Genomic DNA, 484,220 nt, shown 5'->3' on the forward strand with positions numbered 1-484,220 from the left:
TACATGATGCACAAATTCCATTCAAACAAAGGATTCTGTCTGGTCAGTGTCAACTTCTTCCTCTTAATCCTGATGGCATCTTCATGGATGAGCGAGGCGGGAAGAAGTTGAGTTTCTTCTGATAATGGAGCAATAAATTCTCTTTGAAAGACTTAGGTGTCTTGTGGCTGCTATCCAGTACGAGTACCTGATTCCTTTCTTAAAAAAATATCTCACATAGCATAGTTTCTATTTTAACATTATGTTATAACCTAAAATTATACTTAACACACTACTTAAAAAAATTAATACAGCATAACTTTCTAACATAACACACATAATATTCATTTTAGTATTTGTGAAAAAACAATCGTATAATAGGCATTTTTCACATCTGGGCACCAGCGGTGCCTCTGTCCGATCAGCGTTTGACAGCGGCGATGGCAACAGCAGCGTGCAGGTGGTTGGACTTGATGGCAGAGTGTAAGCTGTCAGAGAGATGCTGTCAGCTACCGATTAGTAACTAGTTTCTCGTTATCTTTTTTCCTCAAGAGCTGTTCTTGAAGAACTCAGTAACCCTCTCTAGCCTGATTCCCACTCCACAAACCCATCGCCGCACTTCATTTCTGTGCCATAATACGCACGGACAGCTGAAATTCAATCTCAGCACGCAGCTCGGCCGCATCAGCGCGATGTCCGCAAGCCCCCAACGACGGAGCGGCCGATTCGCCGCCTCCGTGCGGGGCCGGCAGCGCCGCTCCCCCCGTGAGGGCCGGGCCGGCAGCGCCGCTCCCTCAGCGCGGCCCCGCCGCCACCGCCAGGCGGCGCCGGGCGCTGCCGGAAGCGGGGCGGGCTCTGGGCCGGCGGCCCCGCCCGGCGCAGGCAGCGCGGGGAGCGGGGCCGGGCCGGGCCGGGCCGTGCGGGGCGGCGGCCGCCGGCGGGCCATGCTGCTAAAGCTCCTGCAGCGCCAGACCTATACCTGCCTGTCGCACAGGTATGGGCCCTGCCTCTGCCTCGGGGGCCTCGTCCTCATGATCGTCTCCGCCCTGCAGTTCGGGGAGGTCAGTACGGCGCCGCGCCGGCGCGGCGTGGCTGCCCCCCTTGCCCTGCCTGCCTCCCTCCCTCCGTGCCGAGTCGAGCCGAGCGGTGCCGGCGGGACAGGCGCAGCCCTGTGGCTGCACGGCCCCGGGGGGATGCTGGGCTGTTGTTCCTCGGGGGAGCCGGCTAGCTGCGTTGTCCCGCCAGCAGCGAGGTGCCGCTCCGGGCGCCTTGCGGTGACAGGTCCCGCCCATCGCGGCGCCCTGAGCCCCGCTGGGCTGTGCCGAGCCGCGCCGCCGCAGGCCCGCCGTGCCCGCGGGGACGGGCTGGCTGTGCCCGCATCCCCGAGCCCCGCGGGGACGGGCTGGCTCTGCTCAAGGGGACGGGCTGGCTGTGCCCCCATCCCCGAGCCCCGCGGCCGCACCTGTTGGGCTGCGGGGACACTCAGCACGCCGGGTGTCCCTCGGGGCTGAGCCGGGGTCTGACAGGTGACACAGCCCTGCGTGCTCGGACAGCTGCTGTTCGCTGCTCTTGTGCAATTCTTTAACACTTCCTTCATCAGGTGACTTATCTGTGGTTTTGAGTCTTTCAAAGCTTGTGCTGGATGTCACCTTTGCATGTAGACTGGGAGTGACAGAATCTCGCCCTTCTCCGGGGTTTGAGCAGTTAAATGTATTCTCCCTCCAAGGTGCACAGCAGGGTCTGCTTAGCTCGCTACTTGTTACTTGGTTCGCTCGCATTATTTTGTAAATGATGCAATTTAATTGCACTTCTTCTAGATAGGATTTTGCACGGATGTGTTGAAAGTTTAAATCTTCCTTTCACATTGCCCTGTCGATTTGGTAAGTCATCACTGAAGGGATGTGGAGAGGAGAAAATCAATCCTACTTCAGCACAGTGTTTGTTAATGTAGTGAGGAATCAGGGAATTCAACTATTTTTGTTAGAAAGAATGGCAAAGTTCAATACAAACCGACTCGAATTTCGTGATTCCTAAGCTTTTTTTTTTTTTTTCTCCCTTCTCTGGTTTAATTTGATCAGGTCTTTCAGATACAGGAAAAAAAAAAAAAAAAAAAACAAAAAGAAGAGCCCTTAAGAGTATTATCTGAAACTCTTGCGTGTACCACAATCAAAACTTTATTTTGTGTACTAACTCCTCTTTGCATAAAGTACTAATCTCTGCTGTCCTGTGGGGACCACAAGTTCCTGAAACTTCAAAGGCATCAACAAATTAAGTAATTGTAAAACACTCATAGGTGCCTGTTTGTACATGAGTATCAACTTGGATTGGTGCAGTTTTTGTGCTGCTGTGAAACTGACATAGTTTTGCATTTCTTCGGAATGGGGACTTGAACCACAACTTTATATCAGATATCAAAGAACTCTGAAGGTTTTTAGAAATATTTCAGTAGTTGTCTTAAGTTATGGCTGATTTTTGGTAAGAATCAGTGGAAATCACCGCTCAGATTTTCCTGCCTAATCTTAGTTTGCTGCTTCCAGTTCTTTCAAAGCTACTTGGAAAGCTTAGCTACAATTTAGAGAGTGAGCAAAAGAACTGGAAGATTCATGTAGGAGTAGACTTTCCAAATTATAGATGAAGAAAAAAGTGACCAGTAATGTTTTTTTAAAGAAAAAAAAAAAAAAACACAGCTAAAAACACCAATTAAACACCTGGATTTTTTTTTTCTTTCTAAGGATAGTAGATAAGCCTGGGGAGAGATGTTTGCATGCATCTTGCTTTTTGCCTTTGTATTTTCTAAACAGTGCTGTTCAGTGATTTAGGAGGGACAAGGCTTGTGAGAATGAACACTGTTAGACCTCTTCGATGACTATTGTGGGAATGGGAAATATTTCTCTTCTTCAGCACAGAATCTGCAGGGCAGCAACTAATAAGAAACTCTAAAGCTGTTTGGATTTAGGAGGGACAAGGCTTGTGAGAATGAACACTGTTAGACCTCTTCGATGACTATTGTGGGAATGGGAAATATTTCTCTTCTTCAGCACAGAATCTGCAGGGCAGCAACTAATAAGAAACTCTAAAGCTGTTTGGAAAATGAAACCAAGAAACCTTGCTAAAAATTACCAGCTAAACCACTTTTAGCCATCTGTGGGAAACTCAAGCAATAAAAAGCAGCGTGAGGCTGCACTTATCAGACCTTGGTGTCTGAACAGCTTTTGCAGTTCTGCTTTTCCCATGCCCCCAAAGCCAGATTTTTGTATTTGTTCTAGTAGGTAAAATTAGGTCTGATTTCTTAGGTTCATGCTAATACCAGTATTACTGGTGGAGTAAAAATGGATGGTTAGGGCAAATAATTTGAGATTGGTTCTCACAGCCGGAAGCTGCAAATTAGCTTCGTTTGAAGGAAAACCTTGAGCTCAGTGAAATAATAGGGCATTGAACATGAGTGAGAAATTTTTCTGCAAAAACATACAGGGCAGCCAGGTCTAAGGTAATGCTCTAAGATGAGCTTTAAGTATTAGGGCAGTTTGATTATAAACCTTTCTTGGCCATCCTTCCGTAGTAAAATGCTTTATAACAGAACATGCCAGAGACACTGTTATCATGTGTGATACAGTATCTCCTGATAGGCAGTGTTTCTCCCCTTTTTAATGTTCCCCTGGTGGATTTGCAATTCCAGTATGCAAAGTGGAAGCAAAACAGCCTCTAGGCATTATTGCACGATGCATGCATAATGTGTCAGGAGGAAACACTTGAAGGGAAAAAAATATATCGGGTAGGAAGAGTTTTTAACTTTGTTCTTTACTGTGTTCTTGAGAGATCTGTCCACTTCTTTTTGGCTATAGGTACACAAAAGACAAAGGCTGGAATGGTTAATGTTGTTATTCTGGAGAGACATATTATTCATATAATATGTTCTTACTCAAACACTTCTGTATTTCTTCTAGACACATATCAGTCACAATGTGTCAGTGCATCAGTATCAGTAGCAGCAAATTTCCACGTGGATATGAACTTCCAATGTGCATTTGGCAGAAGGACAGAATGACTTGTGCATTAAGAAAGTGTAATATTGTGTGTTTTTTAGACATTCCTGACCTTGGTATTTCAGGGAGGAGATTTTTATTCCTGCCTGGGCAGTCTGTGTCCTTTGTGTGTGCTGACGTGATCTTGGTTACAAAGATACCATTTGCAGCCCTGGCAGGAATTGGGTGTGTGCTCTTGTCACCAGGCACATGATGGAGCTGCCCTGCTCCAGGGAAGGCTTTAATTGGCTTTAGTGGCAATGAGGGTAGAGGGATGTGTAACTTCTTTAGAGGGAAAAAGGTTTGTTTATGGTTTTGAAGGTGACCTTAGAAAAATCGTATATTTCATAGTTCCCACAATACAAGAAATAAGCGATAATAACATTTAAATCTAGGGAGAGTGGTGTAAAGTGAGTACTGTAAGTACTATCCTTTTCCTGGTTTTCTTTCTTTTTGTTTTGTTATTTTCATTTGTTTGTTTTGTTTTTTTTTTCACTCTTCAGTACATAGAAATATGTACTTATCCCAGTAAGTAAATTCAGCCACTGTGCCTCCAACTCTAAAACAGCACAAAATGCCACTGTAGTTTTCAAGGTTGGGCTTTCACTTTAAAAGATGTCATATCAAGTTTATCTCAGAAGAGGAAATATGTGTTTTATATTACTTCTATCTCAAAATACCTGGACTTCTTTATTATGTCAAAGCATATTTACCACTGTTATTGTTGAAAAATTGTGGGAAAAATTGTTGAAATTTTTTTTCCTGGTTGTTTGTTTGCAAAGCTCAGATTTTGGAGATGTGTGTACTTCAGTATATCTTGTATGAGAATAGAAAAAGATGAACAAAATTGTGCAGGTGTGTATGTGTGTTAGGGGTTTCCTGCTTGTATCCAAGTGTATTTGATTTAGGTCTCAGTTTTGGGAAAATATTCCTGAATTTTTAGATGCTAAGAAACAAGGGGCAGGTGACCTAAATAAAAAGTAATTTAAAAGGAGTGTACATAAGTAATGAAATCCTTTGTTGCAGAGAAAAGCAAAGTTTGTTTAAATTAAGTGTGCTCTTCAGTTCTGGGTCTGATTGCTGCCTCAGTGTCACAATTTAGTTGGGATTGTGATATGCTCATTTGTTCATGAATTCATAGATCGATTGGAATGAAATTGGTTGTGGTTAAACATTTCAAAAGGTGAAAATTAAGTGTCTAACAGGTGGTGACATCACGTGGTTTAGATTTTTTTTTTTCTTTGCAGGTTGTCTTGGAGTGGAGCAGAGACCAGTATCATGTTATGTTTGATTCATACAGAGACAACGTCGCTGGCAAATCATTTCAGAATAGGTGAGCTTTACCTGCACTTGACACTGTTGCACATTTTACTTTCTAATGAAATATTTAAATAAAATAGATTAGTTGGAGTAACATACTGTTGAGTAGAACCTTACTGTATGGGCTCTAAATCTGCAGCAAATTTTCAGCTTAGTGAGTGTTTAGTTAATGCATAATCTCCCAGTTTGGAAGATTGGCTTTAAGAGCTCTAGTCTTATAATAAATTTACATTTTGAATGTGTTTAATTCATCCAGTCTCTAATGAAACATCAAAATGATGACAATGAAGGGAGGCCATGACGTTTTCCAAGTTAAGATAGGAAAACATAAGTACTATGCCTATGTGCTTAACATTTCAATATTCAGTGTTTCTAAAAGTTATTTTTAAATTACCTTATGTTTTCTGTGATGTCTTATGAGGATCATTATTTAACAGAGAAGTCACAAAGCTAGTAAGAAGCTTTTAAAGGCTGAGTGGATGGGAGAATCTCTCACTGCAAGTGGGAAACCAAGTCATTTGTTTCAGTTGTGTTAGCTGCTACATGACTTCCTGTGGTTTCAACTTTCGTGTCTGAATAGCCATGGGGTCTGTTGCTCAGGGAGTAAGTGTACTGGGAGTTGGTAGGTGGAAGAGAGCTTTTATCCCAGTCAAGTGTATCAATATTAAGAGTCAGATGATAGCTGCTAAAGTAGCTAACCCTGAAAGCAGAAGCTTTAATCTGCCTTGAGGTTTGTTGCATCATGGAACAGTAGAAATTATCAGATTAATTTGTCACGCTTTAGTTGGTGTGAGATAACTCTGTAAAATTCATTGCATGGTGTTGGTGAAACTGGGAACCTTTATAGTCTCTTCTCCATTTCTCCTCCATTTTCCAATGGATGACAGATCAAAGCAGAGTGATGCAGCTCATATGGATTAATAGCTTTATGTTTACATGTTTTAGCAGTGCTGAAGTGAAACATGGCAGTTTGGTCCTGTCACTGCTAAAATCCCTGACTTTGTCATAATTAACTGGAGTGTTTTTATAAAACCATTGACTTTTTCCAAAACAAAATCACAAATCTTATTGCTGTGGTGTAGATATAGTCACTTCCCATTTCTGCAGTGTTTCCTTACTTCACTGTGGTTGTGCAAGCACTCCTTTGCTAGTTTTCATTTCTGAGGATTGTGAGCAAAACATCCAGTGCCTGCTGAGGAACTGTTGGCTGCCTGAGCAAAAGCTTAAGGTTTTATGATGGGTGTTTAAAAATTATTCCAGTTCACCCATATGCCTTTAACAAGCTTAAGTCAGGAGTAACAGGGAAGTTTGCTGTGATATTTGTGTGTAGCTACCACTTCGTTTAAAAATTCATACCAACCAGAAGTCTTTGTGGAGGCAGTACTTTCAGGCATTTGTTAACTTTTAGATGTCCCTTGTCAGGAGTTCAATTATTTTTATTATCAAACTTTACAAATGCAGTAATGGACTCTGTCTTGCAGCAGGCATTTGCATCAGTGGTGGTTTTTAGGCTGTTTTTAGAGGAGTTTTTAGGCTGGTTTTAGTGGAGTTTTTTAGGCTGTTGTTAATGCAGCACACAGAGCTACACATAAAATGAGGACTTCCAGATTAAATCTAGCTTGTCCAGTGATTTTAATCAGTTCCTATTTTAGAGTTATAGGAAAATACTCAGAATTGGAGAACAGGAGATTTGTTGGTTAGAAAATTAAGCCAGTGTACTGCTTTGTGGAAAGTAAAAGCTGCATGGCCTTTGGGAAATGTTAGTGGACCTTCAATTGAATTTGAGTTGTGTTGTTCTCTGGGAGCTTTGCAAGTAAAATGCTCTGTTCTGAAAAAGCCTCACTGTGAATTGTAGACAAATTTGTGTATATGGGCAAGCTCCTTATGATGATAAAAAGCTCATCACAAAACCAATGACATCATTAGTAACACCTATTGAACACACAGCTCTCTACCAGACCAAGGCAGACTTCTGATTTTGCCTTGGAGTTTAGCAATAACTTTTGGTTGTTTTTCCTTCTGTTTGCAAACCCTTGGCATCCCAGCTGTGGCACATTTCAGGTAGCCACATCAGCTGCTGAACCTGCTTCTTATATTGCTCAGGCTCTTACACAGCTTGAGACAATGCACTAGAAATCCCAGGGCTTTTAACCAAGGCACTTTGTCCAAACCCATTTTTGAAGACTAAGTTTTGATATGAAAATAAAAAGGGAGAAAAGGAAACTAAATAATGGAGTTCCATGCGTGAGTGTCTGCATTTTATTACTCTACTTGCAAATGGCATAGTAAGTATAGTTTACTTACTGTAAAGTGTAACTTTGCTATTCCAGGATGTCCTGTTTAAAACTCAAAATATATATGGAAAGATGGGAAGGAATAATCCCCAACTTTTAAAATGTGCAACCTGATTTCAGTATGCAGGTGCAGCAAATGAGAGCTGTCAGAGGTTGGCCAGCCATTAACTGAGCTGAGTGAGGCTGAAGAGAGGAAAAGATGTACAAATCAGGGAGCAGGAATAGCGATGGGACAGCTGAGTTACTGTTAGTGCATAATAACAGTGCTGGAGCAGGAGAGCTGGGAGGTTTACTATGAGCATCTTAGGCTTCTACTGTTTATAAAGAGGCTCAGCAAGGTTAGAGATCACCATATGGTAGCTTGGGAGAGATCCAAAATCTCTTATACTCCTTCAGCAGCAGTGGATGTTGAGACAAAAGTTTGTCATCTACCCACAGTCTTAGCTGTGGTGATGGTTCTCTTATGTAAACACATCATGGGTATGAGAAATTCCTGCCAGGAACTGTTCCCCTGTCCTGTCTGGTGGGTCTGGTTTTGTCTTCAGGCAGGATCCTTGTCTCTGTTAGGAAAGACAGGATTGTGCTAAGGAAGGCAGGAGCCTCCCCTGAAATGGAGAATGGACAATGTAAACCCACCCCCTCAAGTTGCTATAAATTTTAAATTAAGGGGCTCTCAGGCAAAAATATGGGAGCAGGAAATAACAGTTCTTTAATGGGGAAAAGGGAAAAAAATGAAAGGATAAAACTAACAATGCAGTACACCAGAACAACACTGACACAGTCAGAACCCAACCTGACACCCTGTGGGTCAGGGTGTTGATGGCAGTCCAGTTAGAAATGTGGCTGCAGCCCTCCTGGAGTGTCAGGTGTGGTTCTGCTGGAGCAGGGATCCTGTAGAAAAGGGTGTAGCCTTCCTCTGAAGATCCAGTGGAAGAAGAGGCAGCTGTTCCTCTGGGAAATCCAGTGGAGAAAGTCGTGCTGGTGTTTCAGAACCTCTGGATTATATCTGGGTAGCAATGCTTGGCTCCTCCCTCTGGGCAGAGCATCTCTCAGTGGGATGTGATAGTTCTTATCTGTCCTGCAGTGACATTCAATAGTCTGTTATCAGCAGATGTTCCCTCCTGAGGGAGGAGCGATTGTGGTCACTCAAAGAGAGAGATAAGGCAAACTGCCCACTTGACAAAGGTGATCTGCCATACAGATGGTAATGGAAAACAACTTGTATTGCAATCTTCAACAATCCTATGGATGTTTTTAGATTTGCAAGTAAAAATGGATACACTTTGTAAAGAGAAAAATGTAAAAACCCCAATAAATTGTTTGGGAGTCTCCAAAGAATTTTCCAAAGTGATGATTTTCTGTAGAAAGGTGTTAAGATGATTCCCACTTGGAATCAAATTGCACCATTGAGTCACATCTGTTAGTGAACCATAAGTTAGTCATGCCAAAGAGGTGAAATAGCTGATTAGAACAGTGGCTGTAAATAGTAAATTAACTCAGGTCACCTTGGGCTTAACCTGTTTGCCAGACTGCTCTTTCTGATGAAGGCCAAATGCATGGATCCATATGAAGGAAACACAGCTGCAGAATGAGAGAGAGAGTTGTTGAGCTTCTCTGAACTTGAACGATCTGCAAAAGACTCTGAATGTTAAAACAGGGTTTGAGATCAGTACTACTGAAGTGTAGTATCTGTTCTTTTTAATTTTAAACTATTTTACAGCAAAATTCCAATACATCCTTATTATGTGACTTTACAAAGGGGAAATTGATGTAACACACACTTGGGGTCACTGATTATCACTTTGGTATTGGGACAGCCAAAGGTGATAGAGGCACTGTCATCAGAAGGCATGAAAAGACTTTATAATTAGAAATCTACAGTTCTTATAGAAACAATGGTGGACTTAAGACTTGACTGGCCTTTCAGAATCTTCTCTCACACAGTTGGTGAACTATGAATAGCACACTCTGGAGATCTATATCTATAAACAATGGTTACAGAAAAAAGATGATAATAATTGTTTGAATTCTTTGCTCTAAGTTTCCCACAGCTTCTACACAGCTTCCCAGGATTTTCCTGGGAAAACCATGATGTCTCTCTCTGTTCAGGGGATATGTAATTACTACACATACTTCTGAAATTATAAGCTCCTAGTGTACTTTAGGAAGCCTTGAAACCATCCAGAAATCTTTGGCCAAGTCCAGAATGGTACAGACTTAAAAGTGTTAGTTTAAGTTTGTAAGTGTTAGTTGGAAACAACAAATTGACTTGGGATATTTGGTTTTTATTATTATGTTTGATAAACATTACTTTCTGAAACAGTATGTGCTGTAAAGGTGCATTAAGGAAATTTACTGAGTACTTAGATACATTTTAAGCAATTAGACTAGTGGATCTGCAAACAATTCACTTTTTTTATTACTGGTCTGTCTCTATTGCCACTGGTAATGAGGAATGAGCTTGTCATGCCAGCATTGATTCAATTGACCTGCCTGCATCTAGTAAATTCCACTGAGGAAAAAAATACTTTTCCTCTGTGGAATTTACTAGCTTTTGACTGTATGAAGCATAGTGTAAAACCAGGAAATTACACATTATATGTGCTATGACATAGAGGGACACTTTTAGGACATAGTAAAGTGGAGAGAGGCTTCACAGAAGTCAAAATTGCTTCATGCCATAGAAAGAGCTGGAGTTCTTGTGGACATACTGTGTTCTTCAGTGAAGCCTGCCTGAGTGAGCTCTGCACTTTGCCCAGAAGGCTGAAGGTTGGGCAGTTTTGAAATCCTCTGACTTGAGTCAGGTGCTTCCATACTCCTTTCTGAGCTGTAGCATTCCAGGGACTGTCAAACCAGTAATTTAACTGATCACAACAAATGCAGAAAAGCTGGAAGAGCTCCTGCCATCCATTGAATTTCTATTCCTCTGGAGAATGTTTTAGTTCAAAACATACCTTATAAATGAACCAGAAGTTAGTTATCTCTGGAGAAAAAAGTGAAATAAGTGTATAGAAGGGTAATTAGATTTAGTAAATTGACTTTATTTGGGTTGAAGGGTACCTTCCTGCATATGTGAGACTTTCTGGGTAGTGCTGCTAGGGAAGGCAGCACTGCTGCTGAGATGTTCAGATTGTCTCAGAATGCCCCAGCGTTATTCTCTGAGTGTTGCAGCTGGAACATGGGTAAATTGAGTACAAAATGTTCCTGCCCATTGTGCTGTGACAAGCTACTGGCTGACCTTTCAACAAATTTTGTGCTTCAGTTGTTGAGTCTGAGCCAGTAGAAAACAAAGCTGGGTGCAAGCTCTAGCATGGCATGCTGTGCAAGGGCAGGTGGACACAACACCTGCCTGCAACTCTGTCTCTCTAAATGCTTTTGGAAGGATGCAGTGGGTGGAGAGAGAACATCTTCAAACCTCTTTAATGCTGAGGTCCATGTGGTCACAGGATGATGTTTTCCAACATTTGCTAGGCCATCTGCAGTTTAGGAAGGTATTAAATAGCTTGACACTGGAACTTTTGAAAATAAGAACTGGGGTATCCTCGGTAGCCTGGAGTACCTGCTGACACAAAGCTGTGGGCCTTGGAGAGGAGATTATCATAAAAAAAGTAGGAAAAAGGTACCCAAACTCCTTCCTTCTGCCTTATGCATGCTAGGAAGCATCTAACTCTCCAGAAACAGCTCCAGGATATTCAGTTGTGTCAAGAATTAATTTTTCTGCCATGTCAGGAGTCTGAATTCATGTACCCAAATTAAATTGTTGTCTTATGAAATGCCCTGTTAATATAATCTAAGAGACATTCCTAGGATAGAGACCTGGTCCTGCTGAGATCTTACTGGCTCTGTGCAATTAAATAACAGTAAGTGTGATTTAGGTTATGCTTCATGCTGCCCTGTCTGAAGTAGTTGGTGAGTTAAGAATGTGCTCAGGTCTTGGTACTGACTTGAAAAATATTTGATGTGTTTGCAGGGCCATGAGTGTGAGTTAGTGAAATTCAGAGGATAAAGTTAGGATTACCTTTAGTTACTGAACAGTTAAAACCACTTTGTGTCCTTTTGGTTGATGTCTGTGCTGTTTTGTCAAAGGCTTGTGTATAATTAAGGCATGATTATATATATATAGCTGAAGAGAGTCTTTTTGCTTTGTCTTGTTTGCTGCCCAAACACCAAGTATTTCCCTTGTTAGACAGAAACTGCTATTGTAGGGTGCCACAAACACTTGTAATGTAATATTAAACAGCTCATGTAGCTTTCCTTTGAATTATGTAGGCTTTGTTTACCCATGCCAATTGATGTGGTGTACACCTGGGTGAATGGCACAGATGTGGAACTGATCAAAGAATTGCAACAGGTCAGGGAACAGATGGAGGAAGAACAGAAAATAATGAGGTAATAATCTTAGATATTTTTTCCCTTTAACTGACAGCAGCAATCTAATACTGTACTAGTTTCCTTTGTTGTTATTTTTCCCATGTTGCTCAACATGAAAATTAAAAGCTCATTTTCTCACTTGTTCATTTGATTATTGCCAAAACCTTGTTTCAGTTCTACTTTTAGCTGTCAAGTACTGTCTAATTAGAAAATTGTTTAAGATAAGCATAATAATTAAGGCTGTCCTGTCATGAATTTGTAAAATGCCTTGTGGAAAACTGTGTGTTGTGTATGTCCTTTTGTATTGATTTCTATAACAGTTTGTAAATAATAATAAAACTATGCCTCAAATATATCTCTTCATCCCTTTTTTCTCTCCCCATCCCCCTGGTATTTCTTTTTATAATAGGCTTCATAAAATCTGAAACATGTTTCTTAAGTTCTTGTTTTTAGATTAGTTAGATTAATAGTCTCACAAATACTGAAACTGAGAAATGGGAAATAATTTATGCACTTTATAAAGGTATGAGTTGGCCTTTATCTGTGGAAGCAAAGACATAAATTGCTGCATTTGTTGTTGTAGATTGTGCTAGAGAGTTCTGCAAAATTACTGATCTAAGCCTTCAAACACAGCCTCCTGCAGATACCTTGGATTATGTCTTGTAACCAATAATTTCGTTTTTGATAGGCAACTCTGCTCACATAATCTGTTTTGGCCAGCAAATATGATGAATGGAAAAACAAGTCTGTATTTTAAGGGTTATAATAATTTGGTTCAGAATACTGAGAAGTCCACAAGGGGGATTGATCTGAATTTTAGTATGCTGTGTCTTGCAGTTTAGGTTCAACTGACAGTATGATCTCAAGGGAAATTCTTGATCTTTTTTTTTTTACCTAAACCCTGGAAATATTAGAACTTTAAATTCATTGACCTTAAACATACACAGTCTCTGCTCTGAAAAGCTTTCAAATTTATGCTTATATTTTCCTAGCAACTCATGTAGCTAATATTAGTTGGCTTAGCTTTGTCATCACTCATGCTCTGATTCCTGTTTCAGGAAGGGAAAATCACGTTTTTTTCTGTTACACTGATTTGGAAATAAGCTTACAAATAAGACTGGTGTCTGTACCATGTTTCTGTCTACAGGGACACCTGGTTCTCTCCCATGTAGACCATTTTTTTCATGTCCTTTGAAATCAATGAGCACTGCTATAAAAAGAGCTGTTTCATAGACCTTATCAGAATATTTATGGTAGGCAAAACAATCAAGTCAACCTAGTTTCAGGTCACTTCATTCTGGTTTCTTACCAGTATTTTTCACTTTTGTTCAGTAACCTAACAATACTACAAAGTTAGTAACATAATAATAACCCCATAAATTCCTGTTAGAAGAAAGAGTCCTGCAGCCACAATTCTCAGCACAGCCATGAATTTTTGAGCTCCACACTGGTGGTGAGCAGTGAAGGGCACGTGTCAGTCTGTCCTCACCTTGGTAAGGCCAATGGCAAGGCCTTGGCACTTTTTGTCTGGGTTATTGGTGTTTTCACAGTGTCCCTGATTCAATTAACAATCTGCAATTAGACTCATTGACAGAAACACTGTCAATTCAGTGTTACTTAATATCCTTGTTTTAACTTTGTAATAGGGAAATTCTTGGAAAGAATGCAACAGAACCAACAAAGAAGAGGTGAGTTTTGGGATTTTTGGGTATAAATTAGAATAAATTATATTCTACTCATTGTTAGCTGAAAGCAGATGCTGGTGGGGGAGATGGTTTGGTTTTCTATACCCTATGCAGGCTTCCCTATGTCACTTCAAGGACTGACAGCATGATAATATATTTGCTGAAAAAAAGTAATGTTATTGTGACACATATGAAGGAGCTTCTGATAAGTTTCTGGAGTTGGGAACACAAAACCCTGTCACTGTTTAGGGTTAGCTCCTGTGAAAAAATTTTCATGCTTTTGAATCATAAAACTCCAGGTACATATGCATTAAAAACTCAATGGTGCTTTCACCTGCCATTTGTATACATGGCCCTGCAAATAATTGTCTGTAGAGGGTCCATGCCTCTTGTGGCTCTGCTGCCAGAAAGCAGCAGGAGCTGGTCTGTCCCAGTCATTTAGCTTGGTCCTTTTGTTATTTAGAGATTTTTCTATAAGGTTTCTTCTATGGGCAGACTTGGAAATCTTGGAAACTTTAGAAAAAACAGTTATTGGAATGAACTAAACACTACCAGTCAGATATTTGCCTTCTGCAGGAAGATAAATGTGCTCATCAATAATATCCACTTGCCACAGCAAATGTTACAAATAATCAGGTTTTACAAAAACTTTTCCCATTGCATCCAAGATTGATTTTTATTTTCAGTTTTCTAGTGGTGTTAAATATGCCTTTGGTATTTTCTGTAGTGAGAAGCAGCTGGAGTGTTTGCTGACACACTGCATCAAAGTGCCCATGCTTGTCCTGGATCCTGCACTGCCTGCCAACATCACACTGAAAGACCTGCCATCCCTTCATCCTGCTCTACAAGCTGCTAACAATATGTTCTTTGTAGCAAAACCAAAAAATCCTTCCACCAATGTGACTGTAATTGTTTTTGATAGCCCTAAGGATGGTAAGAAGCTCTTTGTCAGATTCCATCCAGTTTTCTAGAGCAAGTTTTTTAAGCTGCTGTCAAATAGTTTTGGGGGTTTTTTGTTGTTTTTTTTTCTCCAGTACTGGCTTCGATGCTGATTTTCTGTTTGACTTTAGCAAGTCATTCAGTGTCTCTCCTACCCTCAAACAGTTTCTCTAAATGATGCCATTAATGATACTGCTTGCTTACCTCCCAGACAACTGATTACAGATGATTAGAGTTCTGTGCTTTAGAAAGCTATTGCAAAACAGGTTTGCTATCTGAATATCTGTGTTGCTCTGATAATCTCAAGAGGCTGGGGTTTAGGCTGAGGAAGATTAGTTTTAGAAATCCTCTTTTAATTGCTGTGAAGTCTAGTTTGAATAATGTGCAGTAAGTTCTGCCTTTGTTCAAAGGATTGGCAACTGTAAAACAAAATTATTCAAGTGTTTAACATCTTAGATCTTAGAGTAGGTACAAGTTTCATATTTTGTTAAATATGTAGTGCCTGACCACTAGTACAACCACTGTTCTTTATTTTACCACCAATAATTATTTACTATTTGTAAAGGCAACTTTTCATACTATTAATACTCCAATATATTTAATTTACAAAAGTATTTCTTGGTTACTATGATACAGAAAAGAAGTGACTTTATACTGGAAGAAGTTTTTTATTTTTGATTTTATGTATTCTAGTTGAAGCTGCCCATTCTGGAATGTTAAAAGACAACAGCAAACAGATAGTGTGGAGGGGTTACTTGGTATGTACTTTGACAATCTGTTGATTACCTTTTGTATGTGTTAAACATTCTGTACATTTTTAGAAAGTTTCTGTGCTGTTCTCTTTTCATAACTCAGATGTAGTAAAAAGTGAAAGCTTTCAGAGTAACCTTTATTGTTATGTGAATTATTCTACCTTAAAATGGTCTTTATAACCTGTTTTCTTGTTTTTAGACAACAGACAAAGAAGTTCCAGGTCTGGTATTAATGCAAGACTTGGCCTTTCTTAGTGGATTTCCAGCTACCTTCAAAGAAACAAACCAGCTACGAACAAAACTGCCAGAGAGCCTGGCCTCTAAAGTAAAACTGGTAAGGCTCTGGGGGAAAGAGTGCCTTAGTTGTACTGGTCTTTTGGAATGGCCCAGGTGCAGAATCCCACCCACCTTGGAGAGTTGGGATATTTCTGAGAGTAATCTGGGCCATTTTGTGTGTTTCTTCCCTGAGTAGTGAAGAGTTGCAAATAGTGACTCAAAGAGTTGCCTGCAAAGGACCAGTTGTCCGTTCTGTGACTGCATGTTCTCAGGCATTACATTTGCTAGCCTGCAGCTGATTAAAAGGCAGCCTTATCAGTTTCTCTCAGCTGTAGAATTCTAGATCACTAGCTTGTTTAATGTGACTTTTCTTTATGTAGTTTCTTAGCTTTTTTCTTCCCTCTTAGCTCTCTTAACAGTAACAGCATTGAATGCTGTATTTCTCTCTGCCATGTGCTCTGTAGGGTCTTAAACAAGTTGCACTTTGGCTGGCCCAGCTGCAAGGCAGCAGAAAGCAACTTGTGTGATTGCCACTTGGTGCCTTCTGTTCTCCCCTGCTATTTGGGCACCTGTTGAAGTTTCAGTAAGGTTTAATGGATAGGTGGAACCTCAAGAAATTTGTTAAAATCACTGGCTTTTGTATTAGAGAGAGATGTGATTCGTGGGGTGGAGGCCAAGGAGTTTGTGGAAGAGGAGGAGTTAGCAGGGTAATGGGATGGCAGTAATTTGTTCTCATTAGTCTGATGTACACCTGTAATACGGGCTAATTCACTTTGTGGCTTGTTCTTGGTGCTCAAATGAGCATGAAGTCCTTTTCCCTTTTCTTTTTTTTTTTTTTTTTCTTTTGGTAGGCTGGGCTAACAACTCATGTACTCTGTTGCAGAAATTATCTTGTGTAATTCCTTTCCTAGCTGGTCACACTCCAGCATAATGCAATCTGAAATTCTTTCTTGTCTCAACTTGTGTTAGCTGACCTGGGGCCTTGCTAAAGGCAGGAACCTTGCAGAGTAAACACATTTGTGCCTCTCTTGCTACATGCCCTAAAACAGATTAATAGAGAGAGTTTTTAAGCACTTATTGAAGCTTAAATAGGTATTTTCTTTTGACTTTGCATCTCTAGTGTCACAGCAGTTAAATAACAGAGGATATTCATATGGTTCATTGCTGTCCAGATGAACATAAAGGCTGCATCTCTGGGGTGTCTTAGATATGTTTCCCATCTCCTTGCATGTCTTTATGGAAGTGACATCCTGTGCCTATTATCTTTTTATATGATTTTTCCTTACCCTTAGTTGTGTTTTTAAATTTGTCATTGGTCATGTGTCATCTATTTGTGCCGGTTCCCTTTTCCATGATGTGTTATCTAAGTGTTGCCACTGTGAATGTTCCTAAGAGCTCCTCTTCTGCAATTTGGTTAGGCAGATATAAACACTGTTAATATGTACAGATATAAATTGTGTTTATCTGTATAAACACAATTTTTTCTCAGGTATCCACAATATTCTGTGGTTTTCTTTCCAGTCATCTTTGCTGTCTATTTCTTTTCCTGGTGGATGCTTTATAGCAATTAGATCAGGATTATTATACCCTGTGTGGTCCGAGCAGTGAATTCTTTCCCGACCCATCCTTATTCTTGATAGCAGCAATTCATGTATGTTGTGAAGAAACTTGTGTATGTGAGGGTAAGAAATGTTTTATTTTCATGCATAAAGGATTTTACATCAAGTGTGGATGTGGCTATTTCCACAGAAGCCTTTGGTAGGTTCTGAGCTCAGAGTCAGTTCTTCTTTCGGTGGATATGGTAGGTAGGCAGTAATGGTAAACACAGCCAAGTGTGGTTTTCTTCTCACCAAAGGGAGATGCTAGGTTATTGCTACAGTTAAGTAGAAAAAAAGAGTGATTATTTACAGTCTCTACTAACATTTGCAGCACTTCCTCTCTTGTTATCATTTCTGGAATCTCTGAAGTGATGTGAGATGCTTGGTGGAGAAGAGGAAAGTTGCACCTGAGCTTACACTAGACTTTTGTCTCATAGATGCCCCCTGATCCTTAATGGGTTTCTGTGTGCTTTAAGTGGCTGTGTCTTACTTCAACACCACAAGTAAAGAAATAATAATAAAAGCTTTGAACAATGCTGCTGTTAGAAGAGCTGAAAGGTGAGAAAGGAAGGAGTGTAGTTATTGGTGCATTTGTGTTCTATGTTGATAATGCTGTTTTGGTTGGATTGCTTTAGTTTGGTTTAAATATCTTCTAAATCCAAGAAAGACCAGAACTTGTTCACCTAGACAAGAAAGTGCTTCTAAAAATTCAAATATCTGAGCAAAGCAGCTGAGCTCAACTAGAGGTGATTAAAATGTGAAGATTCATGATATAATGGATCTATTTTCAAGGTGAATTCTGTCTGTTAAGATTTTTTACTTATGAGCTGCACTCTAATGTAATGATAAGAAAGTTTATTTCAAGATGAAAATTAAGTGGCAGTGTGTCTGCTCGTCACATTTGTTGTTGTAGGTCGTGTGTTATGACAGATGAAATTGAAAGTGATATTTGACAGCTTTTTATTGTCTGTGTGTTCTTAAGTGAGTGTTAGGAAGCCACTAGATGGAGGTGTTACTCTGGTTGTGCTCAGCTGATGGCTGAGCTATTTCTTTAAGACCTTACCTTGGACCTGTATGTGAAGAACAACCAAATATTTTATTTTCACTTCCCCCCTGCTTCCAGCCTTAACTACATTTCTAAAGGAGACTATTATTCAGCCTAAAGAGATGCTTGTAACTTAAAAACTACATTTGTTTAAGAACTTGGTTTGTTTGCTTCTGGGTTTTTTGAGACTGTCATGCTTACAGTTTCTCACTGAAATGGTACAAAGTAGTGTACAAAATTCTTGTACAAAGTTGATTTTTTCCCTTCAAGATTTAATATCCTGATTGCTTCAAGGACAAACTAAGAGCTTGTAGCTCTCCCTCTTTGCAAAATATCAACTCCTTTAATCCACATGAGCACACGCATACATAATATAGAGAAGTTAGAAACTTACGAATGTCTTAATGACGTTGTCTTACTAATGGAAGTAAATCTACATGGGAACTGCAGGCACATTGATACCTCACTGGAGGATGTGGGGTTTGGGATCCTTACTGCTGCTCATCAGTGTTTCTGGAGCAAACAGGTGGCTCCAGGAGATGGTGTTATGATCACCCAGATGTAGCAAGTAAACTTTGTAGAAAAAACCCTAAGGCATTTCATTAGTTTTGACTCAGAAATGACCCTCCTACTATGTCATCTTAAAAAGACCATGAGACATTTGTAAAGACAAGAGTGGTTTATATTTGTAAAGCTTTTTATAACTCTTCAGCATATGCTTCCTTTCCCTTGCTATGTAGGCATATGAGTTTTCCCAATATCCACACTGGAGTGGGAAAAGGGGAGCTTCTTATCTCCTTAATAGTCAGCTATTGGTCATTAAGAAGATAAGGTTTAATAATTTAAGGACTGGTTAGGAATCTTAAGTCCCATCTCAGACTCTTGAGGCAGGGGTTAGCTAAACTCTGATGCTGAGAAATGGAACATGTTTTTCCACTGCTTCCTGTATGTGCTTGGAATATTATAAATTAAAAACTACAGCATACATGCTATGTTAGTGGGGGGTAAATGTTTGTTATAAATCTAAGTAGGAGTTTGTAGTACAGGTACTCATTTTGCCAAGTTTGGGAGCAAGTTAAAGAGAAACTAAATGTTCTCACATGCTTTCAAAGCTCTAACATGGTAATATTTTTGGTTTGTTGTATGTATGATTTATGAGAGAGATTCTAAGGGACTGTGTGACACTGTTGTATTGCTAAATAAAGCACATGCCCAGTGCTGGCAGCTTTGCAATCTGCAGCATTTCAGTGCTGATATTTTTGGAGGTTGCTGCCTGCAGTCCGTAACCATGCCTCAGCCATTCAGCTACTGAAGCCATCCTTTCCACCCATAAGTTCAGATGATTCCCTGGAAGGTCTGAGATTTATCAGATTTTTCTAATGACAGGCCTCATAAGTCAGATTGAAAGATCTCAAATAGCATATGAGTCAAAGCATCAACAGCTTTAAAATGTCACAAGTGGAACAGCTGGTCTTGCTAAGGGAAGGGCTCCTAACTCTGGGACAAGTGTTGTTTTAAAATGAGCAGAAAGGATCAGATTTAAAAAAAAATAAAACCACTTAGAATTGTTATGATGGGAACTGTGATGTTTTTGGGTTTTTTTGAACATGATTATTCAAATTTGATAGCTTATGAATTGCATTTACACTGAAAATTTGGTAGAAGTGGTTGTCTTATGTTGCCTGAAGGAACAAAAATTAAGCATAGCATCAAATAAATATTAATGATTAACTGTGTTTATTCTTAATTAGACTGTTGAATGCACACACTTGGAAAATCAAAGTGCAGTCCTGCTTTTAGCTTGATTGGGTCTGCTCATCTTACTCTGTATGGTAAACACGGCATTTATTGGGTTATGCCATATTTTGGGGAGCTGCTTTGATGCCCTATGATCTGTAACCTACACTCACTGTTAGGGTGTGTAGTGCAAGCCCTGATCCTGTGCATTATGAGATCTGATATACAGACTTACTGGTGGCAGGAGATGAAAACAGCCAACAGATCAAACAGTCCACAACTAAGAAATGACCTTAGCAGCACATTGGCAACCAGCACTAAGGGCTTGGAGACCCACATAGATTAGCTCTGGAGCCCTTTGTATCTCAGATTTCAGAGCTGTAGGTTGAACTAACTGTAAACCATTCTGAATGTTTCACACTTCTGACAGTGACAATACATCAGTACCCCAATTTTCTGGGAAGATCATTCCTTGTTTAAGATGGGGGGAAAAAAAGGACAATTATTTCCATCACATAATATAGTGTTGATAAAACATGAATTCTGTTATTGGAGTGACAGAGAATGGATGGGGACTTACTATTCGTTTACTCCTGAAATATTTAAAACATGAAAAAGTTTACCATTGCTGGATCATTGTGTAAAGAGACATTTAGTTTGCAAAATGAAAATTAAGCATAACGTATCTTTAAATGTTGTTTAGTTCCCATTTTACTACTTCTTTTTGTGTTTTCATGAAATTGTAGCTCTTTAAAAGCAGTGCTTACTAGTCATTCTTCTAAGTAACTCTAGTAAAAATAATACAACAAAAAGATGGAAGAGTACTGCTGGAGTTGTTTTCTCTGCTTGTATAGTTGCAGCTCTATTCAGAAGCCAGTGTGGCTCTCTTACAACTGAATAACCCCAAGGGTTTCCAAGAACTGAGCAAGCAAGCAAAGAAGAACATGACTATAGAAGGGAAAGAATTGACACTTAATCCTGCTTATTTGCTGTGGGACCTCAGCTCTGTCAGTCAGGTGGGTAAATTCTCTTACAGCAGGTAAATGCTACAACATTTTACAACTGCAAATAGAGGCTAACTAGTCAATGACAAGGAACATGGGATTTTTTCCAGAGGCTTGGAAGTTTTAAGAATCAAATATTTATTAGCTTGTAAGAAGATATCACAAGAACACTGTCCAGTTCTCAAATAAGTGGGAAAGAAGGATCAAACACTGTGATACTTAATTTAAGTTTTCATGTTCTCTACTAAGTGAAAAATGTTGCCCTCTGCATATATTCTGATAAAACTGTGTGTAGTAAAGTCCTGAAAGGCTTCACTGATCCTGACTGGCATATAAGCAGGCTTCTTGTGTGGGGAGATTAGAGGGTTTTTTCAACAAACATGATTGTCTTGTTCCCAATATATTTCTTAAACATTTTTTGCTTTGCAGCATCATTTATGCTGAGGAAATGCTAATGGCTTCTCTTTCAAAAATGTTGTAGTCCTGAAATGCAGATGTCTGTAAGAGAGGAGGTTTACTTTAAATGCTTCTGATACAATGAAGGATGTTTGGTTTAAGAACAGAAAATTAAATAACATGGTGTCTGTTTCAAGATAAGATATTCTTTAGTCTTTGGGGTTTTCCTTCTGCTGGAATTTAATTTTTCACAGTAAATGTCAAGTGGCATTGTTAGTGTGCCCACTCCTGAAAAGCTTGTGGTCTGTCTTTATATCCTGTGGCCTGGGCTTTTGGGGAATTCTTCCTCGTTAATACCAACCCTGAGCTCAAGCTTTATATTTCCCCATGTTGAAATTGGGGTTTATTTTGTGCATGGGTACCTAGCCAATGGCTGCTGGTGCTGCTAAAATGTTTTCAGTCATTACTGTTTTGTGAATATGAAAGCTGCATTACTGTACGTATTAGAAAACTTATGTACAGTGTGAGGAATCTGCAGTGAAAATGGTAATTATTATACAGTCAACTATTTTCTTGAGTTTTCTCTTTAATTTGTGCTTTAGAAAAGTTCCTTTTAGGCAGCCTTACTTGTTGGTTTTAGGAGAGGTCATTAAGCTCTCATAAAAGTGAAAAGAAACATGTTCCAGTGTCCTAAACCTAATTTTGTTACCTAACTGATAAGTTTCTAACTGAACAGTTTTCTGTTTAATAAAAATATATGGAAACATATGGCTATTTGATAATAAATATTAGGCTAAGTTCTGTTAATTTTCTCCTGCTTAAATTCTTTAAAATAATAGAGCAGGGGATAATTGAAGAGCAGCTACATCATGACACTTCCAGTATATCTATATTAGGTGACATTTATATACAGCTCATGATGCAATGAACTTGAGACTGGATTTCTGAAAGGTGATGTTACTGGTTTGAAATGTAGAAGGGGGTGTTTTTCTGCTTCATTTCTCAAGAACTTCTTTCAGCATGGTCAGCAGACATCCTAATGATACCAGGTGCTCAGCCAGTGATGTCAGAACACTGCATTGTTCACCTTGATAATTTGGAATAATGTGGTTCTTTATAAGAATAATGGTTATTATCAATGTACTTTTTATTTTTTAATTTTTAAGTCCTGAAGTGCTTATGCACCCATATGCCAAAACACACTATCCTTACCTAGCTGGATCAGAGCTTTAGTGCCCTATTTAAAACCTAAGAAAAGATTTTTTTTCTTTTTGTAGTCCAAGCAGGATGAAGATGTCTCTGCCAGCCGCTTCGAGGACAACGAGGAGCTGCGCTACTCCTTGCGGTCCATAGAGAGACACGCGCCCTGGGTGCGGCACATCTTCATCGTCACCAACGGGCAGATCCCTTCCTGGCTTAACCTGGATAATCCTCGCATAACTATAGTCACACACCAGGTAAAATTCAGCAGCACTGCCACTCTGAAAGGGCCAGCAAAGATATCCAATGCAGTTATTTGGCTGAAGGTGACAGCCTCTTCCCTCTTTCACCCAGGGTTTTATCATGCATATCCTATTTGTGCTGAACAGATAGCTGAACATATATCAACCCTGTATTTAGTACACTCTTTCAAATATTGAGGCTTCAGCTAACATATACCCAAGTCTAATTTCCTTACAGAGTCTATTTATAAAAACCTGGGGAGAAGAAAATGGAATCTGAATCTATAAACAGTCTCTCAGAACCAGTAATAACCTAATAAGCTTGTGTTGAGACAGGATGGATTACAATTACTGTAACTAGGAAGATGGCTACAAAAAAAGTAGCTATGCATTCTCAAAATGTTATTTAAAAAGGGAAGAGAAGTCCTTCAAGCTTCCTGAATAAGTGAAACCAAATTCTCTAGGAGCATATTACAAATTGAGGAGTAATTTTGGTATCTGAACATGCCATAGGAATTCTGCACAACCAAAGTGCTAAAGAGATACTTACTCAACTTTTCTGCTGTCTGCTGGTGAAGTTACTTGAAAAAGATGGAGCAATCCTGACTTATTGAATGCTGCAACAGGTGCAATTTGCTAGAAATTTTGTGCAGCTTGAAATTAATGAGAATTATAAATGTGTACTCTGAGCCTGGTCCAGTACTCACTGAAAGAGGAGTGTGAGAAAGTTCGTGACTTTTTGAGCAATCAGATGCAGTTTCTTAGTTAAGCAGAAGAACTGAAAATGGTTTTGTGTGGGGAAAAAATAGATATTCAAGTATTTTTTTTCTCTGCTTTGAATCTTTTTTCTTTTGCATCTATCCTCATTCTTAATATTTTTTTTAGTAGATAAGTATCAAGTATTTGTGTACCTGACTGAAATAGTTTTTGGTTGTTGGGGATTTTCTTCTTTTAGGAAATATTTCAGAATGTGAGTCACTTGCCTACCTTCAGTTCACCAGCTATTGAAAGTCATATTCATCGTATCAGTGGCCTTTCTCAGAAGTTTATTTATCTCAATGATGATGTTATGTTTGGGAAGGATGTTTGGCCTGATGATTTTTACAGTCACTCTAAAGGTCAAAAGGTAAGCCTTTATGACAAATTATTTTAGCAGAAGTAGAATTTTTCTTCTCTAACGATAAAAGTCAAAGGAATGCTGTTTTGAAAGGGAGAGCACTAACTCCCCCTTTTATTTCTAAAGGTTCATTGTATTTAACTAGACAACTGTTTGCTGGTTCTGGGTGTAGAAGGCTCTTCTCTGTATTCATATGTATGCTGTGTTTGTAAGATTAATTTTTCATGTTCACTTCTACATTAGTGTGGTTATAATGGTTCCTCTGTCATGATTCACTTTAGTTTCAGTGTTATTCTCTAATTCTCTTACTCCCTGTTGGAGCACTGGTAAGACTGAAGTGGTGTTTGGCAGTTGCCAGTCCTCCTTCCTTGCAATTTTTTTTTTGGTGGGAAATACTCAAAACAAACAAGAATTGTCTTTTCTGTGGGAACACTGAGGTCAGATGACATTTAAACTGGTCCTAAGTTTACCATTAATTGCCTCTGTTTAGACACCCATAATATCTTTGCCCAATTTGTATATAATCATATATAGGTATATATATATATATATACACAATGTATATAATTGCTAAAATAATATATATTGTTCCAGGTTTATGAGTGTAAATTAATTTAGTCTTTCAGTAAACCCATTATCAACAACTGGGGTTTAAGCAAGGAAAGCAGGCTGAGGAAACATGAGCTATAGTTATGCATACACACTCTGGCTGCCAGCAGAATTTTCATCCATTAGCTTGATCTACAAGAGTGACATGGAGGAAGAAAATGAGGGTTTCTGTATAATTCTTTCTATTAAAGCAGTGGGTACACAAGGCACCAGAGATCAATGAATTAAACATTTTATGCAGACAGATGTGCACACAAATACAGAAGGGTTGGGCAAAATTAGTTTAAGCTACATTAAAATAACTGTTTCAGTACCTGGGGATGTCAGGAGGCTTTTAGTTGTTTTAAATCTTTAAGGATGGAGGGATATAACTGCAAAACCATATTGTTACAGCATCTTTATTGTTCTTTAGTTATTCATCCCAGTTGTGATGATGAAGTCAGCTTAGGTGCGGTGTTGTTTGTGATAACCCAATCAACAAGTGCTACTGTAGGAAAACGTGCTGCTAAAATCTTTGAAAGAATAAATTCTAAAGGAAAATGTGTGGGGTTTTTTATGCCTCCTCAGTTGAAAGAACACACGCGTGCACACTTTTTTTTATCCTGCCAATTCTTAGGATTATTTAAGTCATAGAGGATGAGATGCTTCAGGGATTATGTTCAACATGTGCTGCTTATCTCATGACTGGTTAGTAATGAAGAAACATTTTGAGTCGGGAGAATGCGTGAGCTGCAGAGCTGTTTCAGAATTTAAGTTCACCCTTCCTATCTGAGAAAAGAGAAGATATTAATTTTAATTGGAATATGGTTTGCAGAAGTAGATTTGGGAAGTTCTGCTTTCCATTTCTGCATGTTGCTGCTTTGTTCTGTCTGTATGGCCTTGGGTATTCTTCAGTTCTTCCTTCCCTTTGAAAGGGATAACATTTACTTCACAACAATGGGGTTTAAATTCTATTTACAAAGTTCTGTGAAATCTTAAGGCACTGCACACAGGGAGACACTACTGTAAATCTCCATATTCAAAGAAACAAGCTCAGTTGACTTCTATTTGCCACCTTGTCTCAGACTTTAATGTTGTTTCAGGTGTACTTGACTTGGCCTGTGCCAAACTGTGCTGAGGGATGTCCTGGCTCATGGATTAAAGATGGTTACTGTGATAAAGCCTGTAATAACTCAGCTTGTGATTGGGATGGAGGTGATTGCATTGGTAAGACAGCAATGTTGAATTTAGGAAAAGTGAGCTGTTTGTTTTTCCTGACAGGAATAAGTCTGTAATTTGTCTTTTTCATGTAACTGCAGTATTTGCCTCCTTTAGTAATAAAAAAAGTTGGCTTACAGATTAAAACCTTATTTCTTGCAAACTACAAATTTCTATGGAAAATGACAGGAAACAATAGGACATAGGATAATAATTCTTTAGGTATTAAATTTGACTTGTTGAATGGAGGGGTTTTGACATTTAAATTATTATATATTAATATGCTAAATATATTAAGTATATTAATTATTATAATTATATATAATTACACATTATATATAATATACAAAATACTTATATTATAATATTATATTACTATCCAATAATCAACACTATATTATAAATAGTATTTTATATACAATATTTTATATAATATTATTTTATATATAAGCTAAATAATATAAATAAATATTATTTTATTATATTAATATAAAATAATTGATATATTAATATATTAACTTATTTATTAATATACCAAGTATTATATACTTGGACTCCTAATCCATATAATGGATTGTGAAGCTGCACTATTAGTTCCTAGACCAAATTTTCAGGACTGCAGTGTAATAAAATGAAGTGGTACTCCCAAATTGAGGAAGTGATGCCTTTCTAGGAGACTGCAAAAATCAAGACTGCAAGCACAAGGAGTAGTAAATCAGTTTTCTGCCTGCATTTTTGAAGTTGAAATATGTTGGCACTTAGGAAACAAGTGAAAAGGTTATCCTAAGCTTCTACACTGAGTGTAAAATCTGTAGTATGCACAAACTCTCAGAAGTCTAATTAGGATTTGCCCCTTTTTAATTTCATTGATGATTGTTTGGTCTTCAGTCTAGCTTTAACATGGGGGCCTTAATGTGGCTTTCTTCAGTAATTTGAAATTCTTACTTCTGGTGGGTGTGGTTTTTCTCTTTTCTCTAGGTAACAGTGGGAGTAATCGCTATGTTGCTGGTGGAGGAGCAGTTGGAGGCATTGGGAATGGCCCACCGTGGCAGTTTGGAGCAGGAATCAGTGGTGTTTCATACTGTAACCAAGGCTGTGCTAATTCCTGGCTAGCAGACAAATTCTGTGACCAGGCCTGCAATGTCCTCTCATGTGGATTTGATGCTGGTGACTGTGGCCAGGGTATGTAAAAAGTATTGCTGATGAGCTTCCTGTGGGGATTTTCTTGAAGTGCCTGACCTTTCCTGGTTCATCATTACTCTCAGACTGTACAATGTCTGTACAAGATGTCCTGTACAAGCATCTTTACCTGACTAAGGACAGCTGAATTGATGATGCCTGTAGCAGTTAAGAAGTTTCAAGAACCTTTCTAATGCTGACAGTGTGAGTTCAAGTCTGGCTCTGGGCTCTTGCCAAAGGCTGCTTTGAGTCACAAGTGAACTTGTCTGAAGTTCATTTTGATATGAAAGATTATCAAGGATGAATAAAGTGATTTAAAGTGCTGTCTGGCATATGCAGGAGAAGATTTTTCCTCTTTGGAAGAGCAGAGGCTCCCCTGTGTTTCAGCTGGGACAAATGTGTTTCTGGTGATTCTGTTGCTAGCAATGAGGTTTTGTTCCTCTGGGAGATGACAGATAATCTGTGTTCTGATGTGAGAGGGAAAAGTTCCTTTCAATCTATCTGATTTTGAAAAATTCAAATCAAGATGCAGCACTGTAGCAGCGAACTCCAGCTGTTATAACATTACTCTCCTAAAATGTGGCAGAAATGAAACTGGGGCAAGTTGCTTATGACTGATAGATAATTTTAAGTGAGGTGATAGTAAGACACTTTAGGCTCTTCAAGTAGAGATTGAAAGAGTGGTGAATTATCCTGGCTTTTAGAATTAGCAGGGGAGCGTCTGGTAGCATTACATATCTGAGTATGTTCTAGTCATCCATTACTGAAGATAAGTGAGCAAGAAGCTGGAAACTAAAGTGTTCTTTCACAAAGCTGTCTCCCTGTTAATATAGTGACTGTATCTGGGCATATTACTGTTAAAAAAAGAGTGAAAGATAAATGTTACACTGAAAATTGACATTAATTTGTTTTGTTTGTTGTTTGGGTTTTGCTTTTTTTTTCCAGATCACTTTGAGGAAATGTACAAGGTGATGCTTCAGCTTAATCAGACCTACTATGTTATTCCCAAAGGTGAATGTCTGCCCTACTTCAGCTTCAGTGAAATAGCCAAGAAAGGAATTGAGGGCTCATACAGTGATAATCCAATTATCCGACACGCTTCAGTTGCTAACAAATGGAAAACTATCCACCTGATCATGCATAGTGGCATGAACACAACTGTCATCTATTTTAACCTTACATTCCTAAATAAAAATGATGAAGAGTTTAAAATGCAAATAGCTGTTGAAGTTGATACTAGGGAGGAACCAAAACAAAACACAACTTCCATGCAAAAATCTGACTCTGATTTTAAAAGTGTAACTTCAGTACCAGAAGCTGAAATGATATTTGAGGATATTCCAGAAGAAAAACGCTTTCCAAGAGTCAGGAGACGTAGAAATGGCACAAAAGAGAGTGTACCTGAAGAGTTGATAATCCCTTCAGTAAATGTGTCTCTTCTTCCTGAAGATGTCCAACTAGAACTGCAGAAACTGGACTTAAAACTCCTAAATGGTGATATAACTCAGAAAGGATATAACCTATCCAAGGCTGCTCTCCTGAGACCTTTCCACTTTTTAAGCACAGCAAAGAGTATTGTAGGCCTGGAAAAAAAGGGCATGCATAATCATTCAGAAGATCAGAAGAACCAGAGCAGCTGGGAGAAACCTTATAAAGATGTAAATGATGACAAAATAAAAAGAGTAAAAGCAAAGGAAGAAGTTCCTTTGAGGCTTATGGGAGCAAAGGGGACTGTTGTGACAATGGGCACAAATATACATATTTCTAAAGTACAGCCTAAAGCCACACTTCCCTCCCAGAGCATGGGGAAAAGAAATGAAACTCGAGAAAAAGTATTGAATGCACTCATATTACGGGAAACACAGAAATCAAAACATCCTGGGAATTTGAATACTGGAGAAGACACACAGGGGATGGAAGGAATAAAAGAGCATGAGCAGGTGGATGCAAATATGAAGGAGGGGCCAGTGGGGAGAAAATTACAGTCTTATGCTGGGAGTTACCAAGGCTTTTTGCCATGGGAGAAAAAGAAGTATTTCCAGGACCTTCTTGATGTGAGTATCTTAATGTCATTCCTTACTGGAATAGTTGCATCTTTCTGCATTTATTGGAATGTTGTTCATATGATTTATACATTTGAAGTGTGCTTTGCTTTTGAGGCAATTGCTGGGATTTTTTTTTGAAAGATACCTTTCACATAAAACATGACTTGTTTATGATCTGTGCCTCTCTTAGCTAGGTGGTAAAAGCCAAATAACTATTCTTGTTCTCTTTCTGCTACCTTTTCTTGATCAAATTCATTTTTTGTTTGTTGTATGTTGTCACAGGGCTATTGCTCACACACATAGCACTATAACAGAAAGGTAAATTTTGTTTTGATTGCATTTATGCAATTATGGATTCAGGTTTAAAAAATGCAGAGAATAGGTATAATGATAAATAATTAAATTCTAATAGTTAAATTGAAAGTCTGCAAAGAAACTGCTTATCTAGATTGTGTCAAGAAAATGTATAGGAAATTTCCTCTGCTTCTATCCCAAGTTTTTTGGCAGTTTTGAAAAGCTCTAGAAGACAAGATGTTGCACTTCAGTTGGTAGCAGCTGCTTCACCCCATTTCACATAGAAAAGGGCTGTGTTTTAAAAATACCCTCCATGTTTATCTGAGATTGAATTCTGCATGAAGAATCTTTATATTCATAGGATTTCAGTTTATCAAATATGGATGAATAATCTGCAAAAAAAGGCAGTATTATAAATAAATCTGATGACAAATAGGGCCCTAAGTGTGTGTGAGGTGTCAGAGCACAAATATTATGGGAAGCCTTTTATAGAGTAGTTTACCTCAAAGTATGAAAGCTTTAAGGGAAACTTTCTTTTATTGCTTTTTAAAGGAAGATCTAAGAACTATGAAGAAAAACATTAAAAAATTCTCTTACCAGTTTCAGGTATTGAAAAGTTGGCAGCTGGCTGAAATATCATTTTTTCTGAGTCTAGCGTTTTCTGACTTTTTCAGTAATGTAACCTAGATTTATGTCTGTCCTGCTCTTTAGGAAGAAGAGTCATTACTCAAACAAATGTCATACTTTACTGAAGGTAAACATTTTGGAAGGCAGCTGAAAGATACATTTGCTGATTCCCTTCGATATGTCAATAAGCTGTTAAACAGCAAGTTTGGATTTACATCTCGCAAAGTCCCTGCTCATATGCCTCACATGATTGACCGTACTGTTATGCAAGAGCTCCAGGATATGTGAGTGTGCTTTTGCTTGGAATAATGTCAAAACTGTGGGAAATTCTACCTTTCTGTTGCTTTGCTGTTTAACACACAATTTTCCAGTGTGTTAATGGCTACTCATAAAAATTATATTTTGGAAAAGGAAATAGGAAGTTTTTTACAATATGGTAGTTGTATATCTCAATACAATGAGGTTTTTGAGGCACTTTTGAAATTTTGGATAAGAATTTATTTTTAGGTAAGGAATGTTTTCTTCAAGAAATTAGGGTGCTAAATGAGTTTTCATTCTTACAGGTTTCCTGAGGAGTTTGACAAGACATCGTTTCACAAAGTGCGTCACTCTGAAGATATGCAGTTTGCTTTCTCATATTTCTACTATCTTATGAGTGCAGTTCAGCCACTGAACATTTCTCAGATCTTTGATGAGGTTGATACAGACCAGTCAGGCATCTTGTCTGACCGAGAGATTCGCACACTGGCCACGAGGATCCATGAACTGCCATTAAGTTTGCAGGTACTCTTTCCTTGCTAAATAACTTTTAGAACAACTCCAGATTTTATCCTTGCTTGTAGCATCAGTAACATTTGGCAATTTTTAACTAGTACCTGGAAAATACAGCATTGTGTTCTAATTATCATTGTTTGGTTGTTTTTTCTGTGGAGCTTTTGGTTCCAGGAGAGTAAAGTATGCAGTTTCAGAAAAATGTCTCACTGCTGTCTAAGTTCAAGAAAACAGTGTGAGTTTGTCCAAAAAAAAGTTCACTGCCGATACTTGGATCCTGCTGTGCTTACTGTAGCTTCTGCACATAGTAAAAGATAGTTCTTGCCCTGAGGAACTTGTGGCCTAAAGAAAGAACTGAGAAAAAGGATATAGCAAGGAAGTCTTACTAGTAAATTGTATGGATAATGTACAAAGACTCATGCTTCTGTTCTTTTAGAGACATGATTTTTGTAGAACTTGCATTCTTAAACATAGAAGTAGAGAGAAAAGTGTGCTGGTTTTTCTTGACAGAGAGGAAATGACACAAACCAATGAAACAATTTGTTTGTGACGCAGGGCTCAAAATTGTTTGCATAGTCAAAACACAGCTCTGCTTTAGTGCATTCCTGGCCTGTACCTTAATCAGAAAATCTTCCTGTCCTTGCAGTTAACTCTTCTGTTTGTTTGCCTGATTTGAGATTTAATATGTCAGTGTTAATTTGGAAACTCTGTATCATCCTGAAATTATTAGTAAAGGTGTGCTCTTAATTTTAAATGAAAATGACATTAAGTCATACCTTATCTGGTCTCAATTAAACTCTGTACTGAGCATTTGCTTTACTTTATAGGGAGTCCCACTGACTTAGCAGTTACTGAAATGGGATCTGCTGAATATTAAGTCTTCAGTGGACAGTAGCATGGAAACTTACGCAGTTAACATGAAATACATTTGTGCACCCTGCATTTTTAGAACTATGTCGGTGAGGAAATCATTAGGATTTTAAATTTTTTCCCCCTTTCTTTCTGTTAGGATTTGACGGGTCTAGAACAAATGCTAATAAATTGCTCTAAGGCTCTCCCTGCCAACATCACTCAGATCCATGTTATTCCTCCAACTCAGGAAGCATATTATGATCCAAATCTGGTAAGAAACATTGATCTTAAAAGATGCTTATTTTCTTTCCTGAGTATGTATTTACTTTACTTTAAAAGCTGGTTTGATTTCTAGAAGGAAAGTATTTACAGAAATTACTACTTTGTATGTACATGAAGTGTTATGAAATGAAAATTTTACAGGCTGCCTCCTAACTTACTAACCCTTAATTTTCTTTAAAAGCAGAGAAAAGCTGAGATTTAGTATGTTATTATAATTGAGATTTAAAAAGTCATCCTTGTTAAGAAAACTTGTTGTTGCAAACCAAAAGATAGGAAGCCCAATACCTCTCTGACTAGAACTTTCTAATAAGTGTTTATCTGAATTATAACCCATGTATTCAAAAAAGCACTCTAAAATCCAAAAATTTCTGTTGTACAGAGATTGCCTGTCCAGTTTTACTGGTGGCCTTTGTCAGAGAAATATCAGACAGCTGTCAAGTTAGTTAGAATTTATGAGTATTTTACTGAGAATGAAGTTGCAATGTTTTTGCTAAAAAATAATTTGTAAAATAGGAAACTGTGATGTTACGCACCATTATTGTTTTGTTTTTTCCCTCCACAATTGATAAAAAATCTGTAGCTTTTGATTCCAGAAGAGTAAAGTATGCAGGCCACTCCAGCTGTAATACAAGTTTTCTTACAAAGTACACCTTTACAACACTGTGTAATCTTCAGTAACCCATAATCTAAACAGTGTTTTCTTCCAGCCTCCAGTGACCAAAAACCTAGTGACTAATTGCAAACCTGTGACTGACAAGATTCGTAAGGCTTACAAGGACAAAAACAAATACAGGTATGTTGTGGCAGTCCTGTGAAAAGAGATGCTTTGTGTTGTAAAGCCATAGGAGGAGGGATGCATACACACATAACCCAAGACTGAATGTGTGTGCTAACAAGTCTTAGCTCAAGCTATTTTAACAGTAGAACTAAGGAAACATACTGTTGTTAACTTATGTATGTTTCATTGTGCAGAGTGATGTGGTTTTTTTCATATTTTGCTTAGTTTGCTTAGGACTAAATACTTCCATGTTACTTTGTGTCATCTTGGGCCATTTCCTCATTTGTGCTGTACAACAGTAAGCCAGAGTATGTTTGGGTGGCTAGAGAGTGAATGCAGTTCAAGTGGCACATCAAGAAGGAGACAGCCTTCCTGTACCTAGAAGTTGTAAATCTACTTCATACTTCCTTCTGCTGAAGCTTAAAAAAAGAACAGAAAAAAGAAGCATTTTAACTTTAACTACCTTGTGCATTTCCTGTGAGATGGAGGAGTGACACTGGTGTGAGCTTTGTAAGTGGAGGAGGGTCTCAGGTGAGACTTGAAGAAGCCTTCAGGATACTTTCTTATATTAAGATAAGTGAATTGAAAAATATAAGTGTGGTATCTACCACTAGTAAGACTGTTTACCTGGAGTCAAATTATGTGCTTTCTCTTAGAATTCAGATCTATGATTGATAGGTAACCACCAATCTATTAAATCTACAGAGAAGTGATTCTATGCAAGAGCATTAGCTGAAAAATTTAAATGTATCAATAGAAAGCAAATGGCAAATTTTAATGAAGCTTGGCCAGTCAGGTTAGAAATATTGCTCAAAAATATTAAATACAAGATTGATATTTATTGAACCAGACTTTAGGCTGTTTTATTAATGTATAAATATTATTTCAACAATAAGGTTTGAAATCATGGGAGAAGAGGAAATTGCCTTCAAAATGATTCGCACAAATGTTTCTCACGTAGTTGGTCAGCTGGATGACATACGGAAAAATCCCAGGTATCCTGTTTTGTGATTTGTGTGAAGTTGTGAGATGGTTTTAATTTTGTCCTGGTTTTGTCTGGTTTAAAGAGTCTGATTTGACTCTTTAAACTTTTAATTTTATTTAAAAGATAATTTATTATCATGTATTTCTAAACTGTGTGTTTCGGGGTAAGACAAATTTGAACCAAAAGTATTTCTGATTTTTTCTCTCTGACTGAAGCTGACTCATCTCTCTCTTATGCCAGGGGCTATCTCAATAATTAGTTACAATTTTATTTACCTAAAATCTTTGAAAACTTAGAAACTTCAGCTATTTTGAAGCTTTTTGCCTTTCTAGAGGACATACAGTTTATATTGCAGGCAATTTTATTTTAAAGGAAGAACTTTTTGACCTGCTTTATGCAGGTATTTTACACTAGGAATTAGCTGTGGGTTTTTTTGTTACTAAATCAGTTTTGCATATTGATTGTGCTTTCAAGCTCTTTTACTGCATGGAAAGAATCTTGCTTCTGTCTTCAGAAAACCAGTTTTCTGCCAGTTTAATGAGTTTGGCTGCAAGAAGAGGTGTGACAAGTGTCAAAAGGCAGAGCAAGGAGGAAAGTAGAACCAGGTACCTTGGGCCAGGGAAAGTGAAGCCTCTTTGGGTCACAGAAAGCTGTTGGGTAATCTCAGCTGCCTGTAAAGCTATAGCATAATTTGCATTTTTGGATAAAGAGTAGATTCCTACTTTCCTCTCAACATTTTTGCTGGGTTATTTACTCAGAAAGGGAAATGCTAGTCTGGAGGCATTTTGCAGCTGAAGGTGGTTTGTATCTATCACTGTTTTTTCAAAGAGTGCCTTCTGGCTACATAACTCCTGCATTCCTGTAGCCACAATGATCCATTTTAAAAAAAAGTAGGCAGTGCTCTAGCTCATCCTGCTGCTTTCTTTTCCGTCTGTATTTCTTTGTCTGCTGTCTACAAGTTGGTTTTTTTTAAAGGTAGGGGTGATTTCAAGTCTTGTGAGGCTCAGAGAGGCCTCAGCAACATAAGTTTCCCACCTTCAGTGTTCACAAAGTGAGGAGGAGTCGATTTCCTGGGCTCTGTTCCTGTGAAGAACAGTGCAGTACTGTAGTCTTACCTTGTTAACAAAGGAGAGCTGGCACAGTTATGTAGGCATGCCATTTCCTTCTCTTTGCCATGTTTTACTTGCAACAAACCACTAATTATAACTAGTCTCTAAAAGCAGGTTTTTAGTGCTTGTCTTGGAATGAACTAAAAGTGTCATTCACTTACTGATCTCCCAGAAATGTTTGGTTTACACCCTTAAGGCAAAGTGAGTGTTAATTGTCTAGGCATTAATTCTGCATTATCCAAAGAAATATAATATTTGGTTTCTTTTGGATGAATTTAAACAGTCTTTCCATTAGAAATGGGCTAATATCCTCATCAGTCCTGTACTTTGCTGTGTGTAGCAATTTCAGTCTATAAGCAGTATCTCTTTTCCATGAAGCTAAACAGGAATATACACTCTAGGAACAGCTACTGCATTCCCAGGGCTAATGAGCTGCCAGTCAAAGGGATGAGGTCAGATACAGTCCAGAGTTAACTCCCAAAATGCTTAGAGTGTAGCCATGATTGCCATAACCAGCTGTTTTGCACAGTTCCATTTGATACAGGAGATACAGCCTGCTTGTTTTTGGAGAGCCATATTTTATCTTCTCAGATGTAGCAATTTGAATGCCTGGTTGTGTCCTGCATGTAATTGTCTAGAGCAAGGTGACCAATTATGCCAGATGCAGTACCTTGCCATTCAGTGCTAATTCCCTGTGTGGGCTCATAGACAAGCTCCAGAGCTCTGCTTATTTCCAGATTCCTGTACAAGTCTGAGCTTTGCTCTTTGGGGGAGCACACCATACCATAGAGAATACAGCTGACCAGAACTGCTTATTTACAAAGGTTAGCAGTGACAAGGCACGTGTCATCAGATCTGATTTCTGCCTCCGGGGAAAATGTAGGGGTCTTGTATCTCACAATAAAAATAAAGCACACAGCCTTGCCCAAATGTGGGAAGGGGGATTTTTCTTGTCAAGCACCAGGTCAGAGTGGCCAAGAGTACATAGCAGTCTAGCACACTAGCTGCTGCTTTAGTTTCAATTATATAAATTGTCTGTGATTCAACAGACCAATTTATATAATGTTCTCAGTAAACTAAAGCCTAGGGACCAAGCTTTGCCCTCTCTTATACAATCTAATATAGTTATGTTGATTTTGTCTAGAGAGTTCAGCATGCACACTAAAATAATTTACTATAATTTATATGTAATAATAATTATTATTATTAAATAATAATATAAACACTAATAATTTACTATGTTTCCCTCCTACAGTGGAGCTCACTTTGTTATTTAAGAGACTTTACTCATGATAATTCAGATGTATAAAAATCCTTACCCGGATGGCAATGCTGTTTTCAATGGGCTCTGGGATGGTGCACACTCTAGTGCCCATTAGATGGCAGCATTACATAATTTGAATGTGACCTGTCACTGGATTCTCCTGAGGTATTGACTTGCTGTCAATCCTAGTGCTCTTAGAATTAAAATAAAATTATTTGAAATAATGCAACAATAAAAAATATGTCTGTTTGGTTTTAAAATTATATGATTTCATTTTTGTTTTAAAGGATTATGTTTGTGTTATTGGCTTGGCAGTACCTTTCCCATATTGTCGAGGAAATATTTTAACAATGTGATCTTGTTTCCTAGAAAATTTGTTTGCCTAAATGACAATATTGATCACAATCATAAGGATGCACAAACAGTGAAAGCAGTGCTTAGAGATTTTTATGAGTCCATGTTTCCCATCCCTTCCCAATTTGAACTGCCAAGAGAATATCGGAATCGTTTCCTTCACATGCATGAACTCCAAGAATGGTACGTTCCACAAGTTCTTCTCAAGTTATTCTAGTGCAGTAATATATACTAATATATACCTAGGATACTCTTTAACAAGCTGGTTTTCCCCCAGTATTGTCATGAAAGAGTTAACAGTGAAAATAGCATAGTGAGATTTGAATGAACTAAAATATGAGGTCTGCAGGATTTGGGTTTTTCCAGTGCTTAAATAGTCATCAATATTTTCTAGGTTCCTAACCTACTGCAAACAAAAGTTGTTGGTTTGTTCCTTTTGGGTGCTTTTTTAAAAAAATAAACCAGGAATTCTAGCTTTCTTTAAATGTAAAAAAAACTCCAAACCATTACTACATTTCTGACTAAGTGATTTTTTACAATCTGTCACATAGCAATAACCATCTGGATAAAAATCAGAAAAGATATATATGTGTCTCATTTCTGTATAATATGCGAAATTTTTTTGTGTGTTTATCTCTTGCCATTTTATAAATAACAACTGAAGAAATTGGAGTAGTTGACTTGAGAAGACCAGCAAAACATTGACAGATGCAGTGACAAAAATGACACAAGACTAACAGAAGTAAACCTGTTGCTGATCAGCAAATCATGAGAAGTAGCTGTTAATAAGAAACCAGAAAGCATTAGAGGAACTCTAGGAGGAACCAGAAGGATTGTAGGTGTCCTGTAGTGCTACAAGCCCTGCTGTATTAGTGGTGGAGGGAGCAGGGACCAAACCCATTTAGCTTTAGAAATTCTGCTGGAAGAGGAAACACAGTGTTGGCTCCCTTTTAGAGACCCTCCATCAAGTCTTCTTGTAGCTTCAAAAAGATTGTTTATTTTGTCTTGTTTGTAGCCAAAGATGATTCTACCAGGATGTGTTAAGGCAGGTTAAAAAGCTGGTGGAAATCAAAGTATTTTCAGAATCACAGGACAGCATAGGTTGGCACGGATCTCAAAAGATCATCTGGTCCAGCATTTCATGGGAAAAGGTACTTAGACTATTTCCTGCCAGATCTCAAGTGTCCTGGCTACAGGTATATAACTGTAGCACGCAAGGGAATTATAGTTTGGTCAAAAAGGATATAGAGTGATGCAAAACCACAGTTGCCACAAGTAGATGTGGCACTTGGGGATGTAGCTTAGGCCTGGACTTGGCAGTGTTAGCTTAACAGTTGGACTCAATCTTTGAGGTCTTTTCTCACCTAAAAGATCCCATTATCTAGAACCCTGAGCAGTCATTTCTTGGAAGCTTCCAGTGGTGCAGACTCTACTGTCTCTGGGGAGACTGCTCCAGAAATGATTGTTTTGACTGAAGATGAAAAGATGTTGAAGATGATTTCCTTATATCAAGATGAAACCTCTCCCAGTCCAACTTGCAGTTCTTGGCCCTTGTCCTCTCTATGTGGCTCTTTGTGAAGAGAGAGCTTACATCCTCTTTTTGTTCATCCTTTAAGAAATGGAAAAAAAACTGTCTTTGCATGTTTTGTGGAAACTCTATAAAAATTTGCATTTATGATATATGAAGCTGTTTTTCTGTTTCCTTCTTTCTTTCTCCAGGAGAGCATATAGAGACAAGCTCAAATTCTGGACCCACTGTGTTTTAATAACACTTATTCTATTTACAGTCATCTCATTTTTTGCTGAACAGGTAAAGTTAATGTCTTCTTATCAAATATGTGTAATGCTTAACAGATTGTAGAATCTTCAGAATAACATTGGATGGATTTTTTAAATAGGTTTTGAAGAGTAGATAGGATTTTTCTTTCATAAAAGTAAAGATGTTACATGACTCATTAATAGGTTGCTTTAATTTTTAAGTCACCATTTGAGATTCCTTGAAAAGAGAGTCATATGGGGAGGAGAGTGACACCTTCTCAGGTGCCTTGTGACAATAAAGTCCATCACCAGTGTGCTAAATTTGGATGCTCAAATTCAGTAATTGTTTCTGAAATTCTTAGTCTGTTAACATGGATATTGGTAGAAGTGTATATTAAGTTAAGAGGAAGAAAAATTAGTCCAGAAGGGGATCTTAAGTTTCTTAAAGGCCTTATCAAAACCTCTTCCCTAAGTAATTGATTGCAAAGACTCCTACTGAATTCAAAAGGTTTTGAATCTGACTAAAGGGGAAAAAAGCCTTGACTTCTGCAAGCTTAAAATGGATTTCTTGAACATGATTAGTCCTGCTAAACTCAGAGGGAGTCAATGGAACAAATCATATGGGTAATTCTTTGCAGGTTGGGGCCTTAAGTAACACTTTCCGTGGTCTGATGAAGAGGGTGTAATTCTTGAAAGGTTGGCTTTTGATTATTATTTTTTTCCCACCTGTAACTTTTGCATGACTCTTTCCCTTGATTTTCAGCCTTTTTTATAGATTAGAAAACTCCATTAGTAACTTGGTTTTGGAAGGGGATACTCAACTCAGTGGTACAGTTAGGAATCTAAATACCATTTTAAGATGCCAGCTTTGCGCTGATCTTCTAAAAATAGAATGTAGTCTGGTGTTAGTTTAAATACACAAATTACCTTTTAAAATAATCAGAATAAAGGCATGGTGTATTTTTTCACTTTCTGCTTGTATTCTGATTATTGAGAAGTCTAGTGGAAATGTGCACATCTAATAGATGAATTGGAGTAAAAAATGCCTTTCTGGTATAATCAGAAAAAAAAGTACAGTAGTGAGTATTTACCATGGGTGGTACAGATTTGATAGTGTCTAGGATGAAAACCTGACCAGCTGTGGACCTTTAACCCAGCATAAAATACAATAAAATACTGTATTTTTTTTCTCTCCTCAGCTAATTGCACTTAAACGAAAGATTTTTCCAAGGAGAAGGATCCAAAAAGAAGTTGGTCATGAACGAATCAAAGTGTAGAAGAGCTTTATTTTGGAGATCAGTCTACCTCAAGCTGTGATTAAGCATTTTAAATGTCTCTTTCATAAGTGTCTTTTCTGGTTTGCTGTTTAACTGTATTGATATGAAGAAAAAAGAATCATGCACCTACATTCGAATCTCTGCAGTACTCTTCATGATATAAAAGCTGCTGGAGCTGTGACAATGCAAAATAACAACAACAAATAATTGCAGGACACCTGTACATAGGCAGTTTTCAACAGATCTTACTTTGCAACTCTTAGTTCATGGCCATGTTATCCTTTTTTATAAAAAGGGTTACGTAAACAAATGTAACTGCATTTATTGCAGTGGATGTTGCCAACTAGATAAAATGTTGGAAGGAAAAGTTGTTTGGGATCAGCTTAAGAAGTCCTTGATCTTGCATTCCAAAGCATTTTGCAAATTTCTGTCATTGCTGCTTTTTTTAGCCTTCTGGGGAAAATTGAGAATTATGTAACTTGTCATTTAAATTTGGAATACATTTATAGATGTTGACATTCTTTAAAGCACAGTGACAATTCATCTCTCTATTTGTAGGGTATAATTGGGATTTGAAAGAAAGGTATGCTACTAAAAAATTACACAGTAATAACATCTAATGGTTTATTTGAAAGATGTTTATATCTGGTGTATTATAGTCCAAAGAATACTCAAAGAAATTGTGTTATTTCTTGGTTTGATTACAAAGAGAGGTTGTAATCAAAGGAAAATGATCAAGGTAAAATATTTTACAAGCATTGTGAATCAAAAAGCAAAAGTGCCTCTATATGAATGGGTAAAAAGCTGTTTCAAATTAGAAATGTATGGGGAACAGTGTTTCACTTCATAAACAATATTTGTACTGACATATGAAGCTGTGGTGTTTTTAAATTTCATGGGGTTTGGCCCTGTATTTTGCTGAGATATCAGACTAGTGTGGTTTATGTGGGGAAAGGGTACTGAATCTTTTCAAGCAGAAATTTTTGGTGGTGTATCTTCACTTAATTGTATTAGCAGTATTCAAAACCCATTAATTTTTTGTAATCGGATGATGTACAAAATGTATGTGCATATGTACTGTAAAATACTTGGCTTGCTTTGAAATTAACTAAAACGTGATGAACCTTTTGTCTGCCGTTTCCGTTTCAAAGACAACGAAAGCTCGCACGTTTTGGCAAATTAGCCAGGAATCTGTATGAATCTTTGCGTGTAATTTTTTTTTTTTTTTCCCGTTAAGAACCTTGCAGATTTATTGATTTAATAGTAATTTGAAGCACGGCTCCGTTCTCAAAGCGGGATGAAGCTGTTGAGGAGCGTGAGGCTCCGCGGGCGCTGCCGGGCCCCGCTCCTGAGAGCGCCGCGGCCCGGCCGCGCCCATTCCCGCCCTTTCCCGGCCGCGGCGGGCGCTGAGGCGGCGGCGGAGCCCCGGGGGCGCCGTGAGGGCTGCCCGGGACCCTGGGGCTTTGGGACCGGCGGGGCTCCCTTTGGGACCGGCCGGGCTCCCTCTGCTGCTAAGGGAGGTGCGAGCAGCGCTGTCCCTGCCGCCTGTGCGTCCCCTCAGGCTGACGGCCTGAGTCTCCCTCACTGCTCTGAGGTGGGTCCTGGCGGTGAAAAGCCACGCACAAGCACCCGTTTGTTTAATATCTTTTTGGGGCAGGGTGGAAAAAAAAAAAAAAAAAAAAAAGGTGAGTTTGTCTAAAAATCATTGTTGAAGTATACAGCTGTGGATTGAAGATACTCAGATCGGCTAAAATAGGTACCTACACGGGAGGGGTGGGGGCTGCTTGGGCTTTGTGAGGTGGCGGGATTGCTTTACACCTGGCTGAGGGGGACTGAGAAGTTTTGCTTTGTAAACTGATTTTTAATACAACCAAACTGATTTTTAATACAATCAAACTGATTTTAATACAAAAGTGTCTGTATGTCAGATAAAATAGATGCTTGCAGTTTAAATGCCTCAGCAGCACAGGGACAGGCACAGCTAGACATCATGGCCCAGCACTCTCCTCCTTTACCTCATGTCCTCAACAGTCAGTAGTCGAAAAGCAGATTAAGTCTTGGCAATTTTTTCTCATTTGGGGATAATTCTAATGCAAAGGCTTTTGATTTTACAGTGTTTTCCAATAAAGAGGCCTGTTTTCCAAGACACTTGTAAAATTTAAAATTTTACACACTACATAGAGAAGTATCAACCTCAGAAAAAGCTCGGTATTAAAAAGTACTCTTTCCTTAGCATAGTGTGGCCATGTTTGTACAGATCCATGGAATTTGGAATTAAAAAACATTTTCACAGCTATTGACAAATAACTAAAAATTTAAAAAAAACAACAAAAACAGAAATAGGAAACTGAGGTGTGTGAGAGAGTTGATAAATCTACTAAAGTAGATTAAATAGATTAAATTTACTAAAGTTAATAAATGAATAACTTTCTAAGAGGGTAGTCTATGTGTAAAATGTTTGCCAGTGTAGAAATGGCACATTACAGAATGCAAAGGTGTAATAGCTATAAAAGATAAATTGGGACTTGGAAGTTGCTTAGGACTGTAAAAAATGGCATAAGCATATGTATATTTGACTTTACAGTGTGGAATGGCTTGTAGGATCACATTGTTCTTATGGTTTATCATTTCTCTATTTTGGACAGTAGAATATTGGCATAGCTTTTGGGGAATGCAGTACAGGATATGACAAAATGTTTAATAAACCTTATGGATGCTAAGCTGGCAGACATCTTAAGAAAGTGGGTGTTTTATTCCAGCAGAATCAAGTATGTTCCTAATAGCCCTGCCATTATTTAGCATGTTTTTAAAAGCATCACTGATGGGTAATGCTGTGGAATACCTCAAAACTAAACCAGTTTGACTGCTTGCATATCTTTACAGGTGCAGACTGTTAAAGAGGTACCCATAATAGGTACAGGTAAGCATGAAAACATATTTATTTTCAATTTATTGTGGAAGAAGTTATGTCACAAATACAATATACTGTTTCAGTAGGGAAAGATCTCACCATGGCACCATCAGGAAGAAAGCATGGAGGAAAGGCTGGTAAACCAGCTCAGGAAGATCAGACCATACCTTCTTTTGACTTTGAGGAGGAAAGAAAAGAACTGAGTGGATCAGAGGAAGATATTAGAGAAGGTGCTTATTTGAAATTTTTAGGACATTTGTAAAATGTGAATTTTATCACATTTGTGATTATGAAAAGAAGGGAAGAACTTCTGAATCAGCCAAGGGCTGAGCACAGTTTACATGGCTTGTAATGCCAAAGACCACCAGGCTCCTACTGTGTAATTTTGATTGGTAATTTTCAAAATAATATAAATATCTATTTGTGATTTTTCTTTTTAAAGGTGCAGAATTACAGCACCTCTTTTACAGTAAATTCAGATTGGACTCTTACAAATTTTTATGTTATTTTTAGCTTTCTGATGATTGCTAAATTGTGAGTTGTGAGTAATGGTGTAGAGAAATTAGAACTATTTGGGTCCAGGGCAGAGAACTCAGAGCAGTGCCAGCTCCAGTCTGGCCTTGCAGAGCAATTCTGCACCATCTGCCAGCTCCAGACTCAGAGGTACAGGAGCTGCCTCTGTTACTGATGGGAACTGACCATGAGACATGGGCAGGGAATTGGCATGACAGAAAAAAATTACACTTTTAATAATGTGAACAACCAACACAAAATGTCTTTTTGTAAATATTTCTATACTCCTCCTTAAGGTGACATACCAGTAATGGACAAGCATGGAAAGAAAAGACCTCTGGTGAATACTCATGTGGTTCCAGATGATGTGGGGTAAGGTTAGATGTTTGGGGGCTTTTTCCAAATTAAGCAGGTCTTAAAAACATACCAACTTCAGTTATTCACTATGCTTATTTTTGCCTTGTTTGGGTTTGGCTTGGGGTTGATTAAAAAAAATCAAGTGACAGATAATATTGTAGTTGTGGGTAAAAAAAAATAAAGTATTTCAAAAGAGTAATTCTTCAGTTTCTTTTGAAAATGCAGAAAAAATGGATATATTTGTGTGTTCTTAAATTTGTTTCTTTTAAAAGATTACTTGTTTAATTGTTGATAATGTCATTAAATCCTATTAATTTTTTTCTTCTCATTTTAGTTGCTTGAAGATATTACCAAAGCTTTAAATGATCCACATATTGAATGAAAAATAAATTTTACAGATAACTCTTAATTTAATATTCATGGAGAGTGAATAAATATGAATCAAATTTAATATTAATGGCCAGTGTAAATGTAATAAAAAAGTACATGCTAAAAGAGTTTTCAAGCAGATTATAACTGTTAGGTTGAAGATACTGTTTTTACTGTATTGTAACACTGCCTTGCACACGGATGTTACCATCTTAAAGATGCTGCAGAAACAACCCTGAAATTATTTGCCTTGGGATTTTTTACTGTGCCAGTCATGCTGAGAAGGACTTGTTTTGGTGTTCCAAATACCCATTTTGTTTTCTTTGTTATAGGGAATAATCAATTTTATTTACTGACTCCCCTTACTAAAGGCATATTAAATGCCTCTTTATATAATAGTGCTTATTTACTGGGGAGTAGCTAATAGATTCTAGCATTTTATTAAAAAAGGGCAAATTTATCTGAAAAATAAACCTCTCACAGGAGAAGAAAAGGAGTAAAATTATCTTATGGCAGTGGCAGTTCTGTTACTGCTTAGAATAATAGGCATGTGAATAAAATTAGTTCTAAGCATATTCAACAGGTCTAAAGTCAGAAAATGGGCAAATAAAAATCTGAAACACTGTTTTGTAGGGGTGAAGTACAGAATATGTTGGAGAGATTTGGAGGTAAGTACATTTACATTCTAATAAATAAAATATAGTGCCAGAGTTGGCAGTAATAACTCACCATAAAATAACTTTCAAGACTTATGTAAAATGACTAGTCTCTGTAGCACTTTTCAGCATTTCTGAATAAAGCCAGTTTTCAGGAAAAAAAGTTATATCTAAGGAGAGCAAAGGGAAAGAAGAGGAGGGAATATCTGCATATAAATGAGTCACAGCTTTTAAGTGTAGATAATTACAAAGAAAAAGGGAAAGATGCATGAGTGCTTTGGATAATCAATTCCAATTTTAAGATGAAGTTTATAAGTAGTAACTATATTTTAGAGAAGAGGGACAATAGCAGTTTGCTGTTGTTCTCACTCAGTTTTTTGTTACACTGGCATAGAGGATACTGGGGATGGCAAGACTTGAGTGAGAAATAAGGGAAATGTAAATGTTAATATAAGCAGCAAAAGAGAACAAACAGTTCTAATTCTAGCAATTATGGAAGTAGAGTTTAGTTGTGATACAGAATGAGAGAGCACTCTGCACTTAGCACTTCCAGAAATACAGAGAACAGGGAATTACAGGTAAGAGAATTTCAGCAGTCAGAAGGAATGAGAGTTTCTGGAACAGCCAGATAACAAGGGTCAGTAATGCTGCTCATCCAGTGATGAGCAATTTGTGTGTGTCACTCAGCAGGATTTAGTATAATTATAATCAGATCCTCAGGTGGCTTTACCTAGTTAAATTACCAGCTGAATTCTAGATAGTGACAGGAAAGACTAAAAATACTTTTAACATTTGTAGAGAATGAACAATACCCATCACAGAGTAAGCAGACATCAAAAAGCCATGGAAGGAAGGGAAACCATCTTAATGCCAGCATTACACACTCAATAACTGAGTGTGTAATACTTTCATTGTATGTAATAAAAGAAACCTGTACAGAGTCATTACTTGCATGTCAAATTTAAGGTGAAAGAGAAGCTTGAGTAACTCCTTAATCCACAAATTAGAACTTTTGGCTGTCACAAAATTACTAATTTCTTATTACATATTAGAATGGTATTAGACATCTGGCAATTCAGATAAAAGGAGGATTTTGATGCTAAAAAGTTATGATTTTCTGTAATTTAAGACTCAAAAAAGGAAGGATGGAAGGAGGGAGAATGAATGGATCAGAGAGAGGATGCTGTGTGCACAAAATAGTGGGTTTGGCATTAGCAGAGACAGATGCCTCAGCAAATTAGAGAAGTTTGACAGATGTTTCCTGAAATCTGCAGTGAGAAGGAAGCTAAATTACTGTATTAATCTTAAGCTGTGACTTGATAAATCTCCAAATGTAAACTGAAGTGAAACAAACACAGTAACTTATATTAATACTTTAAAAGTACTGTCTCTCTGAAGTATAAAAATAGTTATTCATTCATTCAGTATGTTCACAGGGATAGTAACCACATGCTTACCTTAATTTATTTCTGAAATTCAAGAAATTGGCATATGACTCTGAAACAGGTGTTGGTTAGGGTGTGTGACAGGCATAAAGAAACAGCAGTGCCACCAGCAGGCTGAGGGACATCAGCACATCAGATCACACCAGCTTCTTGTTGCTAGAACACACTTCATTTGCTTCTCCAAAGTGTAACTCATCAGCCTTTTTAATGCATTTCCAGTATGCCTAATTTCTAAATATTCTTTGGCTTTCAGCTGACATTAACAAGGCTCTCTTAGCTAAGAGGAAACGATTAGAAATGTACACAAAAGCCTCACTCAAAACCAGTAACCAGAAGATTGAACACGTTTGGAAAATGCAGCAGGAGCAAAGGTGACCTTTCCTCTTGGTTTCCGAGCCTGTAGATTCCCTTCTGGGGGACAGCATGGATAGCTGGTCTGTCACCTGCAATAGCAAGCACTGTATCTAACGTTAAACATCTGCTCAGGGCCTCTGCTGCCTTCCATTGTGTCCCCTTTGTTAATGTGACAGTAATCATTTAGCACATTCTCTTTTGAACAGACAAATTTAGGATTTGGAACTGTGAGAGCAAGGTATATTAAAGAGTAGAGCTTACTTTTATCTTTATGGAAAGTGACCTTTGATAATATTATGTATTTTAAAACTATGTGGGAGGGGTTTCCCCACTTTGGAATTTTCTGTTTCTACCTGAAAGCTGAAAAATGTTCAGTAAAACTTTAATATTACTCTCTGGTTAAGAAAGTAAATAATTTTCACCTTTCTTAACATTCCTCTCACCTCTTAAGGCATATTTAATTACTACATCTGATAGAGATAGAGCAAAGTGAAAAAAGAGACAGTTACAAACTAAAAGTCAGCAATACTTGTAACTGTCTTGGTGTTGTTCTATATTTATTTGTACTTGAAACTTGTATGGACAAAATTTTAAGAAATGAGCTTAACGGTTCTGCAATGTAAACACCTTGTGTTAAAGCAGCCACCTGTAATTGAATTAGAAAAACATGGGAAATCTCAGAAAACCTGACACTGTTAGGAAGAAGAGTTGCTACAATTTCTTTTAACCAGTACTTTATGGGAGTGCTGCCTCTATAGATATATTCCACATCCACTCAGTGTATGTGTGTGTAGAGTTTTTCAAAACATACAGTATTGAAATGGGGTCAGATGTCAAAGTAGCCTATTTCTTTATCTATGCCAGCTTTTATTTTATTCCACATGTATGTTGAACGTGTAGCATTTGTCATACTTACAGACAGTGTCTGTTCACAGGCAGAAGCTCAATCATGAGTTCTCCCAGCAGTTCCTGACTCTGTTTCAGCAGTGGGATGTAGATGTGCAAAAGGCAGAGGAGCAGGAAGAGAAACTAGCGGTGAGTTTCCAGCATTGTGTGAGCTTCACTGTATTTTCCACAAGGAGGGAATATTGTTGTTTCTATACTCAAGAAATGTAAAAACACTTTATGTTGTTTATACATATGATTGTTTAAGTTTGGAAAGAGAGGTGCATTTATAAACTTCATTGCAAGTTTTAAACACTGTTAAGTGATGCCCTATGCCAGCATACAGCTTGAGAAAAGCAAGGACCATTTAAGGAGAAGAAAGACGTGCTGTTTCTCTCCATCCACAGTCTTTGGGTTCAGGGAACAAAGGAATAAAGGAAAGTAGTTGTTTTTGTAGCATACATTCCTTAAAAATATGCCTGTATATAATAAATGTAAGAGAATTTGATCACTGAAAGAGGATAGAAGCTATACAATGGAATGTAATCATGTGCTGTTGCTCTGTACTTCCAACACATTTCAAGGTTCCCTTTTCCCTAGGTAGCACATTCCTCTGGCATACCCTAAGAAGCTGTGGGGCATAGCAATCCTCATGGGATTTTGCAGGGATAATTCAGGTTGCAAGAGACCTCAGAAGGTGACTTGGGGCTTAATCCAGTCTTCAGTCCTACTTTCATTAATAAAAGCCAGGGTAACTTTTTCAGGCAGAGATCCACATTACAAGGCACAGATTTCCAATAAAGGAAGACTTTCTGATTCTGAAAAATGAAACTGGTGTGCTGTCCAAGCACTCTGCTTAACAACTGATGGAATTATGTTTTTCTTTTGCTTCTGCTTCAGAATATGCTTCGTCAGCAACAAAAGGTTTTTCAACAGGCAAGAATAGTTCAAAGTCAGAGACTGAAGACCATTAAGCAACTCTATGAGCAATTCTTAAAGGTAAATCTTTTTCTTGGAAAGCAGCTGATCCTTATCACTTAAGAAAGCTATATTAATTCAGTGTTTCAAATTTAACAAAGTAGACTAGACATACTAGACAGCAAGCAAAAAAACTGTTTAGAGTACAACCACACAAAAATTTTACTTTTTTAATTAAAGGCATTCCTCACAAGAGAAAATCTTCTGTGCCTTAATAATTTTCATGACCCTTTGCTGTAATCTATTCTGTATGTTCATGTCTCTCTTGTCCTCAGGAGTCTGAACTGGACCCAGCATTCCAGGTGTGGCTTCACCAACTGCCAGTATACAGGGCAGATTCAAGTCCATCAATTTCTGACAAACCTTAATTTCAGTTCAAGTAATTTCCTAGCTGGTTTTGAAATTTCAGTTATGATAAGCTTGGTGTTTGGTTTGAGTTTTTTCTAAGCCTGGTGGTTCATAAAAATAAATCTGAAATGGAGCAACTCTTAGTTTAAAAAAATCAAAATTTACTGAATATATTACAGAAGCATTATTAAATAATAACTGTTCCAAAATGTCAAAAATGTCTTCATCCAAGAGGAAAACCTGAACAGAAGGTCAAGTATCACTTTGATTGTTCCCCTCAAAAAAGATCAAAAGGTAGAAGTCAAACCTCAAATAAGCTTAAATAAATACAAATTAAGGAAAATGCAACTAGACACATACACAGAGGTAAGTGTAATTGTATGTAAAAAAGGGAAGATAACCAGGGAGTTTTATTTGGCTTATTTGGGGAGAAGTGTGCAAAGAACGCAGTGGGGTTTATACTCCTCACTTCAAGTCCAGCAAGGCTTTCATATTGAACCCCTAAAATTCTTGACTGATGTCTGTTCAATCTCCTCTTGTAGAATTTTTATCTTATATGAAATTCAGAAAAAGTAACTCAGACCTCAGAGAGGCTGACTGGAGGGCTCTGTCCTCTTCCCAGGGTACATACTGTGCAAACAGGAATGCAGACTGGAGTATGAAGTCCTCTATGATTCCTCTGCCAAGTTTGTGACAAACTCATCAATTGTCTGTGATCACTGTAAAAAGTAAATTGTAGTATGAATAATTATTGGTTTGTTTGGTTGTTTTAAATTGACTGCTTGACATTAAGGAGTTCTGAATTAATATTTTCCTTAACTTCAGAGCATGGAAGAGCTGGAGAAGAGCAATGAAAATCTTCTGGCCGGTGCCCAAAATGAACTTCGCAAGGAAATGGCAATGTTGCAGAAGAAGATTATGATGGACACTGTAAGTATCAGACTATGAAGTTAGCTAAATGCAAAAATAGAACATTCAATTAAAAGTCATTTGACATTCATTTAATTCAAAGGAATCATATTGATACAACATTTGTTCAGCATTATCTCCTTTTCTTGTGACAGCAACAGCAGGAGATGGCAACTGTTCGCAAGTCTCTTCAGTCCATGTTATTCTGATGGCTCAGTGGAGGAGCAACTTGTACCTAAGTAACACGATACAAGTACAGGCATTAGAAGGATGTTGAGATTTAAATGTTTCAAGGTTCCTATTAAACTCTTTCCTGGGTTGTTCTAATCTTGTCTGTTCAGGTTGTAAGAACATATCTTAGTAAACTTCTGTTACTGGGGGGCAGTATGGACCCCAAACCGTTCACTGTCTGTTCAGTTGATTTTTTAAAATTTCATATCCACTTCAAATAGTACTGGACTTCAAATAGTTTCACTTTTTTATACCAAATTGTAACAAGGGGAAGAATTAATGAAACATGCATTACCCAGATTTTACATAATAACTTGAGGCCTTTAGGTACATTGTGCAAAGAGAAGCATTTCTAACAAGCTGCAGATTGTCACAGTTTCAATTAGCCTGCTGATATATTAGCTGTTATAAAAATTCACAGAGTATGACATAGCTCAGACAGAATTGTTTAATGATGTGCATTATGGTAAATTAAATTAATTTTGTTAACTCTTTTGTTAGTCTAGACATTGCACTATCTCTGTATTAGTATGAGATTTATAAACTGCTGTAATTTGTCCAGAAATTATTTTTTTTTTGCGCTAAAGGATGAGCTTAATGCATCTGCTCAAGTAACAATATTAAACATTATGCATTTTGGGGTCTGCTTTCTGTAGAACCACTGCTAGAAGAAATTTACCTTATTTATTTAGTACAGGCTATTACAAGCCTTTGAGATGGAATATTATTTTTTGCAATTCCAAATGACTAGCAATTAAGGGAGACCTGAGTTTTAAGAGTAAAGCATTTATCTTTCATGTATCTCATTACAGTCAGTAAGTATAAAATAAACAATTGGCTTAGTGCACATGCAGTTTGTTTTTACAGAAAACCATTACACCTGAATATCTACTTTTAAGAATTAGATAGTTGCCAATATATTTAATGCTTTGATTTAATACAACAGTAGATAAAAAAACCATCCACACACCCACACACACCAAATGTGATGTTGTCACAACAACGTGTTTCAAAACCATATTTTTCTTCTCAGCCTACGAGCATTTTGAGTCATTTGATGGTGGTTCTCCAGGACTGGAAACCACATTAGTGATGGCTAACTTGCATTAGCTTCAGCTGTTTGGTTATAACGATTATAGAACTGCTTGTTCTGCCCCTGCCAGAATTCAGGACAGGAGCAAACATGGGAGTTACACTGCTACACTGATGCATGGGGGATATGGGCCTCTCATGTAACCAGTAACAATGCTGCTTGGTCATTACTGAGTCTCAGCCCTCTAAGGCCAGTGACAGGAGGCTATGAAACAGGGCACAGGTTCTGCTTCAACAGGACCTTATTTGTTAGCATTACCTCCTGCTTCTGGTTTTATTTGTTAGTATTGAGTCATGGTTCTGGTTTTCTGAGTGATTTCTGCATTAGTCTCCTATTGTCCACATACCTCAATCATATCCTCAAAACTACTTATACCTGCTATGCCAGGACAGTTTGGACCACTGTGGAGAACTCAGTCATTTCACTCCTAAGATGTTGCCTGTGTCTTTTCATCAGGAGTTAAATTTGCTTACTGTATTCAGCCAAAGTAAAATGGTCATTACCATCTTCTTTCCTATTTGACCATGGCCTGGGTTCAGGCTAAATTCATGTGCAGATGCTGTGTCATTTCCAGCCTCAAACAGCAGTAGTAGGATTCATTCTGAATTTACATTAGTCACTTTGAGTTGTAGTCCTTTGGCAGTAACTGTTACAGTTACAGATCCTCAAAATGATCATTATATTCTTCCTAGGCAGGAGGGTGGTGGATGTATTTTATTTCCTCCAGACCAGCAGATAATACACCACTTTAAAAGTTCCTTGAATGCCTCAGGAACTAATTAGCAGGTAGGAAGCTGCACTGGTAGTATTTTTAAAACAAACCATGGCATTCTTTATTGGACAGTTCAGGAAGGACTTCATTAACTCAGAAGCTCAGGTACATATCAGCAACTGGAAGGAGTAATGCACACTTACATTCAACAGCTTTTTACATAAACCATATTCAAGTAGTACCTCTTGAAAGGAGCTTATGCATGGCATTTGTGTGCAAGTAATCAATTTTTCATTCAGCTTTTCTATAATGGCAACAGCCCTCTTGTTAGATATTTTATGTTACCCAGTGAGTCTGTTCTTAAAGGAAGAAAGAAGCTGATATTGGGCCTGAGTTACTGTGTTGGAGAGTTTTACATTATGGTTCAGTTTTGTGCCCTTTTGTTTGGATAAAGTACAGTAGTAGCTACAAGACAATAGGATCAATTGTAAGGTAAATGAACACAGGGATAGCACAAGGACCAGAGAGGGAAATACAGAAGGGTGGGCTGCAGGGATGGAGCCACAGGCTTTGGAGTTTATCAATGAACTTTGTCCTTCACTTGCAAAGGCTCACAGATACAAGTTAGGGTGCCTAAAGTCAGTCCTCTCCTTACACAGCTACCTGTAGTCTAGATAAGGATGAAGTACACTGAGACTGACCTCACTGTGACCACAGAACCAGAAACTGGCCTTGAAGGAAAGTGCAAGCTGAAGTTTCATGTGGTAGCAATAGGTTATGTACTTAGATACTAGAGAATGCATGAATTCTAAAGGCACTCATAACAGTACTTTGAATCAAAGAAAGTTTTCCTGAGCTGTACCTCCTTTATCTACTGATCCAACAGCTTGTTCCTTAGAAGTGCCAGAGGAGAGACTGAGTGATTTTTAGGTCATGGCTGCCTCCTTTTACCAGTCTTAATAATGCAGGATTGAATCCATTGGTACATCTGACAACCGCTTCAGAGCAGTTCTAACAAAACTTTAGAAGCTAATGCTACAAGATTAGACAGGAAATTCCTCTTCAAATTCTGGCTGGTAGCACCTTGGTTTGCATCTACATTCACCAGAAGAGAAGTACAAAATTAAAGCCACCTAACAGGAAATGGCAACATTTTCAAATGTAGTATTTGTGGTCTGAAACACAGGGAAATACATACTGGTTCAAAAGTACAACAGCATCTGCAGAACTTTGTACCTACTAATTCTAACATCTGGTAATGTCTGAAACACAGTCAACTTTCTCTTAAAACTCTTTTCTTCAAAAGCTTTATCTGTCTTCCCAAAAACACAGAGGCTGCTTCATTCCCCTAACTGCTTCTTCTCTTGTCCTTGACCTATTTAATCAGTCATTATGGTTTTGAACCTGCTCAGGAGCTTGATGAGATGAAATTCTGAAGACATGTATATGAAGATGAGCGGCAATCTGTAGGCACACACCACTGGCATATCTCAGCATATCAAACAAGGATATGAACTTCAAAAGAACAAAACAGAACAGGTTAAAAAAATCCATTTTTAAAAATTGTCCCTACTATAAATATGCTGTACTTTAATTAGAATTTATCCAAGTGACAAGCATAACATAAATACATCATTGTAACATAACAGCTACAGAGTGGTCTAGTTTAGAATTAATAAAACCATCACAAAACCCCACCATCCTAACAGCACTAAACACTTAGAAGATCTGTTAAAAACCATTTGTCTGCAGTTCACAGAATGACTTTAAAAATCCACATGGACTAAAGCATAATTTCAGGAGAAATTTATAAATTTACTTTCATTTCTCTGTTCCAAGGAAAGCAAGACAGTCAGCTCCCAAAAACTTATTTACTGGGTACCCAGCATTCTCTCTGCAGTGACAGCAGCAATATGAGCAAGTCAGAAATGGCAGAGCAGAATGACAGGGACAATCTCAATCCATTCCTTAAAGCATGGTCCAAACAGAAAATATAAAACACTTACCAATGCTATCCACAAAACAATATATTCATCAATGAAACTGTTGAAGTACTGGTCCAAAAACAGAAGTCCTGGCCCAATAAATGCAGAGTCCTGAAGACAAATTTCACTTTTTGTCATGTGAGCCACCTGTTTGAAAAAAAGAAAAAAAATTAAAGAGTGCATCCCTGCAAGATTAGTGTAACTACCAGCAAACAGGCATCACATTCTTGCCCAGCAATGTCCTCTTGGAAGCTACATCTATACCCATGCAATTCAGCTATCTGCAGGGGCTCCCCACTCTCTAGTTTTCCAGCACTGTATTCAAACTGTAAGACTATGCAAGTGTATTACTGAAAAAGCATCTGGCTGGATTACTAATGTTGGTAAATTTGTCGTAAGGCAACTTTTAAAAATCCATTGAGGAGTGTTTTATGTACAAAAAAGACAGTTTGAAAAGAGAGAATGGAAACAGAAATGTTTCTTCATTTTAATGATCACAGTAAATTCTTATTTCAGATAATTAAAGGAGAAGCCACAGCACTATTAGTAAGCCTTAAAGAGACCAGAGTTAGGATGTTAACAACAGACAGTAAGAGCATTTCTAGGAGTAAGTTAAACAAAACTGGAAGTCCTAACCAGTCCACTCACAGCAAATACATGTTTTCATCAGTGTCACATATAATCTCTCAGTAGAACCCTGAGTCCAGTTCAGTGTCTTGATCACAATAAATCTGGTAATACTGGAGCAAAGCAAAATGGGAAAACTGTTCCCCCTGATCCAGTAAGTGTTTAGCCAAGAACCAGGTTCGTTTTAGGAGGTTTAGGACTGACTTACCACCAACTTCTGTGAGATTTTGGCATTCACAAGCCCAAATGTCAAGACATACAGGCAAGAATGTTTTTCAAACAGCTGAGTTGTAGACTTTTTATAAATTGTAGTGGCCAGTGTGATAAGCAGTCCAATGTGCAGGGCTGGTGAAAGAACACTTGTTCCCTAAGATATAAAGGGATGGAAAATCTGTTTTACACTTCAGTCACATGATAAAGTCCAAGTTTTATACATATTTCAAATCCCATCAAACAAAACCAGAGTTGCCAAAACGTGTCAAAATCCATTAGTATTATGTCACTTCTCTTAGTACCCTTTGCAGTACCCTTTGACCACTAATCAATTTTTTAGGAAAATTCACTGCTGGTTCCCATGACAGAAGAAATCCACAAACAGGCAGATGATGAACTTTGCTTTTGTGAGTCATATAACACTCACATGCCTGTCTGCTTAAAAGCTTAAACAAATAGAGCCCTTATGGATCACCTGAAACATAATAAATTATGGGCATAAATTATTCAAACTTCAATTGAATTTTTAGAGCAACTTACTGCTATTGTAGATCCATTCTTTCCAACCCCTCCACCAAAAATGACACGGAAGTAATTGAAAAAAGAAAGTGCTGTTCCACACAGGATGCCAATAACTGCAAAGAACTTCAGCTCTAAGCCCAGCAAAGGGACCTTAGCAGAACACAAAAGAAACGAAACCAAAACAAACAAAGAACAAACAAAGCACAACAAAACAAGAGAAAGATATTAAAAGTTAAGCACACAACACCTTTTTTAAGGAGTGATTAAAGCAGTCAATCTTACCTACTAAATGTTTTATTTGAATCCTCACTTTCCTAGGAACAAGCTCAGGACAACAGTGTTTAAAATTTGCTTCATTACTAAGAAAATAAGAAGTATCTTTTGTAATGCTTTAACTCCACTACTGAGTACCTAAATTCTGTTCTTGAAATTCAGCTAGATCTTAATCTGCTCCTCCTTAATATGTTCTTCAAATATTTTCACCACACAAGCAAAAACATGACAGACTACTGCCATCAATCACCATGATATGTGAGCAGGAAGAGGGATAGTTCCTTCTATTCCATTGGATAAAACAACACTGATCCACAGGAAAAACAAACACCATCTGCCTGCTGTGTGTTTTGGCATATTATTTGTATGCTGTATCTTTGCATATCATGGGACTATAACAAAAAGTCTCCAGATACAAATGTGAATTAAACAGTTACCTTTTGGAATCAATTGCAGTGTCAAGGAAACTTCCAAAGGCAGCAGAAGATTTTAAAAAGAAGTAATAAATGGAAACTGTTTACTACATTTTTTGAATATATAGTTTTTTGTGATACAGCATAACTGCAACAGATTCTAATAGCGAGGAAAAAGTTAATCATAATTTAAGTTTATTGCACCTACTTTGTTTTCCAACATGAAGACAAGCTTTTTGAAAATAGAAAAAAAGGCTGGGAAAAGGAAACTAAGTTCAGCTAAACATTCCTTAATTGCTGAGTAAACTTTTGAACTAGTTTTCATTTCTATTGGTTATCAATATTACAGAAAAGTAAGTCTCAGCTCTTTGCACTATAACCAATCAGAACTATAAATTTCTGAGTAAAAGCCCTAGAAAGCTGAAGATCTTTTGATACTGTCCAATAAAGTGCATCTTTTAAGATCAGAATAAGAGCCACAGATACAGAAAAGTTTTGGCATAGAAACCAATGCTTTAACTATAAATATCTACATTTACATGGCTGTGACGTAATTCTTAAAAATCAATACAAATATGGATAACTTAACCAAAACCCCCTGGCTTCATCCCACAGTTTCATTAAATTGAAGCATCTAATCCTTAAATTTTAAGATAAATTGTTTAACTGAAATGTATGCCTTACAATAAAATATACAAAATATATAAAACCAGAAAGGAACCCATTTGCTAAAGCTTAAGTATGTGTGGAGTACTAGCTCCAGATCAGAAGTTTCTATGTGGCAGATGGGGTCTTTTTTCCTCTGTGTAGCTATAAATCTGTGCACAGGAAGTCACACCAATAGATCTAAGTTAACTATGGCATTAAAATAACCTACACTTATACAATAAGCTAAAACAACATTACACAACTGGAAGGTGTTGATAGTACTTGCACAGAGCAGCTTCAAATACCACAGGAACTGTGGACACTTGACAAGAAACTCAGCAGGAACTCTGAGCACTTAACAGACTCACCTTATAGTCCCATAATCCTGTTCCGCCATAAGCAGTTATCAAGAGCAGCATTGCTATGGTGATCTGAACTTCAGTTACATCAATTCTGGGAAAGAGAAAAAAAAGAGATTTAGTTCAAGGACTTTCTGCTGTAAGTGTAAAGTGTGTGTGGAGGGAGGGGGAAATAAAACCCCCAGTAACTACTTCAAATGATATAAATATATACAGAATATTACTTTCCTTGACTGAGAAAACTACACTATATGAGGACACACATCTCTGGCTAAGATTTAAAATGAAAGCTATACTCCTTTTTTTGAAGCAAGCCAGATATAATTTTGAAAGGGGGACACTTTAATGAATACACTGTTAACTACTGGAGAATTCTGTACAAATTTACAGACTTGTTGATGTGTAAGTGTCAAATCAAGGTTTAAGGTAAGCTCAATAGTAAAAGCAATCAAACATTTCCATTAAAAGCACAGCAAATAAAAGCAGACACTATAACGAGCAGGCTGGGAAAGAAGGGATTTCTTTAAGCTTCATATCATGAAAACTTGACAGATATAGCCTGGAAAACAAGGGAGGACTGAGTCAGTGGATAGGTAAGCATTTGCCATATTTCTGAGAACATGTAATTGCTATCTTACTTTCCTCCATAAAAGCTGTTTTAGGAAAGGTGACCTTGAATGCTCTATGGAGTCCAGACTCCATATTTCACCTTTTTTTGTTCTGAGACAAGACAGACATATAAAGATAAAATCTTTATTTTTGTATTTAATTGATGAAAGCTCACATGAAGCCAAGGCTCAAGAAAAAAAAATCAGTACTTTTAAAGCTTTAACATAAATAATTAAAATAATGACCAAAAAAAAGTGCATATCAAAGGTACCTTTTATGGTACCAAAAGTTTTGAGACAGTTATCTTCATACTAAAGTTACCAGCAAACACTGATAATGAATGTTCAAGATTTCCTTTAGCAGTTGGAATAAATTTGCTCTTTTAAGGTATTATGGCCAATGTGTATTGCTACTTATTTAGCACATGACCTCTCTGCACAGGAAGCAGTGGGTGTTTAGAAGATAGCAATCATCTTTTAGGTAATGGAAAACATTTATCTGAACTTGATAATCTCAGTTAAAACTCTCTTCTTTCATCAGAAAGACGGTGATAAAATATGCCAAATTTCATCACAATCTTGTGACTCTTAGAGATTCCAGAGTTTAAACTACGGTTAGATGACAAGCTGAGGTGCTTTAAAGCCAAGAGCATGGGGAGTCCTCCTCTCCCTAAGGTGTTGTATTCCCTCAGTTTATTTGCTGCAGTGCTCACTGGACTGTCAGGTGAACCAGTCCAGCCTGCCAGTGCAGTGTAGGCTTTTCACCTTCTGCCCATTTCATGAAGTGGCTTGAGGTCCAGTGACAGTGTCACAGGACAGGGGGCTGAGAGTGGGCTCCTCCTTCTCTGCCAGGGATGAAGTGTTACATCCACCCTGCCATTGCTGAACTTGCTGCTTACCTTATGCAAAAGCACCATGTGCAAGTGTTCAGAGGTTGCACTCTGTACTATTAACACCAGGATTTCTAATCTGCATTGCCTTTGTTGCTGCTGGTGAGGGGAGGAGGCTCAAACGTGAAGTTGTGCCAAAATTTAATACTTAATTTCAGAGTGGCTTACACTGTGGGTGGCAACAGAACCCAAATCAGAGCCCAAAGACTTTACTCAGACACCTGACAGTGTCACATTATTCAGCTCTCTGATCCTTCCTGGCCATCACCACTGGGAATCTCATTTGTTATTTATTTCTAAAATTTAGTGCTTCTAAGTGAGAAATAGAATCAATGAAAACTTCCATCCATCTTATTATGTACAATCATATTTAGAGCACTACACTAATGCCTTCTTCACACCTCTATGTTTAAGAGAAACAAAACTGGGAGCCTTGAAAAAAATAGTGACCTGTTTTCACTGGACAGAAATAAGTTATCTCATGAAAAAGTTGCATCTGTTTAACTTTGAACAGCAACCATGAAACCCCAGGCCATTCTGGGCTGTTTGTATACATCATTATGTTGAAGTAGAAGTCACCAAGTTTTTAACAAAATCTTTATGTGGTAAAGACTTCACTGCCTTCCCCATGTGGCGAAATAATTCTCGTGCTTTTTGCAAGAATAAAAGGTACAGAAAAGCAGTCATGTCTGCAGAAGGCCAGAGCTCATGGCCTAGTCCACCTCCCTTCAGAGCAGCTTCCTGTCCTGGACAGAAGGTATCCTATTTCAACCATCACTGTGAAGCACCTATTTTTGTTTACAGCACAAGATGTCCTTTAAAAACAATAGGATGTGTACGCAGGCAGAAGAATTACAGCGGTAGATGTAATAATGTGGTAAAATGCATTACCAGCAAACCAAAAAGAGCTCTTATCAATATGACAGAGACAGCTGCATTTGATGCAATGTGCAGGGATAGCTGGTCACCAGCCTGTGTGCCTGCTGATTGGCTAAGGCACTTCTTGCAGAGCAGAGCTAAGCAGGACTATGTACAGGTGATTTAGCAAGTGACTGGCATTAGCAGGACACCCTTCATGTATCCCTTATTTTCAGTTCTGCTGCCACAGAAGTCTCAGACTTTTCCTCTTTTCAGAAGTACTTACATGAAAGCAAAGCTCATTCCTTAAAACCAGCAAAAGGCCATGGTCAGGCACTACCCCAAGTATAGGAGGATGCAGCAATCCCTGCATTATTAGCAGTTAAACTGAAATTATCTTCTACATTAATGTCATGACTTCTCCTCCTATGCTGGAGTGAAACAGATAACATTTCTATGAAGTCATGAACAGCATCACAGCAGTCTCTAGAACTGACCAAACACAAAACCTAAAGGATATCAAAGCCAGTGTGAGCCAGATTTTAAAAAGGCTCTCACATAAATGTAGGGTAATTCTTCAAGCATTGCCACAGATCCGTGGAACTCCTTGAGGATTCTATGAGAAAGAGCTCATTCCAAGGAAGACTGAAAATGCCTATGAAAGGGAAACCCATTAGCAGGAGAATTTCTCTAAAATGCATGTGGTTTAGAGTTCCCTGGGGCTGAAACTGTTCTAGCTGGGAGATTACAAAGGGAGGTTCCCAAATGCTTGCTCTGTCCCTACTCCTACACAGGGCACTTGTCTGCAATGTAAACAAGACCTCTGGCCTGAGCCTGCACGGTGCTTGTATGGGTTCTGACAACAAATCTGCAGAAAAAAGAGCCAAATGCATGCAAACAAAGCATATGGAGCTAAAATCAGCTGTTAAAAGAACAGCAGAGTTCAGTATTATACAGAGATTCAAGTTCTTGTCAGGTAAAACACAAGTCTGCTGGATTGCAAGGGAGATGAGAAAGAAGATAAGAAAAAGAGAAAGCAGGGAATAAAGTAGGAAGAAACTGAAATCAAGGAGCTAGCAGTCTCAGACATTAAGCCAGATGTAGTTCTAATGATACCTACTTACTTTCCAAACCTTAGTATGCCTGATACGTATGTCTGCCAGTGAGCAGAATAGAACATGAACAGTCCCACAAAACAACAGAAAAACAACCAGTCAGGATTTGATCCTAGTCGGATCGCTATGCAGGATCCAAGGACAACAAATACTGAAAAGCAGAAATGAATATGTTAATCATATATCCTCTTTGCTTGAAGTTAAGAGAAATTAATTATATAAATAAATAAAAATACAAGACATTTTACATCATTCTAACAAAGTAATGCTATGACTGATAATTTACTGAGTAGCTGACCCTCAGGGGCAGTCCTGGTAGGAGAAACCAAAACACAGCACTCCTTTTCTGCCAAGGCAGGGCCCTGCCCTCTGGCCTACAGTGGTTGTTCTCCCTCCTCCTGGCCTTGCCATCTCGTGTTCTTTGCAACACCAACAACTTCAGCTGAAGGGCCAAGCTCAGGGAGACTGGCAGCTGCACTTCTCTGGGAAGTGACACATAAAGAAGCCACCAATTCCCACAGCAACTGTCTCAGCCATTGAGCTTTATGGAACTACAGGCACTGGCACCAACAGCAGCTCAGTTATGGAAAGTGAAACTCAGCAAGGCTTGCTTTTTAAGGACTCCCAACTTTTTTAAAACTACTTCTTCTAAGGAGTATAAATCACCCTTCCTGTAAGTGCCAGGCTGGATGCCCTATTACCAAACTGATATTTTGGCACCTTACTCCTAAAGGGGAGTATGTGAAGATGCAGTTAGATAAGAGCAGAACACATCTTACCCAACATCAGCCAAAGAACTTCTAAAATACCCCCTGTTACTGGCCAGGGATGCAAAGGTCAGGAGATGGAGAAGTTATCCTAAAAAACCCTGTTCTGAGCAGGGGTTTGGACTAGATGATCTCCAGAGGTCCTTTTCAACTTCAACAATTCTGTGATTAATCAGCTGCTCCTGAAAACAGGCAACTTTTATAAACTAGGATGTGTGACAGTAAATGGAGGTTACCTGTGGAAATAGAGTCGCAACCATGATCAAAGAGCTCTCCAAGGGGAGAACTACTGTTTGTTCTTCTGGCTTGCTTCCCATCAATGGCATCCAGAGACTGGTAGATAAAAAGTCCTACTGCACCCAGGAGGTAGGCCCAAAAAGGTGCCTGAAAGAGATTCACATAAAAGGTCACCAGGTTGTTCCCAATTTCTTAGGGAATAATCTGTTTCATTGAAGGTAAAATACCATTCACCACAAAACTGTACAATATTGCGCTATTTCTTACTTAATGGACAAACCCAACATCTTGCACTAATATCTATATGGATTGTAGTAGCTACTGTAATGAACTACTTCAGATACACCAGTCCTTCTATTTATTTAAACAAAAACAAACCCAAAACTTTGGCCCCTCTTCTGCATCAACTGACCTTCTTTTCTACCTTAAATCCACAGTGTTTCTGTGATTAGTTGCATTCTTTGTGCTGGAAAATGTTATAAAAATAAAAATCATCTTTAAAAAAGAAAGTAGTAGCAATGCACTTACTAAAGCTTTCAGCAGTTTGTGTCACAGACATGTAGATGATTTCCTCATATTTACAACATACAGATATAAAAACACCAAGTTTTTTACTAAATAAAGACTTCAGCCTTTAGGGAAAGATATTTTTTCCAACACACAAAAATTGACTACCTAGGCATTTTTGACAGGGCATAAAAAAAAAAGGAATTCACTAAATTGAAGGAGAAACTATCTACTTAATATACATCATTTTCAAACCAAGCTGTTAAATTAAGACCACTCTTAGGTTCAAAGGAACTGTTCTGCAGTCATTCCTTTGAAAAGCACTGTTTTCATATGCACAGTCAGTCTGGCTTCATCTAGAAATTAGGTTTTGTTTAAAATTATTTCAAACCCCTCTGGAACAAAGCACAGGCAACATTTTTACTTCATGTAGTTTCCAGTACTTCCCTTAGCATTCAGGAGTACTGTTGACAAAAATGAAGTCAGGTAAAAATGCTGGCAATGCAACTTGCAGATTAAACAAGCAAACACCCACAGGCAGGCACAGAGCTGAATCCTTTTCCATTCCCTGCTTAGGGACAGCTGCTGTGGTGCTGCTGCACCTCTGCAACTCCTCTCCTGTAGCACAGATTGACCAACATTTGCCCGTGTATTTCCTAAGACCAGTAAAGGCTATTAAGCAGATTAGACAGCAGATCAGATCTCAGTGTGCTGAGATTTGTCCACACTCAACTAAACCCAGTGTGACTGCTGGGGAAGAAGGGAAAATGGCAGCAGTTAGACTGGTCACAAAACACACTTAGCAGCCACATGCTTAAGGAAAGTCCAGCTCTGAATAGCATTTTTGCTTTTATTTAAGAATTTCTCATGTATTTCAGGCTGGCTGATACACTGTTATCAAAGTCAACTGGTTGCTGCTTCACCCAGCTTTGAAGGAAAAGACAGCCAAAACATCAGGAATTCACTTTAGGTGCAAGCTCTGGATTTGTATGCAAATGAAAATCTAGAACACTTTAAACATTCTTCAAAACTGGCAAGGCTGTCTCCTCCCTTAATCCAAGGAAACCAAGAAAAATTGTTATCACAGATCATGTAGGAAGCCTTAAGCAGGTGAAAGAGGATGAGGAAATATTATTCCAATGGACATTGCAAAGATCACACTGTAGAAATCCAGGTCAAGTGAGGACAGCAATATAAGTTTGATGCTTAGTGATGGAATTAGTTGAGTTTCCTAGGTTTATTCTCCCTTTTAGTTTAATTAATTAAACAAAGGAATCTTGTCTTGTCTTGGGGGGTGTGGTTAAACCAGGGAGGAAAGTTTTAGCCTCACCTAAAACCTTTTGAAAAAGTTTCACTCCTCTAATGAAGGGGAAAGGATAGAGCCTGTAGAGGACAGGAGGTGCCTGTAGCTACCCCAGGACTGAGGATCACCAGAAGCCCCAGAGAGGCACAGAGAACTCAAGGGTCTCTCATGGCACGAGCTCACTTGGTCTCACACAGTGCAGGGGTCTGCAGCTACCTCCACTTGCTCTGCATCCTTCAAAAATAGAGGGCTGTCAGTCATTGCTCAGGTACTTCAGAACATAAAAGCACAGTCAGGACTTTGTTGAAGCTGAGATAATTTTAGCTGTGATATAATCCACATAATAAAGTGACCACAGTACATACACTGGCTTTCAGACTAACTTTGTCACATGGAGAATAACAGAGAATCTCAAACACAGCAGCTCCAGACCAATGAGCAGAAAGGCCATGAGAAATCACTGGTTGCACTGCTGTCTTTTAAAGGAGTGTTTGAAAGACACAGCCAATTTTATCAGCAGTATTTCTGTGAAGTGCCACAAAGGTCATCTGCAGTGTGAGGAGTCCTTATGGTGACAAACTTCCATTAATTATGAAAAGACAGCTTGAGATCTACCTTTAGCTTCTTGCAAAGCAAGCATAACACAATATATGCAAAAATAAACAAATACATCAGCTTTAACTCAAACTTCTCCTATTAGGGCTTTATGACAAAACAGTATCTTTGTCCAGTTGCAAGTTATGGTACAGCTATGATCATTCAGGCTGATCCAAGTCTGTTTGCATTAGCTCCTACTGGGACAAATCAAAGCAAGAGTCCCTCAAGCTCTCTGTCTGCCCCTTGCTGATCTGGACAAAGGGTGAGCACTTTCATCTGTTTCCCAGTGAGGATCATCTGTATCCAGTAGCACCTGTAGCAGATGTATCAGGATCCCCACCAGTTAAAAAGAAAGGAAAAATAATTCTTACTTATGTTAGTAAGAACAGCATATGTCAGAAAGCTTAGAAACACTATCTGGAGCATTTCATCCCTAGCAAATCTAAACCAGAGTGGTAAGAACCAAAATTCACTTGTGATCAACTATCATTTAGCAGCTCTAATGTTTTCACTGGTAAAACACAGTTTTCCAAATCTCCAAAGATTCCTAATAACCATGGATTTTCTCTGCTATCCACCCTCCCAATACAGCTCCTGCTGATGTCTCCTTTGCCTTCTATGTCCCCTGATGGCTTCCCACACTGGACCCAAGTAGTTTTCAAATTAGAGAAGTGGGAGCATCTGAGAATGCTGACATGGCTAAGCAGAAAGGTCAGGAGGCTCCCAATAATCATCAGCTTTTCACTGATGAGGTGTTTATTACCTCTGCCCAAAGTTATATCCTGCCCAAGCAAATGTATTATTTGGCCAGACCTAGGAGCTATTCTCACAGAACTAGAAGAGAACAGAAACCTGAGGGGGAGGAGGCAGGGAGGGAGAGGGGGATGCTCAAAGGGGTGTCTGAAAATACTACAACCCCAGAATTCTGTCACACACAGATTCTATACAGTAGAATTGGTCATCTGTTAACACAGAGCATGTCAAAATATAGCCATGTACAAGAAGTATTTGATAGAGATGGGTGACATGCCTCTCCTTCAGGAAAAAATGGGGGTAGAACAGCAGGCATTTTTCTACTCCCATGATTAAACCCCACAAAAGAGCAGGGACATCTGCAAAAGACTGCAAGTGTCAGGGAAACCTCTTAGAAATAGTTTCAAGCACAGCTCTCAAATCCAGAGAATTCAACAGGCCAAGCTTGTGCAGTATTTAAAGATTCAGTTCCTTAATTACTCATCACGTTTAGCCATAATCTCACTTCCTCAATCCACGCCTAAGAGTGTTGCCCTAGTTTACATGGCACCTCTCTGGACCAGAGCCAGAACAGAGGGAGACATTCTGACTGGACTTCCCCTAAACATGGTCATTTCCCACGCTTCTGTTCAGCACAAACCACTGTGCAATTGCACTGACAGCAAGAAGAGGGAAGGGGCTGTTCAAACCTGAGCTACAGCAGGGAAGGCAGCATGGATGAAAAAAATAATAACCAAATAATTATTTGTACCATACTCCAAGTGCATTTCATGCATACCAAGGAGACTCTGCATTCCTTTAACATCCTTGTCTCTCCAACAAGCCCTGTCTGAGAGCTCTCATCCTTCTGTGTCAGGATTCCTGCCCTCCTTACTTCATGCCAAATAACCTCCTTCTCCCATTCACAACTGACCTGTTCCCCTCTTGTGGGTTTTGGCTGAATTTCCCACTCCACTCAGTGCTTCACATTTATTTGCCAAGTCAGGTAATGCTTTTTCCTCCATGCTCTCCTCCCCTGCCCCCCACACACATGCCCTGCTCATACCAGCTGCTCCAGTTTAACTTCTTTTCTACCTCTCTACTCTCTCTCCCACAAAGCTCAGCTGTGTCCCTGCTGTTTACATAATATCATACCTGTCAATATCTTCCTCTCATTCTGCTCTCTGGCAGGCCTCTTTCATTTTAAAGGTGGGTCAGTTCTTTGTTTGGGTTTGCTGTTGTTTTTCTTTTAAAGTTTTTTTGAAAGAGAGAGAGGCAGAGACAGCATCTCGCCAGTGTTCCTCTCCCACCAAACAGCTGATAGCAGAGCCAGGTAAAGGCACTCAGACCCTTCCCTGCTCTTTGGTTTCCCTAGATATAAGGCTTTCTAAACAGCACATTTCAGCAAGGTATGACACCCTTTTATAAACTCACTGCACCATTTCCTGAACAATCCTACAGAGCCAGCCACCACAAGGATCCCTTCCTTCCCTTAGCTCCCTGCAGGAGAACCCTTGGGCCCCTGCCCCCTTTTCCTATCACTGCCCAAAAAAGCAAATCCATAATCCATCCTTTTCTCTTCCTGTCTTCCTCTGTTCCCAGCTCTTTGCTTAGATCATGCTGAAAGTGCTTCAAGAATTATTTTCAAATAGTTATAATTCAATACAATCTAATAATTACAGCATGCACTTCTGTCTGAAATTCTAGCTTCTCAAACCATTCTACAATTACATGACTTTATAAAGAGGGCAGATTTACACTAAATATAAGAAAGATTTTTTGTTTTATGATGAGGGCCATGAAACACTGGCACAGGTTGCCCAGAGAGGTGTTGGATGCCCCATTCCTGGAAACATTCAAGGTCAGAATGGACAGGACTCTGAGCAACCCAATCTAGCTGAAGATGTCCCTGCTGCTGGCAGAGAGGCTGGACAGAGGCTGGACCTTTAAAGGTCTCTTCCACCCAGCTATTCTTTGATTTTAGAGCGACCTGTGGCTGATCTTGAAGGATTACCAAAGCTAGACTCCTCCACGGGCAATCATGAAAACAGAGGATCAAAGTTTCCTTTCTCCTTTTTAAGAATGTTATGATGTTTAGTCAGTTTTCTTCCTGGTTTTCTCCAGAAAGGGGAAGGATATGCAAGATTCCCCTGCAAAGCCTTATGAATTGACGAGCTGCTTCAGAGTGGTCTGCTAGCAGTAGAGCAAAACAATTCACTGTCTTATGGTGGGGATGAAATAGAAATCCTCACCTAAAAACTGCTCCTTTTGCACTCTAATGCACCAGATACACATTGTTCTTACTTAATGTCAGCAAGAGTTTTCATTCCTAAATATTTCCCAATGAGTGTCAATAAAAAAAAAAAAAAGAAAGAAAAAACCAGAAACACAACCCAGGCTGCAGACACAGTGAAAACAATATTTTAGCACTCCACAGAACATGAAATGTGCAGGTGGTGTCCTCTCCACCACCACACCTGGATACTGTTTTTATAGATTGCTGTCCTAAATTACAGAGATTAGGAAAATAAAAATGTGCACCTGAATCATGGTTACAATAATGCCTGAAGAGTGCACCTTCTCATTTAGCTGTGAATAAGAAAGTTTATGTTGAAACATGCACTTTAAGGAGACAGTGATACAAAAATCATGTTCCTCCTAGGCAAGGAAACGTTATTGAAGCAGACAATATTTTCTAATTCCAAAACATACTGTGCCAGTCAGTAACAAACAGGTTTTCAGTAGCTGCTGATACTGATGAAGATAAAAAGGACAGTGTATAGAAAAATAACAGCTCCATGTTAGGAGAACAAGAGAGCATTTTGTGGTTTGAGGCATTAATTTTATTGGGGAAGGGAAATGATGGAAATCACTGCAATAGGACAAAATGGAAGCGGAAAGTACAAACAGGTTCAGAACAACTAATTCAGCAGGCAAAATCACAAGGTGGAAAGTGTCTGTGGGGAAACAGATCTGTGACCTGCTTTCTAGTAAGTAACTCAAACAGAATCCCTTGCAGAGAAACTGCTAAGCCACAGTCTTCTGGCAGCTGCAAAGGTCTATATATACAGGTATATATATATATACACTGGAGAAAGATCTCCTTTCTAAGCATCTGTTAGCAGCTGCTCTCTGAGGGATTTCAACTACCAGCCTTGTTTTGGATGGTTTGTACAAACATCAAGACTTTTGTGTTTTCAATAAATGCTTAACCAAAATGCCCATTTAAGATTGGCTAAGGAATAGGGAATAACCACATTAACCAACTCAAAAGAAATCCCCTAACCCAAAACCCAAAAGTTCTTGTTACTTTATCCAAGTCTTCTATTCAGTGCTCCTACCTGTGAGACTATAACAATGTCATAAACAATGGGTGTTTGTCCACCTGGATGTTTGTCCAGGTGATCAAGCCACATACATGATGGAAAGAGGTGCTGTTGAAGTGCACTAGGGTATTAGTTCAGTCTGTGATTTCAAGCATCTTTAACATAATTGTCAGCTCCACCTATCCCTTCCAGCCAACACATCCCAGTCAAAACTACAGAGCAGGTATTACAACAGTGCATGCAGCACCTGCCAGTGTTGCAACAGCTTTAGCTTTTTCAAAAAGCCATCCAGAAACATGATCTCAACTTAGGCAGAAGACAAGCTGAGTCATTAAACAAGCTGGAGGGAGAATGATGCTTCTAAGTGATGCAGCAAGAGAAAAATCAGGGCTGTTCTCACAGAGCAGAGGCAACAAACAAAACAACAGGATCCACACTGCATGTTTATAAAGGATATACTGATATCTGAACACAAATGTGTAGTCCAAACTATAGCTTCTTATAAAATCCAGCTAGTAACAGAAAAGTTCCTAAAATCCAACCTAAGTTTTCCTGGAAGGAATAGTTCCCTGGATATCAGCAACATAACTTTTTTCTTTTTGTACAAGAGTCCTCAAAGGAAAAATAACTTAAGTAAAATTTACTTTCTGCTTTTAGTTTTGAACAGCAAAGAGAAAAAGCTAAAATGAGCATTCATTCAGACAGCTGGCACAACTGATATTCTCATCACAATACTAAGCTAAAGTAGTATTAGTAGCAGTACACAACCATTTTAATTCTGAAAGTGGGACTAGAAGACCATCTGTAGTTTCCAACCATTCACTGTCATCTCCGTCTTCTCTTTTACTGCCTGGGTGCCTCTACAGGGTGATGTGTATCAGGGGAGTGGTTAGGGTACCCTGAGACCAAACCAAAGGTAATTTCGATCTGGATAAGTTTCCTGATATGTCTGCCACAAACACCTCTGCTAACACAGACGGCACAGTAACTAGAGAAAAAGAAATGTTCTTCTGACAAGAATACTCACCAGGGTAAAGCTATGGTATTAAAAAGTCCCAACCAACCGCCAACCTCTGTTGTTAGAATTTAACCCCATCAGAACACAAGATAAACAACGGCAACAAGGTATTTTAACCAAGTAATTGGGTAATACCAAGTATTTGGGTATTTTACTCAAGGTATTTTACCCACATAAAGCAATTTCCCCCAGCTATTTTCTACTCTAACTACCAGTAAGACTCTGCAGTGGGAAACTTGCAACAGGCTGGGAAGCTCTGATGGAGTTCCTGAAATTGACTGAGAAACTGTAGGCACTGCAGGTCAAGTGAGAGTAGCACCTGCCCACGACAATAAGCCTGTTTTCCCTCCAGAAGTAAAAGCAATTAAATGTTTCCCACACAAGGAGGGATACATTTGAGCAGCGGTCAGCAAATTCATCTGCTCCCCAGCCCAGCCGCAGCTCTGATGCCCAAGCGCCATCAGCCGTGTCTCGTGGTCCAGCCCTGCCCTGCTCCTGAGCACATCCCGCACCTCCGTCATGACCAGCCGCTGTTTCTACACCCACGGCCCCTGTGTGACAAGGGGGGGACATTCCCTTCCCAGCCATGGAATGCAATATGGGCTGTGTGGGAGGCGGGGGTCCCTGTCCCAGGTGATCCCGGCCGTGCCCTCCGCCCCACAGCGCGCAGTGCAGGCCAAGCGCCCGCCGCACCAAAGCCGCGGCCCCACGGGGCCCTCTGGGCGGGGACCCTCGTCCTTCCACGAGATCCCTACAGCGTTTTGCCATTCCAACTTTAACACCCATCTCAGGCTTGACCCCTGCTGCCCCACAGGGCGAGCCGCTCCGCTGATTGCTCAAGAGAGCCCCGCAGCCCTGCCTGAACCTCCCTGCCGAGGGACGGGCCACGCGTGTCGCTGCGGTGGAGCCCGAAGTGCCAGGGCACCGCACCCGCGCCGGGCACGGCCCCCGGCTCCGGGCACCGCCGGGAGGCACCAGCCAGGCCGGGCCGAGCCGAGCCGAGCTGCGGCCCCCGCGCCCGGCTGCAGCCGCGTCGGGCGGTACCTGCTCCGTGGCGCTGGGGCAGCAGGCGATGAGCGGCAGCGCCGTCAGGCAGTTCAGCAGGAGGCCGCCCAAGGTGATGGCGTTGGGCGCCAGCCCCCGCGGGACCTGCTCCACCAGCCAGCCCCAGTAGGGCTGCAGCCACGGCTCCAGAAGCGAGCGCCCGGCCGAGCTGTAGCGGTGCTGCTCCAGGCGCTTCAGCTGCGCCGGGCTGAGGGGCGCGGGTAGCGCCCAGGACACGGCCATGCCCACGCCAGCGGGACGCATGGCACCGGGGTCAAGGAGCCGCCGCCGCCGCTCGGGGCGGGGCTGAGCAGAGCCGGGGGCAGCGGCGGAAGAAGCCGACGCCCAACAGCGCCTTGGCCGGAGGGGAACGGCCGCCCCCGCCTCGGCCAACGCGTGGCGAACGCCCTCGCCCCCGGCTCGGCTTTGGCTCCTTGGCCCCGAACGCGCGGCGCTCTCACGGCCCCGGAGCGGGCACGGCCCCGCCGCGCCGTGCGGGGCTGGGGATGCCCGGGCGGGGGAAGCCCAGGGAAGCCCCTGCCCGCGGGGGAAGCGGGTGCGGCCGGCAGGGCCCGTCCCGCCGCCTCCGCAGGCCGCGGGCGGTCAGGGCCGGGGCTGTCCCCGGGGACAGGCGGCCCTGCGCGCACCTCTCATCCCGGCGGGGTGAACGAGTGCCGCTCCCACCCGTGATTTCGGCTCACTTCCCTTTCACAAGTTTTATCATGCAGAGGGGCTGCACGCAGCAGGTGGCCAGAAGGATTTTTGCCGGAGCAGAGCATAAAGGCAGGGTTTGAGCAGCAGGTGACATCGCTGCTGCCCACAGGACAGTGCCTGCGGGGACAGTGGCCCCACGGCATCACCCAAGGATCCCTCCCCATTGCCCGGGGATTCTGGTGTTAACATGTTATGGAGCAACTGCACACGGTGTTACACAGGGCTTTCTTCACATCCTTGACTTGCTTTGAGAGGGTGCTTCCAAACAAATGTGCCTTTTGAGAAACTGTGGCGCATCAAATCATTTAAATTGGTCATGTGAAGGATTTTAGATCCCTGAATCGCCGGGAGGTTGTGTGGTTTCTGAGTGAGGTCAAGGAAAAGCTGTGTGGCTGAAGTAGAAAGTGAAAAATACAACATGCAATGGCATCTTCTTGGTATTGGAAATTCTCTTTTTTTAAGTTGCTCCACTGTGAGCCAGAGGGTGCAGCTTTCTGTCCAGACACTGCAGTTTCCTGGACAGAGCTGCTTCCTGTTATTCAAAGGGAGCTGATTCACTTCAACTGATAAAGTTATAATGTGTTTGAGTAGGTTTCTCTATTGCAAGAGTCAGGAATGCTTGGCACATGTTAAGTGGTGATTTCCAAATCCTACTGTGTGCTATGGGCATTCCAAGTGCTATGTCATTCATCAGCTGATTTAATTTACAGATCATTAATAACAGTATGATGCAGTAATTGTCTTTAGAAACCAAAGCAGAGGGGATAGGAGCTGTTAGCAAAGGAGAATATGTAGTCTGGATTTACATATAAATAGTAAAGAAAGGTTCAGTTACAGCCAACTGGAGAATAGCAAAAGGGAAATCTGACATCGTCACAACCAGTCAGATCCCCAGTCCACTGGAATCACTACATTTGGGAGAAGGTAAAACTTTGATTTAATATCCTGTGCATCAGTGTGGTCAATGAGCATAATAGAACTGGTATTTATGGAGAGATTGCTCTTTGGATAGCTGAAGGAAAAGAGAAACTGGGGAAAGAAGTTGCATAAAAAGCAAGTGCCACATTAGAGGTAGAAACAGATTCCCTACTGAATTTATCACTGGGCTTGGGGAGCTGTTTGCTTTAATTTCAAAAGCATTCCTCAACAAAGCATAGAATAGGGGAACACAGAATTTTAAGTCCAGTGTGTTTCATCTTCTAGTGCTTCCTCAGCATTCAAGATACTGTTTTGCTACCAAAGCAGCAGCTTTACCTGTCAGTCAGGAAAGCAGGACATGAAAGTCAAGTGACAGTAAGTACACTGTGCTTAAAATAGAATGCCTTTTGCTCCAGAATCTTAAAATGCAACAAAAGACTTTCACTAAGTGAGAGTCCCTTCACAATGCTCTGTAAAATGTACTAATATTACACTTTTCCCCCCTAAAAGGAAGTCAGGAAGTTTAAAATTATTCTTATAAAAGGAATACTTTAAAAATTCTGACTCTTCATAAAGACCTTATTAACAGTATATCCTAATTTAAATAATCTTTTAAAGATTACTTGTCTCTTTTTCATTTCTCTCCTTTGTATTTGTGAGATTTTTTTTCAGTAAAGTGTGCTGGCAGTAGCTGTGTTCTTTTAATGCACATGGGTAACTGCAGTGCCTGTATCAAGATCCGCATATACCAGTTTGAGAATGGAGCTGTATTTCTGTATTTATATACCAAATAACCTTCCATTGGCAGAGAAAGCAAATAGGAGCCAAGAGAAGACCAGATATTTTCTTCTGGCTTCATTATAAATAAACTAAAAATAAACTAAAATATTTTAGATTAACTTTGATTCATCTTCGTGTGTCTATCTATGTGTGTTTACATATATTTGCGTATTTGCTGCCCTCTGATCTCTTTCAGGTTTGCTAATTACCTGGAAATCCCTGTAGCTTTGGAGAAGTTTCTTTGGAGTATTATTCACATCTACAGCATGATATTCTGTTGCTTCTGTTCCCTCTAAGTTGCTTCTCCTGTAGTGGCTGTTTGGTACTTCTTTGTTTTCCTATAGCTGATATTAATTGCTGGTTTCATTAACATTGTCCTAACTCTTTGGGTTTGGTCACTATTACATCCACCAAACATCATTCCTGGAGAATCCTATGGGGCAAATTGTCATAAACCAAAACTTCTCTTTCTATTATTCTCCCAATAAGGTTCTGCAGCCTGTTTTAAATCCCTAGAAATCCCTGTTCAGTCCCACACCATCCAATAATTTCTCTGAAATTCAGTTAATTCTTGATTCAGAGTGGTGGCTGCTCGGTGTAGTCTGGATTTAGAGCAGGTTAATGCCCCCTCCTCTCATCCCCAGCCCGAGGGGGTGCAGGGGGAGGAATTGAGGGCAGCTGAGTGCAACGCTTACTGTTCGCACAGGGAAAAGGAGCTTAGGTCAGCTTGTTGTTTAACAACGCTGGCATCTGGGAGAAATTAGACTGGCTAATTCCATCCACAGAGAGCCGGCAGAAGCTGAGGTTATGCTGGGCTTCCAGGCTGTTATGTGTGGGATATTAAGACTGAGGAGGCAGATAAATGTAACCTTGAAGCTGTAAATGTTATGTATACAAAGTGCAGGTTGCTGTGTGCTTCATTTTTGGGCTTACTGACAAGCAGAAACTCACAAAAACTGTAGCTTTTGGTGCTGACTATAACAGACTGCTTTAAATGTGGGCCACGTACTTAAATGCTTAAATCTCTATGGCATTTAATCAAACTGACCTTCTCCTGCAGCTTTCTGTGCTTCAAAATACATAAAGGGAATCTCAATTCACTGGTGAGATACAGAATAAACAGAAATTATTAATCCTGTATGAAATTCTTTCCCTAGTATATGTGTTGCTTTCTTTCTTGTATTGGTGTGAATGAATGTGTGGGAGAGGATTGATTTTGGCAGGAGCAGGGTGAAATGCAGCTGGGGTGTGGAGGGGTGTCCAGGATCACTGGGAATGCAGAATTGCTTCCCTGCACAGATAGCACTGCAGAAGAAATCACTAAGATATAAAGTGAGAAAAAAGTATCTGTCTGTCTGTCTATCTATCTATCTGAGTCAGATTTACGGAACAATGTGGGAAAAGGCACTCAGATCCCCAAAGCAAAAGAAGTGGGAGCACAGCTGTGAAAACACTGCTTCAGGAGTGGCAGTTCAGAGTAGCACATTCTTTTTTTATTGCATAATTACTGACTGCTGAGTGTTTGAAAATGCGCTGACATCAAATAAACATCTTGTGATGTACTACTGGTCTAAGTAGGCCTTTATCTTTATAAACCCTAATTGGAGATCAGTCATTAGCCAGTGAGCACATAACCTGCTCTGTTTGTACAGCCAGAGTGAGAATTGGTAAATAAATGTCAGGGCAATAAGGAACTGACAGCCTGGCCAAGATATTTGTGACCTTGTGTCTCTCATGTTTCAGGGTTTGCTGGAGACTCAGGGACAATCAGCCCCTCTCCTAAAGAACTTGGATTTTAATGATGCTGGAGTTGGAGAAGAAGTGTAGCTGTTCTACCTTATCTCAGGTACTTTTGCCATGCGCAGTGAACTCACCAGTGCTATGTCTGAGTCCCTTTTCTGATGTGACGGCTGCAAGAGTTACTGGGGGAAGGGAGTGGAACCAGAATGGTGAAAGCTGTCATGGCTGGCATTTATCACATTTTAAATACTGAAAAATGCACAGATAAAAAGTTGCATGTATTGATAGCATTTATCCCCTCACATTCTGTGTCATGTATCTTAAGGTGTAAGCCACTGGGTTAGGTGACTGCTGATACTGTTAGTGGAAATAAAACAAGAAATGTGGTAAAATGAGACAGAAAAAAAAAAGTCAACAAGAACTTAATAGATCTTGAACACTTCATGTTTATTGTACATTAAATAAAACAATTTCAGTTAAGTTGAGAGACCAGTGGGTTGGATTTAGGAAATCAAAACTTCTATAGGAAGATATGTTCAGCTTAAATGATCATTAATTACATATGCATTAGTTACATTATAGTAAAACCATATTCTGTTAAACAATTCTTGGGTGAATAAGATACATTATCAGAGGTATGTATTCCAAGGATCTTATTGCACATCTACTGGCTAATCCATGTACTTCCAGTCTGAGAAAGATATGCTTTGTACCACTGAGAACAGACTGACTGCTTCCTTGTGCTTGTTACACAGCTTCCCCTCTTTCCTCATTAAAAACCAGAACACGATACCAAACAGAAAATAAAGCCGAACATTACAAAACGTGTGTTGTCTTCAGTTCATTTCATTTCAACCTCAAAGCAATCCATGCGTAATTCTTTCTTTTCAGTAAGAGCAGGTAGGGAAAACAAAAGGACAATTAAGGGGAAAAAAACCCAGGTCATAAAATCCCCCACCACACATGTTTTTCTGTCGTTGCAAGAACTAAAATGTTGTTATTATTCTGCTACCAGCTTCCAGTGCAGTGGAGGAAGCACTGTGGACGGACTCTCACTTCCCTTCAGTTTTGTCTGCCTGCACTTCACGCATATACGAGTCAATGATGTGCGGAGGCACTCCATCCATTAATAGCTTGAAGAATGAAAGCCCACCTACAAGCAAGGAAAACAGGAAAATCTTCAGAGTGAAGGTCTCTGGAGCAACAGCTTTGCACCTTTATTCTCTGGCATAAGTGACAAGGTTTAGTCAGTCTCTGTTACATATTTTGAGATGTGGTAAAATTCAGCCCTGCTCAAAAGTCCAGTATGACATGTACCCATTATTTAATTGATACTGTACAGACCTTTCCTGTCCTCTTGTGCAGGGTGAATTTCATTTCTAGGGTATCATATATTCAGTCATTTATCTCACCACATGCAATAGTTTATGATGAGCTTCACTTCAAATAACTCTCCTGGCTTTCCATCACGCTGGGTGGAGTATGGTCAGAGATGGAAGTCAGTGCAGGGGGAACAATGTAGGAAACACTGACCAGGATGAGTTGTGAAAAACATGCAGAGATACTCAATTTCTTCTAGTTTTGAGTCTTATAATGGTTTCTAGGTATTTAGCAAAATATTTACCATGTTGCTTGAAAATGACAAGTGGGATGACATCCATGAAAGAATCATATTTTAAAAGCCAGGATTTCAGGTATAGTGTCCAGAGAGAGAGATTATGAAAGCTGAAATTTTCGTCTGCTGGGGAAGTCTGAGGAATCATTCTAGATTTGCTTTTAAATTCACTTAAAAATTGCACTTTTTATTTGGGCTATTCAGCCTGGGGAAGGGAAGGCTTCAGGGAGACATCAGAGCACCTTCCAGTACCTAAAGAGAACTTACAAGAGAGCTGAAGAGGGACTTTTTACAAGGGCCTGTTGTGACAGGACAAGGAGTGGTGGCTTCAGACTGGAAAAGGGTGGGTGTGGATTAGACAAAAAGAAGACATTCTTCACTGTGAAAGTGCTGGGACCCTGGCACATGTTGCCCATAGTGGTTGTGGATGCCCCATGCCACTGATGTAAAAGCCATGAAAATTAAACACCAATATTCCTGTTAGTTTCATTTAAATTAGATGATGTTTGGAAGAAACAGTGAGAGAAAGATAAATATTTTGCTAAAAACTTTAGAATCTGCCCTTTCTCCAGACAAAGGGTGAAAATTGCTTTACGAAAGCTATACACCATTACTATTCCCTTCACAAATCTGCATGAATATTGTGCTCTGCAAGTTGCAAACCACCCACTGACAGCTGCACTTACCTTCTGAGATTTTCCTGGAACACACCAAAAGCTTTAAAGCAAAAGTACATTGCCAGGGTGAAGAAACACACTGAATGCTTCAGCTAAATGCAACTGAGCTGATACTTACATACAACATTTATGCTGAGTACAGATTTTTAAGGACTTATAACCCTTATTAAGACAAGGATTATTTAATTAAAGTGCTATTAGTTACTAGTGATTATGAGACTGTGCTGTCTCATTTAATGTCATCATTGTGGCAGAAGTGTTCGCCCCCAACCTTAGGTAGATGCACAATACAGACCAAAAGAAAAAAAAAGAAAAAAGCATGCTTTTTGGCATTCTTTCAGTTTTTGGCATTCCTTCAGCTCATGGAGTGCAAGTCGAGCTACAAATCATTCATTTTTAAAAGAAGTTAACGCTGAAATAAATATTTTGTTTACATAGAGGCATATTCCTATAAAAAAAAACTTGCTGTAAATACATAATGCTGTTTTTATTACTTGCATTTTGTTTGTACTAATTAATCATTCTAAGTCATGCACTGTTAAATTCCATTGAAACATGCACCGTTAGAAGGTATGGGATGTACTACTAAGAATTACCATAACAAGCAATTACTAAAATCTGAATTTGTATGCCTTAAAACCATCATGCTGCTAACTTATTTAACATTTAACTTATTAACTTATTTAATTAACTCACTTATTTAACATTTTCATTAAGTGACATAATGAAAATCATGCCATACTAGGCAGACATTGTATGACGTATAAACAGACATAAGCTTCATATGCAAGAACCATATGAAAGCTTACCTTAGATGACACTATACATTCAAAAATCCTTACTGTGTAACTAAGGGAGAGAGAGAAAGAGAAGTAACAGTTTAATTGCAAACACAAAAGTGGAGAGAAAATGTTGAGTGAAATTATTATTACAATTATGTCAAAGTGATAATTTAATCCTTAGTCATGTAAAATATATGGGAATAGAAGCACATGAAGAGTAAAAGGTAGGGATCCAGTTCCACTTCAAAATTATCATTAATATGTAAAAGCTAGATTAATAGGTACAAGTAACTATAAAAACCTCTAATTAGTCTCAAGTATAGATTGGAACCAAATTATATTTATGATAAAAGTTTCCAAATGTAGCTTCAAAGAAGCTACCACATACATATATATATAGAGAGAGTATTTTCCACTAGGGGGGAAAAAAGGCACACACATAACACTGAACAATATATATATGTATGTTGAAACTCTGTAAGGCAAAATAATCAAGTACAGACTAATTACATACCTGTGCACTATAGTATGTACTTTGTCATATATCCATATTTACATTACTAAAGCATGCTGTTTACCCTGTAGGAGCCCTTACCTTTAATTAAACATTTTTACTCTATAAAACACCCATATATGTATACATTTATCTATGTTTATATCTATAAAAATACTGAACTTTTTACCTATTGTAGCCTTTTAAGAAAAATACAGTAGTTTGAAAGCTGTGGAAACATTATCCAGTCTGATCTCCTAACATGTTTTAGGACTGAAATCGTAAGTCTATAATACATTGCAGACCAGTTTCTGGACATCACTGTCATTTTAAAACTGCACTGTTAATAGTCTGAATCTGGGCAAGAGTGCAAGGAAAGAGGCATTTCTATAGAAAGAGGCAAATTTTCTGAACCCCAACGAACTTGAATGCAAAATAAGCTCTAGAAGAAATGAAGTAAATAAAGTAAAATTTTCTGCTTGTAAGTAATTGAATCAAGATTTCATCCTTAAAATTGGTCGGTTTAAGTTCAGGCATGAACTTAACAGATTATCATTCTGAGCACTAATTTGTAATCAAAGAGAAATGCCCTATAAAGAATGCCTTTTTAAAGTGCAGCAAATGACTTTATGATACTTCTGGTCTTTCAATAATTCTACAAACTAATTGAGAGCTGGTTTATTTGAAATGCTTATTTCTTTGTCCTGGAAAGATCTAAGTGTTGTAGTCAAATATATTCACAGTGATTAAATAATTCTTTATAGATACATGTACTTTTATGAAATATGTCTACAACCTCAGTAATTCTGATATTAAATACCCATGGTTGGATATTGTCTTGATTAATTTGGCCTTCTTTGCTCATGTGACATAGACAGTGTATGCCATGAGACTCTAGCTAGTTGAATCTAAAAAAGCAAAGAAATACACACTTAGCATGCAGAAAAGGCATTTGCATGTGGAAAGAGAGGGTGGGAATGAAATGGAATGTCCAGAGGAGTACGCGCATTGTAAACCTGATTATCCCCCGCCAAGCTGAGTGGTTCTCCTGGGTTAATTACTCCATGATAGATCACTGCAGAATTAGAATATTTATAGTGGTATTTATTTGCATTTGAAATTTTTCTCAGTTGATCTTAACACCTTTTAAAAATAAAATTTCTTATACAGCAACTTTGCCATCATCAACCTATTATTAGAGTGATCACCAACCTTTATTTCACTTCTAAGATAAAGGTTCTCCAAAGCTGTTTTTTCCATGATAAAAGAAGCACAGCACCTTATCTAATTCTTTTCATCGACCTCAGTGAAGCTGATAAGGAATCAGTTTTTTAGTGCTTGTAATGAGGGATTTAGAGCCAAATTTAGGGATCTATTTCAACAAACTCAAAAGATATATACAGTATTTTTGTAATGAGATTCTGCGTATGTTATTATCTTTCAATATAGATGAGAAAGAGTCCTCCATAACATGACTCTTTACACAAACACATTTACAAAAAAAGGCCACTAAATGTGTAATTGTACTGAGTAGGCCATGTAACATCCATCTTTAAATTCACTCAGCAAAACTTAAAACCAAAGAACAGAAGATTGAATGTCTGAAATAACACCAGTACATGAAAAACCTCTTATGAGGACAGAAAAAGTTTTTATTATTTTTATTGTGCTTATATGGATCACTAAAACATTTCAGGAAATGAGCATTACATTTAGCAACAGCTAGGGGGGTTAATTTTACACCTAAAATAGTGTAAGAAAATGGCTAAAATGTAGAAAATTGTAGCATACTGATAATATTCATAGCCAGAATATTCCAATATTATGCACACTCTGAAATCCTAGGCTGTTCAGATACTTTTGGGGCTGAGTATTTATATAGGGACAATAAATTTATGTTCTCCAATATTTCAGAGATGGATGGCTAAAAGTAACTCTAGCCAGCATAAGGAAATATGCTTGCTACAATAAATACTCTTGCATAGCACAAGAGCAGGACTAGCATGACTTACTAGTTAAGTCAAACCTACTATCTGTAGTAACAGCACCATAGCTTGTAGGTTCCCCAGATAGGCATCAGAGCCTTGAGCCTGTTAATCTTATTCCGACAACATTCAGTTCTATCTCATCATCTTACAAATCCAGACTTTGGTAGTCTGACTTGCTGGAATAAAGCTGAACTGGTTTAAAGCTGTACGTATGAAAACAAACACACACTAACACACACACAGACTGCAATTCATTTCCAGTGAGTCAGAAATCCACAGGTCTCTGCTCTGCATCAGCATGGCGAGCAGTCATCTGGGGAGCCCTCCTAAATGAACAAACAGGCTGGGAAACTTAAGAGGATGATAAATCAACATGTAAGTCAATAGAAGAGAGAAATAAGGTGTAATGATGTCTTTGTACTCTGGCTGTTTAAGAGTAATTTGCTATATTTGCCTAGAGCAGACGCTGAGCCTATCCTGGTTTGCTAAGCTTCAGCTGCTGTGTTCGTTTAACAACATAACATAACTTGGCTTTTCAGTATAAAAAAAATAGAAAAGTAACTTTCTCAGGTGTTGAGGTCTTCTGTTATGCTGTGAAATAGAAAGTTTGCTTGTGATTAAAGAAAGCAATCTTACTTCCATGATGAGGACATCACCTTTTAAATACAGTATCTTAAAAATAAAAAATAAAAACTAAGAAATGCATTATTTTTATTTTCATTATATTATTGAAGTGTTCAACTGAACATAGACAAAACATTTATTGAAATGTCTGCTTGCTGGCAAATCTGAGCTGTGGGACAAGATACATCAGAAAATACAGAGAATGGAAACTGAAATGCGAAATAAACACAACACAATCCATAAAAATATTAAATGTGGTTTTAATTATAGACTAGCATGATGGCAGTAATGTCACCTAAATAACCTCTGAATTCCTTAGTTAGACACTTCCTATCAGCTGTCTTTAGGCAGTTTTCCTTACTTATAACCTCAGAATAATTTTTCGAGAAACAGTTTATTCCACAGTTGAAACTAAGCCTTTGGTAGGAATTAGTCCAGCTAAATATGACCCTATCTTTTCCTAGGAAGTAATTTTCTGAAAAATATGGTCCTGAGATTATTCACTAGTTATCCTATCCAAGTCCTGTTGCCATTCATGGTATCCCAGTTAATTCTAAACTACCTGAAATTCACAAAACTTTGGAATGGAATGGAAAATGGAAACAGAACAAATGAAAGCAACCAGCATTATTTTGTCCTAATAGAGCTAATTTAATTTAATGCAGGAAAGCTGAACTTCCTTTTGCACTTGCCTTGCATCCTTTCAGCTCTGTGGACAGTTCTCAGGCAAAGAGGGTGTTTGCAGTGTTTTGCATCCCTTCTTACCTCTCACTTCCAGTTTGCAGTCCACCTCTGCCTCTCCCAGCTCGTTGACAGCTCTGCAGGTGTAGGTGCCTCCGTCGTAGGGGCTGGGCTTGCGGATCTCCAAGGTGCACACGCCTTGGTTGCTGAACATCCTGTACCTCGGGTCATTCATTATCAGCACTTTGTTTTTCATCCACGTTATTTTGGGCTGTGGTAAGGAAAAACAACAGCAACAACAACCAGCCAAACAAGCAACAACAAGGAAGTCCAAATGCACAAAGCTGTGAACTGAAATATTTTATCCCCTATTTTGTGGTGTTCAGTTAAAGCCGAGTAATCAAGAAATGATAAAAAATAGATAAAGTAGTGATAGAAAGGAACCTGTGAATCTTAAAGATAAGCATTGGCTGCATCATCTAGTTTTTAGCACTTTCTTTTTCAGTGCAGCTCTTATCAGCTAATTAAAGTCATAAGTGCAAGCCTGTTATCAATACAAGAACTGTGTAATGATAGCAAACATCTGATGATTAGCTTTTGACATCCAATTACTCTAAGTCAATAGGAAATACAGTAATTTGCAGTCAGAAACTGTGAAGGTGAAGGGTGAACAGCACGTTGGATTTCTCATTTTACTAGGCCAGTTCAGTTTCTCACACTAAAAAAAAGATCTCAAAAAGACACAATTCAAAAGAAAGTGCAAGACATATTGTGCAGTGGGTCTGAGAAACAACCTGGCACCCAGAGCATTCCTGCAATTTGCTAACTTAGAGAATAATTAGCTCTTTATAGAGCTAATAGAATATATAATAATTGTGGTTTTTAGTAGCAAGTTTTACTGCTATATTAACTGTGCAGCTGTTGTCAGGGAGAGTCCAAACAAAGCCCAGCCTTTTCCTGAGTTTCTGCCCCTTCACTGAGTCATTCACTATTGTAGTGCCTGTAGCACAGGCAAGCAGCTCCTTTATTTTTGCATTCTTTAGAACCCACACCTGACTCTTTGCCTTCAGCCTGGCCTGTGAGTTAAATGGTAAAAGTTGCATGTAATTTTCCCTGTGAGGTTAAACTCTCTGGTGTTTTCAGTGCTGCTGTCAGGGCTGTGCTGTACCTTGGGGTTGCCCCTGACGCTGCAGTTCAGGGTGGCGTTGTAGCCAGCGACAGCAAACGTGTTCACCAGGGGCTGCGTGAACAGCGGCCGCTCGCTGAAGTCAAAGTCATCGTACACTGGGTATTTGTACACTTTACCTGTGAAGGGAAAATTAAACATTCATATAAAGAGCCTTGGCAGGTGGTTAAACACCCAAGTGCATTAAATGCACAGAGTCAGTTCTGATCTGCACTGCTTTAGGTACAACGTGACTCCAGTGGCTGCACTAGCAGGGGAGGATGGAGGTGGGTCTGCACACCTCCAGCAGATTATGCTATTATGCTACTCACCTCCCTGATTATGCTATGGCATTGATGTCTGAGAGTGTCTCTGTTTCCTGTGCAGGTGGTACACAAAGCAATACAGGTTCATTCTGTGTCTGTGCCTGCATGCCCTGCATGCTAGAGAGCAGGATGGATCCTCTGTATATACATCCTCTATATACTGCAGGATGCCTGTCTTTGCCAAGTCTTGTTCACTCTGCTGCCAATTATTTTTTGTGGTTTGTTCTGATTATAAACTGTCCCTATGTCTGAAAATCTATTTTTCTTTCTGCTTCAAACAGTGCGCTGACACTACAGTGAATGGATGCAGGGTCTGAACAAGGAAAACATGGTGGTAAAATGTATTTTGTCACTGCCAGTTTATCTCCACTCTGCAATGGAGATCACCACCAATAAATCCTCTTCAGCTACACATTCAGCTGGCATTTAAAGTGGCTGGACAGACAGACATCTATTCCTGTGCACAGGTATCATTATGCAGCTTTGCTTCACTGAAAGCTGAACCAAGCTGTCATACTGACTTCCGTGCAGCTTAGGCCTGATACTTGCTCTCATGAGAAGGGCAAGTAAAGCAGTGCTGAAAAAGAATTCCTAGAGCCATTCTCTTGTTCATGACTCCAGAGTCTTCAGCCTAGCTGGGTTGTGCAGGTTTGTGTCTGTCCTCTGCATCATGGCAGTCATGTGTTCTTCCTTTCAGGCAAACTGCTTTGATTTTCATCCTGTGAGCTATTGTTTTTAGAATTTCTTTTCCCTAGGAAAGTTTTGGGATTTTTAAGGTTACAGTGCCATTTCCAATTGACATCTGAAATGTCAGGATTTTGACTGCAGAACCAGATTTTGCCTAGCCCCATCTTCAAGAGATGTGAAGCAGGGGCTGTGCTTTTCTGTTGCATCCTGCCTGAAGTGGAGGGAGTGCCTGCACAGCTGATTCCAAGTCTCCAGAGGAGGACAGTGACCCACTGCTTCTAACAGAGCAGCAGCTTTACTCCTCTCCAGCTCTTATCAATGCATATGTGCCAGTGGTCATGTGGTGAGTCTGAGATCCAAGACCATAGAAAATGTCAGATCATGGGAGAAGTGTCCCACTCCTGATTAAAAACAGTGACTATGAGCTATGTGGACAAACCAGGAGGTCTAAATAGGAAATGGCCTTGCTGTTGGATCTGGCCTTGTGGCTGGGAGTGTCTCTGAACACTTTAGAGACACGGCCTTTACCTCGAGCCACTTTCCAGCCTCTGACCCCCCCTCCCCCTTGATGAGGTATGGATAATTAACCAACCATCCTTGGCAATCAGAGCACTCTCTTTGGTCATGGTTGCATCCTCGCTGAGGCCACACATGTTCTCGGCAAAGACCCTGAAGTAGTACTCGTTGCCTATGACCAGCTCGTTGATGGTGGCACTGGTGCGGTGGTAGTGCTCGATCACGGTGAACCACTCCTGAAAGGACAGACACACAGACACACAGGGTCAGCTCTCCCCCATGTTGGGTGCCATCTATAAGACCATGTCTGGCTGGGCTGTTAGGGTCCAATCCTGCTAGATATGGACATTAGCCCACATGATCTTACATAGACAAAAGCAAAAGACTGGAAGCACTCTTCTCCACGTGGGAATGAATGTCCTCTATTTAATGACTTGAGAACCACCAGATGAAAAAACCAGCATGGGAAGAGACCAGCCAGCTGCCTTTAGGGGGTTTTGTACCTGGGGGAATGGGGGGCAGAGGATGGGGACCAGAGTAAGGAGACGTGAGGGGAGGGACTGACCAGGGAATAGATCACCATGAGGTATTGGGCAGAGGGGCAGGTCAGGGAGAGACCATGTGATGGGAGAGGGGAATAACAAACCACATGATATAACAAAAACTATTCAATATAAAGACTCCTCTGTGCAAATCTCTAATAACCCAGAGCAAAACAACAACTAAATAACCTATTTAGTGCAGTACATGCCCCAGCACCCTGCATCACCCAGACATCCACTGGAAGGATCACCAAGCTTCTGGGAGCAGGTTCTTCTTTGAAGAGAATGCAGCTAACAATAATTAATAATTAATAGTGAAATGAGTGATGATGGCAGTGCAGCAGAGCTCTCTGCTGAGCAGTCAAGGCCAAACCGTGCTGAATTGTTGCACGGAAGGGCAGCTGGAATGGCTCATTTTAGGAACTGCAGGCTTACAAAGGTTGTGTTGTGTGAGCAAGGCAGGTTCCCTCATTCTTGATCCACACTGCTGACAGAGAAAGTACAGTTGCAGATAACAAAACTGCATTCCCTTGGGGAAGGCAGAAGCGTGTGCTGTTCTGCAGTAATATGCAATCACAGAGGCCACTGCACTAATCTGCCCTCTCTGTCACAGGCTGAGTGTTCATGAGAAATGTTCTTCTGTGCTTGTGGTCCTCTGATATCTAAAGGCCAAGATGGGCAAGTGGGTTTTAGTGCTTTAGTCTTGCAGCAGTAACAGGATGTGTGAATTCTGTCCTATTACACAATACCTAAACAACAATCTGAGCTGAAGGAGGTTAATGCTAAAAATGCAATTAATACAAAGTGCAATTTGACCACAGCAATGTTTTTGCTTTTCTTTACTCTGCCCTAAATAGTTTTCTTGCTTTTCTAAAGCTGAACTTGTGCTGAGTTCCCTGTACACAGTTTGCATTCATATTTGGTCAACATTAAGAGCCAAAGTTCCTTTGGGAAAACGGTTTTTTTGTAGAAGACCAGCTGTGCTAGAATTGCAAAATGCACCACCACAGATACGGTGAGGAAAGTGACCTGAATGATCCATTTCCCACTGAACCCTAGATGCTGCTTGCTGTTGTTACTTTCTCCTTATCACAGTTATTTAGAGGGGAAATTGTTCTGATCACTGTACCAGAGATCATATCTTCTTACAGTCTCAAGAGAAGGAGAAAGAGAAGGATGGGAAGGAAAATAGAGGCATAGGAAGAATGAATTGATCAGACAATGATGGAGATCAACATATTAATGTGGGGGATAAGAGAGGACAGCAAAAGATTTTCTTGGAGAAGGCAGGTCCTTAAATATTGCCCTAGATTTAACATTTACTGCAAATTTAAACACTGGAAATCTGAGAATCTGACTACTGTCTTTTAAGAAAGTGTTGTACAGTTTAAATTATTTTTTTGTTTAAATTTTTGTTAGTTTAATGAAAATAATAAATATTTCTGTATTGCACTTTTCATCTGTACATCTCAGAGTGGTTACAGAAGTACCTATGAACTGTTTTGCCATGGGTAGTAAAGGAGTGGCAGTGACTTACACAGTGTGACATTGCAGGTTTGAAAACAGCAGCAATGGAACACTTTGGTTCTGGTAGCAGCCTACAAGATTCAGAATTAATATTTTAAGGTTTTGTTTTCTCTCCTGAGGCAAAGGAAAAATGCAGAATTACTTTTCTCCTTCCCATTTTTAGTCCTCCTCTTTGGAATAATTTGAAAATATTTCCACTCCTAGTGATGAAGAGATTTTTAGAGTTTTAGAGATTTTTAGAGGGTCCTGTAGAGATTTTTCAAATGCTAAGAAATCAGTGCTTTTTAGCACTGATCCTTTTAAGCATGTAAAGCTTTTTGTTTTTAAAAGGGACGATTCATTAGTACATCCAGCTTTTAAACATCTCCTTATTACTTACCATACTCTTCTTATCTGCTTTTTGAATAGTGTACCCAGTAATGGCAGCATTGCCATCATCTTTTGGTGGCTTCCATGATAAATTCACATTCTCCCCCCAGACATCCTCAATAGTCACAACCTCTGGTGGGCCTGGGCGATCTGCAACACAAATATGAGACATTCTACTGTTTGCTTTCTCTATCTTTTTCCCACTCACATCTTCCCATTAGTTTGATTTCTCTGTCTTTCTTTCAAAAAAAAAAAGTCAAAAGAAAGATGTAGTTGCAAAATAAAACTTTCCAAAGTGAAGGCATGTCAGAATTACAATAAATTTAATAAAGTTTTGCTGCCAGTTTTGCCTATTATGTAAAGGAATGGATGGTAAAAATGAAAAATAAATGTGTTTTCTTGCCAGCCTTTCCTACTTTCAGCATTTAGGATTTCTTCCACAGTGCATTTGTGACAAATTTACTATGAATTTGATTATGAATTTGATACCATCACCGTCTGTGGGTAGCACTCAACAGGAAAAATCTTGCATCCTGGATAGACAAGAACCTGAGGGGCTTAACAGAGAAAAACAAGAGACTGACACATTCCAACAACCCTATGGTGTATGCAGATTTCCTGAGAGACCCCAAACCTACAGCCAAATAATAGAACATGGAGAGGAATCACTGCCAAGAAAGATGGCAGCATTCCCATTTTCCTGTGGCCTTGGAACAGCTGGATCCATTTCCGTTTCTCCAAACATACCAACGATCTGAATGTCTATGGTGGCTTTGTCCACCAGGTTCTCCACCTCCACTTTCATGTCGTACTCTCCGGAGTGGCCCCGTTCTGCCTTCCTGATGAAGATGATGGTGTCGTGCTCCGTGTTACGGATGTTGATGTCGTTCTTGTCGATTGGAGAACCGTTCTTCTCCCACGATACTTTCGCCCTTGGTTTTCCCTGCAAGGAGCCAGGAAACAATTTTGGTATGATTTTTGTTTGGAGAGAAAAGGGAAGAGAAGGAAACGGGTTTATTTCCCTTTTTTTTTTTTCCCAAACAGGAAGTAAAAGCTGTCCTGAAATGTGACAGTGTTCACAGGGGCCTGAGGATGAGGGAAGAGACGAGGATCTGACTCCATGTTTCAGAAGGCTTGATTTATTATTTTATGATATATATTATATTAAAACTATACTAAAAGATTAGAAGAAAGGATTTCCTCAGAAGGCTAGCTAAGAATAGAAAAAGAGAGAATGATAACAAAGGCTTGTGGCTTGGACTCTCTGTCAGAGCCAGCTGACTGTGATTGGCCATTAATTAGAAACAACCACATGAGACCAATCACAGATGCACCTGTTGCATTCCACAGCAGCAGATAATCATTGTTTACATTTTGTTTCTGAGGCTTCCCAGCTTCTCAGGAGGAAAAATCCTAAGGAAAGGATTTTTCATAAAAGATGTCTGTGACACTGAAAGAAACAGAATTATTTTTAAAATTATACACCATTTACAGATGCAATCATACCAATTCACCTAAAATGTAACTTTCTCTCCTTTTTTTTTTTTTTCTTTTTGCTCAGAAGACTGAAAATATTTGCAAATTCTCACTATATTGAACAATTATCTCTCTGGTTAAATTGACAAATAATTTCCAGTTTTCTGAAAGAAAAGGAGAGAAAAATAACCCACAGAAAGTACAGAACAAAGTATTTCACTCTCTGGAAATGCTTACATTCTCTACATTGCCAGTGAAAGAGGAAAGTAATAGATTCAACCTCCAGGGATCCTAAACTCGCTTCTTTCATTACAAAGGAAGTTGTAATAGCTGCTAGGAAGGTTGGATTGATCTCTTTTGTGTGCCATTTTTTGTGTGTCTAAGTGCCCAATACAGGCACTTAAAGTAGACTGAATTTCACATTCTCTGCTGTGGAATTTGCCTTCCACGGGCAAACAGTTTGCAGGTGCTGTCTGAAAAGGGTAATCTCACACCATTTTGAACACTTTATCTTAGAGAATAACCATAAAATATTCCTTTAATTTCTCAAGAAAAATATATCTTGCAGTGAATTGCTGATCAGGCATTTATGAGGCTTTTAACAGCCTCTGCGAAGCAGAGTTATGCCCATCCAGTGTCTTAAAATGTGCAGACATGAAATAGAACGGAGTTCTGCCATAATTCTTTTATTCAGAAGACGGACCTTGCAAGGAGAGAGGCTGGTGCTGTTTAAAAGGTATGGGAATGAAGGTTAGCATGATGCTGTGGGAAAACTGGTTACATATTTTGGAAATAATCATTTACAGTTGTGATCTCAAGGATTTAACAGCTGCAGTCTTCCTGCTCTTCCCCTCACTTTTCCTCTCTCATGACAAGGAAGTTATTAAATGCTACTGTTCCACTCTTGATACCCATATTTAACTACTTCCAGCGCAGCCCCTTTGCATTGTGCAATTGTCTCTGGTGCAAAATCTACTGTGAAGATTTGTAAGTGTCCTTTGGATGACAGATGACCAATCAGTCTGAGTTACCCAATTCATTACTTGGTTGAACATTATTTATTTGAGATGTTGAACCAAAAATTTTGGTTCAACAAAAAACCAAACACCTCTGTACTTCCACATGTGCTTGAGGTACCTGACTGGCCAAAGTTACAGAGAAATCGGTTAAAAAGCATAAGTATAAAAAAAAAAAACAAAGGCAAAAAAAAGGTAAAAATAATTTTTCTGTCAGTATTTTTAGTTCTTACCTGGAAAGGAATAACAAGATTCACAGTTTCTCCAACTCTTCGAGTATAGGTTTGTTTTAAGTGTCTTGGTAGACGAATCTTTGGAGGTTCTGAATGAAACAAAAGCTTGTGTTAAGCACTTATCTTCCTTTGTAACCAAGGCAGCACTGGTGTGCATCAGTATAAAAATTAGACAGTGTGGTCTAAAATTCCCAGAAGTGACTAATGAATGAAGTGTCTTAAATTTCTTGGTCCCCCAGTGTTGCATTCAGGACACAATCAGCTTTTATAACACCAAATGCAATGATGGTATTACAAGAGGGAAGCTTAGAGGAACTTAAAAAAAGTACCATCAGGATCAAACTCTGCAGAAAAGAAATGCCCTGAAAAACCGAGAAATAAAGGCTCAGAAATTAAACAAAATTATGAATTATTCAAAAATGGTTTCATGATTTCTAGCCACCATACAATGGCTTTGTAAGGCCATATAATCAGTTGACAATAATAAGTAAATATTAGCCTTTAAAAACCACAGATATTAGTATGGAAACAGGGTGTATTTGTGGGCAAGTGTAGGCAGCAGGATCTTACCTATCACTTCCTTGACTAAAATAGGCTGTGGGTGGTACTTGGGCTCACTTTCACCAGCAGCATTCACAGCTTTTACTCTCACAAGGATTTTTGAGCCAGTTGGAAGGCCATTGATGGTGAACTTTGTTTTGTCTGTCAGCTCTGGGTTAGCCACGATCCATTCATCAGCTGGTTTAGGGAAGTGAGGGGAGGAGGAGAAATCCAAAAAACAGGGAATTATAAATACATCCACATCATGGACAAAGAAAATTACAGTACAGTAATAAACTTGTGGGTTTGTTTTTCTATTTTGTTTTTCTTATTGTGCTGTAACACAATGTAGTTTCATTTTAATACATAGGAAGAATGTTTCAAACCCTAAAGACTTTCTGCTGATTATGTAATTGTATATTCATATATTTGTATATATTTATATAATTATGTAAATCTTATTAGAATATGGCTATAATTTAAGTGTACCAGAGAGAAAAATGGTTAGATTTTTAAATTCGGCTAGAATAAAACAAGGGGGAAAAAGAATGTATTTGCCAAAGCACTCATCATTGCTTTAACAGCTTCCTCGAAGAGAAATGGGTTTTGCAATTAATTTCAACCAGTACTGAGTACCCTTGAAAGTATAACTGAGAAATAAAAGAAACACAGAGTATTTACACATTGCAATGAAATGCCATCTCTCCTCATGCCCTTAAAAAAAGGAAGGCTGTGTCAGAATTATTCACATAATTACAGCATTCTGGGATTTTTAATCCTGCCCCCAGGTGGTCACATGAAATTAATGGAATGATGATAAGAGTACAGTCTTTAAAACAGCTTCCATTACAAGCCATACTTTGTTATCCACCCTGTCCTCCCAGCACAGACTGCCCTGACACTGCTGGGCACAGGAGCCAGGTTTATGATCCAGCAAATCAGGATCAATAGCTCCCACACCATGTAAAGCTAGCACTGTGAAATGGGCACAAAAGACAGAGAACTGTTATCAACTGAGAGCCCTGCAGAACTAGAGCGTAGTGCTGTGGCACATTTTCATAACTGTCTTGCTTTTAGGAATTAACTTTTCCTTCAAGCTTCAAGCAGAAAAGGATTTCAATCAATGCTTGCTTCCCAAGTATCTCCCCCTCCCCTTACACCTATGCTACAGAAAATTCCATAGACTGTTGCCCCTAAAATTCACCATCAGGAATTTATCTTTAATTTATGAAGAGAGATTTTCTTTTATTAAAGAAGACTTATATCCTTTGTGGAATACTGTACCTTCCAGGTTAAAAGGTGGCTCCCCCAATTCCTCAGACTGATCTGTCGATATACCTTGAGAGAATCCATCTTTAAAATTAATCAGAGACACCCACTTTCACACAGATGGAGCATTTTGTCAGTGGTTAGCAATTCCTGTTAGTAAGTATGCAAAGATAGATGCTGGGCTTTACAGATTTAGAGAACCCACATTTAGGGAGAAAAGAGATGGAAAGAGGGCATCCAGATCACAGAACAGTTATATGTGATGCCCACAGGAAAGATAAAGGATGAAAGAAGAGGAGGATATAAAGTTCTATGAGTTTTTTGGGCCCCAGAGTAGCCCTAGAAATATGAAAGGAAAGAGACGAAAGGAACACTTGGAAGAGAGAAATGAAACAAACTGATGATGAGAGAAAGTGTAGAAGGAGAAGAAAACACATCGTAGAAGGGATAAGGAAATCAGAGATGAATTCTGAGTAAGAGAGACAGAAAAAAAGAGGTCTTGGAAAAAAACTTGGAGGAAACAGAGGAAGAGAACACATTTAGCTAAAGGTAACATAGATAGAAGATTAAAGAAGACCAGACCCATGGATGATGACAGATATGATGTAAACCCTAAGGCTTTATTTCCTGAACAAAGTTATCACTGTCCTGGATTTCCTGTAATCCTGGAGCTGGCTATTTTCAGGATAATAACAATATTATTCTAGTATTTTTGCCTGGTCCTGGATGAGTACACTGGCAGAGGTCTCAGCCAACAGAAAGTCTCTGAAGTACTTATTTACTGGCTATAAAACCACCTGGGGAGCTCTCTCTCTCCATATATACACATATATATTCTATATTCATGCTATTCACACCTGTGCAATACTGGGTCAGGATACTCATGATGAGAATCCAGTACTTCAGTAATATGCATGGAGTGTACATAGTTAACTCCAAGAATCCACCATATTGATCAAGTTATTTGGTTCTGACTAAAAGGGAAATACCAGTTTTGCAAAGCCAAACCAATGTTTATGATGCGTTATTCTTCTAAATTATCTTTATATATATATTTTATCTTCCTACTGTCAGCTTGTGATTTCTCCTAATGATTGCTATGTTAAGGAAGACTCTAAAAAGCCCTCTTGAAAACTAATTCAGTGACAACAATGAAAGAATGGAGAATGTAAATACAGATGAGTTTACAGACAGATAACTAGGAGAAAAAAGAAGCAGAATGAATATAGACAGTCATAAAAAGTATCTTGAAATTAAAAAGAGTTATTAAACATTACAGAAAAAATTAGTTTGAGGCAGAACAGGGCTGAGAAAAAAGAGGCACTAAGATGTTGCAAGAAAGGAAAAAAACAAGTGAACAGAGAAAAAAAATGAATAATCCAATAACATGACTTTTAAAATTGGTATTTTAAAATTGGCATTTTAAAATTGGCATTTTCTACTTATCTTGCTTCTTCCTAAGCATTTTCATAACATATATACATAATGTCAATTGTGTATATATAGATGTATATGCATATATAGGAGGTATATATAGATATACATAAACACTCAAAACTATGTAAAATACATTGTACCCATTGTATTTTAACTGAGGTGGGTAACAGTAAAATGACAGACTTGGCTGCCATTTTGTTGTATCTTCATGTGTTTAAAACCTATCTGGAAAAAAAAAGTAAAGAATTTGTTCCATTTAACAGGTATGCAATGTTCTTCTGTCTAACAGAACTTTAAAGACAGATGTAGAAGATTCCTTTTCAAAGCCATACTTTGAATTAACCTGTCTGTACTTCTCATCCTCTCTTATCACTTGATTTGGATATCACATACTCTAATGTCAAGCACCTTTAACTTTTCCCTTCCATTCTACCCAACTCTACACAGAGCATAATATAGAGCATACACTGAAATCCTCACGTTGACAGTCCCCTTCATATTCCCCTACACCTGGGCTGTGCAGTGGAAACAGAGTCAGAACACTGTGCCTTGATGGAAGACTGCACGCTGACTCACTCTGAGCTGTTCCCACAGCTCCCTCCCAAAATACAAGGAAAACCCTTCCTACCATTCCAGCTGTGTCTGCCTTCAGGTACTCTCCTCCGGGTCTCGGAGCTCCTTGAAGTCCTGCTCCTTAAAGACATTCATCTCAACACTACCAGATGCTGAGTGCTCCTGAGAAAAGCCAGGAGTGGATCTTCACAGCCTCTCCCCTTTGCCTGGGAGAGGGCTTAGTGTACTTTGATGCCGTGGCACCTGGCCACGTTTATGACCTACTGTTCTCCTGGATTTTCTGAATCTGAAACATGTGACAGCATCAATGACACGTTCTGTCCTCTATCTCTTGTCTCCAGGCTATGGACTGTGTTCATGGAGAGCTTCCATTGAAAGAAATGCCTCTGTGAGAAACGGTGTTCAACCCCTCACTTGATTTTCAGCACAGTTAAAAGCAACAGTGGAGATGAAGATAACTGTGTGCCCTTCATCCACATCCACAACATTGCTGCAGTTGGTGGTGTTGGTCCACAGAGGCTATTTGATACTTACCCGGGTGCTGGTGGATTTAACTTTTTGAAAATAGACTTAATTTGATGCCATTTCAGAAGAAAATCTGCTGGAGAAATACTAAGTTTCTGCTGCTTGATCCCCAAAAGATTCTTAGCTGTAAAATATCATTTATATTTCCCTGTTCCTACCTATTTTACTCACAAAAGTTAATTCACTCTCTTTATCTTCCTCCTTCAGTTCTAATATATTTCTGTCTTAGACTGACATAGCTAAAGATCCCCAAAACTGCACTGAAATGTTTGAGAAATTAAATATCTAGAAGTGGACGTTGTATGCCTAGATGACTTTTTCATAAGCTACTGATGAGGCTGTTCTCAGTGTTGGCAGCTGGCACTTGAAGTTATTAATATGTCAACATAGGGATTACCACAATGAGGACCTCTTGTCCCTAAAACCCAGCCAACCTGAATGTATTTTCATAATTTCATATTTGTAGTCATTATTTCCTGTGCCTTCATCCACCAATGAACTCTTCACTGCCCTAACTCTCATTTAGCACCTGAAAGAGGGGAGTTATTAGCAAGGTACATGGCACATTACAACAGATTACATGGCTTTTGATTTGGATTTCAAATCAAGAGTAAGATATGTTGAACCACAATCAGGGGGTGGCATCTGGAATACAAACCAAAGGAAGCCTGACCAAAACCCTGCTCCTTGAGGTTTTCTGCCTGATTAGTCTCTGCCTGACAGCCAGAGCACCTGATACCTGTAGAGAAAAAATGGAGACAGTCTCACCCACATTCCCTGTGGGTCAGGCACCCCGGGTGCTGTCACTTACTTCCTTCAAAGCAGTATTCCACCACGTAGCCATCCAGCCCCGCCGCCCCGATCTGGTCCGGGGGCCTCCACTTCATTGTCACCGAGGTGTCGGTCACACTGTCCACTGCCAGCAGGGTTGGGGGGCTGGTGACAGCTGCAGCAAGCAGGGAGAAGGCAGAACACTGTGTTACTGTGAAAGGTTTTTATGTTTATGGTCTGTGTTTCTCTGGTTTAGCATCGCAGGTGACAGGCTATCCTGCCTACCAGGATGATTTCCCATCTGTCACTATAGGACACGGAACAACCCAAGCAACAGCACACACTGCTGCTCTCAAGGTGAAGGAAAAAGGGAAGTTTATTATCTGACTCCAACATTTATAGTTTTCTAAAAGTGACAGTGGATTGGAAGGTGAAAGTGCCACCTCTCCAATGACACTGGTCAAACCAGCACTCTATCAAATTTCTCCTCCTCCATAAAAGAATGCAAAACAATATGTTATTTACAGAAAGTGTGTGAGAAAGTTTGTCACAAGAATGTAAACATCAGAAAGCTTAGAAAATCCTAAAAATCAGGGCGACATCCATCATCCCTGGCATGTGTTCCCCAATTAGGACCACACTCCTACTGTGGTCCTAATTGGGAACACATGCCAGGGATGATCCCATATATGCTCACATCCCTTATATGCTCACAGCCTGACCCAGAGATAAATTCCTCCTGCTGAGGAGAGAGAAGGACAAGCAGCTGTGGCTGGTAGAGCAGAGAAGTTGGGAGCAGCATATTCAAGTTGGGAGCAGTGTATTCCATCTCAGCAGGTGCATTCTGGCAAGAAGGGAGCATGCTTGAGCTGTAACAGACCCCTCCTTCCTCCTCCTCTGCATTCTGGGGGTGCTGCTGAGCAAGGGGGGAACCTTTGCTGATCTACAGAACAGGACAGCTTTCTTTTACAGGAACTTGTGGTGTGATGGTGTTTGCAGGGGTCCCAGGACGAGGGAAGAGATGAGAATCTTGACTCCATGTTTCAGAAGGCCAATTTATTATTTTATGATATATATTATATTAAAACTATACTAAAAGAATAGAAGAAAGGATTTAATCAGAAGACTAGCAAGGAATAAAAAAGAATGGGATGATAATAAAATCTTGTGACTGACAAGAGTTTGAGACAGCTGGACCGTGATTGGATATTAATTAAAAATTACCACATGAGACGGATCACAAATCCACCTGTTGCATTCCACAGCAGCAGATCACTGCTGTTTACGTTTTGTTTCTGTGGCCTCTCAGCTTCTCAGGAGAAAAGTACCCTAGCCAAAGGATTTTTCATAAAATATGTCCATGACACTTGTGGTTGTCACCACAGTTTGAAAATCTGTTTCTTTATATGAAAAGCCCACTGAGTTAGCCTGTCACTGTGGGAATGACAAAGCCTTCTAGTTGTCACACTAATAAAGAATTACATAATTGTGTGATTTTAATAACATATGAATGATTATGTTCTAAATGCATACCTATCTCTGCATTTGTTTACTTACCTAAAGGAACAAAGGACTTGGAGGGCATGCTTGGCTTGGACATGCCAATGGCATTGACAGCAAACACACGGACCTCATAAGCAACACCTTCAATCATTTTCTTCGGCTCAAAAGTTGTTTCCTTGCACAGTTCAAAATTCAGCCTCATCCACCTGGAGCTTTGTTTCTTTTTCCTCTCAATGAAATATCCTTTTGACCAGAAAAGATTTTATCATAATAAGTGAAGTGGCACAAAGGTCAGTAATAAAAGGTCTATTTTTGACTGCCCAGTGACAATTTTTTAACTGGATAAGCCTCAATATTCCCTCCTAGCTTCAGAGTGATAATTTTCCTCATTGCAAGCTATCTGAGAGTCACCTATTTGCTTTCATAGCCATATATGAGCTTTTTTTGGACTTGGAAGGCTGCTGTGTTTAGTTCAGAGTGAAAAGGGCCTGGTCCTACTGACCTCTGGGTCCCTCTGTCTTTCTTCTTGGTTTGGTGTATTTATTAAAAGATATTCCATTTTACTCAGTAAATTCTGAAATTTCCTTCTAACACAAACAGGCTAATAGCAATGCCAAGTTTGGTTTTATAAGAGGTTGTCTTTCAACTAGGGGACATGATAATGTAACAAGATAGAAAATGACAAATCTCAAAGCATTAGAAAAACAGGAATTTGATAAAGTCAGAATAGGTAGAACATTCTAGCTACTGGATATTCCCAGCACCACTTTCCAGGGCCTGGGCTAAACTCTGATCCTGCTGCATCCACTATTTGGTGTTTGTTTCTTTTGTCTGTATTAGAGAGTCATCACCAAAAAAAAAAAGTATCTACCTAAAATGGGTGATCCACCATCATTTGCTGGAGGTTCCCAGGTCATAATACACCAGTCTTCACCCACCTCAGTCACATTTGGTGCCTGAGGAGGATCAGGAACGTCTGTTGAAAACAAAGTAGATATTATTAAAAAAAAAAATCTTTCTTCTTTTTGCATAGGTTGAAATTAAAAATGTCAAATAAGAAACAAATCAAAATAGTTGTTGAGGTGCAAAAGGAATTCCTAATGAAGAGAGAGAGCGGGGGGAAAATAAATTTAGTGGATCCTGGCTGGTGGTTAGGAATAGATGAATGCCAAGGTGTCTGCATGGTCGAGACACTTGAGAGGCTCTGGAGGGCCTGTGCCAAGACAGAGCCCACAGCCCAGGGAGAGGGGAGAGCCAGGAGTGATCGGGACAGCCTGAAGCAATCAGAGGAGTCTGGCCCCTATCAAAGCAGCAATAAACTCCTACTTAAATCCCTTCCAAGCTCCTACTCCCTTCAGTAACACCCAATTCCACACCAGAAAATGGGGAAACATAGGAAAATGGGAGTTTCCTGAGACTCTACTGTGACGGTGTTCAGAGGCTCTTAGGATGAGGGAAGAGACAAGGATCTGACTCCATGTTTCAGAAAGCTTGATTTATTATTTTATGATATATATATTATATTAAAACTATTCTAAATGAATAGAAGAAAAGATTTCATCAGAAGGGTTGCTATGAGTACAACAGCAAAGAATGATAACAAAGGTTTGTGGCTTGGCTCTCTGTCTGAGCCAGCTGAGTGTGATTGGCCATTAATTAGAAACAACCACATGAGACCAATCAAAGATGCACCTGTTGCATTCCACAGCAGCCGATAATCAATGTTTACATTTTGTTCCTGAAGCCTCTCAGCTTCCCAAGAGGAAAAATCCTGAGGAAAGGATTTTCCATAAAAGATGTCTGTGACACTCTACCCCAGTGACATGGCTCATGGGCTCTGTTTCACAGGACTTACCAACCACTTTGATGTTGATCAGGGCTGTGTCCTCTCCAGCCTCATTCTTTAAGGTGATTCTGAAAGGACCCGAATCCTCCCTCTCAGCTGCATCAATGACCAGGCAGCTGCTGTCTGGGTAGGATTCTGCCCGGATTCTTCCACTGTCTGTGACCATCTAGGAACCACAGAGAGCAGAGGGAAAAGTCATATTGTCTGGATTTGAGAGTCAAAATACTCAAAAATCAAAATTTGAAAGCAGTACAGGTCACTTCAACAAAAATATTAAAGCAACTGTAAGAAAAACCACACCAAACCTCAGCATTTTAGTCACCTAATGATGAAAAAAAATGAAAAAATAACTCAAATAAGTAAGACATGATAACTGTTTACTACTCATTGCAACACAAAGGATGAGGCACTAGGCTTCTCCTTCTAGGTAGAACACACTTTTGCCAACACCACATATCATTAATTTGATGGAAAAAGAATAGCTGATTCTTCCAAAAGTCAGATCAAAAGGAAGTAATTCACTTTAAAGGTGAGAGTGATTGTAATGGTCAGTAGTTTCTCCTCACGGATTTCAAATGCTGTCTCATATTTTGGAGGAGGAGCTCTCCTAGAGTAATTCCCTGTTTGGACAGGACCACAGTGGTGACACTGCAATTAATATTTGAAAAATAGTGGTCACAAATTGGACCAGATAGGTTTGATGAATGCACTAGTGGTAAAATGTTCCAGCTTCTACATTGCACAATGAATATTTAAATGTGAAAAACAATTATTTTGGTATTTACACAGCCAGAGACTGATCTAAGCAAAAGTTTTGCTTTAAGACACCAGATGCAAGACTCCAATTTCTCAGTCTATTGTTTCATTTGAGACTTGAACTCCATTAGAATTTATCATTCATTTTCCAAAGCCAGACCATGTCATGGCTTCCTGCCAAAACCTGGCAGCCATTCTGGGCATTAAATGTATAGAAGCAGCCATTTGGTAAATTTTCACAACTTTTCTTCTACATCCAATATATCATTCTCCTCTTCTATACTTTATAGCAAACTCATTTTTTTTTCCTTATTAATTTCAGGCTTTCCTTAAAAAGACCCAAAAGTTAAATAATATTTACCTGTTTTACCCTTCTTTTTTGAGCAATGAGCATTTTTAAATACAAGGCATCTCCCCCTTATTTTCTGCCATTAAAAAAATTTCTTCAAAATGCTGAAGATTATTTTTTTGAAGGAAAAGGCTCCTGGTAAAGCTAAAGAAATATCTACAGTGACAATGTACCTTGTCCCCTCTACTCCAAAAGACTTTTGGAGGTGGTTCACCAGTGATGGGGATCTCGAGTCGTAGTTTGTTTCCTGCCACAACTGTCACAGTGTTGTTTTCCCCAAGACCATCCAGGTGAAGTTTAGGAGGATCTGAAAAAGGAGAGATTGTCCAAGTTAGACAAGCAACTGCTGCTCTGAGAGCTCAGTGACCTGGGACAGGTCTGCAACACACAGAAATATGCTCTGTGTTTTATTTTCTTGGTATTTTTAAGCAACTGGGTTTTGTTTTAAAGAAAAGTTGTGAAGAAAAATCTATTTAAGGAAATAGCTGCCTGATGAAAAAGAAATCAGGGCACCATAGACAGTTTGGAATAAAAAGACCATATGAAAAAACACACAACTGTTTCCCTGAGGCAGAATTATGTGTATTTAGGTAACTTCTGAGAGCAGTTTCCTCTAAGTGGCTCTTGAGAATTTCAGCTGTGGGCTTTTTATTATGGCACATTTAACCATGCTTCAACCTTCACTGTCCTTACAGTTTAAAAATTTATAAACCCCAATCATTTTCTGAAAACAAAATTATCACTGTGTTTATGGAAGGCAACTGATTAATATCCTCTGGCATCTTTTTTTAACATATTAGAAATATAAGAATGGTCATTCCCCTCTTGTACCACTTCCCTGTTTGCTCTCTCTAAATCTCACCAATATCCCACATTTTTCAGGTTCAATTAAAAAACATGTTTTCTAAAAGTTTGGTAATTTATACTGCTCTCCTTTCAACTTCCAAGTTGCTGGTTGCAGCTAGAAGCTGGTGAGGCATTGCTGTGGGAATAGTCAATGCCCTGTTTTATTTTTGTTTGAAGGACTGGGATCACTTACAAGCCTCCTGCTTTTCTGAAAGCCTCCTGCTTTTAGTTTCCATATGTCACAGGAAGATGTTCTATTCAGGTCCCTGTGCAGTCTACTTACCCACAATATGTACTTTGCATGGAATATTAATGTTGTAGGCGTCTGGCACAAACATGTATTCACCCTCATCATCGACAGCAGAAACTGGTATAACAAATCTGTGGATTCTGTAAAAGAATTGAGAAAGAAGTCTGTGTAAATTATTTTTGAAGACTGGTTGAGGCTATAAGGAAAAGTCTGTGAAAATTTTAGGAGATCTGTGAAAGTGAGTAAAATTACTGACTAAAAATCCTTTGCTTGTTGCTTATTGGTGGTTTAGGTGATTGAATACTTTGTGCTTTGTACAAAATATTACTGAGACAATCACCAAATAAAGTAACCAATTCTAATATTGTTTGTTTGAACACAGAACAAGGAAAATACAGGAATGTAATCTCTTCTACACAGGGATTCTATGCTGCTGCCATTCAATTGCAATTTGCTTGTTTAAGAAAAAATCTGCAGGTGATCCCATTGTGGGAATATTCTGACTTTTGTTGGACCATCTTTGTGAGTTGATACAAACAGGAGCTATGAGAAAAAGAGGCACAGAAAGGAAAGAGAAAAGGAATTATATATTTTATATATGTATATTGTATATTTTAATAATGTCTAACAATAATTTAATTTTTCTGTTTAATATCCCATACCAACAGCAACAGTAATGGCAAGAAAAATCAACAGCTTGAACTTAGGCAGATCCAGGATTTGATTATTATCCTCCACAGCCAAATTACACAAAAGAAGATTACAAAATAAGATTAAAGGAAGCAAGGAGACATGGCTTTTAAAATGACAGAAATAAGTAAGTCTTGAGGGACAGAGGTTAGGCTTGATTAGCAGATAATTTTTAGTGAGGTAACCCACATACTGGCACAACTCCATGGTGTCATTCCACCAAAAGCCACGTCAATACACAACAGGCTTACCTTCCTTTGTGATAAAGCTTTACACGGTCACTGGCTTCAATCAGCTGCCCATTTTTGTACCATTTCCCTTCCACATTCTCAGATATCTCACACTTCAAGTGGATTTCCTGTCCCAGCCTTACAGTCTGGTCTTCTAGTGCAAGTGATATCTTCAGAGGTCTCACTTAGGAACACAGAAGCAGATACATTAAAGAAAGGTGATGGAGCTCAGTAACCATGGGAGGGTCATTTCCTACTTAATAATGAAACCATGAATTGGTCAGGGTGCCAATTTGTACAAAATAGTCAAGAGTAGCATGAGTATTACAAGTAAAAATGTACATTTATGTGCAATGCAAGATAACTTCAGAGCGTGGACCAGATAAATTTTGTTTAAAGAGTACTGCACAAACAAAGCTGAGAGGACTACACAGTCCTGTGTTTGTGCCTAGGTTTGGCTTTCCTGTGAAAACCTTAAAGGACTGAAGAAAAGCAGATACTTCCCTTGAAAATTCACTTTGTTGACCTGTTGTACCTTTGGATGGATTGCTTTGTTTTCCATATTAATGGTGTGACAGGAAGTTAACAAGCAGAGCTAGTTCATGGCCTGCTGCTGGAAATAGTTTCTAAAGGGAAGTTTTCTTCATTATTCTGGAGATCCACAGAAAAAAAAATGCTGTGGGAGTTAAGTCTCCTTTTTAACTCCCAGGGAAAGGCAAGAAAATTGTTAATTTCTGTGGCACATGAATTGCAGAGCAAGGTGGATGATACTCACAGTCAACTGAAAGCTTGGCTTCTGATTGCCCTCCAGTTGTCATTACTGAGTAGGTTGCAGTGTCATTTTTGGCAGCTTCCTCTATGACCAAAGTGTGTTTTTTACCCTCAACCTTAATCCGATACCGAGATTTAGGATCGTTGGAAAGTTCTACACCATTTCTAAACCTAATGGAAAGGAAAGGATTTTTATTTTTCCAAAGGAAGTCCTGTGCAAGTAAGACTTCCACAGATTGGAACTCTCAGAGGAGACTTTACAAGACTGTAAGGCACTAGAGAAGGTTAAACAAACTCATCCATGAATGTATAAGGGTGTTTTTGGTGTTGCTACATTTTTAATAAGGTTTTATTGAGATTTTCTTAACAATTTTTGATTTTACTGTTTTAGGAAAAAGCTGCCCACATTTTTGCCCACAATTAAAATCTTCTGGGTTTCATTTTCATGGAAGCTGTTCAAAGAATGTCTCACCATTTCACATTTGCATCATCCTCAGACACTTCACAGCTCAGCTCTACTCGTTCACCAACATAGGTGCTGGTGTCCTCCAGGCCTTTGGTCACCAAAATTGGAGGATCTTTGGAAAGAAAAAAATACAGATTTACGATCTGAGAGGGAACACCAAGTGAAAGAGATTTTCTAAATCTCGCTATAGAAGGCAGTATTATTTTCAAGTTCTAATATGAGCATCAGTACAGCCTTTTCTGCCTTAAATCAGAAAATTGCTCTTTAGAATGATAGTAGGAAATTTGCTCAATGAAAGCAACATTTCTTCATATTAATACCTGTTTTGCTTTGATAATCAACACCATAGGAGCAAATAGAGTGAAGATACAGCCTCCCATTCATAAATGTTGATAGAGTATTTCCTCAAATCAGTGCAAATGGAATGAAAACCGGCTTCTAGAAAGCCTTGTCTGAGGGCACTTGGACAATATCAGAGTCCAGTGCACAGTACCAAGTTGAGTGTATCCCCATTTCAGGGTTTTCACTAAGCTGCTAACTACAGGATGAGGAAAAAATAAATGGCCAGGGATCACAGAAATACCAAGTGATCCTAACAGCTGCTAATGCAAATTCAAAAATATACCAAACCAGATCCTCCCTGATAATTTCTGTTGCAGCCAAAGAAGCCACATAAATTTAGGGCAGGTGAAACAGCACCAAGCTGACAGAGTTACCTCTCACAAACAGTTCTGTGGAGCATTTCTCATCACCAGCTGTTACGTAATAGCGAGCATCGTCTGTCATCGTGCAGTTATTGATGAACAAAATTCTCTGGTTTCCTTTGTGCTCAAAAATGTATCTGTTTGGACAGGAATGCAGCAAAGACACATTAGCAAAACTTCTGGACATCTTTTGCTTTATGTGGAAAGTGCTGTAGGGATTTTTAGAGGCAAAAGTACAGGGGTTTACACAGTACTGGGAAAATTGTCCTTGGAAGCAATTTCCAAGTTTCAACAGAGCTGTCATAGACTTCTATCAAAAAAAAAAGAGCTGTGGTGTAGAGTGACAATGAACTGCTTTTGGCCTGTTCCAAGATCCCAGGTCTGGGTGATATGAAAAGAAGAAATTAAAAAAGAAAAAAGAAGCTGGAATCAAATGGTGGCAAATAAAATGGAGTCTGAAACTCTAGATGAGTAAAGCTGAAAATAACCAGTAAGAGGACACCATCACTCATTCCAACATTTTTGTGAAGTGTAATAATAGCCAAAGTTAAGAGGTTAATATTATTGGTAGGCCAGATGGCACAAGATATCAGTAATGGGATATGGGGTTTTGGTAATGGGATAGGGAGCCTTTCACCTTTATGTCACCAGTTTAGATCTGCTCCAGGTTTGTAATGACCAAAGCTCGTTAGCATCTGACAGCTGCTTCTGGTAGAAATGCACTGGAGCCCTCAAGCCAGCCCCTCCTGCTGGGGAGGAATCCATAGAGCTGCCTGCAAACCCCCTCTGGATTGCTCATGCCAGATACAGGGGCTAAAGAAAACGTGCTCCATCATCCATTTTTTTGTCAAGTATGAATTTTAACCAAAATCCTTTCTTGATTTCAACAGAATGAAGGAAATCTGCCTCATTTCTGTAAAAAAGGTCTTTTGTTAATTACTATATTTTTTTACTGGACAGAGGAAAAATTGTCAAGGACTTTGTGCTGCTGAGAAATATTGGATAAACATTACACTGTTATGCACATCTTCCCCAGGTGTCTCTGCCTGTGGAATGGGGTTTTCTGCACTGGGTTGTAAGAGCTGGTTGTGCCCACAAAAAATATTGGGATCAGCTTCCAGGCACTGCTCTGCATGTACTCAAATGTCTGCACCTGCACTTCTAGGAAAAGCCAGAGAATAAACCAATTTTCAGGTGAACAAGCTTGTGTAGACTAGACCTGTTGCTCATGACTGATGGTGCAGGCTGTGACTTCAGGGTGTTAACAGAGTAGTGAAAGATGAAACAAAACTCACACCCCTTTTTTTAGGGTTTATGGGTAAGTATATGATGTAAAATCTCTGCTCTTAGCAAAAAATTACTGTGGAAAGATTGTGACCAAGGACAAGTGATTTATTTACTGGCAGTGCTTCCTCATTTTTGAAAACTACTGAGTAGAAAACAGCACCACATTTCTTTGAGGATCTATAAGACTTTTGAGTTGAGACAAAGGAGACAATCTATATTATATTTAGCCTACAGTGTACTTTTCTGGGTCCTGAGCAACACAACATCATTTGCATACTCTTTACATATCATGAAATTCAGCAGTAAAATTGGTGCAGCCTGAACAAAGAGATAGATCTGGGCAACAAACTTGTCAAGGGAGGAGATGTGTCCATTTTATTGCTCACATAAGTTAAAATTACTTACTTTGCACTTGGTCGTATCTCTTGGCCATTTTTGTACCACTTGAGCTCCACTGTTGGATCTGCTAGTTCCACCATGAATCTGACTTTACCTCCTTTGTCCACCTGGTATGCAGGATCGAGGCCTTTGGCAAAAGCTGTTGTGGAAGTCAAGAGTTATTTTAACATGAGGTCAGAAAACAAGAACATGGATGCTGAAATGACACTGCATAAATCTCATCAAAGCTGTCAGAATACATGCACACAATGTTATGCATCATAAGATATTCTCACACTGGTCTGCATGGAATCATCTAGAAACACTAGAAAAAGCACAAAGCTGTGCACATCTGGTTATCCTGACCAACATCAAGCTGGCATCTCTTCAAGACTTTGCAGTGTGACTGTATTCAAAATAGGAACAGCTAGATGCATCAAATGAAATAAATAAATAAAAATGAATGTAAAAATGAATATGGCCATAACATATGTTATGATGTGAAGAAAGAGGGTGTATCAGGATTACAGCTGGATTTGTGGAGGACTTCACCCACATAAAAAGGACACCTCCAGGAAACCAGTGACACAGGAAATGTATATACTGCATTCAGTTCTGAAATGCTGCCCAGGAACAAGCAGATGCCACAATAGTATAATTGTATTTATGCATGTGTGCAAACATGTTCTGTGGCATAACATGTATTTTATATAAACATGTATGTGGATGCAGCGGCCTGATCAGAGAGGAGAAAACAGGTTTCATTTTCCCACAGTGGACTTGTGAGACTTTTTAGGGAGTCACAGAAATGATGGCTTTCTACTCTGTTTTTTTCTGTTCTTCTCTAGGACTGTTTGTGAGAAAGATGTTTTTTCTAGCTAGCCAATCAAATAGAATGTGTCGAATCTGTCTATAAAAGACAGCATTTTTCGTATTAAATGTACTTCTCCTGCAAACCAGCCTTTGAGTGAATTTGTGTAATTTCAGGCTCAATGGTGACACGTGTATATATATATATTTCTGTATGTAATTACACCTCTCATACTATTCAGTAGGGTTGATGGGGACAGACAGGCCTAAATGTCCTCACCCAGTGCAGGGAGAAGGGTCTGTGGTACAGCTGGGATTTCTGAGCAATGGAGATTAAGTGCAAAACGAGATTATGAAGAGCAGACACTGCCTGTGTTTGGAGTGACCTCTGTTTAGAGCAGAAGATATTGGTGGTAACACAAGGTCTAATTTCTGTATTGCCTGATCAGGTAACACCTTTCCACACACCTGGGGCACATTATTCCCGATGGAACCAGTGTTTGTCTGAGAGGGAGGGATACTTTAGGTAAGCCCTGAGCTGGATCAAGTGTTTATGCTTCCACCATGGACCAGAGCTTCCTTCTGACTGACTCCTTACAGGAACGAGTTGTAGTGTGAAAGTTCTTTTGTGTGGAAGTGAGGCATATTTGGGTTTTAAGGCAAAGGGTTGTGTGTTAGCAATGAGCACAGGAATGGCTGAGTGTGAGCACTGAGCAAGGAGCACAGAAATGGGTGTGTGTGAGAATGAGCACAGGAATGGTTGTGTGTGAGAAGGGAGCACAGGAATGGCTGTGTGTGAGAATGAGCACAGGAATGGCTGTGTGTGAGCAATGAGCACAGGAATGGTTGTGTGTGAGAATGAGCACAGGAATGTGTGTGAGCACAGAGCACAGGAATGGCTGTGTGTGAGAATGAGCACAGGAATGGCTGTGTGTGAGCAGTGAGCACAGGAATGGCTGTGTGTGAGCAATGAGCACAGGAATGTGTGTGAGCAATGAGCACAGGAATGGTTGTGTGTGAGAATGAGCACAGGAATGGCTGTGTGTGAGCAATGAGCACAGGAATGGCTGTGTGTGAGCAGTGAGCCCAGGAATGGCTGTGTGCAAGCAATGAGCACAGGAATGTGTGTGAGCAATGAGCACAGGAATGGTTGTGTGTGAGAATGAGCACAGGAATGGCTGTGTGTGAGCAATGAGCACAGGAATGGCTGTGTGTGAGAATGAGCACAGGAATGTGTGTGAGCAATGAGCACAGGAATGGCTGTGTGTGAGCAATGAGCACAGGAATGTGTGTGAGAATGAGCACAGGAATGGCTGTGTGTGACCATAGACCCCAGGAATGGGTGTGTGTGACCTCAGAGCACAGGGATGTTCTGCCCCATCCTCACCTGCACTCTTCTTCACCTCCCTGCGCATGCGCTTCAGGCGTTTCAGCATGCCCCGCAGGTCGGTGATGCCGTACTGGAACGCGATCTTCTCGTACTCGCTGGGGTTTGCGTTCTTCAGCAGATCCCACACATCCACCTCGGGCTCCTCCTCTTGCTGCTTGACCTCCCTGGCGTTAGCAAAATAAAATTATGGGGCAAGAGTCAGCGAGGCTTAATCAAACCATAAAAAATAGGTGAAGCTGAATCTATGGTGAGGCTAGAAATGTTTTGGCCAAAATTTCAAGGCTGCCATCATATCTTTTTTACTTCCTTCCATATGATTGTAGTAGCTCAGAATGGCATTCACTCCTTCCTTTACACTTCTTCAAGGCAGAATTGGAATGCAAGTTTTAATTTGTCCTTTCCTGATACAATCACTTATGAGAATTTTTATATTGCTTCAATGTTCCCCAAAAACCACGGTTTGAAAATGTAATAGCATACAGGCTAATCCCACTTAAATCTGTTTTATCTGCTGTAACTTGAGTGGAATCAATCATAATTTATGATGGCACCACTGGGTCTAATCTGTACATTTCAAAATTATATAGAAATTTTATATATATGTTTCCAAACCCTGAGTCCCTGTAATTGCTGCTGTGGGTGACTGGCAACAGGACATTCAGGGGAAGCTTTGTCTGTTTATAGTTACACCACTGCTTCTCAGCATTACTTAAAGTTGTCAAATTAATAGGAACTGGAGATTTCCACACCAGCTTGGACTTGAAGGATGGATGTGTTCACTTCCATGTGTATCTCAGTCTTAAGAGCAGGACATGTGTTCAGAGGCCTGTGTGAGGAATCAGCTTTACACAGAAGTTTTAGTGCTGTATTTACTATCTGCAACTCCAGGCTAAGACAACCAATAAAGAGAAGTATAATTATTTTCTCAATGGCAGCCATTAAATGATAGAACAATGAAAGCATCCTAAACAAAATTATATTTTTTGGATTGACAGTTTAGCTCAAAAAAGTGAACTGCTGGAACAATACTGGAATTGAGGAAGAAATCTAGATTTTTCCTCCTGTAATATCATTAGGATCAGACCAGGATCATTCCAATTTGACTTAGCTTGTCTAAAAAAATCAGTACTTTTGAGAACAGAGCAAGAAAATAAAAAAAATACCAAGTTTTGCAATGAGGCACTATTAGAGCTGAGCTTTACGGAGTCAAAGAGACAATTTTCTTTGACATATACATAAATAGCACTAAAGACCCTGAGAATCTCTGCATAGTTGGATGAGGAACCATGGAAACCACTTTGCTGTTTAGTCCATGAAGTTTATTAATTTTCATAATATCTCTGTAATTTTAAAAAGGAGGAGAGGTTCTCCCTGAGCAGTCTTTCAAACAGAATAAATCTGAGACAGCAACGTAAGTTAGAGAATCTCAGGTATGTAATTCTGTACTTTGTTCCTTTTATCCTTTCCATCCACTCTGGGGGAATCCAAATAAAGCTCCCCTTTAAATCAGGCAGTGGTTGAGAATGAGGATCCTGACTTTCAACCAGACTGGAAGACTCAATTTCAGGCTCATTTTCCTCTTGCATAACTGGAAAATGAATTTTGATGCTTAGAGCAAGCCAATTTTGTTCTGAGACTTCAGTAGTTTGAGCTGAGGCCAGAGGCCAAACAGAGCAAGGTATTTCCTGAGCAGGCTGACTGCACACCTTGCTATGAAATCACTTTCAGATCTCTTTCCTAAATATGTGCATTTTTTTGCAAGATGTACTTGGAAAAAAAACCCAAAGAACCCCCCCAAAAAACCCCAACAACAAAACCAAAAAAAACCCCAAAACCAAAAACCAACAAAACGAGGACCTAAATATTTGAGTGACTTTTAGATCTTGTGCCTCCTGGAATGTCATGGTGCTACTGATCCACTGCATTGACAAAGACTATCCAGTCATAGTGTGGCTTACTGAGATAAGACTTGATACGTCTGCCTGCCAAGCAGCAGAAAATTAGAAAGTAGACAGTATATTGATTGTATGCATTTAGGTTTGGTTGTTTTTTTTTTTTCTAAAAAAAACATGTTTCAAATAGTATGAACCAAAAGGGAAAAGTTCTAGGTCTTTCCTTGGTCATACAACCATAAAAAAAAGAGAAAGAATGCACCTCCAACATTGCCTGTTGTAAAAATTGAAATAAAGCCATGGATTTGTCTTCCTAATAATGGATGTTAATATCCAGACACATGGATATTAATATCCACACTGTGGCTTAATTAACAATTTTATTCAATTAAGCTCAGAAATATGAGGTTGCATTTCAGGGCCTGAAGCAAGGTGAACCAATTTGACCAAAGTCAAATAATGGTGTCTAAAAACGAAATATTTACTTTATCCATTAAACACACAATAGATATTCCATGTTTATAAGGCTGGACAGTATTTATCTTACAAATCTTAAGAGTTAATTGTTAGTAAAGTGATATTATGTCTCTTAAATCACATTTATTTTTCCACAAAAACACCAAGACCTCTCACATGCATCTCTCATGTTACTGTGGAAACACCACACAGGCGGTCATGAGAACTGGCAAGTCTGATTAGTAGGATGAAAAGACAAACTGAAGGTCCTAATTAGGGATGAGAAGATTGAAAAAACAAAGACCTGGTGGATTAGAATTGGTCCAGGTAATTCTTTGTCTACTTTCTGCTTCAGATTTTCCTTTGTGCTTTAGTTGCTTAAATGCTATTCTCACCCTCATAGCCAATGAGCCCTTTGTGACCTTTTAATGTAATTAATGCTACAGATTTTCCTCCTTTAGAGTAAGTGGTAGATGAGAAAACGGATGTAATTCCTTTTTCCAGTTCTCTGTGATCAGCTGTCATTGATTTCCATGGCATATAGAATTTCTCTGCTTGATTTTAAAAGGTGATGAATTAACTATCTTGTCCTAACCTAGTGAAAGACTAAACTGGGTTTAAGATCTGAGATAACTAGAGACATAACTATCATAACACCAGATTTTCAAGGCAAATCAGAGAAACATGTACCCCAGGTTTTTTCCATCAAAACATTTGAGTTAGATAAAACATGACTGAGCATTTGGGTATTGTACATATTTAAAAAAACCCCTAAAAATAATTATACCAATATCTATGACTTGAAAGCATGATATATGATTTTTTTCATATCAGGATGCTTATAAAATCAAGTGAGGATGTAGCTACAGAGATAAATTTAACCCTTGCAGGTTTTTTTACTGTTGCACCGGACTCAATTTTCTGTACTGCTCATCCCTGTGAAGGAAATTTCCCCCCTGTGCTTTCCATGCAAACACAAAATAAATAGCAAGTGAACTAAATGTTATTGGGCTCTTTAGGCTGAGGCTCACTTCTTTTCCCAGCACAAATCTGAGCTTTCTTTTCTGCACACTTAGAGGCAAAAATAACAGAACATTTGCATATTATACTATGAGAATAAAAACCAGTTAGGAACATTAAAAAGCTGAAAGGTCACAAAATCCTTGAGGAGTTATTAATGCTACACCTGACTGTTTCTGTGGGTGAACCTAATGCTTTGCAATCCACACCTGTTCACTGCACCACTTGGTTCTCACCTACGTTTCAGGAGACCACTAAAGTCAAGTTCTCCTGCATCCTCTTGTCCTTCACCACTGTTATTGACAGAAAAAGATCAAATCTTTGTTTAATACAGGAAGACTTAGACAACACTCATTGCTCTACACTTCTCATACACTCAACAATGTCCAGAAACACAAATAATTGTATAAAACCAACACAAACTTGTATGCTTTTTCACACGGATTATGTTTCTGTAGGCGCTTGTGAAAAATAACACAAAGGTTTGCATTGCTTCTTCTTATACTTTGATGGCAAATTTTTGTAACTGAGTACATAAATTTGCCAAGGTTTGTGTTAGATTTCAGTAACACAAACAAATGGCAGCTAGTCAACACAACCAGCTTTGTTTTTCATTTCTGTAGTGGACAAAACAAAGGGCTTGTGCTGATCTCTTGCTGTGAAAACAAAACAAAGATTTGCATTGCTGGGTGATGCTTTTAACAATGCATAGCTCTGTCAAATACTGATTGAAAAGTACTTAACCTTAAGATTTTACCTTTCCCTAAATGAAGGGAGAAAACAGTTATAAAAAAGAATAAATGTTGTCCATTTTTACAGATAGAATCACAGTCCTATCAAGGTGCATTTCTTTCTATGATGTGATCTTTAGCAGAATTACCTTATCATAGAGCACATATAGACAAAAGAAATGTCCTAAATATTTGTAAAAAGGGAAAAATAGTGCAAATCTTAACTGAAATTTAATCAAGATTTTACATGCAAGATATTAGAAAATCAGAAAATACTGAGATATCTTTGTCTGCTTGGGCAGCGTAGTTACTGCATTTTTAAAATGTGCTAAAGAAGGAAATGCATCTTGAATATAATATTTTGTATTTACCTTTAAATTAAAGCCCCCTAAATAAAAGCAGTTATCTCTGAATTACAGCTTTACTTGTAAATTAACAAACTGCATTCATTATCTGTTTGTAAAGTATTTTCATTTGATATATTCTTTATAATTTCACCATAAAGAGATGACACCTATACTGGTTAGAATTGCTACTTTATCAAAAAGATAACAAACTTTAAGACACAATGCTTTATCTTAGATTCTCTGTGCTATCCTCTTTGCTGGTTTTCCTTATTGATGGTATTTATTGTTAGGTAACAAAGCCAAATCCTGTCTTCTTGAAATCAGAGGGAATTTTCTCTCTGCTTTTAATCAGTGCAGGATTGGGAGCAGGAACTTTCAAATTGTGGCTGACAGCTTTCAGGAAATATGCAGTAGAATATTTTAGTGAATGAAAATACATTTTAAAAACGAAAATACATTTTTTAAAACCTCCAAAGAAACATATATTTAATTGACTTAAAAGTTCAATTTTCCTTTAAATTAATGACACTTGTAATTTCACAGTAGGGGTTCTTAATATCATATGTAGTATTTGTGTGTTGTAACTATTTCATTCTAACCACCACCAATTACTCAAAATCCCACTTCTTTAATCTATGCTTACAAATACAGTTTTATAATTTATATCAAGTACAATTATCTGACACAAGTTCTGTGCATGCTATCAATGTCCATTACTGAGGAGCTGGATGGGATCACTGAAGTTACCTTCTTTTGAAAGCAGATCTGATGTCAATGGATGGAGCAGCTTGGGAAGATTCTATGAAATAACGGTAACACAGGAGTTAAAAACACAATTATATGTAATAATTTATGTAACGAGTGTGATTTGGAATATGAAATTTGTTGAGTTTCCTGCTGCATGACCAGCATTTGTGCTTCCCCTTTGGCACTAGGTTCTGGTATCTGCAAAGATGCTCAGTGTTAAGTGTATAATTTCTCTGAAGTACTTTCTGCAGTTCTGCAGAGATTTGTTTATCTGGTGTTTCTCTCCCTTCCCCTGCCTGCCTTATTCCCAGGCTCTGACCTTTTTGTCTCCTCATTTCCTTTGCTTTCTCCCCTGCTGGCATCTTGTGCTCTCTCCTTCCTCAGCATCAGAGGAAGGAGACAGAGTCAGTCTCCTCTGCAGCTACAGACTCACATTTATTGTCAGGGCAAGGAGAAATTCATTCCCCATGTGGGAATTACCCCTTTGGGACAGCCTGGATCAGATTAAATGGTTCTGATCCACAGACAGTAAATGAATGGAGCCAGTCTGGCCCCTCGCCTTGCTGACCTCTAAGCACACACAGAAAACCCTGAGTTTTGTGTGTCAGAGCCTGATTTGAGTTCAATACTGGTTTTACCTGCCAGCTTTTCTAATTTTTGGATTAATGTCTCAGATGGTATCTATTCCAGTGTTCATTTAGGCAATAAATTACAGACACAAGAAAATTCTCTAAGCTCTATGCTAAAAATGTTCGTTTTAAGTATTATTTCATTTAAAGGGTCTGAACAAAATAAGGGAAGGGAAGGGAAGGGAAGGGAAGGGAAGGAAGGAAGGAAGGAAAGGGAAGGGAAGGAAGGAAGGGAAGGAAGGGAAGGGAAGGAAGGGAAGGAAGGAAGGGAAGAGGAAGGGAAGGAAGGGAAGGGAAGGAAGGGAAAGGGAAGGGAAGGGAAGGGAAGGAAGGGAAAGGAAGGAGAAGGAAGGGAAGGGAAGGGAAGGGAAGGGAAGGGAAGGGAAGGGAAGGGAAGGGAAGGGAAGGGAAGGGAAGCTTATAAAGCTTTACAGATACAAATGGAACCTTACCAGTGACTTCAAGGTCAAAAGAGCAGCTATCAAACTTGTCCTTGTAAGACACTTCACAGCGATAGTTCCCTGCATAGTTTTCCTTAGCTTTGATGATCTGCATCTCAAATGTATGAATCTAAAAATCAAGCATAGTAATTCGTTAACATGGGGGAATGCATTTGCGCAAAGCAGAGGTTAAAACATGACATGAGTCTTTCAGACATGTACCATAAACAGGGAACAACTCAAATAATGGGCTCTGAAAAGAAACTGGAACCCAGAAATGGCATCAGAAAACTTTGATTTCCCCACCATTACTTGTCCTGAGTTGGGAGAGCAGAAAATCTGCTTCTGCAGAGGGTCAGAGATCACCACTGAAGCCAGGGTTAGACTCCACTGCTCTTGAACTTCTGCCTGTTGCCTTAAACTGATCTTTAAACTCTCTTTGGAGCTTTGCCCCCATAAGAAGGAAAAGTGAAGACACACCTTGGTGTGACGCTCAAAGGACTCCTTCAGCTGCAGGTGCTTCCCTGCTTTGCTGGCCAGATCCATCCATTTTCCTTTAAACCACTTAACGTTTGGCTTTCGGAGAAGATCTTTGGCTTCTACTTTGGCTATAAATGTAATATTCCCACCTTTCAGAAAGAGAAAAGAATAACGCATCTGTTGAGGAACACGTGGTTGGTCAGTTGCGTCTCTACAAGTTCCTTTCACTTTTGTTCCATTCAGCCACCATGTGTTCTACCACAAAATTAAGAGTCAGATGGAGTCACACAGACTATGAAAGTACTGCAGTAGAACAGAGGTTAATGATTTTGGGTCTGAAAGCTTTCTGCTGCTACTCTGCCGTGGAAATCTACAAAATTAGAGGGTTTTGGGAAAGCTGCAAAAGGCAGGCCTCAGAGGCAGTAGAACTGTGATTAGAGCTAAGCAGCAGCCATGAGATAGGTCAGCAGAAAGAGTATTTAAAAAGTAGAAAAGCAAAGACAAATAGAACAATGGTCTGTGTATTAATGCTTGTCTAGAATCACTCTCTAAGCTGCAGAAAAGTTTCTCTAGCAAGATATTAGGAAGTTTGAAGCTTAATAATGAAGCTCTGTACATTGTGTTTGAAGGCTTACAAGCAGGTATTGTATTTGAAATAAGCAAGCATTGTTTTAACCAAAGGTACGTGTGCTTATAGTGGTTGGATAGAACTACTGCCAATGTGCTTTTGCTTTGTGTGATTGGTCAAAAAACTTTTAAAGTAAGTTGTAACATCAAGTTCTTGGTCTGCTGCCTGGGATGCAAGCTGATGGCATCTTCCCATTGTATAGCCATGTAATGAGGGTGATGCTAGAAAATAAAACAGCTCAAGGCACGTTCCCAGCAGTCCCATCCCATTTGTGATTTGTACATAGACCCCGGCCGGTGATATTCTGCATAAGATCTTCTTGATAACAGTGCAGCCAACAGTATCAAAATACCGGCTTTCTTCCCCAGAAACTGTACCTCTTACTAAATTTACCTCAGTAAATTATTAGATTTTGAGCTTGTTTTGAATTAAACAATTGGGGTTTTACTTCTCTGAATACAGTCTTTTTGCCTTCAGAGTGGAGTTCCCATCCAGCTAAAACCAGAGGCAGTTCTTGCAGCTGAGGGCAGAAGCTGAGTGCCACAGAACCTGCCCACACCATTCCCAGCTCAGCCTCTGTCTCTGGGAGTGGCTTTTGGTTTTGTTCCCAGGCACTTACCAACACTCACTGTTCCACTCTGAGGTTTCTCGACGAATAGAGTGGATCTTTGGGCATCATCATCACGCTTCTCCGACTCCTCTGGAGCTCCTTCTCCAAGAGACCATACTGAGGTGCAGACAGAAGGGGAAATATCAGTGATCTGAGGGTGTTTCACTCCCTCCAAAGTACACTTACCTGAACTTCCTAAACTCTCTAGCCCTAGCACCTTTCTCTTCTGATGTCCTGAAAGACTTGTGAGTTTTTGTTCACACTGACATCCATTGCTTGGCTGTCACATTGTGTACAGTTCCTGCAAGAGCACTACCTCTGTGGTGATGGAAAATGAAACTCAGGGAGGAAGAGAGGGAAACCTGATCAGCCAGGACGGGCACTGAGCAACTTGAAGGGCACCAGCATTCAACCATGAGTGCTTTACAGAGGTGATGCACAAAATCAGCTCTTTGTTTTTCAGAAGAGATAGAGGTTCTGAAAACACAAACAGCTAGAAGCACAAAAATCCCTACATCTGATGCACAGTTTCAGTGGATCTCTCTCAACCCAAACTAAGTCCATTGTACAAGCTGGTTCTTCCTCTATGTCTGCAAAGTAGGGCAGGAATGAAGCTCACTTCTGAACTTGCTTCTTTTCTTCCATGACAGAAGCAGAGAATGTGGGGATCTGTCAATACCATATCCTGCCATGTGAATTTTATGTGATATTTTATGGAAAAAGTAGTTTGTCAGATGGAAATGATTGTGAAATATGTTCAGACACAGCAGCTTCCCTTCTGGAAAATGGGACTTTGGAACTGAAAAGGAACAACAGTACTGAGAGAAGCAGCAAAAGTGTGCTCTCCTCAGGGCAGAGCACTGTACCAGGTGGGCTGTGTGATTCTGTTTTTCCTGTCCAGATAAACAGTGATTCTTTCTGTTTATCTGGACAGCCCTAGCTTTGTGTTATGCCATTACATCTTGTGTAAAACCATGGTCAAAACTGATTCCTTGCAGAAAGTACAAGGAGAGAAAGGCGGTGAATGCCTGTCTCTTTTGTGCTCACTTTCTGCAGAGAGGCAAAGCTCATGTCTCATATTCCAATCTGAAGTCCAAATGTCACATCTCTGTTTTTTGAGGAGTTATTGCCAGCACAGAGAGGAAACTAATTCAAGTTAGAGATCAGAATAGTCTTTCTGATATGTAGTGATTACTGCTGTGAAAAATTTTCAACTCATGAAAATTTTTACCATCCAGAAACGCGACGCAGCTCATGGCAACCATAGGAAAATGCAAACAAATTGCTTTTATTATCCTAAAGCCTATTATGGATTTTAAAAAGGTATCAAAATGCTAGATAACTTTGCTATAAAGTGTTAGTGTTTCAGTCAATTGTGGGTGGTGTGCCTAGCACCTCTGTATATGCCTGCTTGTACAATATTTCCCACAGGTGAAGACATTCATGTATATACACACATGTATGTACACATATATACACACATACATGGAATGATTTACACAGACATAAATGAACACAAATATATATAGATACAGATCTATATATACTCTCTATAATCTAAAATTTTAGATTATACCACTCAGAGATGGCAATATATGGAAACAACATGAGAACAAGTGAAGGTTACTGGTAGTAAGAGGATGAAGTGATGATAGCACAGGATCTGGTCACGTGCAGCAACAAACCTAACACACCACGGGGTGAAATGGAAAAAGAGTATTAATAAATGGAAAAATGATATTAATAAATGGAAAAAAGCTTACACAGAGTCATTAATTTGGTACCACATAAAGGAACATCTAAATATTATCATCACCTCTAGATATTAATTAAACAAAGAGAAGGAGGGGAGGGTTTGACGCAGGCTGGCATAGGCGGCTATGCCAGGTCCATAACCATGGTTGAAGTACCAGCTGCTCATTTTGTTCCAGAGGCTGCAAATCCTGAAACCACCAGAGTGGGTGCAGTGTGGGTTACCTGCCAGGGTAGGAAGAAAGAGGTTATGATGATTTTTGCTAAGTTTTCCCCACCGTCCTCTGAGGTGTGAGAAGAAGCCATTCTCCTACAGTCTTCTGGGAGCTGTGTGTGGGATTCCCAGTCTTCTGGGACCTGTGTGAGGCTGGATGTAGGAATGGAATTCCTGTAGGCTGAGGAGGAATGGAACAGCTATGTATCTATCTATACAGACACAGATATAGATAGATAGGTATGTATGTATGTGCCAAACACATGTCCTGTTCTGTGCAGCACAGCCTTCTCACTCCTGGTTCAGCTGCTGGAATCTTATTTGCCCTGGTACTTTGAGTTATTTCAACAGCTACAGTTTGCTGCTGTCTAAACAACAAAAATAAAGTATTATCTTTTAAAAATAAAGTCTAGAAAGTATTTTTGTTATGTAATTTTGGGAGTGTTTCTCAGGAGGTCTCACCTGAATCCTTTCTTTCCGCTGGCTTAGACATCCCATCTGAAAGGGAAGAGCAACTTAGATGACACCAGCTCAGAGATCACAGCTTTACTGGCCTCAGATCACTGGGATTTTAAGAACATTGATTCTTCATACAAGAAGATTGGACTAAATATTTGGGACCATATCCATGAGGAACTACGTGAATACCAAAAAAATGTGAACAGCTAAGAAAAACCCCCAGAAATCTTCCCCAATTTTCTCTAGAAATATCTAAATTAGTTTAATTCCATTGAAGAGTTTCTTCAGAAAGGTTACATGAGGCGGATGCTTTTTCTATGATTTGTGTAGTTCCAGGTAAAAGAGGAATTTTCATTCCTCAATATTTGTCTGAGGGACAGTATTTTGATTATTTAAACAGTATACTTATTTATCTGGAGTTGCTTTTGGATCTACTAACCAATATTTTACCTTCTGCTGGGAGATTTACTAAAGACCTCAAGACAGGACTGGAAAGGGACTTAACTGATAGAAGGGTCTTGTACTTCTGAGCAGAGGTTAATAAAATATAGGGCACTTTAAAAAATTTTCTAAGCTGTATCTTTTGAGTTCAGTCTGCCTGTTTGGACTCTTTCTTCATTAATATTCAAGAGAAAAATACATACATACATACACACACAAAGCATTATCACAGTCCTAACCTGCTGGTGGAGTACTAACTGAGGTGTCATCTTCATCTGTGAAAAGAAATACAAATGAAAAAGCACATGAAGAAACTGAAAGCACAGGCGATCATCTGCTTTAAAACAACTACATGAAAATGTAAAACCTGCAAAAGAAAGGGAAATAAATTGCAATATTCAGGAGCATTCACAATGGAAGATTCAAACTGATGAGAGAAGCTTTGCATAATTCAGTAGCTGAAATGGTAAACCTTGATGTTTCAAGCAAGTAAAGAACAAGATGAGATGTGGGCTGTGATCTATGATTAAATCATGAGTTTATATGAGAGCTGCGGAGTGATTCTGTTTGTTAGAGATGTAATCCACAGTAATTACAATAAGAAAGCCACAATGAAATGAAGGAGAATCACATATCTAACCTGAGGAAGATGTCATTTCTCTGATGACCACGTCTGCAATTAAAATGTGCACCACATATGCATTCAGCATTATTAAATCAAGATATGAAAAGTTAAAACTAGTCCCCTCTATTTATACTTTGTAATTTCTACAGTATAATATTAATTTAAAGTGCAAGGAATACACAACTCATTTTTTCCTCATATCAGCAGGAGAATAATTTTAAATAAGGAAAGAACTATTATCACCATGCTGGATTTTCCTTTTGATCACACTAAAAGTTGACTGTCATGAGGTATTAAATTGCTACAAGCAGTTGTTACTGAGATATTTTAAAATGTTTAGTCATATAGAATATGTTGAGGCTTATATTTATAAAATATATAATGTTTTATATATTTTTATATATTTTATAAAATATACATTATATAATTATATATTTATAAAATATATAATCTATTTATAAAATAGAAAATTTTTAGTCATACAGAATATGTTGAGGCTTATATTTATAAAAATCAAAAGCCTGAGAAAAACCTGAAATGGGCATTAAATGGAAATAATGTAATCATGATTACTGGAAAACCAGAATAAGGTAAAGACCATCTTTACAAGAGTCTCTTTGAATTTTAGATGTTGACTAGAAACCTCAGAGATCAGCTTTGACAAAAATAAGCAAAAAGGTCATAGTGTCTTAAAATCCTAATGGTAAAAAGTAAGAAAATAACCAAAGTATCCTTTGAAAGATAAAAATAAACCACATATATTTAGAATTTAATATACAAGTTTTATGAAGATAACATGTTTTTATACAGGATGAGAGAATAATCTATAGAACACTTCAAAATGGAGAACAGTTAAACAAGATCAACTTTGGAAAAATATTAACCCACATCTTTAAGGATAGTCTTTTTGGGGGTTGGATTTTTTTATATCTTGTATTTGTGTATCCATAATGAAATTTTAAATCTGAAGTTATCCTTTGATTTTGACCTTAAAGTTATAATTTATTGATATTTTTTCAAGAAAAAATTTCATAACCATGACAAAAGCACATATGAAATATAGTTGCATTTTTATTAACACTGGCAATATTGAATTTTTGGATTTGTTTAACCACTAAAGCCTAATTAAAAGTCTGTTAATAGAATTTGTTTACTTCAACCATAACATTTTACTCATTCCTTTTTAATGATTCATCAAACTTCATTTTAAAGATCCCTTGGGAGGAGGATGAAAGTTGTAAAAGGTTTGTCTACACATGAAGGATTAATGTGTTATCTTGCAAATATCTTTTCTTATTCACAGAAAAAAAGAAACAAAAAAAACCACCAGGAGTAATGGAAGAGTTCTCATGAGCTGTATCATCCAATGCCACAAGCAGATGTTGAAAATGTTGATTTTCAGTTAAAGCACAGTAATGATTAAGTCATGTCAGACGTTTTAACATACTGCATAAGCAGCTAAATGGATGCAAGGCTATTTGCTTCCACTGCAAATATTTCTCCATATTTCATGAAAGCATTAAGTGTGCTTTCAGCTCTTTTGGTCAATGATGTCACCATTGTGATTGATGATGGCTCAAAGAGCCATTTGACTGAAAAAAAATAATTAGGACCAGCACAAAACATTTGATGTAATGCATCCTACATGATGATGTATGATAATCAAGTTATGAAAGGATCACTCAGTTTTCTCTTTCATTTAATCATTTGAAAAAGTAAAAAACCCAAAAAGAAGTTATTCGTTTTGCAGGGGGATTGGTTGGGTTTCTCCAGGGTAATCTCTCATTTTTCAAACAAAATGTTAACATCAAAGACAAACAAAGGAAACAAGCAAACAAACACGTCAGAAGAATAAGGATGAAAGCCCAATTGAATGTTTTAGAAATGTAAAGAGTATGAAAACACTACATGCTGGAGGGTTTGTTTTGATAAATGGGTAACTATCAATCCATCACTCCTTCCATCTCAGGCTGATAAATGGGTAATTATCAATCCATCACTCCTTCCATCTCAGGCTTCTAGGACTAAATGGACTGAGTTTGGTTCAGCAGCTACAGCCAATTCAGTTTCTGTGATGAATGATTGTTTATGCTAAAATAAAGTCTATCTGAAGATTAGAAAAACAGCAAAAATACCAGATCTGTCAGTAGAACTATGATCATTAGTTCACTACCCTTATCTTCTGCAAGTAAACTTTTAATGGGATGTATTTTTCAATCTCTTGCATGATAAGAGTTTGTTATGGGGAAATCAATTGATTCATTTGACAGCAGGCTGATAAGATGAATTACTCTATAGAAAACTTTATTCTTTGTCTATGGCACACTCTCATTAACATATAGGGTAATAGTGTTTATTTTTCTTGTTTCTAAATCATGACATTAACTGTGGAGCAGACTGAGCTGGATCAGGAATAGATTCTTCAGGATGAAGGCACTTTCCATATCTCCAAAGAAGCTAACCTAAACACATTTAGTGTAACCTAAACATTAAAATTTCCAACTGCTGGCACAGCAAATGTAGAAATACATGTCCAAAATAAAGAAATTACTGACTTATATATGAGCTGCTGGTATCAAGAATTTTAGACCTACTTTCCCCTGGTTTGAAACATCCCACACAAAATGGAAGCTGCTATTCTGCCATCAGCCACATTGCTGGCAAACTCAACATTGCGAAGGAGTGTCAAAAACCTATTAATTGTAAATAATTTTATTTTTCTATTCTACTGTTCGTGCTGAAATTACAGAGCACAGCAAGACTGAGAGTCTCAAATTTAGTTGACTTCAATTACCAATCTGATTTTCAAAGGGAATCCAGCAGTCCCATCAAGGGGACTTGGCACTTTGGAGATGGTAAATGAAGCACATACCAACAGGGGGGAGGGTTTAGTAGGGAGATGAATGGATAAGTGAAACTTGGGAAAATACAAGGATGACACATGCAATGAACATTTTAGTAGATGGCTGGAAGAAAACTAGAGGAAACTATTAGTAAAATATACAGAAATTTTAGTAGCTCTCTGAATGGCTGGATGGGACCTAAAAAAAGGAATGAGCAAATTTATAATAAAATTTTACTGTTATTCCAGCAAGCGGGAACAAAATTATAACATATTCAATCTGTAAGATAATGCTAAAATTAAAAACAAAGACACAAGCATTTAAATTGAATGAATATAAGACTATGTAGTAAATTTGGAGGATTTGTACTGATTCACTTTGTTTCTCCAAAAATAAAAAGATGATCACATATATCCTGAATTTTTACAACATCATTATAGATCTTTTAAAACTGATTTATTTTATGAAAGAAAATTTTATGTTTACTGCTCTGAGCTACTAATTTACAGGAAAATAACCATGAGATACAAAGAATTTACCACGCTGTTTTTCATTTCATAACTTTACAGTGAACACAAAGGAATATAAATATGTAATTTCACACAGACAATAAGTACCAAAAAGAAATAGAACAGTAAAACAGACACACAGATAGGTATATTCTATCTTCCTAATATCAGTGAATATTTTCTTGGGGATGAGGTGGAAATGATGGACTATGGGATTTACATGGGGTACCAAGATTTCTTTCCTAGATGTCAGGTTCCAGCACAGGCCCATTTCAGGTTCCTGCAGTGTCTACAGTCTATCTCAGAAATTATCAGCAAACAGGACACAACATCTGGCACACAAATATTGCATAATTGCTGTGGAATTCAGATATGAAATGTTTCCCATTTTGTTTCCATTCAGGGAAGTACCTAAATCTGCTACTTATGAAGATGCAGAAAGTCTTTTACATATAGCTAATATAAAAGCTCACATCTAGATGGTTCTGTCATAATTTCCTTGCTGAACTGTTCAGTTTCAAGTGTAAATGATTTTGGACATATTGGAAAAATGGAACCTTTTCCCTTTTTGTGAATTATGCTCACCATTATAAAGTTGTTTGTTTTTTTTTCCTGGCACACAAACCTGAAGGAATAAATCTATGAAAATACATTTTCCTGTATTTGGTGATACTCTGCAGAAAAACAAGAGCTGATAGGAACAACTGCTCTGTAACTAATTTTTAAAAGTATTACTACTGAGTGTCTGGCAGTGACATCTCCTTTGCTTTGCAGAGGTGACAGTTTCACTGGAGCATGGCAGAAGGTCATCTGTCTATTAATATTCAGACTTTCATTGGAATTTTAATGGAGGCAACAATTCTCCATAGTAGGATCTCAAGGTATATTTTTTGGTAGCAAAATCCTCCTAGCAGGTTTCTCTTAGGAGGAACATTTTTCCTCCTAGAAAATAGTTGTCTCATTCACTAAATTCAAAACAGAAACATAATAATGTATAAGAAGATAATAGAAGTTTTGGATGAGTTACCTACCATGTTTTCATTTTTATTCAGTGAAATGTAGGCTTGTAAGCAGTGAGGAAATCACCATTCATGTTCAGTTTGGGAACAAACATTTTTCTCATATCCAAATTAAAGCAAGCAGAACTAACTGTTGGAATAGCTTGAGGCAAGACTTTCATCTTTTTTCCTATCATTAGACATGCAAATTATTTCTGAATTGCATTTCCATTACCAAGTTGACAGATTTGATTACTCACACAAAATTTTGTGTGTCAAAATAATTGCTCAATGCAATGATAACTGGCAAAATAGCATGCACTGAAGTCTGGTTCAGCATTCTTATTTTCAAAAGGGTACTTGAATCACACATTCTCAGTGTTTATATTTTGACTCTGCTGAGAAAAATAGCCATGCATGCCTTTGCCAAATAAATCTGCAAGTATCCAGTATACACCCAGTCTGTCTAAAAGAGAGGATTTTGTTTGGAAGACAGCAAAAGCCAGAATACATTTTCAAGCAAGCCATTTCTTGATTTGCCATGAAAAAGCATAACCATGCCAGATGAAAAGCAAGCACAGCATCAGTTGTAAGCATATCTTGGTCTGCTTTAGCCTTTGATCAGAATTAAGTTTAAAAAAAGATATTATTCTTCTCAAAATAACCTGACGGGGTGTTTGATTCCTATTTTGGCAGGGCTCCTACAAAAAGCAGAGAATTTGGCCCAGTTCCCTCAAAATGCGTCCTCCTAACCAGAAGAATTGACAGCAGAGCTAGAATATAATCTCAGCAGCACACAAATATGTGCTAAAACTGGAGCTGGTTATTGCACACACTGCTGGTGGAACATTTATCTGTTTGTTCACAGCAGGCACCTCAATCACACGTTTCAGAACCTGTAAAGAGCTCATCTGCTGGGCTCCAATGAGGACAGAAAGATTAATGTGTGATTTTTAAATTTCCAATTAAAAATCTATGGGGCTTTCTGAAAGGTATAATATCAAGTTTCTGTGGTAGAACAGAAACAGCTTAGAATGACAGCAGGACATTGTCCACTTTATTGAAAAGCAACCAATGTGCACAATATTTGAGTTTTAGCAAGCTTGGTCAGGGGCAACAGCCAGGCTCATTTAAACACAGCTTTCTGCTCATGGAAATCACTTGTAATTTGGTCCATTTATTGAACAGTCAATATAAATACTGTTGCTAAAGCATCTGTCTGGTTTGCAGAATTTTAAAAGATATTCATGAGTATCATAATTTCCTTGGGCTGGCTAAGTCATGCACAAAAAGGATCTAGGAAGCCTCATATCACACTTCTGAAATTTAGCACCAAAATTCTGAATTAAAGCTCAAACAATCCAGCATCAGAACAGCATTTAGTTTTCTTTACTGCCCATTTTTAAAGTATGGTTTCAGACTTACCTTTGCCCTTTTCATTTCCACCCTCCTGTGGCGCTTTTTGTTCTGTGTAGGAAGTACAAGTATAGTTTTGAGAGGATCTTAAAGTAAAAAGAAAGACTTACACAGCATTTAAAAATGCAGGTTCTGCTAGTATTGGAAAAACAACATTAAAGAATGATTGATATATGTGTATATGTAATATACAGTTGCAATCCTATACAACATTTTACAACCTGTGCATATCAATGCAATTTCTGTGTTTTGAACAAGACATTTAAGATTGATGTTCTGGGACTCAGTGGAAAAAATAAACTGGGTTTTTAGGAGCAGCAGTTGTTAGTCTCTTGTTCTCGGGATAATTTGCAAAAGCTTTTGAAATTAGTAACATATCATTGTTAATTGGAAAGAAACTGGATCAGACATGAGTTACTGCCACTCAGTTGATCCTTAAGAAAAAGGACAGAGTGTATTGAGGATATTCTTTAATTCTTTATCATCATCTTCATCATTATCAACATAGTCTTGCTGAGACTACTTGTATTCAGTTTCTTGATCAGAACTGCCAGCCTGTCCTCTACTCCAAGCAGGTGAATGTGAATTATTTTTTACCTCGTCTGCATGAGAAAACTTGGACTGTGCTTTAAACAAAACAACAATTTCCACATTTTCTCTATTTCAGGATTTGATAGGATTCCTATTGGTTTTGGTTTCCTACTTCATTCAGTCTGGAATCTTGTCAAATCATGTGCTGTCTTCAAGGTATAAACACTCAATATCCTGTTGCCTGTGAGCAATGGCTTTCTGTGGCAAACTTACCTGTCAGCTGCCTGACAGAACATGGCTTTGGGTGATCCTAACATTGTCAGGATGGAATTAAGATAATTTTTGTTCCATGGAGAAAACATCTGCAAGAGCCAGTTGATACTCTGATTATCCTGATTTCTTGTTCCCATTTGTGCAGCCACAGTAACTATGAAAATTAAAGCTGAAACTTAAAAGGAAACGCCACATTCTGGTAATGTGACAGACTCATCGATGCTTCAGTCTAGATTCCCTAAATTCCCAAATCCAGCTGTCAGGCTGTCCATCTTGGCCAGATGTTCCTTTTTTAATGGGACTTTTGCTACAGTAACACTTTCTTTTCCCAGTAGGAACAGGAATCAGAAGATTTCAGTGATCCTAGCAGATGGTAGCATGTCTACATATTATTTGAAAACTTCATCAAAGTGCTCCACACTTGTGGCTTGACACTGAGATCTGGAAAGACCTCTCACAGTGACTTCCTAAAAATTTCCTGGTGCAGTTCAAGGTGCTTGGTTATGTCCAATAAACTATTTGTAAGTTATAAAATTTGGAATTTTGAAACCAACATCCCTCTTTGTGTGTTAGCACTTGATAATCCAAGATGACAGCATCTTGAGCCAGAAGTGACTGGCATGTCCAGCCTAGAAATATCCCAGTTTGGTCAGTGCCTAACATAAAAGCCTAATGACACCCTACTTATTATTTAGGCAGGTAAGCAGAAAAGGAAGGAGGTTACTGAAGTGATTTTGTATTTAATCCTGTGCTTTTAAATAGAAAGGAAGATGGTAATTTTTTGAAAATGTTAATAGATATTTTTAATGTAACGCTTCAAAGATGCTATTCCTTTCTGTATATAAAAAGCTGTTTCCCATTTCAGTTCTACTTGAAAGTTAAGATTGATTAAAAACATGCATTCAAGTACAAAGTATATCAGGTAAGACCCTAAGGGTGAAATTAATTAGTTTAATATTAACTGTACAAATTTTATGGTTGAGTAAAATATCATTAATTAAAAACCAATTAACTTTCCTTACAAATATATGCAATATGAAAGAGTTCATCACATAAAAATAATATGTGGCTAATTTAACCATGAAATTCCTTGTGGCAAATGATACCTTTGTCATTTTTTAATCAAAGTGTGTATTGTTGAAACAAAGACCTCTTCAATCAGGCTTGTAAAATGCCAGTTATCAAGACAGTAAGTAAAGGCAGATTTAACACTTGTAGGGTGTTCGTTCTGTTTGGAATTGCTGTTTAGGTAGCTATATAGAGAATAATACTCACCAAATGAGCATCAAAGAGGACAGCATAATTTAACAAAATAATTTAGGCAGCCATGATTTACCTGTATTCTGAAGGACATGTGCAATATCAAGCAAACAACTAGTCACTCACAAGCAAAACTTGAGTCTGAAAAATCGGTATTCAGGCAAAGTGAAGTGAGGATATCTTACTTGTACAGGCTTTTTTACTTTTCTTACTGTCCTCTTACTCTCAAAGAGACAATGAACACAAACCAGTCTCATGCAAGTGTTGTTAGTGCCGCAGCTCAAATCAGCATTTTTTACACTAACCTGGAGGTGGCGGTGCACTTTCATTTTCAGTTTCTGAAAAATGAGGAAAGAAGACAGATATTGAGCTTAAAATACAAGCAAATATTCTTCATACATTTGGTGTATGTTTGTTGACTTTGAGTTCTTTAATATTTAAATGCAGTTGTGAAATTGATTCTGCTTTCACGCACGCAAAGTGTGACAACTTCAGAGTGACAAGGTCAGAGATTTAAGCTCTTGTTAGGCAAAGAGAATTCAGTGAAATTGTTTAGTGTGGAAATAGATAATATTAATGGAAACACAGAATAATTTAGGTTGGAAAAGATCTTTAACATTGAGTCCAACCACTAACCCAGCACTGCCAAGTCACCACTAAACCACATCAAAACCACATCTACACATTTTTTAAATTCCTGAAGGGATGCTGAGTGCAGTTCTCTGGGCAGCCTGTTCCAGTGCTCAACAACCCTCTCAGTGATGAAATTTTTCCTGATATCCCACCTCAACCTCCCCTGGCACAAATTGAGGCCATTTCCTCTTGTGCTATCATTTATTACTTGGGAGAAGAGACTGAGCCCTACCTGTCCACAGCTTCCTTTCAGGCAGTTTTAGAGAGTGATAAGGTCTCTCACTCATGTCCAAAATTAAGCAAAATTTCCACCAACTGAAATAATATCAGATATGATTTTAACTTTGAAGTGTAATGGATGCATTACTTTAGGGGGATTATGAAGAGTGGATCCAGAGACGTTCATCTCATTTTCAACCACACCATTAGATCTGGAGTTCAATGTTCAGTGCAAGCAGAAAGTAAAAACAAACAACACCAAAACACCACAGTTCAGCTGCTCTGAGTGGAACCTGCAGTATGTTTGGGCTTTCTTATTGTCTTTCTTTCAATGATGATTTTTTTAATGTAAATCACTTCCCTTTCCAATGTGTGATACACGAACCAGGCTTTTTATGTTATTTAAATTATATTATTTTGGGATTGCATGTTCTCCTATCTAAAAACATAAGAACAAATTGACTACCTAAAATATATTTTTAAAACAAAAAAAAGGAAGCTTATTTTCAACATTTAAAAGCTTTAGGAGTTTAGACGTTGAAAACAGCAATATTTTTTGGCACTAGCATGGACTTACAGTTTAACTGTTTTTAAAAGGTAAAGATTTAAAAAGTTAAAACCCTGAACTGTAAAAGTAGATGGCTGTTAGTAAGTTTTGCCATGTTGTGGACATTAACCCTTGGTACCCCACCTCAGGTCAGATTCAGGAAAAAAAATTCAATCTCCATCACATAGAAATGCTAGGAAGGCAATTCCTTTACACTCAGTTCTAAATATAACTAAAACACAATTCTCATTCTTATATAGTGTTTAAAAGGGACAAATATTTTTAGTGCAAATATAATTTTAAGCTGAGTATGTGAATTTGATATGGTTTGGGAACATACACAGATACAACAGCAAATCCTTGTTGAGGTTCCAAAGAGATTCCCTTGCTACAAAGAAAGAGCTGGTGTTGTATGTTCTGATCACAGCACCCACCATATAGAATGTAAGGAAGTATATTAAGGACCAACACACTGAGTGTGAAAATAATGAAATATCTTTACATAGATTCACTGCAATTCATTTTTTCATGTCTAATTACTGACATACTAAGTTTATTTTTTTTGCGGCCAAGAAAAATATGAGAAATTTTCATATGAAAACATGAAAGTTGTACCACCAAGAGAATGTCTGGGAACCTATTTGCTTTGCTACCATGACATTTCTCACTGATTCTGCTGAGAGTAAAAATTTCAGCTGAGACATCATTGTGGTATGGAAGTATGTTTCTTGAATGGAAAAGTAATAGCAGAAAATTATTGATTGTATCATTTTCCTTGTGAAATTTAACAGCTAGAAACAAGGAGTATTCTTATGAACACTGGATTAGAAAACGAGAGTTACACCAAGGAGAATGGATCTGTAAGCCAGGCATGACCATGAAAGGGGTTGCACACGGCCAAAAGATTATGTTGAAGTATCTCCCATGTCTCTGGCTCACCAACGAGAGTTACAAAATTATAATTAAAAATTCAACCAATATAGCACTTTCCACTCTCAGATGAAAGGCATATGAGACTTTTGAGGGACCTGTCTTGAATTTTTCTTTCATTTTGAGAGGTATTCTGTGGCTTCACCAACACTGCAATGCTGCTCAGCAATCACACAAGTCCTGCATCACCAGGAAGAGATGTTAGCCAAAGTCTACAGCACAGACCAGACCCTGGAACATTACTACTACTACTACTACTATTATTATTATTATTATTATTATTATTATTATTATTATTATTATTATTATTATTATTATTATTATTATTATTATTATTATTATTATTATTGTGTACATCTCATCTTATTAATGCAGACAACAAAAGGAGGCATTCAAAACCTGAGCACTCTCACAAGCAACCTACTCTGTTGGACCCTGTTCCTGGCAGAGAGCTTGGACTCCACTTTCTCCAAAGGTCCATTTCAAATCTCAGCTATTCTGCAATTCTGTGATGGGACATTGACTGAAGCCTGACCAAGAAGTCAGAAGTTTGTTTCCTAAACCATAATTTAAGGCTGTTCAGATTACTGCTAAGAAAACTGGGGCATGAATGGAGCTCAAAGGAGAGACCTGAAGTATAATGTGGGAATCAAAAAGAAAAGGGGAAAGTTCCAGGCACTGTGGGTGGCAGAGACATGGGAGATACTTCAACATAATCTTTTGGCCGTGTGCAACCCCTTTCATGGTCATGCCTGGCTTACAGCTCCATTCCTGAAGACAGCCAGGAAAAAAACCATTAATAGCTCAGAGTAGTTTCCACCTCCCCAAAGAATGACAGCCCTCTCTGGCTGACCTCTGCAGCAGCCTTGTCAGCCAGGACAGGGCTCTGCACCCTCAACCAGCAGCTCATGGCTGCGCTCCTTCCCTAGGAGGCATGCTCCCTGGAGTCCCCACATGCCATTCCCTCGGGCTGCTGCCTAATATGGTGCTCTGCCCAGGCATTGTCAGGGCGCTGCTGGTGGAGAAAACCTCCAGCATGCAATCCTCAATCCCTCTGGAGAGGTGCACATCACTGGCTTGCAATGATGCCTCTTGAGCTAAAGGGGAAAGAGGCTGCTGAGGGTCCAGTTACCACTGGATTGACACCATAATGTAAAGTGTGCCCTCTACAGAATAAATAAAGTTAACTTCTGCTTCAGAGTTTCTGAAACAAAAGGTCTCTTCTTTGCAGTTCTTTATTGGAGAACTGAGAATGTTATATTTGAGGGGGTTGTGTTGTGCTAAACACAGAGCTTGGGTCAGTCATTGGCTATGAAACTGGCAATGCACCTGATGTAATTCTGTGTAATTCTAATGCCAGATGTAATTCTACAGCAAGGACAGGAAGGAACTGAGCAGTCCTCTCGCTACATGGCTACTCAGAAAAGATAGTGTATTAAGTGTAGTTAGCAAGTAAAATAAAATGAAAGCACAACTGTCACTTAGATAACATCTTCAGAAATGCTTTCATGCCTCAGCCATGTCATGAGATGCATTCAGGATCCAGTTTGACACAGGATATGAGCACTTAGTAGAGCCAAGACATTTTTATGTGTAATTTATAATTATATACGCACGCATGCATGCTTGAAAATCAGCAGGAGATGCAACTTGACCCATTACCAACAATTTCCCATCTCTTTTCCACATTTATTATGTTCAGTTTTTCAGATAAAATAAGACTTAAAATCTCTTTCTGTGTGTATATAACTAAGCTTAAAGTTTATTAATTGATATTAATAGATGTGCTAAAATTATGAAAATACCTAAGAATCATGTTAAATTGAGGCTGCCATTATTTAAAATTTCAATTCCATTTTAGGTCTAGTTGCACTGGCATCTGACCTGCCACAGCCAGAAGCAGCTTTGGCAGGGATCTGACACAGGGATGTCAGTTTGTGTGTGGTGGCCAGTTCTCAAGGGCTCTGGATTCCCACTTTCACTGGCTTTTCTGGCAGCACAAAACATAGAAACTCCCTGACATCACATATATTACCTTTCACACTGGAATGCAATCATAATGAGGCATGATGATGGTTCTAAAACAGCCTCCAGGTCCTGCTCTGCGGCTGTGCTGAAAGCAGAGTATCCTGGGGACCTGCAGCTCAGAGCGTTCAAGAACTACAACCTGTCAGCAAGCATACTGGGAATGAGGTCTGGCTGGATAACCTGGCCATCATTCAGCTCTGTGCTCATGGCCAGCTTTGTTTTGGGTAGGCTTAAGAACTTTCAGTCATTTTGGAAAATGAGTAGTGGGTGGTTTGCCTTTTTTACCTTAGGTAAGTAAAGGAAATGACCTTGAGCATTGAATCAGGGCTTGCACAAAGCCTAAAGATAGCATTTCACTGTCATTGGGCTGGAACATGCACAGGAAGGAGGAGGAAAGTCTCCTGCACTAATTTCTCCCTGCAGTTCCATACAGATCAGTTACAAGCCAGCAAAGAATATCCAAGGGATTCAGGATCTCTCCCAGTCTGACCAGAGGACTCATCCCCCATTTCCCTGGAAAGGAAAGCAGGACTGTGGCTGCACCATCATGGACACAGGTATGATATCTGTCTTTGCAACAGCAACATATTAAAGAGACTCTCATATGTCAAACAACATGAGGATGGTCACTTAATGCTTTTTGTCACAAAGACCTGTCACCGTCAGCCTGTGTCACATTTTAGTAGGTGGATTAATCTTGAGGGATCGGACCAATATAACTGTTACGTGGGCATTCCTAAAGTGCTGACTCTGCTGGTCAGACAGAAATAGACAAAATGCTGTTTTGGGGAGAGAGCAGGGCTCGCCCCAGCCCCTGTGCAGTTGTTGTGTGTGAGGATTGTGCCCTGTGCCCAGCCCCAGCAGGACACCAGAACCATCCTTGTGGCACCAGGCTTCCTCCTGAAGTAGGTGATCCACTGGAAGAGGTGGGCAGGGAAGGATTAAGGATATGGAACAGTTGCTTGGCACACCTCATGTCCAGATCAGCAGCAGAAAAAAGCAGCAAAGCTTATTCCCTTCATTCCTTATGTTCCCAGAAAAAAAGAAGTGCTCCAAAGAAGAGAAATGGCTCAAAATGGTTGGACGATTTTTTGTGGATCACTTCAGCCAAATCACAGTGGCATCAATGATGTGGGTAAAAGCCATAGCCTCAACTTTTGGCAGACAGGTATTTACTCAACAAACTATAGAGATTACCAGAACATGGTAATCTCTATAGTTTGTTGAGTCAATTGTAAATTTACTCAACATGGTAAATTTCCCATTTCATTGGGAAACAGTACTGTTAGAAGACCCCAGAAAACAAGCTGGAAAAGAGAGGGCTTGGTTCAAAGTCACTTGTAATCAATAAAAGTGCATTCAATTGGACTTAAATTGAAATAAATACAATTATTACTAATTACAATTGAAAGAAAGAGAGGGGTGCTTATCATTCTGCAAAATCTGAGCACAGTCATGCACGCAAGGTCTGCCTGGTGCCTCATGAGCCTGTTCTCTACTGAGAAATAATCTGATTTGTGTGCAACTTCCACAGACAATTCCAGTCTGAGCAGAAGCAAGAAACTACAATACCAGCTGAAATCATCACCTTATTTTATGAATATCCATGGACATTGTTATTTTAAAAATATACCTAGAGAAACAGCTCTAAACAGACATTGGTCCTAAAACCTGAAAGCTGATTTGTTCTAAAGGACTGAAGTAAATTAGCTCTGGTGTCTTATTGGTGCTTGGTTGGCTGGCCAAATGACTAATATTGTGGCCAATACTGTGATAGAGCCAAACTGACACATTTATAATATATTTTTAGTTTGTCTTTCCATTTCTACTCTTGGATTGTACAAGATAAACTGCTGGGTTTGACTTGTGATAGTGCTTAAAAGTGAAAACAACAACCTTCCATTAAATACTCCCTCTTATTGTAACAAAGTGAACAAATCAGCATGTTCACAGAAGATGAAGTTATTTTATACTCCAGCAGCTACAAGTGTCACAGTCCAGTGATGCACATTTAGGTAGGGACTGAAGAATAAGTAAAATTAACAAAAAGAGTTTGCTTAAAAATTTAGTTTGGTGTATGATTAAAATACAAAAAACACAAACAAGCCCAAGGATAATAACTAGTCCCAGCATATAAATTCACTGAGAGTAGTCCCATTTCAGGACTAATTTAAATGCTTTCCATTATAAAGGATTTTATGGGCCACCAGAGACAATCAAACTGTCACATATTAAATGTAAGAATGTTCCCTGACTTGAGGAATGAAAAACTGAATGAACAATTGGAGCAGAAGTCTGGAAATCGGGAATTCTGTGGAATGGACTAGACACCAAATAAATAGTTTACAGATCCACATGAGGAGCTGCAGTACAATTGGTGAGTCCAGATTCTTCCTTCACAGCCATTCATAGTTATAGAAGTGCATAAAACCATCATTGCTTATTTTGAGTGTTTTCCTTGTGGTTTCCATTTTGCTGAAATGATGCTGCTAGATCAAACCTGATCATATGTAAACTTCCACTCATTTCTTGTGCTTTCACATAGGAATTAATCTTTAGAGAACACTGTAACCATGACCTTGAACAAAAGTAATTTAATAAAACATATGTTTATATGTCTGTAGTCTTCTAAGTATCTTCTTTTTCAGTCTCAAAATTTCATGTACACTATAACAGGGATCTGGAAAGCTGCCAAGCACTGACAGTATTTAAGATGGATAGGTGAAGTTTAGTGGCTATAGTCTGGTTATCAAGTTCCCATGCATTCTTAAACTCATTTTTAGCCTACCCAGTCCACAAGGCACCAGGATGGAGTAATTGAATTCCATTCTATTTCCGTGATATCTTTCTTCTCTTACTTTATATCAAAGAAAATAACCCATAAAAGTTATATTCCTGAGCACTTGTGCGGCTAACAGAAAAAAGAGAGTATCTGTGCTTGTATCTCACAATTCACAGACTAGCAGCAGACCACAATTTTAGTGGCAAATGTTGCTGAAATCTTTGACTAATTTTTTTTGCTGAGTTTTTGCAATCACAGTTTTCTAATATATTTCATCATTAAACCATACCAAACCAAAAATCTCAATTTGTGGGTTTTTTGGACTTCCAAGACTAAAATTTTGTGATGCTATCTAGCATGCAAAATCTTGGAGATAATGTTCTGCTTGTTAACCACTTACCAGACAAAAGGGTTTTGCTGAAATGTGTTACAGTGTTTAACAATGTGAAGAAATTCAGCTTACATTCATTACTGCACCTTCATGAGAAGACTTTGTCAACACACCTGTACTTGCAGAGCCTGAGACTATTCATGGGAACATTGATTTATCATTAATTCCATATCCCAATATGTTAAATTTTATTTCCACATTTGGAAATAAAAACATTCTCTTTTGAAATGTCACTGCAAAACTTGTTATACAACAAGGTATATGCAATGAATATACCTTGCAACTGAATGTTGCTGAAAAAAGTTCTTAGTATGCATTTTCCTCCTAAAATATGCATAGTGAAAATTGTGGAAATCCCACACAAAATCAGCTTCTTCCTACAAACGACAGAGAGCGCCAAATTTTCCTCTATTATGGCACCATCTGTTTCTATACCACCAAGTTAATGTGAGCCTGAGATGATTCACAACTCCTGAAATTCTGCATTCCTCACCTACCTGTTCTCAGTCACCTGAGCCATTCTTTACTGCTGCTTCACATGATGCATCACACAATTCAGGCTCCAGTGAAACAGATGGAGAAAACTGCCTGTGCAAATATTGCCAACGGGATGGGTGCTTATGGACAGAACCCAGCACTCCTGTTTTTACCTTGTAAAATCAACAACAAAAACAACAAAAGCAGTCCTGAAACCGCAGTGAGCTGGACTTGAGATGCTCCCAGGTTTGTACAGGCAGTGCCATACCTGAGAGTCCTAAAACTCTTCTCAGCCTGAAGAGAAGTGAGCTGGACTTGTGAGGCTCACATGTTTGCCCCTGCAGTGCCATACCTGAAAGCCCCTGAAACTCTTCTCAGTCTGAAGGGAAGTGAGCTGGGCTTGTGAATCTCCCAGGTTTATCCCTGCAGTGCCACACCTTAGAGCTCTTGCCCTTCTCACAGGTTTATCCCTGCAGTGCCCTTGCCATACCTGAAAGCCCCTGAAACTCTTCTCACTCTGAAGAGAGGCACAGACTCGTGGAGGAGCTGCATGTGGGAGCTCTGCAGAGCCACTCATCACTTCCCCAACCCAGCTGGGAATATTTAATCTGCCTTTTTTAATTTAAAAATCATTGCTCGGGTCGGTGAAGGGCTTTCTTCCTGCACCTGGGGCCGGGCTCAGTGCTGGCCCTGCAGAGGGCGATCGGATCCCTGCCTTGGGAAAAACCTGGGATCTGCCTGTCCCAGGGGACACCCAGCCCTTGGGGATCTGCAGGGACAGGGGACAGCCCAGCACAGAAAGACAGGTGAGCTCCCTGCTCAGGAACTGCACTGAATAAACAGAAAATGCAGGAGATCGGCGCAGTTCAGATTTCTTTCTTTCCACTCCTACTCCAGCCACGGGAAATTCTTCTTTTAAATAACCCAAACCTAAATAATCCTTGATCTACATGTACCAAAGTCAATTAACCCACTCATCAGAATAGTCTAAACCTACTTTAAAAGTATAACAATATCCAGTTTCCTATCCTTCCTTGCAATAATTCCTTGATAATTTTTTTCTAGAAGCAAATCTTTTCATTTATCTCAATACATTCCCAAGGGCAAATTGAAAGCAAGAGACACCACAGTGTGATACCAGACAAGAAGTACAGTGACTAATGCTAACATCCTTCCTAAAAGCTTCAAAAGGTAATAAAGTAGACAAGGTTATTGGATAGAAAACTTCATAAACCACAGAACTTCTGCTTAGGCATGAAAGCAATCTATTCTTCAAATTTAACAATAAGCTTTTAATGGAAGTTGCACTTCTAATTATAGGACAAAAGTCAGCAATAAAGTTGAAAGGTCATTTATTTCAAGAGATGAGTACTTAACCACTAATGAACTTCCTTTCAGATTGCCAGATAATTTCCCAACCTGCTCAGGAAGCATTTTACCAGTTTGGAAAAATGTCTTTAGTCTTGCTCAACCCAAAACACAACACGGTTGTTTTGCTGAGCTCTCCTGAAATATTTCGCTGTGAATTAAGAAAACAATTTGCAGTATTGTTTTATGGAAATCACATTATGGGCCTGATGCTCTGCATAATTGCAGTGAGCTCCACAAATGTCTGTCTCCTGTTGTTCAGGGCACCCAGAGCAGTCCTGAGAGCCATGTGATTGTGTGCAGGCTGTGGGAAATCATTCCACACAGGGAGATTGACCCTTAGGGAAAATGATGACATCAGCATAAATCTGTGGCAGCACGAATTCATGCAATCTATCTCCTTTCAGTCAGTTCCAAGGAAACACTTGGGACATGCTGATGGGTTTCGTTTTCACTAAAATTCTGACTAAAGCAGTTCGGTGATTAAAAATGGAATCCTGCTGGTGTTCCCATTCCATGATTTTTGTTCACAGACTTTTCTTTGACGTTCAGAGGCAAAACCAGACACTCACATGTTGTGATTTGCCAAGGATTGAGTCCATCAGCTTGTGATGAGCTCTTTGTCAGAGTAATATACGCTGCAACCGTGTCTAAACATTGCCACAACCGCATCCAAATACCAAATAAGAAAAACATTTGCTAAACTCTATTTGACAGTGGGTGACAGATAATCTGATACTCTGTGATCTTTTCAAGAAGGAAGAGTCTTCTCAGACTTCCTTCAGATAAGAGCACTGTCCTGTCATCTGCAGAGCAGCCCTCAGCCTCCTCCAGAGGGGCAGCGCCTTGCAGGAGGGGATTGTAACAGGAGCCCTGTTGGGCGCCTACGTGATCAGGGACTGTTCCAAGTCCTCAATCACTAATGATCCATTACTGCTTTTGCCCTGAATTTTTCACCTACCCAATGCTCATTTTCAGTCATCCCACTTGTGGAGAGCACCTCACTCAAGAGGGTGGCAGCATCCACTTTTTAGTTTGCTAGGGGTTACTCAAACTTATGGGCTGCAAAATTCAGTGGCTACTACTTTTTGTGAGTTTTGGTGTCCTGTACGTACAAGCAAAGTGGATTTGTAATTAAGTTTGTAATTAAGTTCTTTTTAGTTTTAAAAAGTAAACTCCAAACTGGCAATACAGAAAAGCTTTTTATCAGTGTTGCAGTATTGCTGGTAGTAAACACTAAAAGAATCAGAAATAGACTAAAACTCAGAAGCTTACTTCTTTATTGGGATTTCTATGTACTGACTTATGTAGTTCTCTCTTTTTGTAAGCTTTTTTGTATGTAAATATTTATTGTTGCTCAGATTGCAGGGATTCAGAATTGAGAACTGAGAAACCTTAAGGAGTATTTTGCACATGTGGAAAGGACGGACTCTTTCTGTGGGTGAAAATTTAGGAGACCTACATGAAATCATGTATGTCCCTTTGTGAATGCTCACATATGAAATGACAAACATCCCTCAGTGTTTCTACTGTTAATGTTTTCTACCTCTCAATCTCATCCTGCATCAATGGAGATTACTGTTAGAACTATGTGCCTTCACTTTAATAAAGCCTAAACACTTAGCTCTGCCTTTTGGGAATGTTTGCACACAGCAGGATGTTTGCAGACAAGCTGTGGGGGTTTGCATCAGTAAATCAGTAAGTGATATGTATGAGAGAAAGCTCTTACAAAGCCTGACAGCAAAATGCATTTATAAGATGCTGTTGTGAATTACACTCACAGCTCACGGCATATGGTTTCCCTCCAGCTAAAAAAGCTGCTGGGTAAGAGAGAAAACTTCATTGCAAAACATGGAAATGCAAAACAAGGGCAAAGAAAAAGGGGCACAGGACAGAGGTCAGATTTCCCCTTTAAAAATAGGGCTAAGGAAAGCTTAGATGAAAGATTAGTAAGGCTGGAGGGAATGCCATGGAAAAAATGTCATCAGGCATCTGACCCTCTGTGCCTTCACCGAAGTCTGCATCTGTGGGGGAGTGGCAGCCACAGTCTCCATTGGAATTACACTCTTCTTTGGGTCTAAAATAAGGTTTTTGACCTAGATACTATGTTCTTATAAAAACACAAGATACCAAGCGTGCTACAGTGTGTGTATGTATATCTGTATCTACATGAGTATCACAGCATGAGACCCAGAAGCTATTAGTCTATAAATTATTCCATCTGCATGGCATTTCTCACGTGGCTGTTCCTAGATATCACAAGCCACAGATATTCTCCCCACCACCAGGAGTAAGGGCTTCTGTAATTTTTACAGGAACAATGATTCAGTGGCACTGGAAATGAAGAAAGCTGTTGAAAAGGGATGGACATGCAATGCTGTGCACATCGAGGTGTGCAAATGGTTTTAGGTATTTCATTTCAGTCCAGAAAATAGTGAAAGGTTCTACCACACACACTCAATCAGCTCAGACTGATTAGAGGAAGTTTTTACTCCTTCTTGTGCTGTTGAACTGATTCTAAGGGCCATTTCTTTTCCACAGGAATTGGTGCATTTCTTTTCCACAGGAAAGATCTTATGGCAGAGAGCTATAAAAACAAACACAAAAATACCTGGAAGCTGGAATTCAACAGCTGCTCAGGAGTTGTTTTACTGCTCTTCCTAGTCCACTAGCACACTGGAGTAGGTGAGTATCAAGGAGTAAGACCTCTCCCACCAGCTATGCCAATAAACTTTTCATTTGGGGTCTCTTTCAGTTTTAACTACATTTGTATTCAGTTAATTTTGTCACAGCTTCAGGGCTTTGAGAGAAGGAAAATCTGGAATTGGCTTTTGGACTAGATTTGCAGGCTGGCTGAGCAAAGCCTGACTCCCCTTTGAGAAAAAAAGTAATTGTGCTGTTGTGTGAGTTGCTTTTGCCCATCATGTTCAATCCTGTCAGTTCAGTACCTGGAGTAAATGTGTCTGCAGTTAATGTCTATATACACAGAGCTAAGGTTTTTACAGAAATCTGTAGGAAAAGGGAATCTTCATCTCTGTCTATGGTTGACTGCAGCCTCCTCTTGGCACCTATGACCAAAATTAGGAAGTTATTCTAGGCCTGCAAAGACATGATGAATGTATTTTAATACAGACCCATCTCAGGAAGCATCATGCTACTACTGAACAATGTTTTCAATGCTTCCGAAAACCACCATTTGAGCCTACAGAGAATTAAATTAGAACAGAAATTTTTGTCATAATCACTTGATCAAAATAACTTGCTGGAGCCATCACATATAAGGACAAGTGCCCTAGGAAGTAGATCACATGCTATTTTCAATTAGTAACAGGGCCAGGGAGAGCAAATTATGTAAGAACTATTTCCTAATCTCCAGGGAAGGGAGAGCAGCGACTGCATTGATCACTGCTGTAAGATGGGCTCCCTTCTTGCTGCGCAGTCTGTGCACTCCTGGGAGCATGGAGAGGGCACGTGGAGGGGCTCTAAACTCTGAAATGAGTTATCCAACCATGCTTCCACCTTCTGACAGAAAAAACACACACACTGACCTACTGACAAGTTATCATATTTGTGACAGCCTTTCCTGAAACAAACAATGCTGTGGTAAACTTCACTCCATGAAGCAATTTTTTAGGATGGTGGATTTTTTTTTGATTTTTTGAACCCTTCTGAGACTCTGTCATATTTGGCTTTCTGTTCAGCAGCCCTTCAACATTACTCCAGGAGGTCTGATGTCCTGAATTAACCCTCACCTAGCACTAAGAGAAAGCAGGGCATGCAATATCTCAGTATTGTGACATCTAACACCACCATGGCTAAGTGCAGCAGAGACCACAGGTTATTCTGTCACTTTGAACTGAAAATACACATAAAGGCACTTGGCCAACCAGCAGAGAGGGTTGAGGGTGTGGTTGTTCTTCAGAAGAGGGTGTTCTAAGCCATGTGGGTGTAAGGCATCCCCCATCACTTTAGTCTCGGTCCCATTGACTCCTGTGAAGATGCTGACAGCAATACAGGCACAGGTAATGGATGAGGGAAGTCAGAAAGAAACACTCCCTTTGGTGTGGGCTGCATATTTTAAGGTCTGAGAGGTTTCCAAGCAGAAATATGTCTTCAGAATTTCTGTCCCTCCAGCATCTCAGGAAGTGGTGAAGATCAGCAGAAATTTTCACCAAAGCATGCTTGCTAGAATGGCTTCCTAGGGCATCACATCCTGTTGGACACAGAACTGGATTTTTACTTTAATTCACTCTCTTCTCTAAGCTGCTTCATCTTGGCTGAACATCTGCTAGTTCGTTCAGTGAGCTCTAGGAGCTAAGACCACACCAATAAAACAAATTCCAGAAATGGGAATTCTTGAAGTTTCCTAAATCTACGTGTGTTTTGTTGAACACTCTGTAGAATATCCAGAAACACTGTATTATTTACATAAAAAGTGCTTTTTTGCCCATGGGTACAAATATCACTGATGCAACCAATCATTCATCTAACAGCATGGAGCTGCTGGAGGAAGTGAGAGTAAGCTTGTATAAAAAGAATGAAGATGAATTACTATTGATTTGAGCAGGAGTGCAGCTTTCTGTTTCCTCTCATTAAAGGAGAGCAAAAATTTAGTTCTGAGTTGATTGAAACATTCAGCCTTGAAATAAAATATATTGATAAATATATTAATATATCAATATAAAAATAAAACAAGTAAAATAATCAGATTCTCAAAAATAACAAAAAATGGCATAAAATAATGCCACTTTTTTCAGTGGCATTATTTTATTTTTATCAATGCATTAAGCAGATAATAGACTATAGAAGGGTGCTCTCTTCTCTGCTCAAGGTAATCTGAGCCTAATGTACTCCCTTATTTATGGGGAAGAGCATCTGAGTATCACATGCAAATAATAATGGAACATAACTCTCTCCTTGGCTTCTTACAAACCTACCCACTGCAGAAAATCCTTAAACAGCAACTGAACAAATTGTACAGTAGTCCTGCATTCTTATCCTTATGGTGCTCAGGAAAAGGGAGGCACATGAATGTGTCTATGATGAGAGCTGGGAGTTCAAGCTGCCATTACAATCGGTGGGATTTGATTGTTATTCACCTTTTATCTCACATTTTATTGCTGCTTATGGCTCAATTTGCATACACACACAGGTGACCAAAGCCACTGGGATCCCGTAGGGTGTTCATCCATTTCCTAGCTGCTATTCCATGGTGTTGCAGGCCTCCCATGGGTCCTGGGTCATATCTGCCAGCCCAAGATGGGTGTTCTGTGTATCTCAGGGCATCTTACGTGGCACTAGGGCACCTATGTTTAGGCAATTGCTGTCAGGTCAGCTGAGCAGCAGCAGATTGGGCGCCTCTGACTTTAATGTGCGGCTGACTCGGCGGGAGCGGGAACACCGAGTTCACTGGCACATCCTTCCAGCTGGGTATCTGGTTCCTAACCCAGAGATCTTCTGGGACTGTGTAAAGACCATCAGGATCTCTGTAGGCTTGCAAAGTCACCAGCATTCTCAATGGACTAACATGGACATTCATCTCAGGCCGCTCCTCTCGTCCCTCACGCTGTAAACACCGGCAGCTCTTCCAAGCAAAGGAGCAAAACCTCCCGGTGGAATGATGGAAAAATGGTTTCAACTATCGATTCCCTAACAGCAGTGAAAAAGAGAAACCTTTTTTGGAAGTCTTCAGAGATACCACTTCATTTGTGGCTGGGAGCAGAGAGAGTGGGCTGGGTGGAACGAGGAGCTGTTTCTCAGTCACACAGCTCCTCAGGCTCAAGAGATAAAATTGCTTGCAGTGGGACTGAGAAAACTCTAATTACAACTGAAGTTAACAATCCTGTTTGCTTGTCTTGTCTATCATTTTACAGATATTTTACATTTTACATTCAAGACAAAGTCACTTTAGTGCCTGACTAAGAACAATTTTTTTCCTCCTTTTTCATTCTAGAGCAATTATTAAACTAGGACCTCTAATTTACTGCAACCTCTGCATTCCCATAAATGATGAGTCTAGTATTCATCCCTATCCCAAGGGAAATTTTCCCAGGTAATTTATTTTCCAACTTGATTTGCTCTTCCCCTTTAAGAAACACTCTGGATGCCCCCTGATGAAACATGAAATAGATTCCAGGACTTATTTTCCAAGGACTGTTGATGTGTTAGGCAGCTAAAAATGCTTTCACAACTGAAGTCCCCCCAGATCTCTCTGCTATTGTTTGGTTATGCAACCGCCTTGTTTGGTAGTCCCCTGAAATTAATATGAAAAAGCTCATTCATTTTTTCATGGAACAGAGGGGTACTGTAGCATGGTTGGTTTTTTTAGAGCTCTCTTAAAGTGATATATTTAGGAGGTATGAGGGGAAAGAACTGGGTAGGCCTTTATTTATCTTCCCAACAGGTGCAGTATAGGGAGGCACAAAGACTCTGTTTGCTAAATTCAGTTTTGCCAAGTACAAAGCGCTCTCTTATTTGCTGAAAGGCTGTTCCCTGCTTTCCTCCTAAGCTCAATGAGCTTCTCATTTTAGTGTGACAATATTAAATATTTTATTCTTGGGCACAGATGCACTGTTTTTCACTCAGGGTGGACAAGCTTTTCAACTCAAGTACAAACAACAAGTAAGTAAGCTCAAGTACGAACAACAAGTTGTACGAACAAGTACGAACAGCAAGTAAGCCAGATCAATTTTGCATAATCCTCCTTCAGCAGTATTGAAGTCAATGCATTGTATGAGAGAAAAATAAGTTAGTGTAGTGCCTTCAATTTACACCATAATAAACCAAAACATAATAGCCCAAAGATAAATCATGGTGAATTTTCAGTCAAATTAATTTGATTGAAACTTAGCAGCAATGGAGGGGGAAGGTCAAAGCATGAATCTGAGATGCTCTGGTATCTCAGAAGGAAGTGTGGGAGGCACACTGAGGAGTTAGCAATGGGAGGAAAAGGCAATCTAAGAACAAGCCATGTCCCAGTGTTGCACACAGTCTGTGCAGGAGGAGCTGCTCCGTGGGGCGCAGGGCGAGAGCACAGCCCACCCTCAGGGATCTGATTACAGCTCTGGGGCGTGAGTTTGCTTCCCATTTGGGGAGGGCTTGAAATTTATTAGCTGGAGGTGATGAAGAGAAACTTTCTGAAGAATTGAGAGGGAAAATAAGATAAGGGGTTAGGGTTTCACTCTTTCGTCATCCACCAAAACTCATTTACCTGCGATTTGAATATGGAGCTTTGCAAACGACACACAGGGCCTGACTTTGAGTGTGGTTTGGCTCTGAGACGGAGAATGAAGGAAGTTAAAAATAATGGGGATGCATTCTGCAGTCAGTGCTGCAGAGGGGCCATGATGATGGCAGAAGATGGATGTCTGTGTGCTTTACTTTTGCATCACCATGCAGCAAGGAGAGGGCAGCTGCACTGCCCATGTGGTGCCACATAAAATGGTTATACAGGTCCAGTCTTCTGCATGGAAAGCACCAAACAGTGCAGAAAAATGCTCACATGCTGGGATCTTGAATTTTCAGGAAAAATTTCAATCAGCAGTTTTAATTTTGACACAAGCCAAATCTGTATAGTGAAGCAGAATTCCCATTCATCTTCTTTTTCTCCTATGAAAAATTGTCTAACCTTGAAAATATGATATTAAAAGAAATCTGACTTTAATTACCTCTTAACCTTCACACTTAGATTATTTTCTCACTGGAATGCTGCTCTACATATCTACTTATATGTTTTATATGACTAAGTGATTTGTTTGACAATGGCTGTTATCTTGACACACCAGACACTTGTATTATTTAGAATATTGCAAATATAGTGCAAACATAATGATAGAAAAAAATCTCACAATGAAAAAAAAATTATGTTTAAAAGGAAATAGAAGTAAATATTAGTTCTGCTGAGTGTCTTCATGGAGAGCAATGTTGCCATATCTCCAAAGCAGTATTTATGTCAGTATATGCAAGTAGTTTTCTTCACAACTTTTACATCTATGCTATTTGTAGATTGAATAAAATTTTACTGAAACTCTGTCTAAAGTAGGCACACTGATTTTAATTTTGATTCCTTGCCAAAATGTGGATGCTCCAGGCAGCATCATTCAAGCAGAGCTTGCAAACATTTAGAAAATGAAGTTGGCAGAGAGTTGATAAATGCTTTGGCTCAAAATTTGGAATGGTAACTCGTGGCCATGCATTATTTCCTAGATTGGGGAGAATAAATAAGGCAAATTTACAGAGCTGCCTACTGGGGACAGACTTGCACCTGTCTCTGTGGGATGATGCCCACAAATAGTTTGAAAAGGTTGCTCTTGAGAGACTTGGCACTTTTACAAAAGCGTGTCCAAATGCCACGGCCTGTGACAGCTTAAGAGGGCACCTAATTAATGAGCAGCTCTTATTATGAGTATTGGTTAAAGGAAAGGGGGGGAGAGGAAAGATTGACTGAGTGATTGCAATAAATTGCAGGAAGTAATTATATGAGGGAGGGTTATTTTGTTAGTCACCAGGAAAGCTAAAGGCTGTTAAATTTAAATGCACTGGTTTAGGCCTTTGGCAACTCAGTCACACCCTGGTCATCCACTGAGATTAGTTAACCCATTGATGCAAACTTCACCTTGCACATAAATTTTGGGCCAGCTAAGACAAAGCTGTCCTACAACCGTGACCATCTACTACAAAGAAGCTACAGCTGATCTTATTCACAGGATTTGACTTTTTAGGAGTACCATGAAGGCCCAAAATAATTAGTCATGGAAGCCTGTTTCTGCAGTGACAAATTCCATCAGGCTGAAGCTCTCCAGCAACCTTCCCTAAGTTGAGTGGTGTGTTTAATTTGGTGATCCTATTTGTTAAGAGCTCTTTGTGAGGCTACACTCTCACCAAGTCAGGAATTTTCTCACTTTGTTAATCTAATAATCTTAGAATAGCTCAAAGAGCGCTTGGCCTGAAAAAGAAAAGCCTGAGAGCTTGTTACAGCACTGTCTGTGAAAAATGAAGCTACGTACTTCAGGGACTGTAGTGATAAAAACTCATAAATCTGAGATTTTCTAAACATTCAAGTGTTAGCCAGTTTCTGATTTCTCAACTACTTGCTTGTGTGTGCAGTTTTTAATTTTCAGGACCCATGAAAATGAGGAGTATGAGATAACTCAAGTAGGTTGCTTCTGCTGGAAATGGCAGAAGAACCGTGCTTAGGTGTCCATGTAATGCAGAAAGCTTAAGCCTCTTTTTCCCCCTCCATTTTCTATTGTAGTCCTTCAACAAACTTGCCAAAGGTTTCTCAGACAGTCCTTCCAGTGGTAAGTGGAAGGATTTCCAGAAGTAAGGACTTTCCAGAATTAGTCAGTCCAAGATTCACCTTCATTGATTAATTTTCCTCAACCCTTGATGCTCTGGAACTGACCATGAGAAAAGGCATTTGATGACCATGTGAGGCTCTGAATTCTTACTGGTAGAGCTGATACGAGTAGAGCTTGCATGAGTATTGTACTATTACTGGTACCAAATTCTCCTGCCACTAACACACTAAGTTCTCACACTTACAATACAAGTACTGTCAACAGCTCAGGGGGGCTCTTATCAACAAAAAAATCTTTAGGGAGCAGCGAATCCCTGAAGTACAGTAATATAATAATATAAACCTGTTACTGCCCTGATCTCCTGGCTGCAAATAAACTGGGTGCAATAAGGAACAACCAGTGTACAACCCAATCATATAACTTCTCCAGAGCTCTCTTCTCCTTGAGAATTCTATTAAGGCAGAATGCTTCAATAATTTTTAGGTCCTGAATATTGACTCATTAAAAATCACATTTTTTCCACTCTCAATATGATGTTGTTCAGAGCTGCTGAACTTATTTTGTAACACAAACACAGAGCTACATTGGTAATCACTGCACTGGTAGAACATCTTTGAAACAATCTAATTTTAAACAGAATAAGAAACATGAGCCTCCAAACTAATTTTCTTCAAAGCGCATATCTTTTGAAAGTGCATAAATATTTTAGGGTTGGGTGTTTTTTTTGAGTTGACAGGCACAGAATGCATTCTGATTAAAGTGTATAATACCCAGTCAAATAACAGATCAAATAAAAAGGACACTTAATACATGTGTAAATAATTTGAATTACAAATAAGACACTCTAGAAGGGGCTTGGCTCTAGGTTTGATATGGAGGATTAGGCTCTTGTATTAATACGTGCACTTGGTGTAGCTATTTTCAGAAGGAGACTTCATCTATCATTGTCCTCGAGCCCTGAGGAGGGCCAGTGAGTAAAGTGATCACACTGGTCTGTCAATACTACTTGCTTCAGACTCAGTCGTGCAAAAAGTTTAGTTTTCATGTGTCCCCCAAAAGTGGGTAATGTTCCTGACAGTTACTCTGCTCTTACCTTCCACAAAACAAGAATATATTCCAAAAAAATAAATTTTGAAATTTATTTTTATTGAAATATAAAAAAATAAATCTTGTAAAATGTTTGTAAAGTTGTTCAAAGCCAATACTACTGACAGGTCAGTCTTAAACCAAACAATCCTATTCAAGCTACACACATCAGCCTGGAAGATCTTTCTCGACTGATGGGAAATAAATGCTAATTAATGACTTCTATACTTTCCATACCTTAAATATTAAATTCAGTTTTGCATTTGGGAATGCATTAGGGAAGCTGTGTCATTCACCAATATTTGAAAAGCACATACAGTCTTCATATTATGGCTTTGCAAAAGCTCTTTATATAGTCAAAAAATCACCAAAAATTCTTACAAAATATACAGATTTGAAAGAAAAACACAAGAGCTATAGAAATAATGTAAATAGAAGAAGCTTATTTAGCTTAAGTTTTCAAAATGGTAGAAAAATGAATATTAGCTTTTAAATAAATTATTAAATAATAGACTCTCAATATTTTTCACCTTTTTCCTCAGTCTCCAGTGGACAATTCTGTCTCTCAGTAGCAGACTACATACTCAGTTTCTTTGCTATGAACTTAACAGCACCACAGAAGGGGCCAATATTACTGGCTGTAACTATCCTTCTGAAACATAAAATAACAATTTCTGTAATGTGGCAAAATACATTATTCCAGTTTGAGCTGTACAGAATAACTTACTACATTCTTCAGACTTATGCATTTAGATGTATAGAGTATATTTTCATCAGAACCATAAAACTGTTTCATAAGCACATCCTTCCCATTCTATAACTATTAGAAAACTGCATGAAAAACATATCAATGTCCTGACTCTTTAAATCTTAAGAAACGCCTTTTCCCTCCTTTCCAGAGTTTAGATAGCTTAGAAGAGAGAAACCACAAATTGCACTACAGGAATCCTGTAGTCTTTAAAAAATGAATACAGCTTTTGCCCCGTCAAGTAGCTTCTCAATATCCATTCAAAGTCATGTTTGAGCTATAGCCCTGCCTGAAAGTCATTTCTTAGTCTAAAAAAGATCAGTGATCTCTAAAGATTTAGTGATGTTATGTGGTTATTGTTCTTAATATCATCTGTGGCTGATGTCTGCAAGGTGGTCTCGAAGGTGTTTTGTGTGTGCGCGTACTCGTAATTCCTGTCAGTAAGAAACGCTCAGGTAATGTTCTGTCATGCTTACCATCCTTCTTGGTGGGTTCTGGCATTGTTACAAGGATTCTTTATTCCCAGAGAGTTTCAGCCTTTCAGATGCAGCCAGTAGTAGCCCCAAGTCCAGCGGAGTGTGTGTGAGATCAGTGTGACAAGCAGAGGGTAAGAAGAATTCCTCTGCTTTATATACTGCGGCTGAAATATCAATCAAAATAGCACCTCCTCTCTTTTCAATGCAAACACTTTGAAAATTGACAGTTATGGGAAACCCTTCACATCTGTTGTCTGCAGCCTCTGCTCCCTTGGCTTTTGGAAGGAATCTCTGCTGCATTGCATGGGGCTGATGAGAACATCTATAACTTTCTAAATTCAGCCGCACAGCCTGCTCTCTGCGTCCCTCTCTGTAACTTGCAGACACGTATGCACACGCAGACAGAGGCTGAAAAAGTGACTGCCATGCTGTTAAAGAGCCTCTCCTGCCTGCAAAACCTGCAGGAAATGCCTCTATGCATTTATGCCTCTTCCCACAACATAAAAGTGACAAGTAGGCACAAGCAGTGTGCCTGCAGTGTAACATAATTTTTTTCCTTCAGTGTGTGCAAAGACAGAGTGAGAAATAGAGTGTCTGTCAGTATTAATGAAAAGTATTATTGTACTCCTGTTTTTAGCAGTGAAGATACTCTGTATTTCCCTTCTGTTTACATATGGTACATTTTCTTGTGTCCTTTCCCTGTAGCCACTCTCATTTTGGCATTGGTGGAGACTCTAATGCTCCTTTCAGCATAAATAATTCATTAGCTGGAGAGATTGCTGCTGGGAGTTGAGATATTCTCTTCTCCACTCATCCAGGAGATCCAGCACTGCTTGCCTTTGCCAAGCCAGGAAACCAGACAGAAGGAATGGAAATCCAATCTGTAGCACACACACAGAACCACTGAACTGAGCCACTGGGTTGCCCTCCTCTGAGACTCCCACTTAAACTACAAACATGTAGGCAAGGGAAAGGCAGGTCAGAGTCATTCACAACGTGAATCAGAGGGTACTAGGATTTGCTTTCTTATGCTCTTTTAGAATTTTGAGACAAAAGGGTAATAATTAGCACAATAGATGAAGTGGTCCTCAAAGGTTTTGTGTTATTGAAGCACATGTTCATACTATTAATCGGGTATCAAGAACTAGGCTACTGGAAAGACTGCTCAGTGTATGAATGGAGCCAAATGTTACAGAAAACCTACCTTACATCTTTGGATAGGATTGGGAGATGTAATAGCAGTCATGAGCCTGGTTATTCTATAGTCAATGCATGAAGGTTTCCTCTGCAATCTGGTTTTTCCTGGCTATTTAACCTTTTTTATAGACATCTTATAAAGGATGGGCATTTTGTTCCTTTTTTTTAAAAGACTATAATCTCTTTTTTTTGCTCTACTCAGTGTGGTGCTTATTTGACTGATTCATGTGCCTGTGAAATATAGAGATAGGCAAGACTTCTGCCTACAAGAACTTAAGGAGTATTAAAGGCATCTTTCTCCTTTATTTCACACCACTATCAAGGTAAACCTGCTGATATCACTGAAATAATTCCTGTTCTTGGAAAGGAAAGAACGCTGCCCTGGAAAGGTAAGTGGGGGTTTTGTCCCTGTGTGTGAGTGGGGTGGCAGCAGTATGAACAGACATAATAACATGGCAGAGATCACTTTTTATTGTTCCCCTTTCTCCTGCCCACGTCCAGGCACTGAGCTCTGTGGTGGCTGGAACCAGAGCGGGATGAGGAGCAGCTGCTGATGCTCTCCAGCCTGGTGTTTCCTCAATGGCCCTTTGTAAGATGCAAAGATATTTTGCTTTGCATTCCACCCATCATGTGCCAAGAGGTGCTGAGAACTATGCTTCTGGAGATTCCTGCTAATACAAACAGGATTAAACTATGGTCACACTCCAGCACTGGTGGGTTAGGGAGGACCTCCACTGCAAACACACAGTGAGAAAGGATTGGTGGCAGGTGTTTATCCTTACAGCCTTAAAGGGCTTTCTTTACAACAAGAGGAAGAAGGATATCCAGGAAGACAGAATCTTATTCATAATCTTCCTTTAAGCTACTAAATAAATCAATACTGAGATCATATTTGCTGGACCAAGGGGAGGTGTGTTCTCATCTGCATAGAAAAACTTCCTCTCCATCCTTAAATTGTGAAGCTGCAGTCAGCATCTGTACAGGGAATGGTTGTTGGATGTGCCTGAGATGTGGACCAGCAGCCATCTGAAAATTTGCTCATCCTTTCATTCTTTCCCACCCTTTCATTATACTTGCATAATTCATTGCATTTCATGTCATGTTCTCATTTACTCTGATAAAACATTCCTGGGCTGCAAGTTTCCTGTAATGCAAATTTTAGTGGTATTATTGAAGGTGCTGCTGGGGTAGATTTAGACTGTGATATCTCAGTGTACCTTAGCATTAGCAGTGACAGAGAAAGTAGATAACTTCCTAAGAAAGCAATCCATATTTTATTTGTTTCAGTCTAATTCCCAGCTGAGTCCTTGCCTCAAGCACCTACAAGTATTTCACACTCTGATCTAAGATGACCTAATAATTTCAGTTTATTTTTCTCCCTGCACAAATATGGTCACAATTCTTATACTTCTCTTCCACATGATAGTCATCAAGCTTGCCTCATCACTGCATAGAAAAGATGAGTAAATTTTGGCCAACCATTGTCCAGGTTGCTTTAAGACTGACAAAAGAAAAGAAAGAAAAACACCGAACAGAAGGAAATGCTTGGTGGTTATTTCTAAGCTTTTGCTTCTTTGATTACAGAGATGTCAAAACATGCTTACAATTATCTATCCTCACAACCTGTACCTTCTCTGTTACTAAATGCATTTCTCTATTCATTTTATGAAGTTTAATTATTTTACCATTTTTTCTTGCCATCCTGCTCTGATTCCCTGTGTATGGTAACCACTCACCTGATTTGCTCACACCTCACCTTGTGAAGGAGCTGGACCAGGAGAGGAAGCAGTTGAGTCCCTTGTGCTGCACACGTGGTTTCTGAGCAAGGGAAAGAGCCATGAATCACCTCTGGGCTCAGCCACAACCCTGTTTACCAAATGACTGAGCCAAGCCTTCATGGAAATTCTGAGATGGAAAGAACTGAGCTACACCTTGTTTCTAGCCCATCACCTCTACATTTCTGTACCTCAGCAGATAGAACCAAAGGCTCTGGCATCTCCAGCCCTCTTTTCATTAACTCACACTATTGCTGAGGCACCTCTGTTTGCTGCCTCATGTCTCTGGATGGAAATGTCGCTTCTCATCACTTGCTCTTCTCCCTGCACACATTGCCTTGTGCCCTTGTGCTTTACCCTTCCCAAAAAGTGAACGTCTCCTGAACAAAATTTATCCTCAGCACAGTGTGGATTTTGTGTACTGCCATAAGAGCTCTTCCTCCACCACCTCAGGGGCCAAACATGTAAAACTCTCTGAGCCTTTCCCTTCCATGCCTGCCTCAATTAATCTTCTGTGGTCTCTTTCCAAAGCACGACTATCCAATTTTAACTCTCTTCAGCTCCTTGAGCAGTTTCCAAATGGCTGCTAATCAGGGCATCAGATAATTAAATCATTCTCTCCTGTCTGTTTTTAATAAATTCCCTTGGTCAAACACCAGAGCTGTATTTGCTGTTGCAGCTGCTACATCTGCATCAATAATTTCATATTTGCTCCTATTTCAAGGACTGAACTCCCTCACTTCTGCCTCTATTCAATTAGGTGCCTGTCTGCTTGCTGTCAGAGAAAAATCTTCATCTTGTCACTGAGCCAAAGGATCAGAACACTCCCAGAAGCCCTGAGAGACAAATCTTTCACCAGAGTATTTAACCAAATGGTAGCCATGTGATTTAGCTTTAGGTAGTTCTGTGAGGAACAGGGAGTTGGACCTTGTGATCCTTATGGATCCCTTCCAACTTGAGATTCTCCATTTGAAATTTTTCCATTTAAAAGTTTCATTGATATTGAGAAAAGCTGATCAATTGAAATAGGAATGCCAGGCAAAATGATCAGTGTAGATGAGAACAGGAGAGGATTCCCAGTTCACTAATATGTGCTTATATTAAAAAATAAACAGGATCCTGAGTTTGTTCTTAATAAAGAGTCCAGAGTTTTGAAGCCTAATATAAGTAAAAGCAATTCTTCATCAGCCTTAATATCTGGAGCTTTGGAGCCTTTGGGAAACTGTTACTTACACAGCCCAAGAATGAAGGACAAAAAGCAGTAGCAGATGAGCTTCCCCTCCCATCAGGAGTAACACATAAACACATTTATCCAGGGAGATACAGGAATAAGGTTTGACAGTGTCCAAGCCCCATCCTAACCCCAAATTCCCCTCTCATGAGGCAAAAGGATGGTCAGAATGGAAAGTTTCCTTAATGCTCCATGTCTGCAGCAGAATTGCACCGTAGTGATGACATTTTCTGCTCTGATTCTGCCTTTGCTGCGTGGGATCTTTGAAATCATATATAGGACATCAGAGATTTTGGTGAATTTATTTATTGCTATAAGGGATATTTGATATCTGATGAAATATTTCTTTATTTTCTATCATAAAAAGTAAAAAATACACTATTTCAATTTGTACCATGCCGGCTAAAAGTGAAAAGCTAAAAGTATTCAACCAAAAAATGCGCAACCAAAAACAATGCAGAACTTCTGTTTTTGCAAGGGAAGAATGTTGTGTCTTAGAGCATCTGCTACCTTTTAAGTCCCTATCTAATTTGTGAAGGCATTGCTTTTTTCTGGTATCTTAGCTGAACTTCCTAATGTTGATGAAAGACACCTGGATTTACCTGGCCAGCTCAATTTAATCACAGCCTTGCACTGTAGACTTGCCAGGAAAAAAAACCTCTCCCACCCTGTCATGCACCCTACTTTTCTTCCATGTAAATGAGACATGACCTTTGTTAAGAAATACTTTCTATATTGATGTAGCATCCACAAATGGGGCCTTACTCTATCTAGCAAGATGAGGGAAGATTAAACTCTAAAGCCTGCCCTGGATTTTTTTTTTTCCAAGGCAGTCGGCTTGGAGGCACTTCAAGGCATGTACAAGATGTCGTTGACAGATAAACACCACTTGCCAGCTTTACCTTCTGCCTTACAACGACCCAGAGGGTGACATTACTGTGTAAGCAACACATGCCCCGTGGTGTCCTGTAGCAGTCAGAGTGTTTCCTTTCTGACAGTAAATCCCAGGGCTCTGGGGCACTCAGCACCAAAGTCAAGAGCTGCTCCCTAGGTCAGGGCAGCAGGAGGAGGAGGAGGAAGGAGAACAGCTTCTTTCTGTCAGAAAATGTTAGGGTGAGGGTTGATAAGAAAGGAAAAGCGATGGGAACTTTGCCACTGCTCTTCATGAGAGGCAGACCTTGTTTCACACTGTTTTTAGGAGGAAATTTAAGAGATGACTGGGGTATTTTCTGGGTCCCCCCGTGGCAGGAAGGAAATGATGAATCTGACTGCATGGTCTTAGAAGGCTAATTTATTATTTTATGATCTATATTATATTAAAGAATGCTACACTAAACTATACTAAAGAATAGGGAAAGGATACAGACAGAAGGCTAAAAGACAATAATGAAAAACTCGTGACTCTCGCCAGAGTCCTGACAGAGCGGGACCATGATTGGTCATTAAGTCAAAGCAATTCACATGTTGGATAAACAATCTCCAACCTCATTCCAAAGCAGCAAAACACAGGAGAAGCGAATCAGATAATTATTGTTTTCCTTTTTCTCTGAGGCTTCTCAGCTTCCCAGGAGAGAAACCCTGGCAAAGGCATTTTTCCAGAAAATATGATGGTGACAGATGACCATGCAGCCAGGAGAGGAGAGAGACTTTGTAGCCCAGGTTTTTGTTCCTGCTTCCACAGGTGACACTGGGAACAGCTCCTCACCTGAGCTATACCTAGGTAAGCAAGACCCATGCAGGGTTTACATGCTCCAGTTTATTGGAATCTGTCTGATTGGGAATGCCTGATGCAGGATATCAAGCAGAGGTTTCTTTGGCCCTGGTTTGAGCTCCTCATTAAGCACATAAAGTTACCTCAGCAGCTTACAAGGAACACATGGTTGGACCCAGCAGATTATGGTGTGTCCAGCACTGGCCAATGAGGCCTGGGATGAGATAAACATCCCTCCACCACTGAAAACCAAGGCCTCTGATCTTGGCTTCTCTCTCAATTTTTTTTCTTTTTTGTTGGTTTTCTGATATGCATATAACATGTCACCACTGAAGCTGGTGGATTACTTTAAAATTATTTTTATTGCTGGATCAGTCTTATTAGCAGTCTGAAAAATATCAAAAACGTGGTTGTAGAAATTTAGCCTTAAAAAATCCTACAATCCATATAACTAGCTCAGCAATAGTTTCACATATTTTCCCAAATTCTTTTTTATAGGTCTGTTTCCCTACTGGTTACTTTTAAAATATTCCAGTTCCAATATTCTGCAGGTACCTATTGTACCCAAAGGTGCACACCCTCCATGATAGGAAATGCTTGCACAGGGCCTCCAAATGAAAGTATTAGAAGTACTCTGATATTTTAAAACCCCTTAATTTTATTTAATTTATTTATTTTATTTATTCTCCTTTAGGAATTTAAATCTTTTAGACTTACAAGTTTTACAAATTCATTGAGGTAGATACATATTTAAGCTATGCAGAATGAATGATATGAACCCATGTCAAAGTTCATTAATATTTAAAGAAAAATGTCCAAATCCCAAATGAAGGGCCTGAAAACTTTAGTATTAACTATTTGATAGCCTGAAAATATTGTGAAAGTGGCTGCTCTTATTCAGATTACAACCATCTCAGGTAAATTTGCATTATAATAATCCTATGAAAGTACTTAACAGAAATACATTCAATTCCCAGGTGTCTAAGAGACCCTAATCATCTTCCTTAACTGGAGCATATCTTAGTTCTGTCTTGGTGGATTTGGGTTGATATCCCAGTCTTTGAGCCCACAGCTCTCATTCCACCTGCTTTTCTTCCTTTGGGAACTTATACTGTTCACTAGTCCCACTTTGCACAGTGGAACCTTAATCTTATTTGCTGCCATGATATATTATTCCTATCCACACTGCCTGAAAGATACTGCTGCACGTGAACAGATGGAATAAAAGGTGCCAGGTCCTGAGGCTGGTATTATCTTTTTTTTCTATTGAAACACTTGTTCTTTAGCACAAGTGCAGTGTAGTTATAACAGTATAATACCTTTGGCTGATTTGTTTGACATATTCATGGTATAGTTTGACATATTCATGGTATAGTTTGACGTATTCATGGTATAATTTCCTGATACACATCACCCAATGCTGCTGTGGACTGGTGCAATCAGGATGGGCCCATCTTCCTTTCCCTTCTCTCTTCTTCTTCAGGCAGGAGGCTTTCTGCCCTTCCTTGTGCTGGAGATGCTCAGGATGAGTCAGTCCTGCTGACTGGCCTGAGCAGATCCTGCTCTTTTGGAGCAGGAGGCACTTCATTTCTGCTGAAGCAATGTCCTCTGTCAGCCCTGTGATCACTGGACGTGAGGAAAAGGGAGCACATGGCAGGAGAGTGGGACTGTCCCTCCTAGCTGCAACCTACACACACATAGTGTTAAGTTTGACAGGAAATTATATCCTCGTTGTGTCCAAGTTCCACAGTTTATAAACATCCACTTCCTATTCTGGAAGATAATAGAGATAATGTGTGAATTATTGTATGCTGGTCTCTTAATTCCAAAAACATCTGTTTCAGGGAGAGATTATATTTATCCAAATCTTTATTCATTTGTATTAGATGAAAAAAGTCATATTTCTTTCAAACTTCAGTGGACCACTGGGGGTTCCTATTGATTCACTGAGGAGAGTGAGCACAGCCTGCAGGAACTCAACTGGAAAGGCAGGACTCAAAGCAAACCTGCAACAATCAGACATGAATCTCTGCCTTGGTGGAGGCCTTCACTCCTCACTAATGGCCAAGGTTTATTCACTTTTTATCATTTGCTCTCTTGGCCAGCCCTCAGAGCTTTGTAGCTCCCCTTGATCTTGACAGATACTGGTGATTTACCTTCTTCCTAAGTACATTATGTGATGAAAGGAACAACACACTCCCCTTCTGCACTAAGGGATGTCATCTTTTATGTGACACACTTAATCTGAATGGCTGAATGACAGGAATGTGGTGGCAGCAGCACCCTAGCTGCATTTATGAGCACCTTTTGGCTTTAACATGAACACAGTGCCTCCCTGCACTAATATTTCCTAAGCCTTTGTAACCTCTGTTCCCTCTGAGTCAGCACTGGGCAGTGATGTCTTTTAAATGAGTGATGAGGAGATCTCCTTGGGGAAACCCTGTGTACAAAAGATTCTGATTCAAAGGTTTTGGACATCATCCAGCATTAATGTTAAAGATGGGCTGTAACTCAAAAAGTTACATGCATTGGTAAGATTGAAAATTAAAACAGACTGTTAGAATCAGTTAGTAAGGACACACTGCATTAACTAAGCTTCACAAACAGCCTGGTGAAAGTAGGCTAAACAGCCCAGTTAAAATAGTCTAGAAAGAATATTTTATATATAAAGGAATAAACACAGATAAGTAATGGTATTTGAAGATCATGTGAGGTACTGCGTCAAAGACAAGAGCCCAGAAATGAGATTTTTGGTCTTCGTCTTGATTGCTAGTCTGAGGCATACGCTGCTTCCCAGATCTTAAAAACCTGGAAGAGAAATCCCAGGGGGATCCATTTCACTTTTGCCCTGGGCTGCACATATGACATTCAGAACAGGCACTTGTTTTGGCCTTTGGGGTGAGATCCCTTGTGCTTAAGTTTTGCTGAGTGCAGTGCCAGCTTCTGCATCTGAACTCATCCTTCCCAGCCCTGGAGTCAGTGGAGTTCTGGTCACAGGTCTCAGCTCAGCTGCTTAGAGATGATCTCACACTGAGATGATCTGAGAGTGCCCTCTGGTATCCACCACAGCCTTCCATTGCCCCTGCAGCATTTGGGTCCTCAGTACCAAATCCATCTCTGTCAGATGATGTAGCAGCTGCAGGCACCCCTGGTGCCACTAGACACCTGTCCTGAGGCACCACCTCTTATCAAATGGGGTTTGGAGAAGGGAATTGTAGGATAAGGTAGCTCATATTTAGGAATTTGATGGTGGTACCCCTTAAAGTGACCAGCCCACATGTCAGTGCTCCTGTGCAGACACCCAGAGAGCCCTTCCCAATGCATCTTCCACAGAGATAATGATTATGAGACATTTTTAGGCTCATAACTGCAACAGTATATTGGATACCCAAAAGTAAGACCCTCATGAGTTATTCCCCTCAGGGGAATAAGGAGGAGCTCATCTCAGCTGTGTACCAAACCCCAGTGTTTGTGCAGATTCTCCCTGAGCAGCCACAGCAGCTCAGCCCAGCTCTGTTTCACCCTGGCTGTGACTGTGCACCCCCAGAACTGTGTGTGAGCCAAAAACTGTGTGTGAGCCAAAAACTGTGTGTGAGCCAAAGCCTTTCATCTGTGCTCACTCATCTCCACCTCTTCTCCCCCTCCTGGACACACTGCTGGCAGTGCAGTGCATCTCAGTGCCCAGAATTTACAGTCTGGGCTCTGACTGCACCTTTCTCAAAGACACAATGATGCTTTGGGGCAATTTTTATAGTTAATTTGTATGCTTCATTAAAAAAAAAAAAAAAGAAAAAAAGAAAGATGGTATTGCAGGCTCTCTTCTGTGGGAAAAATTCTACTCCTAAAAATAAATCCTTCCTGCTCAAGTTAGAGCCTGAGGCTTAGGGTATTAGCAGTCTGGAACCATAACAATGCAAACACATGAGAAGCCCAAACAGGGTTGAACAGCATTTGTGCACTATGCCATCACTGCTTTCTTATGACCAGCTAAATTACCCTTCTGGGATGTCTTCAACAGGATTTTTTCCCTGAACATGAACTGCATTAGCAGGAAGACTGTGTGCTATCTACTGGCATCTTTACATGCATGACAAACTTTTATTCCCCAAGAGTTAAATTTTAAGAAAATTGCAGTTGTTTGAAATATATCAGCAGTAAACTGATCATTTAGATGGTTGAAATTGTGTTTTTGTACAAAATTTTCAGGCAGGCAGTGGCAGTCCAGCCCTTTCCCTGCCCAAAAGGCACCAACCAGAGTCCCAGACTGTTTGGTGCAATGTTTCTTCCTCATGAGTCTTCCTCATGAGCCACTCCTATGGACATTTTGGCCAGTTCAGCTAGACAGTGCTCAACACTGAAATGCACTGAAAATAAACAGGTATGCCAAGAGAGCTTATACTGCTTAATAGTGAATATGAAGAGCAGAATTTCTAATTCTGTCCTCTATTCTGTACTCTAATTCTGTCCTATTGTCACCCTGAACAATCCAGTCGCTGCTGTAATGCTCATACCTACAGAACTGAGGGAAATATGTGAAAATCTCCATTTCCATTTGTCAGTGATAATGTAAATCATTTAACTGGGAGAATCCTCATCACTTAAAGATGTTGAGCCTGATAACTGGAGTTGACATGGCATCCTCAGGAACTGAGCAGTTTATACAATGGCCTAGAAATTCAACACCCTGTGTTCTTCTCCCTCTTGCCACACAAGCCTATGGCACAGCACACAGGTCAGTTTTATCCTGATTTGGGAGTTGTATAAATCTCAGGATGACAATCTTTTTCCTGATAGTCAGATGTCTGTAAGATGTCTGTGTATACTGGCATACATTCAGTGCCTTAATTCAAAAAGACTTAGTCTTTTCAGCACAAGAAGGGCTTAAAGATGATTTTAAACAAGAAAACAAAAGATTCATGAACTGCAACTAAGGTGTAATTCTGATTCTACAAGAGGTCTCAGAAAAAGAGGGAGCTGTGGAAGAAAATATTTGAGTGTTGTGATAGGTAGGATGAAACAGATGCAAGCAAAGAAAGTGAAGTCTGGATTGTGGCACATTCAGGGTTTGGGAGAGTGAGAACATGAAATGCAATTTGGCATGGAGAAGGAGCAAATAGTGAAAAATTCAAAGCAATGTAAAATACTAAAGATTGGAGGGATTTTGTTGATAACTTAAGCCTCTCTTGTGTTACGAAATGAGGTTAAAGCATGAGGGGATATTTGGCCTGAAGAACATATGAATGACTGAACAAGTGAAACAGCTCCACTGTAATGATACAACCAAAAAGTTCAGTCAGCCACACAGTTTTAGTGTAAGAACACACATTTGCACACAGGTGTGCTTCTCCCAGGCACTGATCCCACTGAACCTAGCAGTGGGAATGTAGAAAGAGGATCTCTGGGAATTCAAAGAGAATGCAAAAATCTATCATACTCCAAAGAAGCTCTTCTACCCTCCAGGTAAGTGTCTTGCACCTGCAGAAAGAAGGGCAAGGGTGGCCAATTCTTGATTCTTACAAAGAAAGAAAAAGTTCTGTCAAAAAAAAAATTCTGCTGTCTTGGAAGGTGCCCATTTTTCAGAAGTCTAAGTAGTTTCATCCACACTTATACCAAAAAATAAGTGTGTATCAATCATTGTCTTTCCAGATGTTGAGGAACATCCAGCTGCTCATAGTTAGCCAGAAAATGACTTAAACAATATTTTAACCCTCTGTCTGTTTAATTATTTAGATATTAAACAATATTTGAACCATCTGTTTAATTATTTAAGTATTAAAGAATATTTTAACCTTCTGTCTGTGGGACCTCATACTAGCAAACATTACAAAGTGGGCTCTGACACGATGCAGGGCTCTTGTATACTCATAAATCTGGTTTCTAATCCTGCCCTAGACACTAAATTAACCTTTCTGCCCTTAGCATTTTGCATGGAAAAACTGACAAACTTATTGAGGAAAGGCCTACTGTAAATAATACTGGTCCTTAATTTTGTCACTATTTAGTAAATGGTGCTACCAGGAGCCAGCAAGCTCACACTAAGTACTATTTTACTTACTCAGCAACTAAGAGCATATCAAAGAGCAAAGTGTGCTTACTGAGATGGCTGGGGGGATCAAAATGTGCTCTCTCTCCTCCTTAATAACAGCATAATATCTAAATTTGTAGTAATCCCTATCTGGGGTGCCCTTTGGACATTTGCATATGTGTCTCAGATTACATTTACTGAGCTGCTTAACAGGTTGCCCATACCATTTGATAAAAGCTTATAGTGACAATAACTGACAATCATCTTATAAGACCTCATAGCTTTTTGGTACTTTCTCTATGGCAAAGCTTTCTGGAGTGTGCCTTTAGATTTTGATGAGTTTAATTTCCTAGATGCTGTTTGGTTATTGATGGAACAATCCATCACAGCTGCTTTTTAAACTTTTCCTTCTCTTTTTTTTTGAACCAAAATCTCAGAATCTGCTACCTTGCATGTGCAGCCCACAACTTCAACGCAGTTCATCTGTCTCACTTTCCCAATCCTCACAGATTTCTGTTTCACAACATTTTATGCAGTGAAGCTGCTGGAAGGAGGCACTGGAGGAAGCTTTTCTGAGTCAGTGGGGCCCTTCAAACCCTGATTCTGCCACGAGCAGACCTGCACATCCTCCAGCACATTCTGCAGTGAGCACTGAAGAATGAAGAAAAGGAACAGGTTTATTGTCAATAGACAATATTGTCAATATTTTCAATGAAGAAAAGGAATAGGTTTATTGTCAATAGTAGAACACAGGTTATGCCTACTTAAGAGACAACTTTTAAAACTTCAGTTTTCCTAAGCTGACCCTTTAAAATTAACCAGATTTATCATGAACAATTATTTATGCAATTTCAAAGCAGGATAATTATGATGCATCAAACATAGAGCAGACTCGGGCTGCTCACTCATCTGGGGAAGCTGATAGTGCCCAACCCAGCTGAGCAGGTTCAAACCCACCAACATCCCTTCTGGGGGATGCAGCTCCTTTCTCCAGACCTGTCAGTGAGGCATATTTTGGCTCAACCTTTCCAGACACCTCCTCCTCACTGCCATTGCCTTCCTGGAGCTGTCACGGAGGTTGTGTTGCACTGGCAGTGTCCCTTGGCACAGCGTCACTCTGACTCATCTTCCATTTCACGGCAGGCTCTGAAAACAGCTGCAGCTGTCAGAGGCTTGCTGTTACTTTGGAGCATCACGATAAAACTGTGCTTGCTAAATTATTCTGGTAAATGCAGCTTCCATGGTGTCAAAAGAAAGGTACAAAAAAAAAAAAAAAAAAAAAGAAGTTTTTTGCAGTGCATTATGGGCACAATTCCCCAGGCTCATTTGACTTTGAGCAATTGCCCAGGAACTCATAACCACAAAGCCAAAGCTAATACCCTGTTGCAGGGCAAAAAGAAAAACAGCTTAGACAGAAAATATAAGAGAACCACAAAATATAGTGTAACACAGTGTAATGCAGACATCTTTACAACTTAATCTTTTGCTATTACTAGAATTTATTTTTCTGTGCAATGGAAGCATTTAATGGGTATAGTATTTTTTCCTTTAGTTTGAAATTTTTTTCTCAAGAGTACAATAACAGGCAGTATTTCTTACTTCAGCAATATTCCTGGAAGCTTTAACATCCCAGTTTTATGCATGGTAAGTACACTTTTTCATATTACTCAAATTTGCAGATATGCATGTGCAAGCTCTGCAAAATGCTCTCTCTGTCCATGTATTAAAAAGAGCCCCATGCACAATATCAGCACCAAGTGAACACGTCAAGTGTGTGAATAACTCTTTTTGCAAGAAGATGAGTGCACTGTAGGTCTTGCCATGTAAACTCACCTTTTTAAAGGATGCCTACCTGTATTTAAACTGGATAGTGGCAGCAGATTTAGCCATGGCAGGCAGGAACACTGTACAGGCTGCAAAACCCATACAAGAGGTTAGCCAGATGTTTGGAGGGGTTTTGCAGGCTGTGCAGAGCTCTGTGTTACTGTGGCTATACTGTAATCAGTCCTTGAAACAGTTCTCCTAAAACTGACAGCCATGCATTCAGATTTTATCTCTGAATATCTGGCGGTTCAGCTCTAATCTGCTGTTTCTGAATTGTCCTGAGAACAGTCACAAATCTGTTTCCACCACCCCAGCCAGGAACTGAAGAAATAGAATAGGCGTATTGTCAATAGTAGAACTCAGGTTATGCCTACTTAAGAGACAACTTTTAAAACTTCAGTTCTCCTAAGCTCACCCTTTAAAATTAACCTGGTTTATCATGAACAATTATTTATGCAATTTCAGAGTAGGATAATTATGATGTATCAAATGTGTTTCTGTGAAAAGAACTCATCTTTTACAAAATTGTTGAAAAATAGTACAGTTGAAAAACAGTACAGAAAAATAGTAACTCTTTGTTGAAGAATACAAAGATTCCTATTTAAGTTTAGTATTTTTATACATTTTTTGCCAAAGATAGTTCTGTCATTCAATAACAGCCATGGGTTCCCTTTCTGACTGATTTTTGATGACCACAAAGACTGAATCTCACTTTTTTGTAATAAACCATTTTCCTCAAAACAAAACAGTGTCTCAAGACACCCACTGCAGTGAGGTAGGAAACAGAATTTAGTGGTTTTTGTTTGGGACTATTTTCTCAGACAGAATTCTGAGACAAATGAATGCAGCTTTATGCCAATGACCAGGACCAGCACAAGCAATGCAAAACTGGCTGGCACCAAAAGGTAAAAATGTATGGAAAACCCTCCTAGCAGTGTGAAAGAGGAGGTGGCACACAAAATCAAAAGTTATTTTGATTTTGACTGCTACTTGCATTGCAATATTCTACTTCTGTTTAATTTTTTGAAGATACCAGAGCTTCAGCTGGCCCAGAACGAAGCTGGAGGCTCAGGGCAATGCTGTGCTCTCCCAGTGCATTATGTGCAGGCAGCCAGTTGACATTTATGTTGTTTCAGAGTAATATATCACAAGGAGAACGAGCAGTTGCTGTTCCTGATGATGTCAAGGTGATGGCACGATGGAAGTCTTCATGCTATCCCTGGAATCACAAGGCAGGAGGCACCCACTGTCTGGGCAGCCTCAGGCAAGGGCTGCTTTGCATAGGAGTCACTGTGCTCTTGGAAATCAGAGAGGACATATCTAAAGTCAGATAAAACAGGAGTGGGTCCAAGCTCTTGCAACAGCCCTAGGCTTTCCTGCATGCTGTTTTAAAGGTCTCTTTAATTTGTGTTTATCTCTTTATTCCCTGCTGCTGGCTATGGCCAGAGCTCTGGAGGAAGGACAGCTGCTGTTTCCATGCTAGAAACTAGAAGCACATACTGTGCCAAAAACACAGGATTTCTGTTTAATGAGAGGCTCTGACAAGGCTTGAATAATCACTGCAGCTTTGGCAGTTTTTAAAAGTATAGCTAGGCATTGTCTGGCTGTAAGTGTCAGAGGCAGGAGAAGCTTTTTGCACACAGTTGGGTTTGTGGATTTGGGGAGCAGCCTCGGTAGGGCCAGCTCGGGGCTGGGGAGGAAGAGACAGAAAGTGCCTGACTCTGCTCCTCACCACAGCCTGTCCTGCAGGGTGGCTAAGCTAGCATGAGAAACACATTAGTGACAGATTACTGCCCCTCTTCCCTGTAACTCCTCTGGAAGCAAGGGTGATGCAAGGAGGATCCCTCTGCTCGGAGCTCACAGCTGAGCTCATCTCCCACCTGCTCCAAAGAGCCCTGCATAAACGCTGCATCCTAATCCTCTTACACCAGGAAAAGAGAAAGGGAAAAAAAGATGGAAACTTCCTTTGTAGAGAGGGACAGCACAGCACTGATGCAATAGGATAACAGCAAGAGATTTAGAATTCGACAATTCTTAATTCTTACAAGGGTATAATGACAAAAAAAGAAGCCCAGGCTATGTTGAAGAGGTGATAGCATAAAATTATTCTAGGTACACTGACACTTCTGCACACGTTCAGAAGAAAGCCCAAGCTTCTGCAAATGTCCAAAGTTGGAAAAGAGACAAAGGGAAAGAACAGAAATGTTGTGATCGTTAAACAAACCAGAAAGAAAACCTGGGTAACTCTAGATCTGGCAGTCTGACTTCAGTTCCAGGTAGGATATTAGCAAAACCTGAGAGGAGCATCTATTTTTACTTGGATAAAGCAGACAAAGATATTGGCTTAAAGCCAAGGGGGATTTGTGAATGAGACAATGCCAAAGAAATCTGATAGCCTGTTTTAATATGGTATCTGAGTGGGTGGGTTTTTATAAAAAAGACCTGTGCCCTATGGAAACAGCTTAAATAATGCCTGGATAAGAATTCAATAAAGTGACAAGCAAACACTTTGCACACATAATGTGTCCTTACAGAAAGTCCTTGTGCTTCTTTCAAGGATATTCTGCCCAGGTGTTTCCTTCATAACAAGGCAAAATGGATTTTGATCAACATAATTCAGCAATTAAACATGGGATAGACATAATAAAAGAGAGTAGATCCTCCTGCTTGACATTTCTATCTCTGTCTTTCTTTTCCTCTTCTGTCTCTCTCTTCCTTCCATCCTTCTCTTTCACCTGTTCTCTCTTTTTCTCATTTTCTCTTTCTATTTCTCCTTTTCTTTCTCTCTCCCCTATTTGCCCTCTCTCATACATGCTTTGCATATAAACTCATGCTTTCATGCTTCCTTCCATTTTGTTGGAGAGCTGACCACAGGCTGCTGAGATGAGCTACATTGAAGGAGCAGACTTAGAAGAACTTAAAAGAAAGAGAAACTCAATATTCTGTGTCTCAAGAGGTGGAATCAGTGCTTAATTTACTCATGATTTATACCCATGGATTATTCTGCTCATACCAAACTTTTTACTGGGGTAAATCCATGGCAACACTGAAGTGCATCAAAACTGCATCAGAACAGATCTAATCCCCTCCACTGTGGATGGGATGGGCTCACTGGAAAGCATTTCTTGGCAAAATCAGGCAATAATCTGGACAGAGCCTGTACAACCTGCCTGGACAGAGCTACAGCAAGTTTGGTTTCCTTTTCCTTATGCCTGGGTTTTGAATTCACAACGAGAACCAGACATGGCTGTTCTTGTGTGGCATCAAAAGAAATTGTTCTTTCTTTCCATAAGCCAATAAAGCAATGGAATGACATGGTAATGTCGCCTCTTTTTTTTTTTTTTTTTTTTTTCAGATTGGAAGATACTAAAACCACTTTGATTTTTCCTTGCAGTTCTAGGGGAGAAAACATTAGAAGCTGCATGCCAGGGAAAATTCAATTGAAAAGCAATGTTCTAGACTCAGCTGCTGCCATGGCTCAGCCATGGGCTGGCTGCTCTCCCTTCCCCACTCTCCTGAAGCAAAGTGTGATCTGTGTGCCATGGCACAGCTTCACTCCTCACCCAGAGCAGGGCAGCAGCCACAGGCAGTTCCCATTCTCTCTGCTGTGCTCTGCTTTGCTTTCTGCCTCCTGGCAATGCAAGGCCACTGCACCTGCACTTGGTCGAGATCCAATAAATTTTATCAAATCTTCCTGAACCACTGAGCTTCTCACATATCTACAGCTCCTCTGAAACAACTTTTTGTTCTAATGATTTTTCACAGATGGATTTTGAGAGTTTTATATATTTATAATTCAGAAAAATCTCTAGGATTTCTGGATGCCTCTAATGGCTGCATGGAAGGGACCACAGGAAAAATTTCAGAACAGCAATGTTATAGTTCATGTACTCATGTCTCCATTAGCATACACAGCAGAGACAGAGAGAAAGGTTATGGAAATTCTAGAAAACCCCTTGAAATGTCATCATTGCTTATGAATTTGTATATGGAAATCTAATACACAGAGACTGCCTGATTAGGCATAGTTCTGTGCTTACTGCTGCCTATCAATGTCTTTGCCCTTTAGGATCTAAGGATGGGGGTAAAAAAAAAAAGGAAGAAAAATTGAAGGATGAGGTTCTAAAATTTTCTGTGTCTGGCACAGAGAATTTAATCCCTGCTAGCTCTGCAAAATGTATTTATTCCCTGTGTAGAACTGCAGAGAGCTGACAATGAGACCTCCTGGAAGCAACCCAGGCTGCTCCAAGTGCCAGTTTTACTTCCTTGAGGACAATCCTGTGGAAAATTGGCTGTAATGGCTCTCCATGGGAATGAGTATGCTGACTGGAGCAACTGTTTGAGGGCAGTTCTCCCTGCCCTGTGCCTAAAGCAGGAGCCAGGGTGAGAAGCTGTCACAGCTGTAACATGTGCAGGGGGATATGAAGGAAAGGTCGTGCTCCCTGCTCTGATGTGAAGGCACAATTGCCTTCCTTGCTTGGCAGTTTCAGAGCCACTCAGTCAGAACTGAGAGTCACAGTTCAGGCTAGAGGCTGAGGTGAGCTCTGAGTAAATCTCCATGTGTGGGGTTTTTGTAGCAGAAATTGTGAGTGAAGCCAAGGACACAATATGATGGCAAAAACCTGAAGTTCTTTCCCCTTCTAGAAAATCTTGCACATACTTGAGTGAGAAAGAATTACAAACCACACAGGTATGCTGCATTTCCTCTCTCTGCCAAGGCTCACCTAATAATTTTTGAGCATCAGAATCATTCATTCAGAGCAACCATCACTTCCAGAGACCAACGGTGGAGATTAAATCCTCAGATTCAAGTAGGATCAGTCAGTTTTCTGAGCTTCAGCCCAGAGATGCCTTCCCAAATGATCAAGGCTTCAATCCCAGCTGATTCCCAGCTGAGCCTAAGCAGGAAAAGCCCTGCCAGACTCAGGGCAGCCTCCTCCTCTATTGCATGGCCTTAGCATGCTGTGAAGGTAGAACCTACATTACCCAAAAATTCTTTCCTCCAGCCTCAAATCTGAGAAGTTAATCTCAAAGGTGGCACTCAGTACCTGTGTTCATACAGCTGTGCCCTCACACCCAGTCCAAATAAAGATCCCTATCCATAGGTGCATGTGTCATATGAATATTTAAACATATTTATCATTGGATGCTCAGAGGTAAACAGAAGAACCACTAAGCTTCCAATGGTCTTCTCAGAATTTTATTTCGGTTTTCTTCAGCTGGACTTAATTCATTTTTAATTAAATAAGCTACAGTAGTCATTAATTTAATCATTTTCATAAGTTTTGACACCTTTTTTCTTGTACTTACAGGTTCCAATGTTTATCAACTGCCCCTATCTTTCAGTTATAACTTAAGATTACTTATTATATATTACTCCTATAAATTATTTGCAATAGCAAATGCTGTAACATAAAATTATATTAAAAAAATATGGCTAGAATGAATCTCAAAAGATTATTTCATGCATTTCCTATCCTATGGTAAAACCACCTACCATTGCATGATTCCTGGGGATTTTCCTAACCTGACCATAAACACATCCAGGGCTGCAGGATGTGTACCTTCCCTGGAGATGTCCTGCGTTGCTTCCCTGCCCTCACACTCTCTCAATTTTCCCTAACACCTGAATTGAATCCTGCTTGCTAATTCACCTGGTACCATCTTGGCAAATGCTGACTTTTAGGTGGCAGAAGAAATGCTTTCAGGGAAACTTTCAGGAAAACTATGGAATAAAGTAATGGACTCTTTATTTTAGCATTTGAGAAATTCCTTTTATATAATTTTTGCAGCTGGAGAAAAAGCCTGAAACATTCATGAGGATTGCTTTTTCTGAAATTTATGTGATCACTGGTGACATGTAATGATGAGGTTGCAACAATCTCAATAAGTCACACAAGGAAATTAAAAAGAAATTCACACAACTTTTAAAATTTATTAACAAACCATCATATGTTTTATTCCTGCAGGATTTTCAGTAGTTATTGTTATTACAGATGAGACCTTGATACCTAATAACACCAAATGTTATTTTGGGCATCCATTCACATAATACTTCTGTAAGAAAGAGCCATGCCAGATTACCAGTGGGATGTGATTTGATATGAGCAACTTATCAAGAACTGACATCAGTGTTTCTATTTTCATTGCTGAAAAATTTCTATACAAAGCTATAAAACATTCATGTCCAGCAAGAGGAAACAGATGAGGTGTGCCTTACACACAGATATGTGGTGCAGTTACTGGAAAAGGGAAAAGCTGATCTGGCTGCATTGCTAGCACACTGAGCACGGAGCTGTCCTGGATCAAAGGCATCCTAAAACTTTCCCCAGGCCCATCCAATGTCAGACATGAGCCCATCCCATTGAAGGCTGGTAGAGAGGGAGGCTAGAAGCATTTGGAAGGACTGCAGAGAAAGAAAGAACATTAGCAAGCACTGGCTGATACGAACATGGGACTAAAAAGGGCCAAAATATGGGAGATGACCATAGAGGAGTGAAAAACATGGAGGAAAAGGAAAAGTTAGGAATTATGTTAACAGTACACTGAGCTGAGCACACACTGGCCTAAGGCTCCTTGCAGAAATGCCATGTACATGAGCCCATGGGCACTGTTAGAACACTGCCCCAATAGCTTTATACTGAAACAGGAATCTTTCCTTCCCATAGATATTTGTGTTCCCAAACCTCTGAAACGAAGCTTTAGCAAAATTAAGGAGCTTCATTTGCATCCTATCTGTCCTTCCTGCTGTAAACACAATAAACCCAAGGGCAATGGCTTCAAATGGAGCTCTCAGCTCCCTACAAACCAGAACTTGTCAATTAGCTGGCATCTCACATTTTCCTAAAGAGGAAAGCAGAGCAAATTCTTCTGTGCATGTCAGTAAACCCATCTTTTAAAGCTAAATCTTAAATGGCATTCAAAGAACATGAAAGGAATATTAATGGCTGTATTGCGATTTAATTTATGCCTTTTTTTGCAGCAGCAACTCATTCTGGTGATCAAAAAGTCATTAACCTTTAAAAACTTAAGATTTAACCAAAAGGATTTAAAGGGATTTAGTGCAGAATTTTACAGACCTTGCCAAAGTGTAATCTGAAGTCTTACATTTTTGTTCCCATCTTCAGCATGCCAGAGCCTGAATCATAAAGCCAGCGCTGAGCATCTTGGCTGTGGGTCAAGAGCAACTGAAGTCACATGCAGGGTGAAGTGGTGAAGGTGACATTGCCCCTACCTGGCTCACACAAAAAAAGCACTGATCTCTGCAGCAACCTCTGAAGGGCTTCAGCTCAGAAATTTGTGACAAAGGCTCTGATTCCAGGTTTTTCCACAATATTTTACTATTACGAGAAAGTTTTCTCTCCTTTGAGGTCAGTGAGACAATTCACACAGGCAGCATTATTCAACTCTGTCAAATACTTCAAGGTTCATTTCCTTAATTTGCAAAAGGTGTTTACATAAAGGGTGTTACTGCTGCTGGAGAGTTTTATAGTCTGTAATACAGAGATGTTTGTATCACTTACATAACATTGTTTATCAAGCCAGAGGTATCTTTCAATAACATGGACATGATGAAAATAATTACACATAATTTCTGAAGCAGTTATGCAGAGAAAATGCTACACTGTGCCACTACAGGAAACCAAGTGTGCATTTTCAGAAAACTGTTCATTATAATTTCAAACACCTTGTTGTAAAAAGCCAAAGACACCCTCAAATTTGAGTTTGACAGAGTCTTCTGCACCATATTTGAAATGCTCAACAATGAAAGAGAATACAGGTATTGTAGACTTACCATTATTTAGATATCAAGACTTGAATCCTGTTTAAAAGAACCAATATTTTTAATATTGTATGCTTCAAAACAAATCATAATTCTCTGAGCATAAATGAAAATAACTAAATGAAACAAATCAGTATTGTTTCCAGTTATCGGGTAAAATAATTTTAATAAAAGAGATAAAATGGATTTATTATTAGAAGCTGATATTCAAATTAAATTAAATGCTTGTGACATTATATTTTTAAAAATAATTTTTTTAAAATAGGTTTAAAGCTTCAATAATGCTACAACTTTTAGATTATTATCCACACCATCTAAATACTCTGTTTAGTATCCAGAGTAAGAAAGTGTCAGAAAAGCCTGGATGGAAATTCATCACTGACCTGGGACATGCAGTGCTGAGTTTTTGATCATATGATTGACAACTGGCAGGAGCCTGCATTGTTTCTCTGTTACCTAGTGAGTATATTTGCAAGGTATTAGGAGCATGACATATGTCGGTACTGGGCAAGAGAGAAAAAGGCTGAAAACCAAGCAGCAATAAATATTCCTATCCAAAAGAGTGCTTCCTGACAACACTGAGCTGGAGAAACAAGCAAATGCAAACAACCAAAGAAACAATCAAATTTTTAATAACCCTCATTCTCATGGAGCTGGCTCTGAGCACAGACTTCCCAATGTGCTTGTCCCTAAATGGAGCAGACAATTCCCAATCCCTTTTGGAATTTGAAACATCAATTTTGTGACTCCTGGGCCAGACTAGTCATAACAAGATAATTAATTAACTGGGAGTATTCAGATCAGGATCAAAGCAGTATGTGAAGCCTTTGCATGCCTCTTTTTGAAATGCTCTGATTAAACACTTGGAGTTCTTATCCTCTGGGAGTGGATAAGAACTCCATCTCTCCAGAAATGCTGCGCCTACCAAATAACACCAAATAAGTGGTGCTGTCCTCACCATCAAACTCTGACAAGCCATTCCTTCACCTTTCCCAGATCCTGTCCAACACAGATAAAGCATAAAAAAAATTTAAAAATAAATTTGAAAGGCAACACAATATGAAAATTATTTTCATGAGCCACAGTTCACCTATCTGATAAAACACTGACACAAACAGTTGAACACCAACAAATAGATATCATATTAAAGGGGCAGAAAGGGCACAAATAGCCCATGCCTGTCTCTCCATTTCAATCTACACAAAAAATCAAAACATTCACCATTTTGGAGTCCAAGAATCACACATAAACTTTGTGTGTGTGCATATGTACTGTCTCAATCAACATAAATTATCCAAATATATAAAAACTTTAAGTACTTTGAGTGCTTGAGTTAGGCACATTTGCAGGCCCCAACTGCTTGAAAATGCACATGAAATAAATGTCATGTTTGGTTGTGCAATCACATAAATTGCTTATTTCTTCAGCTCCTGACCAGCTGGACTGCATTTAGCCAGTGGGTCTCCTCTGACCAAGCCTGTTCCTAGGACTTACATGAGTTTTCCACCATACAAAATTAAGATTTACAGATGGAAATCCCTGCTGGACTGAGGCTTAAGGCCACCTTCCTGGGATGCACTGCTGCATTCCAGGCCTCTGAATATCTTTTAACAGCTGCTGTTGAAAAATTAACTATGACACAGTGGGATGAAGGCACATGCTCATGCCCAGTCCCAGTGCAGGCACTCATGGCCTGGGCAGATGTGGCTGTCAAATGAGGGCTCCTCTGCTTCCAAAAGGTCCAATCTCAGGCTGATGAGCCATTTCTCTGACCCAAACCCAACATCTGTATCTGGAAGCATAAAAAACGTAAGAGTGGTAGAGCTTTGCCACTGGAAGGCAAGAAATTCACCTTCCAGTCTCATTAAAAGATCATTATCACAAGAGCTCAAGGAATTTTAAGCACTTTTAAAGGTGTCATTTTTTTTCAAGTGAACTGGTTGTTAGTTTTTCTTGCCATTGAAATGAGTGGAGAGATTTATGGCAGGTGGCAACACCTTCCACACCTTGTGCTGGAGGCTCAGGTTTCATGGATGTCTGACTTCAGCCAAGTAGAGGGTGGCAAAAGTCGAAATCTCAGCGAAGGGGAAGATTGATGTGGGTACCCTGGAACACCTGCTGCTGAAGCCATTAGTGCTTGGGACACTCTCCTGCCTGCTCTGAGGATGGTGTGAACTGTCCTCCTGCCCTTTGCAGAAGGAGAACCAGGCCCTTACTGGACAAGATTAATAGGAGCAGGTCTGCCATTGATTGTGGGCTGCTGTCCTCACCATGTCAGAGGGCAGGCCAGGGGCTGAATTACAGCTACCCAGGGACTCCAGAATATGAGTAGGAATCAAACTGGCAGGTACCCACTGGAAATTAAAGCATGCTGTATCTGAGAGAAATCAATACAGAAATCAGAAAGACTTATGTTTCCAGTTACTTGCAGCCTGCAACAGTCCAAATCCTGCAGAGCTGTTTCATTAAAACATTTCTTTGCTTAGTCCAGATAAAGAATTCCTGCTACTTTGACCACTGGCAGTGAACTCATGTAATGCCTATTCCAGAGAAACGTGGATTTCTCAGACACCCAGAAAGAATAGGACCTCACACAAGGAGAAAAAATACTGATGTAACAACAGCGGTTTAAATTTACAGTTTGGCAAATAGTTCAGCTCTGTGGACCAGAGCTATGTAAGAAGTGAATTTTTTTGCAGAGATCAGAGAGGGAATTCAATTCTATCCATATGCCAAACAAAACCCTGGAGAACCAGTTCCTTCATCCCTCTCTGCGAGACAATAACCCCTTGTAGTGGATGAGTTTGCCTCATTAGGAAACATGTTGATGCTTGTATAGAAGATGGAGTTCTCCTCACTACTCTGCATCTCTTCAAACGTGCTGCATTTCCAACAATCTCAGATCTGCCAGGTTGGTTCCTTTTTGAAGAGTGTTAGCACCAAGGTTGCTGGGTACAGACTGTAAACATAAAATTTAAAAGCTTTAAAAACCCCACCAAATTCTATTACTATTATTATTATATTATTATATTATTACATTATTATATTACTATATTACTGTGTTACTATATTTATTATTATTATTATTATTATTATTATTATTATTATTATTATTATTATTATTATTATTATTATTATTATTTCTCATTGGTTCTAAGCCATCTCCTGTGTTTTCTGGATCCCAGGATGACTAGAGAGGTTAGCCAAATCAGTAAAATTTGATTGTGATTGAATTTTTCTGCTCTAATGAGGCAGAAATATCTACCTAGATCCTCAGACTACTACACACTCTAAATAGATTTGCTGAGTTTTCATTTCCTCTGAAAGAAAATCTTGTATGGCTTCTCCATCCCTCTGCTTGGAGATCCTACCCTAATGATTAGCTACATTCCACTTTGAACTGTTATTAATATTCCCCATATGTAATTAAAGCCTCTAATTCTACACAGAGACATCCTGACAAACAAGCAGCTGTCTGTCTTTTTTACTTCATTGTGGTTCTTGAAGGCTTGGCTCAGGTTATGTGTTTCTGGAATGCCAAATAAGGAATTCACTTTTCCGTCCATCAGTTTACACGCTGCGTGCAGTTTGATGGCATCTTGCTAATACAGCCTGGTTGCACTGTAATTCACCTTATAATCCATTGTATCAACACTGACTGTTCAATGTGTGACTTCCTAACCAGGTGGCTGGTGCCTCTTAGGTGCTGGGTTGCCTTGGGAGAGCTGCATTTTAAAATGTGTGCTCAGCATCCAAACCTGCCTGGCCTGGAGTTCCCAACTCCCATCATTAGATATAGCTTCCTTCACTGGAAAAAAAGCAAAAGAAATGCTCTGCTCAGGCAAAAAGGTGTCCATAGGACAAGAGGAAATGACCTCAAGTTGCTCCAGAGAATGTTTAGACTGGATATGAGGAAATATTTATTCACGGGCAGGGTTGCCAAGCACTGGGCCAGGCTGCCCGGGAAACTGGTTGAGCCACCGTCTCTGGAGGTATTTAAAAGACATTTGGATGTGGTGCTTAGGGACACCACATCCAAAGGTTTTTTGGAAGATGTGGCAGTGCTGGGCTGGAACTGATGATCCAGATGTTCTTTTCCAACAATCCCATGCTTCTATGGTCCTACATTTCAAATGTGAGATGTTGAGTCACACAAAAAGCCTGTGCTGCCTCCAGGCGTGCTGCAGGAGCCACTGGGGCACTGCTCACTTCTCTTTTGGACACTTTCAGTGCATGGATTAGATTATTTTATTTATTTTGCTTTTTTTTTTTTTGATGCCTCAGAAAGAGCAGGAAATTGGATCAGCACATGGCAGGCCTGACTGTTGGCTGCAGGACAGGCTCTGGATGCTGGAATTCTCCTCACTTGCCACTGAGCCATGCACATCTGACCGTGTCTCGTGTCCCCTGCTCTACCTGCAGATACCACAGGGATATCAATATTTTTACAGAGCCCTTTGAAATCTACCAGTGAAGGTGAAGGTGATGCAAGAAAAAACAAGACAATATCATAAGATGGGCACTGGGCTGCTGGTTGATGCACATTAATAAACCATGGATGAGTTCACAGGCACTTTTGCCAGTTTTTGGTCGAAATTACACCACAAGAAATTCACAGCAGGTAAGACAGCTAAAGGATGGGTGAAATAAGATCTACAATGGTGGTAGATTTCAGCAGAGGTTCTCACATAGGTGGAAGTGAAGTGCCTGTGAGGTGCCACTTGCCTGTTGGAAACTCGCAGGGAACTCTGCTGGACCTAAGAAACCCAAGAAAACAATCCCTCTCAGCCAGCAAACGCCCTCTGCTGTCATTATTAACAAGGGATTTTTCTACACTCACTATTCAGTTTGCCAGGTTTTCTGTAATATATGTAAGGCCTTAACTATAATGTTTAATGGAGTAGTATGGGAAATTTTTCAGTCTGAAAAGCAGAGTGAAAGGAAAACTGAAGATTATTGTTGAAGAAAAATATCTAAAATGCAAATTTTGTTTTCTGATCCCATACTCTGTCCAGTTTCTTGATCAAATCAGTTCATGCAGGCAGCAGCAGGCACATGCAATCTCACTGCCCTTAGCTTAAGTCATGGATGTAGGAATCTGCTCCTGCATTTTAGGGACAATGAGGGCTTTTGCCTTGACCTTCTCCATAGAAAAAAGTTTGAAAAGCAGGAAGATTGCCATTAATGGAACATAACTAGAAAATACCTGAAAAGCCAGCTTGAGTTTCAGTGTTACCTTCATACACCAGTGCATGTTTGCAGTCAATCATCTATTAATTAATCTATGATAGTTTAGATGTTACCAAGAGTGAAGGGGCAGCTCTCACAAACCAAACAAAAATAGGGGGAAAAAAAAGAATTAAAAAAGACTAATACACAGTTTTGTTTACATGTGGCACTTAGGATGCTTCAACAATCCATGGGGCAGTTTCTTGGCAAAAAAAAAAGCTAACTGCTGTTTGTAGTATTTTCCATTCTTTTTACACTCACTAAGCAATGCACTAATGGTCAACCCACTCATGCAGGTCTGTGATGTGTTAGAAGACATCAGCCCCATGGTAAATAGTGTGGATTGGTAACCCAGTGCTCTCCATGAGACAGCCCCTTCTGCACATGGCAGGGCAGTCTGACCCATCTGCCACCAAAATGCACATCTGGGGCCTGACAAGGTGGAGGCAGGTACTTGATGGGTGCTCAAAGTTCTGCCAAAATGAAAAACTTCCATTGGCGTCAAATTCAAGCCAGAATAAATGAATTAAATTATTTTTCTTCTGGAAGCTGAGTATCTCACCTGGTTTTCGTCCACTGAACAGCACACACACATGTAAGAACTGCACAGGCCAGGCAAGATGGGGTAGGTAAAAACATGTTGCTGAAATGCTCTAGTGTCACAGACATATTTTCTAAAAAATCCTTTCATTAGGATCTTTTCTCCTGAGAAGCTGGGAAACTTCAACTTCTCCATATTTTGCTGCTTTGGAACATGATTTGGAGAATTGTTTATCCAGCATGTGAAATTGGTTTTACTTGATGACCAATGACAGCCACCTGTGTCAGTGTTATGAGCAGTCACAAGATTTTATTATCATTCTTCTTCCTTTCTTTGCTACTTTTCCGGCCTTCTGATGTCCCCTTTCTCTCTTTCTTTTAGTTTAGTTTTAGTATATAATTTTCTTTTAATATAATATATATAATGAAATAATAAATCAGCCTTCTGAAACATGGAGTCAAGGTTCTCATCTCTTCCCTCGTCCTGGGACCCCTGCAAACACCACCACACTCTAGTTCTGCCTCCTTCACAGAGTTTGTGAGGCTCTTGATGTAATTTCTGCTTGCACGAGGCCTGAAGTCTAAATCAGAAAGATCAGCTTTATTTCTTGCTCGTGCATCATATTGGCTGAGTCAGATTCATTTTGGAGAAGACACTGACCACTGCCCAGGGCTTCGTGTCACCAAAGTGTCACAGCAATTCCTGCATCTGCCACAGCTGGAACGGGGCAGGTGGTGCCTTCCAAAGGCTCAGTGCTGCTTCTGCCACATCTGCAGCAGGGCTCTGCAGGAAAACGAAAAAACTAAACACGGTGGGGAAGGAAAAAACCCTAAAGGGACACTTTTAGAACAAATGACCTGGAGGCCTGCAAGTGTCACAGTCCCGTGTGAAAAGCTGTCCACTGGTGCCATCTTGTGGGTCCAGAGCCACCCCCGTGCCACAGAGGCTGAGCTCACTGCATCGAGGTCCAACCCTCCCCTGACTTAAAGCCTGGGTCTCTTTTAAGTGCTATTTAACGTGCTTCATATTTCTAAGAGCAAACATCCGTCCTCTTACCAAAGTACCAACCCTGAACCTTGAATTTTGCTCAGGCAGCATTGTGTTCTACTACATAAAATGACAACCCTGTACAAGTAAACAGGAATCACACAAAGGGCAACTATCAAAATCAACGAGTTTCATCAAACACATCAGCCCATCCCACCACTTATAGCTCTCCACAGAAATTATTTTTGTCTTTATTAATATCCAGGCCTACACACTGCAAAACGCAGAAGTTGGAACTGAAAGCAATTGAATGGAAATATTGCAGCACAAAAGACAGCTCCTATGAAGATACAAGCTGATCAGGTAACAGAAGTGTGAGAAAAAGTAGATTTATAGGTATTATCCTGACATAAGTGTCCACTGTTCTCTTTTTGCCTAAATTTAGTTCTTCTTCCCCAGGAAGAAAGTGTAAAATTACTGAGCCTTTCAGCTACATTCCCATTTAGAAAAAGAGCTGGAGAAGTGAAATTTTATTTATAAAGTGATAACACCTAAAATAAATGGCAAAGCTATGTTTTTTAGGTCAGTACAGAACTGCTGGATAAAAGTGGAGCTCCTCATATTGGTGGGGGAAGAACCCTACAAAACTTAATAAAAATTAATCAAAAGCACAAATCCTTTATTAACTCTTTTATGGTCCAAATGAATCCACTGCCAACAGTAAAATGTGCACCTGGCAATCCTAGTACCACATGTCAGGATCTGTGCTAAGATATGTTAATTTAAGTGATTAAGGATTAACAACTTGGTCAACAGGTGCACCCTCATGTGGACTCTATCAGCCAGCCAGGCATTCACTCAGAAAATGTCCTTTTATAAAGAACATTGGTGAAAAAAGCAGACAGCAGCTTCATGCAGTTGGCAAATCTCTTCCCTTTCTAGCTTAGGGATGCATCAACCGTGGTACAACATCCCCTAAATTCTGATTGCAGATATGCATAAAACTTACAGTGAGTGTTGTCACAATGGGATCCTCAATGTCCACTCACAGACAAAAGCCTTGATCCTATTCTTGAATATATCAGCTTGAAACTGCAGTAATTCCTTTGACTAGCATCATGGAGAATAGAATGTGTTCTATAGCTGCTAGATTTCTTCAAGAGGCAATGACTGTATATCACTAACTTCAAAAGGAAAAAACTAGGCCAATATAATTTTTTACCCTTTCCTCTTCATGTGTTTGTACAATATCTTAAACGAAAAGCTATGCAGAGGGAAGAGTTTCTGTGCTGGAAAGCATTGCTGGATAACAAAGGCATGTTCATGAGACAGGCAAGTCTAGCTGTTAGCGTGCTGTAATGCATAACCATTGTTGTACATGTAATTATTGTAACTGGTCCAGTCATCTGCACACTGATATTCTTGATTAGACTGAATGTAGGGATGATAAATTGTTTCTTTTCCCAAGAAATAAGCTGGAGCAAGTCTCTTTAGAACAACAGCACTGAACTGGTACGTCAGCTTCCTACGGATCTTAATGATTTCCCCTGTTCTTCCATAATTCCTCAGTGCTCTGGCCATTTTCTGGTAAGTCATGATCTTGCGGTTCCCCTTTCTTTCTCCCCACAGTTCTGCAAGTTTCTCCTTGTTTTTGGAGACAAACTGGAAGACACCATTTGGCTTATCCACCCACTGGATGCAGTTTGCCATAGCTGGATCATAGAGAGACTCATGGAGGTATTCAAAGAGTCGAAGCTTTTTTCTACCTGTAAGAAATAAATCACAAAAGGTCTGAACTGAACTCGTGTGTCACTGTCATATTTTCTGAAAAATCCCTTTGCCAGGATTTCTTCTCCTGGGAAGATGAGAAGCCTCAGCTTCTCCTGTGTTTGCTGCTCTGGAATGTGGTCAGGAGATTGGTTATCCAAACTTGTGAATTTTTTTTACCTAATGACCAATCACCATCAGCTCTGTCGGACTCTGAGGAGTCAATCACAGGTTTTCATTATCATTCTTGTTAAGCCTTCTGTCTGTATCCTTCTCTTTCTTTAGTATAGTTTTAGTATAGCATTCTTTAATATAATATAAAATCATAAAATAATAAATCAGCCTTCTGAGAACATGGAGTCAGATTCCTCATCTCTCACCTCGTCCTGGGGATCCTCACAAGCTCAACACTTGTGCTTGTTTTAAAAGATGAGCAGTTGTCTTTTTCCTGGAAAGGTCTTACAGGCAAAAGCATAGATAAATCTAGTAGGTTGTCCCAAATTAAAAGATCACTATAAACTGTTCAGTGGAAAACCAGCAACAGCAATTTGATCACAGAGATTTGAGCAACACAGAATCGTGGGAAGGGACCCAGAAGGATCATCAATTCCAACTCTTAAGTGAATGGCTCATGCAGGGATCAAATCCACAACCTTGACATTATCATCACCACACTCTAATTCTGAACATATCTGTGGTGACAGAAGGGGATTTGGTCATCACAGCTTCAAGAGAAGGTTATGTGGGGATCATGACAAATATCTGGTGACTTTACTGTGTGGTAGGTCTCAGAAGCATCAGTCTGCAGACACATGCTGTGCAGATGCACACTCAAGGAACACACAGTAGGAAATTACATCCTCAGAGAGGGCAGGAAAGAGGTTCTGGAGAGCCAATCTGAATGTTTGAATAAATGGTTTCCCTGTTTATTCAAAACTCAGAGATTTTGAGATGATGGTTTTGTTGGGTTTGTTTCAGGAATGTTTTGGTGATGCAAGGTAGTCTCTGATATAAGAAAGGGTTAGTGGGTGAGCAGGAAAAGCAGGTTAGTTTTTAACCAGAAACCTCATGTAATCAAGAAAGAGCTAGATCTTCTGGTAGCCTGTGATATTGTAAAAATCTGCAGAAGTGTCAGTTTGCATTCCCATGCAGAAAAGAACAAGCTTGGTACTAAAATATTTGCCTGTTAAATAAGTGCTTCTCTCCACAAGCTCAGTTCTCAAACTTCAGTTTCCTAGTGAGGCTTATTTAGTTTCACATAGATCTTGTGGATTCTACTCTATGAAGCGTTTCTAGTTCCCTTCCCAAAGCCAAGGGTGATCAAGAAGCTGCTGGAAGGAGGAAGAATTTAAGATTATCAGACAAAGAGGAACATTTTGCAGAAGAGAGAATCTGTGCAGAAGAACATCTTCCACTTTAACCAAAGTGGAAATAAGCAGCTGCACCTAAAGTTCATAAAGTCTTGTCTTGTGTGGCTATTTTAAACTAGGAACAGGGGAAAAGTGACAGTTGCTAAGGAACACTGAGGTCAAGCCAAGACATCTGTCAGGGATGACAGTAACTCTGTAGCTGGTGATAAGGAAAGAGGAGAGAAGTAACAGTCAGATTGGGAAGAAGAAGAGCCTGAAATCAGAGGTACTTTCCAAAAAATTAATAAAGTTTCATTATCTAAGTGGAAATTGGCCTGAGGCCAGAAGGACATATTCTAGTAGAAATACATAGAGATTAGTAAGAAGCTTAAAAGTAAACCTGTGAAGGACAGTGCCTTGTCACAGTGGGCACTTCTTAGGAGGTGACCCCCTTAGGTCCCCCCAGCCTGAATTATCCTACAAACTTACAGTAGAACAAACAAGACCAAGGGAAAATCCAAGGACTACTGTGGACTAAATTTCTGCTGGAAAAGAATAGTGTAGCCATGTGTGCAGCAGCACTTGATTTAGTGCTGTTTGGCCTCTCAGCTCAGTGGTCATTTCTGCCCAAGTTTTTATTCCTAGACACATCACCTTTAGCTGATGTCTTTGTTGGAGAGGGCTAATTTGCTCTTATGTGTTCATGCAGCTGTGTTTGCAGAGGCCAGCTGTTATCCCCAAAGTGCTACACACCAGTCTGAGATGGGGTCAGTTATCAGATCTCTGTACTCTATCTCATTGCATAAGGCAGTGATGTTCATTTCCAGCCCCTAAACATCAGTCCAAGCCAGCAGGTGAGTCCCTGCAGGTTTCTTATGTGGTGACTGGAGACAAGCAGGTTCCTCCAGAAGGTGTTTCAGAGCATCTGCATTAGATTTCATTCTGAATGGTCCTGAAGCCACCTAATTGTCTCAGGGAAAAGGCATCCAATTCAATTCTGAAATGCCTCTCTTGAGTGCCTCCACTCCTTGAGCATGAGCTCGGATCATGGAATGGTTTTGTTGTGACTGAACTGGATTTTTTCAGAGGAAACCTATCTCAAAAGATACTTTCCAAAAGCATATCTACATCAGTGTACCCTTCAGAACTTGTGACCAGCCTAAAGATTGCCCTAAATAAAATTTTGTGAAACACTTTAAACACAGGATTTGGGCCCTCAGTGCTGATGTTTTTATCTACAGATCTATTCCTAAAAAGCCACTCTACTTGCTAGTGTACAGAAGATCTCTTATGTCTCAACAAGAAACTAGAAGGGCTAAATTCATTCAGTACAGGGAAAATAGTCCCCAAATCACAGTTTCTGGCAGGAATATCACCATGGACCCAAATAAATCTGTAAGAGGGCATAAAATGACCCCATAAGAACAGTTAATCACTGTTAATCACAGTGATTAATAGTTAATAACAGTTAATAACAGTTAATCACAGTTAACCCAAATATGTGCAGGTTGTCTTCTGAAAAGGAAGATTTATGACAGTGTACAAGAAACAGCAAACAGGAAATGAAGTTTAACAGAGCAGTAATAACTGAAGGTCAAGTCAGATACTGACATGTAAAATTCCCAAATGCAAGCCTGGATAAGACTTGGAAAAGCAACATTTCTCTGTTTGAAAGGTTTTCATTTGCAATGGTGAATTTCAGCAATCTGAAGTTGAAAACTGCAAAATAGATGGTGGCTACTCTTCTCACCATCCCAAAGAATCTGTGGTAGCAATAGCAGTAATAGCAGTAGCAGTAGTAGTAGTAGCAGCTATTAAACAACAGAGACCACAGTGCTCAGCATCAATGGGCAGAGACACCACCAAAAACTGACACCATGTGGTTAACACTGAAAAAGGGGGATTTCAAAAACCCAGCTAAATCAGGAAGCTACTTGAGAAGGACCCATGGTCAAAAGTAGGTACAACAGCTCAGAGCTGAAGCTGTGAAAATCTCATCCAGCAGCCACAGAAAGGATGGTGAGTCCCTTCCCGCCAAAAACCCAAATAATGAATGCAATAAAAAAATGAAGTACTGCAATGACAATGTCACATAACCAATTCTTTGCAAAATAGGTATCAGTTCAATTAAACTCAACCAGAAGGAGCAGGAAAATAGCCATAAAATGCTATTTTGCCACTAGAAGTCACAAAAGCTGAAAGGTGATTTGAAAAGTAAACTAAGAAAGGCATAAAATCCAGCGTGCAAAAATATTCATGTATGTGAAAAACCTTTAAGAAAATTACTGCTTATTGGGCCACATGAAATAAAATATGTGGTATAAATGGATAAAGATTTTGTTGATAGCTAGATTTACTTATCTGCATCAGACTTCATCCTAAATGATGTGAAGTGAAACATATCTCTGGTTTCATTTTCCATGTGCTAAGCAATGGTGGAATAATTTAATAATAGATTTATCATGTTTTATAATCTTATAACATTTAGCAGATGGAATTTGAACGCTAGCAGTCGTATCCTTGTCACTAGTAAATGTTAATTTTTTTTTTCCTGTTGAAACTTTAAAAAAAGTAGGTAAAGGAGAAAGCATGATTTGCTAAGAGGATTTTTTAAGTAACACAAATTACACATCAATATATGATCTTTTTACAGACCTTTCCCTGCTTTTGGCTGGCCACCAGCAGCATGCATCACTTGACTTTCTGGAGTATTCTGCAGTGTATGGTAGACAGTCTCATCTGCATAAAAATCCGCTGCACTGTTCTTCAAGAATTAAGACAACAAGAAGTTACTAACAGAGTACATTCTCTGAATAAAAAAAAAAACCAACAAAACTTGTGGCAAATAATTGCCTGAAGCCTTCAAAATGCAACTTTTCATCGCCTCACCCATGGGAGGCTTTTCTCAGCCATGAAGGCACTCAGTGCAGTGTACCAGTAACACGCAGCACTCATTCTTGGTCAGGGCAAGAGCTGCCTACCAGAGGAGAAGCTGAGAGGGAAAACAGCACAACAGCATCACCCTGGACCTTCAACCCTGCTGCTGGAACCAGAGCAGAGCAGCTTCCAGAGCTAGGAAAATACAAGGGCCACCTCACAGTAGCCCCTACAGACTCCGTAGCTCCCATGCTGGGTTGTTGTTAATCTGCTGGGTGAAAATGAGCTTTTGTGGAATCTGCTCCCCTGAAATGATCTCCCCTGCAAAATTCATTTTCCATCACTCCTGGAGACCACACTCCCAATGCTTTTATATGGACTCTAATAGCTGAAGCTGTGTTCAGATAATGCTGGTCTTTCCAGAACTTTTAGAACAAACTGCTGTTGGAGAAATCAAAGTCATGGCTCTTTTTCACAGTGACAGAAGCGTTGGAAGTTGCTGTTCTCTGCCTGTTCCCAGGTAATACAAAGAAGCCTTTTGTCCTCTAACTAATTCTCTAGTAGGTTTGCTTGTTAGCTGTCATGTTATGTGATGAAACCACAGAAAGCATCAGAAGCAAACTGCTGACTCCTGAAAAGACATTATTAATCACATTTTGCAAATATTTCCCAAGGCAGCTTCATCTGAATCATGCCTGGCCAGACCAAATTTCTGTTAGTGTTAGCATAATGATTTGTATCAGAAATCCCAAATGAGCAATCAGCCTTCCAGTTGTGTCTGACTGTTATTAGAGGTGAGCTCACTCACAATCACGTTTCTCCAGCTGTACCCTTGCTCCTCCACAGATGGTGCTGCACAGTAACTGGGGCTTGCTTGGAGGTGGTGGTGATGGTTGATCACAGCCAGGCAGTTTTTATAACCTGGGAATTAGGAGGGGGGAGCAAAAACCAAGTGAGTAATAAAGAGAGAAGAAGGAAAAAAAGAAAAACACAACAGCAAATAATTTGACATGGTGCTGGGCCTGTCAAAAAGCATTTATCCTGTGGCTGTCTTCTAAATAATAAAGTGTCCAGAGCCAAGGTGTTCCACATCAGTAGGTTATCCAGCAAAATCTGTGCTGCTGCTGATCACACCCTTGGGCTGGTTTTGTTAGCCCTCACAAGCATGGAAAAATGGAAAGCAATTTTTTAAAGATAAAATGTCAAATATTTCATAGCATCATGAAATTTTTTGGTTACTGGAGAACTGAGGTCCATGCAGACCACCAGACACAGGTGGTGGCTATCCAGTATGAGTTGGAAAAGACATAGGTGGGGGTTATCCAACATGAATTGGATAAATATAGACTGTAATAATACACCTAGAAAGGAAAAGGGACTGTCAGGCAGTTCTGTAGGCCATTAGTATAATGCAAGTCAGAGATTCCACTGGTGAATGAAGTAAAGGAACACCAGAAAATCTGCAGAGCCTGAAAGAATGACACAGAAGGAACCCAAGAACTTGTGATGCTTAAAGAAGCGGAGGAAAACACCAGACTAAAGACATTTGAAAAAATTACCCACTTCAAGTGGTCAGAAGAAGATATTGGAGGGTATGGGTACATCTATTGCAATTGGAAATGTGGGTGAAGCTGGGGACAGACTAAACACTGCATTGCAAGGGTTTAATAACTCCATCAGCCCTAACAACATATATAAGGAAGAATATTGCAAGAAATTAGATATAGTGAATCCTCCAGCATGTGTAAATTACCAGTGCAGTGGAGACAAAAAATTGTTAACACCTGAAGATACAGCCCTACTGGTCTTATTTACATTTCATTTTATAGTAGATAATATGTAACTCAACTTCCTCATATGAAAGGCATTTCACACAAAAGACAGCAGATATTTTTTTTTCTGTGCATAGAAGGTTTGTGATGTAGCCTCCTATTCTCCTTTTCTTGCATTTCTGCTTACTGTGTAAAAACAAAAGCATAAATTTTAAATTTTATAGTAATTTAGTTACCAAAACCTTGCCAGAGCTGGAACAATTTACAGCTTCCTTGCATTGTAGGTTTTGTAAAGTATACAACGCTTGAAGTCAAGAAAAACAGTTTTCTATTAATTATCCAGACTCAAACGATCATTCCTGCATTAAAATATTTAAGGTTATTATTAGTGCACAAAAAATTAAATGAGGAAATTAATTGCACTTACTGGTCTTTTTTTTTTTTTTCCTTTTACACTGGTATTCATGGCATAGCAGAGGGCATTTTGAAGTTGAACATTCAAACTGGGAAGAGGCTGTTGCACAGCAGTCATATATCCTCTGATAATAGGAAAAGTGAGCTCAATGCACCTGGGCTGCTGCTGGGAGGAGGGTAAAAGGGGCCATTCCAAGATTTTCCCTGTGCTGTGACTTGGAGGATATTCCCCACACTGGGGAGCACTCATGGAAGGGTAAAATCTCTTCAAACAAATTTCCTCCTTTTCATCCTCACAAAACATCCCATTAATCCACTTTGGGGAACTTACTCCCCCACCTGTGTGTTTCAAGTGTGCTTTGCTGTAAGAAAGGAGCTGGGAAATGAAGCAGAAGGAGGGTGTTTGTTACCTGGTGGGCACTGCATTTCTCTGTCAGAGTGCTGCTGCAGCACTTCTAGAGCATCCTCAAAAGCCTGGCCCAGCACGTCGTGGTCAGGAAAGCTCTGCAAGAACGTTTTGCTGTCAGGACCCAGAAAAAAACCAGGCTGGTTCTTGTCAATCATCCCATCCTATTTATTATCCTAAATAAATACAGTGGTGCTGTAGAATACACATCCTCCTGGAACTGATCTCTGGCAGGCGCCAAGGCATCGCCACAATCTTTTACTATTATGAGAAAGTTCTCTCTCCTTTGAGGTCAGTGAGACAATTCACGCAGGCAGCATTATTCAACTCTGTCAAATGCTTCAAGGTTCATTTCCTTAATTTGCAAAAGGTGTTTACATAAAGGGTGTTACTGCTGCTGGAGAGTTTTATAGTCTGTAATACAGACATATTTGTATCACTTACATAACATTGTTTATCAAGCCAGAGGTATCTTTCAATAGCATTGACATGACAAAAATAATTACACATAATTTCTGAAGCAGTTATGCAGAGAAAATGCTACACTGTGCCACTACAGGAAACCAAGTGTGCATTTGCAGAAAACTGTTCATTATAATTTTAGAACACCTTGTTGAAAAAAGCCAAAGACACCCTCAAATTTGAGTTTGACAGAGTCTTCTGCACCATATTTAAAACACTCAATAATGAAAGAGAATATAGGTGTTGTAGACTTACCATTATTTAGATATCAAGACTTGAATCCTGTTTAAAAGAACCAATATTTTAATATTGTTTGTTTCAAAACAAATCATAATTCTCTGAGCATAAATGAAAATAACTAAATGAAACAAATCAGTATTGTTTCCAGTTATTGGGTAAAATAATTTTAATAAAAGAGATAAAATGGATTTATTATTAGAAGCTGATATTCAAATTAAATTAAATCCTTGCGACACTGTATTTTTTAAAAATCTAGTTTTTAAAAATAAGTTTACAGTTTCATTAATGCTATAACTTTATAATATTATGCGCACCATCACAAATACATTTTTAAAGACATTATATAGTGCAAATGTGTTATTGTAGACATCAAGTCTCAGTCAACCTAACTTCTTATTTGCCCAAGAAAATACTGACCTACATTAAATGCATGTGTTTGTCCCTTTCGTTCACAGCCAGTTGAAACAAGTTTAGAGTTTTTTCTAATATAGATTAGCCTATGACTGTATAAGAACACACATAAACACTCAGACTAATTGTGAGTTATAAAGGCAAATTTGATTGCTTAATAAACAGTGTAAATAGACATATTTTCAGCCATTTTAACATGAACAATATTACTCAGAAACATATCTTTAGTACCTCCTTTTCAATTTATATTTCTTAAAGAAAACAATAATCAGATTTTTTTGCCTTGCTGATTTTTTTCCCATTATCATTTACATTATTATTTCAAAGCTGTAATCAAAATAATTGATATATTAGTATTTTACTTATTAAATACTTGATTATTGTGTATGATGTTTCAAAATACAAAGGAGACACAGGATACACAAATATTACTGAGGAAGAATTTCATCCAACACTAACTGTGAATGTTCTCAGCTGGGAATTTTGCCTCAGGTAAGTATGTTATAGGGTACAGTCAAAAATTGCATGAGTGTTTTTAAATCTTCACAACTATATGGTGGAATCCTAGAACTCAGTGAAATCAGGGATATTTCTCCCTGAGTACAGTGCAATAAGTATTTGAATCATCTGATCCAAATCTATTCTAAAACCAGAATGGACAATGTCAATCTGCAATGGTGGCCACAGATTCCTGGGGCACAGGGCTACAGAAATTAAAGACAGGAATCTGCTTTGTAACATATTTTCCCCATAATTTTAAGTAATTCACTTTCCCTAAAGTGATTTTTTTCTAACTCAGACTCCAAACTGATACCTTGACAGAACATCTACAGCCACCTCAATGCTTTGCAAAGTCTTAAATGCACAAGTATAGGCAAGGCACTGTTGAATGGTTCTATCACTTGCATCAATGAATTCGTACCAAAAAAGAAAAAGGCACACCTTTAGCAAGCTTAAAAAAAAAAAAAAAAACCAACCTGGGCACTTACCTAGAAATTCAGTTCCACACACAAAACAAGAATCTGTCTGGTTTTGGAAATGAAAGAAAGACTGAGTTCCCACAGCAAAGGGCTGGCAAAGGGGCTGCATTAAATAGCTGATTTTGGGGAAGTGTTTTGTCTAGGGATTTTTTTGAGAGTATAGGTACAGTAAACTGCCAGCATGTCCCTTCATTCTGCACAAAAGAGGGTGATTTATACTGAAATAAATAAAATTAAATGTTTTAACAACTGTCCAAAACATGTGGGGTTTAAGCATGGGGAGCTTTTGTCTATGACACCTTCTAACAAGTCTGTCACTGGTATTGTGGTAGGATGAATCTAGGGCAAAATTCCACATCCTTTATCTGTCCCACACAGGCTGCACTGGACTTTGAGCTTTTATCTGAACATTCTTGTTAGCCCAGTGTAAGGAGTGGACCAAACTAGACCTCGAAATAAAAGTTTGAAGGAATTTCAGAGTTCTGCTTCAAGGCTCATGTTTGTAGCTCATGCCCAGCATCCAGTACATTTTCAGACAAGCTGTAGTTGATGATCTGCCAAACACTTTCTGAGCAGCTCCAAGATATGCTGTTGCATCCTACAGGAACAAAACTCTGTGTATTTCAGCTCAGAGCTTCTTATTGCTGACAAAATCTAGTCTGTGCCATAGCTTTTTCCAGCCAAGTCTTTCAGAGGCACATTTTGCAGAATTTCCTTGGCATTTGCCACAAAACTGCTGTAGAATAGTAATTACCTCTTACATTAGTTATGTATATTTTCTCAACCAAGAACCTAGACAATAACTAGACTTGTTATTAAAGTTCTGTGAAAGCAGTTTGAAGCCACCAACCATTTCTGCTAGTTTCACATGCAAGCTGCCTTTTCAAAATTTGCACCAAAAAGTTTCAGGATATATTTTTTTTAATGAAATACATTAATATATGTATGTATTTTTTTTGAAGTTCAGGTTCTATTTTGCATTGCTTCTCTGCTCTGACTTGGGCTGATAAAAGAAAATTAACTGGCAACCAGAGGGGACAAGGAGGGAATGTGACAAGGAGAGAAACAAGGGAATGAGGGAACAGCAAAGTCAGAGGACTTGGAGGTGTTCCATAACTGAGCAGCCACAACACCAAAGAGATTGTGGCCCACAGAATGACCACAGTGGAGTAGAGAAAATTAGTAAGAAGGAAGCAGCAGTGGAAGAAAAGGGTGAGAAACAAGGATCAGCAGAGGGAAACCACAATGTCTTGACCCCAAACCCCTGTGCCACTCATTGCCTCACCAAAGGAACTGAGCATAACCTGTGGAGATAACAAGAGGGGAGGAGATGTGTCTGGAGTGCAGCTGAGCCTGGGAAAGGGGAAGGAAAAATACTTTAATGTTTATCTTCTTTGCTTCCCAATACCCAAATCAGCAACAAAATGTATTATATCAATAAGTTAAATTCCCAAAGTGCACAAGTGGTGAGAGTGGCTGCATGCACTAAAGGAGGGTGAAGGTCAAGAGATGAAAACTCTTTTGGTGGTTTTACCACCACTAAAATGATCCATCTTCCCAAATCAAACTGCTCTATTGGAAAGTTCTTGTTTCATATGCGAGGCTACAGCAGAAGGTAGGCAGGTCAGCAAAAGGTTTGTTTTCAGAGGAAATGGGAGAGTGCCATACACGGCACAAACACACAGCATAGGAACAAGAGCATATTCTGACTTGTAGGGGAGTTTTAAACTCTGGATGGGAGGATGGATTCCAGATAAAAGTCTGAGGAAGAGAACTTACTCTTCACATCTTTATGTCTCAATTGATGTGCCTGATAAAAAAATCTGAGTATCTGTTAGAAACCACAACATCGAGCTCTTCTCCTGCCTCCATGTTTTAAAAATAAACTTCAAACAACAGAATTATTGTTTAAGTTTCAGAACTTTCTTCTATCTCTGCTTGGCATAAAGGATACCTCACAGTGATAGCACAGTAGAAGCATTTTCACATAAAACCCAGAAATAGTGTATTACAGCATTTGTCAGAGTTTGAGAAAGCATAAAGATTCTTGCATGAGTCATTGTTCAAATATAGAATAAAAAGAAGTCTTGCCCTTCCTAAAGGAATTTAAAACTTGAAATGGCAAATTTTCTCACTCGGCATTTGTGGATTTCTTGAAGTTTTTTGAACATCAGGCAATTTGCAACTGCCCAAATAGACCCCTCAAAATAGAGGGCACTGCATAAAAAAAATATCCTGAATGTGACAGCCACAGAGCTTTTCTGTGTTTCCATACTTGTTCTGGCCCTTGTCAGATGCCTTTGCCCCTACTCTTCTGGCCAAGCAGCTCTGTAATAACCTTTGCCTTGAATCCTCATGGGTGTAGATTCACAATAATTACACCACCACAAATATTTTCCCCCTCAAAGTGGAAAAGTTGAGGGATCACCTGCCTGTGCTCACCTCCTGAATCTAACCATGCTGACCAGTGAACTTCAAAATCTTATGCTCCATTCAAGGCTCAGAAGAAACTGGAAAGTTTCTTGCAGCAAGGATGAAGCCTTTGCCCAATGCAGGAGACGCTTCTTCTTTTACATGTAGTGTGCAAAATCTAGGCATGAATATCTCACAGTGAATGAGCCTGCAGTCTGAACTTCAAATTAGTGGCCTCAGAAAATCCCTGAATTCAAATTCCTAGCCCTGGAATATGAAGAAAATTCTCATTCAAAAAAAACCAGCAAAACAACAAAACAACTACAATCAAACTGCCAAACAAAGACAAAAAAGGAAATAAATGCATCTTTTTACTAGCCTCAGTACTATTGTTTACCATGATTTTGGTCAGATAATTTAGAATACAATACATACAAAAATACCTCAAATAAAATGAAAGGGAAACATAAAAACAAACAAAAAACCAATTGTGGCATCATATCATATTAGCAAATCAGATTACGAAACTGACTTTCAAAGTCTCCTATTTGTGTTGGAAAAGTTTAGTCTATACATTAAAAACCACATTTTTTTATTATTTCAAGTACCAAAAGATGAGGATATATCATACTTTCAAATTTCAAGGCCTCACTTGCCTTACACATAATTCTACAGATGAGAAACTCTCTACAATGCAAAATATAGACTTTTATTATAATTGGTGGAGTTATAGTGTTGTTTCCTTAGCTGGTGGAAATTGGTATAGAGCCACCAAAGGCAAAGAATCAGTGATGATTTCTGCAAACAGAGGTTGACACCATTATTATTTTCACTACAGTAAGGGGAAACATGCTGTGCCAGCATTAATGCTGCACATAATTCCCTGAATCCCTGATTTGTTTTACATTTTTGTCTACCTTATAAAGCATTGCAGTGGGTTACCAAAAGAATGTAATTTTGGCATTTTAATTCTCATAAGAGCTCTTTATAATTATTTACGGGGCCTTAGTTTTTGAAAGAGCTTTGCCCAAACATTACCTCCAAGTACATCTCATGTGTGAAGCTTTTTACCTTAAAATAGACAAGATATTGAAAATATTTCAGAAATTGAATTTTAAGCCTGAAATGAGAGATTATCTCCATCAGACTAATTTCCTTACCATTAAATATGAAACACTTGCATGTCCCATTGGAGGCCAACTCAATGTGGATTGTAAATTATGATCCAACATTAAGATTTATTTATTTAGATAACTTTACAGTTTAAGATAAAGTTTAGATAACTTTAGAGCTGTAATAGATTTCACTAAGAACCATTGAATAATTACAGTCATTAAATTAGACATTGGGATAAACTATTGCAGAGGTTAGGTCTAAGCATGGAATTACCTCTTCCAGGGCTTAAAAAGAGAAAATCAGCATGGAAGCTGAAGTTGCATGAGTGGGAAGATCAGTTTTTCAATGGAAAAACCACATCTAAAGGGCTTCCAGGGATTAAAAAGAGAAGATCAGCATGGAAGTTGAGGTTGCACGAGTGGCAAGATCAGCTTTTCAATGGAAAAACCACATCTAAAGCCCCCGTCTTACAACCAGCATATTGGTCCAAATGCTCATGTCAGCAAGGCTTCTCAGGGAGCTTCTTCTTTGGCTTCATCTAACCAAAGGAAGTGAATTTCTGATGGGAAACTCCGTTGAGATAGAAAACCAGAAACCACAACAGAAGCAAAAGGAACTAATCACAAAAAGTGCATTGGGGAAAAATACAAGAACCAGTCCTAACTAAAAGAAGACTCTGAAGTGAAATATAAACAAATAATTTTGATTCATTTACAGGTATAGTGAGTACTGTCAAATAGTGGGATAACAAAAAAAAAAATAATCCTTCAGCAGAAAACTATCAGAGCAAGATGGGAATAATATGACAGCATTTCATAAAACTAGCAATGAATAATGGGAAGAGTTCTACTCTAGATCTTTGCAACCTAAACCATTCTATTACTTGATGATTAGAAGGTGAGCCTGGTAAAGGATAAAAGTGAAACCCCTTCCCTGAAAAAGAAAGCAGATAGAAAGAAGAACACAGTATTTAAATAACCCTTAATAGTGAAACTGGGGAAGCCAAATAGAAACTAACACTTTTCCAAGTAATTGAGCTATTTGTGGAAGAAACATGCTTTCAGATTTGAGAGGCACTTAGATCCCACAGGATTAATTCAACACTCCATTTCAATTCCATTCCCCCTAAACCATAAAGCTGAGAGTTGAAAAATGTTAAGTCTAGGTGTCAGAGCCTTTTCAGCTACAAAGAATGGAAGGAAGCAATTGTGTCTGCTTCTGGAAAAGCTGGAAAGAGAGACATATAATAACTGCTGTAGTATCTGCAGCCATTTAGAATTAAAGACCTGAAGCAGACCTATAGAAGCAAACAGAATAAATGTAACAGAGTTCTAACATTTTTAAGACAAGATGCATCCCAGGCTCAGGCAGACAGAGCATATAAGCATCTATTGAAGCACTGCTTCTGTAGCTGTTGAACAGGAAAAAAAAAATCAACTTTCATCATTAAGCAGGCCCTAAATTATATTTAAATCCCTTGGAAATTACCAGCAATGGAGGAATATGCCCATAAGAAAAAGGGTAGAAATAAATCAACAGGCCAGCCTGAAATCCCCAAGTTCATTGAGGATAGAAATAACAAGTCACTATTAATGAAAATACTGACATTACGCATTAAAAGAATACAACATGCTGCTTTTATTATAAGAACACAAGCTGACTTTCATCTGAAATGAAATGCAACAATCTACAGGATTATAGTATAAGGCCTATGAAGTGTATTTATTTAATTTATAACTTCAAAATAGGCAGAAATTGTATGAGTATAAAATAAATAAATTTCCACTTAAAAAGAGTGGGAAATGTTAAGTTTTCTGCACCATCTTTCACAGAAAAGGCACAGTTTCATCAGAAGACCAAGAATTAGAAAAACCAACTGTATATTGGCATTAACCTCCTCAAAATTAAAAAGAGAAAATATTTTGGGCCTTCAACCAAAAAATGAAATATTACATAGGAGTTTTTCTACAGCTCTTCCTGCTGCAGGTACTTTGTATTAAATAATTATAAACAGGATACTCTGGCAGGCTGGACCAAATTCTGCCACATGCAACAGGAAGATCAGCAGCCCTTCCCAAGCAGATCCATTGCAAAGCAAATATGTGCCTGTTTTTTCTCTTAAAGAAAAATGTGGAATCACATTTTGACATCACCTCCATGGAAGTTACTACCATACTACCTGACTGGTACCACAAAGTTAAGAAAAGATTTAAGCATGCAACCACCAAAAGCAGAGCTGTTTGAGCCTCTGACTGAATCTCCATTTTCAGGGACAGACATATACATTTATTACCACCAGAGAGTTGGACAGATATTTCTCACACAGTGCTGAGATGAAAAATATGAGTCAAGCCTTGAAGGCAGATCATCTAAAATGAAGGAAGCTGTTAAGTTGTGAGGAAGATGGTAATAAATACTTGTGAGAGGTAACCAGTTGACAAAGTTCACTTGGGAATGTAAAAATATATCAAATGCTCTTGAGTCAAAGTAGTTAGAATACAAAAACTATTAATAGCCATTCTTGGTGTTATAATTATCATATAACAAAAACCAAAATGAAACAAAAATCCAGCACATTCTGTCTTTGAAGGGGTAGAATAACATTGGATTTCTGCCAGAATTCTAGATTTTAAAAATACCCCTTAAGGAACTGCAGAGCAGTAAAGGAAATTCTAAAGAAATAGAATTCCTGTCACTACTAAACTCTGATGGTGACTGAAAAACAGCTGTGCCAAAAAATGGGGTTTTATGCTTTGATGAGGCAAACAGTGATGTGGGCATAAAGTGCTATGACTAGCAAATAATGCTTCCTATATTACCAGGAAAGGGCTGAAGAAGTACTTAGACTTTGGGGATTTTTACAAACTAATGTTAAAGAAATCCTGTATCTTGATGGTAAGGTAGGAGACATGTCAGTAAAACTACTTCCCGGCCTGGAACCTTTTTTGAAAGAGGATTTTCCAAAGCTGAGCGGTTTATAATTTTTTAATTTTAAATTTCAAATGAAACTGTCATTTAACAATGGCTTCACACTCTTTTCCACTTCCGTTTCAGGTGCCTGCATTTTGAATTATCATTGAATTCACCAAAAAAAGCAAGAGGCCTGGCAGTTGCACCGTACCTTGTCTTAGGTATATCCTGAAAATGTCCTCCATGGAATTCCCCCAAAACACATCTATGTGATCTCAGTGAGTTTAGCTCACTACTGTTTTATGGGATGTGTCTGCTATAGGTAGATACAAAAGAACATTTAAAATAATTTTAAAATCAAGACAAGGAATCCTTGATAAGCTAAGGCTCCTGACTTTTTATTAAGCTGTTGGGCAGCCAAGTGCATGGTTCAGTCATACATAAAAATCTTCAATAAAGGCAGGAGAGGTTTTGATTTATAGAGACTCTTTTAAAGATCACTTCAAAGATATTTAGAGCAAGGGACCCAGTTCTGGAAAAAATTCAGCTATAATCTTAAATTCACACCTAATCAGAAGCAAATTTTAACTTAAAACTGAGCAGGTGTTTAACACGCCTGGACAAATTGAGGTCCTGACAAATGGAGTAAGAGGTAATGCTTTGCATTATATGTCCCCAAAAAGATGCCAAACACCTTCCAGAAAGAAATATAAATAGGATTCCAGAGAATGAAGCCTGCAAGTTACATTGTTAACACAATAACTCACATGAGAATGACAAACATGCCACATCAATCTTCAAATCAAATTATATTTTTCACCTGCCATACTTATCTAATTTTAAGCCAAGTTCTTAAATTGCCTGTGTAAAATACGTATTGAACAACCTTCAGATTGAGGGAATACAGAACCTTCTCAGTTAAATTAAGTGCAACAGCAGCCTTACATACTTCACATGCACACCTTAAGTCAAACTTTACTCCATCCCTCATCAGGGACTTAAAACAACTTGGGGGATAAGGTTGATTCTAAATATATGTTGAAAAAGGTCTGTAAATGCAAATAATGGAAGAAATAAAGGAGTAGGTGTTATATTTTTATGCCACTGTGTGTCTTACATTGAACATCTGTTCAGTGTTAAATGCATGGGAGGCAGAATGGCCTTGTCCTTCTGCCATCTTCTTTAGGACTCTCTATTTATGCTGTTGAAGTGTCACAGTCACAGTACAGTTAAAGAAACACTCACAGATCAAGAACTGTTTTTTTCCTGCTCTTTCAGATCAACTTTATCTTCTCCTGACACCTGGACAGTGCTGAAACTTCACAGGATGAGCCTGACTGGAACACAGGCACAAGAAGGGATAAATTTAGGAGGAAGCAGTGCCAGAATAGTACCAGGGATTGCTGTGTAGAACACCAGGAAGGGAACTGTGACTGAAAATGAGAGGAGCAGAAGATGCTGGCAATAAAGGCTGAGAGCTGGAGGTCATTGTAGTTGGAAGGTGATTGCACAGACACTGATTCTGAAGTGTTCAGTGGAATCGTGGGGAAAGGTGCCATAAGGAGATTTAACCAGGATTTGAGAAGAGAGGATTGGAACCTCTTTGACAAGAAGATAAAAGGAAGGCTGAGATTCATATAAGAGTCTGCACTAATTTTGTGAGGCCTGGCTGAAGAGTGTAGGATTGGGGATGAGAAGCTTGGACCAATATGTCTTGGATTGAGGGGGGCAAGAAGAATAGAAGCCAAATACAGTGGAAAGGGAAGACTGAAATTTGAAAAATAAGGGAAGAAGGGAATAAACGGAGGGGAAAAGACTAATGCCATCTTTCTACTCCCAATCTCCCAAGACTGCAGTGAAGGCCAAGATTTCACCTGGACTCAGAATGCTTCCCTGCTGCACAAATATTGGTGAAATTCTTCAGTGAAGCAAGAGGACAAGAACTGCTATTGCCATCACCCCACAGTTAACTCTAATGGTGGAGATGCAGGTGACAGACTGAAGGGATTTTTTTATGCTAAGCTTCTTTCAAATGTTATTTTTGTTAACTAAGGCATCTGAAAGTGGGGCATGAGGGATCCTCTTCCAGGAGAATATGGGAGTAATCCTAAGGCAGAAAATATCAAATCAAAACATAATCATCTCCCTTTCCTCCTCCATGAGTGTACATTTTAACATTTTCCTTTGAAGGCCCCTATTTTTTCATGTGCATAGAATAAATTTTGCATTAATGGTGAGTGGTCCTGCTCAGTAAATGAGATTATCACATGCAGAAACCATGCTGCAGAAGCTATAAACTGTCTGGTGAACAAGGGAGGGAGAGGATGCTCTCAGAGTCAGAGCAGCTGAATGCTACCCTGGAGAAGTGGGTTTGGGTTCTGAGCCTGCTTCTACCACAGAGTTCCCAAATGATGGGAGGCAAGTCCCTTTGAGCAAACTTTCACAGGTGGTCACTTGCTGTATGTTCCTCATTTTTGGGACTTCTGGCTCGAGACCCCACCATCAGATTTGCAGAAATGCTGAGCAGGACCAGCTGCAAGTGTAGTCACAGAGTGCTGGCCTGGCCCCACAAACTGCCCACAAATGCTGAACTCTCCAAAATAGGAGTTCTTGGGTATAACAGGTCAAATACACAAAATTAGTGGGTGTTTTCCAATTTAATCTCATTGCGCTATCATCCCTGTAAAGCAGGGATAAAAATTGTTTTCACATCACAATGCACTTATAAATGTCTTAGTCCTTATGTAGCATTCACATGTTGTAATGGAGGAAGTATAAAAAAATCTATAAAGAGGTTAACAATTCTCTCTAGAAAGAAGTATTTATGTAGTGGATAAGGCTTGGGGATGCAGTCAGGATTGAAATCCCACAGGTTGATTAGCCACTAAGAGAGCACTGCCTATTTATGTACTGAATGAAAGAAAAACTCTTGTAGCAGAAACTGCAGGTTATCATGACATAATAGTGCCACAACACAAATTAAACCTACCAGTCAACTTAGTTTGGTCATGCTGTAATTGACTTTTGCTGTAATTACCTTTTTGATTACTTTATTTGCAATATTAATATCCTCTTAAAGAAGATTTCATGTGTGCAAAGACAGAAGGACTGGGGATTTTTACTAGTCTGTTACTGTAGAATATAGTTTCATCTTCCTCAATAAAAAAATAAATCAGAGGCTTCACCAGAGGTGCTTTAAAAGCAGCAATATTTTTTTCCGCAAAATACTTTGAAGACTTTTGACTCTGATAGATGTATTCATATAAAACAACATTTAAAAAATTGTAATGAGCTAAAAATTCCTTTCACTCGGTTCTCAGATATTCAATATTAATTTCTAAAAATTACTAACACAACAAAATCTCAGAATAATTAGAAGCAAAAAACATATACAGCATGATCCAGAAAGCTGTAGGAAGGGGAATATCCAGGAAAGTTTGGAGTTCAGACACAACAAATACATTGCTAGTGTTCCATTTGTGAAATGGTCTGGGCTGATCTTGCTTTGTGGAAACTCCAGCTGGTTATGGGATGCAGTTGGAGCTTGGAAGATGCCTGTGGCTAAGAAGCCAGAGAGTTGGCATATCTGCTCTCCATATTTCATGTTTTCATTTATTTTCAGCAGCCCCGTGCCTTCTAACACAAACATGACATAAAAATCTTGATATGTGTAGTGCAAGATCAAGCAATAATTTTATATACTGATGAGGAAAGAGAGAAATAAGGTCTTTTTCTTTTAATAAGCAAAATTAACAGCAGAAAACCCAGATGTCTGTATTTCTTTCTGTGTACAATTTCAGAGTAACCAGACTGTCTCTTACTCATTACTATTTACCTACAGTTAAATATTAGGCATCAGTGATAATAAATCCCACAAGTGGCCTGTCAAAGTTCTTTCTTTTGCTATCTCAGAACACAAAGACTGATGAAAAAAAAAGTTTGCTTGAGAAAATTACATAGACCGGTAATAACTTGGAAACTGAAAGGCACCAAATGAAAGGAAAATAATCCTGAAAAAACATCATCAGCTTTGATTAAAATAATCACTGTTGCAAGCATGGAATTCCCATGAGAATGCTAGGAAATTGTAAATCATAAATCTACTTTTAGAAGACTTATATGACTCAATATAATGCTTATTGCAAATCAGTTCCTCTTTTTTTAATAGAGCTTGCTAACATACAGTAGAACAATTCTTTCAGAACAAAAGCTACACATGCTACATTTCAGCAGACATATTACTTTTATTTTAAGAGTCTTTCGAAGGTGTTACACCAAAAATACACAGAATGTATTTTTATACAGAAATTATAAGGTACTACATAGATAGATTGCACTTGTGTGGCAAGAGGGTTAAAAAATGGGCTAAAGGCAGTTTAGCTGATAGCCATGCTTGGTCTGTGTCCATGTAGAACACTTGCCTTGCACAGATCAATTCAAATTCACAGATAATTCATATTAGCCAGACTATCTTGCTAGCTGGAATGAGTACCCAGGAAAAAAAAAAAAAAGCCCTCTCTCATGTGTCATTAATCAACAAAAGACCAAAAATGCAGCAGACTCCTCTGAAATTATGCTTTTTTCTACATCAGCAGTGAACTGTGTGTTACAGATCATATTGGCTTTGGTCCTACTGGAAGTACTCTTGTGCAGAATATCTGATGAATATCTCTGAATACACTCCCAATTCACTGCTACGCTTCCAGTTAAACTCTACACTCTTGAGTATAATGTGCAATTAGCAAGCCTCTGTTTGAATTGTGAATCTTGGGCAGATATTTCAGACAATATGAACACATTATTTACACATCCAGTGCACTTTAGCAAGAAGCTTTTCAAAGCACCTGACTGTTGCTTGTTTTTGATGGAATCCTTTGTTCCTCCTGTTTATCCCCTGCCACCAGAAGTAGCTGCTGCTGATCTCCAAATCAATACCCTGAATCCTGGGTGATGTGTCAGTGCATGAACATTTGTAAATTTAGCTGATGAAAACGGAGAAAATAAAATGAACTCATAGAAGGAAAAGTCACAAGAGAACCTTGGAAAATTTTCACTGTAACAAGGAAGTTTCAATGAAAAGTAGGACTAGCACCTGGAAAATAAAGCTAGAAGTTTCTGATTTCTTGCAAAAGCAGTTTTAAGGGCCTTTTTTTTCCCAACATTTGCTCTCCCATTTGCAGCTGACTGTCATCTTCAAAGGCTTTGGGCAGAATGTCTGAGAAACACACCCTCTCCTTTTGAAATCTATTGTCTATCTTCTCCTATGGTGACAAAGATCCTGCTTTTTCCTCGGTGTGCTCAGACACTCCAGGGTTTCTGAGGATTACACTGTGGTTGTTTCTGAAACAAATATCTGAAAACTTAGCTGTTTGTGGTTATGAGTGATTTGAGGATTGAGGATTCCTAGAACTGAGGATTCCTTCAGTCTTGTTTTCCCTATCAGTTTGACCTTATAAAAATAACAAACATGTAGCCATAATATAGCAAGGATTTTTTGAGCTGCTATGTGCAGACATAGCATTTTCATTCATGTCTGATGTCATGAAAATATCTCTTCATAGATAGAGGTAAGTCCTTATAATGGAATCTTTTGTCCAGCACAGGATGAAACACCACATGATGAGGGCAATTTCTGTATTGTTGAAATGTGACAGGATTCAGTAACTGTCCTGGTCCCACAAGTTACTTGTTCTTTTTTACTCACAAAAAACTTTGGAAAAGTGATGAGTTTTGAGCTGTTAGGTCTGCATGCATGATAAGCAAATCATTGTGATACAAAGATAAGCGGTTTGGTGGCAACTCCTACATTAAAGAAAATAGAATTGCTGTTCACTATCTGTCAACAGGGAGGTCACTCCCATCTGAAAGTGGAATGCTTAAGAGAAGAATTAACAGACACATTGAGATTCAGTATGTTAGAACTGTAGATAATGCAGACAGTGGATAATGCAGTGGTAAATGCAGGAAAATCTCCTGTGAAAGCAGCAATTGGCTTCTGACTTTGGCCAATTCACTGCTCGTTTGAGGATCACTATGATTTTAAAGGAGCTTAGGGGACTTCTGAAAGGTTGAGAAAGCCAGTGTACAAGACAATGGGCATGTGTGAATACATTACCTTTTTGAGGGCACGAAAAAGAACAAAGGCATAAGGCTTACACAATAAACAGACATTTACACTGGCACCAAGTAATAAATGTTCAACAGAACAAGACTAGAAGTGCGCCAGTGACAAATAAGAGCATCATTAACTGTACTGTTAAATTTTCAGTCCAATTTTTTTTTTCTTTTCACAAGCAAGACCTTTTAAAACTTATTTATGTAATGAACCAAACAATACACAATACAATTTTTTTTGCATGCTATATTAGGCTGGTTTATTCCTATAAAACAGACAATTCATCCTAGATCCTGCCCAGACTATACTGTTTGCATGCGAAAATATATGTTTACATTTGTATCCCGAGGCAAGAGCAAAAAAATGAGGATTTATCCTGCTCTTTGCAGAGGCTGCAAGATCCCTGGGACAGCCAACAGCCCCACAGTCTGGTGCTGTTCACACACTGCAACAGAACCGAGTTTCCTGTTTCTTGCTTTCGAGTTGTGGGTGCATGTGTTACCTGTTGGATGGTTGATTTTTACGTTAGCATGTCACTGGAGGCTCTTGGGATCCAATAATGATCCATATGCTGTTAATTAGTACAGATTTCAGAAACACAAGCTGTAAGTGAAGAAATTAGAGGAAGCACACAGAAACAAGAGGTTGATGGGACTGATTCCAGCTGTGCAAGCCCAAAGACTGCATGGACCTCAGATAAAAGACAGAACAATTCTGAGCAAAGAACAAATTAAACGTGGAATCCCAACACACCAATTCTTTGGGATAAAATTCTATTGATTTTGACCAAGATGGATGGGACACGTATACTTAACCCAGAAAAGGAGCATATATGGATTATATGTGTTTGACAAACAGCAAATACAAGCCATTATAAACCAACCAGTTGCAGACAAAAGAATGGAAAGTTTAGCTGTGTTTAACCATGTTGTCAGACCAGCACTGGGACAACAACTAACCCTCAATTGTGTGTTTAAATGTAGGTTGTAGTGTTTAAATGTAGGTTGATGGGCAACCAAAAACCCTGCAAGCAAACATATCAAGAAGATATTCCGTCTTCTGCCAATTTTCCTTACCTCAGCTCCCACAAGAGACAATGTAAAGCTAGAAGTTTCACCATGCTAGCTGGGAGAAAGACTGAAACACGTGGATGGGATGGGAAGTGGAGGCACCATGCACCATAACAAGAGTGGATATTTTAAAGATGCATATGAAAATTCACAGGAAAACCATAAAATTACTACATTTTGAATATTGATGCAAAGAAAATTAAGAAATGACGCCACAGTTCAAATCAACACAATTATCCATAAACTGTTCCTAAAAATAAAGATATCAGTTTAATGACTGACATCTGCTAATTATTCCAAAGTAAAATTTTCATAGCACAATACATCAGATTTTAACAAAGGTTAAATTGCAGTACCTGAAGTCCCACAATTATTAAAAGCCCACAATTATTAAAACCCTACTCAGCTCTGAGTTCAGCAGCTGTTCAGAAGCTTTAGGAACTGCTTAGAGGGAGCTTATTTCAGGACCAATGTGCACAGCAGTCCTTACGTATAGGCAGAACAGCTCATATGCAATTATGCTACAATGACATTTAAAAAAACAGCCTTACCTTTAATTTACAGTATTTGAGAGGTGAAGAGGAGCCACTTGCCCTAGGCGCCCTTCATGTCTAATGGCATTTAATTTTACAAATGAAAATTGACTTTTCTGTTAGCTGATAATTCTTCTTCTGAAGAAAGTACAATTTTGCTTATATATAATTCATAGGTGGGGAAGTTCTATCAAATCAAAGGGGTACTTTTATTCTTCCTGAGGAACATGCCACAAAACAAACTGCAAGAAACTTGTGTGAGAAAGAATAAGCTATGATTTATTTTGGGTATGAATTCAGGCATGGGAAGGTGCTGTAATTCAAAGGTGTCTCTGCAAACCCTCTCTCCGCATCAACCATTGTTTGTTTTCATACTTCTACATTTGCTCTCCATGAGAAAGAGACAGAATGATAGAGCCTCAAAAAACTCAGGAGTTCCTGCAAAGCAGAAACAGCATTGTGAACTTCCCTGTGATACACACACCAACACTTTGGAATGAATTGGGTGTAAAGCAACCTGAAAACACCCCTCCAACCCCGATCTTACACTGCTCTTCTTTCTTGGTATTCCTCTCTATATAATGTTGACATTAGTGTAGTCATTCATACCAATTTTATAATTAAAAAATTGCCATATTTCTGCCAATAAATGGGGTTTTTCAGATGCACGAGGAAAGAAATTGTGAAAGGGAGATACAGTTGAAACAAAGCTACCTGGACAACACAGTGATACAGGGACAGATCTTTAAGATGTAAAAATTTGGGAGCTGGTTTGATAGGATGGATTTTGGGTCAGAAAAAGTATATAAATGCTGGGGGGAACAAGAGTTATCAAGTACACTGCTGCTTCAGTGTTTTTTATGCTAAAGGGTTCCCTGAGTTTTGGTTCACTCAAGACTGATTTCCTACTGATGGGGCAGTATACAGCTAGCCAATAATTTGAGATCATTAGACAAAACACCAAAATCAGGAGGCTTCCACCCATATTGTCTTTCAGTGATGAAACAGCTGGATTTGGGTTTGGACCACATGACCTCCTATGGCCTCTTTCCACCTCAGCTGTTCTGTGATTCTGTCAATCACTGCCAGTGGTGTGTGATCTCTCTCTTTGATGTGCCTTACCACCAGGTGACTGTCAGTGACAAATGTTCCCATCTGCAGGTCTGCCCCTCAGGTAAACTCTGTCCTTAGGAAGAAAGGATGACAAAGACAGTGCAAGCTAAGGAATTACTTCCATAGAACAAGTGACACTCCAGCCTCTCATGTTGTCTCCTAAACTGTGAAAAACACCAATCACTTGTTTTTAATTTTTTTTAAAGTTTAATAGTAATAAAATGGTTATAAAAATAGCAATATAATTAGACTAATAAAAATTTGGATGATTAGGATTAGGACAATATGAGACAATAAAACCAAAGAGTTACAGACAGTCCGGGTACCTTTTTCTGTGCAAAATAAGCCCAAAAAAGACACACGTTAACAGAGGATTAACCCTTAAAAGCAATAGCCTGTTGCATATTCATACACCTCATACATGAAGCATAAATTCCATTCAAACACAGGATTCTGTCTGGTCAGTGTCAACTTCTTCATCTGAATCCTAATGGCATCTTCAGGGTTGAGCGAGGCAGGACAAAGTTTGTTTCTTCTGATAATGGAGAAATAAATTCTTTTTCTCTGAAAGATTTAGGTGTCCTGTGGCTGCTATCTCAGTCCAAGTCCTCTCTTTAAAAAAAGTATCTTACATAGCATAGTTTCTATTCTCTTTAAAAAAAGTATCTTACATAGCATAGTTTCTATACTAACATTATGTTATAACCTAAAACTATATTTAACACACTACTTAAGAAAATTAATACAGTATAGTTTTCTAACATAACACATATAATATTCATTTTAATATTTGAGAAAAGCCAATCATAAAATATGCATTTTTCACATAAACATTTGCTGATGGCCTGCCACAGGCAAGCTACAGATAGATCTCTATGGACCTGTACCTGCACCCTGACTGAGTAGAGCTGTTTTTCCATTCAGTGTGCTTGTCTAGATTCTACGTTTTGTCATTTCCTCCCCGATCTCACAGAGCAAGCAGGAAGTCAGGCGAGGCAAGGGGAAAGGCACAACAGAACAGGACCGGCAAAAGAAGGAAGGAGGCAGGACTTTTGTTAATGAGAACCACCGTCCGTGAGAGTCCCTATGCCTTCTACTGCTAGTCTGACTGAAATGATGGCACTTTGTATCATTGCATGCCACCATTTAAGGCATGCTTCTGAGTGCTATGAATAAGAAGCTTGACTAGGCCAATATTCAAGCAGCAATCAATTTATTATTTGATATGGTAAAGTATGAGCAATACAGTGCTGGGTACAGTGGGGGAAGTTTTCCCTCCAACTGCACACCCATTGCTGGGACTTACAGGTATTTATAGGGGTACTCATAAGCATTCTCAGCAGTTTCTATTTCCAATCTTTTACTCATCAGCAATTTTTATTCCAAATTATCACATCACAATTCTATACACTATTGTGATTTCAATTTCTCAGGATGTATCTCAAAGGAGTATCCCCAGATGGTGATGGTCCAGTTTCCGAAAGAAGAAAGACTGATCCCATCTAGTGGGGTCCAGCTCCCCAGATGTGCGTCCACCTTTTAATTGCAAGGACTATAAATCTCATAACAGTGATGTCCAGCTTCCCTTGGTCGAAACCATAAACCCTTGAGGTGATGTTCATGTTCCTTTCTCAAGCTGCTTTTCTCTGCTTCAATAAGGCGTGAGATAAGCATATTTCCTTTATATATATTCTAAAGCTATAGTTTCAAGGATACAAGTAACATTCTAAAATTATACTTCAAAAGGTTATTATTGCAGAGCTTTTTATGGATTAAATGCAAGCAAAAAGCAAGATCTTTAACACCTTAATTCCAATGCTCCTAAATCAACCAGGGTTAATTGCAAACAAAAGATAGGTTCAAAGGCCTTTTCCCATGCTTTATTTTCCTCAGTTATTATTAGAATTCACAACTATCCCATTGTCAGTGTCCACACATATCACAATCACAAGTACTCACGTCGCCTGTTTGTACCTGACACGAAACACAGCTCTGCATCTCACATGAGTGACTGTGAAGCAGAACCAGGAGTGCCAAATTGACCCAGACAAAGGCACTTAATTAAAAGATGGGCACCCTTCTGAAGAGTTTGTGAGTTCCTAGAGGATGAGGACATTGATGGCCACACTGATGCCAAGGCTGCTGGGCAGGCAGAAGCAGCAGTGTACCACCGTGAGCACTGCAAGCAGGGCAGCTGTGTGTCCAGATGTGTGACCATGACCGAGATTTAAATTTAGATATCGAAACGAAAGGAGTGTGAGAGCAACCTTCACGATGTATCATCAGAAAAGTGGCACAGGTCAGAAACCATAAACAGATGTTTTTGGCGGCCGAATTCAGACACCAGCCTTCTCCCTGTAACTTAAGGCGGTGAAGCTCCATTCACCTGGCTGATGCTCCGTTCATCCCTGCGCCTGCTTCTTCCTACAGGAAATGTGTGATCTCCCAGCTGCTGACGTGTGATTGAAAACAGTCACTACATCCTGAAATAAACAAGGGCAGGAGACTTCTTCTCCTTTATACTGCCTTTATTAAAAGTGATCAGCTCAGGATTGGGCGGCTCGGCAGGGCTGCAGTCCGCGTCGAATCTCCCAGGGCGACTCAGAGGAGGAGGATAAGCGCAGCTCCGTCCACTAGGGGCAGAGCCGGGGATCCAGTCCTCGTGGGGACTTTAGGGCGTGAGGTCCCCGTCAGATGTTGCCCCTTCTAGCTTATCCGGCTTGGTCTCTCCGCCGGGGACAACTCTCATGGTCAGGACGAGAGGGACTCCGCATCTCTGCAGGCTCAGCACTTGGCTCCTCACATCTGGACATCACTCCAGTCTCTCAACTCTTAGGTGGCTCGTTGTTTTTAGGGTTTTCTCGTTGCATTTTGGAGTCGGGGTCCCAAAAGCATGCTGGTCTTGGAGTCACTTTGCATAACCCCCCCCACCCTCTCAGGTGTCTTCCCTATGCTGGGAAGAGAACACAGCCTTGGGGAAGGGCCATCACCCCACCCCAGCCAGGGCCTTTACAAAAGGGGTGATAAGCTACAATGACCCGTGATTACAATAACAAAGCACACAGAACCCTGGCAGAGACAGATCTGGCTGCCTTTTTGTAACTTTTTCTCACAAAAAAAATATTGACCGAATTTTTGTTCATAACACATCCTAAGAGTCAGGCAGAGGAGGGAGGCGAAGGGCCGTGCCCCGGTACCGCCGCCGGCTCACCCAGAGCAAGGCACTCCCCCGCGGGGGCAGAGCAGGCTCCGGGCCGAGACGGCCCCGCTCCCTCTCAGAATCTTTCACTTTCGTTTCCGTTTCCGAGGCTTTCCCGGGCGGGGCTTCCCGAGAAAGCCATGGCGCTAACGGTGCCGGCGCTGACGGTGCAGGCGCTGCGGGTGCTGTGCTCCAGCGGCGGCTGCCTGGAGCAGGGCGAGCTGCAGCGGCGGCTGCCGAGCCGGCCCTCAGCCGAGCAGCTGGCGGCCGTGCTGCGGGACGCGCGGCGCTTCACGCTGGTGCGGCGGCCCGGCCGGGCGGCGGCGGCGGAGGCCGAGGTGGCCGTGGTGGTGGCCACCAGCCCCGTGCGGCTGTGCCCGGAGCACGTCGCGGGCTGCCCGGGGCACTGCGGGCAGCTGCACATCTGCAAGTACCACCTGAAGGGCTTCTGCCGTAACCAGCTGGCCAGGTGAGGGGCGGGGGGCGGCCGCCATGGCGGGGGGCTCGGTGTGCCCCTTCAGGGGAAGGAGCTCTCAGTAAAGGCCTTTCCGCCTGGGAAATGCTCATTGCCCGCTTTTATTTATTTGCGTGTGTGTTGTTGCAAAGGTGGCAGACACAGGCGGTGGTTTCACAGCAGCACTTCCTCCCCGGCTCATCACCCTGGCGCTTTCCTGCCCCGTGGGCAGGGCCGTGCCAGGGAGAGCTGAGTGTCCCCTCAGGTCCCTGTGCTGCAGAATTTAAACCATGATGAACTTTGTGGCACATCCCTGAGCTGTGAGACCCTGGGCAGTGAGCTAAAGCTGGGTGTCCCCACAGGTCCCTGAGCTGCAGGACATGGGCAATGAGATAAAGCTGAGTGTCCCCTCACGTCCCTGTGCTGTGGGACCCTGGGCAGTGTGCTAAAGCTGAGTGTCCCCGCATGTCCCTGAGCTGTGGGACCCTGGTGGATGCACTCATTGGCTGAGAGGGAGTGGTGCTCTGGAGCTTTGTTGGTTTCGTGGTTGTGAGCTGCAGGTCAAAAATGTGGATATTGTCAGAGTGCACTGAGGCTATAATGGCTGTGAATCAGAAGTAGCATGGCAATTATCTTCAGAGTAATTATGTAATCTGCTTTGCAAATCACATAATGGCTTTATAGATGAGCAATGTGGACTTTTGGGAGCCTAGCTAATTTGGTGTGCTTTTCCACTGTTCAGTGTAATGCCCATGGGGTATCAAAATAATGCCAGTCATTTTGATCTTGGGTTTCTTGAGTTCTAGGAAGGGATGCAAGTTTGTTCACAGCTTCCACTCAGACCACAATCTCCGTGTTCTAAAGCACTATGGACTTGAGCATTTAAACCATGATGAACTTTGCCAGCTTCTGCTTCAAAATGACCCTTCCCTCTTACCAGAGGTGAGTATTACTGTAACAGCTTCTTAGTCTTGTGTTTCAGTGAGCATCACAACGTAGAAGAGGCTTGACAGATGTGGAGATATTGGTTGTCAATTTCGTTAGCTTAATGCAAATCTAAAAATAAACCTGCATCCTCTGTTCTCGCCTGTGGTGGGTTGACCCTGGCTGGCAGCTAAGCTCTTGAGCAGTTCCTCACCCACTCCTCACTCCCCTGTCACAAGCAGAGGTGGTGAGCATTAACAAGAAGAACTGAAGTGGCAAAACCTGTGAATGGAGATAAAGACAGTGTAGAAAGGGGAGGAAAGTGTTGCAAAGACACTTCTGCTTCACCACCTCAAAGCAGACTGATACCCAATAGGTCTCTGAGCAAGTGCTACCTTGTAAGAAGGACCCATCTCCGCTTTCTTTCACCTTCTCTCTGTCCGCTTCCCCACTGTTATTTGACATTATGTGGCATGAAATATCCCTTTGTCCAGTTTGGACCCTTTCCTAGTTTTGGCTGGAATAGAGTTAATTTTCTTTCTAATAGCTGATACAGTGCTGTGTTTTGCATTCAGGGTGAAAACAATGTTGATAACATGTTTTAGTTTTTGCTGAGCAGTGCTTGCTCTAAGTCAAGGACTTTTCAGCTTTTCACGCTGCCCTGCTAGCCCATAGACTGCACAAGAAGCTGGGAGGGAAGGCAGCCAGGACAGCTGCCCCAAGCTGGACAAAAGGATTATCCAAACTGGACAAAAGGATACTCCATTCCATGTGACATCATTCTGAACAGTGGAGCAGGGGGGAGGTGGCCCAGGGGTGGTGCCACACTGGTGGGGACTGGCTGGGCTTTGGTCAGTGAGTGGTGAGCATTGCATTGTGCATCTCTTGTTTTGTCTGTTCTTTTATCATTGTTATTATTTCCTCTTCATGTTATGCCATATTAAACTGTGTTTATCTCAGCCCTGCAGGGAGTGACTGAGAGGCTGTGTGGTGTTTATCTATTCTGGGCTCAGCTGAGATAGAGTTAATTTTCTTACTGGTATCATGAACAGGGCTGTGTTTTGGATTTAATATGAAAATCACGTTGGCAACCCACTGAGTGCTTACCTTCAGTCCCAGGCCTCTGCAGCTCTGCCAGTGAGGAGGGGCACAAGGAGCCAGGAGGGAGCATGGCCAGGACAGCTCACCCAGACAGACCAAAGGGATGTGTTATCAACACTGTTTTGGTCCCAAACCCAAAACATAGTGTGGTATGGTCTGCTGTGAAGAAAGTTAACTCCATCCCAGTCAGATTCAGTAGCTCTTAGTCAAAAAAACTCCAAAACTAGAAAATTAGAGGTGTGATTTAGCACTAAATCCCATCTTGAGAATGTCTGTAAGAATGTTGTGTTTTGAAAGACCTTCGAAACATTAGCAGGGCAAAGGAAAAGCTATCAAGTAATCATTTGGAAAACAAAAAGAAAGAAGAAATGTTTCTTTCAAAAGCGAATGTATGCACGTTGTAGCCATAAAAAACCTAAAAATCATGGATTCAAACAGTCTAAAGGAGCACATTGTACTTTGACGTTTAAATTCTTTTTTTCATCTCCTTCCCAAGGTCTGCTTGCATTATAACAAAGGTGATGGACCTTATGGATCTTGTTCCTTTAAAACATCCTGCACCAAACTTCATGTTTGCCAGTACTTTCTGCGGGGTCAGTGCAGATTTGGCAGCAGCTGCAAACGATCCCATGATTTATTAAATCCAGAATGTTTTGAGAAACTGGAGAAACAGGGGATGAGCTCAGACATTATCAAGAAACTACCTTCCACTTTTAGAAACATGTATGACATAAAAAATGGCAACAGAAGCATGTATGACATAGAAGATGCCAAATCTTCACCATGCAAAGGTAAATAATATCATCTTTTGAATACATCAGAAGAGTCGTGGTAGTGAATTTAATATTTTCACTGGTATCATTAGGAAAACTGAATTTACATCTTGATTTGTGTACGAGGACGGAGCTTGTACCTATCTCATTGACAGAGATCTTTGTCTTGACAAGTGAAGTCAAGAGAGGTTCCTGAGAAACAGAGTGCTGTTGTTTATAAAATTCTCAAACTTGGGGTTAAATAAGTGTAACAGGAGCTGGGAGTAGGGAGCTCTATAATTTTGGAGTTTTTTTAGGTAAAATACGTAAAGGTAGAGATCTGTTTAAGAATAGGAGTGGTTGTCTGATTATAAACTTTTTAATTGTTTTTCTTTAATGTAGCGATTGTCTGGCACAAGAATTCACAAACAGCAGTATCCTAGTTATTTCTTGGAAATGTAATTTTTTTTTTGCACTTTTCTTTTGAATTTGTTTAGAATTGTAAGTTAAGTATAGTTTAGCAGGGAAAGGAAGGATAACACAATGGAGAATTCAAGTGTGTATGCTCATCTCTGCTGTTCTGCCTGCAGTTCCTTCTTCCTTCCCTTAATGTGCTTTAATTTACAAAGTATCAGATTTTGAAACTTTGTATTTTATAGCTGCCAGTGTGATCAGCTGTGTGGAATGCACATTTAACTCAAGTCCATCTGGAAGTATAAAGGAATTGGATTCTGTTCTCGTTTTGTGGGGATAGCAAAAATCTGTGTCTGAGGAATTCAGCAGTTAGAGGGAAATCAAGTTCAGAAAGGACGGATACCGGGAGGGGACTTTGAGTCCCCAAGTTTATCAAAGGCTTCCTTGTCTTTCTGGGGCTGAGTGCAGTTAGGTGGTTACAATCATTGCCTTTGGGCTTCTTTCCAAGGACAGGAGCACTTTTAAGAGGCATTGTTGATCTGAAGTGTGTTAATGGTTACAATTCCCCCCTCTAGATGGAAAACCCAGCGCTGGACGGGATTCCTCAACTTCAAAGGAGGATGAATCAGAACAGATATGTTTACATCATCTGTACAGAGGTTGTGGCTTTAAAGGTAGGTTGTCTCAAGTATCAGTACAGACTGTGTCAAGTCCAACCTGTTTTTCTGTTGTCATAAAGAGGAAATGGTAGACATCTTTCACAGAAAGGGGAAACTTTCTGTGAGTTTATGTTTAGTTAAATCTCACTGTTGTCTTGACTGCTGTAGGAAAGTGTTTGACCTGGCACACCAAACAAAGGAGATGTTTTGCTCTGGAATCTGCTTGTGCTGAAGATTGGCTACTCCACCTGTGTTTACCTAAGGGATTGCTGAATGATAAGAGTCATATTTCCAAACAGGAAAGATATGAAAGATACTCTGAATTCTAGTTTTTTTCTTCTCGTACTCTTCTATTCCATCTGTCTTAGCTGTCTCCCTTTCAAAATGTTCCAGGGTGTCCAGGAACAAGGCTGCTTTACCAGATTTTTTGTTGATTTTTTGTCATCCTTTTTTTTTTCTTGATGTTCTTGACCTGTGTACTGAATGCTTCCCTGTATGAAGGTGTGGTGCAGTTTCTCCTTGACTTTGCCTGGAGTTAAGTTTCCTTTTGTTCTGCTGTGGAAATTAGCTTGGTGTTTATGCACATGTGCACTGGTGATGTCACCTTCACTCCTGTTGAGGAGTGACTGCCCATTGACACTTTGAACTCTTGTAACACTCTGATACCTGGCTCACTGCTACCATTGCTCTGCTGGATCTCTTGGAGACTTACTGAAGGGCAAAGGACTTTGAGACTAAAGGAATGATGTCTGTGTATTTTTCAGAAGAGGGGAAAGGTGATGGTTGTTAACTGGGTTGTGTTGGAAGGTGTGGGACCTAGACATGGTATAAATACTGTGGAATAAGTGGTGGATACATCCCTGCTTTCATCTGGGACAGAGTTAATTTTCTTCCTAGAAGCCAGTACAGTGCTGTGTTTTGGATTTAGATGAGAATAACATTGATAACACATTGATGCTTTAGTAGTTGCTAAGTAGTGCTTACCCAAAGTCAAGAGTTTTTCATCTGCCTGTGTTTTACCAGTGAGGAGCTGCACAAGAAGCTGGGAAGGAGCATGGCCAGGACAGCTGACCTTGTCAAAGGGCTATTCCATACCATTAGAACATCATGCTCAGCATATAGACTGGGGAGTTGGCTGGAGGGGCTGATTGCTGCTTGGGAAGGGGCTGGGCACCAGTCAGTGGGTGATGAGCAATCATGTGTGCATCACTTGTATTTATCGGGCTTTGTTCCTGTCTCACTTTTTGTTAGCTTCATTATAGTTATACCAGAGTATGTATATATATATTTATATATATATATGCATATATACTTGAGCTTGCTATATTCTATTTTGTTTCAGTTACTAAACTGTTCTGATTTCAGCCCACAGATTTACCCTTTTCCCATTCTCCCCATCTCACTGAAAGAAATGGGAGTAAATGGCTGTGTTGTACTTAGTTACCATCTGAAGTCAAACAGTGACAGTCCTTCTGTCTTAAAACTGCATTGCTGGGCTTTGGATTTTTCCTCAGTAATACCACTTTGTGATTTAGTGGTTAAATCATAAATACACTTTTTTCTATTTATTAAATAATAGCCTTGTAGGAGCCTGTGATCGTTTTTTGTCTCTTTGAGAATGATCTGCACAATTTAAATTGTGCAAAGAGAGTCTAGTACATACAAAAACTGAACTTCTACCTAAGCCCAAAAATTCAAGTGTTGCTTGCTTATGCTGAAAAATTTTGAACTATTGCTTGTAATGGTGCCATAGGTGAACACTTTCCTAGCTATCCTTGTGATGATTTCACCAGCTGGGTACACAGCCCTGGAATGTTGGAGTTCTCTCATAGCCTGTCAAAATAATGCATCTCCTACTTCTTTTTCTTTTTAAACTTTTACAGAAAAGTGTATCAGAACCCATTTTCACTTGCCATATAGATGGCAGTACTCTGAGGGTAATACCTGGAAGGACTTCGCGAATATGGAAGAAATAGAAGATGCATATTGTGACCCAAAAAACGCCAGGTATAAACTCTTATAAAAGTTAGTAATGTTTGGAGTTTGTTGTGTTGTACCAGATCCTTAGTGGCTATAAATTGCTGCAATTCTAATGTAGTCATTGCATAAGCAGTTTTATTTGACATTCTTCTACTGACCTCACTTTGCATGGGATTTGCCCCCGTCTTGGGAGCAGAGCATGTGAAGAATATGGAAATACCTTTCAGAGTTTGGAACTGGTTATATAGCATAAAGAGAGTACTGGAAGGGGCTCATCCCAGTATGCCACATCCCATGCTGGAAAATTACCTGTTCCTCTTATGTTACAGGCTCTTTGAAGCCCTCCTTAAGTTATGTCAGTGTTCTCTTTAGAAAATAGCTGGTCAGCAAGGAGAAGGCAGTGCCTGTTTTCCAGTGTTCCGATTTAGGAGTGGGTTATGATCATTGCCCATAGAACCAATGTGGGACATAGTACTGTAATGCAAAATATGTGCAAACATGAAATAGAGCTAGCATACAGAGTTGTGAAAAGTGCAAGGTGCAAAGCACACATTGTAGTGAAAAGTGCACCTTTGTGTCCTGCTTTTGGGTGAGATTGACTTTATATGCACATTTGTAGTGGGCTTCTGAATCTATGAATAAAGCTTCACAAACAGTTCTGATTTTTTTTCCCTCTTTTTTTTTATAGATTTGATTGTGCTTTTACTGAAGAGTTCCTTTTCCCATTCAGTATCTCTTTTCATGACATGTGCTGTGGGTTGAAAAAAGTCAGACGTCTTTCTACAGCCTCCTCTGTGACCAAACCCCCTCACTTCATCCTCACAACAGAATGGATCTGGTACTGGAAAGATGAGTATGGCACGTGGCAGGAGTATGGAAAACAAGTAAGTGTGGAGAAATGGAGAGGATCATAACACTGCGTGACAAGTGCAGAACTACTGAAAAGTGCACAGTGCTTATATCCTCCCCCTCTTTTGTCACCCTCTTCCTCCCACTTATACAGATGGACATCAAAGGCCTAATGGGGAATTTTCCCTGTGATTTTGATTGGTTCAGGTGGGAGACTCATCACTGATGAGTCACAAATATTATCAGATAACTATTCAGTGAGTTGTTTCAGATAGGGTCACAGTAATAATACATTTTTTCCATTGCTTCTGAGAAAAGCCTCCTTCTCTGAAGGTCCAGTGGTACTCTGCCATCTTGCTTAGTCCAGTTGGTGAATGTGTCACTGTAAATCAAGGATTTCTCATACACTGATATATCCTGCAGCCACCATACATACAAGAGTTGTTGGTTTTTAGACTTGCTTGTCTATAACAGACCAGGAGAAACTTTTTTTTCTCTCTATTTTTGGTGTGACAGGATGATCTTCATGCAGCTGCTACTGTCTGCAGTGATGACCTGGAGAAAGCTTATTTGACTCAAAGTTCTCCAAAGATGACCTTCAAAGCTGGAAGACATGAATATGAAATAAATTTTGTGTGTAGGTTGCATTTGTTTTGTTTTTGTGTTTTGTCCTTCCCAGATATCTTGTGGTTCTGAATTACCTTATTACAGGAGATAAAAGAGAGAAATTTGGACTTTGAATTGCAATGCTTACAGAGTTTCTATCACAGTTCTCAGGATAAGAGCTGTTCACATAAGTAGAGTGGCATTCTATTCTTTCAAAGCTTTTATTTTTGAGGAGTTCTTGTGCTAGGTTTCAAAATGTCTGCCAGAAAGTCCTGAGTATGACACTGATACTGGCACCAACACAAATGCTGAGGAACTTCTAGAAGACTTGACAAGCCAGCTTCTGCTCTACTTTAATCACTGGTTTGCAGATAAAAACCCCACTTGGACAAAATGTAGGGTCCAGACAGTGCTTAGCATTGCAAGATTTTTGCACATATTTTCTTTTCATCCTGTCTGCAAAGGCTGAGAAAACACCTTGACTATGTCAAGGTAGGACGAAGTGTTTCCCAAGAGTTCAGGAAATATAAGCTACTTGTGATGGCATTGTCCTCTCTGAGCTGTTGCTTTTGCTGTCATCATTTTCAAAAATTATGTATAACAGTGATGAGAATCAGCCTGCCTGGACTGTCAGTTTGGTGTAGTTGTCTTTGATCCAGCTTTTCATTGCTATCTCATTCTGCATGAAAAAAAGCCAAACACAAAAACCCCAAACCAAAAAACCAGAAAGGACGTGTTATGTGTTGTTTGTGATTCAATCAAAAGCAATACTGGGAAAACTTGGCCAGCTTAGAAGTGAAAATTGCATAGTGAATCAATCCCTTTTCTAAGGTTTGGGTTTTTTTTAGTAACTTAGGCAAATATATGCAGTGTAGATGTCTTTAAGAACTTCACTTCTAGGCTTGGTGGTGTCAAGAGGTTTTTTTGTTTGTTTTCCTGTGTATCTCTCTCTGAAGATAAGGCCTCATTGTCCTGGCTGGTACTGACAATTAATTGTTAGTATGATGTCACAATAGCTGCAGAGTTTCCAGGATCCAGAAGGAATGCCTCTAAAATTCAGGTTGCTGTGACTTGTTTCTCTTGGTGGCCAATAAAAATAAATGGTCTGTGATAGATGTTGGGTTGTGGTTACAGAGTTTGAAATCTACAACTAAATGTAGGAAAAAAGTATCCCAAAAAGTTGCAAAATGAGGAGGAGGGAGCCTTTTTGTCTATGTTTTTGACAAAACAACTTGGTGACAAATGTAGCTGCAGTGTGAAGGCTTTCAAAAACACCTTTGATTGTTCATGGGATTTTGTTTGTTTTTTTTTCCCTCAGCCATGATGCAGAAAAACATTTGCTACAAAACAGAGAGGAAGATTTGCAGAAGACCTAAATTTGTCTCTCAGGCAGAGGTTGAAAAGACAAAAGCCAGGTAAACCACAGCTGCTCATTCTGGGGTGATGGGTTTAGTGCTTTGTGAATGCTGAATCCTCCATGGCTGCAAGCAGGATGAAGAAGTAGCTGCTAAGGCAATTGTGAAAGGGCCAAACCTCTCCTACAGCCATGTCTGGCCAGGGCAGTGTTGCAGCCTGGCCAGCAGTTTTCAATCAGTTCAGAAACCTCTGTGGTGAAAAAAATTTGGGTCTGGCCACAGGAAGTGTGGAAGGTAGGAAATAATTCAACATGTAGCAGTGTATTTATGTGTACTAGCTCTTTCTGAGATGACTAATTTTCAAAGCTAAGTGCAAGTTCAGAAAAATTCTTATGAGAGCAGCCAGACAATCTGAAAGGAAAGCAGTAGTTGTTACAGGTAGAGCAAAAGGTGGGAGCCTGCAAGGAGATAGAGCTGCAGGTAACAGCCCATTTTTGCACATTCCCTTGCAGCACACATTCCTTGCTTAAACACTGAAAAGAGCAGCTAAACACACTAATTAAAATTGGGGTGTAAGTACAGGAGAGGGCTGTATCTATCCTGTTTCAGTCACACTGATGTGATATTGGATGCATTTGTATTTACCTCCCCTGGTCAATTACAGCTTTTATATATATACATTCAACTCTGCAAGAGAAATCCTTATGTGTTTAGTTTAGAGTATATATTTCTTTTTTTTTTAATTTGGCATCTTGCTTTCTGACATAAGTGTTGACACAATGACTTGGAACAAATATTTTCAGATGCTGAACAGAAATGACAGTTTTGAAATATTTTTTGATATGTTCAGTTGCCTATATTCTTCCTAAGCTTGACAAAAATGTTTAGTATAATATGTACATAAAATGTCATGTTTAGTTTTATTTTAATTGTCTATTTGTAATGTCTTATAATCTACAGGGGTGTTAAACATACAGAAGGTTTTAAAAACATTCCAGCTCACTGGGACAAGTCTGCCCTGCCTGAACTGGGATTCAAGGTTTGGAGCTTTTTAGTTTTTTCTTTCTGTCAGTTTTGTCATGTAAGGTTTGTTCCATCACAAGTTCACTGTTTCTTCTGGCTTTATAAATGACTGTTTCTATGTAGCATAATACAGAGGTAGTGGTAAATTTAAACCTGATACCACACTGGACAGACTTGGAGGTGAAACCAGACCCAAATTTAAACAAATGGTGGCAGTAAAACTGTGGCAGCAGGGACTTCCACTGCTACTATTAATCCCTTGGCTTGGCAGATTTGCTGTGTTAACAAGACTGGTACTGGTGCCCAAAATGCACAGTTTTGATGCCCCAACATGTGCTGAAAGCATCAGAGGTAAATGATGCCTCTGAGGTTCAGAGCAGCCATTCCCTTAGCTGTAAGCTATTGTGTGTCTCTGGAGAGCTGCTCTGAAATCAGGGGAGTTCACAGAATGGTTGGGCTTGGAAGGGGGAATCTCTGGAGATCACAGAAACCAACTGCCCTGCTAAAGCAGGTTCACCTAGAGGAGGTCACACAGGATTGTGTCCAGGTAGGTTTTGAATATCTCCAGAGACTCCACAACCTCTCAGGGCAGCTTGTTCAGGATGGGATCTTTTATTATTATATTTACTATTATTTTATTCATTCCAGTCTTTACCTTTGTAACTCACCCAGTTAATATATGTGTGGCATACCTTCTCTGACTTCCTCTCTGCTTCCACCAGCTCCTCTGTCAATTCTAGTAACTGTGCCTACAGAAAAGGTACTATCTGATGCTCAAAAATCACTAACTTGCAAAAATGCAAATCCTCAACAAGTTGTCACTAAGAAACAAGACTAATGTTGACATTTTTAATGTTCCTATGAAAATATGCAAGTAAGCTTTGCATGCTTTCAGAACTGTCATGTAAGGAACTGATTTTTAGTAGTAGGACCATGTTTCTCCCTAAAATTGTTTGACTAAAGCCTCTCCAATTGATTTAGAAACACAACAGGCAGTGAGTGCAGTTTGTGTTCACTAGCTGTCAGGAGTATAAAATAAAAAGATCCTCTGGTTTTCTGCAACATAAATTCTCAATTCCTTATTTATGTGCTCATTTCTGCTATGTATTTAGATACTGTTTGATGCATGCATGCATATCTGGACTCAGATACTAAGAGGGGTTGAGTGGCTGCACAAAAGCGTGCCAAAGTAACTTTTCAAACTTTTCCTTGCAGCTGATTGAGCTTGACTGTTCTTCTGAAGAATACAAGAAAGTCAAAGTGGACTTTCAGCGCACAATGCCCAAAGCAGCTATTAAAAAGATCTGTAGAGTTCAGAACCCATCCCTCTGGGAGCTGTATCAATGGTAAGGGTAAAACCCTGCTCTGGTGTGTGTGCATGGTGTTTGTTGTTTCTGCAGTTAGCTGTATGTGCTGTGCTAAAGATAGAACATGCATTCCTGAAATGCCTCTGCTACCACTCTCCCACTGAAATACCTACCTAGTATCAACATTTAGATAAGAGGTATCAACAAAGCCAAAGCTCAGTCAAGACACAGAGCTTAGAACAGTCAGATTCGGGGCTGTGTGGGAGGAATCCTTGCTCCTGACTTCTGCCAGGCCTGTGTCCATGACAGCTTCCTTCCAGTGAAACCTTGAAGCTGATAATGAGTCACATTTAGCACAGTGTTTTGCAGCTGGTCAAAATTGAAACTGCCTTTAAAATTAAATGCAAAACTCGTGGAGGGCAAGCCTTAATAGAAACTTCGGTGTTCAAGGAAAAAAAATAACACTGAGATTCCTCCCTCTCTCTCCAGAGGCAGTGAAGGAAAGAAAACATTTGCAGTGAAGCATTTATGTATAATGTGAAAACTTGTTTGTATGCCCAGGTTAGGCCTTACTGTAAAGATTTTCAGAATATACTGTGTAAAATTGTTTCTGAGTAGCTGAAACCTGTGGGGACAGCCACTGAGGAACTGCAAAGATTCTGCATCTCATTGCAGGCAGAAGGACCTAATGCAGAAGAGCAATGGTGGAAAGGCTGCAGATGAGCGATTTTTATTTCATGGGACCAGTAAAAAAGACATTGATGCCATCTGCCAGCAAAACTTTGACTGGAGAATCTGTGGCCTTCATGGGACAGTCTACGGCAAAGGTTGTTCTTCAGCTCCTTCAGTAATCCTTGACTTGCTAAAAATTCTCAGTACTCACTGCAGAGGGCTAAAGTTTACAAGGTGGTACTTGGCCAGTGCTGGGCTTCTCTGTGTCATGATGTGGGACACAGAGCTGAGTTTCACAAGGGTCATTTGGAGCTAAGGCACTCTAAAACGCCTGGCCTCTGTTGTAGGGATGTAGGGATGTTTTCTGCTAGACTCCAGGCTTACTGCTGTTCCAGTTTCTCCCAACTTCTACAGAAAAGCAGCCTGGCTTTTTTTAGTCTGGTTTTGATTTTTTGGGGGGATTTTTTGTTTGTTTGTTTGTTTGTTATTTTCTTTCCCCCAAGAATCTAAATGCTATTCTGGTTACAGGTTTTTTGCCTTGTTAGCAGATTATATCCTTCCATATTGTCCTATGTACAAGAAATTACCAGCACATCAAGCTGAGACAGGCTGACTACACACCTTTCTGCTTGAATACTTTGTAACTCTCAGAAATGTTAGAGGATCACGGTGTATTTTGAGCATGGAAGGGACCCACAAGGATCATCAAGTCCAGTTGTGCTGATGAATATTAGTGGCCTCTGCCAGGAGAGGAATTGTGGTGATGGTGGGGGAGTTGGACATCTAGGGTTAGGAGGAAATCCTTTAGAAGATTATGGTAACGTTTTAAACATTGGTTTTTAATATGTGTGCTGTGAAAACAAAAAAGTGCATAGTGGTTGTTTCCACTAAGAGAGACATAGAGGACAGGTGAAGGCTTTGGAAAGGCTGTTCATGAATTGCTTAATGGGTTTGTTTATTAATTCATTTTCACACAGTATCACTTTGTTCCTGCTGCTTTAGTGTCTGACAAACTCTGTCTTGCTGTCTCTTCTGCAGGCAGCTATTTTGCAAGGGATGCATCTTATTCTGACAACTACTGTGGGACAGACTCAAACACCAAGACCATGTTCCTGGCCCGAGTGCTGGTGGGGGAGTTCACTCTTGGGAGTTCTCATTATGTTCGGCCTCCCATGAAGGACAGCCAAAAATTCTATGACAGTTGTGTCAATAACCCCTCAAACCCTTCTATCTTTGTCATCTTTGAGAAGCAGCAGATTTATCCAGAGTATCTCATAGAATACCAGGTATCAGCAAGATTTCTATAGCAGTAAAACCTGTCATCCTTATGTTTAACTGATTTAAACAGTTTTTTAGTTTTGGCTTGAGAGAGAAAAATTGATTTTGAAGAAGCTGTGTGATCACATAGGTGAGTGCTCAGAAACATTTTTTCTCTGTCTTTTCTGTGTAATAGAAAACAAAGCATAAAAAGACACAGAGGATGTTTTAGAATTCCTAAAACCCTGTTTCTGTATCCTATTTGTAGCAGCTTTCACATTACCCTACCCTACCCTGGGAGCCTTTTATAAATTTATTAGAAGAAATTGCTAATGGTTGTAGCATGAGGATTGGCCATCACTGCCAAGTTTAAACAGTTTGTAGTTATTGTTTCAGGATAGATTTTTACTCGTGCTCATTTGTCAGAGGCACTATCCCTCTACCTGTTTATCTTTTAACTCAAAACTGGATAAAATACAGTTTTTTAGTAATCTATCTCCTGTAACAGTAGACATTCAGGTGTTTGCAACTGTGATTGTACAATCTCTGTGCTCAACTCATTGCATAAATTCATAGTAGCACTCTTCTTTTTTGTTCTTACTTAATCTGCACCAACAAAACCTCAAAAAATTAAACTTGCTTGTTGAAAAAGAGCAGAGACTTATTTTCACTTGTTGAGTTTCTCATTTAAAACAATTACCAAAGATACAAGCATAACAGAGGTTGCTTGGTGCTGTGTGACTCGGATGATTTACTGTATCAAATAAATACTGTATTTCACGTGTGAGAACACAAGTTTTTCATGATTTTCACTGTGCCTACAAACACAAGAGTGCTGGCAGGTGCTGTGGAGGGAGCAGAGGAGGCAACTCACATTGTTATTTAATATCACACTTAGGAGGGAAACATACTGCTTGTCCTGCTTGATTATCAGCACCTTGGTTCTGTGGATGAACTTTATGGGTCCCTTAGAGCTGCTGGGAAGGATGGTGAGTGAGTGCCTCTCATTGGCTGTTCTGCCTCTTTGGGTGCAGGAGATTCACAGATTTCCTATGTAATCAAGCTGTCATTGGACTTCTTTCAAGAAAAACATGCTTACCTAGGAAGTTGTCTTCAGCCACAGAGCTGAAACCTTTTAAATCTGAAAATTAGATTGAATATTTAATTATTCATATCAGAAGAAGAGATAGTAGTGTTGAACAGTCAGCTTACATGTGTGCAATCAAAAAACTTGAGCTATCAAATATTTTTTTACGATTAAAGTTGCTGATGCATAGATAGATACTTTATCATAAGATTAACGTGCTAAAGTAGCTATAAATTAGCTATACTGTGCTGCAGAAGCCTTAAGAAATACTTTCTGTATGACCTAAAAAAGCTCATCTTCAGCTACATTCTGTATACTTCTTTTTAACTCATCTGGATGATGACTGACAGGTGTTCACTGGGTAACTCTTTATTACTTCAGCACTGTGAGCCAGGAGCCTGGCCATGATTAGCTGAGTAAAGCTGTGCAGACCTCCTTTTTTGTAAACTGCAAATCTTGCAGCATATCTCCTATTTGTGTTTAAATATCTCCCATTTGTGTTTAAGTATCTCCTATTTGTGTTTAATCCCACTGCAACACAGAATAGGGACAGGCAAATTGGTTGTATTACTTATTTTGAAAGATTTGTAATAGAACATAAAGGATAAATCTGATGTCAGCAAAAGAGCTTGTCAGCAAATAGCACATTCCTTGAGGAGGATAACAGTTATGTAGGAAAGATTTCCTGTCTGTTCAGAGTAAGTTTTTCTGCCAAAACAAAACCCATGTTCATCTACATGTTAATAGCAAATGAAAATACTGGTTGTTTGAATTTCTTCCTCTGAACATAAGCAGAATTTCAGGTAAGAACTAGGATAGCTAAAGTCATGTTAATCTTCTGCCAGAAAATTGAAACAAACATTCTTTTTCAGGCAAAAAGTTGGAATATTTTTATTGATATTTTTTATTGTATTTTTAAAACCTCTAACTTGATTCTTGTATGTGTATGAGTGTAAGTAAAACAGAATAAAATTCCTGGTTGTTGTACTTTGTAGTCTGTTATTTCTCCATTATCACAGAAAAGAAAAGTTACCATGTTTTCCGCTTTTGAAACTGCAGGAGTAACATTCTTGTGTATGGTAAATAAACAGGTACTCAAGCCAGTAAACTCCTTCTGAGGGTTTTCTCTCTTTCAATATTGAAATCACAATATTTCAATACACTTGTAAATTTAGAGGTTGTTGTTAAGCAGTAGGAATTCCTCTACAGCTGTTTCGGTTGCATTTGGAAATGAACATATTAAAGAGATGTTTGTATTAAATCCAAACTTGGGGCAAAAAGTAGCATTGATCCTCTTTTCTGAGTGAGTATCTCTTTTGGCTACTTAAACCAAGCCACTGAGCAGGAAGAGTGCAGTAATGTGTCACTCACTCCCACGCCATGTGAGGAGAAAGATAAGCTGTGAAGGTTGTTTCCTTTTTGGTACCAGGTCCATCCTGGCAAGGCAGACAGCCCAGCCAGCAGAAGCCAAACAGCTTTGCTGTGCCAGCAGTGGGGTGTGGAGCCCGGGGCTTTGTGAGCCCTGATTCTGCTGTGCTGGAGAGGGGCCTGGCAGCCAGCCAGAGTTCACTGCACCTTTCATGAGGGGTACCTGGAGCCAGGTTTGTCTTGATTTTCTGACTGGATTTTATGCTATGTGGGTGCCAAAATCCTGTCTAAGAGTTGGCAGCAAGGGAGTGGCAGTATCCAGTTTGGATACCTGCAGCCTGGCAGAGCAGGGGCTGGTGGGTGAGAGCAACTTGGGTGGATGGCAGATAGCAGGTGCTCAGTGCTGCTGGGCTTGGAGAAAAGCTTTGCTTCCAGGGCTGCCTTAGGACCAAAGGGCAAGTGGGAATTGCAGAAATGCTGCTTAACTTGGAGTTCTTCCAGCAGAAGATCCGGGTGGGATGGCTGTTACATGGGCAGCACAACTGCTGCTTCCCTGTTGGTCCAAGGATAGACTTCATGGCCTCCAAAGCTCCACTGCACTTCTCGCTTCAGGCCCATCACAGTTTCATCTCTGCATGCAGAAATCCTAGCAACTGAGGGAATACTCCCTCCTTGAAAGTAGCCGCAGCTCCCTGCAGTGCAGGGAGAAAAACATCTTGGAAACATGGGATTTTTCAAGGTCAGAAGAAAGTGAGTGGGGCCAGTATAAACCAAGCAGTGACAGACAGTTTATAAATCAGCTTTAAATTCTTTTACCCTGCTTTCTGCTGTAAACACATGGAAGAGTCTGGTATCAGCTGAAGCTATGTCCAGGATGATTAACAAAGGGAAATGAGGTGATCATTGCCTGAAGTATCGCACACAGACAGGAAATTCTGGTGTTTAATTCCAGGTAAGACTAGAAAGTTCCAATTTACAATCCATGAAGCACAGTAATTTCTGCCACCCAACTCTGTTTTTCTAAGAATACTATTTTTAAAGTACAAAACTGTAAAGCTTTTTTCCTATCAGCATCTTCATTAAAAATACCATTTCATAATGACAGCTTTCTGTCATCATTACAAAGACCAGAAGACATATTTAATGGAAGCTTTCCTTTACCAAGCAGCCTTTGCTTCGTATCAGCTGTCAGAGAATGACTAAAACCCATTTGTAACACAGACATGCCCAATTTTAAACAAACTCACAGCTCAGCAATGCAAGACAACACACTTGCTGTTTCTGAGGAAAGGAATTCTAAACCAGCTTCCTTGTTCCTCCCTAGCCCCAACTGCTGCTGACTGAAGCACATTGTACCAGAATGCTAAACAGTTACCATTACTTAAGGATATAAAGCCGTGTTTTGCTATTGCAATTATAAACATAGTGCTGGGGGTGGGGTTTTTGTTGTTACTGTTTTGCTTTTGTTCTGGTGGGGTGTTTGGTAGACATCTTTTTGTGGTTTGTTTTTTTGAGGAGTTTTTTTTAGTTAATTCTAAAACCAGCCCAGCTCAAGATCAGTTTGGGACCATGTTATATAGGTGCACAAACACACCTTGATTACAGTGATATTAGCAGTTTCTGTTTTGGACAGCTGCTGGCAATCTAGAACCATATTTTCCTGGAAATGTGTGCTTGCAGAGGCTCACTGATCCCTGCCACAGCTCACTCTGGGTGTGTTGCTGATCTCACACAGCCAGGATGAGATCCAGCACCACTGAGTGTCCTGGTGCAATGTCTGCAGTGTCTGGTGACTGCATCACCAACCATTAATGAGAAGGAACAAATGGCCTGAGGCTCTTCCTGGATTCCTGCAAAGTTGGCAGGCTTTTTCCTGTCTTCTCTAGCTGTCTGTCTCAGCCTGCATGTAGAGCAAGGGTTGATGCACTTCCAGAAAGCTGACTTCAAATGCAAAAATAATTTCTCTGTTCCACAGTGCTACAAACTGACAAGAGAAAACACATAACACTTCCTAACCAGAAGCCTGCAGAATGGTTGAAAGCCCCTTAGCACAGACTCAAGTGAGTTTGCTTGAACACATACTGTCCATGTTCAATGTGGATGCAGCTGAGAAAGACTCTTGGTTCATTTTCCAAGCCTGTAAAATGTGATGCACAGCAGCAGCCACTTCAAGACTGGTTTTTTCTCCCTGTGGCATCAGTATTTGAAATTATGTTGGTGGAGAGGCACCTCAATGCATCCCAGTTTGATGCCACTGCTAGCAAGAGATGCACAGAGCCTGGAGAGGGTTCACAGTTCAGCAGGAGAGCACCTGAATAGCAGCACAAAGGAATTCCAGCCCAACTTGAATGCCTCTTTGCAAGTATATGCAGCATGCAGAATAAAAAATGAGGTTAGAGATGTGCACTGCTGCAGGTCTGTGATCTCACTGGCCTCACACAGACATGGTGGGATGGCTCCTGTGACTGGAATGCTGGAGTGGAAATGGACAGGCTTTTGAGGAGGACAGAGAAGATGAGAAGGGGGTGTCACCCTCTGTCAATGACCATGGAGCTCGACCTGGGGATGGAGGAGGAGCTGATTGAGACCTTACAGGCCAGGATTAAAGGGAAGGACAAGGCACCAAATAAAGCTTGTTAAAATTCAAATATCACTTCCTCCAAGATCAGGAGTCATGCATCCCAACAAAGAGGAAGTGTGTGAGAGTGGTCACAGGGGTTTTCAGGATGAGGCAAGAGATGTAGATCTGACTCCATATTTCAGAAGGCTTGATTTATTATTTTATGATATATATATTACATCATAACTATACTAAAAAATAGAAGGAAAAGTTTAGAAGGCTAGCTAAGCTAAGAATAGACAGGAAAGGAATGATAACAAAGGCAGCTGGCTCGGACAGAGAGAGAGAGAGCCAGCTCTGCCATGACTGGTCACTAAATCCAAAAACATCCACACGAGACCAATCACAGATCCACCTGTTGCATTCCACAGCAGCAGATAACCATTGTTTACATTTTGTTCCTGGAGCCTCTCAGCTTCTCAGGAAGGAAAAAAACCTAAGAAAGGATTTGCATAAAAAGATGTCTGTGACAGAAGTGAGGCAAAAATACCAGGACACTTTAATGGATGAGTAAGGAGCAAACAAAAAAAGAAGTCTACAGAAGGAGTACAGAGAAATTGTCTAAGCAGTCAGAGATCAGGTTAGGAAACTAAAGCAAGTCCTGATAGAAATAAATCTGGTAAGGGAGGTCAAGGGTAACAAAAAAAAGCTTCTACTGGTATGCGGGTGATTAAAGGAAGACCAGGGGAATTGTGGGCCCTCTCCAGAAGGAAACAGGAGCTCTGGTTATCCAGAACATGAAGAAGGCTGAGGTACCCCATGCCTTCTGCCTCAGTGTTCACTGCTAAGGGCTCACCCACACCACCAAGCTGCAGAGGCAGAGACTGGGAAGAAGAATTTATACAAAATCATGGGTAAAAAAGGGAAAAGCTTGATTTAGGCTTGGCTTATTTTGTCAAAAATGAAGCACACAACAACTTTCTGTTTCATGTAAGGAACACAAACAAGCCTTTGACAGATTACTTCAGATGGAATAAACTTCCTGCTCATTCTGGTAGGTGGGAAGTTTTTAGGCAAGGCCCATCCAGCTTTTTGTCAACTGTGTATGTAAGCTATACAGAAAATCAGCCTCTAGCACACTATTTCTAGGAGGGGAAAATTATGCATAATGTGTAGAAACTAAGGTAAATACAGCATGTTGCTTTTCAAATAAATAACAATCACTCCATCAGCAATTCATATAATCAGTGTGTCTGTAACAGGGCACTTCTGCTTAGCATGCCAGAAATGCTCCATGGAAAAAGGAACAATTCCAAGACTTCCCCAGTCAGTGCTTCACCACTGTTGCCTATACAGTTATGTTAAAAAAATATATATGAAAGAGGAGAGACAGTCTTTGAGGAACAAGATCCAGTAATTTGATCAGTGTTCAGGCAGCATGTGGGAAGAAGGCAGCAAAAGATGCTTGCTGGAGAGAAACTCAGGGACCCAGCCAGGCATCAGTGAGCAGATGGCTCCATCCTTGCAGTGAAGCTGAGCAGTCAGTCTCTTCCTCCTGCTGCTGCAACACTTCTCTGTGCACATCACCAAGAGATGCTGTACCTAAGGAACCCTCAAGCAGACTCTGTCAGCCAGGCAGAAAGTCAAGACTTGCAAAGAACCAAAGGTGCGTCCTTATTTTTATAGTGCTGCATGAGTTTTTGTTCTATACAAAAATTTTAAAGAAAAACTATAAGAATAAATGAATTTTTTAAAAGGGTCTTGGGACTGCACCCATCTCTTGTCACAGTTCTGTTGTTGTGGCTTAACCCCAGCCAGCAGCTCAGCCCCTCAGAGCTGCTCATTCACATCCCCATAGTGGGATGAGGGAGAGAATTTTAAGAATTAGAAAACCCATGGATTGAGATAAAGACAGTTTAATACTTAAAGCAAAAGCCACACACCAAACAAGGAATTCATTCACCATTTCCTATGTGCAGGCAGGTGTTCCACCACCCCAGGAAGCAGAGCTCCAGCAGGCACACCAGTGACTTGGGAAGGCAAATGCCATCACTTGGAATGTCATCCCCCTTTCTTCTTCCCCTAGTTTTATGTGCTGAGCATGGTGCCATAGGGTGTGGAATGTCCCTGTGTGCAGTGGGGGTCAGCTGGCCCAGCTGTGCCCCCTTCCAGCTTCTTGTGCAACACCAGCTGTGGCAGGGGAGGCTTTGCAGAAGTGTAGCACAGAGGGAATGTGAGGAGTGGAAACTACAATTGTTTTGGCTGGGAAGATGCATGTGCACAGTCACACAGCTTGAAGGGATCCATGGGGCTGCTGCAGCTGGCAATCAGACAGAATCCTTCCTGAGGGGGTGAGGCACCTGGGACATGACCTGCTCCAGTGTCACAGGAGTCAAGAGAGCTGCTGATGATCCTGGATTCCACTCCTTTGCCACCAGCTCTGGTGCACACATGCTCTTAATTTCCTTGATTCAAGATAGACAGAGGTGGTGCCAACTGCAATGGTTGGAAAGGAAAGGCCTCCCCATGAAGCAGATGCAGTACCAACAGCTTCTGATTACCTTTAAATTTCCTCCAGTCCTCCTGCTTACTTTAAATTTGTATCTTCTTTGTCTCCACCTTTCCAACAGCAGCTCAATAGACAGAAAAATGGCTGTCACCTCATTTCTTTGGTCTTAGCTGCTGGAATTTACTGGTTCATTCTTCTGTCATGTCGATGGAAGTGCAAATCGTTAATCTAAGTGTATTTAAAACACGGAGCCTTACAGCGTTTGATTGTTAGTGGAGTTCATGAAAAAATCCAATGCACTGCATCCCAGGTCTTCTGCTGTAACTGTGGTGCCTTTGGGACTTTCTCTAGGGACTCACAAGTTCATGAGAAGGATGTGTCATACAATGAATTGAAATTAAAATCTACTGTAAATTGTGGAAACTGAGCATGAGGAAAGCATTCTCACAGATAAATGAAAAGAAGTGTGATGAACAAAAGCAAATGAAAGTGGGATGCTTCTTTGCAGATACTATTCACAGCAATTTGAAAACATCCAAAAAAGGCTGTGGAGCCCATTTTAAAAAGTGACTGGAGGCTGTCCCACAGGAGAGCAGTGAGGAAGCACCTACTGACCATCAGTGGAACTTAGGCTCCTACCTGTGCTTGGAGTTTTGAAAAACAGTTATACCCAGTGACTCACTAACAAAGGCTCTCATTCCAGAAAGCTTCAGGATGCACATTCCCTTTTAGCGAGATTCCAGCACGATGTAGACTCCATTTTTTGGTCCAAGTGTGGCTTTTGATTTGAGCTGCAAAGGAATCTGAAAGAGAAAAGAGCATCTTATGTGCAGTTGTGTTTGTTTATGTGTGTATGACACCCCCACATACAGACAGACATTTTTGCTGGAGGACCAGTTCATACCAGGATCACTGTGGAAGCTGTAAAGTGCTTGTTTTACAGTCAGCTGTGGTGGTGTAATATTAAATAGAATTTACAGCCAGAGGCTGAAGCAGTGGTTACCCAGGAATGCTGTAGATCTGAACAGAAAGAAATTATAAACTCTAGAGCTGGGTGCAATGTCCATAGCAATAGGCATATACTAGAGTGCTGAGATTCTGTGAAATATGTACACATATTCTCACCCTCTATGAATTGTGACATTTTGCCTGTGGCCTTGCCATATTGCTCTCCACTAAGGCAGGGCTGTGTAACAGTCCTTTTGTTGGAAAAATTATATATCTGAAATCACATTTTGCTTGAAACATGCAGTCCATGCCTGGTCTCTCCTTATTATGGAAGTATCTCTGGCAATTTTCTCAAATGAAGAGAAGTCACAAAGGCAAACCAGTTGTCCTACCTAAGACACTGTCAATTCCCTCAGGTTAACAAGTGTGATCTTTAAGCCTCTGCATGTACAAACCTCAGTCTCTGGGCAGGTCTTGAATTTAAACTTCTGCAAAATCCTCAGCAGAGTCATTTTGGTCTCCAACAAACCCATTTTCATGCCAAGGCAGCCACGGGGTCCTGCCCCAAAGGGCAGGTATGCAAAAGGATGTTGTTCCTTCTTGGCCTCCTCTGTAAACCTAGAAGATGCAGAGATGGAAACCAGTTCAAGAAATGCTTTTTGCTCAATTCCATGTTTTAATTTAAATCTCAATTCTGGTTATTTCAATTGATCTTAATAGATAGGTCTTGGGGACTATTGATAGATTATGTCCTGACATCCTATGTAAAAAGATAATTGACTTATGGCCATCAGCCTTTGTCAGGTGGTGGCTTCAGGAGAGGACATGGAGACATGAGTTTTATTTCCAATCTATCTTTAATGAAAATCTCTCATCTCTTTGGATTCAGTTTCCAAGAACTTTGGACTGCTAAGGTCCAGAGAACTCATGCAGGGTAGAAAGAGATGAGAGGTAATACAGGCTAATTGGAGCTTTGGAAAAAAGAATATTGTGTATTTCCACTAATTCCATCCCCATGCTTTGAAAACCTAAATAAGATTGAGCCACTACTCCAAAAAGTACTGTAGAGGCCCCTAATTTGAGATTGAAGGACCATTAATTCATGTACTAAGCACTGTTGCATAATCAGATAATTCTTGCCTTGCTCACCTCCATATATCAGCCTGGTAAACTTAAAATCTCCTTTGTTTTATTCCTACCACCAATTTCAAAATGAAATATTGGGGGAGGGAAAGGGGAAGACTGCAGCTGAATTATTTTATTTCATTTTTTGTTATGCTCTGATTTTATAATTCTTGCTAACATTACCAGCTATACAGTCTGAGCAGAGTGTTAGTACTTACGGATCATTCCTTGGGGAAGGTTCAAAAGGGAATTAATTCATACCAAACAGCACTGTGTGAATCAAGGGCACTGCAGCCCCTACTAACCATTTCACACTTTCATACTACTGTTAAAAGTGGTGAACAAACTATTAAGAAAGCATTTCTAGATAAGCGTTGCTAAAAATACCCACCCCAGGCTTCCAGTTGCTGCTAAGATTCCTCTCCAACAAAATCTCTCACCCTGGCATTGCTTTTCTTCGTGGCCAAAAGATTCTAATGGAGCATATGCCTAGATTTGTTCCAGAAGGAGCATTGGGCAAACCCATCTACACCACACATGTGTTGTCCTACTGGCAAAGATGGTTCTGGGCTGCCAGCCTCACACCCAGTTGTTTATGGAGCAGGTGCTTCTTTTCTTAGTAAACTTCTGAATGTAGTGGTAGCTTAAAATGCATCTGCCCACTAAACAGTTTAAAAATATAGCTGCCCACAAAACTAAATTGTGCTTCCACACAGCTCCACATCAGCTGAAACTCTCCCTGTAAGCTCAGCCCAGCACCTGTAACACAGGGCAGGTACAAAACCACAGCTTGACAGGGTTTCCCTTGTCCACTGAAGATGATAAATGCTCCATGTGAAACCATCTTGCCCAGCAAAAATCAAGGATCCTAACTTACAGACAGGGAGGAAATTCCCAGTGGGAGATGGGGTAGGTTCCCCACTCACAGAGTACCCACACTGTCATTTTCAAGTGAAAAGAGGGCTCTGAACCAGAGAGGAGCTGGATGAGTTTCCCAGCTACAGCCAAGCCTGTCCCACTTCAGAATTTCAGCACCCAGAAAACATCATTCACAGGATCTCATTTGGAAGCAGGTCTGAAAACCTCTGCCCCAGTTCAACCTTGACCAGACCTTGCACCTTCTGTGGAATACACCACTATCATCACTTGTCTGATTTAGTGGAAATAACATGTTTTTATGGTCTAAATACAACTGTGCTCCTCTTGGTGGAAAAGCTGCTTTGGATGAATAGTGGGTGACTGGGGCTATGAGAGAGCAGCAAGATCTGGTGCCTGCAGACGTTGGAGTTCTGTGTCCACAGGCCCAAGTAAGGGCCTCAACCAAAGGGTGAAAAGTATTTCTCCACCTACCTCTCAGGAATGAACTTCTCAGGTTCTGGCCAGAACTCAGGGTTGTGGTGAAGGTGTCCAACTGCAATTTCAATGACAGCTCCAGCTGGAATATGCTGCCCCAGCACCACACAGTCTTTAGCTGCTTCCCTAGTGAATCTGCAACAACATCATGCATCCCAGATGATTAATAAAGATTAAAAATACAGCAGGAGAGATCTGTAAAAGTATCTGTCTTCATCTGACCTAACAATTTCTGGGTAACACTTTCTCATAGATAAATACAACAAGTATTGCTGATGCCAGTGTCTTCTCAGGTTACAATCATCTCCACTTAGAAGTCCATAGCTCCAGCCCAGGTGGTTGACTTTTGCCCTTTTCACAGGAAAGCATTTCTGGTTGTTTACAGTTTTCAAAAGCATTAACTGCTAAACTGCAATTTTATTGCTGATGTTGGGTTTAGATTCATTTTTCTAATGAAAATTGCTGATGAAATGTGTCAGTCATCTCTAATAACAGATAGAAGGAGTACGCTGGTTTGCCTCCAGGAATAAAAGGAGAGTAAATATAGCTTTGAGTTTTTTTGAGAAGCTCCCTCCTGTTGGTGCAGCACCTGAAACTTAGCAAGGGATTATTAGTTATATTAGTTGTAATATTATATTAGTTGTAATATTAGGGCTGAGTGTTCTGCTGCTACTCTAGAAATACAACTAATGCCCAAGCCTTGGAAAAGCACATTTCACATATATTCATCAAAGACAGGCATGATGTTAACAACAAAACTCTGCTGCTTTCTCCCACCCTGTGGTGAGAGGTGACAGAGGTGTCCTTAGGAACCTCATCATGACAAGACTGAGAAAAGCCACCTGCCAAAGCCCAGCTTGGGTCTTACAAAAGATTGTGTGTGGGTGTGCATGTGTGGTTCTGATCCAGATCTTTTGGTGCTTGGGTGGTCACTACAGATCCCAAATCAGCCCAGACCTAGGTGGGTGCCCTGCTGTCTCAGTTGGGAACTATTCCCCACCATCTGCAAGCACAGGGGAGAGGCAATGTGCAGGAACTTCCTTTGCTGCTTCCCACACTCTGCTAAAAAGTTGAACAAAGATTTCAGCTTCAGGGCTGTCAGTCTGGTATCATTACAGAAACACATTCTTTCCTTGCTGTCACCCATCTCCCTTTCTCATAGACAAACAAATAACAGAGGCTCCAAACCTGGAACAAAACACTGGCATTAAACAAACAAACAAACAAAAACCCAAAAAACCAAAAACACTTTGACAAGCTATCCTTCTCATTCTTACATGAATTTGGTGGTAATGGAAACATGAGTTCTGGGGAGAAAGTTCTCTGGATAGTAAGTTCATAAAAAAATATGAAACCAACTCATTTAATAACAAACTTGGCTGCTACTGATTTTTCACTGAACTCAGCATAATCCTTGTCATAGGCAATTAACATCTTTCAGCAGCCCTGGGCTGTCCTATCCATTCCACATCCATCAGAGTAAAAGCCAGATCAATAAACAGCCCTGACAACACCAAACAAAACTTCAGAAGAACTTGTTCTATTCTTGTTCTGTCTCCCATCTGACAAACATGGATTGTTTCCCAGTGATAGAGCCCAAACTCAAAGACCCCTGCCACTTTAACTAGTTTCCACTGGTACCCCAAGTATAACACAGTAAAACCCCATCATCTCATCCAGGAGTAGATATCTCATATTAACTCTCTGAACAATCCTGCAGATGCCCATGAAAAAAATTTTGACTCTCAATCTTGGTGAACATATAGAAGAGAATATGATTTTAAGCTTTTTTCATTCTAAGGTGCTTGCAGTCATGGGTTAAATTTTTCAAAAGCACTCACAGCAAGCTCAGCTTTGGCTTCTTTCCAGTAATCTGAATTTTTCCCTGAGCTTCATGAGAAGCATTGCAACTGGCTGATCTCTTTGAAAAAATTGTATTTCTTAATATTTTTATTTATACTTGTGATAAGTTGGAGCTTTGAGAATCAGTTTTCTAATTTCTTTTTTTGCTTGTTTTCAGTTCATCAATATAGAATAAGTCATGTGTGACTTGGGACAAAACTTTCAAAAGTTAATGGATGTTACCATTATTTAGCTCTATTAGTATAAAGCAGTGCTAAGTGTAAATGGGCCAAAGTTAAACAGAAATGTAAAATAGAGCTTTCAGACTGTGCAACCCTTCCACAGACCAGGGCTCTATAACCAACAGGGCACTGATAGGGATGGGTTTTGGTGTATATCCCCAAAGCCTGAGGCACATGGAAACAGCAGCCTCTGGCTTTCTCTGGCCAGACTTGCTCCAAAATGGCTCCATCCTCTAAACTTGGGGAATGTGGGGAATGGTGAGGAAGCAACCTTGGCCAATTCACTGTAAAAATGTGCTTTAGAAATACCAGATTTTTCCAGCTTTCCTTCAACAGGCTGCATGATATCTTTCAAATGCACAAAGCCGTATTGATGTTGGCACAGAGACTGAGAGACCATTGGTCTTCCAAGAGCAGATTTCCATTTTATAGAGCCAGGGAGCAATCCTGTGTAATCAGAAGGGGAAAAAACCATACCTGAACGCAGGTGGGTACATGCGCAACGTCTCTGCAATCACCATGTCCAGATAAGGGAGTTCTTGTACATTTTGGCAATCAGGCACCATCTGAAAGGGCAGGACAAAAGGAACAATTATGTTTTCTCACATATAAGTGCCAAACTCATCCCAGATTAGCTTTTAAATCATCTATTTTTTCCTGGGCATCTTTCCTGTAGAAGAACTCGATGTCTCATCTAAAACAGTAAATGATAAAATTATACAAAAATGTGGGCAGTAATTAAATGTGTGTGTAACATTCCTTTCATCATCAAAATGCTTTGGTGCACAGCCCAGCTGAAGGTATAATAATAAATCAACTTGCTAGGAAGCATTAAAAGCAGGTCATTACAGAGAGCATCAATAGCTGAAACAGAGCTATTGTTTCACTCATGTACCAAAATCTGCACAGGACCCTTGTTCCTTCCCAAGGGCACGAGGCTCACACTTTGTTCACAAGAACAGCAAGTCCTCCAGTTACTCTTGTTAATGTTGGAACAACCCCTGTGCAGTTCCCAGCTATAGAAATAAAGCAGGGTGCTGGTGCTGTGATGCCTGTGGAGGGGTGGAGATGGCACTGGAAGAGGCTGGAACCCCTATGAGGAACAGTTCACAGTGGGAAATTGCTCTGCTAAGAAGTGAGGTGCCGAGGTAGGGCTCAGATCCCACCTGGCAGGACTGCAGTAGTGCCTGAGCAGAGAAGCCTGATTCCTCCAGCCCCTGCTTAATGCTGCTTAATTTTTCACAATGGTCAGTGCCTGAGCCCACGCCTTCACAATCCTACAAAGCCATTCAGCCCTTGACAAGGAGTGGTGGGCACTAAAACTCCAACAGGGCTGTACCTCACAAGACTTTGCCCTCTGAATGGTAACAAACAGTGAGAGACACCAAACAGCAGCACTGACACGAGTCAGCACACAGAAAAACAGGGAATTTCTTCCAGTTACCTTCCTTGGAAAAAGGGCATCTTCCCTGTTTTATTCAGTGCTCTCAGCAGAGGGCAGCCAAAGTATATCGAATAACCTCATCAGGAAAGTAGAGTTTTGTTTTAAATTAGAGCATCTCCTAAGGACTGACACAGAGTAAATTGCAGAAAAGCACAGACGTCAGACTAGACTAAACCTTTTATGAAGATTTGGGGCCCCTGCCGTTCACAAAGGGGACTGGATTCCATCCTTCCTTTATTTACTACAGCACTTTTCATGTATAATGCATATTTTATTGAATTTTCATGCAAAAACATATGGTACATACTGAAAATACTAAGCAGAGAACAACTCCAGATGGTAGGCAGAAAAGGCATACAATAGAACAAGGATACCTTGCTGGATTAGAGTATCCCACTTATTCAGCACTAAGCCACCATGCACCATTTCACATTAACTGATCTTTTCTAGGAAGGAAATAGATACATTCTATTATCCCCATTTTCTGGCTCAGGAAAGAGAAGCAGAAGCAGAGAAAGTAATTTGCACAGGCTGAGGAGAACCAGTGTGTGTGCTTCTCTCCCAGGGGAAAAGATGCAATTCAGCTTGTCAATAGATGAAGTATTTTGTCAGTATATGACAAATATTATCAATACAGGAAATATGGACTGCACTGACAGCCTTTCAGTGTGGCTTTTATCTTGTGCTGGTGCCTGCTAACTCCAACCTTTGGCTTAGGTCAGTGGTTATCAGACAAAGGACTAGGAGCCCAAGAGCCACGTGAGAGCCATGGCTGACATCTATGTGAGGAGCAGTGCTCCAATAATTCCAATGGCTAAAACCAAAGCTGGGAGAATGATTTTTATCACCCTTGTTTTGCAGAAAGGGATCTGAGGGCAGCCTAATTTTGTGGGGGAAATCAGAAGCAGAGGCTGGAAATGCAGTCTCAAATTTCAGGTCTTCATGGCACAATTGCCTTTCTCCATGCCCACAGAGGTGCTCCACTCCTCAATGCAAATGCATGCTGTGGTCTGCATTCTTTTATTTTTTCTGTCAGTTTTACAATTATCATTCAGAACTTTCCCCTCACCTTTTTATACTGCTCTCCTGCATCTCGTTGAATCCTGAGTCAGCATCTGAGTCCTGTTCCTGCAATCCCTCCTGATTTCATGGACAGGCTGGCTGAGAGAAGAGTTCAGGCTCGGAGAAAATGAGTGGTGGAGCCAAGAGCACACTGAGATGTGTTTGATTCTCTGAACCATGCTCTTTCCACTGGGCCTTCCTGTCTCTCTCATAATCCCCCTACTTACTTCTGGAGTCAATAATTAAGATAATTATATGGTAACCTGATATAATAAGTAGCCACTAAATCAAACCATACATCAACGAATAATATAACACTAAATTATTGGAGCTTTGATTTGCTCTTTCAAATAGCTTCTATACCTTCAGGGGATTAGCAGTTCAGAAAACAAAACAAAAGGTGTAAAACCAGCTGATTTTCCTTAGAAGAAAATTCCTTTTGCTTACATAAAGAAGGAGGGGTCAGTCAAATGGCAGCAGAGTGAACTCTGCTATCATGAGAATGACAGACACATCAGTCATTTCCTACATCTGATGCAATTTAATTATTGGCACTTCCATGCTTTTAGCATCAAAGTAGCTGGACCTAATTTAGTGGTTGTTTGCAAGGTCTGACCTGCAGCTGCGTAAAGTACACACAAGCCAAGCATCTCTATTTAGGAAGGACAGTTTGTTGCTTTTTTTTCTCCTTTCAAAGAAAATATTTTCCATTTGTTTTTCCACTCCCTCTCTTAAAAATATGCCTTTAGCCAAGCACATTTCAAAGAAACATAAATATGCTTTTCTCCCTAAATGTCCCTATTTATATCTATCAACTGCTGGCAGGTTTTCTGGGGTGAAGGTGGTGTTGTGCAAACATGCCACTTTAACCCCCTGAAAAAAAATTGTCTAAATTGCCTTGTACTCAAGATGAGACAGCTTTTTTCACTAAGAAAGATTTCTCTCTTTAACAAGAAGAGATGGGGGGTGTGAGGGAGGATTGCATTTAATAAAACATCCTGTACTTTAATTTTGCAGCCACTGCTTTGCACAGCAGCTTTTTTTATGCTTTGCACAGCCTTGTAGTGTCTTTTCCTGTTGATGTGGAAGTGAAATGGCCATGTAACATCTTGTGGCATTTCTCTGCATGCATGTTTCCCCAGTTTGATTTCTGGGATTCTACCAATCCCAGACTATTCAATCACTTCTGGCATCTAGCTTGGCCACAGACTCTCCTTTAAGATTGACAGAAAATCACAAGCCTCCATTACGTAGAAAAAGATGGGAAATTAATTCTTCCTCCCACAGAGTACCCTGAGGTGAAATACCAGCAGCAATTATAAAATTGCCTATGTGCTACAAGGATGACGCTTGTTTTAATCCCCATATAAACTCCAAGAGAGATAACTACCTTCAGATCCACCTCTGCTTTTCAGTATTGGTTTTAGCATTTTCTAGGCAGGCAAACCTATTTTTTACCACCGCCCTCAGTTAACTTTTAATTCCTCAATGAACAGCAAGGGAATCCAAGTGCTGACAGGAGCGGTCTGGCCAATCTCTGCTGCAGTTTGAGATGTTACTGCTCCCAGTTGCTGGCTCGTCTTTGCTGGCTGTGGTTGGTGTCACCACAGCCAAGTCAGCAGAAGGGAACATATGCCTGCACCTCAGTTGCTTCCATACAAGGTCCAGCATGAACCCATCTTCAGTGACAGCTCAAGACGAGTCACTAACTCTTCCCCAAAGCAGCTGATGATCATCCTCCTCTACTGCCTCTGTTTTGGGAATGGTAATTCAAAGTACACATCAGTGAATAACAGATTCCCGCTTATCCTATTGGCCATGCTCTAGTGATGCTCAGCATCCAGAAATGAAAAAAAAAAATCAGAGAAAATTTTGTGCAGCTGACAGTGTGATGTGCACCTGAAATCAATTTAGAAGCAGAAAAGCCTGCCGAGACCACATTCCTCACAAGGAGCACTGCTGAGTCATGGCCTGATACTGAACCAGCTGAGGTTTCTGAGAAATTGCAATCCAAATCCAATGTCTCGTGGGCAGGTGTGGCTGTGACAAAGTCCAGGTCAGAGAGATGCCATGCAGATCTGCTTAAGCACAGATGCAGATCCATGAGTTCCCTGTGTAAGCATAGCTACACATGGGCTGTCCCCCAAAATGCAGCCTTTGGAAAGCAATAGGATAGGAGAAAAGAAAAAAAAACCAGCATCGCCCCCAGGTACTCTCACCCAACTCCCTTTCAAATTGCCAAAAGGGCTACTCAGACCACAGCCATTCACAAAAATTTCAATAATGTTTCTTGAACCAAGGCTTACAAAGCTGCTGATAGATCAAAGAATCTGCCTGTGGTTTTGACCTCTCTTTGGTCACCTCCAGGAGCTGCTCATACTCTAACAGAACTAGAGCCTGTGTGCCTCACTTGGCCTCAGAGAGGGGGAAGAAATGCAAGAATGTGAAGTACAAGAAAGTCAAATTAGGGTTACCCCATGACACCTTTAGCAACAACCCTGTCAGGAAAGGAAAGGTGAGAGACTCAAAATGCAGATCAATGATAGAAAGGGGTGGGATGGTTTAACATATCTGTCTTTAACTTGCTTAAAGCAAGCTTGTCTTGTGTTTGACCACTTCCATGACAACATGCTGGAACTCCTGTAAAGCACCAACCTAAAGCATCCCTACAATCTCAGGCACCAGGACAGGGACAAAGCCAATGAAGTAAAATTTCTTACCTTCATCCCCAGAACTTGGACCAAACACTTAAAAAATGCTTAAGGCATTCCTCATGCAATACTTACTGCAAATTCCCCTCCATGTTGTCTGCACCTGCCAGGTGAGATGTGTCCCTCAGCCAAGGCACCAGGCAGAACCAGCCCATGCTGCTCAGGAAACAGGACTCTGAAGCTCCATTCTGAGACAGATCATGGCCTTAAGATAGAGCAAAGCCTGCCTAAAATCACCAAGTGTCTGTTGGCTACTTCCAGTGACAGAGACCTACAGAACCTTCTAGCAAAATATTAAGCCCTTGACTACAGAATTGAGAACAAGGTTCAGGAATAAAAAATAGGACAACAAGCCTGATTTCCAGAATTTCCAGACAAAGAGACTTTCTGAGCTTCCCAGCACCTCTCAAATCCTTGAGCACACCTTGGTAGCACTAGAGCCTCTGCCATCAGCATTGCTTTTTTACATATTCTCAGAAATCAACATAAAAGTTCTCAGCTCCATCTCCTCTAGCATCTTTCCCCAGAAGCAAGAATAAGCTATCCAAACCATGTACTCCCAAGACTTCCATTTATTTCTTTGTTCCATGCAGATTACCTGCCACCTCTTTCATCTGCTTGGGTTGTTATTCAAATGGAATTTTGTCAGGCTCTGACTCCCACCCTTGGTGGCTGCTCACTGGGTTTGACAAAGTTACTTTGCTCATTGAGGCACATCTCAAGATGTGTCAACATTCAGTGCTTCGGACACCTCAAAACAAATTCCTCCCAGCTCCTCCTAAAGACTGTGAGTGCCAGGTAAATTTGGTCTTACAGCTTTTTTGTTCAAATCACCTGCCAGTCACACTCATCTCTAAGACCACCTCTTTCTGGTTCACTGCCATACAAGTCAACTGACCATTCACAGAGGAAGGTGCTGATTTTCAGGCTGGGTTCAGAGCGGGTGGGAAAGGCTGGAACACCAGTTTTGCACTGGTAACCACATTACATACAGACCTTGCAGCCAAATTCTCTCCATTGCTTTGGTGCAAATCCATGCAGCACCCTGGGGCTGTAGCAGTGTAAGGGAGAGGAAAATGAGGTCCTAAGCATGCATCAAAGAGCCTCATGGCTCTTTCCCCACCAAATAGTGCTGGAGAAAGAGCCAGAAGGTATAAGGTTACACCAATGTCACTTCACTTTAATGTTACTTTGCTTTTTGACTCAAAGAGTTCAGCTCCTGACAGAAGACAGACCTACACTACCGCCAGTAGCTTCCACGGTGCTAAATGAAGGTCTTTGTAGCATCACTGCTCACAAGGAGACTTCTGTGAGATAAAAATACTTCCTGAAACTGAACAGTGTCCCAAAGCCAAACAGATAAACATAAAAGCTGAAACCAAAACAGTCAGAAATTCTCTTCCACCTACATTACTACTGACACATGGTGATCAGCAAGAACAGAACGCGTGCCATCAGGTAGAAGATCCAGAAAAAGGAAAGTCAGGAAAAAAGAAGAAAATCTCTAAGGAAATACTTTATAAGGCAAACTACGAATGAAAAGAGTGGAGAAAACAATCTGGTTCTATTTAGATTTTGTAAATTTGTTAACTTCATGTAGTCTCAGATTGCCAAGAGAAGTGTGTGCCCTCGAATCAAAATTTATTAAATAAGTGAGACTAGATGCCTGGAGTGCTCTGCTGTCACAAAGTAAGGTGCAGCTCCCCAGTGTGATGATACTGCCAGGCCAGGCAGTATTTCATACTCCCACTATGCTAATTTTTATTTTACTTAGGCTATGTGGGGAAGAGTACCACCCCTCTAGAAGTGGCTCCCTACCTGTATACAATGTGTGCCTTGCTCCAGCTATGTGTGATGTGGTATAATCCCTGCCCATGCATTGCAGCAGGCTAAGATCATCAGAGTCACAGAGACTGCCTCTTTCTTGCCTCCTTAAAAAACACTCAGCCCCCAGGAAATCTGCCCCGGGTTCTCTCCACAGCCCACCGAGGCTCCAAAGTCTCTCTTTCTACACTTGTCTAACACAATCAAAATTTCTACTTGGGTGGCAGAAATGCTGAATGGTGAAGGATCCCGGTGGGAGGGAAGCAAGGAGGAAATTAAACAGGAGAAAGGACTGCCAGAGGCCCAAAAGGCTGAGAAAGAGAATTATAAAACTGGGGTAGGTCTGTCCGAAGGGCATGTCACCAGTCCAAAGCGCATTAACCACTGAAGTTCGTGCAAGACTTAATCCTTCCTGCTACAGAAGTGTCCCTTGATGGTTGCTGCAGATCTACAGGAATAAAGAGGAGGGATTTTTTTTTCCCCTCTCAGTAGACATTCATGGTATCACATAAGAGCCAGATGATTTAATTTAGTCATTCCTGCTCCAGCTGGTATTTTCTGTATGGAGGTGACAGTGCTTTAAATTAGGGCCTTGCATATAAAAGGCCCATGTGTTTAGTTTAATCAAATGTTTATTTCCTCACGTTATGTTTATATTAAAAGACATCAGCATGAATTTTCATGCTGCAAACAGAGTCTATCTTATGGTCTACGCACTAAGGTTGCCTTTGGTTGTTCTTCATCTCTATGGCAGCCTTGTGGACTGAGAGGTGACTCAGCCCCAGGCACGCAGTTTGGGGAAATATGCTCTGGAGAGCACTGTCCAACCTATGAGAAGATCAGAGCTTTACTCAAAATAAATTATTTCTGTAATTCACCCTTCTTGAGCCAGTGGCTGCTTAAGTCACTGGCTTCAGCAATTGCTGGATGAGACCTTCTCTGAATTAGTAAACAGGAAAACATTCGTAGCAGAGAAACAGCAATATTCTCTCATCACTCAGCATAATTATCATTTGTCCCGACAAGGGCAGGTCAGTTTTAATACCATACAACATTTATGCAGTGCCTGATGCCTTGGAAACATCTAACCCACACTAGGTGCAGTAGGACAATAATAAGACTTTGCTTTTCCATAGTTGTTTTTCCCCTGAGGCTTGTGAAGCATTTAGCAAGCATTAATTAGTTGGTCATCTTCCAAACGTGTGTGTGAGGTGCTCCTGGTAAATAATCCCTCCCCTACACACAAGGGGCCAGCAGAGGTGCTGAAAAATGATACCATCAATTTACAACCTTAAGAATTGAGCACCCACCAGCTCAAGTCTTCATAACTAGCCTGATTTTTATTTTTCAGCCACAGTGTGACTCCTGTTCATAAATTAGCAAATACTGCTCTGAGTGCATAGACTTAAAGTGACCAAAAAAGAAAGAAATCCATTGCACGGCATTTAAATAGGACTTAAACAAAAAAAAGCCTTGTTTGCTTTCAGCTGCCAAAATCATAACTCAAGGTTCAGCCTGTCCTTGAGAAACTGATGGTACTAAAAGCACAGAATGTAAAGAAGTGCTGCTGGTTCCAAAGCTCCAATTCCTTGCCATAGACTTCTGCCACTCCTAATATCCTAATACAGGTAAAATTTACTGCTAAAAGTCACGTCCAGTCCTAGCACTCCAAATTTTGCCTTTCTACAAGGCACAAAGGCAAAGTTTGCTCCTGTTTGAACTTCTCTCAGTTTAACTGAAAATATGAAAAATGCACAAAGAAAGGGGAAAAAAGTATTTTCTAACCAAAGCTATTCAGTGCCCTTTCCTCTTTTGCCCCCTCTGGAAACCTCTGATTGCCCTGGGTACAACAAAGCAATTTACAACTGGTATGTGAAAAAATTTGATAGCACTTGAAATGGCTTTTGTGTTTTCTTCCTCCAGTGCGTGAAGAAGATCTCTGAGAAAAAACAACACGACTTGTCAGCCCAAAATGCACTACCCCAAGCTCAGTGGGGAGCTGGCTGTGAGCAGGGGATCTGCTACCATGACACTAACATATGACAAACTTCTCTAGAAGTTCTGATAAAGCTGTCTGCAAAGAATAATCCTGGCAGATGCCCATTCAAGGATCTCTCTCCTTTTATTCCCTGACTGTCCATCTGGGAACACAAAAATTTCCTTAAGCCTGTTCATGCTTAGATTTAGTGAAGCCATCGCGGTGTTATGTTCTGCTGCTGTTTTGTGTCTTTGCTCCCCTCTATCCTTTGTAGATCAGCATGGCATCTGTCCATCTGTTTATGATTTACTTCTTACAATGACTTGGTCCTGATTACACTGATAAGCACAGTAGGTTATTTGAGGGCCAACTGGACCTCTGTAATGACACTCAAACTGTACCCAAGTTGTGGGAATGTTTCCAAGCAAAAAAAGGCCAGTGGAAAAACTCCACTGGACCCTCCCCAAGGACAGCCTTCCTGTCCTTAAGCTCAGGAAATAAAACACAAAAGTTATTTTTTTATCTGGAATTCTTTTGCAGTTATCAGTGTCCAAGTGATCCACTAAAACTGAAGAGATGACAAGAAAATAAACTGAAGCCTGGGCCTTTCTGACATTTGAAGATGCATATTTGAGAAGAGATCATAAAGAACAGTATTCAGCTCAGGAGGCCACCTGTTCCATGGTCTCCTTTAGCACAGAGGCAAATCCCTGAGTTAGGGGACCTGTCCCCACGTGCAGGAGCTGGGGACACAGCCTGGAAAGTGCAGCTGTTTTTGGGGGGCACCATGTGCTGCCAGGGGTAGCACAGCCCTTCCTCGTGTGCTGACTCACTGGCCCTCGTGAGCTCATGGAAACAAGGGGGAACAAAAGCACAACTCAAAGAGCTGCAGGATGAAGTCACAGGGTCAGCAGTGAGAAAATACAGAATGCATTTGTAGTCTGAACAAGGTCATTTCCAGCATGTTTTAGGATGATATAAAGCTTTACAGGGAAGGCAAATGGAAAGTATTGCTCACGATTTCTTCTGCTTTATGAGTAAGCTGCTTTGGCCTTTATTTATTTATTACCTCACAGTTCCACAATGGTCCTGGTGTGAAGACCAATTTGCTGTTCTTTCTCTCTTGCTTCTCAAAGATATTTTTGCTTCTTAAACCTGACCTTGTCTCAGTGCCTGGCCACATCACTAATTTACCTCTGCATTTCCAAGAATACCCCTATTTTTAAAATTTGCAACACCTCACTTCTGTGCTGTCATTTCACTTACCATGGCCATGTTACCTTAATGCCCAGTATTTTATCCTTTATTCTTATTTTTCAAAGCTCAAAAGCATCAAGTCTCAAAAGTTCTGGGGTACAGGAGAACCTGGCCAACACAGTGTCAGCCAGCCCTGACAGGGAGGCCCCTTGGTCTGGACACCACTGAGCCACAAAGGTGGCACCCACAAATTAACACATTTGATAGAAATATTCAACACAAAAGAGTGCTTTTAAGCCAGAAAAGTGCATAAAACCTATTGTTCTGCAGGGGGTTCACTAGCAATTTTACCCATACAAAATACCTCATAAAGGATGGTATACTCTGCCTTTTTATCATGAATTGAGGCACAAAGAACTGTAGGTATGCATAGATGGGCTAACTTGTGGGGAGGGATTTTCTGAGTACCAAGACAAAACACAGCTGTAGGCTTTTTCTGTAAAGGGCCTGTCACACACACGAGAGCAGCTAGCATATTACCAATCCTGATTGCTCAAACATTATGAGAAAGGCCCCAACATACTTTGAAATTGGCTGTAAACCACATGAGATTTATGACAAATAACAGTATTTTGAACTTCATATGCCTTCTGGCTTCTGAACTGGGACTCGTGTTTTCAGTCTTACCTCTTTAACTAGAAACCTTTTCTCCTTTTTTTTTTTTTTTTCCTACTGGTTGTCTCTTGTTTTAATAATGAAATATGAGATTCTGGTTATACACCTGACTTCAGTGTTGAGTGATTTGAGAGAATACAAAACAAATAACAGAGACTCACAGCCTGATGGCAGGATGCTGGTAATATTCCATTTACTAAGCACCACGAGCCATCCCTGCCTGCCCTTTGGCCATCTGCTGCTAGCACTCAGCTAGAATCATGCAGACTTTTTAAAAAGAAAGAAAAAAAATCTATAAGACCAGGAACTTCATGTGAATAAACATCAGACAAGCACGAGCTGCCCCTCAGAGTACCCACAGTACAGTAGCACACATTTTGGGGGTGTGTGAGGGGTGTTACTACAAGAGGGGCCTCAAGGATTAATCATCCAATTCTCTTCTGAAAATGCCAAACTTGGTACCTTGGCAAAGCTTGACACAGAACGAAATTGAAACATGCAGACAAAGTAATTGGGGGGAAACTGTGCTGAGTTTATAAATAGCATTTTGTTTCTGCTGAGCACTGGGGAGGGAGGTGGGGAAGGGAGGAAGTGAGGGGGAGAGAGGGAAAAGAAAGATAAATTTTGGTTGCTGCTGTCAGATGAAGATCCACTTATCTATGGCAGAAGCCCAGACAGCTGCATGACTCTAAATGAAGAAATTTAATTAAACAGTAAAAAAAATTAAAATTAGCAGGAAAAAAAAAAAAAAGAAAAAACCCAGGACGTCTTCCTTCTCACACCTACCCTGATGTATAAATAGAGACTATGTGACGGATGAAGGGTGCTTATTATTTCTTTGACTTCTATGTGTATAAAGAAATCTACAATACTCTCTAGTGAACCAGCAGGATGATCAAAGAGCCAACGGCATGTTGCTGCTATTCCAACTTTGCTGCTCTGGTTTAAACCACACCGTGCAACATTTTGGCAGCCCAAGTCATAGTCCCAGACATATAATACTTATTTCACACAGAAACAAACAAAAAAATCCCCACCAAAAAATCCTGGGGAAAAGTTGGCTCAATTATGAAAGGAACAATTTTGGAAAGCAGATTACTTGGGATCATATTTTGCCAGAGCTACACCTCTCATAAGAAATGTGCTGATAAAAACTGAGTGGATGTGATCCCCTTTTGCTCCCCTTGCATACTTTGACCTGCCTTCTGCCAGCACAACTCAGAGCAACCTCACAGCTTTTCCTGCCTCAGCTCCCAAGGTATTTGCAACACAGCTCAGAAGAGCGAGAGCATCTTACACTTCTGTCCATATCCACTGCTTTTGCTCACACATTCACTTGCTACTTCACATTATGGCACAGTAAGAGAGATTTGTATTTGGCCTTTCTTCATGTGCATGAACACATGTGCATGTGTACTTTCTGTAACACATCCACCTATTTGAAGCAGCATAAAAATAACTAAAATACATATATATATTCTTCAAGTCTCAGAAGATTCAAAGTGTCACTGCTGTGAAGTCAGAAAATTCATTCCAAGTCCTATTTATCTAGGTCAGGATGTGGGAAGACTTTTTTTGTGCTCTGCATATGCACGTCACCGCTTTTGCTCCTTGGTACCGCACAGGCTGGGAGCTGCAGAGCCAGGGAAGATGACAGCTTGCTCCCTGCTTCCAGTGGACTTGATAGAAAATTCCTTTTTGTGTTCCTTATAATGGAGTCTTGTCTCATTTTTGCCACTAGAGATGCTTTGGTCAGTATATTACAAACACCATGCTGACAGTGCCTATGTGTAGTTCTGCCTCAGTGCCACATCACCACTGGCTCTTCTTTAAAGCAGAACAGAAGAGCACCCTGCAAAGCAAGGAACAAGCTAACAAAAGGCTTCATTTATCTCCAGCTGATACCAACATGACAGTGGGAAACACAGGGTCAGATTCCAGGCACATTATTGCGACAGCAGGAGGAGTGTGGGGAGTAGCCCTTGTGTGGAAAACCACAGGGCCTGCTAGCAGAAGGTCAAGTCCTGACGCAGCTTTCCAAGCAGATTTGGGGAAGTCTTTTCCTCTCCTCCACCACTCTTAATAAATAAGACAGATAAACCCTAATCATGTGGATACTGCTGGCATGCTCAAAGGATAGCAGCATATGACGCTCGTGTTTAAAGCCTGATCATTACATGGTACTAACAACAAATCCCCTGCTCTTAAAAAAAATAAAAATGTCATGAGTGAGGTAAGCCCTGGAAGATAATACTGATATTATACAAAATAAGGGTAAATCCTGAATGGAAAACAAAATTGTGGACAGATTACTAGAACAGAAATTTTACACATCCTTTCTGTGTAAATAAAGAAGTGAACTTAATCTGCCATTAAAGTGTTGCTTTACAATGTGCAATTGGTGGGGAAAAATGGTTGTAATGTGTGTTGTACACTTACCCACACACCAGCAACAAACCAGCAAAGGAGCACACTCTTTGCCTACCTTTCCATGGAAAAAATAGCAATTTAAAGTTTAAAGGATCTGCACTCAAGATCTGTGATGTCCTTGGGATCCAAACAGAGGCTGGGATCCATGAGAATTCTCCCTGCACCTCTGCCATCTCAAATGATGAATTGGGAACCATGCAGGGAAACTACTGCTTCTATTAGACTTGTGGAAGAGGAACTGCACCAAAACTGCTCCCAGAGCAGACACCAGGATGGGTTCCTGCAGCCAGTGTCAGGATGCAGAAGGCAGGCTGGTACTGCTCTCATGTCCCTTGCTCCCCAGTACCCAGAGGGTTGGACACTGGGACAAGGCAGTGCCACTCCACCATGTGTGGTGCTACCAGCACATCTCTGCTCTGTCCTGGATGGTGCTTTTCCTATTTTAATATTTTTTCCATCAGGCATTCCTTACTTCATTAAGGGGAGTTATTAATCACGTGTTCTAGGAGTGGTGGGTTTTCCCTTTGAGCCAACATTGCCATGGTGAGGGATGGAGCTGGTGTTTGGTTGGGGCTGGAGCACTCCCTGCTCTCTCAAGTTGAAAGATAGCTCATGTTCAGAGGGCTGTGCACAACCAGGCTCCACAACAGGCTCAGCTTGGTGGGAAATGAAAAGGACATAGACTCTTCTGTCAGCTTGACTTGGTCTTAATAATGTTTAAATATCTGAAGGTCACTAAATTAGAGTTCAAAAACTCGACACAAAGGCCTCTCTCTAAGATTATCTAGGTTTGCTGAAGTAAGACAACAAAAGAGAATAAACCAAACAGAGCAAAACCAACAGCAGCTGCTGCTGAAATGTTATTCTTCTCATTAAGCCTATATGCTGAGCCTATAGAGGAGGCAGCCCTTCCTGTCTCTCTTGCTGACAGTTCAGTACCAGGGCACAAAGGCAGGTCACTGTCCTTGGCGATACAGTAAACAAAGATAAGAGCTGAAAGCAACAGAATATTTTTTTAACCCTGATAATTCACTCAGCATGAATTCCATTGTGGAGAGATTTATTGTTTACTCAGAACTCCTCAAAAGAGCTCCTTGAGTATGTGCTGGACACAAAACACACATTTCAGCTGAAAGCACTGGCTAGGCCTGCTCAGGGCATCTGCTACCTGTCCCTGGACTCATGTGTGGGAAACATTACTGAACCTGCTGGGAAAATGCAGCCCCAAACCTTTGCCCAGACCTGCTTGCTACCCTGGGCTAGGAATTTAAACAGATGCTTTCAACGGGCAGCCATGCTCATGGAAATGCTTTGTCAAGATGCCAACAAAACAACACATTGCTTTCCTTTTCCACTTGCAAAATGTCTGCAGCAGAGCAGCACAAGAGTGAAAACCATTGGAATATTATCTCACACTCTTAGAAAAAGAAGGATCAGTCCTCTCTCTGCCTGGCCCAAGTCAAACTCCCCATTGCCTTCCCTCCCCTGCTCATTTCCCCAAATGCAGACACATCACACCACTACAGGAGGAAGCAGGAGCAGACATCACCACTGCCAACAGCAGAGACTGCCTTATCTCCTCTGTGTAATGGCTCAGCAGCCTAAAGCACAGAAAGGTTTAAACATTTGCTGATTAGGAGAGTGGGGCATCAGATGAGAATTTGGGAGCTGTGAGTGCCGCCACAGATTAGGCCATTTAATCCTGCCACAGCTCCCCTTCCCACTTGGGAAGCAGAAGTAAAACCTCTCCTGCTACTTGCCTGGGACCTCTGAAAACTGCATTTGGTAGTCTTGTCCCAGGAATACCAGGCATAATTGCAAACCCAATCAGATTAGATTTAGGCAAACTACCCTCCAGAAGAGTATAGACAGGACTGGACGAGCAACTGGGGATTTCTCACATTTGACTGTCCCTACTTTTTCATAAGATCTCTGGGTTTCAACAGAAACAGCAATCTCTTTTCAAGGAGGACACAAGAAGGTTTGTTGAAATGCTATTTTTCAATATGTGTTTACTGAGGACATTCTAGGATTGCTAGAGATGGATTACCTATAGCCTTGGGCTGAGCTATAAAGTGGATTGTGAGTTTAAAATGTTTCTTTTTCCTTTTGTGAAAGAGCTGTTAGGTTGGCTGTTGCTGAAGTTTCCAACAGTGTTCTTGGGCTTAGCTTTTGTAAACTGATCTCAGCTCCAAAACCTACATTAGGTCTTCTCCATTCTGACCAGCCCCTCTATATTTCTCTGAGCAATTAAGAACTCTCTTTGGCTCTTGCAACACTGCAACACCCACAGGAGGTACATGTCCATATTCCTCTGGTGTGTTTTCAGATGTCCATATTCCCCTGGTGTGTTTTCAGATCCCCACTACTCTTGCTCAGTGGGTACCAGTTGCTCTATTTCTTGCAGCAGGCATGTACTTGCTCTTTTTCAGCTGTTCACAGAACCTCTTTTTAGCAGCTCTCTTGCCAGATAATCTGGCAACTCAAAGTACAGAAGCGAGTTCTGTTATCTGTTCCAAGGGAAGTTTTTCCAGGAGCACTCAAAGATGCCAAAATCATGGACGAGTTGTTTACAAAGGTCAGTACACACTGCACCAGCATGCCAACCAGCTTCTGATACTCAGGTCAGCCAGGGTTTATCAATGTAAGTAGTGGATCTTGTTGGCTGTAGGAAACTCATCTCATTGAGCCCAGCGAGCCCACAAACAGGAGCTGAGTGGCTGTGGAGTCCTGAAGAAAAGAGCAGTAAAATTAAGCCATTCCAATGTATTGTTGTGGTCTCATGGAAAAGGGGAGATATGCCAATCTATGGTGATCACACCCAAAACACACTGGGAATCTTATCTGCTGTCTCCTACTCCTCATTCCAGGTGCTTGAGATGAGACAGGGACCCTGCATCCTGTGCTATCTGTGCAGCATGCAGCATGTTTGTGTTGATATGCTGTCTGATTTCTATCACAGCAATATGATAAATTTGTACAACAACAGGGGTGGAAGTACACCTCACTTTCAGAGTTGGAGGAAAATTCAAGCAAGGTCTACTAAAAACCACTAGATAGCATAATAAATTAGAAAAACTCCATGTCAGCACAAGCACACTTCTAGTGACCCCTTTCCGTGGACCAACTTATCCCAACAGAGTGAGGAGAATAAACAATATTACCAGGGAACTGTATCTATGCTATGGCACATCTCAATGCAGATATACAATAACCAAAGCTGGCTACAAGTGCTGGTGGAAGAACCAACCACACAGGGCATCTGTCCTTTGTAAATGTGAGGCTGCTGAAAGCAGCAAACTTCACATCCAGATATGAACATGGAACACATTACACAAACAGGTAGGAGCCCTTGCTGTTATCAAGCAGAATTGCTCCACCAGGATCTGCCTGTTCTCACGGATCAGCATTGGAACGTGTGCCCATGCCTTGTCTGTCATTCCTCTTTTTAAAAAAGAAACAAAACTAAAAACTTCAGGGAAACGTCTGAAATAAAACATGGTAAATGGATTGATATAATTTCTTCAGCTTAGGTAAATTGTAAGTCTGTCTCTGCACAGAAGAGAAATCGAATCAGCCCCCTTTCAAAGAGTGGTGACAGAAAAGAGCCACAGAACCCATTGCCTGATGGTAGACTTGCTTAATTTGGATAACAGACTGTTTTTGAATTTGTGTATCAGACAAGAAACAAAATAAAAATATCATTTAAAGGCATCAAACTAAAGACACTTGTACTGAAAAATGAAGTTATGTTGATAGAAGCAGTTATATATTTGTATACTTCCACGTATGCTAAAAAGTTGCACGGCATTAAATGCATTGGTTTCTATGTTAATAAAGCTATCAGCTCTAGCTATATGATGTGTATAGATAAGTATAGCTATATACACATGTGTACACCCACCCACATCCTGTTCTCCCTTCAACACCATACACAGAAATTCACTGTTCTTTTCTGAAAGACCAGCCATTTCTGGAATATGGAATATAGAAAGAGCAATTTATATACAGTATTTTCCAACAAAGATCTAATTTAAAAACAAGACCAAAAAGAGCATAGATTATAATAAAGCACCCATCTACCCAGTATTGACTAAAGTTTTCTATCACAAGGCACTTCAGAAATAAGCATCAGAGTCCCACACCACGACATACACTCACACAAACACATATGCGTGCACACATGCACACACAAAGGCAAGACTAACAGTTATTTGTATTTCCTACTTTGAGAGACAGGAAACCTCCCTTTGCATCTGCTTTTTTCTCACTAAGAAGAATAATTTTAATTACAGACACTTGGCAGGAAGCCAAGTTTGATTTTTTTTTTTAATGACATCTGTCTAAGCATTTTTAAACTTCCTGCTCAATGCAACTTCCTTCATTTTATAGACCAACACCCAGTTACAGCAAAAAAGAGAAGGGAGTAGCAAATGATTTATTCATTTTTCGTGTTAACTCTTATCAGGTATATCAAGTAGTTCATTGTTCTGAGAACTGATGGTACAGAAAGCAGATTTGCAGGGGGAATTTAGGACTCAAGCAGTCTGGGAAAGGAAAAAAAAATCATGCATGGAAAAAACCAACACAGTTGTAACTTAACCCTAAAACAACTCACGGGTTCCTGTTTCACAGACCGATTTTCCTCAGTTGGGCTAGGCTTTTTTTCAGGGTTAAAAAAGAGAGGGTTGAGAATGGGGTAAGAGTTAGGGCAACATTAAGCACTTAAAGCATCTTCATCAGGCTATGTTGGCCAGCTAGGCTGGCTTGGCACCAGGCAAATTTCTGCTTCATCAGTGAAGCTCCTCTGGGCTTGGGCAGTGCCACAGAGGCAGAGTCTGGACTCAAAGTCCACATCCCAAGCTGGCACAGCCTCCTGCCTCAGTCAGGCTACTGGGACAGGAACAAGGAATCCTGAGCACCTCTAACAAAGCTGACTGCAGAAAAAGCAAACATTTCATTTTCAGATGCTGAGCAGGGCTGCCTTCCCTCCTTTTCCTTTCATTCTGTCATTACTCATGGCTCACAAGGCTGTATTGCATGGCTTGCTGTTTTCCTTCTGCACATGGGGAGCTGAGAGGTGAAAAAGAGGGGGCAAAAACACTGCCAGAGAAGGAAAGCTGAATAATGCAAGAGTAGGGAAAGGAGAGAATGCAGCAGCAGAAAACAGGAGAGATGAATTCAAAGTGAGTGCTGTGGAATGGAGGGAAAGAAGCAAAGGCGGGTGAAGGTGGCAGGGGAGCCACTCTGCCAGTATTCACAGCTTTTCAGGTAGCTCAGCCTTCCCCTGGGATTTAGCAGGGAACCAGAGCTCCTGGGCTAGGAGTAAACTGGGGTCCAGGCTGCACTGGAGCAGAGAGCAGGAGAGCTGGTGAGGAACATGGAGGTCCTTCTGGCCACTCATTGCCTGCTGTGCTGGAGCTCAATCCACAGGCAGGTAGCCACAGCTGGCTAACAGGAGTCCCAGAGGGATGGGATTTATAACACACATCAGAAATGCAGCTGGTGTCAGCTGTAAGAGTATCTGTCTCATGCTGGCCCCACTGCTGGGACACAGGTGAGCCTAATGAATTGTTAATGCCTTGACACCAAAGCTGCATTTCCATTCTTTGCTCCAGAAAACCTAAATTGTATTCTTTTGACTTGCATATTTTCTTGAGCAAGGTAAATCATCTTTCAGGATACACGAACAACATAAAACAAATGGCCTGGGAAAATTGAGTCTCCCTCCTGCACTTTTTACTCTGTGGAGATGTAACCTACAGCCACCCTGAAAACACTGCGAAAGTTTCCATGTGATTTTTAATTTCCTGATCCTGGCTGGAACCAGTACTGTGAATGCTGCAAGCCTCTGGAGGAAAAATTGGTATTGTCAGATTCTGCCCTAATTTTCCAAGATCCAGGGGTTTCAAAGAATATCTCAGCTCTTTAAGTGTTTGGAGACCTCAGTCTCACAAGTGCCTGACTGCCTTCTGACTTGAGTCAACACAGCTGGAAAATGGAGCAAAAAAAAAAACCAACCCTGAAACCTCACTGAAAACCAGATGTTGCCATTGAGCAGAGCTACTGTGTTAATAAAACACTAGCACCCCTGCGCTCCCTGCAACAAAATTAATAGCCCTAATACATTTCCCAAACTGTGCTTTATGCCAGAAAGAAAGCAGGAGAAAATCTTTTTATGGCTTGAAGGGACTGTGGAGAGGTATGGTTTGGTGCTGGCACCAGGATTACAGTGCAGTGGGAAAGGTCTCTATTTTTAGGGAGTTTGGGCTCTGTGTGCCATTTGGCAGGAAGCGATCAGGACCAGTGATTGCAGCATTATTGCCGGACATGAATGATGTGTCACAACACAGGGCTTGGTACAGCACACAAATGTTGCTGATGTGTGCCCAGCGTTGTGTGCCACACAGTTTAAGCAGGGTCAGGAGTTTATGCATACCCCTGGGGCATACACTATTCTCCAAGTGGTACTCATATTGTAGCTGTAAAAAAAAACAAAACAACAAACCATCTCCATGCTGTGGGCAGTAAAACAAAGTTTTTTGAGCTGTTTTGCTTAAAAAGTAGTGGAGTTGCTTTGCATACTCCCATCAAAGTTATTTTTCTATCAACTACGAATGCCTCACAGGATGTAGATGCATGATGTGATATGGTACATACAAAGCTAAGCAGGAATGCAAGCAAGAACTGAAAAGCAACAGTGCTTTGTGTAAATGCCCTGCTCCATCTCATCCAGCCACCATACCATTATGAGTCACAGGGGGCCAGCTTTCTGAGGCCACCAGGATGTCAACAGTTGGAGAAAATGTTTGCCCAAATGCTCCTGGGTTTGCTCTGAGAGCAGTCACTGACATGACCTCCACAGCCCTCTGCAGCAGGAGCAGAAGTGCCGATTTGTTAGCATGAGACTTGGGGTTGCCACAAAGTAGAGAGAGCTCATGTCTTTGGAGGAAAAAGTTGACCTCTCTCCTTTCTATTGTGCACAGCATCCCCATATTTGTTCTCCCTTGGCACAGCAGATAAAGGGTCGTTGGAGCTGATGAGGAGCATAGACAAGACTCACACTCCAAATGGGCACAGCCCATGTGCCTGCACAAGCAGGCTCACGTCGGTTTGGTGTGGACCAAAAGCCAAGAGAAAAATGGATTTCACCCTCCATACTGCTCTGTTGTGATGGTGCCCCAAGACCACTGGCAGTACTGACTGCTTTTAGCACTAATTTTAGTTTGAATGGCTGATACGACTTAGACTGCTATGAACACCAATGCCCTTAATCTGTGTGGGTGGCTTATGTTTAGCAATGATAGCAAAAGTAAAGGCAAATTAAAAGTGTAAATATGATGAGGTGTTTCAAATGAGGGATGTATAATATAAATAACGTGCTGAATGGATCCTGTGCTCTGGTGCTTAACAAAATAAAAATATGGCATCTTTCACCTATTAATCTCCAGCCATTCTTAAAAAAACAGATGGGGAAGCTGACTCATGAAAAAGGTAAAATGTTTTGCGTAACGTCACAGATCACAAATTCAGTCCTAGAAAAAACAGTTCCTTAAGCAAATTCCTTTGCTTTGTCACCAGATTACATTGGCTACAGTACACTTGAGCAATAAATTTGACTTAAAAAAACTCAAGGGCATTAGCAAATTATAATTAAGCGCACATTCTGCAATGAGATTAATTGTTTTTATAATAAGAAGCAGCAAAAACTAGTGCTTATAAATTACACATTGCAGGAGAGCATTACTCCTTCTTAGAGACAACAACAAATACTTTTGGCAGATTTTGAAGATACAGATGTGTGTGTACGCTTGTGCGTGTTTAGAATACAGTAAAAGCAATAACAGCCTGGCTGCCCTCTCTGCTGTGCACCTTGATGGGGAAGATAAGTGATACTAGAATCAGAAAACACTTCAGGGCTTGGCTTAATACAAAAATACGCAGTACTTTTTACATTAAGACTGCTAAACATGTGAATTGTATTTCTGGGAAAGGATGATATATGCAGAAGCCCCAAAGAGGCACCAACTGTCTTTGATAACTGCATAAACTGCATTGACACTCAGCTATTGTTTCTTTGCAGTTGGATGCTGAATGCAAAATCAGCTATGACATACCATATTCGAACTTTGAATGAGATGCTAGACTGGGACAGCCATCATAATTTTTGTGTGTGTGTTAAAGGCACTGAGCACGCAAAGTTCTCTTTCACATTGGTGGAGATTGCTGGTGGTTGGTCCCTTTAACAAATTTAAGCAACTATTTAGGTGCTTAAATATAGAGTTAGGGGACTAATTTTGGGCACCTGTGACTGAAAATACCACTGCTAAATACTATTTGTGTAGGCTGATGCTGAAATACTACCATGAACTTTCCACAATGTCACAAAAAAGTAGGAGATATACTAAAACTATAATAATATGTTCTCTTTCCTAATGTCCTTTACCTGAGAATCTCAAACACCCATTAAGATAAATATAAGCATGCTCCATTTACCACATGAACAGCCTGTGGTCGTGGAGCAAGGCAGAAGTTAAGAAAGAAACAAGGAGCTCAAGTAACATGAGCCAACTACCACTTCCCTTTCCCTCTCTGTTCAGAGGCAGAAGAACACCAAGACTCTCAGCATGCTTCCTGTGGTTCTTCTGAGGAAACCAAGCATTGGAACAGGCTGCCCATGGAAGAGGTCAAGTCACTATCCATGGACATATTCAATAGACATGGCACTTAGACATGGCTCAGTGGTACTCGGCAGTGTTAGGGTTAATGATCTTTAAAGGTCTTTTCCAAACTAAATCCTGTGATTCTATAACCATGGATGCCATGGTCAGGCCTGAGGGCATGCCAAAGTTAAATCAAAGGTAACAGTATTTTCAGCTTAGAGTTTTTGAAAAAACCCTCCCACTGACAAAGGAAATTACTCCTTTGCTCACTGTGCTCTTTCCTGATTCGTTCCCCTCAAACCAGCCCAAGGTACCACCTTCCCCTGGCAGGAGGGCTGGTCAAACATATGCTTCTGCAGATGATCCAAGTGCCAGCTGGCACAGGGTAAGAGTGGCAGTCATGCACAAAAAGCCTGGCCCACATCTTCTCCTGACTCGGAAGACGCTGCTATCTCTGTCACCTGCTCCAGCTCTTGCTTCTCCCAACTAAGCTGTGAAATGGTGGCTCTGTGTCCTGACTTGCCACTCTGCTGGGCAGCCATCTCTCTTTTTCAGGATTAATCACTTAGATGTCACCTGGGTGCAGCTACTGGGAAAAGCTTATTACAGCTTCTGTTGATTAAGCAGTTAAAATACATGTTGCTATATCAATCTAACAAACAAAGCCCATGTTGTTCCTTGATACACTGACAGCACCAAAGTGACATTCATCAGGTAGAGAAGAGAGCTAAGGGACGTCTCAGCAATCATTAACTTTACAGCTACATGACTTCTAACGCACTCTAGAAACTTGAGACACAGGGGTTTATCCCCCCTGAAATTATTCTCCTCCCACTGGAGCTGTACAGTCAGAGTTTGACTGCCAGGAGCTCACAGCCAGAGCTGTGTGCAGGCTCCCATTCAAGGTCACAGCTAGCACCTTCCTCCTGGCAGGAGGCAGGGCTGGGTGTGATGGGCCTCCTGCCAGAGGTCTCTGGGACTCTCCCTAGGTCAGTGGAGGGACAGTTGCAGTCCTGCCAGGCCATCTTTTCCCATCACAAACCACCTGGGCTCTTTCTGTGGGAGCTTTAGCTCTGACTAGTTCGGGGAGTGAGAAAGCAGACTTGTACATTTAATTCAACAATCTGTGTGGATACACATTCAATGCTGGATGCAGAGGCACCCTCTGCACCCGGGGCCAGGACAAACCCCTGCCACTACAGCAGCATGGCTCAGAGAATGCACTGAGTCCTCATTAACAGTGTGGTAAGTCCCACCTCATCTGGAGAACAGCGTGATGGACAGAAGAAGCTGCTTCCTTCCAGCTCTGTCTTTGCCAGTGGTTACACTGCTGCTGAGCCAGCTGGCTCTGACAGTTCAATCCCAAATGGGGAGTTTGAACTCCCCAAGTCCTGTAGGGGCTCTCAAACAGAGTGAGGAATGTGCTGCACACCAGTCTTGCATGGCTTTTGGAAAGCACAGTGCTGCTCCCACGGCATCTGGCTATTTGTGCTTGAGGCAGGGGAGATTGGGGTGATGGGCATTGTGGATGGAAAAGGGTCAGCCCTCCCTTTCCTGCAACCCTCTCTTCTGCTCTCTCAACCTCCTCCATGAGCAGCACACACAGACCCTGCTCAGCGACCAAAAGTGCTGCAGCAGAAAGATTGAATGAGACAGAGAAAAATGTGCTTTTGTGAATTCAAAAACCTAACTTTTAATAATATAAACAGCTTGCCTTGCTGAAGCAGCAAAGCCAAGCATTGATGGGTATGTCTATTTCCACTTCACAGAAGAACTGAAAGATCATTCACAGCAGCCATTGAACAGATGATGTTTGAGGTCTCTTGGTCTGTGCTGCTGGGGCTGCCACTGTGGGCACCCAACAGCTGGAATGGAGCTCTGGGGGTTCAGACCTGCCTGACCTGCAAGTTCCTCTCACCTGAATGAACCCCTGAGCATGGAGATTATTTAATGCTGATAATCCTGCATGAATTCATCCTTTTTCTTACTCCCATCATGGAGTGGGCTCTTATCTCTAGCAAGAGGTCCAACCCCAGCAGAACTTTACAAAGTAAAATCTTGGTAAGCAGCATTTGGAAGTCCCATTTTCCCCCTGAGGGGATACAGGGGATACAGTGCCTCTGGTAGCACCAACCTGGCACCACAGCAGTGGGAAGGAGGCAGGACATGCAGAGCAACCCACAGCAAGGTTTTCCCTGACCACTTCCAAGCTCATAAAGTCAACATATGGCACCATGGCCAGAGCGTGAACATGGCCCACTGCAAAACCTTACAAGGTCCTTTACAAAGCTTTTTTTTTCCTGTTTGCCAGCATATTACAAACTATTCTCATGTTGTTTACAATATTTGAGTAATGAATAAGCTGCGTGTTTTTGTTTTGCACGATAATTCTTTCTCAAACCTCCATTGCTTTATTTGTACATGCAGGCAAGCACAAGATCTGCCACAAAATTGCTGCTGAAACCTTCACCAGTTACAAATATTAGAGCCACTTCTTGTACCATGTAGAAATGTCATATGGGGTTGGCTCTCACAGCTGAGCTTTATTCCAGTGGTAAATAAAGTTATTAATACTTCAGACAGCATAAATAGCCGAGTATCTATTTTTAAACATCTGTAATTATCAGTCTGCTAACTAATAGTTTGCTCCTTTAGACTTCTCCAAACAGGCTTAACTAGGACACAGACAGTATTTATTTCTCATTTAATCCCAGCTATTTCAATTGCAAAAAGCTGTCTGCAAAAGGTGCCTTATTTGCAATGCCACAGTATCTGTCAACGTGACATTCTGATTTAATATAGGGCAGGTATGCTTTATTATGCTGTGGCCATTTCATGACACTTGCAATTACAGAAATAATAGTGTTGATCTTATGAATTAGAAATAAATAATTGTTCTTTTAATGATTGATATCCACTGAAAACAAGATTATCTTTCATGTAATTGAATAATTAGTTATTGATGAATGGCTCATGATTAATTACAATTTACCTGCCTTGGCAGGATTTAAAAGATCAAGTATTCATTGTTTTCAATGACAATGAAGAAAGAAAGAATATGACTGTTAAACTTCATGATTTCAACACTGTGTTTTTTAAAAGTAGTTAAAAGATCTCAAAAACATTCCTGATACATTAAAATCAAAGCCTGCCTCAGCAAAGATGGTAGACCTCTGCCTCTGGGCCACACATCCCTCTCCTTTGTGAACTCCTGAGCCTGACGCTTTGGGGCAGGGTTTCAACTGGTGCAAATCAGCACAGCTCCTTTGAAACCAGTGACACATACAGAAAAAATCAATTTAATCGGGCATTTTTAGAGGTCACTGAGATAATTTACACTTTGTAAAGAACTTGGGTGCCAAAATTATGGCATCAATGAGAAAATACCAGCTAAATAGTTAACAGTTGTCATCTAATCAATCAACAGTGGATGCACAAGGATTGATTTATTTGACATTCACATCACAGTATCACATCTACCTTAATAGTATCCAGGAAGGGAAAAAGGAAGTGACCATGTTCACACATGTCAACATCTTATGAAGACAGATGTTAAAAGCCTGGCTCGGTTTTATCCCTGTTGCTTTCATTTCTGCTTGCAAAAGAAGAAGGAACTCTGACACTGGCTAAAGAAGCTGTTCAGAAATGTTTTCAGGCTTACAGATGCTATATACATTATTTTTCTTAAGACATCCATTCCTTCATTTTGGCTTGCTAATCAGTGTCCCCATTCTTAGTAGTCCTTAAGCAGCCCAACAATATCAGTGTGTTTTCCTAAGAGGGAAGAGGTATGTCAGATTCATCACCACAGATCTCACCACTGGCAAGAAAGCAGTTCATTCATTTAGCACAAAGCATCACTGGCTTTTTGTCTGCAGCCAAGAATGAAAAAGTGATGGGATCCCTCCGAAGAATACAAGAGAGGATCAACTTCATGGCAAATAAACGTGTGAACACAACAGGTTTCCAAAAAAGCACTTAATCTGTTGACTCAAAACCTCTCTTAAAATTCTTTTGTTCTGTGGGGCAATTTCTCCTTATCAAACCTGCTCTATTTCCTATGTTTAGATTGAAAGCATTTCACCATGCTCCTTTCTTCCCCACACCCCCTAAACAGCAATTGAGAGGCACACCTTGTCCCTTCCCTCCCCTTGCCTCCCCAGAGCATAATTTAAAGAAAAAAAAAAAAGGAGAAAAAAAAATGTAATTTACAAGATGGAAGTAATATAACAAATGATGCCTTATGGGGAAACCCCACTGCTCTAATAAAGAACCCGTAGGATCCTGGGATCATTCCTTGTTGGGGAGGGTTAATGGAGGCCCTGCTCCTTTGCAACACTGTATCAAACTTGACATTTTTAAAGGAGAAAACACTCCCCACCACGACATAAAAGGTTTTGCCCACAGCACTGACTATATGTGCCTGTGCTCTTACAGTGCAAAGCTAAAGCATAGGAAGTTATAAACCACTCTGCAGTCACTGCCAGCAGACAAAGGACTTTCTTCAGAGAAAGGCAGAGATTGTGGCAAGAGTTAAAACAAACCATTAAGATTGCACAGTTCACTTCATTTTCCCTTAGGAAACGGAAACTTCCCTTTCATTCTACTCCTGCTCTCCCTAAATTAAGTTCAATCCACTCATATAAAAGAGCCACAATATAATATCCTTAAGGAAAACATATTCCAACTGTGAGGTGCACTGCTCCTATCTGAAGACCTTGGAGGTCAAGGCTGTGCTAAAAGAGCAACCAAAACACACATGAGCCTGGACAGTTAAGCAAGAATCCTTTGCAGTCAATGGGAATCCAAAGGAAACTTTGGATAAACTGATGGCTTTGGGGAAGCCACTTTGGATTGTATGATGGCAGATTCAACCACTGCCTAATGGGAGCATCCTGGAAATTAAATTTTCAGAAAAATTAGCACTCAGAAAAGGCCCTCTTTTTATGACTTGCACAGATTCGGTAAGCTGTGAATATATAATTTCCCACTCTAGTTTAGAAAGCTTTAACTCACTTTTTAAAGGTTAATGTGAAAATGAAAACCATTAAAAAGATATCTGCACTCACCAATGTACTAATAACAGCTTTGATCATTAAAGATGAGTTTTATTTAACAAATGCCCTGCTACTGCCACGACTTGAGATCTTGATCTCTTTTTCTTTCTTCCTGAGATACATTATAATTGCAGCCAGTGATGTTTTAATAGCGGTTTCTAGTTGTTTATGAAGGCTTGGGACATCTTCTATGATCCACAATATGTTGGTGCTGTGTGTAGAAGGAGCTTTGTGGATGTTTTGAAATGAGATTTGAGTGTCTGCTTCCTCGTGAAGGCACATGCTATGATGACCCATGTGTTCTTCCTGGGTCCTTAAGAAAGGGGTCTAAGAAATCTAAGATTGCATTTTCCCTTCTCGCTGTTTCTTAAACTTCCTTCATCTGCTCAAGGCACACTGGAAATCTGAGTACTTTTTGAGGGTCCTAATGAGTTCAGTGTTGTTTTACTGAAGAGCAATGGCCCACCCATCTTCTTTTCCTGTGTTAGGAAAAGAGTCAACATCCCTAACATCAATACACAATCTTAAATCCACATTGTTTTGTCAGTTTAAGTACACACTGTAAGCTTTTATGAATCTATGTCCCATCAGGTTTTTTGAACATCATACACACAATAAAATCCAGACTGAGGATAGGAATTCTCAGTGGTACTGTAGCAATAATCACAGGAATAAGGATTGCAGTGACATTCCCTCAGGAAGTGTGCTTTGCTCTCTGGTTCCCATACAACAGGGATGTGTAAATTATTAAAATGCACCATGCAGGAAAAGAAGGCTTGTATGAAAATAAGTACAATTGTTATTTAAGAAGAGAAGGAAATAATGAAGAAGAGGCTTTTTAAAACACATCCGTAATTTTTCCACAAAGCAACAAGTTGAATTTTACCCAGAACTATTTACTGGGAAAGTGTGTTTTGCTTGTTCTATAAAATTTGGTATTTTGTAAAATCAGAAACACCAGAAACAGATGTACAAAGCAAGTGTGAGGTAACTACAAGCGAAAAAGTAGATTTAAAATATGACAGTAGCCACATATCTGTTCACTTATCTCACCAGCACAAAACTCTTTAAATTATCAAAGTTCATTTTATTTGAGCTTGCACCCATAATATACATTTCTCTGCTTGTTCTGGCATGCAAGAGAAAAACAGAGAATTACAACTGACCTGGCACAAACCTTCAAACCAAGTCCGTGACAGCATTTACAAAGCTAATGCTGTGTGACATGGTTAGCAGGTCAAATGAAAGCAAACCAGCAAGTGGAAGTAAATGATGTAAGAGAATTATTTAATTTGGGGAGGTAGAACAAGACTTCAACTGCTGTGTTGTTGCCTTAAAAATAATGCTGAATGGATTCAGAACTCTAAATGGAAGAAACAAAACCTGCCAGCAGCAGCTGCACTTTACACTTGAGTAGCCACTGGGGAAACCAGGGGCAGGTCCTCAGCCAGGGTAAATTGCCCTCACTCTGAATGGGACCTGAATTCAGTGGGAGTCTATCTGTTCACCGGCTTCAATGAGCTGTGAATTGGACCCAAGAGTGCCAGGTTTCCACCATTTCAGAATGCTCTCTTCCTCATTAAAATGTACTTACTAGTGACAGCAGCCAATGTTAACCTAATGAACAGGGAAGTTCATTACTGACAAAAAGTGCTAATGCATTTTTATGTACCACTCATGACAAAATCATCTTTGAAGAAAGCAGAGCAAGTTCCTCACCCCTGGCTGGCTTGGACAAATTCCTCATCCAAACATTATGGAAGATCTCCAACAACTGCTTTGCAAGCCTAAATGCAAGTACCACCTTGCTGGGGAAATTTGTGAAGTATCAGTGCTGTGAAGATTTTATCTGGCCTTTTCCTGAAGATCCTGTTGTCAGTCAGATTTCCAAAGTATCACAATATTAAAGTAGGTGTAGCCCTTGCTCTGGGGAAGCTGAAATAAGGAAAGGTGCTAAAAGGATGTTTTGGGAATTTTTTAGCATTTACAATTTTTAAAGACTATTTGATTCTACCCCCTTTGTTCTGAAAACCACACCAAGTTTATTAAAGTCTGTACTGCAGTTAAGGCCACTACTGTTGTGGTTGTACCAGATCAGGCAGCTGTGAGCCAGCTCAGAGCAATGCAAACCACACCAGGAGCAGAAAGGTCAGTGAGAGCTGAAATTCACCTGAGTAACTACTGAAGGGCTCAGGTAATTAACTTGTCCTGTTGTCTGAACCATGGTTACTTAGCTAACCAAAAGCTAAACAAACCCTTTCTCTCTTGGTTATGCCACAGCCACTTCACCACACACACAGGCTGCGTAACTAGTGAGAGCTAGATGAGTACATTGCAAGGAATTTTTCAAGGCATAAATACCTGTTTGTCTCCTCAGCTACCACTTCAGCTTTTAAGAAGTAGCTGGTAAAACATCTGTCCTGAATCTTCTCTGTCCAGCACCCTGTCAAAACAGTCGTACTTTTACAAGCTGAGCATAAAATGCACTCAGATGTGCTTACCTCAGAGCTGCATAAGAAGGAATTACACAAAAGACATACTCCAGGGCACCAGGCTCACCAGCTCCTGGATGGAAGATGAGTGATAGCACAAGTCTGTAAGTGAATCTTAAAAAGAACTTGAGTCACCTCAGGACAACTCAATTCAAACAGCCCCCGACAGACTGCAGAGTAAGAAAGGATTACTGCATCCAGACACATCCTTCAGCTCTCCAGCATGCTTTCAGGATGGAGCACACTGCAGGCAAAAGGAACATTATTACCGTACCACACAGATCACACCCTGAAGCTGGAGACACCTTGAAAGACCTCTGGTCATATTTTTGGCTTGTGTACCAATAATAAGGAAAGAAAGATACAAACTCTTTTAAATACAAATCCAAACCTTAGCTCCACCCTCCAAACACCAAACCCTTAACCAGCACTGGAAGTATTAAGAATGTTAATTGCTCTACATCTCCAAGAACTCAACCTCCTGAGAGCATTACATGAAAAGATAATTCTGGCTACCATCTCACAGCACTGTGCTGAGCAAGAAACCCTCACAACCTGCCATAAATGGAGAGGAAATTCAGCATTGCTGTAAATACCATCATGTATTTGAGCAAAATCGTAATGACAGGCACTCTGGTCTGCTGCAGTTTACAATTGCATGAAATGGGGGTGTGGGTAGGGTACTGTAAAAAATAACAGGTATACATTTCAAAACAGAGAAACCCGTTATTTGCAAGGAAAATGCAGGCAAAAGAACTGAAAGGCAAAGTGTATTGATGGAATCTTAAGTCTCTGGGTGTTGATCTTATTATGCTAGATAATTACTTTATCCCCTTATCCACAATGCCATGTTTACTTAGCAGGCATTAAAAAAGGAGGAGAGGAAAAAGGGTAAAAGAACAAAACCTACAATGACTGAAGCTAAATTTATACGCACAACAGAGACAGATAAAGCATCCCAGGGGACCTTATCAGTTTTACACAATAACCAACAGGCTGTTTCCTGTATATAGCAGCTTAAGGTCGGCGGATGTTTATTAGAGGCAGAGGGGAAAGGAAATGCAGTATCTTTGACTGACACAGCATGGATATATGAGAAGTGCTATTTATGCTTTTGACTTGAATGAGAACCACAGTGACTCATAGATGTCTTATACTTAATACTCCCATTAGTGCTCTAGGAACACTGAGCAACTCTGTACCAAAAATGGAGGGCTTGTTTACTGCTCCTGACAAGACATACTAGAGGGTAGGAAGAGTTTAGACTTCTTCAATCCATTACCATTCTTCAGTTAATCCCTGGGATAGATCAACCTCTTTTCACCCTCTTTGATTTTTAAAAAGAGACATTAATTATTAAACATTTGTATGGTGTCCAGTGGGAATCCAGTCTGGGTTAAGGCCACACTAAATACAGCTCTGTGGTGTGCTAGGGAAATCAGCTGTCTGTGTGCTAATTCCTTTCATTCCTGGAAGCCTTGGGGAAACATGAGAAGAGAGGTAGGCATTTGGTCCACTGTTTTTCTATGAATCAAGCTAATACATTATTGAAGTGGGAGTTTTGGAAACAATGGGCATGGGGGGCAGGGATATCTTGTTTAACCACAGCTCTCTCTCTGCTGTGTGGTTGTGTTGAGAAGCTCAAACCAGAGGTGGGACAGCAAGATGGAGCGATTAGGAACATACTGAGGATTTAACTGAGACCCTTTCCCAGAGAGGCCAATAGACATTCCCTTGCTAACACTGAGGTGAGCTCCAAGAGAAGGTCTGAGGAGCTCCACTGGCACAAGTAACCTCTGCACAGAGCCTGGGGGACAGCCATGGGTGCAATACTTCAGACTCAGAGAGGTAACAGAGCACACAATTCTTCATATTCCATGAGGAAATAAAGCATATGGAAAACCACCTCAGCACAATGGGGCAGCTGGCTTCTTGGCTCGAAGAAGGGAGATAAGAAGTCAGAGTCTGCTGGAAATTTGAAACTAAAGGAACAATATTTCACTTTAGAGAACATGAACTACCCTGTTGTATGTTAAAAAAAAATGTTTCTTTTGCTTTCCTCTCCTCTGTAAGACAGTAAATAACAATGACACTTCTCTTGTTTTTTAAACACCAACCACTTCTCACAGTCCTGTACAGAAAAACCAACAGTGGTCACACTGCTCTTAGGGCTTTACCTGTCTTGGTAAAGGACATGACTTTTTTTTGTGATTCCAAACAGAACTGACAGACTCCCTGAGATCAATGACACAGGATTTTCCAATTCCTAAAAGCCCCCAGAGGGACACAGTGTGAAGGCAGCAACAAGGCTGACATGGAACAACCAGTCTTCTCCTCCCACCTCCAGGACAACACAGGCTTGCAAATAAGAAAGGGTGTATGCCACAGTTCTAGAGGGGGTGTGTAACTGGACACATTGTACAATATCTGAAAAAAACCCAACTGATTATTATTATTATTATTCTCTGCAGTAAACAAGAAACCACAAACCTTTCCTCCATTACACTGGACTAAAAGACAAATATCCACCCTTTACCCCAGTTACCTTCCACAAAAAGTGTATTTGTAGAGCTGCACAGTTTAACCTTATTCTAAGACACACTGGTGCCAACCTATCTTCTGGATATGATTCATGCTTCCTCCATGGTGGTGGTGGTGTGTGGAGGGGAGGAAAGCTGTAGCTGAACATTTTTTAAATATTTCAAGTAATATTCACAATAAATTGGATGAAAACTTATTTGCCTCAAAAGAAGGACCTCTGCTCTAATTAGGAACACTGACTTCTAATCCTAATTCTTCATTTTGGAGTTGCATGTTTGTACTATGATCCATATTTGCCCTGGGCGCTCAGGGGGTTTGGTTTCTGCAGAAGGTTTCCAAAGAGAGCTCACCTCCCACCCAGACATCCTGCAAGAGGCAGCCAGAGATCTGAGACTCAAAGGGCACACTGGTCTGATACTGGTATCACTGTGTGCTCAATGCACATAGCTCTCCTGAAAGCCTGAGTCTAATTTGAGTGCCTAAATGGAGAAAACTTGCAGAGAAATCGAGTACAGTTAGGCCCATACCTTTCTTTCTCTGTCCCACAAGCTGGACATTACCTGGGTAAAACGGCAGCAGGCCAGCTTGGGATTAGCAGCATGGTCCATAAATACTTGGTCCAGAGAACAAGTACTCCAAGAGCCCCTGCCACCACTTATGCCCTGACAGCCCCTCTAGATTCAAGCCCCTTGTGGCTCCAGCCCATCTGGATGCCATTCTTTCACTAGATGGAGAAGGAAATGTAAGGAAAAGCTTTTGGGTCAAGATAAGGACAGAGGAATCACTCAGTTACCAATACAGGCAAAGCAGACTCAACTTGGGAAAATTAATGGAATTTAATACTAATAAAATCAGATTAAGATAATGAGAAGTAAAACCAAATTTTAAAAACACACTTCCCCCATCCCTCACATCTTCCTGGGCTCAGTACCCCAGAGCTCCCTACCTCCACCTCCTTCCCAGCTGTGCAGGGGGACGAGGAGAGAGGGTTACAGCTGATTCATCACACGTTGTTCCTGCTGCTCCTTCCTCCTCAGAAGGAGGACTCTCACACTCTTCTCCTCCACCAGCATGGGGTCCCTCCCACAGGACACAATTCCATATTAAATTCTCCAATGTGAGTCCTTCCCACGGGCTGTGGTTCTTGACAAACTTCTCCCATGTAGGCTCCTTCCATGGGGTGCAGTCCTTCAGGAACTTCAGATGGTTCCAGTGTGGGTCCCTTGCAGGGTCACAAGTCCTGCCAGCACACCTGCTCCAGCATGAGCTCCTCTCTCCATGGATCCTGCTCCAGCTCAGACTTTCCACAGGGTCTTTTGGTCTTTCCACAGCCTCCTTTGGACACATCTATCCACTCTGGCATGCGGTCTTCCACAGGCTGCACATGACTCTCTGCTCCCCCATGGACTTCCACAGGCTGCAGGGGCACAGCCACCTCACCATCATCCTCACCACAGGCTGCAGGGGAGTCTCTGCTCTGCTGCCTGGACACCTCCTCTCTCTCATTCTTCACTGACCTGGCTGTCTGAGAGCTGTTTCTCTCCATGTTCTCACTCCTTTTGTCTGACTACTGCTTCTATTGCACAGGCTTTTTTCACCCTCCTTCTTAACTCTGTTAATCCCAGAGGCATTACTATCATCACTAATGGATTCAGAATTGGCCAGCACTGGATCCATCTTGGAACCAGCTGATGTTGGTTCTGTTGTACATGGGGGGAGCTTCCAGAAGCTTCTTACTCTGTAGCACCCCCCCACTACCAAAACCTTGTCACACAAACCCAATAAAAAGCCTCACGTCTGTTCCAGCATCCTGCATGGACACCTCTCTAAAATTTAGGCCAATATTTGTACCATGGGAGGCCACCAAGCAAATGTTTAGGGAAAAATTCTCTTCTCAATTGCAGATGCCAAGAATTGAGTGGAAGCCAGCTCCTCTGACTGTTTTGGAAAGGGAAGGCAGGTGGAGACCTTCACCTATGGAGCAGTTAGCTTTGGCTTCCCATCTCCAGCTTTTCCCACAAGGAGAAGCAATGTATGTCTCTAGCTATGTCCAAAGGCTCAGCCTTGAGGAACACAAGTCAACCAGTAGCAACAGCACTTCCTGACCCTCACAGGCCTGCTTTGAGTAAAAACAGGGATACACTGCATTGAAATGATTGAGGTTGGAGATGGGAATGAGTTTGCTGTGAATCACATGGCTGCAAAAAGGGTATGACATGCACAGCCTCCTGTGTGGCACGAGGGGGAAGACAGGTATTGCATGAATTATGAGTGAAGTGGGACAATTTAGAGAAAGTTTTAACTTTAAAAAAAAGGAAAAAAAAGAGGAGACCAAAAGCCATTAGATACATAACCTTGTAGTCTAATATGGCCATAAATTAACATCTGCACTATATTATGTAAATTTATGTTAAATTATTCACTACCTGTCACCATATCTCCATAAAAAATCTACATACTGACATTTACGAAAAATGACATCTTCTGATAATAGTTTTGCTACGTATTTCAGTGGCTGCAATTGCCTTTTAACCATCTTGACTGCTGCTGAGGCAAACACTATTGAAACAGAGATGCTTTAGGAGGTCTAATGAATTCATTAGTATTCACAGATTCACCCTCCAGGAGGGCACTGTCCATGTAAGTCAGTGTCCTCAGGCATCACACCGCTTCCTTTAGCTTCAGAACTTGCTGGAGAGAAGCCAGGAGGGATCACACAGGTCCCTCCATCACTGCAGCTATCAGCTGGAATTGGATACTCTGTAAAGAGCCTGGCTGCACCCACTCAGTGGGAATGTGCTGGTCACTAAGCACAGCAGGGCCACGTTGGAGGGGCCTTCTGCAACTCATAGGAATCAAAATCAACATCCAGATGTGAAAACCTGAATCAGAGCTCTTCTTGGGATAAGATGCTTTATGAATCACACCTGCTTTGAGATGGACCTTCAGCTGCTTCTGCTGACTAGAACCAACACACACAAGTGGGGTGCCCCAGCAACCCTGACTGCAGCGAGGCACAGCACACAGGGACACATTATCCATGCTTATTCTAAACAGGAAATACAGTGAGTTTGGGAACTGGTGTGTGTCTTACCCTCCACAGCTTCTGAAGCAGTGGTGAACTTCCCCACCACTTTGTAATTCAGCAATTATAAAGACAGCTCATGATGTGGCTTCACATGAGCCTCACACAGATCTACCCACCCCACACTGCCACTCTGCAGAGATGGTGAAGCCCGAACAGCAGGCTCTGGCTGTTGCCCCTCTCCTGAGGGGCCTAGGCAAGGAGTTCCGGCTCAGCCCTCAGTCAAGGAGGGAATCTGACTGGTTTCACCACGACCTCCAACATCCAGCTAAAGCACAAACAGACCTGCACCCACAGAGCACCTATTTGCTACAGGTGTCTCTGCTGGGGCCTAAGGTGACAGCAGCAACAGCAGTTCACTGAAAGACCTCCAAAGATTCACTTTGGAGCAAGCCAAGCATAAGGAAAAAACTCTGTAGTTCACTAGATATGGAAAAGAAGGTCAACTTCTTCTGCTTCTTCCTGATAAATATTGAGTATAAGCTAAGAAAAGAAGCAGAGGGCAAAAGATAAAAGAAAATTCAAGCGCCCTCCTATTAAGCCAAAAATCATGCTGTAAACTACTAATGTACTTGCCGGGCCACTGTCCCTAATTTGACCTTGCAGTTCTGCTCAGAAACATTAAGCCAACATTTCAGAGATGGGAGAAAGGAAGAGGGGATAGATGTCAAAGAAAGAAAGAAGAGAGGGAGGGAATGCAGGGAAGGCAGAAGAATAAACAAGCTTTAGCAACAGCAGGAAGCTCTCTCTTAATTCTGAGATAATGAAACGCTTCTAACCAGGCCCAACTGCTGAATATTACAAGAGCCATCATCTCATGTGGATTGCATGCAGCTTTATTTTCTACTCCCCTGCATGGACTGAGTATGATTCACAGCACAGTCACAGGAAACAGTCATTACTATTTATTTGGAGTGAGATGAGTGACTGCTCTAAACAGCATCAACTGCACCTGCAATAGTGCAGAGAATCTTTTTTTATTAAGCACACCCATGCCCTCTTTTTTCCCTTCTGCTCTTCAATATTCTCTTCACAAAGAACATTTCATTTCAGTGCTGGCTGAATAGATGAAAAAGGGAAAAGGCAAATTTACAGCAATCGTTAGAGAAGATGCAGAAGCATGGCAGCAAACCCTGGCTTCACCTCCTCATCTGCACAGAAACATCCCCACACCGTGCACATGCTACAAAAACAGTCTGTACACAAAGAGAAAGAGACAATTCACAAAGTATAGCCACTCATAATAAAATTATAATAATAATTGCCTGGCTGTGGATGAGCCTGCTTGCCCCCATTTTGTACATTTGCTGCAGCTGGAACATGTCAGAACACCCTGAACTCCCTCTGCTCCAGACAGCCCTAAAAAACAGCTCATCTTCCTCAACCTCTGAGCAGCTCCTCTGTTTTCTTTACAAGACACTGCTCACAATTTTGCTGCAGCAATTTATCTCTGGCTGCACAGCGAGGTGGGCAGCCGGCTCCCCAGCTTGCTGCTGCTCTTTCTCCTGCCGTACTCCAGCAGCTGATGCTGAAGCCTCCCCGGCCCCCACACACTGCAGCTAGGAGGTGACAGAGCCTCAGTCAATTCCCACAACACTTTATTCTCCCCTTTAGCAGTCTCTGCTGATGAAGGTACTCTTTAGACTGCTATTTTGAATTTAACACACAGTTATAGAGGATCCAGAGCACTCAAAGCACAGACCTCTCTCTCCTCTATAGCCTTTATTGCCCAAGTGCATGCACCTGATGTGCTTACAAAAAATGTCCTTGCTGGTAAAATCCTCCTAAAATGGCTCAGCTCTGTTTTTGCTGGTTTCAGGCCAGCAGTAAGAAGAAGCTAAGGCCATTTCATCCCTCTGCTGTAGGTATCAGTATCTCAAGTACCTGCATCCTGTGATGCCATTAAAAGCTTCAGGAAATTAAAAGTGTGGGTTTTCTTGTTTGTCTAACAAAGTAAGGTACTTCACGGTATAATGGATTGCTCTTGAAAACTAATACTCCTAATAGCAGCAAACAGATGCACAGACTGGACTGTTTTATCCATATTGAAGTTTGGTACTTATTTTTTGTAAATTATGTGTGGCTCCTGGAGTGAGTGTGATTTCAGATTACAGCAATTAGGGGAACATTCTATTTTTTTTTCTTATTCTCCTATGTAATCATTCTGATGCCACATGTGACTGACACAAAAGGAGCAGATCAGAGCCCAGCACCTTTATGTATGAAAGGTTGTGATGAGATCAAAAATACAAAGGGTAGCATAAATGAGGTACAGAGCTTGGAAGTGAGGACAGATAACAGAGGGAAGAAGGAGCAGCAATGACTTTGTGGTGATTTCTACTCTGTTTACATACAACAGTGTGGTAATCACCTGTATATCCACACCCAGATACTAAAGCAATTGGTACAGATAAAAAAAGATGGTGCAAAAAAAGCAGGAGAGTTAATACCTAAACCACTAAAAATACTTTTGACTCACTACTGTTCCTAGCCATTACATCCCATGCTGTATACTTTTCCCTAGCTGGTATTAAAAAATCTCTTAGTAGTCCTTCTCTCACCACCACCTACCAAAGGATTACTAAAAGATAACTTACTTTCCATCTCAGGTCTCTGCAACTGCAGTCCCTGCCCTGTGAGGAGAGCAGCACAACATTCTTCTCTTTATCAGAATGAGATCTGCTCCACCATCAACATCAACTTCCAAGCAGCAGGCATGGCCAACCAAAAAGTAAGGACACTCATTTCATTGTTGCAAGAGTATATAGAAAGTGGAAGCAGTATTATATCAGGCAGATGAGAAATACATCCTGGAGCATTAGGTCTTTCCAAAAAGAACATTTCAAATCCTAAGGCAGAAGGATCATCAAAGGCAGTCCAAGTTATGCCACAGCTTGTTTTGCAATATAGATATTAGCTCACTAGGCACTGATCCCAAACTCTTATCACTTCACTTTTGCCTTCAATAGCCATTAGTCAAGCATTACCTGGGGACAGATTCACCTCATGGTTACAGCACAGTAAACCAGGTTTAACCAGCTGACAAGGTTATTCCATATTTATACCCCCAGAACTGAGATGTAGGTCTCATATTTTATTTTCTTTTGGCAGCTGGAGGGAGCTGAGGCACAGCATGGGAATAGCCTCGATAGACAGGAGCAGCACAAGGCCTGTATGGAGGAGAACAAGCTCTGACCCAGCTGGGAAAGGAGCTGCTCCTCATCCTCAGCCTGGGGAGCGTCCCAGGGGACAGGCCACTGTCACACCAGCATGGTGAGGGCTCCACTATCCATCCATTGCACTTGCCATTGCTCAAAGCCTTTCATCCTCACCACTGTCAGGGTGCAGCCTTCCTTGTCAAATTATTTTAAGTAAAAGCCAGGTTTTCAGACAGAAAGTGCTTCTTGTCATGTGAACTCTCAGCCCACGAGCAGAGTGAGAGCTACAAAAGATTCACAGGCTCCTCCCTCTCCCACAATGTTTAAATGATTAATTAACAATTTATAGAAAGCAATTCATAAAAGGAAAAAGGGCAGATTTTCAAAACTATCAGCTTGTAAATTAAGTAGAACCAATTCACTGGCAAACCTTCTAACAAGGTTTCACATTATTTGTTTTATGCTTCCTAAAGATCTGTCCCTAGCCCAAATCCCAGCAGGAGGAGATGCCACTGGAGTTTAATTACACTCCACCTATGGGAAACATTCAAGAAACAAGGATCTGAAAAAAAAAACCTACAACTTGGTCTAAAAAGGAAAAAAAAAAAAAGAAAACAATAATCTGATTAAAGCAATGATATGAATGTACGGTACCTCTCAACCACAGGTTTAAAACATTACCTTCTTACAAGTCCCAAGGCAAACAGCCAAATTGTCTTGTGAAGCAAACTGAATAGTTATAACATCAATTTATAACACACATTCAGCATTCAGGCCTATGGCTCAAGTAAATAGTTATGAGACATGGCATTTTAAAGGGTTTTGGTGCTTTGGGTTTTTTTTTCTTTTATATGAACTAGACATGCCACATGCTGTGCTGAAAATCCTTGATTCAGGACAGGTTTTATGTTAGAAATAAGCTATGGTTAGTGTTTCAAGGGATTAGCACATGGCCTGTGCTCTCCTGGCTGAGGTGTGTGTGTGTTTGCACACCCAGCTCACAAACATCTGCTGGCCCCAGCAGATGCTGAGGCACATCTCACCCTGGCCAGGAGGGTGGGCATGAGTTGAGGATGTGCACAGCAAAAGCAAAAGGAAGATGCACTGATCCACAGCATGGGAACCTGCTGCCATCAGCACAAGTGTGAAGGCGATGCAAAGAAAACTGCAGGCAGCCTCCTCCAGGTATCATTCTTTAAACCTGGGAAACCCATCTAGCTGAAATATCTTTCTCTGCAGGAATAGGGCAAACGACTCCTGCGCATTCAGCTGGGACAGCTGAGCTGTGGACTAGGCAGTGGAGGAAAAAAAGCACATTCTAAGCTGAGAGCAAAAACTAGACATTGCCACTGTTCCCCCTTCTGGTACCCCAAATCCCCCACCTCAGGGTTCTGTAACTGGCCTTGATGAGACTCAACCTCAGCAGCCAGAGAGGAGCTCCCACAAGGGGCTGCAGAAGGAGCAGTGAGCAGCACTGACTGTCTGGAGGCAGCACCATGTCCTGCCGTACACAACGGAGAGACTTGCCACTAAAGAAGCACTGAAATATTTAATCATTCGAAACATTCAAGTGCGACAAAATTATCAATGAAACTAATTAAGAATCTTGAGATAATAAGCACTGATGACAAAATGTTCCACTCTAGTGCCTGCCATCAGGCAGTCAGGATTTATAATATCAGTCATTTATAAAGCTTATACCCTGAAGGATCTCAGTGCACTTTCACAACATGTGCCTCCACATCCACGTAGCCCTGCTCCCCAAGGTGACTCAAACTACTCATGCATACCCAGCAAAGGTTCCCAATTAGGGGTGAGGACTTCAGATGATGACAACAGAAATGTGACTATAAACTGCATGATGAGCAGAGAAGCTGGGAAGGGCCAGCTGTGGTGTCTGCAGGGCCAGGTCCTGAGGTCTCAGCCAACCCAGCTCTATCACAGGCACCCAGAAGGGCAGGCCACAGGAAGGTGAGACAGTTGTGCACAGAGCAGACTCGGGGAGGAAGAAGGTCATGGGTCTGATAAAAAGAACAGGGCACCAGTGTTTTATGCACTGGGATTTTTCAGCAATTTAGGACAGGAAGTGAACCGGTGTCAGGCGATCAACACTGCAGATGGGTTTTTAAGCAGCCAACATGTAAATGGGTTTTGGCAAAGATACCACAACTAACAGTCTTTTTTTTTTTCTTTTTTTGTGAGAACTGCCATTTTTAGGTACAGTCAGAGAAACGTTGCCTTCTGCCTGCTACAAGCAGGTGTACAGATGTCGACAGAGAGTTCAGGCGAGTGCCAGGTACTCGAGAATCATCACTGGCTATGTGAGCTGCTCACCCATCCCCAAGCTTTTGCAGGAGGCAGGTTTAATTTCCCTCTGAGATTTCCAACGAGCTGGCTCTCCAGCAGACCCTGTCAGTGGGCTGAACTGCTCAGCACAGGCTGATTTTTGTTTTGCCTTTGTTTCTAAGTTGAGGCACCTCGGGCAGGCCAGCCCCTGAGCGCGGTGGGTCGCTGTGAGTCACCCGCGCGGCGCCCCGGGAGCTGCCCACCAGACAGGCACAGCTAATCTGGAATGACGCCTGGTAACTGCAACAGCTAATTTCAGACTCAAGGCACCAATTTCCCAGTCACTTTGTAGCTACACTCTGCTACCTAACGGGCTCTTTGCACAATTATCGCAACACTTAGTAAGTTATTCATTTCCGAGAGAGCTAAGAAGCCTTGTAAATTATTTTCACTTTAAAGAAAGCGGACATAATCTCCTCTCGAGGATGTAAATAGCAAAGTTTCTCACCCATATTTTGTTTACTATTAATGTTTGAGAAATAATATTATTTCTCAAACATTATTTTTTAAACTATCTCATCATTAGTTAAAAAAATAACTTTACTTTAAAAGAAAAATGTAGTAAACAGGCAAGAATTTAAAACCCAGGTGCACATGCCATTGTGGCAATGGCATGCATCAGGCATAGGCAGTTTGAATATTTTATGCTTCATAATTTTTTTCTTAAATAATTAACTACCTTTAACTAGTGATTGTCCAGCCCTACCCCTGCTGTGGGTTTAACAGCTCTGAGTGTTCCTGTGGTGGTTCTGCTTCTCCCTGCACCGAATCCAGGCTGTCAACAAGCCCTGCTTGACTTTAGGTTAGAGATCTCTTTCCTGCTTCACCCTGTAATGGATGTAAATCCATTTTCTACAGCTTTGCCCCCTGCAGAAGACTCAAACAGCTCCAGATAAGATCTCTAGTGTTCACTGGCACCAGCATTCAGTCCAATATCTCTTAGCACAGTGGAGAACCCTGCTTGCTCCAGATGGGGATGTGGGTTTATTTGATTCTCTGTTTGCCTCTTACAGTGCAGAAACAAAGAGTTAAAATCCCATACGTTGGTTTGATTACTGAATTGCTGACAGAAATGCAGATTTAGATGAGAAGACAAGATGTACTGAGCCACTAAAGAGTTGTACCCTTTGGACAACTAATTGAAATTAAACCTGTTCTCCAAAAAGCTTAAAAAAAATGTACTTCCAAAAATGATACCGAAAATTATCTATAATTATCATCTCATAGCATAGTCCAGTGTTGAAGGATAAACAAGTGTACTTATATTTAGATGCATAAAGATGCACATGAGGGCTTGATAGTGTCTCCCAGTGCAAAAAATTTGCTTAGAATGCTTAGAATTTGTATATCTGCATGTGCACAGCAAGGGTCTCATGGCTACCACATTTCTCTGCAAAGTCTGAGTGTAAGTGGGATTAAAATCATTACTTCCTTAACCTGAAATGCTAAAAATGCAAAGGACAGTATTCAGATTTCTATTCAGTTTCAAGCAACCACTACAGTAATTAGCTTTGACTCAATAAAAGATCCGGTAACAATGTTTTCCTACAAAACAAAACCTTAACCCCCAACTTGAGCAACACTTCCCATCTATTTTCTCTTAGTGCATTTATAGAACTATAGAAACAGAGAATAAACACATCAGCAAAAAGATCTAACAATGCTTAGAAACACTTAACTGCAACAACTACAACACTTGAAACCTGAAGGGCACACTGAGCAAAACCAGGTCTGTAAGATAAGCTCAGTAAGATTTCACACTGGAGGAAAATTGCTTTTAGAATGCCCTGTGCAATTCTAATACCCACATTTTTCCAAAGGATGTTAAAAACCCACAGGAGAACTTCTGAAAGCAGGCATACATCCCGTCCAATTTCTAAAAGAAATATATAAATATTTTTTTTAAATATAAATCATTTTGGGAACAAACAGTTTTAATACAAGAAAACACTAACAGGTGATCACTGTGGTTTACAGGTAATATCCTAATCTTTATTTTGGAGAAGGATAATTAACTTAGGAGAAGAGATTAAACAAAACTGTGCTAAATTCATGAGAAATGTTTGCCAGAAAGATTCGGGTAAGAGGGCAGGACATATTCCCAGCTATTTTTATGCAGGATGTCAGGACTGGGGGTGAGATGAACCCACACAGCAGCAATGGGGATCAAAACAGAGCCAAATTTCAAAGGTCAACAAACATTAAAAAAGTTCACATCTGAATGTTTTGGCCTGGATCTATCTATGGTTTTTCTTGTAAAATCAGAGCTAGGAAAGAACACAGGACATTCACTTAGCACCAAGTCTCTGTGTCCTTGCATTGTTCTCTCATTTAAGTGCACTGCTAAGGCTCCACTGATAATAAAAGATTGATTTAAAAGACCATTCCACAGCCTAAGCAAACAGTGAGCCTGGCTAATGTTACATATCATATCCTCTTGTCATTTACTGCTACTCTGTGTGTTTACTGTGCCTCTCACTCCCCCTCAGTACCAGCCCGAGTGTGCAGCAGAGCAGCTGCTCCTCCGGGGTTGATGGCACAACTGCAGCTCTGAGCCCAGCAACAGCAGCCTCCTGACTGATTGTAAAAGCACAACCCTGCTCTCAGTTAGGCTCTGAACCCAAACAACCTCCTCCCAAGGCTTTGGGTCAAGTCTTTGCAGATTTTCTAAACGACAGGCACCCCTATGTCACAAGGTGAAATTTACCTCTGGAAAGGTCCAAAATTTAATCACATTATCTGCATTTCTCTATCAAGGTTCCTACTTCAGTCCAAAAGAGATTATGAAAGTAGACGGTGTGAACAAAAAAAGAAAAAAAAATCCAAAAAATTGTATCCACTCCATCTTGAATTTCTATCAGAAAAGCTATTATTTTGCATGGATTACTTTTCTTATGGTAAATTCAGTACACAGCATGACAAAAACATCCATGCTCTTCCCATTAGTACAGGAGGAAAACTTAATGGAGTGTGTTACGTTTTGCTTTGTCTTTCTCTTACCATTTTTTGAATAACTGGTCTTGCTTTGTGCTCCTAGCCAACATGATGAGAGTATTGCTCCTTTCCATCAAATAACTGGACTGTGAGAACAAAGAGGTGTGTTTTTGGAGCCTGATTCTCAGTTTCTCTAAGGTCCTACCAAGGCAGCAGAAACAGGCCTTAGCACTGTTGCAAGCCCTCTTTTGTAAAACATAACAGCAGAAATGAGGCAATGTTATAGCCCTGCTGCAGGTGAAGGATGAGGCTGATGTACCCATACCTTGATGGTCCATTCCCATAACAGGAACAGGAAAGAGAACACAAATGTAAACTGAGAATCTGGCTTGGCAGTTACCCTGGATACAGTTTGTAGGATTTAGATGTTTAATTAGAGTGAAAGGTAGAAACCTTCAGAGTCATATGAAAACAATACGTTAAGCAAGGTTTTGCCTAACATTTCTAGAACACCAGAACTTGGAACAATGGAACGAGAACAATTAAAAAGATTACTAAAGCATTTTGTTTTGCTTGTTCTTCTTGGGATCCTTCATTTTCAAGGATGTCAGGAAAGACATTTTATGCCACCCAATTAAAACAACTTGGGAGGGTTTTGGTTTTTTGTTTTTTGTTTTTTTTTTTTGTTTGTTTTTGACAGATACACTGATTAATTAATACAAATAAGTCCTGTGTCTTTGGTTTTACACAATATTAGACCGCACAGTAACAAATTCCTAAAATTAATATGTATCATTTAATGAATTCACAGACAATACCTCTTTTTCCCCCACTGCAGAGTGAAGAAGAATGTGCTTAGCAGGGAGTACTCAAAGCACTCTTTAAAACATTTTGTGTTTCTGTCCTTGCAGAGGGTGATGCATGTGCATCCTTCAGTTTGTGCATCCTTCAGCAGATCTGATGACTTTTGAATTTTGGATCTTTGATGAAAAACACTGTGTTTTCACTTATATCTATGGGGGAAACAGCAGATGATCTTGCAAAGAATTTCTTGTGGGACGTAAGTTAACCAGAAAATGTAAATAGTATTTTATGAGTTCTCTATGTCCCGTGGCAGAACTTTTAAATTGTCTGTGCCTCCTGAGGAAACAGTACCATTAATATTACAGGACTTGTAGGTAGTTTTAGAGGTTAGTATTTATGTACCATTTTGATATTAACAAATGAAAAGTGCTAAAATATCCTAGACTATTTAGAAAAGATAGGGTATCTTTGCTCCTGCTGTCACAAGTCTGCTGTGCTAAAGTGGTACCAGCTTACCAAATCTAAAGAACAGAAAATCAGTGGTGTGACAGTTACTGCTCAGGTTAAACATTATTGAAACCTGTAGGTAAAGCAATCACTTGATTCTGTAATGGAGCTTATCTGCTTGTTATATTTATCCAGAGGGACTGGTCAGGAGGATTACAGCCCCTGTGCAAAGTGACTGGCAAGGTTTTGTGCACAGCATCTGTGGCAGAGTGGTTTGTCAAGGTAGCGCTCTGCACAGAGCTGTGCATTCAGGGAAGAAGTAAAACAATCAGAAAAGGAAAACAAAGGAGAAGAAGCACAAGGCACCGTCTCAGTGCAGCAAACACAGTTTGGTGAGGGACTGCCACAGTCCAGGCTGCTCCATGGAGCTGTGAGAGCAGGAGCCACGTCCTGCTGCTCAGTTCCTGCTGGGATGGGCAAAAGGAGAGTGTGCACAGTCCTTGTAAGTAAGTAGGGTCACTTCAAAGACATTTGGCTCCAATCCAAACAACCCTGAAATTTCAGCCAGCAGCTCGACTCACCCCAGGTGAGCAATGTAAACAGCCAGCAAATGATGACATGGCACAAAATCTGACAAATGTTGGCATCTTTCTCAGCTGACAACATGGCCACATCCACAGAGGCGCACCTTTCAGTAGGGGAGTTCAAACGCTCCTTTGGCAAGGGATAAAGCATGCCTGGTTTGCACCCAGATTGTGCATTTTGTCTCACATTGAGCTTGCTCAGACAACAGGCAGTATTTTAGGTAACTACTACTTCTTGCTCCTCAAATTTCCATAGAAAATTGTTGGCAGTCATGACTTTCTTATTACAGAAGGTATCAAACCCATACAAAAGTTTTAAATTAACGAGCTGTTGGGGAAAATCCGCACAACACAACCTGTGACACTATCTGAAGACACCCATACAACTGGTGTCAAGCTGTGCCACTTAAAGCATGTTTTCAGCACCCACCTAAGACAGCCTGGCAGTGCATATTTGTGAATTTATCACAGGCAGGGAGTAAAATGCTTTTAAACATCATCGTATTTCCCCAGTGAATGTTCCTCCCAGCAGGGAGCTCTGCTGGCTGGTTTCTACGACACGTTGAGCAAGATCACTTCTAAATAATAACTCCTTCCACAACTTGATTTCCTTGCCCTAAAGCCTGGTGACATGTATCTGAACACTGGGATGCCAGCACCACAAAGTACCCACAGCTCAAAGCAAGATGTGCTGGAGCAGTTTGTGATGCTCTGGGTCTGGCAGAAAGCCAGCCTTGGGGTAAACACATTCAGAGACTTCGGAGGTGAAATCCAAGGAGTTTGAACATTTCTGGAACACACATCACAAGAAAAGCTGGTTGTGAAGATGTACTTTTCTAGAGTGGAAGGGAACAGAACAAAGCTGGGAGAGTGCTGTAATTCAACAAACTGCAAAAGAGTAGATGTGCCCTCCTCCCCAGAAAAACAGTGGAAAAAACTCACCTTTGGGTGAAGGGGCATTCATACAGCCTGAAAATTGTGCAGTGAAATTCAAGTAACCCCTTGTGACTACTCCCCCATCTTCCCTGATGCTGAAACAACATCAGAGCTGTCTGCTGGTGGTGCTTAAATGCTTGTGTTTTTCACATTAGAGAGGCAGGAGTTTTGGACCCCCCGATTCCTATACTTACATACCTTTGGAAATTAGCATAAACATCTCAGCTGGCTACCGATGTGATTAAGATGTGCCTCCACTTTGCAATTTTTTTCTTTGAAACAAAGCAAAGGCTTTCGTTTGTTAAGTGAAAATTCCTCAGTGGAAACCCCTCTCTCTTTCCCTCCCATTTCTGACCCCATACTGGGCACTTTAATCTAATTTTGGTTTGAGGTTTTAGAAGCTGAAGGCTGCTTCTGAAGATCACTGAGGGAAAAGAAATCACTGGGAGGAACACCACACTTTGAACTGAATGTCCCTGGCACAATGCATATTGGAAAAAGAAAGCACTAAGAACATTTCCCAATCAATGTAGCTGTATTTTTCACAACCAGTTAGAAGAAATGGAAACCTATGGTAAATAATGCTGCTTTGTAAAAGTCCAATTACCCTGAATGATAAATTGCCTAATTATTTCAGCTCTAGAATCTTTCCCAAGTTCTTTATCCTTTTCTTTGTAGTCACTGTCTGCAGAACAAGAGCGTTTGACTGTTACTAATTAACAAGAGAGAAAGATGCAGGACACTTAGTAAATTCACTTCTGTTTAAATCCATGTCGCATTATTTTTCCCCACCAAAGGGAAAAAAAAGTAATAATTTATTTAAAAACTGCTATGATGGAGAAAATTTTTCTCCATGACTACTCTGTGATATTAAAACAGTCAGCTTTTGTTTTTTACGCTCTCTAGAATGCCAAAAGATTAAAGGCACAGCAAGGTTAGATTAGCACCTCGAAATTATCTGTAAAGTTCTCTACTTATCAAGCTATTAAATCTAAATTCATGACTGCACAAAATCATCTTCTTATTGTATCCTGAGCGCACATGAACTTGGATGAAACAAGTTCCAAAAAGATAAAGCTTTTAAAAGTGTTTTGTTCCAGTTCACTATGCATTGACTTTCTGACATCTTGTTTCTTCCTCTTTCCTTCATTTAGATCAACAACAGCACCAAGGGTTTGTGGATAATAGCCCCATGTTCACAAGTTTTTGACTTCTTGATTTTCTCCTTTAAATTTAAAGCGTAGCTAGGAGTATTGAAAAAGATATTAAAGTTTATTCAAAACCTCTATTGAAGAAGATCAAAATCATCTTATTGTATTACATTTTTAAACCTGATAGTATGTAAAGCATTAAAAAACAAGCAAAAAAATGAAATCTTTTTCCCTCCTGCTTATTAATAGTCTTTTTCTGAAATCCATTTTTTTAGATGTGTGTAAAAGCAGAATGTTTTACATATAAAATAATACTAATATTTTGTTGAATTCTGAAAACACAGTTTCCATACAGGCGGAAAACATTTAGTCAACAGGGCCAAAGAGTGAATTGTTTGCACACCATGCCTTAATGTGCCATGCCTCAGTGACAGCCAGGGAGGATAATTCCTTGGACTGAGAAAGTAATTGAGCTCTCAGGCTCACTACATCTGAGCCCTGACTAAGGATGGTAAACATGCAAGCATCTATTTATCTACTCGGTCTTGGTTAAAAGCCCAACATTCCAGTCCATACAAACAACTGGCATTTCCAGTGTAGAACAGTTTGAAGTCTCCCCTGACTGAGGCCCCAAATGCCCATCCCATCAGCTACTGCAGCAGTGAAATTCCACTTCTGGCCATACTGCTTGCATAGAAACCCTTGTGGGGCACTGATCAAAACATTCAAAACATGACCAGTTACACTGACATACAGGCTGGATTTTGTTGCTTTAAAGGATTTGATTTTGGAAAAGTCCCATAACCTGTCCTATGAAAACCAGACATCAAATTAGTTAGTAATAAGTAAGATTACAACCACAGACAGCTAACTTCAGCCTCTTCAGGCATCTTCTTGGAAAGATCCCTTGGGAACAGGCCCCACAGGAAAGAGGGGTTACAAGTATCCCTTCCTCCAGGCTCAAGAATGATGCATTTGAATGAACAAGAAATTGTGCAAAGGGGGCAAGAGACCCACATGGATTAATATAGAACTCTTTTCATTTCTCAAGCAGAAAATATACAGGAGATCCAGGGTCAAGCCACTTAGAATGAATATAAAGAGATTATCAAAGTAGAAATGAGACAAGGAAGGCCAAAGTCCATCTGGGGGCCAAAATTAAATCTGGCCAAGATTGTCAAGGACAACAAGAAAGGCTTTTTCAAATACATCAATAACAAAAGGAAAACAAAGGCAATGGCAGAAATTGATGCACAGGAAATGCCACCTGAATTTGTGGAAGAATTTCTTTACTGTGCAGGTGACCAGGTACTGGAACAGATTCCACAGAGAGGGTGTGGGGTCTCCCTCGCTGGAGATATTCAAAAACCATCTGGACACAATCCTGTGCCACTTGCTCTAGGATGGTCCTGCTTGAGCAGGGGGGCTGGACCAGAGCCCCCCCTGTGGTCCCTTCAAGCCTGACCCATTCAATAAATATTAATGAAAAATTGTTCTGTGACAGAGGAAAATATATTAACTGATTTGAAATGGAGCAGTCTTCAGACAGGATGTGTTTCCTACATTCCTTTGTGTTTTCCTGACTACTCCCTTTGCACCAATCTTTCAATGTGGTTAAGTAAGGAAATGTTCACTCATATCACTGGAAGACCACCACATTTCTAGAGCAAGGGCACACCCAGAAACACCACCTTTCCTTTCTTTCCATGTTAAAAGAAAAGCATAAGATGAACCAGGGCAAACAATACAAAAGCCATCTCACGCTGATTAAAAATAGCAAAATTATATTGTAAGAAATAGAAATTATTTAAATACATATGTTCTGCTAGGGTGGTAAAAAAAAAGGGAAAAAAGGGAGAAGAGGTCACAAGAAGTTCAGTCTACCAAAAAACTGCTTTACATAATCATGAAATGCAAACTAGTTTCCAGTCCTTCTGGCACCAGCTCATTCAGCCTTCACTTCAAATGCTTATTGACAAATAAATGGACTGTTGCTTCCTATTAATGCTTCCTAATTTATGTACATACCTGGAGGAAAAATTCCATTTTGACCTCACATTCATATAAGCTACGATCATTTTTAAGCTATGAATATGATGAATACAATTTTAATTTCTTCTTGGTTGCTGCTGGGGATTTGCTGTTTCTTAATAAATTAAGCATGTGTTCTCCTCAGCTCAACTTTTGCACCTTATGCATTTAATACCTGCAATTCAGGAATCTGTGTGAAACTTCCAGATGAAAGACCTTTTTTTCTTTAGTCATCATTCATTCTCTCCCTCCTTGTCTCTCTCATGCAAGCACAGGTGCACAAACAGGATTTGTTTTATCTATGTTACCCAATGCTTCTCCTTCTCTTCCTTTGCCCACAGAATCATACAATGGTTTGGCTTGGAAAGGACCTTAAAGCTGATCTAATTCCAACCCCTCTGCCATCAGCAGGAAAATCTTCACTAGACCAGGCTGTTCAGAACTCCATTCAGCCTGGTCTTGAACACTTCCAGGGATGAGGCATCCACAGCTCCTCTGGGCAACCTGTGCCAGTGCCTCTCCACCCTCAGAGTAAATAATCTCACCTAAACCTACTCTCTTTCAGTTTAAAGCCATTGCCACTTGTCCTGTCACTACAGGCACTCATAGAAGGTCCCATGGAAAATCCCTATCATGAAAGTGGCACTTGCTTTCAGAAATCTCAAGAGACACTCTTGTCCTTACAAGGTAAAATGCTGTTAAAGCAAGATTCTACCCCTTGGTCTTGAAAGCCTCTCAGAAGTTGAGAGTTCAGTGGAGATTGCTGCAGCAGATGAGGATGCCAGGGCTGGGCCAACACCTTCATGCCCTGGAGAATCTGCCTTTCAGTCTGGCAACACAGAGGGGTCTCATCCCAAATGATTGTTAACTAACATACAGCTTGAAAATGCTTCTCTGCTTAGCTTAGTATTTAATATTTCCCAGGGGACAAGTTCCTGCCTCATGAATACAATTGACTGCTAATGCTGAGACACAGTCTGGGGTCCTGACACACATGTCCAAAGCCACGCTCTCTCATTTTTAAGTTCTTTTAAGGCCCAGATGGTTTAGCTCTTCTAATTTTTTTGCACTGAGGTTGTGCCTATTGATAGCTGTTCTCTTTCTTTGCTAAGTATTTATGATACAGCAGCACATAACTTATGGAAACTTTCAGCGCCTAACTTCCATGACAAAACAAACAAAAAATAGTATAATATCCTTCTGCGCTCCTACTTCACATTGAGAAACTCCTGAGGGAAAGACAAGCTGCCACTCAAAGAACAGGCACTTACACCTGTGAAGGCATCCCCATTCCTGAGAAATCATGGCATGTTCACCTCTTTTCCTACCATATGGCTTGCCTGGTGAGAGAATGTCCCTCCCAATGTCATGGAGAGGAGCAGTGCTGATATTTTCTGTGGTTTAGCTTATCTCCTTGTTTCCTTCTACAAGGCTCAACTGCCCAGTGCAAAAATGTGATCTACCAATTCTACCTGTGACAATGTTCCACCCTGCACCCTATGATGTTACCTATCTGCAGCTGAAAGGTTAACACTGATATGAATATATAAATTTATTGGACATTGCTTTGATATTATTTGGCTTACTTTATTCCTGAAGGAAGCTAATCAACCATATATATATACAGGTGTTGTATATATACAACCATATATATATACAACCATATAACCATATACAGGGGCAGTTGGGAGATGAATCCTGAAGAAAATTGTAACCAGTTTCTTGCTCAGCAGTCATATTTTTTCCTTAAATTAAAAGCAAATATACTCTTTTCTCCATAAAAGCCTGAAATGTAAGGGGGGAAGGAGGGGGACAAGGAATAGAAAGACATGGAAGATGCATCCCTTTACTTTCTTTTTAAACAAATCTGTCTAATCACATTTAAAGTGCTGCATTATTAACATCTTTGCCATTAAATGTTCCATGTCAGTAGAAAAATTTATTCTTTAACATGAACCCTGCAGCAGTGATAGTGGGTCAATTATTATGAGGATGGCAAAATACCAAGAAAATTCAGGGGTGAAAATGAATATCTGTCTAGCATACATTACCTGAGACTCAATTTTGCTCAAGAATAGCAATAAGGCAGAGTCACTGAGCAACATGTGACACTGCAAGCAAAAGACAAATTAGTCTTCATGGAAAAGAGACTGATAGGCCTGAACAAATGGAAAAATAAAAGGGTTTTTTTCCTCTCTTTCCTCTTTATTTCTTTTTCTTGGGTGAAAAGGGTTAAATGAACTCTGCAGTGTCAACAACAACAAGAAGTTCCTTGAAATAAAGGTACATTAATCATCTCAACAACACCTCATTCCAGGCCACATAGAATCACCTATTCTCAGCTGTGAAAAGGGATTTCCTAGGAAAGAAGTAAGGTTTGGAAAAGTCAAGGAAGAAGTACAATGTCAAGATATAACCGGGGTTTGAAACGTGAAATTTGTTCCTATAAGCTAACAGTAGGCTTTCCAACAAAGCAAAGCCAAACCAGACTCACCAATTGTTTAACTCAACTCTTTGCACATCATAAATAGGCTGACTCTCAAGAAAGGCTTAACTGTCTTTGAAAGTCTTTATCTCCTTTGAAGAGCAGGCATCTGCAGGTACAGTGTAAGAACTACAAACACAAGCAAGCAAGGAGAATTGCTCTCATGCAGCTCCTGGCTGCTCATGCTTCAGACAAAGGGTGACTGTGGCTGCCCTACAAAGCACAGGAACAAGCAACATGGATCTTCCAGATAGGCCTCCAGGACACCTTCTCTGACTTCTCTGTTGGGAGGGTGCCTGGAGTGGAAAGCAGCCTGGGCAAAGAGATATCTTCTAAGGCTTGCACAGTGAGAAAACTGAGCCCAAGCTTTTCCACCTCGGTGCTTCCCCTCAGCATTTGAGCCTGGGAACAGGTTTGGAGCAAAGTGGACAAACACGTGGCAAGCTTGGACTCAAGGCTTTTCTCATGATACCTCTCCTTATACAGCAGAGGCTTGAGATGATAGAGATAACAAAGCCCTGAGTCTCAAAGGTGCTTAAGTGGCTGACATTCCTTAAGAGTTAGAAGTCAAAACAATCTCTGTCCAAGACAAGTGACTTTGCGTCTCTCGAGTCCAAAGCTTGCATTTCAAATCAATATATTCTAGATACTTACAGCAGAGGAGAAATGTGGGGAAAGGCTTATTGTCTTCTCCTAACTTAGCAACCTTTGACTGGTATGTACAGAAGCACAATGGGACGAAGATAAATAACTGATTTCAGACATTGAGCAACTGCATGAAGAACTGCAGAAATAGAACCTAACAGTACTCGGTCTCTACAAGTTTAAAAGCATTTCTCTATTTGTTAAAAAAAAAAACAAGTGCTGACAGCTGACATTCATAAATGATGGGAGACTCTGCAACACTTTCTTAAACAAACAGAGCAATCAAAGAGTGTCATTTCATTCAAGAGAATAAACAGCAACAACAACCAATACTGTTTGTGCTTCCTGGCTCTGTATGTTTTGCATGTGTATGTGTATGCATGTGTAACAGCAACTCTCTTCTGTAGACTTTTTTTCTGCACACTATTTACAATTCAGTCTCCCTTGATAAATGCAAGCCTTCACTGTCAGCAATATTTCCTTAGTGAAGCTCAGTCTCTGTAGTTGGGAGCTTCAGAGAGCACAAAGCCTTGAGATACTGCATGAAAGGCACCAAACTCATGCAAATTGTTGTAGTAATTCCCTGACAGCGACATCTCTCTGACTTTCACCTCTCATTTCCACTAATGCTCAAAGAAAACCGTCTGTGCTACCAAGGAGACTCTCTGCATAGATTGCTTAAAAATCTAAAGCACTCAATCAGGCACAGAAACACCAAAAAAAATGGTCCTACCTCTCTCTACTCTGGAAATTTTATGGGAAGGGAAAATTTTGAAATGGCAAAATCCCTTTTCAAGAAGACATCTCCATTAGACTGCAGAGGTATTAGTGAAGGAGCTTTTCAGTGTGAAGAACAGAATCATAAGCCAGTGTAAAGTTTAGTACAATTCCACTCAAGTCAGTGAAGACAATAACTCCAGATGAGCAACTGCCACACCCAGTATGTCTGATGAATTACAGCCCCAAAATTATCAATCACAAATGAGGAGTTTATGCATCAGTCCAGTTCAACCTGGGCTATTCACAACTCACTACACAGAGCAGTTAAAAAGGAATTAATCAGTATTGTTTCATAAACCAAACTATGGATTGCAATGATTTTGGAGTAGCATCATTCAATATTTTTGACACGAAAGTTCAGATGAAACAGTCTGGTCAATATTTTCAATAAAACATATTGAAAATACTCCTGGGTCCTAAAGCTATACAAAACCAAGTCCTCATAGGAACAGGAAGATGTCTTTATATCAAAGGAAAATCTCCAAGTCTTCATTTAAATAGAGAGACAGTATGGCAGGACCTTGAAGCTTCTTTAAACTTCACAATCTCTAGACAGAGATGAAAATGTTGATAAGTCACACCAGCACTGAATTGTTACACTAGTACTTTGTGTGGATAGGAAATTTGATGGAGTAGAGACATGCTGTGTCTTATCCTATTCTTCATTCCTCTCACACTGATGTTTCTAAATGTCATATCAAGCAGTGATAAGTAAGAGTAGTACAAAGCTTTTTTAAAATAGAATGGAAAACACTGTTAGTCTTGCAGTCTCCAATGGATGTTTTATGGTAATGGCTGCTCTTTCATGTATTCACTTCTCCTGACTCCTGTGCTCTCCCTCTCCTTTGTCAGGGCTCCTGGAAGTATTCCTAGGCATCAGCAGCAAGGAGCAGTGAGCTGCTACTCTGTCCTTCACCAGACCTGAAGCCTCACATATCAGTGCAGAAACACATCTCAGGTTCTGTAATGTTCAGTGCAAGTTTTTCCCTGTGGTTCTTTAAGTAATGTCATGTTTTTATAGATATGAGCTAAAAATCCCCCAAAACTGTAGCACCAAGACTACCCATTAGTTAATGCAAGGCTTGGCTATTACTGAGAATAGGCAGGAAATTATTCCTGAAGGTGAGATTGGAATTCAGGGAGCTCTTGCTCCAGGCTTTTCTATGCTCTGCACCATCAGGTATGGATTTCTTTATTGCATGAAGACAGAGAAGATCATTCTCATACCTCTTTTGCCCTCCTTAGCATGCTGGCTTTTCCCCCTCAAGAAAATAACCTAGTTTCACTGGTTTAACCTGATGTGTTTACTTTACAACAGATCAGGAGCACATACCTACACCCACTCACCACATTCCACCTCAGGGTAACAAATAACTTCTTATGAGAAGTCAGCTTGGTCACCTATGGTTTTGCACTCTGTTTTGTGACATTACTCTTTCTGTCTAAAATTGTGCAGTCCAGTAAAACAACAACACAAAAAAAATAAATTATAATTGTCAATGATTCAGGCTTGAGAGCAGGGACAAGGAAGGGAGAGAGATTTTAGCATTTTTAAATGCTAAAATGGGAATAGAGGAAAAAAGAGAGGCCTCACATTAGGGGAATCCCCAGCATGGAAGATGCAATTTTTCATGCCCTAAGCTCTGAGGCTTAGGACAAAACACACAGAGCAGGTCAGAGCACACAGTGGCACTCAGAAGCAAGTGTTCATATGCTCAAAATGAATGTGTGTGCTCCAGGATTTCTATGGTTTTACTAAGCACACGCACAGACATACAAAAATCAACTTGCTTTTATAATATAATAATATAATCAGTCACATGTGCAAAAACTGTTCCTAAATATTTCTTGCGAAGGGCTGTTTAAAACCTCTGCACAGGGATCATTTTTGACTGAAAGGGAGAGTTGAAGACCATGGGTGCATTCTTTCTCACTTGGTGAATGTTGGTAAAAAACATCTCTTTCACAACTGTATAGCCTCTAACAGTTCAAGGATGGTTAGCCACAAACGCTGTAAAAATAATCTGGTCTTGAAATAGCAACCTTTCTCTTTTTTTCCCCCATGTCCTGCCTTACTGGTACATACCAGACTTGCTTCTCAGCTGATGCATATCACCATACCTGTACCAATATCAAACATGTACCAATTTAACTCATCTGAGGATCTGACCCCTCTCAGCTGTCCCAGATCTGTGGTCTCTGCAGAAAGCAATATTATTTTATGCAGACACAGAGGTAGGCGTCCTGCCCCCACTAGTTCATATTTAACTCTCTTTTCATCTTGTTTATTTTGCTTTCATGGTATCAAAGCAAGCTGCACACCCAGCAACAAGCTTGCAGCAAATAGGTGCATCTTATTTTTAGCAGATTGCCCTTCACAGGGCACACACTACACTCCCAAGGGATTTATGAAGAGGGTCAGGTCAAAGTCTTTATAATTTGAATTTTTATTTGTGTGTTAGAAGAATTTTGCTTGTCTTTTCCAGTACAGTTGGAACACACACAGGGATTCAAAAGTAGTATGGGAAGATGCAGTGTGTGGTGACAAGTAATCACCATTCAGTATTTTGTGTCCCTGCTTCCCCAGAGATGAAAAGTTCTGCATGCCCTTTCCCTACACCCTAAAGACCCAGATAGAGGTGAGAGAGCAATGTCCTGTCCTCTACAATAACTGAGGCCAGGGACTTCTCCTTCCTGCCAGACTCTAAAATGGGACAGGTGCCTCTTCTCACTCTGAGGCAAAGAGACACCATGAAGTCTCAGCACTGAGCTGTCAGTCAAGAAAAGACCTAAAATGTCCTTTAGCAAGCAGATGAGGATGGTCCTGGAGGTAAAAAGATGACAACCCATGACTCACTCAGACACTGTTTTCTGAGGACACCTGCCTGGAAGTGCCATCTCCACAGGCTGTGCGGAAGAGATTGGCAGTGAGACCTCCCAAGACAGCTCTGAAACAAACTTGGCTGGACACAACAGAGCAGGATAACATGGTCCTGTCTCCTCTGGGTATCAGACTCCCAGCACTGGGACTAGACACTTGCAGCACCTAGCTTGGTGTTTCTGCACCACACTGCAGCAGTCTGCACCACGACTGTCCAGGGATCTCTAACACAGCATTCTCAGCTTTCTCCACCCCCTTTATGCTCTCCCAACGTGCCCACTGTGCAAGACAGACAAATGAAAATCTCAGCAAAGGCAGGGTTGTCCTCAAGTACAACACCCTGAGCCACCAAAATATTGCTGTATGCCCAGATGGCCCAACCTTGCTCCATTACTGGCCATTACAAGGTCATCGTGCTTTGTGTTTTTGACTGGTGTGCCAAAAAGCTGGAGCTGTGCCTGTCATTTATAGCACCTTTTCTCAGACGGCTCTCACACGTCTTTATAAACTTTGGTAAATGAGTATATAAATCACTCTGTCCACCACCAAAGTACAATCATCTCTGGGATGATACACAGCAGCTGCTGTAAAATCAGACTGCAGCTCCACTCCACAGATTAGGGCAATAAAACATGCTGCATCAGCCAACTGAAATGGATGGAGGACAGAAGGGGGACGAGGTAGAGGACATTTTGTAGTTATAATTACCTGAGTATAAATTTGGCTGAAGAGGGTACTGTGTTGAATACTTGCATATCTGCAAATCAAAACAGTCTTCCACTACATGTCAAAACAATCTGACTGTACCATTCCCCATGTTTTGGCCTTCTAAAGCCCTTCCTTTGTGAAAATTGCAGAGCACCTTGATCAGAGCAAAGCTGATGTGCTGAGTACAAGCAATAACCTAATCAAATTTCTTAGCAACTGACTTGATAACTAACTGAGCCTATAGCTTCTGCATCCCTCCCTTCCTCTCTCTTGCATGACAACTGAACACAGCATCTATATATACCCAGTTCTAAAATAGCTCTGCTCCCGTAACTCGCAAACCGTTCACATAGATCTTATTTTCTAGGCTAAAAGTAGTTAATTGCAGTCACTGAGGGGACTGAACTGCTGCACCCTTTCCCTTATTCTGGGATGGGCTCCTTGAGCAGTGTATTGCCCCCTCCTGCCCCCCTGCCAATCGTGAACTGTTTATAAAAGGAAATCTTTTGAAGGATGGGGCTGCACAGATCAGATCTACAAATTTCCTGTTATCAAGGACTGCAGATGAATCATTATCCTTCTCTCCCTCTCTTCTCCTTGGCCATACAGCCATATATGCACCATCTAAAGCTAAACTTGACAATTCAGAAAGTACAGGGAATTTATTTGAAAGGTCCTTCCAATCAATATGTGACATGAGACAGCATGGTTTGGGATGAGGACACCAGTTTGAGTTGAGCCTCATACAGACTTTGTACAGAGCAGAAATTAATTTGAGTGCAAACTCTCTGCATTGACTAGGGAAACTGCCACAAGTGTCTCTAGCTTCATAACCCCTCCTAGATAGTGCAAAAACTGAAATTATTGACAAAATATTCATAGACAACCAAGAGAGTCAAGAATTAAAAGTTTGAATTGGATTATTATTGAAACATTACTAATATTGATTATTATTGAAACATTACTAATAGTGAATGGCAGCTCAGTCAGACCATACACAAGCCAGGGTCCATTTAGTTCTCCAGCTTGAACCAGAATCACACACACATGTGAACCTCTTGCACTGACTCACACTGCAGGCTCCAAGTACACAGCAAGGGCTCCTTTAACTGGAACTGGACCAGACCAACTCCTAAGGGAAATTTGGTACACAGAGAGCTAGTCTTTAACTACCCCAGAATAAACTCCTGAGGTGCTTAGAGGATGTACCCAACAGTCCCCACTACCACCTGTGCTGGATGATGAGTCTTTGCCTACAGGAGGACACTTCTTGTCCATGGACTTCCTACATGGAACATCCTTAAGGAACCATGCAGATAATGACTGATTGCACTCAGATCTCTACACACTTTCATGGAAATGTTTACTATTTCACATGTCTATCTACAGAAAGATGTCATATGAATGATATCACACACCCATCCTGTAGGATAGCTCTCCCAGCAATTCCCCTTTGGTTTCCTAGGCTGTCAGCTTTCAGGAACTGATGAGGAGATTAACCATATTTTCCTTGGGGCTGAATAGTAGGGGGTTCTGTGTGCAACTCTGCCCCCAGCATTACCCAGTAAACTGCTCACACCCCAGGCCAAGCTGCACCTTCACACCTTGGCAGGCCTTAAGGAAGTCAGCTGAACTCACCAGACATGAGGGCACAATTAGGCCTGCCATGCAGGAATGAAACAAGTAAGTAACTCCAGCTCCCGGAAACAAAAATGCCCTTGGTACATACAGATAGTGGAAAAGTCATTTGAACACATATAAGAGAATTTGATACCATTATTTTTTTTTAAGCTTACACATATATTCTGCTGCTAGAAGAAAAAAAAATAACATTTAAAACAAAACTTTGAAGTTTAGGATTTGTAAGGACACTATTTATGCTCCTGCAAAGACCAGTAAATAAAACTGACCACAAAAACAGTAGAAGCATTTGTACAAGAGGAAAAATGCAGAAATGTGTTCGTTTTAGAGCCTGACAACAGCTGGTTGATTTCAATAATGTAAAATATTTTTTTAAGGTTAAGCATTCGCTACGACACAAAGTTTCTAGGCCATCTCTTGTGTTGATACATTTCCATGGCCGTGCTCCCTGCACAAAGCCCGAGAGCAGCACCTCATACTCACATGTTTTGCGGAGAACTCATCGACCTCCCGCAGCACCTTCTCCTGGCACTCCGGGTTGGTGGCCAGCAAGTAGGTGGCAAAGGACAGCGTGCTCGTGGTGGTCTCATAGCCAGCAATCAGGAACAGGAAAGCTTGGCCTGCTATCTCATCCTCTGTCAGGATCTTCTGAGCCTTTTCAGATGGGGCTGTGCCAGCCAGAGGCGCCTCATCCTGTCTGGGAGCAGCAGATGGGCTGAGCACACCCGAGCACCCAGCTGCCATGGCTGAGTCGCAGGCGTCAAGCATCCACTGGAGAAAATCTCTGCGCCTCTGCAGAACAAGGAAAATGAGGGATGGGTCACAGAGCAATGCCTTCCATGGGGGATGGAAGCAGAGAGCTACTTCCTATTTATAGTGCATGCTTGGCTCCTACAGAATGGCCACCAGCCTTTCAGTGAACAAGGAGGCTTCTGTAAATCAGCTGGAAATGCCGTAACTAACAGCCTGTCATTGCTTTCTTCCCAGTGAGATGAGACTGATCTGCCCCCAATTCACAAGAGGTATGTTATGTACCCTCCACAGAGCATTGCTAATGGCCAACTCTTTTATATTTAGGCTGAGATCTTGGAACTTGCTGGGAATCAGGGGACTGACATAGACACGGTACATGCAGGCTCCATGTGCGCCTCCAGATGGAGGCAGCACAAACCATGCTTGGAGGAGCTGGTCCATCTGCTTGGATGCACCACCTTCACTTGTTGGTATGGTCCAAAGCTCGGAACTCACCATCTAAGTTCAGGGTTGCATCTACATTACTTTCTATGCTAGCTTAGTGTGACAGGGCTGAAATCTAATCTCAGTAAATCAAGACATCTTTTTATGAGAAAGTACAGTTATGAACACTTGTAACAAGATAGTCTTTTTTAAACAATTCTTTAAGAACATATTTGCAGAACCATATTAAAACTACAAGCATTCCCCTACCATAAAACCTGTTTGGGCAGTTTGTCTTTGCAAAATGCCCACTGAATGATCCTACTGTTATGAGAACTGTTTCTTTCACACTTATTTCTGACACAGAAGCCCTAATAAACAGACCTATGGCCAAGAGTGAGCTGACTCCCAACCAGTGTGGACAGCAAGCTTGATTAGGCTTTGAAATATAACCCAAAAGGTTTGAATTGACTTTTGCGAGTGGGCATAATAGAATTGTGCTGAACCTAAGCCATAAGGCTGTGTGATTGATTTTCAATTCCTCAAATACCAACAGAATACATGATAGCTCAAGGACTTAGAAGTGACTGCAGTGCAAGAATATGACAACTTGTGCAGTGGGATGGACAAAAGAAGGGACCAAGCTTTTCTTCAAAAGAAAAGAATATGCTGTAAGCTGTATTTTTCTGTTAAAAATTAATCATTTGAATGATTTCTTGGATCTGATGTTTGAGAGATAAAGTAGAAAAAAGAAGGGCCAGAGAAAAGGACAGGCAAACAAGATAAGAGTAAGGAAGAAGTAAATAATTATAAATGTCAGACAACTTAATCAGATTATTTATTTTTCACATGACATGGGAAAAGAGAGAATGAGACAAGAAAACAGGAGAAATACTCAGTGTCCTGTGCTTAGCTCTGCTGCCAACAAACTGTTCTGATCGATCTACAGGCAGAGAGGAATGGTTATTTTGGGGTATGAATAACACAAGGGATTGGCACCGGTCCTCTTTAGCAGCTCCTTCCCTCCATCCCAAAGACCCCTTCCATTATGCCTTCCTTGTACCCAATGAGCATCTTGCACCCTGGTACACCCAAAAATGAATGCTCCAGATAGCAGCCAGTGCATGCTGAAGGACTCTGCACATTCACCAGTCAGACTGAATCACCTCCAAGGCAAGGGAGACGTGCTTTTCCACCAGGTGAAGGCACACAAAAAACCATTACAGACATCGTGCTCTGCAAATGAGCTACAGCTCTGAAAACACTTCCTTGTGCCTAGACTGAGGCACAATTCCCACCAGCATGATAGGATACCTCTGCTCTATTATGTTCCTGTAGATTGGAGGAAGTAAGACTTCATGCAGACTTCAGTTGTGAATAGCTCAAAATCCTGTTTAATTTTTCTGGCAAGGAAAAGTTTGTTCTCATCCTGAGAGTTCATGTATTGCACAGCTCAGAGTCCAACTCTTTGGCATAGCCTGTGCTTCAGGGATTTCCCTGATACATATATTTCTATTAGGCCATTTTTAAAATTGAAAAAAACAAGCAAACAAGAAAAAAAAAGCCAACCAAACCAACCAACAAAAAAAATCCAAAACCAAACAAATAAACAAATAAAATAAAAAAGAAACAACAACAGTAAAAAAACCACCAACAACCACAATAAAAAACCAAAAAACCAAGAGAGTCCAGTTCCAGTGTGTTCATTAGTGGGTGGATAAACCAACTCAAAGTAGTAATGAACCATATCTGTAGAGACAGTCTCTTTATCTGCAAGACTAGCCACCATCACCTAAACTACCTTTATAACATAAAAATGTATAATTACATTCCTATTCAGTGGAATTGTAGCACTGTAGGCTCCTGCAGCTCAAAAGGTGTAACATTTGCTGTAGTTCTGCATCCATCCTTCTCTACTGTGAATTTCCTTGTAAACAAACTCATTGCCCTCTAAGGGTTTGCTGTTCCCAGTCATGAGCTGTTAGATGAGCCTGGTCTTATATTTAGACAATACACTCTCTGGAGACCCTGTAAGATGTTTCTCCAGCCTTAAACAAAATCAGGTCCTGGCCTTATACAAAGCATCGGGTTATTGCTGTGATAGCAAAGTAATAATCATAATGACTACTGAATAAAATTTCATTCATGAGAATTTTTGCTGAAAGCAAACTTAATGAATACCAGCCCAAGTGAATATTCCCAGGAATGTGCTCTGAAATGCCTCTGTGGCCATTTTGAGGAGCTCTTTTTATTACTCACGTAATATATTTGGTTAGGAATTTAAAAGCTTGTCTTGTTGCAGAATCTGTTTTTAAGGTCATCCTATCCAGAAAAAACTGGATACCTGATCTGTGCCATCTAACTTGCTCTCAGGTGAGCAGGGGTTGCTAAGAGCAATGGCTTCATAAACAAACCTTGCAAAAACAACATTCATTTGTAAAAACAACTTGAATAATAGTAGGGGGGAAAAAAGCATAACATTAGAGAGAAGCAAGCTTTCTTCCACGATAATTCTACACAGTGGAAGGAGCTATACTTCAGCAAATCTTCTCTTCCTTATGCTTTACTCTGCTTCACTTTAGGCATCAGTATAGAGTGCCACATAAAAAATCCTCCTCAACCCAAGCGAGAGAAAAGATTTCCAAGGTTATAACAAGTCATAACGAAACATATTTTTTTCCGCGCCATCAGGATGGAAAAATTGCTCTGATTCCAAAACCTAACAATGGCAATAGAGACAAATACTAGCATAAACCCAAATATAATTGGATTGTTAAGTGCTATAAATAAGGAAAAAGCATCTCATGAAAATTCACAGAGGGGAGGGGGGAGGTTCCTCCACTTCAGCTGACAGCAGAAGGAAAAAAAAAAAATTTAATTGCATTTTTTTCTTAATTTAACAACAGACCAGGTACTTACAGTGCCACTGCACAAAAACATTCTTTGGTCATCACATACAGCTGCTGGCTTCCTTTCTCCATCAGGGACATTTGTTTGATTTTCCTCACAAAAAGCAGAAGCCCATAATAGCCTCCATCCTGTCCTCTGACACTTGCATAGTTATGTTACAATGGCCTCAGAAACAAATTCCTGCCACAAAAGAATGGCGTGCTAATGCGATGGACTCTTGATTTGCCCCTGTACAACAGAGAGCTCATCATTAGGCCAATGATAATTGAATGGAAAGCTAGGATTTGAACAAAACCCATGTAATTTGAATGCAGTGTGGGACAGGGCGAATGTCTAACTCGGAGGTGACACAGACATCCCCTCTGAAATATATAATAAGACAAGCTCCGCTTACAGCTTGCCCAAGATAGACACCTTGCAGTATATTTCCTGACACCAGTGTTCTGGGCCGTATCATTCCTCTCATTAGTCTCCTTAGGCATCACCTGGCCCTGCATGGAGGCGGAACGAGCGCGTGGCGCCAGGGAAGGCCAGGCCGCCAGAACCCATCTCCTTAGAGCCCCACATTTCCCTTCACAGAGAAAAGCAAGGCACAATTCTTCCCAAGAATACTCTTATCTCATTTGCTGTGCTTGTGTTGCGCAAAAGTAGAATGCAGTATGGAGACTGTTTACCCATAGTGATGGTGTTTTGTTTCCTCGGCCTGTCAGGGCCTATCGTGTGTGTGTCGGGACTGTCGGCTGACAGTCACTAGATTCTGTGCTGTTGGGTGCAAAATTAAGTGCTTAGCAGATTCAGTTTAGATGCAATATAACATAATATAATAAAAATAATATCATAAAGTAATTCATTAACCTTCTGATAAGATCAAGTCAGATGCACCAATTCTCTCCCCCTCGTCGGGGATTGCCTGTGAATTCAGTACCTCCCCTCCTCATATCACGGCTCTTGAGCCTCACAGCTGTCAGAAGGAGAGAGATGTACCACTCACACATGAGATGCAGCATGACTTTTCTCACAGGAGGCAAGGGATGGCTCCAGCTCTCTCCCTCCTGAATAGGGAGTTGTGGTTTCATGTCTGAGTCTGATGTGCCAGCTGACCTTCTGGCAAATTCACCATGCTTTGGGGATCCAGGGGATCTTATCTCATTTGCTGTGTCTGTGTTTGTGCAAAAGGAGAATGCAATACGGAGACTGTTTACCCCAAAGTGATGGTGGTTTGTTTCCTTGGCCTGTCAGGGCCTATCGTGTGTGTGTCGGGACTGTCGGCTGACAGTCACTAGATTCTGTGCTGTTGGGGGCAAAATTAAGTGCTTAGCAGATTCAGTTTAGATGTAATATAACAATGTAATATAATATAAAAAAATATAATAAATTAATTCATTAACCCTCTGATAAGATGAAGTCAGATGCACCATTTCTCTCCCCCTCATCGGGGGGTAAAATTAAGTGCTTAGCAGATTCAGTTTAGATGTAATATAACAATGTAATATAATATAAAAAAATATAATAAATTAATTAATTAACCCTCTGATAAGATGAAGTCAGATGCACCATTTCTCTCCCCCTCATCGGGGGGTGCCTGTGAATTCAGTACCTCCCCTCCTCACATCATCACAGCTGTCAGAAGGAGAGAGATGTACCACTCACACACGAGATGCAGCATGACTTTTCTCACAGCAGGCAAGGGATGGCTCCAGCTCCCTCCCTCCTGAACAGGGAGTTGTGGAATCATATCTGAGGCTGATGTGCCAGCTGACCTTCTGGCAAACTCACCATGCTTTGGGGATCCAGGGGACCCTAGGGTCATCCTTTTGGTAGAGGGATTAAGCTGTTCAACTTCTCTGCAAGCTGAAGTAAAAAGTTACTTAAAGAAAACTACCAAATACAAGTTTGAATTTTAGTTCTTAATATTTGATTTCAATCGTGTTTTCTGCAAATTATACTCAAATTTTATACCACTCTGATAGTTCAGATCTGCATTTTGAGTTCAAAAGAGCCCAGAAACACAAAAATCTACTTTATGATGAAACAGGGAATCTAAATAAATGACATAATAGGTCGATAGTCTGTAAAGTACTTGCTGTGGTGTAAAAGTCATGCAAATGTGATGCTGCAAACATAATACCAATCACAATAAAACGTACAGACCTTCCTGGTCTTTCTCAAATGCTCTGATTCAAACTCAAAATGATAGATTTCAGAATACTTATCTATCAGTTAGAAAACTCACATCTCAGTTCAGAAAACTTGTACAAACACTGCTAAGTCAATGTATATTCAGGAAGCTTTTTATAAATTTGATTTGGCAAGTCTCTTTTTAGGTAAGACAAGCCTGTGTCACAATGAAGTTATCAGTAAAGCACTGTGGTAGCTACCCAGATCCTTTTGAAAAAGAAGCACAAAACACAGTCCCACTAAAACTATCATTTTGCCAAACATCTTTGAAAGGATCAAATTCAACCTCTAACACTTGCAGGCTTCATTTGGTTTCTCAGTGAAATCACAAAAAATAAAAAGCCAGTTTCTCTGGCAATATATCCAATTCCAAAACATTCCAGAGAGAGTGTTCTTTTGCCTTGTGTTTGAACACAGAAGCTCAAATCAGATGAGAGGCTCCCAAATTTGGATGTCTGAAGGTTGAGAACATGGTGCTCTCACAGGTGATACTCAGCTCTGCAAGGACCTGGACTCTGTTGGACTCCAGAGTATGGACATTGCTCAAGAGAGGCTGGGAGAGTTTTCAGTCTGGCAGATAAAACTCTTTTGTTTCATTTGTTCATATCAGCAGAAGAAAACACTGCAGTGTTTTTATTGTGAATGGGCTGAGGGTCTGAGGGCAGGAAGGTCCTACAAAGCAATATAACTTGCACTTAAAAAAACGACTAAATGTAAAGCAAAAAATAAAAATTCACTGGGTGCTGATTCAGAAAGTGGAGCAGCCTTTTGCCAGTCTGCTCTGATCTTAATACTTATAATAAAACCCCAAGCTGAGAAGATTTTGTATAACTTTGGACTTGCTATTTTCTTCTATCATCATCATCATCACTAATCTTATATGCAATTTTTTGACAGTAGTTCATATCCATAAGAGAACCCTGTGAGCATTTAATAACTCTGCATTTGATGTCAGAAGCCACAGCAATGCCTTTGCTTGCTGCTTGAAAGGAACGTGTCCCTATAAAAATGTTGCATGCAAGCAAAATGAAAGCTGCCCCCAGGAGGGGCAGACTCGTCAGCAAATAGACGAAGGCACCTGAACAGAAAGTGTCAAACATGGCAACAAAACAGATCTTCTCCATGTGACCAATGTTCTTCTAAAAAATAAAAAATAAAGCCAAGAATAAGCCTGAATTAGAACATGACACAGATTTTGTTGGCTGAGTTTGCCACTAAAGCTGCAAAGTGGCCAATATGATTTACTGGTTAAAGCACTGCCCTTCCACAGAAGCTGAAATGCTTTAAGCTGCACTCCCATTTTTTCCTGTAAAGCAGAGTTATAGCTGGTGCAGCTTCTCCGTCTGTAAAATCGGTTCAACAGACATCAAATCTTATAAAACACCGTGAAGAGAAGCTAATGTTGATCTCAGAAAACCGTTTAAGACCTAGGATAAAAACAGATTTACACAGACTCAAAGAGTTTAAGGCAAAAGCATCATCATAGAGGAGAAGGAGCCCTGGAAGGAACTCAGCAAGTTATCTGCTTCATCCCCTTGCCACAAGGCAACATCAGCCAAACCAGCACTGACAGCTGTTTGTCTAACCTGTTCTTAAAAACCCAGCAAACCCTGACTTCCCACAGCATCCCCAGGCAGTCCACCCCAGCACTGGACCTTCTCAGTCACTGCAGAGGTTGCCCCTCCTCCAGTGACTCACCACAGATATTGCAAATCATTAGATTTCACCAGCTATATCCATAATGTCTGTGACTCCACAGCCTGTACCTGTTTGTAATGTGTGTGCATATATATATATATATATTTTTAATATATCTTTAATAAAGCATCCTGATAACATAAAATCAAACTGCTGAAAAACACAAAATTATTTTCACATAGTAGTGCCTCCACTCAGGGAGGAGAAGAGAGCACAGATTCTGGTTGTTTCTTCCTCAAAAATTTTGCACCTTCCTGACCTTCAAAATGCAAAAGTAAAAGCACTGGTAGCCCACAGAGGGATTAAGTCTAATTCAACCCAAAAATAAAGCTGGAGGGATTTCTTAAAACCAAGACTTTGTTAGTGACCCACGTCCCCTCAGTTTATACTGCTGCAAGTGGCACTAGAGGGCTCACATCTTGAAAGACAGCAGCCTCCTTCTCCATATGGTCCCACACAGACCAGGGATGAAAATCAATTGGAATTTCAGATCTAACTGTTCGTGAATTAAGAGAAAGAACAGAACTGTTTGTAGTTGGTATAATCTTAATACAGGTGTTTACAGCTCTTATAGGAGCAGACTGATTTTTAGATCCTAGCCAAAAACCAGACTTGGCTGAAGTGCTGTGTAAGAGACAGAGATAAAACAGTTATGGGTGGGAAAAAATAAGATACATTCCTATTTGGTTGTTTCATAAACTGTGTGGGCCTGCAGAGAAGCCCAAAGCTCTCCTTGAGGGCTGGAACCCTTCCTATAGCTATTCAGTGTAAAACCAAGGGATTGTCTGCAGCCAGGTCTATTTACACCTCTAATGAACTGGCCACTGTCTCTGACTCTGGGCAGCTTCCCCCTAGTACCAGGCTCAGGTATTTAAGACAAGCACTAAGTTTTCCACCATGAAATTCAGTCTAATGGTAATCATGGAGTTTGTGGCAGCTGCTTGGCAGCTCTGCCACACTGGGCTGGCAGTGTCACAGCACAACAGCACAGCACAGCTCCCCCCATCACACACACTTGGGGAAGGATCAGAAAGCAGCCCAAAGTTCAGTGGCTGGAGAGTCCCATCCAGCTTTGCCATTCTCTGCACTGTGGTGAGCAAGAGACATTGGCAGCAAATATCAGTGGACAGCAACCTCCTCATTCTGTATTTGCAAAACATTCAGGATAACACCACTCTGAGAATGACTCCTGGCATTACTGCAATGCAAACAATAAATATTGGATTTGTGTGTGTGGTAGCTGAGCTTCCCCTGCCCCACACGTGTTTTGCTGCTTGAAGGGGGAGGAGTGACATTATCAGAATACACAGTGTGGAGAGATAAGAAAAGAAATAACTGAGTGATGGGGGAAAGAATAGCTTAGGCCAGGCTCTGCCTTGCATGCCAGCACGTGGAGCAGGCACCCATGCCCAAACCAGCAGCAAGCTGTGCACCCTAACTCACACTGCATGCATGCACGCCCTCCCAAAGCTCATCTGGCCTCCCACTAAACCATCTGACACTCCTCCCCTCTGTCATTGGCATGAGGAAGGGAGGATGCAGGAAGGGAGTGTTTTAGGCTAAGTGTCTGACATCCAGAAGCTTGACCCTCTGCTGACTCAAATTGCTGACTAAAGGCTGCTGTTGTGCAGGCAGCCCTCTGTTCTTTTCCACTTGCCACAGATTACAATTTTATTTGCTTAAATTAAATTCCCAATTAATAATAATTTCTTGTTTTAGCAGTTGACTCACATTCAAGAAAATACACAGGAATCTCATTATTTCTTTCTTACTCTTTGTTCTTCCAGCCCCATATGCTCCTTTTAACATTCTTGCAAAGCTCCACCACTCACTTTGAAGAGCCATCAGAATATTTCAGGGCCATTTGGGGAATTTACTGCTCACATCCTGCTCTCCCTCATTTTTCTCAGGGTTTGTTCAAGATCCTTTCTTTCTGCATCACACAACATATAGGTTGCATATGTTCTGAGGGAAGGAACAGCTCATTATTTGGTTTTGTGATGCTCTTAAGTAATTTCAGGAAACTAAAAAAAAATTTTCTTTTAACTAAGCTGATCATGGTTTTGAGACTGACATTAAAAAAAAAGGTACAACTAATGTTATTCATATTCTGTATTAACAATATGGGGAAAAAAATTGTCATTATTACTTCTTCAAGCAACTGCTCTCCACTGCTGGCAGGCAATCCTACTGCCAGCTTATCCATTCATGATCACACCTACACCCTACATTAGGATTTATCCCGGATTTTCAGCTATATTAAACTGGCTTTTACCTAAAGTACATAAATCACATCTATATCTGACTCTCATGACTTGTGTGCACGAAGGGATACAGGCTTCTAACACAGTGGGTGAGAGCACTGGGAAGGAAAGGATTATTTTCAGCTAACCAGTGACCAATAACAAACTGTGTTATCCTCCACAGCTTCATGGGTGCTGGGTTCAGTTATGGGTTTTATCCAATAGATGGCTCCTCAGTAGCAGGAAGGATTCTCCCCCTGCTCTCCTTCCCTTCACGGAGTTTCAATATGACTTTCTAATATTTACACAGCTATTATCTTGCAAATATAGGCATTTTGTGCACACTGATAAACACACAGAAGCAGCACGTGTGCGTGAATTAAAGAACAAAAGAAAAATTAGATGACATTTTATATTACTGCCTGCCACTTTGTCCTCTGCCAGTACAGAGGTGCATGAAAAATGATACCCTGGAATGCTTCCTAAAGTAAAAAAAAAAATAAAAAAATACAACTATAGAAACATTAACAGCATGCCAAATACAAGCTGTTTGTCTCCCCAAATATATGAGGACATCTCCCACATCTTACATATCCCTGACTGAGCAATACTTAAGGAACTTACAGGCATCATTACTACTCTGTCAACAAAGGATTTTTCACAAGAAAAAAATAAAATCCTGTGTGCAATTATCGATATAATGACCCAGGAGGGTTCTGTGTAATTGGCAGGGTGCAAGTTAACATCATCATGAGTAAGGTTAACATTTCTGAGACAGTGAAAGTGAATACATTTTTGTGGTTTTACAGAAAAACATAATTAGAATAACCCCCAAGATATTCAGAAAAATCCTGTTTATGCCATATAGACACTTTTCTGAATCAGAAGAGCAGTTCCCAGTAACTTCTGTTCTGAGATCTATCCTGCATCTCAGTCAGATCTTGTCAAGATCCTGTCAAAACCTTGTGGTAACCCCACTTTTGGATTGTGACCCTCTGGTCCAGCCACATGATAACAGAAAACAGAACACACACAATAAATAATAAATTGCATAGAAGCCAGATGATGGCTGTTTAAATTCCCACGATTAAACACTTCAATGGCTCACAAGTACAAGCCCCCTATACCTGCTGTTTGCACCTAAACTAATATCATTCCTAATAATAACCTTTATCCTTGAAATATTAAGCTGCTTTGAAAAGTGGGGGAAAGGTACCATTTTACTACAAATATATAAATATGTAGCATCACAGCATTAGCACAATTACAGCCGTAATAACTGTCAAGAAAAAAAAAATACTGCTTCAGCCCTGTTCAAAGCTGAGCACAATCACTGGTCTCATTTCAGCATTCCAAAAGGACTTGCCTAATTCCATGCCTCAAGTCAGCTTTTTGCTGGCTAAAACCTGGAAAATTCAAACCAGCTGGCAACCTCAGTCACTCCAAAAGAAGCTCAGCAGCAGCATGCCTGACCATGGGGCTGTGACACTGCTGCTCTCCTTCAGCCCTGAGCAGACACTCCAGCAGCCCCCTATCCTTGGTGCGCATCAGGCAGAGAAACAGCATGTGGAAAGGCAGCCTTATGATCTGGTGGTCCCTCTTTGGCTCTTTGCATCCTCAAAGACATTGCTCTTAAACTGCACGGAGCAGATTTAAACCCTGGCCAGTCCCAGTTGTGGTGAAACACCAAAGCTCCATGTTCCCACTTGGCTCTCCCTCCCAGGACACTGCAGCCAGCAGAACTCACCCAGCCCCAAAGCCAAGCCTGCAGACTTGCAGCCACCTTCTCTCTCTTTAAGGGGCAAATATACAGGCATGTCAAAAAATCAGAGTTCACAACTGAAATACTGACAATCATTTTCACCGTGGAGCAGTTTAAAAGAGGCAGCAGTGATATTCATTAAGCTGTTAATAATGGATTGTGGCACAAAGCAATTTATCAAGTTTCCACTGTAATTAAAATCACTGAATATTCGGGCACTTGCAATGCACCTAGCTCTCCCTGCTTCTGAAGCTTTACATTTTAATGTGAATTATAGCTCCCTCTCCCCAGAGAGCTACTAAAAAGCCCACTTTAATTGGTATGTTTTTAATTGAGATTACATTATTAAAAAGTGTAAATTTCTGTTGAAGAGAGAAAGGAGGTGCTCAGCTCCCCTTTAGTCTCTGTCTCCCTTAGATAGAGCTTGCTTATCCCAGCAGGAGGGAAAAATGAAGGGTAGATGCTGTGAAGGAAGAGCAGAAAGCCCTGAACACTCACAGGCTGTGAAGCCAGGGCAAGGCAGCATTGTCTGCCACGGATGCAGGATTTCCTAGGTGGATTTTCAGGAGGGAGAGGAATCACCGCCACCATCCAGGCTGCTCTTAACAAAAGGCAGAGGGAAAACACCACACAGGGATTCCTGCCTCGTAGCCAGCTGACACTGAGTGCACATTTCAGCAAGCCTCTCCTCGAGGTTCCAGTGACAGACAATCTGTTGCTTTCCAGAATAAGTAACTCCAATATTAAATTCTCCTCAAAATCCACATACGGTTATGAGTGGATGAGGTCTAGTGAAAGCCTCTGCTGGTTCCAGAAGGCTGGGGAAAGGCAGGGAGAGGCAGCCCCTGGGGCAGCCTGGACACAGTGGCAAGAAGTGCCCAGGGCAAACAAAGCTGGTTGCCTTTGTGCACAGATATGGTCAGGCTGACCACGTTAAAAAGAAAAGTGACTTCATGCACTTGGCATCCAAATGCTGGCCAGTTAAAGGGTTCTCCTGCTGGCAAGATGGAATGTCAGGGCCTCTCATAAGTAGGAGTATGGATCTCCTAAGGTGAGTAGACATGAGAGAAAAGGGAGAAATATCAAAGGAGTGCAAAGTAGATGGCAACAGCTGAGACAGATCAAGGGAAAAACCTCCAGAGATCAAAACACGGCAAAAGATGGACAAGATGGTTGAACAAGAATGAAATATCATGGAACAGCTTTTTCATAACTGCTTCAGAAAAGGTCATGCTGTACTGCAAAAGGAAGGCAGTGCGTGGGGCTGAGAGAGGTCACTGTAGGCAAACAGAGACACAGAGAGACTAAGAGACAAATTCAAAGATCACCCACTAATATCACAAATGCTGCAACTCCCCTTCTAGTTCTGGAAGTGACTCAGGAAGGAAGGATGGTGAACCAACAGCATACAAAAGGGAAAAAAAAGAATGACATGTGAAAGACAAAACTGAAATTGTTAAAACTGACAGAGAAAGGGAAAGCTCTGTTACTACAATTCAGTCAGTAAATCTGTGACTTTTTCTAAATTAAGAATTTAGATGTTATGCTCTATTTACACATGTCAGAGGAAAGCCTGCTTGTAGTGGGAAGGTACCCAACCATGCTACTGCTCTGAACAGCAAGGTAAAATTAATATATGAAATTCCCAGTCCCAGTCAATAGGCCCATTGCAGACTGAGATCAAGACTAAGTAAAAACAACAAAAAAAGACCATGTAAACAAAGATTGGATCTTACATCCCACCTTGGCATTAAAGACCACTGCTCTGCTGTGCAGAAAGTTAATCTCCAGATTATTTAATTTAATGCAAGATTCCTTTTGCTTGCTGATCTGAAAACCCCACATCCAGATCACAGATGAAGCAGGAAAAGGAAGGGCTTTCAGAGACCTCAAGTAGAATCTTCTGAGAAACTTGTGGGAGCACACTGTAAGGGTTACATAAAGAAGAGATGAAGAACAGTAAGAGAGATGAGTTACAAAGGAAAGGGAATGTGCACAATCTCAGGGTAACAATTTTCCCTTTCAGCTGAAGGGGTGAATGGTGAAACCATACCATGAAGGGAAAGAAAAAACAGGAAGCAGGAAAAGATAGGCTGGGCAAAATTTGCTTTATGCCAACAGAATCACAAAGAGAAACTGTGCTTCCGAGCCTGTAGAAAGATGACCCTGAAAGACAAATTTAACACTGCTTAGGCTGGCTGTTTTGCACAGATGAAAACATGCAGCAGAAAGGCCAGATTACTTACTGATTTGGCATGTACCAACAGATATATGACCACATCAGATTCTACTCTGAGTGCTATAAAAGAAAGGCAGCTGGATGTGCTTTACTCCCTTTCCAGAAAACAGAGACCTTTTTCTGAGCCCTGAACACAACAAAGTCTCATTGATTATGTGAAATTTCTGTAGCTTCAGCATCCAGGAACATTTCCCCAAATATATACAGTGACCCACCAGGTTGCAATAGCCCTGGTTCAATTATTTTCTCTGATAAGAGTATCATGAAAAGTTGCTAACTAACCAAGGGGACAAACTTTATGTCTAAGGTCATGAAAGAGCAGCATTGAGTACTAGGTATAAAAAGTATTAAAGCCAATGCCACATCCTCCTCAAACAGATGGCCTTTCAGAAAGATTTAATCAGACACTGAAATGCATGCTGCGAATACTCATTACTAGCACAGGATCAGGCTGGGACAAGTGGCCAGCACTGACGTTATTGCCTACAGGGAATTACCACAGGCATAAACAGGATTTGCAATGTTTGAACCTCACTCTGGATAGCAAGCACAGGGTCCCTTCACGATCATAAAGGAGGGTAGAGCAAAAAATGTATGATGAGGTGAGCCAGGTCTACATGGCAGAGACCTAGGACCTTATAAGAAGCAACCTCCTAATTTCTTTTGCTTTGTTATCCTCTGCTTTTTTGCTTGTGCTCATCACATCACCACAAAACTCAGTGACAAAGGCCAGTTTTCTCTGGACACCATCTTCACAGCACAATGAGCTCTTACACACCTTATTTTACTGGACACATAAAATAGAGCTGTGACCATTCCATGCCCTTCAGTACCAAGAAGAGGAAAAATAAGATATCACCACAACAACCAGCACCCAGAAGAAGGAATAAAAAGAAAAAAGGATTTTCATCGCTCCTTCAGTCATGGGGGTGGCTTCTTTGAAAAAGCCGGCTTGCCTTTCAATTCTTTCCTCTTCCAGTTTTTCAGAGAAATTTTACTGCAAACATTATTTGAAAGAGGCCTTAAGCTATCTTTTGACCCGGATTTTCAATAAACAGTATTTTAAGAGATTGATTTTACCATAAAAACACAACTCTTGAAAGTCATTAAAAACCTTGACATTACCAATGACTGAACATCTGAGTTCATTTATTTTCACTCTAGATGACAAAGCCTTTTTTCAGTGCTAAAGATCCCACCCTTCTCAAATAAAAGACATTTCTCATATGCTGTAGATTGGCAAAGCCAAATGTCCATCTTCACTTCCCACAACAACTGGTGAAAACAAGAGGAAAATACGAGCAAAACTTATTGACAGAAGTACTTAAGTCCTTTTTCCTTTTACCTCTGAAGGCATCCTGTTGGTTTAGTGACTTCCTGTGGATTAAGAGTGCTACAGGGAGCATCTGAACCTCCCCTGTTCTGCCCAGAAAGGGCGAAACTTAGTTTTTTTGAAGGCCCTCTGAGGGAGCTCTAGCACACATCTCTTAGAAAGTGAAGTTGGCTTTTCCTGCATAGATACTCACACTTTCCTGGTACTATCTGCACGATCATTCTTGGCAACTGTGGATATGCAAAGACTTAACCAGATTAAACACCATGAACATCTGGTGCTTCAGTTTACTTTCTGTCATTAGCACAATGTTCTTGCAAACTGCAGCATGGTCATCACCTGCACTTGGCACTGCTGAGGCTGCACCTCAACTGCTGTATTCAGTTCTGGGCCCCTCACTACAGGAAAGACATTGACGTGCTGGAGCATGTCCAGAAAAGGGTGCTGAAACTGGAGAAGGGTCTGGAGCACCAGCCCAATGAGGAGCAGCTGAGGGAGCTGGGGTTATGTAGCCTGGAGAAAAGGAGGCTCAGGGGGAACCTTATCACTCTCTACAACCACCTGAAAGGAGGCTGGACTTAGGTGGGGATTGGTCTTTTTTCCCCCCAAGTAATACAACAAGAGGAGATGGCCACAAATTGTGCCACAGAAGGTTTTTAATTGGATATTAGGAAAAATCTCTTTGCTGTTGCCATCTTACTGCAAAGTTCCCCTACCTTCTTGGTGATTTCTCAGGGGCATCTCCTTGCAGCACTGACTCCTTCTTCCTCACAGCACAGCCAACATACTCCAACTCTCCTCACAGCAAAACTAACCAACTGCAGCTCCCTTCTCACCCAGCTAACCCATTCTTTTGTAGCACTTGTCTTCTTATTGGACACAGCTGTGGCCTATTAAGGGCAGGCCTGTTCCTAATCTTTGGTGATTAGTGCAGCTGCAACTCCTCAGCTGTAGGAGTCAGACTACCTTCTGCACTATTTTCTTACATTCTATCCCTCCACACTTTGCCAAAAAGGTGGTCAGTTGTTGGAATATGTTGCCCAGGGAAGGGATTCAATTACTAACCCCGGAGGTATGTAAAAGTCATGTAAATGTGGCACTTGGTAGACATGGTTTAGTGGTGGACTTGACAGTGCTGGGTTAATGGGTGGGACTTAACAAACTTAAAGGTCTTTTATAATCTAAATGATTCTGTGATTCTGTGTGAGCCATGCTCCAAGAAGTCATGGAGATGGCACTTTCAACCCCAGAGTGTAGCTGAGGTGCCTGGCATGTGTGATTTATGGGATAGGGACATCACTCCTGAACAAGTGGAGATGCACTGCAGTGCTTGAGAAAAATCAAAAGGGAATGGAGAGAGGTGGAGGCATCAGAGAAAGAATCACAGATGCCAGGATTATGTTGTTAGGGCTGCTGCAGAGTTTGCTGGAGTGGGGCAGATAATATATACATGATACCATCTGCCCACTCCTTGTCTAGTCCATGAAGCACTCTGAGCCACAACCAAAGAGACAGCAAAACGCTGCCTTAGAGCAAAGGGTCGGCAACAGCAAGCGGAGCTGCTTGTGCTTGCTGGCAGCAGGCAACCAAGCAGACATTTGCTAACTTCTTGTGGCCATAGCGCCCACAAAGGCCTGGGCTCACAGCTGTTCTGGGCTGTAGAACTGGAACAGATGCAGCAGTAATGCAAAACTCTTCCTGCACACCTCGGGGAGGCAAGAAAGGCACCACTCCTGTTACCTGTTCTGTCCTTAATCTCTTTTGAGCAGAGAGACTGCAGAGCTGCATCTCATACTGAAAGAACCTCAGCCAGACACTTCAGCCCCAGTCTGAAACCCAAAGATTGCATTTGGTAAGCCTGTAGTTCCCTCTTGGAAATATATCAACAGGGTGATCAATAAATCTCAACAAGTGCCCAAAAGTAATAGGGATTTCAAGTTCATTTCCATTCAAGGTTTTGTGGCCTTGTTATGTTTAAATACTCACTTCAGAACTGCTGAGAAAGTTATAAAACTCATTACATCTTTAAGAAAAAAAAATTTTTTTTAAATTTCTTCAAATTTGGGAAGGAAGGATGACAAACCACAAGCAACTGGCTTGACTTTTAAGGTGAATAACTAAAATTCCTTTTTATATAATGCTACATTTTTTTTCCTCAGAATCACTGCATGCTGCCCAAGCACAGACACCAGATTTAATGTTCACAAGTTTTTTAACATATTCTAGAGCAATTATACCCTTCTGCTAAAAGCAGCAGAAATAGAGGTTTCAGAACCGTGTTCAACTCCATATTTAGCCCACATTTCTCTATATCTTTAAAACACACATTTACCTCTCTGGAAAGTCCACACTTCCACCTGACAAAGGTGATGGGATGATCAGACTGTGAGAACAGCCCAGTAGAACAAAATCACAGCATCCCTCCAACAGACTCAGAAAAACAAAAGGACCAGACCGATCCTTTGTTTTACTGACTTTATTAATCAATAAAATTAGATTATTTATCCTGAAATGGCCACCACCTTCTTCCTAACACAAATTTTGCTTTCTTTTCTACAAAGGCAAGAATACTGCACGCTATCAGAAGGTGTCTAATCCTCCCATCTGCTGTTTCCATAGAAAAATATTTACTTTTAAACATCTGTATTACATTTACACAGTTCAAACACACACACATAGCTGCTGGAATGTACACAGTATTTAGCAAATTTTTAACTAACTTTTCTTTGTAATTGTATAGTTTTCCCTTGACAAGGAGAGGATCAGACTTTTTCAGGGGGATTACCTCTGCTCAACTCATTTCAAGCAGCTCTTGAATAAAATAGTTCATTAGTTCATGAAAAGGAAAGACTCCAGGGAACTACTGGGGAAGGAAGAGAAAAGAACAGAGTGTCACAGTAATTAGGTTTTCAGATTGTCGCTTATCCTCCAGAATGCAGGTACACACACACATGTCCCTCTTCCCCTTAGGGGAGATCATTGCATGTTTATCCCTGGGAATCAGTATACCAGAGATTAAAACTCTAACCCAGCCATAATTTCCCAGAAAAATACTAAAAGTTACCTCTTCTTTAAAGCAAATTTTCTTTGCTAGTTCATAGAGCAAGACAAGTCTGTCCTCCTTTGCAAGTATTTAAATACCTTAATTTCAGAGTTACTCAAAATGCAGTCTTCTGACCTTTTTAGGCTCCCATGGCTGATGCTGAAAAGCCAAAGGACTTCCACTCACTAGGAATCCCTCATGCCTGCCCAGGTGTACGGGCAGCCTGGGAAAAGCAGAGCCACTGACTGGAGCTACCAGTGATCAGGGAAAAGACTGGCCAGGAATGAGGATGGAAAGCAGGGAAAACTGGAGGAGGTTGCAATTGTTGACCAGAGGACAACCTCTTTTGATCTATACCTGGCACAGCAGACTACAGAACATTCTAGAGCCACACCAATTAAAAGGAGGCCAAATCATCACCAGGACTGACACCACTGTCCAGTTTCTGAGTGGCTCAGGGCTCAAAGGGAAGCATGGCTCCCAGCAGCACAGCCTTCACACTCTTCTCATGTTGCTCCTTCTGTCTGCTCTGCCTTTGCATAAAAAGCACTCAAGTAGTCCATAAGTCTCCAGCCAGACTGACTGAACAGCAAATTGAGATGCCAGTGAATAGTTCTGGTGATACTTTCCCTGTGCTTTGTCACCCTCTCATTCCAAATTGTCTTGAGAACACCAAGAAGCTGCTGATGGCCATGAGAAACATCATCAGATCTCTACTGGCCTGGCATTAGGGTTATGTGACCTTGAATTATGCTTTCACAGCAGACAGTATGATTGGAAAAATCAGGAAATATCAGAGGAAATATGTGTTGAAGCCTCTATGAATTCTCCAATTCTCCTTGCTAAAGGATGTGTATTTTCAATAGTGGATTTATCCAGAGGTCTGTTGTGATTTTCCAAAAATAATCAATAGCCTTAAATTGTTACAGTACATTTGTTGTTATTACTATGGATTACAAATGAAACTCTGGACTTTTATCTGCTGACAGGGGGCTTAGTTTCAACCCACAGTTTCTGAAGGAGTCTGTTTTGAGCACTATGAAAGACTCCTTCATCTAGACATCATAATTTAAAAGAAACCAGTAGGTTAAGAAGGTGTAACAGGATATCAAAATAGCTCTAACACAAAAACAACTTGCATATCAGATTGTTAAATGAAAATCTATCAAAGTATCATTTATTGAAGTAAACAAATAGTCTATCTGCCCTGTCTTTGGAAATATTTTGCCTCAGGGAAAAATTTAAACCTGGACAGATAATCAGGGTAAGGTATTTGAACATTTAAATCTTGCTGGATCCTTTAAAGTAGGTGTTAAGTGGTGCATTAAATTTGTGCTGTTTCTTCTGAGCTGGGTAAATTTGCTCTTCTGTAAATAGTGGGAAAAGCCTTTTACAATAATTTGAATCCATGAATAAATGTAATGTATTAAAATTTCTAAAGTACAGGCATTAAATGTTTTTGTACATAAGCCAAATGAGTGGAATATCCAGGACTAGAATTATTTAAGTGACCACAGAAAGATAATATATAATTAAAATGACATCTGCACCACTAACCGAGGGGATGAGAGAAAGTGACATCACAGATCTCATATAAGCTGCAAGCGTATTATTAGATCTAAACCTGGCTGTAAAATTACTATCTACCCAAGGGATTATCTTTAGGCATTCAGAAGCATTGTTTCATTTACTGATAGAACAGGGATGATAACAGGCTGACTTTGCTTGTCACATTGTTTTTTGGCCTTTCTTTATTCTTTGTTCACATTAGCTGTAGATGAGAGGAAGACAAGTTTCAGCTAAATCACTGTCGTGGAGCTTTTCATTGTTTTACAGTTTGTTCCAAATGCTTTTTTTATCCTCCCTCCCCCCTCCCCTAAGAAAAGAACCCCAAAGCATTTTTAATGGTGATAAAATCAATGGGGAGTAAAAGATGCACACAATGTAACATCTAGGAGTGTAGCAAACTAAGGAATACCCATTGGCCTAATGCACCTCAGGGAGACCATAAGACTTTGCTTATAGCTCTCATTATTAGCACAAAGAACCACTGGCTGCTAGTTATATCTTGGCCTTATTAAAATTCAGTGCCAAAACTCCAACTGGTTTCAGTGGGTACATTTCATCATTTGAGACCTAGGACAGAGGACATAATTCTCATTCACATGCAGGGCTATCTGGGACACCTCATCTCTACAGATTTAATTTCTGCATGAAATTGAAAAAAAGCTGCATTTTGTTCTGTTTTACACACCATTTTTATGTCTCTGGCAAATATTAGTTGCTTATATTTGTAACAAGACTTATGTGCCACCAACCTAAAACATTCAAAATTCTATAAGCAGGTAGAGAATATAGGCAGTGAAAAGGGAAAAAAAGAAAGCTCCAAACTTTTCAGTCACTTTTGAACAATAATGATCCTGAACTGCAAAGGAGACTTAATTTGCATTAAGAAATCTGTCCCTAAGAGGCTAACTCCTAGCACTTGAAATAGCTCCCATATGCCAATTTTGCCAACTAAGCAGAAGCCCAGAAGCAGACAGGTCTGCAGGCAGCCGTGGAGTTGTGCACACACTGCTAAGGCAAACACAGACCTTGCACTTTCCCCCACATTGTCCTGATGTTGGGCAGCTACTGCCATGTGTTATCTCTCACAGCACCTCCCAATATCCCTCCCAAGAGATCCTTAAACCTCTGGCCCATCACCCTCTGTAGCCTGCAAACAGGCTGCATTATGCAGATTTCTGCCTTTTGATCTTGTCACTACAATCTTGCTTTTTTCTGTGCTGTCCCTTGTTTAAGGGAGTGACCAGCACAGTGAAGGCTTTAGGCCATGATGGACCCCCTCAGTGCTACAGCCGCAGAAACACTCTGCACTTCATTAATAACAGCTTACACAGCAACCACTTTTACTCCACATTAGGTTGTTTCATTGTTCCTTTTATCCTTTCACAATTCATATACAGAACAGACTTTCCATGCAGACCCTGTTGGCATGAATCTTTGATTTAAAGCTGTCCATACCTACAGCCACATCTGCAGCCATTAAGAGTTCACACTGGACCCATGCAGTAGAAATGAGGTGCCTGCAAGCAGTTTATACACATCATCATTGCCAGAAGATATTCCTGCAGCACTCAGCCTGGGCCAGGAACCCTGTTTATGAATCACCAATTGTTTGTGGTCAGTCAGTGGTGCTTACCATCCCTCAGATGAAAAGAAAAACAAAACTAACAAAGGTGGGCTGAAGGAACAGCAAGCAGCATGTAGTGATAAACTGCAACAAATGTAGAAGTGAGACATCACTGCAGAAAAAGTCAAACAGCAGCAATATATTTGAATATAAATTTAATTTTTTAAATGTGTCCTGGAAGTAGGGTAAACCAAAATCCATTTTATCCTGAAAAGTGGCAGCTGTGGGGTGAAGCTGTGAGAATAAGTTGGGAGGATCCAGTCTCTCCTGTGCTGTTACTCCATCAGCATTACTCTTCATCTCAGAGAGGCAAGAAGCATCTCCTACACCTCAATATTAACATCCTTCATGTGGATGTTGTGTGTTTTGTGCCAATTGTTATGCAAAAATTTGTTTCAGTCACCTCAAAATTGGAATTCTCACTGATATTTTTTTTGTATTTTCTCACTACACATCCATATTCCTCCATGAAAAGAAATGAAATGAAACTTCATGCAATAAAAGGAAATGAAGTGGAATGCAAAAAAAATTAAATGAAAAAATATGAAAAGAAATGAAAGGAAACCTAAAGAAATGAAATCTTGAGATTTCATATCCTTTCATCAAATGAAAATTCATTTCATGAAATAAAATGAAAAACCAAATAATAAAATTAGATTAAATGAAACATCATGGGATAAAGGGAAATGAAATTTTTATAAAAAAACAGACTAAAAAATGAAAATAAATTAAATGAAACAAAGGAATTAAATGAAATCTTGGGATTTCATGTCATGAATGAACATGAAATGAAAAGTCAAGGAATGAAATGAAAATAAATTCAATGGAACTAATTAAAATGAAATGAAGTTAAATTTAAAGAAATTAAAGGAAACATACCAAAATAGAATTAGATGAAATCTTGAGATTTCTTTTCCCTTTCTTTCACAAAATGGCTTTCATTTCATGAAAGGAAATGACACGCCAAATCAAAGAATGCAATGAAATTAAATTAAATTAAATTTAGAAAACTAAAATTAAAAAATTAAATTATTTGAAATGCAAAAAAATTAAATTAAATGAAATCTTGGGATTTCATTTCATGAAAGGAATGAAATGACAAGTCAAGGAATGAAATGGGATGAAACTTAATGGAAAAAGAGGAAAATAAAGGAAAAATAAAATTAAATTAAAAGAAATCTTGGAATTTAATTTCCTTTCATGCTTGTTCTTCTTTTGTCCAAAACAAACTTTTGTATCACAGAACCAAAGCAGAGGTCTACGTTCCAAATGTTTCATATATCAAAAATAGAAAAACTTTAATGAAAAGTGTATATGCCTTCACATACTTTATAAAACAAGACTGACAAAAAAACAAGCACAAAAAACCTCCTCAGAGTGCCTTATGTCCAAAAAAAGAGGTAACAAATGATTTGCTAACAATGGCAGCCACTTGTTTGCACATTTCAGGTGCTATTTACTACCTTTCTTTTTAGCCATCTCAGCTCCAGTGGCTGTTCCAACCAGACACTCAGATTGTTCCCAAGTTCCAAAGCAGCAGGAACTGGCACAGGGCTCTGTCAAACCTGCTTCAGTTCTTAGGGAGAAACTGGGTTGAAACACTCAGTGGGTTTTTTTCCCCCTCTGGTCCTTGAGGAAAAGTAGTGTAGACATGACACATGACTTTAGGACAGGAAAAATACTCCATAGGCTGAATCCTTCCTTCTGGGTCTAGAAACTGGGCTGAGAAGTCACCCCAGGTGCAACTTTTCTGCATCCTTACTTGAAGAAAAATACTAAGAGAAGCAATATTGGAGTGTGTTAACAATTCTGCCTGATGGTACATAAAGCTAAAACACTTTGAATGTTCAGAGAGATTGAGTTTATTTTTCAAACAGAGGCTTATGCCACTTCCAGTTTTTCCTGAAAACATTTGCTTATCCATATATTTATCACAGAAATAGTCTTACCTGAGCTGCATCTTGCTGGTGTCTGTGGACAATTGCATTTTTTATGGTTTGGATAAAAAATTCATTAAGTTCCTTTTGTTTCTTGTTGGGAAAAATGCGTAGCAATGGGATCATTATGAAAGGGAAAGAAACTGTAAGAGATTGCAAAGAAGAAAACATTGAATCAGACTGTGAGGGCATATAATAGTCACCCTTTCTCTTCCTTAATATTATAAAACTTATCAAGTAGGATGTGTTCCTTTTATTAAAAACTGATTTTTCCTCTCTTCCTCTCCCTTTAGTAACCTGTGAGGGTGGAAGAAAAAGAGGATTCCCTTTTGGAGATGTCCTGCTGGCCAAGACTCCCTTTCCAGACAGATGCTGTCCAAGCTTGTTTCCATGATGCCTCAGGATTTTGGTTCAGATTTTTGGTGTCACAAAGCCACTATAACAAAGGGAAGCATTATTCCCCTACCTGCCCAGACAATTACATAGGGAAATTGGGGGATCTTGAACTGGCCCAGCAGCTTATGGCACCAACATGTGGAGTTAGGTAGTTTTCATTCCTGATTACAGCTCTGCAGCATTAGGGACCTATATGAAGGATGGGGCTCTTTAGGGCCTCTCACAACAGGACAAAGACTATGGGGTTTAAACTAAAAGAGAGCCAATTCAGATTAGATATAAGGAAGAAGTTCTTTACAATGAAGCTTGTAAAACAGGGGCACAGTTTGCCCAGGGAGGTGGTGGATGCCTCATCCCTGGGAACATTCAAGGTCAGGAGGGATGGGGTTCTCAGCAAACTGACCAGGTTGAAGACATCCCTGCTTATTGCAGGGGATTGGACTAGATGACTTTTTAAGGTCTCTTCCAACACTATTGTGTGATTCTATTTATTTTGCTTCTCTAAACAGGCCACAGACTCAGGAAGTGGGATATTATCAAAAGGATGGTCTCCACTCCATACTTCTATAGTCACAACCTAGAAACCTGAGTGAAGTCTTATATTCTAATAAACTCCTCACTAACTTATGAACAATTTAAGGCTAACAAATCAATCACTGAAAAAACCCTGTCCTGCCAACAGGGCCAACTACATTGTGGAAATTCTCACATTAATGAACGAGCAGAAAGAGAAGAATCAAGGAATCCAACTCCAAACATGACAGAAACTTTTCTTTAATGAAAGACACACTGCTCTTAGATGTATAGGGGCACATTTCTGTCCCTTAAGAAATTGGTTACAAATCACATTTTGCAATCAGGTTAAATGCTAACCCCAGGGCAATTTGGATACACAGCTCCAGAAGGAAACAGTTGATGTGCTGTGAGTACAGGTGCAATCTGTAATGCCAGCAGGATCAGATGGACACAGGAAACTTTGCCACTGTGCCACCTGATACTACTGTGTGCAGATAACGAGATGATAAAACCTCACAATCCTTGATTATGCTGTGGCTTCCTCAGCTGTGATTCTTACTGCCCTTGAATTATCAGGATCATCACCACCATGAAGCCTAAGCTTTCATGCCCTAGAAACTACATGGTTTTATACTCCAGTCTTGCATTGCCTATCTATTAATATAAAATAAATGCATTCTCTCAAGGCACCTTTATCCTTCAGAGCCATCTACCAGGCTGTGGACAGTGTTCAAAAAAGAACTGGGAGTACTTACACAATCTGTTTATACACTTCCACCTCTTTTCTTCAGTGGATTCATAATGGGTGGGATTTCAACCTCTACTAAGCAAATCAAGTGCACAAAAACTTTACACTTTGGTCCCAAAGGGCAATTACTGTTTTAGTGAGAAGTGTATTAAAACAAGTACTGTAGAAACTGCAGGACCCAGAAACTTTCCTGTCAGATGAACCAGGAGCATTGTGTTCCTGGAGTTTCATTAATGGTGACAAGACCTGTAGAGCATGTGGTGGAAATCTCAAGGGTAGAAGTGGCCTGTGGATTGCACTCTGAATCCCTCTGAAATAATGTCAGCTATAATACTTCCTACTCTGGCTTCAGCATGAAGCAATTTTGCAATTTGAGAGTGACTTTTATGAAATTACCACAAGAAAGTAGACAAATGTAGATTATACTCACGGATTAGAATGAGAAGAGGCTTAAACAAAGACATTTCAAAGAATGTTCTGGAATTCTTAACAAAGGGGTCATCAGGATTCTTCTGAGAGTCCACTTCAGTACCAAAAGCTACGCTACCAACGACATCCAAGGTAAAGCAGTTGTAACACCTGCATTTAATTGAAGAATGATAAATTACTATCTACAAATCACATATCCATTAATATCTTGCTTCTACAAACATCACACAGCATTAATTTTTGCCACTGAGTTTCTTTTTGCTTTTAGATTTGAGTTTTGCCAACAAGAGATGTTTCCATCATTTTGACAAATGGTGCTGCTTGATAATGACCCGTTTTTCCAAGCCTACAAAGTGAACATATTTTCATACAGCTCAGTAATTCCAGTAAAATTTTATTAAAAACAATTTAATTTGTTATGACCTAGAAGTCAAATGTAACACATCAGAGATGCATAAGCATTTTCTTTGTATGCATCCTAATAAATGAGATAATTCCTTTCTCATTTTTAACTGCACACCTATTTCCAATCCAGTCTAAACTCTCAGAGACAATAGGTTCTTAGGTAAAATTAAGGTCCTTAAGGATTTCCTTCTTCTTCTTCTTCATACCTCCCTTGTAATGTAACTCTGGGGACAAAACCAAGAGAAACTGACACCACGTGAAATCTGTATCTCTGCAGAGGAGCCGCCAGTGCTTTGAGAACTCCAAATGATCTGTGGACCATGATCTAGAAACATCAGAATTTGCTAAATGGCTCTCTGCATATCTCACCCTCAATCCAGTTGTTTTACCATCTTTATTTTCCTAGTAGGCTTTAGCAGCTCTATTAAGTTTTGAGATGGGTGGACTGAGAATGTGAAATATCCTTGGAATTTGATTCTTCTGATCTGTGGTGAAGTAAGCAATGTCTGTACCTCCATGATCCTTAGGAAAGGCTAATATCACTCTCTGATGTTTTAATCTGAGTATGTATGAAGGGAAGAACAGGAGCCAGGCCCATTACATCCTACATATGTGAATCAGTAATTCTATGAATTATGTGACTCAGTAATTGTGTAAATCAGTATTTCTAAACAAAAATCTTTGTGACTTGTCATTCTGATCACACCAGAGAAGATTTAAAAGATAACAAGAATAATGCAAAACTCACTTCTTTTGTCCTTCAGCTCTTTCACACAGACACACACACATAAAAAACATCATTACAAGTTAAAATATTAAAAGGGGGGGCATTGCTATAAACAATAATTTCAGAAGGACTCAATCATCTACCTCTCCAAGGTACTGAAAAATAAAACAACATTAAAAACTAAATTTTGAGTTGTTGGCAAAACACAAAACAGCTAAAGACAACTAAGGTCATAGGAGGTTACAGATAGGTCTTTTCATACAAAAAAAACCAGCTCCTAAGGCAATTCTGTAAAACTGCAGTGGAATGAGAATCACATTTATAAGTATGTTAAACCTGCTGAAATGGTAGTATGTTAAACAACTGGAAATATCATGTTCCGAGACGGTCAACATCATTCATTTAGACTTTCAAAGGGTCTTTACCAAAGTGTCTCTTGAGAGGTGAAACCCTATAATGGATCAATAGCTAAAAGACCACTCAAAGACAAAGGACAAATGGAAAAATGGAAAAGACTGGAAGGACTGAAAAGGTCAATTTTCATCACAGCACTAGGCTAGGGTAATGTATCTTGAGGTTTCATAGCATTTTTCAGCTGTTTATTAGAGAGATCTCTGTGCATACACACACACACATTTGCATGTGCACATATACTTGAAAAAAGATTAATACATTGTGGCTAAATATCCATTTCTTCTGATGAAACAAAATTATTTGTGCTGCTTCAGTTTGGGAAAATCATGAACCTCAGAGGGCATTGACCAACTCAGCAAATGAAATGCAAGCAAAATGAAGCAAAAACAGTGCCTGTTAGAAAGAATGCATTTGCATTACTACCCAGGATCTTAGAGAAAATGCATCTACTCAGAGAGGGGGCTAGATAGTGTTGCGAACAGCTCAGTGAAGACCTCTGATGAAAGAGCAGCAGAAAAGATAATAGGATATTAAATGCATAACAAATGAGAGAAAATACAATATGGAAAATATTAAAATGTCATTTGATAAATCAGTGGTGCATTTTCATCTGGATTACTGATCCCGTTGCTTCCCCAAAAACTAGCATGCCATTTAGAGGGGGTTATGAAGAATGTGGTAGGAATGTGGTAAGAATTATTAAGTGCTCAAAAAAACCTCATATTAAAAAGAAAAAAGCAAAAGAGTGATGGACTAGATATATTTGATACTAGACCAATTCTTATGTTTGTACATTATTGGCAGCCTGCAGAGAACAGACTGGACAGGGACTGATGCAGCTTTCCTCTGTCGTTCCAGCTGTTAAAACTTCATTAAATAACTGCCAGAAATACATTAGATGCTTTACCAAAATTACTTTTCAAGTATACAATGACTGTCCCAGGAAGAACAGGCTTTTATCAGACACACCCTCCATTAAACTATGATCTCTATTTTTTAAAGTGAGGGAGGAAAAAAGAAATCTTTTCTATAGTAAGTGTGAATTCAGAATAACTGCTGCTATTGATTTTTTCTCTCTTTTTAATAATCTGCCACTAATTTTTGGCATGTTGAACATACCTCTGGATATCAAAAGCTTTGCCAGAATCTGCGTAGACTTTCAAATTACACAGCAGAGTGTCACAAATCTTGTTTATCAATGGTGTCATCTGGAAAGGAACATATTGAATTGTGAAAAACCATGAAAATGTTAAGGAAAAAAAACACCAAACAAAAATAATTATTTTTAATTATTTTCATCTGATAAATGTGTTAGAGCTCTCAGGTTCCTCTGCAGGCGTTATTAGGTACTTGTGCATACATAAGATGAAATGTTGGCACTTTCTGCTCAAAATAAACCTACACATTACAGGGATGCCCTTCTCCAGCTCTGGGCCTAAATGCAAGACGCCGTGTAACCTACCTGACAATTGGTCCTTGCCCCACTGTGGCTACATACACAGAGACCTTTCAGGCAAAAACATCCCCCTCTCTGTTTAATCATTCCAAATGATTTATCATGATCTTTATTTGCACCACATCACATATAGGTTCCAAATGCTCTGGGGCAGAAGGAATAATGTTTTCCAAAGTCCTGTAAAGGCACTGGCATCAGTTCTATCCTGCCTTCTCTCAGTTTGAGGGACTTAGCATGTAACTAGAAAGTGACCCTGGATACTACCTTGTGCACCAATATCAGTTTGCTGAGGGCAAACTGATATTGGTGCACCAGGAAAGGATTTTCTCAAGTGGTGATGCCATTAAATGGAGATTTGTGTGAATTTATTCATCTAAGGGTTTTTTCCAGTCACTGACACATGCTGGCCAGGTAGACTTAACCCCAGCTTGGCTGCAGCCAGCAGTGCAATAGTCTCTTCTTTAGGGCTTCATGGAAACACAGCACAGGCAAACATCAAGGACTCATTAAAGTCTCACTTTCTGTCTCTTTAGCTTCCTACATATGAGGAATCAGACACTTCCCTGATTACACCAAATGGGGGGACAGAGGAAGGGGGTAGCAGCAATCCAGCCATGAACCAAAAGGAATTATATTCTGCAGCTCTTTCCCATATGGACTACCAAGAGCAGCCTACAACTTAATACCAGAGCCTTGCCTCAACAACTACGTCAAGCACCAGCGATGTACACACAGAAACTTGCCTTTCCTTCCTGAACTACCTCCCTCAGCATAAGAATGTCAACAAACATGAGAACAGACTTATCCTACTCCTCTGACATTCTTGTTACCAAAAAAGACTTACTGCAGCCTCGCAGCACACTCTGAGAGCTTTGCAGCCTGCCCAGCCAAGTCCATTTTGCTTGGCACTTGTACCTCTGTGAAACTGGCACAGCACTTCGTGCACAGGCACTCTGCCATCTCAACACATGGGCAAGACTGCACGCAGTCAAAAGGCCAACGCGGGAGCATCCAATATGTTTTCCAAAGGCACAAGGCTGACTCAAGAATGTGTCTAGCTGCTCTCAAGGTCCCCTGCCTATATGAGTGAAATTACATTGCAAAGCCCGGTCGACTTGGGTTTTGCCACAGTCTCACAAGGCAGCTCTGGAGCCAGATTAGTGTTTGGTAAAAGTAGCTGTTACACTTTTGGGAGGTGCACACCGCAGTTATGTGGCAGCCTTCTTCACCTTTTGGATTTCCAAAGAAAGTCCCCTGCAGCAAGCTTCTTCTCAAAAGCAGCTTCAACAAAATTAATACATCTCTGTTCAACAGATTGAACCAAGGTGAAATACTTCATAATCTCTGGGTCCAGCCCCCCCTAGTGAACTGAACCAGCCAAGGAGAAGAAAATGAAAATCAGTTTTTTAACAGGTATGATGTTTCTGAAACAGATGGTGATCATTTCAGATTTTCCTTTTATTGCCTTTTTTTCTCTCTTATTCTTCATCACATCACCAGATCTGTAACCAGCCAGCTGGTTGCTATCACTTTTCAACAGCTGGCAGAGACATCAGGGGCACGTACGTCTGGCCCGGGCATCCCCACAGCACCTCTGCACTTTGCACATTGCACAACCCTCTAGAAATACTGCTTCAATTCATTCCTAGCCATGAGGTACTTTTATTAGTAAATCTAACCAGGAAAACAGGGAGGGGGGCACATGGATTTGATTTACTGTTAGCATGACAATAACAGATTCATGTCAATAAAACAATTATTTGTATATGAAAGCTACAGGGGATATCTAATCTGGAATCCTAGGTTGGGTTTGGGTTTTTTATTCCCCTGGGGGACATAAATTAGTGCAAGACTGCAAGCTACAAAGACCACAAACTGAAACATTCTTAAGTCTCATAACCCCTCAAAATCTTTGTCTGATTGTCAAGAAAAATAAAGTAGTGTCAGGGGAGGTGAACTATACCAAGCATAGAAACTTGACATGTTGATCTACACTGCTGTGGGTATCAGTTACCTCCCATTTATTCTGATTTGCCAGTCAGAACATAAAACCTGCATAACCTGCCTGAGATTCAGTTCTTGGTGGGTAAATAAACCTCAGCTGCTTTGTGTTCAGATTGGCTGAGAGTAACAGGATGAAGAAAAATCTAAACAATATGGTCCCTGTAAATATTTGATCTGACAGTTATCTAATAGCAAGAGTAGCCCAGAGTCCAAATTTCTTTCTTTCTGCCAAAGAATAGCATTTGGGGTTAGGGTTTTCATGATGCCAGGGGCTTTGCTGTATAAATCCTGCCAATATGCTGTTTGGCACGTAACAACAATTAGCTTCTGATTCTGCATATGCACAGTGCATGTGAATCTCTGCACTATTCAAAGGCATCAGAGTCACATTCCTCTAGTTAGATGTGGCCCTCAGTATTCATCAGTATTATTATTCTCCTCATTATTAGCATCCAAACTAAAAACTAGAAGGCTGGATCATATTCACTGTAAGCAGACACACTGGAGACTTTACTGTTCACAGACAGCAAGCACAAGTTGTATTGGGCCTCTTGTCCCACAAATGTTATGAAACAGAAACGAGGGAGAAGGAGAAAGAATACATCCCTAACACAAGAATTGCTTCTCTTTCAGATTTTCTGAATAAAACCAGAAAAAGAGCAGAGTGTCAGAAAGATGTTTTGTGAAATGATTTGTTTGCATCACTTGAAAGTGCAGCTGTGCTATTCCTGGGCACAACTTACCAAAATAAGCAACTCAACAAGACGCTGGCCTGTGGCTCAAGTTTATGCACATTTCATATTTTTACACCAGTTTTTACATTAGTGATTTGCTTTACCTTACGTGAGCACATTTGCTTTGTTTAGCAACAACAGCAGATTCCAGAGACACTCCCAAAATGCCTTTGACCAATTTGCACAGACTAACAGCAAATCAAGGAAACCTTAATGGGTGGACTGTCAGATCTTATGTCCTAGTAGGACATGAGAGATCTCCATGCCTGAGAGTGACACTACAGGATTTTCTGCACTGTTCTGCCATGTTATTACAAGTTCTGCTTTATGTCTCCCTTTATTTGAAAGAAATGCCTCAACACAAACTCCACTTCACAGGTTATTTAGGACACTACTACATTAAGCTGTGCTCTCTTCTTTAATTTCTGTGTTCTGTTTTGTTTAAATGGTTTGTTAATGGAGGAAAGGATCCCTGGCATACTGATAGGAGATGACAAGACTACTGCAGCACCATCACAATAAATAAAAATCAATAGGTTTTCTGCTGGTGTTGGCTGTAAAAGAGAGTAGAGCTATTTATCAAGTCTGACAACAGGTCCAGAACTGCAGGATCATCATAGGCACCACAGCAAAAAGAAGAGGAACAAAATAAGAAATACTAAATAGGGAATCAAGGTTGGTACAACAAGATCACTAACATGTCAGCTTGTTTCAATACATAACAGCTGAGGAGAGCATGACAGGAACACTGGGAAATGTTTCTATTACTTAGAGCCTCTAGGTATTATAATTCACCAATTCCTCATTAATTCTATCTCGGATCAACTTGCAGTGATTGGTGTTGTTCCCACTTAAGAGATAAAAGTTGTTTCATGCACAGAAAATTTAAGTAGCTTCTGTCAGATCACCCACAGGCAGTCAAGGGCAGGGAAGTGACATTTCTTGGGTTTCCTGCCTCCTGTCTCTCATTTCTCATTCTCAGTGCTCCCACAGCAGTGGAACTATGGGGTTCATTCAGGGGTCTTACTGGAAAGAGCTTATTATATTAGATCTGCTACCAACTCCAGTGGCATCTCACATGGATGCTCTCCAATCTTACTGCAGGATCAAGCTTGTAAGTCTATTGCTTTATTCACCACCACTGTAGTATTTGTGTTCAATGTTATCCAGCCAAATCTTCCTCCACCTGGAGTGGACTCCTTTAGTAATCTTTACATGCTTGTTAAAAAAAGGGAGAACACCCAAGACATTGAAATCCATAAAAGCAAGAGCAAAATGGTGCACAGCTTTTAAAGACAAACTGAAAAAAGAGAAAGCTGTCAGAAACTCTTGAAAATTGTTACTAAAGCAACTCTCTGCAGACACACAGAAATCACTATATTGGTTATCCAACAACTCTATAACCTCTAGTTTCAGTTCATTTCCTGTAACTTTGAAAAATTCAAAATTTCTGGAATCATCTTTTCATCATCTGCTGGCTGGCTGTTGGAGATATTTGCTAAACTACAGGGAAATTCCTCAAGCTCAGTGAACTTCTCAGTGACATTACACCACTTCTTTGAAGTGACAAGGGCAAAGCTCACCTCCGCCCACAGCCCCAGGTGCCTCTGTGGAGCACTGCAGGTTAAACCTTAGCAACACACATTAGCTCTGTCTGGAGCCTTGTCCTCCAGCAGCCAGGCCAAAGTGGCTTCTCACTTCTCACTCTTGCTAGCTTTGAAACTGTCCTTTCTTGAGTTTCTGAAACAGAGATATCAGGAACCTGTGTCTCTGAACTCTCTGTCCCTTGGTGCATCTTTCATCTGAATGCAAGGAGCTGTTAACACTTGTTGCTCTGTCACAGGCTAGGAGCTCCCAATTTTTCTAGAGCATCCAGACAGACAAGCCTATGTTTGGAGTGGCACCAGGGGCTGCAGCACTCAAGGGGAACCCCTTTCCAAAGACACTCATGAGGTCTGCAGTGTCTCCAGCATCACTGTGGAGTCTGCACAGAGGAACAAAGTTAAGGCAATCATCCAGAGCGAAGAGAGTGGAAGACTTTGGTGTGGGATTTTGTCAAAGGAATTGATATCTTGGAAGGAGAAATAAGGAATGTCCTAGTAATATTTATAAATATGTATAAAATAGCATATCTGGGATCTTATGCTATAAATTAGTACCAAATTTGTGTTTGTAATTCAAAGCAGAGAGGAAGGGTTTATTATAAACAGGATGTCTTGCAGATAATGCTGGATACTCTGTAGTATGGCCAATACTAGAACATGGTATTTTTGTTTCCATGCTGCTGTAAAGGTTCTGAGAGAGTACCAAATATGGGAGAGCTAAAAAGTGAGATCATAATTAATGAGCATTGATTTCCTTTGTGAAGTGTTGGTATGGCTTCTAAATTAGGCAACAGCAGGATAAGCACATGGGCAAGGACTTAAGTTGCATTAACTTCAAATCCCAATATTGCTAACATATTTGTGTAGAAAATGAAATGCAAGGCTGAGTAGCACATCCGTTCACCAGCGGTTCCTAATCTCACACGGGCTTACTGCAAGTGTCTGTGTAGGGATGGACAGACTTCTGGTGAAGGCGTGGGGGAGAAAAGCAAAGTTGAACCTTTCAGAAAGACCTGCTCCCCTCCTCTTTTTCCCACTTGCTGCTGAATGGGAGGAGAAAGTGACAATTTCCAGGTCACCCTAAGCCCATGCACAGTCACACGCCTTCCCACAGAGCTTTGGAAGAGGCAGCACGGGCAAAGCTGATTATCAGGCTAAAAATAAATATCTCAATCCTTGCACACAAGACAGCTAGCAGGCACTGGCCAGCCCTCCCTTTCACCTCCTACCATTACTCCTGCAGTCCACCTCCACCAACAAGCCATGCAGTTGGATTGGCCAGACCCTGCAAAGCCCAGCCCCAAAGCAGGATCCCTGAGGCTCCACTCTCTTGCCCTCACCGTGCTCCTCAGCCAAGCCTGCCTGGCAGGTGCTGGCAAAGGTTGCTCTCCACAAATTGAGGGGAGAGCAGCGTTATCTTTTGTTAGTCCACGAGCAAAGAGCCGATGACCTGCAGCAAGGCAGATTAATTTCCGCCAGCAAAATGCAAAACTCTGCTCTCCCCACCATGCCATGTGCAACTAATCGCTTGCATATTTAAACACCCTTGCCTTGCTGAAATTTCGTGATGGAGTTGGTGACAGAGCAAATGTCAGGGCGCATAACCAATGGCATTGTCAGTGGTGATTAATCAGCATCTCCGCCAGGCTGGCGGCCAATTAGAATTTACCATAATAAGGAGGTGACAGCCGGCGTTGCTAAGCGACCGCTGTCTATGGAGCTGGGAGAGCCAGACACATTTAGATGTTACTGTGGATTTCGACAGCGGCATGTCAAAACAACACAAGCGTCTGCCCAGTGGAAAATTTTACAACCCAGGACTGGGCACCGGAGTGAGGCATGATTCCCTTTCAGAATAAAACATAAAAAGGAAGAGGTGATTTTGGTTTGGTTGTTGTGGGGCTGGTTTTTGTAGTTCTCTTTGAAAGTAGACTTTAGCCAGTCAATCATTTATATACATTTAATTAAGAGATATCGTACCACTGGAATAGGACTTTGTTACTGGGTAATGGGTTCCCATGGCTGAGGAAATGCTGATACATTTATAGGAAATTAGCAGCAGGTCAGCACAGAGACATTTATTTTCAGTCAGAGGTATTTATCTGGCAATGACATTCTGTTCCAGTGACTTATTTTATTATATGAAAGGATTAAAGAATAAAAGGAAGAGGGAAAGGGAAGGAGATGGAGAAAAGAAAATAGACTGACAGCAGTTCCTGTGTTAACATGAGAGTTGCTGACTCTGCACATCAAGAAAAGCTATGTTCCAACTGGGAGCAATAACCTTTCCTGAACTTAAGCTCACTCCTAATAGGGCAGAGGAGAGGAAGGGGTAAGGGTCCTTCTTAAGTATGCTATACTTTCATGGAAAAACTGACTTAAACAGAAGAAGACAGAGAATCATATCTTCAGATGATCTATTTGGATTTTCACCCGTCTATGATCTGAACCATGCCATATGGAAGCTCTGCTGCATGTGCTCTTCAAGTCTAAATAAAGTGGTATAAAGTAGCAGGTTTTACCTATCCTTAATATGGACCTACATAAAGCAGATGCCTGCACAAGTCTTCTAAATTATGAAAACGGCAATGTCTACACCTTACCTCTTTCAGTTTGGTATCGCTGAAGGCTGGGGTCAGGAGGCTCCGCACAAACTTCCATCTGTCATCACGAAGACAAAGGATGCTATCAAGCATTGGCTTGGATATCAACTTCGGCTTCTAAGTTGAAAGAAAACATAATTCAATTTTAACACAAATGCAACTACAGCTACTCAAGACTCTGGAACTTGGGAAGATTGCTCAGGAAAGGCATTGCACTGCTGCCCCACGAAGAGAGGTTCAAATCAGTCCCAAACACCAAGCTAAACATGGATGAGGCTGGAGAAAATTACTCTTTTGCTGCACTCATTTTCTCTTGGGCTTTAAAAGTCCTGGACCAGCTCCTTTCTCAGACTGCTCTGGTTCTGATGTCCCTGGTGTTCTCCTGAGATCTCCTTCACTGAACACTGGCATCTTCCCTATCTTTCTAAGGTGACTGGCAAGAGGACTTGTCAACACTCCCTGTTTGTGTGACATGAGTGCCAACACACCGCATGCTGGTGTTGGTGGGGGACACCATTTCTGGTGACAGCTGGCATGTCAGGCTGTTATATGCATTTTAAAAGTCTTCAGAAAATATGGTGATTAGAAAGCAAGTCCCAGTCCTTACTCTGTTTATAAGGAACACTCTCACTAAGAAGTTGTGGCCTGTGACTCTTATAGCTGCAGCAGTTGGTCAAATACAGCAACTTAAAGCACTGCTCCATGAAGTTCTTCACCAAAATGACTACTGTGAATTTACTGAATCTTCTCTGCCACCTAAGAAATTCTTGTCCAGAAAACAGTGATATTCACCAAGGAGTAAAAGGATATAAAAGACAAAAGAGTAAGCACATCATAAAACAACACACTTCTGACTGGAAGAAGAATCAGAAGATGTCCAGCTCCACAGCACAAAATATTACATCTCATACTATGTCAGAAGACATTTCCTAATTGTTCCTGAAGACCCCCAATAACAGAGATTCAATAACCTCCCCACTCAAACTCTTCTAGTGCTGTACTACTTTTATCATGGTAACACAATCTCTCCCTTTTGCTGGAACTTTTGTCTTTGTGCTGTCCAGGCATAGAAGTCTGGTTATTCTCCCTATGTTTGCAGCAGCCCATACATACAGAAGGCTCTAACAACCACTAAACATATTGCAGCCATCTATCCCACATAACACCATTTCACTCAACACATACTTATCAGTCACAGGACTGATATGCTCTCTAGGACTGTTTGCTCAGTGTTGGTACTGTTCCTCTGCATAGTCTTGCTGATTTGCTTCTTTCTTAAGGTACAGTCCCTGGGGCCCAACATGGTACTCCAGGCAATAAAGGATTTTATTCCCCCCTTCCAGGCTATATTCCTCTTATTCACCCTGGAATATTACATATCACAGCATGACACTGTACTCATGAACTGGTTTGTGGCTCCCTGCAACTTTCAAACTTCTTTCTGAACAATCACTCCCTAGGAAGTTATTCTCCAGCCTTTATCCTTAAAGTTGGTTACTCCCCAGAGTCATATGTAGAATGTATCCCTTTCGAACCATGACCATTCCCTTTAAGATTATTTGTGCAACTGGATAACACCACCTCAAATTTTAGCCCTTTCTTTCATAGCCTCTTTCATCCTTACCAGCTTTCTACATAAATTGTTAGCATAATCAGTGCCAACATCTAAATCATTAACAAAATTACAGAACAATTCTTGCAAAGAAGGCACCCTGTGCTCCTCCATTGCCTTCCAACAGTGGACTGTTCCAAAATACATTTCAGGCATTGTACAGTAATATCCTCCAGAAAAACCACTCTAAGATTGAAGGGTGTGGGCAGAAGGTCTGCTCTTCTCTGGTTACCAGGAGGTACAGAGACATTCATTTGTGCATGTGAGATCTTCTGGATATTGCAGCAGCAGTACAGTTCCCCAAGTTATCAGTAGAAACAGTGTCCATTTTACTGGGGGAGACCCAAACAAACCAATGATTTTGGCCATCTCAATGCCATCTATTGATCCCTTTTGTCCTCTGACCTTTCCTTTCAGTCCTTCTTTCATTACTGCAGTGCACGAAAAATGAATTCTTACAACCTGTAACACACATGGATTCTTTAATATCATTTTGTGCCTCACTATTTCTGACTTTATTGCCATTACATGCTATTTTTTTATCTTTTTTCTTGGAAATCTGACCTACTTTCCACTCTGTAAAAAAACAACTCCTCTTCAGGAGCCATGAAGAACTGGCAGTTTAGCTATGCTGGTCTTCCACTGCACTTCCTTAACTTTCCTCCTTATTGGAAGAGTTTGCACTTAATATCATTTCTTTAAGGAGCTGCCAGCTCTCCTTAACACCTTTTTCCTTTACACTTGCCAAATTCTTACTACACTGCATAAGCTTGTAAAAAGCAGAAGCCTATTTTATATTGCAAACAGGCTAATGGGATAGTTTTACATTCTCAGCAACACCCTCTAGTATAGTAAACTAATGTCACTGGGACAGCACTACAAACCAGTTTTGAGCAAAGATGAGCAGCTTTCAAGTAGAAAAGTACATATTAAACTGAAGGAAGATATTGACTTAGCTACTGTCATCATTACATGACAACGGTAAAACAAAATAAGGGCACTTTTATAGTGTATGTATAGAATATTCTATTTTGTACAATAACAAGGGAAACCTTGGACAGGCTGTCAGAGTTGAAATATCCTGGACTGTTTTCTCTGAAGAGCCTCTTTAAATAAATAATCTGTTTTCTAATTTGTCAGTAGGTATCTTTCCTGAAGATCACAAGGGCAGCTAGAAAGAACATCACTCAGTGGAGCACTCCATCATTTGTTACAGATATTCAAAGGAACAGTGGAATCAAAACAAAGAGCCTCCAGACAATTGGAAATGAGCATCTTCCTGTCAGAAAGTCCTGTATTCTACCTTCTGCTCAACAGCTCTTCCATGCTGCTAAGGCAGCCATTTACACTTAATCTTGACTCAGCTGGTCACTAAAGGAGTGTTCCTTCTATCTTCAGTGTTCATTTCAAACCCTGAGACCCAGACTGCAGTGCTCCTGAGTGCTCACTGAAATCATCAACAGGGAAAGTGCCTCGATCCTGTGAATGCATTAGTCCAAGAAATCAGGTCATTGAGTGCAGCCCCCAAATTAGCAAACACTCTCAGACCTGTGTTTCAACCACCAGCCTTCACCTCTGCCTTATAAAGTGGATATATCACATCACCTCCTCAGAAATGCTAACGAGACATTAACATTTCTGAGGCACTCAGGAACTACAATGAAAGAGCAGAATAACAATTCCCACAAGGAAATTACCAATTTTGTCTTCCAAGCAAGGTTTAAATAGCATATAAGAAAAAAAAAAAACAAATAAAACAGAAAAACAGAAAAAATTACAGGGCAACACTTGGAAAGTATTTTGCATCCAGTCCTAAATTGAAGGCTGCCCAAACTGTGCACTCTATAAGACAAATCTCCTTTGCAGGACAAAGCTCCACTTAGATAATAACAGATGTGATATAAATCTCACTGCGTTTGTCTTGAAAGCAAATTCCCTTCCTAAAACCAAACATTCACCCTAAAAAGTGTTCCTAATTGCATAAAGACTGTATACAGCACATTCACAGACTCAGTTATTGAACAAAAAGCCTGTTAACTATAATATTATAACTACAACCCCAACTATAGCATTGCCTTTTTAGCACTCTGCTTTATGACAGCAATGCTCCCTTAACATAATTTTGGTGTGCACAATATAATATACATATAAATGCTGCAAGGAAGGAAAACCAGCTTTGGCCATAAATTATTTTACTCTGTATCTTGAAAACTGCGCACACAAAAATATTTTTGTGTTTATTGGAATACCATCAGCATGACTGACAGTGTATAGCAGATTTAATTTATCAAGTTTTCCTTATTGTTTCTGCAAACACTTTCCTCCTAATTGCATAACCTGTGTTTCAGGTTCATATAGCAGGAATGAAAATGGATTTGGTATGAGAATGAGCCTGAAATATCACAGTGAAAGATGAAGTGTCATCTCTTTCCAAATGGACAAAGTGCTATATGTATGTAAAAAATCTTGAGCTTATAAAAATCACCAAAAAAATTACCATAGGAGGCAGCCGTAATATTTTCAGGGGTTTTCGGGGAGCAAAGGAGGTTGTTTTTAAGTCAAAGGCAATGAGGATTATGTTCCATCTAGCATTATCTAAATACTGAACAACTGCTCTGTGCTTCTTTCTCCTGTGTAATCAACCATTTCTGGTACAGCAATGCTCCATGAAAACTACTGGCAGCATGGTAATCTCTTGCAGTGTACCTGCAAGTGCTGCTGAGTTCCCACATTCACAGACATGCCATCAACCACAACAAGGAAAATTGGATTGATTTGCTTGCAAACTAATCCTTTAAAACATTGCTGCTTTTAAAAGAGAAAATGAAATAATATTTGCAGATGAGTGGCTTCTCTACAATTGATGCAAGAATTCCCTCCCCCACAAGGTGCTCCTCAGGATGACCCTTCAGACCCAGTTATTGGCTTGTTTGTCATGAGTCAGTTTGGCTTCCTCTGTGTCACTAAATAACTCAGGCAAGTGAATCTTTAGCTCTAAGGCCAAGTGGAACAGAACATCCCCTGTCCCCAAAGTTAAATCCCTTTCCCAAAAACAGTGGAAATATCCAAATTGCTTCTGGTCATTGTACATGTTCTTCTCTTGAACTGTGCTCAGGCCATGTCTGGGAGACAACTAATCAATACACAGCAAAACTGTGCTAAGAAACATGTCAAATGGATATCTGTAGGACCTATTCATGCACTAATATCCTGCCCCTGTTTTATCTTGGAGTAAAACTATAACCTTCTGTGATTCAAACAGTATTTGCTCCTTTCCCAAGTTTGTCACTAGCTGGCTAGACTGAACCTCTGGCAGACAGCAATGACTGAACCTTTGGCAGACAGCGATGATTGCCTAGAGCAGAAAGAAGGGTAACAGCACCATTATGCTCCCTTAGACATCTCTTCTTATTTCTTTTGGCAGAAAAATGAGGGATAAAGTTTTCCCAGCAGAAAGTAGTTAATGCAGCCATGCACTCTTAAAGTATCCTAAAGAGATGAATCTTCAAAGAAGCTAAAGGGTATCTTTAAAGACCTCTAAAATCCACTCACCTCCTCAGAACTAGCTGCTAATCTTCTCCATGTGCTCTGACAACACAGTGAGAAACAAAACTCTATAAAAAACAAAACCTCAGACACTTTGTTATCTTAAACTTAGACTTAATCATAGCCCACTCCTAACAAAACCAATTAAAAACAATTTACTTCTACAGCAGTAAAACGCCAGCACTCAGTCTGCTCAGATTCAAACAAGGAGATAAGCTCTAGAGCACCCAAAATCCCAAATCCAAACAGTAACTCCAGCACTAATTCTGGCATTAGTCATGCCTAGCAAACAGCATTTGCCTGCATGTAAGCTTTCTTCTAGTCCCACAGCTGTTGTGGGATCCAGCTTTAACTGGAATCCCATGCCCACACTCCCCTGAATTTTAGCCCCAATCTCAACCCTGCAGCCCACACCAATGAGAGCCATTTGCTCCCCTCTCCTTCAGCCTTTCTTCAGTACCCACGGGGTTTCAGTATCCAGAGTTAAATCTAACTCTGGGTTCCTCCACTTTTCCCATTTTAGGGAAATTTTTGGGGTAAATTCCCAGTGTGGGGGGGTCATCCTTCTCCCAGTGTGGGATGGCTTCCTCCCCAAGGCATGTTCCGGAAGCAATGAGCAGAAGTGCTTGCACATCATTGGGTTAACTTGTTCATCTTCTTATTTTCAAAAAGGTTTAATGTCCTTTTCTTGCTAAAAAGGCCCTTGTGATTAGGCATTACCATCCTGTTTAAGAAATTGCATTTTTAAACTTATTTAATGAAACGAAAGTTAATAAAAAATGAGATAGAAAGTTCGTAGCTTGAAGACAAGACACTATCCCCATGCCTCAGACAGGAATTATAATAAAATCTGTTCTTAAGATTACTCATTCAACTCCCCTTGACTGACAGGTCATCACCACCAGTTCAGCCAGCAGGTGGAACCAGCAAACCCATGAACTGCCCATATGGTATTTCATCCAGTCAGTGGCAGTGGCGTGACACTTAACAGATCAACATAACACTTGCTCTTAAAAAAGGCAACAGAAAAAAAATCCCTGAGATATCTCCAGGAATACATCCTACCAAGCTTGCAGTAAGTAGATCATGAAAGTGGGAAGGCAGGAGATGCCTCCATATATTAGCTTTAAAGATTCCTTGTTAGTAAACTGATACAGGATATTCCTTCCAACTTCCTTGGTGTTTTAAGTCATGCTCAGCTCTCCCTTTATTCATGACATTCAACGACATATTGTGTGGTGGCTTTTGACTGAGCCAGGAAGTACTGCATTGCATGTTTGCAAAACCCAAAACAGAGCTCATTTATGTCACATACCCCGTAGCTCATGGCTGTTTCTATCTGGAAGGCCCTAGCATACACAGATGTTATAGCCACATCTCTTCAAAGCATGCAAATTTTCTCTTCATAAATCATCTTGCTCATAATGGAGCAAGACCAACTCCTCAGCCCAAGATCCAAGCTTTTGCAGAGGGCAAAGGGCTGGTATTGCCCACTGAGGGCTGTGTGCCAGTGTGGGAGACCACTGGGCCTCTCTCAGCCCTCTGCTGTGACTGTGAGGGGCTTCCCATCCATGTTAAATCCGAGGGAAACTCTACACACAGGAGTTATCTCTCTCTTTCCAAAACTCTATTTCCAAATCCTCAGATGCCACACATCCCACACTGCTGCTCCCAGGCAGCTGAAATCCATCTTTCTTTGCCCATTAAAAAAATTAATATTAAAAATTTAAACTTAATTTAAAATTATTTAATTTTAGTGGTAACAGACACTATTTCACAAACACATTGCTCAAAACCCTCCCAGATCACCAACTCTGTTAATAGTATATCACACTTTTGTCCCCTCTTCTTTATCAGTCTAAAACAAGTTTGATTTTAGTATTTGTTATTCAGAAAGTGATCTTACAGCTTCAGAGGGGAAACAAAAAACACCAAACTTACTCCAAAATGCTCATATTGCTTTGCAATTTCATAAAAGTGTCTAGTAAAAGTTTTCAGCTTAATTTGAAATCAACATGCCTGCAGAGAAGAGAAGAAAATGCCCATGGATTATCTATTTCATTAAGCTTTTAGGTTCTCCTTGGTCATTAAGGTTCTTCAAAAGAGTGTGACAGGGTAGAATTGGTTTCAGTGATTACAGCAATTGTCTTTCATTCTACTCTATAGATCAGACTATACAAAAAGGCATCTCCAAGCAGGTTCTTTTGTTATCAAGTCAGGATCTTCAACAACTAATAACTACTATTCCTAATTACCCATTGGAAAAATGGCACAGCCAACCCCAGCTTACAAGCAAATACTGGCTATTTTTCCCCTCAGTGGCAAGCAGCCTGGAAACATCTGTTCTTGTCTCTGCAAACATTCTCTTAAGTCATGGTTTTGTCAATAGAAACCAAAGCGAGTCATTGCAATGAGGTAAATATAACCATCCATAACTGCTAAAACAAACACATATGGCCTCCTGCAGTCTGACCCAAACTGATGCAAGTCACACGTTCCATTTGTTGATGCAAGCAACGCCAAAATTAAGCCAATGCATTCATGAGTTTGCATATGGTGGTCAGTTTGCACATTTGGGATCAAAACAATCAAAGCAAAGAAAAAAGTACTTGCTCTTAATTAATTAATAATTTTGGTATTATAATCAAACTCAGGTTGTACTAGAGAACCCATACTCTATAGAGAATTTCTGCTGAGAAGCAGTTGTTAAACATGTTTAAAGCCACTTTCCAGCTGACATAACTGGACTTTTTAATATTGGATAAAGTTATAAGACTATTAAAAGCCTCTCTGTTTATACACACTTCTCTTCAAGGAAAGGTTGAGGACCAGAAAGTTCCTTTTACAGTATATAAAGAGAATCTAGAAAAAAAAGCAGTCCCCCATAACTTTTGGTGCACATACATTGCCATTCTTTCAGTCATTGGCATATGTAGGAATGACAGGCAATGTCCATAAGAACGTTGGCTAGGTCTTTTATTCACATTGAATTCCATGCTCTGCTCATCTAGGGACACATCTGCAGTAACCTTAAAGCTTCTGGAGAACACCAAGAGAGATTGTAGGTACCACTTACCATCCCACTGCCTGTCCTCTTGGCTGCTGACTCAAATGCCTTGGGTGTGCAGCTAGATACCTCAGAAAAAGCTCACCAAAATGAGTACAGACTTATCCAAGCTGCCATGACAGCAATGTAGGAAGAGTGCTACATTTCCTTAAGGTCTCACCATCTTTCTTCTCATGGACGTAATGACAAAACATATTCCAGAAGAGAGGTCACTACAGCTGTGATCAGGGATTACTCTCTTTCTTATAACTGCAGAGTGAAAGAAGTCATGGTAGCAACCCACTTTCAAATGATCACTGACAGAACAAAAGCCACAGTGAGGGGAAAAAGTTGTAACTCCTTCCTGTGGATAAGGATAGGAAGAAAAATGAGGAAATAAGAATAATTAAGGAAACAATTATTACAGCAGGAGTACAGGTCAGGGGGAAGATGGTCTGAGGCCTCTTAGGCTGCAGAGATTCTCTAACTTCGCTTTCATGAATGGCCATAGGATTTGGCCTTGATTCAACAAATAAGGCTGCAAGTGCATTGTCTCAAAGAATCACCCATAAGTTTCTAGGTGGGGTACTTCACAGAGAGGTGAGAGGACTGCCTTGGAATGATTTCCAGTAGGTAAATATGTGAAATTCTTTCTCTTGCACTCTGGGCAATTTGTCATGGTGGACTGCACTGGTGCAGCCTGGCTCCACCACTTTGTGATTCAAAGAACCATGTTTATTGCTGTTACATTTTCTGCAGTGCCTGAGCCACCAGCCCATTTCAAAGGCACACGTGAGGGCCATCTCCTCTCAAAACATCATATTCATAGATCTCCTACCTTGGACAAGGTTCAAAACTGCTTAGCTTCCATTTGTTGATTTCAGTTGCTGAAATCAGCAGCTCCAAGGGATTTGAGGTACCTCAGAACATTAGCTATGGCTGAGCAAGAGCTTTAAATCTGTATTATCAAATTAAGCTCCTCAAACAGGGGTTAAATGCTTAGGACCTTCTGGTCACTAGCAGAGGTAAGAGAGGCAGGTAAAGGGGAGGCTTTGCAAGGGCTTAGTTTAAAAATATCAATTGCATGCAGCATTTTTATTTGGAGAAAAGTATATATAAGAAATGTCACTTCTTCATGTGCTTCATATTTTATTGACAATTTTAGTTTGACCTCTTTCACTCAGGTGCTGCAATACAGAAATAAAATTATATACAGGCCTGTGTAGCTTAAAATCTCAAAGCACCAAGAAACACTGAAAATAAACAAGTGGTTAAGTAGCTAACTATGACCAAAGGTGAAAGACAATTCAAAGGGTTTCTATCAGTCTTCCAAGTTGCCATGTAGCACCTAAAACGTGTTGCCCAATATCTCATTTCCCATGTGACAATATCCTGATACACAAAACATACTTCAAACTGTCAATTATCTACTTTGAAACAGAAAATTTGGGATTAATATGGCAAACTGATGATCTCCAATATGGGCAAAATAATCCAAGAAAAAAGTATTTCACCTTCTCCCTCCAATGCCAAGAAGAAAATTTCAAAACAATGTCAAACAAAGCCAATAAAAGTTTTCTTGTGAGGCCTCCTAATGGTTTAAAAACAAAAAATGGGTTCAAGATGATATTTAAATCAAACTACTGGAAGAAAAGGGCTATTAAAAACTAAAAACATGAATACAGCTTTCAGCTTAGGAAGTCAACCATGGGCAGTCAGATGTTAGGGGGACAATTTACAGGAAAGCACTTGCTCTGCTCTTCTGCTCCTTCTCTAAGCATATGCTGCTAGTCCAAGTCAGAACATTCCCTGGCTAAATACTTTAATTTTTATGTTACTTTTCCTTTGAAAAGTCATTCAGAAAGAAAACTCCAGGTCAGCTGTAACAGCAGAATGACAAGCTGTCAACAACTCACATTTGCAGTACCTGCTCAGCTGAAGAATTTGAATTCCTTGCCTTCACAATTCTTTCTAATTACATTAAGTGGATATTTACACATCAGGGAAAAAAAATCCAAATTTCATATACTAAGATTCCCACATCTATCTGTCAAAACATTAATGTATTTTCCTGATAGCAGTAGCTGCTTTTGTTCCTCATTTATTTGTCCCTCAAGAAGAGCTAGGCTATAAAACTTCCTCAGGAGTTGCACAGCACACTTTCAGCATTTTATTTTCCAAGATTTCATATTTGTGGTTATTGCCTAGTTTCAATCAAATTTTTAAAAAATCCTAATTTATGAAAACATGTTTTGACATGTTTATATGAAATAATGTTTGTGCATTTGCCTCTTACAAATTAATTTGAGCATATCCAGAATTAAATGCTTGTCATAAGATAATTTCAACAATAATAAAGTCCTATTGTGCACAGATAGCATTACAGGACTTATCATGAGTTCCCTAGAGCTCACAATTTCTGTAAAACAGCTTTAATTCACAAGCTACCTGTAAGCAGACTGTTCTCACATCACTCTTACCAATTTCTTCAAGGAGAGAAGTTGAAACACTCCTCTGAGTATCAGCAAGTAACTCATCAAAATAATTTAACAGTATCAGCTACTTTTGTATTCTTAAACATTTAGACTTGTAATATGAAGCAGTGTGGATTATGAAACACAAAGCATGTCACCATATCTTGTTATCTTAAGAGTTCTAGGATAAGATAAAAGGTTAAAAACCACAAAAACTCCACAAACTGGAGTCCACACCACAGAGCTCACAGATCCCTTTCTGGCCAAGCAGGCCTCCTTCAGGTGATGCAGCATTTAGGGGCCCTGTTCCACTACTCTAGCTTCAGTTTTAGTGCCATGACATGAAACCAGAGGGGTGCATCAGAACCTGAATTCTCCCCACTCACAGTGCCCCAAAAGCCAGCAGCAGCATTTTGGGAACAGACAAGCTGGAAACTCAGCTGGAAACACACATGAGGGCAGAGCAAGATTTGGGATTTAGATTCCTTTTTATCAAGTGCCTGGGGAAGGAATGTGTGCCAGCCATGAGAATGAGACACCTGCAACCTTGCCCTGAGGACCAACCCGCAAGAGCCAGGCACACACAGAACAGCAATGAACAGCCTGGCTGCAGGTTCTGCCTGCTGGGACTCCCGAGTGAGAAAGGAAAGAGGCTTCACTCTCTGGAAGGAGCAGGCATCAGTGAAATTGCCAGGCTGCACCCATGTTCAGCACACACATCACACTTGACTGCATGCACCCAGACTGTTATTTTTACTTGCAAGTTATTAGAATCTGCACTTCCAAGGGCAGCTTTATTGGTGGGTGGGAGTTGCAGCTCCCAACCATCAGTGTTGGCCAGCACAGCACACACTCCCACATCACAAGAACTCATTTTGCATCTGTACAGCTGCTTCTCTCACACTTGAGGCTTATGCTGAACACCCCCAGCATCGAGCAGCCTGAAAAATAAAAGGATGTTGAAACTGGAAAAAAAAACCCTGCTGATTTTTTTACTTAGAATAAATCTTAACTCAAGGACAAACCGAAGTTTTCATAACCACAAGTGACTGTCACTGCCAATATAAGATAAATGTTACCACAAGCATAAAGGGAAGAGCTGAAAAAAGTGAAAAAAATGAGAAAATGAAAAAATGAAAATGAGTGCCATCCAGTAGCCAGGGCATTTAACAGAACATGTAATGTGACACAGTGAAACACCAGCTAGGGAGGGTACATTCCTTTTAAAAATTCAAATCAAACATTAAACAAAAATAAAACCAGAGCTGGTGAGAGAAACTTAAATAAAGTCATGAGGCTTGCAAGAAACTGTCAATATTGCAAAATCAATTTCTTTCTCTAGGCTTTCTGGAACAAAAGAAGGAAAAAAGTTCTAGAAACTACCTTTTTATAGATTTTTTTTTATAGATGTTGGAACAAAAAAAATTTACCTCTCAAATTGAAACTATTTTTTTATATTAAAAGCTGTAACTGAAACAAATTATTTCAATCAACTCTTTATTTTTATTTTGGCTTTAAATTCTTCAAAATCAGATATGACATGAAAATTCTGTCTTCCACACATTTCCTAATCAAATCTCAGAAATCACTAGAGCAAAGGTTTTGTTTTTTAAATTCTTACCGCTGACAATATGGTATGCCATCAACTCCGACTGCAGTCAATTACAATTTTATTTGGAGGATACTAGAGAGCAAAATAAAGCATTAAGAGGTTTGAAAATCTTAATATTAGTGTAGTCTTTGTATCCTAAAGGAGATGCAGAAATGGGTCCAAGTTGATCCAATTCTTTAGTTATGTTATCATATTCAATTTTTTCCCCCACAGGATCTCTGTTTGATTTCTCACATTTAAGATTTCTAGAGGAAATATCCAGAAAGTTTTTAACATCGCACATAAAAACCCCAAAACCTTTCATGTGAAATTATTCAGTCACAAACTGAAGGTTCTCCCCCTTCAGACATAAAGCTCACACGATGACTTGTAGAAATTCTTTGTCATTTGTAGAGTTCTGTCAGCAGAGAGCGATAGCAGTAAGTCAGTCTCCTCTAATATTTTTTTGTTGAGTCTGTGTTTACTCAGATTCTTCAGGGGCTTATAAACTTAGGCAGTTTGGTCAGATTTTCAAAGTGGTTTTTATATCCAGCCCTTAACACTAGAGGGAACAAAGCCAAAGCCAAAGCAATAGACTCTGGGTTTATTTTCCTCACAATCGATAAATAACCTTAACTTTTCCCTAGGCATGGTCTCCAAAATAGCAAGACCATTTTGACTGAAAAATTCTAAATGGAAAATACTAATTGAAGCAGTCAAACTACGATAATCTACAGAAAGGAAAACATTGTAATGGGAGACATTGGGCAACTTTAATTATAGATCTCACCATTGCCTCTGCAGCTTCTTTGGAACTGATGAAATACCAATATAGGCCTGATGACATTTCAACTTGACTGAAGGTCAATGACTGGTTAAACTGGAATGTTTCTGAGCCACTGTTAAATTATTCAGAATTATTTTAGGAAAGCTGCATAAAAAGTGCAAGAGTGCAGTTTTAGCTTCATCTAAATGCACACACTGAGAATGGAAAAGGAAATGGGGAAACTGTCAGTTGCAATTGCCTTGAAAAGGGAAAAAATAATATCTTGTGTACCTTCAACTTAGAATTAATCTAGCAGAAGAGAAGACTGCAAGATAGTTCTTGTTTTTAATATTATTTCCCCAAACCTTTTACTCCAGGAGCAAGCATGAAAGGGAAAGAAGAGGAACGGAACATTAGTTCAGTAAAGAACATAATTATTTTTGTTACTGTTGCCTAACACCAGTGAGAAGAGGTTGGCAGGAGTAAATAATTAACAATAATAGACAAGGCCTTACTTTTGCTGCAGGACAGCTGTTTCCTGATCTCACTATATGTGTGGCTGAATGTGTCTGTGAGGCTAAATGGAGTCGCTTGGAGCCACCACCAAGACTTCAGAAACAGATGAAGGAACATGAAAACGCACAGTGGCCAAGTCTCGGGTTGCTGATGATAATTGCTGCCCCGAGATGTGTAGGATGTCTCTGTTTCGGCCCGCGCAACTGAAGAGCGAGTCTGGACTCTACTTTTCGGTCTTGAGGTTGTTAATTAATTCTTATCTATAAAATTTTCTTTCTGCCCAGCTGAGATCTGTTCAGCAAGGCAGCTCTGAGCACTCTGACCGCCCCCGAAGCGGTGTTGTCCTTTTATACTACAAACTACATATATCATATTTACACTTCATTCCCAATACTTATCACCTATGTTAGACAGTGCACTTCTACTCTAGACCAATCTTAAAGTGCTAACATCGCTGCAGAAAATGGAGGACAAGAAGAAGGAGAAAGGCTAGACACATCCAGATTCTTCCATCTTGTCCCCATAACTCTCATACCAAAAATCATAAAATCTACATTTTCACCCTGTGATCATTTTGTTGTTATACCATTCAAACCTGTGTGACTTTCACGTCCTCATACAAAGCTGACAACTTGCTCTAAGGGTCAAAAACAAATCTCCAGGTGTTCTGAGCAGCATGCCAAGGTCTCCGAGCCCCCTGGCAGGGACCTCGGCAACTCTGGACACCCAGAGGGATGTACTGAGTTCTGACAGCCAAGTGTGCTCAAAGTAAGGAGCACTCATTACGCTGGAGAGCTGTGAGACATGCAGTGTAAAAACTGGAGTTTTACACCCCTCATCCTCCTCCTTTTCCCTTCTAATAGTGGTGAATCAAATGCTGACAATACATCAGCAGCAGTGGCCAGTGTCCTGTGACTTCCCTTGCTCATGGTCAGGAGCTGTGCATTCACAGCGCAGCGCTTCCACGGCACCCACAGCAGCAGCACCACCATCCCGTCCCAAGGCTCAGATCAGCCAGTATTTGCATCAATTATTCACAACAAATGGTGCCAAGACACGCGGTTGCTATATAAAGGAGAATCCTGGCTAGAGAGTGAAACAATACCTGCCGACTCATTCCTCACTTGTGATCCTCCACGCTTGTAGCTGTAGCACACAGTCAGCTCTGAGGAGCTCACAGTCTCTGAACATCCTCTCTCATGGAGGTTTCACTCTTGCAGAATGAAACTTACATAGTGGGGGTCACAAGCAAAAAAAAACCAGAGTTGCAGAAATTTTCACTTAGCACAGAGTTAATTGCTAGGTGGAAGAGAACTTTCCAGGCTGTGGTCAGAGGACAACTGCAAACCAGCTGCACCAATAGAAGATGCTACAACCCCATCAGCTGTTCACCACTCCCCCTCTATTGGAGATAACCACCAGTGAAATGGAGCTGGTGGAGAGCCCTTGGGAGCACTCCTCTGCTTCAGGGCTAAGTCAGCCTGCATGGCTTTGAAAAAGTTCACACTGACACATAAAGATAAGTTATCTTCTGAGCTGGACCAGGGAAGGAATGCTCATGTGATTCATGCTGCAGATCTTGCTGTGGAAACAATAAGTCCAGTTAAGACATCTCAATAAAAGGTTGTTAGCACTGTGCTAGGTAAGAACATTATCATTATATCAAAAACTAAAAACTATAAAAGAACCTTTCATACTTTTAAGTTCAAATATAAACATAAAGGCAGGCAAATGGATTAAGATATCTGTCTAAAGAGAGAACTATTCCCACTAGTTTGAAGATATAATGCTACCTTTAAAATACTTTAAATGAAGAGCAAAATCTTGCAAGGATTAGCATAATAATTACCCACATGTATCACATTAACTCTCACTGAAGAGGAATGGACTTGTGCACACACAAGAGTCCCCAGACAGAACTATCACAGTCAAAACAAAAAGTTTATGCATAAAAATAACCCAAATCAAAAACGCCCATCTTCTGGCATAAGCTTTAATAGAAAGGATTCAAAATGGAATGGGGTGGGAACAGATTTGTGGTCAATGGAGTGAATGGGAGAAATGATGCTCAGATGCAATCTCTGGCACTGGAAGTCACCACAGCACTGGGTGCTGGAGGCCTGGCAGATAAGCCAGAAGGAAGATTACTGTCACTGCCTGTCCTGCTGTTCTGTTTTGAATTCTGCGGCTGGCCACTTTTGAAAGAGGGCACTCAACCAGGCTAAGCAGATCTTAGGCACGATACACGACAACCATTCAAATATTACATACTGCCATATCATATCTACTCCAGTGCTGAACTACCAAACTCCAGGTATGTTCATGTAAATCACCTCTCTGTGCTGTGAAACATCACTTCTGTAGACTTAAGAGCGTTCCTGTACCATCAGATGCTTCAAAAGGACTTTTTGTACATGAGCAGCTGAGTTACCTCCAAATGTGGTTAAAGACATGAAAACAAAGCAAAGTACTGGGTCTGAACTCTGACTGCTCAAGCGTGTGAAAAGGCAAACTCGGGTGCTGTGATCTGAGCCTATGTCAATTCTGTAACAAGTGACAGACTAATTACTCCTCTAAACAAAAGCAGACTGGGAAAGGCAAGAATCAAAGGACATGACACTCTACTATATGTCAAATATAGGAAAAATGAAGAAAAATGTAAACCAAACAACCCGTCTACTACTGTCAAGTAACATTTTCAGAAGTCAGAAATGAAGGACTGGTAAAAATCTGTGATATTAGACTGAATAAGTTTCCCAAAAAATATTCTCACAGGGAATGTCCAAAGAAGTAGGATAAATTGAATTTCCCTTTAAAAAGAAACAACAAATCGACAGAAATCAAAGGTCAGGACCAGCAAAGATCAGCAAAAACTGCATTTGCACTCCACCTACTCATAACACAGTCAGCTAAGGGAAGGATTAGATAAGGAAGCAATAATGTATTTAAACAAGCAAAAACATTAATCAGACTTACGATTTCACATATTTTATCCAACAGTAAAACATGTTCTTTAAACAAGGAACACAGCCCTAAGAATAGACAGTCCTTTCCTGCCTGTAAGTGTTGTTTCCCTTCAATGTTATTATTCAGTATTAAAAAAAAAAAAGTGCTGCAAACCCAGTAAATAAATAGCCAATGTAGGTTTGATGAAAGATTGGCTCAGAAGACTGCTTTTGGCCTGAATAGAAAGATATGCTTTCATCCTGTTTTGACTATACTCATACATTTACCTAACATAATTGGATGTAGTTAATATTGCAGGAGCCTTCAAGCAGCGCACATTTCCCTCATTAGTGGGTTTAAAGCCTTAATGATATCTCCTGTGCTGCAGAAAAGCCCAATGCAGGCTTCAAAAGTGATTGGCAAGCTTCAACAGGAGAAAAAAAACTGGGGGAAGGGAAGGCAAAACCTAATAGTACTCTGATCTTGTCCTCTTCAGTTGTTTAGAAAAGGAAATCTTGCAGAATAATTGAATAAAGAAGAAAACAGAGGTGAGGATAAACAAGCCAAAACAGATAATTTCAAAAGCTGACCTCACAGTGATTCAAACATGTGGAAGGAACAGGGAGTGGGTAAAAAGGGGGAGTGACCCTTCACATACCTGCAACACACAAATACATACTTAGTCCTACACAAACTCCTGATGGCACAAACAAGTGCATATGCACTGCATATTGTCAAATCAGCATCTTCCTGCACCTGCAGCAAAATCACCTTTTCGTAGTTTCATTATGCAGTATTTCCCACCCTCCCTTCAAATCTCAATAGTTTGGCAGGGAAGCCTTGCATTTAGGAAACAGAATGTCACAGTATACCACTAACAAAGCACATGCAAAGGGTTTGGGGTTTTGTTGTTTGTTTGTTTTGTTAGGTTTTTTATTGACTAATTTTGACCATTTTCCAGGAAGAGAAATTTCACAGGCTGATTTAGCTTCAAAAGAAGCGTAATTATGTACAGCTGTATTCAGTATTTCTTGACTGCCTTGAACAAGCAGTGAAAGGGAGATTTGCACACATTATCAGCCACTATCATTAGTGCTGTAAAGTACCTAATCCATCTGGTGTTGTGGTGTCTACCTAGGAGCAGGTATTGAACCACTGATGGCTGCAGTATAACAGCAGAAAGGGAGAGGGCTCAAAATTAACAAAACAACACAGCTACCCAAGTTGTTTCTTGATGTTGAATTGTCCTTGGGTTTGTGCTCTCCCACGGTTTTGCAAAGCATTTTTATGTGTACAGGCATGGAGAGTGGAGAATTAAAAATGTAAATTTCATCATGTGGTTTTGCAGTCTTCACAGGGGAAGAGGTAGCAGGATACCATGGTGATGGCAGCACTGCAGCCCATTAATAAACCAGAGAAAGACTCAGGGATAGATTCAAATACTTAGACCCATGCTGAAAAATAACTCATTTCATAATAACTCCTGTGAAAAATAAGAGGACTGTGCATCTCAGCATCAGCTGTGGTCTCAACATGCTGACTCATCATTTCTCCATGGGGGGGGGGGGGGGGCAAGGAAAAAGGAAACCTGTTTTTAAGTCTTCTAGCCTCCTTACAGTCAACTGCATTGCTTTTATATTGCCTAGGTTTATGGCCCATAGCATTTGAAAACAGACAGCCCATGCCTGGAAAAGAGAAAAAGTGGAAAGTTTTTATTTTGTATTTCATCTGTGTGCAACCAATCCATTTCCAGCCCTTCATACAGGGAATCAGCCAGTTTTATTTGCAATCTTACTTGGAAATGTGAAAAATATTAGTGCTCATTTACTCAGTTAGAGATTCATAACTCTCAAGAAAACAAACTACCTACACAACAATAGGTTAGCCAGTTAAAATAGCAGCCTCACTGGAAGTGTGGCTTTCTCCAAACCCAGACACAGTCTGGCCCCTACTGCTGGGGAATGTGCTGAGAGCTTCCTCCAGGCACAACAACACAGGAAACCTTCCTCAAACTGCCTAAGCCACCACTCAAAGGAAATTACATTGTCAATTAGAGGGTATCTTCAAGTCAGTCAACAGGACCATCCTCAAATAAATAGACTTAAGTAAAGTCAGTGTTTAAAGATTGATTGCTTGTAAGCTGCTCTATGGCACTGCAGCCTACTGTTATTTGTATCTTCCTAAACTTTCACAAGTCTTTATTGAATACTCAAATGTTTGAGAAGAGGCTGTGTTCACCCTCTTTTCTATGACAGGCAAAGAGAAAACAAAGTCTCCCATTGAATGAAAAATCCCAATTCTGGACAGAATAAACATACTTGTGTAAATACGCAGTCATGGCCCCCTAAATTAAATGAGAAGTAAGAAGGTGCACAGATGTGAGCAAATGCTGACATCCTTTTATGAATTGGGGAGCTGTGGTTTAGGAGTGGTACTCCCCAAGTCTGTGCTCCCACTGAGATTCCCCAAACCATGCTGCCACCCTCCTGCTTTCCCCTCTCCCCGCAGCAGGATGGAGAGGGGAACTGGAAAAGTAAAGATCAGAGGTTGAGAGAAAGTAATTTACTGGAACCAGCAGTGAGATAAGAAAATTAACAGTAACAGCAAAAATACCAGTGAGAGGGTACAGGAAAAGAAAGGATTCACATGGAAACATCCTGAAAATAAACAATACTGGATGGCTCCTTGCACCACATTTACTTGACCAGAAGGAACCCCCTCTCCCCAGAAGAGAATCCCGTTCCCCCACCCCTGGCAATGATGTGGCATGGAATAACCCCATGGTCCTGGCCATGCCCCCTCCCAGCTACCCAAAAAACTTAACCCTGTCCTGGCCAGAACCAGGACAACAGGTAAGCAGAAGCAGGTGCCAGGTGTTCCAAAGGTAAAGACAAATGAGCTCTCCCACTTCACAGGACACAGGTTTCACTTGGTTTCCTCTTCTGAATTAGAATCACAAATAAAAATTACAAACTCGGGATGATGATCCTCAAATACACTCAATTTAATCTGATAATGCTAACTTTTCTACTTTAGCTTTTTTTAATACTTCAAAGAAGACACTTACTTAAAAGGGGAGAAAAAAGAGCTTTTCATTATAACTTTTTAATCTGCATTTCTGAAGCTTCTTTTAAGAACAAACAAAAACTCTCCCTCCACAGCCATTTGAATTAGTAGATAAACCAAATCCCAACCCATTGCCATCAGTCCTGAAGCACTCACATTCACTAGTGATACTCTTCAGCTGGAAATTCCCAACATACTCTTTTACATTTATTAAGGTGACAAAGCACTTCCTAAATGCTTTGTCCTTGTGAACACAGGAATTCTGTAGGAAGGCCAAAAACTGAGGTTAGAGCTCCAAAATCCTGACCTAGAGCCCAAATCACAAAACCAGACTTCTTCTCACTGGGATTTCAGAGGATCAGGTGGCTCACAGAACACAGTCTGCTAATACATCAGTCCTTTTTTTAAGGGTAACTGAAGCCAAAGTCTGATTAATTTTACAGCCAAGAGCAGTGATCATTTGACAACATTAGTTTTGTGCTATTAGCTTCAGCATATGGGGAATAAGGGACAATTTGTTGTGCATGCATAAAAAGACTTGCACAGTGTGAAAGAAATGACCCTCTCAATATTTATTATTTTAATTTTCAAATGCCTACTACAAGCATATGCACTGCTACTTTAAAACATTTAAACAAAACTGAACTTAATTGCTCAGAAAAATTAACCTGCAAGCTCTCAAAGCAAAAAGGGGAAAGAAAAAAAGAAAATCCTGAATTAAAAGTGATTTTATGAGGTATAGAAGGCTGCAAAATAGTTACACATATATTGACCAAGCTAGAAAGGTATTCTACTATGTCTAGAAGACAGCCATGGAGACACACTTGGGAAAGAAAAAAGATGTTAGGGTTGTTTACCCTCAGTGCTCCTGAACCATCAGGTCCAAATAAGGATAAGAGCCCTTGCTCAGTTTCCTGGCACTGGAAAATCATTCAGGCCTCTGGGCTCATGTGCCTGTACAACAGCACCCACAAATATGCAGTCAAACAAATTAATATTAAATAGAAAAGTGCCATACAGCCAAATTCATTCCCTGCTAACATGATTCCCTTTCTCTACCAGTGCTGTACCAGACAAGCTTTCAAACCAGCTATGATCTAGAAGCTGTATAAAACTGGTAGGCAAAAAAGTAAATCTTAATAAATTCACTGCTTGGACACCTTTTCACTTATCCTCCCAAGGCACAGAATGATTCTTGGAAGCACAGAATATTCTCAGCTCAGTTAGACCAAGGCTTATTGTACATGTGGCAGGATTGATGCTTGGATTTGTCCTACAAAGCCAGGGAGGGAGGGAAGAGCATCTCAGCTCTGCATCACAAACAACTGGATGCTCAAGGCACAGCCTGCCACCAGGCATGATGGCTTCACTGCATCAGGAACTGAAATGCCACCGTGCCATGCACAAAGAGGCAGATTTTGTGACATTTCCATAATAAGATATAGCACAATTGAGGCCTACAGTGCTCTAGGGAATGGAACTGAGACTCAGCCTCTCCTCAAATCACAAGGAGATCCCAAATCAATATATGTGTATTTGTATGCATCCATAAATGCACACAGATATGTATTCAAGCTCACATGCAGACAGAGCAACTCATCATGGGACATGTTGGCTCCAGAGGTTATGCCAATCACCTTCCATGTCCTTTATTAACCAAACAAAAAACAAAATTAAACGGAATGAAGGAGTGGAAAAATGAAAATAAAAAAATCTAAACAGAATGAAACAGTGAAAAAATTTAAAGCACATTCCTTCTCTCTGCAGCCACCATGTATTCAAAACTAAATATCACAATCAAACTAAATCAAACTATTCACACACACCAGATCGTCACTTGTGTACGAATCCATCCCACTGAATGGTCATTTTAAAGCATGGAAAAATGAAGACCTCATATACATACATATATATATACACATACATATTTATATATATATATATATATATATATGTGATGTTTTCTGACTTGTTTGACTCATTTTCCAAGCATTGACTTGCCTGCTGTCACACTGTGTCACTGGAGCTCCAAACCATGTGCCCATGCACAGGTAAGCTTCCAGTGAGGTTCATTCATCCCCTGTTTACAAACTGAGTTCATTGAACTTTACAACAATAATTTCTAAGTAAACAAAGAAATTCACATGAAAGGATGACGATGGCATTGACACAACCAGAAATAATCTTAGGAAGTTTAACTTGAAGAAAAGAAACATTTCTAAACCAAACAACCAAAGGGTGTACAGGGTCAAGGCAGCATGCATATGTTTCTTTTGGCAACACTGCAGAACTTTTCATCCCTTATGAGACAACATATGACTATGTTGGTGGGTTCATTTTTTAAAATAAAACTGTAAAACTGTATTTTTGAGAGAGGCAAACAGCGCAGCCCATAAGCTGGGTAAGACTCCAGGTTTGGATAGACAACTGAATTACCACTTTTTACTGCAAGTCAGCACATCAGTGGGGTTGATGCCTGTTCTCTGAAAATCAAGGCAGAAGGCAGCAAGAAAGATCTTGCACAGGACATGCATGTGATGCTTTACTTGCAAACGGTGAAGAACACAGATGCACACCAGCCAGCTCCTGAGCTGAGCTGTTTGAAGCCAGTTCTAACATCCCCGTCCTGCTCTGGAGACACTTCATCATCATCAGTCAGTGCAGAGTCATCTAAAGTTAATATGTTGATTTCTGCTGGCTGAGGTCCTGACCCAAAATTCACAGAATTACAGGATGGCTGAGTTTAGAAGGGACCTCTGGAGGGCATCTTGTATCAAATTTAGATAGATCTTTGGATACAGTAATATACAGTTTTCTTTCCTCTAGCAAGAGACCAGAAAGCACAGCCAGTTCACGAATATGTCAGGCATCCTGGACCACAACTGAACAAAATGCAGAAAATAGGTTCCTTCCTACTTGGTGGTTGCATTCTATTTGTTTAATGCTCTAGGTAAGTCTGAAGCTTTATAGGTTTACCAAAATATAGATGATGATGAAACAGCTTAGTGTAAAAGACAAATTATATATGTGAAAAGAATAATCAGATCTTATGTGGATCAACTCAAAGATGAAGAGAAAGAGTAGATAAGCAAAAAGAAAAGAAGCTCAAACAACTCTACTTTCCTTCAAAAGGGATGCAAGGATTTTGTATCATATTGTCCGGGTACTTTTTTATTCTTATTTTTACCACTTCATTATTGTTTGCTGTTAATCCATTATTATTTTTACCAGTGTAGCAGCAAAGCTTCTGATGAGAAGACAGAGATGTTTTCTTAGAGCGACTGGAATTGGTGTAGATTTTTGAATTTAAAAATATCACTCTCCCCAGCTGGTTGGCAGGTAGATTTAAGGATTTGGTCTGAATCAACCACTAGTTTCCACTTGTGATAGACACATGAATCCTGGCAAACCTTGGCTAGCCAGTACCTACCTTTGCCTCAGGGCTCACTGAATCCACATTTCTAGGAAATATTTTTTACAGCCATCTGAATTATTTCAATTATGGACCAGGTAATGTTACTCTTCACATTGTTCCATCTTAACATTCTGTTCCTACATTTTTAAAAGTGCATTTTAATGATTCTCAAGTACTAATTGAAAAACAAATTTTCAATGCAGAATTAAAAACAATCTGAAAACAGATTATGTACCATTATCCCACCTGGAAGAATGCAACAAACATCATAATCCTATCTCACTTGCAACACAGTAATGAAGTTAAAAATGGTCTTAGTGCTCTTAAAAGGAGGCTTCTATTCAAGAGACAACACACTTGTGAGAAAAAGGTATCATTTACTCCAGCACAGTCTTGCCTAAATGCTGGCTGAGGTTTCCATGGTTAACCTAAATTAAAATTAATTCCATATTTTTTGACAGAAGGTATATAAAGTAATTTTCATATTTTCTTCTTCAACTATAATTAAAAACATGGGAAAAAGGCTTCATATGCCTCAAGTATGAAGGTATATTACAGCAGACGTTTTTGGTTTTGAATGGCTCTAACGCTTATGTTAATTGAGACTAAATTAAATGGGAAAGCAGAGTGTCATTATTGCCTTCCTGTGATTATACAGTTCACAATACACATACCCTGTGCCTACAAGGCAGTAACAGCCTGTGTGCTAGACTTGGTTGCTTGCTCTAAAAGGAAGAGAACCTTAATGCAGATTTGATCTGCAGTCACCTAACACTTCTTCTGCAAGAATTATCAACCAGTAATTCAGAAACAAGAGAAGATGGTGGGGGAATATAAAAGACTTTTATAGTAATTTTCAAAAGGTAGCCATAGGAAAGATGTGAAATATATAGTACCAGAGGGAAACACAAAATGAAGAGTAGTTTAGCTTGTGTTCAATGCAAGATCTACGTTGTCTATCTGAGTGAGCAGACAGGCTCAATGTGAGAGGAGTACACAAATGGTCTAGGTCTTTCAGGATGCAGAGACAGGACACAAGATGCTTCCAAAAGAATCTTCTCAGCAGATTAAAAGCACTCTCATTCCATAAAGGCCTTCTGATGGCTTCCCAGAAGGGAGTGCACAATCCCAGATTAAGGTCATGCTGCTGACGAGCACTCAAAGGCATGACATCACATTACAGAGAGCTTTAATAAATGCTGTCAGAATGCACTGAATCATCATCATCCTACTGGCTTCTACCAATAAATCCACTGTTTTCAGCCCTTCACAAGTTTCTCATTGTTTCTTAATCAAATATGTATGTATTTACAATTAATTTAAAAAGTGACAAAATAAACAGGAAAAAGAAGTTTTTCTACACTTAGCTCTTAGAATTAGTCCTGAGCATCCTGAAACTCAGTGATAATTTGTTAACATACAGTTGCTACAACTGCTACAGACAGAAAAATATCTCTTTGAGGCATTCTAGGTTAGATAACTCACATATCACTCTGGTGGATGAAGTACAAGGCTTGATTTTGGAAATGCACATGGGGAGGTGGGAAAATAAAAGCACAAGAGTGTTTTCTGAAGACCTGTTCAAACCCAGTGGTCTCACTTGCTTTCCCATATTCTCAGACTAAAAGACTGATACTTTTAAACTACAGAAAAGGCTTTGGGCTGAAATAATAAGCAAGTGCCACGTCTGGAATGGAATATATTGGCCTAGCTTTGTGAATAGCACTGACTCCAAAGTCAGTTCTATAACCAGTCTTCACTGGGGAAAGAGTTCATAAAATAAAGCAGAGGGATATTTTTAGCATTTTGAATTCTCCACTAGCAAATAGAAATCTTCACTCAAAGTAGATGAGCTTGCTTTGAATAATTTTAAAATGTACAAACAGAAGCAACCCTATTAAAAGTCTTAAAATGACATTTATTCAGTCAATGTGATAAGAAAGAATTCTATTACTTGGAAAGTGCTTTTCTAACTCTCACCTTTCAATCATTATTTGCATACAACCCAAATCACATCTGAATAAATTCCACTGGCCTTCCTTACCTACCACCCAGCATTATTTATATTTGTGTAGGATTACTAGTGTACAGGATAACCAAATACTTCCCCAGGAGACCTGACTGCAAATTAAAGAGGAAACAGCTTCCTGTGTGAAAACTCCAGAGGAGGAAAGATCCCCAGGTTAGATATGGAAAGACCCAGAAACAGAATGCTGCTTATTTTCAATAAGTGAAAGCAATGGCTGGAAGAGGGGAGGAAAAAGTGGAAAGCGAGAAACTATCAAAGATTGTGGCTATGTGAGAAGACCATAGAACAAGCAGATGAGAGCATATAAAATGAAGGAAGATCATTTGACTTAGACTCATAGGCATTAAGCAAGACAGATATAGCAACCCTGCACAGGGGGAAAACTGCTAATTTTGCTAAAGGGAGAGCTAGGAGTTAAATTGTCTCATCTGACATAGGGTTTCTGGTTAGTGGCAGGGATGTCACTCTGTGTCTCCGCTCCTCATCAATAAAGCAGGACATTGCACAGAAAAGCCACAAATGATTCAGGGGACAGTCAAGTGATGAGGGCAAGATGGGAACCTGCAGAGACAGCTCTAGTTAACAGATCTAATGAAGAACAAGAAAAGGAGAGAGAGGGAAAGAGGACTCACAGTGACATAACCTACCCGAATTTTAGAGAGGAACACAGATGTTATAGACAGACCATGACAGGTGACACACAACAACAAGAAAGAGAGAGAAACCTCTGAACACAAAAGGCCTGGAGAGGAAGAAAAATTTCACTAACTGAGAAGTATGACAATACAGAGAAAGACATATCCAAACGACATATCCAAGCTGACTAAAGTTAAGAGCAGGACAACAGACACTCAGAACAACAGACACTCAGAAATCTCTGTGTCCCCTCAAAGGAAAGATTTCTAATTTCAGGGAAGTGTTATTGGATCACCAGTTACTGCTAGGTGTAGTGGGTACAGTCTATTACTACCAAATATCAAGAAGAAAAGCACAGGAAAGTTATAGACAGGAAGAAATAGGGTTCCTGCTTGGGGTGGAAGAAGGGAAGGGATGGAAAATTTCTTCAAATATAGAGAAAATGTGTCACATATAAGGACTTCAGTCTAAGAAGTCTAAAAATAGATTCTTCCTTTAGAGTGTGAGCTATGGGCAGAATGGAGTAGTTATTCAGTTAGATATAGGCAGTCACAAGATAAAACTCATGTACCAAAAGAAGCAAGCAAAGGTGACAAGCAGTTTGCAAACAGACTGACTGGCTGCAGAGAGGATCAGAGGGACAGAGGAGACAGACAGCTGATCAGAGAAAAAATGTTCTCCAAGGGCACAAAAACCCCTCCTGAATACATCAGTTTGTTTGAGCAGGTTTGAGTGTACAAAGGGCCCAGAGGGAAGCAGGGAATAGATGGGACTGAGGCAGCACACAGTGGCAGTATTTCCTTGTAAAATGCTGGGCAACTGCTGGAACTCTGGCCATTCACCCTCATTACTTGCTCTAACCACCTCCTGAAAATGAGCTTTCCAAGTGTAACCAAGAGCATATGCACAAATTCTGGCTAACTCAAACTTCCTTCTTTGTTATTTATTATTTTCAGGTACGACTAATACACAATAGCTGTGGGAGGCATGTCCTGGTCCCAGGCAGACTGCTCCTGCCCTAAAGTCTAAAAGCACAAAACAGATAATGTGTGGGAGAAAGCAAATAATACCATCTCCATGTTACAGGCTGAGAACTGGGGAAGAGAGCTAGTAAGTGATTTCCCCAAGATTTCTCAGGAACAGTGGCAAAACTGGGTATTGAAACCCTCTCCAACATTCATCTGGTGCTTCAGTCACAAGGACATTGTGACTCTTCTAAGGACATTCCCTTTCATCCTCAGTGTTCTGGTAACAAGAATCTTTGACTGAATGTATATATCTTAAGGTCTCATTGAACCATGTGCAATTTTGCTTCTATTTTCAGTCTCCTTGTAGCCACTTTTGGTCTGAGCTGGAATTTGCAGTGCTACCAACTTCATCCACAAAGCCAACTTTTATAGGTACTTACAGTTCTGTTGGTGAAGTTACTAAAATCTGCCACTAAGATTTGCTTGATCATCTCTGGTGAGGAGACCACCACAAACATCTGGCGACCAATATAATACCTAGAAAGAAGTAAAAAATCATTTTAGCAAATGGTGACCACAGAGAGCTATCTCCTTCTCTAAAATATCTCTTTTTGCTTCAATATACTTGCAGCAAACAAATATCACAGAAAATGTATTTCCTTGGGTAAAGCAATATCTTTCCAGCCTGTTAAATTAAGATGCATGGACCTGGAATTTAAGGGAAACAGCTTAAAATCTTTTACTGATTAATCAATACTCAGCCAACATTTTAACATAAAGGTTTACACACTCTTTGCTTACTCTGAATTCTGTGCAAAGTGATGTACTATCACTAAACCAAACTGCAGAGGTGCAAAACATAATAAACCAACTGAAATAATCATGAAAGACCTACAAAATTGCATTGCCTGCCATCAGCCACATGAAATGCCTTTTTTTGACTAAGCCCTGCCTCTAATGAGTCTTTCCAGAAGACCCCCTGTGTGACTGTAGTAAAGCACATTTCCACCACTTCTATCGGCACTGGAACAGAGTGCATCTCAGGCTCTGCATTGCCATGCATAAATCTTACATTACACTAGTAGGGAGGGGGGGGGGAAGGGGGAAAAAAAGTTTTACTAAGTCTAAGGGAATTAGTAAAACTTCAGAAGAATAGGTGATAGGAGTGTCTGTGCCTGCACACCCATTATCTCCCTGCTCCCATTTCAATATGACCTTGTGGCGCCAGGCTCTGCCCTTCTGGGTCTTCACACCACTGAGGATGCTTCAGTCACTGGGACCTGTCCCAACCCTGCAACTTCTAGAGCTCCCTTCTCCAGCACCATTTCTTCCAAGACCCACAGGCACTGCATGGCTGGCTGCTCTGCTAGGGGAGAAAAAGCACGACCAACAAGCAGAGGTCGCTTGCAGTCCCTGCCTTTGTTGATCGCTGGACCAGAAAATCTATTCAGGACCAGAAAATCTATTCAGGCAGCACTGTCTTTTCTCCAGCTGGAAAGAGGAAGAAGAGGCTGGAGCAGGCACAGGAGGGCCAGGCAGCTCATAGCAGAACACAAGAGCAATACCAGAGATGCTGCAGTACCACAGTAATATCCATGTCTAATCATTTAGGTATGATACAGCTCAGTATCGATATATTGTTTATCACCTGTCTACACGGCAACAACTGAATAGACAAGCAAGCCCTGGACTGAATTAAATATAGTAACTAGGGGTTCCCATGGCAATGAAGCTGCAGCAGCCTGATTTCTTCAAGGGCAAGCAAATTAGACAAATATCTTGATTCCAAAGCAAGGCTTCACAGTCCAATTTGACCTCCCTACCGCTCAAACTTGTAACCAAAAAATGACAGAGAAGAACACAATCCTTCCTTCCTTCAGGAAGGAAGAGATCGTCTTTTATTCTCTCATGGGTTTTCAGTGGGAACTTTTATTTCCCAAATGCAACCCACAGGTTCTGCTGAAACATTAGATATGGGTGGTGTGGTCTGTGAGGGTAAACCTTTTTCACCCCTCCCAGTTTGCTCAGTCACAGCAAAAGTAGCTGTCTGTCATGGTCAAACTTTTATTCAGAATCCTCATAGGTGCATAAAAAAGAGCTGATGCCTCTGATTAAAGAGGGTTTTGACCACCGACTTCAGCAGAAGAGGATAATGCAACTTTTGCATGTATTTTGTACAGTTTTTCTGGCATCACAGAGGCAACACAAGCTCTCAAGGCAAAGATGTGCTGCTCTGAACCTCCCCCAGAATGACCACACTGACCTCTCATGCTCACACCTGGCTTTTCTTTTTCTCCCTCCAAGTTTAGCAAGTTCCTTGTCACATTTATTGGTTAGTGACTGATAGTCCTGCAAAAAACAGCTTTTCACAGGGACCTCCTGACATGAGATCCCAAATCTGAATCAGGAGCTGGTTCTGTCTACCCAGACAGCTTAACTCTGACCAGCAAGGGGCACCTCACAATACATCAGGCAAAGCATGTGTGAGTAAGAGAGACACAATTCCAGTTTATTTCAAACCTGGGAAATTGCAAAGCTCCAGCTCCTGTCCACTGGGATAACAGGACGCTACTCACAGCAGGAGTCTTTATGTCACAGTGCACTTTGTGCTTGAAAGCATTCAGGACTAAAAATTTGGGACAGGAGCATCTCCTACTCAAGCTGTTTTTATGAGAAAGTGACTCACAAGCCAAGCTTATGCAAACAAAATCTATTCATCATCCTCCAACTCAGACCAGTCACCCGAACTCCCAGTTCTGTTTCCACAGCTAAGCTCTTTCTTTTTTATTTACTCTTCACTAACCTTCTAGCTATAGGCACCTGCTTCTTCTTTCTTTATGCAGTTATAAATTAGGGCAGAGAAGGAAAACAGGGGAAAAATATCCCCTACACCTAATAAACTGAAAATGCTAGGGAAAAAAAACCAAAACCAAACAACAAACTAGTTAAATTGATTTTTAAACTAAGTTCTGCCTTTTTTTAAGGAATGACTGCTATAAAGCACACACATTATTGGATCTCAAACAGCAAAAGCGCTCTTCCTGCCTTTTTTTCATTCTCCTACTTTCTGTATACAATCTTTCTAACCTTTTCTGGGACACAAAAAGATGAGTCTGTGTATGGGCATACTTTGGAAGTCAAAATCCATAAGCCAAAGGCATTACTTCCATGGTCCTTCCCTGAAGTTAAGGAAAAAGGACAAGTAGAACTAACTGTGATACAAAATCACCTGAGCTATTTCATTCAGCAAACACAGGCTTGGAACCTGAAAAGCTGCCAGAAAGATGCTTAACTGAGTTTTAATATATTTTAAATCCTTTGCAGGATCAAGGCCTCAATCACAAAACAAGAGGCTATCTCCCAACTAGGTGTTTTGGATTTTTTTCATTTGTTTCAAAATAGCAAGTAAAAGATAAAATCCTCCTGAACAATAATCTATTCTTCCCAAGTAAATAACATATTCACCCTGCCATGTAACTTCATTTTGATTCTGTATTACTGGATGAGGATATCACTAGTCCCACACTGACTTAGATTTATTATTGAACAAAACCTGATATTCTTGTCAGATTTTAATAAATAAGAGTTTGAGAAAAACAAAAGCCTCTGGCCAAGTACACTGCAAATGGATTCATGAATAATTTAGGACAGCACTTTTTATTAACTTTTCCTAGGTTAATCTTTCCACAGGGCTCATTCACTGAAGTCCTACCTTTAGCTATAGTACCACCACACTGCTTGACCCGACACATTATAATATTTTTATCTAGGGTTTTTAGGGTGGAAAACAAATACTTGGGAATACCTAGCCTGCTCTTGCAGAGAAGCAAGAACTCATGCATGTAGCATGACACCCTTGGGGCAGTGCACCTCTGTCCTCATGGAAATCAATTGCAACTCTGCCACACCAGCAAAAATAAATTCACGACCCACACATGGAAGCAAATTTTCCTGTGTAGATAGACTAGTTAATTAAGTTATGCTGCTGGGGCAATTTCTATTATATTTTAGTTTGAACTGCAGCCCTCCAGAACAGCAAAAGAAATTCACATTTTAGAGCAGTAGCTTTAGCTCCATCAAAGGTGAGGCAGGAAAGACCCGATACCAGTACATAAACAGCTCAAGTACAGTGTGAGCTTCCTCCAGCAGACGAAAATGTGGATGAGGAGCTACTATCCCAGCAGGCTGCTGGTGCACAAGCAGCCTCGTACCACATCACCCCCAGCATGGCCTGGCAAAAAAGGGCTGTCACAAGCATTCAGCAGAGGGCATGGGTCTGTTCCCAGAAGCTGCAAAAAAAGTAGAGATTGCCAAAGGGCTTGCAGGTCAAGGAGGTGGTTATGTCACAGAGTATTGAACAAAATAAGCCAAACTTCATCAGAAGCATTTCAAAAACTGAAGAGGCTACAAACATCTTGCACATCCAGCTGCAGCAGTTTCACTCCCCAGAGCAGACAAGCACCCCTCTTAAGGCAATTCATGAGACAGACAGAGATGACTACCGTGTTCAGGGTTCACCCAGGACATTGCAGTCCTCTTTACAATGATTCAGTCATTCACTAAACACATCTTTTCTTTTATCCACAAGAATAAACAGCAATCCAGCAATGGTATCTGCAGGTTTGCTCATGCACCACCATTGCTCTCTGCAGAGGAATGACCTAGGTATCTCAACCCTACACCCAGTGCCTGCCATGGCCAAGGGCCACAGAAGATAACCCACGGAGGTAAGAGATGCCTGCCAAGCCCAGCTCTGAGCTGAAATAGGAGTGATGAGACAAGGGGCACACTGGACTGCCCAGTCCCTCCTGAAACACTGCAGCGATCATCCTTCCCAATGTTTGTCAGAGACCCCCCAGAACGCAGATTTCTGTTTCTCAGATCAGAATCAGCTACTTTTAACTCGAAAGACCAATTCAGCATCAGCCTTTCCATGCTCCCAAGACCACCCTGCCCAGCATCTCCCAGCTTCTGAGCCACAGCCATGGCCCCTGAGCAAAGCTCACAGCAACGTGGCCTTGTTGCACAGGAAAAGTGGAGAGCACACCCAGTACCTCATGGCAAAGGGCCACATGTTTTTGTATAACATCCATGTGGGAAACACCTGCAACCCTTTCACCTTGTTTACAGTGCTGCTGTCAATTCACAGAAGACTTTGATCTTCCTATCTATTATCAGCCCCAATCATAAAACATATATATGCTGTTAGGCAACAAGCAAGGCTTTGTTTTCTATGCTGTGGTCTGGTTAAGTACACAAAGATCACCTGTAGAGCCACATGAAAATAGAATATTTTATTATTGCTATTTTCTTGGGGGAAGAGCAAAGAACAGAGGAAAAAAAAAAGGCAGTGTGGGGAGAAGGAGAGGTGTACAAAGACACAGAGATACAGTGGGAAAAGGCTGATTTCCTTGGGCAATTTTTCCTTAAAAGAAGTTCCTCGATTACTCTGCCTCTTTTGTTTAGAGAGACCCTTCCATTGCAGGCAGAGAAACATAAAAACAAATAGCACAATGCTTGTTTAAAATAGGCCTGAAGCCCTGCCTTACTTAATTATTTCAGAGGCCAGCAAATTGATTTGTTATAGCACTGTCCCCTTTCAGTGCTCGAAGGCAATTCAGATGTGGTAGGACTAAGCAATATATAATGAACAGCTGCAAAACCCAAACACAACATGCACAGAAAGGGTTAGCCTGGGCTGAGAGGAAAGGAAAGGAGCGGGACAAATTTGTCAAGTACCATGAGTATTATTTTTATTATTTGTATTATTAGCAGCTAAAGGTCTCCAAGAGCCCCATATCCTAATTTGACAGGAGATATTCATACACAGAAATCTTATTCTAGGCCTGTAGAGCCTACAACTTAAATAACCTAATGTGACAGTGGGGAAAACAAATAGCATCTTTCATTTTCCATCTGAGGGACTGGGGGACAGTCAGGTGTGGAGGAGATGGAAATTGCCAGCAATCACCTTTTTCCTGTTGACACCCTGTGGGAGCAGAGCTTCTCAGCTGCTATGAACACCTGGAAATATCATGCCAGCTTTTCTTGGGAAGTTTGGGAACTAACTCCTGCGCCATTTTTTCTGCATCCTAGGCTGTGACTCTAGTCAGCAAGGTGCTTCCCTGCACTATTTTTATAAAGCACTCACAATTAAAGTATCTCCAGAACAGAGAACCACTAAACACCCATTAACACTTAAGAGAAGGAAAACCAAAAAAAAAACCACCCCAAAAAACACAACACCCTAGAAACAGGTGAAATTACTGCTCATGAAAATGAAGCCCCAGTAGCACTGAGAAGTCTCAGGCACAGAGAAAAGTTTCAAAGCACAGCTCTACCAAGACACACACCTCATCCAGAGACTAATCCAACCCATTGTGTAAATTAATGGAAAAAAGAGGCACGGCCACACTCATTCCTATTTAAGAATAAATTGTTCTTAATTTCCTTTTTTAATGAACTACATTTTTTTCCATGTTGTGAAAGCTTTAAAAGAAGCACACAGGACTATTGATTTAATTCCTGGAGGCATTAAAAATATCATGTAACATAAAATGCTTGCTCACACATACTTCCTGTGCTACTCTGTACAGTTATGCACCTAACTATTTGTCCACACACCTGGGATTTAAAATGCTATCTTCTACATACCAAGAACCTCTGTGCTATCTCAAACTCACACCTTGCCAGAAGCCTCTGCCTTCTGACATGCTTAAGGAAGTATCAAAAAGAAGGAAGAAGATTCTGGGATTATTCTCCCCACCACTAAAAGCACAGCTGTCTTTAAAGGAGTTCCTCCCTCATCAGGTGTCGTAAGAGACTTGTGGTATGAAAGTTGTATATTTGAAGCTGACAACGAAGAGAAGGAGGGTTGATTGAGTTCATTATAATGTACAGAGTTGGTAGAATCTTTCAAGTAACTTATACCAGGGTGCAAATGAAATCTGTTTCTGAGCATCTCTAACCTCAGGGTTTAGCAACTTGAGGGTGTCACACACATTTACTAATCCCTTCCCCCGACCAAGTGAGCAGTGCAGGAGACACAGGCTCTGTAGGGCTGTGTTAATTCATTCATGAAATGAAGTAGATGACATTTACCCACATATAAGAAATGACAGAGATTAAAATAAGCTCACAAAGTGCCATGAAGAGGGGGAAAAAAAAATCTCTGAATTATACAAGCATATTCAGCAATCTATATCCATTTGGTTTCTGGAGGAAATCTGGGTTCAGACCTAAGCACAAATACAAAAACTCAAGCCCACATTCAGGGGCTGGGGAGAGAAGCAGCAAAAGGGACAGAGAGGGATAGCAATTGTTTCTTTTCTCTGTTCAGGTGGGCTGCAGCAGAAGCTGGGTTCCAGGGCAGTGCAGAGCCACGGGGCTGTGGGCTGTGCTCCTCCACAGCCGGGGAGCTGCCTCTTCCCAGTGCTGGCAGGGGTTATTTTTATCCTGCCAACTGGGCTAAGATGATTGCCGCTGCCGCTCCGCATGCTCGCATCACACCGCTAGCGCTGATTAGCCACATCAGTATTCCACTTCATTAATGCCAAATGAAGGCTGTAAATAAGGCACTGCTTTTACAGCATGCTACTGGAAATGAGAAGTACTGTGATATTAATAAGAAGCCAGTCACTCCTCCTGCGTGGGTGCGTGGTGCTGCTGTGACGGGGTGATGCTCAAAGTCCTCACAGCTCTTCACCTCGGCAAGAGTGCCAGAACAATGTTTCTAATTCTTTTCCCATGGTGCTTCCCATCAAGTTGGGCTGTATTAGTCTGTGTTTTGTTACTTGTGTTTAGACTGGGGTATTTTCACCAGAGCTTGTTTTGTCTGCGCTCGCTAAAGCGCGCTCTGCCTGGCTGGCCTCATGTGACGGTGCAGCAGCGTTTGTTTCCTGTGGGTTTCAGCATATTTCTGTGCCTGGCCTTTCTGGGGCTTGTCGAGATACAGCATGAGAACAGCCTCATCTCTTTGCACCTAATTCACTACTAAAGTACTCCTTTGCCATACCTTGAGGGGAAAAAAACATTAGGTTACTTTTTCCAGAACACTGGATTATTATTTCTAGGAAAGGCTACCTCTGGAAGATAGCAAACTGTCTGTGTCTCCAAAGTTTACTTGCAACTATGAACACAGTGTTCATTTGTATGAACTTGTATGAGCCTATTATTTACACTCAAGGGTGCTACCTATTTTTACAGTGGAATGAAAAGAAAAAACTTACAAGATGGCTGAGGAGGGTAAGCAGACAATGTTACTTAGTCCAAGCAAGGCTCGCCGTTTTTCCTTTTTTTTTTTTCGTCACCACCTAAGGAAGGGATAGGGATCTGCTGAATGCTTATCCTGATTTCTAGTTAGGTTCCTTTGACAGACAGGTAAGCATTTTCTGGGAAACAACAGGCAGCATTACCCTGGCAGGGCTAAAGCCATTTCATACAAGATAAATGGAGACAGAGCAGCACACTTGCAGAAGATGAGGGATACGACTGTGATGCTACATTGAATAATATGGCTGAGAGAACATGTGGAGGAGGGGAATGCAATGCAGGGCTGCTTTCTAGCAAAGTGTGGGGGACCTATCTGAACACACATCCGTGGAGCCAGGGAGGATCCTGTGTCCCAGAAAACAGGAGAGCCTTCGTGTGTCACAGCGCAGGATCCAAGAAAAATCTGGGGACAGGAGGCAAGAGGAGAGCATATGTGCGACCATACAGAGAAAATGAAAAGGGAAGGTGGTCAAAGGATTTAAATATAATTTGTGATACTACAACATCACAAGATACAGCAGGTGATAAAGCAGGTTGACTATAATAAAAGCAGAAGTGTAATAAAGTTTATAGTTACACACCCATCACTAAACTTGAAATAAGCAAACATTCCAGGGTGACTAAAACAAAACCCATGTGATCTGACTGCTGCCTCTCAAAGCCATTCTGACCATGATAAAATTGAGTTTGTGTTATTTTTCCTCCCTGAGACCTGATATCAGAGTACACAGAAAAACCATCCATAACTCTGCCTTTCTGCAAGCTTCTTCTCATGTATGCTTTACTTATCATGGCCAGAACTCAAGTGTGACTGGAGTTCTTCACTTCTCCAGTTTTGTGAGAAAACTTAGCCACTTCAGCCCTGAGGAAAGAAAAGGCTCTCAGAAAAAGACGTGTCCTCATACATATCTTCAAAAGCAGCATTCAGAACAGAGACATTCAAAATCAGTAGGCTGTTTCTGTTTGTTCTAATTCTGCACTTTATCTTTCATTTCTTTATAGGCAAGACAGCTCATCTGCCTCCTGTAAATAGGATCAGCAGTGGTGGACAAAACAGTATTTTACTTTTGAATGTATCTGAAATAAACATGTACAGAATTTTCCTTCAGTCTACTCCTTCTTACTGGCATTTTGATCTTAAATCAATGAGTGAGTTACATTATATAGTACACCATCCCTCTTAATACCCTTGCTCTGCTTATGTTAATGCAGATGCATGCATTTCTGAAATAATACTGTCTTGATATTAAAATATTTTAATTCTTCAATAATAGATAGGACTCAATATACTGTTTTGTTTTTGTTTTCTTCATGAACATAGCATGATGGAATGAGTAAGCCAAATAGAATTTCATGTAACTACACATGCAACAGAAACATCTTGAAGAATAAGAAGTGACACTTTGACTTGGTCATGGTTACTAGCCTGAAAATATCTGAAGTTTAAGCAAGTGAAATCAGGGTTTCATAAGTGGGAAGGCACGAGCCACTCATTCATTTGGTTTGTGTGCACTAAAGACACAGATCCCAGCCAACAATGGACAGCCTTACTCAGGGAAGGAAAGGTTTGTCAGATGAGCCATGAGGGGACAGTAACTGGGACTCTCTTTTCTTGCACAATCTGCCTGAAAAAATATATCTAAACAAAGGAAAAAAAGATAGTAACCACCTACTGAGCTCTTGGGAATGGACTTTTTTATGCTACAGCATACAAAATGCACACAGAAAGATTAATTTTTTTACCTATTGCAGCACGTACTTTTTCTATACATTCTCAAGATAAACACAAACCCATTTATTTTGTTAATGCATTATTAAATGTACACTAATAAAAGTAATTTCCCAATGCTTGATGCATTTATCATGAAACCACTAGCAGAATTCTTTACAATAAAAATGCAAGCAGTACACATGGCCAACCTAAATTATCTAGGGAAATGGCTAATATCTGACCAGGCAGAAACATTAGAAAGCAGGGTTTTGTTATAGGAGAGGAGAAAAATAGATGTATTTTCTTACAGAAAAATTGCAATGATAAAATTATTTTTAATAGAACAATGCTACAGCTCCAGGAAATTTTCCTGAATCAATTCAATCTGTGTCGTGCAGGACTTTAAAAGCCCATTAAAAATAACCATGATAAATTTCCTAACCTCTTTTAGTGCACCACACAGAAGACAAAGGAAACTGCAATTCAACAGAGATAGAAAAGAAAGAAAATAACAGAAAAACCTGATAGCTTGTGTACCAGCAGTAACATCCTCAGTAACAACAACGAGCAAATCTGTACCACAAAGGACAAGAAGAGCAGGAATGATGTGTATAGCTGACAATGGCACTCCAAAGTAATGACTTCCAGGAAAATCTGTGTTATAAATGGACAACGTGCTGCTGAGAGGTAGTTGAGTCACAGCTTTCATAACATGGCAAATTATTTTAGCCTAAGACTGAATGTACCAAACCCCAGGGTGTATATGGCTCTGGTAAGGCAACTATGAGGATTACATCCTACAAACAGCTAATATGCTGGTTTAAATTATTAAAACCTCACTAAAACCCATGCAGGTTCAGGGAGTTTTTTCCCCCATATTTAATGTGTAGTCATGAGATACAGATCATGTTTCAAACTGTAATACTGGTGAGAACACTGCCTAGTTGACCTATTTTCCATTTACCATGTTGTACATATCATCAGTTGTAACAGACACACTTCCTTTGCTGCTCCCTTCTTTGTGGTGGGAGAAAGGGGGCAATTACATAACAAATGGCCTACACATCACTTTACAATGAAACAACCCAAATCCCTGGGGATGGAATAGCACCTGTAGCCCTCTCTCCCACAGCCATATCCTTCACCTCATTGGTGAGTCCTGTTCACCCAATTCCTTCTGCAGATCCCCAGCCAGAGCACAGCAAATCCCACTGACACTGCTCCGCACATGTGTGAGCTCTTTTCACAGCTGCACTTAACAGCTGTCCCAGGCCCACATCTGGCTGCCTGGGGACATGAGTGAAAAGTAGACTCAAGAATAGACTCAAGAACTCCTCCTCTCTGCCTCAGTTATGGCTCCTTGGCTGCACACCACAGGATTCCCATGGTCTTGCTTAATTTCTGAGTCCATGTCACCATTCTGCCTTGCTATGCTACTCCCCAAACCCTCTGGATTCTCTGAAGTCTGCTAGAGCAGTTTCCTAGAACCCTTGTCTCCAAACACTTCAATGTACATGGAACACCACTAGTTATGATTAAGATTTCTCAGAACAATTCTGAAAAAAACCAGCATTTTTAATTGCTCAAAGTTTACTTAGAAAAAGGGGGAAAAACAGTAGATTTGAAGACAGACCAATGTAAACACCTCATGTTCCTTCTAAATATAAATGTATTGGGCCAATTTCAAGCAACTTGATCCTCATGCAATGACAGAGGCATAGCAGAGATACAACCCTCTGAATCTATTCATAACCCCTATAAACAAAGCACAAAAAACAATACAAGCACAACTGTAGGATGAGCCATCATTGAAGTAAATATATTGATCTATCAAAAATGATTGAAGACTGACAATAAAAGGGTTATAAATTCTTAGAAGAAAGAGAAAGCAAAAAGCACAAAAACCAACCCACTGAAAAACTCCCACCTACATTCACAGGGAAAAATAGACTGGAACAATAAAACACAATGGCAGTGCCTGTACATCTTTGATAGCTGCCCCTCCCAAAAGCTGGAACAATCCTGCTATAAACCAAGCAAATGAAAATGTAAATGCATGAGCAATCGTCTGGGGGATTCAGGTGCTTCGTGTCCTGTAGGCAAAAAAGGAAGGGGAAAAAGGTAGGAAAGCACAAGAAGGCACCACTTTGAATATCTGCAATTATTGATTATGCTCTTTTCACCTGGAGCCTTTTAAATCCAGAAGAGATGTTCCAGGATATAGGGAATGCTGCCTGCATGGCAGGGTCAGTACTGCCAGCAACACCCCTCATCCTCTGACCCCAGTGTAACCTGCTGCTTCCAATCCTCTGGCAGCAGGGACAGCCTGTGGATTTCGGAGATGCCAGCCTCTGGAAGTGTGAGTACAGAAATTTCTGCTAGCAGAAACCCAATATCTAAAATGGCAATCCCAGAAGAGGCAAAGACTGGGAAATACCCTGAGTGCAATGCCCAGAGCAGTCCCATGGGTAGGTATAAACACAGTGGTTTATACTCCAAGGTTTACAAATTGTGTAGTTGGTTAAATATTTTGCTAAAGAAATGAACAGAATGAAAATTATGGTAGTTTCACAAACTTCTGTTCTTCACTACTGAAGCAAATCCAATGGTATTAGTTGCAGGATGAAAGCAAATAAAATGCCAGTGAGACAGGAGAAAATATGGGTCTGTAGTAAGAATAAGTTTAGGTATTTCAAATATTAATCTCCCCATGTCGTATATACATATACGTAATATACATATATGTATATATACATATACAAATTTAGAGAGATGTAAATTACATATTATAAAATATGTAATATACATCTCTATTTCAAAAATAAAATTTTAAATTATTTTAATGGAATTTAATATTTAAAAACTAATGCCTTTCCATGTGATGTCACATTACCATCTGACCTACTTTAACATTTGTCTCTGTACTGCACTTGGAGACCTACTTTCTGCCCCAAACATAGCTTATTTCCTACTGGCCTAAATGGCCAGCTGGTGAACATATAAAATTGTTAGGCTGCTTTGGTAACATTTTACTTTGGCTCTTCACATGAAGTATTTCATAAGATGTTCCATACAATAAAAGGTCCCAAAGAACCAAGATCCTCTCATAATGTCACTTTGAAAGACTCTGCAGCAAATCCCCAGAGTCCTTGCCAAGATCTTTCTTCAATAAAATAGATTCCAACATTGACAGAAAAGCTTGGATTATTGCTGAGTGATAAAACATTTGCTGCTAGACCTTACAGAGTCAGAACAGTGCTCCCAACTCACTCCTTTTTCTGTAAACTACTTTAAGAGGCCTGGGTATGTCTTCAGATTTGCTGTACAAAACCTAATTTTATTCCAAAAACAGAAGTTGTAGAACATGAGAAAGACCTAAACATTAGGTCAAGATCTTCAAATAGTCATGACTCTGCCTGAAACGAAGCTACACTGAAGTAAACAACAGCTTGAAGGGCCAGACCACCATTTTCAGGCTTGTTTGCGTGGGGCAGAGAGGAGACTCTGGGACAAGACAAGATTTTAATCTTAATAAAGTTAGACTAGAAAAAAATTCCCATGGGAGTGTACCCCAATAATTGCTAGAGGACATGGTCAGTCTTTTCCCTGATGTCTTTGCAGAGCTGCTGTGTCTCTGCAAGGGAGGTTTCTTTGACACCACTACAGCTTTTTAATTATACTTGTAGAATTTTATTGGTATGACTAAAACAAATCCTCCTTCAAGAGCAGCCTTCAGGTTTAGCCACTAAATTTACCAGAGGGAAAGAAAGATTCACAACCCCCAGGGTGGCTCAGCTCATCCCATGTTCCCCAAGACAGGATAAAAAGAATGAACAGAGTAACAGCTGAAAACAACTTCTTCCTCTGCAGTGGGGCATACTTTTGCATATTGCCTGATGAAATCATACCCAGTTCAGTGCCAGCAGGCCTGACATAAAACACACTCTCTAGGAAAAGAAAAGATGTGGTGCCTTAGGATGGTGCCAAACCAACAAAGAAAAAGGAGATATTTTGTTCCCCTTTCTACTAATAAAATGTAGTAAACTAAAATTGATCCCCAGACTAATGAGGTAGAGGGAAAAACTAAAACCTATATATGACAAAACAATAAAAAAGTAATGAAGAGATTTATAGAATTACATTAAAAAATCTTGGAATGACATTAAAATTGTCAGGTCATGTTACTGTTTTCAATTCAACACAGATAAGAAAAACAGGGAGGAATAAAAATCAGAGCATGGAGGAAAGACAGCACAGAGTTAAAGACAATGGAGAAAAGTAAGAGAAAGAAAAACTCAGAGCAAATACTTAGGGGGTGAGGGAAGGAAGCATGAAAAACAAACAGAGCCTAGAAATCAAGGTCACGGATGGGAAAAACCAAAACCAGAACAAACCCCAACAAAGTGGTGGTACAAATTGAAAACAACATTGAACAGGAAACACCTCTGTAGATACGCGGCAAAGGGCAGTCATCCTCACAAAGGAAAATACTACTTACTATTTTCTAGAAACTAAGTAACAGACACCCCAAATCCATTCCTCTGCAATGCCTTTTAAGGGGCAGAGGCCCTGAGAGGTCTTGTCTGAGGGCTCCCCAGCATGGGCAGAGAGGGTCCAAGCAGCACCTGCATCCTGGGGCTCCTACCTGGTGGCATGAGTAAGGGACAGAGCCATGGATGCTCCAGCCTGTGCAGGAACATCCAACAGGCTGCTGATCTGCAGTTCTGCTCTGCATCCTTCTCCAGACCCAGCGTGGGATCTGTGGAAAAGGGAAATCCCTTTTGCTCAGTGCTTCTCATGGCACAACACAGCAACAAGCTGCTTCTGGATTTCTTTGGGGAGCCAGAAAGAAGGGAAACTGGCATTAGGGAGTGACCTGGAGAGGCAGTAATTTGACTCTCCTGTGAAGTGACCAAGGCAAGCAGGAGAAATTCCTGAACTGAGCGTTAAAATTGATCTGCTTCAAAGGCTGCCAAGAAAGGGGACACACACACACACATTGGGAGGCATGAAGCATTTGCCTCCCTCTACATATAGTGAGGGGAAGTTATTCAAGAAATGCATTAAAAATTACCATGCATGGCACTGGGAACACCAGTTCATAATCAGATACATAGCAAGTGAAGTCAGAGACCATTAATAGCTACTGAACGTTGCATATTGCATGTATCTGCTTTAGGTTTGCATCAATACTTCTGGAGTGCTGTAGGAAATTCTAATGAAAGCATTTAATATGCACAGCAAAATCCACAATGCTGTTTTCCCATACTTTCTAGGACTGATATATTGAAATGATGCCTCACATTATTCAGTCTTTTAGAAGCTCTCCACCTGCCTATTTCCAAATGGTGGAAAAGGGTGGGGCGGAAATTACAAGGTGGACTTTACAGCTTGTTAAAATGTTGAACAAATACAGGCTCCAGTAGATAATGAAGGTGGTAGAGCAATGTGAAATTGTGTCTTAGGAACTAGTTTTTGTAACTCAGAACATTCCCTCCCCCTTTCTTGAATGAGGATGACACATTGTGGTATGCAGGTGTAACATGATAAGAAGCAGCAATCTGTTCAGCAGTTTCATTCCCTTTAAAACTATCATTTTAACCATTAATTAGCAAAGAAGCAGGCAGCAGAGATCAAAGATCACCTGTGCTGTATATTAGCTGTAAAATACTCCTCAGGCAGCACGTTTTCAAAAGAAACTTCACTTTTCAAATACTCCTAGGATGAAGCTCACCAGGACTGTGCTTCAACAGCTAAATGCGGCAGAATACCAGCATGTAAGGAAGCAAAAGGAAACAGTTCTGCAGGAGGAAATGGAGGTGAAACCTTCTCCTAGCCAAGGCTGCTATGTGCATACACACAGAAGCAGACCAAGATTCAATCAGGTTCCTCAGATGCTTAGATATGGTACAAGGACCTGCTCCTGCTTCCACTGTCAATCTTAGGAGCTGGCACAGTTTTGGCCAGTCTCTCAGAGCTGTTCCATATCTGACCAAATCTGTCAGTGAAGCAATTCCGAGCAGGACATGTTCCTCTGCACAAACAGTCATTTGCTGGAGCTATGGTCCCAGCAGTTTGTACATGCCATGAGCACAGAAACAAGCATCAGGAACATGGTGCAGGTGACAGGCAGGGTCCTTTGTTGCCTTGCCAAGAGCACATAAAATGCTGTCTGTCTCATATGGTTGGATTTCACACTCTCTTTCCCGAGGTGTCAAAGATTACATCAGGTCTTTGACTTACATCGGCTCAAACAGCTGCAGTGGAGTCACAGAGGGATTGGATGGAGGAAAACTGGGGAAAAGCACAGCAGTGAACACATGCCTGCAGCTCAGCCACCCCAGGGCAGTGTCTGGAGCCTCAGAGAGGAGTGGGAGAGCCTTGCACACAGAAGGGACTACCACTTCACCAAGGGTTTTGATCCCAATGGCTTTGCCTGCACTGAGGGCTGGAACTGCAAAATTGTGATGGGCTTTTGAGTTCTGTATATGAATACACAAAACAAATGTCCCTAGACCTTCCTGGGGCTACATTACAAAACCAAGAACCATCACAGAGTACATAAACTCAAGTTGCATGGTTTTCATGGGAGGTCACAGTCCACACAGCAGATTTGTCCATGGCTGTGAGGTGCTCATCAATAAATACCTTTACAATACTAGTACACTAGGTATCAATTTGCAATGTTCCAGAGAACTAAGTACATTTGAAACATGCCAGAGTTAAACTGGTCAACTAATTTACTGTAAATTTTGCCAACAATCTGCAGCCCAAGGATCTGTGTATGCAGAACATAAAATACTCCAACAGTGATCAGGCAGCCACAAAAACAATTCCACCTGTAACAGTGGCACAGACTCCAGCTCTCAGAACAGTGTGGTATGCCACCTTTTGGGCAAGTCTTGAGGCATCAGTCCCACAGAAGGCTATGTTTTCAGGTCTAGAGACCTAGGAGACAATTAACTCTAGAGACAAGAGGAAAAACTGGTGATGTTATACCCCAAAGTAACTCCTCACAAGACTTGTTCCAGCAGCTTGATTTAACCACTGGAGCCAAATATAACCAATACCTAATTATGTTTAGCTGTGGGAATTCAGATGGAGATGTTGCATTGTACCATGAATTCCACCCTGGAGTTTCTGCCAGGAATATTGTTGGGTTTCAGTTCTTTCTTGGAAAACAATTTAAAAAAATAGGTTACTATTTACGAATTCTCATAGTGATTAAAAGAAAGGCTCCTGAAAGTTTAACTTAAAAACATTAAGATTGTCCTATTGCTCTGCCCATTCATGCAATAATATTTTCCACTTCAGAGGGAATGGCTAACACATTTCGCAGAAGAGCAACTAAATTGTCTACATGCAAAGTGCTATCAAAAGAGAGGGCGGAGAGGGAGAAGAAATATTTTTCTCCCCATTAACTTCTTCCAGGTACAATAGAACTAGGAGTTTATGTGCACCAACAGCACTAAAAATATTTTTAAGGCACAAATGCAATTGGTTTTTTATGGCCCTGATTCAGCAAGGTAGACAGACTTCTGGTTAACTTGAAACATGTTGAGCAATACCATTGACTTTAATGTGATTACTCATGTACTCAGAGTTAGGGGTTCTGCTGTACTGTACAATTTGCAGGTAGTTAATGGAAGAAAGAGATAATTCTAACCAACATCAGCAATTCTGGGGCTGGTCAACAATCAAAGAACCTTATCACAGCAGTGAGAAGGAAATACATCTTGATGAAATATGAAAGACCTGACATCAGCCAAAAAATATACTGCTCTTTAAGAAAACAAAAATCCAGGCAAGTGAGGCTACCAAAATTCCCTGTCAGGTTACATGGGTAACAGAGATTAGGAGGAGCTATAAAACAGCAACAGGAAGCTTGCCTTTCCCTATCATTGTCAAGGTATGATTTCTTGTAGCTGAAATATAAAAAGTAAATTCTTTCAAATATCAAAAAAAAGGAAGTACCCCAAGAGAGGTAGTTAAGTCCAGTAGATCCCCCCCACCACCAGTGCAAAAGAGGAAATCAAACAGGATATAATTTTTTCACAAAACTGAGGTATTTCTTTCCATGAGCCTTCAGAAACAAAGATGAGAATACTTTTCCTGGAATCACTTTTTCCACAGAAAGCAGCAAGAGGCTAGAAATAGAGGGCTTAAAAAACTTTGTGACATTAAAATAGCAATAAAGACATTGCTTCTTCAGTTAAACTCAGCCCATGATGACGACATCAGCTGTTCCCTGCAGGAGGAGATCCTGCCCTGTCCACCTTAGGTTTGTCCCAAGGTATTTGATGACAGCAGAAGGAAGAAAAAGGCTTTGAGTAAAGTTCCACATGCCCAGATCCCAGAAATGCATGTCTCTCTTCCATCCAGAAAAGGGGAAAGCCCCAAGCCCCCACACTGACAAACCAGAGCTTCTACTACAGACATCTTCAGGCTTCTCACAGCAGGTTGAAGTTCAATGTTCCAAGTCAAGGCAGAGAAAGAATAGGGTTTGACCTGCTGCAAGCATTTTCAGATGCAAAACAACATGAAGAAAGAGTGTCGCCCCACAAATGGCACAATTTTAATCTGTTCTCACTCTTTGCTTATACACAGTAAGGTCTATGTTACAACCTCTTGCATCCTTCCCCATGTCCAAATGCACTGCTACAGTCAAAGGCAGAATAAACTCCTTCATCCCAGAGCAATCAACTGCCCACTTGGGGCTGTGTCATATTTTCTACAATCACTGGTAGTATGTCGTTAGGCCAAGAATATATTACTTATTTTGGCAGAATTCTTTTACTCCAAATCAGTTCTGTGAAGCCATCATGATGCAATTGCAACAGAGCAGTCAAATGCAGATTAGGTGCATATAGAAAGCAAAACTAACTCACTCTCACATTGTAGAAGTTGCTTTTCTACTTCCATAAAATATGTTGTCCCTCTTTATTTCTCTGTCTGCTTTTATCACCTATTTCCAATCAATAGCTATTAACCTACAATTGAAATGGAACAATTGTTGTGGTGGAGGTGAGAATAAAGCAACATAGCATTAATATTAATCCAAAAAATGAGTGGTGTAAATCACTAATTTCCACAGCAAACAGGGCTACTCTCCTACAGAACTCTTATGTGAATAGGGAAATATTCAAGGCATATCTTAGTAAGTATTAGTACACTGTTTTCCAAATAGGATTGTTCTCAACTTCATTTTTGTTATGGAGAAATAGCACACATATTTTAGAGGAAGCATTTTTATAGAAGGTACTCCAAATCATAGCTAAATCAAAGATATCCACTGATACAGGACCTCTTCAAAAGTCACATCAGTGGCTTGGATTACCCTGTTTAATAGAAATGTTCCATCTCTGCTTTTGCACCAAACCAGAGCTGTTTGTTTCTGCCTTGGCCTCCATCTCAGGCCACCTCTGTATGAAAACAAACAGTTTTCACAGCATAAACTCACAACTGATGACTATTTGCATTGTCTGTCTTTATAAAATATCAGTACCATCACCTCTCCTTTAGATTTGCACACAGGAGCAAAGGAAAAAAAAAGCTTTTGTGACCTACAAAAGCCTTACTTGAAATAATTCTCTCCGACTTGAGGCCTTTTGGAATGGAAGGGATATATTGTTTTGACTTGATTAAAGCTGAAAAGTTGATTTGACATCCTGTTGTCAAGGAAACCAATTCACACACAAAAGAAAACAGTTGTGATGGTATCATTCAGACTATTCAAGTGACCTTAGGAAGAAAAAAAGGCTTCAGTTCCAAAGATTTGTATTCAACTCACTTCACCACTGTAGAAATAAAGATCATTGCTCTTTATGCTTATTGGAAAGCAGTTTTCAATCTGGGAAAAGAAAAATGCAACATCTTCTTCCATCTGCCAGATCCAATACTTTGCTGGGAATATACACATAAACACACCTACCATTTATTCGCCTGTTTCAAAGAACCACAGAAAGAATCACACTGAAGACTCAGAGGGAAGGAGAAAGAATTTCTTTAATTGACAGGACTGTGATAAATACCCCCTGACACATGCCCCACCTATTGAACAGCAGCTTGCAAGCCAGGTTTTAAAACATCCTCCTTCAACTACAAATAGACCTTACCTCGAACACAGCATTGTTTGCATCCAGCTTTGTTTTCCTGGGAGACATGGAAAAACAGATTTTTTTCTCTGCCAGCCCCCTAGATCCCTCACAAATTGAGCTTTCCATGCGTGCAATAAATGAAGTTTACCTATGCTCACTCTTCCTACCTAGAGAATCCCAAAGAGTCAGAACTACCCTGGCTGACCACAACCACCATCACCCAGCTCTGCAGTCCCTGCAAGTCTCACAGAGGTTTCACTCCCTAACAGCCTGTAAGTGGATTGCAGAAAGGAAACTTTCTATCTGCTCACACACTGTAATTATACATCTCTTTCTCCAATGACATAGCCTTGCCTGGCTGAGTGAGCAGACAGATGACTAAATAGCAACTTGTCTCAAATTCAGCTTAGAGAAAAAAATAAGCATGATATTAATAAGGAGGGAAGTATACTGAGGAATAAATGCCAGTGTTCTTACATTATTGTCATTTAAGGGCATCACACCAAAGGTCACAGAGATAATAAGCCTCAGTCACTTTCCATTTGTTACACAACATACAAATTGCTGCAGCATTAATGAATATCTTTCCCCATTTCTGGCCAGTCAAGATACTGCATTATTTCCTCCTAGACAAGTAGCTAACCCTTGGAATTCATTATTTCCATCACTTCTTGCAGGGCTTTGTCCTTCGGGCTGAGCATAAATGCCACGAGGTGGCTGTGACTGAAGCATCAAATGCCTGAGCCTGACTTCTTCCTGCTAGAGCTTTTTTGCTGGGAGAGCATACAGAGCTCATTGGTATACTTTGTAATCACATATGTATACACACAGACATTCATATGTGCTCTCTTACAAGTATCTTAAACTCCTTGCAGACCATGGGGAAAAAATTTGACATTTTCATAATTTGCAGATATTGCCTGATACATATATATTGAAATAATAGTTATGCTACAAACATCAACTGACCACAAAATAGAAGATACCAGGGGACAACTGCATTTCCACTTAAAATGATGACAGCTGGAAAGTAAGTAGTTCTTGGAACAGAAATGACATTCATGGAAATGTGGAAGGGCTTCTATGAAGGGATATTCTGCTTAAAATCTCTTCACTTCTAACAAACTGCTAAGATAGTACAGCTGAGCTATAGAGAGAGGAATGCCTCATTTCTAATCTGTACCTCATTGTATTTTAAGTTTAGGAATTTTGCATAAATATAGATAGCAACAGCTGAACCAAATTCATACTATTTCATAAACTGAGGGTTTTTTAAGATGACAAATTATTATTTCCACTGTTCACTGTAAGCATAAAGAATATGCAGATGAAAAGAGAATATTGAAGGCTGGTAGCTTTGTACAGTTCTGAAAACGACTAAACTTTATGTGCATAATTAAAATAAGAGAGAAAAATGAAGTGCAATCCCAAATGCTGAATTAAAATAAGCCAAGAGTATTTGCTGCATGTAATCAAACCACCTCCACCTCTGTCCCCCAAACTGAAACACTGCACTCTGCATTTTGATGAATATCTTATCTTGGTATTTTCTCCTCTCCCACCCAACAAACTCAAAGAACAAGAGCCAGAAAGAAGAAAGATGACAGCACTGCTCAACTTACCCACAAACAGGTCCATAATCTTTTATGAGTTTTGTGTGGCTCTCCCAAAAACCCTGGAAGAAAGAAAAAAACCACAATATTTTAGAGAAAGAAAAAAACCACAATATTTTAGAGTGCTTAGCAGAAGCTCTATTACACACTGTTTCTACCACTCACACAAAGTGGTAGAAGTTCAGCCAGGAGAACCATGGTATTAACTCCTACCTTCACCTTTCTAATATTGTCCACATGTGACAAACAGAGTCTAGAAAGGATGGCTGGAAAAACATATCCCAACCCCAAAAAATATCTGGACAGCCATGAAATATGTTTTCATCAATTTTTTATTGTCCAAAATTTGTTACCATTTCACGATTCAATAGTTTTAAACTAAATTCATCATCTTGGTCCTGACTCAATTTTTTCAGATATGCAAATGGATGGAAAACTTAACAGATAAATTAATAAGATGACAAGTATATGAATTACTACACAAAAGGGAAGCACAGGGAATATGGCAAGGTCATCTTTTTTAGTCCCATTATTAAAAAACCTGAACCCTGCAAGTCAAAGTTTAGCACAAGGCAGTCAGCTGGTACATTCCGCAGAATGGTAAGCAGATTTCTTTTTCAAATTTTTACTATTTTTACTGTCTTCCATTTTCATAATTGAAGAAAATTCGTATCCATTTATCTAAATAAACCTGTCACTATACTCAATTGTTAGTGTCTTAAATGAATTCAAATTGATTAATCTAAAGAAGGTGTACAAAATATACAATATTCCTGAAAATTAACGATAAAATATCTGCTTTAATGAAACTGCAGTATTTGAGGACCGTGCTCCATTGTGTTTGCAACTTGTCTATGGAAAAAGTAACCCGTTTGATTGCATTAATCTGCATTTATATTAACAGAAGACAGACTAGCATGATCTATTTTCATTCTTAAGAGAAAATTCACTAAAAAAGTAGAATACTTACGTCTCGTATTGAATCTTTCTTGCTTTTTACAACATCCCACAGAATATTAGCTAGAACAATACAACTACTGTAAATACATCTACTGCTGACATAAATAAACAAGCCCATGTAATGTGTGTATGCTTTGAGAGTACTTTGCCTAAGAAAAAGCAAATCTGGTAACCAAAGTAATGATCTGACTTAACACCCTTGGGTGCTAACTTATTGTCCAAATTAGCAAAGCACTTGCCACCACCTGCAGTCCTCATAGAGTCCCTCAATTTTTTTTTTTTTTTTTTTATTCTTATAGTACAGTTGTGCTTTTTTTTTTTAATCCTGGACTTGTAACACTTTTATTCTGCAGGACAATATGTCCCCAGTTTAAGGCAAGAACTCTAGGCTCTCCTTTAGCTACAAAAACTACTGGATGACGTGTAAGAAAATACACTGAAGATAAAATTATGAAAGAGGTGGATGACAGCCTGAAGAGAATGTATATTGCCTGAAAATAATATATATTCTCCCCTGAAAAATTCTTCACTACTGAGGTAAGCAGAAAAGCCTCACACATTAGCACAGAGAAGCTAAGGTGGACAAAGGCTTCGTAACACCACAAACACAGACAGCTAACTCAAAAAGGCTTTTGCCTGCAGACACCATGGGAGGGGGAAAGGCACATACACATTCACACCGACCTGCATTTTTGCCACAGAGATACACAGCCTGCAATTGCTGTGATTTCAGCATTATAAGGGCTGTCTGCTGGCGCAAGGGGGAATCCTGGGGTCACATTCTGCATGCAGCCATTTCAGGCTGGCCCAGCAGGCCCAGCCCACGGGCACACTGTGACCCCAGTGCCCAGGCTGCACAAACACAGTGACACTTCCAGCACGGCTCGAGGTCACCACCACAGCCCCATGGGTGTGCCAAACACTGCTGTATCACAACCCCACTGCTTGGGCAGGGCAGAGGAACTCCCAGTCCTGTGGGGCAATGCCAAACCAGGTCTGATCTCCAGCCCACTTCCCTCCTAAGCTGAGCCTCCAGCAAGGACACCCACGCTGCAGCCTGAGCCCTGCCTGCTCGCTGTGCTTTGGATTGCAGGCACGCACATAGGTATTGCACTTGCTGTACCCACCAGCTGCATTCCAGCGAGCCAGCAGGATATTAACATTTTCAAGAAGCCTAGGCTTTAAATGATTCAGTGGAAAAGCCTTCCAGAAAGCCAGCTTCTTGGAAGAGCTGCTTCTGGCTCAACTGCATTAGGGGGGGTCAGGCAGAACACATTTCAAATCAGATCTGTTAACCAGTAACTGGCTTTCCACCTCCAGGACTCCTAAATAATTGCACTGGCTTAAAATTAACCACACTTAATTTTTTTTTTCCCCTAAAGTGAGAAGTACTAGCCTGCAGGATGGGGGAAGAGGAGTTGAAAAGCACCTGGGAAAGACCATGAGAAAGCATCCTCAGGAGTAAAAAAAAGCCTTAATTCTCTACACTCCAGGACACTTTCTCATGCTGACTGCACTCACATACTCACTACTACAGCCTCCACTGTTCACCCCTGGGACCCACTGCTGTCCTGGCCTCCTCCAGGGCCTGGTGAGCACCTGGTAGCAGCTCTTGTGGCAGCAGGCCTGGGAAAGAGAAGCCAACAGCACACACAGGAGCCCATGGAGCTGTGGTGGCAGGACTGTAACAGGGCAGAGAGCATGTGCATCTATCCCTTACACACCACAGCATGCCTTTCAGCTGCAGGAAGCCGGAGCCATAAAAAGGCCCCTGTGTTTGCTCTTGATAGCCACAAGGAAAGCCAAGGAACCTGCATGGTCTCAGAGTGAGGGGCTATGCCACATCCACACAGCTCTGCCAGTTTTGCAGCACCATCCCAAAACACACCCTCCAGCAGACAGGTACCCAGAAAACATCCTCACCTTCTCCCCTGAGTCATGCTTGAAGCACAGCAAGCCTCATAAATGCTTTTGGTAATTTATTTACACTGGCTGAGTTTGGTTTCCTTCAATCAATTATTGCAGACTTCTCCATGTTTTATAATTGCACTTGTACTTAGTATCTATGACATAACAAAGCACCTGCCCACAATCAGCTGCTGTTTCACAAGAAAATGGGAGTAGACATCACCTATCTTTGCTTCCTTTCCTCCTATTTATCCACTGGGTGATCCGCAGTCAAACTGAGAAATGGCACCTGCTGACTTGTACCCAGTGGCTTTATGCTCCCAAAACCAGGAATTATAACAAAACAACATGGGTATTAGGAAAAGAATAATCAGAGGAAAATGGAAATATACGTATTCTGTGTTTTTTTGAAAAAGAGAAGGAAACAGAAAAGCAAAAACACTCAGTATTATGACACCATGTGCATCAGGAAGAACTGTTGTGCATTAAACACTCAGTAGTAAAAATTAAAAGCATCGTCAGCAATGATGTTCCAAGCTTAAAACAAAAAATATCACTTAGTGTTTTCTTTGTTTGGAAGCTGCAGAGATGAGCTATCATCATCAACTCAGAAAATGGTTGGGCCAGGGGGACCTGTCACGTGTGGCCCATGCAGTGAGGTACCAGCCTGAGGTCAGCCCATCATCAAACAGGATAATGCAGGGGTAGGAAAAGCTTCTTCCCCCGAAGAAAGCATATTTTACAGCATCTGGTATACCATGGAAACAGCAGCTCAAGTGGGCTGACTGCTGCACACCCAGAAGGTTCTTTGTTTACATATCTGGCGGTTGCCTCCCTGCAGGGAATTTGCATTCTCCCCTTTCTCTGAGCGTGTATCATCTGCTGCATCTGTGGATAGAACCACTCCCAAGGCCAAATCCTGCTCTCAGGGATACAGGCGCAAACCCCATGGAAGAGAACAAGGTCTGGGTCTGCACCAGACAAAGCCAAGTCTGGTCACTGCCAATCATTTTTCCTGAGATACCAACTGTTGAAGATTCAGCTTGAGCTGCATACGTGAAAGGGCTGAAATTGCTCAAGTATCCCCTCTCCTTTTTTTTCAATAGACTCTGCCACTCCAAGACAGATACTTCAGCAATTTCCTCCTCATTGCATATTCACCTTGCTAGTTCTTCACAGCAAGGAAAAAATCTGCGGCAATGTCATCTTTCCTCCTGGCTGAAAATGGTTGTAGGCACTAAGCCAAAGTTTTCACAAAGAAGCAGTATTTCAGAGAGAAGCTATGTATTTTGATTTTTGGGGTGTTTAACATGAGGCATATCCAACCTATTCCTTTTAGTTGCTCAATACCTGCAGATCTCATGGCTTCAAATGGAAAATGACTCAGATTGTATGGAGAATGCTTTGAACATTTCAGCTTACTGCAGGTGGAAAACAAATTATGTGGTTTATGAACTTCACCATGCTCCTTCAGGGTCATGAGATAAAATGGTTTGAAGAGAGCCACAAAGCTGGGATGCAGCAGATGCCTACTCCTGACAGTAACTCAAAATCTGGACTCCAAAATGGGTCCTAGAGAATGCAATGAGGGTATCCCTTGAATTTTGCAGTGTACTGAATGTCATAAAAGCTACTGAGCTCTGAGAAGATGGATGTGATGAGCCCATCAAAATTCACTGCAAGTGGGAAACATCACCCTTGCAAGAACAGCCAAGGGAAAAGGCTTCTTTTGTTGCTCCTTTCTGAAAAGTATCAGATATTATCTGATGTCAGTCACTTTACCAAGGCACCCTGGATTCCAACTTGCGACTAAGAAGCCAAAGATGCCACATCCCATAAGTAGTCCCATATATGCTCCACCTTTATCACCTTATATCAGAAGTGATGCTCTGTTTCATTGTGATATTAATAATGACAGCATCATTGTTCAAGTGCAAACCTCATATCAAGAGATTAAAAAAATCTATACAGTTGTTTATGGTACATAATAACAATAAATATTTTTGCATCAGATTTTTAGCATTCAATGGGCTTTCACACATTTTTCTTTAGACCACCTGAAAAAGAAAATTGCTAATAACCTAGTACCCAAAATGATTTTTTTTAACACAAGCTAGCATTTAATTAAAGTAACCTTGTATCAGTCTGCAACCCTCTTTGAAGCAATGACCCCAGACTGTACATCAGCTCCAGTAATAATCCTAGTGAAATCACTAGGATGCCAGCAGACAAGCGGAGGAACACAGCATGAACTTCTAAGCAGCCTGATTCTGAGCTATGTACATAGTTTGTTTCCTTTGATCACTACCATTAATGGTTGTCCTCTGTGTGTAATTTGGTTTAATTTATGTGTGTGTCATTTCAGATTTTAAAAAACACATATAGCCCTTCTAAATTTATTAAAGGCAGCCTTCGTACCCTTAATAGTTATTAAGAGAGGTTAGTGTTATGTAATTAAGTTAATCTCATCTGTAAAGGCTAATTAACTGAACACTAATTGAATCTGCATATGAAAATTCGGACAATGTGTTCTCATTACACAATTTTAAAAAAATTACCTGAGCTAAATACCAAACAATTTGTAAATTTCTTTCCTTCCACCTTTTCAGATCTTTAATAAAGATTAAGTTGGCAGGTTATTTCTGTGTGCTGCATTAGTCCTTGTTGTCCCTAACAAAGAGCTGTTATCTCACTTCAGTGGAACAGCTTTAGTCTCTCCCTGAAATATGGCTATTTTCCCTCTTGCCTGAGCTCTTCCTTTCCCCCTCTGCCCTTACCCTGTGCTTTTCTTTGCCCTCTTCTTCCTCTGCCACCTCTCCTTACTCAGAGAGGACAAAAGTTCTTGGGTTCAAGTCATATCTCACAAAGGATAAGAACGCATCCAGATATCACCTTAACCATATCACCAAAAGGATCAGATGGCACAATACAACTCAGTCATGCCCATTCAGCACCCCAGCTTAAAGCCACCTTGGCAGCTTTGGCAGGGTGCCACCTTTTTGCCCCCAAAGACCACTCAACATTGAAGTACTCCTCCTTCTCCACCTTGGTGTGCTGACATTACAAAAGCAAGACAGGTTTTGGACCCTTTTCTGAGGTTTGCCTTTTCTTGAAACATTTACTGCTTAAACCAGTCAATTTCCCATTTGGAAATTAAGAACAGCACATCATCTTTTCTGGTGTTTGCTGTTTCTCCCCATTAACCAGGTTAATGACTGATTCTAATAGGCTGGTAACTGAGGAGTTGGAGGGAGGGGGAGCCAAGGAAGCAAACACACAGAGGAAAGCCTGACCTCAATAGCATGCAAGATTTCTCAGATTTTCCTCACAAAACCCACCATATATCTTTGACATCAGAGCTAAAGCACCTGCACTGCCCAAGTGGATGGCTGGATGGAGCAGCTCCAGCCAGTTCACAGTCCTTCAGGCACCCCATGGCAGCCCACTTCACAGCAAATACTTAATGGAAAAGGGGATATACTGCTTTTTATCTTTCTTTAGGAAAATAACATATTTCCTAGGTGAGGGAACAATGAAAGATGCACACAGATTTCAGTAATGGATTTGGTCTCATGGCTGGGAAACCACTGTCACACCCAAAAGAATGAAAATCTGGATAAAAATCCAAAAAACAGTAAAACATCAAAGCTGTAGGGAAGTGAGTATGGACAGAGTAGAAAGAAAAGGTACAGCCAGGAAAGGAGGAAATCTACAGTTTTCTCAAGGGTCAATCCTGGGAAAAGGCTTGTTCAGTGTTTGGAGGACTGAGTTTGGCACAAAAAGGAGTCAGGCTTCAGTGAAGCACATGGTTCTGAATAGAGAGATCCTTTTCTCAGCAAGCAGAGACACTGAAATTGTCATACCAGAAGAACTGGGTGACCTGAAGAACCTGAACAACTGCAACAGAGGAGAGTTTAGTTGAAAGCAGAGCTTCATGCCCTTAGAGAGAGACTATGTTAACTCCAAGAATTTCTGCAGTAGCAGGTGAATGCTTGAAAATAACACAGAAGTGAAAAACCTGGATGGACACATTAACCATACGATAAAGATGATGGAAACTACCAATGCAGAGTATCTGAGATAGGCTTTCTCTGGAATGCTGCATGTAAATTTGATGAGCTGCCACATTCAAAAGGAATGAATTAAAAATGGAACAACTGGAGAAAAGGGTTACAAGGATCTTTGGGGAATAGAAGGCCTGTCTTACAAGTCATAATTAGGAGAGTCCATTTTAGCTAACCAAAGGTTCATTTTAGCAGACCAAAGGGAGGAGACATGCTTGCTGTCTGGAGCTGTACTGGGAGGAATCAGCAGGAAGAGAAAAATATCTACTTAATATAAAGGTCTACATTAGTAAAAGATCAAAGTCATATAAACTGGCTGTGGATAAATGTTGCTTGAAATGAGATAATTATTGACTATTGAAGTTGCAGGATTTTAGAAACCTTTTAGTCAGGACAGTGAGGACAAGAACCAAGATGTGGATACTCATAAAAATGAAGCGTAGGATGAATAACCCAGGTCATCTACACCAGCCCCTCAAGGAGATGAACAGTCACTTCTAGAATAAGAGGGACTCTTCTCATGGAAGAGATTTACTACACATTCACATGTGCACACAGCATTCACACTTGTAGTTGACTCAACTTTCCAACTCATTCTCATACAGATATAGTCTCATACATTAATTTGGCATACTGCAATGAGATTCTTGCTTTCTTTTTGTCTCTTTTTTCAATCTCATTTCACTTTAGAGACTTCATTTCCTCAACATCTTTGGGCTGTTAAATGCCAATCTGTCACAGGTAAGGATCTGGAAGCACACAAGATTAAGCAATTTGCCAAATGCCACACAAGAAGTCAATAGTAGAGCCAGAGACAAGGTCTCACAATCCTCCTCCTTGGTAGCTTACAAAAACATTCCTTCTCTGCCACAGAAACACAGGCAGTATATGAGAAAGGAAAGGAATATCAACAAATTTGATCTGTTTCTGAGATTTCAGACATATCACATGCCTGAGGCTTTAAAGAAAGGCGTGAGGAAAGGAACTATATATGCACGGCTAACTCTAAAATGCTTTAAGTAGAGGGAGGTTTCTTCCTCACCCAACTATTAGCTTAAGATTGAATTACTCTTATAGTATGCATAGCTACAAATGTAATTAGTCATAAAATGATCCAGACCCTCAAATTATTCCAGCTGCTGCATTTGATTCTCTGATTATTGCAATGATGAATTCTCCAGTCTGATTACACGGGCTAGAATAATATTTCTTTTTATCTATTTGAAAGTTACCTGCTGTTAGCCTCGACCTTGTTTATATCCACTATAGAGATATAATTGCAAACTTACTATTTTTACTAGGACTATTGTGTAGATAACATTTACCCCTGCTAGGCCCTTATTTTACTTCATAGTAAATGTCACAGATGACACCTATTCAGGCTTCTAGGAACTTTTGTCCAAAACAGAAAACATGTCATTATGAAGACATGTACAAAGAGAATTACAATTTGTTCAATGTGTGTTCATGAAAGGCTCCATATGAGGTCTTACAGACTCGCTGCAGTTTCTGATCCTTTGATAAACATATATTTATAATAAGTCAAGAAAACAGAAGAAAAATAGAAAGGAGCAATGGATTTATTTCTTTTTACTAAAGTATGTAATTTTCACTAAATGTCTTCTAAGTTGTCGTCCTTCCAAACTAAGTGCAATTCTCTCCTGCACAATCTCTACTTACATGTAATTCCACTGGATCACTAACCACCTTTGCTGCCTTAATATTACTGCATCCTCAAATTACAGCAGGAAAGCAGAGAATTACAGTGCTCTCTATAGGAGGGAGTTCATTGCACAATAGAGGACCACTGTAATGTGGATTTTCACTGTGAGCTCAATGTCTCAGATGGATTAGCATAAGCAATCAGCACATCTCACTAACGGTGAATGAATTTTATTCACTTTCTTTGCTGGCCTTCCTTTAAGAGAAGTAAAACAGTCATCTTCAAACATAATTTGAAGAAATGGAAACAACTTTTTGTAGGATATACAGACATGGTAGCTAAGTTGAAGGAAAACAAAGATTTGGGGAATACTCTGACAACACAGCAACACAGTTTCTGAGGGCAGCAAAGTGGCATTCAGAGAAATGAGAGTTGACTTCTTTCCCAAGAAAGGGAGGCAGGGACTCCTTCCTCCAAGGAGCTTTTCCACTTCAGAAGAGTGTCCCCTTCCTTCTCAGACCTATCAACAGCAGATTCCTTCAGACCACAAAAAAGTCATTTTAAATGATAAAATCTATTAACCAAACCCACTGTGAAAAAGTTTGTCTTGGGTGTCACAGAGTGCAAACAGACTTTGAAATAAGCATTGGAAAAATTACACATCCTTGTGCAAATCTTGCACCTACACAATTAGGATGACAATGATTAAGCTTTCTTTTCTGATGGAAACGCTGAGCCATCTCATACTGCTCACTAGTGCCTAAGTGGGCACAATTTAGGTGGGTTTCAAGAAAACCTCATCTGTAGAACACAAGATTACTCATTCAGTGAGCAATACCTTGGCCTCCTCAGAGACATTCCCCTCTTAGAGTGTAGGGGTCTCTGCCATTGTTTATGAACTCTTTATAAATCCACGCCACCTATTTTTCTGTGACCACCAAGTTTAAAACTATGAAATATACACTTAGGATAATCACAAGTGAAAGAACTTAAGATAATCACAAATTCAGCTCTCAGATTTTGGTCTTTTATTGTGATGATGCTAAGACACAGAACAGTATCCAAGCCAAAGCACCAGACAGCACACAGAGTCCTGCATCGAGGGAAGAGACCTGGAAAGATCACTACATGTGACAGACATTAATCATGCCACTTAATACATTACTGAAAGATACCAGGACTATTTCTGTATTTTAACATGGCCAGACAAGCTCAGCTTCCTCTTGCCTAATTCCCACCTTGTATGGATGCAGCTCTCAAGCACGAAAAGAGAAAAACGTCCCCATAGATTGTAGTGGCCTCTGATGCAGAGCAGAGCAGACTGCTATCTGCAGCATGGACAGGCCAGGCACAGGCATGACAGGTCCCTTGTGTTCCCATCTATCACATGGCACCTCGGTAAGAGCCACAAGGTTAAGGACAGACACGTCAGCTTGACACACACAAGGCTCAAGGCGAGCCCATACATTCAGCAGGGCAGGAGGGGGAATGTGCCTGCAGAGCAACATCTTCCGCCCAGCCAAGAGCAACATCTTCAGCCCAGCCATGGAACAAACACTCCCAGCACTTGATCCTGCTCCCAGAGCAATGTCCACCAGGTAGAACAGACCTACCCCAAAGCACTATGGACAGAGATGGGCTGTAAGATCCTGTGCAGAACACTTTTATCCCTTTGGGAATACAACAAACTGTAGCCCCGATAGCCACATTATAGCAAGCAGTTGACTCTTCACCTGTTTTAAAGTAACTGTTCCAGCAAAATCTCCATGTTTTCATGAGGCAAGTTACTCTCCATGCTCTGTCTTGAAGTCAAAGACTGTTTAAGACCCATGCCACCCATGCAGTAGCTTGTAGGATCTGAGCACAAAAGCCAGAAACACTAGAAAGCCATATCAGGCCACGCAGGAAAGGGATTAGGAAGAGGCAGACAGAAACATACAATGCCAATCCCTGTGTGGGCTGGAGAGAGGACTGCAGAGAGCATCAGGAGCTGACATAGCACTAGGAAACTAAACAGGAGGCTGCAGTGCAATCAGAATTTGGGAGCTCTAGCAATCAGTAAGATCACTGGCTAGCACAGGATGTGTCAAGCACAGTTAGAGTTTCAACTGTGACAATTTCATACACAGAAGAACTCAGGTTTGGAGGTGGGGATTAAATTGGCTCCTGTCAGCCATTCATTTCTGTTTCTAGATCATCACTCAGGGCTGGATTCTGCAGCAACACCAGGAAAAAAACCCAGAAAACTCCTTGTCAAGCCATCTGGGCTTGCTTCCTTTTCTAACAAATGATGCTGCACACCTGCAAATACCAGATATTTTCCAGAGGAACCAATGCATTTAGCTGTCCTTTTACAACTGAATTCATCTGCACAGGGGAAGAGAGAAAGGTGATTGGCACCCTCATTCAGTACAACACTTATGCCGGCCTAGATGCTTTGGCATAAGGCACAGAGTTGAGGGCAACAACTCCTCCTCTATGTCGCTGTGAATTAACCACATCCCTAAGAGACTGGGCCACTGGCAGACAGTAACCACTGCCAGGGATATGAAACAACCTTTCCATCACATCCTTCCCATAAAGCAACCACCTGGAGGGACTGGAGAGGAAAACAGCACAACCAAGCTCCTGATGCTTCCATCACCTCAGATGGAAAACTATCAGAACTCTGTCAATCTCCTGCTTTTCTTATGTACACAGTACACCTGTACAGAGCAGAGGGTCTGCACATTCTCAGGTCCAAGAGGATCACTTATTTTAGGTAGTGCTTTCAAAGCAGGGGCTTTCTTCTGAAGGTCCTCAAAGAAAAGGGGACCCCTATTTGGTAAACAGTAAGATGATAAACTATAGGACATTTGAATGACTAAATCTCTCTAGAAGTAAGAATCAAAATAAAATTATATGCAGTTAGAGGTGTTTAATTTGTCTGACATCAGTGTTTGTCCCACAGAAAAAGTAATGGAAGAGTGGCCACTAAACAACATGACATCCATTCATGTCCTTGGAAGTAAAAGGACAATCCCACCACACCACTGGGAATAGCATGGGGCACCCTACAAAAGCCATGGGGAAGCTCCTGCCAGTGCAACATTTAGCAGCAGTGCTAGCTGATGTCTAACTCTTGATCAACATGAACTACTGCTGTGACCAGAAGGAGAACAGCCTCCAGATCTACTGCCAGGACCCCAAGGATTTTTCACAGACATAGGATGGCTTAGCTGCTTAACTTCACAGATTAAACTGGGAGGCTTTACCAATTGTGCTGGTTTTGGCTAGGGGAGAGTTGTTCTTCTTCACAGTGGCTAGAATAGGGCTATGTTTTGGATTTGTGCTGAACACAGGGTTGATAATATAGAGATGTTTTTGTTATTGCTGAGCAGAGCTTACACAGAGTCACTCTAAAAACTTAGCTTCTTCATCATGGATTTCTGTTAATGCCTCTTTTTAACTCAAGATATAAATTACAGAGTTGATGTGGAAGTAAAGAGCAAGACCCAGATGAAGAGAGTATATATCAGTCCTCTGACTCTCCTGCCAAAATTTCAGGCTAAAAATGTTATATGTACACCTCCTTACTTACATGTAGGAAAGTATCTCTCTATATTCATAACAACCTCAGGTTATTATTTATACGACAATGTAGGATGCACAAGAGAGCCAGGTCCCCTAAAATACAGGCAAATATCTCAGCTCCTGCAGAACAAGTCATTCCTAGAGGATGATAGATTAAATTCAATTAAAGGAACAGATATGAAGCACTGTCTTTAGAGCAGAGTTCCTCTCCCCTACAAATCCTTAACAGAGTAGCTGGACATTCACTTTCATTACATGCCAAAAATCTTCGTGCCTTGTAAAGAAAGAGGCAGGAAAAGGAATGTTAACAACCTCTTTTTACAGTAGCCAGTTGTCAGAGGAGGTGGGAGAAAACAAGCCACATGGAAAACAATTGCCAATTTGTGGTCTTGACCATTTAAAAATGGATCCCAAAATAGTCTGCTGAATTGTTTCACCCGGAGCAAAATTACCCACGAATACATATGCATGCACACAAAAACAACATCTCTTGACGCAGTGCTGATGGTGACTGCAGTCAAGGAAGAAGCGTTATTGCATTCCACATTGCAAAAAGACCACAATGCAGTAATTATCTGAAAGGTTTTCACAAAGCACAATTATTAAGCTAACATTATCCTATTATTGTTTGTTGCTATGGAGATAATATAATCAATATATTTTCTGGATTGATATTTTTAATACTACTAGCACATTGTCCAATATAGCAAGATCTAACTCAATGCATTAACTGATTTCAGTTTATGATTGGCAAAGTCTTGAGGCAATAGATTGCAATCCATCTCATGCCTATTATTCTATCAAGACACTTAATGTCAAAATCTCTGCTGCAAAAGCAAGTTTACTTGTTGAAAATGAGAAAAGGGATAACAAGTCTGTCCAAAGAGATGCAATCTTTTAAGCATGAATTTAACACCTATTTCTGTTTTTCCTAAACCAAATGAAAATTACCAAAACCACTACAAAAGTAGGAGAATAGCAAGTTGGGTTTGGACTCTCAACTTAAGGTACTTCTTTATTCCAGTGGGGATGTTTTGAGGCATTATCCTCCTACATGTAATATAAGATTTTCCTGCAGCAGCAGGGACTCTGGGAAGGTGGCATTGATTGTGGCACTGTGACAGAGGCCACTGGGTGCTGACGCAGTCTACAGCCCTTGTCACACCCTCTTCCTGCACAAGCTCAGGAATCCCTGGCTGCCTGTGCCCATGCTCAGCGAACACAGAGGGCATTTGGTCTCAGTGAGTAGTGAGGCAAAATTGTTACAGCCACAGCCCTCAGTTTCCCTGCCCATAAAACTGCAAGCACGCTTGCTTTCTTTCAAGTCTCCCTCCCCAGATGATAAGGTTTCAGCATATCAAGGGATGCTCCTGTGTTAGGACAGAGTTAAGTCCACATAAACCCAAGTCTCAGATCTTTGCAAGACATTAATATATTAAGAGACTTCAATTCTGACACTGTTGTTCCAGTCTGTTACCTTGCCTGTCAAATGATGGGCTCATCATCGTGAAACACCTTAAAGCCTTTTAACATATATTTTTGCCATAATTGTTCAGAGAAGGATTTTATCATGCTTTCCCCTCCCATATGGCCATACTGGGATAAATTACCTTTTCATCTTTTTGGTCATAGAATAGCTTGGGTTGGAAGGGACCTTTAAAGGCCTTCTAGTCAAACCCCTCTTCCACCAGCAGGGACAAGTTCAACAGGATCAGGTTGCTCAGAGTCCTGTCCAGAGTTTTCAGGAATGGGAAACCTCAGTTTCCAGAAACCTGAGTCCTAAAGGTGACCATATTTTTTCAGCACAGTATATGCTTAAAACAAAATTAAGTGCAGCAGGCTAGACTTTGCATAACTACATAAAAGGAGTTGTAGCAACATCTACAAGTACCAACACCTATTAACTCCTGTGACAAATAGTATGGTAACATTTTTGGGTACCAAAGCATGGCTTTAGCTGCCTCAGGTTAGACACCAGTATATAAGCATTTTGTCCATGGAGCATACAGACGCTTGATAAAATGAGAAATAACAGCAATTCCACCTTCTCCCTTCCCTATAGGCACTGGATTGGGTGGTCTTGTCCTTCTATGTAAAATAGGCTGGGGCTCAGTAATGTAACTTGTGGACTGTCTGGAGGGGATCCATCAGGAATGATCATTCACAGATTAAATATGTTGTCTATGCAATGCAACACATCTGGTCCTTCTGGCCCAGGGGATAAGTAATAGAGTTAGGAATGCACATTCCCAGCCCATCCCCGGCAAGTCTGCTGTGCTGACACTAATCCATGCAGATCTAGGGCTGGTTTGTGAGCCACCCCTGCCCTCCCTGGCACAGGTCATTGTCTTCCATCACATTTCTCTGTGATGCCACTTGTATTCTAAATTATACTGAATTGCTGTCTGGGCATGTGCCACAGTATACAAAATAACCACATACATTGGGTAGCTTGTCTTCCCACCTTGTTTACTTTTATGCTGATTTATAAATGCTTTTTCTGCTGGACAGGGCTTAGACAAGCACACTAGAGACTGTCCTGGTTACAGAAAGGGCGCAGAGCTCCAGCACTGTGTGGGTGTGACCGTGCTGTTATTCCATTGCTGCGAGGAGCTTTCAGCAGCACAAGTCAGGCACTTTCCTGTTCCCTCCCTTACCGGAAGGAGCAAGGAAAGGGAAGCGGCTTCTTTGGACTTGAATTTCTTCCCGGTGCTAAAACTAGCATGGATACTCATTCAAACAGGCTACTGTCACATGTTTCAGCCTTAAAGGACACCATCTGCTAGTGCATCTTAACTGCTTAAGACACACCTCTCTGTCAAGTATAAGGAAAAACCTCATTTGTTTCAACACAACGCCTTAGCACGCAACAGCCCAGAAATTCTGCAAAAATAAAAACTCATTTAGCTGGAGTCAGGCAGGGAATATCAATTTTGGTAACAGGAATGATACAATTACATTCCTTAGCAATTAGTCTCAATAATAGACAGACAGTATCTCTAGTAAATTGTCTGCAGGCCAGATTTTACCAGTCTCATTCACAGAAAGCAGAGCCTACTAGCAAGACCCCCTTCATCTCAGTGCTGGGGGAATAAGATACTACTTAGCAAAAATAAAGCAGTCAGTGTCAAGCTGAAAATGCTGAGTTTCACCACACTTTGCTCTGTTACACTCTGCAATTGCTGAGTACCTCTTTCTAGCCAAAGATTACTTTTTTTAGTTTGATCAAATCATAAAAATTATTATTATTAATCCAGAACACAGAGGTTGGACTTTGCTGTTGGAGAGTAACCTCACACAGAGTCATGCAGCAGCAAAAGATGTGGCACTGAGACACAGTGTTGGGGGGGAAAGTCCCATCCCTGTGCTGCAGGAATTCTCCTGGAGCTCAGATTTGCCAGCCTACCTGTCCCCAGACACCATAGCAAACCAGGAAGGTACTGGGATCCACCAACCTTAATTCCAAGACTTTTCCTTCACACATTTTGAACAATTTCTGTACCAAAAGGACTGTCAAGTACTGAACAGGCTGCCTAGGGAAGCAGTTGAGTCACCATCCCTGGAGGTATTTAAAAGACACGTAGATGAGACACTTAAAGACATGGTTTGGTGGTGGATTTGGCACTGCTGGATTAATGGTTGGACTCCACTTTTGCAACCTAAAAGACTACATGTACAGCACAACCTTAGCAGGAACAGAGGAAGGACAGCCTTACACAGGTCCAATCATGCTGCAAAAGGTTCTTGTAAAGTGCCTTCTCTACTGCCTCCGCAGCTAAATATAATTGAACCTGAAACACTTGGCCCATGCTTGTGCAGAAAGGTGGGTTTGAGATGGGAGGCTGGAGGGGAAGCCTGCAGCACACGTTGCAGAGCTCCCTTGCCGGCTCCAGAGCAATGCTGTGCTCTGGGAGACAGGAGCTGTTCAAATGTTTTGACAGAACACGCCGATTCCTCGGGAATGTTTTTATTCTAGTCGATGTGCCAATTCCGCACAGATTTCCAGCAGAAAGCAGGCAGACTGTCTGGGTCTGCTGAATTAAAACGACTTCACCAAGAAAGAAGAAGAAGTTGCATTTTCAGACTATTTTTACTCAATCCATCATTGTATTTGTTTTAGTCAGTTTGTCGGATTGTTTTCAATTTTACCTGCAAATTCCATTTTTTAGCAGTATCTAAAGACAAGCCAAAAGGCATTAAAACACTGTAGAAAATTAGGCTCAAGCAGAAGGCCTCTGAAGACTTTTGAAATATCATTTTGTTGTGTAAACAATGAAAAGAGAAACAGGGAAACCCAAAAATTAACCATGTTCTAACTAGAACTTCTTAGTCTGGTTCTGCAAGAACCCAAACCCTCCATTTTTGCATTTGTGGTTGTCTTTCAAAGGCTTTCTTTTTTCCCCTTTGCCTTAGGGAGTTATTTACAGGGCTATTATAATTTGAGGTCTGGTCTTCTTGTGGCAGGTCTTCCATCCAGGAAATGAAATAGCATTAGAAAATGAAATCTCACGTTTATGAGGTCTTAGAGATGGCTCCCTGGGGCACGGGAGAGGAAAAAAGAGGTAGGGAAAATATAAACACAAATATAACTACAAGATACTTGCAAGGTCCCTAATTCTATCTGTGATGAACTTTATGAGACTCTTTATTAAAATAGAGACCTCTAGTATAAGGTCACCAACAACTTTTTCTCCCAAAAGCTCTCCCATTTCCCCCTTCCCTGTGATCAAGTGCCTTTTCCACTCCACCTTGGCTGCAAGGTGCTTCTAGATTGCCCTCAGAAGTGGAACAAAAATAAGGATAAATCAAGTGCTCCCCTCCCTCCTTCTGCATCATCACACACTTTTCACAACATACCACATGTTGCAGCGTATTAACAGATCAAGGCAGATGTGTTAATGTCTCTGCAAAAATAATGCAGCAATCACAGATTTCTTATTCAAACCCCTTTGTGCTTCTTTCCTAGACTACTCTCTAGAGCCACAACATCCCTTATCCTGTCTGGGGCTTATCACCCACTGCTTCCTCTAAACATATGGAAATAAAAGTAAATAGAAGCAAATCAGGGAAGACCTTGGGGCTCACCATCCCCTTTCCCTGTGTGTCCAAAGACAGACTTCCCTCAGCATCTTGTCAATATCTATATTTTCACCCCATCTTACCTCAACAATAACCCTAAAACAATCAAATCAATTAGGGTACGAGTCAAGTAAGCAAGCCAATACTACTTCTCTTACATTAAATAGATTATTAACCAATGTCAAAAATGTAAAATATAAAACTCTACAAAACACAACAATAAGTTTTCTTCTACTAGTACATAAACAGAGGTGTGACAATTTTGATGAAATGTATTACATAAACCTATCTAATCATTCAAAATCCATTCATAAGAACATAGAACAATTAATGGAAAACATAACTAAGATCAAAATTGATGATAGAACATCATTAAATTATCTATTCAACAAATTAAACCTTACACCATAAAAAAAAAATCAAAAAATAGGTGTGTATATATTAATTATCATCATAATTATAACAAAACTTTACCTACTCCAACACACACAAAAGATAATTAACAAAATCATAAAAGGAATATTCTTAATACAAAACGAAGGGGGAGATGTTAGACTCTGAAATGCAGGGAATTCTCAGAACTTTGGGCCTGTAAGCCAAAGCTTAGAATTAAACACAGGATTTTATCTGAAACCTTAGAAAAGGTTTCCAATTTTAGGTACAAATGAGAATGTGGATTTGTAATTTAAAGCAGAAACACATTAAGAAATTTTAGAGTTTACAGCATAGAAAAAATAAAAGTATTTACAAAGATAAACAAGAAGTTTAGAATACAATACTGTAGGTTTGTGTATCATAACATGATTAACTAAGAGAACTTGCACTGTAGCATGAGTCCATAAGACAAAATATTTTAAGGATTGGATCAAAAACATAAATATCCTTATTAACAGTGTTTTGTTAGTCAATAAATCCTTAAAATCTTATAACTAGGGGTCTTATGAGCCATACAGTAAAAATGTAAGACAAACTCACCCTTCCTATCTATACAGAAGATAAGAAAAATAAACCACATTATCTTACAAGTCAGAGGTCCTGTCTCCAACTCATTCAAAATTCCTTGAAAAATCCCCATATTTTCCTTTTGAGTGGAACAGGAAAAGCACTATTCAGCAGAAGAATAACACCTATGTTTAATGTCCCACTCAGCTTCGCAGAGAGTATTTCAACCCATCATTGCATGTGACTTCTTATGGTTCCTTTACCCTAAATTTCAGTAATCCTACCTAAATCAACCCAGGCATCATCCTGCCTATGAAAGTTAACAGTTTTCTAGACTCACAGAATCAAAAAAAGTGCCATCAGATATAATATACAAAACCCACGGAAATTCAGCAAATAGCAAATAATATTTTGCAATTATTTTAACATTTATTTCTTGCATCCTTTATTATGAAAATACATAGTTGAGAATATTTTGAAATATGCAGCTCAGTTTCTTTTTCTCTTGCTTATAATTTTCAATTTTCTTGAAGTAAGGTAAAATAAGTTACAAATGTTCAGCGAGTTGTTTTTGCTACCTAAATATTTAAAACTGTCCCATGGCAACTGCCCAAAGAACACTTCACTTTTCCCTCTGCTTTTATATAAATCTCCTAAAATTCATAGATTATTACAAAATAACAAAATCTAAGCAGGAAAAAAGGCTAATAGTTAAAAAACAGAATGAAAAGTTAGAAAGTCCAAGGACAACCCAAGACTATAATTAATTCACTCATCCATTCATCAGTGTTGTATGATGACAAAGACAGAAAGAAAACACAGCAATTTGAAACACATTTCTTTTTAAAGCACACAGGTTTGTTTAGGCTTTCTGTTGATTTTCCTTTTCTAAAAACCAACCAACCGAAAAACCACGCAGCCACAATAAAAACCCAGTCAAGTAACAAAAAAACCTGATTAGATTCCAACTCTAGTTGATTCTTGTTTCGCATTACCATCTAAATTTAGACATGTGCCAAGGCCTCTGAGGCTTAGGAGAAACAGATTAACTTTTGAACTTTCTCCTTCTCCAATAAGATCTGTCCTTTCTTACTCTTCAGTGTCTTTCTAGGCACCTCTTGTTTCTGGATCAAGCTGCAGAAATGCTCACAAAAAAAAAAATTCAAAATAAAAAGCGCTCAAGAAAATAGCTTTTCATTTATTTCTGAGAAATTAGGAGAACACTGAGCACACAACAGCCAATTTACACTCGTGCCACTTCGCAGCTACTGAAGCCCTCACAGCCCTGCACAGTGCCTACCCTACAAACTCACCCTGGGTTTCCATCACCACATCCATTTGACTATAAACCATGAGTATGACCTCATTTCACACTCAGTACCTCTTAGGAAAAGTTATATTTCAACTCTACATCCTGCCTGGGAAGGGGGAAATTGGGAAGAACCCAGAAGGTCATGAGTGTTGTAAAGCTACCAGGTGGTGATGCCATGCAAAGTGCATCACAGGCAACCAGAAGGCAGGCACACAATGAATACCAAGGATTCACCAGCAAGTGTTTGAACAGGCACTTCTCCAAAGCCTTCTATTATTCATTTTAATACAAAGCCTTGCAGAAACCAAGCCTAGCTAGATGCAGCAGATCAGACCCACAGCAGCTGTACCTGCCTATTCCCAGAAAGGACAGGGAAGTATCTTGCTTGCCAACATTTCAGGATGACTTGCTGTACAGAAAACCAGCTTCTTATCTGAAAAGACATGTCATGCTGTAAACACTTCTAGTGGAGCTTGGGTTAGTAGCACTTGTAAGAACACCCTAATGAAAATAAATTGTTATGTATTTACCCATATGCTGAGGAGCATATGGCTAATGCGTTTAGACATTGCTAATGAAGTTAAGACTCTGCTAAATTTGTTGGCTCATGGATAACAACTGTTCACAATACCCAATCTGAGCCTGCTATAATTTTAGCATAACAACTGATACCTGGCCATTATTATACATACTGGTCTTGCTGATATAGAAGAACTGGATTTCAGGATGTGGGGTTCTCCACATGTGATAAGAAGGTGAACAACACAGGATGCTTCCAAACTCCAAATTGACAGGGAGCATGAGCAAATTACAATTTTATGTGAAATAACAGAGTTGCTCTTATTCATCATATCCCTGATGCTGTTGCTTTCTTTCCCAATTTCAAGACTTGATCTATTCCAACCCCTCTCCTTCCAGGCCAGTGCAACTACAGGCAAAACTGAAGGGAAGACAGTCACACTCAAGAAATAGTCCTGCTTTTTCACTTTCACATGTAAAAGCCCATTGAGTTTACTACAACAGCTATTGGAATCCTTCTGTTCAGACATCCTACTTTGCTGCTTCTCAAGATGAAGATCGCTGCTTCTTCTGGAGCTCAAGGTAAAGTCCAGTTGTGACTACACTGGCTCTGCCTGTATGCTACTGCCTTTGCAACTGCACATTATCCCATTCTCCCAGCCCAAACACTGTGCAGCTCAGCTGTTTGGGTTCACTGCTGCTGCATGTCAGGCCAGAGCTGGCTTTAATTTAGCAATACACACTGCTTGAAGAGCAGACTGCATAGCAAATTCCAGAGAGTTATGTGCAACCCTCTGGAATGTGCAAATGATGGTGATGAACGTGCAAATATACTCTCCAGAAGACATAACACGTGGCAAACTTCCTAGACCATTCTCAGGTGACATTTTAATGATGCAGACCTCTGCTTTCACTGATCTTGCATAGTCATTTGGCAGCTGCCAGCAAAAACTCATCAGAGGGCATGGATCAAGGATGGCACAGAAGAGAAGCATCCTTCAGTGTTGTTATCTTGGGGACCACCTGACTCAGATACCTTCATTCATATGCTAGAACTTCAGGCCTGGCATTAATTCACAGCCCCACTTGCTCTGTGAATATTGCAAAAAAAAAAAAACCCATATAAACTCCCTCTGGCCTTGGAGCATCCCAGTCCATTCAAGACAGCAGTGATATCAGTTTCCCCAAGCGTAACAGCCCCAGAGAATGTCCAACATGTTTCACCATAACCTGATCAAAAAGCAGACCTATCTATTCCACAATATCATCTTTATCATCTTGCAGGTGGATAAAAGAGGCTCAGTGTGAAGCAAAAGAAAGATTTGCTTACCCAGAAAAGAAGAAAGCTTTGCCCCAGTCAGATTTGCCCAAACACTGAGATTCTGAGGAAAGCCAGGAGCATGAGCAGGGTGTCTCTTCTCACTCGCTGTGCTGCAACAGAAACATCATCCCCTTTCCACTTAAGAGCTAACAATTGCCTTAACCATTGCCTCTCCCCCCCGTGCAGCATTTAAAAAGGCAAGCATGAAGTGTGTCAAAAAGAAAAAGCAAAGCATGGTTTAAGGGATACCAAAACCATGATGATGCTCCTCAATGAAATCCACATCTCCTTCTAGGGGCAACTGCCAAGATCTATGGGAAGCATTCACACAGTCCTGCACAAAAATAAATGTTAGAGCTGCTCTAGGAAAAAGCCACACCATCAGCACACCATTCCTTGTAATACAAAAAAGAATTGCTTCTTCCCTCAAAGGAAGAGTAGAATAGTCCAGAAGAGCAAAGGCACCTCTCATGACCACTACCACCTTCATTGCACAGATCACCATTATTCACCAGTAAGGCATTGGTGATTTATCCTCTTTTTCTATCACATGAAAACTACCAGTGCTTTGTGCACCCTAATACTGTCTCAGGATCCATAAATGTTATTCAAAGTAGATGTCACATCCATTGCAAACACAGTTGTGGGAAACACTGCAAGTGCAAAGAGGACACAGTGTCTCTACAGAAGGGTCTCTGAGGTGCACACACTGCTCCCCAAACATCCTGCTGAGACCCCATCAGTGCAGGGACAAGCTAGGGTGAGCTACAGCACAGCTCTAGCTGATGCTCATCTCACAAACTGAGGTCCAGCCCTTGCTAAAGGCTGCAAATAGCATTTAGTCAAGTGGGAGACAGCCAATTGTCTCAATGTCTTGATTTCCTGCTTTAGGTTCCCACAAAGAGACACTGCACCAACTTTGTCAGGTTATCCGACAATGCTAACATCTGATCAAAGGTAACACAGACTATCAGATGAAACTAGGAAAATACACATCTTTAAAGGGGAGAAAGACTGGCTTTATAGATGTAGAAATTTACACATAAACCCACATCTAACCCCAGGTTTTCTGTCATGTTGCAGACAGTGAAATGGCTAGGTTTAGATCTGCACCAAATACATGTTCATGCCTCCCAGTCTAGGGTTGTGGCATTCCCAGGACGTAAGAGAAGACCTGGATCACCCCAAGAGGTCTGCTCTGGCAGTCAGCAGCCCACAGCAGATGCACACGGGCATCTGGGGGAGACAGGTTGGTTGGTGACGCCACAGCACACCTTTCTGGTTCCACATAAATAGCTATCAAGTTGCAAAACACACACTCCCTATCTCATTCTTCTCTTGTTTATCTGCACAAAGAAACACAAAACCATATGCAGGCTTTCACTGTCAATATAAGTCATATTATTCTTGTAATTCAATCCAGGTCCAGAGCCTGAGAGTTTCTTTTCCTCCCTTGCCCCCCTTTTTGCTCCCCTCACCGTTTGCCTCTCTCCAACCTTGTTTAGGTTTGAATGCTGTGTCATTAAATTCCAGAGCAGTAAACACTGCAGCCTCTCTAAGCACCCACACAGTGCTTTCTAGGCTAAAAATTAAACATGGGGCAATTTCATTCATGCAAAGACTCTGCCTTTTATTTTCCTTTACATCCAACTTAAAGGATGCTTTTGGCAGATGCGTAATGAAGGAAAAAAAAATGTTTGCTCTCTGCTTCCTCCCTGCACTCCCCCCATTTCCACTCCCACCCATCAGCCATAAAACAACAGAGCCCAGCCAGATCCCAAACTGAAAGCAAGACAAAGCACCCACACAGCCCCCACTTGCATTCAGCAGAAATGGGCCGCTCCGGGTAGCCCAGGATCTACAAGTAGGCCAGACTGGAATAAACAGAGTAAACAAAGGGTATCCTGTCCAAGCTGAGAGGGGCTAAAGAGAGGGATGTCTTTCATTAACATGCAAAGCAGGGATGCAAGCACACAGACAGTCAAAAGCATCACTGGAGCTTGCTAGGAGTAATAGGAAGAAAGCAGCACATGATCACACCACTACTGTAAGGACCCAAAGCACATCATCACTCTGCTGCACATCCCACCTACCAGGGACCAAAACAAGGCAACAATCCACATACCCACCACCACCCCAGAACACCAGGGCAGCCCCAAAGCTGCTGCAGCACAGTGTGGCTCTCCAGGAGGCTGAGCAGAGCACAGTGCACACAGGTACACTACCAGGCAGCCTGGGCCGTGCAAATGTCAGAGCCAATGACATTTAAAACAGTATAGCTGTCATTTTAGGAAAGAAATGGGAAAGGGGGAGAAAAGCACAGCACAGCCATAGCAACAGGTCAAGTGTTCGCCAGAGAGAAAGGGTGATGCAGATTTGTGGCATCTCAGTTTTCAGGGCATTTGTCACATCATAAAATCATTAGCCTGGGAATTGATAAAAGAATTTAGTTTTTCTGCAACCTGCTGCTATAAAGTCCATAGAGATCCACATGTGAAAGTCCATGCTGTGTATACCCCTGTGTCAACCATTACACAGCTATCAGAAACAACCCTCATGTTTTTCCAGACTCATAGGAAAAATGCAGCACATGGAGAGGTGAGCAAACAGTCAGGAATTTGTAGCAAAACAGCAGCCTGTCGGCTGCAAGTCTGCTCAGTAATTGGAAAAAATTGAACATGCTGCTTTTTTTAAGCAGCCTAATCATATTTACTATTACATCAGACTTACCCACCACAAATTGTTCTCATGCAATGGAAGAATTTTTAATCTAATATCTTGGACTCAGATAATTTCCCAGCTGCAGAACTGCAATAATTTCCTATCTTTCCGTTGTTGAGATAAGCCGATTAACTTGGATATGTTTTAGTTTCAGAGTGTGATTATCTCCCTTTATTTTACTTGAGAGAGAAGGGTGACTTACAGTAAAATAACTTTGTTTTCCCCAAGCCAGCCCTTAAACTCTCCTTTTCTGTGATGGAGATAAGTCTTTGCTGTTGTATTTTCCTTAGTCCCTTTACTTTCCACACTTCCACTTCCTCTCTCAGAGACACTACATTAACAGCTACTATTATTTTACTCAAATACACTGTTCAAGAAATCTCTGAAATAATTCTTAAAAACAAATTAAAATCTCATTAACAAAATATTTTCTTCTTTAGAAGACCTTTGAAAGTTTATTGAATACCCCACAACCCAGCACTACTGGTAAAATCCTGCTTGCAACTGTTCCTTTGTTTTCAGGCACATTTAAAGAAGAATTGCAAAAAAAAGGATGAGGCTTGAATCTCTGATTACATGCACAGTGCAGCAAAACAGGAAACTCCATTTATTTCAGTAGAAGTGATTTAGACACAAGTAAGGGAGAAAACAAGCAAACCCTTGAATTTATACCATTACAAATTGCAAAATACTGCTTACATAATCTTGGTGAGATTTTTTTGACATTTAATGTTTTTTTCTTAAATTCTCAGGTCATAGATTTACTCTGTTATGTCAAAGGGACTTCCTCTCCTGCTTTATTTATTTTCCTTGCATTTCTAGCAAACGTATTCTAGGAGAAAAGCCTGAGTCCATAAGATGACACTTTTTGGACTGCATGGCTGCATATGTTGAAGCCTCTTGATTTCCTTTTATCTTCCAGATCTCATTTGTATTTAGGGCTTTTCAACCTGTGTTAATTTGCAGACCAAATTCGACACTGGAAATGTATGAATTACACATATGCAGATTCCCATACGGCACATATCAATTCATTCCTCTTAGTCACCATTCATTAATTCCTTTGAAATAAATGTTCATGGTTGAAAAGCACGAGTTTGATGATTTAATGGGAGTGTGGCTTACGTGTTTTCCCTGCACAAGATTAGCAATACTAAGAAAGAACCAGCCTGTTTAAAGGGAGACTCTCCAAACAGCTATTGTGGTGGAATGGTCGCATAAACATGGAAGGTCAAGAACTTCCTAATGCTATATATGAAGCAACAGAACAAAAATGAACATTTTATTACTTCTTATTACACAAAAAAAAAGTATATAAAGTAAACCCAACCCCAAGAAGCCATTATTCATGCACAGCAGTGTCCCTCACAGCCAAGCCCCTAAAACCATCCCTGTTTCAAGTAAGGTGATGGGCAAGCCCTGGTTCTCACCTGTGGGAAAGAGAAAGTGGACAATGTCCTCTACTGGCTGCAGTGAGGGCATTTGTGTCCCTGAGAACGCTCTCCTAGATGAGAACCTGCAGTATAAAAGCAGGGCTCCCATTACTGGCTCATTGCTATGGGCACTATTCTAGGAAAGCAGATCCAGAAAAAATGGCAAAATACACGAGAGGAGGAAGAAAAGTTACCAAGATGCTGGGCTCCTCCCTGGAGGAGGAGCCCATTCACTGCCCATTCCTACTGGCAGTGAAAGCAGGGTATAGAAGATGGGCGGTGAAATGCCAGAGTGCTGGGCATGCAGCCTGGCAGTGCTTGTGGCTTTGCACCACTTGGCTCCAAATCAGTTACTACTTGGTATCCCAAGATACAATTTCTCAGCTACCTTTAATTTATTTTTCTTTGTTAAATGTAGTAAAATCAAGGTTAACTTAAATCAGGCTAATGCAAAATGTTACCTTAATGAATGCTATTCTAGTAATGAAATTTGCCTAAGACATCATATGATCATTTTGGGTAATTTCTCAAAACCTTTACACTTCTATGCTGGCACAGGGCACTCCTATCTAAAACATACCAAAATAACTTCGTCTCTAGGCACCTTTGCCTAACAGCAAGTGTTAGCAGGTAACTAATGACATCTGGATTTCACCACAAAGGAGCTGCAGAATGAGGGGCTTTCTGCCACCCAGCTGAATTGAAACCCTAAGAGTGAAGGTGAACAGGTCAGCATCCCATACCACCAGAATCCCTTGAAAGTTAAAGTCACCCTGCCAATTCCAGTTCAAATTAATCTAGAGAGGATTAAGTCTACCTTTTATGCTATTTTCTAAATGAAATCAGATGTACATGTAAAACTGGCATTTAAAAGGGCTTTACCTAATAATGAGTCAGGTATTGACAGAACAATCACAAAACCATGAAGACCAAGGTAAGAGGCAATATATTCTCATTAATAATTCAAATCTCAGCATGGATATCGATGACCATGCACTTAACAGGGAAAACTGGGCAGCAGCTGGAGCTGGCCCAGATTTCCTGAAAAGTTGCTGGGCTGCAACAGAGACACACTGGAGAGATTTTACTGCAAGATTCAACAAGAGAAATGGCAGCTCCTCATTACTAAGGTATCTTGGACCCTCAGCAATACCATCGAAATGGAACAAGGAACAAAACAGAGCATTAGCAGTCTATTGAAAGAGGATGGGTGAGAAAAAGAAGGGAATAAAATCCGGAAGCAAAATGCCAGCACTTCCTCTTCTTCATAGCCCTAATATTTGGAGCACAGAGCAACAACATTCAGCAGTACCTAATTCCATTTACTGCTTGGGAGCAAGCAACATTAAAGGCTTTAAAATAAATGGGTACAATCGGCAAAAGTGCAAATAAACAGAAGGGTTGTAGGAGCCAAAACCACTCAGGTCAAACCAGTTGGGGCTAGTTAACATAATCTGCTCTATTCACACAACTAAGTTTGTTTCACTGAGGGCATGAACTTTCTTGGAAAAGCTGAAGTAATTAACTGCAGGAGCTTACACATTTTCTTTCCCTCAAGTTTACTTTACCCGGAATTAGAGCTGCTTACACACAACTGCTTCTACCAATTCATTCAAAAAGCTGAGTTTTGCTTGTCCTTTCCAGAGGGACATGTCTGAAGAGGTGGTGCCAGTGAACTGTAGGATTCTCGTCAATTCCTCCTGCCTCCTATCCACTCTTCCCATCATTTTAATTGATACAAAGGAAAACATATCCTACCTCACGGAAAAAGAGCAGGTTTCCAATGAAGGGAAGAGGTGGAGGATGTTGGATCCCTACTCTGCTTAGTTTGGAGAATGCAGATGTGGAGTACCTGGAAAAAGATAAGGTAGGAAGTTAGTTCTGGATCTTGTCATGATAGGACTTGCCACAGTAGCTAGTTGAGATGACTTCCCTGGATTCGGAGAGGGAGGAGAAGCTTTCTGTGCTGGTCAGACAGAACTGCCAGTGTGATTACACTGCTTGGCAGCTCCTCAGGTCACAAAAGTGAATGCAATGCACTGATGCTTCAGAGAGGGCAGAAGGACCAAGTGACTCAAACACAAGCCTGCAAAATTGAGCAGTGGTATGAGAGCACTGCTCCTCTTCCCAAAGAGGGTCACGTAAGTCAGAAGTGACTCTCCAAAGCTACATGATACTACAACTGAGATCAAAAGAAGCATTTGGGGCTTGACTTCTGTGGCACTGTTGGGAAAGGAACTAGACAGATTTCCACATTATTTTCTTCTTCCATCACCTCTACCTATACAGATCACAGAACAAAAATTCAAACCAGTCTCAGTTGTCCATGAGTCAAGACACTGTCAGTATGTTCAAGTCAAACCTAGTATTTGGGCCAGATATGCTGATTAAATGATTTTTTAGAGCTGCCAGTCAGCAAATAAAACAAATATGAAAAATACAGAGAAACAAAACTCAGACTGAAAAGATTCATGCATCCCCTGTTACAGATGAAACTGTGGCATGCTGACAGGGACAATACTGGAAAAAAGGAAAAAGAAAACCCCAACCCCAGAGCCTCTCTTTTTCCTCCCCACCCCCTTTCTTAATACAAACAATGGATTTAAGTCAATGGACTTCAATTAGTGAAACCTGAAAGAGCAGGAGCTTGCAGCAGCTTTGATTACCCAAAGACACAACATTCATTGTGCAGTTCTGTTTGCTGAGATTTCCTGCAGCACAGTACTTAATTTATTAATAGATTTTCTTTTGTCAAGGTATTTTACAAAAATCATAATTAGGAGATAGAGGTTTAATAATTTTTAAATAGCAACCATTTTCTTTTATTAATGGGGTAGGACAAACCTTCACAAACACAAACTCCCCCACAAATCCAATAGAAATGATGTGTATTCAGTCTATGCAAGGACACTGTGTCAAGTATGACAAGGTATCATGGAGTAAAGGCACAGAAGTCAACATTTATTACACATTTTATACATATTATTGATTTCTTAGCTACTTAACTGCTTTAAAAAATATGAGATTTTCCTCAGCTAATACTCTTGGGAAAAGAAATATTTTAACTTTAAAATGACAAAACAGCCTACATGATACATTTTCATCTCCAAAGAGAGGAATATTTTTTTTGCTGCTGCTGCTGTTTGAAATCTTCCTGAAGTGTCTTTGTGTGATGGCAAAGTCCTCATCTTCAGTATGTAAACAGTGAAAAAGATTAAAATCCCTGTCATTGAAAACCCGTCAATTTTGCAGTATTCTATCCTGATGTTTTCACTGTAAAATACATGGCAGATCACAAAACACCAGGCTACAGTTAACTGCTCATTTCACCACACACCAGACAGTCTGCAGACTCCTGGTTTTCATGTACAGCAAACTAAAGAGTGACTGCAACAGAGGCTTACACTAGACAAAGTAAATGATGTGATCACCAAATATTTTAAAAGGGAAAAAAAATAATGAGTGCCATTTCACAAGGCAAGAAACAGAGACTGTGAAGACTATTTATACTTAGATGAACAGTTCATCATTGTCAGCTTCTGAACATTACTGGCAGCTTCATACAGCTGAGGATTTGCTTTCCTTTCCCCCCTCCTTATGTGGTTTTCTCCACTGCTTTTTATTCAGTTACATTTGAAGCAGGTTTCAGAAAGGTAGGGAACAGCAGTTTACAATGAGATGGGAGAGAGCAGCAGTGTCATCAAGTTACAGACTGAAATGTAACAACAAAAGGATGAAGCCAGCAGGAGAAAAAAAATAATCTCATCAATAAACATATCTAGCTCTACTCTATGATTTTACAACATTTCTGATGTTGTTGAAACACCTGATGCTTTAGAGAAAAGAAAACAGGGCACAAATGACCAAAATCTGACGGGGCAGCAGGCACAAAAGAAGGATCTAACACTGCACACGTAGCCTTAACTTTGACCATTTCTAATGCAACAGCTTACTTTCTGCAGCCTTAAATATTAAAAGCTTTCCCCCATCTCAGCAATATTTCAGCTCCTCCTCAATATTTCGGGTGGGGGACAGAGAGAGGAAAGAGTGGCCTATAGACTTCTTGAAAAAAAAGAAGTAAAATGGTCCCGTACAACACACAGTGAACACCAGCAATACATGAATCTGACAGCTTTGGGGCACAAACCTCTGCCTTTTGAGCCAGAAGAGGCTGATAAGTCAAACAGGCCAATTTATGTGATTTGGTCACTCAGCACCTCCATGGTACCCCCTTGGGCAGTAACTCAGAGCTGCATCCTAAGGGAACTGGGAAAACACTGTCTGGGTTCTGTTGCTGGGATGGGAAGGTGGGCTAGAAACTGGGCAAGTGCAAAAAGGCAGGGTGGCCTCATCGGAAAAGCCATTTGTCTGGAGAAGCTGTACATCTAAATGAAACAGCTCCAGGCCTACCTTATCACCAGTGGCCAGTTCTCACTCTGCCACTTAATACACTTCCACATTATCACAAAAACTAATCTGGTATCAGGAAACCCCCCACACTGACAGTGGAACCTCAGCCAATGGACTAGAAAGGTTAAATCAAACGCAAAATCTAGAAATAGAGGAGATACTAAGAGGTGACCAAGATAACCAAAGATATGGAACCACTTCTGTACAAGAAATAAGTTAACAGGCTATAATCTTCATCATGGAGGGAGAAAAGCAACCTATGCAGGTGATAACAAATATATTTAATACCATGCAAGGCTTAAAAAATAAATTAAGAGCTATTACCCAAAAATTTAAAATATAGTATGAAAATTCACAAATGAATATTCAGGTGGCAGGATTAGAAAAGAAACAGTTTTCCAATAAATAAAAATACTACCTATGGAATTCCTTACCACTGATGATTTTCTACTCCAGAAATGTAAAAAGCTTCAAAAAGTGATAGAATAAACTAATGAGGGTGGAGGGAGGGAATCCGCAGACACTTTAAGCTTGTAAATTTATCAAATGTAAGAAAAATACATGAAAAACATTCAAGGAAAGGGAAGAAAATTCATCAAAGTTATTTATTTAATCAGGGAACTAGTCTGTAAGCTTCTAATTGCATAACAGATTAGACTTTTATAAAACCTAAAAGATAAAACCCCAGACACTTCAGCTTTAAGAGGAAGAGAGGAATGAGTCTATGAGAAGTGAGGGGCATGAAAAGGATAAAACTCTGATGGCAGCAACATTTATTGAACAATCTAGTACATTCTCACTCAAAAGATAAATGTACCCTAATATTTACACAAGTACAGCTGCCTGCACAACTTTTAATTTTAAAGCTTGGCATTATATTTTGAATTAAGTGACAAGACATCAAAAAGAACCAGAGGAACATCAGCAATGAAGTAGATCAATAAACAATTCAGAAACCCTTTGAAGACATTCAAATGGCCTCTGAGAGCAAAATGCTCTCTGTATATATTAAACACAACTGCTAAAAGGAAGTTAGCATGCCAAATACATTCCTGTAGGCCAACTCGCAAATACTAACTTCTCTCCACAAAACACCACTCAAAAATAAAAAAAAAAAAAAAAAATAAAAAGGAGAGAAATAGATAAATAAACAAAGTTGTGAAGGATATATAACCAACAGAACTAGTCATCTGTCCAGCCAGGCCAGTACTGGCAGAAAAAGTACTATGCTGTCTACCGTTAAGGGTGATCAATTTGTGTAGCAGACAAGATTACAGAGTTTCCAATTCTGCACCGTGGAGTTCAACATACTGTTGAAATTACCCCAAATTTCTCCCAATACAGAAAGTGCATCATTCCTTCTACATCTAAGTAATACACAACCTAATAATACCTAAAAAGCTATAAACTGGGACACAGAGATGTTATTTAATCTCATTGTTGGGAATTGGGAGCTGCGTTATTTTGCAAGACTGGGAAAACAAAGTATTTTGCTGAGATAATGGAAATCATTCCTGCCAAACAAGAGACAATCGCCATGCATTTTTACCTATTTGCCTCTATTTACTTATTCCCATACCAGATTCCAGTTAACACTGGGATGTATTTTGCTCACAAACTAGTGATAATACACAAAATAAAGGTAGCCTCCCCAGCATTACAATGATGGGTTGTGAAAAAAAATATATTCAAAATATACATGCATCTCTGGGAGCCCAGTCTCACCAAAACATCATCCCAAAGCTGGCTACAGACTTTCAGCTCTCAGCCCTCTCTGGGAAATTCTGCATTATGAATACTGCAGCAGGGTCACTGGAGAGCTGCCATCACACAAGTCTTTCCTCATGTCAGCTCCTCAGAATATTTAAGGTAGAAAATCATTATTGGGTCCCATTCTGACAAAGGAACACACACAAAACAGGTCTTGCAAGTGGGTGAGTGCTGCAGCCAAAGTGATACCATCCCAGAAGGATACAGCCTGTGCTGATTATTACCTCCAGAAAGTGTAGTCAATGAAAGAAAAAACAAAACAAAACAACAAAATTAAATCAGCTGTCCACCCCCAAAAGACAGTCTCCCAGAAAACAGAGGAGAGAAAAATGGGGAAGGTAAACCCCTCTTTTTTGGTCAACACAGGCTGCTAAATTGCCCTTTACTGTTACCAGCAATACCTCTGGTGGAAAAGGAGGGATTTGCTGAACAAAAATACAGTTGGATGTGTAGAATATCAAGCTCAGAGTATGGAATTATTACCACACCTCCAAAAAGAAATACTGAACATCCACAAGTGTGCCTCTAAGAATGAACTGAAATTAATCTTCAAGAGACACTTTAGTCAGTTTGGGATAAGGAAATTTGAGTACTGCTATTTGATTTTCAAGCTCAACAAATCTGTACTTTTTAACCATGAATTTGTAGGGCTATAATAACAGATTCAGGGATAATGAGAACTTCCATCTAACACTTGCTCTCCTTAATCACTTGCATACACTCACAGAGCCTTAATTTTGACATAATTGCACAAGAAAAAGAAAGACATTGCACACACTTGCACCATCTGCCTCCACATGGGCAGATGTTTTCCAGCTGCAAAACCTAAATTATCATAGGACATTATTTCATTGAAATATTTGCTAATACATCAGGAAGAGTGTGCAGAAAAGGCAAGATTAAATGCCCAATATTAAATTTATTTCTCATCTATCTGCTAACAATCATCTTTTAATCCATACTGTTCTGGTCTGTCAAGCAATTTCCTTCATGTCTCTTAAGAGAACTGATAGTCTCAAGAGCTTGGTTGTAATAAGGCTTCAGGTTGTCATAGTGTATTTAAAGTTTTGGAGGTTGCTTTGATTTAAGTTCTAAAAATTAGCAGTGAATCAAAGCCAATTAAATGAAAAAGCCCAGGCAGAAAAAGCAACACTCTTCACCATATTCCAGAGTAGCCCTGCAAGAGACAGATGGTCTGTGCAGCAGGTCAATGACAATATTTCATCACCTCTCTCAGAGTGCAACCTCTTCACACTGGGCGGTGACTTTTCCAAATAAAGAGCAAATGAACAAGAGTCATAAATCCACAGCTTCAGCTCTTCTTTGTTGGCTCAACACCTTTAAACAGAGCGATGGAGGTCAGCAGCAGCAGAGGCCGTTGGCTCCTCATAGCAATATATAACCTTGGGAGAGGAGGTGGGAGCTCCATCCCACGTGAGATGGACAAAGAGACATCCCACCACAAAGAGGAGTCTCCTTGCCAGCAGGATTGTCCACAGCAGATCTGAGGTCTGGCGCGTCCACGAGGCCATACCTGATGTCTGCAGGAACAGCTGGGTCAGAGCTGACAGCTAAGCTCAGCTCATGTCCCAGCCCTGCTGCCTTAACCCCACACAAAGCTGTCCTCTCACTCCCTAGGACCACTGGCACCATACTTTTATTAAGGAGTGGTTTCTTCAAGTGCCTGGTTATCAGACTGACATTGTGGGGCATACAGGAGAAAATGCTACGTCAAGGCCATAGATGTTCTTGTTTCAGCCAGGAAGACAGAAGTCGGCAAAAACAGGTGCATTGCTAGAAACATGGTGTTCAGAAAATAGTAAAGTTTCTTTTTTGTTTTCTCTCCTCAACTAATAACACCTCTTAATTTTGCAAATGGACATCTCAATTAAAAGGACATGAAGTTTCAACCTTATCAGCCTTCCTAAGTGCTATGCAAGATCATATCCTAGTGATGCAACTCCATTTGCAAACAACATGGCTTCAGTTTTCGCATGCATCTCAGCTGTTCCAACACACCAGGAAGAATTGCACAGATGCAGGAAGTAGTTTCATCTTTAAATTGAGAGAAAACAGTCTGCTTAGGAGCCTGAGCATTCTGACTTTTCATTGACATAAAGAAGGTACTAATGGGCCACTGGCCCATTATTTCATAGGGCCAAAAAGGGGTTGCAGTGTTGGAGTGGTTGAAGACCCAAAAAGTTATTTAGCAGCACATCAAGTAGTGGTGTAGGTGCAGGCAAAGCCATACTGCATTCCCTCTAGAGCCTTCCAACCTCAGCTGCCTTTCATGTTTTATTCCATGGATTGTGGTCTACCACAGAACTTGCCTGGTGTCTCTTGCTGTCAGGGAACTGGTTTTAGAGTTCAGCTCTTGTACCACATTCAGCAACAGCACATGCAGAGCCACCCAGTGCCACCAGGAACCAGCTGGCACAAGGTCTGCATGACACCACACCCTGCCAGGACAGCCCTGGGAAAAACAAAATTCCTTCAAGGGGCTCAATGCCTCCCAGTGCTTTAGGGCTAGAAACATCTCCCTTAGGTGGGGAACACCGTCCCATCCCCTTTTTTGAGACCAGCCTGTCAGCATACATGTGGCAGGTACCAAAGCAGTGACAAAGTATCTGGAGCAAACTCCAGGCATTTTCCCCCTTCCAATCTCAAATGAGCTGTGGTGACAGACTGCAGGGACAGCTCACCTCCCTAGAGACAGTTCTGGATAAATGCTCAGACCTCATGATTACACAGCACATGAACTAATTCTATTTATTTATTTTTAAGTTAACACCAAGGAGCCACCATCCATCTAGTGCACTGAAGGTGGCAGAGGTCCTATTGACCAGAGACATACATGATCAGAGCACCAGAGATCATTTCATGGTGCTCAGGGGGCCTTAATTAATGGTCCACAGCCTGACTTTGTTCTGGCATTTCCTAACTTGTGTGGGCTTGACTTCACAACCTCAATAATGTGACTTTAATGCCATTTTCAAGTCCTCACTTAAACAAAAAAAAACCTCATTAAAAATACATCATATTGCATCATTTTGCATCCACAGGGGTCATCAAAAGACCCTAGACTATGGCAGAGACCTTTGCTAAGTGAGCTAATGGAAGGGCTGATGGAAGAGGCAGGTTGTCTTTCACACAAGGGAGCTGTGAGGCACAGCCTGCCAGAGAGAGTCTCAATACTCCCTCGAAGAGAAAAAACAGCAAAATTGAAGAGTTCCCAAACCAAAAGGCTAGGTTTCTTTCTGGGTGCTAACATCTTACTAGTGAGTCCTCATCTGCTCCTCTGGCACTATCTCCACACCCTGCTCTTCCTCATCCATGGACCTGTCACCTGCTCCAGCCAACTGCTGTCAGGAATCTGCTGCCTGGTCAGCCCTCCACACACACACAGGGTGGGACTCTGCTTAGCAAAAACAGAATCAGAAACATGCGCTTAAAATTATATATCAACAGAAAAGATCGCAGCAAACGTGTGCTAACTGTAATTTTTCAAACGCTTACAATTTGCCCAAATTTGCATGAGAAAGGCAAAAAGTACATCCAGTGACAAAAGCCCACCTCCTCTTGGCAAATATTGAAACTCTGCTTTAAAGCTAATATAAAAATCAGAATATCACTTCTTAGGAGTAATAAGATAATGAAAAAAACCTCAATCCTCAAGAGATTCCCAAAATAAAACCAAATATTTTTCTTCTGCATTTGTCTCAGAAATTATGGAGCTCGTTTTAACTGAAAATTTTCAATAATTTTGAAGAGACAGACAGCAGCCCCAGAAAACTTCAATCCTAGCTGCTTGGAGTTTGATAAAGCAATAAGCAATTTAAAATAGAGTTATATAACAGGAGCATCACACAACCTTAATTTGTAGTGCTTGCAGACCCACCTGTAATTAAGTAAAGCCAGACTTAAAATAAAGGAAGTGCTGGCTCTCAGTCTGAGAGCACACATAAAATCTCAGCTCACAGCTAGTTATTTTATGCAGGGTCTAATCCATTATAGCACAGGGGTGACAATGACAACATTATCTGACCCTTAATTACAGGAAAGATGTTATAATGTCTGTACATACCAGACAGCATATGATAAACCTGAAATTAGTAATGCAGACACTGCCTGCTCCCCATGACTTGGAAGCCAGGACTAGTGGGATGCCACAAGGAGATGAGATCTTTATCTTTCTTGCTTTCAGATTTTTATTCCATTTCTCTCATCTTTCCATATAGTGACAACTACAAAAAAACCCCACTAACATGAACTATTAAATTGTACTTCACACAGACAAATTTCATTTTCTAATCTTTAGGGTACAGAGGAAGCACAAGCAGCTCTCCATGTCCTGGCAGGTGGCTGACCCAGGCACATGAAGCAGCATGGAAAGACCCAGTGGATGTGAGACTGCTTCAAGGAGCAAATGACAATCTGCTACATCATAAAACAGCACTGGTACTGGCTGCAAAGCCTCAGAATTGAACAAGAGCAGGTACCATGCATGCATCTAAATCGTGCAAGTCCAGAGCTCTGCTTTGCTGCATGATTTAATACCACTAGAATTAAAGTAAAGGGTGTACAGAGCTCCTTTCATGAAAAGCAAAGCACAGCACTGGAGTCACCAGGGAGAAACATCATTAGTTTCTGAAGGGAAGAAAAAATCTTCCCAACCTCAGGGCTCATGCACACATGAACAGTGAGAGCAAGTGCAGAAGTGGGGTTCAAAGCCTTGTGGCAATACAAAAAATAAACTCAGCCTCCTTTTTTCCTTTGCATCTTATTCAGGACTTCTTGAGTACCTGCGGACTGACAAGAGTTGAGCTCAGAAAAGAGAAGCAATTCCATCCTTTCCATAATGTGAGTTCACCTTATAAAGAGGCACAGTGGACAGAGCAAAGAATATCCATAGCATATTCCCTACCCCAGGACAAGGAGAACACCCTTTAGCAACCACAGGCATGAGACAGGAGGAGCAGTGAAATTATTTCCATCACCTTTCAGTGTGCTTGAGCAGTCTACCACCATCACCAGCCCCAGTAAGCTATCGTGGGCCACTAACAAAGGCAGAAAATCGTTCCTACAAAACAGAAGATAGTTGAATAGATGCCAAACAAAGCCAAAGGAAAAGCAGAATTTCAAACAGACTGGATGAAAGGATTGCAGGAAGCAAACTTCAAGGAGATCCTCTGAACTTGAAAAACTGCCTAAAAAAAGCAGGCTCAAGTGTTACTCCCAAGTGCCATCCAGATTAAAAGCAAAACAAAGGCAATTGGGGTTTCCTGGAGCTCTGAATCACCCATTCAAGCCTAAGGAGACTGAGCAACTGACTACACACAGAAATAGCAACACTGGGTATGCATGAAATGTCAAACCCAGAGCAGAATGGACTGAGAGGTGCTTTACTTCTCTAATCACTGAAAAATGCAGTAATGCTGTGCATTACTTGTAAAACAGCAGGTTGGATGGTTCAGACAGAAATAAACTTTTTAAGCTGACATGCTCCTCTCTCTGGGCTGTTGGCTATTAAAAAACAAAAGTGCTTGTTTCACATTATTTCATCTTTTGACTGCACTTTGAAGTCCATTCTGGCCATTTCTCCATGACAGAGACAAATTCCAATACTTAGGAATAATTCTCTTAACTTCATAAAAAAAACCCTGTTCAAGTCAGATAATTTTCATGTAGAGGCTGACATGGAAATGGCTTTCCTGGAACAGAGTTGATTTGCATTACTCTGTGTCATAGCACATGACAGCATACTCTGCAGCCCACTTGTCTGGATCTTCCATAATCCAGACAGCCACAGTCCCCCCTCTCCGTGAAGCAGTTGTGCACATGACAGGAAGAAACTAATTTTAATGAAGAGTCGTTGCTCTTCTATTGGTCCTGTTCTCTCTCAACCTGTGTATCTGGCAGGCTCCTGGATGCAATTTGTAATCATTGCTCCCTGCTAACAATGAAAAAGTCCATTGCTGTTGGCTGTCCCTTTGACTCGAGGTTTTTTAACATCTGACACAGCGCTGCACGAGTAATGTAGCGCACTAATCCATTAAAGACCCCCTTCCCAGCTCCTCTCAAAGGACCTGCTATTGCACCCCTGTCCCAGCTCACCCTCTCTCCTCCTGTTAAACAGCCTCAAACGCTCCTGGCACATGAAAGCAAAACGCTTCAACGCCTCCACTGCAAATTCACCGAGACAGAGACCATCTTTCCATTACATCGCACACCCTTCATGTGCACAGCAGAGCCCTGATCCTTGACAGGGGTTCCCTGCTCCTGCTGAAACAGAAATGATAAATAAATCATTAGCACCAGGTCCCCTAAAGTGGAGGGAAGTCCTGTGCACTGACACTCGATTACTTTTTAACTACCACAAGGAACTAAAATTCCACAGGGAAGTAAGGATGGTGAGTCATTAGCATGAGCGATTCACCTTCAAAGAGAGGCAAGAGGAGAGCTGAAGCCCAGAGAAACTGGTTTTCTTCACTCTCTCTGCAAGCACCTGGGTGCATAGCAGCGATCTTTTCTAAGGCAGAACAAAGACACTAGATGATGATACACAGGGGTTTTAAAAGAGATTAGAAAGTTTATAAAAAAAATAAAAGGGCTGACAACAAAAAAAATAAAAGGGCTGAGAGCAGACGAGAATGAGAGCAAGATGTGATTCAAATGACAGAAATCCTGGCAGGAAAAAAGAGGCTTGTTGAGGGAAAGGAAAGGGCCTCTTAGGCAGATGAAGTCTCAGAGACGTCACCTACCTACTGGAGAGAGGACACAAGATCTCAACACCACCTTGAGCAAGATATGAGCAAGAGACACTGATACTATGAAATACACAAATGCAACTGCAATAATTAAGGTATTTCTTTTCCTAACTAAAACAATGATTTTTTAAAATTTTTTTTAAGGCTCATTACAGATCTGCATCATTACTTCCAGCTTTACTTTGTCTCCAAGGAGCTAACTGCAAGACATGAAGTTGGAAGCCTGAAGAAAAATACTTTTACTTATCTCTGGGGAGTTGAAGCTTACTGCCTGCTGTAAGAGAGGCTAGATAGGAAGATCCAACGATGGCCAAAAAAAAAAAAAAAAAAAAAAGCAATGGATACAAAACTTTGAATTGGAGGAATATAAAAAAAGACACTTAGGAAAGCATTAGCAAAATCTGCTCAAACCATGTAAAGCACAGTGGTGCACAGGTCTAATACACCATGTGCAGCCTGGAAGAAGGTGACCCTTCCTGGCCACTACCAGAGCTCTGAAGATAATCTTTACTTTTAATGTCTTCCCCCAGTGATAACTGGGGTTGCAATGAAAAGGCTCACAAAAGGGGGTGCAGTCCCATACGGGCACACCACACTGCACAGTGGCTGCTTTATTTACTTTGACACTACACTAGGAATAGCTAACTCAAGCTGAGATACTTTTGAATCCCTTAGGAAACCAAACTTCTATATTTATTTATATATCTGTATATTTACATTCATGTGCATACATACACACACTGTACATCTGTTCATTTTCCCACAGAGCAAAATTAACACTCAACCATTCTTTATGTTTTTTCCACAAGGGTTACTATATACCACTGATGGGTTTTTCACTCTGAACATCCATCTTTAACATTAATCTAGCCCTCATAGGTGCATCTGCATCAGAGGTGTGGATGATACTCTGCTATGCATCATTCACACCATCCCCCTCCAGAACGGGCTGATTTCCTCCTCCTTGGGGAGCTCCCTTACTGAACATTGCTCCAGGAAAGTTTAATATGCAAGGCTGAAGATCTCCCATGCTATGGTCCCACCAGCTCCAGTTAGTTTTGTTCTATTCTATTATTTGGGCTGCCCACTGGAGAACCTAATCCTTCTCAATTCCTGATATTTCCAACCCATGCAAAGGACCAGAGCCCATCCATGGCTACACATTAGCCTAGGATCCTCAAGCTGGACTAAAGGCTCCCTACTGTGGCAACCTCTTTGTCCTCAAGATAAAATAGGAAAAAAAACCACAAATCTTAATGATCCTCAGAAGTGAAAAGGGGAAAATGGAAGCTATGGGAGGAAGGAATTGGGTGGATGACTTAGTGAACTGGTTTAGAAGATGGATTGATTTCTCTTTTTCAGACAAAACTTCCAAAAATAAATTCTTGCTCTTATATGATAGAAAAGGTACAACTCATAACTGAAGAAAAAACAAGGCAGCATCCTGCTGAAGATTAACATTTTCAAAATTAAGTAGCACCACATAAGATACACATAACAAAATGGCTACAGTTATCTGCACCAACAATATTGATATATTGATCTTTAGCACTAGCACAATTCAGAGCATTTGAAAGACAAGCAGCATAATACCAAAATCTAAAGGGGCAAGGGGAAAACAGAGGTAACAATAAACCTGACATCATCCTTATGGGAAAAAATGGAAATATCATTTTGGAATTCCATTAACAAGAAGTTTGAGAAGAAATAACTTAGGAGAACATAATTAAATGCCTTTCAATATTGTCAAACGAACATTTCATTTTGGGTTGAGATGGGTTTAGGGTTAGTTTCTTGACAGGTTTATGGGTATGGATGATAACTACAGCATCTGCTGGGGCTAGTCCAATGTGCCAGAAACACAAGACCACCTAACATCTCACCTGAAAGACATTTCACACACTACACAGAGAACTAACATGACACCAACCTACACAAGCTAAAAGTGGCTCAATGCTTGAACACAAAATGGGACCCCTAATCATGAGTTATTGATCCACAGGACTCTTACTAGGAGGATTTACAGACAGTTTCTTACTTACAAGTAAAAGAAATCATGAGTTCCAGCTACTTAAATCTGACCCCAGATTTTCTGTGCTAAGAAATGTGTCCACAGCCTCTCTGCAGCATCCTGCAACCATACAGCCATGGCCATAGGCATGGCCACAGTGCTTCAGTGCCAGAAATCTGTACCAGCAGCTGTTTGATAGCTGTTGGGCACCAAACATCACCAGCAATGGCCCCACTCACCTGAACAGTCACCAATCCACCCTGGTCATGGCATTTCAAAGGGTACAATTCAGGCAGCGGGTCATCCATTACAGTAGGACATCAGGAGGCAGCTGAGGCAATCAGAGAGCTGACTGCTGCTGGAAAAAGTTGCAGCCTTCCTACAACCCACCAGCCCATACTCCCTCTGGCTGCTTTCTCTATGTTCATCTGATCCCTGCTCAAGCTGGTGCAGCCACTAAACCAGCAAACTGTACACCAACCCACCACCACCAACCTCACCCCCAACCACATCCCTAAGTATCCTGTCTATGCCTTTTAAACTTCTCCACGGATGGTGACTCTTCCTCTTCCCTGGGCAGTTCCAGTGCTTGGCAATGCTTTTGATAAAGAAGTAGTTGCTAATACCCAACCTAAATCACTCCTGGCACAATGTGAGGCCATTTCCTCTTGTCCTAATGCCTGTTCCTTGAGAGAACAGACTGATCCCCACCCCAGCACAACCTCTTCTCAAAAAGGGGCCACCAGGTGCAAGTGAGGAAACAACATGTGAAGCGTTGGGGAAACAACTACTCTACTGCTACACAAAGAACTGTTCAGGAAAGACATGGGAGTAGTGGGTGGAGCTCAAAGGACATTTTGAAAGAGACCTAAAGATGGGGAAGAGAAAAAAAAGCAAGCTTTTAAATGACAGTGCAGCATATTGAACAGAAAGTTGAGAAGTGCCTTGACTGCTGCCTACAAATACTTACACTCGAATGAGCGCTAACAGCAAGCAGCTCCCCATCTTCCAAGACGAAGCCAAAATATTCACAGAGTTGGGTACATGCATTTCAGAAATGAAGTCCTGAATTCAGATGCAATTTCCTGGGGCTGAGGGCATGTAAAGATTAAAACAGTCTACCAGGAAAGCTAACGGACTCACTGCAGCTTTCGGCTTTTGGAAGAATCCTCTCAATTTCTTAAACAAACAACAACAAAAAAGTGTAGAACAAACAAAAAAAAACCACCACACAGCACTTCCCCCTACAAAGTCTAAATGAAAATACAGAGCCAAAACCCAGGAAGTCCAACTAGATGGAAGCACAGCTCATTCTGGTCTATAAATAAACAAGTGATAAATTATTGCTCTAATTGTGGTTTGCTATCGATGGAAGAAGGACTATTTTCCTCCTCTCCCATCAAGGAGGGATTTGTGCTACCAATACAAATCAGGGATAAACTCATGGCACTGTCCCCTTCCACAGCAATACAGTCACACAGCTAAAGACAGCTGCAAAAAGATTTTGGATAGAAATTGCCCACAGATTATCTGCAAAGAGAAATACATTGCCTCTTTGAATGGAAGCCTAAGTAAGGACACCAAGCCAACTAACAATTAGCCAAGCAGTCCCAGACACATTCAGGCTTTTCTGTATTGAAATGTTTATTAGAATCTAGCATTTGTTACCTTGCCCTACCACACTGTTTCATGAAATATACTTCAGGACAAGTAGCATTCTATCAAAAAACAGCACAAAAACCTTTAGGAAGAAAGATAAGTCTCTCTTCCTTCTACCAAATAAAGTGTATTTGGGAAACAAACCATTCCACGAGTCTTTCACTCTCTTAATGAATAAGTAAAAAATAATTATCCATAAAAAAAAAAAGGCAACAATTGGAAATAGTAATTATTTGAAGAGAAAAAGAGGAAACTTCTTCATGCTCCCAGGGAACGATTATTATTAAAGGGCACAGTTACAGAGATGCCAGACCACAATGTAGTCACCCATTTACAAATCCAGCACGTCATCATTAGAGAATACTCTAGATGTACAGAGGAATGAGCATGTGTGGATGTATGAACAGCTGTAAAGAATAATTTCCAACTTACATTAGCTGCCAGCAACCTAAAGCACCTTTTAAGGAAGGGGGAAAAAAGCAGAAAGAGCCTAGCATTTCAAAGTTAGCCACCCAAACACACTCTCCAGTACACAGAGCACTTTCTAAAATACATGTTGATATAGTGAATCTCTAACAAACTTTCCTCTCCAACATAAACTGAGAAACAGCTCATTTGTTTAACCTGCTCATAATACTGGACCTTACAAGGCTTAGTCTCACGTTCAAAACATGAGCACCCAGAGGAGACTACATATATCCTTCAACACCAATGCCTGCACTGGTTTACTACTTCAGGAGACACGGGCAAACAGGATTAATTATTCAATTAGCAGCATGTATTGCACCTGAGACTTGTTACTATGGCCAGGCCATCTTACACCTCCTGAAAATTAAAGTTGAGTTACTACTCTTCTCTCCTGACAGGTCAAAGGCAGAAGAGGAGCTGCTTTTTGATTCTGGAGCAAGTCTGTTTGAACAGAGCTCTATTTTATGGCAGAGTACAGCCCCTTTTTTTCAGGTTTGCCTCTGGTTGCTTGAGCACTGGCACAGGCTTTCAAATGCACCCAGCCTAACACAGCTTTACTTGCTATGGAGCACAGCAGTAAAAGACTGGCCTGTGATGTTAGAAATCAGCCTCTGAAAGGAAAAAAAAAGGAAGAGTTTGATGGCAATATATGGCAATGGGACAAAATTTGGGGACCAGCTTATCTGAATTGCTTGTGGCTCTGCTTAAAAAAAAAAAAAAAAAAGTTTTTTACAGTTATAGCTGTTGGCATCTTGGTCAAAGGGTGTCTGGGCCTAGCTTGCACCTGGTTGGTGAAACATTACAACAGATAAATGGGAGATGACTCAGAGGCCCTATGAAACATCCTCAGAGCAGCCACCCGAGGCTGCTGTGGTTCCTATTGTTCCATTAGCAAGTTGTGGCTGGTGATAAAATAGGTTGCATCTCTCAAATGCTGCAAGTGTGTGGCAGCTTTGCTTTGTTCTTTAGGATAATTTAGTGCTTATGGAAGACGGCATGGCAGCTCAGGAAGCCAAGGAACTCCGGGTATGCAGTAATTACAGCATCCATATTAGCTGCCCCAGCTTTTCCACCTTGCCAGTGAATTGGATGAGGTCTTGTTTCTGTTCAGGCAGCAAAAGAGCAGTTCTGCACACAAATGGTATGCCACAACTCTCAGCTTACAAAGATCTTAAGCAAAACAAACTTTTCTGGATTTAATTAAATAACAACAAGAAATAACCCAGAGGCTGCATATTCCACATCACATTATCCCCACTTATTAGAAACGTATTTCAGTGTTTCTCTCATTATAAAGGAGAAAAATTGTATTGTTTGCATTGCTGCCTGCAGCTACATTTTTAAAACTTGGGTGTCAAACGATAAAGCTCCTAAAGCAACACTCAGCTACCCAAATAAAGAGGCTTTCTCCTAATCAGATATTGAACAGAAATTCTCAAGAAACAGGGGGAAGTGGCCAGCACACAACTTTTTCTAAAGAAAAAAATAAATTATCATGTTAGGCATGTGTATGTGCCCAAATACAGGTACCTGAAGGTAGCAGAGGAAGTAACTTTTGATCACACTGGCCAGAAGAGTTGACAGAAACACCCACATGAAACCTCTGGCTGCTGTGCCAGTAACACAGGGAAGAAACAACAATGCATAGAAGGAAGGGAAAATGTAAGAGAGGAAGCATGAGATGAACAATGAGGGATTTGTCTGCATCTGAGAAAGGGGACAGGGCTTTGGGAGAGCATCCCACCAACTCACAGGCCTGTGGGTCACCCCTGAGAAACGCCGAGTCAGCAGGAAGCAGAACACTGCCTTTCTGCTGAGTGTCTGCAAGGCAACAAGCGAGCTGCTGGGCTTGCCCTACCTGCTCTGTGTACAAAACTTCTTTAGCCCTCAAAAGCTGTAATTTGAAGAGCAGAGACACAATTTTCACACAGCTGAAACTCACAACTGTCTGTACCATGCCACCAAGTGCGTGCCTACACAAACCCCTAATTATCTGCACTGTCATGTGTAATTAGTGAGTCTGAACATGTAGTATTCATCAATATGTGAATGTTAGGCACACTTCATACATTCAATAGCACCCTGTGTTTGTACACAGGCAACTGCCAGTGAGTATAACTATGATCATACGCTGAAAGGGGCAAGCAAAATAAACAAAAGATTTCGTGTCTGTCATTTATGCCAGAACCATACATGAAGAAAAAAAAGGAAATTTCTTTCTAAAATATATAATCAAGTGTTTTCTATGGGTTTTTTCTATCAAATAATTGGACACAGTGTTTCCATGGCCTGCACTGAAGAGAAAAATTGAAGCTCATTATTCAAGCCTGCTGTGATCAATAAAGAGAAACATGAGGACAGTCATGAGCAGCAGTCCTATCACATGATTTTTTAGGTTACTGTAAGTTATTGTGCAATTATCTCAAAAAACAAACATCATGAGAGAAATATAAAGGTGGAAATAGAGGAAGGAAACACATCTCAGCACACCTAAATAGTCTTTCATGTAGTTGAACCTCACATTTGCAAAAATCTGGAACTACTCAAACACAAAACTCAGCATATAAAACCAGGGCTAACTGAACTGAAGCATGAAAAGCTGACTAAATCTACAACAGCCAGATCTCATCCATCTCTTTCTCTTATTCTGGATATCACAAAGATTGAAGTGTTAATAGCTGTCTTATTGACTCATTACCTTACAGCCTTTAAAAATCTGCATAAAAATAGATTTAAAAAAAAATCTCTTATTCAAATCAAGCACATTTGACTGCAGCTACATCAAACAGAGTCCCAGTTTTATCAGAGATATGCTGCTTCATGTCAGTGAGTTGACACAACCGCGCGTCTGCCTCTGCGCTAAACACATGTGCGCGCAGGAGGAGGGGGACAGGAGGGAGGAGAGCACGAGCACGGATGCAAACACGCTGTTATCTGGGTTTTCCCACTTGGGGGAACATTGTTAGCACAGCTCAAACCTATTGAAAAGGGATAGGGACTCGCTCAACCACCCTATTTCAACGAGCTCTAACCTGGGCCATACAGGAAATGTGCTGAAGACCATGGGAGTTCCACCTCTACCTCAATGGGGTTTGCATCTCTCACTCTGCACATAATCTCATTTGATATGGTTGTGTTAACTGGCTGTACTTCTAGAATAAAGAAGTATCACAGAGCATGAGAAGAGCTGACAAAATCTGATTTCTGGAAAGCAGCAATAAGCTTTAGCATCATGAAGGCAATATAAGGGTTTTGCCCTTGGTATAGAGGTGGTAGAGTGACTGAAGATGAAGCATGTGAATAATTTGGGCAACATGAATATTATTTATTGATTAACAAATAAGTGATTTAACCCACTTCTTAAATTTACTGTGACAACACTGATCATGCTCCCAATACCTCCTACTTTATAAATGCTTTAACCAGCTGCAGAAATGGACAATGCCAGCACTCCAGTTTCACCTCTGTGCTCAGCCATATCCCAAAACAATCTGAAGAAGCCCTTTTAGCTCTGGCCTTCTCTGATGGATGAACATTCCTATGCAAGATTTTCAGAGAAGTAATGTCCACAGCACACTGTAGATCTGCATGAAAAAACACATTGTCCAACTTGTCATACTGTATCTTACCAATTAGTTACTTCTTCTGTTTCTGAGTAGAACATTTCTCCCCAACATATGGTATGTACACATTTATCATATTTAAAAATTATATACATGTAGTACATCACCAACAAATTATGTACATTATACAGCATATGCAAAACGGAAATTAAAAAAGGGTGACATAAAGAAGCATTAATCCGTTTTTTAATAATTAGAGATACAAAAGTGGTTTTTTTTGTGCCTGCTAACGGATTATTTTGAACATCCTTTGGGGTGCACGCTCCCCACTTTGGTACCAATCTATAGAAGTGACACAGAAGTCTCAGATAAGTTCCCTTCCCCTCTGCCAGCGAAATTTCAGTCTTTCCACATATATGCAGACCCTGCCCTATTCTTCAGGCACAAAGCTGCTCATGGGTGCTGGGCAATAGAGCAGATGTTTGCTTTCTGCATCTGCTGGCTGTCACATATCACACAACTGCTCCACAGTGCTGGCTTCTGCTCAGTGCTCAGCTTTCATGAGACTGTGCCTGAATTTCCAGCTATAATCAGCAAATTAAAAACCCCCTCCCCTTCAACATGGTATTTATATTCTGCAAACAGAATTAAAAATTAAAGTACTCTCATCTTTGTTTCTATGGACTGAAAAATCACACAACACTTTCTTACATCTTTCATTTACTCTTTTTGTGTCTTGTCTGTTTTCTACCACAGGCATCAGTCTTCCTATCTTTTTTTTTCCTGTTTCCATAGATATGAGAAAGAAATCTACAACTCTGCAAAAGTTTTCACAAAATCCACCCACTATACTGAATATTTTGGCCCTTTTACTTCTTTCCTAACCACATTTCTTACTGATCTCCTAAATAAATTGCCTCAAATTAATGAGGTTTGAGGCATGAAGACAAGGACGTTTTAACTGAGCTTATTTGCACAGAGGAGCCAAATTAACCTAATAAGGTGGAGCCCTAAAGTTTTATGAGTTTATGGAAAGATTTAGGTGCCTGCAGTCACAGGGGATTGGGCTCAGCATCTCAGGAGATTCCCAGACTTAACCCTGACATTTTCTTTCCCATCCATACCTTTGACTTTCTTCCTGCTGTTTATTACTGCATTCTAAGCAATGGAAAGCAGAAAACATGCCTTCATTTATATGTTCACAGCCATACCCATTCCTATATTTCACAAGCTATAAAAAAAGCCATGTCAAATTTAGCCCACCACACTTATTACCATTTCCAGCTGAAGGCAGGGCCTCCACACTTGTCCTCATGCTGCCTGCTTTTCCTGTAAGCCATCCCCTTATTAACATCAATTGCAACTCCAGCCTCAGAGGTGAAATTAATCTCTGTGCAAAGAGCCAGCAGGTATCCTACTTCAGCCCATCAAAACAGGGCTTACATTAAACTCTAAGTAGCATTTAAGTCATGTATTAAGCCTTTGTAGAAGGTGTGCTGCACTTTTTCTGAGTTACATTTCATGCAAGCAACACCAGGAAAATGCATTTCAGCACTTAGGCACTATGCAAATATATATTACAAGGGAAAAAAAGACTTTGACAGATAGGTTAAGGGGCACTATAACAGGAAACACTCATATGGGGTTTTTTTCGATACTGTTTTATTCTAAGAATTTGATCTTTTTTTGATAAAGTTATAAGGGATGTGAGCTGATAACCTGTGATAAACACAATATGTTCTCAAAAACAGTGGAAAATATCCAGTGGAAAATACCTTCAAGGCTTCTTGAACTACATGAGATTCTAAATGCTCATCTGTTACTGACATACCAACAGGAACACAGTATTATGAAAGACCTGGAAAACCCCACTAATACCAGAAGCCAGAGTTCAAGCATGATCTTTCTTAATATGATTTTATAGCAACAGAGCTCCACTGACTTCTGTGAAAGAAAATTTACCTGATAGGTTTTTAAAGGGAAAAAAAGTATATAACAGCTTCTCAAAAAACTCTACAACCTCATATTATCTAATTTGCTGTGCTGTTTTCTGTTGAGGATTTATCCCAAAGCTACAGTTAGCCTGACCCTGGGGTGGGAAGGGAGGCAACTACGCTGTTTTCCTATTGTCCCACATACAGCTGCGGTAAAAGTATGACTGCAGGACAGAATCCATAACTACCTGTGTGCCAAACTGTCCACACAGCCTGCCCTGTGTGCCACTGCAGCATAGCAACCCCACCATGCCCAGGAGCAAGGGGAGGTCTGTAAGGGAACCAGAGCACTCAAAGCTCTGACAGCAGAGCTGTATCCATCAAGGACCACAGATCTTCACCTGTTATCATCTTATTGCAGGGGTTCCACACTGTTGTCTCCTTATCACAAAAGTTCCATACCTTCTTGGCGTTCCTTGTGGGCATCTCCTCAGAGCACTGGCTCTTTCTTGTTCACAAAACAGCCAACTGATTCCAGTCCCCCTCTCACCCAGCCACCCCACTCTTTTATAGCACTCTTCTTCTCACTGGTTACAGCTGTGGCCTGTTAAAGTCAGGCCTGTTCCTAATCTTTGATAATTGGCCCAGCTGCAACTCCTTAGGGGTAAGATTACTTTCTACACTATCTTTATTTTCTTATATTCTATCCCCCTCCATTCACCCTCCCTGCACATCGCCACCTTGTAGTACAGAATCATACACAGTTTGTTTCTCCAAGTGCATGATAGGAGCACTGGTATGAAAAGGTGGGACATATCCTACCCTGGCCACATGGTGCTTCTCTTCTGGCAGAGGGGAAGAAAACTCCAGAGCTCCTTTATTCACTTCACATCAAATTAAAGTACTCCTCCACCAAAGTTTCAACTCACATGAGAGGGGTAACACATCCCTGCAGAGTTTCAGATTCAGGCCCAGGTTCCCATTGGCAAAGCCAGTGTCTGCCTCAGGCATTTCATTAACACAGGCTCTCACTGCTCCTTCCAGAAATGGACTCTGTGCCCAAGAGGACCAGCACAGCCTCCCTGTTTGGAAGGAGAAATGCCCATGGTGGTGCTTTTGTGGATGCACAACCAAGCTGATGCATCTGGGCTGGTAACACTGCAATGGTTACTGATTGCAGAATTACTGCCCCTCAGTTAATTAATCATGTTCTCTGCAAGCAAGAGAATCTCACTAATCCTAAAATAAGGGTCACCTGCATGTAAACAGTGAGAGAATAGAGTAGAATACAGGAGGAGTGTTGAGCATTTAATTTCAGTAGATCTTGTCCTTCAGATAAAATTTTCACTGAGTAAATTCATTACAGACAAGATAGTACGGGCACCTTCATACCAGTTCTATATTAATTTACACCACTTTGGCTTTTTATGAAGGGACAGACAAAAAAGATTGCAAGAACTTTTCTCAAAACTACCAAAAAAACCCGTGAAACTATTTCCATAATTCAGCATAAAGAACATCAAACTTTAAGACAAACCTGTGCAGGATATGCATAGCCAGAGGCATAGAAAGTTTCCACAAACTGCTTTTCCTGTCCTTATTTATTTGCCAAAAAAGAAATAAAAAAGAAGGGTAAAACACAACAAATATGACTGTCCTGTTGGACTGCAGACACACCAGCGTGACTGTGCACATGAAGTCAAACACTGTGCCCCACTGCCACCTCCCTCGAGCACAAGAGGCAGCAAGGGGACAGTCCCTGCCCAGCAGGCACAGGACAGAAGCCAGAGCTGACAGGACAAGAGGAGGCAATGACCTACAGACAGAAATGTGCATGTATGTGGCAGAATTGAGGGTGGTGCCTTGGGTGAGCACCCTCCTTCACCAGACAGTAGCAAATACACAAAAAAGGCCTCAGCTCAAAGAACCCCTCACCCTACCTCCTGTGCTCCTCATATTTTCTCCCATAAGCTCCCCTTCAGTATTTCCTCCTGCTCTGTTTGCATGTATTCCTCCTCCCCGTGCTGAGTGCTGCACGAGCCCATCAGATGAATGAGACCTTTATAAAGCTCACAGGTGCTGTTGTGCTTTGCTGTTCATGTAAAAAATAGGGCAGTAAGCCAGGAAAGCCAAGTGATTATATATACCTTTAACGGGTTTAGGAAGGATGGAGGGGTGTGGGAGAAGGGGAAGGAAGGAGGGATATAAGTTTAACACTACAGCATTGTTTTCATGGATAATTTTGTTGGGGAAAAAAATGCAAAACACTGATGTGTATGTGCAACAGAGCAAATAAAAACAAAGCAGGTTTCTGGATTTTTTCAGCATGTGATGAGCTAGGTGAGAGTTGACACTATGCACACAATGAAAGAAATGCACAAAAGGATTAATCGCACAGGCAATTGCGAACCAGAGCTCCCACAGCTGGATGAGAGTAAAGTAAATTGAGTTGTAGCAAAAATATGTTAAATCAATATTAACTACCGACAGCAGGAGCAAATCTTTATTTAGAGATCCTTTATTTAGATGGTTTACACAACCCTCCCCCCTTCTCTCCCTCCACACGCCCCTGATCCCATACAGATGCTGCCTCTGAAAGGTTTCTCAGTACTGGGAGGCATGGCTGGAAGTGCACCAGCAGGTCCTGCTAAGGAAGGGACTGGTGAGGCAGGATTCATGCCCAGCTGGAAGTCACACCTTGGTGCTGCTGTGCCAGAGCTGTGAGAGCCAGCATGGACACAGACACAGCACAAGTGACACCTTGGAGGGTCTGTGGTGGCCCCTCTGGGCAACTCACAGGGGTGAAGAAGCACAAAACCTCCTCCTTTTCCCATCGTGGTTCCAGACCACCTCTTCTGGGTACCTGCCCCAGACTGCCAGGGCAAATGCCTGTGTTAATCATTCAAGCCGGGGCCCTCGTGGGGAAACAACTACACAGAGCAGCAGCAGATGAGCAGGCATCAGTGAAACATCGCCAAAATCTGTTTGCTCTAACAGCAGCCATTTAATGCTGGCAATGCCTTTTCAAAAACAGCCCAGGACGGGCATGAAGTTTGGATGAGTACTGTGTATCCCTCCTTGAAGTTCACATCATTTACATGGAGACCAAACATGCATCAAACTCACTGGGAACTTGCCTGAATCTTTATGATCCAGGGCAGGAAAGGCACAGACAAGCCAAGGCAGCTTTCAGACATGACAAGGCATTCATTGCTACCACAACTTACCCCTCACTCTGTAATCACTTTCTGCAGAACAACTGAAATAAGGTTTCCTGGAATTTATTATAGAGGACTCACTTTGTTGTCAATGTGCAGGAAGCACTGCAGCTACACTGGAGAGAAGAGATAGTTTCATGCTATTCCTTCTTCACACAAGCCTAATATAGTGCTTAAGGGCTAGCACACTGCCAAGAAAGCCTGAATTTTGGGTCCACTCTTAGATCTGATGTGCAGTTGCGCACCAGTGGTAAATAACTTCTCTGTGTATGAGCTCTCCCACCCTTAGATGGGAAAAACTCCACTCTTGCAAGAATTCCTGGTTTGTCTATTGAGCTTTAAAAGTATTAAAGCAAAAGGCACTGTATAAGAAGTACAATTCTATGCTAAAGCACCTTTAGAGTAACTTTTCTTCCCTAAAGGAAAAGCACTTCTCTCTTCTTTCTCAATCACCACACTCTCAAACCTAAACACTTTTCAGTATTCAATTTAATTTTAGGATCAATAACTTGGAAATGTGGATGAAACTGGTCAAGCCTCTCCTATGGCTTACAAGAAATACCTTGTAAGCTCTTGACATTTGTCATAAGTATCCATTTATCAAGTGTTATTAAAATATAATCTGGTTGGATGAGACAGACTGCAATCCAGAAACAAACCCAGGCAAAGCCTATGCAAAATTTAACCTAGATAGAATGTGCTTGTATTTGGACTTGCTACAAGGTGGGGTTTTTTTGACAGCAGGATTTTCTTGGAAGTGGAGAAGGAGGAAGCAGGGAAGGAGGTTAACAAAGGTATTTATAAACATGCTGGGTTGCCAGCTTCAACAGCTAAAATTCAGGACTATACTGCAACCAACAAGACCAGATGACACACACCTGAGCTAATGGAAGGAGCTTTCACATTGCTTCAGTGCCCCAGCTTTTGAAAGCAAAGACCTGTGGGGGCTGGATTAGCTTGGCAAAATAAAAGTATACTGGGAATCTGAGTTACTTTTTGGGAAACAGAATAAAGTTAAAGATATCTCCTCATTTCCCAGTGCTTATTAGCAAGTGGAATGCCCCATCAACCCCACCAGTTCCCTTCCAGGCTGTGATTCTAGGGAGGTGTCACTGAGGAATGTGCAAGGTACTGATGGATTGCTTCCATGTTTATTCTTTTATTAGGAATTTGTTTCAGGGAGCACCTCTATCATAACACAGTCTGATTTATGCACACCTTGCAGCAGGGAAGACAAATGAAACAAATTTTCCACAGAATGAGATGACCTCATGCTTTTAAAAGAAATTTTATTTTAAAAAATTTCGTAAGGGACAAGACTTTGCCCTTAACAGCAAGCTGCAACCCAGAACCTATGTCAGTCCAGATGACTAACTACATTACAATCTACTGACAATGTCTTATTTCAAAGCTCTTCATTTCAAGAACCACCTTTATGGTTTACATATTTCTTGGGAGCAAGCCAGTAACTTGGGGCACTGGCAATCCTCATTCCCGCAGGACCAAGGTCGCGATTGCGCTTCGTTGGGATGTGGGATGGTAAAAGAACACAAAGCCTTTTCACTTCCCTCTATATGAGCACCAAGGAGAGGCTTCTCCACTTGCTTCACAGCAATGGAATTTCAGAGGAGAAACAAATGAGGGAAAGGAACCTGTACAGGGCTGGTAGATCTGCCATTTCATGGTAGGGTCTGAGAACTGCTTCGGAGAAAAGACCCCTGTAGCAAGCAGACTTGCAGTCAGAGCCTGCAATGGAAAATGTAGATCAGCTCCACTGACAGAGGGAGGGAATGAATTCTTCCCCACACCCCTCAGCACTACGTGCAGAGATAAAGCTTTGCCCCTTGATGCTTAGCAGAAGTCTGACTTTCAAATCAAAACAGTACTGTGTCATCTGGCTGTCTGGGCTACACTGCACATGTGGCGTCTGCTTGATCCTCTCAGACTGCAGAAATGCTGGAGATAAAGTGTGTGCAAATAAAAATAGTTTAAAGAAGAATGCTGGTGATAATGCCCAGTTGTACCTTGTTGCTTCGTGCCTCCAAACGTTCTTTAAGAGCTGCTCGTGCCTTACAGGGAAATGGGCAGCGCTTTGTGCTTATAAAAATAACTGACTCTCCAAATTTCCTCCTGCCTAATGCTATCAGAGGAGACACTGGCATATAAACAGGATTAATATGTTCAAGGGGCTTTTTGGATCAGTAGCAGACCCTGATACCAGAGACACCAATAGCTCGCTTTGTAGCACAGGGACTGAAACAAAGGGTCAAAATGGGAAAAAGAACTGTCAGAATTATCTGTAGCCAAGATGATTGTAAGGTCTGAGGGCTCAGATTTCAGGGAAAATGAGAAGTATGTGACCCACAAAACCCTCAACCAGTCCAATTTCTATTTTAAATAGTGAAGAAGAATGCAGACTGTGTAAAGACACCTAGAAAGTGAAAAGAGGTGTGGTCAGGCATACCTTTCAAGAAAAGCAAGAACAATGTTGTATCATGTACAAAATAATGCCTTACCTGTATAGCTACCAACACCGTGAAGCAATAGAAAGAGGAAAACATAAATTATCCAGCTCCGTTAAGGGAAGAAAAATACTGAAGCAATCTTTTCAAAGTCTCCAAACACCAAAATAATTCGTGTAGGTGTGCTGGCTTTGACTGGGATAGAATTTATTTTCTTCACAGTAGCTGGCACAGGGCTCTGTTGCGAATTTGGGATGGAAACAGTGTTGATAACTCAGGGATGTTTTGGTTATTGCTGAGCAGTGCTTGCAGAGTCGAGGCCTTTTCTGCCCCTCACAGCAGCCCCGCATCAAGGAGGCTGGAGGTGCACAAGGATTTGGGAGGAGACACAGCCAGGACAGCTGAGCCCAAGTGACCCAAGGAACATTGCATGCCATAAGGCTCCCTGCTCAGTGTAGAGAGCTGGGGGAAGGAGGAGCAAGGGGAGGATGTTGGGAGTGATGGTGTTTGTCTTCCCAAGCCACTGCTGTGTGTGCTGGGGCCCTGCTGCCCTGGGGATGGCTGAACACTCACAGGCCCATGGGGAATGGTGAATTAATTCCCTGTTTTGGTTTGCTTGCATGTGTGGCTTTTGCTAACCTATTAAACTGTCTTTATCTCAGCCCATGAGTTTTCTCACTTTTATTCTTTTGATTCTTACCCTGTCCCACCAGCGGGGGAAAGAGCAAGTGGCTGCTTGGGGCTTAGGTGCCAGCTGGGGTTAAACCACAACAATAGGTCAACAGCAATAAGAAATAAATCTATGAGAGAGAGAATCACATGAGCCCTTCTGATGACGTGTCTTTCCAAAAATAAGCATGGGCACTTCTTTTGCCCCTGAACCCAAAGAGCTGAATTAGATTGTGTTATAGCTGCACAGTCACACTGCAAGATAATACAGGATGTGAGCCAGATTCTCACCTCACACAAATCAGCAGAGCACTGCTGGAGTCACTGCAGTTATTTTGAACAGTCCCAGTGGAGGATCTCGCCACACATTTCTGTGTGATATACACAGCTCACAAGCAGCGTGACCAGCTTTATTAAAGTTCATATTTTTCCAATCGCAAGTGTCTCACATGCTTCATTATTCAAATTTTATATAAAGAAACCATTAAGATCTCAAGGTGCCCTGAGGACCAATGACATTTCAAAGAAAAACTGTTAGAAACAAGGCAATGAGTATTAAAAGTTGGGGTTTGTTGGTTTTTTTCCTGCTTGTTCTAGTTGGGTCAGGAGAGCTAGCAGGTTAAGGAGAGGGTTACAAAAGGCCCACTGGAACCATCTCCTCTCTTTCTTCTTGGGCAGATCAGAATGAATCTGGTTTGTTTATTTTTTCCTGTTATAACATGGGTCAAAGTATCAAAAAAGACTGAGAATCACTGACCTCTTGCTTAAAATCTTTGGGCTCACACATATGACAAGACTGGGCAGAAAAGGTTAAGTTCAAATCAGCTTGAGCCTCTAGGGACACTTTGAAGCACTTTAGGGTAATTGAAATTCATAAGGACCCCTTTAATGCCTAAGTAAACTAACAAATGCTTTTGGAACAGTACAGCATCCCCTAAGGAAAAAGAGCTGTGTAGTAATAATCACTGAAATACCCAAATAGTCTAAAAAAATAGTCTGATAAAAAAATCCTATTAGAGCTGCTCTCTTCCTTCAGTAAAGGTAATTGCTTTTTTTTTTTTTTTTCTTTCAAAAAAACAGCAGCCACCATCTTCCTCCCAAAGAGAGTCTTCAAAGACAAGTGCCATTCCTGGTAATTGGTGGCAGACTATCCCAAGGAAGTTAACCATTTAGGAATGTAATTCCTCAAGCAGAGCTCATGAACAACATGCTGTATCCTGGCTTTGGACAAACATGTACTCGAAAAGGAATTGAATAAACAGCTAGTTTGGAAGGTAAGCTCCTTCAGGGCTCTACTGCTTTGTGTTTTGTATATGCACATTTCTAAAAGCAACAGAGGGAGCTCTGTTGTATCTCCAGAAGAGAAACAACAGAATATTTTTATGACCAAGTGACCTATGACATGTTACAATTGGGAACCATGCTTCCTCCTCAAAACAAACTCTTCATGTTGTCCAAAGTTACACATAGTTGCTGGAAAAAAATAGAATAACTGCTCACAAACTTGAAATTGCATTTCCTAAGAGAAAAGATTACTTTGGGCAAGGAAGTGAAATTAGAGTATGTGATGCAACCACAGGAACATTATTTTACATCCTTAATTCTGTGTAATTTCAGAAGGGATCTACTGCCCTGCCAGCATGTGGTCAGGAAGGCAAATTCCCTCTCCTATTATGCGCAAGGAGAAAGAATAGAGAGGCTTGGGTTTTTTCCATTCTCTACAGCAGTGTTAATTCATTTAGGATGAGGCAAGGAAGTTATACATCACACGCTGTTCCTGGGAAATCAGCATGACATTTTCTCACTGCCTCTCTTGCTTAACCAGCATTTACCCAAATTGGATGGATGTCAGGACAGCAGGCAGAGCCCTATCCAGAACACTGGCCAGCAGCTATTGGCTGATAGTGAATACAACAGCAGCAGCAGTCCTCTGCTCCAGACCATGGGATCTGCAGAGCAGGAAGGTCTGGAGCCCCACTCTGGGACTAGTCCTGTCAGCAGGAGTTCTGACCCAGCTACCTGACACAGGGGACCTTGAAGAGGAGGAAAACAGAACAAACAGAGGGTGACTAGGTCATTGCAAAGTGGTAATTAGGGGGTGAATGATCCCCTGGGAGGGGAGTCCAGTTGGGGTTTGGGAAGAGCACATTACAGAGCAGAATCTTGAAGAGTGAGTGAAACAAACACAGCAGTTTAGCTAATTTTCTCCCCAAGGTAAGTAACATCAAGGCTTCCACTCCTCCACCTGAAGGTGAAAGCAAAAGGGTTTGGTAATAATGGTCTGGATCAGATTCCCACTTAAAATGGCCTCCAGAGAAGTACAAGTGTTTCACATCAATGACCAAAGCACCTGCGGAACTAATTGCAACACTTCGCCCAACAATTCAACAACTACAATAAGGACCCTATATCCATATGCCATTAATAAAAGTCAAAAAGAGTGAACAATTAGTACCCAAGGGTGTTAATAACTGGAGCGGGGGAATTATCATTTTTTCTGAAAACAGGCTCCTGGTAAATTCAAGGGGTGGCTCATAACTACTTAAATTGTCTGGAGGAGAAGGATCTCTGCTTTGGCCACAGACAGTGGCTAAATCAGGGGAAGGACTTCTGAGTGTGCTGGGTTTTGTACTTGTACAGTAGCACATGAGCTGCTCAAAGCAGAGAGCACAAACTCTGCCAGATGTCCCAGCCATCCCATGGCCTCACAAGGAGCAGCAATGCATGTACTCACAAGAGTTGTGCAACTCACACACAGGGTCAGTGCTGGAATTATGCCCAGATTCAGCCCTGGTCATTCATAAATATGGACAGAGCACAAGTCCTTGGTTATAAACACTCTTAGATGCAGTTATGCAAGTGAGTGAATAATTCAGGCTTTCTTCCCAGATACAGCTTTATATTGAGCTATGTAAGAAGAACACAGCTCTGCTCTGGCACAGTCTGACATCTCTGTACATCAGCCCGGTTCTCCAGCACAGCTTGTAAACTGGGGAGGAACAAAGTGTACAGAAAAGCCTACAGAAATGTGACCTCTCATGGCATCACCCTCTCCCTCCTGAGCATCCCTCCCTCTCCTGCCTGGCTCCCACTGTGTGTTTACTTTTTGCCTAACACCAGGATCCCAAGAAAAGAGAATTATACCAACAGCCTGCTGGGCTGTCACATGCCCACAGCTGGCAGTGTTATGCCAGCAAGACCTGTGGCATTTTGAACTCCAGGGAGGGTTTCAGCAGAAGCATGCCCATAGCCAAGTGCAGCTGTATGGGCTGCAAAAATGCAGCCCAGAGAGGATCATTGTGGGAAAGTGAACTCTCATCCCACAGACTCCACCACAACCCATCGAATCCATTTCAATATCACATATGCACTTCACAGGGTTGCTATAAGAACCAGATAGCTGAAAGTTAGAGGAGTTTAAATTTAACAAAGTGTTTCCATCTTTAGTAGAGCAGAAAATACTACCAGCATTCCCCACAGTTACCCAACACCCTCTACCGAAACACCATTTTCTCAGTCAGGCACCTCAGTATTGACTTCCTTCCTTCCTTCCTTGATTCTCCCAATTTTCCCTTGACTGCACCATCTTTGAAATCCATTTCCTTGACTCATACTGTGCAATGACACCATGTGTCACAGACAGAGAGCTCCACGAAAGCTCCCTCTGAGTGCAGTGAGAAGTCCCCTGGCAGCCCAGCCTCACCCTGCCCTGCTCCAGGACCCAGCTCCAATTTCCTGCCCTGCAGCCATTAAATGGTGCTGGCTGATTTAACACCTCAAGAGTCACATGTGAAAATGCTCTGGCCATACCTTTCCTGCTATATGTGTGTGTATTCAATTTGCATACAAGCAATAAAGCAAGTAAACACAAAGTGCTCATTACTTTTCAAGGTGACTTTACTCAGCCTTTTAAAAATTTCCTTGGAAAAGTACACTATTATCTACATGCATCCTACCACAAAAACAGACAGCAGCTTTTTTGCAGGTTTAGTTATTTGATCCCTGCAGCAACACACTCCTGACACAGTTTTATAGCACTCTGTGGAGTTTTTTAGCAATACTTCTTCCATCCCTCTAACAGACAGTGGAAGTGGAGCATGCCTCTCGTACGGGTGTAAGCATGTTTCCAGACTTTACAGCCAGCCCACAGCTGCATAACATTAAACACAAAAGTAAATTATCATTCCCTGTTGCATTATATGAAAGGGCAGAATACAGCTAACTGCTTAAGCCTCTACATAATTCTTTTAACCTAGAAGAGAGAAAGTGCATGCTTTGAAAGCTATTTTTCTTTGAAATGCTCAACTAGGTCTGCTGCTCTAGGTGAGTATTTCATATAGATAGGGCTAAGCAGAAGAAATAATTCCTTCCATACTTCTTCATAATACAAATTCTGATATAAAACCCCATTAGAAGTCAGCCTGATAAGAGCTCAGACAGGTACTTTACAAATGTTCAGCTGATTCCTTAGATATTCACAATGAAATAAAAAATTTTACTTGTTGCCTTGCTATGAATTTGGGCTATATTTGGCAGTTTTGCTTTGGTGTTGTACTATGTTTAGCAAATGTTTAGCAATTTGGTTTGGTGCTTGATAGGTAACCACAGCAAGAAACAAACAAACACAAGGAAAAAAAACCCCAGAGCATTTAAATTATCTAATTGTACCATAAAACATCTACACACTCATGGAAAAAATAAAAAGCTCCCACCTTAAAGTAATTTATTTTTCTGCAGCTAAGGACCATTTTGTGGCCAGAGGAAAAGGTTCCCAAAAGTATTTCTTCCAGAGCTTTATGCATACTGTAAAAACCTGCCAATGCCTGCAGAGACTGTTCTCCTGATCACTTTTTACGCCTGCACTGTGCAAATGCTACATACAAAGTGGGTGAGTGTGTTTTTAATAAACAAACAGAAAAAATCACAAAAAGGAGGTGCTTCAATTCTTTACTTCAATTTGGATGAAAGCTTGAGGTATTCTTTGTCCTCCTCAAAGAACAGAACCATTTCTCTACTAAACACAAAACATACTTTAAGGACCTGTAACTTGTTGCTTACTGTACACATGAAAGAGAGGATGATCTAACCTTCACTTCAATGTATTTAAGATTATTGGGCCAGCAACCATCTTTTCATCTTTAGTTTAGCACTCAGTACTGTGGGGCCAGGTTTGCTTATTCCAAAGACAGTCTCCATGGAAGTGTTTGTTTATAGGGAGAGAAAGCATCATGGGATTATTTTTGCTTGACTTTATAGGGAGTTGTGATGCCTCTCTGGATGCACCTTATATTTCTAATGCCAGTTCACATGTCTAATCAGCTTTAAACCTCCCCAGAATATAGTCTCAGATCGTGTTCAGAGGGACACAACACTGGCACTCCACACTGTCTTCCTCTTTATTTTTAAATGCTTCTACTCTTATGCCTGTGGGGAAAGGAGACAAGCCAGCATGCCTGCAGAGACAGTGTTGTGGGCTCCCAGCTCCTGCCAAGCTCTGCAGCAGCCTGGATTTTTTGCCTGGCTCCAACTGAGCTCTCACTACTCACCCTCACTGAGCACTGCCTGCTACTGCTGAGTTCACAAAGATCCCCAAATGAAGAGTTAAAAGCTGCACAGGAAAGTTGGAGCAAGCCTGCAAAAACATTTTGATAAGCTTGTGTGCAAGTGAAAAGGCAACAGTACACAATAGCCAGGAGCCCACGTGCTCTGCCCTGGGCTAGACATAAATTCTCCATCCCTCTCCTCTGCTCTAAGTGATTCCAGGTCACATCCATACATCATGGAGCTTTACTGTTGTGCTCACGGTATTTAAACTTGGGGCAGGAAGCAGCTGGGCTCCAGTGCATGATCTCATATGGATCTGGGCACATATTTCCATGGGACCATGGGACAGCTTTAGCAGGCTTAATTTCTGCTCCATACCTATTTTTCTGCTGGGGAAGGAAATGCCATGTGGACTCTGGCACAGGCAGCAGAGAGCTGATGGCAGAGTATGTCCAGAGAGAACCAATGTGTTACAGAGATGTTGAAAACCAAACAGCTACCCGAAATTGAGAGAAATCTAAATTTTAACCAAAAAATAGCAAAGCACAGGTTCATCCCTGAGCAGAGCCAGACTGCAGGCAGTTTTACACAGAAGTGAAACCAGGGACAGACCTGGGTCCCACACTGGAGGCTTTGCTCTGCTTGACACCAGTAACGTGGGCTGCATTGCACAGAGAGGTGCAGAGGAAAGCAGGCATTGAGGAGTTGGCACTGAGCATGGGAATGGGGCATCCCTCAGTCTCTGCATGCAGAGCCTGGGAGCCAGAGGCTCCTCTGCCAGTGTACACCACGAGTCACAGCAACCTGAAGTCACCTATCTATCAGAAGAGACTTTGATCCCCAGTTAGTCACAGAATTTGCTGGGTTGGAAGGGACCCACAAGGACCATGAGTCCAGCTCCTGGCCCTGCACAGCACCATCCCCAAGAGTCACACCATGTGCCTGAGAGCATTGTCCAAATGCTTCTTGAACTCTGTCAGCCTCAGTGCTGTGACCACATCCCATTCCAGTGCCCAGCCAGTGGGAAATACTCATTTTTATAAACTGACACCAGAATAATTAACAGAAGTGTCACGAGAAGTTCCTCTAATGCCTGCATGCACACTAACATGCAATACCCAGTAAAAGCAGCTGTGTTTTCACACAGTTAGATCAAAGAGACTGCAGATCAAGAAGGTCATGGTTTGGTTACAGTGTCTAAACAACTAAATCAGTGGGTACCGTCGGGCCTGTCACCTGATCTCATTACCCTGATCTCACCAGCTCTGGAATTTAATGACCTTCCCAGATCAATATTTCAGAAATGACTGAAGTTTTAGAGTATGCAGAGATTCTCTCAGAGTTGACTAAGTAATTATATCAAAAGTCCAGGAAAGGGGAATACTTGTCCCCCCTTTCCTGTTAGCATACATTTTTCAATTGCTCTGGAATACAGCATGCACACAGAGGGAGTAAGGATTTTCCTTTGCAATTTGAATAAGAGTATTTTTTTCATTAGAACATTTTTGAGGGTTTTTTTCTTTAATCAGATTGGTATTACAGGCTCTCTTACATTTTTTTACCTCATGTTTTCCAGGACTGTGTAAAGATAGATAGGAAACTTTACTCCCCAATTTTTTTTCTCATTTTCCCCTCTGTAAACAGAAAGTCAGGTTCCTTGGCCGTCAACATCCAATCACGTGCAATTGTATTTCCTTTTGCCAACTTTCATTGTAATATCATGCAAGCAAGGAGGAGGAAGCCAAGATGAGTTCATAGCCAACATACTGATACTACTTTGTTTTCTATGTACTTGACATGTGTTTGTCTGGTTCCAGCTCACCAAAAAGCCTACACTGGCCACACAAATTAAATTAACTTCAGTTTCAATCTCCAAGTTTTGGGTTTCTTTTTTTGTTTATAATTTTGTTTTACACAGTAAAAAATAACCTACTTTTGAAAACTTGGCTAAGGTTTCTTCCTTAAAGTTTTATTAGTTCTGCTCCACAAGAATAAACCTGGCAACAAAATCTCACAGCTTTATCATGAATCCCTCATTATTTGGATTTTTCTGAAAGCATCAATATTAAAATTGCATGATTGCATAAGGAAGTGAAGTTTGAGCATGGATAAAGAGCCCCAACCAGAGTTTATTTCTAGGCTTGTCATTGCTTGGTAGAATGAAAATCAATCTCAAAGTCCTGAAACCTGTGAGCAAGTAAAGACATGCTTATGGCCGAATAGCAAAAGTGGGAGTCACCAGGGTTAGGGTTACCCCCACTCCTTGCCAAAGGAAAAAAAAAATTCTGCAGAAAGATTGCACAATATTTTGGAGTTTGAATAATGAATCTAAGCATTCAAAACCCTGCAGTTGTTCATTCTGCCAATGGCAATGGCGTGCAAGCTTGAGAGGCTTTCCTTGCCACCTGGAAAGATAACACCCACCCCCAGCAGCACTGCACCACAAACTGCCATCCCTCTGAGATGGCCAGATGGCTGTCTCAGCAAAGAGACAGGTCTTGAAAAGCAAGGACTTGCGCCAGTGGAAAGTCTCCTGTTCTCCAAGAGACACATTTCCTGCCAGAGCTGCGAAAGATTCCCCCAACACTTCTGTTCCCAGCATTCACACACACTGAACAGTAGGGATGATGATTATTTAGGAGGTTTGGCTGTTACCAGAGCATTCTGTGGAAGAGCAGTGACATTTCTACTGCTAACTAAGCTTCCCAAGCCTACCTACAATGCTGGGATATACAAGCCCTGAAACTGATTGAATGCAGTTAATCCTGCTGGGACTGCCGCACTGCCTCGTCTCCTCCAAGTTAAAGTGTATAAAGTGAATTTATTCTGCTCTGTATTTCAGAGTTCACACTTCAATTTAGAGCAACACCATGGAGTTCAGTGATGCTGCTCTTGCTTTACAGCAAGGTAATAAAGATCATAATCAAGTCTTCTATACTGCTGAGGTATTTCTTACTCGATCATGTTGGGAAAGGTATATTCCTCTCATCACAAAGGCATGCACAGCTAGATACCACGTTGTGTAAAGATTATTTCTCCTGATGTGGCTGGCTCTGACTTGAACTGGGGCATCTGAGCGCCCTTACAGACTAAGCATAAACAACAAAATGTTCTTCAGAGACAAAAACTAATTTAAAGGAATCCATTTAACGTGTATTTGACAGCTAGAAGAATGCCAGTTGCTTGCTTGCTTTTAGATAGTGAGGTTAATGACCCTTCAAAAACAACTCCAAAATATGCTGTGGTGACATTCCATGAACAGTGAGGGCTGAGAGTTCCCCTTTTAATTTCTTTTTTGGTAGCCAACAGTAAGGGAAATTATGGTTTCAGTAATTCATCTCTCTCTCCTTGTACATGCATATCCAAGTGCCAAACCTGATATACTAAAGCAAAGCTAGAGCTATACCCGTATTCACCTGTGCCACTGCGGAACTCCCTGTTCTACCCAGGGATTCCTCACACAAATCAATAACATCTTGGTGGTTTAAAAAAAAAACAAACATGTGCTTTCATATCCATGTTTATGAACTCAGAATTAAATAATGTAAATAATGTGTAAAAGTTCAAAGTAAAGGAAATGAAGCTATAAATGAAGAGCACAACAAATGAACTACTGAAAAGATACATGGTTCATGTCACTGCTCCTTGTAATATTGAAAGAAAAAAAAGAATGGGTGCACACTTGTTAGAAATGTGTCTATTAGGAGACACATTTACAAGAATCAGCGTTATGCGCAACTTTCTTAGGCCAAATTTCAATTTCAGTTTATATGGTCCTTCACCAGGATAAGACTTCGACCAATCTTCTAAACCATAACTGAGGTTTCACCTTATTCTGAAACACAGTCAAGACTAAACATATAATAAATTCAGGAGCTGAAGAAACAACGAGACCAAAAAATGATGTATCATCTGGGGCTTCAGCTGAGGACAATCCCAATTTCTTTTTTGCTTCTGCATATAGATTAACTCATTGCTAAAGGAATGACCCTAATTCCTAGTGGGTTTCCACTTTGAATTCTTTTTAGATACAGCATGCGCAAAAATATTTTTAAGGGGAGGAGAGAGAGGGATGGAGGGAATGGCGGGAGGGGAGGGAGGAAAGGGGAGGGGGAAAGAGAGAGACAGAGAGACAGAGACAGAGAGAGAGAGAGAGAGAGAGAGAGAGAGAGAGAGAGAGAGAGAGATGTGCATAGGAAATGTAAACAACAGCCAGCAAGTAATTGAAAGAAATAATTGTTTCCCATTATCTCTGACAGGCAAAGCCTAGATTTAAAGTGAATTTGCAAAAACACAAATTATGCAAGACATGGTCTCCATCTAAGCAACAGAAGTGTGTTTCTCTGAATGCTGCAGCTTCAGAGTTGAGTGCACTTATCTTGGGACAAGCCGCTAGCCAAGTTGGACCACATGTATTCCCACTAATTTTTTAACACTGCTAAAAATGCATTTGATTTTCACACAGCTGGTAGCCAAAGCTTTGTCTGAGTAAACATTGTCTGTGCAATGCACACATTTAAAGTATATTAGTCAATTTAAAAACTGCACTACTCAGTGAGATAATACCCTGTAGTTTCAACAGAATAAGGTTTCATAAGCAGTTCAAGGAGAGGAAGGCTAGTGGGATACTAGTTTAAAATAAATAAAGGCTGTGAAAATAATTAATTACACCATGTACTACCAAAATCTCCTAATAAAAACAGAACAGTCAGAACATGTCTCAAGCAAAGGGAAGGGATCTGGCCCCAAGACTGTGGCCTGGCTGGCCATAGGAAAGTGCTCTGGGCATGCTGGGAGCTGTGCAGAGGACAGACAGGCATGATCAGGCTTGGCAAGATTAGGTCAAGTGAAACATCGCATAAACATGATTGCAGAAATCACATCACTGACAATCTCCATCAATGTATCAGCAGGCTGAGCATTCAGAGTTTTGCCATCCCTGTGCAGATCCCCAGCTGGAAAAACAGGCATGACCTGCTGAGCTGTGGGCCTGTGGCTCCAGCAGTGCCTGTGCTACCTGCAGCCACTCAAGTGAGACAATATTCTTACATGGAGGGAATACAGCTGGCACCCACCTCAAATCGTGGCCAGATCAGCAATGCAGGAGGTGTCTCCAGAAGGAAGGAAAAGAGCCATTACCACCATCAGAGGGTTCACTTAGATGGGTTGAAGCCATGGCCTTGTCTCTGCAGTTGGAAGCACTGGGATGTTTAAAGGAACTCCTGCTCAAGCAGAGACTGAAAGTTCTCCCAAGCTAGTAGTGAACTGGAGTTCTTCCTGCTCCATAGTATTAAAAGCTTGTACAAATAAAATTAGCAAAACAAGCAGTGGTCTTGGCCCACCATTCAGCATCTGGTTGCACTTCAGCTCAGTTCCAAGCAGAAACTGCTAGAGCCTAAGGGTCAAGACAGAGCATTGGGAAAGCCATGATTGATTAAATGTTTAATTGGGTTATCATGGATCTTTTGATATCCAGCCCCCCAAAATTCTGCAGCACTCCAGAGCTGCTCTCCAGATTCAGTGTGACAGGACTCAGTGGCGTGCAGCTGTCAATAAGTACATACACTTCATGCTTACTTGCTTTGCCTAAAGTACAAATCATAAATAGTTGTATGTGACAAATTCCCCAGTATTGAACCTTCACGGCTGCCAAGCAGCATGCTGCAGAACAGAACAAGGAGGGCTATAATTTTCTTTTCTTCGTTTTGTTATTTGACCTTCAATTTTTCAGTTGTCCTTGGATCAGTCTGGAACTAAATATAGTCTTTTCAGCATTATTTATATGTTTAACCCAAAGCTCCCCACATGTGTCAAGGGACTATCACAACACTCTTCTAAATTGTTTTAACAGCTTATTTTAAATTGAAAAATGTCATTTTTGAAAAACCATTGTCAATTAATTATGATTCCACAAACTCCTACCAGCTCTCTTGTGTTTTGTAACAATTTGCTCACAGCCTACAAGACAAAGCCTCCAACTTGCTCAGAGAAAGCTCCTGAAACTGCCCAGCCCTTGAAAATGCTGACTGATCTTTAAATTAACACAATGATAATGATTTTGGCCACCAGCTATTTACAAATGCAATGCAATTTAAAATTAAAACCCCCCCATAGATGGATCAGCTGCCTCCTTGGGGATCAGCAGTCACAGGGGTTGAAACATCCCTTAGTTTGTGGAGATACAATTCATTATTTAGAATTGGAACCAAACCCCACCACATTCAAAGGAAGTCATTAGTGTTTGGTTACATACAGTAATTCCTCCTGAACTGAGCAATATATTTTTCAGTCAAAAGGTCTTTCCCAAGCAAGGAAAAGACAAAACAGTCCCTGTAATGATCCTCTGTGAAACCTTGAGAAAGGACATTTTCTGCCTCGGGGGGGTGGTTCTCTGGTGTCTGTATCAGCTACAGAGCTAACCAAAACAACAAAGAGCTGGGTGGGGGGACAGGTACAGGGGCACACATGGACACACACAGTTTCTATCACGTAGGAGAAATTTCCCCTATATCATCACATTCTGCAAACAGCATCAATTTTCTTTTATTTACATAACCAGTGTGAGCAACTTCAGAGAAGGATTTATGGTGCAGCTTGGGTTTCTGTGTGGGTTGCTCTTTTACTGTATCAATATTATGTTTAACAACATTTTTCAGTTAGAAAAATGTCCATGTGAAAGCTGAAAGGTGGGAGAATTATGTTCTCAGGTAAGAAAGTAAAAACCCCACAATACTGTTTTATCACTGGTCTAAGCAGTGCAAGCCAAATTCAGCCTATGAATTTAAAAGGCTTGCACTAGTAAATCAGCTTAGAGCTGTTATTTAAGAGTTCAGAATTCCTTGGATAATTAATGAGACAGGCTGTCCATGTAAACTTTACCAAAATGGTTTTGCATCTTACAGTTAGCTCTATAACTCGACCCCAAATAGTGTCACCCAGAAAAACAATCAGACACTGCTACCAAAAACTGGGACAAGATTTCCTGTTGTTAACCACCTCCTTTAAATCCAGATTTTCAAAAGAACTAAGCACCTAAAATATTTCACTTCTGTGGGAAGAAAAAAAAAAAAGTCAGCTATGTTACAACACAGCTCTTTCATTTCATTAAAGCTCGGAGTTCAAGCTCCATAGATACTGCAAGCCTAAATGCTCAGACATAAGCAAATCATCTTGGGAAACACTTTCACAAATACAAGTTTAAAAAAAATTATTAATGTGCACTTGTCAGTCAGGGAAATTTCTATTGAACTTTTTTTGCTGCTCCCTAACTTTACCAGGGCAATTGAGTAAAGTAAACAGAACTCAGTTCTCACACAAGTTTGAGACCCTGTTTTAATGATCCAACAAACTCAGGTTTAGGGCAAGAAGCCTCTGATCAAAACCATCTCAGCCATACCACACAAAGAATTTATTTGGTAGAAAAAATTTCTTTTAACTGAATTTTGTTAATAAGGAAAAGTGAATTTCTGACCAGGTACAGCCTTTGTTCTCCCAGTAGCATAGCAGAAATGGTATCAATTACTTGTCTTGCACCCCAGCTGAATATACCAAAATTGTCCCATGTGCCCAGCCCTGTCCCAATGAGCTCTGGCTCAGAGAATGATCTGGTGTTGATGAGGGTGAGCCCACAGCCTGGTGCTGCAGTGACAGATCCTGGAGGGCTGGGGAGAGACTGCAGTTTTTCAAGAACACAGAACAACACATCAACACCAGAATGAAGATATACAAGGCAAAACAGAGGCAGTGCCATAAAATACACTCAGGGTCAATAGCTAATGTCTCTGTTATAAAAATCCTATTGGTTTTACCCAAGGTTATTTCCTTAGCTGCCAGGAGTCATTTGGCTAGAGATGGGATAAGGGGGTTGCTCTGGGCACTGAACATGATCTTTCCAGTGATCAGATCAGTTATATTTGGCTGCTTATTTAGAAGCTGTTTGTTCTGAGTCACTTTCTATGTGTTTATATATAAGTGCAAATATATACATACATGGATCCTTGCAAGGTGTTTACATGAAAGCTCTCAGGAGGTTTTTGGATGTGAAACCACAATATTTTCCTTCAGTTCTAAACCCTGCTTTATCAAGATGACCAAAAGTAATGTTGCCAAATTTTACTGCCCTCCTGTCCCCCGGCTAGTCCCAAGTTCTTTCATGTCTCAGAGGATACTCTTTATGGCAAAAAGGCAGCCCATTAACCTAGCAATGTTCAAACTTTTATCACCTTTCCCTGCCCCTGCAAGGATAGTAACTACTCCCCCAGGCTCCAGCCTAGGAATATCTGGCTTGGCCACCCTCCTCCTGCACAGAAGCACGTCTCAGGAGGGGGAGTTGAGCAGAAAGGTTTGCTGAGATAAGATATCCCTGCAGCTGCACCTCTGCCAAGAGCTGACCTGGGACTATTCCCAAGCTTCTGGAGAGAACTTGCCATCCACTTTACCTACCAGCTCTTCATCCAAACAACCCTCTGCTCTTTCCCTTGCATGATCTCCTTCCATGGCACTTCGGGGTCTCAACCCCTATCCCCCTGCAACTTTTGGTCATCCACCTGAGCTGTTGAGCTGTTCACCATGGCCAAACTAAAGCAGAAAATCAAGGGGTGCCATCAGCCAAGGGCTTAAATAGGCTGAAGGGGCCAATTCCTATTGTCTCCCACCAATCTCATGCCTGCAACAAGCTTGTGCCAGCCACAAAGCTGCTGCAGCACTGGAGAGATCTTCTCACTGACACAGGGACACATGCAAGCACACAGAGCTCTGAATGAGATTTTTTGTTGTTGTATTCTCATCTCTGCCATGTTTATGAGGCACTCAGCCTCCCTCAGATTATTTCTGTCCCTCATCCTCCCACAGACAATAGTCCAAATCCATTCAGAGGGAAGATGCAATGGCTGGGACTGCAAAGCTCCTCCAGCATATCCTCTAGCATTGCTAAATTACACACTATTTAACAACCAAGCATCTCAATTTTATTAGTAATCTTATAATTACAGCATTGTAAAAGAAAAAAAAAAAGTGGGGGAGGGTGTTTGGTGGTTTTTGTTGATTTTTTTATGATGAAGCTGCCAGTGTCTGGAGGAAACTTGTGCTTTGCACACACAGAAAGGCACACACGTATTTCATATGGTGCATTGCAAGCTGCATGGAATAGAAAGCAGCTGGAGGAAAATGGCTATAGAGAAATGGTTCTCCTGGGCATCATCTGTTGATTTGTTTTGTTTATAGAAGGAATGAGATTTTTATCTCTGCTCAAAATATAAAATGCTTCCATGGCACTGAGCTGACTGCTTGGCTATGCTCTCACTCAGGAACGGAAATAAAAAGGGGGAGAAGGAGGGGAAAAAAAGGTTTTACTGCCCAGAATCCCTAGCAATGTCAAAAATCAAATAGAAAATGTCCACCAGTGACACAGTTAAAGCCTGAAAGAGGAACCAAGTCACTAAGCTACCATGGAAATAAAGGCCTTTTTACCGTGCTTGTTAACAGTAGGGGTCTCCTAAAGCTGGGGAGGCAGGTTAGGGAAAAACTGCCCCCAATTCTCAAATCCCAGACTGAGTCCTGGCAGGATGAACCTATTGACATGGTAAATACACCTTACAGTCCTTCTGAGATTCATGGCCTGGGAAGGCACAGGTTCCTACAGTCCTTCCACTATCCTGTGCCCACTGTTAAAATTCCAAGCTCCCTCTGCAACCTTGCTAGGGGAGGTTCCTCACTCCTCTGTTCCTGACACCCAGAATCTGAGGGTCTCTTTCATTTAATACCAGACAACATCTCTGTGTCCTAGGAGAACACCAGATGGCTGCTTTTCCACTCAAATTGAGAGCACTTCCATTCATATTAAACAAAAATTACAACCCAGGAAATAAAATACATTGTGAAACCACTGAATACTTAACTACTGCTAAAAATATAAACTTTTAAAAATTTTAAAACACAACTACCAAGAGACATAACTACCAAGAGACACAACTATACAATCTGTGGGAAATTACCTGAGGTCTAAAACTTTCTAGCAGACAAACAAATTTTAAATTACTATTCTTCTGAAATAGGAAAGGCCCAAGGTTTGTTGCCATATCTAGGAATAGGTCTAGTAAAACAGAGGGTTCTTTATCTCTGTACCACACCAGTTCCTGCCTCTGAAGAAGGGATGCAAGTGAGCCAGCCAGATACATATAAGTGAAGGCTGCTGAACATTACTCCAGAACAACCCTGTTTCACATGCTACAAGAGGGGATCCAAAGCCTTTCTGGAGCCACCAAGAGGTGTTTGCTCTTCTGAAGCTGTTGCCAGAGCTCTGACTTGAATGGCTGCCGAGCAGCTCAACCAGCAGACTCAGCTCAGAGTCCCATACTGAGTACAGTTCCTCATAGCATTCAGAGACATTAATCAGTCCAGTACAACAGTGTCAAACTCACTGAAATCTATCCTAACATTCTCTATGCTATGTTTTGCTACTATGAAGCTTACACTGAGAACTCTGTTGGGAGAGATTGCTTCATCTCAAGCCACGATGAGCATTTCAGAAAATCTTAAAACAGAGATTTGTTACAAACAGAGAACAAACAGATCATATCGATATTTTAAAGGTGGAAGAGGGCCCTTTCAGTTTTTGACCACCATCACTCTGTCTGTCATGCTAGCATGCAACCCATTGAAGATCCTTCAGCTGCTCCTTCCTCTCCCAGAATGGCTTTATTTCATGTCTCTCCCACATTTCAAACCACATGCCTCGACGACCTCTTCAATTGTTATAGCTCTACTGAGAGGGTGTTTACATAAAAGCTCTTTGGAGCTTTTTGGATGAGAAGCCACAAACATGCATGCACAGATTACATCAGATTTATTGCCACAGAGCAAAGTAAGACAATACTGAGGGTTACAGGTTCAGAACTCTGCCAAGAGTTCTCATCCAAGAGCATTCATTCAGCAGGAGCTTGTGATCATACAATTACCAATTACTCATCTCCTCTAAAGTCTACTGCCTTTTCATCCTTCCCATGCCCCTCAACTCATAAAGAGCATCACAAGGTTTTTAGTGGCTGAAAAGAACTATTCTTTCCAAGGAAGCAGACTTTGCTTTGTCCATGTAAGCAAGCACACAGACACTGCCCCATTTCCTACTCCCAACACACATCTCAGTTCAGCTCCTTTCTTCCAGCCTCAATTTGCCCAAATATACTTGACCTCAATCTGTAACAACCATCTGCAAATTCATCTGGAGTCATATTCTGCTGTTCCATTCTTTCCAGTCTTTCCCCAGCCATTGCTGGGCATCCAGCTTCTATTGCTACCTAAAATTAATAATATTACAAGTTTTGTCCTATTCTTTGTTTGCTGCTTCCTTGCTCCTCCAACAACTTCACAGGTTCTGCAGAACCATGAAAGCAGCACCTAGTCAGGAAAGAAACTACCAAAGGAATGGATATGAAGAATCTCCCTCATGCTAGATGGATGATTAAAACTCTTGTATTCTTATTGACCTGCACATCACTCCAATCATAGATAACACATGTCAAATAAACAAGCAAAGCTTAAGAGAAATTGCCACCAATGTAAGCAATGACATATAAAGCAAGGGAAGAAAGAGGCAAACATGGAACATCATTTTCTCAAGCCCCTCTGTTATTCCTGGGAAAGCAAAATAAATGCATATCCAAACTCAAACCAGAAATTTTTTTGAGCTCTTTCAGTTACTTCACAGCAGTTAGCATATACTGAGCTTATGGAACAGTAAATATTGTTTTCAATAGGGAAAAGAAACCAAAAAGAGAACTAGGGATATAAGAGAGAAAAATCCATCTAAAGATTTTGGGTGTGCCAAGGGGAACTGACAAAAAACAATTTCTCAATAATATGTCAATATTTTAAAACATTTTTTAGACAGCTCCATTAAATACTAAATAAAACTCCCCTACAGAAGAGCAAGGCATGGCAATCAAAGGCATAAATTACCTGTGAGCCAGCAGTGAGGACAAAACAAACACTGGTATGGATGAAATCTAATGCAAAGACAAAAAGTAAAGAAGAATATGGGCAATTTTTTTAAATGATGGGAGCAATGTTAAAGGAGACAAGAAAAAAGAGAACAGAGATCTATATTTCAGCACTCTGAGGAGTTCTAACCTGTCAAAACTACCAACTGTTTTAACTTTTCATTTAAGAGGGAGCACAGGCAGGCTGGCAGGACACTTTGTGTGCTATCTGAAAGTGGAGTGACAAAAATCCACACACCTTGGAGCACAGGAGGAACAACCAGTCCCCCCAGTGCAGGGCAGCCACAGGAACTGCAGAATGCACCCCTGGGGTTCAGGAAAGAGCTCATGGCAGTGTTTGAGGACTTTGCAGCAGACCTGAGAGGCCCCTCTGAGCCTGGCAATTAAATGCACAGACAGAACAAGAGACAGCCCCAGTGCAATGGATGGAGTGCTGCTCTGCTTGCAGAGCCTTCTCTCTGAGGAAGTTTTCACATTGCCTCCTCCCATCATCTACTTTCAATTCCATTTAAAGCACCACCAGCAGGGTATTAAGTTCCTTGAGTTCCTAATACTGTCAGTAGATGGAGGCAGGAGCTCCCAGAAGATAATTTGGAGTACCCAAAATCAGTTTGAGAGGGGCCCAAATATCCCCAAGTTAAACAAAGTTACCTACCCAAAGGCAAAGACCAGATCAAAAGTTAGAACCAAAGTGCAGGTCCGGAAGAGTTGAGTGAAGCTCCAGAGCAGGCAGAAGGTGCCTGATGGAAAAGTCAGAGTACTTCCTTCTCTTGCTGCTCTCTCCTACCTGTGCAGCCCAGCTGGGAGCAGACCCAGGCCATTCCAAGACCCACAGAAATTGGATTGCTCAGGGGCTGAGTCCAGCTCCTGTTTGCTCTTGAGCTATTGTGTGCATTATCCAGCTTTGCAGCTCACTCCACTGGACATGGATCTGGAGACCACAGCAGAACACAGATAAATATACCAGTTTTGTGAAAAGAAAGCCATCCCAGCCCTGTCTGCCTTTACATACTATTAAGGCTCCAATCTCCACTCACTAAAATCAAACTATGCTTTAATTTGGGATTTAATGGGGAAAGGCATGAAAAAGCTCAGGGAAAAACAAAAACCACAAGGAATTAATAGGCTGGAGATTGAGTTTTTTACACAGAGTTTTTAAGATAAAGTGCACCTTCAAAAAAGCAAAAAACTCAGCAACCACTTGAGGGCCTTCAAATAAACACTGCTGGACATGTACTCTCTAAATTGAAAACAAAACAAAATGAGCAGAGACAGTTTCTGAGTTTTGCAGTGCAAAACCAAGGGAAAACCAAAGCTGCACTGCATGAAAGGCCCAACACTTGTCTGGATAACCAAGAGGTTATAACAGCCTCTGAGAGAACCTAGGGATCTGAAGCTGCAATAGCAACAAGAGAAAACTGTTCTGCTTCTTCCCCAAATGTAAGATAACTTGTTTACCTAAAAGCAGCATAATCAGAGCACTGAGTGAACTTCATTCTGGATAATCAAATCTACACACATCTACTTTGTTTTCAGAGAAACAAAGTATTTAGTCATATGTGGTATGGCACTTTTCCAAATTCTAATTCAGTCATTTATTCTGTTCCTTCTCAAGCTTACCTAGAGATGCTTGATTTAGCTCAAAGACAAGGCCACATATTGCACAGCTGTGGGATCAAATTATGTTTGACACATTAGTGGGAATTACAGGTTTTCTTGATGTGAAACTGCATGACAAAGACAACTCAGAATCTTTTAGGTGTTCTGTCATCAACAGCGGTTTGCTGGTGTTTCCTGTTGAGTCAGGTCCTTCTAGCTTTTCTGATGGGACATTCACATGAAGGGGAAGGAAGCAGAAGGATTTGCAGTGATTATGGCCATTTTAGGGGGAAAAAATTGAAAAAAACCCACCAGCTGGGGTTAACAGAATATTAAAAAACCCAAAACTTCCCAGCCTTCCGGCCTTGCAAACCTGATGCTGGGTTCACTTGAAACTGAGAAGCTAGAGTGATCTTTTGAGGGGCAAAAGTTGGTCCAAGATCTAGTATTAGGTGGTATTCACTTTAGGAAAAAAAAAAAAAGTTTTAGCTAACTCAACCCCAAACAGTAAGGTTCTCCAAAACCAGCATGAAGTTTTTGCTGGAGAAAGATTCCTCTAAGCTTTCCCTTTAGAGCCCTTTCCAAAACCACACATGCAAAGTACTGCCAAACAAGCAATGGTATTGAAGTCACCTGTATGGAAATACTGCCTTGTTCTGAGATCAGCTTCTGGTGTGGTTTAGTGCAGGTATGGCCCCAACTAAGAACTCTAACACAAGTGCCCCATTGACTAAGTATGTCCCCCATCCAACTGTATGCAAATGACTTTAGGTCAGAGGAGGAAAAATATTAAGTTTAGTTTTCATTCTTTTTAATCAGACTGCAAATTCTTAGGGTCAGGCCTGACTTGTTCTGCACTGGGTGGGCAGTACCTTGATCTAGGGAGACCCCAATCTCTTAGTCTCTATACTTGTCTCTAGCACAAGTAATCATTAATATTACTTCAATGTAAAAATGACATCTTTCTGAATTACTTAGCTTTTCAGAAACAGACAGGAACACCACTAGTTTATGTTTTGCTATGTTTGAAAGCATGCAATTAGACACGGATCTTACAAACATAAACAAACACTCCCATCCAACCTCCATGTTTCTAAAAAACCCCAGGTTTGTTTAGACAAGGGGTTGATAATCCAGTTTGAACACAGGTATCTGAATGCTGTGACAGCTTCTTCATAATGCTCAGCTTATGGTACATTAAACTTTAAAGCAAGATAAACTCCTGCTTTCATTTTATCAAACATCTACCCAGACAGCAAAAAGAAAGACACAAAGCAATGTTTGCAGCTACAGCCAAGCATGGGATATCCAACTCAGCATATGTTTGAAATGAAAATGAACAATATGTTGCATAGATATACTACTGTATTTTTCAATTGAGAATATCACTGGGATTTGTAAATGTTAAACTCATTCTTCCCTTAAGAGTTTGGTTTTATTTCACGCCTAAAAAAAGCCCCTGAGATTCACAGAGATTAGGCAAATAGAGACAGCAGTGCCTGCAACTGAGAAAGAAAGTGCTCTTAAAAGAAACTGCTCTGATAATCAGTTTGGGTGGAAGAAATCACAGGGGAGGACACAGACAAGACATTTTTTAAGAGTGCTAAGTGTTTTTTAAGAGCGCCACTGGTATTACTGAACTTTGGTAGTTAGCCATATTATGCCTTTTTGTGGTCAATAAAGCAGCAACCTGCCTATCACAATAATAATGATGTAGCAACAGACATCCAAGAATCCATGATAAGAAATCTGCAAGAGACTTTTACCTACAGAGAACAAGTAGCAAGAATGGGGAGGGTAGCAGATAACTAAATCCTTCAGGAATGGGGGATAGCAAAGAGGCTTGAGCAGCCTCTTAATTTAACAGATTACCAAAAAACCAACTATTCAAATCCAAACAGACTATGTACCAAAAAGCTTCATAGGTCTTTCTACTCCCAGTATTTCATCAACTACCTTACAAAGCCTCTCCTTAGAGCTGACTTAAGGTCATGTAAAAGACAAACACTGAAAGGTTATAGTTGCTTCCACTGATTTAAAATTGACACATTACACTACAAGCATCACCTTCATATCACACTGAGCACAACACATGAGAAATCAGAGTTGTGCTATTACATGATTTGCTATAGAGTTATTATGTTCATCGTACCATAAACAACAGCCTAAAAATTATCAAATGGTCCAAGTTTCTAAGAATTGTATAGGGAAGATTCAAGTCTTTCTTTAGAGAACTTGTTTCTAAGACTTCTAAAGAAAGACTTGTATCTTCCCTATAAGTTAATTTTTATGCAGCTGCAACCTCTGCTCCCCTTCCCAATCAACCCTTTCTTCTCTCCCTCTTTCATATGACCTCACCATACCCAAAAACGTGAAGAGATTGGTCTTATCACAGTTTAGCAAGATACCACCTGCCAGCTGAGCTGCGACAAATCCCAGCTGGCCTTACAATGCCCACACTCACAGGGACTGAGGCTGAGCTGATGGACAGCAGCTCAAGGCTGTGGTTTAAAGCACTGAGTACCCCCATCCACGAAAACTGTGCTAAAGGAAAGAGCTCAATAAGATGAGTGTTGCCATGACCACATTCCTATTCTAGTGTGCATTAGATCTTTTTACTCTCTCCTCTACCTGCAATTGCCTTCTGTTGAGCCTTGCTAAGCCTTTTACAGCCAACAAGGTGGACAAACTGCCTGTTCTTTGTACTCACACAACAGTTGCCACAACATGACCCCAATCAATCATACGCTACTGCCACAACAAAATTTACAACAGCAAATATTCATTCCTCCCTTTCCCCTGGATTGCCCTTCTGAAGAGACACAATCTTGGAAGAAAAAGCTAAAAAAAGAATAATTCAGTAGTTATTAAAAAATTAGGATAAGGCTTATAAAGAAAACCTCAAAGGAACCTTAAGAGTTATTACTTTATTATTACTCCTGCCACACACAACACTCATGTTTTCTTAACTCCTAGAAGAGCCAGATAATCAGGTATGCAACATGATTGCAATAAAAACATTTTCTAGAATTAGAGACCTGCATTTCTATTAGCAACCATTTCACACACTTAATGTTTAAATAATTCCTTGAACCCAAGGTTTCATGAATAAAGGAAGATGTGAGCATGCATTGAGTTTACCGATTGTTTAAACACGCAGGTAGTATAAAAAATTTCAACAAAATAGATTCAAATTAGAAAGTTGACAAGTTTGAACAACTACCACACTTGCAGATGTGCTTCAAGACTTTAACCTTACAGGCTCAGGCACTGCACTTTACTGAGATAAATGGATGCAAACAGCTCAGTCCTTTGAAAGGCAAACCTACCAAAAGCCCGTAGCTTATTTCACTGCAAGCTTAATAATCACCAGCTTCCCATTGGAAGAGTGATCTATAGACACCTGAATTTAATAAGCTACTGAAAAATAAACTTGAATCTGTAGATCAACAAGACTGGTTAGTTGTAACCATTTACAAGTATAAAACACTTTTCCCATATAAAACTTCTTCTTGATGCTTTCACAGAACTCACCTTCAGCCAGGAAAGCAGACACACTGAATGGGGTGTCTCTACTGTTAGACAATTTCCCACCTCACTGCTAAGTTGAGCTTTTTGAAACTTTTATGGTCAGCCCTCAATTCAGCAATAACTGAGCACAGCCATGAGTCTGGTTTAACTCTGCAATTAGAGCTAGCTTTGTTAATGGCAAGACCAAATGTGCACTAAACCACCATGTCTTAACTTCAAGGGGAGGAACAGCCTTACCTAAACTGAACCACAAAATGGGGCCCTGGGCAAACACACACCAGACAGTGCCTGAGATTTACAAGGAGCAGTTCCGGGTCTTTGGAGATCTCGGCACATCCGGACATGAGCTATGGGGAAGTATCAGGCAATTTCAAATGATTCACAGGTGGCCAGACCTCACCAGCTGATCTGCTGCTTTTCTGAACTGTGGATGTGCCTCTGTCCTCCCTCTGTCCCCCTTGAGCTCCCAGAGATGTCACAGGTCTGCAGCTAAACAGCATGGTCTTAATGATCTAGAGCCACTGTTCTTTTTCCCAGTGAAATTCAGAGGAGATAGGACTTGGATGTTTGCAATTATTTGGGCAGATCTCGTTAAGAAAGCAGGCTCGCCCACCTATTTGACACAGCAACACATGTCAGATATAGACATGACTCTTTTTAGTCTCTCTAGACGCTCCCTGAACACAGAAGGAAGTTGAACAAAGCTCAACAGGGTGAAACAATGACAAAATGTATGCAAAGAGATCTGTCATTTACATTGCTACAACAGCCGTGCTAAACTCATGGTGCCATCACTATTCTCTTCCTGATTAGCTTTGGATTTTTGGTGGATTTTTTTTTTCAGCAACAGTCCCTGAAACCTTTTCTTGAACACTCATACAATTGAGAAAAACCCCATTATTTTACTGCAAGGCAGAATTTAAAGATAAATGCAAGGGAAAAGTCAGAAAAACACTCCCAGTTCAGCTAATATAATTTCTGAAAGAAATTGTCAGAACAGGGGGGAGGTTGTTTTGTTTTTTTTTCATTTCAGCACAGGTCACTGCATTGCCTACTGTGCTAACCATTACAGCTGCTGTTATTCTGATTTGTGTCTACTGGTCAGCGTGGAAAGAACAAGAGAGGAAATTCAAGCAGCAGTTTGAGTGTCTGTACACTTAAGCCAAAAAACAAGTGTGTGCAGCACAGTAGAGAGAAGAGGTCCAACAAGTATTTGGTTTCTTTTTGACGCGGACCAATGCTCCTGCTGCCCAAAGAAATTATTAAGAAACCAACAAAAAAGTTCTTAACTTAGAAGATAATTTTTGTTAGCAGTTAGTAAAGCACTTACAAGACAGTATTGCAAGGAGAGAATTCTCTAAAAGCACAGTGAGTTTTGTGAGTATTTATTGCACTCTCTGCTTCCAAACCAACTCCCCCTCCACTTCCCTCCTAGGAAATTACCTTCCAGTTTCCCCTCATGGATAAGAGCGTACAGATGCTGGGTTTCAGCAGGTTTGTGTCTGATGTGTAACCCATGTCACTGCTCTCACTCACCAATACAGCAGGACCAGCAGGACTGCCAGCAGTGCCAGGGTGGCTGTGGTACTGTTCATTCCTGGGGAGACAAGTGCCAGAAGATCTGCAGGCTCCATTTTCCTCCACTACAGCTGCAGCTTTGGGTGCTGTGCGCAGGGGAAAGCCTCCACAAGGGCTGATAAAGCCTTCCACAGCTAAAGGAATGACATCTGCAACAAAACAGGAACTGAGAGAGCAAAAACATGTCATCACAAACGGCAAACCTTCCCTCTTCTCACCGACTGCACACTCAGACAGACCTCGAAGGTTCCCTGAATGGCAGAATGTAGCAATTTCCCCCCTCCCACTGTTGTTGACTGTCATGCTAGTAAATATTTACATACTCACTGCTTGAGACATCAGCGTTGTTGAATGGGTTTTTTGACCTAAAGTTTGGGAATCTGGGAAATGTGTGGGGAAAATAAATGGGGAAGACAGCCTGACCATGTTACAGATCATGGAAGAAAAATATAAAGTCTCTTCAGGGATGTCCTGACATACAAACAGTGGAGTTCTCTAAAGTAACTAAAATAGAACATTTTTGCAATATGAAACTTCATTAGCACCTAATTTCAATGCTGGTTATGCCTTGTAAGAATGGAACAAAGTAAACTTCAAATTACCACAACTAAAAGGAGGAATTAGAGGAAAGCTGGTCTAATGTGACTTCTAGAATGCACATAAAGAAAGACCAAATGAGCAGAAAACCTCAATTTTTTTGGGGTAGTACCAGATCCATAAGTCAGCATCTGTCACACTGGTGAATCCACACAGACAGCACTTGTTTGGCTGTATCATCTCAGCTCCATGAGGGCTACAGTAAATTTCCCTGGCTCAGTGCACTGTCCCCCTCGGAGGTACCACTAACCAGTCTCTCCAGAGATACTTTGGCTACCCCTACAAATAGCTGTATTTCTAGTATCAGGTTTAACACCAATATGGTCAAATCTACTATCTCTGCACTGTGGCACAGTGAGGCTGCCACAGCCCCATGAACAACCTGCACACAACCACCAAGTTTTGGCTGCAGTTCTGGAAATGGTTAGTTCTCTGTATATTAATTCTTCAGCTTTCTTCCATATTTTCCTGCCTGCAAACCTCAAGCCTGTTTTAAGCATCTGATCCAGTCCAACTAGAAAGGTAAAACAAAGAACACATCCTTGAAGCACTTCTACAGGAGAAGTCCACCAACTTGCTATACACTAAAGTAACCAAATTCCATGAGCAAAATGATCTTCAGGACAACAACATCAGAAGCAGCAGCTTGCATGTAAACACCTCAGCCCATGACAAAATTCCCTGAACTGTCCAGTATTGTTTGTTACTTATGAAACTATAAATTCTCATATATGTGCTTTGGAGTTTCCATCCATCCTAAAAAAACCATTTGAAAGATAAGGAAATCGATGCTACACAAAAATTTGGTTTGTGAATCATATGGTAACCTTAAGAACCAGAAATTCTGTAAAATCTGATTCTCCTAACACACCTGATGAAGAGTGGTTTCTTCTCTGACTACCCCAAGACAATAGCTTAGATTTAATGTGCAAGGCTTCTCCAATATCACTGTATTACACTTCCTGCTTTTATCAGAGAAGTTAATAATATAGGTATCAAAAAAGTAAAGTCTTTAACACAATGGAGTTTAATTTTAAGAAGATTTGGCTCTACTCTAAGTGAATCACTGCTATTTTGGTTCTTCATGCTTCACAACTGCATTAATTCCCTTCCAGCCTGAGATCCTTACAGAATAAGTAGAAGGTGTTAACCAGCTCATCAGCTCCACAGAATAGGGAGGAAGCTCACAGAAAACCTTGCTGCAGGTATTAACAACTCCACTGCTATTCTAGGTCAATAACAGCTCTGCTGGTTTGCTGCTGCTGCTGCTGGAAAGTTCTGCAAGAACAACTCCAACAAGATTTAACACCAGTGACACAAGGAATTAATCAGTGGGTACAAGCTAATCCCAATAACAACCAATCCTGTGGGACTTTCAGAAAAAGAAAAAAAATCAAACATTGATATGCATCAAAGTCTTTTCTAAAAGACTTTTCTTCTTTTCTTCTCTTCTTTCTTTTCCAAAAGATTTGTCTTTTCTTCTACCACAAGGGAAGAAGGCAAGAAATAATATTCCAATTTTACTTTATTTGGCTTTTTAATAAAAGACATTTTTCTGCCCATAGAGGACAGATGTTCTCTTATTAAAATCAACTGCACGACTCCTGTCAGCACACACAGGTCAAGTAGAAATCTCACTTGTTTTTTAAGGAGCACTGGAGTCTTTTCCCAGTCACACTGAGAGACAGGAGGTATGAATAGTTCTTAAACATATGCCTATGAAAGAAAATAGTGTCTCACATCAGAATCCAGTTTGGAAAAGAACACATAATTAACCTCTCTTCTTTTTTTTTGCTTTTCTTTTCATCCTTTTCTGCTGTTGATGGTGAGGTTTGTTTTGTTTCACTTTTTAAGCCTCATCACCTTGCTGAAGGATTTTAACTTGGCACCTCTGACCGTTGAGAAGGGTGGCAAGCATTGACTCTAAAACCCACCTGGAGCGCTTCTCATCCCAGAGGCACGTACAGTTATCATCTTGGAGCTAGGGAGCTCAGCTCTGTGAAGAGTCACATAAATCCACATGATACTTGTGGGGGGGAAAGCAGTCAGGGATGCAGAGAGCAATGAAAACAAGCTAATTATCAATCCTGAGAATTCTCTTTACAAGTTTTTTTACGTGAGAAATGTCACCCTAATTAAGACTCAACAGCACAGATATTTTGCACCAACCTCCAAGTCCCTTTGCGGAGTCACGGTGGGCAGCACGGTGACAGTATCAAGGAACTAGAGACACAGACACAAAGTCCCCTCTGCCCGCAGGCTGGAGGAAGCCAGAGACCAGCAGCAGAGAGCCTTTTCCTGTCAGAGTGCTGTGCGTCAGCAGAGAGCCTGCATTTGCATCCACGAGGCTTCCCTCCAGACTGCATCCAGCAAGGCTTGCAGCTCCCTGACACGGTGCCGTCCACGCTCTTCCCTTCCGTGGCAATTACATCCCACGGGTCACCACCTGGTTCATCACAGACAGATGTGGATAAAAGCTGCACTGGAGGGACCCATCTCAGCCTCCATTCCCCGCCACGCAGTGCCTGGGAGCTCCCCAGCAAACACAGCAGGAGTTTGGTGCTGAGCAGCCCGGGCTGCAGCCTGCACACACACCCACAGCAGCAGCAGCTATTAAACAGGGCAGTGCACAACAGCATTCAGAGTCTGAGAGGCTGAATTGTTCCTCAACTGAAAAAGAACAAAAACCTGGCACCCAGACAATGCAGGTTTTACAGGAAGCCTCTGTGCCTTACAGCCCGGAGTCCTGTAATATTTTCTGTAAATGCTCTTCCAAAACAACGCATTTCAACTTTTAAAGGAATACATCAGTGGCTGTGGCCTCAGCAATGCTTGACATGCACAAGTGTTGTTCCAACATGAAGTACAGAGTTTATTAAAAAGCAGGATTATAGACCTTCCCTAAATCATGTTAAGGATTTTGACCTGTCTTCAAAGCATATCAAATGGAAAGCATAGTCTCATCTTTCAGGAGCTACTGACTACACCAGCTAGACAAACCACATACTCCTGCTAATGACCAAATTCAATTCCTCTTCTGCTATTCTACCTCATATATTTTAGGTCTATAATAATCTAATTAAGGCTGAGCCACACCAGCTTTATGATAGATGAAGGAAGTCCAGGAAGATGTTGCATTTTAATTTTATAGCAGTTTGTGTCTATAGAAATTTATAGCACAGTCTTCAGATCAACAAAATTCTGCTACAGACAGCTTAGCCACAAAATACTGCAGACAAAATACCACAGAACAGCTTAAAAAAGAGATTAATCAGGGACTAGTTTATGTATAAGCTTTAACAAAGCCCATGTAACAAAATGTGTAAGTATATATGATGATAATTTATCTTAAAGCAAAAACCTTCCCAGAGCCAAAATGAATTCTCAATGTCTTGAATGTAGACCAACAAAAAAAAATTCTAGAGGCATATTTCACAGAGGTTTTCTTTTTTTTCTTAAATTCAAAACAACCTTAATATCCAAAGTACTGGCAATAATAATGTATTGGAATAGAGGGATTTACAATGGCCATCTGTGACTTAATTATTGCTATCCCTGTTCAAGGATTGATTAAGCAGTTTAATCAGATGATTCTGTACTCCTGCATGATAAACTATGACAAACTACCCAAGAGACAGACCACCAAGGCATCAGAGCCTCCTAATAAACATCCTGCTCTACATTCAGGACAGAAAGGGGCACCAAAAGGGTTCCATGGGCTCGTGGCAGATTCTTGAGTCACCTTGAATAAAGTCACTGCAGTAAAGTGGATCTCAAAGGGCAAACACAGTGACTGTAAAACCCCACTGAGGAGCCACTTTGATGACACTTCCAACTGAGCCCCAGAAAGACACACTTTTGCACTTAAATTGTTTTGCCAAGTCAGAACCTGGTTATATTAACCTAAATGCTTCTCAGCAAACAGGCATGCAGTTTAAAATTTTAGGAAAGCTAAAATATTATGCAAACTTGTACTTCACTAACAAATTTAATCTCTAGCTGCCTAAAAGTTATGGTACTTCAAACACAGTCAGTATCTTAGAGTCCAAAAAACTCATTATGCTAACTAAATGTAGTGCCACTGTACTAAGTCCCCTCTAAAGCAACAAGCTGTGAGATATCCTAGTTATTTCAAAGAACTCCTCTTAGAAATAGCACAGATTCTTTGGTCAAAAGGAATGACAGCTTCTTCCTCTTGCTGTGAGAGTTTGGAATGAGTTTCTAAAATAAAGTTACCTTTGCTAATAGTGGCATTAAGATCTTGCAGCCCCTGTGAAATTCCAGAGAAAGCAGAAATTAGTGTAACATCTGCTGCCCGTCACCAGGCATTTCTAAGCAAATTGACTTTATTAAATAATTGGTAACTTGTTTATATTTCTATAGCTTGCTTTAGAAACATTGATTGATTCAAGCAATCCTGTAATTTCATTGTCCTATAAACTTGACTGGAGATAAATATGGATTTATGTTCACAGATCAATAGCTCCACATTCACAGCAAAAGCCAAAAAACCCTGCTAGACTAGTCTTGTAGTTGCAGAGAGACATATAAATGTTTGCAAAAACATTATGGTAAGAGCTGTTAAGTTTTAATTTTTTTTTTCTGAAGTTTGTTTTTTAAACACTATGAAAAACGCCTAACCTTCTCTGTCTAATTGAAAAGCTACTCTAGAGGACAAATTCCAGGCTTGAATTCTCCAAATTATGTTTTGGTGCTGGATTACAGGTCAAAAGAACTGTGAAAAACAGAAATACCTTGTTCGATAACTTAATTAAACAAACTTATAGACTAACACAATGCATTTATCAGTACCCTGTCAAAATCCAAAATGACAAATGGGAAATGCACCAAAAGTCTCAAAAACGTTGAACCTCAGACAAGGTATAAAGAGCTATTCTTCACCTGAGGACTACCACTGGTTTTTTAAAATATCTCATACTCCCAGAAGAAACTCCACAGATGTGAAAGGAGAATGTGCCCATGGGCTGTGGCCTTCAGCCTGACAAGAATATTGGAATTCTTCCCACCTGGGAACTGTGGGCAGTATCAGCTGTCCCTTTATGCCTTACCTCTGTCTAAAACCAGAGGGTTTGGATGCAATTGTCCCTCTGAGGTGAATAAAAGAGCAAAAAGAGGGAGCAAATGAATGATCAATGCATTAGGTGATACAAACATGCCAAAACCAGAGCAGGTACCACATCTCACAGCTGCCACTAGTCTCTGCACAGAAGAGGCAGCAAACTGGCAAAAAGCAAAAGAAAGGTGGCAATGAAGCAAGTCAGACTAATGCTATTGCCACAGCAATGGTTCTCACACCTCAAAAAGCTCAGAAACTCTTAGCTTGCATCCACATGTAGAAATGCAACCTGACTTCAAAGAAACATAAACTGGCAGCAAAAAGAATCACTGAGGTCCAGTTCTTCAGCAATTCTTTAATGGCATCCACAGATGCAGAAAGATCCCTTCACAGCACATTCTCCTGGAGATCACCATGGGCAGGGTTTGGTGATGATGCTCTGACTCCTGCAGATGTGGCAGGGGAAGCTTTTGCCCTGTTGCCTCTCTTGCCTTCTAAATTGTTCCCCATGACAGACATTTCCAAATGACAATAACTGCACTGTGAACAACCATGATGAATATTCTGAGATGGCAGTAAGAGCACAAAACGTGTGGGGCACTGGAACACACAAAGCTGGGACTGGAAGACACTTTGAACCTTCACACCATGGGGCAAACATAGGGACAATATAAAGCACCTTGAAATGCCTTATTTTCACTCTTGCCCCTATACAGAGTGTATCTGCTGCCTAAATGTATGCATCACATCATGAATAATTCTTGGTAGATCGTGCCAAATATTCCCAAAGGCTTCTTACCCCTCTGAAAGGGAGCACAGATAACTCATGTGCAAATTGCAGCCCTTTGTACGTGGCCTAGAAGCACATGGAATATATGGACAGCTCCACTCTGGTTCAGCCCTTTGTGCTTTCCCACTGCAGACTTTCCTTCTGACCACTTGTACACTAATTCACCAAATCAGAAATCCCTTCAGCTTCATTCTCAGCAGATATGCTGAAACACAGACATGCAAAACTGGTGAGGGGAGAGGAAAAAAAGTAAAATAAATAAAATTATGCAATCAAAAAACCAGCACTTCCCAACCTCAAGCTCTTTCTGAACTCTTGGTTTAGCTGAGTTTTTTTCTACAGTGCTGGTTGTTCATTTGTGCAGTTGTGATAAATACAGGTTTTACTGGGGGCAAGGACTGTCAAGCTCCAAGCAAGGAAAAAAGTGCTCAGAAGCTGTGAAACCCAAAGGATCAGGGCTAAAATACTAATTAAACTAATTTCAATTGCTCAATTTAAAAATTGCATGTTTTTCCTGCAGTCTCATGGATCTGAGAGTAAATCTGTGATTTTGGAATGCTTGAGGCTAGCAACACTTACAAAAGGGCATGAACCCAATAAGCTGACCTATTAGCCAAGGGAATAAAGGTTAAGTGGAAGACTAAATAACCTGATGTTATGAGTTGAAACAGCAAGAAAAACTTGGTCTCAACGAGATTTCAATCCTGCTGACATTCCTTTTAACTTCATCTCTCAAAATGTGCTGTAGTTGGGATCTGAACCTAAAGTTTGCAGTGTTCAGCCTCCTTCCTACCTTCTGATGCCTTCCACCACATGGCAGATAAGCCCAGCACCATATTGGAGCTGGGCTAGTACAAAAAAGAAATATATTTCCTTCTCAGGGTATGGGGAACTTTCTCCTCAGGTCTGTGTATGGCAGCTCAACCTAACTAGAAATTCCCAGTGACACAGGGAGGTTGTGGTGAGCTGTAATTCAGAGGGGGCCCCCAAAGGTGCATGAGTATTTTAAGAGTGTAGCAAAGAATTTTTGGAAGTCTGGTGCAGGTAGATTCTCTCTGCCCTCGTGTGATGCACTCAGCTCTGTGGATGGAGAGCACCAACTCCAAACATAAAATACTGTTTTTTCTCTCAGTATGTAACTCCAGTGAACCTTATTGGAGCACTGAGGGTACACTGAGAAGATTACACTCCTAAATGTGCAGTTACAGCTGTACTGCAAATGCAACATTACACGCTTTCTATTATGGTTCAGGACCACTCCACTCGTCAAGACTGTTATAAACCTCAGAAAACAGGGGTTTATAATGGAAATGCTGAAACACACAACTCTAAAAACCCTGGCAGAGAGGAAATATAGCCATAAATTCAGCTTTTCTTTTCCAGCATACACATTGGCAAGTTATGAATAATAGGTATTTCTACACTCACAACAGACAGACGCACACACTGCTCAGGGTAACCTTTGCTGTAAAGGTGGAGGATAGAAAGAGCTCAGAGTGGAAAGAGCAACCCTTCATCTTGTGTTTTACAGAGTTACTGCAATGATGGCATAAACCCAGCAATTGAAATTTAGTGCCCTGTGCACCAGCCCTGAATTTCGAATGCACTTGTTTTAGACAGGGTGTGTTATGTTTCTCTGGTCAGCAAGAAAAAGACATGAGCCCCCTCAAACCCCCTCAGCCTTCTTTGTTTTTAAAAAAGACTTGGCTGTGGATGCTGTTTAAATGACATTGCAAATCAGCTTGCTATCCATTCAAAAACAGATACTCTATATATATTCTTTTCTGTATATATTCTGGTCCCTATCTTCTTAACACTACCAAGAAGCAAAATTTGCTTGTAATTACTGAATTTGTTACTGTCAAAACCCCTGCTCTGTTTGGCAAGAAAAAGATGGGCAGGCAACTGCACTACCACTGAGGCATTTGGGGATTTCTTTAGATATTAATAGCATCAGCAGAGGTGTGTCAATGCAATCCCATTGGCCATATCATGCTCTGTGATTTCTGATGTGCATGAGCAAAGGAAAACTAAACCAACACAACTGCCGTTGGGGAGGAGTGCTGATGTTGGGTCAACAGGGAAATCCATGCCTGATTTAAACATTGCAGCCTGGCTGCCAGGTGGGGAAAGGCAGAGCAGGGAATTCCATGTGTGACCGTGTTCACAGGGGTCTCAGGTTGAGGGAAGAGACGACGATTTGACTTTATGTTTCAGAAGGCTTGATTTGTTATTTTATTATATATATTATATTAAAACTATACTAAAAGAATAGAAGAAATTATTTCCTCAGAAGGCTAGCTAATAATAGAATAAGAAGGAATGATAACAAAGGTTTGTGACTCGGGCTCTCTGTCCAAGCCAGCTGACTGTGATTGGCCATAAATTATAAATAACCAACATGGGCCAATCACAGATGCACCTGTTGCATTCCACAGCAGCAGATAATCAAGGTTTACACTTTGTTCTTGAGGCTTCTCAGGAGGAAAAATCCTAAGGAAAGGATTTTTCATAAAAGATGTCTGCAACAATTAGCAGTGCCACTAATTGGTGGTAGTCTATGAGGGACATGAAAAGCTTCACCTACAAAGCAGCCCATGAGACCTCTCCATTACAGAATAGAATTTTTTAAGAATTTCTAGCATTAAGAATGCTAGAATTTTTAAGGTAATGGATTAATTGGTAGAAGGTTCTTCTTACCAACACCTCTAACACTAGCTCCATCATCCCCATTTCAGATCTGAAGGCACTGCATTTAACCTTTCTGCATGTTTGATCATGAAGGACACCAGCTCTTCAGCTTTCTGCATGACAGCAGCCCTGATGCCACGGTGTGCAAACCCCACACACCCAAATCTATATCTCTCACTCACCCAGAGCTGCCAAGCTTCTCAACAGGGAGGGAATTGCCTCCTTGTCCAGACCTGTTCAGTTCAGCATTTGGCAAATTCTGCAGAAACCAGGAGCAAAGCCACTTTATTGCCATTAAAAGGGCAACACAATTCCCAGCAGAACTGAGAACTGCCTTTCACAGCATCTCTCGGGTGCACCTTTACTAGGAGGGTCTCCTGTCTTCACTTTCACCTTTTTTGTTTAAATAGGGTCATGCACCAGTAGCCTTAGCTAAAATCTCCCACTCTGCTCCCACAATTTTCAGCCTGCTGCTTCACCCCAGCAGCAACAGCTGAGAACCATGAGAGATGCATACAACAAATCTATGGTCTTCAGAATAATAAGCAAATTATTAGCAGGAAAGGACCACAGGGGTATAATTGTGTCATTGAACCAAGTCTCCACACACAGGGCATTACTATCTCACGTACACTTAGCCCTGGGAAGTCTGCAGTGTGTCCTTTTGCCAGGTATTTACCACAAGTTTACACTCAGGTGTAAGAAAAAGACCAACAGCAAGGCTGGAATGGTTTCCCAGGTGCCTGCTTGCCAAAGATGGTCACTGCCAAAATGCTCAGAAGTGTTTTACCTTACCCAAGAAGCACACAAAACCATTTCCACATCCTCTGCCACCTGACCACTGCTCTGTTTTATTAAGCAGCAGGGTAAACCAGAAGCATTTCCAAGGATTTTCACTGTAGTGGTCTTGAAAGCCTGAAACTTTGAGTTGCCTCAACTGAGTTGAACAAACAGCAGATACACTGGAAAAAGGAAATTTACACAGGCAGAGTCTATTGCAGCCACACACGCAAAACGTGTACTTGTCAATTTCTCTCTACTAAGACCTTGAAACTCAACTTAAAAGGAAAAAAAAAAAAAACCACTTAAAAAGCAAGCTTAAATTCAGCAAAAAGCTGGATGCTCTAAGACCCTTACTCACTAGAGAAAGATTTGCAGCCTCTCTGAGGGAGTGGGATTCCTACCCTCACTTTTTCTAGGACTGAATGATTATTTATCCCACTAAGCTTTCCCTGAAGGAGCCAACACATCTAACCATGGCTGAGGGGGAGAATGGCACCTCTGCCCGGCCTCACACGCTGACTCTGCCGCCAGCCAAGCCCAACTCCGAAGCCTTTGCCCAAGGATGCGCCACAGGCACGGCCCGGCAAAGCTCCCCAGCCAAAACCACGGGGTAAGGAAGATTCCCACAGAAAATCCCAGGAGATCCTTACCTTCGGAGGTGTCCCGTGCCTCCTGCAGCGGTTCCTGGTTGGGATGCCAGCCGCAGCTGCCCGGCAGCAGCCTGAGGGCAGCAGCGGGGCGCGGAGCCATCGCCGCCTCCTCACAACACACAGGTGCTGGGACAGCTGCCAGGTAGGGCCGTGGGACTACAACTCCCAGCAGCCCCCGCGCCTCCCTGCTTGGTCCCCCGTGGCTGCTCCCCGCCACGCCCTCTGGGGGATGTAGTTCCACCACCACCCCAGCCATCCCGGCTCACACGCTTCCCCTGGGAAAGGAGGATTTGCGTGGCTGCAAAGGAAGCTAACACTCTGAGACCCTTAATATGTTTCTTTTTTTAAAAGTCTATGCGTGTATGTCTGCAGGACAAATGAAAAAAAAGGCGCTAAACTCAGCAAAATTTATATCTCCAGCAAGGGGGAAAATGGGAACTTACTGTACTTCCAATTGTTTTTCTGCTTCTGGTGGGGATTCTTTGGTTTGCTGTGAAAGGAGAAGAGAAAAAGTGAAAAATAAAAGCTCATAAGCAAGTATTGCCAAATAGCTTTGCAAAATCAGATGGGAAAAACTCAAATGTTCCCATACACTAATTAGTTAATGACTGGCCTCCAGCCTGCAAATGTGCTGATACTTAACTGTATCCTCCACTCAAGTGAATGCAATTGAATCTCATACTCCAGTTGTTCCAGAAACTCAAGGCCTCTAGAAATTTTAAGCATGGCTTAGTAATGCTGAGATTTTAAAAGTTATTAAGGGCTTATCCACGTTGGGAGTTGCTGCAGAGTAGCTTCTCTTGCATAACTCCCCTTCCCTGTGCTGGACATGAATTTCACACTAACACTGCTTTATTCTGAATTAGTTTGCCCCATTCAGGCTTTCACAAGCTACCTTTGCCCAGATTGATGGACTCATGCAAGGTGAGCCTAAACTATGTGTTCTGTTGGGTTATTTTTTTGGTTGTTTTTTTTTTCAAGCATTCATTTAGGCATTTGTTCCCAAAAGCTAGGCATTTCTTTTGAAAACTAGACATGAAGTTTCTCACACAGTCACTGCTGCCCTGAATTTGGGAGATCAATAGGATCACTAAATGCCATGAGACTCACAAAAAACCCCTTTGGGAGCATGGCCCTGTTTGCCTAACTCTGAATGTTTGTTTTTCTAACACAAGGCTGTGCAAATGAGAGAAAGTTCCCCTTTCAGAGTAAAATCTGCTCTTAGTAATTAGTCCTTGTGGGCAGCATGTTTTACTTCACAGAGAGAAAAAAATCCATAATCTGTCCAGAATATAGCAAAAGCTTTAAATTTTTTCCCTATTTTTATTAATTGCATATGCATAAAAATATCAACAATGTTAATGCACAATGAGCCAGAGAATTTCTGCCAAGACCAGTATTACACCCATGGATATATCAACAGTTCACTTTTACTTGAGGTGAAGAAGAGAAGGAAAGGTCCAAAGTAACAGGAAATAATAAAAAATGAGTGATGCAGGAGGTTTTAGTGTACAGAGAGGTGCCAGGGCCATCTCTGTGCAGTTGCAGGGCAAAGTTTCTAAATGAAGAAGACTTCCCAGCTGAGGAGCACAGGATGCAGAGGCAGAGACTGAGCCCTGCCAGAGCTGCACAGGACCCACACTGCTCCCCGACTTCCAGCTCTGACAAGCTCTGCATGGAACTGAAGGGAAGCTGCAGGATTTCTGCACCAAATCAATCCATTGGATGGCTTCTGGGTTCCATCTGTCCCAGGGAACTGTGCAGCTGCTTTGCAAGGCACCACAGCTCATCTTGTACTTCCAGAGCAAATTGGCAGCACATGAATAGCACACTCGAGCCATAACCCGGATAAGCCTTCCAGGATGATTGAGATTCTACAGTATGTGACTTTTTATAGTAAATTTTTATAGACTTGCTAGAAAAATGTGAGTTTTGACCTAGCACTTTTCATTCCAAGAGTTCTGAATGATCTATTTTAATACAGGTTTAGAAAAGAAAAAGAAAAAAAAAAAAAGGCATGTTCTTTCAACTTCAAGTTCAATTGATAGAAGATTTATTAATCACCATCATGCATATTTATATCAGAATGCCTGTATTAAAGCAGATACATGGAAAGGCTGGAATAGATTGCTTCCCAAAATCTTGTGACATTAAGAGTGGAGTTATGTTTGCTTTCCTTTTTTGTTTTGAACTCTCTAGCACTTGTTTGACTGAGACAATCTCTCTTATTAAAAATGAGGTGTAAGATAACTACTTTTGTAAATGCACAGGGTTATTACTTATTCCAACAGGTATTTTGCTCATTTCTGACTTGCATAACTACAAACAACATGAATAAGTCTATTGAAACTGCTAAGGTCCATCTAATGCTTTCATTTTCCTACTTCCCAAAACAACAATGCTCTCAGTCATCTATTATTTGCAAGAACTCACAGATAATATCAGAATAAAGAGGAAGCATGGATAATACAGCACAAGACCCTCCTATTGTTTCACTGGAATAGGGAAATCCACTGGAGACTGAAATTTCTGTAAACACTGGTCTGATGCTGGCTGCCCTCCTTCCCTCCCTGAGGAGCTGGCTGCTGTGGGGAAGCTCAGCCCACCCCATTCACCTGATTGCTGTAACCCAGAGCTGAAAGACCTGCCAGATGTAAGGACCACAGCAGGATGAACACAGTTCTTCTCACCTGCAGAAAAGAGATGCAAATTCCAGGTGCAGATTGTCGCAGACATCTTTTATGAAAAATCCTTTCCTTAGGATTTTTCCTCCTGAGAAGCTGAGAAGCCTCAAGAACAAAATGTAAACAATTATTATCTGCTGCTGTGGAATGCAACAGGTGGATCTGTGATTAGCCCATGTCGTTGTTTCTAATTAATGGCCAATCATAGCCCAGCTGGCTCGGACAAAGAGTCCAAGACACAAGCCTTTGTTATCATTCCTTCTTTTTCTATTCTTAGCTTAGCTAGCCTTCTGAGGAAATCTGTTCTTCTATTCTTTTAGTATAGTTTTAATTTAATATATATAATAAAATAATAAATCAAGCCTTCTGAAACATGGAGTCAGATCCTCATCTCTTCTCTCAACCTGAGACCCCTGTGAACACAGTCACAGAAGATGATTTCCCAAAAGCAGAAGACAAGACAATTTAAAAAAGCATTTTAATGCCCACGCTGCCAGAGCTGAAAAACCCTTTCACAGGGGAGCTGTGAACACCCTGCATCTCCATGAAGGGTGAATCAAATCCACAATGTCATGCAGGCTCATATATGGCAAAAGCTTTCCATTTTGAAAAATTCGGAGCTTTCCTCAGCCTGTTCTCTTAAGCACCTAGTAGGCAAGGGGAAAATGGAGCCCAAAATAACGCCCTAGCAAAGTGATGAGCAGCAAAGCAAAGAGCCAAAGGACTCCCATTTCCCTTGAACACCTTTCACAGCTGCATCCTGTGAAAGGTGTTCAACCTCCCAGGAGGTTTCCTGGGCACTTGGCTGAGGCAGCAGCTGGTGCTGCCATCTCCCCTCCATTCCCATCAGTATCCCGATGTGCAGCCTTGCAGGACGTTTCCATTGGGTTTGGCTGACCACAGGTGAGCAGGGGAATCAACTTCCCAGCCAGCAGACCAGGTGGTAAATACACAGCACGCACAGTACTTAATTTGTAACTTTGATGATGTATTAGGGGCTAAAATAGAGGGAAACTCATGGGTTCCAAAGATAAGGGATGCTCTCCCTCCTGTGCCTGGGGGAGGCTCTGCTCCACATTGTTCCTGCCAGCAGATGGAGCAGGGCTGGCACAGGAAGGGTGAGCAGCAGCAGCGGGAGCCTCCCTGCCTCCATCCACGCCTGCCCCTCTCCCAGGAGCTTCTCCTGAACTAGCCAGGCTCCCCTTTCCTGCAGAAGGTTTCTCCTTCCCTTTCCTGGCCAGCAGATCCATCCCAATCCCAAAGGTCTCTCCCGATGAAGGAAAGCTCTCTGCAGTGATGCCTGCAGAGAGCTGAATACAGCAATGAGGGCTGATGAGTATAAAAGCATCTCTCTCTACTTCTCCACTGGTGTCTGCATGTCCATGCTCACATGTCCACAGCAGGTCACAGAGTGTGGCCTCTCACATGTCCACAGTAGAACACAGAGTGTGGCCTCTCACATGTCCACTGTATCCACAGAGTGTGGCCTACTGTGGCCTACCCTGAGTAGACAGAGACCTTCTACACACCCGTGCCCACCTTCCCTTTCTCCTGCACGGGTTCAGTGTCGTTGTCTCCAGCTGACAGAAGGGTTATTTTCCACTCCTGTGTTCCTGCTGAGTCTAAGCCAGGCACAACATGAAAGATGGATATGCTCATGTCGGGTCAGCAAATTAAACCTAGTGAGCTAAGAATAACCAGATTCCAAAGGTGAAAAAACAGAGATAGGGTGGAAATGGAGAAGTAGGTTTCCTGCTTAGCCCTGGGGATAGGAATAGATGGGGAAAAAAACCACCATGTAACCCTCTAATTCCCCTTAGAGCCCCTCTCCACCACCAATTCCCCTTACCCTCAACACCCATTTCTTCATTCCTTTAATTTGCTTTTTTGGTCAGATTGTGAGACACAGGTCCTTCTGCAGCTCCCACACATCCTATGTGTTTCAGCCTTTTAAAGTCAGAGATAATCATGGTGGTCCCGTGATAAGCACCCACCAGAGGACATGCAGGTAGCAGGCCTCCTCACCTCCTCATGGCAAAGGTGCCCTTCTGTGCACTTACAGTTAAGACTCAATGCTTATTTTTTCCATAGATAATAATATATAAATGTATTATATATATATATATATATACTTATATATATATATATATGATATAGATATGTAATTATATATATATGTATATATACATATACGATATGTGTATGTATATGTGGATATATATATATGTATATGGTAAACGCGGACAAAGTGGCTGATCCATGTGTCATTTTATGAATATTGCCCATGCACTGGCCTGAGGAAGGAAAAGCAGGCTCTGATGGGTGGGCAGTGCTCAGTGAGCATTATAATCAGGCAGTTTAATACAGATGTAGTGCTGCTGCTAGGGCATCATTCAGTGCACATGAAGGGACAAAGACACAGCAAAATATACAAAATAAATACTTTCTGACTGGCAATGGGAGACATTTGCAGGTAACTCCCATATCTACGTCACATTCTTCCTTCTTTTGCCTTTTGGTCTTCATTATTCTCCTTTTTTGAATCAGTTCATTCTTTCTCAAGAGTTGGAATATTTTGTTCTTCTCTTTTTTTTATTGTTGTTAAAAAGCATCTCTTTTGTTTATGTCACTTATATGAGCTTCACCATCATTAATTAAGACATCACCTAGTGTTATGCCCACAGGGGAAAGGCCAAGCTTTGTAAATGGAAAAGTACATCAGTGTCTCATTTGCTTTATAATAATCTGAAGCCAAATGGTGGTTGTGTAGCCCTGATATGTTCCAAAACTGCCATTATGGTGTAATTTATTTTAGTCTGTTATAGAATAAAATAGAGATGATTGAAAATCCTAAAGCTCATACCTGAGAAAGGACACCAAGAAATCAGCAGGGATTGTACTCTGTCTTACACTTTTTTAGTGGCAGAAAGAGATTTTCTTGCAGAAAATGCCTTTGACGTAGATGTTTGAGTGATCTGCTACATTGACAGTAAATAATAATATTTTATAAGGTTTTTATGGGGTAATAAAAGTCCAAGGTGGCCAAGTTTCCTAACAGAAAAATCAAAATATCTCAGGAGTTGCACCATCTGCACCAGAGTGACCCCAGACTAACTCACTGTGAATGAGCATGTCTCTGTGTGTGTGTGTGTACACGTGTGTGTGTGTGCACTTCAGAGGGACATTCTTTGCTTCAGTTCCATTATAATTCCTTTAAATATTTATTACTGGAATGTAAATCCTGCTGAAAACTGAGGCCTCTGCTCTGGAAAAAATAGACCATCACCTACCACGGATGTTGTCACTCCAGTGAAATAGCCAAGTCCCTTTTGGAGAAACAAAAGGATTTGGTTATATAAACAAGTCAGTGCACTGAATTATAAGAGTGGGGGAAAAAAAAGAGCAAAAACCTGCTGACTGCTGGTTGAACTACTCCTTGGCTACGTGTGAACTGAGGTTGTGCAGATCTAGCAAAAGCAGGAGCAATATTAAAATGAATTGGTTACTAATAGTGGAAATAGTCCAGCAAGCACATTTACAATATCCAGCACTAAGGATGGCTTTGTTTTCAGATTGGTGTGTCTTTATTTTCAATGTAAAGCATTAATAAGCTTCTTAAGGAGATTGGGGATGGGAGAAAACATTGGCTGATCACTTCAAATCCCAGGAAAATAAAAAAGTTCTCAGGTTGCTGCATGAAATTACAATTGGAACAGGTTTATACTTCTTGCAGTGCTATGAAAGCTTTACTTCTAGATCATTTCCAGACACCAGAAAGTTACTAAAATTCACAAAAGGAAAGGAAATTCTACATTTATATGAGTTTTAAAACTTATTTTGGGACTTCAGTTTGATACCAGTGTATAGGAGAATAAAACTGTAATGTGAAAAAGCTAGTCAAAAAGAGGAACCAAGGACCAGTTTAGCACTATAAACACTTGGGAAGGGATTAATCAAATAATATTTGGGGTTACATTTCATTCTGAAGGGTCAAAACTGGACCAGACTGCTGTGGAGAGTACCAGCACTTAGGCTCAGGTATTTGTATCACTTTAAACCCTACTGTCATTTCAAGGATATAAATAGGCTTGGGAAAATCAGATTATTGGAAGGATTAAATTGGGATCAGTGTCAGTAATAATCTATTCCTTTGTGGTGACACCAATTGAAATGGGGAAAGTTTGGGGGAGGGGAGTGACACTATACAACATTGCCTATGGATTGTGTGGGAATGAGGAATACAAACAAGGGGAAGGAGGGTTAAATAGCACAGCTCTCATGTGCCCAACAGGCAGGGTATGCATAGGCCAGAGAAATCCTCCCTGGAAACAGCATTGCCCAAAGACACTGCCTCACCAAAGACCAGTAATGGTGATGGAGTGCCAAAACACATCAGTCTTCCTAGTTTGTCAAGCTAATAAAGTCTCTGGGTGCTTCCACACTTCCAGTCCCACCACCCAGCATGCTCTAAGAGCCACAAAATCATAGAGGAATCACAAAGGAACTTTATTTCCTTTTTTTTTCCCAATCACACTGCCCTCATCTTTTCCCTACAGTGTCACTCCAGTTATCTCCTAACTGGAAGAAATGGCAGCAGGTACCTGGCTGCCCTGTCTCTGAGGATTCTGAATTATCCCAGGCAGAGGAATGTCCTTTGGTCTCCAAGCAGCAGCCCCTCCATCAGCAGCCCAGTGCCATTACCCCATCCAGCCATCCCCAACTGCAATCCATGCAAGTGCTGCCTACATCAGAGCTAAGTGAGCAGCAACTGGCCCAGGTTCTTTATCATTGTCCAAAATACATTTCTACAAGTACCATCAAATTTACTTGGCTCATTTGCATCCAGAATTAATTTGATAGTGGTGACTTTATTTTGGTGACAAATTGCCCACTGAATTTTCTTTCAACCAGAGTCATGTCAGCAAGATACAGAAGGTACCTTGTGGTGGTTGAGCAAAGAATGCATATTTAGATTTGTTTCTCATGTTGTCTTACAGAGAAAGTTCAAGACTGGGTTTTCACTCTGGGGTTCTCTGAGTGAAATCCTGCCTCCCTGATAAGCCATTTTCTGCTTAATCTGAAGATGATTAGAGGGCTGGAACACCTCTTCCATGAGGAAAGGCTGAGAGAAATGGGGCTGTTCAACTGGATAAGAGAGGGCTCCTGGGACACCTCATAGTGACCTTCCAGTACCTGAAGGGGGCTTGTAAGAATGAGGGAGACTGAGTTTTTAGTAGGGACAACAGGGCAAGGAGTAAGGGTTTTAAATTATAAAAGTGTAGATTCAGACTTGATAAAGAGAAGAAATTTTTTACAATGAAGGTGGTGAAACACTAGTACAGGTTGCCCAGGGAGGGTGATAGAGGCCCCATTCCTGAAAACATTCAGGGTTAGGCTGGACAGGTCTCTGGCAACATGATCTAGATGAAAATGCCCCTTTCTGTGGGAGGGGAGTTGAAGCAGATGATGTTTAAAGGTGCCTTCCAACACATGGCATTCCATGATTCTATGGGAAAGGGTATTTCCCTGGACAGGAGTCTTTATCCTTCCACTGACCACTGAGTGGACAGTGCTGGGAGACTGGTGCATCTCAGGTCTTGGAGCAGGTTTCTGTAAATACACCTGACTATAAGCAAGATAGTGCTGAGAAGAAAGGAGTGCAATGTTTCTTGGAGTAAATAATGTTTCACTTCTACTGCCCTGTAGCAGAAGCAAAAATCATAGGGTGGGCAATTCCCATCACTGTTCCCAGGTGCTTTTCCAAAAGTTTGCTTTAACTCTGTACAGAATGAATTATTTGAGTTTTTTTACTGTTTAAGAAGAAATGGTTGATATTTGGAATTGTGCATTTATAGCTTTGTCCCTTCAGAGGCTTCCTCATAAAAGCGGTTCTTTTCACATTTCCCACTCGATTTTTTTTTTCAAATATGCATTTAAATTTCTTCCTCTATTTCTTTAGATGTGAAATGCAAGCCTCTGCATCTACAAAAAAGCTCATGCGCTTCTCTTTTCTTTCAGTCTTTCAGCTTCCCACTTTTACTTCTGCTCAGTTAATTACTCACTTATAATTATTTCCCTCTTTATTTACGTGGGCATGTATTTTCCCATATGGGAAGCCGCTGCCTGGTCCTTGGGAGCCAGTGTAACCTGACTCCAGCCCTGCTGGCTGTCTCTGAACCCTCTGGCGTCACAGAGAGCTCCCAGCAATGCAGGGGTAGGATCAGTGCCTTGCTTGGCACTTGAGCACTGGGTGCTGGGTGCCCATTCCCTGTTTGCCAGGTGCACCCAAGCATCTGGAAATGCTCCATCATCCCAAAAGAGCTCAGATGGGGAATGAGGCCGGAAAACCCCATGTGGGCAAAGCAGGAGGGGCATGAGGGACTTGGGAGGGTGAGGAAGGGGAGGGCATCCCAAGCATTGCAGCCTCCATCCCTTTATCTCCCTCCTCCATCCCTTCATCTCCCTCTCAGGGTCTCTAGCTGGTCAGAGTCTCTTTTCCCAGCCCAGCACTTGAAGAATGAGTCTGAGCTCTTCATTTCTCAGTCTCAAGGTGGTTTATTGTATCTTATCTGTAAAATTCTTTCTCCTGTCCTGCTGGGGTCAGCGCAGCAAGACAGTCCAAGGTGCCCTGCCTGTCCCTGGGTGGTGTTATGTCTTTATACTAAAAACTACGTATATAATGTTTACAATTACTTCCCAATACCTATCACCTATGTTAGACAGTGAGCTTCTACTTTAAACCAATCTGTAAGTGCCAACATCAAAGCAGAAGATGGAGGCCAAGAAGAAGAAGAAGGAGAAAGGCTGGACATGCCCAGATCCCTCCATCTTGCCCCCCTGAATCCCCATTCTAAAAACCCCAAAATATACTTTTTCAGCTTGTGATAAATTCATTATCGTTCTACTTAAACTGCTGTGGCTTGCAGATCTTCATCTAAGGTTGGTAACTTGCTCTATGGGTCATAATCAAACCCACACAGGCATCTTGGGCTCTGTGCCAGGGGCTCTGAGCCCCCTGGCAGGGCTCTTGGCTGCTCAGGACAGCCAGAGGGATGTCCTGGGTCCTGACATCCCTCCTCCATCCCTTCATCTCCCTCTGCCTGAGGAAGCCAGGCTGGCAGCAATGGCACTTTGTGCTTCAAAGGGCCCCAACAAGCACGTCACTGCTATTTGTGTAATGGGCTGAAATTCTTGAGTGAGCAGTGGTACATAAAGGAAAAGTCTCAGCATAATTACTGATCCTTACAGCTTTTCATTCCTGAAAATTTGAGGGTAAGGAAATAGCTGTAAGGGTAAGTAGGAGATAAATGTTGGTTCATGGCACATTCCTTATTTAAACATTTTCAGCATGTCCCAGGGTTGCTGTCCCATAGGCAGGGCTTATCAAGGGTGCAGTTCTTTTCCTCTTCATCTCCAAGCTTTCTCCTTGGACATCAATTAGAACCATCAGAGCTGATTAAAAAAATAAAAAATTACACAGATCTATCAAAATTTCCTTTTTTTTTTTTTGTTTTATTTTTACATTTTAAAAACTGGTTTTGAACACTTCTTTCTTGAGGTTGTGAGAAAATTTCCCTTTAGCCTCCCACAATCAAGTAATAACAGAAACAAAACACACATCCCCTTCTATATCCACATTAAAGAAATTTATGTCTGTCCCACTTAAGAGCTAGCTGCTACCGTGACCTGCATTTTTTTCATGTCATCTCCACTTTCTTGTGGGTTCATATTCATTTCTCTGTAGTGGTAGAAATGGAGTTCCAGGCATGTGTTTTTCTCAGAATCAGGCTGAGACTGAATCTCCGGCCACAGCTTTGGTCAAGTTTGGTCAAAGAGTTGAGTTGGTCTGAGAAGCAAAGTGTCTCTTTAGTGCCAGTAGCCAGAAGAAATTATTCCCATTAATGCCAGCCAGGCTCCATGGCAGTTTCTTTCTCCAAAGAGATCAAAGCTTTCCATGATGTCTGACTGGGACACCTTCTGTGACCCTGCACAGGCTGGGAAGCAGCACCCCAATTGATTTCTGCTCTCCCAGTTGACACAGTTTGCTGGATTTTGGAAAAACATTCTATGGAAAAGAGTTCAGCAGTAGCTGGTGTGAGGCCACAGGCTCTGTGGGCTCTGCTCCCAATGCCATCAGTCACAGAGCTGGTGCCATGGCCAGCATGGATGGGATGGAGGGATGGAGCAGGATGTGATCTGAGATGGAGCCAGGGGTACCAGGGGTGCCAGGTACAGCTCACAGGCCAGAGCTGCTCCACAGGAAAGCACAAACGTCCCTTGTCTTCAGGTGCCTGCATGTGAGCATGAGCCAGAGGACAAAGTCTCCACAGTCTCCCACTGTGGGTGGGAAGAGCAGAGTCCACCTTCCATAACTTGCCTGCTTATCTCAATATTGTGCCTGGCACCACGGTGCTGCAGTGATTGCAACCCCATAAATACCCATGGCAGATAGTAATTAGCACCCCATACATACCATCCACACATGGTCTTGCCACTAGGAAGTACGAACGAGTTTTTCATACCCAACTGGCTGAGCAAGATGGAAGGTGAAAATAACAGGGAGATTTAAAAAAACCCTGTTTGAAAACAAAGATCTTCCTTTGGAGTCAAACTTTTTAATGAAAACAAAGCCTCAACCAGCAGCCTTGTACAAGTAGCCTTTGGCTCCAAAATGCCCTAAGTCAGTTTATATGTGGCTGATAAAAGGGTAGTTGATTGATTCATTACAGCCAAAGGCTCAGCTCCTAGGAATGCATGGTGCTTAATATTTTTTCTGGGATCTCTTTGATCTCTGCTGGAGGTTGAGGAGCAGGCTCCAAATTATAAAGTATTTTTGGAATTATATTGAGACCATTCTTCAGAAAAGTCACCTTCAAGTCTCCAAGATTCTCTCTGGAGACACAGGGATGGTGGAAAACTTCGTGACAATTTTATCTGAGGAAAAGGAATATGACCAGTCTTAAAGGAATGGTAATCCAATCACATTTGGACAGACACTGGAATGTGGACCTAGGACCTAAAGTTTTCTTCGCATAAAACCTAAAGCACAAGTTTCTCTGAAGGTATGTGGAAGCAATAATAGATTTACAAATCTCTGTAGATCAGCTAGAGGAAGACAGGCATCCTACAAAAGGCACATGGGAGAAACTCACCATTTAATTCAGTGTGTTGAATTCCACAGTGTGTTAAATTTGGGTTAACAGAACACAAGAGAGGCATGGCATCTGCTCTCTACCATTCCCCCTCTAGACAGAGCCCTTCCCCTCCCCTCTTGTACCTTAGAGCCCATCGTGTCTTTCACTTTGTCCTGTCTGCCAGGTCCTGGCCACATTTGCCAGGCTGCAGGAGAGCTCCTGCCATCAGAGCAGTGGCTGAGAGTCTGCTGGAGCCTGGGGGTCTCCTCATCACAGAAAATGGTCAGCAGGACTGGAACCTTCAGTTCAGTATCTGACAAGTGCTCTGGCAAAGCAAGGCACAGAACAAGGAAACCTCCTTCAGCATAACTCTAATAACCTCCTCCACAATATTATAGGAACAGAAGACTCTACATTCACTGACTACATTTACCCGAGCATTACAAAATATTAAATAGCATATTTAGCAAAACAAGAGCTTTCAGGTATTCTCTTTGGTAAGGCAATTGTCAAGGGCAGAGCTGCATGTCGAGTTTGTATCTGCCTTGAAACCTCCACTGACTTAATTAGGGTAAAATGCATGAAGTGTAGTCATTATAATCTGCTTTGCAATGACACAAACATATGAAAGCCATGTTCATATGACAGGAGTGTCCAGATTTTGCATCCAAGCCCTTGACAAGATTTGGAGGGGAAAAGAAGGAAGGAGGGGAGAAGGGAAGATGGTAAGAATTGCTGAGCTGATATTTCTAAAACCCTTGGAAACGGCCGCTAAGTCTTTCGCTGCCTCCACCCTTCCCAGTAGTCTCATTATGGTAAGTAATGCTGCACTTATTTGAAAACTCAGGTTTTCATGAGGCTGCCTGTGCAGGGGAGCCAGCAGTACCAGTGGTGCTGAAGATCTCTGCTCCCAAATGCTGAACCCCAGCTCTCGTGGCCCTTCGGCTCCCAGGAGCATCTCTGTTTTCAGGGAGCGGCTTGAACTTCTGCCTTAAAGTAAAAGCATATCATGACAGATACTCTAATCACAATGTCTAAATATAATACAGGGGAAGACAATTCAAGAGAGCTCAGCTACGCTTTTTAAAGCAACTGTCAGGAAACTGACTCTGTGGCTTGCTGCTTTAGAGTAAGATTAAATGAATCAGTCTCACCATTTGAATGCGTGGGAAGTCAGAGACAGCAAAGTGACAACTAAGGACAGTTTATTTATAATTGGGCCCTCCTTCTATGGTTGTTTGTGCACAAGGCCTGTGCACTAAGTACAAAAGTACCTGCCCTTTATGTAAAATTACTCACAAGTGCTACCTGTATGTCAGGTAGATGGCAATGCTGGTTTGGCTGATTACAAAGTTCATGTAATTATTGAACTGTCTGGTGATGTTTGGGGAAAGAATACAGCTTATTATGCAGCAGCTTCAAAAGGCTCTGATTCCATGGTCCTTCAGCCAGGAGTCTTTCACAACAAGGAAGAGTCTGGGATGGGAATTGCTGCCAGGAGATGTCTGGAGGGATGGCATGGGGACTGAGGCACTGTCAGTGCAGCCAGGGCAGGTCTGTGAGGGCTGGAGGGTGACACCAAGGCAGCATTGGTGGATGCTTTATGAGCAGGGAGCTTTGATATTTAAGCTGCAGATCCCCACTCCTTGGGCTAAAACTCTTCTGACTTTAACCCAGGTTTCCAAAACAAGGCTTACCACCGAGGGTCAAGAGTGCTGTAGCTACAGATGCAGTCATGAGATTGGGAGAAATTCAGTAGTTTATGGTACTGTCTGAATAATGAGCCCAAGTGGAGCAGCATCACAAAGAGAAATGGGAAGGAAATGCCAAAGGAAAAAAAAGGTGGGTTTCTCATCTCTACCTCCTCAGGATGTGGTCCTCATCTTTTAAAGTGTCCTTCTGAGTGAGTGAAAGGCAAAATCCACAAATCTGAGATAAAGCTGCTGAGAGAAGTACCAGGGAGTGGCTGAGTCCCTTGGAAAAAGTGCAGCATTGCTCTTTGCCCAGCCTCCAGGTGGAAAAGTCAATGGAATGAAGCTGACCTCAAGCTTTTATTCCTCCCCACTTTGGCAGGCTTTAATCTATAGCATCAGCCTGCACCCCTAACTGGGAAATATTATTAAAATGACATTAAATATTAAGAGAGACAACACAGCATCTCTCGCGGTGAGGGAGCTCCTGACACAGCAATCTCTTCCTAATAAACTGCCTTGACAAACAATTTACTTATGTTCTTATTTCAATTAGATGAACTACAGTGCAGCAGTAAGGGTGAGTGTGGCTGGGTGTTATTTTGAGAAGTAGTAAATATTTATTCCTCTCTCTCTCTCTGTGGAAGAGGGTGGGCAGCAGGGTTGCAAGACAAGACCTCATGATCACAATTTTTAAAGCTGGGATAGTCACAGGCTGTGACTAACCAGCAAGGCACAATGCTTTTGTGTCAAACTTTCACCAATAGCTTGGCTTTTGGTACAGCATTAACAGTGGTGGACAGCATGGCCAGGTTTGGCTCTCATAGAGATCTGGGCTGGGAAAAGGGATAATATCCAGTGCATGGCCAAATAAGGGTAAATGCTAGAAGAGTCTTCTACCCCTGGCCAGAAGGATCCCACCAAGCTCAGGGCTGTGTTGTGGCCGGCACTGCCTGTACCAAATGCACTCCTTGGTCCACAGAGTCCCCAGATCCACGGTCAGGTCATGGGCTCAGACTTCCAGGTGAGCAAGGGAGGGGTGCAAGGACAGGGGAAGGACTGCTGGAAGGAACTCAGAAATTCAGAGCAAAGAAAATCTCCATCTCTGCTTTCTTGGAAACTTTGCCTGCAATTTCAAATGTTTTCTGGAAGTGGACACGTGTGCTTGTCTTTGAAACATTGCTGGTCTGATGGCCATTTTGGGAAGAGGGATAAAAATGTTTGACTTTGGAAAAGCAGCTGCTTTCCAGAAAATCCCTTGAGGCTCCGCACATCGCACAGGTTGGAAGCCACGAGATTTCTGTCAGCACATCCCTGCTTCTCCCTGAAGTATAGCACAGAGGATCAGCTCTGGCAAAGTGCCACAGAAAGTTTTATTACTTTATGGTCACTGTGTTTGTTTTAGAAGGCCTGACCAAAATTTTTACCTCAGTCTGTATAATTTTTTTTCCTATATAATAAAATATCTCTTTGAAAAGGCTTTTTCAGAGGCTGAAGAGTAGAGGGAAATCCCTTCCCTTGTTGCTGAAGCCATGTCTGAGATGAATTATAGCTGCTCTTCACTGGAAAGGCCATGCAATGGGATTTTTGAGGTGGAGAGTGAAGTGGAATAAATAAAGCTGAGCAGTGAGGTGGGGTACATGAGTGGGCCAGGCAGGCATTGCCAAGTGGGAATTTGGCTTGTAAATCATCCTGTTAATAACTCCATAGAGCCTGTAATGATAGGGAACCTCACCTAATGCCTCATCAAAAAGTCAACACACTTTGCAGAATGGGGCATCCCTCATACAATCCCCTACAGCACTTTACAGAGTGAATCACAGCCTTGTATGGAACTTTTTATATGTGTTGCCCTTTTAATCTGAAATAGTCCCTTCCTTTCCCTTTGACTGGAGTTTGGGAATGGATTTTAAATGGGCATTAGTTATAAAATTTCAGATCCAGAAGCAGAGAATTGGGAGTGCAAGATGATTCACCACGTGCACATCCACATCCCTACAGAAATGAAGTCTGGAGAATGTGTTTTAAGAGGCTGAGCCAAACTGTCCACTGGGTGCTTGCACATGTGTCCAGGGCCATCACAGCATCACCAGTTCCAGCAGAGCCACACAGGCTGGCAGGAGCTCAGGCTCTGCCCACGGGGCCCTGCTGATGCCACTGGCCATCAAAAATGTTAAGTTGATGCTGGCAGAGACTGTCTCTCCCTTGGAAATGGCACTTTCACTTTCAGTAAGACGGAGAGCGTGAGCCAAAGTTTAGGGGATACACTGATGGTTTCACCAAAGGGGGATGAGGAATTGCAAAGGGAAAACAGAGATAATTTGAAAAACTTCCTGTTTAAAAACTTGAAAAAAAGTACTGGGGGACAAAAAAGTATGGAAATAACTTTGTTTTTAGCAGGATACAAGGACTACATTTAATTTTTTGTTGTGTAGAATGGGATTTTTTTTTCCTTGCTCTAAGTGTACCTTTTAATACAGCTTTAGAGGGGGAATAATTAACAAAGCCTGCATCACAAATGTGGTGCTCTCAGGAGCTAGGTACTGATGTGCCCTTTCCCACTGAGCAGAGGTAAGCAGGAGGGTTTCCAGTGAGCTCTGGGAAGCAGGAATCTCTCAGGAATTTCTCAGCACAGCAAATGCACCAGTAGGTGCTATTGGTGATTTTCACCAGAAGGATTTTCTTCTGTGAGTTTTTCTCCCTTCCAGCCAAGGACAAACCTCTGACACTAGCCCACATTATTGTTTGAAGAAAGATTGAAATCTCATGATTCTGACATCGTTTTATTTTTAATTTTCCACTGCAAATGTCAGGGGAAAAAATACCCTAAAAATTATACTTCAGAAAAGTCTATAATTACTTCCAATTAAATCATGGCCCTGGTTGTTTGAAAGACAACCACAGCTAGAATTTCATTATCTGATAAGCACTTTTCTTTAAAATATATTTCAAAGTTTCTTTTATTAATAATAAGAAGAAAGGGATCCAAGATCCTGCAACAATACCTGAGCCAAATGCAAAAGCTCGATGATGGGAAATTGTGTTTAACCCTTCAAACAGAGAGGCCACGTCATTTTTAGGGCATTTATTTCAGCAGTGCTCCTGCTGGGGGAGCAAGCTGAGCAGTGTGATCAGATGTGGTGTTAGGCTGGGCTGAGGTGACCCAGATCTCTCCTTCCCTGGAGCCCTGATCAGGCTGTGTGCTTGCACTGCACCTTCCCTCCATCCACGGGACCCAGAGCGTTTTACAGCATCTGTCCTGCTTCTCTCTGCCACACTCCTGACTCCATCAGGGTGCATCTGTTGAAGCCACTGAGGCTTTATCAGCCTCATCTGGTTTCACAGTGGGAATTGAGTCCCGTCCTACTGTAAGCCTGTGTGACCGTGTTCACAGGGGTTCTTGGATGAGGGAACAGATGAAGGATCTGACTCCATGTTTCAGAAGGCTTGATTTATTATTTTATCATATATATTACATTAAAACTATACTAAAAGAATAGAAGAAAAGGTTTCATCAGAAGGCTAGCAAGAATAGAAAGGAATGATAACAAAGGTTTGTGGCTTGGACAGAGAGTCTGAGCCAGCTGGACTGTGATTGGCCATTAATTAGAAACAACCACATGAGACCAATCACAGATGCACCTGTTGCATTCTCCAGCAGCAGATAACCATTGTTTACATTTTGTTCCTGAGGCCTCTCAGCTTCTCAGGAGGAAAAATCCTAAGGAAAGGATTTTTCATAAAAGATGTCTGCGACAAGCCGGCACCATGGATACATTTGTTACGCCCTGAAAGGGGCATTTACATCACATGAGCTGCACTGAGGAAGCCACTGATGCTCAGACAGAGTGAAAATATCTGAGTTCTTATAAAGCTCCTCTTGCTGGTGCATGGGATAATTGTGCTGTAGGTTTTTGGGGTGTTTATTTTGAACTGCAGCTATGACAGAGCCATGGGTCCCCAGCCCTACTCCAGTAGGCAGCATATTTTCCTTATGTGTTCAAAGATAAGGGCCTTCCCTCAGAACTTTACAAAATAAGCAGTCATATCCCAGCCCAGTTGCTGGCTGTTTTCTGGTGTGCTTGGAAGTCCATCTGGATCATTTGCTGTGTGAAAGAGGGACACATGGGCTGGAGGGAAGGGGCAGAGGGGCTTCCACAAAACACCTGCCTGGCAAAAAGGCTTTCATGTGGAGGGATAGGTGACATTGAAGGCCTCAGTCACTAGCAGCAACCCAAAATCCCTGTCACAAGGGACAGGATATTCTCCAGGTAGTGCCAAGAGGTAGCCTATAGCAAGTGTTTGCTAATGATGATCCTTGTGGGTCCCTTCCAACTCAGAATATTCTGTGATTAACAGAGATGTAATGGAGATAACATAGCAGGCTGCCTGGGCATCCACAACTTGCACACAGAACAGACATTCCTGCTATCCATGGAAAAATCCTTCTCCAAACATTCCACATCACAGTGGCTACTCTCTGAGTTAGTCTTACTAGGTGGAAAGAAATTAAAAATTGCAATTGACTCACCAGTAAAAATATGTGAGTGTACCCAGCAAATAATGTAGATTCCCTCAGCACTTACCTAATAATTTTGCTTTTAATTAAACTGTCCATTCCCTCACTGATTTACATTTAAAAAGAAAACAACTATGTGTATTTCACTGGGAAACCTTCCCCTGGTGTTAAAAAAAAAAAAAAAATTTGCTTTGCTTAATGTGAAAGATCTGGGGCCTGATCCTTGTTAACAACTTGCTGCATTTCAGCTCCACCAAAATGAAGGTGAACAGGTATGAAAGATTGTCACTGAAGGGGACATGCTCACCCTGTGTGCTTCCAGGCTTTCTCTTCTGCTTTTTTGGGTTTTGTTTTTGTTCTTGGGGGGTTTTTTTTGTTTGTTTTTTCGGGGTTTTTAGTGTTTTTTTTTTATTGTTTTGTTTTGTTATGTTTCTGTTGTTGGTGTTGCTTTTAATGTACCATACAGTCTTTTGTTAGTACAGTTTTAGGCTCAATCTCTCCAAAGAAATAACTACAGTGGATGGGCAGTTATTTTATTATTATATTATTTAATATTTTATTATTATATTATTTATTATTTTATTATGGGCACGAGAACTGGGAGCCACAGATCCCCAGCTTTGGGGGAAAGATGAATAAATTGCATCTCAGCAGCAGGCACCTCTGGCAGGGTCTGGCAGAGGCACCAAAGAAGAGGAGGTGATACCACTGTAGCATTTCTGGCTCTGAGAGACCAAAGGGCATCTTGTTTCCACTCACACAACTCCCCTAAGATGGGAATGAAGACCAAAAATTATGTTTCAAAACTCAAGTGCCTTTCTTCTTAAACTTGTCTTTCAAAATCTGTAATAATTTCTGAGGGAAAAATAAAAAGAAGCCCAAACTCTCTCCAATTCCAGCAAGAAACAGTGACTCCTGCTGCTCCCACTGCAATTAAGGCTCAGGTTGTTACCAGCAGGCCCCTGAGACACAGCAGTGAAACACCAGGTGCCTTTCTGGAGGAGTTACATGCCAAGACCACCAAGATTTGGAGCAGAAATGGAGATCCTTTGAGTGCTGTAAAAAGGGCATCCCTGGCTTAGTGCCTGCCACCACCACCTGGCAGCCAGGTCAGACACAGCTGGGCATGCTGCTGCCTTGGTGGCACATGGTGACCATGACACAGCTGAGCACCTGCACCCAGAGCAGGGCTGTGTTCATGGGAGAGCCAAATATGCAAGTGGAGAAATGAAACAACCTCCAGATGAGGCATTAAAAGGTGCTTCTCCTGTGCTGGCTTGCCATCTTCCCACAAAGTGAAAGGGACAAAGGGAAGAGTTTGTCTGTTGAGGTGGGAAAGTCTCTCAGGACTCAAAATTTCAGTGACACCTCTGCAGTCTCAGGCAGGAAGAGAGTGGACCATGATGTCTCCAGCAGAATGGCCTTGCCCCAGGGCTGCTGCAGCTGTGCTGCTGCTGCTGACTGCTCCTGACAGGTATGTGCACACCACAGGTATGTTCACACCACAGCTCTGGCCTTGGCTCAAGGAACCAGATGGCAAAGGCTGAAACATCCTTGCATGGATGCTCAGTTTTGGGGAGAATGGAAAGAAGGTTGTGGGCTCAGAGCTGGGCCATGTCCAGAGTGCATCCCCATCTATTCACAGCAGTGGGGAGGTAGAGCAAGGGGTTAAGGGGTTGTACCCCCTTAGCTCCAATCACACACCCCAAGTCCTCTATGAAAGAGTCAGTCAGGAGGAGGCCCCTGTGTGAGCTGGGGAGGAAGGCTGTGCCTGGCTGGGCAAATCCCTGCTCCTTCTACATGCCCAGAAATCACCAGCATTGTCTATGCACCATGTTTTCACAGCCAGTCTGGGGCTGAGATCAGGACCTGTTTGAGCTGGGTTTTATTTACCAAATGTGGCCTCATTTGGTAACAACATTTAAAAACATGTAAGATCAGAACAGTCCTTGTTGGTGAAAACATGCCCATTAATTTTCCTGTCTTTGGACAAATTGTAAGTGGATGAGAGTCTGTAATATCCCTGGTGATATTGAACCTGAGAGGCACTCAGGAATTGCTGTCCTGGACCAGCCAAGCAGTCCATCAAGTTCAGCACCTTTTCCTTAAGACAAGCAGATTAACCTGTGCTTTGAAGCCAACAGCTTTAGCATTTGCCTAAGTATGTCACACACAGGTTTGGATGTTCCTGTGTCCCCATTCGTGCTCCACCCACCAGCCACAGGGCCAGGGGCACCACTTCCATGCCCAGGCCACACATGGTGAGTCCTGCAGACATCTCTGACGACCTCTTCCTCCTCTCCTTCTGGCAAGGAGTGGGTTTGGTTTATATTTGAAGCTCCTGTGTCATGCCAGCTTTGATGGATGTGGAGTTAACACAAACCCCACAGGCTATGGGATAGCCCAGGGTGAAAGAAAGGAAGAAGGAACTCTCAGTGCAGTCTCACACAGCAAAGACTGGAACATCTTCCCCTATTCTGCAGCTGAGGAGAGTGAGGCTGATGTGGTGACCTGGAGCCACGCTGCAGCAGAATGCAATGCCAAGAAGTGAAGCTGGTTCCTGTGGCAGCCCACTCCTCTAGTTTTCTCCTCTGCTCTTCTCCAAGACTTCTCCAACACTTTTCCACATCTCCTCTTGTGTCTCCCCCTGCAGGGAGGCAGGCTGGGATCAGAAGCATCAGCAGCCTTGGAAAGCAGATAAGGTTCTCCATCATAAAGAAGGCAGCAGTGCAGAATTACAATGACCAGAAACATGTTTTAGTAAAATATGAGACTTGCATGCCTAGTGCTGAACCCTGAGGGTTGCCATAGCTAAATAAAAGAGGGACAGGAAACAAGTTCAAATGCTGTTCCTGCTGTCATCTGCACGCTTGCCCTCCATCTCTGGCCTGGACTTCCCCAGTGGTCCAGCTGAAGGCAGGTCCATTTCTTTCCAAGATTGAGTGATGGTTAATCTCGGGATCACTCTCAAAATGAAGCAGGGATGAGCCGGGAGCAGGTTTTGCTCCCTCTGCTGTACGTACTCCTCCAGTGCCATCCCAGCCCACTTTTGAGCCCTCAGTCACCTCCAGCAGCCCTGCGTGGCACTCCCTGACACATTTAAAATGTATCCTCAGCTTCATGTTGCAAACAGGATGGTAATGGGGCGTGAGACAGCTCTCCTGTAGTTTCAGGCATTTTTCAGGGGAGGGAGAAAAATCATGCCAAACGCTGAAGGTACTTTGCAAACAAAGATGGCCCAGAGGAGCCTGGGGATCACATCCTCGGCAGCACATCCATGGCCATCCTGCTCCATCGGCCGGGCAGCATGGATGTGCCCTGACTGCTTTTGTGTGCCAGCCTAGGCACCCGCAGCACCCCGAGACGAGGGCCAGGCTGGCTGGAGCGTCTGGCTCGCACTGAAACCCCCCAGTAAAAGTTACCTCTCGCCTCGTCCTCGAGGCATCAGTGGGAGCAGCCGGGTGTTGAGCCCTGCTGAGACCAAGTGCTGCGGTGGGAGAGCTCTGGGAGGCACCAGCGGCAGCGAGAGGCAGCGTTTGGGGGGATCAGCAGGAGCAGCAGGCACAAAGGGAGTTACATCTTCACCGGTCCAGTCCCAGACTGCTCATCTGCAAGGAGCTCCAGGCAGGCAGATCCAGACGGCTGCTAATGCAGGATCACAGCCCGAGGTTTTGTTTCCACCTTTGCCAGAGGCTTTGCATGAGTCTCAGCTTCCTTTGCCTGCGCAATGGGTACCTGGTGACTGACCTTCCTTTGTAAAGCTCCTGTCAGGCAAAGGGGGTTCCTGTGCCTGCACCTACAGCTTTCCTCTGTGCACTGACAAAAATGATGCTCGTCGGGTTGGTGCTCCTACAGCAAGAGCTCAACCGGAGAGAAGGATGACTTAAAATTAAAAAACGGGGGGGTTGGGGGGGGGGGGGGAGGGAAGAGAGGGAGGGGAAGAATAGGCTGTCAATCTCAGTTAGTAAACACTTCTTTGATGTGGTTCCTATTAAAAACAAAACAAAACAAAACAAAACAAAAACACAACCTGACTCCTAAAAGCAACAACGTATGTTTATTTTAAATGCATCCGCTAAATATTTACACTGCAAGTAAGCTGAACGAAAAAAAAAAAAAAAAGATAAATTGGAACTTTTGTCAGTGAACCAGATTGTGAAATGCCTTGAGGGAACAGAAGATTTATTTGGGGAGAGGGGGAGAGGTAGGAATTTTCCACGCTATTGTAAAGCATGAGCACAAATTATATGATCCCCACAGCCAGCGAGTTGCAAAGCTTCAATCAGCTGCCTTTTTATTTTTTTCCTTTCCTCTCTTTTCTATAAAGAGGAGGGGGGGAAGACAGAAGTGTTTCACCAACTTCTGTTGACTGTTCCTTTTTTCTCCTGATTGAAATGTGTTGTTAAACAAGATCCCACATAATCTCAGCAGAGGGTTTCTCTCGCTCGCTCCCGCTCCTTCTGGGAAGCCGCGATCGGTGCCATCGGCGCTTGATTATTTGCAAACTCCCTTCGCTGCTTTTTTTTTTTTTCCTCCTTTTTTTTTTCCTCCTCTCCGTCTCGGTCTCCGTCTCCCTCTCTCTCCCTCCGTCTCTCTCTCCCTTCCTCTCACCCCCAGCGCAACTTTTGCAGGCGCCCCGGTACACGC

The 484,220-nt window shown here is 40.7% G+C and overlaps 7 protein-coding genes across 21 annotated transcripts; 3 read left to right on the plus strand and 4 right to left on the minus strand.

The window, feature by feature from the left end:
• Positions 1–857: 857 nt before the first annotated feature.
• Positions 858–40,485, plus strand: GNPTAB (N-acetylglucosamine-1-phosphate transferase subunits alpha and beta). 2 transcript variants are annotated; one of them, XM_064737216.1, is made up of 22 exons: positions 858–1,040; positions 5,249–5,334; positions 11,885–12,004; positions 13,633–13,674; positions 14,399–14,604; positions 15,304–15,368; positions 15,562–15,696; positions 20,873–21,034; positions 22,696–22,875; positions 23,816–23,986; positions 25,669–25,792; positions 26,762–26,965; positions 27,908–29,016; positions 30,013–30,212; positions 30,492–30,711; positions 31,709–31,822; positions 32,541–32,626; positions 33,508–33,606; positions 36,339–36,506; positions 38,043–38,133; positions 38,720–38,777; positions 39,281–40,485. In XM_064737216.1, the coding sequence occupies exons 1-21, from the start codon at positions 924–926 to the stop codon at positions 38,765–38,767; spliced, it is 3,747 nt and encodes a 1,248-aa protein (XP_064593286.1). In that variant the 5' UTR covers positions 858–923; the 3' UTR covers positions 38,768–38,777; positions 39,281–40,485. The 2 variants fall into 2 exon arrangements, with proteins under 2 accessions (XP_064593286.1, XP_064593278.1); XM_064737208.1 differs by lacking the exon at positions 38,720–38,777.
• Positions 40,486–40,714: 229 nt separating this feature from the next.
• SYCP3 (synaptonemal complex protein 3) lies at positions 40,715–49,868 on the plus strand. Of its 2 annotated transcripts, none has more exons than XM_064737231.1 (10): positions 40,715–40,952; positions 42,242–42,278; positions 42,353–42,499; positions 43,079–43,154; positions 44,142–44,176; positions 45,863–45,980; positions 46,899–46,998; positions 47,749–47,847; positions 49,000–49,104; positions 49,239–49,868. In XM_064737231.1, exons 3-10 carry the CDS (start codon positions 42,370–42,372, stop codon positions 49,290–49,292), a joined length of 717 nt encoding a protein of 238 aa, XP_064593301.1. In that variant the 5' UTR covers positions 40,715–40,952; positions 42,242–42,278; positions 42,353–42,369; the 3' UTR covers positions 49,293–49,868. The 2 variants fall into 2 exon arrangements, with proteins under 2 accessions (XP_064593301.1, XP_064593305.1); XM_064737235.1 differs by having other exon boundaries at positions 42,356–42,499.
• CHPT1 (choline phosphotransferase 1) lies at positions 49,098–69,657 on the minus strand. Of its 2 annotated transcripts, XM_064737221.1 has the most exons (9): positions 69,162–69,657; positions 60,634–60,781; positions 59,640–59,781; positions 56,169–56,253; positions 54,485–54,616; positions 53,940–54,098; positions 53,126–53,251; positions 52,524–52,634; positions 49,098–49,318 (listed from the first exon to the last, which is right to left on the minus strand). In XM_064737221.1, exons 1-9 carry the CDS (start codon positions 69,423–69,425, stop codon positions 49,274–49,276), a joined length of 1,212 nt encoding a protein of 403 aa, XP_064593291.1. In that variant the 5' UTR covers positions 69,426–69,657; the 3' UTR covers positions 49,098–49,273. The 2 variants fall into 2 exon arrangements, with proteins under 2 accessions (XP_064593291.1, XP_064593294.1); XM_064737224.1 differs by lacking the exon at positions 52,524–52,634 and having other exon boundaries at positions 69,162–69,574.
• Positions 69,658–73,889: 4,232 nt separating this feature from the next.
• MYBPC1 (myosin binding protein C1) lies at positions 73,890–123,506 on the minus strand. The gene is made up of 34 exons (XM_064729972.1): positions 123,463–123,506; positions 122,668–122,744; positions 116,908–116,940; positions 116,507–116,542; positions 115,830–115,865; positions 113,411–113,518; positions 112,164–112,312; positions 111,696–111,813; positions 110,615–110,666; positions 109,026–109,082; positions 105,419–105,585; positions 103,249–103,381; positions 101,569–101,693; positions 100,859–100,964; positions 100,391–100,557; positions 99,637–99,799; positions 98,729–98,835; positions 97,773–97,906; positions 96,504–96,660; positions 95,520–95,624; positions 94,703–94,891; positions 93,186–93,320; positions 93,033–93,113; positions 89,855–89,923; positions 88,601–88,768; positions 88,031–88,119; positions 86,053–86,248; positions 85,316–85,455; positions 82,944–83,103; positions 81,342–81,478; positions 80,258–80,444; positions 77,897–77,955; positions 76,448–76,454; positions 73,890–74,466 (listed from the first exon to the last, which is right to left on the minus strand). Exons 1-34 carry the CDS (start codon positions 123,504–123,506, stop codon positions 74,366–74,368), a joined length of 3,792 nt encoding a protein of 1,263 aa, XP_064586042.1. The 3' UTR covers positions 73,890–74,365.
• Positions 123,507–173,790: 50,284 nt separating this feature from the next.
• SPIC (Spi-C transcription factor) lies at positions 173,791–223,513 on the minus strand. The gene is made up of 6 exons (XM_064737359.1): positions 223,487–223,513; positions 183,312–183,338; positions 182,599–182,692; positions 180,811–180,923; positions 179,781–179,889; positions 173,791–175,775 (listed from the first exon to the last, which is right to left on the minus strand). Exons 2-6 carry the CDS (start codon positions 183,312–183,314, stop codon positions 175,348–175,350), a joined length of 747 nt encoding a protein of 248 aa, XP_064593429.1. The 5' UTR covers positions 183,315–183,338; positions 223,487–223,513; the 3' UTR covers positions 173,791–175,347.
• On the plus strand, positions 203,258–218,582 carry LOC135460426 (protein mono-ADP-ribosyltransferase PARP12-like). Of its 2 annotated transcripts, none has more exons than XM_064737244.1 (12): positions 203,258–203,624; positions 204,410–204,551; positions 206,131–206,425; positions 207,376–207,474; positions 209,343–209,466; positions 210,128–210,323; positions 210,805–210,925; positions 212,213–212,309; positions 213,210–213,288; positions 214,488–214,618; positions 215,255–215,406; positions 216,290–218,582. In XM_064737244.1, exons 1-12 carry the CDS (start codon positions 203,296–203,298, stop codon positions 216,556–216,558), a joined length of 2,034 nt encoding a protein of 677 aa, XP_064593314.1. In that variant the 5' UTR covers positions 203,258–203,295; the 3' UTR covers positions 216,559–218,582. The 2 variants fall into 2 exon arrangements, with proteins under 2 accessions (XP_064593314.1, XP_064593321.1); XM_064737251.1 differs by having other exon boundaries at positions 204,416–204,551.
• Positions 223,514–224,322: 809 nt separating the features above from the next.
• TBXAS1 (thromboxane A synthase 1) lies at positions 224,323–461,692 on the minus strand. Of its 11 annotated transcripts, none has more exons than XM_064737289.1 (15): positions 461,546–461,692; positions 453,724–454,000; positions 450,916–451,106; positions 399,537–399,630; positions 372,293–372,345; positions 351,032–351,128; positions 323,981–324,097; positions 316,699–316,787; positions 314,035–314,183; positions 311,957–312,087; positions 288,716–289,024; positions 230,020–230,108; positions 227,456–227,593; positions 225,436–225,598; positions 224,323–224,835 (listed from the first exon to the last, which is right to left on the minus strand). In XM_064737289.1, the coding sequence occupies exons 3-15, from the start codon at positions 451,011–451,013 to the stop codon at positions 224,761–224,763; spliced, it is 1,602 nt and encodes a 533-aa protein (XP_064593359.1). In that variant the 5' UTR covers positions 451,014–451,106; positions 453,724–454,000; positions 461,546–461,692; the 3' UTR covers positions 224,323–224,760. The 11 variants fall into 11 exon arrangements, with proteins under 11 accessions (XP_064593359.1, XP_064593350.1, XP_064593332.1 ...); XM_064737280.1 differs by having other exon boundaries at positions 450,916–451,123; XM_064737262.1 differs by lacking the exon at positions 453,724–454,000.
• Positions 461,693–484,220: the final 22,528 nt, after the last annotated feature.

This window comes from Zonotrichia leucophrys, chromosome 1A (genome assembly GCF_028769735.1).
Source record: "Zonotrichia leucophrys gambelii isolate GWCS_2022_RI chromosome 1A, RI_Zleu_2.0, whole genome shotgun sequence".
Lineage (NCBI taxonomy): Eukaryota > Metazoa > Chordata > Aves > Passeriformes > Passerellidae > Zonotrichia > Zonotrichia leucophrys.

Coding starts and splice junctions, on each gene's coding strand:
- SPIC (XM_064737359.1), bottom strand. Junction 179,890..180,810: donor ACAGCTGGAGAAACGTGATT/GTGAGTGAGCTC, acceptor TAATTCTTGAAG/AACAGTGCAGCGGATTTTTA. Junction 175,776..179,780: donor CCAGCCAAAAGCAGGGAAAG/GTCTGTAAAAAG, acceptor TATTTCTTACAG/GTAGAAAAAAGCTTCGACTC.
- LOC135460426 (XM_064737244.1), top strand. CDS start 203,296: ATGGCGCTAACGGTGCCGGCGCTGACGGTGCAGGCGCTGCGGGTGCTG. Junction 203,625..204,409: donor TGCCGTAACCAGCTGGCCAG/GTGAGGGGCGGG, acceptor GGGTTTCTTGAG/TTCTAGGAAGGGATGCAAGT. Junction 213,289..214,487: donor TGCCTGAACTGGGATTCAAG/GTTTGGAGCTTT, acceptor TTTTCCTTGCAG/CTGATTGAGCTTGACTGTTC.
- MYBPC1 (XM_064729972.1), bottom strand. CDS start 123,506: ATGTTAGGATCACCCAAAGCCATGTTCTGTCAGGCAGCTGACAG. Junction 110,667..111,695: donor TTTTGACCTTGAAGTCACTG/GTAAGGTTCCAT, acceptor GTTATTTCATAG/AATCTTCCCAAGCTGCTCCA. Junction 105,586..109,025: donor AGTGGTCTCCTGAAACGTAG/GTGAGAACCAAG, acceptor TGCTAACGCCAG/GGAGGTCAAGCAGCAAGAGG.
- GNPTAB (XM_064737208.1), top strand. CDS start 924: ATGCTGCTAAAGCTCCTGCAGCGCCAGACCTATACCTGCCTGTCGCAC. Junction 12,005..13,632: donor GAAGAACAGAAAATAATGAG/GTAATAATCTTA, acceptor ACTTTGTAATAG/GGAAATTCTTGGAAAGAATG. Junction 29,017..30,012: donor ATTTCCAGGACCTTCTTGAT/GTGAGTATCTTA, acceptor CCTGCTCTTTAG/GAAGAAGAGTCATTACTCAA.
- SYCP3 (XM_064737231.1), top strand. CDS start 42,370: ATGGCACCATCAGGAAGAAAGCATGGAGGAAAGGCTGGTAAACCAGCT. Junction 43,155..44,141: donor GTGGTTCCAGATGATGTGGG/GTAAGGTTAGAT, acceptor ACTGTTTTGTAG/GGGTGAAGTACAGAATATGT. Junction 45,981..46,898: donor AAAATGCAGCAGGAGCAAAG/GTGACCTTTCCT, acceptor GTCTGTTCACAG/GCAGAAGCTCAATCATGAGT.
- CHPT1 (XM_064737221.1), bottom strand. CDS start 69,425: ATGCGTCCCGCTGGCGTGGGCATGGCCGTGTCCTGGGCGCTACCCGCG. Junction 54,099..54,484: donor AGAATGGATCTACAATAGCA/GTAAGTTGCTCT, acceptor TTTATATCTTAG/GGAACAAGTGTTCTTTCACC. Junction 53,252..53,939: donor AAATCTCACAGAAGTTGGTG/GTAAGTCAGTCC, acceptor TTTTTCAAACAG/GTGGCTCACATGACAAAAAG.
- TBXAS1 (XM_064737262.1), bottom strand. CDS start 451,013: ATGGAGCCTGCAGATCTTCTGGCACTTGTCTCCCCAGGAATGAACAGT. Junction 399,631..450,915: donor CTGCTGGTCCTGCTGTATTG/GTGAGTGAGAGC, acceptor ATCTTTTTCCAG/GTACTCCACATCTGCATTCT. Junction 225,599..227,455: donor GAGAAGTTCATTCCTGAGAG/GTAGGTGGAGAA, acceptor TGCATCTTCTAG/GTTTACAGAGGAGGCCAAGA.